At 39.2% G+C, this 526,376-nt stretch overlaps 2 protein-coding genes across 4 annotated transcripts; one reads left to right on the top strand and one right to left on the bottom strand.

The window, feature by feature from the left end:
• Nucleotides 1-129,078: 129,078 nt before the first annotated feature.
• On the bottom strand, nucleotides 129,079-309,381 carry SecS (Sec synthetase). Its single transcript, XM_067147362.2, has 10 exons — nucleotides 309,279-309,381; nucleotides 308,878-309,048; nucleotides 294,820-294,949; nucleotides 265,035-265,178; nucleotides 235,185-235,343; nucleotides 198,028-198,292; nucleotides 176,616-176,737; nucleotides 167,289-167,474; nucleotides 149,317-149,457; nucleotides 129,079-129,592 (listed from the first exon to the last, which is right to left on the bottom strand). Exons 2-10 carry the CDS (start codon nucleotides 308,989-308,991, stop codon nucleotides 129,282-129,284), a joined length of 1,572 nt encoding a protein of 523 aa, XP_067003463.1. The 5' UTR covers nucleotides 308,992-309,048; nucleotides 309,279-309,381; the 3' UTR covers nucleotides 129,079-129,281.
• A 98-nt stretch (nucleotides 309,382-309,479) lies between these two features.
• Roe1 (grpE protein homolog, mitochondrial Roe1) lies at nucleotides 309,480-439,287 on the top strand. Of its 3 annotated transcripts, none has more exons than XM_068227609.1 (7): nucleotides 309,480-309,573; nucleotides 314,762-314,948; nucleotides 354,653-354,718; nucleotides 390,123-390,236; nucleotides 409,477-409,596; nucleotides 428,354-428,437; nucleotides 439,010-439,287. In XM_068227609.1, the coding sequence occupies exons 1-7, from the start codon at nucleotides 309,545-309,547 to the stop codon at nucleotides 439,118-439,120; spliced, it is 711 nt and encodes a 236-aa protein (XP_068083710.1). In that variant the 5' UTR covers nucleotides 309,480-309,544; the 3' UTR covers nucleotides 439,121-439,287. The 3 variants fall into 3 exon arrangements, with proteins under 3 accessions (XP_068083710.1, XP_067004591.2, XP_067004592.2); XM_067148490.2 differs by having other exon boundaries at nucleotides 309,504-309,644; XM_067148491.2 differs by lacking the exon at nucleotides 354,653-354,718 and having other exon boundaries at nucleotides 309,504-309,644.
• The last annotated feature ends 87,089 nt before the right edge of the window (nucleotides 439,288-526,376 follow it).

Below are 526,376 nucleotides of genomic sequence, written 5' to 3'. Positions count from 1 at the left end.
AACGCATCGCTAACTTCAGTGCTGCCATCTTGAGGGGCCTAAACCTTAGTGATGCCAACTTAACCTTACTAGCGCGAGATTTGAATCGGTAAACAAAGCCACGTGCTTTTTTGACAGCTGGCATCCGCCATCTTGCATCGCAAACCTCAGTGCTGCACTCCTTAGCTACTTACCTTTGAAAAGTGGTGGCGGTAATTTTAACGTGCTCTTGCTTGGAAACAAATCCACGTGCTTTTTTGACAGGGGTCATCCACGGCCTTTAATCAACAGAGCATCGTGCTGCCCTCTTTAGCTACTTACCTTTGAGGCGGAAATTTGAAACATTCTATTTGACAGCAGAAATCTTTAATCAAGAGAGCACCGTCCTGCCCTCTATAGCTACTTACCTTTGAGGCGGAAATTTGAAACATTCTATTTGACAGCAGAAATCTTTAATCAAGAGAGCACCGTCCTGCCCTCTTTAGCTACTTACCTTTGAGGCGGACAATCTGAAACATTCTACTTGACCAGCTATCTTTAATCAAGAGAGCATTTGAAATGTGGTGGCGGCAATTTAAAAAAATTATATTTGACAAGCTGCCATCTTTAATCAACAAAGCATCGTGCTGCACTCTTTAGGTACATGCATTTAACATGTGGTGGCGGATAATTTGAAAACTTCCCTCAGCTGTTATCCGTCATTTTGCATCGCTTACCTCAGTGCTGCTATCTTAACGGTACTAAATCTTATAGTTGTGGTGGTGGGAAATTTAAAATCTACATGCATTTTTTAACAGCGGCCATCTTTAATCATGAGAGCACCGTGCTGCTATCTTACGGGTAATTCCGTCCGCCGTCATCCGCCATCTTTAAATTAACGAAGCACCGTGCTCCAATCTTTAGGTACATTGTGGTGGCGGTAATTTGAAATTCTATCTAGATGCCATCTTTAATCTACTGAGCACCGTACTGCCCTCTTTAGGTGCATCGTGGTGGCGGATAATTTGAAATTCCATTAGCTATCATTATTAAACATTAGTGCATTCGCGAAACTAACCTCTCATCTACTATCTTGAAGGAGAATATACATAACCTCCTCCACTTCCTCCTCCTCTTCCTCCTCCTCCCCTACCTCCTCCAACTCCTCCTCCTCTGTCAAGGCATAGTTTTATCGAACACGCATCGCGAAGGCAAGAGTGTGCAGCGAGAACATTATTATGCAGATCACAAAAGAAAGATAACAATACTAAAATCGATGTTGTTATCTTCAACATGTGATTAGAATATTGATTGATGTGTTCAGATCACTAACTAGAACCGAATACCGTACAGCATGTCAGGGGATACCTTTGTTCTAAGAAGATCAGATTGAAACATAACAGGACTAGAATCGATGCTTTTAACTTTAACATGTGATCAGAACATTGATTCATGTGTTCAAAACACTAAATAAGTGATCAAGAGTAGAATTGAACACGGTACAACATGTTAGGGGATACCTTTATTCTAAAACACCAGATTGAAACATAACAAGACTAGAATCGATGCCGTTAACTTCAACATGTGATCAGAACAATAATTGATGTGTTCAAAACACTAAATAAGTGATCAAGACTAGAATCGAACACCGTACAACATGACAGGGGATACCTTTGTTCTAAGAAGATCAGAGTGAAACATAATAAGACTAGAATCGAACACTGCACTCGATGTTGTTAACCTCAACATGTGATCAGAACATTAATTGATGTGTTCAAAACACTAAATAAGTGATCAAGACTAGAATCGAACACTGTACTCGATAAAGCATATGATCAGAACATCGAGTGATGTGTTCACAACATGTCTGGGGTATACCTTCGTTCTAAGAGATTAGATTAGATAAGATTAGAGTTCTGAACAGCTTGCGTAAGATAGCGATTGCTATAACCTCCTTTTCCCGCTCTGTCAAGGCATAGCTATATGGAACATACAACGCGATCTTATACATATCACGTAGCTAACACGCTCAGTAAACGATATAACTTTAATGAGTACGAAAATCTAAAAACACACTGTGCCCATATCACGTAGCTAACTCGCTCAGTAAACGATATACAAATCGAAAAACCATACTACGTAGCTAACTCGCTCAGTAAGCGATATAGCAACACGTCTAGTACGAGAATAAAAAACCATATCGCGTAGCTAACTCGCTCAGTAAACGATATTGCAACTCTTCAATAATTTACCTAGCGCGAACATCAAAAAACCATACTGTGTAGCTAACTCGCTCAGTAAACGATATAGCAACACTTAAATAATTTACTTAGTGCGAAAATTAAAAATATATAACATAGCTAAATCGCTCAGTAAACGATATAGCAACACTTCAAATGATTTACCTAGTACGAAAATCATAAAACCACACTGCGTACCTAACTCGCTCAGTAAACGATATAGCAACATTTCAAATGATTTACCTAGTACGAAAATAAAAAACCATATCGCGTAGCTAACTCGCTCAGTAAACGATATAGGAACAGTTCAATAATTTGCCTAGCCCGAAAATCAAAAAACCATACTGTGTAGCTAACTCGCTCAGTAAACGATATAGCAACACTTCAAATGATTTACCTTGTACGAAAATAAAAAACCATATCGCGTAGCTAACTCGCACAGTAAACGATATAGCAACACTTCAAATGATTTACCTAGTACGAAAATCATAAAACCATAGTGCGTAGCTAACTCGCACAGTAAACGATATAGCAACACTTGAAATGATTTACCTTGTACGAAAATAAAAACCATATCGCGTAGCTAACTCGCTCAGTAAACGATATAGTAACACTTCAAATGATTTACCTAGTATGAAAATCATAAAACCATACTGCATAGCTAACTCGCTCAGTAAACGATATAGCAACACTTCAAATGATTTACCTAGTACAAAAATAAAAATCAATATCGCGTAGCTAACTCGCTCAGTAAATGATATAGCAACACTTCAAATGATTTACCTAGTACCAAAGTCATAAAATCATACTGCGTAGCTAACTCGCTCAGTAAACAAAACAGCAACACTTCAAATGATTTACCTAGTACGAAAATAAAAAACATATCGCGTAGCTAACTCGCTGAGTAAACGATATAGCAACACATCAAATGATTTACCTAGTACGAAAATCATAAAACCATACTGTGTAGCTAACTCGCTCAGTAAACGGTATAGCAACACTTCAAATGATTTACCTAGTACGAAAATAAGAAACCATATCGGGTAGCTAACTCGCTCACTAAACGATATAGCAACACTTCAAATGATTTACCGAGTACGAAAACCATAAAACCGTACTGCGTAGCTAACTCGCTCAGTAAATTGTATAGCAACGCTTCAAATGATTTACCTAATACGAAAATAAAAAACCATATCGCGTAGCTAACTCGCTCAGTAAACGATATAGCAACACGTCAAATGATTTACCTTGTACGAAAATCATAAAACCATATCGCGTAGCTAACTCGCTCAGTAAATGATATAGCAACACTTCAAATGATTTACCTAGTACGAAAATAAAAATCCATATCGCGTAGCTAACTCGCTCAGTAAACGATATAGCAACACTTCAAATGATTTACCTAGTAAGAAAATAATAAAACCGTACTGAGTAGCTAACTCGCTCAGTAAACTGTATAGCAACACTTCAAATGATTTACCTAGTACGAAAATTAAAAAATCTATATCGCGTAGTTAACTCGCTTTGTAAACGATAGAGCAACACTTCAAATGATTTACCTAGTACGAAAATCATAAAACTATATCGCGTAGCTAACTCGCACAGTAAACGATATAGCAACACTTGAAATGATTTACCTAGTACGAAAATCATAAAACCATACTGCGTAGCTAACTCGCTCAGTAAACGATATAACTTCAAATGATTTCCCTGGTACGAAAATAAAAAACCATATCGCGTAGCCAGCTCACTCAGTAAACGATATAGCAACACTTCAATGATTTGCCTAGTGTGAAATTAAAAAGCCGTACTGTGTAGCTAACTCGCTCAGTAAACGATATAGCAACACTTCAAATGATTTGCCTAGTGCTAAAATAAAAACCACCATATCGCGTAGCTAACTCGCTCACCACACTGCTAAGACGCTCAGTAATTGCAATTACACTGATATATGTCATGCGAAAATCAAGAAAGCACACTGCGTAGAAAACTCGCTCACTCACTCGCTTAGTAATTGCAATACGGTTAGAACACTGATTCACGTTACTCTAAATACACACACACGCGCGCGCGCGCGCGCGCGCGCGCTCGGACAAGAATGTTATGAGGTAGTACGTACATACATGTTTTTAAATAATAGGGGGATGAAAAATCATAAATTATTCGTACGCATGTTGTCCTCTCCAAGTTGTAAGACTAAATAGACGCAGTACTGTGAGTTTCTGCTATAGCTGGCGAACGGAAGTAAGATGTTATCTCAGCAAAAAGTAGGCGTGAGCTTGCATATTCGCAAGTCAGACACAACGATGGATACCGCGATTCAAATCCTAGCAACTTATGTCGTCAGGAAGGGCATCCGGCCAGATCCTTATACACGTTATGACGACCGCGCAGGAAAGGGCTAGCTACCCCGCCTAGCATTTGCTACCTTCAGAGCTGCCGACAGTAGGGGTTCGAAACCGCTATCTCCCGAAGTAGCGAGAATGATTGAGGGTACAAGATGTTGCACGTTGTCAGGAAGACTGACGATCGCGCAGGAAAGGGCTAGCTACCCTGCCTAGCATTTGCTATCTTCAGACCTGCCGACAGTAGGGGTTCGAACCCGCTATCTCCCGAATTAGCGAGAATGATTGCGGGTACAAGATGTTGATGGTGATTCATCTGTCGGATGGAGGCGATAAGCCTTGTGCAGGCTCTTTCGACAGGAGTAGGCTATGTGCCGGCACCGGGTTTTACCCTCTCCCTACTGTTGTATATTACATTCTTAGGTAGTTTCGAATAACAAGAGCGTGTGCAAAAAGCCAGCGTTATATTCTATAGGAGTAAGGGCATATAACGCTGTTGATTGGGGCGTTAAACCTTGTGCAGGCTCCTTCGACAGGATTAGGCTATGTGCTGGCACCGTTGAGGCTTCTTAATGCTATTCGAGGTTAAGTGCTGGCACTGGGTTTTACCCTTTCTGTACAATCATAATATTTAACTTAGAAACTTACACTAGAAGGAATTACCTACACGACTAAGAAAATGCTCTTGAGTTAACAAGTGTCTTATCATACATATAGTGTCCTCGCTGATAGCTGAATGTTACTACAGCCGGAAGACTAGCACACAATTTCAGTCAATGCATGCATTCCTTACATCACTCTGACTGACTTCACAGATACAACTTCAAAGACAGTGTTCTAAGCGGCTTATGCAGAACAAAGATCGAACAACAAAAGACGTAACCCGGTGCTAGCATATAGCCTGCTCCTAAAGCTTAACACCCGAACTACGCTAGGAAGCAGCTAGCTCTTGCTCCCTCACTCCTAGTCCTGTTTTACAGCCGGATGCCCTTCCTGCGCGAGATTTTAAGTCGCAAGTACTTGTTTTACGGCCGGATGCCCTCCCTGACGCAATACTATTAGTGTCTAGCCTCTTACATCATACACTATTGTTTTCCGGTCGGTTGCCCTTCCTGACGTCAAAGAACTGGGATTAAGAATCTATTTTACAACTAGATGCTCTTTTTAAAGCGAGAATCGGGGTTTTACAGCTAGATGCTCTTTTTAACGCAAGAACTAAGATTTTAAATTACAGTATCTAGCGTCTTACATCATAAGCTATTGTTTTACGGCCGGTTACCTTGTTTTATGTCAAAGGACTGGGATCAAGCGTATGTTTTACAACTAAAAACCCTTTTAACGCGAGAATCGCTGTTTTACAACTAGATGCTATTTTTAGAGCAAGAGCTAAGATTTTAAATCACTGTATCTAGTGTCTCACATCACGAACTACTGTTTTACAGCTAGATGCCCTTCCTGACGCAAAACTATTAGAATGTAGCCTCTTACAACATGCGATGTTGTTTTCGGCCGGTTGTCCTTCCTGACGTCAAAGGACCGGGAACAAGAATCTGTTTTACTGCTATATACACTGTTTAACGCGAGAATCGGGGTTTTACAGCTGGATGCTTTTTTGGTGCAAGAACTAAGATTTTAAATCGCAATATCTAGTGTCTTACAACACGAACCATTGTTTTAGAGCTAGATGCTCTTTTTAACGCGAGGACTAGGGTTAAGAATCTGTTTTACAGCTAGATACCTTTTTTAACGCGAGAACTAAGATTTTCAATCGCAAGAATTTGTTTTAAGACTAGTAGCCCTTCGTGATTCAAGAAATAAGATTATAAATTGCAGTATCTTGTATCTCATATCACGAACTATTGTTTTACGGGTGGTTAACTTTCTTGACGCGAGGACTAAGATTTTAACTCGCGAGAATCTGTTTTACTGCTAGTATGTAGTATACACTTCTTAACGCGAGAATCGGGCTTTTACAGCTGGGTGCTCTTTATGATGCGAGAAATAAGATTCTAAATTGCAGTATCTTGTGTCTCACATTATGAACCATTGTTTAACCACTAGATGCCCTTCTTGACGCATAAACTACAATTTTAAGTCTCAAAAATATGTTTTACAGCTAGATGATTTTCATGACGCATGAACTATGATTTTAAGTCGCAGTATCTAGCCTCTTACATCATACACCATAGTTTTACGGCCGGTTGCCCTTCCTAACGTTAAAGGACTAGGACTTTAAATCGCAATATACGCGACAATGTTGTAGCGGGTTTTATAAATAGATGCCCCGGTGCCAGCACATAGCCTACTCCTGCCGAAAGAGCCTTCAAATGGCTTATCGCCTCCATCCGACAGATGAATTACTATCAACATCTTCTACCCACAATCATTCTCGCTACTTCGGGAGATAGCGGGTTCGAACCCCTACTATCGGCAGGTCTGAAGATAGCAAATCCTAGGCGGGGTAGCCCTTTCCTGCGCGATCGTCATAACATGTATAAGGATCGGGCCGGATGTCCTTCCTGACGGCATTTGCTAGGATTTGAATCGCGGTATCCATCATTGTGTCTGACTTGCGTGTATGCAAGCTCAAGCGTATTTTTTGCTGAGATAACATCTTACTTCCGTACGCTAGCTATAGCACAAACTCACAGTACTGCGTCTATTTAGTCTTACAACTTGGAGGAGACAACATGCGTACGAAAAATTTATGATTTTTCATCCCCTTATTTTTTAAAGACATGTAAGTATGTATGTAGTACGTCGCAACATTCTTGTCCGTGTGTGTGTGTGTGTGTGTGTGTGTGTGTGTGTGTGTGTGTGTGTGTGTGTGTGTGTTCAGAGTAACGTGTATCAGTGCTCTAACCGTGTTGCAATTACTAAACGAGTGACCGAGCGAGTTGGCTACGCAGTGTGCTTTCTTGATTTTCGCATGACATATATCAGTGTAATTGCAATTACTGAGCGTCTTAGCAGTGCGGTGAGCGAGTTGGCTACGCAGTGTGCTTTCTTGATTTTTGCACGATATATATCAGTGTATTTGCAATTACTGAGTGTCTTAGCAGTGCGGTGAGTGAGTTAGCTACGCAGTATGGTTTTTGATTTTCGTACTAGGTAAATTATTGAAGATATATCGTTTACTGAGCGAGTTAGCTACGCGATATGGTTTTTTATTTTCGCACTAGGCAAATCATTTGAAGTGTTGCTATATCGTTTACCGAGCGAGTTAGGTACGCGATATGGATTTTTATTTTCGTACTAGGTAAATCATTTGAAGTGTTGCTATATCGTTCACTGAGCGAGTTAGCTACGCGATATGGTTTTTTACCTTCGTACTGGGTAAATCATTTGAAGTTATATCGTTTACTGAGCGAGTTAGCTCGCAGAATGGTTTTATGATTTTCGTACTAGGTAAATCATTTCAAGTGTTGCTATATCGTTTACTGAGCGAGTTAGCTACGAGATATAGTTTTTTATTTTCGTTCTAGGTAAATCATTTGAAGTGTTGCTATATCGTTTACTGATCGAGTTAGCTACGCAGTATGGTTTTATGATTTTCGTACTAGGTAAATCATTTGAAGTGTTGCTATATCGTTTATTGAGCGCATTAGCTACGCGATATGTTTTTATTTTCGTACTAGGTAAATCATTTGAAGTGTTGCTATATCGTTTACTGAGCGAGTTAGCCTGCAGTATGGTTTTACGATTTTCGTACTAGGTAAATCATTTGAAGTGTTCCTGTATCGTTTACTGAGCGAGTTAGCTACGCGATATGACTTTTTATTCTCGTACTAGGTAAATGATTTGAAATGTTGCTATATCGTTTAATGAGCGAGTTTGCCACGCATATTTTTTATTTGTATATCATTTACTGAGCGAGTAAGCTACGCGATATGTGCACAGTGTGTTCTCGATTTTCGTACTCATTAAAGTTATATCGTTTACTGAGCGAGTTAGCTACGTGATATACATAAGATCGCGTTGTATGTTCGAAAAAGCTATGCCTTGACAGAGCAGGAAAATGAGATTATAACAATCGCTATCTTACGCAAGCTGTTCAGTACTCTAGTCTAATTTTTCTCTCTTAGAACGAAGGTATACCCCAGACATGTTGTAAACACATCACTCGATGTTCTGATCATATGTTGTATCGAGTACAGCGTTCGATTCTAATCTTGATCACTTATTTAGTGTTTTGAACACATCAATTAATGTTCTGATCACATGTTGAGGTTAACAACATCGAGTGCTGTGTTCGATTCTAGTCTTGTTATGTTTCAATCTGATTTTCTTAGAATAAAGATATCCCCTAACATGTTGTACAGTGTTCGATTCTAGTCTTGATCACTTATTTAGTGTTTTGAACACATCAATTAATGTTCTGATCACATGTTGAGGTCAACGGCATCGATTCTAGTCTTGTTATGTTTCAATCTGATCTTCGTAGAATAAAGGTATACCCTAACATGTTGTACAGTTTTCTATTCTAGTCTTGATCACTTATTTAGTGATCTGAACACATCAATCAATGTTCTGTTCACATGTTGAAATTAACGGCATCGATTCTAGTCTTGTTATGTTTCAATCTGATTTTCTTAGAATAAATGTATCCCCTAACATGTTGTACAGTGTTCGATTCTAGTCTTGATCACTTTTTTAGTGTTTTGAACACATCAATCAATGTTCTGATCACATGTTAAAGTTAAAAGCATCGATTTTAGTCTTGTTATGTTTCAATCTGATCTTCTTAGAACAAAGGTATCCCCTGACATGCTGTACCGTGTTCGGTTCTAGTTAGTGATCTGAACACATCAATCAATGTTCTAATCACATGCTGAAGATAACAACATCGATTTTAGTCTTGTTATGTTTCTTTTATGATCTGCATAATAATGTTCTCGCTGCACACTCTTGCCTTCGCGATGCGTGTTCGATAAAGCTATGCCTTGTCAGAGGAGGAGGAGGCGGAGGAGGTAGGCGGGGAGGAGGTAGGGGAGGAGGAAGAGGAGGAGGAATTGGAGGAGGTGTCGTACAGTCTCCTTCAAGATAGCATGTAGGAGGTTAGGTTCGCGAATGCACTAATGTTTAATGATGATAGCTAAAGGAATTTCAAATTATCCGCCACCACGATGCACCTAAAGAGGGCAGCACGGTGCTCAGTTGATTAAAGATTGCATCTAGATAGAATTTTATATTACGGCCACCACAATGTACCTAAATAGTGCAGCACGGTGCTTTCTTAATTTAAAGATGGCGGATGACGGCGGACGGAATTACCCGTAAGATAAAAGCACGGTGCTCTCATGATTAAAGAAGGCCGCTGTTAAAAAAGCATGTAGATTTTAAATTTCCCACCACCACAACTATAAGGTTTAGTACCGTAAAGATAGCAGAACTGAGGTAAGCGATGCAAGATTGCGGATAACAGCTGACGGAATTTTTCAAATTATTCGCCACCACATGTTAAATGTATGTACCTAAAGAGTGCAGCACGATGCTTTGTTGATTAAAGATGGCAGCTTGTCAAATATATTTTTTTTAAATTGCCGCCACAACATTTCAAATGCTCTCTTGATTAAAGGTAGCTGCTTTTAAATAGAATGTTTCAAATTGTCTGCCTCACAGGTAAGTAGCTAAAGAGGGCAGCACGGTGCTCTCTTGATTAAAGATTTCTGCTGTCAAATAGAATGTTTCAAATTTCCGCCTCAAAGGTAAGTAGCTAAAGAGGGCAGCACTAAGGTTAGCGATGCAAGATGGCGGATAACAGCTGTTACGATAAAGGTAGCAGCACGGTGCTCTGTTGATTAAAGACGGCAGCTTGTCAAATATAATTTTTATAAAATTACCGCCTCAAAGGTAAGTAGCTAACGAGGGGAGTACGATGCTCTGTTGATTAAAGATGGCGGATGACACCTGTCAAAGAAAGCACGTGGATTTGTTTCCAAACAAGAGCACGTTGAAATTACCACCACCACTTTTCAAAGGTAAGTAGGTAAAGAGTGCAGCACTGAGGTTTGCAATGCAAGATGGCGGATGACAGCTGTCAAAAAAGCACGTGGATTTGTTTCCAAACAAGAGCACGTGGAATTTTCCGCCACCAAATTTCGAGGGTAAGTAGCTAAAGAGGGCAGCACGATGCTCTGTGGATTAAAGATGGATGCTTGTAAAAAATAATTTTTCAAATTATCCGCCACCTCATTTCAAAGTTATGCACCTAAAGAGGGCAGCACGGTGCTCTGTTGATTAAAGATGGCTGCTGTAAAAAGCATTTTTCAAATTGCCCTCCACAAAGGTAAGTAGCGAAAGGGTACAGCACAGAGGTTTGCGATGCAAGATGGTGGATAACAGCTGACGAAATTACCAGCAGTGCCGTAAAGAGTGCAGCACGGTGCTCTGTTGATTAAAGATGGCGGATGTCAGCTGTCAAAAAGCACGTGGCTTTGTTTACCGATTCAAATCTCGCGCTAGTAAGGTTAAGTTGGCATCACTAAGTTTTAGGCCTGTCAAGATGGCAGTAGTGAGGTTAGCGATGCGTTGTTTTCGATGATAGCTGTCAAAAAGCACGTGGCTTTGTTTACCAATTCAAATTGCCCGCGGGCGGAGGATCGGACCCCTGGGAAGGCCTCCCGTGCGGAGGCAGAAGAGCGGGCCCCTGGGAGCCGGTGGAGGCGGAGGCCACCGAACCATCCAATATACCTACTTATGCCAGATCATTATGACTATGTCTCGTTCTACAAATAACCAACTTGTACTTTTTAGACGAACACTAGTATTCATTCCATGTGCATATAATACTATGACATGTTCGTTATTGAATTTTAGTTGCATTTAAGCATCGCCTTCTCCACAGACTAAAATTTTATGACTCTTTTATCTTGTATTAAAGCATGTATTATACTTTAATGAGGAACCCATTTCAGGGCCCTGACTTAGCTTTAGATTATGGCTGAAGATGCTTACAAAGCCTATGCGAAACATGTCCCATTTTAACATATATGTATTATTTGTATCTTAAACTTAAAAATTGTAAAGTATTGGAATAGTAGGTTTTTTAATACATTTGTTTGAAACTTTTAAAAATTATTCCTCATTAAGAATAACACTTTTATATTACGAAGAATGCTAAACTCGCGAAAACTTTATCTATAATACAAGAAAGGTAAGGTAAGTGTTATTCAGCCCGAAGGCAGTCCGAACCTCCACAGAGGTGTTCCTGAGCCGGTGTTTACGTGCGGTAGGGTGGCCATTTCCTTTCCGCTCCTCCATTCCATTACCCCCCCCCCCCCCCCCGCCAACAGCGCGTGGCAACCCATCCAACTCCTGACCACGCCCAATGTTGCTTAACTTCGGAGACCTCCCGAGATCCGGTGTTTCAACACCGCTACGGCCGTTGGCTAATACAAGAAAAACTGCAAAAATCCACAGTCCCTACCAATATTACAGACAAACCCACGGTCCACAGCAACAAGATACAAAATGTTTGTACTTCACGCTTGGCCCTGTGTTCATGCTGAGCACCCTAAATATTTCCCCGAGAATATGTAAAAAATGTCCTCTACACGTGCCATCAATGAATAGATCCAAAAAACTTAATACATGCCGAAATCTACAAATAAAATAAATGCTTTTGCTGGTGATACCTAGTGTTTACAATGCACTATACTTCTGGTATGGGCTAGAACTACTCGTATTTTGTTACTTTCATTGACCTGCCTCAGTCTCATCCTTGGCTTTGACAATATGAAAGTGACTGAGGTATGAGGGATGCTAGTAATTCTAATCCTTATGCAGCTAGTCAGTGCTATTTTGCTCATAGAGTCGGTTGGTGCATGCATTTCAGTGGGCTTGGTACACTGATATGTATTAGCAACTTCTGACTCGGTAAGGAAAGCAACTGTAAACTGCCTCACTCCTCATATCCCTAGTGCACCTCTTCAGTGATGCCTAGGCCATCTATAACAGCTAATGGTGGAGTTATTGAGGATCCAACCAGCCTTCGGGCTGAGCATACATACATACATACATACATACATACATACATACATACATACATGCATACATACATGTACACTTTTATTACAGTTGATTTCATAAAATACCGTAGCTCTATTTGTGTTAGCAAGACCATATGCAAGAAGCTATACTGTTAACATATTTTTCTTGAAGCCTCCTGTGTATGTGGCGCTAAACACTTTCGAGTGTTAACTACTACAACTAATTTATGGCACTAACCTGCTTTACCCTAGCTAGACTGACTCTGTATGTTCAATGTGGCCAACGAGTGCTTTATTTTGATTGGCTCCACCATATTTTAGCCAAATGTCCCGTCAGCTGATTTAAACTTATGTATTCCGCGCAAGGTAAGATCACTTACGCAATTTCAGCGAAGTGCAGGCTACCTGTTTTAACCTTAATACAACCGAAAATATGTTTTTATTAAACACGGGGATTATCTAGTATTATCAGTTTGGAAATGCGTGTGAATTCACATATTTCTGAAGTCTGAGTTTTGAAGAAAATTACGCCTGGCTGTTGTGCTTATGGGTGTAGAAACAGATCCGGAAAGAGTTTTAAAATGAAACTGGACAATTGCTTGTTTTTAGCTCTGAAAGTATCACATTTAGCAACGACTAGAGTTGCCTCATGCTCTATAATTGTAACAATAATAACAAAATGGGTTGGTAATTTTATGGAGACCAAGACAGTAAATGTCAGATTTCTCGCCGTATATTCGCCGTATCGAAACCTTGTACATTACTAAAGTTGTTCAGATTATAATTTCCGATCTTTCACGTTTCGTGCGATTTTACCGTGTGAAGAAGATATTACAATCATTCAGTATTGACGGTTTTCACTTTACAAAAGAAAATATTTAATTTAATTTAATAGGAGGATATATTTAATGTTTTCCTTTGTAAAGTGTGAAGAAGAGCAACAGAGATTTTCAGGATTGTAATATTTTTTACCAATTTCCAAATATACCCAAAAATATCTGTTTTATCTAAAATCTGTACATAACAAAAGTTACAGGAAAGGTCACTTCCGATCATTTCTGTCTCATTCATTTTCCCTGTATGAGCTATCATGATGGATGTATTATCGAATTCAAGCGTTTATGACTATTCGTCACTTAAAGGACCAAGTTAAGTGCCGCTTAGCATCAAGTTGAGCTTCCCCATACTTTGTGATGACAGCAAAAATAGTACGACTCATTGGCTTAATGGTCAGCGAACTGCCTTTCGGGTTACAGGGTGCCGGGTAGATTCCCGGCCGGTTCGGGGATTTTAATAGTGATGGGCAGTTTGAGACGAGGTCTCAAGATTTCTCGGGATTTCTCGAAACTAACGCAGGTACTATTTCTCGCGAGAAATTTCGAGAGATCTCGAGAGCGGTGTCCCCGGATTGTGCGGCGAGCAGCGTGTCGTACGCCTACAAGTAGTCGGAGCTGAATGTTGTTTGTTCCGAATATGCGAACAGCCAACCACGGGCCTTCTCAATTTCTTAAATACGTGTCAACAAGCGACTAGGGCGTTCATTTCTACCCAGGTTAATTTTGACGCAGTATAACATAATTATAAAGGATACGCATTCTGTCAATTTATGCACTGGTAGGTACACGAATGAGTGGTTTAAGTACAGAACCTGACGGCTACTGTAGGTGCACGTACCTGGATACTAGAAGCGTGCATTATTCGAACTCGAGACGAGGCAAGAAGCGCCTTGCACCATACGCAACCACCATTACGCATGAGTGGAATGTGTAATCTAAAATGCTTCAGTTTGCTCCAAATCTTTCGACTGGTAGGTGTACATCGTTATCAGACCCCACACTCAATAACATATGACCACTGCTTGTGTTTACTGATATTTTGGTGACGAAGGAAATAATTCCTTACAATGTTATAGAGTATTCGCGTCATAATTATGTAGGTACTTCCATATATGACGGTGCAATGTGAAATTGTGTCTAGCTGTACGCGACAACTTGAAGACGATGTCCGAAACGCAACATAAGTCGTGGATGTCGGTTATTTTGAAGAGATGACACATAGCACAGCCCGCTGTGTTGCTTATTCAAAAGAAGTGAAATACGTCGGCAGAAAAACTGGGATGATCCTATATTTAAAAACACATAATATAAATGAAGAGGAATAGTTACAGAACATCTCCGGCAAAGTCTGAATCACAAGAAGCTACCCTGCCGAAAACGATTGTGAGGCATCCAGGTAGGTTTACACCCTAATAATAGTTATTAACAAATTATACGGGTTATTCAGCTAAGAATTCCACCTGACGTAACTCGCGAACAGTTTAAGATACTGGCAATCTGTCTTCACTTTAGTAGTATAATAGGCGGATTCTGCCGCCACCTCCTCCTCCGGCTCCCTCCCAGAGGCCTCCACATCCCGCGGGAAATTTGAATTTTGGCGGGAAATTTGAATTTTGGCAGGAGATTTGTTGTAAACAAAGTCACGTGCTTCTTGACAGCTGTCATCGACAACAACGCATCGCTAACCTCACTGCTGCCATCTTGACGGGCCTAAACCTCAGCGGTACCAGCTTAAACTAACTAGCGCGAAATTTGAATTAGTAAACAAACCCACGTGTTTTTTGACAGCCACGTGCTTTTTGACAGACAACAACGCATCACTAACCTCAGTACTGCCAACTTGACGGGCCTAAACCTCAGTAGTAAAAACTTAACCTAACTAGCACGGGATTTGAATTTGTAAACAAATTCACGTGCTTTTTGACAGCTGTCATCCGCCATCTTTAAACTACAGAGCACCGTGCTGCCCTCTTTATCGCAGTAGTTGCGAATTCGTCACCTGTCATCGGCAGTGCTGCCATCTTGGCTGGTCTAAACCTTAGTGCTACCAACTTAACCTCACTAGCGCCAGGTTTGAATCGGTAAACAAATCCACGTGCTTTTTTGACAGCTGTCATCCGCCATCTTTAATCTATAGAACACAGTGCTGCCCTCCTTAGCTACTTACCTTTGAAATGTGGTGGCGGATAATTTGAAAAATGCTTTTTGACAGCAGCCATCTTTAATCCAGAGAGCATCGTGCTGCCCTCTTTAGCTAGATACCTTTGAATTCCACGTGACCGCAGCCAACCTTAATCAAGAGAGCACCGTGCTGCCCTATTTGTGGCGGTGGCAAATTCCACGTGCTCTTGTTTGGAAACAAACTCACGTGCTTTATTCTGACAGCTGTCCTCCGCCATCTTGCATCACAAACCTCAGTGCTGCACTCTTTAGCTAGATACCTTTGAAATGTAGTGGCGGCAATTGAAAAATTCTGTGTGCTCTTGTTTGGAAACAAAGCCACGTGCTTTTTGACAGCTATCATCCACCATCTTTAATCAATAGAGCACTGTGCTGCATCATGCGGGCAATTTCGTCAGCTGTCATCCGCCATCTTTAATCTACAGAGCACCGTGCTGCCCTCTTTATGACATGTAGTAGCGGGCAATTTGAAAAGTTTTGTTAGCTGTCATCCGCCATCTTTAATCAGGAGAGCACCGTGCTGCCATCTTTAGCTAGATACCCTTGAAATGTGGTGGCGGCAATTTGAAAAATTCTATGTGCTGTTGTTTAGTAAACAAAGCCACGTCCTTTTTTGACAGCTGTCATCCAGCATCTTTAATCAATAGAGCTCTGTGCTACCCTCTTTATGAGATGTAGTAACGGGCAATTTGAAAAGTTCTGTTAGCTGTCATCCGCCATCTATAATCAAGAGAGCACCGTGCTGCCATCTTTAGCTAGATACCTTTGAAATGTGGTAGCGGCAAATTGAAAAATTCCACGTGCTCTTGTTTAGTAAACAAACTCACGCGCTTTTTGTCAGCTGTCATCCGCCAACTTACATCGCAAACCTCAGTGCTACACTCTTTAGGTACATACTTTTGAAATATGGTGGCGGATAATTTAAAAAGAAAAATTCTACAGCAGCCATCTCTCGACGCTAATTGCACAAGATGGTGGCAATACATGACTCCTTAAAGGTGCTTATGCAAGATGGCCACTATACATAGGTACTAATGAGACTCCCTTGGGATGCTTGCGCAAGATAGCGGTTATACAAGGCTCCTTATGAGACGCCCTAGAGATGCTGGCGCAAGATGGCGGTTGCTCTTATGAGGCGGCTTAAGGGTCCTTGCACAAGATGGCTAGAGACCCCCTAAGGATGCTTGCGCAAGATGGCGGACGCAAGATGGCGGCTATACACGACTCTTTATGAGACGCCTTAAGGATGCTTCCGCAAGATGGCGGTTGCTCTTATGAGGCGGCTTAAGGGTCCTTGCACAAAATGGCTAGAGACTCCCTAAGGATGCTTGCGCAAGATGGCGGACGCAAGATGGCGGCTATACACGACTCCTTATGAGACGCCTTAAGGGTGCTTGCGAAAGATGGCTGCTGCTCTTATGAAGAAAGCTAGCTTAGAGGCTAACGTGCCGTGCTAGTCCGATTCAATAAATTTGGGGCTTCAATGCAAAATGTTAAATATCTCGAAAACGGTGCATCGTAGAGCAAAACGGACAAAATTTTTCTACCCAATACCTCGGTTTGCAGTATGGGGAACATGATATCATAAGAAAAAAATAGTCTATTGATGAGATCAACGGTTCGGTTCCTACTTAGGCCCTTTGGCATTCACTCTGTTTTAGCTTGTATTGAAGCAAGTCTTCGTAACATGATCAGGTCTAGCTATGGTAGAGAGTATAACGTGCCGTGCAGGTTCGATTCATTGAATTTGGGGCTCAAATGCTAAATGTTAAATATCTCGAAAACGGACAAAAATTTTTCTACCGAATACCTAGGTTTGCAGTATCAGGAACATGATAGCATAAGAAAAACATAGTCTAATGATGAGATCGACGGTTCGATTCCTACTTAGGCCCTTTGGCATTGGCAGCTATCTAATTCTACAAGATGGCGGCTCTACATAGCTTCTTATGAGACAGCTTAAGAGCGCTTGCACAAGATGGCTGCTGCTCTTATGAGACTCCCTAGGGGTGCTTGCGCAAGGTAGCAGCGACAAGACGGTGACTATACACAGCTCCTTATGATACGGCCTAGAGGTGCTCACAAAAGATGGTGGCTGCTCTGATGAAGAAAGCTAGCTTTGCATCGTGCAGGTATCTTTACAGCACTAAACCTCATACCTTTGAAATGTGGTGGCGGGTAATTTGAAATATTTTACGTGCTTTTTCTTAACAGCAGCTATCTTTAAACAATAGCGGCTATACATAAGCTGTTAAGGCCTCCTCTTATGTCAAGGCATAGCTCTATCGAACAAGTTTAAAACTGCGTCGGGAGGGTTAGAGTAAGCACGTGCTGCAGTGATGTCGTCATTATGCATGTTTAGACTTGCAAATCACAAAAGAAACGTAACAAGACTAGAATCGAACACTGCATTCTATGCCCTTAACTTTATCATGTGATCGGAACATTGATTGAAATGTTTAGAACACTAAATAAGTAGAACCGAACACTGTACTCGATACAACATGTGTTTAGAACATGTCAGGGGATACCTTTGTTCTAAGAAGATTAATTACCGCACATTCCTTGTAGGGCTAATAGGCTAAAGGGCTAATGGGTAAAAGGGCTAAAGGCTAATGGGCAAAAGGGCTTAAAGGGCTAAAGGGCTAAAGGGCTAATGGGCTAGGGTGCCTCTCCTCTCTTTATCCGGGCTTGAGACCGGCTCTACAACTAGAGGCGGAGTTAACACCCTAAGGAAGGGAGAATGTTGGGAAATAATGTATACGAATATAGCTACTCGATCGACTATATACTACAGATGGATGACTTAGGTGAGGGTAAGCGCTTACTTAATAATACCTACACGACGTAATTCATGCTCTATTTCAAAAATATCTTCTTTGTACTGTGTGTAACCAGCATCATGATAGGCTCTTAGCAGTTGTAAACGTTTTACGAGTACGTTGGGGTCTTTACAGTATCTTATATCTACATACAGTAACAGAGGTTTGTTGTAAACTTTGAGTCTATATGCAGACAGTTGATGTGTAGGGACTTGTTTAGATGTAATACGTGCTTCAGCAGTAGCGTTTCTAGGCACAAAATTAACTTGTTTCGATAGCGATGAAGCGTTGAAATTTCCTTCTTCTTTACCTTGTATCTCTTCTTGAGAGGATTGCACTGCGACAGAACGTGTAGTAGGCTTAGGAAATGAAGTAAAATCATCAAGCTGTAATGGCAATGAAACATTAAGATTTTCTTCTTCTTCTACTTTCCCTTTACTACTGTTTCGATCAACATCATTATCCTTATTATCATAATCATGATCTTGCCTCTCTTTATCTTGAAGTTTGTGCTTAGTAACAGAACTTGTAGCAGGCCTAGACAACAAGGGAAAATTAAAAATCTCTCGCAGAGGTGTACTTTTTAAACATAAATCAGTGTTCGCTTGAATATGGTCGAGGTCTTTGTATTTTGTTCCCGATGAAGCTACATTACACGCGGCTTCATGACGTTGAGCGTTGTATGCGTTCTTGAACTCTCTTCTACAATGTTTGCATTGAAAAATTGTCCTACATGATATCTCATGACGTCTCTTGTGATAGCTTCGGGAAAATGCTTTTCCACACTCTTCGCAAATATACCTAGAAATAGGTTTTTCCATGACGGACTTTTATCTTCTGCTAACAGATTCTTCTTTAAATCTATTTGACATTTGTTACTCTCTACTTCGATGATGCAAACAGCTTAGCGATTACCAGTAAACTAACACAAAAGCGTATAACCAAGGTAGCAACAGTAAGGTTTAAGCCCATCAAGATGGCAAGAGTGAGGTTAGCAATGTTCTGTTGTTGGATTTTAAATTCCGCACTATAACATGCATATGGTGGCAGCCTTGAAGTTTACCGCCGTTTACTGCCGTCAATATGGCAGCAGTGAGGTTAGCGACGCTATATTGTCCTTTAAAGTGAGGTTAGGGGGCCATCAAGACGACAGCTGTCAAAAAAGCACGTGGCTTTGTTTACTAAACAAGAGCACGTGGCTGTGACGTCACGGTCACGTGGTATGCTGCGTCAGCATGAAAAGATCAATGTCTGCACCTACGTAGTAAACACTCTGCTATGTTCAAAAGATTTTTTACACATAAGTATTCTTTATGCTTTACGTTCGTGTACATAGGTTATGTTAAGATAGCAGCAGATACAAGCGATGATCACACGCTCTTTTAGAAGATCAAAGGGTGGTGTGTACACGCTTTTAAAACTTGCTATTCTTATCGCTGCTATGTTCACAAGATTTTTAAACATCGCTATTCTTTGTACTTTAAGTTCATGCACATAGGCTATGCTAAGATAGCAGCACAAACACATGCGAACTTTGTACACTCTAGTGGAATACGTTTAGTACTGCGTGCATCATGGATACATGATGTGTACACGCATTTATACATAGCTCTACTTAATGCTGCTGCTATGTTTACAAGATTTTTATACATTGCTATTCTTTATGCTTTAAGTTCGTGCACACACAGGCGATAGTCGTACGCTCTAGCAGAAGAAGTTTAGTACGATAGTCGACACATACATTATCGATAGGTGATGTGTACACGCTTTAGAACATAGCTCTTCTTTGTGCTTTATGTTCGTGCACATGGGTTAGGGATACACAAAAGCGATTGCTACATGCTCTAGCGGAAGAAGCCTAGTACGATACTCGATGCATGTAAAATCGATAGTTTATGCTAAGATAGCAGCACACTTACACGATTTTAGCACAATCTAATGGAAAAAGTTTAGTATGATAGTCGTTTCATGCAAAATCATTAGATAATGTGTACACGCTTTGAAACATGGCTATTCTTTGTACTATAATTTTATGGGTATAGGTTATGCTAAGATAGCAGCACAATCTAGCGGAAGAAGTTTAGTAAGAGATTCGATGCATCCAAAATCAATAAGTAATATGTACACGCTTTGAAACATGGCTATTCTTTGTACTTTAAGTTCATGTGTATAAGTTATGCTAAGATAGCAGCACAATCTAGCTGGAGAAGTTTAGTAAGAGATTCGATGCATGCAAAATCAATAAGTAATATGTACACGCTTTGAAACATGGCTATTTTTTGTACTTTAAGGTCATGCGTAGAGGTTATGCTAAGGTAGCAGCACAATCTAGCGGGAGAAGTTTAGTAAGAGATTCGATGCATGCAAAATCAATAAGTAATATGCACACGCTTTGAAACATAGCTATTCTTTGTACTTTAAGGTCATGCGTAGAGGTTATGCTAAGATAGCAGCACAATCTAGCGGGAGAAGTTTAGTAAGAGATTCGATGCATGCAAAATCAATAAGTAATATGTACACGCTTTGAAACATGGCTATTCTTTGTATTTTAAGTTCATGTGTATAAGTTATGCTAAGATAGCAGCACAATCTAGAGGAAGAAGTTTAGTACGAGAGTCGATGCTTGCAAAATCGATAGGTAATGTGTACACGCTTTGAAACATGTTTGAAACATGGCTATTCTTTGTACTTCAAAGTCAGGCGTATAGGTTATGCTAAGGTAGCAGCACAATCTAGAGGAAGAAGTTTAGTACGAGAGTCGATGCTTGCAAAATCGATAGGTAACGTGTACACGCTTCGAAACATGGCTATTCTTTGTACTGTAAGTTCATACGTATAGCTTATGCTAAGATAGCAGCACGATCTAGCGGAAGAAGTTTAGTACGAGGGTCGATGCATGTAAAATCGATAGGTGATGTGTACACGCTTTGAAACATGGTTATTAATACTGCTGCTCTGTTCCCAAGATTTTTCAACCTAGCTAATCCTAATGCTGCTCTTAACGAGGTAGAACTAAGGATTGATTACATGACCGTGACGTCACAGGCACGTGCTCTTGTTTAGTAAACAAAGCCACGTGCTTTTTTGACAGCTGTCGTCTTGATGGCCCCCTAACCTCACTTTAAAGGACAATATAGCGTCGCTAACCTCACTGCTGCCATATTGACGGCAGTAAACGGCGTAAACCTCAAGGCTGCCACCATATGCATGTTATAGTGCGGAATTTAAAATCCAACAACAGAACATTGCTAACCTCACTCTTGCCATCTTGATGGGCTTAAACCTTACTGTTGCTACCTTGGTTATACGCTTTTGTGTTAGTTTACTGGTAATCGCTAAGCTGTTCGCATCATCGAAGTAGAGAGTAACAAATGTCAAATAGATTTAAAGAAGAATCTGTTAGCAGAAGATAAAAGTCCGTCATGGAAAAACCTATTTCTAGGTATATTTGCGAAGAGTGTGGAAAAGCATTTTCCGGAAGCTATCACAAGAGACGTCATGAGATATCATGTAGGACAATTTTTCAATGCAAACATTGTAGAAGAGAGTTCAAGAACGCATACAACGCTCAACGTCATGAAGCCGCGTGTAATGTAGCTTCATCGGGAACAAAATACAAAGACCTCGACCATATTCAAGCGAACACTGATTTATGTTTAAAAAGTACACCTCTGCGAGAGATTTTTAATTTTCCCTTGTAGTCTAGGCCTGCTACAAGTTCTGTTACTAAGCACAAACTTCAAGATAAAGAGAGGCAAGATCATGATTATGATAATAAGGATAACGATGTTGATCGAAACAGTAGTAAAGGGAAAGTAGACGAAGAAGAAAATCTTAATGTTTCATTGCCATTACAGCTTGATGATTTTACTTCATTTCCTAAGCCTACTACACGTTCTGTCGCAGTGCAAACCTCTCAAGAAGAGATACAAGGTAAAGAAGAAGGAAATTTCAACGCTTCATCGCCATCGAAACAAGTTAATTTTGTGCCTAGAAACGCTACTGCTGAAGCACGTATTACATCTAAACAAGTCCCTACACATCAACTGTCTGCATATAGACTCAAAGTTCACAACAAGCCTCTGTTACCCTATGTAGATATAAGATACTGTAAAGACCCCAACGTACTCGTAAAACGTTTACAACTGCTAAGAGCCTATCATGATGCTGGTTACACACAGTACAAAGAAGATATTTTTGAAATAGAGCATGAATTACGTCGTGTAGGTATTATTAAGTAAGCGCTTACCCTCACCTAAGTCATCCATCTGTAGTATATAGTCGATCGAGTAGCTATATTCGTATACATTATTTCCCAACATTCTCCCTTCCTTAGGGTGTTAACTCCGCCTCTAGTTGTAGAGCCGGTCTCAAGCCCGGATAAAGAGAGGAGAGGCACCCTAGCCCATTAGCCCTTTAGCCCTTTAGCCCTTTAAGCCCTTTTGCCCATTAGCCCTTTAGCCGTTTTACCCATTAGCCCTTTAGCCTATTAGCCCTACAAGGAATGTGTGGTAATCTAATCTTCTTAGAACAAAGGTATCCCCTGACATGTTCCAAACACATGTTGTATTGAGTACAATGTTCGGTTCTACTTATTTAGTGTTCTAAATATTTCAATCAATGTTCCGATCACATGATAAAGTTAACGGCATAGAGTGCAGTGTTCGATTCTAGTCTTGTTACGTTTCTTTTGAGATTTTCAAGTCTAAACATGCATAATGATGACATCACTGCAGCACGTGCTTACTCTAGCTATCCCGATGCAGGTTTAAACTTGTTCGATAGAGCTATGCCTTGACATAAGAGGAGGCCTTAACAGCTTATGTATAGCCGCTATTGTTTAAAGATAGCTGCTGTTAAGAAAAAACACGTAAAATTTTTCAAATTACCCGCCACCACATTTCAAAGGTATGAGGTTTAGTGCTGTAAAGATACCTGCACGATGCAAAGCTAGATTTCTTCATCAGAACAGCCACCATCTTGTGTGAGCACCTCTAGGCCGTATCATAAGGAGCTGTGTATAGTCACCGTCTTGTCGCTGCTACCTTGCGCAAGCACCCCTAGGGTGTCTCATAAGAGCAGCAGCCACCTTGTGCAAGCGCTCTTAAGCTGTCTCATAAGAAGCTATGTACAGCCACCATCTTGTAGAATTAGATAGCTGCCAATGCCAAAGGGCCTAAGTAGGAATCGAACCGTCGATCTCATCATTAGACTATGTTTTTCTTATGCTATCATGTTCCTGATACTGCAAACCTAGGTATTCGGTAGAAAAATTTTTGTCCGTTTTCGAGATATTTAACATTTTGCATTTAAGCCCCAAATTCAATGAATCGAACCTGCACGGCACGTTATACTCTCTACCATAGCTAGACCTGATCATGTTACGAAGACTTGCTTCAATACAAGCTAAAACAGAGCGAATGCCAAAGGGCCTAAGTAGAAACCGAACCGTTGATCTCATCAATAGACTATGTTTTTCTTATGATATCATGTTCCCCATACTGCGAACCGAGGTATTGGGTAGAAAAATTTTGTCCGTTTTGCTCTACGATGCACCGTTTTCGAGATATTTAACATTTTGCATTGAAGCCCCAAATTTAATGAATCGGACTAGCACGGCACGTTAGCCTCTAAGCTAGCTTTCTTCATAAGAGCAGCAGCCATCTTTCGCAAGCACCCTTAAGGCGTCTCATAAGGAGTCGTGTATAGCCGCCATCTTGCGTCCGCCATCTTGCGCAAGCATCCTTAGGGAGTCTCTAGCCATCTTGTGCAAGGACCCTTAAGCCGCCTCAAGAGCAACCGCCATCTTGCGCAAGCATCTCTAGGGCGTCTCATAAGGAGCCTTGTATAACCGCTATCTTGCGCAAGCATCCCAAGGGAGTCTCATAAGTACCTATGTATAGTGGCCATCTTGCATAAGCACCTTTAAGGAGTCATGTATAGCCACCATCTTGTGTAAATAGCGTCGAGAGATGGCTGCTGTAGAATTTTTCTTTTTAAATTAACCGGCACATATTTCAAAGGTATTTACCTAAAGAGTGTAGCACTGAGGTTTGCTATGTAGTTGGCGGATGACAGCTGACAAAAAGCGCGTGAGTTTGTTTACTAAACAAGAGCACGTGGAATTTTTCAATTTGCCGCTACCACATTTCAAAGGTATCTAGCTAAAGATGGCAGCACGGTACTCTCTTGATTAAAGATGGCGGATGACAGCTAACAGAACTTTTCAAATTGCCCGCTACTACATGTCATAAAGAGGGTAGCACAGTGCTCTATTGATTAAAGATGCTGCATGACAGCTGTCAAAAAAGGACGTGGCTTTGTTTACTAAACAACAGCACATAGAATTTTTCAAATTGCCGCCACCACATTTCAAAGGTATCTAGCTAATGATGGCAGCACGGTGCTCTCTTGATTAAAGATTCCGGATGACAGCTAACAGAACTTTTCAAATTGCCCGCTACTACATGTCATAAAGAGGGCAGCACGGTGCTCTGTAGATTAAAGATGGCGGATGAAAGCTGACGAAATTGCCCGCATGATAGCAGCACAGTGCTCTATTGAGTAAAGGTGGTGGATGACAGCTATCAAAAAAGCACGTGGCTTTGTTTCCAAACAAGAGCACATAGAATTTTTCAAATTGCCGCCACCACATTTCAAAGGTATCTAGCTAAAGATGGCAGCACGGTGCTCTCTTGATTAAAGATGGCGGATGACAGCTAACAGAACTTTTCAAATTGCCCGCTACTACATGTCATAAAGAGGGCAGCACGGTGCTCTGTAGATTAAAGATGGCGGATGACAGCTGACGAAATTGCCCGCATGATAGCAGCACAGTGCTCTATTGATTAAAGATGGTGGATGACAGCTGTCAAAATGCACGTGGCTTTGTTTCCAAACAAGAGCACATAGAATTTTTCAAATTGCCGCCACCACATTTCAAAGGTATCTAGCTAAAGGGTGCAGCACTGAGGTTTGTGATGCAAGATGGCGGATGACAGCTGTCAGAAGAAAGCACGTGAGTTTGTTTCCAAACAAGAGGACGTGGAATTTGCCACCGCCACAAAAGGGCAGCACAGTGCTCTCTTGATTAAAGATGGCTGCTGTCACGTGGAATTCAAAGGTATCTAGCTAAAGAGGGCAGCACGGTGCTCTCTGGACTAAAGGTGGCTGCTGTCAAAAAGCATTTTTTCAAATTATCCGCCACCACATTTCAAAGGTAAGTAGCTAAAGAGGGCAGCACTGTGTTCTATAGATTAAAGATGGCGGATGACAGCTGTCAAAAAAGCACGTGGATTTGTTTACCGATTCAAACCTGGCGCTAGTGAGGTTAAGTTGGTAGCACTAAGGTTTAGACCCGCCAAGATGGCAACACTGCCGATGACAGGTGACGAATTCGCAACTACTGCGATAAAGAGGGCAGCACGGTGCTCTGTAGTTTAAAGATGGCGGATGACAGCTGTCAAAAGCACGTGGATTTGTTTACAAGTTCAAATCTCGCGCTAGTTAGGTTAAGTTTCTAATGCTGAGGTTTAGGCCCGTCAAGATGGCAGTACTGAGGTTAGCGATGCGTTGTTGTCTGTCAAAAAGCACGTGGCTGTCAAAAAACACGTGGGTTTGTTTACTAATTCAAATTTCGCGCTAGTTAGTTTAAGTTGGTACCACTGAGGTTTAGGCCCGTCAAGATGGCAGCAGTGAGGTTAGCGATGCGTTGTTGTCGATGACAGCTGTCAAAAAGCACTTGGCTTTGTTTACAAATTCAAATCTCCCGCCAAATTTCAAATTTCCCGCCAAAATTCAAATTTCCCGCGGGATGTGGAGGCCTCTGGGAGGGAGCCAGAGGAGAAGGTGGCGGCAGAATCCGCCTATTATACTACTCACTTTCGTTAATGGTATTAAGGAGCTCATAGTTCAACATGCAGTGCTTTCCTAGGCTTTTGACAAAATTTATCGTCACACACTTTTCCATATCAGAACTGCTGATGATAACTATCAAGCTTTCACGTGTAGCTACTGGGACGTCGCACAGCTCGTAGCACACGAGAATCGCTCTCGAGAGCGTTGCCCATCACCCCTGCTGAAAGAATTGGGTCGGGCATTGTAGATTACATGTTCCACTCACGTGTAATGGGAGTTGCATATGTAGCAAAGCACATCTTCCTCGTCTCACGTTCGATTAATTCACGCCTCTAGTATCCAAGTAGGTGTACATCCTATCTACAGTTAGGCCTATCCACAAATTATGCATGGTTATTCACCTAAGATGTCCACCCCAAATAAGTCATGAACAGTTCAAGATACTGACATTCTGTTGTCACTTTCGATAATGGTATTGAGGGGTTCATAGTTGAACATGCAGCACTTTTCCAGGCTTTTGACAAAATATATTGGCACACACGTTTTCATAAGGGAGCGTTATTTCACGCCATAACTGCCAATGATATACTATCAAGTTTACAGTCGTAGTTACTGGTACGTCGCACAGTTTGCACTACAGAAGGATCGGTCTCGAGATTATCGCGAGAGTCCGGAGATCTGCGACGTCAGTCTCGAGAGTCTCGAGCGAGAGCGTTGCCCATCACTAGATTTTAATAGCTTCTGATTAATTCTTCTGGCTTCAGGACTGGGTGTTAGTGTTTGTCCCAACACTCCTCTTCATATTCAGGCAACACACTATAAACCACCACAGAAACACGCAAAAGTGATTACATCCCTACATATAGGATAGACTTCAGGAAGGGCATCCGGCCGTATAACAGGGCAAAATTCACGTATGGTTGACGCAGTTCGCACCCACAACGCAACAGTTATGGGAAGAGTGATATAATAATAAGATAATGATAACAATAAAAACAATGTATTAGTAAACCCGACTGTAGCAAATAGAAAACTACAGCGGATATCCACCAATATTAACCGAACTGGGGCACACAATTAGTCGCACATCATGGGGATCGAGCCGCAGGTGATCGGTAACCGAGTCCTAAATACATGTACTTCGGGACAACGATAACTGCCCGTTTTCACCGAGGAACAAGTAGTATTTTCGCAGACTATAGTATATCGTATAGTAATACCAATATTTAATTGCTCATTGCGGGGATTGAACCGTGGTCGTCATTACCAGAGCACTATACACAACCAACCCGTGACCATGGCAGTTGCTTGTTTTCACCCCTAAAGAATAGCAGGTTTTTTGTTATTTTTATATTAGTACCATGAGTAGAATGTGACACTATAGGGCCTATTATGTTAACTTATGTTAATATAAATATGGAACTAGATAATATAATTTTGTCTATCCGTCGGTTGACTAATCATAGTTATTTTCCATCTTCTGCGTGTTATAAGATTATATACGAGGGTCGAGTCATCAGTCATGGCAACTATTTTTTTCTCGCGAACAGGACACAACACGGAAAATCTAAGATATGTATTTGGAAATGTAGGGCATGTGCTTATGCATAGTGCCTGAAGACAAATTCTGACTTCAGGAGATTCTCGTAGGAAAGTGACAGAACACAGGCCACTGGTAAACGTAGTTTTATTACGGTATAAACAGCAAATACACAAGACTACGTACAAAGGACAGGTCTCTACTGGTTACAGACCTTCGAAATAATCACCCAAGTTTTCCACTGTGCGTTGCCAGCGGTAGGACAGGCGCTCAGTACCATTCGCTGCATGTGTATCGCTAACGTGTGACACCTCTCTCCGAAATGCTGTTACGATGTCCTCTTTGTTAACGAACCGTTGTCCACCTATTGCTTTCCGCAGCTCTGCATGGCATTGGCGTGCATTTCTGCCGCGGAGAATTACTATTTTAATATACGATCGTTGCTCCTGCTTGTTGACTTCCATTTTGTGACGTTCTCACTCACACACTGAATTTGGGGGCATCCTAGGACCCACGCTGTTGTTTACATACACCATTTAGTGGCATCATACGCAAGCACATACCGTACGTTTCCAAATGCATATCTTAGATTTTCCGTGTTGTCTCCTGTTCGCGAGAAAAAAAAAGCTGCCATGACTTATGACTCGACCTCCGTACATACCTATGTCATACATAAAAAAATACATTTCTATGTAGAGCTTGATGGTACTGCATTGTATATTCTGATATGTAAAACCATGTAACCAGGAATATGGTAATGTTATATTTTATTTAAAATTATATAAACCAACTTTATAGTCATCACATACATTATTCAAGACACTGACTATCCTATTTCATGCCACGTGTATTATAATATAAATGTTATGATCAGCCTACCTACCAACACATACTTTATAACCTCTTAAATAATAATGACTAGTATATCACGTTGTATGATGTATATTTGGTATTCAGCCCCAAGGCTGGTTTGATCCTCTAAAGCTCCACCAACAGCTGCCATAGATAGCCTAGGTGTCACTGAAGAGGCATGCTAAGAAAATGAGGAATGAGGTAGTTTCCCGTTGCTTTCCTCACTGAGCAAGAAGTTGCTATTACATATCAGTCTGCCAAGCCCAGTGACATGCATGCACCAACCGATCCTATGAGCGATATTTTCACACCATTCATTGCAGGCACTGGCTGCATAAGGAACGATATTACTAAAATCGCCCATACCTCAGTCACTTTCATATTGTTACGAATAAAACTCCATCTGTTTGATTACTCTAGTGGATGTCCTATGGACACACACATAATTAAACACAAACAATTCTAACCAGTTATAAATGGCCACACACTAATTACCAGTCTATTTACAAATCTCTCTTCTGTACACACACCCGGAGTCCCGGCCGGTTGCTACCTGGGAACGTCTATAATCCTTAAGGCGGCCATACACGAGCGGAATTTCCTCAAGGTTTGGCCTGGACAGTCCAATCCTTGAGGAATTCCCCAACGTGTGTGGCGGCGTCCTTGAGGCCGCGCTGGGTGCGAGAGATCCTAAAACCCCGAACATTCAATTCTTTTCCGCCTTGAGGCCAAACAGGCCGGATTTTCCCAGTCTCTTGCTGCGTGTATGTGTTGACGACAATAGGCTTTGAGGATCTGTAAAGTGAAGTGACTGTTGGGAGTGTCCCATTTCGTCATGTCTCGAGAATTTTTAACAGAATTTATACAAATATACCAGAATGAACCTTGCTTGTGGCAAGTGAGTTCAAAACATTACCATGATAGAAATAAAAAGGAGACCGCGTACGCCAAACTGTTAGAAAAAAGTGAAAGAAACGGATGTAAAAGCAACAAAACATGTCGTTATTAAAAAATTAACAATATGAGAAGCGCTATCCGAAAAGAAAAGAAAAAATCAAGAAATCGCTGAAGTCAGGAGAATCTGCTGATTCTGTGTACAAGCCTAGGTTGTGGTACTCCTCAATGTTGAGGTAAGGGTTTTATAATTTAAACGCATTAATTTATTAATTTAAGACATACAATTTATTTTTGTATAAATATTTTCTATTATTTATTAACGTTACGATGTTTGTTGTATTTCTTTTTAGTTTTCTGTCTGATCAAGACATTCCTCGAACGTCTCGTTCAAACGTCGACAGCGATGACGATGGTGCAGATGAAGAAGAAAAAACATTTGAGGCAGATGTAGTAATATTTATTACATATTATTTGGTAACATAACAACCTTGTAACAAACAGTAGTAATTACGTAATTAGTACTAAAGTTTAGTGAATTTTTTACTGGAACAAGTTATAGGATCAACGTATGCACAAAAAATCAAGCATTTACTGTAAGTATTTCGTATAAAGTTCATTTGCCAAGGAACCTGCCCCTCATTGGAGAAGAACTTGACAAACTCATCTCTTATTTTTGTTTTGCCGCGACGGTTGTGTTTTCTCTATTGCTTCAGCGTAAGCCATACACGTGATCATTATCAGCACTGCATCCTTCAGATATTGTACCTCCGTCTGTATTTTCGTAGTCAAAGCATTCTGAAGGAGTGTAAACACTAGGAACCTTTGTCATTAAACAATTGTGCAGTATACAGCAGGCCATAACTACGGATATAATAAAACGTGGTATCAAGTTTATAGCCGTGATGAATACTCTGAATCTTGCAACGAGAATTCCAAATACATTTTCTATAATACGTTTTGATCTCGACATGCGATAGTTTGTATATTCTCCGGTTTTGTGAGGTAATGTCAGGTCATCTCTCAAAGAGAAAGCATCGTACGCCACAAATACGTAGGACATGCATGAACCAGCATTTCTGATGTTGTCAGCTGTAGGAATATTGAAGAAGAGACCATTGCGAAGTTTTCAAAAAAATGTGTTCTTCAGAACACCACCATATGAAACTCTGCCATTTGTACCGAAATCGCACATTATAAATCTATAGTTTGCATCGGCGATGCCGAGTAGTATCATGCTGTGTCTACCTTTGTAATTAAAGTACTCCGATCCACTATCTGCTGGAGGTACAATGGTGATATGGTTTCCGTCCATAGCTCCAAGGCAGTGAGAGAAGTTCCAATTCATTTCGAAACCTTTCGATATTTCCTTCCACTCTTCTTCGGTTTTATATCATATAAAAGAAAACATACGAAATATATAATAAATATATAATATGAAAAATACTACACACAGTACATATATACATACATACATACATACATACATACATACATACATACATACATACATACATGTTCGTTATAGACTGTGGAAAATTCTAATCTAATCTAATCTAATATTTCAACCAAACTCTTTTTTTGCAGGTGCCAAATACACAAGAAATGATGGAACAGGATGAATCCACTCAAAATTGTTTAGGAATTTCAAGTCATTCAGTCGCAAGAACCAGTACTTCTGCACCGTCAACTCCTCGAAGACAACCTCGCAAGAGAGGCGATAAAAAAGATGGCACGGAAAGGATGGCGAAATATGTGTTGGTACAGGTGCATGATTATTTCAAGAAGCCCCGAAATGAAGAAGACCGTTTCGATGTGATCGGCAAAGGTTTTTCTATTAAGTTGCGCGGCCTTCCCAATGATCAAACGCTTTTAGCTAAAAAAAAAAACTTATGAACGATACCTTGTTTCAAGCTGAAATGGGTTCCTTAACCATGTCACACAGAGTGGTTGGTGAGCCACACCCAAACCATTCATCGAGGTACTTTTCTCCAGTGTCCCACCAAGGTTCTCCTGCGATTAGTTACACCACAGTACTGAAAAGGGGAAGGGAGTGAAGGGATAGTGTTGAAGGCCACTCCAGTACAAAGCAGGACGGAAGAAGTAGTGCCGAAGGCACAGAGACCCACCTTCTCGCTTAACGCACGCATTGCTGCATTTAGACAGCCTGCTACAAGACTTTTTTTGTGATCGAAATGGGCAGAGTGGCGGATTTATTGAAGTACAGTATTAAGTAACCTACTCTGATAATTACAGTATCAAGAGGTAAAGAAGGTTTTTAACCGAAAAGTATTTGATAAATTCTATAAATAGGAAATTAAAATGCTAAAATAAGATGTTGATGTATAAATTATTATAACTCTGTAAGTATTTCTTTATAAAAATAGCTGAAGGTACATTTTACTTCTTGAGCAATAAGAAAATAGATTTGAAAATAATTTATAATTAAAATTCAATTTCCATAAAATACAAAATCATGTCTTAAAATATACAACAAAAATGCTATTTTTGCAACATCTTAACATAAATAATTATTATAAAGTTAAAATATTTGTACAGAAATATATTATAAAAAATATGAATGTGTCGCATCTTGCTAGAAAATATATAAATAAAATAAAAGTACGATAAAGTAATAAACATAATGCACTGTCCATAGTTACATAATTTCAAGAAAAGAAAAATGGAAATTAACACAAAACTAATTGTGAAATGGGTATTGAATAACTAAAGAGTTGCTGAAATACTGACTTTAAAACAAGTGTAGATGACAGGTTCATCCTCCCTTCCAGAAAATTACAAGTGTAGGTGACGGGTTCATCCCCCCTTTCCAGAATATTAATAATCAGTCCATGCCCCGTTCCTGTTTATCACTTGCTTTAGCCGCTTGGTAATGGAATCAATTAGATGTTGCAAGTGTGGTTCATTCCTTAGATTCGCTCAAACTCGATGGCAGTGCATTAACAGAGCCGCTCTTGTCCTCTCCTGACCTGCAACCCACGTGTTTACCATTCTTGCCCAAACATGTTCTATTTTGTTTAAGTCAGCCGACTTGGGAGGCCAGCCGAGCACGTGAACGTCAGGATGCTCTTTGAAGAAAGCTTCGGTTACATGAGCAGAGTGAGCAGAGCAGTTATCTTGCACAACTTCTTCTACGGTGTAAATAACTCGGACACTGGGAAGAAGAGCACCTTCTAGAACGTCCACATATTCACAAGCAGTCATATGTTGAGTGACCTCTATCAGCTCTCCAGGACCGACAATCCACCCCAACGTCACATGTGACGCTACCCAACTGATTAGTTACCTTGACAAAGGGCTCTTCATAACGCTTTCCAACTGGACGCCAGCACTTCAGCTCTTTGCCTGGATCGGAGCAAAATACCTTTTCATCCGTCCGGCTACGGCTAAATGGTTAGCGTGCTGGCCTTTGGTAACAGAGGTCCCGGCTTCGATTCCAGACAGGCTCTGGAAATTTAACCATCTTTTGGTTAATTTCACTGGCTTGGGGACTGGGTGTATGTGTCGTCTTCATCATCATTTCATCGTCATGACACACAGGTCGCCACGGGAGTCAATTCAAAAGACCTGCACCTAGTGAGCCGTACATGTCCTCGGACAATCCCGACACTAAAAGCCATACGCCATTTCATTTCATTTTACTTTTCATCCAACCAAATTGTAATTTCCTATTCCTGTCGACGAGTAACACTTTTTCGCAGCTCGGCGTCTATGAATACCTGCAGCGTGGAGTCGACGAATCACGGTAGTCCGGCTTACTGGCAATTCCAATGCGGCAATCGCATTACCGATAGTCGCGAGCGAAGAATTATCCATAGTTTGAACGATTCCAGCATCCTGTTCCGGAGTAGTTCTACTAGGAGCCTTGTTTTGTGTCCTATGATCTACCAATCCTTCTTCACCTCGTTCTTGCCATATTTATATTCATCTCCAAACTGTCTTAAAACTGCATGGTATTGCTTTAGCTATTGCTTGGGAGATAATGTGAGCCTCCCACATGCCAATAATACGGCCTCCATTCACTTGTGATAAGATAGGAGCCATCTTACAGTGTTACAGTATAATGAAACGTAGGCCGCCATGGAATACACACACTGTGCCTTCAGCACTACCTTTTCACACCCTTCCCCTCCTTTTCGGTACCGGATGTGCCTTCAACACTACCCTTTCACTCCCTCCCCTCCTTTTCAGAACTTGAGTGGGGCTGTTGTGATTGTTTATGTCGGGACTCCATTAATGTGCACGCCTGTACCACAAGGCAATGATACAGCTCCGTCTTATTTATCATCCTTTGATGGAAGTGTGTAATGTGAATATGTTCATGTTAATCCACAAAAATGTAAAATTTAAGTTGAAATAAAGTCAAATTAAATCTATAGATTTCATTAATCACCTTCAAATGTCCGCCTCCGTAGTGTAACGGTTAGTGTTATTAGCTGCCGTCCTCGGGGGCCCGGGTTCGATTCCCGGTACTGCCAGGAATTTAAAACTGGCAGGAGGGCTGGTCTGTGATTGAAATGGTACATGCAGCTCACCTCCAATGGGGGTGTGCCTGAAAAGAGCTGCACCACCTCAGGATGAGGACACGAGTTTACTTTACTTTAATTTACCTTCAAATAATCCTTACGTAGGACTTTGTAAATAGCTTCACAGGTTTCCGGTATAATGCGACCAAGGGCCTGGGGAGAAATTATTGTTGAATACTTGAGGTCTTCGTAAACCCTTCCAGTAGCCAGAAACCTCAGTGTTGCAATGAGTCTTTCATGGGGGGAGATAGCTTGCCTCACAACCGTATCTGCTTTAGCGATAAAAGGGGTGACCAATGAAAGAAGATATAAATATGTATCGTGGTCCATCCTCAAGTAATTGTGGAAATTTTTCGGGAAGACTTCCAGTTCAGTAATTACATTCTTGTGGGAATACACACTTCTCTTCAAAAGCCACTCCTTGCTCCATACACCTCTTTTGCGCCTTTCCTTGCGAACGCAGTCGCATGCAATCACACAACCGACAGCTGCTAAAATATCAGCATCCATTGATGCCATGATGAAAACTATTTGCAACACCAGGTGAACAACCAACCACCACCAGTCAACTGAACTGTTGTGCTGACCTGGAGTTGAACCTTGAGAAAATCCCCAAGGCCGTTTCCTTGAGAAAATCCTCTCCGTGTGTGGGCGAGTGTTCGGTTTAGGAAATCCCAAGGAATTCCCGGAGGCTTTTTCCTTGAGGATTTCCTGTACGTGTATGGCTAGCTTAAAGTTGACATATGACATAGCAGCACTTCACACAATGATGGTAACCTTAGCAATGAAAAGTTCAGACACTAAAGACATAATATGTTTTTACCCAACAAAATGAGTGCAATAACTCTCTTGACTCTAAACATTGATATTACTCCATGGGCGCCCATATAACAGTTTGTAGGAGGGGGGGCTAGATCTGGGGGTATGTAGTAGTTTTAATATTTTGGAAGATGAATGGCGACTTGTACACCGCGATAGAATATCACCCACGGTATCCCCTGCCTGTTGGTGGGGGCAGTACAACCACCACTTCTACGAAAAACCTACTTATAAATCATTTCCTTGAAAGAAAAATTCCTGACCCCCCCCCCCGCTTTGTTTCCAGGCATGGGCACTCTTGTATGACTCTAAACATTGATATTTAACCACATGGACGAGCTTCAGTTCGGTGTTGATAACGGATAACCATAGCATGAATCGGAAGGTGTTGGTAGTGCAAAACCCTGCGTTACAAACCCAACTAATTCATCCAAGTCACTATTTCTTCTGTGTAACAGTGTACAGATTGCTCCATCTGTCACAGTTATAAGTTTTGTTATACTCCAACATCCAGCTAAACATATCAGCAGGCAAGCACAGATTATTGTAAAATACACTTGCATCTAAATCACTCGACACTTTGAAGCACATAGACACTGATGGAATATCACAATATCAATTATATTCAATCTAAATTAATATTTTTCGAGGAACACGAATAGGTTGACCGTTTGGAATTAAAGTCTTCCCTAACCTCACACTTATTCTCAAAATGATGTATGCACACTGCAGTTTTTACATCGCCCTCAAAGTAATCACGATGTGTATAACTAATCCATTTCTCTCTTAATGTTTTATTCCGTAGAAAACTTAAAATCCGCCTCTGTGGTGTAGTGGTTAGTGTGATTAGCTGTCACTCCCGGAGGCCGGTGTTCGATTCCCGGCTCTGCCACGAAACGGGGTCTACTTAACCTTGGGAGGTCAACTGAGTATAGAGGGGTTCTATTCCCTCCTCAGCCATCCTCGAAGTGATTTTCCGTGGTTTCCCACTTCTCCTTCAAGCAAATGGGGGATGGTACCTAACTTAAGGCCACGGCCGCTTCCTTCCCTCTTCCTTGTCTATCCCTTCCAGTTTTCCCATCCCCTCACAAGGCCCCTGTTCAGCATAGCAGGTGAGACAGCCTGGGAGAAGCACTGATCCTCCTCCCCAGTTGTATCCCCGACCCAAAGTCTCAAGCTCCAGGACACTGCCCTTGAGGCGGTAGAGGTGGGATCCTTCGCTGAGTCTGAGGGAAAAACCAACCCTGGAGGGTAAGCAGATTAAGAAGGAAAGAAAGAAAAGAGAAAGAAAGAAAGAAAGAAAGCTTAAAAATAGCTGTATGAGAGGAACTGCCATAGTTAGACTTAAACTGGTTCACAACATGATAAAAACAAGAAGCACATTCTCACATTAATGTGTATAATTACAGATCCTAAGTGTCCCCTGACTCATATAAATACACTCGCACACTTATATGCTACAAAGAGATTAACATTTATAGTCAACTTTCATGAAATTACACCGACTAAACACAATAAAAACAAACCAAAACAAACCCACATTTCCAACATATCCGGCTACTCGATTCGCCATCTTTGAACGATCGACTCCAATCCTCAGATTGTACTATAAAAAAACATGCCGGCCGAAGTAGCCGGATTGCTGGGATTGGCTAACGCGAAAATATCACGTACAATGGTGGTAATTTAACATGAAAATGTAACATCATAAGGAAAATCACTTTTTCACGTATGAAAACGCTTCGCAAACAAGTACGCACCACATATAATAAACCAGAATCACACATCTTATACTAGAAAAGAGAACAAGAAGCTGATTATTTAGAAATTTCATTTAGTCAAATAACGTTTTCTCTTAGACTTCACTTCGTGGGATAGATGTCCGAGGACATGTTCGGCTCGCCAGGTGCAGGTCTTTCGATTTGACACCCGTAGGTGACCTGCGCGTCGTGATGCGGATGAAATGATGATGAAGACAGCACATACACCCAGCCGCCGTGCCAGAGAAGTTAACCAATGATGGTTAAAATTCCCGACCCTGGCGGGAATCGAACCCAGGACCCTCGGAACCGAAGGCCAGTACGCTGACCATTCAGCCAAAGAGTCGGACACTGGATAGCTGAAAATACACGATAAAACTGTTAATGTGATATTTATAACATCATTTTGAATGTTTAAAAATAAATTAAGTTTCGAGATTCCTCTATTTATTCGCTCTCGTGAGAACTGTAAAACATAATTTGTTGCCTTAGTTTTGAAGTCGTGGACAATTTCTTACATTCAGCACCTAATGAAAATGAAACTACGCCCGAAATAATAATGTTATTGGCCCTACGTCCCACTAACTACTTCTTTACGGTTTTTGGAGACGCCGAAATGCCGGAATTTAGCCCCTCGGTAGCTCCTTTACATGCCAGTAAACCTACCGACACGAGGCTGATGTATTTGAGCACCTTCAAATACCACGGGACTAAGCCAAGATCGAACTTGGCAACTTGGGGTTAGAAGGCCAAGCCTTAACCGTCTGAGCCACACCCGAAATGATTATACTAACCCAATGAATGGCCTTGGTAATATTAATATAATGTTGACATATGGCATAGCAACACTTCACACTCTGATGGTAAACTTAGTAATGAAACGTTCAGACACTAAAGATATAATAGTTTTTTACCCATTAAAGTACTTGAGTACATAACCTCTACTGGCTAAGCAATGATATTTAACCACATGGACCAGCTTCAGTTCGGTGTAGTCTGCTTGATAAAAAATAACCACAGCATGAATCGGAAGGTGTTGGTAGTGTAAAACCCTGCGTTACAAACCCAGCTAATCCTCCAAGTCACTAATTCTTCCGTGTAACAGTATACAGATTGCTCCATCTGTCACATTTAGAAGTTTTGTTATACTTCAGGATACAGCCAAACATTTCCGCAAGCAAACACAGATTATTGTAAAATACACTTGCATCTAAATCACTCGCCATTTTAAAGCACATAGACACTGACGGAATATCACGCTATCAATTATAGTCTAACTAAATTAATATTTATCGAGGAACACGAATAAGTTTACCGTTTGGAATTAGAGAAACGTCTTCCCTAACCTCAGACTTATTCTCAAAATGATGTATGCACACTAGGGTTGGGCACTATGTCCCTGTTTCGGCACAAGGTGCCGGTGCACAGTTATGATCCGCTGTTCCAGAACACCGAGTGTCAATTGTTCCGAAACATTCTCAAGCGAGCCGGAGACACTGACTCGCTGTCCCATCAGAAGCGCCACTATGCACTGCCCTTCGCCAAGGTCTGTCTAGGGAGGTCAAGTCACGAATGCTACTTATGGAGACGCCATATTGGGTCTTTAAGTGAACGTAACCAATGGCAAGTGTATTCGAATTTAGAGGATTTATGCACCAAATACTGAACAAAAAAACAAACGAACAACTATTTCTCATCAGAATTTAACTGGGCATCTATTTTTCATGTATATATAACTGTACAACTCGTAAATGACATTCACAGCTATTTGAATAGGAAGATAATTGAAACTAAATTTAGTTTTTTTTTTTAACAAGAATCAGGAGAAGTGCTCATGTATGCTTTTTCTCTGCTATATTACTCGATGTTACCGTGTTTCTAATCAATATCGTCTGTCAAAATACGTAATCTCATTGACAGAAACATATAAATCTGTACAGTACCTCTATTATATCATGAATAGATGAAATATTGAACTTAAATGTATTTAAATACAGTTGTAGTAAATTTCCTTGAGCATTTCCTTTATTATTATTATTATTATTATTATTATTATTATTATTATTATTATTATTATTATTATTATTATTATTATTATTATTACTATTTGCTTTAAGTCGCACCGACACAGATAGGTCTTATGGCTACGTTAGGAGAGGAAAGGCCTAGGAATGGGAAGTAAGCGGCCGTGGCCTTAATTAAGGTACAGCCCCAGCATTTGCTTGGTGTGAAACTGGGAAACCACGGAAAACCATCTTCAGGGCTGCCGACAGTGTGGTTCGAATCCACTATCTCCCGGATGCGAGCTCATAGCTGCGCGCCCCTAACCGCACGGCCAACCCGCCAGGTTTTCCTTTATTAGGAAAGTAGTAACGGGTACTGCGTTTCTAAAAGGTTACTTCAGCATGTTGACAAAGACTGAATGCCTCTTAAGTTGAGTGCATTAAATTATGTTCGCTGTTTTTGTTTTTTGTTTTTTTTTTTGTTTGTTTTTTTGTATTTTTTTTTTTGCCAGTTGCTTTAAATCGCACCGACAGAGATAGGTCGTATGGCAACGATGCGACAGGAAAGCGCTAGGAGTGGGAAGGAAGCGGCCGTGGCCTGAATTAACGTACCGCCTGGTATGAAAATGGAAAACCCCGGAAAACCATTTTCAGGGTTGCCGGCAGTGAGGTTCGAACAAAGTATCTCCCGAATACTGGATACTGGCCGCACGCTGTTGTTATCCATTGGTGTGGTAAATTCTTTTGGTTGTTCTTAGCTACTCTAACTAGTTTATGGATAACCCATGCAGCTGAGTAGTACAAAGTGGTGGTGGTGATTATCGTTTAAAGAGGGCAACCATCCACTTTTAACACTAATCAGAGGGGAAATGTTGATACGATCCGACACTTCGAAAAATTATGGTATTGGCCAAAGAAAGATAAAGTTCTCGAAGTTCGTGAAAATGAAAGATTTCTAAAGCTTCGACTGCTCTAATACCGTCGGGGTCGGAAAAGGACAAGAGTTGACCAAGGAAGGTCGGATACGATAGAAAATGTGAGGAGCGTGGCACAGGTAAGTGGAACGAATGCCAAGACTCAGCTAAAGGCCCCGTGGGCGCCAACCAACGCTCTGAAATTAAGTGTCTCTGCGGCCCCCTTTGGTCGCCTCTTACGACAGGAAGGCAATACCCTGTATGTATTCTACTGTCCCCACAAAATGATTCAAACACGGCATCTGTATTATGTTTATGTCAACATCATTTGAAAACCAGCTGGCTTTTGGTAAAAGAAATCAAGGTAATACCCATCATCATCATCATCATCATAACCATACGAAGAAGAATAATAAGACCGAGCAAGTGGCTGTGCGATTTCGGTCACATAACTATCAACTTGCATTTGAGAGATAGTGAGTTTGAAGTCCACTTTGACAAACCTGAAGATGATTTTCCGTGGTTTCTCCATTGTTCACACCAGGCGAATGCTGGGGCTGTTCCTTAATTACGAGGCAACGGTCGCTTCATGCCCACTCCTACCCCTTTCCTATCTCATCGTCACCACAAGACCTATCTGCGTCAGTGCGACGTCAACCATATTGTAAAAAAATAAGAATACTTAGGCATTATGTGAATATTGGGCTACACTTATCATTCGAATCACATGTATCACAGTTGTAGGAGTGGTATAACACTTGCGATATATAACTGCGAACCTGCTTGTATAGGCTTTTATAACCTTTACCCCCCCCCCCCGTGGTTGAGGGTGGTAGAATAACACCCACGCTATCCCCTTGCCTGTCGTAAGAGGTGACTAAAAAGGCGGAAGCCCCAATTGGCGACTACGGGACCCTTAACTGAGTACTGGCTTTTTTCTGTCAGTTAGCTTACTTGTGCCGGGCTCCATACTTCAGTTTTTCCTAAACGACCTCCCTTGTGTAGTTAACTGGAAAAAAAGAAAACACGAATAACATTATTGTACAGTTCCTATTACATTTGCTGCTTCTTTAAGAAATACATATTTGTTTGGAAACTTTCCTATAACTTTTTAAAAACTTGGGTGGATTAGAAACTTTTTGGGTTCGAATTCCACTTGAGTGTTACCGTCCATCTACACTCTTCTCTTCAAGTGCGATTCATCAAAATGATATCAGAAGAAAATACATAATAGAACCCCACAAATACAAAAATTGTTCATATAAACATGTGATTCTTCAGGAATTTTTCCATTGTAATAACTTACTAACCTCGAACAAGATGGTTACCATTTATCACGCCTGTATTTTTTTCCGTATCCACTGGGCTCTCCGTTGCTTATCACTGGAAAGCGAAACACTATAATCCCGCCAGTTGACTTATTCTGACAATTTGGTGTAGCGCATTATCCCATTTCCCTTAAAAATGCAAATATATTTCATAGTACTGTATCCATTGATCTCTATACAGAGATCAGTGACTGTATCACATCGGGCCCGCCCACATCATAACGATGCTGAAGACCCAATATGGCCGTCACCGCAAAGGATTGTGGTAGCGTGACAAGACCTTCCTATACCGACCTTGCCCTTCGCCTACTAGCTGAACTGTGCAGCGGGCGCACGGGACGCGGGACTGTAACTGCGCAGTGTAGAGAGAACTTCGAGAGGCAACATTACATGCTCCGCGCCAGTGGGAACTGGGAGTGTGCCTGTACGGAACGTGCTGTGTGGTGTGTGCCTGTGTGTAGTTATGGCCATGTCCAGCATAAAGCTGCAGGGAACGTGAACGAACAGTCGGAACACTGAAATTCGCGCCCAATAATCACGTTAAAGGCTGCTTTTAGGTTAAGATATTTCCGGTCAATATAAAATACACATAGCACGGTTACAATGGCAGTACAGGTGTTTAAAAGTAACCAATTCAAGAATATTTTTACCAGTTGAATGTATTGGCCTGTATTGTGAGTAATTAGTGAGTAATTAATATCTCGAAAATATCCCTCAAAACTTTCTCGGGGATTGACGGTAAACATTAATTTGGACTTTAAGGAAACTTTTAAGCCCAAGAAAAATATGGGTCGTCGCTTTGGAATTAAAAATATAACTGGATGAATACATTGTTGTACTTTCGTGCTGTTAGGCCGGGCGCACATTGAGAAGCAGTTGGCCGCAGAGCAGGGAAGAGCAGAGCAGAACAGCGCAAAGCTTACGAAATTGCGAAGTGGATGTGAGCGCACATTGCCACGCAGGGTCTCGTCGGTTTTCAGAAATAACATGTTTTCTTTAGACTCTGTGATACTGGGGCATCCAGTATAAAGAGGCTCTTTTTTTTTCTTTTTCTTCAAGCATTCGCGATTTTGCTAGTCATCTTCACAATTTCCCTTGTGCTCATGGCAAGGCGGTTATTCAGCTTAAGACAATCGCAATAAAAACAACCACCTTCGCCAGTTTACAAGACTGAACAATATTTCTATGTTACCGATGTTCGGCGTTCATATGGACTAAGCAAAGAATTTAATTCATGATTATTTTTTATATTTTTTACGTCGCACCGACACAGATAGGTCTTATGGCAACGATGGAATAGGAATGGGAAGGAAGCGACCGAGGCCGTAATTAAGGTACAGCCCCCCCCCAGCATTAGCCTGGTGTGAAAATGGGAAACCACGGAAAACTATCTTCACGGTTGCCGACAGTGGGGTTCGAACCCCCTATCTCCTGAATGCAAGCTCATAGCAAGGCGATCCTAACCGCACGACCAACTTGCATGGTAAATTCATTAATAGGATCACAGTGGGGGAGAGGGAAAAGTATGTATTTACAAATGTACTGCTAGATTTTCATCTAGTTGTCACAAGACACAAGATACTAAAATCAATCAACATTGACAATCTGTTGTGAACGCGTTTGCATTTATATTTGACAAGACATGGTAAATGATTTTCCGTATTTATCTGTTCACATAAATGTGATGATGGATGACGGCGACGGAGTCGGCGATGATGCTCTCCATAATCAGCATTAGATCTTTGTCTTAAATTCTATATGTTGCGAGAACTTGGGTCACAGATTGTTTCATAGATATATGAGGATTACATTCTTTTGTTTGCTGTTTGTTTAACGTCGCACTAACATATCGAAGGTTTTCGGCAACGGAAGAAGGGTGGAAGATTGGGAAGGTAGCGGGCGTGGCCTTAATTAAGGTACAGCCCCAGCATTTGCCTAGTGTGAAAATAGGAAACCACGGAAAACCATCTTCAGGGCTGCCGACAGTGGGGTTCGAACCCACTATCTCCCGAATGCAAGCTCACAGAGGCGCGACCCTAACCGCACGGCCACTTGCTCGGTGAATTACATTTTAGGCCTTTCTCTAAACTACCTTGTTACGCAGCGTGAATAACATTATTTATAGCCTAGACTGTAGTGCCTTATTCCCCGAATTTACATACCGATTTTCATTAAATTCTGTTCAGCCATTTTCTCGCGAACATACATACATACATATATACATATATACGTACATATTGCATTGCAGTCCACATGATTCACATAGTACCTACAAAACATGGTGAGACTGAATGGCTGTGGTAATTTTCTCCTCCATTTCTTAACTAACTGCGTGACACGTGCGCAGGAAACTGTATTTCGAAGACTGCGCGTGGTAGGCGGAAGTAGGTGCAGAACCGGCCTGCTCTGCTCTGTCCTGCCCTGTCTGTCAACTTGCGATGGTGAAATGATTTGTGTGGATTACAAAAATCTGCTCTGCGCTGCACTGTTTTAGCTGCTTCGCCTGCGTCCCAATGTGCGCCCCGTCTTATGCACTCTGCACTTCGAATTCCTTCCCTCTCAACTTCCATTTACTTTCTTCAATATCTCGAAAATTTCCCTCAACACTTTCTCGGGGATTGATGTTAAAAATTAATTTGGACTTTAAGGAAACTTTTAAGCCCAAGAAAAACACGGGTCATCGCTTTGGAATTAAAGATATAACTGGATGAAAAAAATGTTGACACTCCAACACAGGGCGGCACACAGCCGGTATCGACAGGCAGACAGCCAAGGCCAACTAATCTATCTAGTGCGGCCTTGGCACAGCACGTTCGGTTCAGGCACATTCCAGCTGAAGCGGAGCATGTCCTGTTGCCTCTCGAAGTTCTCTCTAGGACGCAGTTACAGTCCTGTGTCCTGTGTCCCGTGTCTCGGCACTCTGTACCGAAACACTCCGCCTCAAGTTCCTAATGTTGCGGAACAAGCGAATGTTCCGGTCTGCCCAACCCTAATGCACACTACAGTTTTGTCATCGACTTCAAAATATTTACGATGTATATTCCTAATTCATTTCTCTCTTAATGTTTTATTCAGTAGAAAACTTAAGAATAGTTGTATGAGAGGCACAACACAATCAAAACAGACACATTTTCATATTACTGCGTATAATTACAGATCCTAAGTGTCGACTGACTCATATAAATACACTCGCACACTTATATTCTACAAAGCAACTAACATTTATGGTCAAATTTCATGAAATAACACCGACTACATACGATAAAAACAAACCAAAACAAACCCACATTTTAAACATATCCGGCTACTCGATTCGCCATCTTTGAATGATCGAGAGTACCATTATTAAGGTCTGAGGATTGGAGTCGGTCTTGGTCTTGGTCAGTGTAATGGAGCTTTGATATAAGTCGAATGCTTGTAATCGATTTATGAAATCAGGTCGAAACAAAGGAAACAATTTTGAATTATCCATGAATGCGTGAATATGCATTAGAATTGGGTGTTTACGTGCTCATGTGCCCCTGAGAGCCCACCACCAATGGTTATACAAGCAAGACACAGGAAGATCATATAGCTCATAAACGTCAACGACGCCGAATGACGCTAGTTCAAGAGTCGATAGGCCTATACAATATGATGCAACGTTGCATCGTGCACAAGGGTGCATTCTGTACACGGACATATAGTAAATCGACAGGCAGCGCCCTATCTCGTAGCATTGGTGCTAGTGAAGCCGAAAACTTGCAGCCGCCGCCATCTTACGTCACTACAGATTCACTGTAAACATGCATGTTACTGTGTTAAGGCCAGTCTCCACTGATTAACATTTAACAACAACGTGTTAAATGTTAAAAGTGTTAAATGTTAACTGGTGATACCATCAACATGTTAAATGTTAAATGTTTAATACTGTTTCATTTAACATTGTGTCCACACTTAATAAACATGTTCAACTTGACTTCCTTTTTCTATAAATATACAGGTAGTTCCTTAATCAATTTGTGGTAATACATTTAGATGGTGTCTAGTATTTTCAAACAAGGACAATGGACTCAGATGAAGAGGATTACCAGGCGAGTTTTCCGTGCGGTTAGGGACACGCGGCTGTGAGCTTGCATTCGGGAGATAATGGGTTCTAATCCAACTGTCGGCAGCCCTGAAGATGGTTTTCCGTAGTTTCCCATTTTCACACCAGGAAAATGCTGGGGCTGTCACTTCCTTCCAAATATTAGGCCTTCCCTATCCCATCGTCGCCATAAGACCTATCTGTGTCGGTGCGACGTAAAGCCACTAGCAAAAAGAAAAAAGATGAAGAAGAGTATTTGGCCTTTGTTATTGATACTGTTGCTTCTTGTTATGATTTAGAAACACAGTTTCATTAGGCACATTTCCTCCCCTCATCCTGCTCATTGCTTCAAAAGCAAACCACTTTGAAGTACCCGATATAAACTTCGTCCGCCCCCACCCCCGACTTTTCTGAACTTTTTACAATTCTCGACTGTACCGTACAAGGAGCGGAGGGACGCTTGTTTTTTTTGTTTTTTTTTCAATGCACTCGCGGGAACAGTTATAGATCATTTCGAGTTCCTGGAAACTGTTGGTTTTCTTCGCTTTATCTCTGTATTCCTTTCATGAGACATCCCACAAAAAAGGCCTTTCTATTATATCATTAAGTCCAGAGCAATCTCCTTGCTCCACTCCATTTCCGACTATAAATTTTAGTATCGGTTTCGTGCAGAGAGAACGACATACGTGTGCGTAGTGTACACTGACTGACAGAGCAAATGCAACACCAAGAAGGAGTGGTCAGAACTTTATGCCAATTGCAGGGTAGACTGACGTCACTGAGGTATGCTCATGATGTGAAATGCGCGCTGTGCTGCGCACGTAGCGAACGATAAATGGGACACGGCGTTGGCGAATGGCCCACTTCGTACCGTGATTTCTCAGCCGACAGTCATTGTAGAACGTGTTGTCGTGTGCCACAGGACACGTGTATGGCTAAGAATGCCAGGCCGCCGTCAACGGAGGCATTTCCAGCAGACAGACGACTTTACGAGGGGTATGGTGATCGGGCTGAGAAGGGCAGGTTGGTCGCTTCGTCAAATCGCAGCCGATACCCATAGGGATGTGTCCACGGTGCAGCGCCTGTGGCGAAGATGGTTGGCGCAGGGACATGTAGCACGTGCGAGGGGTCCAGGCGCAGCCCGAGTGACGTCAGCACGCGAGGATCGGCGCATCCGCCGCCAAGCGGTGGCAGCCCCGCACGCCACGTCAACCGCCATTCTTCAGCATGTGCAAGACACCCTGGCTGTTCCAATATCGACCAGAACAATTTCCCGTCGATTGGTTGAAGGAGGCCTGCACTCCCGGCGTCCGCTCAGAAGACTACCATTGACTCCACAGCATAGACGTGCACGCCTGGCATGGTGGCGGGCTAGAGCGACTTGGATGAGGGAATGGCGGAACGTCGTGTTCTCCGATGAGTCACGCTTCTGTTCTGTCAGTGATAGTCACCGCAGACGCGTGTGGCGTCGGCGTGGAGAAAGGTCAAATCCGACCGTAACTGTGGAGCGCCCTACCGCTAGACAACGCGGCATCATGGTTTGGGGCGCTATTGCGTATGATTCCACGTCACCTCTAGTGCGTATTCAAGGCACGTTAAATGCCCACCGCTACGTGCAGCACGTGCTGCGGCCGGTGGCACTCCCGTACCTTCAGGGGATGCCCAATGCTCTGTTTCAGCAGGATAATGCCCGCCCACACACTGCTCGCATCTCCCAACAGGCTCTACGAGGTGTACAGATGCTTCCGTGGCCAGCGTACTCTCCGGATCTCTCACCAATCGAACACGTGTGGGATCTCATTGGACGCCGTTTGCAAACTCTGCCCCAGCCTCGTACGGACGACCAACTGTGGCAAATGGTTGACAGAGAATGGAGAACCATCCCTCAGGACACCATCCGCACTCTTATTGACTCTGTACCTCGACGTGTTTCTGTGTGCATCGTCGCTCGCAGTGGTCCTACATCCTACTGAGTCGATGCCGTGCGCATTGTGTAACCTGCATATCGGTTTGAAATAAACATCAATTATTCGTCCGTGCCGTCTCTGTTTTTTCCCCAACTTTCATCCCTTTCGAACCACTCCTCCTTGGTGTTGCATTTGCTCTGCCAGTCAGTGTATTTGTAGCTTATAACAAAGAGAATGAGTATTGCGGAGTGTTGTAACTATAATCCTACCTCACGAGAAGTACGTCGTTTGAGTCGTTTAGGCTATCTGTTGGAATGGAAACAGCACGGAAGTCGCCGAAGCTGTGCCAACATCTCACGAACAACGAATTGACTTCACATGTTTTCCACTTGGAGCGGAAAACACGCCAACATGTTAAAAGTGTTAACCACAACATTCTGAGTTAACATGCAAAGTCAATTGGAAGACACAATCACAATATACATGTCAATTGTAACATGTTAAATTTAACATGTTGGTGTTAAATGTTAATCAGTGGAGACCGGCCTTTACGTGCATTTTTGTTCTATGTTGTTTCTACACACATTTCACATTAATCTTTCGGTAAACTACTGTGCGGCAGAATGACGAATATCCGCGTGGTGTTTGGGTGCGGTTTCTCATATTTAGGAAGAATGAATAAGGAAGGAATAAGAGTTTCAATACACCGGTATGTGGCGTACATGTGCTCATGTGCACTTGTTGCCTACTTATTAATGCATTTAAATTTACCATTGAAGATGTCTAAATCACTTCCTTCCGGTGTATGCTTGTTGGCGTTACCCCCTTGTGATGAAGTGCGGCATAGGGGCTAATAATAATAATAATAATAATAATAATAATAATAATAATAATAATAATAATAATAATAATAATAATAATAATAATAATAATGTTACTACAACATTTGGTTATAAGTTAAGTTTTAGTTTTGGTGGTGTTAGTAATGGAATAATAGTGGTCTCGGTCTCTTCTATTCTTTAAAAATATATTGTAAGGATGTCAAAATTAGAGGGGTATGATTGGTAAGCTTGCATCGATCGAAATACGGTAGGTGTTAGGTTTATTATCACAGAAACATTATTGAATATACCGTATCTCAGAATTTGTGCTAAAGATGTTACCGTAGTCAATTCTCTACAATGTGATACGTGTAAGGAAGCTGTTGTACAAAATTAGAATACTTAGTCGGACTGAGTGGCTCAGACAGTTGAGGCGCTGACCTTCTGACCCTATCTTGGGAGAGTAGATCCTGGCTCAGTCCGGTGGTATTTGAAGGTGCTCAAATGCGTTAGCCTCATGTCGTTAGATTTACTGGCACTTAAAACAACACTTAAGGGACAAAATTCCGGCACCTCGGCGTCTCCCCAAACCGTAAAAGTAGTTAGTGGAGCGTAAAATAAACATCATTAAACATTATTATTAGAAAATCCTTATCCATTTATTTATTTCAGGTATAGAGGTAATCTGCATGTTCCTGCGAAAAATGTTGTTCATGAGCGCAAACTTACTGAGACGTATTTTGGAGAGAATACATGCAATGGTTTAAGCTCGGTCATGAAAGGGAACATACCTAATGAAGTCACAGCTCAGGTGTATGTAACATATTTTCTCAAGCATAAGCTCACAAGCTTTAGAGTTAAACCCAAAGGACATACACGCTTATCGCCTCAGTAGTTCAATTTCATCACTATACCTAAAAATACGGGTGAGAACCCTCCTGGTTGTCATGATCGTTAAGGCGTTGAAGTCTAAACGGCCTGACGCCATGGTTAGCCGGTTCGAGTCCTGTTGGTTGAGAAAATTTCACCATCAGAATGTTGTCCTGCAGGGTAGGGGAGGTGGTGGTATACAATTCATAATCACTAGATTGCGTGCCAAAAGCCTGGATTAAATTCCAAACCTGTCCGCACTGCTCATATGGAGTAAGGATATGTAACGCTGCTGATGGTGATTCATTCGTAGGATGGGGACGTTAAGTCTTTGTGCTATTTGATAGGAGTAGGCTACATGCCGGCACCGGCTTTCACCCTCTCCCTTCCTACTATCATATGTCACACCGTTCATTTCATCTCATTAACTCCTCTGATGAGGTTGACGTCAGGAAGGGGATCCTGTCATAAAAACCCCGCCATGACAGATTCATCTCACATCATACTGCATCCCGTAAAAAAAAAAGCGGGGCAACGGTTGCATAGACAAACTTGAGATATGTGTGAACCATGCTGTAAAAGAGTTGAATGAAAACAGATTTGACCAATGATCGGTCTAAAACAGGTTGGTTGTTTTTAAGCATTGGTAAATTGATATACCTGTCTTTCCTTTTTTTAAATAGTAAAATGAAGGACCTAATAGGTCTAATTAATCAATATTATTGTTATTATTCCGATGTGTTTTAATTATCTCCTGTCCAGTATTCCCGTTTCAAATACTATTTTACATTAATGCATCGGGATAGTGTAATGACGTAAGATGGCGGCGGCCGCACGCTTCCGACTTCAGAATTCTGTTGCTCATTGCCAGCCTAAATCTATGTGTCTGCGATTCTGTATGTAGGAGGAGTTCACTCTTCGGAATGCCGCCACAAACACAGTATTAAACAAGGAATAAAATTACACACTATTTATTCCTTGTTTAATAACGTGTTTTTTTACAGGCATGTTACAGTGCAACATTTGTACGGTATTTAACTTGTGTGTTTGACAGACTGAAAAGCTTGTAAGTTACATATGATGCATTGACTTAATTATAAAGATGGTGAATCAGAAAACTGTCAATACAGTAAAATATTTTTCAAGTTCATTAAAACAATAATTGATAGGGAATCTGTCACCTAGTAGATGGCCCTAAATGCAGATCATTGATGATTGTGTGTACAGATATATTTTCACCTAATTCTATACACTTATTTAATGGAGTTGTTGAAAAGGTTTTGTAACATCAAAACTTGATGCGAAGAGGTGGTTATCGGAGAAACCTGAATCTGAAAGTTGGATGGCGCATAGGAAAGTAGTTCATAGAATGAAGACAGATGGCAGCAGCGACCATTGAATGCTACATGGATATAATAGGAACAGTGATTCATTCAGTAACGTAAGCGGAATCAAATAAATTGAATATCCCATCATTATAATGGAGTGTGGGTATGAATAGATTTTAAAGAAATTTTATGCACCAATGTACTTATATCATTAGGCGGATAGTTAAATTTACTGAATAAAATAATCGTTCATTTATTTGTGTACACAATTTGAAATATTAACCCTTTCTCGCTGATAGGAGAAAAAATATAATTCTTACCCATTTAAAAAGGTACTACAAACATAGGAGCGCTAAAAGAGTATAGAGCAAAAGGAGGGAGCGAAGAGCGTAAAGCATTCTACAGGCTGAGGAAAGTGTATAAAAGCAAAATTGCAGATAAGAAGAAACAATGGTTGAAGGACTAAACAGAGAAAATATACAAGGAATGCAAAATGAATCGAACAGAAAAAATATGGGAGAGAATAAATATGATCAATAAAGGAGGGAAGGGATTGAAGAAAAGAAATATTGACTATGTAAAGTGGGTGACATATTTCGGCGAGCTATTAGGAGGAAGGGGCGATTGGGAGTATAAGGAAAGAAAACAGACCTTGTGGTCTAATGTGGAAGTAAGTATACATGAACTAGATAGGGATTTTACGATAGAAGAAGTACAGGGGGTGATTGGGAAACTGAAGTTGAAATCAGCGGGGTGAGGAATGGGATTAGTAATGTATGTTGGAAACAAATAAGTAAATACGGTCTGATGGTAGAAGGAATTGTAAAGCTATTAAACAAGATTTTCAACGGGGCGAAGGTACCGAAGGAATGGGAGTTTAGGATAATATGCCCAATATATAAAAAGAAAGGGAATAGAAATTTACCTAATAACTACCGAGGTATAACTCTTTTAGATTCATTGAACAAAATTTACACAGGAGAGCTAATAGGCTAAGGGACTGGGCTGAAAATAACGGTATAATCTCAAAATACCAGGGAGGATTTTGAAGGGGGAGACAAACAATAGATAATACCATGAATGTAAAAATGCTAGCCGAGAAATACACGGTACAGGGAAGTGGCAGCATATTTTTGGCAGCGGTCGATTTCGAGAAAGCGTTTGATACAGTAAGCAGAAGGGCGTTAATAGAAAAATCAGGGAAGCTGGGAGTTTCTAGGAAAATGATACGTGCGACAGAGGCGCTGTATCACAAAGTATATAGTAGCGTTAAACTAGAGGACGATGTAATAAGTAAACCGATAGAGTGTAAGCTGGGACTCAAACAAGGATGTAAACTATCGCCCATATTATTTCTATTACTTATAAATGATATACTGGACGAACACGGTGGGGCAAGGTGGGCTGTACCAGCGGTGGGTAATATGGAGATCCCAGGCCTGATTTTCGCGCACGATATTTTGCTAATGACGCTGACTAGGGGTGGATTGAACAAAAGCTTGGATAAATTAGTAGATAACGCAAAAAAATGGTCGTTGAAAATTAACTATAATAAAACGAAGGTGATGACTGAAAGTAAGAGAAGGAGGGTAAAAAAGCGAAGGAATGGTGGGTACAGGGGGCAAGAATAGAGGAAGTAGATAGATTAGAATATCTAGGGATGATACTGAATAAAAAAAAAGGAGGGTGGGAAGACCACATCAAGAGATGCAAACTTAGAGGGATAGCAGCCCTCGCAGCAATAAAAATTCTAGTAGCCAAGTACCCAAGAGTAAGCTATAAAATACTCAGGCTAATACTAAAATCTCTGGTCCTGAGCAGAGCTTTATATGGGGTTTAATTGTAGGGATTAGAAAAGAAAAGGGTCGGCCTGAATCAAATAATATATAAATTCAGTAAGGCTGTTATGAGGCTACCGCAATGTACAGCCAATGTGGGGGCATTAATCTTATGCGGAGAGTTTATCGAGTTAAACTGTGTTAAAAGGGTATTAAATTATTGGTCCAGACTAAGACGGGGAGGCGGCAGTTTTCTGATGCAGGAAGTATATAGATATGAACTGAAAGGAATGTATGATGAGAGTTGGTTAGCAAAAATCAAAAGTTATGTTGAGGAATTGGGTATGGGATATATTTGGCGAGAGGGATGGAAGGGGGACAATAGCAGAATGCAGATGACCCTGACAATGAAAATTAAGGACATTCAGATGCAGAATTGTTTGGAAGAATGTAGAGAAAGGCCCTCGCTCAGCTTATTCTGTAAGGTCTACCAGATCTCCAACTTAAGTATAGCCTAATATTTGGGGATGGAAGAGTTAAGGGTGGGTTATTATGGTGGTTGCTGGAGTACATAGAAACAAAGGATGGATCAGAAGCAAAGAGAATTCTCAGTGCATACTATGCAAGGCTAAGAATGATTATTTACATTTAATTTGTGACTGTATAGGAACAGAGAAACTAAGAGCAAAATTTCTAAAGACTAAGCAACAGAAAATGTGTAGACAAAAAGATGAGTAGAAAATTATTACACTGACTGACAGTGACAATGCAACACCAAGGAGGAGTGGTTCGAAAGGGATGAAAGTTGGAAAAAAAACAGAGACGGCACGGACGAATAATTGATGTTTATTTCAAACCGATATGCAGGTTACACAATGCGCACGGCATCGACTCAGTAGGATGTAGGACCACCGCGAGCGGCGATGCACGCAGAAACACGTCGAGGTACAGAGTCAATAAGAGTGCGGATGGTGTCCTGAGGGATGGTTCTCCATTCTCTGTCAACCATTTGCCACAGTTGGTCGTCCGTACGATGCTGGGGCAGAGTTTGCAAACGGCGTCCAATGAGATCCCACACGTGTTCGATTGGTGAGACATCCGGAGAGTACGCTGGCCACGGAAGCATCTGTACACCTCGTAGAGCCTGTTGGGAGATGCGAGCAGTGTGTGGGCGGGCATTATCCTGCTGAAACAGAGCATAGGGCAGCCCCTGAAGGTACGGGAGTGCCACCGGCCGCAGCACATGCTGCGCGTAGCGGTGGGCATTTAACGTGCCTTGAATACGCACTAGAGGTGACGTGGAATCATACGCAATAGCGCCCCAAACCATGATGCCGCGTTGTCTAGCGGTAGGGCGCTCCACAGTTACTGCCGGATTTGACCTTTCTCCACGCCGACGCCACACTCGTCTGCGGTGACTATCACTGACAGAACAGAAGCGTGACTCATCGGAGAACACGACGTTCCGCCATTCCCTCATCCAAGTCGCTCTAGCCCGGCACCATGCCAGGCGTGCACGTCTATGCTGTGGAGTCAATGGTAGTCTTCTGAGCGGACGCCGGGAGTGCAGGCATCCTTCAACCAATCGACGGGAAATTGTTCTGGTCGATATTGGAACAGCCAGGGTGTTTTGCACATGCTGAAAAATGGCGGTTGACGTGGCGTGCGGGGCTGCCACCGCTTGGCGGCGGATGCGCCGATCCTTGCGTGCTGACGTCACTCGGGCTGCGCCTGGACCCCTCGCACGTGCCACATGTCCCTGCGCCTACCATCTTCGCCACAGGCGCTGCACCGTGGACACATCCCTATGGGTATCGGCTGCGATTTGACGAAGCGACCAACCTGCCCTTCTCAGCCCGATCACCATACCCCTCGTAAAGTCGTCTGTCTGCTGGAAATGCCTCCGTTGACGGCGGCCTGGCATTCTTAGCTATACACGTGTCCTGTGGCACACGACAACACGTTCTACAACGACTGTCGGCTGAGAAATCACGGTACGAAGTGGGCCATTCGCCAACGCCGTGTCCCATTTATCGTTCGCTACGTGCGCAGCACAGCGGCGCATTTCACATCATGAGCATACCTCAGTGACGTCAGTCTACCCTGCAATTGGCATAAAGTTCTGACCACTCCTTCTTGGTGTTGCATTTACTCTGTCAGTCAGTGTATATGGGTAGCGAAAGAGTGGAGAAACGACAACGGCCTGAATATGTTACTATGTGCAGTGAAAAAGCAATGTCTGAGAGAAATACGAGGTAGTATATGATGCAAGAACTTGGGATGTAAATAGTGGAGTAGATAGCATAAATAGGTCAGTAGGAGATTGGCACTCAGCACTTTAAATGTTAGAAACGTCAGCGTGTAGTAATAATTTCATTAGACATGCTGACAGGGTAGGATGCAGATGTAGGTTTACATGGTTGCGACATCTTGCTCCTTTATTATCCTTTGTATTATCTTGATTGTTATGTAGCATCAGTAATTTACGAGTATTATAATATTATTATTTGCAGGAAGCTAGCAGTATGATACTCAGTTGTATACATTTAGGCAAGTGCGTTTTTCTCACTATTCACGCATAGTAGGGGGTGGTAAGGAGTGAGGGGCAAGGGAGAATAGGGCATAACCGTAAGAGAACGGGTGGGACGGGCCCACCCGAAATATGTAAAAGAAAGGAGAAATGTGAGAACTGGGATAAGGGAAGAGAGCGGCTCCAGCTTTACGTGGCCGGCCGCAATGGAATGGTGAGAGAAACGCACTGTCATCTAGTAAGTTGTTGGGGTCTTCCTTAGGGCCTCACGGATAGTGCCGATCGTGTCATCATCGGGAGGCCGGCTTCTTCCCACCAGGGGTGATGACACGGCCGGGCAGTAGTGGTAGATTGTCCTTAATATTAGTTCTGGTTTTTATTTTATTATCCCTCAATTTAATTTAATTTGTTTTTTAATATTAAGTGTAGACGAGTGGCGTGACATGTGGGGACTGAGTATGACTGCTGTGGTGACCCTCCCTTGGGAGTGTCACGTTTCCGGGGTATCCAATGAACCTCATGGCATGACCAGAAATTTTGTATTTCTGTTTTTCTTATTTTGTTGTCAGCTGTCCTTGTGAACATGTATTGGGCTAATTCGCCTGTTATGTTCAATAAATACTACTACTACTATAAACAAATTTTGTTTTATGTCGCACCGACACAGACAGGTCCTACAGCGACGATGGGCTAAGAAAGGGCTAGGATTAGGAAGGAAGCGTCCATGGTCTTAATATTAAGGTACAACCCCAGAATTTGCTTGGTGTGAAAGTGGGGAGACACAGAAAGTCATCTTCTGAGTTGCCACCGGTGGAGTTCGAATCCACTATCTCCCGAATACAAGCGCACAGCTGCACGGCCCTAAGCACACAGCCAACTCGCTCGGTAAAAAAAAGGTACTATTAGTGAATATATTTATAGTAAAATTTCAAGAAGTATATGAACAAATTATCCCTTACAAATATATGTCAAAAGACAACATAAGGTAGGCACTTACCAGCAACATTTAAAAAAATGCCTCAACTGCATGTTGGAGAATGAAGTGATAAAGACATAAATGAGTCAAAATTTGTGAAATTATCCCGTATTTAACTAACACTACCAAAATGCAAAATGCAGGAAAAAGAACAAATACTTTAATCAAACTCAATGCAAGATTGGCTATAAGTGCCTAATGCTGAAAAATTCAGAACATTGTAAAAGTCATGAATGGGTTTTTATACAGTGCTTTCTTAAACTCATAAGTCTATAAATGTAAGTTGTAAATTAATGAAATTCACATATAAACGTAATGTGAAAAGAGGGAAGAACTATTAAATAGAACATACAGCATTTAAATGGCCTTTAATTAATTTAAATAATACAATTTTAGTAAATATATTATAGAAATAGTTTCATGTTAGTGAGCTGCTGGAAGGATTTTTCAAAAATGTATCATCAAACCTGTAAACATTTTAAATAAATCTTCCGTGGCTCTACTGTTCATTATGAACCTTGGCATCTCTAACAATCTTCACCCAGTTATCTCAATCCAACGCTAAAGCTTTCCCATTTCTATAGCCCATTTCCCAAAGGTCTTCAATGCCTCCATCCATCCATATGGTTCTCGGTCTACTTCATCCTCTCTGTCTCCCTGGCTTTCCATTTAATATCTCTCTAGGTACTTCTGTATCACTCATCCGGCTTCTTGCCCGGCCCACCTCAATCTGGCTGATTTCACTATTCTTCTAACAAGTAGGTCTTTATAAATGATGAACAATTCATGATTGTACCTTCTCCTCCATTTTTCTCTTTCACAAATTGGACCAATATTTCTTCGAAATATTTTTCTTTAGAAGGCATCCAGCATCTGGTATCTTTTACCGTCAGTGGCCAAGTATTCAAGGAATATGTACGCACACGTCTTGTTGTTGGTGATACGAGTCGAGCCTTGAGGAGAGAAGTCTTATCAAAGCAAAATAGTGTACCAGGAATGCATAGGGCCTTGCACATATGTGTTGTAAAATCTTTATTCGTGAGAGAACGGATAAGTTACGATGTACGAACAGCTGTACGAGAGAACGTTCTCGTCTGCTCTGCGTGAGGAAGACAGCATGAGTTGGGCAAGGTCGAGTGACGTCAGCACCGCATGCATCTCACCTCCCCGCAGAAACGTCTCGAAACAATTTTTAAACTTCTCAACGACTTGACCAATAAATATTAGACTAACACCAAATTATAGCTTACATTTTAAAAGTTAAACGTTGCAAATTTGAGATTAATCTGCCTAGTGGTTTCGAAGATGAAGTTGAAGTTTGGGAAGTATTATCACCCCTCTGTCGCCCGACTCACAGAGCTGCTTCCAGCCGGATATAAATAGGTCGACGACCCGAGGGTATACTCAGAGTATCTTAAACTCTACGACTCATGACTAGACGTCACTATGCTCCGTGGCGCTTCGCGAGAGACATGAAAGTTACACTCTAGAACTTTGAAAGTGTGCGAGGTCATCGCAAGTGAAGTTTCAACCGCGTCGTGACGTGTGAAATGTTATAAAATTTTCTCCGACTGAATCTTCATTGTATAAGATTTACGAGTGTCTTAACTAAGTGAAGTTACGATAGACTGTGCATTGAAGTATAACTGAGAATTCAAGTGTCTAATTTACCAGTTGACGGTATTACGGACTTTGTCAATCTCTCATAATTTTGAACTTTGTCATTGACAGTGACAGCATACTAGGACATTGTGAGTGATAAACTGAACATTCAATTTATGACAATTTAATTAATTCTGAGACGCATTTCTCGTATACTATTACGATTGTGAACTGTCTGAAATGCCATTCCACTAGAATATTCAATAATTGACAGGATTAAATGTGACTATTTTTCACGTATATTCTCGAACTTTCGATTATTACCATGAGAAACTAATTGAATGTTAAGGACATTTTATGGCAATATTAGGTCATACGAACTCGTGTGATGCAAATTCAGTCATAAAAACCTCTTAATCTATGAACATTAATATTCAAGAGACTGTTCTATGATGTTGGGGATATCACTAATAAATAAAACACTGAATCACTTTACTTCGTCATGGCAGCCATATTTATTCTTACTTACTACAACCAAATACAAAACAAAAGCTTAAATACAAGCGATATGGCAGTTCTCAGTAGCTCCGCTAGATAGCAGGAGCTAAAACTTGAAATACTGAACTATGTACAGTGAGATTGCATATTCAAATCACATAACGCCATTAGAGTGTCCTTTTCTATGAATCTCCAACATCCTCCCCACCCTGGTCTATCTCGACTGGGATGACCAGCTGGACAGGTCGTGTCACATGGTTTCCGTCCGAGGTGCGAAGAATAACCGTTCTAGTTCTCCCGTCACGTCCTTCGCGTAATTCTTCGACCCGTGCTTTATTCCACACGTGTCTTGGGCGTGTATCCTCTTGTAGTAAAACTACGTCACCGACCCTGATTCTTGACCCGTGGTCTCTGGGCTGGCGAATTTCGGGAAAATTCCGTAATAATAGCAAATACTCTTTACTCCAACGCTTCTAGAAGTCATCAGTCATTCGCTGGAGTAGTCTGAAGGTTCTAACAAGTTCTCGCCTAGGTGGTTCTGGTCCAGTAGGTATCGTGGTGAGTCGATCGCCAACGAGGAAGTGGGCTGGAGTCAATACACAACCATTGTCATCATGTTGCGTCAAGGGTCTTCTGTTTAACACGGCTTCTATGCTGGTCAAAACAGTCCGTAGCCCTTCATCATGAATAGTGGAACGTCCAAGTATTTTCCGTAGACATCGCTTGGTTAGGCCGATTAGTCTTTCCCACCATCCTCCCCACCAAGCGGCACGTGGGGCAATGAACTTCCATGTAATACCTTGCTGGGCCATATAGTGGTGTGTCCATGGCGCAGTCAGTTCCCTCCACAAGTCTGTTAACTCTGCGTTCGCTGAATGGAATGCCTGAGCGTTGTCGCTGTAGATCGTGTGTGGTATACCACGTCGGCATATAAACCTCTACAAGGCCTGTAAGAATTTGTCTGTCGACATGTCACCGCACAATTCCAAATGTAAGGCACGCGTTGTTGCACAGGTGAATAATGCAATGTAGCCTTTCTTTATGTGGTTGCCAGAAGTAACGTACAGTGGTCCAGCGAAGTCTAGTCCCATTACTTCGAATGGTCTGCAAGGACGTAGACGATCCAGAGGAAGTGGTGCTTCTAATTCCGGCGGTCTCCTCCGGTGAACAACTTTACACGGAAGGCAAGTGTGTAAGACCTTCTTGATTGTTTGGCGTGCTCGCAAGATCCAGAATTCTGTGCGTAGTTCAGTTAGTATGGCGGAAACACCTAGATGGTGAAGTCTTATGTGAGTTTGTTTTATCAGAATTTTACAGAAAGCGTGTGAGCCATCCAGAAGTATTGGGTGCTTTTCGTTGCTCGAGATGTATGCGTGTTGTAGCCGTCCGCTTAGTCGGAGGATACCATGTTGTAGAAATGGATTGTAGCGAAAGATCTTCGCAGCTCGTGCTAGTGGAAGATTATTCTTCAGGGCTTGCAGTTCAGAAGCAAAGCATTCCTGTTGAACTTGCTTTATCCAGTACGTTCTTGCTTCTTCCAATTCTGAGGCTGTGAAGTTGAGACAATACTTGGTTTTCTCCTTCAAACATTTCACAAATCGTAGAATCCACGCGGTAACTCGTAAAAGTTTCCAGTATGTACTAAATCGTGAGGCAGCAAACAATGGTGCTGTGGTGGTGGTTGCAAGAACTTGAGTGGTCTTCCTTTCCTCAGGTAGACTCATATTAGCGTGGGTTACATCTCTGGGCCATGAGTAGGAAGGTCCATTCAACCACGAAGGTCCGTGCCAACATGAGTTCAAGGACTCCACTTGGTGTGCTTGAAGTCCTCTAGAAAGGTGGTCAGCTGGGTTGTTGATTGCGGGACAGTGTCTCCACTGACTGGACGTGGTATGAGTCAAAATTTAAGTCACCCGGTTACAGACAAATGCCTTCCAACGGTTGGGATTACTTCTTATCCACCCCAGTGTGACTGTAGAATCGCTCCATAACGTGGCAGGGATGGACGTTACTCCAGTGGCTTCGTAAAAATAATACAGAAGTCAGGATCCGACCAAGGCTGCTAACAATTCGAGCCTGGGAAGAGTCACTTTCTTCACAGGGGACAGTCTGGCATTGCTGCAGACTAAACGAACAGTGTAAGCGTCGTCGACAAGTGACCGGACGTACAATGCGGCACCGTATGCTCTTTCGGAGGCGTCGCAAAACACGTGCAGTGATATGTCTGTGCCGGAATTTGAAATGGCAATCCATCGTGGTATCCGGATTGGAGAGAGGTACTGTAAGTGCGAGAGACAATCGTTCCATCGATGGGTGAGATTAGGTTGTAAAATTTCTTCCCATGCAAGTCCTTGGCAACAAGTATCTTGGAAAAGGACTTTGGCGGTGATTGACACGGGTGAAAATAGTCCAAGTGGGTCGTAGAAGCGTGCGGTGGCTTTCAGTAACTGTTGTTTAGTTGTTGGCTGTGTGGATAGCTTTGCAGTGACGTCACTTGGGGTTGTAAAGAGTTCGTCTGATTCCGCATTCCAGTCGATACCTAATACTCGTGTCTGCAGTACGACTTCTCGAGTTTCTGCTTTCCAAATGTTCATTAGTGGCAAAGAATTCGTGACCCATTTGGAGAGTGGGAGTCGAATGTGGCGCAGGAGGGCTGTTAGTTTATAATAAAGAGTAACGGCCGTATTGTCGTCTTCTACGCTGGCAGTAAAGTCATCCATAAATGTGCAAGCATCTAGGAGAGGCGCTGCCGTGGGATAAGTGTTGTAGTGTAGGGTAGCTAGTTCACGGAGAGTGGCTGAGAGGAGGAACGGGCTACAGATGAGGCCTAAGGGTAGGCGGGTGAATCGGTACGTTGTCGTGTAGGTTCCGTCTGTAGTAGTTTCGATGCGGTACCAAAGAAATCTGGTGAGAGGGCTAGCTGGAGGAACGCCTGGGTACCGTCACATGCGATGGCCTTTCGATGCAATCGAAACCTTAAGAGGGTGGCAAAAATTTCGGGTAGGAGATTTGGACCCATGTGGAGGGTACCGTTGAGGGATGGGAATCCTGGTTCGTGAGAGGAAGCGTCGTACACTATTCTCCAATTAGTGGCATCTCGTTTCTCCTTCTTGGCGGCATGGTGTGGCAGATAAAACATATTTCCAGGGATTGCGGTATCGGGGGCTAGTTCCACTTGCTCTCGAAGTACGTAGTCCAATATTTGCGTCTGATACATGTTCTTGAAAGTTGCGTCTTGATGTAGCCGTCTCTGTAGTGTTCGAAACCTTCCCTCGGCGGTTGCCAAATTATCGGATAAGACTGTATCCCCTTTGCGAGGAAGGGACACGGCTCTTCGTCCGTCATGGATGCGGTAATTGTCGTGGAACTCTTGAAGATAGCAGCATCCGTGTCGTCTAGCTGTCTGTGTTTCGTCTCTCGAATGCCGATTGTCTCGAGGTCCCAAAAACGTCGCATGGAGTCGTCCGATAGCTCGTCATTGTTGACGGAGACGTGGTTCGTCAAAACATGATTGGCAGTGGTACCAGAACGGTTGCCTGTGAGGACCCAACCGAAGATTGTAGGACTAAGGAGGGTGTGATGGGCTGTGGTGGATCTAGTTTCACGACCTTCCAATAATTGTCTGCACCAATAAGGATTTCAATCTGCAAGTCATCTGCGTCGTTGGTTTTTGGATCAGCCAGTGGCAGATTGCTGTGGTTAAGAGTGACTGCTGGGTGAGATGAATAAGTGCTGACACTTTCGAAAGCTGTCATAGTGACGGCGGTTTTTGTCGAAAATCTGATCATTTCAAATTGGGTGAGTCGACGTGGCTGAAAGCGATTGCTAGTTGTTTCGAAGGCTGTGACTGCTAGGTCTCGACTACAGATTACTGGTAGCTGTAGTGTGTCCAATAATGACGTGGCAATAAAACTTGATTGACTTCCAGCGTCTAGGAGGCATCGTGTGATTTTGTGTGCCCCTGTTGGTCCTTGTATCTGAACAAAATACAGAAATGAAAAACTGGGTGGCCCAATTTCAATATTTCCGCCAGAAGTTGACTGGGATTGGCTCTGGTTGCAGATGGATACGTGGTAAAGTTGTTTGCATTTAGAACATGACACTCTTCCCTTCTTGTTGCAGTTCTGGAGAGAAAGCATCTTTTGGAGAGTTTCAGCTTCTCCACCCTAGCTTGGGGTAGGACTACGTATGTGCATCCCTGTGCCCACTGACCCCTGCTTTCGCAGAAGGCACAGAATGGTGTTATTGCGGGCTTGTTCTGCTCCCTCCTCAACTTTTGTGGCCTAATACTGACTTGGAGAGCAGCTGCTGTAGGTTGGTAAAGTGATTGAAGTGCGATGCTGGTCTCTCCCCTGAGTTTCTGAGTGCTAAGGGCTGCTTCTACCTCCTCACGAAGAAATTCTATCAGAGAAACATATGACCTTCGGAGATTTTGTTGCGCTTTGCGTGAATTAGCCAACGTGTGCAGATTGCCGCTGGAAAAGCTCGTAAAATCTTCGGGGCAATCACGCGTCCGTAAACATTGATGTCTTCGCCGAGCGCCTTGAGGGCTTGAACTCTACGGTGGCACTCCAGGTATGTCACGTTGAGATCATCAGGAATCTCTGATAAGGTGGGTGGTAAATACTCTAGGTAGTTCAGATGAGCCTGAATTATTTTATCCTTGGCGCCATAACGTTCAGTAAGTAAAGTCTTGACCTGGGCGTACGTTTCTGAACTAAGTGCTATACCATCGACGAGTTGCTTGGGTTCCCCTCGTAGATATCCTCGCAATAACACTTGCTTGCTAATGTCTGGAATCGTGGTGTTGTTAACTGCTGTCTCGAACTGTTCCCAGAAACGAGACCAGAACTCTATGTCACCTGAGAATGGCTCAATGTGTATTGTCGGGAGTTTAAATTCTGGAACAACTGGGGGTGGAACATAATAGCTAGAACTGTGAATGGATGACGCATTTGTCTCTGCTGGTTTCCGTGTAAGAATTTTGTTGGCATGCTGTATAGCTCTTGTTGCACTGTCGACATAGTTTTCACATGCCTGTACATCTGTTTCATAGTCTGTCTGGGTAACTGGTCGTGTATAACATCGTCTGAGGAAACTAATAATTGCAAAGTTTTCTTAAGTCTATCACGAAGATATTCTATTTCGTCATAGTCTGGTGTATTTATTTTGTCTTTTAAAATGAAAAAGCGCGTTAAATTTGCTCGCAGAGTAGTTCGCTTTCTTTTCAGAAGGGACAGGTCTTGTATAGACATTGCTGAAGGTGTGACAGACGGGCGATTTATGACGGCTGAGGAGGGGGTACAGATGAACGTGCTGCAGGCAGTGCTTTGTTCCCGTGACAGTAGGTAGTTGGCCGGTAATAGTCCGCCTTGTTTCCAGTAGGTGGAAGCACTAGTCACACAGACCGGCGTGGAGTTGTTTTAGAAATAACGATATTCTTGAAGCATGCAGAAATAATATCTACACCAATGCAATAATGCCGTATAAACCCCATATAGCATGCTACGTTAGTGATTCAGTACATTGCATCGGAGAAGAAATAACTGTTCTACTCATCGTGATCCTGGGTCGAGTGGCGTGATGAAACATTCCCTTTACCGGAGATCCGTGGTTACTTGGCGTGAAAGTTCTCCAAATCTTGAAAGTTCGTGATGAAACGTATCGTAACTTGAACAGATGGGTTATTTCGGCACCATAAATGTTGAGGATATCACTAATAAATAAAACACTTACTACAACCAAATACAAAACAAAAGCATAAATACAAGCGATATGGCAGTTCCCAGTAGCTCCGCTAGATAGCAGGAGCTCATACTTGAAATACTAAACTATGTACAGTGAGATTGCATATTCAAATCACATAACGCCGTTAGAGTGTGTACGAGTCCTTTTCTATGAATCTCCAACATATGAGCGATAATAATTGCATTTTCTGGAGTGTTTCATGGACTGTGATGGTTACTCTACGAGTGAATTAAAGACATAATCAGTGACTGTTATGAACTGTGACAGTGTTCAGTTCATATTTTATAAACTGTGCTTTCCGTTTTGAAAAAGACTGTAGGTCATTACTGCATTAACTTGACTTATGGATCACACTGTAGCATAGACTGTGACATTCTGAGCCACGTATTTAACATCGTAAAATAAAAGTGAGAATACAAACTATGTATTAAGACTTATGTCAGTGTATAATACAACTCTTCAACGATAATTAAGAGTTCTACAGCCCATTATATTGTGCCAATTGAACTTTCCATGTTTCAACATTTATCTTTAAAAGAACATCGGAAATCTTGGCGAAGTGTCGTGATATTACACTGCGTAAAACGTCATCTCCAGCGTGGGATTAATTGTGGTTTCTTCGAGTATGATTTCGACGAGGGATTGATCGTGTTTTCGACTAGGGATGATAGCGCGGTGTCTTCATTGGATGGAACTTGTCACGCTGCTGGTGTCGAGTTCGAGTTTTGGCTGCATGCTGCAGAAAGTTCCAGTCACCAAGCCGCAGGACAGTACTTCATTAATCCTTATAAGCAGATAAGTGTTTTTCATATATTTTTTGAGTGATTAATTCCACTTAGACACTAACTGACATTTAACAAAGCACCCAATCATTCATAGTGCTACATTCGTCAAAAGAAAAGTGCTTCTTGTGGATTCTGATCCTATTATTCCTAATAATTATAGGAGGTTATTCAAGAAGACTTCAGGTCTTATTTTGAACTATAGATTTCCAGAGCAAAGTGTAGCTTCCACTGAAGTTCCAGTCTTATCAATGGCTGTGATAATATGGAAGCTCCTAGGGTACGGGTGGTGCTGAGTTGTAGCATTCAGAGTACAACCAGTGCGCCTGAATGTTATGAAACGTGTTGCTCATAGGGTCAGTCGTGCTACAATAGCACTGCCTGGCCCAGTGAGGAAAGCAATGGCAAACTACATCACTCCTCGTCTTGCGTAGTACGCCTCATTTCGGTACTGCCATTAGTTTTTGTGGTTTTACCTATAACTGCATACCCTTTGGCAGTAGCGTAGCCAGGATTTCAGTTTGGGGGGGGCCCACTCATCCAGAATTTTATTTTGATAGGTGTCGAAACTTCCATAGTTTAGGTGGTGTAGAATACCGAAAAAGGAAATGAGTGTCCTTGGATCCAAGTAAGAGTGGTGGATTCGTGCGGATTCCGGAAGCTAATAGTAATTTCCTTCTTCTTCTTCCCCACTTATCCACATCTGTGGGGTCGCGGGTGCTAAATGTGTCGCACGTGTGGATTTGGCCCTGTTTTACTTCCGGATGTCCTTCCCGACGCCAACCCTATATAGAGGGATGTAATCAGTGTTGTGTGTTTATTTGGTGGTTGGTAATGTAGTATGTTGTCTGAATATGAATATGTTAGGACAAACACCCAGTCCCAAGCCAGAGGAATTATTCAGACGCGATTAAAATCCCCGTCCCAGCCGGGAATCGAACCCGGAACCGTCTGAACCGAAGGCCTCAACACTGATCATTCAGCCAATGAGTCGGACTCCGGAAGCTAATATTAATTCACATTATATATAAAATGCTCAATAAAAGAACTTTCGTTAAAACTCCTGGGATGTCTGGACTCCTTGGACGACAACCCCCCGGTCCCCCGGCTACCTCTGTTACTCCCATCCCAACATAACTGCAGCATTTCATATATTCCGCGTAGAAGTGAAATGAATGCAAGAATAAACACTTTGAGTAAGGATGCAATATTCTGGTTTAGAACAAATACGGTAATGTAATAATAATAATGGTCATGTGAGAAGCAATAAAGAAGTGACATTTTATACAAATAATGCGGCAAAGATACACACACAAACACACACGCGCGCGCTTGCCAATACAGGTTTCTCGTCCTTCTTGTCCATGGCTAGATGATGAAGGCAAGAGAATGATGGCCCACCGTGATTCGTTATTTCGACATTATAAACAAACCCTAGATGACACAGACTTCGAATCTAACCGCATCTTAAGAAATCGCACAAAGCAGTTAATCAGAAATTTAAAAAATGCATATATTTTCGGATTTTAGCTAACAACTTAAATTCTAATCGCGCATGGGACCAACTTAGAGCTCTGGGAATAGGAAAACATCAACAGAGACAGAAAACTCCTGATATTCCACTTGACGAACTGAACGATTACTTTAGTAGAATAAATATTCAACCTACCCAAATTAACTGCACCGACTCACCGCCCTCCCCTCCAGCCAATCCGCCATTCACATTTCACAGTGTCACAGAAAATCAGGTTAAAAGGCTCGATTAAATCAAAGACTACAGGTGTATATGATATTCCTATTACTTTTATACATAACATTATGGGTGCTATCTCGCCTATACTGACGCACATACTGAACTACTGTTTACTAAGCGGAACTTTCCCTACTGTATGGAAAACAGTCAATATTATATCGGTACCTAAGAGTTTAGACCCACAATCACCCTCTGACTATCATCCTATGTCCGTACTCCCTGCGCTTTCTAAAGACTTGGAACGTTTAGTATACGAGGAAGTTCTGGAATACCTAAATAAAAATGCTCTTTTGGACCCTTTGCAATCTGGATTTGAGAAGGGTCACAGTACCGCGACAGCACTTATGAAGGTTACCGAAGACATTAGAAACGCTATGGACAAACGACTGCTCGCTATACGTATCCTTCTTGACTTCAGTAGCGCCTTTGACACTGTACTAATTCCGACTATGATACAGAAAATGTAACTGCTAAATTTCGACCTGGCTGCGCTTACGGTTTTTAGTTCTTATTTGAGTAACCGTCAACAGCGTGTAACAGTAAACGACAAGGCCTCTAAATGGAAAATGAAACTTAGTGTTGCCCCACAGGGCAGTATTCTACGGCCCCTAAGTTTCTGTATTTATATCAATGACATACCATCTGTGACAGGAAATAACACACATGACCTCTGTGCTGACGATCTTTAAATAGGCTATATCGACACTGCAAGACAAGATATTAACAGGGACCTCCGACGACTCAGTGTACATGCACAACGAAGCTCTCTTATACTAAACTGCAAAAAAACTCAGACAATTATAATTGGATCACGAAAATTACTGAGCTTCTCAAACAATGTCGCAATCCCGCCTATCCTACTGAATGGTAACATTATTCCCTACAGTAAAACGGTTAAAAATCCCGGCGTAATGATGAATGTAACAGTTGATTGGTCTGATTAAACGAAAGAAATACGTAAAAAGATTTTTGGAATACTTCACCCTCTTAAACGACAGAGGAATGTATTTCCATTTGAGCTACATGCCAAACTAATACAGACACTCATTCTCCCTATTCTTGATTATTGTGACGTTGTTTTAGTTGACATGACGAGAGAAGAAACACTTAAACTTCAACGAGCACTGAATTCCTGCCTGCGATTTATTTACAATATCGGGTACGATGTTCATATCACCCCATACTATCAGGCTGTCTCATGGCTGATGTCTGATAAACGTCGGCAGCTACACACTTTAACGATGGTGATCCGAGTGGTAGCTGAATGTCAGCCAATGTATATTTCTACTAAATTCATCTTTTTATCATCATTTCACAACATTAATAAACGTTCTAGATCCATTCTTTCTATTCCACTGCACCGCACAAATAAAATTATTAGATCATTTGTGGTGACTGTCACCAGATTATGGAATTCCCTGCCATTTCAGGTCAGAGAAACTAGCTTTTTTAAATCACGATTTAAAGTCACCTGCCGCGACTACCTGCTGAGGACAGCTGACTGAATGGTTGAAGTATGAATGTGTGCGTTCCTGAGGATTAGCCATGTTTAAGAGTTTTTAATATTAATTAGTTCTAATATTAATTTAGTAAGTAATTTATTTAAATTTATTTTAAATTCTATTAATTTAAGTAGTTTTAACTATTTTAAGAATTTCAGTATTTTATTTAAGATTTTGATTAGCATGTGGTTAAGTGTACAAGAGGGCCTGGAGCCCTAACTTCGCCACTGTACTGAAGGCACTAATAAACAGATAAATAAATAAATAAATAAATAAATAAATAAATAAATAAATAAATAAATAAATAAATAAATAAATAAATAAATAAATAATGTAAAGCGTATGGGTATAGATATTTTGTTAGTTGGTAAAGAAAAAATACACGTTACAACAAATGCTATGTAGGGTTTACCTTGTCCTGTTAGTTTCCAACGCGGTTAGGGCCACGCAGCTGTGAGCTTGCATCCGGGAGATAGTGGATTCGAACCCCACTGTCGGCAGCCCTGAAAATGTTTTCCCGTGGTTTTCCATTTTCATACCAAGTAAATGCTGGGGCCGTACCTTAATTAAGGCCACGGCCGCTTCCTTCCCACTCCTAGGCATTTCCTATCCCGACGTCGCCATAAGACCTATCTGTGTCGGTGTGACGTAAAGTAAATTGTTAATTACTTTTCCACGCAAGTCTGGGATACAGAATAACGTGCCAGAAATCAACGACACTGAGCTGTTGCCATTTCAACACCGTTTTAAGGGTTCGATCCAATCCGGGATTTGAACCTGCGAACTCAGACTCAGAAGGACAGCGACTCAACCAACTGAGCCACATGAAAAGGAGGCGTTTGTGATTATTGTTATAAATAGATGCAGCTAGTATTTTTACAAAGGTTTAATGAGGAGCATTTATTAACGCGTACGTTTTCTTACTGTCCAAAACGCACGAGGCCGGACAGAAGAACTAGCTGGAAGTTAAGGAGCCTTGCAGGGGTGTCGCTTCCTTCTCTGTTCACTTTTCCAAATTAAACTCCATGACATAACAGCCCCGAAGCGCCATCGCCTACCAAGCGACGGCTGTTCAGCCCGGAGGCCTGCAGATTACGAGGTGTCGTGTGATCAGCACGACGAATCCTCTCCGCTGTTATTCCTAGCTTTCTAGACCGGGGCCGTCATCTCACCGTCAGATAGCTCCTCAATTATAAACACGTGGGCTGAGTGTACCTCAAACCAGCCCCCAGATCCAGGTAAAAGTCCCTGACCTGGCCGGGAATAGAACCCGGGGCCTCCGGTAAGAGGCAGCCACGCTACCCGTACACTGTGGGGCTGGCTGGTACTTTTAGGTCTCCTTATTTTTTAATGTGACTTAAGACATCCTGCATTCGATTCCCGGCACTGACAGAGTTAAGAAAGGCATGGGATGGGGAGGATACAGCCTTGTTTTTGGGTGCAGTAGAGTTTCCCTTGAGTCTCTCGTAATCGAAATATATACGGCCTGGAAGGTAGTCACCTTCACGGGGTGTAGTACCAAAGTGGTTCCTTTTTTTTTTTTTTTTTAAGAAGACAAAAAATGATTCTACTTCCTCACAAACGAAGAACGATATTATCAATTTTACGAACAGTTTCAATAATGCAGCCGGTTTATGTTAAGAGTACAAAAGCTCTGATTGTACATGGTAACAATCAAAACCAACAATATCTACTGAAGATCCGTCACTGCACTCGGTAGGAATGGCTTTCTTTTCATATTCACCGGGCGAGTTGGTCGTGCAGTTAGGGGCGCACAGCTGTGTGCTTGCATCCGGGAGATAGTGGGTTCAAACACCTCTGTCGGCAGCCCTAAATATGGTTTTCAGTGGTTTCCCATTTTCACACCAGGCAAATGCTGGGGCTGTGCCTTAATTAAGGCCACGGTCGCTTCTTCCCACTCTCAGCCCTTTCCTTTCCCATCGTCGCCATTGAAGACCTACGGCGCGACGTAAAACAAATTCTAAATAAAAAATAAAAAATATTTTCCCAACCCCTTCCAAGGAAAAGTTGTATCCACACTACTGGCCTAGACTTACACCCCACCCACTGAAATTATTTTGTGGGTACGCCACTGCATCCACTCACCATTTAAGGTACAAGATAAACCCGAAGAATGGTTGAATGCTCAAAATACACCACCATAAATGATGCGATTATGGCTCAAAAGTATAAAGAAAGGTAAGGGACGGGATCTAGTGTTTTAAGTAGAATCCGTATCAATAGAACGTGACTTCCCATTTTAAAAATGTTTCATGTATCGACTGCGATTCAAGCCTGGGCCGTCCTGATGAGAAGATAGAAGCATTGGAACTGAGTTATCACGCCCGCCAATTACAAAGTATTTACCCGCACTTTTGATGGTGCCATTTGTGGTTCCAATCAGTCCCCGGGCATTTGACAAAATATATAGGCCTACCTATCGAACTTAGGCACGCATCCGCGATTGTCTTGGCACTGTAAGAATTAAAAAAACAAACTTTTTCATAACTTACCGAGGATGCACATAGTGTTGGCTTTTTAGTGACAAAACGGTCCCTCTTCAAAAAATGTTACTTATATGGCACAAAATGAGGAACTAACGTGCAGATCACAATCCTGTCACAGTCTTCCCAACGCTGCAACTCAAACACAGCACATCTCTCAACCACGGTGCAACCCGAGGATGCCTAGGATATTGTTGTTTCCTGGAACAGATCTGCAAAAGCTTGCAGATGTTTCTGGACGTGGCCCACGTTATCCCGGTGGTCACGTTCCGGCCCCCTACTGAGTAATCCCCTGCTAATTGGCCCTTTCTTCATGTCTTGACATTTGTCAATACACGGTTTCAATCCCAATACTGGGGCCTCTACAGGGAAATATCCTCGCGCATCACAATCCTAAGTGTCTTCCTTTCATTCAAGCAGTACAAATATGGAGAATTATGTATGTCCCTATTGAGCCCTACTAATAGATTCTTGTCGCTACGTTAATTTAACATTTTGGCGTACGTTTTTAAGTTGTTCGTACCGTACGTAAAACAAAGGCTAATCCTCGCTCTAGTTTCAGGAAATATTTTGGGGGGGCCCGGCCCCCCTGGGACCCCCCTGGCTACGCCAGTGCCCTTTGGTGGTGCTATTTAAGGATCCAACCAGCCTCTGGGCTGATGACCTAACAGACAGACAGATTTTTCTTTAAAATTTGTGTAAATTGAAGTCACTTCACTTAGATGAACTGTAGGAGTTTACAGCAAGTGATTGTAAATATTTATTTGAACTCTCAGATTATTAATGGAAGTGTGTGTTAATACTATGTCTAAAAATCTTAGAAAAACTGTAGGTTTGCATCACAAGTGATGGACTTAATTTCTACGCAATCTAGAAATTTGGTTAAATGAAGTTCTATGTGCAGTGTTATTTTGGAATTTAAATCTATATAAGAGATCCTAGATGAACTGTAGGGTGTTTAAGATCTCGAAAAATTGGTATTCATTTTGGTATACGTTTTTAACATCAAGTGGATGTCTTAGAATATATCAACGCCTATATTTCATTTTTGCATTCTGGGGAGATTGATTGATAATTTAATCTCGATAATTCAACGGCAGGGTGATTTACGTGAAAATATCAATAAATATTGTCAAAAAATCTTAGTTACCATTTATTATTCGCCCTGCGAAACTATCCTCCTCTGTACCTGCTCCAATAAGTAACCGCACACTACCTGAGATCCTTCCCATGCTCTGGCCCCATAATCTTTTCCTGGTACAATAGGTTTTGTTAGCTGCTATTAATCTCTGTTTAATTTCAAAGAAGGTATCATTTGAATAAGTGACTGTCGAACCCAGATATTCAAACTGCTTAACTCTTTCAAAGGTGTTTGCTCACAGTTATTGAGGATGGTATGTTCTCCTTACATGCTTTCCCAGCAGTCATATTTTCTGCTAGCTGATGACCTGTCCGATATTTCAACTGGCCTGTTCAAGGGCGATGTATCTTTAATTTCCTTTTGAGTTTCTGCCATTATATCTATGTCATCAGCATAAGCGAGTATCTGCACTGATCTTTAGAAGATCTTTCCCCTATTCAGGAGGATTGTACCCAGGGGCGACCCGTCAGGGGAGATAGGGTAGACAGCGTGTACCCTTAACATTTTGTAAACGAAATATTGTCTAGTTAATTCAATTATTTTTTGAACATTAATTATTTCCACATTCATGACATGATTGTATTCTCCGCTTTACTTATTTTCTTCTCACTTCTGCAATGCTCGGGCTCGCGTCAGTTACACGAAGCACGTAGACGAAAGTAGACGCTGTCCATTCTGTGTATGTTCCGTTTGATTTTGAAAGCTTTCAGATAGAACAACACTAACGCTACCTGTAGGATTTGACTGTGGAACTAGGACTTTCCTATAGCGAGATTTCTCCGCCCAGTAGACAGACTTACCAGCATCTCTTCTTGCTCTCATTGGCTAGTATTTGGATCTCCGGTTATAAAGGTGTTCTTATTAGCTACCATCTCAGGCATGCTTTTAATGTAATTAATTTGAATTTACTTTATTATAAGACACGTCTAAAAATAAAATAATATTCAAATACGAAGTATAGTAAACATGCTCCTAATAAATGAATGACAGCATCAAAACCCTTCAAAGTACATGCATTTCTTTGCCCGCCAATATTAGCTACGGTATTATAACCCCAACATCTGTTGGCTTACATTCTCAATAATGAACTCCCGAGTGTGCATACGGAAACAACAAAATTGCTTAATTTGATTTGACAACTTCCGTTGCACGTAGCGTTATAGGGGTTGTCTTAGTTTCACAGTAATTAACATATATTGAATTCAGATTTGTATGAGCCGAAAACAAAATTTCATATATAATGTGATTAAAATAGTTTAAATAGAAAAAATCTGTCTACGCCCTTCCTTAGTTCACGCTTCGCCACTGATTGTACCTCTCCATATTAAATAATATTATAGTGAAAAAGTATTTTGGTTATCTCCAAGATTTTTCAGAATTATATCCAAACTCTCAACATTTTAAATAATATTATAGCCAAAAGTATTTTGGATATCACCATTTTTAAAAGAAATGTTAGAAGCTTCTGTCTCGCGCTGCATATTCGCCGTATAGTGCCCTCTAGATCGCTATGAAATGAACTTTCCACTTAACCCGTGGCTAAAAAATGTTTGAAAACATTTATTTGATAAAATGTATTTTATAACTAAATAACATGATTTTTTTATCTGCTGCTAAACATTTTGCTTTTGGAACCAACCCCCCCCCCCCCCATGGGCTCATTCATTTTTGAGTGACTATACATACTACTCATTCTTCTTATTTTTGTACCGCTTTTTTTTTCTTCCCCACACCTGTGGGGTCGCGGGTGCGAACTGCGTCGCACATGTGGATTTGGCCCTGTTTTACGGTCGGATGCCCTTCCTGATGCCAATCCAATATGCAGGGATGTAATCGCTATTGCATGTTTCTGTGGTGGTTGGTAGTGTGATACGTTGTCTGAATATGGTGAGGAGAGTGTTGGGACGGACACATATACCCAGTCCCCGAGCCAGAAGAATTAATCAGAACTGATTAAAATCCCTGACCCGAAGGCCAGTACGCTGACCATTCAGCCAACGTTTAGTGACTATACATACATCAGGAGGAAAAAATGTCATCTACGAAGAAATCTTATAAGGCTTATTTACATAAATTCAAAATGGTTCCCGTATAGAGTTGGGGTGGGTTGCTAGTGTATATAAGATCCTAATTCAAGAACTGGTAATAAGTTATATGCCTCTAAGAGTTGGCCACTGTCATGATCTTATGAAAAACACCCATACATTTTTGTAATTGTGAGATGTAGCCTACAATATGGTGAGTCGAAGAAGATCAGGTATGGAAAAGAAAATACATCTTTGAATTTAATAAATATTTAATGGTCTACATAATGTTATAGCAATAAAGTTGAGGTTAGAACAGACTGGGTATCTCCTATTTTCTAATGTCAATGGATTGATCATGATGAAAAACTGGAGGACCATTTCTGAGATGTGAAGATCACATGAAAGACCCTGAAGGCAGAGAACTATAGGATCTCAGAATTAAACAGAGATGATTGGTGAACTTCTGAGTAAAGTTTTTTTGCATAAAGGGCTGTTGAACCAATAATAATAATAATAATAATAATAATAATAATAATAATAATAATAATAATAATAATAATTGTTGAGAATATTTATATATATTGACATGACTTTGGCTGAGCCGCCATAAAGTAGTGCCACCTACACACTACGTTCTTTTCTTCCATTCTGACACATCACGATTATAATCTCCATGCTTATTGGTTCACTGCATCCATCTGTGTTTTACGTCTGTAATAAATATTGTCATTATAATATAAACCGTGCTGATCGTATTACTTTCCCAAACACCGTACTTTTTCAACAGGTTATGGGCCAAGGATGCGTGTTTGGAAAGTGATTAAATATGTAGGGATGAAATAAACTGAAAAATAGTCGTGTGGAAGTATCGTGTCGCGCACGCTTGACGAAGTTGAGTTAAACGTTTAATCAAGTGTTTTCTGTAAAGAAATTAATGTGAAGATGAACACTTCAAGTATGGTGCGCATCGAAACTTTGTCAAAGAACAATTCTGACACGTAGTGTTAGTTAAAAAAAATCATATGTGGGCGTACGTAGCTGGGACAAAGGTTAAGCCTGAACCTATCGCCAAGAACGCAGCCACAAATACAGAATGGAAGAACATGGCAGTGAGCCAATGTCACATATCTTGACGATTCAACCCTCGGAATTGAAACAGGTAAAAGATTGTGTCACTTCGCGAGAACTGTGACTGAAACTAGAGTCGATTTACCAATCGAAGGGGACTGCAAGACCAGGTTCTACAAAGGGGACTTCACTGACTTCCTGAAGGCAACTGATGTAATAAAATGTCACTAATTTAGATATCTTAGTACAGAATTTTCAACATAAAGAAGGTATTGTTAATTTTACATGCCCAATTGTAATGCGTAGCAATACGATAAATAAATACAGAAAGCATCGAAGATTAGGGTAGTTCAGAGGAGGAATTTCTCGGTTTTGAAAATGAACCAGAAATACGACAATTTTAACATGCTCCAAGGAGACCAAAACTGATTCGTCCGAGAATACGCGGCAGACCTCGAAAGCTTTACCAAGAACATGGAGGACAAACTGATTATTATGTCTGGCTGAGGTTCCAGTTCAGATGGCATTTTCCGGTCTAGAGAAAAATGAATGGATGCTGGTGAAATGAAATGTCGTATGGCTTTTAGTGCCGGGATATCCCAGGACGGGTTCGGCTCGCCAGGTGCAGGTCTTTCTATTTGACCGCCGTAGGCGACCTGCGCGTCGTGATGAGGATGAAATGATGATGAAGAGAACACATGCACCCAGCCCCCGTGCCATTGGAATGAACCACTTAAGGTTAAAATCCCCGACCCGGCCGGGAATCGAACCCGGGGCCCTCTGAACCGAAGGCCAGTACGCTGACCGTTCAGCCAACGAGTCGGACAATGGATGCTGGTGATAGCAGATGATGTCTCTATTCTAAAAAACAAGACCTGGGATTTCTTAGACCGCCCAGAAAATAGGACAATTAGAAGTCGTGCAGTCCTTAGGAATAAGTATGGAACAAATGGCGGGATCACAAGAAGGAAGGCTAGAGTAATGACCAGGGGTTTTTCTCAGAGGCTGGGTATAGATTATACCGAAACGTTCACACCAGTAGCAAGACTCAGCTCGGTACGATTGGCTATTGCACTCGCTACTCATCGCGGAATGTATATCCGACAATTCAATGTAGCAACTGCGTACTTAGATAGAACTATAATACCAATATAGCTGGTCCGTTATTGGACATTATAAATTTTCCAGCTAACACATTCCTGGTTGCCAGAGTTTCGCCCCAGTGTGCTAAATTGGGCTCATCAGTTGGTAAATACCACACCTACCAAGACGCATGGCTACTGCATGCCGTGGAGGTCACTGCGTGGGCTACTTGGAGCCACCTGCAGTGCCAATGCACTTTGAGAGACTTTGTCTCATTTTCAAAAATTGATGCCTGCCTGGCCATCAGATGATATAGATGTTGATTCCCATAGGGACCCGTTATTGGAAATCCAATAGCGGACCAACTATATTGGTATTATAAATTTACTCATTCGGGACAAATATTTCAGGTTCCCTATAGAAATCAACATCTATATGATTAGATAGAACTGTCGAAGAAGAAATCTTTATGGAGGTGCCAAACTACGCCAGGGAAATACTCAAATTCATTGTACAGGAAAGCCATGCAACATCCGAGGTCATAGCCGAAGCCAAGAGGATGCTGAGCAAGGATTGTATGTGCCATATTAAAAAGGCTCTGTATGGCTTGAAACAGGCTGGCCGCTATTCCCACAGACGCTTGAACGAGCAAATACTAAAGCTTGGTGTAAAACCAGCGTCCGGCAATTCGAGTGTCTATGTGAAGGGTGCAGATTGCTGATCTTCTCCTAATCATAGTTTATGTTGGTGACATTTTAGTTTTATCACTCGAGATAAATTGACAAGGTCTACAAATTTCTACAAAAGTCGTTTGAGATCAAGGACCTAGGAGACATTAGGTACTGTCTCAGGATTGAATTTTCTCGATATGAATCCGGTATCACCTTGAAACAGAAAGGTTACGTTATGGACATATTACATTCCTTTCAAATGTCTGATTGCAAGCCCATGGCCACACCAATTGAAGCTGGAGTTAAGTTGTCAAGATCGAGTATTTGGTCCGAGGATGATGGTGACAGGACCCCCTCCAGATAGCTGATAGGGGCTCTTATGTACTTATCAACTGCAACGCGTCCAGACATATCTTATGCAGTGTGTTAAGCCAATACAATGATTCTTTTGGCAAAGAATACTGGCAAGCAGCAAACAGGGTACTGAGGTACATAAGGGGTTCTTCTGATGTGGGAATCACTTTTGGAAGTGATACCAGTAATTTAACTGGACATTTACATACTGACTGGGCTGCAAGCATCAACGGTCGCAGATTATACACCGACTTCGTCTTTAAAATGTACGGCGGAGTCATAGCTGGCAAATACAGAAAACAACGAACAGTGGCATTGACCTCAGTGGAGGCTGAATATATGGCCATGAGTGAGGCTTCAAAGGAAGCAATGTACTTACGACGACTAGCAAGGGAGATAGGGATTAACAGCTTGTCGACTGTTCAGCTATATAACGACAACATTGGAGCTCAGAAGCTTGCTGGAAATCCTGTTTTCCACTCTCAGACTAAGCACATTGATGTGCGACATCATTTTGTACGAGAGGTTTGTTCATCTGGAGACATTCATCTTGAATACTTATCAACTGAGAAGCTGCCTGCAGATATATTAGTGCTTAGAATATCTGTGTCAGAAGACTGAAATGTTGAAGCTTGTTCAGCCTTCGAGAGGGGGTGTTGATAATATTATTTATATATATTCACAGGACTCTGGCTGAGCCACCAAAAAGTTGCACCACCTACACACTCAGTTTTCTTTTCTTCCATTCTGACATGTCATGATTATGATCTCGATGTTTATTGTTTCACTGTATTCATCTGTATTTCACGTCTGTAATATATATTGTCATTCTAATATAAACCGTGCTGACCTTATTATTTCCGAAACACCGTGCCTTTTCAATAATAATTGCAGCCATTAGCACTCCTACCTTCCCTAAGTAGTCGTATCGAATGCCAACAAAGAGCACACACACACTATATGAAATTCTGTCCAAATTTGATCAGTGTTTCCTAATGTTGTACAAGGAAGGTAACAAACAGTACTGGTAATCATGTATAATTAGTATCTGGTGGTATTGGGCATTGGCATCTTAAAGAAATGCAGCAATAAATTATGATTTCCAATACTTCCTTAAGAAAGTTTGGTAGAAAATGGAACAGTTATTTATTGATTAGAGTAGATCTGCAAAACTGAGAGAGAGCGAGAGAGAGAGAATATACGAAGGCAATGAGAACTAAAAATAATCTAATTTTTTGAACATTTACTCCAGTTAGACCTTAAGTTGAAATCTTGCACTGATACGAAGGTAATCCCAAAAATTAGGTCTCCTATTTTTTTTATAAATACATAGACCAGTTTATTTTTCTACAATGGTTTACATCATTTTACAACTTGAACATTTAGCTATTTTTCTACATAATCACCATTTCGGTCGATGCTTTTCTGTAGATGCTGTGACAGTTTGTGTATGCCCATGTCATACCAGCTCGTCGCCATGCTGTTCAGGATATTGTGAACCTTATCTTTCACCTCGTCGTCGGTGCTGAATCACTTTCCAGCCAAATGTTCTTTCAACTTAGGGAACAAGTGATAGTCACTGGGCGCCAAGTCGGGATTATAGGGTGGGTGGGTGATGTTCCACTGAAACTGTTGCAGGAGTGCAACGGTTTGCCGGGCAACATGCGGGCGAGCATTGTCATGGTGAATGTTTAAGCCATTGCTCAACATTCCTCTTCTCCGGTTCTGAATTGCCGGTCTGAGTTTTTTCAGGGTCTCACAGTACGTCAGCGTTAATTGTGGGCCCAGCGGGCATAAAGTCGACCAACAATATCCCTTTTCGATACCAAAACACAGCTGTCATGAGGCACTCTGTGTTTGCTTGAATTTCCGCGGCTTTGGCGAAGAGGGATACCACCACTGGCGTGATTGTTGCTTGGTCTCAGGTGTAAAGTGGAACGCCCAGGTTTCGTCACCCATGACAATTGAGTCCAAAAAGTTGTCCTGTTCGGCTGCAAAGCGTTGAAGAAATGCGCGGGAAGAATCAACTCGTTGCCGCATGTAGTCTTCAGTCAGCATGCGTGGCACCGATTTTGCGCACACCTTCCGGTATTTCAACTTTTCCATTAAAATTCCGTGAGCGGCGCTTCTGGAAGCCTCAGGAACCAAAGTGCAGAGATCACCCAGGGTGATCCGCCGATCTTCATGCATGATTTGCTCAACCTTCACGACTGTCTTAATGGAAATTAACGGTCTCCCGCTCCATTGTTCGTCGTGAATTTTAGTCCGACCGGCTGCAAATTTTCTACACCACTTACGAACATTTTTGACATCCATGCACGACTCACCATACACTTCCGTCAATTGGGGATGGATTTCAATCGGTTTTGCGTTCAAAAACCGAATAACTGCGCGCACTTTGCGGTAACACATTTGATATTGTGACCAACAGCCACACGAACAGATTTCTGTATTTATAAAAAAGACACGAGACCTTACTTTTGGGATTACCCTCGTACTACAAATTGCTATATGGACACCTCTTGTAGAAATACAAATATCTACTATGAACACATCCTACTAGGTATGCAGTTTGTCACAAATGTTGCTTCACTCACAACAGGAAATCTAAAGGAAATAAAAGTAAAGTATTCAAATTACATATAAAACCAAACAATATTATAATATACAATTTAGTGGTACACAAATCAAATTGACAAACATTTTATTACTCTTTGAATCAGTCTGGTATAACTTACAACTTCTCTATGGTACATTTTCAATATTTTTCTTTTATAAGATTAAAGCCTGGTTTAAAATTCCAACATCAAAATTGGAATGACCTACAATTTTTATATACAATCATACACTTAAAATACATTGAATGTTTAATCTAAGGAATGTCATAAATCAATGTTATCAGCTCAATAACAAAATTTTCTAATAAAAAAAACAGAACAGGCACACTAAATATTTTACTGAGACTGACTTAAAAGTAATGCTACTATTTCTTTGACCAGGTGCTCTCCTGTGCGTAGTACTTTCTCTATACCACTAACAATCAAAATTTGCTACATTTGCTATTGCTAATTAGAGCACTTTATACTAATTAATAAATGCATATATAAGAAGATGAAATATGATCAGAACTATCACACAAAGAGGTGCATAGCAATGACATCGCAATGGAGTCTCAAAACAGCTGCTTTCACTACTGGTGGGCAGAACTGTTCAGAATTAGCAAATATAAAAGAAATTCCACATTTTTTAAGCACACTGTTTACATGGATCTATTTAACAACACATGATTCATGACAATGATCTCCACCATTCACCTACTGTCCTAGAAATGAAAAATATTAGCCACCATGAGAATTGAGCAGTGCATACTGTGAAAAAGGTACAAATTTCTATGCTTGCTTCACAGGACAATTATATTATTTGTTTCAAGTAGGTAGCTATCGAGACAAATTATCCACAAATTATACTGAGATTACTCAGTAAGAAAAATTAATAACTTAGATCAGGACAATAATTCTTATGCATTACTTCAAAAATGTGTAGAAGAAAACTTTACGAAATAGTTTCTCATTGAGTTAATACAAATGAGATTTATCAAGTCATACACTTAAGCAGATCTGGGGATGCAGCAGCTATATGGCTAGAAGACTGCTGATTATAAAATTATGTTTTTCCCGACAAATGTTATATAAATTAAATAGTTGAAAAACATCAACACCATGGCTTTATAAACAAATGCACCATCAATTTCATTTGAAATATCTAACACATGGCAAAGACATTAGAACAAATTAAAATTATTATTATTATTATATTTAAATTATATTAAGAATTCTTTGTTACTTATCAACCAGGAAAATTGATATTCCAATGTTCACTTCGAGTATATAAATTTATTGCTCCCAAGACGAAAGGAAATATTTATAAGTCCACAAGTTCAGCCATTAAAAAATTGAAGATCTTAATGAGAGCACGAAGGAGTAAGTCTGTACTGAAAGAAACATCACAGGTCAAACTTTCTGACTGAGATTCATAGGCATAACATCATCATCTTTAGCCTATTGGAACACCTATGTCTCTGCTAGGAGAACTGAAATCAATTTCTTTTTTTAAGAAATAAAAGCAAGTATCATTAAGATCCATTACAATTTGTTTGTCTTGGTAGGCACAAATTTGTCAGTCTGGAGGAAAATATCAAGTTTTCATGACCCTAGAATGAAGTATCACTGTGAAGCTACAATATATTCATAGCCAATACAATAAAGACAAGCATGAGCAGAGCACACCCTTTACTCAACACAAGTGCAGAGCAACAAACTAGAATAATGTACATTTCATGAACTAGGTTAATCACAAGGCCCATATTTTTTAAATTTCATCAACTAGGTTGATCACAAGGCCCATATTTTTATTTGTAGGCTTGTGACCTGTGGGAAGCCATTCTTTTCACATTCTCACTTGCTTACTGTGGTCAACAGTATCATACTTCATCCATAGTTTAAATATCATATTTAGACAAACACATTCAATATAGCAAAGTACACATTCCACACTTGGCACATTAGCTCTTCCTCTTCAAAGGGTATACATGACTGTAGATGAACATAATATGTATAATTGTACGGTTACATGTTTGATTCTTCAATGATATTTTTATAATACATGATCAAATTTCACAAAAGTCAGCAAAATACTTCTGCCTCATTTTTAAGTTTTAATAGACAAATTTTGGAATTCCAAATAACATCAAGTTGAAACATACAAATACACATCTGAAACCCAGTTTAAACAAGCTTATAGTTTTTATGAGACCGTTTGTGTGTCTGTAGTCAATGGACATTCAATTTTAAGCGGAATCCCGAACTGCAAGGAAGCAATTCCTCATTTAAAAAATTCCCATATGCACTGGACAGGGTTCAAATTGTGGTTGCCTTGGTGAGAAGCCAGAAATGATGTCACTCAACTATCATGGCCATACGAACCCAACTTACGAACTACTAATTTCTAGATGGACAGCCTAATCATTGCTTTAGAGTGACTATCATATAGCACTGCCAAATAAACTGTTTAAGCAGGGCTGCCAGATGTTCCAATTTGGCAAGAAAAGTCTCATTATTTATTTGGAGTCTGACATTCCAACTTAACGGATGATAGGATGTTGTATGTCTCACTTTCAATTTTAGTTACTATAACACAAGTTTTCATTATAATGATAAATCAATACCATTTGTGAAAGGTTTACTTGAAAGGGTATAACATTATATAAACTGCAATGTTTGTCATAAAATGTCTTCAGCTGCAGAATGTTAATGCTTACTGCACAAAACAATACAAGATTCCGCTTATTATCCAGTATACATTAAAAATACCACAGTATTATTGATATTTCTTCCACTATTTGAGAGTGTGAGGCAAAAATGTCAAACTGAAATGCCCACCTTCCAATTTACTCAAATCTGGCAACCCTAAGTAAAATATGTTATTTGTATTTAGTATATAAATGAATGAATAAATTAATTAATTAAAAATACAAATCATCTGGGAATGGATGTGACTACAGTGACAAATGTCATAAACCCATGCAAACATTTTTGAAATCGATTTTAGATATCATATTTTGCTGTTTAGAATACTGAAAATTGCTATCCATATCCAATATCTAAAACTCTGTTAACATATAATAAGAAAAAAAGATCAAAAAAAGGATATAATATAGTTACACCCCTTGAAACTATAATCACCATCAGAAATAGTAATAATGATATTGATAATAATATTACTAGTTTTATGTCCCACTAACTACTTCTATGGTTTTCAGAGCAGCAGAGGTGTCAGAATTTTGTTCAGCAGGAGTTCATTTACATGCCAATAAATCTACTGACAAGAGGCTAATGTATTCGAGCACCTTCAGGTGTCACCGAACTGAGTCAAAATCAAACCTGCCAACTTGAGCTCACATTTCAGACATTTTTGCCTCACACTCTCAAATAGTGGAAGAAATATCAATAATACTGTGGTATTTTTAATGTATACTGGATAATAAGTGGAATCTTGTATCATTTTGTGCAGTAAGCATTAACATTCTGCAGTTACTGCCAAAACTACTTGGTCCGGCACCAGAAACAATAAATAGTACTGAATTTAGTAAGTCAATGATAATATATATCATTTTAGCTGAAAACTATGAATTTCTTCTTCCATTAACAACATTTTACTATTGCATATCATACACACATTTTTCACAAACAAGAAATGTTTGCAAATCACCAGTAGGCCTATAAACATAACAAGATCATGTACATTGTTGGGACTTATGTATGGAATTTTCCACATCACAATAATCAGTATTGTGCATTGAAGTTCTATAAATTCCAAAGCATTTTAAACAGTTCCATCAAAGCACTTGTGATAACAATGTAAGAACACTATCCACGTGAGGAAAGTCAAAAAAGTGAACAAAACCTTTTTTCTTAAATTTGCCAACTATATCATATCTGAATTTCTTAAATTTATTAACGACAAACAAAAGGTAGAAATTTAACATCAGTATATGGTAGTTAGTGAATTTTAAGCTATATTAGCACTGTACACTTAAATGCATCGCTCATTTATACAAAGAATATCACAACCTGAATTCCACTACACTATATATTAAACTTGTACATGTTAAAGAAATTACAGTATGGCCACCTACAGACTAACCTATGCTTTTAGAGCAACCCATTTTAAATGCAACATTGGTAGCAATATTTCATTCAAAATTAATCAGGGAGTTTCATTCACAAATAAAATGATTTTAGGGTTATTATATGACATATTTCCCAAAATTCATGATTGTGATAAAAGAAAACAAGTACATGAAAAACATAAAATGGCTGGATGGTTTTAATGGAATTTGGATGGATGTACAAATGGATGGAATAGTTAATGCTGGAGATTTAAAATTTCTATACAGGAATACACTTAACTTGACATAAATGTTCATTAATATGTTGTAGTGTTAAGAAGTTTCACTTTTGAAGCTGAAGAATATAAATATATATTCTCTTTGGTGTTCTTATGGCAAGTGAAATAAAGTTTTGATGTCAGAAATATACAAAAAAAAAAAAAAAAAAAAAAATTAAAAAATAAATAATAGCCATGGCTACTGATTGCATGTCTGATGAGATGATGCCACCTGTAAGACTAAAGTTCCAGTTTTTATGCTTTCTGCCTTCTACTGTACACCATTGTAGTCAATGCTACAGCTGACACCCCTAGGAGTAGATGGATTAGAATGCTAATAGGTAGATTGTTAGAGGGACCTCTACTGCACAGGGTGTATCATAACTATACCGACCAAAAAAAAAATCAGGGCTGCTCTTCATGTTACGTTAAGAATGATGGTGGAATCAGATTAGCGGAGAAAATGAGGCTACTTTGTTACTTCCGGGCGCATGATTCAAACTGATGAACTTGCCATATTTGCTATGCCAGAGACCCAGTCACTGCCTGTTGCTGTGCACCAGAAGAGGGAAGGGAAGGGAAGTGGAAGACAGAGGTAATGCATGAGACACCACACATCCTGAGTAGAGTTTAAAGGTTACTACTACACCATTACATCAAAGTAGGAAGGGGGAGGGGGCTATTGAACATCTACTATAATCAAACCACTGGGAGTACTGTTTCCTTCATTCACTATTTAATTCCATTTACAATGTTTTGAATGAAGGAATACACAATCATGGGGTGGCAGCGTTGGATCTTGGAGCATGTGAAATAAAAAAGAATGTAACTGCAACCAACAGAAGAGAGGAGAAATGATCTGGCGCATTCCATGACTGACAAGTGTGGTGTTGTACTGTATGTGCAGTTATGGCCGTTTACTAAACGAACTGTGGATATTGCCTGTGAGAGACAAGGACAATCGTGTGCGAGTCGAACGAGGAAACTTGTGCGTACGCGTGGAGCATTATCTCTGTCTCCATCATACACCCCACTTCCCCTCCATCCCCTTCTCTTCCATGAAGCATGGCACTGGCTTGTGCTCTGGCAAGGCAAATACGATGAGTTCGTCAACTTGAACTGTGTGCCCGGAAGTAACAAAGCAACTTCATTATCTCTAAAAGAAAAATTTTCTTCGCCAATCCAACTGCACAGACGTTCTGAACATAACACGAAGAACTTCCCTGATTTTTTTGTCAGTATAGTTATGACACACCCTGTATATACAAAGTGCTTTCTGTGCCAACGTAAACAGACTATAGATTTTCTTGTATTAAATAGTCCATCAGAATTGGTAATATCGAACTGCAGTGTTTGACATACAAAGCAAGCTTACAAATACTCATCTATCAATTCAGATTTAAACTCAGTAACATGGTAATTCTTGGTATTCTCAATCAAAAATGGTCTATAATAATCTCTGCAAGCATAACAACCAGAGACCGTACTGTACAAAAAATATAGGTAAAATACCAGTATTATTTCAGTATTTGCCAGAACTGATATAGGAATCCAGACATCGTTAACACCAGTATTATGTCATAATAGGACATACATACACGTACGGACATACTTCAATGACATACCGGTAAAAGAAGCCAAGATTAAAAGAGTAAAACCTGAAAGGATTTGTAGTTCTGATAGGCCTAGTCATTACATTTACATGGATAGAAAAATGGCCATGCTGATCGACTGCTTGCTATTTTGTTGATGTAAGCACTGACCTGTGCACTCTGCTGTTTCATTATGTAGTGGAGGCATACAGCAACCTTGGTCAGCCTGCAGTCGTAACACCTATTGCGTAGTGAGCAAGTTGAAAATGGGTAGAAAACAAATCCTGGCCAGTATCAGTGAACATCAAACACATCCAGAGCATAATAAACAACTGTTTGCATGTTGTGAAAGTTTGTACATTACATAATAATAATAATAATAATAATAATAATAATAATAATAATAATAATAATAATAATAATAATAATACTTGAATTCCTGCACATCGCAGGCTTAATGTGCTATGCTTTGGGCAAATCTATGCTCTGTTGCATCTACAATGCATCATTTCTAAGAATATAATAATATTAATGTGAGCCTTATATGGACTAATTTATATCTAGGGAAACCATGGGACGAGTTTGGAGGTACAGTATATTTGAGCAACATGAATACAGACGAGTTCATGACAATTCCATTTACACAAGCAAGTGTCGAAAGACTTTACGTCATTAAAGTACATCACATCTCGTCATCGTTGCAACTTATGCAGAGATGTCTTGTTAATGAGGACTAATCCAGGGCAAGCGTTGTTGTCTGGTTTTCATTGCACTCCAGAATACATGCCTGTGACATTCAGCCATGCCATCTTGATGTGCTCGTCAAGGCACACAAAAACAGATGAAAATGGGGGCACTAGCCATTTCTATTTATACATTTAAAAAAAAATTTTACTTATTCAATATTGAGGATCTTTTCTTGTTTTTACTGTTTTTGACTTGGCTCTGCAGAGCTAGGCTCACTAGTATGACCTACACTTGTGAACTTTTACTCTGGACTCTCTCTCTCTTTGTAATTTATATGTACGAATTCAATTGCAGATAAAGTATGTTTTTACGATCATATTTGCCTGCAGTCTTTACTGGTAATGTAACCTTTATATACCGGTATGAAAATACTGGTATTGGACGTATTTTACCTGTAATAATAACGGCTTCCACAATTATGGTTATATATGGGTACAGGTATTTTGTAATACTGGTATTCTATCCAAACCTAATTATGCCGGTATTCGGTCTCTGATAACAATGGTGACAGACAGAACAAAATCCCACATTATCCTGATTCAAAGAATTTTCCTATAACATGTGCGTGCATGGAGCTAGCAATACCATTTAGGTATTGGTTGATTTGATACTGTTTACATGGTGTTTTGTAAGGTCATGCAGATTAGGATATAGAATATGAAGGGACTTTGCAAGTCTTAGGCACCCACGGTGAATTGACACCTGAAAGGACGGAAGCCTTTTTTCAAGAAGCAAGTATTACAGTGGAAGACTGACACATAGTGCCCTTACTTTAACATGGTTCAGACTGGCAAGGGCATATGAAATGATCCAGCCAGATGCTTGATTTAATTGTAGTGAAGTTAAATCAGCGCCCATAAAATGGGCCCTTGGTTGGTTATTAGCCACAATGAAGGTAATTTCATGCAAAGTGAGTCAATTTACTTGCTTATTTTGAAGAAGAGAAGTTGTACCATTTCTTAAATGATAAAGTGACAGACTCTATTTGTCAACATGAAAGCAATCCCTTTCACATATAGGAAAGTTACAGACAACATACAGACTACTGTAGACACAGGCAACTCTTGGGAAATAGGTGGTTAAGAGTTCATGAAGACAATCAAACAATCCAGAGAGACAGAACACACATTCCATGGATTTTCTAGATCTGTAGAAACTTCTGAAAAATTGTAGGAATACATGAACCAATACTGACCCTGCATCTGATCTTAAACTATCAAATTAAGAATGGCAAGCCCATAGAGAGGGCATTTGTAGATGTAGAAAAGGCATCTGGATTAAGATATTTGAGATTCTGAAGATAATTAGGATCAAATACTAAGAAAGAGGAGAAGAGTTATCTATAGTCTATAGAAAAATAAGTCTGCTGTAACAGGAATCAAGGCTTATGAAAAAGAAACAGCTATCCATAAAGGAATAAAGCAGGACTGTAGTTGTCTGCCCCTCCTCTTCAATGCTTACACAGAATTTGTAAAGGAAATCGAAGAGAAATTTGGAAAAAGAATCACAATTCGAGGATAGGTAATAAAAACCCTGAGATTTACCATTGATACTGTATTGTTCTTTTATCTCAGCCTGCAGAAGATCTGGAGACATTGCTGAATGGACAGTCTTGCAGAAGCGGTACAAGATTAAAATAAATAAATAAAACAAGAGTATGCAGAAGGCCATGGAAAACCACTGCATTATGAAGTTCCTGGGATATGGCTGTAAAACTTAATGATGGGCCTGAGTATGGGCGCTCCTTAAATAGGGCAGGGGTGTGAAGAATTTCCCGTTCTGCATGTATTAGATGAGGGAAAGATAATCCTATTAAAGTGGTGATGTGGAATGTCCTTAGATTGTTTGAAGCTGGCAAACTGCACAACACCATCTAAGAGATGAAGAAGGTGGTCATTGAAATACTCTGTATCAGTGAAATGAAGTGGCCAGGCTCAGTACAAAAGAGCCTAGTGGAGGAGCACATAGTTTGCTAGTGTGGGGAGGACAGCAGACAGCACCGCATTGGAGTTGCACTCGTCATGACCAAAGAAATGGACAAGGTCGTCAAGACAGCAGTGCCCTACAATAACCGGATTATCATGGCCAAAGTCAGCGCCATGCCGGTGGATGTCTGTGTCAAACAGGTCTACACACCCACAACTGACAGCGATGAGGACTTGACTGACTCCTTCTATAATGACCAAGAAGAACTTATCAAATCAATCAAGAACAACAGCACGGTCGTATTATTGGGTGGCCTTAATGGAAAAGTCAGAGAAGGGCAACAGGCTTGTGGAATTTTGTTTTGAGAACAATATGGCCATCATAAACACCTTCTTTAATTTGCCAGGCACCTTTACACTTGGAAGTCCCAGAATGCAGTAAAAGCCATTAAGACCATGCCAGGAGTAGACATCCCAGCTGACCAAAACCTGCTTTGTGCCATTATACGCCTATGACTGAAGAAAATAGAGATGATAAAAGTACCCGAAAGACTGGGCGTCAAAGCACTCTGCGACGCCAAGAAGAAGCAAGAGGTCATTAAAAATCTAGAAGAACAATTTGACATCCAGAGAGACACAGAAACTGTAGAGGACATGTGGACTCGATTCAAAAACTGCATTATGGATACAGCATGCACCACACTCCAATGTCAAAGATCACTTAAGAAGAAAACATGGATGCCAAATGTCATTCTGCCCCTTATTCAATTGAGACATCAATATAAAAATGGACATCCAAGTAGATACAGAGAGCTCAATATAAGGACCAGACGAGTCATCAGGCAGGCCACATGGCTCGAGGACTGATGTGTCAAAAGAGAAGACCTAAATAGGCATATGATATGTTCCATCCACACAAGACAACTCATGAGGTCGTTGGGCGTAGGCAGACTGGTCAAATGAGCTGCCAAACAGATAGAAACAGCAACCTGACCCTGAATGAATTAAGATGCAGAGATGGATGGAGTATATACAAAAAGTATACGATGACAACAGGGAAGCTGCGACGGGCCCATCGATTACAGTGGCTGAGGTAGAACAGGCCCTAGAAGGCCTGTAAAAGGACCGTATGAACTTCCACGAGAATAGCATAGAATTCTGGGTGAACATGGGAGAAAACCAATGCTCACATTCTTCACCAAGATTTACAAGACTGGAGAACTCCCTGATGACTGGTTGCAGTCAATATTAGTGAGCTTGCCAAAGAGACGTAACGCAAGAGAATGCAAAAATCGACCATATAATCAGCCTGATGAGCACCATGCTGAAAATATTCCTATGTATAATTCACCAACGTATCTAAAGGAAAACTGAAGAGTACATTGATGACACGCAGTTCAGATTCCACAAAGGCCTGGTACTCGAAATGCCTTGTTTGGCACTCAGGTCTTTGTTCATAGATGCAGAGGGGTCAGTTGCTCGGTATTCAAGTACTTCATTGACTTTGAAAAGGCGTTCAACAAAGTTAGCCATGAGAAAATGATGAGTGATGACCGTACTGAAGGAGGCAGGTATAGATGACAAAGATAGCTACATATGGAGTGAATATTAACAACATCAGATATGCTGATATAGATGTAGATTCCCATAGGGAACCTGAAATATTTGCCCCGAATGAGTAAATTTATTATATAAATGTAGTTCGTCCGTTATTGGACATTACAAATTTTCCAGCTAACTCATTCCTGGTTGCCAGTGTTTCGCCCCAGTGTGCTAAGTTGGGCTCATTAGTTAGTAAATAGCACTCCCACCAAGATGCATGGCTAGTGCATACCGTGGAGACCACTGCGTAGGCTACTTAGAGCCACCGGCAGTGCCAATGAGAGACTAGAAGGAAAAGAATAGAAGCTGGTAGATCTGATCACAAATGAAGAGATATGGAATCAAATTGGTGAGAGGAGAGCGATTTGGCAACATTTGAAAGAGAGAGATTAACAGAGCACATCCTGAGACACCCAGGACTTGTTCATTTAGTTTTTGAGGTAAGTTTAGGTGGTATGAAGAGGAGGGATAGACCAAGGCATGAATATGACAAACATATTAGAGTAGAACATAGTAATGTTGAAATGAAAAAGCACAGGATCGAGTGGCATGGAGAAGAGCATGGGCTGATGAACCAAACAACAACAATAGTGGAAGCTAGAAGTAAAATCCACCAATGATTTTGCAGAAATATACACCATGGCAGAATTACTGGAGGCAAATGTTGTGGAACAGGATGTTGGGAATTGAATGCTATGTCTCAGTATCTGACCATGGGACTGAAGTGAATGACTGATTTTAGTACAGTATTATACTTTTCATGTGGCCAAACTGTAGACAAGATGGAGGATTGATTCAAGCATTGTACAATATCACCAACTTGTTTCAGTATGCAACACACTGGTAAGACCTCTAGGTCTCCAAGAATACGAGATCAGTTACTAGGTAAAGAGCACATTTTAACATAATGACAATAAGGAATTCACAGACAAAAGATTCATCAAGAAGCTCGTAAGTTTCAGAGTACAACAGGGTCATTTAGAACTAAATGAACTCTGGGAGTGTCCAGCCCTGTAAAACAACAACCTAACCAGAAGTACAAGAAAAAAATGTGTTCTGGCATTACCCTACCATGCTGAAATAAAACAGAAAAGTTCAGGTATGCCATCAGCTTCCATTAATGTGAAAGCAGACACTTGTCAATTTTGAGGAGTACGATCCAGTCTTTTACAGATTCTTACAAGGTAAAGCTAGGTGAAGATAAATAAAGAATGGAAACATTGAAGCGTCACTGAATATGTTTAGAGCAATGAGAAATTCTTTCTAATTTCCAACCACAAAGAGGCATCATTTAAACACAGATCATAGAGAAGGCAATACGAGCATTAAACATTAATAAAGGCATCACAATATTAGAAAATAGAGAGCTTGATTCTTTAGATACTTTGATACCCTCAATACTGAAGAAGTATTGATATAGGAACGATACTACTACACATAAGGTCGGTACTTTTGTGGTATTATGTTAATAGAATACTAACATTTTCAGTTAATATTTATTACCAACTCGCCAGAAGTAGCAGATTTTAAAGTGGTTGCAATGAGCACATCTCAACTCATAAGATTCAAAATAGTACTATATGCGAACCTTTTCTTGAGCCCTGAGCTCCCTAGTCCTGAATCGGTAGACCTCGGTTATCTTCGACAACCATATTGGCAACCTTTGAAACACAAACTATGAATCGCTTATTCATCGCTGTGCGACATCCGGCGTACACTTTAAGAGCTAGTACTGTTGTTGTTTACACAGCAAAGCCAAACTATATAATTCATGCTAGTAATAAGATTCACACAGAGAAATGTTATATAATGTTAAATAACGTATGTGTGACACAGTTGTTGACGTAAGATAATAAATGTTTAGAAAATTCATATCGATTGATCATATTATCGATTCAATTCAGATTTCATTTCCATCCAGTTGGCAGTATAACCGGAACCGGCAATGCTCCCTCCTTACTCCCCACCCCACAAAAATCGGGCTCAAGAAAAGGTTCGCGTATAGTAGGTAGCAGGTATAGCAAGAAATTGACTGGGTGAGATGGCCATGAGGTTAGGGTCGCGCAGCTGTGAGCTTGCATCCGGGAGATAGTGGGTTGGAACCCTACTGTCGGCAGCCCTGAAGATGGTCTTCCATGGTTTCCCATTTTCACATCAGGCAAATGCTGGGGCTGTACTTCAATTAAGGCCATGGCCGCTTCCTTCCTACTCCTAGGCATTTCCTGTCCCGTCATTGCCATAAGACCTATCTGTGTCAGTGTGACATAGAGCAAATAGGGGGGGGGAAAGCAAGAAACTGGGCTCATTTATAGCTTTACTGATCCCTAACAAAAGGGAACTTTCTGTGAATTTCTGAAGAAGTTCTGGTGCAAGTATATCTGAAGTAAAAATTTCTTTAAAAGTTATGTACCAGAGCAATAAAACTTGCTGAATTGCAGCTTGAGGATGATACTTTTGAACATGACATTGCACTAATTTGTAGCATTATTTATTTCCAATTTGGACGGCTATTGAAAATCAACGATCCACCTACAAAATAACCTATTTCTGAATATAACCAATAAAGGAGACTTTCAGTAAACAAATCCTGTAGTCTATTCAAACTCTCAAATCACAAGCAAGATGTCAGCACTTTTAGCACGAAACCTATTTTGATTTTAGACTGCTAGTTGAAAATTTAAAGCCAGGTGTTATTTTGAAGTGACAGAAGCCAGTGCATTTTGTAATTTACCACTTTTAAATAACATGAGTGAAGTGTGGGAGTATTTTCAGTTGGATCTCTCAGTGATAACTGTGCAATTTACCACATTTAAAAAAAGAGTTTCTTGCCAGGAGGAAAATCTCACCATACTAGCAACCTGACGAAGCATGTCACCACAATTCATAAAATTGTTTTACTGAACATGAACATTCCAACAAAAAAAATTCTAAACAGTGAAAGTGTAACAAGTGAAGAAATGGCAGTTGAAGAGCCTGTGCCCATTCATTCCATTTCAAAATCATTGTCCTCATTACCATCATCAACATCATCATCACAGTACTCAAATAATAACCAGCCTACTCTCACACCTTTTCTTGTCAGTAAAATCCAAATTTAAACTGGGAGATAAATCGATCAAGGGCAATTAGCAGGAAAATAGCTTACATGATATGCAACGACAAGCCATTTAGCATCGTAGAAGACAAAGGATTCAAGCAGTTGATTCAGCACCTTTAACCCGCATATAATATTCATACTCATAAGCACATATCAAATGACATCCACCCAGAACTGTAACAAGTACAACAAAAGTAAAGATGAGCTCCAAAATGCAGATAATATAGCAGTTATGATGGATCTGTGGACATCAACAGCAACTGACAACTACCTAAGTATTACCATTCACTTTGCAGGCAAGGACTACATACTTCAGCATATATGCACGAAAGTGATATAATTTGAAGTAGTGAGATACAAAGGTTAAAATAATGCAAATTTCTTGAAGAAGACATTAGAAACTTGGGGTTTAATCGATAAAATTGTGGCTGTGATTCATGACAACGGTCGTGATGTAGTAAGTGCCATGACTTTGGGAAAATTTCCCCATTTGCTGAGTGCACGGTAGCTCATACACTACAACTTGTTCCAAAGAGGGACTTTTCAGTTCAAAGAATATTGAGAATCTCATTTAATAATGTAGATAATTAGTAAAAGTTTCAAACATTCCTCAAAATCCACAAGGATTCAAAGCTGCACAGAAACATTCTTCTATATCCCAACACCATCTGATCCTAGATAAACCTCCATGACAGAATTCAACTCTTCATATGCAAACAAGACTTCAAGAACAGAGATCCAATGTAATCTCATCTGTCAATTTCACCCTTCCAGTAAATTGTAAAGTATCAGAAAGGGAATTTATTGATTTATTGATCTATACATTAAAGATTTTTGACCAAGCAAAACTCATGCTAAGTTCTTCTACAGTGATGGTCTGAGACATCTGCCATTGTGAACAGTGTCGTCTCTCATCTTCAGAAGCCATCACACAGTGGATCAGCAATTGTGACAGTAAGACAAGTCATTGCTGAATACTAATGATATGCAGTAGAAAGACACTGAAGAGAACAAAATTGTTCCATCGCAACACTGTTGGACCCCTGCTTAAAAGGATGAGTTTCCTGCTCTCACTGCTGCTTTTTTTTCCTTTCTTTTTTCTGTTTTGTTTACAATTGGCTTTTCGTCGCACCGACACAGATAGGTCTTATGGTGATGGTAGAACAGGAAAGGGCTAGGAGTTGGAAGGAAGTGGTTGTGGCCTTAATTAAGGTACAGTTCCAGCATTTGCCTAGTGTGAAAATGGGAAACCCGTAAGAAACTATCTTAAGGGCTGCTGACAGTGGGGTTCGAACCCACTATCTCCCGCATGCAAGCTCACAGCTGTGCAGTCCCAAGCGTATGCCCAACTCGCTCGATTCACACTGCTGCTACAGACAAACTGTTGCTGCTTGTTAATCAACAGCAGGGTCTTTATAACTGAATTCCATTTTACTATGCTGTGTATTAACATTTTTGGTAGAATTAGGTTGCACTTAAATACTTGCTTAAATACAGTATAGTAATTTTTTTTTTAAACACTTCAGATGACTCATCTTTGGAACCAGCAAAATTGTCTGATATGTGGTGCATGTACAACAGCATTATGCGATAAAATGACACAAATGATTTCACTGTCAGTTAACACCTCTGAAGATGGAATTGCCGCATACCTGAAAGAAGATCTGTTATCCCCCGCAAGTTGGCCATGCGGTTAGGGGCATGCAACTGTGAGCTTGCATCCAGGAGATAGTGGGTTTGAGCCCCAATGTGGGCAGCCCCTGAAGATGGTTTTCCATGGTTTCCCATTTTCACACCAGGCAAATACTGAAGCTGTACCTCAATTAAGGCCATGGCCACTTTCTTCCCACTCCAAGACCTTTTCTACCCCATCGTTACCATAAGACCTGTGTCTGTGCCACGTAAAACAATACAGATACCATTGGAAAACAAATACAAAGTTTCTAAAGATGCAAAAACTAGCAGTGAAATATTTATGTGAACCACCAGCAACAGTATTTTTTGATAGACTATTCAGCACAGCAGGACTCTTAAGTGACAGAAAAGGAAGTAGGCTTGACTCCAAAAGAGTGAGAATGCTTTTATTTTTGAACAAACACTTAGAATGCCATTAAGTTGCTGTATTGTCATTCCTTTGATTTTAAAATAATGTTGAAATTTTTTTAAAACATTTGATTAGTGGAAAGATGGATAACTACTAACTAGAAGTATGTACTACACAGTGTTTGTGTTTGAGTCATCAATCCATAGGCTGGTTTGATGTAGCTTCCATGCCATTCTAATCCTACAAACTTGGAAACAAAGTACTATGTTGCAAGTTGGGTGCTATTGGTCCCTGTTCTGTAACCACTCCTAGTATTACCATAACACTACTTGGAAACAAACATCTGCTCTAATCTGCTAGTCATATTCATACCTTGGTCTACCTCCATTGTTCTTACTGCCTACACTTATCTCAAAAACCAACTGAACAATTCCTGGGTGTCTTAAGATGTGTCGTATCATTCTATCCCTATTTCTGGTCAAAGTATTTTGCTAAACTGTTCTCTTCTGACCAATTCGATTCGGTACCTCTTCATTTGTGATTCGATCAATCCATCTCACCTTCAGCATTTTTCTGTAACACCACATTTTGAAAGCTTCTATTCTCTTTCTTTCTGAATGAGTTATTGACCATGTTTCACTTCCATACAATGCACCACTCCAGACGAAAGTCTTCAAAATCATCTAATTCCTACATCAATGTTTGAAGTGAGCAAATTTCTCTTCTTAAGAAAGGCTTTGCTTGCTTGTGCTAGTCTGCATTTTATGTCGTCCTTACTTCTGCCACTGTTAGTTATTTTACTACCAAGTAACTATATTCATCTATTTCCTTTAAGACTATTCATTTCCTAATCTAATATTTCCTGCATCACCTTACTTCGTTCGACTGCACTCCATTACTTTTGTTTTCAGCTTATTTATTTTCATTTTGTACTCCTTTCACAAGACTCTTGTCTATATCATTCAGCAATTTCTCCAAATCTTCTGCAGTCTCAGATAAAATAACAATATCATCGGACCACAATCTATATATTAAAAGAGTTTACTATAAACAGCTTTGACAAATCCGTCTGTCCGTTCTACGGGACTGATTTGCTTCATTTTTGTTTTATTCCCTTCAGAATCACCCGCTGGCGAATCATGAGACATTGATAGGTCTCTAAATTCAGCCAACTTTGAGTAATCATAAAATAATATCATTAAATGATCACTCCAATAATTGCACGTGAAGGCTGACCCTAACCCGCACTACATTCTGAACTTAGCAGGTTGCTAAGCAACTAACACTTCCATAAATATTCTGATATATGTGATTTTCATCCTTAGTACTGTCATTACATGCAGCCATGTTTGATTACTACATGTCAAGCCAAAGAGTATACACTTCCTCTGATCACGGAAGAATATTATTTCGTGCTGGTTAATCTTTGATTCTCTAACCTTCCCCAGCTTCCAAATATATTCAACAGATGGCAGAGCAATCCTAATAACCAACATGCAGCTAAACAATAAAAGTCTACGTTCAAACACCATGGCATACGCTTTAGACATTACCTGGGAACACCTATCGAAAGATAACCTAGCCACACGAGAAAGAGTGAAGGCCACGTATATTAAAAAAGTTCTCTGCTTGGCAAAATACACTCCTTCGAGACTAACCTATGAAGTCACAAGACAACCGTTCTATATAGAAGAATTGTGATTAAAAAGACCATTGCCTTCTACGACACAATAGCAAGCTTTACATCAAGAACTGCAGGATATAAAAAGCAAATATATGGATAGATTTTTACCAGACAGACAGTATGATAGCATCAGAATGGATGAATTCAGACTACGAACTGCGGCATAACATAACGCGCTTCTTATTAAATGTTCATAAAACCATTGAAAAGGGCAGGCAAAACAATGACTACGACCGAGATATTAAGACAAGTTATCTGACCTATTTATAACGAATGCTGGAGGGCAGCACGGATCCCCTAGTATATTTTAATTTAATTTACAATTATGTAGATATTGAAGTGTTAACATACAAATGCCTATTTAATACATAATAGTGTATTTAAAAATGTGTATTCTATGATTTTATTTGAAGAATGAAAGTGACAGAGTATCTAGTATTGAGACAAAAAACTTATATTGGTATTGACTATCAATAAAAAATGGTATGACATATCTCTAGTAGAAACAAAAGAGAAGCTGAATACTTTGGTAAGAGCCAATATCGTAATGACTCGATACATTTCACCTGCATGGGAACAGACAAATATTTTATGAAATCAGATATTTTCAGTGGAAGCATGCCTTGAAAATCTTTTAATACACGGCCTTCAACTTAGCAGGAATGACGTACAGAAGGCAAATAACTGGATATGAACCACCAAAGGCATTTGGGCATTACTGAAGTCCATTCATACAATCCACTGTGCAGCAATCTTACATATTCAAATTATGAACCTGCGAATAACTCTCTTGTTTACTTGTAGTTACAAACTTGGCATGGAAGAGAGAAAAATGAAAAATAAATAAACAAACAAACAAACAAACAAACAAACAAACAAACAAACAAACAAATAAAATAAATAAATAAATAAATAAATAAATCAAGTAAACCTATAAATAAATTTTGCATGGGAGCCTGGAGTCTGTATTCATTTCCTTTGCAAAGTTTTGTGATAGTCATCATTTCCAGAAAATACTGGGAGAAGAACAAGCCTTTATTTCTAATATTTTTGGACATTGAGAAAGCATACGATAGTGCACCAAGGGAAAGAATTTGGCAATGCATGAAAGAACTTCAAGTGCGAGACAGCCTCATAGACAAAGTGAAAATGTTGTATAGTGGGAACAGAAGCTGTATTCAAGTAGGATGTGGTTTGTCGGACTGGTTTGAAACAAAGAGAGGAGTGCAGCAGGGCAGCTCATTGTCACCACTTCTATTTATTATTGTATGGATGTAGTAATGAAATCTATTAAAAGGAAAGAACATGGAGATATCAAAGCCTTCACATTTGCAGATGATGTTGCGGTCTGGAGTGACTCAGAAGAGGAATTGGGAGACAGAATACAAAGCTGGAATGAGGAGTTTAAGAAATATGGTTTAAACATCAGCAAGACCAAGACGGTGGTGATGAAAGTGTATGGGGAAGGAGCAGAACCAACAGTCATGTTAAATGAAGCTCAACTGGACAGCGTTCCAGTTTTCAAATACTTGGGTAGCGTTATATCAAATGACAACCTAGCAAAACATGAGGTGAACAATCGAATCAATAAGGCAGCACAATTTTACCACCAGGTAAGACACCTGCTGTGGGATGAGCAAATACCCATGAAAACAAAAATGACATTGTACAAGTCCTATTATACACCAATCTTTACATACAGTCTCGAAACCACAACACTGACCAATAGAGATAATTCCAAACTTCAGGCAGCTGAAATGAAATTCCTATGCACTATGATCCAGAAAACCAGGAAAGACAAGATTAGGAATGAGAAAATTAGAGAAGAAGTAGGAATAGATGATTCTCTCCTCAATAAGATTCAGATATCAAGACTGAAGTGGTTTGGTCACATGAAGAGGATGCCAGTAAACAGAACTGCAAGGAAGGAATTTGACAGAAAGGTAGAAGGAAGATGACCCGTGGGAAGGCCACGAAGGAAATGGATAGATTTAGTTAAGAGCGATGTACTGTTGAGAGGTCATGATTGGGACAAGTTGGTGGAGGAAGAATGGTACAAGGACAGGATGAGATGGAGGAGGCTCATATACCACACCCGGGAAACTGGAGATGGTTTAGGATGATGATGATCATTTCCAGATCAACTCAAGACCATATTGATAGCTTTTAGCTTTCACATCTCTTTGGTCCACCACTGTGAGGAAACAACTAAACGTATTTTGACCAAATTTCATATTTAGTCTACCTATCCTGATTAAGTTTTAAGATACATGAAATTTCAAAATTACTCAATGGACTGGTGGTTTACAGGGAAGCCAAAACAGTTATTTAATGTTTTTTCACATACTAATCATTTTCCGTACCAACTAAACACTCTCTTCACTTATTTTAAAGTATTTTTGTCCAACACACCTTTTTTTTTTCCTACTCTTGAAATAACTGAAAGAATTTACATTATCAGTAGTAGTAAACCCACGACACAGTCACGTTGAAACATTGGATCCTCTGAGAACTCCGAAGTTAAACTACACTGTATGTGATCAGCATTTGGATGGGTAGCCATATGCTGTTGGCTAGAGGAGGAGCCAAGCTACCGCAAGTAAAACGCTTTAGTTCAGGATGCTTGATCAGTGGCACCAGATCTAGCTGGAGGCTCTGATTATATTGCCAATGTTCAGGTTTGGACAGGGTACTTGGTTTGGCTTGGTTTGGTTGTAGTAAGTTCTGCCAGCAGTGACTTGACTCCCTTACAGCTCGGCACTCTGAGTCTGCAGATTAGTAATGCTGCAGTCTGCTTAAAACTGTTATCTTACTACCAAGGTAGTCACATAAAGCCATGAAAATAAGACAGTCAATTATCAAGCAACCTGACTATCTCACAGCAGTTGGCACACATTCTCCTTACATATTACAAATCTTGTATTGTTCTCCACATAATGTACACAGCCAAATTGTCCAGACTTTTACAAGTTTATGAGAAGTCCTTGGTTTTTTTTAGAATAATGAATGATGTGCACATTTAAGTACTACCCTTTCAATAACTTTCATTAAATATTTGAATATATACACTGCAGTTACATATTATTATTATTATTTAACAACAACAATAATAATATTTTACATTTCAATAACTACTTTTATGGTTTTCGGAGATGCTGAGGTGCCAGAAGTTCTTTTACATACCAATAAATCTACCAGCACGAGGCTGACATTTTTGAGCCCCTTCAAATACCACCAGACTGAGCCAGGATCGAACCTGCCAAGTTGGGGTCAGAAGGCCAGCGCCTCAACCATCTGAGCCACTCAGTCCGGCAATTCTTGTCATATAAGCATGGGTCTGTTTTAAATCTGATATGCATTAGACCTGCAAAACTACTTTTATTCTCTAAAACAGTGTGTGTGAAAATTGAAACACTGGCCTTCTAAGACCAACTTGGCAGGTTTGATCCTGGCTCAGTCTGGTGGTATTTGAAGGTACTCAAATACGTCAGCCTAACGTCAGTATATTTACTGGCACGTAAAAGAACTCCTGTGGGACTAAATTCTGGCACCTCAGCGTCTCTGGAAACCGTAAAAGTAGTTAGTGGGACGTAAAGCAAATATTATTTATTTATTATTAAATAACAAGAATTAGAAAGTAAATTTCTCTAAATTATTCCACTAATGAAAATAGCATGCAGTTCATTGCTAACTTGCTTACTAGCTAATGGGTAGTTCTCTCACAGAAAGTGTGTAGCTATCTACCTAGTGTGCCATAACTTAGCCACAGAAACAATAGGAAATTGACAGGGGAACCAAATAATTGGTGGGAAGTTGTTAACGCTGGCATTTGATTTCTCTTGGCAGAACCTATAAACAGACACTCATAACAGATAGGTATTTTCTCTACTGTACTAAAAAATACACTATGGTAAAGTGTATGATTTAACACCTTTAATATTGTTGTAGCTAACAGGTATGTGAAAAACAGATATGCGACAGATTTCCTTCCCTATCCAACTTCCCTTAGTCAACCCTGGTTCTTTTATGATCCTTACAGTATTAGGTTTGCAAAGCTTAGGGAGTCTCATTTTCCATGGCCTTTGTGGTAGTTGTTTTTATTTTGTTCATTCTTTGAAGAATCAAACCACTTTTTTTAATTTCCATCAAAGGCCATTTAATGGTACTGAATAGGTGCACCTTTCTATACCCTTTGATAGTGATCAATTGTCATTACGGACCATAATGACATTCATAACTTATGATCTTTTTATCGCTTCTGATCAGTGCTGATGATGGTGATTGTTGTTTAAAGGGACCTAATATGTAGATCATCAGCCCTGATTAGTGTTAAGAAGAGGTGATTGTCAAGATTTTTTTAAAAATTTGCTTTATGTTACACTGACACAGATGGGCCTTATGGCCACAATGGGAGAGTAAAGCCCTAGGAGTGAGAAAGAAGCGATCGTGGCCTTAATAAAGGTACAGCCCCAGCTTTTGCCTTGTGTGAAAATGGGAAACCACGGAAAACCATCTTCAGGGCCACCGACCGTTCGAACCCACTATCTCCTGAATGCAAGCTGATAGCAAATACAGCAGAGACAATACGCGACACTTCCAGATTTAGCCTTGTTAAAATGGGAGATATTTTGCAAGTGGCGCTCCTCGTGGCGTGACCTGGAAATTCACGCTAAATTCAAATATCAATGAAAATTCATACACGGAAATGGATAAATAAATTACATCTAGAAAGAACGTGCTATTAAGATATTAGCTTCAAAGATGCTAAAGCAATTCTGGATATATGAATGCAGAATTATTTAACAGGCTATTATTTAAAGAATGAAATTAGACATATAATCAAGATGTGAAATGGACTGCTGGAAAGGGCTTGATCTTTCATTTATGCATTATTCTTTTAGCTTTAGCATTCCTGCCTGAACTTTCATGGCTAGATTTGTCTTTTTTCTCATTTAAATAACATTGTATCATCACATTAAGACACTTGTCAATAAAAATATTGGCACATTCCTTACACACGAGTCAATGAATTAACATTTTATAGCTGGACAATTTTCATCTTAACCTGAAGCCTACTAACAGAAAGAAAATATATAAATTTAGCCTCGAAAACATTCAAAATTTCCCTATAAGCAATACTTGCCATTACATTAGGGTAAAGCAAATTTGCAACATCACATTGTTTCAACAAAATATGTACATTTCTTAAGTCACCCATATTTTCTTCAGCGCTTGACAACGCATTACGGCATTCCAAATAGGGTAACTTGGAACAAAACCAGTCGCACACATATGCATTTTCCTGAATTAAATCAAAACCTACAGATCACACTTACAACAACACATCGGTATTGAAGGTTAACTGTTGCACTATACATTAAAATAAGCTTATTATATTTTAAGTCAGTTAAAATTTGGGTCAAACAGGTCAGAAGTTTAGGAAGTACTATAAAAATATCTTTGGCACTGGAAGAATATATATGCAAACACAATATTTACTTACATTTTCTTGTCACGAGGGAAACGGAAGATAGACCACGAATCCTTCTGCACTTCATAGTTATTGCAGCCAAACACAGCACGTTTCTTTCCTTTCATGTTGAGAGGAGATGTAAAGGAATGACACACACTACTATTTACTCATGTCAACTTACTGCAAACGCATAAATAACGCCAAAAACTTCACAAACAAATACACGTGCTCCTATGACAGAATCAGTAACTCCAGGTCACTCTGCTAGATAGAGCTATAATTGCTGATCCTTGATATCTCGCAGACTGTCGTGTATTGTCTCTACTGTATTTGCTGATAGCTACGTGACCCAAGTCAAATTTACTAGTAGTCCAAATAATACTCACTTCCACTACCTCCATTATTTTAAAACAGTCAAACTAGGTCTTTCTTTCTTTTTGTTTATTAATCGTTGTCCTCCTTTCTCTGCCAGTTTTCCCATAACTTGGTTGGGATATGTTGCGATCCGTGTCATGCATGTCGACCAGGCCCAGTTTTACAGGGATATGTCCTTCCTTACGTCAATCATGAAAGGTATTCTTTGTTTCCTAGTGTTAGCATTAACTCAGGTGGGTTTATGCTGATGATGGGTTTCAAAAGAACTAGAACTGGGAAGGCAAAGGTCATGGCCTTAATTAAAATGAAAATGGTGTGAAAATGGCAAATCATGGAGAACCATCTTCAGGACTGCTGATAATGGGGTACGAACCTACCATCTCCCAAATGCAAGATAACAACTAAACGGCCCACACCGTGCAGCTAGCTCATTCGGCCTTTGTGTGGTTTAATGTCACGTCAGGATAATAATGTAGTTTCATAGATCGCGCCGCATATCCGTTTTCCATTTACCTACGGCAATATTAAAGGTGTTAAATCATACATTTTATCATAGTGTATTTATGAGTACAGTAGAGAAAATACCTATCTATCACAAAAAGGTGAAGCAACTGTATATCAACAGCTAGCTCATGTTTTATGCATAGCGTGAATCGAACAGGGCAGTCCCCAGCAGGGAAATGAAGCACGTTTGAATGCACCGCATTTTCTTGAGAAGTACTTGTCTAATTTTCAAAATAATCATGGTGCTGAATTTGTAGTGTTTGTAGGTTTAAGACTACATGTAGAAAACAGTGTAGTGCCATTTAAGAAAACAAAGTTAGTACCATTATCTCAGAAGATATTGATGCCATGATAAAGTACTTTAAGTCCGATTATGAGCCCTGCAAGTGAAAACAGAATATTGGTACTTTCAACGGTTTGTGGGTTACTTGAGGTGGACAACTTACCTGAATAACTCTGTATAAATATCTTCCAATACTATATAAACAGCCTATATCACATACAATTGCTCTGGCACTAGCAGAATATTGTTAAAATTTATGCTTGGCACCACTAGTGCAGATGCCATGATTGTGCAGGAATAACGCAAGGGAAGAAACGACTGGCATCAATGGAATAGTGTGCTACAACTAGTTTGGTGCTAAAAAAGACCCACATACACACAATGGAATATGTTGAGTGACTACACACAATTTTTGTACAATTACACTTACTTGTACCTGAAGTCATTTCCACTTTTACCTCATACCTTTTACAGAGTATCAAGAAAATAAATTCTGGCTAAATTTCTATTTCTATATATTGATATTATGAACTTGCAAATCTTTTATAATCATTGTAACATCTTCATTTTACAGCTGTTTGCTCCAATACTTATCATGAAAGTACCAGCATCACATCACTACTATAGAGTATATATAGCCATCATGTACCAGCATGATGAATTAATATTCTATCTGCAATCAAAGCAACATTCAATATATCTTTTCATGAGCTAATTTCAACAGGTTATTAAAAGCAGATTTCAATTGGTTATTACCAATAACATCAAAACAGTGATATATTAAGGCAACTGATATAAATTATTGTCACCAACTCATTCTTCACACAACAAACCAATCATCATAATTTTCCACCTCTAGTTTCCAGGGCGTAGTGTACAAGCGCTTGCCACTTATTAAATATGTTCATTGAGGAAGCTATTCAAATCATGAAGGAGAAGACAAAAGGGAATTAAAGTCAATGGTGAAAGGATACATCGTATTAATTGCAGACTCAGAAATTTTTTTTTTTTGCTAGGGGCTTTACGTCGCACCGACACAGATAGGTCTTATGGCGACGATGGGATAGGAAATGCCTAGGAGTTGGAAGGAAGCGGCCGTGGCCTTAATTAAGGTACAGCCCCAGCATTTGCCTGGTGTGAAAATGGGAAACCACGGAAAACCATCTTCAGGGCTGCCGATAGTGGGATTCCAACCTACTATTTCCCGGATGCAAGCTCACAGCCGAGCGCCTCTACGCGCACGGCCAACTCGCCCGGTAGACTCAGAAAAAGAAATGAATAGAATGCTGAAAGTCCTCTCAGGCACTCTTAAACTATGGAAATTAAAAGTAAACAAACAGAAAACGAAAGTAATGGTAGCACGGAAAAATATGGAGGAAATTAAAACCAATATAAAAATTGATGACGTCAGAATTGATCAGGTGAAACAATTCTGTTATGTTGGTAGTATGATAACAGAGGGTAATAGATGCTTCCTGGAAGTACAGAGAAGAATAGCATTGGCAAAACAGGCATTTATGACTAAGAAAAACATTTTAACTAGCTCACACATGAATATACATGTCCGAAAATCCTTTGCAAAATCATTTGTATGGAGTACACTTCAGTATGGAAGTGAGAGTTGGACTCTGGGTAAATTGGAAAGGAATCGACTTGAAGCTGCTGAAATGCGGATATGGCGGAAAATGTCCAGAATGAGCTGGACGGAAAGAAAAACCAACCTGGAAGTCTTAAGGGAAGTTAAAGAAGAGAGAAGATTTTTAAAGGAAATGGAAAACAGGAAATTAAAATTCATTGGACATGTTATCAGACACAATACTTTCATCACTAACATTCTTGAAAGGAAAGTGCTGGGAAATAGAGCAAGAGTTAGATCTAGGATGAAGTATTTGGACGACATCAAGAAGAGGTTAGGATGTGACAATTACATGGAACTGAAACGAACAGCCAATGAAAGAAGAGAGTGGTTGTATCGACAAGGCATTAGCCTTTAGAATATTGACTGATACAGAGAAAGAGATCTAGCAGTAACTGTGAGAATGGTTAGGCTTATATTAATTTCAGGTAGAAAATAAAGTGTACTGCAATTTGCGTAATATTTTTGTTCCATTTTTTAAATAACATTCCCACAAGTATTAATTTATTTTGAACAATTATAGCTGCGACGAGACTAGAACTCATGTCTACGAGGTTCGCAAACAAGTACAATGACCACTATGTCACCACTCCATTTGACTGTGATGTATCTCCCAAGTATATAAGCCTTACGTTGGAATTGGGGATTCATAAATTTTTCAGAAGTTACTAGGTTGGGGACCTGACATGTTTAAGTAAAATTTGTTTGCCTTTTAGTGTTCTATCACCCCCACTTTGTCCAAAGCGGATTCTGCGTAATGACATCTGACCTCTTTTAACGAAAGCGTATTGACTTAAACCCTTATACACGAGTTACTGTTGAGTGTCTTCCCATAGGTACATTGAAGCTTGGAGAAATCGGTTGACCGTAGGGTCTGGTCTCTACTTGTTAGATATTATGCTTGAGACACTTTTCATGTAATTGTAGGCGACTATATTCACGAGTGCAAGAAAAAGAGTGTGTACAATCCTGCAAAGAATTCCTGCTGCCATTGCAAACATTAACAAGGCATTACATTATTTTCCCCGCAATAAAAGAATGCCTGAAAATCATTCAAAACATATCAATTATCACATTTTCCCAGTGAAGTAGGAGCCTTAGATTGCACTCCAACAAGAATAGGCTACATCGAATGTTGTGATATAACAGTCCGTTATTTCATTTTTTAAGCACACCCCCATAATTTTAAATTACAACTATAACAACATTTGTCTCACATTCATCATAATAACAATTTTGTTGTCTCTTACTTGACATGTTTATGTCTTAGGGGTCTCCGCTAACCGTAACCTATAATCATGTGTGTCTTTGTGACAAAATACTATTTCAACACACCACCAGGAGCATTATATGTAAAGAAACAAAAGACGCCCACTGCCAAACGCATTCAGAAATCTTATGGAAATGTGTTAATTTGTCTTTTACAACTGCTCCGTAACAAAAGTTGGAAATGTGTTCATGAAACAGGGTACTTTTAAACAAAGTGTTAAATTAATAACAATTGTTAGTTAACATTTGTTAAGTAAAATGTAACACAGAGTTGAAGAAACTGGGCCTAGATGTAATAGCAATACAGGAGACTCACACAAAGGATGACGCAGATCTTTACAGAACAGGTAGGAAATATGGTTATGCTCTGGCTCGAGCCGTAAACGATGAACAATTCAGTATTGCTACATATGTCAAGTTGCATCTCACTGACTACAAAGCAACTTATCAAGACAGAACAGATATCTTTGTTTTGGCTGTAGAGATTGCCGGCATCACTGTTGTAAATATTTATAAACCTCCACAAGTCAGTTGGCATAATCCTCCTGTAAGATCTTTCAGTCACCCAGTAGTGTATGGTGGTGATTTCAACAGCCATAGTCATGTGTGGGAATATCAGAATGAAGATGACAATGGAGCAATTCTAAATGAATGGATGGATCTGTACAATCTTCAGCTTGTGTACAATGCTAACGATCCAGGAACGTTCTGATCTGGTAGATGGTTAAAGGATTATTACCCTGATCTGTGCATCATATCTAAATCTGGAAATACCGATATGACACAACGAAAAGTCATCAAGTCTTTCCCACACAGCCAACATAGGCCAGTCATTATTCATTATGGTACAGAAATTCCACTAGTCACCTCCATCCCACAACCTGGATGGAATTTTCAACTTGTGAACTAGAAACTGTTTCAGAAAGGTCTTGATAACACCGTTCAGTGGATTCCCCAAATTCCATCCAATTATGAACAATTTGTGTGTGTTATTCAAGTTAATGCCAAAAACTATATTCCGTGTGGGTTTTGGAAGGAATACATCCCCAGATGGTCTCAAGAATGCAATGAGTTTTATGCTAGACATCAAGAATCTCAAGATGATACAACAGCTGATGACATTTTGAGAGCTTAAATAAGAACAGAAGAGAAAAATGGCATAAAACAATGGCGGAACTTAACTTCACATATTCCAGTCGCAAAGCCTGGAACCTTATAAGAAAACTTGGTGCAGATCCAAGGCTGTCAAGCACAGTCCCATGTGTCAATGCCAATGCTGTTGCATCCAGGCTAATGAAGAATTCGAAAGCTAAAATTGAGAAGGCAAATACAGGAATCATAAAAGATAAACTGTACACGAAGAGATCCAATCTAACACGACATCCTGACTACTCAGGTGACTTCGATATTGAGAAACTTGATATAGCCTTGAATATGCTAAAGGTAAATAAAGCTGTTGGCTTTGATGGCATATATCCAGAGTTTCTTAAAGCCATCGGACCTAAAAAAAATTGTGGCTCACTGAATTTAATGAAATTCTACGAACTGGAAGATTACCAAAGCTTTTCAAGCAGGCTAAGATAATTGTCATCCTGAAACCAGGCAAAGACAGAACCAATGCTTCTCGCTACCGACCATATCGCTACTCAGCATGTCCTATAAGTTACTAGAAAGACTTATTCTAAATCGCATTCAAGAGGCCATTGATCAAATCATCCCTGTTGAACAAGGTAACTTTAGAAAACATCGGAGCTGCTGCGACCAGGTTTTAACATCGACAACTCTAGTTGAAGCTGGATTTCAACGAGGTCTCCGATCAGCTGCAGTTTTTGTGGACCTTACAGCAGCTTATGACACTGTGTGGAGTGATGGCTTGACGTCGAAGTTTATTGAAATCATCCCATCTCAAAAGCTTGCAGTTCTATTGAACAACATGCTCTCTGACAAACGCTTTAAGGTGTTTCTGAATGAACAATCTAGCAGATGGAGAACTCTAAACAATGGCCTACCTCAGGGATCAGTTCTGGCCCCCAAGCTGTTTAACTTGTACATCCATGATATGCCAGACACGGACTCGCTGAAAATCCATATGCAGACGACCTAGCGTTATTCTTCCAGATTACCGAGCTCGACAGCTGCAGTCGCTTAAATGCGGCCAGTATCCAGTAATCGGGAGATAGTGGGTTCGAGCCCCACTGTCGGCAGCCCTGAAGATGGTTTTCCGTGGTTTCCCATTTTCACACCAGGCAAATGCCGGGGCTGTACCTTAATTAAGGCCACGGCCGCTTCCTTCCACTTCCTAGGCCTTTCCTCTCCCATCGTCGCCATAAGACATATCTGTGTCGGTGCGACGTAAAACAAAATAGAAAAAAAAAAATTCTTCCAGATTAAAGATCTTCTGCACTGTGAGAATGTACTGACAAGTGATCTGATGAAACTGAGCGACTACTTCCATTAATGGAGACTTCAACCTCACCCAAATAAAACTGAAATTACTGAACTACATCTAAATAATAAGGAAGCCCATAGGAAGCTACATGTGACTATCGAAGGAACCGAAGTACCGCATAACTACAATCCAAAATATCTAGAAGTCACTCTGGATCGGTCCTTGACATTCAAACAACAGCGCATCATGTTATCTAAGAAACTTGGCTCCAGAGTGAATATACTCCGCAAGATTGCCGGAAGTAGCTAGGGTGCAGACACCAATACCCTACGCTCTGCTGCACTCTCTCTTGTGTATTCTGCTCATGAATACTGTGCTCCTGTATGGCAAAACAGTGTTCACACACCAAAGATTGATGTCCAGCTTAAAGAAGCCATGCTAGTTATTACTCGTACTGTCAGATCTACTCCCATTGAGTGGTTACCTGTCTTAGCCAATATCGCCCTGCAAGATCTAAGGAGGAAAGCAGCCAGGGCAAACTTTCTCAAGAAGATCTCTTCTCGTAAGAATTCTCCCTTGTATGATACCCTACAAGACCCACCAACAACTCATCTGAAATCACGCAAACCAACCTGGACTGATTTTAAAAGTATCAGTTCTTTCAACATGACCTCTGAGTGGAATGAACATCCACCCTACAACGTTCACTTGGTTCAAGATCCAACAAAGAAGGTTGAAGGATTCCAACTGCCACGTCAAACCTGGTCAAAGCTGAACCGAATTAGAACCGGTCGAGGGAGGTGTGATTACATGTTGAAGAAATGGGGTTTCCATTCATCTGCTGACTGCAGAGCAGACAATAGAACACATTATTAAGGAGGGCCCACTTAGAGCATTTAACGGTGGTCTGAAGCTTCCACACCAAGCGACTCCGAGTGCTCTGGACTGACTGTCAAATTTGGACATTTCAATTTGACATTAGATATTTTGTGTACTTGAAAAGCCATACGATATATATATCTGTGGCTTGGTTCTAAAAGGGCCAATGTCATTTTTTATCGAAATTGAGATATTAACTGATACAAACGCATTTTATCCTTGCTTGCAACATGTTAAAAGGGGCAATGTCTCTGTTAAGTACTAAACGAACAGTTAAAGTTTAATTAAATAAGCCCTTGCCAATAATGTTGGATTACCAATAAAGATTAGAGACCTGGCAATATTTAAAGAATACGATAGAAAAAATTAGTGTTTAATAAGGTGACTTCCACAAAGAAAGTATGAAGTTATTTAAAGTTAGTTGTTGAAAAAAATAATTGGAAAACCATAAGCAAAACTTCAAATGCTCATAGCTCATAAACAGGTTTTTTGAAACCACAGAAAACCATTTTCAGGGCTGCCGACAGTTGGGTTCAAACCTACTATCTCCGAATACTGGATACTGGCCACACTTAAGCGACTGCAGCTATTGAGTTCGGTCCACGATAGACTGGTCTTCAGGAGTCTATATAAATGTAACGATAATACATCCTTTGGCATGCATGCTCATTCACAGTTAAATTCTAGGAGCTTCCTCTAGTCTAGAAGAGCGCCCGGTAAATTTTAAAACAAAAAGATTATCAAACATACCTCAAACACTATAAGATCATTGTTCTTAGAATGACTTTGCTGCTTATAATTGGGAATATAATGAATATACAAGGATAAACATTCCAATACAGTTAGTTGAAATTAATTCAATTACTGCAGAAAATTATGCAGCAAGAAATATATGACTTCAATAAGAGGTGTCTAATTGTTCTTAACATTATACAATACTACATATTAAATACGTGGAGAGATACTTGTTCTACTTTCTTATGTCAATCAATCTTTGATTGATATAGGCTACCATATTTATCTCCACACATCCACACTTGGATTTTCCTGTTATCTTTCATTATACCTGATCTCAGACACTGCATGAATGAAGACTCTTCAATGATAACATTGTGCAAAAACTATAGATACAGCTGTACACAATGTTGTAACCCAGCTGAGAAGGAAAAATTTCTGAAGTGTCATGATATGTCAACTCCTTTAGAAGTTTCAACTGTAAATAGATTTTTACAATAGGTAGTAGAAGCTCTTTAAAGATAACTGAGATGAAATGAAATGAAAACCTACAACCTGTTTTCCAGTCTTGGACCGGGTCAGGGATGGAATGAATGAAGCAGATATAGGCTATTAGTACGATGGGGTCGCCACTCCCAAAGTGATTTATTAATGAATGATAGATGCTACGAAATGAGAATGGAGAGTGTTGCTGGAATGAAAGATGACAGGGAAAACCGGAGTACCCGGAGAAAAACCTGTCCCGCCTCCGCTTTGTCCAGCACAAATCTCACATGGAGGAACCGGGATTTGAACCACGGTATCCAGCGGTGAGAGGCTGACGCGCTGCCGTCTGAGCCACGGAGGCTCTAAAGATAACTGAGATACAGGTCCATAATTAACATTTTCAAATGAGGAGTTACAACAAGTAAGAATATAAGAGTTCACTTTCCTTTGAAACAGCAGATGTTATGATTGAATGCACAGTAGTAAATTATTTGTAACTTCTTCGGTTTTAAGGTGGCCTTACATATCATTACAGACTGTAAAAAGATTATTATATGGAAAGAATGGCAAAAAATAAGGTATTGTGATTCATTACCTTGGCAATGTTGAGCGTCATACATCCCTCTAACTGCTGACATATGGCCTTAAAATGTCATCCCAGGATACTTTATCAAATCGTTCAGATTTGAGTTATATAAGCAGACTGATTGCGCTGTGATTCAATCCCACAATCTTGCACACAGTAAATAATGCTTAACAAGCTGTACCATTCAGTCAGCCTTTTAATGATATCAGAGTGAAAATATTTCAAAATGTAAGTGCAAACACTGTAACATATGGTATACCTTTGTTGTGAATTACTAGGACCGTTCTGGGACAACTATGCAAACAGTAGAGTAGAAAAAGGGACCCAGATCTGTTAGCACCAAATATACCTAAAAACCTATATAGGATCATTTTAAATTTTAAATGTTAAGAAGGGAGCGAATTTACATAATCAAACATATCTGACATTAGTGATAAGCACTATAAATGTCAAAAGATATTTTTCATCCTCATATTTATAAATACCATGCACCAGTAATGGAGTAATAACTATTATTTTACAGTAAAATTTCAATATTCATTCACAGTTACAACAGAATAATAATGGAACCAATATCACAATTGGATAGACATTTTAACAGCAATTTATTTTCAAAATTATGATTAACTTTTATAAAGATCAGTATGAATCTATAAAATATATTAAAATACTTGAATAGTTAAAAATAGCCTCAGTAATTTATTTTCAAAATTAATATACATGGTCAAGCTTTATTAAGATTGGTTCCATTCTATAAAATACATTTCAAAGTATATTTTTAGCAATTACTTTTTAAATCAGCCTGTGTTTAATTCATAAGAAGGCATGACATGCTAAAAACCTAGACTAGGCTGACTTAGTTAATGGCGATGGTGACAACACCCCTTATTGGTCGTTTTTTGCTTTACGTCGCACCGACACAGATAGATCTTATGCTGACAATGGGATAGGGAAGGCCTAGGAGTGGGAAGGAAGCAGCCGTGGCCTTAATTAAGGTACAGCCCCAGCATTTGCCTGGTGTGAAAATTGGAAATCACAGAAAACCATATTCAGGGCTGCCGACAGTGGGATTCGAACCCACTATCTCCCGGATGCAAGCTCACAGCTGCGCGACCCTAACTGCACGGCCAACTCGCCCGGTCCTTATTGTTTTACCTATCACCTTCTTTCCTAGCATTTGTTCCATTACACGGGGTCTGCTTTCCTGCTACATCTCTTTGACAGGGTTATGTTGTGGACAACTTTCAGGGTTGAGATCCACATTGTGCATGTTATCCCTTATGTTATGCATACACCCCTTTAACAGTCTACAATAGGCTCAACAGCCTCCAGGATTAAGTTGGAGTGCTATTTTGGCCACAGAATAATCATCTTTTCTTATGACGTAACCAAACCACCGGAATCTATAAACTTGAGCATATGAATGGCCTCCTATAGTGGTCCATATTGACTACTTACAGCAAAAATCTCACTACACTGAAAAACAAGAGATAATATTGAGCCATATCCATATATGCCTCAATTATTTACTTATGACAATGCGGAAATATCTCATTTTATCTATACGCAAGATGCTGAGAGTAAAGGCAGGAAGCCATGAGAGTCACGACATAGGCGAGGCACACCCAGTATTTTTCCATTACCAGCGAACTTTCTCAAGTTCAAATCGAGCCGTTGGCTATGTATCCAGGCATGTAGACCCCATTCTACTTTTCAAACTCAACCAATATGAGCTAGGGGAGAGGTAAATTTGAATGTCGGAAACCCCAAGACAACTAAATCAGGTTGACAAATTTCATCTTTGCAGGACTGGGATCCTTTAAATTCAAGCAGAAATATCCGTAAGTAAGATATAATTCCACAAGTCCGAATTAATGGGAAATTGGAAACAGATTTATCATTCACTTCTATGTGATGATAATGATTACTTAAGAGCTCTTGATAATAAGACTAATTTGAACGTGAGGCCGTTTGAGTTCGCAAAGCCGTTAGCAGGCCACTGTCTCTGTTAGTCGAGATGTACCTCAAGCAATGGACAAACTGCAAGACTATTCAAACTTCCATGGTCGGGGAAGCTCTCTCATTCGCCAGAAGTTTATTCAGTGAGTTGCACATAGCGCGGTCTTTCTCCGCGAGAGGTGATATTTTTCTTTGTGAATTTCAAGGTCAGTTACATGCTATGTGCGCGTTCCAGAACTAATAATTTGCTTTGTAACTAACAGTATTTTTAAAGGATAGTTACCTCAATCTTGGTTTTTAACAAATAGTTTGAAATACCAAGTGCGGTCTGGTGCCAATATATTCATTAAACTGAGGAACAAATACTCGAGACATGCGAGTGAGCTAATAGGTACAATTCACGCTTTAATTAGCATATCCGGTTGGTATGTGTTCGCAAGTCGTGGATATTACATGTGCGTTCTGCATATTTTAGCCGCAAAGATGGACTAATGTTGATCGATTATACGCCCTTAATCTAATGATGCACAAGTTGGGACCAATACTTGCGTGTAGGCAATGCCTATGATTAGGATCACTATTGTGTATTCGTGCATGCACAGCGGTGAAGAGGAGGCCTTAATTCACAGCATCCTTGCAAACGTTTCCAGGAACAAGAAGACGACAACGGTGGCTGTAAGAGGACTCGAGACCAGGACCATTCAACCTTTGCTGACCGCTGTCGTGATGGGCTAAGGTGATCGTGACACAGCGGACATGTGATTCATGGTGATGGTGAATAGGTGCAAAAGTTAACTAATGTCCACATAAGCACATTTTAGGGAATGTTAATACACTAGAGTAGGGTTAATTTGAATATTTCAATGATTAAATGTCAGCCTGAGTGGCAATTGTTTTTGATCAATTTTATTTAACGTTAAATTTGGTTAGGGCTGGTGTGCATGTTTTTAGCTCATTTGAAATGTACATATTTTAGCTAGATGGGAAGAAAGGGTAATGATAGGATAATGATAGGTGTTTTTCTCTGCTTGATTAGTGCATTCTTTTTTTCTTAATGTTATTCATGACAGAGATATTTCAGGTAGTTCTTTTTTATATCAAACAGGCTATATGCCTGCTGCATTGCATTAAATTCAGATAATTAATAACATGAACTAGCTAGGATGTTTTGTTTTTATGTTTGAGGCATTAATCATTTCAGTAACTACAAGATGTGCAGTGACAATTTGTCCACCGATGGGTTATAATAGGACCATTTATAATGGGAAGAAGGTGAGTTCGGGAACATCGTGGGATCGAACCATGGATATACAAAGTGAGTGGCTTGATATGCCAGAGGGGTGATTTTGGGCCAAATGTTTGTGAATTAGGTGAGAAATGCTGTAGTATTGCTCGGAGCTATGTATGTGCGATAATTAGCCAGCTGATGAGTTGCTTATGAAAGCAGCAGCTGAGCAGAGAGGTTTGAAAGAATTTGTTTCCATGTTCACGACAAGTATTACAGGCGGCAGGCCTGACCAACTGTGTAAGGTACCCCAGCGTGCTGGCCCGTTTGACAGCCAAAGTGCTGGTTCCCCTCGTGTCAAGTGAAAGTGGATTTACAAGGTCCCGTTATATTTTCCCAGAGCTCTGCACTCCTTGCCTGTTAGATAATGTTTTGCATTCCAACAGCTGATCGACCAAACCACGTGGAGCGAGAGAGATGGACGTGTCTTATTTGCATGCAAGCCTATGGTGCTGGCCAAAGTTGGGATCGATAGCTGATACCTCTATTATTTGATATGTATTTCTGTATGTATTTTTGTCCACAGGTTTTATGCTGTTTGTGTGTGTGTGTGTGTGTGTGTGTGTGTGCCTGTTTGTTCATATGTGTCTTGTATAAGTTTGGGATATTTAGCTCGACAGCTAATTTGCTGGGAAGCCAGTTCTGTCTGGTCAATTTGCATATGTGTGCGGACTCATACAGTAGAATCAGTGCTTTATTTTGTAGGGGATGATTAGGAACCACCCTGTACCAGTGTGTTTTTAGTGTTTGCATCCGAATACGTCGGATTATAAATATAGTCAGTTTTTATTACTAGTGTATTAGTATTTCCGGAACATCAAAGATATGATTCAGATCGATGCCCAAGGGCAAACAGACTTGGGAACTTAGCTGGCGCAGCTATACAAATAATTCGTAACACAGATCAAATCTCCATATAATACATTTTTGTAACTTTATTTTACGGGTCGTTACCCGCTTTCTTTATCTCTGAACATATTTTGTTGTCATATATTCAATTTTCATGTGCGAGTCACATTTTTACAACCAATTCTAAGGTTGATGTTGCTTATTTCATTTTTTATTTTGTTTTAGTATAAAACATATTTATGTTTTGGACCAATAAATCCATTCTACTCCTTAACATGTTTTTCTCATTCAGTAGATATGCCTCCATATTTACTGTCCACATATTAATTAGTTTGCCTGCTGCCATTTCCTGATGGATACAGTACTTTTATATCCATCTCTTGGCAAAGGCCAGAGTAAAGTGTAGCTTTCACCGAAATCCCAGTCTCATCCATGGCTGTGACAATATGGAAGCTGCTGGGGTATGGGTGGTGCTGAGTAATGACATTAAGAGCACGACTAGTGCATCTGAGTGTTATGAAAAGTGTTGCTCATAGGGTCAGTCGTGCTGCAATAGCACTTTCTGACCCAGTTAGGAAAGCAATGGCAAACTACCTCACTCCTCGTCTTGCCCAGTAGCCTCATTTTGGTGCTGCCATTGGTTTTTGCGGTTTCCTTATAACCGCATAACTTTTGGTGGTGCTATTTGAGGATCCAACCAGCCTCTGGGCTGATGACCTAACAGACAGACAGACAGACAGACAGACAGACAGACAGACAGACAGACAGACAGATTAATTAGTATGAGAATATTTAGAGATTTTCTTACACCCATTTTTTTTAACGTAACCACGCGCTATTCCCCTGAGTTAGTTGGATCTAAGGGCAGGATATTGTGCAATATCATCTGCCTTGTCAATACTACACAAAAAACTATGTAATACATATTATCTAATTGCCCATGTTCTGAGAAATTAATAGTAAAAGTGGCAAAAGTAATTGTTGGACATCTAATTAATTTGTCTTTCAAATCAATTCACTGGATTTTGTAAAAAAATTTTGCTGAAGAAGAGAATATTTTCTCGAAACATGTATGATTTCAAATAATACGAATCAAAGAGGTTTTTTGTATAGTATTGATAAGGTGGACCTTATTATCTGCTGTTTTTTAGCAAAGTGAGATTGTCAACATACCATCAAAGTCAGGTTTCGCTTGTTTTCTCTAGAAACTAAATTTATTTGCAACAAATTACTATGCTTCCTTCTCCCCCCCTCTCAGTACTGTTATATGGAGTAGTTGTAATTTGCAATTATCCCTTTATGATTTTTTTTTTGCTTTACGTCGCACTGACACAGATAGGCTTATGGCGATGATCCTTTACAAATATTAATTAATCAATCTCATAAATAGCATTCAAATATGGCATTCAGTTTGTTATACCATAATTATGACAAATGGTTAAGAAATCCTTTTTCTCCAGTAAGTAATCTAATACAAAAAATGTATGGGGCCAATAATGTTGTTGTTTTCCTCCTTACATCAACAAACACTATCAATAATGAAAGTTAATAATAATAATAATAATAATAATAATAATAATAAAAAGTTAAAAACTTTTTCTGTTATAATTACAGGAATTAGGCCTACAATAAAAATTGAATTTTACACCCGTATTTAATTGTGCTTATTAGTGTACTTATACTTTAATTCTTACAAAAATTATTGGTGCATTACTTGAAACTATGATGAAATATAACAATTTATTGAAAATATAACAATGTATTGAACAGAAACCCTATGAGCTGAATAAGAAAAAAATGTTAATGAAACACCTAATCAAAACTATATTCATGTTACGATTTACTATGGTTTCAGTATTTTAACTTATTTGTATTTTCAAAGAAAACAGAATATTACTATGGAATAGCTCATAGTTTTTATTCACACTTATTTTTGGGCACACTATAGTACTACAAATATTAAGAGCAGGAAAACTTATTACCATTCATTGAAAGTGTCAGCATCATTCTGTGCATGTTTTCTAAACTAGTAAATATGAAATGCTTCAAATAATGACATTTATATGAATTATAAGAAAGTTTAGACAAATGTATAGAAAAGAAATACAGTATCTATTCATCTTTTCGACAGAAAATCATCCCCATTTTTCAGGTAATTTTAATGGCTACTTATTATTCTTTTCTAAAGCTATCCCAGTGCTACTTGACAAAAATGAGACTGAGAAATAAAATTGTCACAACACTATTTTCAAATTGTCTATGATCATCCCAAAGTACAATATCAAGTACAAGACTACAAAATTACCATTACGTGAAATTTTAATTCCAACCAAAACTATAAAATCAACGTAAGAACAAAACTTCTAAAAGTGTACAAGTTGTATTTTGGTGTTCACAACTATTAACTTCCCTAACCATTATGTTTCATGAATTGCAATTATCAAAAATGTTTTATACCAGTAGTTCTTAGCAAGTTACCAGTATTCATTCTAAAGCTGTTTCTGATTTGATAAAATATACATAAACTTCAAAACATAACTTACAAAATACACCCTTTTTTGTTTTGTTTTCTTTAAATATTTGTTATATGGCATAAGAAAATTTGTTCTTTATTTGTTCTCAAGGGTTTAAAGGAACAAATTGAACAAGCTGCTCTCCTACTCACACACATACACACAAACATTCTGAAGCTTGATAATTGGTTTATATATCAAAAACTTTAAACACATTTCCATTAAAAATATTACCATCAAGTAATCTTGAACGGCAATCTCTTAGCTTTTGTAGGTCAAGTTTTAAATATGCACTATGTGCATGAACATTCATAGTTCATTTATAAATAAAATTTCACTAGCATTACTTGCTCAATCTGTGTTTTGCTCATAATAATTGTAAATAGATCATAACATGGCCCAAACCTTTCTATAGGATAGATGAGGTGAAGTTACACAATACTATCACTACAATGGACTTGTCACACTCGAAGTTGATATTACAGTATCAAGCAGACAGCAAACGCATATTACGATTTAACAGTCTACCATACGTACTATGAACTAGAATACAATTACATTGAAAACAGGTAAAAAAATCCAAAATGTTTCAAAGTGAATGAAAAACCATATCAATTTTTCATTGCTTTTCTTTGTTTTTTCTCTTTCAAAGTATGTACCAGGATGTTTTGCTATATATAATGAAAGTATCAATATTATTACTTGTAGACAAGGATTGAACAGGGGCAGCACATACACTATTTTATGCTGACCAACCAATGTAAGGATATGAACTTATCAACAGACTTAAACAATTAAAGATGAAATTATCAGGAACTCATACATTTCTTTTAAAGAGAATGAGACAGTAACATATCATGAAATTACTTGTCAAAATAGAGACTAACTTAAAAACTCTGCTGAACAATTTTCACTATACTCTTTGTAATAATCAGATGTAAAAAGCAAATCTCATACATACTTTGTAGTGTAGATTTCATTCGTTGCTACTGAAAATTACCATTACCAGCTAATTTATACAAATTAATTTTCACTGATAAAATGTGATTTCTAATCAATGAATAGGTACATAAATACAGAAGACTCTTTAATTCAAACTCTATGAAAAAATTGAATAAGCCAAAATTCAAATTAACAGAAACATTTTTGTTGTAGATTAACAAAAATATGCATTACAGTATTAAAGAAAAGCATTAAAACAAAATTACCTTTCCTCAAAATCTGCAGTACTTTGAGTATGCTCCTTAAGTTACCAGTAAATGAGAAACATATTTAAATATTATACTGTAAATAAAGCCCTGTATTTTATTTTCACACCAGATCACACATTGAACACATGTAGAACAAACAATCTCAGCTATCTGTTCTAACTTTTAAAGTTCATGATTTTTGTTGTTTTGGTTTGTTTACTTTTACATAGTTAACAAAATATTTAATATTATTCATTGTGTGGAACAAATCATTTGCTCGATATTCAATAAATCATCTTATATTTACAACAATGCTGACATTTTTAAAAGATGCTGGTACAACCTCTTCAGTTACTTTATCTCCATTGTTGTCTTCACCCTCATCATTGTCATCAGATAACTCATGCTTTTGTGTCACTTCTTGCACAATTTCTTCTTCTGTCAGCTCTCCACAAACTGCAACTTCACAGTCAACATCTACATGTGTGTCACAACCAACATCAGTTGCCAATTCTTGCCACCTTCAGATAATACTATGTTTAATTCTTTTGATGCAACATAAACATGTTTTCTTTGTTGAAATCGGCTTTACAGAAACAGTTCCTAACTGACCTGTTTCCAAGCTTTGTTTAACATGTGACTAATATCCAGTAACCAGCCATTGGTACAGATGTTTTAATCTGTATTATTCCTTGATCCATAGGCTGCATCACTAACATCATGTTGGGGGGGAAAGTAGATTACCTTAATGCATTTGAGTCCTGGAGTGGGCCACGCAGTTATCGATGAACAATGAGATTCTCCTGTTAGATCTATATAACTTTTAGTCTAACATTGCTATCAATTTTCAAGAAGTTCATGAGTCATCCAGACCTTGTTATTAGCCTCATGGTGCACTAGAAGAATTTTCACAGATTTAAAACACTTTTGTTTTGCTGATTTGCCTATCCTTAGTAGTAGCAGCTTTACAGAGCCATCCACGTTTGCGCCAACTCTTTGCTATTTTGTCCAATGCACGTTTTCCCCCTTTAAATGTTCATAATTTATTTGGCATGCACTTGAAAAAAAATCCTGTTTCATCAATGCAAAATACATCTTCTGCTTCAATACTTCAATGAGTTCATACAAACCCTGTAACCACTTGTTAGCTTCTTCCTACATCAATTGAAGCAATTTCTCACCATATATAATTTTGAAACAAATGCCATATCTTTCTCTAAACCCAGTAAATTAACCCAAACTTGCTTTAAAATTTTGAATGATCATTTTATCAACAAATTTTTTAGCTGTGGCAAAAAACAATGGACCACTTAATGATACGTTGCAAATACATAACTGATTTAACCACTTATACATACACTCATTAATGTTGGGAAATTCACCCCCTCTTAGAAGTTTCCTGTTTCCTCCTTGTATACTCTAGTTCTCCATATTTTAAAATTTACTTTTAATGTAGGTTTTAATTTTCTTCCTTAACTATAGATCTGTCCAAGTGAATGATGTACTGTATGACTGTGCAAGACCTTCTTCTTTTATTTGCTTTACGTCACACCGACACAGACAGGTCTTATGGCAATAATGGGATAGGAAAGGCCTAGGAGTGGGAAAGAAGCGGTCGTGGCCTTAATTAAGATACAGCCCCAGCATTTGACTGGTGTGAAAATGGGAAACAACAGAAAATCATCTTCAGGACTGCCGACAGTGGGGTTCAAACCTACTATCTCCCGGATGCAAGCTCACAGCTCTGCGTCCCAAACCGCATGGCCAACTCATCTAGTAAGATATTCTTAAGTTTTTAAGTTAGACAATATAGATATACTTACAGCAGTTAAAGTAATTAATAAGTTGCATTTGTAATATATCATAATCATATTTTTATATTATGGTTAAGTGTAAAATAGGGCCAGGAGCCCTAACTTCGCCATTAATAATAAATAATAATGTGTTCAGCAGTATCCCATAGTCTTTAGCAATGTCACTTTTCTTCCTCACGGCTCATTTCACTTTTTTACCTTCTGTCTTTTACTCTAATATTAAGTCAACATACGCATCACACTTCATCATTGCGAACGTGTACTAAAAAATTGCAACTTAACAACAGAGGGCCATCAATACGGTTATGAAGATATTTGCAAATTGCTTGTTCTTACAACTCAATGACTAGTGGGGAAGTGGGTTGAAGAACGTACTATATGGATACTAAACCTGCACGTAAAGGATGTGGATAATCTCACACTAATGAGTGGAAGGTGAAAGGCTGCATCCCAGCAAGCAAAAGCTTTCTTTTCCCTGAAACACAATTCTTAAAAAAAACTGTAAACCCCTGGAAACTATGAAATGTACAGTACAATACATTATTCCATTTGCTACCAGTCCAACTCTAGACATTCTAAGAATTACTTATGAATTTCTTAAATTTTACACTCAATGGAACACAGAAAAATTAGATGTATTACTGAAATCCGGCCTTTGAATTATCTAATAAACAGATCAAAAATTGGAATTACATGCAAATTTTTAACATTTGAATTACAAAGAGTCTACTGTTTATATATACCCTATATAACGATTACTTTGTTAGCAACATGCTGTGACAGAAAGTTTGAAAAAATTACGTAAGAAATATTAAAAATGTGATCAATAATATATTCAAGGAGGCATTAGATCTGATAACCCATGCCAGCTCTAATAATAATAATAATAATAATAATAATAATAATAATAATAATAATAATAATAATAATAATAATAATAATAAACTTAAGAATTTTCAGCAAGCAATGCAAGTCAGTTATAGTTATAAAGGACTGTTGAAATTGTGATCATAATCATCCATCCAGTTTTACATAGAATCCAAACTACAGAGATGAGACTTTTCAAAAATACCAGATGAATTGGCCAGGATTCAAACTGCAGCCACCTTGGTGAGAAGGCAGAAACTATGTCACTCGGTTATCAACCTCCACCACCCACCCCCACCCAAACTTACAAATTTCAGTCAAATAGGCTCCTTCAAGACATGCTTAAAACAAGTAAATTCTTATTTATTATAATAAAGCTGAATTAGTTAACATCCTCTCTAATAAGCAACAAGGCAACAGATTACTGGCCATTCCATTGCAAGTATCAGCAGTGGTTTTCACTTCTGCTCACTACCTAGAGCACTCTACTTGCTTGTCACTTACTTACAATGGGCTTCCATTTCTCGAAAATCAAAGGCACACATTCACCCTTAATTAGAATGAGCAGCAGATAAACATCTTCCGCCGTCACGCCAATTGTCGTTTCCTGATCCTCCTGGTCTCAGTGATAATTATCTCAGCGCGACACCAGAATTGGTGTTTGAAGGAATAAAAGTGTTCCTTAACGGTCCTGCTTCAGGAATCGACGGTATCTGCCTTCATCATTTAAAAGATCTTACCTCTAAATCAGGTGGGGATGACGGGAGAAGACCTCTCCAATCTATCACAAAATTATGCAATTTCACTTTAAGAGGGCGACTCACTGAAGTACGCACAAACTTTATGGGGCCGTATTAATTCCTCTCAGAAACCTGATGGAGGCATTCAACCTATCACCATTGGGAACACGTTTCGAAAGCTGGTTGCTAAATTACCTTGCATGGCATAAAGGGGACTATCAGCCAGTATTTCTATCCTCACCAACTTGGCTTTAGTATGTCAAAGGCCTGTGAAAGCATCATCCATTCTGCACAAACTTTCCTATATTTAAATGCTACATCAAATAAAATCTTAATAAAAATTGACTTCAGAAATGCATTTAACACCATTGATAGAGATTCCATATTACAGACAGTACAAGACAGAATCCCAGAACTTTATGCTTTCCTGAGGCAAGCTTATAGATACCCTTCTAACTTTCATTTCTGGCTTCATATTATTTTGTCACAGCCTGGGGTACAGCGAAGTGATCCAATAGGACCATTACTTTTTAGTCTTGCACTCCAGCCTGTCATTGCAGACTTGAAAAGTCCTCTTAACTTATATTTGGATTATGGAACCATTGGCAGTGATCCTGATACAGTTCTTATGGATCTAAAGAAAATTGTCACTGGTTGCAAAAACATTAATTTGGAAGTAAATTCACATAAATGCAAAACCTACTTCTGTTCTATGATAGATGAGACAACAGTTTCTACATTTCAGGGCACTATTCCTGGTATTCATGTTATAACAAATTCCAGTCTATCCTTACTTGGATCACCGCTTAGAGTTGAGGCTGTGGATGAAAATGCAATGCAAAAGCTAACAGAATTAATGAGGCTGTATGACGGTCTACAAGTGATCAATTCTCATGTGGCATTATTGATGAACTATGCTTTCATTTCAAAATTTAAATACTACCTGCGGACCACACCTCTATGGTTATTTCCTTCATTCCTTGCTCAAATAACTGGATCCTGGCATATTTGGCAATAAAATTTGGAGGCCTTGGAATTCTTAGATTAATTGATATTTCCATTCCCGCTTTTCTTGCTTCCACTTATAGAGTATATGATTTTAACAAGTCTCTGTTCTCCGATTATGGTGATGATATAGTTGTTGATTTCCACAGGGAACATGAAATATTTGTCCCGAATATGTAAATTTATAATATAGACTCTCAGTGCATTGACCCTGCCAGTGGCTCCAAATAGCCTACGCAGTGGCCTCCATGGTATGCACTAGCCATTTGTCTTGGTGGGTGTGCTATTTACCAACTGATGAGCCCGACTTAACACGTTGGGGCGAAACGCTGGCAACCAGGAATGAGTTAGCTTGAAAATTTATATTGTCCAATAACGGACCATTTATGTTGGTATTACAGTGATAATGTCGAGATACACTGTATGGCTGAGGCAAGATATCACTGGAATGCCATGACCAATAATTTGAGCCCTCCAGCATCCCTGGATGCACAAAGAAGTTGGAATATGATAAACATCCATTGAAGTTTTGACTCTTTGATTCTGTCATGTCCATCAGAAATTGATCGAGCACGAAATCTCGCTCTTCAGAAAAAAGGAAGCATGCTCATGGCTTAAGGCTTTTCCGTCAGCCAATGTGGGCACACTTATGGTTAACACATCGTTTAAAATCGCAATTGGCTTACATCTTGGTTGCAAACTATGCCAGTCACATACGTGCATATGTGGAGTAGAAGTCGAAGTTTATGGACGTCATGCTAAGTTGCCCTAAGAGTGCTGGTCGATTTTCAAGACACTGTTCAATTAATGACATTATCAAAAGAGCTTTTACATCTATGTCCCTTCTGTCCTACAACTGAGTGACATTAGTCACACAGGCGGAAAACACTCTGATTGACTTTAGTTTCATGGAACAAAAGCAGATCTCTCCAGTAGGATGCCAAATGGGATACACCATCTCATTTGTCCCAAACTTGCAAGGCTGCTTGTTCTACTGCAGAATTAGCCATGCACAATAAAGGACAAAATACAGAGCACTAACGGACAACTATATCTTTGTGGCATTCGCTGTTGAAATTATGGGGACGTGGTGTCAATAGGCTAAAAATCTTGTTTCAGATATTAGCAAACAATTATCTGCAATTACTGGAGACTCTTCTTCAATGGAATTCCTGAGGTAGCAGACAGGAATTGCTATCCAGCGAGGAAATGCTGCCAGCGCTATGGGCTCATTTCCGGATAACGCTCCACTGGACAAAGTCTTTTATCTTACATCTTAGACTTTCGAGCTGGAGCAAAGCACCAAGGCCAACAGCAGAAAACCTTGTTCAAATTATTTCATTTTATAAATACATAAATACAAAAGAAGGGTAACTTATGAAGGTTATGACATGGAAGATATGTAGTATTATAACAACAACAAATTAATATTTCATTTCAGTGTTTCCCTCTGAATATGAAGGAATAACACTAAAATATCTCCTATTTGTCATACTGATTTACTCAAATAAGCATTTTTTCCACATCCTCACCAAGGTATGTAACAATTCATTTTCTCCTTATCCAATTCATTTACTACTATAAATTCTGTTATTGTTGATTATCATCATTTCATATGGTTTTAGCTTTCTTAAAAAAGGTGGCATCCAGAAGAAGGGACCACTGAATTATTAACTAACAGAATCCGAAGTGAAAATTCAATATTCATTAAATGTAATCTAGTTTTAACAAGTACATAATTAACTAAAAAAGAGAAATCCCCAAATTCAGTACTGTAAATGGACCAGTGATGCTAATGCTACAGGTTTCCATTCATAGTCATCTGGTAACATAAAAATAATTCAACAAAATGGCAGTAATACAGATCCAGTTAAGGTAATTTTTCAACATGATTAACATTATACAAGACATAACAGTTCATCAATTCGGTTTCCTGAAAGTAACAGCAATCGAAAACACTGAGAGAATTTTTACAACAAAAATGGGAGTCACTCAATTTGAAACCATATAAAAACACAAATGAGGAAATGAGATTAATACATTTTTATGTTGGAAATTCCTAAAGAATTAAAGAACACATAATTCTCTTTCCAATTTCTTTTCAAAGCACCATTAAAAGTTAAAGAAATGAAATCCAGGTCATGAATTACATTCATTACTTACAAAAATAAAGGATAATCATATAGAATAAGAGTGATCCACATGTTCATATGCAATAACGTGTCTATAAATACATAAACTCCTTGAGATCATTGTCCTCTTTATGTGTGTGCATATGTAACACCAGAAATTCAGAAACATACTGAACTTGGCTAGTATGTGATCTACAATCTTGACTAACAACAAAGGAAATCTTCAAAAACTATCTTTGGCAGTACAAAGAATGTGCAGAACTAGAAATAAATACTAATAAGAATAACAAGTCCATTATCTTAACAAACATAGCACCCGTAATGATTTTTGTTCGTAATGAAAAAAGGAACTTATACCCGGTCAGCTAGCAATGATCCATAAATGTTAAATCAATATTTAACAAGTTATTAGCTAGAGGTATACATTTACACACACACATCAACAATTAATCCAATACACATTGTCCAAGTATTAATATACTTTCTACTGTGCATCAATAAATATATATAAAACTCAGTGAAATCAAGCTACCTAACACTGCCATAACGTTTGACTGAGTTCAAGAAAGCAATATAATAGGTTTTGCAGAAAATGTGGTTTATGTTACTCAACATTTCGATTCAGACAGCCCACCATTATCACAGAAATTTTCTAGCAGTCACAGATAGAACATGGACAGAGATTATTTAGCAAGTAACGATATAAATGTAAACATACTCTGAAACCTTCTACATCAAGAAACAGATATATTTTGTCCTCATCACTACAAAGATATTTGCAATTTGTTTTGGTACCTCCAGTTTTCTTGCCAAGTGAAATTGCAGCGAGTTTATCTTTGTTCATAATAATAATAATAAGAAGAAGAAGAAGAAGAAGAAGGAGAAGAAGAATATTGGTTTTACATTCCACAAACTACTATTATGGTTTTTTTGGGGATGCCAAAGGGTCAAAATTTTGTCTGCGGGAGTTCTTTTATGTGCCAGTAAATCTACCGACAAGAGGCTGGCATACTCGGGCACATTCAAATACCACCAGACTGAGCCAGGATCAAACCTGTGATCCATGGTCATCACCATCTGAGCCAATCAGCCTGGCACAGCACTCCAGAAACAGCTATTGGAAGTGTGACTCCTCCCATATAGACCACTATGGTATAACAAGTTAACACATCAATCCTAACAGTATGAGATAAAGTTTTATGAGATACTATTTCAAGTCCTTGGAGCTATCCTAATCCTTAAGTAAGTCAAACCCTTCAGTATTTCAAAGTTGAAATACTAGTCATATAAAAGTATTTCACCTACTTTTACAAACTTAAGAGAGTTTTAATACCATATTTACATGAATAATTTCCACACCCTAATTTTAGGAAGGCTCATTTTGAAAAAAAAAAAAAAAAAAAAAAAAAGTGAAAAGAACTAAAATTCCTTCCATCAAAAGAGTAACGTAGGCATAAAGAAACATTTCATATCACTCCACGTTCTTTACACAAATATGAACATGTGACTTTATGGATATAACTGCTTTGCGTGAGATGATAAAAGTACATTATCACTGCTACAAAATATATTTGCCATGAAAATTAGCAAGTAGGTCAACTTACGTGACAGATATTTCATTAATCTGAACTTGCAATAGGCTTGATTCCCTGTAGATTGGAAAATTTGTTGTCTTTTGCATCACTAGAATCCTCTCCTAAATTACTTACAAATTCGTCACACTCCACGTCTAAAAAATTTCTCACACGCGGTCTCTTTATAGTAACACAACCGGTGGTGGATAATACTTTTCGTGCAATGTTAACACTTGAAACAGACAAAACCAGCTAATTCGGATCTTAGTTTTGCGATACAGTAAAACATCGTTAATTCAAAGTCTTTGGAACACAGAAATCGGAGTTCAAATGATGTGATTTCAAATTAACCGCTAACTTGTAATTCAGAAATGCCAACCCTCGCCATGTCAAAAAATATTCTAATACCCATTACATTACTGCATGCAATTAACATTGATTCTGAGTTTAAAACTTTGAAGTGCCATGAAAAAACAATTTCCAAAATGTATCCAACAAAGTGCATTTACAGTATTCAAATAATGCGCTTGGACAAATCAGTGGCAAACATGACCTAACGCAACAAGAGAAAAAAACCACGATCAAAGAAGAGGACAAATTATGCTGGCTCCCCTGTGCAAGTACATTTTTGCATTTTTAGATGCCTTGTACTTGCACGGAAAGTGCCCGATGCCCTGAAAATTCGTGGCTTATCGAACTTTCCTATGACGAGGAGAGGAATTCTTTCGCTTCTGTCAAAATTGCATTTTTAAAAAAAATTAGTTTCATCAATTATTGTTTGGTGCGTACAAATTGATTATAATATTATGAGCCATGCATTTTCGCCAACTGTTGGCATCGCCAGTTTTTGCGGATTCTACTTCTCCGCATACTGCCTGCTACGTGATATTGTGGCATTCTTTAAAATGCTGAATACAAAAGAATTACAATTTCACTCAAACTTCAACTATGAAACATATTATAGACACACCGAAGTGAGTGAAAGTGCGGAAAGCTACCCCTGCACGTTTCGCAAGGTGCGTTCTATCGTGACGTGGAGAAATTTTGAATTAAAATTACTCTCTAAAATACCTTTTTTTTAATTTTTTTTTTAACATAAAGGTAGTTTACAATTAAAAGTCTGAATTGTTTTCCATTTAAATATGACATATGGGGACAGTTTTCTTCCATCTGGAGTTACACAAAACATAACTGTACTCGTACACCCAAGATGGTGAAAACTAAGTGAGCCAGAAGTGTGTTGCCAACTTTGACGCAAATAAAACCCGCACCCCAATTTCGTGCCTCAAAATGTTCCAAAAATATGTGAGGATTATTCGCATATATACGGTATTTATAAATCTGTTCAACTTGGAATAGGAAGGTGCATACAAATTTACAAGCTGTGAGTCAGTTTCAAGCATTTTTATGGAATAAACAACATTACTACCAAAAACGAGTTCACTACATAAATTAAAATATCCTGCAGTACACTAAACTGATGTTAAACTTTGCATGTATCTGTACAGCACATTAAGATATGCTAAGACTTGAAATGACCACTGAACGAGACCTAAAATTTGAATAATTGAACAAGCACTTTGAAATAAATACAACTGCAGTTGTAACTTGTGAATTGAATCAACGTTAATTCTAACTTGGTTAATTTTAAAAAATAACCACTGAACAATGCTATATAAAAAGGTATAGGTGAGAAACAAAACAGTAAATCTTCAATGCAAGACTTACAAAGGATTCAAGTAAAAAAACAGGAACTTCATAACAGGATATTTTATGAAATAAGTTAGAATTCTATAAATGATGAATGAGATCAAACAAGAAAACAAATGCAGCAAATACCAAGCAAAACACAACATTAAAACAAATAAAAAGTAGAATTGTAACCTCAAAGAGTCTAGATATAAGGAACCAGAATGGGAGAACGAGAATGTAGTAGGGAGAAAAAGGAAGAAAGCAATAGTGCGACGATTATGAACAACCAGAATGGCAGGTACAAAATGAGGTATGCAGTACTTATTGTTGTCTCTAGGAATATTCAAAGCATAATCATCCAGTGTACAAGGAGGTTAAGAACCAAACAAAATTGAGATTCTAAACTTATAATTTTACTGTCAACTATCCTACTAGGTGTCTCCAAGAACAAACATGTAAAAGCATGTTGCTGTTACTTAATATCAGTTTATTAAGGAAGAAGATATTCCATGCTTTACAATAAGAGACAGTGAAGGTGGCAAGTTCCTGGGTGCAGGTGTTGACTCAGTCTTTATTTCTTGTTTACTCTCTCCTGTACAGTAAATAACTCCTGAGTGCAGGGATATAGGCACAACAGGCTTAAAGCATGAAAGAACACAGGAACCAGGTTTCTGGGCAGTGTAGAGAAGAGAAAAAAGAAATAGCAGAGTATTTCATGCTCCTCTAATTCCATCTACCAGAATGGTTTGACAGCTCGTCAACAATGTAGCAACATACAACATTGATGAGCAAGAATGAACTAGCTAACAATACGTGAATTTTCAACTTCTCTTCTTTCTCTATGTATTGAACAGTACTAGAAGAAAGGTCAACACCAATTTTGCAGTTACTGATAAAATGTGTCCCATTAAGTTTCTATTGAGGATGATTTAAATAAACCATAGTGATGGCATGTCATCTTGTTTTTGCATCATTCAGAGCAGCAAATTCCATCCTAGTTCTATCTTGAATGGCATGTGAGGTGGACTACAAGAGATACATTTAAAAAGGAAAAAAATGTAGAGTAATCTGAAACCACTCTGCATAACTAATAACAATAATTATGCATCAGTAAATGTTCAATATACTGTATGTACACAAACAAATCTTCCATTATTTTGTCTTTTTAAAATAATTACAGTGCATATAAAAAGTGGAATGTGGGGCATCAAGATCTGTCTTAATTTCAACCCCAACAATGAAATTAGGAGAATAAATCAGTCATGGATAACCATTAACCTTGAGGCCACTTCCAAAAATAGCAGGCCCGTATATTCTTGTGTTACACACTGAAGTTCTCTGTAGGCTATGTTGTTACGCACTCCAAGTACATTAACTGAATCAGGTAGCTGTTGGGTAACCGAAGTTCATTGTGACATCACATTTTAATGCTAAGGGAAAATGAAGCAGCATCCCCAACCTTCAATACGCACGTGTCAATACACATAACTTGTGCCTATAGCATGGAAGCGCTATCACTTACGTAGACTGTCCTTGCTGCTGGCTAATGATGTGCTAGCACTGCTCTGACTGTGCTGCTCCCCTCCACTCCCACTGCCGCTGCCACCCTCACCGTTCAGCGTACTGGACCCCCCTCGCATCACCCGGCGCATCGCCGCCAGTTCTTCCACAGAAGTAGGAGTTGGTGGAGCACTGCGCCCTTTCAACTTCATCATTGCTTTATCTAAGCGATGTACAAACAAGTCCACATCTGTTTTACGCATACCAAGAGCAGCAGCTGCAGTCAAGTATGGAACAGGATAGTTGCTATTGTGGGCCCCCCATCCTGAAATTAAAGTTTACGCAGTAATGTTTAACATTTAGACATTTCTATACTATACTTCTAGTCTTCTAGAAAGCAGTTTATTTCATAACATTAATTGAAGAAATGATTTTAAAAAGCCCATCACAAGGTAAACTACAAAATACTGTTGACAAAACTGTCTTTAAGTTTGAACTTCCATCAAATTTAATAAAACTTGTGTAATTACCTGGAAAAAAAAAATAGTATGAATATTTCCAAGGTGAATACTTTTTCTATTATTATAGCACATCAGGCATCCTCCAGGGTTAAAATATGGGATAATGATACATGCCTTACCACATGCATTGGAGCATTCTGACCGTCTGCTTCTTGCCATTTATTCAAAACGGTACGAAGTGATCAAGGATCACAGTGTCATCTCAGGGACATTACAAACTGACAAACTGTACTTCATCTTGGTAGAATAGTAACTGTTAACTGAATATTACAAAACTGTCAATATCATTCAATAGACGAAAAGATTTATTGACGTATAAAGAAAGATAAGCATCCAGAGGAATGCGACAGGCCTCGGCAGCGGGCACAATTTCTATCCTCACCGCTAGATGGGTGCTTCATTCATTTGATCCTAACCCGGTCAAAATGACTGGAAACAGGCAGTGGATTTTCATTCAAAGGTAAGTATAACTGAAGCTGGTAGATATTAGTAATTTAATTTGTACAGGCAGCTGGGAAACACACAACTATTTCCAGGTTTGGAAAAACATCCAGAAAAGGTTTAGTGTGCCATACGGAGAGTCCACGTGTGCCATACGGAGAGTCCACGTCATGATACATGGATATCCAGAAGTCAGCCCCGTAACTAGTGACGAACCCATACATAGATGTTCGGGCATGGTCGGAATATAGCCACGTGTTACATTAGCGCGATTTATCTCGCTCTTGATTGGACACACAGGCTGAGACAGGCCTAAAGAGATGGAGTGGGGAAGTGGAAGTCTATTTATACGCTGGGAGAATGCAAGCCAAACATACAATTGACGGAGGACCATTCCTGTGAACATTAACGAGTGTACAGTTGACTGTTGTTTATTTGTTAATACTTATACAGCACTTGTGCTAATGTACTTGGTTTTCAATATCTCACGGAAACTTCCGGTAATCTATGGCCTGGTTTCAGTTCTAGATCAACAACATGTGTTTGTGCAAGCGAAAGTATCTCTAAAACTAAGTGTTAGTGTCAGTGCTTAAGAGCTACAGTATCAAAGTGATATACCATGTGTTGATGGTGAGAGCCAGCAATTTGTATTGATACACAGAAACGGTGAAGGGCAATTTATCAACACCTATTTTTTTGTAACTACTGGTCATCGGGCTCACTACAAATGGTAGTATAGTCCTTGCTCTCATTCCTAACTGGTTTTTGTTCAATGATTATTGAACATATATAGGGAATCTTCCAGCAATTGTAAATATTTATTCAGTGTGTTGCTAATTTGTATATGCTGTGGGTTGATGAAGTGCTAATGTACAGATTATGGTTAGGTCAGAATATAGATAGTTTATTTTCAATTAGTGGAGAAGGTACTGGAGAATCTAGGTGCAGTTCCTACCTGATTAATCACTTTCAGAGGGTTAGGTAAGGCTTGAATCAGATGTACCAGAACGCAACGCAGCTTTATATATACAGCCTGAGAGAAAGAATTGTCATGCTCTATTAAAATTAGAGGGATCCATTTAGGAGAACTCTGGTGCCCAAATTCTGGACATTTCAGTTAGTTATTTCAGTTATTTATTTTATTTAGTCAGATTATTATTAAGAATATTACATATGAAATGCTTGAATTTGTAATTAGGAATTTACAATTGTTTTTTTTGCTAGAGGCTTTACGTCGCACCGACACAGATAGGTCTTATGGCGACGGTGGGATAGGAAATGCCTAGGAGTTGGAAGGAAGCGGCCGTGGCCTTAATTAAGGTACAGCCCCAGCATTTGCCTGGTGTGAAAATGGGAAACCACGGAAAACCATTTTCAGGGCTGCCGATAGTGGGATTCGAACCTACTATCTCCCGGATGCAAGCTCACAGCCGCGCGCCTCTTTACAATTGTTCACCAATACTGAAGTTATATAATGATTGTACAATACTTCAGTGCAAAGAAGACATGAGCACACCTGAGCAATTTGGGATTCTATTTACAAACATGACACCTAAGTGAGTGAAAGTATCCAATATCAATTTACAGGAAAACGTTCAATAAAAGAGGTTCCATATGCAATGTCCAATCTACACACTGAAAAAAATGTTAAGTCTCTTTACTAAATATTAATTGTGAATAAGAGAATAATAAAATCTCGATAATTATTAAGAAAAATTCTCAACAACATAACGGGCACCCCAACTTAATTAACCCTGGCGAGGGCGCGTCGTGGTCTTTTCGACCGGGTTCAGAGATGAATGTTTATAGTTCTTAACGTAGCGGTCCGCTAACTTCCGTCCCCTCAGTACCTTACATCGGACTTGTCCACCATCAGTGTGTGTAAACAATTCACCCCTCATGCTCCACAGTTTCAGCCTAAGTGTATTACTCGACGGACCCGGTCTAAAACTCTGGGCGCGCCCCATGATGTATGCGTGTTTATGAATTAAGTTTTACTTTATTTTTTCAGTTAGTATACCAAGACTGTATCAGTTTGTTTTATTTTCACGTAAAATAGTGCCTTCATATATAGTGAAGTCAACACATCATACAGGGAAAGAGAAATCGAATGACTTATAAAGAGTGTTAGTACCGAGCAAGTTGGTCGTGCGGTTAGGAGCCCGCAGCTGTGAGCTTGCATCTGAGGGATAGTGGGTTTGAGCCCCACTGTTGGTACCCTTGAAGATGGTTTTCCATGGTTCCCCATTTTCACACCAGGCAAATGCTCGGGCTGTACCTTAATTAAGGCCACGGCCGCTTCCTTCCCACTCCTACGCCTTTCCTATCCCATCGTCACCATAAGACCTATCTGTGTTGGTGCGACGTTAAGCCAATTGTAGAAAACAAAACCGCTAGTTTCACGCACAGGCAACTGTTGGCCAATGACTTTGTTTTTTACTATCTTGAACAAAAATTAATTCGTATATTATTTACAAGCATGCGAAAGGTAACTTTAAACATTCAAAGGCGTAATTATTTGAAAGAATTAAACCAACAGCTAAGTGTGAGATATTTGCAAGAACAGTATTCAAACACTCCCCACAGGGCAAAAAAAAAAGGGAACATTAACTAAATGTTATGATTGTATGAAGAAGAGCAACCCTCTGGAGCTCCACAAAAACTAGAAGGGCCTGGAAGAAACTGCAACAGAAAAAAAGAAAGAAAAAGGAAACCAAGACTAAATGCCGTGTATGACCATGACATATCTACAAAAAACATTCAGCAGTGACATGTGTTCGGTGCAGTATGGAAAGTCAAGAATCTAGTCATGATGCAGAATGAACATCAATTGTTTAACATCCAATTTTGTATTGTCAAAATACCTTTGAACATTATTTACAAGTTCATGCAAAATTATTTACTAGTTCTGTAACATTAAAAATAGCTTTTGCTTAATTTGTGCTATTTTTTCATGACCCGGTCTAAAACACCATGCGCGCCTCTTCATGGGGTTATTTTTACGCGTCCTCTCCAGGGTTAAATATTTCTCATTTTGCATTCCCCCTACTGACCCACTACAAATATGTTTTTTCAAAATTCCCAATTTTTAAGTCTTCACCAAACAAATTTACCTATTGTTAAAACAATAACTAATACATTAAGTAGTCAGAATTATTCTCAGGAATAAAAAGCATTTGCCAAACAACTGTACCAATTTTAACTAGATTAATGTACAATTTGTGGATATCAAATGTGGAGTTACTAGAACATACAGAATTCTGTCAATATACCTTTGAAATCAGTGACAATTGCACTTTGTGTATAGCACCAAATTAACAAATATTACTAATAATTTTATACTACCTTAGTATTTACTGTTGGGAAATTCATTAAACTTGAATATTACTTCATATTGCATGCTTTACAATTTTTCTATTGTTGGAATTTTGTCGGCATTGGTAACAATGTGGTTACTTTATATTGTATAATTTGTCATGTACACTACACCAACACTAATTCAGTCATTCCTTACACAGAAAGAAGAAGACTTAGTGAGAATGGTTGAAAAATTTAATTGAATACCTGCTGTACTTTATTAAATCCTATGTTATAACCAGGGAACGGATTTTTATGTGCTAAAAATGTGAAAAATATTTATTTTTTATGTGCTGAAAAACTTTAAAATATGTGATAAAAATAGAAATTATTTTCCTTTAAATATCACATAACTAGTCGCGCTCAAGAAGTAAATAAGTATAATGTTTTGTATTAGAATATGGTGCTACTAAACGTGGTCCTTAAGGCAAAATGATGTCTGTATATGAAAACGTGCTGTATGGTATATTAATTTTTGATATGCCAGAGTAGATGATATGAATGGTTATTTTTTTAAAGGTAATGTTTTGTTTAAATACGGCAAAAGCAACCTATCATCTTTGAAAAAAAAAAAGTACCAGTTCGTACTCACCCATCACACGCTGGAATATTAGTTGCTAGAAGTAGTCTCAGAATTGCAGTGAACAACAAAGGTCATCTCCAAACTGTCCATCACAAATGCATGCCGATTATCTCTAAAGAACGCCTTATACTGCAAAAACGATCGCTCCACATCACAGGAAGTCAGACGAGCATAGTTAAAGAGAGGAATGTCACCAACAATAATGCCATCAATTTCGCCAACATGAGCACCGTCTAATACATTAGAAATCTGGCACATTGTTTGAAATCCTCTGCTTTTTCTGAACAAATTTTGATATTTGACCTTTAACAGTCCATATACCTGCGAAGCCGGGAGTGAATCAAATTTATTTTGAACAGCGCGCACTTCCTTCAACAGGTTAGTGGATTATTCAAGTATGTCTATAGTTTTACACAAGAAGCTTAGATTGGCAGATATAAACACCAAATCATTTTTCAAAGAGCTGTCTTTTAGTATCTAGCACGTTCACAATAGGCAGAGGAAGAAGATCGATTCTTGAGGGTGCTTTTACGAAGACTTTTTTGCCATTAGACACTAATTTATCCACTTGAGGATACTGAGCCCGTACAGTTTCACATAACCTGTGTAGAGCATGAACAACGCAAGTTATGTGTATCATTTTCGGAAAGCTCACAGAAAGGCCTTCGACTGCCTTTTTCATGTAAGCTGCACTGTCAGTAAGGAAAAGCAATACATGGTCGTATTTTATACCTTTTGGCCAAAGTAAGTGCATGGCTTCATTGTATAACCTAGCTACACTGATATGGTTTGCAGCAAGCATTTCTTTACATGCTAGCAAATAAGAATGTTCGCAAGCAGTTTTGTCATTCTTCAACGCACCAACTACAACATTTCCTACTTTTCTGCCACTTGAATCAGTGGTTTCGTCAATGCTCACCCATAGTTTTTCGCTATCACATACTGCCCGAATTCTCTGTAAAGTTTCTTCGTAATATTTTGGGAGATAGTTTTTCCTTAATGTGGATTCATCTGGAGGCTCAAAATTAATGTACTTTGTTGGGAAATTTCTCAGTCCCGTATTATTTATTTTACCAAAAGGAATGTCGGTGCAAACAAATGCTCTGCACACATCTAAATAATACTGGGAATATTTAGATGGGCCTGCATTTGAAGTAGCTGGTTCAGCTATTAGTAATTGTCGCGAACGCACACGCGAAGCAGCCGCAGTATGCTTATTTCCAGACAAATGCTAGATTACTTGAGAACATTGATCTGCACGTACTGTTTTACCACACGGTTGGCAAAATAAATACTTTTCCATCGGTAGTGAAAATGCTTTTAAATTCCACTACATATTGTTGAAGACGCGACCTTGTACTCGACTTCTCTTTTGGCATTAGTTTGCAGGTTACGACACACGCATTTACGGTGAATCACTGTTTCAATAAAAAGAATAGCAGCGGACACTGAAGGAAATATTTCTTATAAATCCATACAAAATCACACTACCACGGGAATATATGGACCCGAACAGCTAACCTTACTCTTAGGAGTGATGAAATTCCACTACCTAATGGTGGGGCAATATTCTTCCGAGTCTCCCATGCCGTAACAGAATTACGTCACCTTATCTCTCCGTGATTGCCTTTCGCTGATATTCTATAAACAAAACCCGAGAGGGCTGACTCATAAAGAGTTGAAATGACATCATGCAAAGAAACATCAAATCAAATCGCTGTCTAAATGTAACGACGTAGCCAGTGACCAGCAAGTTTTAGAACTTATGGAGGGAAGTCCATAAATAGCCGAAACATTCAGATACGTTATGTTAAATACACTGTTAAAAACAATACCGTAATCGTAAAATGAAAATATGAGCATTGTTTTATAACACAGAAGCATTTTAAATTTTATTGATCAACAAATATTGCCGATTTATGTGCTTATTATAGATTTTCTTAAATTATTTATTTACATAAAAAAATGTGAAAATATGTGTTTTTATGTGAAATAAGATTCAGTTTTTACACTTGGCGATGCACAATAGGAATAATGAACTTCGTAACTTGCGTTAAAACTTACGCAAAAAAAATATGTATTTACATAAAAATCTGCTCCCTAGTTATAACATAGCAATCACACAATTAAGAAAATTTATACACAGAAAAAATTAGTCCTTTTTCATGACCTGGTCTAAAACACCATGCGTGCCTCCTCACGGGATTATTTTTATGCGCCCTCTCCAGGGTTAAATATATCTCATTTCGCATTCCGCCTATTGACCCACTACAAACTTTCCGTTCTCAACGGTGACATCCTTTTTCATGTAACGGCTTTACATGTATGACATCGGTACAGCACGGATCTGGTTACCATATTATATATTCCAGGAAGATATCTGCAACTTCAGCACTAACAGTGTGAGAAATCTTCATGCTCACTGCTTCTTGTCTTCTTCCTAACCACTTTCATTCAATACCCAACTCACTGTCCATTAGGTCTGTATATTGTCAGGTATTACTTTCTTATCATGTACAATGAATGGAAGAGGGCAGGTTACCTAGACGCAGTGCTTTACTTGTGGCAGTACGTAATGGTACGTAGTACGAACCAGCACCTTTTTCTCAAAAGGAAGAAAAATTAAATGAAAATCCACAGCCTGTTTCCAGTCATTTAACTGGGTCAGGAATGGTATGAATGAAGCCCCCTTCTAGCGGCAAGGATGGGAATTGTGCCGGCTGCTAAAGCCTGTCGTACTCCTCTGGGGCAATGATTAATGAATGACAGATGAAATGAAATGATATTGGAGAGTGTTGCTGGAATGAAAGATGACGGGGAAAACCGGAGAACCCGGAGAGAAACCTGCCCCGCCTCTGCCTTGTCCAGCACAAATCTCACATGGAGTGACCGGGATTTGAACCAAAGAACCCAGCGGTGAGAGGCCGGCGTGCTGCTACGGTGCTGCCGCATGAGCCATGAAGGCTCAAAGAAAAATGATATTGGATATTATTCAGAATATTTCTATCACATTTCCTATGAAGTGTTGGTGCATGGCTTAAAATCAAGTTTGTTTGTCCACTTTTGTTATGTTTCTACAGATAAGACTATAATGCGTATGAGCACATGAATGAACTTTCTGTAAACTGTACTTCTAAAATTATCATTCTTGTCCCATTAACCATTTCACGTGTCATCCATCAGTTTGGAGTTAAGGAAAAAGAAGGAGAGAATCTTTGTCTTGCTCTTTCTTATCCTTCCACATTTTTGGCTATTGGCTATTGTTTCAGCAAACAAACTGCTCTTGTCAAGGACAATTTAACTGTATCCGTACAGCACCAACTGCTGTTAATACCAACATAGCAGCAAATAACTAGCAAATAGTTAATCTGGGGTTAATGTATGTTTAAATTTAACTGCTATCATTGTTTTAAATAATTTTAAATAATTTGAAAAACATAAAACACTTGTTGCCATTGATGTTTTCACGGCCCGTACTTATAGACATGATGTTGTATAGGCTTTTGGGCTTATGCCGTGTCAAGAAAATAAGGTGAAATTCTTTACGTTTCGCAGGGAAATGTGCCCTGCGTCCTCAGAAGAAATATCGACTGTCCACGAGAAAGGCTTCCTAAATTTAGACGTTATAACAGAAGTGGTAAATTGTAATGAAGTAGAAATGGATTAATACCTGGTTGCCAGCCATTAAGAATTTACAATTTACTATTGTTATTTCATCTTAGTTTTTTTCCCCTCCCAAACTGGTACATTCCTCGGCACCAAATGTCTCATTTACGCTTGTGTCTATATCATACACCTGTCAATTTCATATGTCATATACACATTATGTGAACCGCTTAGTCTGATGGGTCGATTAGCTTCCGCTTCGAGCGCTATCGTTCTTGCCACGTCCTGGGAGCCATCTGGTGGCGACTAAATGTACCATTTTCCACTTCTATTATAACGTCTAAATTTTAAAGAGTCATTGCTTAGGAAGCCTTTCTCGTGGACAGTCGAGATTTCTCCTGAGGACGCAGGGCACAGTTCCCTGCGAAACGTGAAGAATTTCACCTTTTTTTCTTGACACGGCATAAGCCCAAAAGCCTATACAGCATCATGTCTATAAAACACTTGTTTCTTGCTGCCGAGGCAAGCAAGTTCATAGTTATTTAGTAGGAGCAAGCGGTGCACGAGGTTCACCTGTTAGAGAAGTGAAATGAATAAAATAACTATTTTGTACCGGTGTGCAATAAAAGAAAGCATGACATTTCTTTTGAAGTATCTCGTGAACTGCAACAGTGAATCAAGTTAATGTGAAGAAAACATCGCAAGTATCGATAGATTTACTGCAGTTCAAGAGGGAAATAATTCTGACCATGATTGTTGGACACTGACTGAGAAAAATGATTTCTTCCACAGAAACGACTGGCTTTATGTAATAAATAAAATCTAGGTTGTAGGGTAAGCCAAGATTTTACAAGTTTACAACCAGAACAGCAGATGCAAGTGAAAATGTTTTCAGAGTGGGCCAGTATTAAAATCAGTAGCTTTGGAAAAGGTACATCATGGTATATCTGAACAAAGTTTTATGAAGTTTATGAAGTTTGGGTGAGCACTGCCACCTTTTACCTTAGGAAAAAAAAAAATATCACTGCCTAGAAGTACATATGATGGACTCAGCCACTGAGGGTAAGAGAAGGAGAGGGAGACCAAAGCGACATTTGTTAGACTTAGTTTTTAATGACTTAAAAATAAAATGTTTTTCTTCCATTTAAGAAGGAAACTCTATTTTTTTCAGTGTTGACTCAGTTAATACAATTAAGATTTTCAGTCAAAACCCTAATTATAAAAACCCTAATTATAACAACACTTTAACATACCTGTATTAGAGTGGTGTTATATCAGTTATTAGTATGTAATATAATGTACCACACACTCTTTTTGAAGCCATGAAAGTTAACAGGGAGGGCACTGAGTTGGAACACTGCTTTATGCCAAAATACCTTGGTGTCACTTAAGACAGCTCTCTAACATATCACCAACACCGTCTCAATAAAAAGCAGAAAGTGCCAGCCCGAAATAACATAATTCAGAAACTCACTGGCAGTGACTGAGTCCAATCTCAAGTCATCAGAACTTCTGCCATGGCACTCTGTTTCTCTCTGGGGAAGTATGCATGTCCTGTATGACATAGCTCCACTCATTGAAAGATAAGAATTTCATTTTGGTCTGTACTGAACTGAGATTACAATTAAATTAATAATATATTATTGTGCCACCTATTCAATACTATAACACTTAGTAATGCGAGGTTACATCACAAGTCCATAGCTTCTTGGATGTCTTCTGTGACCTTCAGTAGTGCTGTTGTAGTACTGTGTGCTTGACAGAAACCGGATTGTAGTGGGTCAAGTAAGTTGTAAGTTGTCATGTAGTCTGCTATTTGTCTATGAGCAATGAACTCTAGCGCTTTGGATAATGCAGAAAGTATGCAGAAGGGGATGCTACTTTTTTTAGAGGACGTACATTGCCCACTTTCCATGTTTCAGGAAATGTGCTGTCTACAAGGGAAGAGTTAAATATGTTAATTAGTGCAGGTAATATCAGATCCAGAAGAAATTTTATCATCCCTCTTCCTGTACTGTCATTTCCTTTTGCCACTGATGTTATTTGATTTATAGCAAACCTGACTTGTAAGTAGGTTACTGGACTGAAGTAGAAGTTTTCTCTATCTGTTCCCATCTTTACATAATTCCCGTCCAGAACTTCCTGTTTCAGGGCTGCATTGAATGTGCAGTAAGATGAAAAATAATCAATCAGTTTTTCCTAAGGTATATTTATTTCGTCATTGTCTTGTCCTTTGGTAATTCCAAAGCTCTCTATGGATTTCCACAACACTGCTGTTGAAACATTTGGTTGAATTAAACTGTGAGTATGTAGTTTCACGTTTCTAATCTGATGAGTCACACCGTTTCTCAGTCTCTTATAGTTAAATAGATTGTCAGGAGTGCAATGTTTTCTAACTCGTCTATAAGCAGCATCGCGTTCAGACATTAGTGCTCTCATATGAGAGCCCAGGAGCTGGTTTCCGCGTAACTCGAGCGTTCTTTTCAGGCCCATGTCTATCATACAGTTCAGTCATATGTTGATTGAAGAGAGTCACTTTGTCATTTGTGTCTAACTTTAAATATGTCATGCCATGGCACTGCAACTGCATCTTGTAAAAGTTTACTCTTATCAATTCTTCATAGATCTTGATATGAAATTCTTTTCGGTTTGAACTTGGGACTTTTAATAGAATAGGCCATAAATATAGCATTATGCCACGATATACCTGGGACACTAATTTGACCGTGATGAAGAAATAATTCAGGTAGATTGGTGGCAATGAGATCAATTAAGGTGTGTGATGTGTCTGTGTGATGTGTAGCACTGAGAGGGAGAAACGTTAAGTTGCAAGCTTTAAAAGAAGTTAAAAGTTGAGTTTTCTGCGGAGAGTTAGGTTCAAGAAGGTTTATGTTGAAGTTGCTCATTATAATTATATTTGGGTAATCAGTGACTAAGTACTGTATTTGAGTCTCTAGATCGCATAAAAATCCGCATTCGGTGGCTTATGTACTACATCCAGAAGACATTTTACTTCACTCAAAGTTATTTCCAGGAACTTGAGCTCTGGTTTTCGCTCATATGGACCTGGAAACCTACAGATTATTTTAGGGCGTAGGCTGGTCATAACATACGCGGCGGTACCACCGGAGGGCTTATTTAATCTGTCGGATCTAAGCAATGTATAACCCGCCAGCTGCAGTTCTTTCTATTGCGTGGTGTGGTTTACCCAAGATTCGGAAATTAATATTGCATGGAAACTGAGAGGCATAAATAGGGCTTTTATTTCATCCATTCGTGCCACCGCAAGGAGGCTTTGAGCATTTATATGACAAATCTTTAAAGCATTACTGTACAGAGAAAGTTGGTGGTTATTGATGTCCCTTGCCAACCGGGAATGGAAAGAAAGCTCAGATGATAATAGGCCTGTGTTGTCTGCACAGCTGGTTCCAGTGACATTGGGGGAGAGTGGAGTAAGTGAAAGGTTTTGAGGTGTTTGCAAGGAAGAGGGGAGCCGGTTCGTTTGTCTCAAGTTCGTTATCAGAGGGACTAAGTGCAGCTGAATCCAGTTCCTTCACTTTAAATTCATATTTTCTATGTAACTTACGTTGTTCTCAGTTATATTGGAGATGATTATGACAATAATGGGAATGGAAATAACAATTTACAGCGATCAATATGATAATGGTAATATAGCAATAATGTAAGTGGAAGTAAATATAATAAAAAATAAGGCACTGAACCCAGTCTACTGCTACTAACACCAATCTACCACTATGGCAAGCAAAAGTAAACTATATAGACATGATACTGTATAGCTTTTGGGCTTATGCCTTGTCAAGAAAAAAATGTGAAATTCTTTACGTTTTGCAGAGAAAGGCTTCTTAAACAATGACTTTTTTAATTTAGAAGTTGTAATAGAAGTGGAAATGGTACATTCATTCGCCGCCAGATGGCTCCCCGGACGTGGCAATAGTGCTAGCGTTCGAAGAGGAAGCTGACCGAACCATCAGAATCAGTCTAAGAGGCTCACATAACATGTGTACGTAACATATGACACTGACAGGTGTATGACATTGACATAAGTCTGGAATGAAACATCTGGCGATGAGGAACGTACGAATTTGGAAAACACCGAGATGAAATAACAATAGTAAAGGAACAGGGAAGGGAACTACCTACATAAATTCTTAATGGCTGGCAACCAGATATTACTTAATTGATAGCCAGTGTCCCTGTTGAAATTGTTAGGATTTCTATGTATTTCCACAGCTTCCCATATAATCCTCGACCTGTAGTGTCTAGTGTGGGTAAGACCTCGAGCATCTTGGACTCGACGATAGAGCGTGCTCAGTTATTGCCAATTTGTCTGGCTGGTTGAGACGAATATTACGTTCATGTTCCTTGATACGGGTACCAATGGACCGGCATGTTTTGCCAATGTATACCTTACCGCAAGTACAGGGAATTTTGTATACCCCAGGATGTAAAAGTGGGGACAATTTGTCTTTGGTTTTACTCAGACTGTGAGCAATTATAGTGGTGGTGCCAAACACGGTTTTTATATTGTGTTTGCAGAGGACCTTGGCAATTCGATCTGTGGCGTTGTGAATGTAAGGCAAGTAGGCAGTTCCCTTCACTTCTTCCTTCTGTGAGATTTGCTTGGTCGTTTCTCTGGGATGCAGGGCTCTATGAATCTGCAAATCACTGCAACCATTACCCTTGAACGTGACTCTGAGCGTGTCCATCTCCACTTGGATATTTGATGGCTCGTTAATTCGTCACGCCCTCTTGGCAAGTGTCGTGAGAATGCCTTGTTTTTGTGCTAGATGGTGGTGAGAATCTGCATGAAGATAGCGATTTGTGTGGGTAGGCTTACGATAGATGGTATGTCCTGAGCCGTCCGGTTTCTTTCTTACTAGAACATCCAAGAAAGGAAGGCATCTGTCTGACTCCATCTCCATAGCGAATTTAATTGAAAGATGTTGCTGATTTATGAAGTTTCTCAGGACCTTCTGTCCAGACCACAAATGCATCATCAACATACCTCCACCACATCATAGGTTTGACGGACGCCGATGCAATAGCCTCCTCCTCAAAATGCTCCATAAAGAAATTAGCCACTACGGGTGAAAGTGGACTTCCCATAGCCACTCCATCCATCTGTTCGTAAATATTCCCACCCCATAAGAAATACCTGGAACCCTGTCCCTTGACTATTGTTATTTCGTCTGTGTTTTTTCCAAATTCGTACGTTCCTCATTGCCAGATGTTTCATTCCAGACTTGTGTCAATGTCATATACCTGTCAGTGTCATATGTTAAGTACACATCTTATGTGAGAATCTTAGACTGATTCTGATGGTTCGGTCAGCTTCCGCTTTGAACGCTAGTGTTGTGCCACGTCCGGGGAGCCATCTGGTGGCGAATGAACGTACCATTTCCACTTCTATTACAATGTCTAAATTTAAACAGTCGTTGTTTACGAAGCATTTCTCGTGGACAGTCGAGATTTTCTTCTGTTGATACAGAGCACAGTTCTCTGCAAAACGTAAAGAATTTCACCTTATTTTCTTGACAAGGCATAAACCCAAAAGCCTATACTGTACCATGTCTAAGTACGGGACGAGAAAGCATCAATGGCAAAAGTAAACTATATTACTAATTATGTTCTAATAGAGAGTTCAAGTTAAAAATTATTATATACTACAAGGATAACTCTAAAATTAAACTACAATAGAACTTTAGTTCATTTAACTGTTCCATAGAGCACACTTTATACTTATTTGATCCTATTTTTATATTAATTACTCCATCAATGCTCCGTACACCAAACTTCGAAATTGACTCCTTCAGGACTGCAAGCCTTGTTGCAGTCAGATCCTCTCTTATTGTGACCAGCGTTCCCTTAAGTCCTCTTTTCTTGTGGAATATTTCACTCCGTTTCCGGTTGGAAAGGAATTTCACTATTAGAGGTCGTGGCTTCGTGCCCAGTGATGGCTCCTGTCAATGTCCTGAAGGTCAAGGTCAACACCAAGATCTCTTGCGATGCTTATTGCGATGACATCGGAATCTTCCCCTTCCTTTTCCGGAAAGCCGAAAATATGGATACTTTGCCGCCGCTGGTATTGCTCTAGTTCAACTTGCTTGTTATCAAAGTCACTTTTGATTTTCACAAGTTCCCTGTCCTTAGCCTGAAGCAGATTTTGTAATAGTTTGACAGTTTCCTTGTGCTCCACTCTTAGTTCCTGGAGCTGCAACATTAGGGGCTGTAACTGTTCGGCTATGGCCTGCTTAACGAGTCCTTGTATGCTAGCACCATGCAGCGGGCTGGCTTGGGGAAGCTTCTTATGAGTCATTATGTATGACAACTGTACACGTTGAACTTCACCATGAATCTAATAACGTCTTTATCACTTCAAGCACTTTTAACTTCAGCACAAATCTAATAATGTACTCTCACTTCAAGCACTATATCACCTACGATTTACAATTTTTTTTGCTAGAGAAAGTTTGTGTACGACTAGCAGCTTGTGATACAAATTCTTATAATTTTCTTAATTACCACCTATTCAATACAATAAAAACATAGTACAAACGTACATATTTATTAAGATGTTTATATGGTACATGTTTTGCTCCTTTTTCGTGAGCATCATCAGCCAACTATCATTCACTTAAGGTTGTATAAGATCATGAAACAATTCTTTTGGATCAAGATTATTCCTATAAAACTAATTGACAAATCTTATAACATTTTAAAAGTCACACAACAATAAAATTATGTCTTTAAGATAAAACTTTTTGTTTAAAATTTATCTAGGTCTAACATTTTATTGGCGAAACTCATCTGGTGAACATCTTTTAAATTGTTTAAAAAATAAAAAATAAATAAAAATAAAAAACTTTTGAGATCTGGCTAACTGTATTGATTCATGTTGCTTAACTTGTATGATTGTCGTTAAAATTTCGTAAACTATACTGACAATTTTCTGCAGTTGATAATTGTCTATGTTATGGACATTTGACTTGTTCTCGTTGCTGGAGTAACATTTATACAAATGTATTGGTATTAATTTTATATTGTCAATAGGATAATATTGTTCATGAACAAATTTGTTGATGAAACACTTTCTAATGTGATATTGGATTTTAAATGTTCTCGTACGTTCCATAATGGCTTGTTGGTATTATGACCTTTCAATGACCTGTAGCAATATGTCTGCCGGTCATTGAAAGTCATAAGTGAAATGAAATGTGTATCAATGACTTGGAAAAAGGTGTAACGTGTCAATGTGCGGCTTACGCGCATATTTATAAAAGAACCGATACAACTCGTAAGTGTAGAATAGACATAATGGATGAGAGCCGGTGGATCGAACTCAAGACCCCGTGGTATATGTCGAATTACGTCAAGATCAGCTTTATCTACAAGCAAGAGCTCAGTACAATGTCAGCATCAGCTGAGAAGAATGTGGCTAGACATGATATCTAGTTTGAAGTTGTAAAGGGGGCCATGGATTAGCATGAAACTTCATTTGGCAAATCATCTAATGGGCCCGTGCTGACGTGTTTCATAGTAAGAAGAAGAACAATAGTGTGTGTTTTCCTTTAGCAACTTCTATGATGAAGGTTAGAGTTGTTATTCAGTTCCTCAAATGTCAAAACACATGTATAGCTAGCATAGGATTTCTCTGCTTATGGAAAGCAACTTATTATTATTGTAAATAATAATGGAAGGAGTTCGTGTTTTACTTACTGATTACTGTATGAAGGAAGATAATAGAAGCAAGCTTAAGGATCTGGTTCTGTAATTGATAAACATAAAGAATAAGCCCAGATATAAGTTATATAATAGCCAAAATCATTTGCAAACCTCGAATTATATGTTTCCTCAGGCCAGTATCAAACTGGAATAGTGAAAATACAATTAGTGTGAAATTGTATTCCTAATGATATTGTTCAAGTTTCAGGTGGCGGCCGGAGATGTTAAATCACTATCTGACCAGGGAATGTAAATGAACAACATGAAGTGCTAAACCAATATAGTGCCCTGGCGGACTCAGGCCTCTGCCGGAATGGACGGAATTACAAAAATGATGATTAAACCGCTGCGGAATTACCATGAAGAAGCCAGATAAGTTATTGTACTTGTCTATCTTTTGCTTTCCTAGAATGCTTTAGTAGCGTTAGTCCTTTTGTCAATGTCACGTAGGTGACAAGGGTGTGTTAACTTGAACGATCTAACAGATTTTCGGTTGTATTTGTCCGGTTGCGATTGATCATACGTGGGTAAATAGTGTATGCCGTCAATTACCGTGGATGAGACGTTTTACTGCGTTGTGTCCGTATTATTTATCGCTGTGAAACAAAAATAATATCATTTACTACAGGTAAGTTGCAGTGTGACAGTGTGTGTGAAATATTGGTGCGTGATCTTGGTATAATTCCCATGATGTGATATGGATGTTCATTAAGGTGTATTAGGTAATGTTCATGTATAATGTTGATAAGGCTCTTCCTTAATATTGCTTGTGCAGTTAGGAGGTGATGATTTGTGCGGTATACAATGTGATGACGAACGTAGGGTCGTCATAAAGCGTGGCGGACACGAGATAATTTAGGTTGATTTTTATGGTTTGCGTGTCGAATTATATTGAGTTTCGAGACGTGTTAAGTTGTTAATGGTGTTGTTAATAGAATTTCCGCCGCATATTTTGTGAGATGATTGAACAAGCTAGTCCAGCGTTAGGCATTGGTATTGAAGAGAGTCATCAAGTACATGAATTAATAAATTAAGATTCGTAGTTGCAAGTAACGAAATGTTGGAATGTGCGCACGGTTAGGGTCTTAAAATGCAATTCAATGATAGTTATGTTTAAGATCAGAATCACCTATTGCGATCGATGTACATGTAGTAGATGCTTGTAGTAGATTCATGCTGTAGTAGCATTTCAGCTGATGGTGAAGGCAGACCTCGACGCAGTCCAGACTGTACCAACTTATATTTTCATGCCAGTAGATAAAGATTCATTTCAGGTGCAGCCAACAGCTCGATGGGTGGAAACGACGTGCATTTTACTCATTTATGTGTATTGTGTTGCTATGTGTGATCATTTATAAATGCTGAAATCTGTTGGGGGGTTCAAGTTAACTGATATTTAGTTAGTCAGATAGGAACAATGATAACTATGAAAGGCAAGGCGGAGTGGACAGGTACAATTAACATTTGCGACGACGAGTGAATGACATAATATGACCCGATAGACTTTGATATATCCATAAGATTCTACGTTTCTGTGAATTTGTGTTAAATAATTGTTTCCGGTTTATGATGGACAATGCAAGATGGACTCGGTCCTTAGTTAATGTTAATGAATGCATATGATTTATTTTACGTTGTTCATTTCAGTTGTTCATATTCAATCAATTGATTTTTTTTTTAAATTAAAATGTGATCCTTCCAATTTCTGTTGCGATTTATTTGAAAACTTTGCCTTAGTGTATAATTTACATTTTATGATTGGCAGTATCTATAGCTCAGTCGTCGTTATCTGAATGTGACCGAATACTCTTCGAAGGGCCATGCCCTGAGTGGAGTATCATGCGAACCTTCTGTATACTAGTCGGCAAATAATTTGATAGTTCATGGTTATCTACAAACCACGGCGTCCACGAACGGTCACATAGTATTTTTCTTTCTGCTGTGTAATTGTTTGGTGTTACTCCTAGCCTCTTGAGAACTGCTTGTTGTTCTGTGCAAAACGAACAACAAGTAGTTCTCAAGAGGCTAGGAGTAACACCAAACAATTACACAGTAGAAAGAAAAATATACCAACAAGCCATTATGGAACGTACGAGAACATTTTAAATCCAATATCACATTAGAAAGTGTTTCATCAACAAGTTTGTTCACGAACAATATTATCCTATTGACAATATAAAATTAATACCAATACATTTGTATAAATGTTACTCCAGCAACGAGAACAAGTCAAATGTCCATAACATAGACAATTATCAACTGCAGAAAATTGTCAATATAGTTCACGAAATTTTAACGACAATCATACAAGTTAAGCAACATGAATCAATACAATTAGCCAGATCTCAAAAAAAAAAAAAAATTATTTTTATTTATTTTTTATTTTTTAAACAATTTAAAAGATGTTCACCAGATGAGTTTCGTCAATAAAATGTTAGACTTAGATAGATTTTAGACAAAAAGTTTTATCTTAAAGACATAATTTTATTGTTGTGTGACTTTTAAAATGTTATAAGATTTGTCAATTAGTTTTATAGGAATAATCTTGATCAAAAAGAATTGTTTCATGATCTTATACAACCTTAAGTGAATGATAGTTGGCTGATGATGCTCAAGAAAAAGGAGCAAAACATGTACCATATAAACATCTTAATAAATATGTACGTTTGTACTATGTTTTTATTGTATTGAATAGGTGGTAATTAAGAAAATTATAAGAATTTGTATCACAAGCAGATCTTCAATACGGACAAAGAAGATGAAATTTATAACCTGCAACGACTAGCAGCTAGCGGCCATCTTATGAAATACATCCAAAGCAATCTGAAAATCGCCCAATATATGTGCATTACAATTACCACTTTTAATCCATTCAACAGCCTGTTGTATAATGCACAGTTCTGCTTGAAATTTAACATTCTGAAGAAAATTTGAACTTTCCAATATCAATCTTGATGATGTTCTTTAGAACCATAAACGCACACCTCACACACAACAATAATTTTTCTTGCAAATCCAGAAGTCATCTGTGTAAATATCAAAATGATGGTTTATATTACAGTTGTGAAACAAAACTGTGAAATTTACATGGGTAACCTGGAGTAACTTGTAAATCTTCTCATGGTACATAATGCCCTTTCTCATTAAAATAAGCTCCATTAACAGATTTATTAAACACAACATGAAAAATTTGACTGTCATTGCCAGTTATTGTCTTCAGCAATGACAAACTGGCAGGATTCCCTTTTTTTTTTTTTCTTTACATAGCACCGACACAGATAGGTCTTATGTTGATGACGGGATAAGAAAGGCCTAGGAAGTGTAAAGCAGCAGCCATGGCCTTAGTTAAGGTACAGCCCCGGCATTTTGCTGGTGTGAAAATGGGAAACCATGGAAAACCATCTTCAGGGCTGTCGACAGTGGGATTCGAACCCACTATCTCCCGGATGCAAGGTCACAGCCGTGCGCCCTTAACTGCACGACAACTCGCCTGGTCAGAAATGTCTTAACGAGGTTTTACTGTATATATTTTGTTTCAAAATTTTTTTTTAAAATTATTTTTTACTCTTGTTTGCATTAATGAGATTTTTGGATAACAAAACTCTAGTGTATGTTGTAACTTCCGCATATCCTGCAGGAGTTTTTACATAAGGCTTGATTTGATTTTGTGACGTTGCTTTTTTCTTAAATAAATTTTTAACAAAGGTGTTGTCCGTTAAAATTATACAAACATCCAAGAAGGAATTAGTATTCATCTCTCACACGTAAAGGAATTAATATTCCAGGAAAAAGTTATACCTTCAAATTTGTAGCCAGTGACTTCCTTTATGTCAGCACCAGACACAACTCTTGTACCTGACACACAACGCATGAACAGCATCGAGCCAAGAAGCGTAACACTCTTTTTGTCAGAACCTGACAAGGATGTCAACGTCATCCCTAAACAAAGAAAAATAGATTTGTAGAAACAATAAAATATACAAAAACAGATAACCATTCTCATACGCATCCCTTTATGAATGAACACAAGCTTAAATCAATGCCAAATTTCTTCAAGACATCAACAGAGCTTATTACAATAATACTGACTTCAAAAGACAACAAAATGACAGGAAGGGTTTTACAAACCTATTACAGTAGAATCGCAAGGGACCAAAATATTTTTCCATATTAGATTAATTCCTGTATTACGTGCAACAGGACCAAATTTTAAAAATTCAAAACGAGCTTGTACCTGTCCATGAAAGTCAATTGTCTGTCCTAGGAGTTACTCCTATATACATAACACATTCATTTCTAAATTAAATTTATTATCAAGTACTACAGTAATTATTACTATTTTATTTTATTTTCATGTTTGGTGGTTCATGTTTGTGGGTTACTGTAGTCACGACCTAGTTCGTGAACCATGGGCAACGGCTGAGTGGCCTAGTAAGTGGTCCTGAGAGTCGGGATACCAATTGCTATGGAATGGGAGTGGACATCTCGGACATATTCTGAGTCGTGGCCCTCCTTGTGCTCAGGCGGCTAGGACTATACAATTCACCGGTGGTCCATAACCCGTTAGACGAGAGATCCTCACTTAGACTATGTGCAAGTAGGGTAGCATCCTGCTTCATGAATTTACCGAGCTCAGAACATTTTAAGCAAGCCTCGGACCTATGGGATAATGGAGTCCCACTCCCATTTGACAGGCATGGGACTCCTTGGAAACAACTTGGCGAACGAAATGGAATTTGATGGGGAGCTATCAATATTAAAGGGGCTTATGGAAGAAAGAAGGTAGAACTGGCTGAGCAAAGAGGATGCATCTGGATGTGCTAGGAGTAAGTGATATTCGGGTAAGGGGAGATAATGAGGAAGAGATAGGAGATTATAAAGTGTACTTGACGGGTGTTAGAAAGGGAAGGGCAGAGTCTGGGGTAAGGCTCTTTATCAGGAATACCATTGCACGCAACATAGTTTCTGTTAGACACGTAAATGAGCGAATGATGTGGGTAGATTTGTCAGTTGGAGGAATTACGACAAGAATTGTGTCCGTGTATTCACCATGTGAGGGTGCAGATGAGGATGAAGTTGACAAGTTTTATGAAGCATTGAGTGACATCGTGGTCAGGGTCAACAGTAAGGATAGAATAGTGCTAATGGGCGATTTCAATGCAAGAGTTGGGAATAGAACTGAAGGACACGAAAGGGTGATTGGTAAATGTGGCGAAGATATGGAAGCTAATGGGAATGGGAAGCGTTTGCTGGACTTCTGTGCTAGTATGGGTTTAGCTGTTACGAACACATTCTTCAAGCATAAGGCTATTCACCGCTACACATGAGAGGCTAGGGGTACCAGATCCATAATAGACTATATCTTAACAGACTTTGAATTCAGGAAATCTGTTAGGAATGTAAGAGTTTTTCGCGGATTTTTCGATGATACAGACCACTATCTGATATGTAGTGAACTAAGTATCTCTAGGCCTAGGGTAGAGAAAGTGAAATGTGTCTGCAAACGAATAAGGGTAGAAAATCTCCAGGACGAGGAAATTAGACAGAAGTACACCGGAAACATCTTGGTGGAATGATGAAGTGAGAGCAGCCTGTAAACGTAAAAAGAAGGCTTATCAGAAATGGCTCCAAACAAGGGCCGAGGCAGACAGGGATTTGTACGTAGATGAAAGAAACAGAGCGAAACAAATAGTTCTTGAATCCAAAAAGAAGTCGTGGGAAGATTTTGGTAATAACCTGGAAAGGCTAGGTCAAGCAGCAGGGAAACCTTTCTGGACAGTAATAAAGAATCTTAGGAAGGGAGGGAAAAAGGAAATGAACAATGTTTTGAGTAATTCAGGTGAACTCATAATAGATCCCAGGGAATCACTGGAAAGGTGGAGGGAATATTTTGAACATCATCTCAATGTAAAAGGAAATCATCATGGTGGTTTTGCAAACAGCCAAGCTCATGGGGAGGAGGAAAATGATGTTGGTGAAATTATGCTTGAGGAAGTGGAAAGGATAGTAAATAAACTCCATTGTCATAAGGCAGCAGGAATAGATGAAATCAGACCTGAAATGGTGAAGTATAGTGGGAAGGCAGGGATGAGATGAAATGGCTTCATAGAATAGTAAAATTAGCGTGGAGTGTTGGTAAGGTACCTTCAGATTGGACGCAGTAATTGCACCTACCTATAAGCACGGGAACAGGAAGGATTGCAACAACTATCGAGGCATCTCGTTGATTAGTATACCAGGCAAAGTATTCACTGGCATCTTGGAAGGGAGGGTGCGATCAGTCGTTGAGAGGAAGTTGGATGAAAACCAGTGTGGTTTCAGACCACAGAGAGGCTGTCAGGATCGGATTTTCAGTATGCGCCAGGTAATTGAAAAATGCTACGAGAGGAATAGCCAGTTATGTTTATGTTTCGTAGATCTAGAGAAAGCATATGACAGGGTACCAAAGGAAAAGATGTTCACTATACTGGGGGACTATGGAATTAAAGGGAGATTATTAAAATCAATCAAAGGCATTTATGTTGACAATTGGGCTTCAGTGAGAATTGATGGTAGAATGAGTTCTTGGTTCAGGGTACTTACAGGAGTTAGACAAGGCTGTAATCTTTCACCTTTGCTGTTCGTAGTTTACATGGATCATCTGCTGAAAGTTATAAAATGGCAGGGAGGGATTCAGTTAGGTGGAAATGTAGTAAGCAGTTTGGCCTATGCGGACGACTTGGTCTTAATGGCAGACTGTGCCGAAAGCCTGCAGCCTAATATCTTGGAACTTGAAAATAGGTGCAATGAGTATGGTATGAAAATTAGCCTCTCGAAGACTAAATTGATGTCAGTAGGTAAGAAATTCAACAGAATTGAATGTCAGATTGGTGATACAAAGCTAGAACAGGTTGATAATTTCAAGTATTTAGGTTCTGTGTTCTCCCAGGATGCTAATATAGTGAGATTGAATCAAGGTGTAGTAAAGCTAATGCAGTGAGCTCGCAGTTGCAATCAGCAGTATTCTGTAAGAAGGAAGTCAGCTCCCAGGCGAAACTATCTTTACATCGGTCTGTTTTCAGACCAACTTTGCTTTACGGGAGCGAAAGCTGGGTGGACTCAGGATATCTTATTCATAAGTTAGAAGTAACAGACATGAAAGTAGCAAGAATGATTTCTGGTACAAACATGTGGGAACAATGGCAGGAGGGTACTCGGAATGAGGAGATAAAGGCTAATTTAGGAATGAACTCGATGGATGAAGCTGTACGCATAAACCGGCTTCGGTGGTGGGGTCATGTGAGGCGAATGGAGGAGGATAGATTACCTAGGAGAATAATGGACTCTGCTATGGAGGGTAAAAGAAGTAGAGAGAGACCAAGACGACGATGGTTAGACTCGGTTTCTAACGATTTAAAGATAAGAGGTATAGAACTAAATGAGGCCACAACACTAGTTGCAAATCGAGGATTGTGGCGACGTTTAGTAAATTCTCAGAGGCTTGCAGACTGAACGCTGAAAGGCATAACAGTCTATAATGATAATGTATGTATGTATGTATGTATGTATGTATGTATGTATGTATGTATGTATTTTATTTTCTAAATATTGCTCCACTTGGGGGCTGCCTGAGACAAATAATACTCTAAAACAATTTTTTTTAAAAGTAAATTAATTATAAGTCCACGATCTCAGTTCGGCAAATAGAAGTGATGTCAGAGTATCAGAAGAGAACCACTGAGTGCTTTCAACCCCCAGTTGATGAACTCCTTGGTACTGATGTTGAAGATGATCATCAGCTCTATCGTTTTCTTAGAGACTGCTCTCTTCACACTGATCACGAGACCCCTCGCTTCTATATCGTCCACCTCGTATTTACTCTCATAATACAGCATTGTAATTGATTAATTAATTAATTAATTAATTAATTAATTAATGTTATTTCGCTTTATGTCTTACTAACTAGTTTTACAGTTTTCAGAAATGCCAAGTTCCCAGAATTTCATCTTTTACATGCCAGTAAATCTATCGACGTGAGGCTGACATATTTGAGCACCTTCAAATACCACTGGACTGATCCAAGATCGAACCTCTCAAGTTCGGGTCAGAAGGCCAGTACCTCAACCGTCTGAGCCACTCAGCCCGGCACAGCACTGTAGGCAGCTGTATGAACTTATTTATTCTGTCTCCTTCATCTGGTTGGTCAGAGTGTGTTTCAAATATTGTAGGGTCTAATATATATATCCTGTTTTTCCTTTAATGGCGATCATGTCTACTCTGACGCCATGGACTTCCTCTTGCACTTGAAATCCTTTCTCACGGAGTGACTGCAAGATGGATGACTTGACGTTGTAATGCCTGGTATTTCAAAGGGCTTCACTGAACGCACAAGAACCCAAGACATGAGGTAAAGTTTTAGTCATACTGCATCTTCTGCAGTGGTTACTACATGCCATTTTCAACGCGTCCCTTCACTCCACGTTAGAAAGGCCATCACATTTTTTTAACTCAGTGGTTTGCAGGAGGGAACTCTTTGTACAGACACACTCACTCGCCTTTGCTTCACAGCTGGCACCATTTGTCAAATTCAGATTATTGTAATTTATTCCGGAGTTTCTTGGTGTCATACCATTCCTGTTTTTCACATCCTGAATTTTATCATTTACATTTAGTTCAGTTAATTTCTTCATCTAGATTTCTAGTGGCTTCAGTATAATGGTTCAACTCCAGTTTCAGAATGTTACAGCTATTTATATGCTGAAGCAAGGCTTCCCAGCTTGCCCAAAAAACACCTACCCCTTTATGTTTTTTATGTGAGTAAATCATAAAATAAACTCTTAACATGTTGAATAAACATAGTATTTTCCCTGCAGGAATGCATAAGAATTGGTAAGTCAACGTAGGGCATACGTGAATAATTCAGAACTGAAAATTTGCATGTATCTCTTTTATGGATTTTTTTGAAAAATGAGGTCTGTTGTAAGATTGCATAAAGCTGGTGACAATGGAGATCCTTGCATTACACCATGGCATAATTTAATCAGGAAGCCTGCAAATTATATTTCTCAGCTTACTTGGTGCAGCTGACATAGCCACCATTTACCTTAAACGTGAATGATCCATATTGTCAAAAGCTTTGCTTATGTCTCGGAAGATCAGAGACATCTTGTTTATCATGATTTGCTGAGTTTAACACGGATCTGAGTAAAATGGTGTTTATGATGGAGCCAGGTGATTTCAACCTTTGATGTTCGCTGAACTGGATGCAATTCTTTAATCTTGCGTCAAGCAGACCATCTCTATGACACGATGAAGGACAGAACTTATAATGATTAGCCTCCAGGCTGACAATTTTGAAGGATCTCCATTTTTAGGTACCAAAATGGTGCACACCTTTGTGGACAATGATGGAACATACCCAGTCTTAACATTATCATAGCAATTCTGGCTATAATAGTTGATGTCATATAATTGGTAGCCTTGACTAGAACTTTGTCAGGTCCAACTGATGTGTCCACAGCCATTTCTTTTCATAACTAGGATTACCTAGTCTTTTTGCACTGTTATGTCAAGGACATGTACAGCACGTTCGCTTTCAGTCAGCAAGTTGCCATAATGTTCAAGTCCACAGCTGTTAGACATGGTAAAAAACGGATGAAAAAATGGCACAATATCCTCAATACCAGCCGTACAGAGATTCGTTTGATCATTTGGAGCATTCCTGATGGCTTTTCTTCACTGATTGTAATAGAAATACTGCATTTCTTAATATCATTACTCATTACATCTCTTTTTTTCTAAATCTCTATTTGTTGCCTTCTGCGGATTTGGCTGCTGCTTTTAAGTTCTCTGTACCTGTGCATCTCTTTTCCTTGCTTCAAAATATTTTTTGGCCATTGTTTACGACCTGGTAGGAGATCTTTGGCTTTGGCTAAAAACCAGCAAATTCATCACAAACTTGTCGAACTGACCTGTACACATTTCATAAGATAAATTACAGTTCAACTGATACAAACTCTTTTTATATTCCCTGATTGGTCCCACCAGTTTTCTATGCTCATTTTGAGAGATACATTTTTCATAGATTTCGTCATCTTGTGAAGTGGCAGAATGGTTTGCAGTAAGCTGCCTGTCATCATCATCATCATTTCCCTTTATCCAGCTGTAGCCGGGTAGGGGCAAATATGGTTCCTCTCCACTTTCTTCGGTCTTTCCACCACTCCTCCTCCAACACTGTGTCCCAGTCCAGGTTTCTTTCTATAATGCTACGTTGGATGGTATCCTTCCATCTTAATCGTGGTCGTCCACGGCCTCTCCTTCCTTGGATTTGAATTTCCATCACCTTTTTTGGCATTCTTTCGTCGCTCATTCGCTTTATGTGCCCAAACCATCTTAGTCGGCTATTCTCTATTCTATCATTAATTTTTTCCACTCCAATTTCTTCCCAGATTTTCTCATTCCTTATTTTGTCTCTTCTACTCTTCTGTATCATACTCCTCAAGAATTTCATTTCAGCCGCCTGTATTCGACTCCCATCCTTCTTTGTCACTGTCCAAGTTTCTGCTCCGTAAGTTGTTATGGGTACGTAATACATCTTGTACATAGTATCCTTTGCTTCCATTGGCACATCTTTGTCCCATAACATATTTCTTACACTATGATAGAAACAACTTCCAGCTTGAATCCTTTTACTAATCTCAGCATCCAGTCGAGCATTCTCCATTAATTCACTCCCCAGGTATTTAAACGTTTCCACTACTTCCAGGTGCTTGTCTGCAAGTCTAATCTGACCTTTCCCTTCTTTCTCCCCTCTAGTCATAACAAGAGTTTTACTCTTTTCTACACTTATTTTTAATCCACATTCTTCAATCTTCCCATTCACCACATTCAACTGTTCTTGAACCTTCCTGTCGTCTTCTCCCCAAATCACAATATCATCTGCAAATAACATCATGTTCATTTCTCTTCCTCCATATGCTGCTTTTGCTGTTCTCATGATGTCATCCATGACTAATGTAAACAGGATTGGTGATAGAACACTTCCCTGTCTCAGCCCACTAGTTATTTTGAACCAACTTGTCCTGCCAACTTGTGTTTGCACGCAACTACAACATTCCTTATACAATGCCATGATCATTTTTATTAATCCCTGTCCAATTCCTTTTTGCACCAGACTGTCCCAAACTTTGGTCCTGGGGACACTGTCATATGCCTTTTCAATGTCAATGAATGTCATCACCATATCATTCCCGTACTCCCAATGCTTTTCCATTAGTTGTCTCATAATGAAAATGGGCTCTATTGTTGACCTTCCACTTCTGAAACCAAACTGATTTTCCTGTATCTGCTTCTCAACCCTCAACCTTATTCTACTTTCCAGTATCCTTTCCATTATCTTAGCAACATGGGATATTAGAGTAATTCCCCTGTAGTTCTTCAAAACTTTCTTATCACCTTTCTTGAAAATTGGGATGATTATTCCTTTTTGCCAATCCTCAGGGACCTCCTTATTCTCCCAGACCTTCCTGAGAACCCGATATGTCCACTGCAGGCCTACAACTCCAGTTGCCTTTATCATCTCCACTGAAATTTCGTCTATTCCAGCAGTTTTTCCATTCTTCATCTTTCTTACTGCCATTTCAATTTCATTCATTGTAATTTCTTTAGCCTGTATACTATTATTTTGCGATGAATATCAGGATGCGATTGGCTGATGTGCATGTTGTGTTTTATGTAGTGGCTGCCATAATGAGATTAATGATCAAATGTTACTATACGTAGATTTATGTAATAGAACCACTGGGCATAGAGACAATGCATGTTCCTAAACTTAAAATCTTACTATAAAATGCTACCAACATTCCACTGTATGGTCACAGATTAAAAAAGCAGAACCTGAACACTTCAGATATTGGCTTCATTACAATGAATAAACACCAAAAACTGATCAAAAATACTAATACAGAAAGATATATATAGAATTAAAAAATTATCCCATTACTGAGTTTGTAGCAACCACATAAACAAATATCATTGTGAAAGACAGTATCTGCAAATAAATTACCTGATACACCATAAAGCAACACTCAGTAACAAAAATAATCTTAAGAAACACAATCTGAACTACAAACCAAATGTACATACGCGAAGGCATGAAATTAATCATTTAAATATCAAGACCATTATATATCTTTTCAGTCTTGTCTATCCGCTACCATCTTGTGTACAGTCCACCTCCAGAGAGTAATGGTTAGCGCTATTAGCTGCCGACCTTGGAGGTCTGGGTTTGATTCCCGATACAGTTAGAAATTTAAAATAGACAGGAGGGCTGGTAAGTGGTTAAAATGGTACATGCAGCTCGCTTCCACTGGGGTGTGCCAGAAGTGAGCTGCACCACCTCGGAATAAGAACATAAATTCAAACACTGTACTGTAATAATATTATTAACACAACTAAGCTTTTTTTTCCAAAGTTTTAACAAAGGCACTTGTTTCAACTTATTTTCTGTCATGTCTTTCTGAATGTAGTCCTGAACTGTGTACAATAAACCAAGAAGTTTTGATGAGTTAGAATCAATGGCAAATTGCACTGGATAACTTATGCCAGTTCATGTTTGCAGATCCAGTTTGAACTTCTCCTTTCTCATTATCAGCATTTTAGAAGTGTTGTAAGTGATTCATAATGATGTGTGGTATGCTGATTATCACTCCAGAGAAAATTCTACATTTTGCAGGAAACTTACTTTCTTGACATAAATAGAATTTTGCTGTTACATTTTCACTTGCAAATGACTGATGATCATCCACTCATGAGAACTGTTTCAACCACCCTAGACTACAATTCAATAAAAACTGATGGAGCAACCACATCCAGGTAAGTAAAACAAATGGGATACTCCAAGGAGGCCCCTTAAGCCTGCTGCTATTCAACAGCAGGCATCACATGGATAATGCTGGACTCTCCCAAGACTACTCTACTGTTAATTAGCACAACAAATATTGAATAGGTGAATCTATTCAATAAATTATTTTTTTAAGAACTGAATCTCCTGCATTTAATCTCTTTACTCTATTAATGTACGCTGACGATATGGCACTGGGATCGTGTTCAAAGCTGGAACTTCAAATGACGATGATGAAATTAAAAGCACGGGCATCAGAGAACAAATCTGAGATTAACCAGGAAGAAACAGTTCAGATGGTGTTCAGAAAAGGTGGCAAGAATGCCATGGACAATGCTATAATGCTGAAAAATAAACCACTAAAAATAGTCAAGAAATTTCAACTATTTAGGCATTACCTTCCAAATGACCATGACATCCTTCAATAACCACATTTTAGACAAAGACAGCACCAATGAAGGCTATTCACAACATCAAGAACCTACCGAAGCTATCACTCAATGCAGCAATAACATTATTCAAGAGCACAATAGCCCCAATTATCACACTGGGAATCGAAATAATCTGAGACAACCTGGCAATTAGTGACCGAGAAGACAGAGAAAGATTCCTCAAGAAGGCTCTAGGAGTAGGCTAAAATGGCAGCCTCCACACTTGTTTATGTTCTGTCGTGGGAAACCTACCTAATTTACTTGCGTATTAGACCCTTTTCATACCCACTTTTACAGTAAAGGGGGGTCCAATATGTATAGGGGCCTTGTTTTTTGGTGAAATAAAACTGTTGATTTTGGTGTTAAAACTGACACTATTTCGGTAGGTATTTCGTGAAATAAATTGTTATACTGATCGATGTTTCCTGCCAAATCTTCCTTGTAGTAGCGTATGGGGTAAATGTAACTAACTTTGTGATAAGGGGTTTTAAAGTAAACTCTTGTAATGTATCATTGTTATTAAATCTTAGAAAAACCAAATATGCAAATTGTTATAGAAATAAATATATAAATCACTGATACTTCGAAATGAAGTTAGATGATCTGCCCTGTGATATACATTTATACATAGCCTACATTTTCAGACGTTGAATTACTTGTCTCCAAAGTACAAACTAAGCATGGTATCAACATTATCAGGATGCAGAGTTATGCAACAGTCAGAAAGTGTCTTTGTGTAAGCAGAGAAGCTCCTCTCGCTGACCACATTAGACGTCGGAAACCATAATGCTTGCGAACACTTGGATGCAAATTCACTGTGGTCTTTTATAAAACCTCCTAAAACTTTGCTAACACTGTCTTCTTTCACTTCCTCAACCAGATGTGCTTTCATTGCATTTTGCAAAGTCATATAGCTCTGGAAGGTGTTCATGGATATACTCTTTTTCCCCGGTCGGGGATGAGTAGCTCGGATGGTTAAAGCGCTGGCTTTCTGACCCCAATTTGGCAGGTTCGATCCTGGCTCAGTCCGGTGGTATTTGAAGGAGTTCAAATATGTCAGCCTCGTGTCACTAGTTTACTGGCATGTAAAAGAATTCCTGCGGGACAACATTCCGGTATCTCAGCGTCTCAGGAAAATGTAGAAGTGGTTAGTGGGACATAAAAACAATAACATTATTACTACTCAAACAGGCGATTTATATACAATAGGCCTACCAATACCGTCATATTTTACAGTAAAGGCAGTATTGGTCCCAAGTCCGGAATGAGAAAGGAGGAGGGTTTGCTGGTCTGGCACCCAGCTGTAAAATTGCCAACGCCGAGTGTTGGGCGGCGGGAAATAACCTGACTCCCTAAGGGGGCCAACGGCTTCAGGCGAATGAGCCCCTTTGGGTGGGGTGATGGTCCCCACAGTGGAGGAAATGCCACTGGAATCCATTATGCAGCGTCTGTTCTCCAGGTTAGGGGCGGCTGCACAAGGCGTCTGTACTCCAGAGGAGCGGCCTCATTATCACCTCACTGGATCACATCCAGAGTTGTAATTCGGGACCTAGTCCTACACAGGTGACACCTTGACAGTCAACCATGGAAGGTCTTTTAAGGAATACTCCACTGGCTGAACCAAGAGTTCAGAGAAGGCAGCATTCGGATACGGTGGGCTGCCACCAGAAAGATACCGTGAAGTCGGAGGCACGGAAATACCCCAGTACTACATACACGAATGAGACAAAATCAAGAATCAAACCAAAGCAGATAACATACTTCTCTACACACAACATAAACTCACTCATGCAAACCGGTAAACTAAAAGTGATCACCGACATAATGGACCAACACAAAATTCTTATCATGGGATTACAGGAAATTAGAAACACTGACCAGGATGCCTTGGAATCTCAAGGGTACAGACTTTATAAAGGTATACCCGGGAAGAGAGTGATGAAGAATGTCCCACAATTTGGAACAGGATTTTTGGTCAGCCTTAAAATAATAAACTCAGTTCAAGAATTCAGATCACAGTCTCCACGACTCTCAACGCTCACCTTAAAGGCATCTAATAAAATCTATACTATAATAAATGCCCATGCTCCCACTAATGATAAAAACAACTCCTCAAAAGACCAGGAGGAAACAGGAGAATTTTGGGACCTATTGGACCAGACCATAGATAACATCCCCAAACACCATATAAAATTATTAATAGGCGACTTATAACGCTCAACTAGGCAGAGAAAGAAAATACCGTGACATCATCGGAAAATGGCCAGCACACAAGAAAACAAATAAAAATGGAGAGAGACTAGTTGACCTGTGTAGAAACCATAATTTAATCTCAAAATCTACATGTTTTAAGAGGAAACCTCAAAAACTCAAAACATGGAAACACCCTGACTACACTAAAGGAGAATGGCAACTGGACCACGTCTGCATGGACAAATACCACCACAAAGAGATCTATAACGTCAAAGTCCTCCGAGGAATAGACACAGGTTCAGATCACTACGTAGTTAAAATTAAAATTAAACTCACTCCCCAGAGGAGACAACAAAAGCAAGCCCTTAAAACTAAAAGAAAAATAGATCCTACCCAGCTAATCAACAACAAAAATTACCAGAAAGCAACTGAAAAAATAAAAATCACAGACAAACTTGAAGACTTAGTACACAACCTTAAACAAATTGCAGAAGACCTAGCTCCAATTAAACCACGTAAAAAACACCAATGGTGGAACAGTGAATGTGATGAAACAGTGGAGAAAAGACATCAGGCATGGCTATTACATCAGTCCCAAAAGACAGAAATATCCTATCAAAAGCTAGTAAAACAGAGAAAAGAAACTACCCAAGTCTTAAGAAGAATAAAAAGACAACATCATAAGGACACCCTGCAGTTAATTGAAGAACAGTTCAGTAAAACTAAATCAAGGGACTACTACAAAACCTTCAGAAAGCAGCTCCAAAAATATGAACCACCGACCCTACTGATGAAGGATGAAGATGGTAAGCTGGCCCATAACAATAAAGACAATGCAGAAATTCTGGCTAAACATTTCAACAAGCTTTTAAATTGTGAGGAACCTACAGAACTCCTTCATTTGGACACCAACACCCCGATAAAAATATCACCAGAAAACATCAATCCCCCCACAATAAAGGAAGTCTACCAAGCTCTGAATAAATTAAAAAACTACAAAGCGCCAGGAGAAGATCAGACCTTTGCGGAAATCTGGAAATATGCAGGAACCTCAGCAAAAGTTGCCCTCCATCAACAACTTGTCTTTATCTGGATTAAAGAAGAACGACCAGAACACTGGACAACAGCCCTCATTCATCCTCTGCACAAAAAAGGGGACAAAACCGACCCTAATAACTACAGGGGAATCTCGCTCCTAGACATAACATACAAAATATTTTCAATAATCATCCTTAATAGGATAAGTTTACAACTTGAGAAAGAACTAGGAGAATATCAAGGAGGTTTCAGACCCTGGAGGAGCTGTCCTGATCAGATCATGAGTCTTAAGTTGATAATGGACTATAACAGGAGAAGAAACAGAGATATGGTGATAACATTTGTAGATTTCAAGAAAGCTTATGATTGCATCCATAGAGAATCTCTGTTTAAAATTTTAAGACACCTTGGACTACACCCCAAATTAATAAACATGATAAAATTGACTCTCACCAATACCAAGTCAAAAGTGAAGTTTAGGGGGTGAAACATCAGACACATTTGAAATTAAAACTGGACTACGGCAGGGAGATGGCTCTCACCACAATTATTTAACTGTGCTCTAGAAATGGTAATGAGGGAATGGTTTAGAAAATGTCCCCCCAAAATAAAGATTGGCCGAAAAATCAAAACAAATTGCCTGGATTTTGCTGACGATTTAGCATTACTAGCAGTGGACATAAAAGAAGCAAAAACCCAGATATCAGAACTTCAAAACATTGCAAATAAAATTGGCCTCAAAATATCATTTGAAAAAACAGAAATTATGCCCCAAAAACCAACACAGCTAAAAGAAGTCACCATAAATGGTAATAAAATCAAAATAGTAACTCAGTTTAAATATCTTGGAGAAGTAATAACACATAACTTAAATGAAAAAATCTCAATCCAAGTAAGAACAAATAGATTAGCTAAAGCACAAAAATTAACATGGGATATCTACAAAAAGAAATGTCTATCAATAAATACAAAAATAAAACACTACAACACAGTTATAAAACCGGAAGCTACATATGCAGCAGAAACACTCTTTTACCTGAATAAACAATCAAAGACTGACAGACTTCAGAAAATTGAAAGGAGGATTGGAAGAACCTGTATCAACAAAAAATATCAGAAAGATGGACAGTGGCGGTTAATACCTAACAAAGTCGTGTACAAAGAGCTAGAACCCATTACAGATACTATGCGTAAGAGAAGACTGGGATTCTTTGGACATATCATGAGGATGCAGGACTCGAGACTTCTGAAACAACTAGTACAACACAATCTCGTCTCAAAAAATACCACAACAGGATGTAAATGGATCAGAGAAGTAAGAGAGGATCTGAAGGAAATAGGCCTTACAACAGAAGACACCAAAAATAAGATAAAATTGAATACAAAACTCAAGAATACAAACCTCCGCTTTACCCTTACACAAAACAAACCAACAACACGCACATTTTCAACTGAGGAAAGGGCACGAAGATCGGAGCGTCTGAAGAAGTACTGGGAGGACCGCAAAGCCCGAACAATCCCTTCAAAGAGACCTGAACGACGGACTGACTAAAGTGATCCTATGTGGTCATAAAAGAAGAAGAAGAAGAAGAAGAAGAAGAAGAAGAAAGGCAGTATTATTTATCTTTCCTTTTATATTCGTTCTCTTCCTTATGCCAGGATTATCCTTTTTTGCTATGTTGGCTTGCGTGAATGCTTTTTTTGTGTCTATTACAAATTGCTCTCTATAATTTTTCAACACCTTTACGATCTGTAAAGTATCGCCGATTGTTATTTGCCGCTTTGAATTATGTTCATTTGCTTCATTCTGATTCTCTGCCATGTATATCGCACGTTTCAACTTTACGAATATTACCGGTACACTATTGATACATTAGAATCTTTCTTGCAGCATCAAATATATAGAACCCCTCACTGTAGTATTCTTCGGCCCTCGAAAAACCTGTTGTGACTTCAGTTTTCAGCATTTTTATACTGAAAGGTTGGACATTTGCTGATAGATGTTCGTAAGTAACGAACTCTCATTGCGCACTGCTGTATCTACGACCGGTCTTGTATCTTGTTACGACCACAACGCTATTTGCTGTAATCGATAACAGATATTGATTTTTATCGACTGCCTTAGAGATCATGGAACTGAATACACATACTTTCGATATACAGTGCATACCGCTTTATGTGCATTTGTGTGGAGAATATACAGCGGTATCAAGCAAATGAGAAGGAAACTACGATAGTCAAGTTCTCAGAAGCATTTAAACGTTTATTGGAGAGCTCTTCCGGTGCCATTTTGCATTTTTCGCACCAAGTGGTGTATATTTCGCGATTATTTGCGCAATTCGCGCAATAAATCAAATTTCGCGATATTTTGCGAGTTCATTTTGCTAAAATACAGTATTTTTAGTACCTGGGAAGTCATATATAGACAAGAAAGAAGATATCAAAAAAACTCGTGCATATCGGTATTACCAAAAAATACGGCCCCTAAATATGTAACAAACTCAAATTTTGTGCAGTGAACACATGACTTCTAGGATATAAAGAGCTATAAATAGTGCACGTAAACATTCTACACTGTTCTTTAACAAACCTATGAATGTATTGGAGTTATACCGGCTATTTTCCTTGGAAGACAGTATTTCTAAACGTAGAAAGTCAATAAATGGCAAACACAACTTTTAGGCCTACATATAAAATAAATATAATCCGTTTTAGTTACTCGTATCACGTATTCGTTTCATCTCATTAATTCCGGTAATGAGGTCGACGTCAGGATGGGCGTATGGTTGTAAAAACTTGCTACGAAGATTCGTCTCACTTCATACTCGACCCTGCAGAGAAAAGGGATAAGGGTATCGTATTACCATATTATGCAATATTGATACAAAATAACTCAATGGCCAGTCATTTGTCTCTGTCAGTTGACAGTAGACCTACCACACAGTAAACCTGATCAATCCTTTCATTTTAATTGCCTTGCGCCGCTAACTCACCTGCTACCGGCATGTCGGCATTTCAAGTTACGTCATCTTCACTGCCATCTTGTCAGCCATGCACTGCAATCGAGACTGAGAGCATTCGAGGTCCCATCTTTTTGAACCTTTTAAAAATAGTTTTGTTCCCGACTATAGAGTCCAAACTGTGTGACGCTATTCCCAAATGGTTTCTGGAGGTGGTCTCCAATATTCCCAGATATCCCAGCCTGTGTATGTGTAGCAGAAGCCACTCCTTCTGAATAAAGCCGTGCTGTTGAAAGTGTGCCAAACCACCAGCTGATAACTAGCGTATGTTACAAATTGTATTTCCGAATGTAATACATAGTGAATGGAAGCATTCTTTTGATAACTGCGGCTGTTGAAAGCCAGATCCTTATTTTAATGCTTGTTCCCTATATTTATCACATAGGATTTACCTAAACACCTGTAAATGAGATAAGAGAGACCGCATTGTTTAGGTTAGGTACAGTATCGCCCAGATAGTGCCAAAAGTTCCGTGACGGAAAGAATAAAAATAAATAAAAGGAAAGTTTGCCACATTTATGGATATCTACAGGTGTGGCAGTAATGCATTTTATTATCATAATGTTTAATTTCGTACTTCGTTGTCTCCCATTTTTATTAATGCACATCCTAGTATGTTTTGTTTGGCATCTCCAAAAATCATTGAAAGTAAGTGGGGACATAAAAAAATCAATATTATTATTATTATTATTATTATTATTATTTGTTAGGTACATTGGCGAGTAAAACAATTGTAATTGGATTGTTTATATCATGTTTTAAACCTACTTCTCTCCCAAAAAAACCCTATATTAGCCTGAGTTATGAGATATTAAATGATCACTTTGTTGATGATCATGCCTGCCGATATTAATAGGCCTAGCAACAATCGTGAATATTTCTTAAATAAAGTAAACTTGCTTCCTCATCCCTAGGTGGTGCAGCTCTTTTTTAAACAACTCCCAGTGGAAGGGAACTGGATGTACCATTTTTACTGCAAATCAACCTGCCTGCCATTCGTATATCTCTGGCAATACAGTACCGGGAATCAAACTCAGACTCCCGAGAACGACAGCTAATTGTGCTAACCATTACACTGGCAGACATTCGTAACTACAAAACACAGACATATATACATGACTGATGTGTGCTTGCAATGCGCAGGTCAGACACAAAACTATTCACCTATTTGTGCAAGGTCATCAGAGCTGCAGTCGGCCTACGCTACGGAGGCGGACATTTCTTAACTACGAAACACAGACTACCACATGGCTTCAACATGTGTTTATATTGCGTGGGTTGTACGGATGAAAATATTCAAAAATTTGTGTGATGTCATCAGAGCTGCATAAGGCTTGTAGCCGCCTCCAAGTGGAATCGTTCTTCCCTGACGAATTACGTTGGGGGATCTTGTACGTGAGATTTATTTCTTTTCGTTTTCTTCATCTCGAAAAGCCAAGGAGGATCTAATATGTGAGGGGGTCTAACACATGAGTAAATACGGTATTCCATTGAAGACCTACAACTCAATCTACCATTGCCATTTTCCAGCCCATTCCAAGCACTTCAGAAAAAACTTGTAAGGAAATGCACAAATGTAGACCTTGAATTCTATGGCAGTGATGCTATGATCAAACCTAACTGGACCAAAGAACTTCAAGAACGAAGACCAGATATGCAATACATGGCTTCCACCACAAAATATGAGGAAAGACAAAATTCCACAACCCAACTGTGCAATGGCACGTGCGCTTGTTACCACCTCCTAAAACGTAAAAACAGACAAAAAAACACTGTCCCGAGTACAGCAAAGAGTGAAATCCATTAAAACTTAATACTCATTCGAGTGCTCTTTATTATTATTATTATTATTATTATTATTATTATTATTATTATTATTATTATTATTATTATTATTATTAATGCAGTGACACTGTACTAGTTGGATAAACACTGAATGTGTTACCAGAGATCTTTTACATGCTGACAACATTATATGATGAGTGCCAAATTGATCTCCCCTCATCATTCAAAAATCTTACCATCTCCGACAGGTTTGAACCTAGAAACTTTGGATCCAATGCTGTACCACCGATCCACAGAGGGAGTTTTATATAATGTTGAATCAATCTGAAGAAAAATAATGTGATAACTTTGCAAGATTATTTAAGGTGAAAAGAACTAACTGCTAATTGACTACAAAGTGCATAATTACAATAACTCTATTACCCATTGATATTGGATTGTTTTTAGTTTCTAAGATCCTTTCACCATGTTTGAAAGCAATTTTACTCAGCTCTTCCTTAAGGTAGGTATACATTTCTTTCCTCTGTGTTATGAGATTCTTGTAGCCATTCACTCCCAAGGATAGAAGTGTAATAAATACATCCATGGCTGGACTAGATGATGCTCGCCCTGGAAAGAAAGAGCATTTTAACAAGGTCATTAATCATACTGTACTCTACCTGGGCATAATAATTTATTAAAGCCTAAATATTTTAAAAATACTGATGGGCACATGCAGCAGGGTCAGAGCAAATATAATTTCCTTCCATTTAGTCTATCTTCACCCATTCCCATGTTCCATCCCAGCTCCTGTTTCTTTATGATTAACCAGTCCATCCATCATAATCTGAATCTTCTTCAGTCCTGTTTTCCTTTCACGTGCAACTTTCATTATTTATTATTATTATTATTATTATTATTATTATTATTAATAATGAATAAACCCATTAGGACTACGCAAAGTATTTAGAGGCATGCTTTTGCCTTCCTTTGTGCTCATATTTCTTTCATTCTTTTACTGTGGAGGTCCTTTCTGTCTTCAGACCAGATTGTTTCAGTCTTCTTCTTTGGTCAATTTGCCATTTGTGAATTTTGGATCTGAAGATTACTCAGTTCTGAACATCTACTGGTGTAATTGCAAGAAAGCTTTGGGAAAGCATTCTTTCAGATTATATTAGACATGTTTGCAAAATTAATAACTGCTTTGATAGAAGGCAGTTAGTTTAGGAAAGGTTATTCCACTGAATCTCAACTTGTAGGATTCCAGCAAAATATAGCAGATATTTTGGATTCAGGTCAAATGGACTGTATCATAATTGACAGTTCAATTAATTTTACCACAAATTTTTTAGTTTGTTATTAATGCATAAACATACATTCAGCATAAGTTACCGGAATTACCCAAGGTCAGCGCAGTGGAGGAATCTTTTAATCCTTCAAATCGAACAAGGGAAATGGCTGAACCAAATATAGGAGTAGCTAGTACCCAGTTTTTTGAGAAATAAGATCTTAATATAGGTTTCTGTACTATGCTTATTAACATATAAGCTGCAAAAACCACATACATTTCCTACACCCATTAATTTACCCTCGATTGGAACAGAAATAACATAGTGTGTGACTGCACGTTATGTTGAGCATATCTGTCTGTTCTACTACCATCTTTAAAAACTCAACAGTAAAAAAACCAAAGAATTTTTTTACAGAATATAAGAAATTCTTTGAAGTATTCTGAGGCCTGTTAACTGCCGTGAGAAGTATAGATACGGAACAGAAATTCAATCATCGAGATCACGAAGTTAATAAATATAGCATAATCGAGCTGAGAAATATAAAGGCAGCGCTGAGAAAAAGAAAGGAATGATTTAGATTGTTACAGCATTATTATCGCAACTTCTCACAAATACTCGAAGCAAGAAGCAGCATTGTATCACTGAGGGAGAAATAAGCAAATATTACGAGCTGATATCTACTATTTGAATAGAATTGGTAAATCATTTGAGATAAGAAGACAGATATGTAAGAATTTTGCTTTGGAACATGTGAAAGAATCGCCGAGAAATTAAAATATTACATCAAGAAGCAGATTACGTAAGCACTACATCACAAATTCCGAACAACAGCAGCGGATAATATTTTAAGCTTGCCTGCAAGACATATTAAAAATCACAGCAATTAGAGTCGATATATGTAACAGAAATCAGAACATATAAGCGAATTACAGGCAGACATATTGGTAATCTAAAGGAGAATATTCAGAATTGAAAGTTAGAAACATTTTATTTAACACCTAAATTGATACTAGAAGGCAGTGATAACCCAACGATGATGAAACTGACCATGTATATTTGCATTTCTGTTACATCTGCGCAAGACATGCCCATCAACATGAACTAAGAAGACCATGGCCGAAGTCCGGTGAAGGCGTTACCTGAGATGACAGAAAACGGAGCATGACCTGTGCCACAGCATCCCAGAGACCGGGAAATGTAGCAGAGAGATCTAGATTGCAGATGGCCCAGTACATCTGATTTCAACATCAATGGAGCCAAGGGAAAAAGATAAGTCAAATACGTCTACGAAGTAAGTAAATTGGAAACCTTTTTAAACAAAATATAATTTCAGGATGTTCAGTAAGTTATAGAGCAGTGAAATTTGCGAATCAGCTCATAAAAAGTGGATTTTTGGCATGATATCATATACATGTAACAATGTCAATGAAATAGCAAATCTTTGGCTAGGATGTGAATGTGATATAGGTAACTTACCAGTGCGTTCGTAATGTTGTTTTTTCTTTGCTAGTTGCTTTACGTCGCACCGACACAGATAGGTCTTATGGCGATGATGGAACAGGGAAGGACTAGGAGTGGGAAGGAAGCGGCCGTGGCCTTAACTAAGGTACAGCCCCAGCATTTGCCTGGTGTGAAAATGGGAAACCACGGAAAACCACTTTCAGGGCAGCCGACAGTGGGGTTCAAACCTACTATCTCCCGAATACTGGACACTGGCCGCACTTAAGCGACTGCAGCTATTGAGCTCGGCCGTAATGTTGTCATATATAGAAAAGAGATTAGTACATGTGAATTACAAGAGTGATATCGACATTGTGGTTAACAATTAAGTATTTATTCATTTTCCACTTAGTCAATACAATGATTGCTTAAGGCAATTTTTAATGGTCAAAAGTGGTACATGTTTCGTATATTATCAACATCTTCAGCCACATAACACTGTTTAGATGAAAAATATATAAATTGACAAAGTAATGCTTTAGAGGAAGTGTCCTTAAAATTAACATAAGATTGACAACATTAAAAAAATTGTGGTTAACGTAACAGATAAGTTATGGTTGACATATTATAAAATGGGGATGATACCATGCCTTAAATATCTTATAGTTGGATTATGTGAAGATAAATGAGTAATATTAAAGATACCGAGATGAATTAAGAAGAAATGGAATATTCAAGCAAATAGTTGATGATCAGGGAATAGTCTGCGTCAAGTCAACGTGTATATGAAAGTTGTTGAGATGAATGAAGAAATATGATGAGAAAATATGAAATTGATGTATATGAAGAATAAGTGAATAAGAAGAATAATGATGGTGGTAGTTATTATTTCGTCAATAAAGAAGAGAATGATTTGTTGCAAGGGTTATAGTGAGAGTATTGATGCAAGTTGAGGTTAATAATATATAGTTGACTCCATGATGAATAATAATTCCTAGGTATTCCATATCCAACGTTGAATATGAATTATTTATCTCACATATAGAGAGTAGGCACATATAGATCATTGAGATAAGCACATATAAGGAAAGTTAGGTAGAATTTAAACCAACGTTACCCAGATTTCAACCACAGTCATATTCGCTTAACAAATAAAGATATATCACATTTACCTATCATAATTATGATACTGGTGAGGTTACTGACACATAATTGATGAAGATATTGGTAGTTAGAGTCTTCTTAAATGGCATGCCAAACCTATTTTCATAAAATAAAGATGAATGAGGTGTTGTAAGTTAGTGATGACATGTTGTTATGTTGCATATGATACATTCATGCAGTTAACTTGATTCGTAGAAGTTATGACAGGGATGATAACCACATGAGCTATTAATATTAATAATAATGATAGATGATAATTTTTGAGAATGTATATGTAATTAATGAGTTATCGCTTATCTTTTTTCTGACGTATCCACATATAAGAAAACTGAAATGAATGAAATTGTCAATGATTATTGAAAGTACTGATATCTTAAATATTATTATTAATCAACTACGACAATGTGAATGAAATTAGGATTTTTTAACTCAAGGCAACGAATGATGCTCAATGATTTCCAGATTGATCTGTAAAATTTTAAAACTTTAACGAAGGTAAGGATTATAATTTCATTCGGTAACAAAGAAAAAGACAACAAGAGATGTGATTTTAATTTACTGGCAACAGAATTCCAAGAATTATCTTAGATATAATTTCCATTATTGACATAATTGTAAATTTTTGTCTCAATCAAAGCTTTGATAACTTATTTCATTAATTAACGAGTTTTACATAAGAAGAGATACTTATTTGGAATGATATTTTATTCTTCTTTCATTTTCAAGATTCTCAATCGCAATAAATAATATTAATGAAACTTATTAGCGTTTTTATGTTAAAATAGTATAAGTCAATAGCTATAAACCATTAGGTTAAGAATTACTAATTTGATTATGTCAAATGATTGATCGGTAAAATGTAGACGTCCATTAACTGAAATCAAGCGAATTCAGCCGGCGAAAACTGCGAACCAATTTTTCCTTTGGACCCATGACCTCAAGGAACGAGGAAAGTTAGAAATTTACTTGAACATGAGCTAGTCTGGATTTCTTTGCGGCCTGACCTGGACGCGGGAAGGGTGCAATACTGTGCAAATCATTGGCATAGTCTTATTATCAAATCTTGCAATTATCAGCCACTTGCACATCTCGTTTGTGCTTTTCAATTATTTCCTTCCTAACTTCCATCATAATCATCTCCTTCCTACTGAGTTACTTTTCAGCCTTTTCTTTTCCTTCACTGGGCCTATTGCTGCAGTTCAATTACAACACTAATAAAAAATAAAAAACATGTATGCTCGTATGGTGTTGACTATGCGACTGAGGCACGCCAACTGAAGTCCAGCATGGGAGAACATTACATGCAATCCCCTAGGAAAGAGCGAGGCAGAGGGGGGGAAGGAAGTCAGCACATGTAATGCTCATACTGCAGAACCTCGCTCGCTTACGAAGTTACAATTTATTAAAATAATGAACGTAGGTTTTCGTGGCTCATATTATTAACGTAAATAAATAAATGAATACTGGATTAAAGCCACTATATTTATTTAATGAAGCCGAGCTTTCAGTCAACTTGCATTGGCCTTCATCAGGGCAAGTTAAATTCTGCTTCCGACAGTGAGCAAAGAAATTCAAAGAAACGTGGAAGTCATGACCGTACTATCCATGGCCTACACCACTAATAGGACTCAAGGATCACCGTGCTGTAATTCACCGCCCCCTGTTGGCAGTTTTGTGAGTGCGTCCTGCTGTTCCATGGTAGTGTTATGCATGTATTTCTGCAGTACACCACGTATTTGATAACTTGAAGCCGCCTTCCCTGTTTATGTTATTTGGGCGCAGCTCTATCTCTATGGCTTCTCATACCAGTCGAGCATAGAAGTCTTTTACAGGCGCGATGACCTTCGCTTGGTCAAAGAGGATTTCATGGTCTGTACTGTAGAAATGTTCTGCTATGACAGACTGGCTTATGGCATTCTCCGTAGAGGATGAAAGAGCAACAATCTTTACCGACCTAATGTGTTCTTTCACCCTGATGCTGACAAGCCTTTATATCATGCTAATATATGAGCAACCACATGGAACTTCATACGCGCCCGGTGTTTCAACATGTGGTTTTTCTTTGAATGGTCGAAACAGGGATTTGAGCTTCCGGTCTGTGGAGAAAACTGGAATTATATTGTGTTTGCTAAGAATGCACCCTATTCTGTCAGTTATACCTGCAACGTAAGGAAGGAATACTTTCTTCTTTTTACTGTAGTCCTGATTGGTACTATCCCTGTTAGGATTCTTGGTCTTCACAGCTCGTGCTGTGTCTCCTGTTGTATAGCCGTTTTTCTTCATGGATGTTGTCAGTTCTCTTAATACACTTGAGTGGTTATCAGCGTCTGCAACGTTATTCACCCTAGTAAGTAACATTCGAAGGAGAGCTGCTTTTTGGCACGGGTGGTGATGTGAGGACTTATGAAGGTATCTTTCAGAATGTGTAGGTTTCTTGTACATTGCATGGCCTAGTGTACCATCATTCTCCTTGTATACTAGCACATCAAGGAAAGGTAACTTACCTTACTGTTAATGGAATTTAGGTGTTGCAAAAGTTCATTTAATGTTTCCCTTCCACGTGGCCAAACTGAAAATGTGTCATCCACGTAACGATAGAAGCACTTAGGTTTCAATGGCACTGTAGTTAATGCAGCAGACTCAAAGTGTTCCATAAAAACATTAGCAGCCACTGGTGACAGAGGTGAACCCATTCCTGCTCCTTCTATCTGTTCATAATAATCCCCTTTGTAGTAGAAGTAAGTAGATTTTAAACAAACTGCTGCCAGATTTGTCAAGTCCTCAGACAAGTATCGTCTGATGTAAGCAAGCGTTTCTTCTACTGGTATATTAATAAAAAGTGACGTAACATCAAAGCTTACCAGGATGTCACCTTCGTCCACTCGTAGCTCACGTAACTTCTGCAAAAAGTGTTTTGAATCTTTAACGTGATGTTCTGTCTTCCCTGTTTCTGGACAATGCAATTTGGCTGAAAGCTCGGCTTCATTAAATAAATATAGTGGCTTTAATCCAGTATTCATTTATTTATTTACATTAATTTATTAAAATGTTTGCTCGTCTTGCAAAACACTCATCGATCAAGTTACTCGCTTACCAAGGTTTCACTATATACACATATCAAAAGTGATTTCATAGAATGTTCTTTACGGAATAAAGCATGTTATTAAGACAGTTCTTTTCCAGGTATTTTCTTGCATTTTCTCAATCTTGCATTAGTAGCGACAGGGTGGCCTGACTGTGGAACACACACCACCTACTGATGGAGGAATTCTTAGCGGGGTCACACCCTTAAGCACAAGGGACTACTGGCCACCTTACTGAAGGCCGCCATCAACAATTCGAATGCAAGCGGCACATACAGACTGGAGAACATCAAACAGGGACCTGAACTGCTCCTCACAGCCTGTAGCTGAAAGGCTGGCTGAGGACAGGCAAGTGTGGCGGAGACAGTCACTGCAATCCAATCCTAGAATTAATTACTAGAAAAGAAGTAGTATCAACAGACTGAACAACTTAAAGGTTATATTCTGAGGCTTTTTAATTAAATTAAATTAAATAAGAAATCAAGTGTCAAATGGGCTCTTTGTTGCATTTCAAAAATCTGACTATCTCTGCTGGGTTTGAACCCATGATGTTAAGATTTGGAGTCTAATATTCTACCATTAGTCTACAGAGGGAGCTTAGCAGGTGAAATGATTGTGTGTTTGTGAGGAACTGTGGGATGAAGGTCAATGTACATAGTCATTTATAAACATTAAATATGCCATCCTTTTTTGGCAATGTTATTGCTACTGAACTTCATTTCTCCAATTACCAAAAGTAAATATAAGAATCAGAGCATACCTAACTTACATAATCACAATCGTCATTAGGACAAAGATGGTATATGATTAGCATGGAAAGGGAGCTGCGGGTGTCTAAAGTTGGGGAACCACTGTTTTATACAATAGGGGTAGGATTCTGTCACTCCCATATGTCCAATATGTCCAATATTTACTCAATATCTTGTTAGGACAATATCTGCAAAGCAGATTCTTGATGTTACTTACAAATAGCTTCATGAGCTTAGTCTAACAGTTCAAGTACTAGACAATGGACTACCATATTTTCTCTCATAATTAACGTCCTCGCATAATTTACACATCCCAATATTTTTGAATCCAAAGTTGAGAAAAAGAAATGTTCACGTATTTGACGCACCCACTTCTTCATACATCCATCACGCCGCTCCGGATGCGTTTCGAAATAAATATGTCAACTACTCAGGTAGCAGCCTTCCCATTGCGAAACCAGGCATTCCAAATACTGGGCAATGTGCTGTTATCAGCCGGTGGAAAATACCACTGCACTACTTCAGTGAGAGAATCAGTGCTGAAGTGACTAGTGACACTCTTCCAGTCTGGTACAAACATATTTTACGAATGTTTCGGGTATGCGACATGCTTTTTCTGTTACCTAAAAATTGTTTGTTAGTCCACAGTGAGCAAGTATTTGAGTAATACCGCATCATATAAACTCGCAGTAATCAGTTAATGCCAAAACATACGGGAATAGGGCAGTGGGCCGCAAGTATTCAGTTTCAGAATGCAACATGCGCTACTGCGGTAACAGAGACAAACAAGTCTCACAAATTATTTCGCGGACCAAACAGTGACAAATTTCCGCAAGTAGAGGAGGATCTGCTTAAATATATTATTTCGTTATGCAACGTTGAATATGCCATTTCTCGCAAAATGCTGTATTTTAAAGGACGAGAAATAGCTGCCGCACATGGAATAAGTGTCTCGGATTTGAAGGTCAACCGAGGCTGGATGATTAATTTTATGAAGAGAAATGGACTTTCTCTTCAACAAAGAACAAAATTATGCCAAAAAATGCAGAATTATTTCAACCAAAAAGTAATTGATTTTCTTTGCTTTGTTACTGAGAAGTGTAAAGTGAAAGGATATTTGCTCTCCCAAATAGGAACTGCAGGTCAGACGCCAATTGTTTCTATATGCCACAAAGTCGAACAATCAATAAAAAAGGGACATCGAGTGGTATCGTATGCACTACCGGAAGTGAAAAACAACGATGTACTGCAATGGTTGCTACAAACAGGTGATGGCAAGAAGCTTCCACCTTATGTTGTTATAAAACGAAAAAAATTCCTAAAATAAAATTTGCATGAGGGATCAACGTTCGTATCCAAGATAAAGGGCAGATGGACATGTCATTCATACAAGAATGGATACGAACGGTTTGGGGAAATCTAGCAGGGTCCCTTCTTTGATGCCGGGCCCTTCTTGAGTTGGACAGCTTTTCTGCCAGTATGTCATTATTATGCACTTACATGAATTGTACTTTTATTAGTTCATGTTTATTCCACTTCAGGTTGTATTGTCAACTCATAACGGGAAGAATATTTTCCAGTGTCAGTACTTCAAACCTATGCATCCAACTTACCTGATGTAACCTATTTAACTTTTCAGAAAAAATCTCACGCTGGAATTTTATGCCAAATGATGATAACCACAAATAAGTTGAACCAATTGTGTATATATTATATTTGATGTATCTTTTAAAAGTAAATGTTTTGTAAATCATTTTTTAAATATCTGAATTCCTTGAATAATTTACGCATCCGAAGTTTTCACCTGTATTTTTCGTCAAAAAAGTGTGTTCATTACGTGATAAAATACGGTAAGTAGTCCTAGTCACATATGCATAAGAAGCAATCTACGTTTCATTGCGCAAGATGTCCCTATTTCACAGTAAATGCTTTCTCATATCTCATGACCATTCCTTTTAGGCTTCTATGGTACTATCCACAGTACAACTATGATGTAAAAATCCAATCGTCTACATAACAAATTAATAAAATACCTTGTCTTACCTGGATACATTCTAGATATTCGTTCCACAAGTCCTTTGTCAAAACCAGCAATAACTGCACCACCCACAGGAACCAAAAAGTTCTTATCAGTACTCTGTACAAAAGCATCAACTCTTCCTTTCCTGAAATCAGTAAGATTCATGATGTTAGTGAACACAGTCATGTAAATAATAAAACAATTACAAACAATACATAGAAATCTAAAATACAATAACTATCTTTGGTTGAAAAGAAAATCAGTACCGAGTAATTCTGTGCTTAAAAACAAAAATTAGTTGAAAAGTTTAAGTGTAATAATAATAAAGTTATTTGCTTTACGTCCCACGAACTGCTTTTTCGGTCTTTGGAGACGCCGAAAAGTTGAGTGTCATCTGTACTTAACCTAAAGCATTCCAATTGTTTAGACAGGCATAATGCCATTTCATCACTATTTTGTCAACTAATGATGGAATGGCTATTAACTATTTTAAATTATTTTTCCCTGAACTTGATTTCTGTGGATTCTTTACCAACTGTAACACTGTAACTAGCGTTAAAAACTTACATTGAGTACAAACGACTTGATAGAGCACAAAATAGAATGAGGCAGAATAAATTAGCATGAACCAGATATTTCATATATTAATGTATATTTCTGTTTCAGGTGTCATCCCCTCATGTTAAGTTGGCAACCCTCATGGAATAGTTGTCCCTATTTTTCACATTCCATATCAGAGTTACTGTATCATGATGTCAAATCAACATCAAAGGTTCAGCACCAAGAAATTTCTCTGCCAATGTTTACATCAATGTTTTCCAACTATCATGCCTTCTATGATCAATTGTATAAGGCAGTATTTGTCATTTTGAAAGATGGGATACAATAGGCTAATTTGCTCCATTTTATGAAGATCAGAATTTTGCACGATTTTTCAGCAATGGTGATGTACCACATTTTCTCACATAAGTCACGCCCTTGCATAATTTACACTTCTCAATATTTTTAGGCCCAAAGTGGAGAAAAAGACATGTTCACGCACCGGTATTTGACGCACCCACTTTTTCGAACATTCATCACGCAGCTCCGGATGTGTTTCAAAATAAAGATGTCAACTACTCAGGTAGCAGCCTTCCTATTGCAAAACTGGGCATCCCAAATAATGGGCAACGTGCTGTTATCAGGCGGTAGGATATACCACTGCACTAGTTTAGAGAGAGAATCAGATCTGTCTGGTACAAACTTATTTTACAAGTGTTTTGGTACGGAACATGTGTTTCCTGTGATCTCAAAATTGTTTGTTAGTCCACAGTGAACAGGAATTCTAGTAATACTGCATCATATAAACTCGTGGTGATCAGTTACGCCGAAACATAGGGACATAGGGCAGCACGCTGCAAGTATTCAGTGTTCGAATGCAACGTGCGCTACCGAGGTAACAGAGAGGTGCATTTCAAGCGACCAACAAGTCTCGCAAAGCATTTCGCGGACCATAAAGAGGCAAGTTTCCGAAAGTAGAGGAGGATCTGCTTATATATATGACTAGCTGATGTACCCGTGCTTCGCTACGGAATTCTCAGAAAGACTGATTTGGTGGTTTTCCTAACTGAATTCAACATAGGTCATTACAAAAACGTCAGTAGGAATGTAGCATTTGAAAGCAATGTTATCATATAAAATACTCGATCAAATGAAAAGCCGCACATTTTCTCACTTTCAACGAACAGTACTACGGTGCCGATCTAACCGTCCAAAGTTCCACAACTGGAATAACCAGGTCCCAGACTGCCATGAACACTCCTCTGTCATTATTCCGTTAAATATTCACACTACTCATTCCAATCAGTGCCTCAGAGTAGGGATTGAATAGCTCGAATGCTATGATGAACCAGTGTGTTACGTACCAGTAATATCAGAAAATGTATGAACCAGAGGAATCGCATGCTAAAGAAGAAAGTTATCTAACTCCCCAACTACTTCCCGCCAATACACAGGCAGGCTGTTACACTCCGTATGACCAGGTGAGTTGGCTGTGTGGTTAGAGGCGCGCAGCTGTGAGCTTGCATCCGGGGGATAGTGGATTCGAACACCACTGCCGGCATCCCTTAAAAAGGCGTTATTCCGTGGTTTCCCATTTTCACACCAGTAACACCAGACTGTACCATAATTAAAGCCTAGGCCACTTCCTTCATACCCCTATTCCTTTCCTATCCCATCGTCGCCATAAGACCTACCAGTGTCGGTGCGACGTATGGCAAAATAAAAAAACCTCGGTATGCTGCAGTAATCCTATCTATCGGGGATGAGTGGAAACAGAAGACAAAAAGCACATCACAACAATCAATGGTCAATGTAATGTTATTGTTGATAAAGTTTATGAGCTTTCTATGTTGCAGGCCTTCACATTAGTTTTCTTTCAACTCTGTAATATTAGGGCGTCTTACAAAATTATTTATATCGTAGACTGTAGTTCCTTATTCTCAGACTTTACATACCTATTTTTACTAAATTCTGTTTACCCATTTTCTCGTGATTCGACGCTGATATGGACTTAGTAACAAAAATCCAAATTCATGAATATCTCTGTCATTATACAGTATGCAGTACGGTAACAATGTATAAGACATAAGTGATCGGAAATTTAATAACTTCTTACATAACTACTACTAACTTACGACATAACTAAAGTTGTGTTAGTTATGTAGTATTTATCGATACGACCACTAATAACAAATAACTTATTTGAGAATTACATTTCAGGCCTTCCCCTAAACTACCATTTCACTCAGCGTGAATAAAATAATTTATAGCCTAGATTGTACTGGTTCATCACCCGACTTTACATATGGATTTTCATTAAATTCTCTTCAGCTGTTTTCTCGTGATGCGTGTACAGACAGACAGACAGACAGACAGACAGACAGACAGAATTTACGGAAAAGTAAATAGCTGTTGCACATGGAATCAGTGTCTCGAATCTGAAGGTTAGTCGAGGCTGGATGATTAATTTTATGAAAAGAAATGGACTTTCTCTTCGATGAAGAACAACATTATGCCAAAAATGCCAAATGATATCAACCAAAAAGTAATTGATTTTCATCGCTTTGTCATTGAGAAGCATAAAGTGAAGAAATATTTGTTCTCCCAAATAGGAACCACAGATCAAACACGAATTAGTTCCTATATATCACAAAGTCGAACAATTGGTAAGAAAGGGACATAGAGTGTTGTTGTACTGAATGTGTGCACTACCGGAAGCGAAAAACAACGATGTACTGCAATGCTTGCTACAACAGGTGATGGCAGGAAGCTTCCACCTTACGTTGTTCTAAAGCGAAAAACAATGCCTAAAGTAAAATTTCCACGAGGGATCCTCGTTCGTATCCAAGGAAAAGTGTGGATATACATGCCACTTGTACAAGATTGGATATGAATATATGAATATAGCAGGGTCCCTCCTTCGATGCTCAGCACTTCTCGTGCTGGGCAGTTTTCTTTTCGCCGGTATGTCATTACCATGTACTTACATTACTTGTACTTTAATTAATTCATATTTATTTCACTTCAGGTCATATTCTTCTTCTTGAGGCGCCTTCTCCTAGTGGAGGTTGGCGGTCCACATAGCCAGCTCTGGACGTGATGTTGCAGCATGGAAAGCATCTTCTGAAGTGCAGTTGTGCCATCTTCGGATGTCCTTCAGCCATGAATTCTTCCTCCTGCCAACAGACCTTTTCCCCTGTATTTTACCTTCAATGATGAGTTGTAATAGCTGGTACTTCTCGCCTCTCCTAATGTGCCCTAGATATTGGGTTTTTCTTTTTTTTTAACAGTAAGTAATAGTTCTTTTTGTTTCTTCATGCGATGAACAACTTCGTCATTTGAAATTTTCAGCACCCATGGTATTCGGAGTAGGTGGCGATATAGATACATTTCAAAGGCATCAATTCTTTTTTCTAGATTTTGGTCAAGAGAAAAATGGAGAATACATAGCACCGAATCATTTGCATTCTTAATTGCACACTTAGGTCCGATTTTGTAAATAGCTGTTTCATGCTAAAAAATTGCCTCCTGGCCTGTTCTATTCTAGATTTTCTCTCTCTCTCTTGGAATCACATTCCTCATCTAGCACAGTACCCAAGTATTTGAAGGAGGATATTTGTTCAATCTTACTGCCGTTTATTGACAGGGTTGTTGGAATTTTTCTTTTAGAGAAGACTACAACTTTGGTCTTGGAAGCGTTGACAAACAGGCCAAACTCTTCACTGCACTGGACTAATTTGTCTATCATGCGATGGAACACAGGTAATTCATTTGCTATGACAACAGTATCATCTGCATACCTGATAATGTTAATTGCCTGTCCATTTATAACTATCCCGCTGTTTTCCTCCAACAACACCTCCTTAAATATTGCCTCAGAATAAATGTTGAATAAGAGAGGTGACAGCACACAACCCTGACGAACACCTTTTCTGACTGTAGTCGCTTCTGATGTTCTTTGATCGATTTTGACATGCGGTTTGATTCCAGTACAGTGCGCTGATAATGCGTAAATCGCATTGGTCAATACCAGTCGATCTTAATATCTCTATCATCTTTTCATGTTTCGCACAGTCGAAGGCTTTTTTGTAATCAATAAAACATGTATATACATCGACATTCATGTCCCTGCACCTCTGTACTAGTACATTTAAGGAGAAGAGTGCTTCACGTGTGCCGACCCCATTTCGGAAGCCAAACTGGGTCTGATCCATATAAGATTCACATTTCTTGTAAATCCGGGTGTGTGTGATTTGCAGAAATATTTTGAGGACATGGGACATCAAACTAATCATACAGTAAATCATCACACTGGGAGGAGTTCTGCTTCTTCGGTATTGGTATGAAAGTTGATCTCAGCCAGTCAGAAGGTATCTTTCCTGATGTATAGATGATGTTGAACAACAATGTTAGTAGACTGAGGCCGGTTGAGTCCTGTTCAGCTATAACTTTAACAACTTCAGCGTAAATTCTGTCTGAACCAGTGGCTTTACCATTCTTCTGAAGTTTAATGTTATTCAATTCTTCACTCTTTGTTATTTCAGGACTGGCTTCATTGATTCTTTCGTCAGGTGGGGGAGGATCATCCCTGTCATCACTGAAGAGATTTTCGACGTATTCCTTCCATCTTTTAAGTTTTTCTTCAACTCCTAAAATAATCTCATTGTTTGTGTTCCTTAATATTTGTCCGCATCGCTTCTTTTGTAGACCACTCAGCTCTTTCACCTTTTTATATAGGTTAAAGTGATCATGCTTCTCCTGAAGTTCCTCGATTTCCTTGCATTTGTCAGACATCCAGGATTCCTTTGCTTCTCTGCATTTTCTACGTATCTCTTTGTGTAGATTTTTGTAGTTAACGGGGTCTTTATCTTTATATTTCCTTTCATTCATAAGCTCCAGGATTTCATCAGTCATCCAGTTTTGCTTTTTGCTGCTGTTTGACGTATCCTATGTTATTTTCCTGGACTTAAGTTATGCTATCTCTTATAGAGTTCCATGTGGATTCTACTTCTATATGTTGAGACTCTTTTATTGCTTCCATCTTTTCTTCCAGAGCAGCACCAACACTAGTTCTGACATCAGAACTGGCCAATTTTCTGATGTCTATGCATCTTTGATATTTTAGCACACCCTGTGGCGTTTCTAAAGCGTTGCATTTTAAAGTCCATTACTACTGGGTTGTGGTCACTGTTAATGTCAGCACCAGGATAGGTTTTTACTGATTTAACGAATTTCTTCAGCTCTTGTTTCACTAAAATTGGCAGCTCGTAACAGGAAGAATATTTTCCCGTGTCAGTACTTCAAACCCTTGTGTCCAATGTACTTGATGGACCCATTTTTGACTCTTCAGAAAAGATCTCATGCCGGAATTTTATGCCCAATGACGATAACCGAAAATGAGTTGAACCAATTGTGTGTATGTAATATTTGATGTATCTTTTAAATGTAAATGAATTGTAAATATCTTTTAAGTATCTGAATTTTTTGAATAATTTATGCATCCAAACATTTTGCCTGTATTTTTTGTCAAAAAAAAAAAGTGTTAATTACACGAGAAAATACGGTTCTACCCCAGGAATCCTCAACATTCTGCAATACATCTTTATTTCAAAAGCTTGCAGTAGATATACTGATGAAACCTTTAATGTCCACCCTTCAACAGGGCAAAGTAGCACCAATAATACCTAAAACATCATGATACAGCAATGAATTTTGAATCTAAAGTCAAGGTTGCACACACAATATTTCAACTTCAGAAACACACTTCTTACAATGCCAATTCTAGTTTAGAATTCTACATCTAGATCTCATTATTGTATTAGCCAGAATGTGAGCTACTTGAAATATGATGCCCTTTCAATGGAGATTCCGTCTACAGTGATAATACTGTTTATTTTCTGCTTGCTGAAAAATTATAAATTTTGATTTTGGGACTTTTATTTTAAGACCAAGATCCTTTCTTACTTTGTTGATCCTGTTCAAAAGGAACAATGATCTTCTAAATTGTCAGTCAGTCTCATGGTGTCATCTGTATAGTAGGCCTTGATGGTGTTTATTCAACTTTCCATTGATCTTGATTCCTTTATCAGCTTCATCTATGGTGATTCAAAAAGTAGCTTTAGAGTTTAAAAACAAAATTGGGGATGGGATACAACCTGTTTCAAACCATTTTGTATCTTGATCTTTTTAGAAATATTGTCTCCAATTTTGATGCGAGATGTGTGATTACCGTCCAGCTTCATGATGATGACAACCTCTTTACAATAATCAGATCAAAAATTAGATGTATGGCTTTTTGATCTGATTTTTGATATGCTTGATCTGATTTTTGATATGCTCTATTGGTGGAAAAATATCTAATTCCCTCCATGGGAATTTAGAATTACCAACCTCTTTACAGTCAAGTCAAATATGTTTCCCCTGATATACAAGGATATTTTGTTAAGAAAGAAGCTATTTTTTTTTTCTTTTTTCCATTGTCTCTTAGTTAATATAACCTTTAACTTTCTTCCGTCTAACACGAAATACAAAATTTATGAATACACAATAGGCCTACTATCTTGTACCAGTAGAAGAACACTGGAAAACTTACAGATTGTACAAGGATGTCACGTCTAATGCTAACAAATCAAACCAAACCCCACGGCACAACAGCTGCGAAGGGCCTTGGCTTACCAAGCAAATACCGTCCGTCCATCCTGTGGTCAGTACAATGAATCCTCTTGGCTGTTATTCTTGGTTCTCTAGAATGGGGCTGCTATCTCACCATCAGATAGCTCCTCAATTGTAATTAATAATAATAATAATAATAATAATAATAATAATAATAATAATAATAATAATAATAATAATAATAATAATAATAATGTTATTTGCTTTATGTCCTACTAACTACTTTTACAGTTTTTGGAGATGCTGAGGTGCCAGAATTTAGTCCCACAGGAGTTCTTTTACGTGGCAGTAAATCTACCGACACGAGGCTGACATATTTGAGCACCTTCAAATACCACCGGACTGAACCAGGATTGAACCTGCCAAGTTGGGGTCAGAAGGCCAGCGCCTCAACCGTCTGAGCCACTCAGTCCGGCCCAATTGTAATTACGTAGGCTGGGTGGACCTCAAACCAGCCTTCAAATCCAGGTAAAAATTCCTGACCTGGCCGGGAACCGAATCTGGAGCCTCCAGATAAGAGGCAGGCACGCTACCCCTACACCCAGGGCCGGCTTAACATTGACAAATGCTTTTCATAATATAAAGCAAGTGAAGACAGTTTGCTGTTGGTAAGATATTTGTAACTCAAATTTGAATAGAATCCAGGGTGTCATTTGTACCAAGACTGATTCAAAAAGCTAAATTGAGTTTCACTGAAGTTCTTCTCTACTTTCCACCTTAGCTGAGAATAAAATTCTTAAAAACGCTTCTAGAGCATGACTCATTAGACTGATCAGCCTGTAATCACTACTATGTTTTATTAACAAAAGCCATCGTCGCCATAAGACCTATCTGTGTCGATGCGAAGTAAAGCTACTAGCAAAAACAAAAATTATTAACAAAATTTGAAAATAACGTTAAATGTACAAAGAGTAATTTTTGTCCCTCAACTCCTACTGAACACACTGATTCCAACAATATTAAGTTCCCCTGACATTTCTATTACAGTATACAATTCTGATCAGTAATAACAACACACATGATCATTTCATAATGAATACTAACCTATATTACAGGAGTTGTTCAAATTGGTATCCGTCTGTTATTGCATGCAAATTAGCATAGAGTCATGAACAATAGCTCTTTCTTCTCCAATTCCTCCCATTTCTACCGTGATCTAATGTCTTTAAGTTCTCCTAAATTATGAAAGCTACTCCAGTAGACTTTTTTTTGTCGTTTCTCTGAAGTACGATCGCACATGCCAAAGCTGAGGGAACAAATGAGTTACAACTAGGGACCTCAGGAAGCAGTTAATAAAATGCTTCATTACTGAGGGAAAACATACTCAAAAGGTGTTCAAATAAGGTGGTAGAAATATTAAGAAAAGAATGTTGTAAGGAAAGTGGTAAGTAAAGGTTAAATAAGGCGAGATAATTTTTAAAGTTTTAATGCATCATAAAGTAAAAAACATATACTTCGGTGGGCTTAATTGCAATAACAATATTAATACAGGTAATGAGTTTGCTCAAGAAATTTAGAAAAGTAATTTTGCTACCCTAACAATTCTGCTCAGAAATTAGCACTATTGGCATAGGGCATATGTACACTGAATGATAAAAATAGTTAAGCATCCATAAGGAGTGGCCCAATATTGTCCCATTTCAGTATACACGCATACCATTGATGTGTGAGTAAATTATTAGATTTATAAGGATCTGTAATGTGTTGAATACCCACCAGAGTACATTCATAATGGCACCATCCTGTTGTAGGTAAGTTGTTACCAATCAACTGTTGTGAATCAGACATTTAAGCAAGACATGGAGAGAGGACTACGTACAGTACGAAGCACCCGCAATGCCTCGCATACGCGTTAGACAGTCTATCCACCAAATGACAGCATTTGACAGAGGCAGCATTGTGGGATTGCATGAGGCTGGTTGGTCATATTGTGCAATTGCCTGGCATGTGGGCCATTCAGATGTCACAGTAGCCCAATGTTGAACTCAGGGGGTACATGAGGGCACCCAATCATGTTGTGCAGGTTTGGGTCGACCAAGAAACACCACCTGAAGGAGGACCGTCGTATGGTGCGCCAGGCATCGCAGGATCCCATAACTTCGGCACCTGCCATCCGCGAACATGTACTGGAGACTCCACAACATCCTGTGAGTTCCTGCACAGTGTCTCGACGATTTGCATCCACCAAATTGGGGTCCTACTGCCCCTTGTGTCGGTTGCCATTGACACCAGAACACCAGCGCCTGCATCTGGAGTGGTGCCTTGTTCGGGAGGCATGGACAGAGGACGACTGGCGTCGCATCATGTTCAGTGATGAGTTCTGCTTCTCCACAACCTCCGATGACCATCGTGTGCAGGTCTGGCAGCGTCAAGGGCAGAGGGCAGATCCTGCCCATATTATGGAAAGACACACAGGCGTAATCCCTGGCATCATGGTGTGGGGTGCCATAGGATATGCATTCAGGTCACCTCTAATAATGCTTCGGCAGAATTTGACGGCACAGCAATACATCCTAGACATTCTGCGTCCGCATGTCCTACCCCTTATGGCACAGCACTCTGGAACAGTGTTCAAACAAGGTAATGCACGTCCACACACAACACGTGTGCCTATGGACTGCCTAGAGCATGCTCAGGTCTTCCCATGGCCAGCAAGATCTCCGGACCTCTCCATCATTGAACATGTGTGGGATGACATTGGAAGGAGACTCCATCCCAGTATCAACCTGCAGGATCTGCAGGGACAGCTGCAACAACTGTGGAGAAACTTGTCTCAGGAGAGGATCCAAAGGCTGTTTGACACCACTCCAAACCTTGCGGCCAGGGGGGATGATGCGCGCGACACCCTACTGACCTGGCACCTACATTCCACCTGCAACTGCCAACGACCTTGTCCCTTTCATCCCATATTGTAAGTAGTTCAATAAACACTTGGTGGGGTAGAGAAGTAAGAGGATCTGAAGAAATAGGCCTTACAACAGAAGACACCACAAATAAGATAAAATTGAATACAAAACTCAAGAATACAAACCTCCGCTTTACCATTACACAAAACAAACCAACAACACGCATATTTTCAACTGAGGAAAGGGCACAAAGATTGGAGCATCTGAAGAAGTACTGGGAGGACCGCAAAGCCCGAACAATCCCTTCAAAGAGACCTGAACGATGGACTGACTAAAGTGATCCTATGTGGTCACAGAAGAAGAAGGAGAAGAAGAAGAAGAAGAAGAAGAAGAAGAAGAAGAAGAAGAAGAAGAGGAGGAGGAGTACATGGTCTTTCAGCATATGTAGTTTCATTCACTTTTATCCACGCTTTCTGGGTGCTTAACCTTTTTTTTGCCAGGAAGTATTTACTGAGTCCTCAGCCCAAGATTGGTTGAAACCTCAACAGATCCCAGTCATAAGTAGCCTGCAGAGGCGATCTAGGGAAATGAGGAGCGAGGCAGTTTTCCTGATTCAAAAGATGCTGTTACACATCAGTCTGCCAAGCCCCCTGAAAAGCATACACCACCCGAAGCTATGAATAACACTTTTACCCCATCCATCATAGGATGAACTGGCTGTGTAAGGAATGGCATTCCTAGCGTCGTTCATACATCAGCCCCTTGCATACTGACAAAAGTCCAGGATGAGACAGAAACAGGTAAATAAAAGTAGTAAACTTGATCTAGCCCATGTTAGGAGAATCAGTACAATCTGCACATGGTATATCACCAGAGAAGGATATCGGGCAGACAGAGCATACAGAAATAAAAGTAAAGTCATCTCCGTACAGGCCATGAAGGCTCTGGGAGGGGTGGAAGGTAAAGGCTTCCACTACCTGTTACCCTTGCACTTGGTGGGGTAGAGTGGTTAGTTCTACGCCAGCATACAAAAATATAGTATACAAAATGCCTAAATATTTTGGATTAAATACTACATGCAACAAGGGAAACTGTTCCAATCATGACATTTATGCAAGAAGCTTATAGAAAAGATTAAAAACTTTTAACACAATATTCTGAACATCACTTGATACCAAATACTGCAATATAGTATAAGCTACACCCAAATACATTCAAGACTAAAATAATAACTGACTTATCAAATACAGTCAATATTATCACCCATTCACCACTATTTTATCGGTTTGCCTTGTTTATGTTTGGAAATAGCAACTGAACTCTTTCCACTTCATGCTCTTCAACTCAGCTCTCAAAACAACAAAAATGGCAAGGCTTGCCATGCCATTGTTCAGTATGGCATCATTAATGCTTTAAAATCTTATCTGTTTAATGTAGTGGTGGTGGTGATGATAATTGTTTTAAGAGGAAGTACAACTAGGCAACCATCTTCTATTAATACTAACCAGAGGGAAAAATGCAAGGGGTCTGACACTTTGAAAATGAAGGTATCGGGCAAAGAAAGAAAAGGGCCACAAAGAGTGTCAAAATGAAAGGTTTCCTAGGTCTCAGAAACCTAATACCGTCGGGATCAGAAAAGAATAAAAGTTGACCAAGGGAGGTTGGATAGGACAGAGCCTGGCACAAGTAAGTGGAAGCAATGCCAGGAGTCAGCTAAGGGATCCATGGTCGGCAACCTATGCTCCCAAGTTAAATCCCTAGTGCCTCTGTTTAATAATACTACACATTCAACAAGGTGAAGTACTTCATGTACACTCACTAGAAACACGTTATAATTACTGTAATTATTTGAGGGCTGAAAGTTAAACGATTAGTTAACTAACTACAGTATGCAGCACAACAAACAGTAATGAAATAACAAACATGATCTGAACATCAAGATAAGTCATTAAGTGAAGACAACAACACACATCTAACTGTATTGACGCAGCATGTGTTCAAAATGTGCACCCTCATATCCCGCGTTTTATTCATAGGGCAGTGATGTTTTGGTATTAACAATAAACGTGAAATTTTTGGAAACTTAATTTTATGAGCAGAAAACACAAATCTTGAGAAGAAAATCAGGAAATCATGTATTTTTATTCGCAGGTAATCATGAAATCACACAATGGTCATAATTTATAACTTTCATTTCCGTGTTGAAGTTTTACTTATATGATAGGAATCAGTCGAGGGATGTTTCCAAGAGAAAAGAAACCAGTCTTTATTTATTAAAGGTATCAATGATACATCATATATAAAGTGGTGAAGGTGCAACATCCCTCAACTGATTCCTATCATATAAATCACACAATGGTGCGAATTTAGCATGAAAAATCATATTCACCACAAATACTTGCAAAAACAATATTTATGTAGCCTAGGAAAACAAGCTACCATATGCCTTAGATTTAGGTATATAACAGTGATTTTCAGTGGTGAATAGATTTGCCTATGTGACAAGGAAGTGAGAAGTAGCAGTATGTTTACTGGCAGAAGTAGTAATTGAAAGCAAGTAACCCTACCTCAAAAGAACTAATCACAACATGACACCTACAGGCAAAATAAGGAGACCGAAGTTCACACTCGTATGCTTTTGGATTTTTGGAACTGCAGCTGTCCAACGCGAGGATATTTTAAGAGTAATTCAACATCGAGAAGACAGTCCAGCAAAGATGTGTACTTTTGCCACAGCTGTTCAAGATACGGTTGGAAGCTATTTTTAGAAAAGCCTTAGGTGTGGAAGATGGCAAGATGATCAAATGTCATATCAATAACAATTTTAGATATATTCAGAGGATACTGTCTTATTAGTAAATACGGAGAAAGGCCTGCAGTGCTTCAAGCTTGCAGCTTCAAGGTATGGTTTTAAAAGAAGAAGAAAAAAAAAGGTATTCTGGCCACATGATGCGGAACTATAAGTACCATCACTTTCAGCTCATAATTGGAGGTAAAATCATCACCTTTAGTATATCCCCACAAAACTGCTTTTCTTGTTTTCAACTTTTGTATCTTTATTTAGGTTAAGTTCAGTATTTCACTAGTATTAATCATTTTCCCTACCTGGACATCATACATCCAACTGTCTTTTCATTCTGCATGTTGTTATTTTATGAGATAGTACTTGCTTACTTTACCATTGTGTAATTCTTGGTAATCCTTTCAACATTCAATAATTAACAGTAGTTTTAATTTATGTTAGCACTAGCTGACGTACCCATGCTTCGCTATGGAATTCTACACTGTGTACAGAATTGTAGGTTAGGTAGTGTACATGTTGTGAGCAAGACTGTATTAAATTGGATAGCTCTTAATGTTACCCTGGAAACGCGACGGAGAAATCACCAAACGTCTTTTCTCATGTGAAGACTGAGTTAGGGAATTTTAATTGTAATGCTATGCCCAAGTCACAGTGAGGTTGGGGAATTGCATTATAATGGTACACACTCACTCTCCACCTGCCTTGTTACACCCTCAGAATTACTGTCTTAGTGGTTTTCCCAACTGAAATGAACATAGGTCATTAAAATGACGTTGGTAGGAATGGCGCAAGTAAAAGCAATGATTTCACATGAAATACTCGATCGAATGAACAACCACACATTTTCTCACTTTTAACGAACAGTACTACGCTGCCGATCTAACAGTCCAAAGTTCCAGAGCTGGAATGACCAGGCCACAGACAGCCGTGATCTGTGAACACTCTTAGTCTTTCTTCGGAGGGGGGGGGTCGAATAGTGGCGAGTCCTAGGGCAAAAACTATGCCCTTTTACTAATCTGTTTCCTAAGAGTACCCGATGAGTCGGAAAATCTCAATTCACTACACTGACGGCGGAAAAATCTATCTGACTTGGAGCCAATTTTTTCCTCCAAGCCCAGAGGAAAAACCCTCTATTGACTGCTAAGTTTGAATAAAATGAATGTAGGATTTTAATAAAAGTGAAGAAAAAGAAGCTCTTTCAAGAAACGGCTCTCTTCAGGGTTGGATTTTGAGTTATTTAGTGAACTGTGTTGCTATAATTTGGAATATGCCTAAATTGTAATTCTAGACCAGGTCATACTACTACTACTACTACTACTACTACTACTACTACCACCACCACCACCACCACCACCACCACCACCACCACTAATACTAAGCGAGCCTCTGCCTTAAGAGGGCACATGCTCATTCAAAACAGCGCATCAGAGTAGTGATTGAATAGCTGGAATACTATGATGAACCAGTGAGTTACATACCAGCAGTACGGTATCAGAAAATGTATGAACCTGAGAAATAGTATGCTAAAGAAGAAAGTTTTTCTAACTCCTCAGCTATTTCCCGCCAATATTCCGTCAGGCTGTTATACTCGGTACGCAGCAATCCCATCTATCGGAGTTGAGCGGCAGCAAAAGAGACAAAGAACATCACCACAAACAATGGTCAATGTAATGTTATTGTTGATCAATGTTATGTGCTTTCAATATTGTAGGCCTTCACATTTAGTTTTCTTCCGAGTCTGGAATACCACTCTTATCATAGTCAGTACGGTAAATTTGAATAAAACATAAATGTTAGGAAATCGTATTCTCTATAACTTTTGTAATGTAGTACTTTTCAATAGGACCAATAACATCGGTATTTAAAAATTAAATTGTAGGCGCCTTCCCCTAAACTACAATTTCATACAAGGCGAATAAAATGGTTTATAACTTATAGACTGTAGTTTCTTATTCCCCGACTCTATTTATCACTTTTCATTAAATTCTGTTAAACCATTTTCTCGTGGCTCAGCGTTGATATAGACTTGGCAACAAAAATACAAATTCATGAATATCTGTGTTATCAAAGCCGGTACGATAACAATGTATAACATAAATGATCGGAAATTTAATTCTATATAACTTTAGTTATGTAGTATTTATCGATAGGACCACTGATATAAACATTTGAGATTTCAATATTAGGCCTTCCCCTAAACTACCATTTCACTCAGCGTGAGTAAAATGATTTATAGCCTAGATTATAGTGGCTCATCCCCCAACTTCACATACTGATTTTCATTAAATTCTCTTCAGCTGTTTTCTCGTGATGTGTGTACATACAAACAGACAGAGAGAAATTACAGAAAAGTAAAAAGTGCATTTCCTTGTTACTATGGACATGGCCAATACAGAAATACCATTCTTTTCAAATTCTGAACAATGTACAGACAAAACTCTTATTTTGTATATATAGATGTTGTAGGATAAAAATAAAACAATATGCCTAAGAAGTATTTAGCATAGTTATTTTATTAGTTAGCAAATTGGTTACTTTACTGTCATACGATCCTTGTGTAGTAGGCTAGACAGTATTTCTTTCCTTTGGTTTGTTGTATTTTTTTTTCTTCACAAAATACATTATTTTTGTTGATTCTTCATTTCTCCATAAAGAAGAGCAGAGAATGGCTAAGGAATGAAGGTGTAAGGACCATGGGTGTGAGTGTGCATTCAGGAATATGAGGGAAGAATTGGAGAGTTTGATGGAGATAATTTGGTTTCTCACAGAGGACAGGAATAAAGCTAGGTCTCCCTCAAACAATAGGATACGATAGGTGGAAAAGAGGGAAAGGAAGAAAAGGGGGAAGTTGTAGAAGACAGGTGGGCTACTACTTTAAGGGGAGAGGAAACTGACGGCAAAAGAGCTCTATTCAGGAGTGTAATTCAAGACAGGTAGTGGTGAAAAATCACTATGAATCACTGCAGGTAGAACAGCAACGGGAAAATGAAGGGCAGGGAAATGCTGCAGAGGAGGGGAGAAGTAGGAAGAAAGGGAAATGTGAAGTAGACAATAAAAAGAAGAGGGGGTAGAACAGGGTCATGAAAGGAAGAAAAGGGAGGAGGAAGTAGGTTCTGCAGCTGTAAGTGAGACAGGTATAGAATCTCTTGGAGGAGGAAAGTGTTTGTAGAAGATTTTATTTGTAAGGTAGTACTTAATGTATGATCTGGATAGTTGTGCTAGAATATTTTATTCATATTCCATTCAGCTACCTAACCTGTACAGTGTAAAGAATATTTTTCTACATATTGAACCCATAATTCTGCGATGAAAAAAAAACAAACATAATTCCAAATATTTATTTCAGCACCAAACAACTATTTTTAAGAGTAGCCATGTTTTTATTTCAAGAGACTTGCTTTCTCGTGGGAACGAACTTACCGTGATGAGCGAGCCGCGAGCTTGTGAAATGCCGGTACACTTCGGTGGACCTCGAATATTGAATAAGTTACAAATTTCGAAAAATCCTTCATAACAAGAGATTTTGGTGACATGGTAAATCCAGGAATAAAGGATCTAAATTATTTATAAACCGTATGTAAAGATAGAATCCCCAGGGTAAATATAAATGCAGTTAAGCCTGGAGGAAAGTTGGAGTCATGCTCGCAGATCTGCGACATGTGGCGAGGTCATTTTCCTGAAGAAAAGCTGCGAAACCACATGGCAGAAAAATTCATTACGCCCGTTGCAAGTATGGGAAAAATATAAAATTCACCATGGTGAATTATAAGTCTGTACAAATTTATGGAATAAATTTCAAGAAAATTGGTCCAGTGGATGTGGAATTAGCAGACTGCGCAATCGAGCCTCATGGAGAGGGTGGCGTTCCTCCCAGAAGGTATAAAAGAAACCCCCCTCCAGCTATTTTACACATTCTGTCTGATGGTCTGAACGGTGAAGCCCACGTCACTCGTCTGCAAGAAAGTGCGGGGTTGTGTTCTCAGAGTAACTTGTTATATATTCGTGTCAACAGTTCAAGTAGAATATTAAATGGAAGGTAACAGAAATTTTCCTGAGCTTCTGCCGACGAAAACTGTGAAGGTTTAGATATCTGGTTAAAATACATAACTGAGTTTCTCTCTGTATGACAATTGTATGTATTTGATATTGTTACAGGGAAGTCTGGAGGCTAGCCGTGAGGTCTGATTTTTTTTATCTATTTGAAACCACCTGGCCAGCAGTAGCGTGAACGAAAGCCAGGTCCTGAGAAAACAGTGGCAGTCGCCAGTTGAGAAGGGTGCGCGGTGCATGTTAAACGTGAAGAAAGTGTGTTATTTGCGGTGTAAAATATAAGTTATATACATAAGAAGATGATGTCAAATGTAGCCATGAAAGGCTAAGCACGAGGGAAGCTGGCTAAATGTGGCCAGAATCTCCAAGACGACTATGATTACAGGACTGTGACTATATTTTATCAATGTTGTAGTTAGAATTAGTTTGTCCCAATACTATTTCAATGCGTGTGTCAAATTAATATTTAATAATGATCAGGCGAATGTGTTATATTTCTGGTTGTCGTGTGAAACTCTTCAGGGCTGTAAAATTCATGTCGAGAAACTATAAAAAGCGAAGTTTAAATAATGTGTTAATATTCTGTAACTAATAAAACTAACGCCATGCAATGTGACTGCGTTTATATGCGAAACATAGTTTGGTCACAACCAGTTCATAATACCATTACACGACTCAATGAACAGCCAGTCGACAGCTAAGCAAAAAACGTGAGGGTAGATGATGAAACGGGATTCAATGCATGACATCATAACTCCTCACCACATGACAAGTTGCGACATCATGCGCAACATTACTGCCAACATCAACCACATGGAAAAAGCTGATTAAAAATACTGTAAAAACCATTAAACTGATTAAATTATGCCATATAGGTGCTAAAATATTAAAATATGATGCATTTATCAAAATCATAAAAGTATGCAGTTATATGCACCATAAAAGCATGTTCAAATGACTGAAAATTCCATAATTTGTGCACATAATGTATAAGCATACGTTTTTAACCTCTAAAACAAAACATGCAAATGCATGAACTTCCGAGCCCTACTGATAAGGTTGGGATGAATCTTCATTCACTGACTGCAGCAATTCCTGTCGGGTTTGGAAGCAATTTTGATTCATAAGCCATGAAACACATTTCTGGTCCCTGTCAGTCAGAATATTTTTCCGACCATAATTCTGACGTTGTGTTTAGTGGCCATGTGTAGTACAACACTGCTTGTAGACATGTTGAACAGTCCACTGCGAAATACCTACAAATCCAGCAACTTAATGTACCAAACGGCCAAACACGATTGCCCCTTTTTGCCACTCTGCCACATCCTTACATCTACCCATGTTGACGTACACTGTCCGCTTGAAACATCAATGCCTCACTGATCTCCACTGCCTAATGCTCACATAGAGGCAGTGCACATGTGGTTGAGCACGGGACTCATTCGCTGCACTATCTTTACAAGCTTAACAATCCACCTGTCGGTGCGCACTAGGGTGATTATTTTTTTGTCTGGTGAGCTTACACTCCACTTGTTCATTAATAATTCAAGGAATGTCCTTCCTGAAACCTGCTTCTGCCTTAAATGCCTATAAATACCCTTTCATTTTTCACTAAAATTCATATGACTGCCAATATTTGCCATCAAGGTATCCTTAGCTGAGTTTATCGCTAAATTCAATTTCCTGGCAAGTTCCTTCAATCTCTCCTTACTTCCACAACCATTCCTAGTTCTTTCTAACCTTCACCTTTGCCTTAACCTATTTCTCAATTATAATATGGTGGGTCTTTACCACTCCTTAAAACCTTTAGGGCCTGTACTACGACTGTCAGATAAACAGCCAGATACGTAGGCTGCAGTTTTGCAAACTAGAAGTTAAATATTTTCTTGCGTACTACCAACGGATTTTAACAGCGGGATTGTAATGCGGAAGATGTAGTAACATTTTTATTGGGTTGGTAATAAGGTTACTGAAAATATAGTGAAATTTAGCGCAGAGGTATACGTGTTCCATGGTGTTTTCGTTTGTTTAGCACTATCCCTTTTGAAATTGTATTACTAGAATCCAATATCAGACTCTTATTAAGCTATAATGTGGAAGTCCAGGTCAAAAACAGAATTAGGACTGAAATATACACATACAAAGAAATGTTAAAATTAATTAACTGTATAACGAAACTGAAACTGTTATAGAAAATAATAAGACTGAAAATGTAACCTGGACGCAAAAGTTAAGATTCAGGTTATGTATCTTTTCTGTCTAGTACTATTTACGAGGTTGCGCGTTACGACGAAAGTAAAGTTTATATTCATAATTAATGCCACTGATGCAACATGGGATCATTAATTTTATTATTAATTCAATTTATTGTTTGCTCATTGAATAAGTAGTTAGTTTCTTTCTTTTCAATACAATGTGAGAATAGTAACTGGCAAGCATTTATCTCACTTTAGCGTAAATACTTATGTAACAAGTTGTTATGAAGTAAAAGAAATATAGCCTCCTTAACATCCTCATTCGACGGACGAATCGCCATGAACAACGTCGTATACCTTTACTCCATATGTGCATCGCGGATAGATTTGGAATAGAACCCACGCTTTTGACACGCATTTTAATGATTAGGAAATGCGTACTATCACCTCTAGTACCCTACCGACTACCATTTACAAGGTAAAAAAATGTTAGACTATTGGGACTCGAACGCACGAAAAACTGCTTAACAGCAAACTTTGATGCCCTAACGACCACGGCTACCCATGAAGCTTGCGGTTGACTGCTTGTGTACTACTGATATAGTCAGTAGCAACAACTTACTAGCTTGGGAAATTTTTAAGAATTCTGTGATAGCTGGACAGGAAGCATGGCATACTTTACAAATACAGTATTTACATAAATTACCTTATAACAACTTAATTTCGCACAGCATCATGCAGATGTAGATTCATCTTCATGAGCAGCCATCTTGATTCTTTACAGTGGCATCCCCGATAAGAGCTAAGTCCCAGATAAGAGCGTTAACAGCCTCTCCAACTTCGGCATAGCTATACTCGAGAATATTTTCCCAGATTGCACATAAACGAAAGTCATAGTACGCAGTTTCAACCGAACTTCCAGATAAATGTCCAAACTGCCAAATAAATTTATACCGCACTTTTATCTGGCTGTCGTAGTACAGGCCCTCAAAGGTACAAACCTGTTCTCACGTTCCTCAACAATTGCTTTAAAGCAATCCCACATTGTTTACATTTTTATTTACCATTTTCTACTAATCATAATTACTTTCAGATCAGAGGCAAGGCTTTTCAGGCGTTTTTGCTCTATTAACCAGCGTTTCGTCTTAGGTCTGACACTAGACTCATCAGAGTGGGATGTGTCAGACCCTACCCACTAACGCTGGGGTGTATGCAGGTGAACTTATCAGAAGCCCTATATATGAGGTACAGTCTGATACCTGCATACGGGAGATAAAACTCCCCAATGGAATTGTTGCCCGCCCAGCAATTCCATAATTACTTTCTTCTTTTCTTTTACTCTCCTATGTCTGCCTCATCAACCATATGGTACTGCATATCAGTCCTACTTTTACAACTTTTCTTTCTATTTCATTTACTTTTAGCTCAATCAAAAGTAGCTTCGTGTTCACTTGTACCATCTATCTATCACTGCAGTTTGTCTACAGATCTTATGTGGTTTTGTCAGCACCACTTCTATAATATTCTTCTCTCTAGTTTGCTGGATCACCTTCTGATTCAGCCGTCTTTCCCATTTCAACGTATTTACCATTTAATGATCATGCTTTCTATTATTCACACTAGCTTCCCAGCTAACATTTGGTAAACTGAGATCACTCACTACCATCACGTTCCTCTCTGTGTCATTTCCCACATAGCCAATTATCTTCTCAAATAATTGTGTATAAGTATCACTCCTTCCAAGTCTGTATACTCAAAACATATCAAGTTTCCTATTATCTTTACATATGAGCATTATACCTAGAATTTACATTCTTTTCATCCTCATCTTTTTATAGTTTATAAGTTCTTCTTTTACCAGTGTGAATACACCCCCACCTATGAATCTATCCTGTCTCTATGATAAACACTCCAGTTCTGAGAGAAAATTTCTGCCTCCATAATATCACTTCCAAACAAATATGTGACTGTGGTCAAGCACAACATCTTTGCAGCTCTTCCAAGCTAGTCCCGACAAAGTGTTGCGGAGCAAGATGACTGCCAACATCCAGTGAACAAAAGGCATATGACAATGACAATGAATAAGGTGATGGTAAAGAAAATATGAGTCAATTCTTCGAAGGACTTACTGTAATGTTTGATACGGATTTTCATTCTATGCATCATTGCTTTTGCTCCCTTACATGAAAGAATAATCATTTATTCACTCACCAGGATTTGAGGTACACATATAATGGTGAGACCCTCTAGTCTAAGTCATCAAGCTAGCACACTAGCAATAATGACATCATACTTGCAAATTTATTCTGTAAGATACATGCACCCTTACCTTGCAGCTTCCTGTATAATATGCATACATCGTGAACTTTGTAGACCATATGCATTATTGATAATGTGAGGAATATTGTAGCGGCTACATAACACTGCTACTTGCTCCACTGAGTCACTAGCTCGAGGAGCAAAGCAGCTTGTGGTGGTGAGAACACAAGCAATATTTTCAGGCCCTAAGGTGGCCATTTGGTGTTCCATTGCTGTGAGATCAGTCCGTAGCTCATCACCTGATGTACAGGTCTCTATAATAATGGGCTGAAGTCCTGCAATAATGAAAGTTTCCCAGTAGTTTACATGAATGTCACTAACAGCAATAATATCACATTAAAAAATCATCAAAATTAGCAAAAATTAGGCTACAAAAATATCTAGATAATACTACAGTAATATTAAACAAAGAGAAAGTTAGTGTTTTGTTCATAATAGGTAAAATTAGGAGCTCAGTGTCTGCCCTAGGATCTTTTTAATGGGTGCACCACTCTGCCATTTTTACAGACAGCCTGGCTGACATAATGCAGATATTATATGCTTGTTACATAACATTAATATTGGACAGTAGTGATTTACAGTACTTTCACAGAATTAAGTGCCATTATTTTTCATACATTGCATTAGAAGAATTCTAATTATATAATTATGTAAATTCTACTTGAAGTTAAGAGAAGCCAAGTAAACATAGAACGGTTAGAGAACGTAGAACAGTTTACATATCTGGGTAGTATTATTAATGGAAGAAATGAAATCAACCCTGAAATTAATAATAGACTAAGTAAAGGTACAACATTCTATCAAGCCAGAGAGCTTTTATGGGATGACAAAGTACCCAAGAGAACAAAATTAACCTTAAATAAACAGTATTTCATACCAATTGTAACATACGGACTAGAAACACTGGCAACTAATAAGAGACAAGATAGTAAGATCCAAGCAGTAGAAATGAAATTTTTAAGAACATCGGTTAAAAAGACAAGAAGAGATAGAATTCGAAATATTAAAATCAGAGAAGAGCTAAATATAGAACCATTAGTATAGAAGATACAGAAAGTAGGACTGAGATGGTTCGGACATGTAAAAAGAATGGGAAAGGAACAGGTAGCAAGAAGGGAATTGGAAAGACAAGTTAAGGGAAAGAGACCAGTTGGAAGACTGAGAAGAAGGTGGATGGATCAGATTTGGAAGGACATTAGAAAAGCTGGATTGGATGTGGTGGAAGTAATGGAGCAGGAAAAGTCAAAGGACAGAAAGTAGTGGAGGAGGCTTGTTAACCACACCTGGGCAACTGGAGTGGGACATAGATGGATTTTGATACAGGCTGATGTAAGTATTGAGGTATATCACATTTCAAATACTGACGTCCTCGACTTATTTTTAAGTGTTCTCATGCCTTAAATTTTACTTTGTATTTCCTATTGAATTTATTCCCTGGATCATAATCATTTCCCTTTATCCAGCTGTAGCCAGATAGGGGCAAATATGGTTCCTCTCCATTTTTTCGGTCTTTCCACCACTCCTCCTCCAACACTGCTGTGCTAATTCTAGACTAGCTTATGAATTACCTCAGGAGTCTTTCCTTATCGAGGACCTTAGATATCTTTCTGTGCCATCGACACTTCAAGCCATTGCTCACCTAAATCTGAGGTTAAGCAAAAGAGAAGAAATCTGGCCGGAGTTCTACATGACGGATGCTATGACAAGCAGAGACTGGATGGGCCCAAATAAGAACATGCGGAGTGCTATCAACAGGCTGGCTGTACACGGATTTCATCATAAGCTATGTGAAAAAGAGATATATCACGAACCAAGTGATGAATGCGTGTGCAAATTATGTGGGAAAATATGTGAATGATACCACTTCAATAAATGTAGCAAAAGAGAAAAGACCTTAAATTAATATAGTAAAGAGTAGAACAATTTATATATGGCCATTGGCTGCAATAAAACTTTATTACATAACATTAATATAGTTTTTTTTGAGTCATTTGTGCTATAAATTAAAACATAATAATCATCATCATCATCATTTCCCTTCATCCAGCTGTAGCCGGGTAGAGGCAAATATGGTTCCTCTCCACTTTCTTCGGTCTTCCCACCACTCCTCCAACACTGTGTCCCAGTCCAGGTTTCTTTCTATAATGCTGCGTTGGATGGTATCCTTCCATCTCAATCGTGGTCGTCCACGGCCTCTCCTTCCTTGGATTTGCATTTCCATCACCTTTTTTGGCATTCTTTCGTCGCTCATTCGCTTTATGTGCCCAAATCATCTTAGCCGGCTCTCCTCTATTCTATCATTCATTTTTTCCACTCCAATTTCTTCCCGGATTTTCTCATTCCTTATTTTGTCTCTTCTACTCTCCTGTATCATACTCCTCAAGAACTTCAATTCGGCTGCCTGTATTCGAGTCTCATCCTTCTTTGTCGTTGTCCAAGTTTCTGCTCCGTACATTGTTATGGGTAAGTAATACATCGTGTACATAGTATCCTTTGCTTCCGTTGGCACATCTTTGTCCCATAACATATTTCTTACACTATGATAGAAACAACTTCCAGCTTGAATCCTTTTACTAATCTCAGCATCCAGTCGAGCATTCTCCATTAATTCACACCCCAGGTATTTAAACGTTTCCACTACTTCCAGATGCTTGTCTGCAAGTCTAATCTGACCTTTCCCTTCTAGTCATAACAAGAGTTTTACTCTTTTCTACACTTATTTTCAATCCACGTTCTTCGATCTTCCCATTCATCACATTCAACTGTTCTTGAACCTTCCCGTCGTCTTCTCCCCAAATCACAATATCATCTGCAAATAACATCATGTTCATTTCTCTTCCTTCATATGTCATCCATTACTATTGTAAACAGGATTGGTGATAGAACACTTCCCTGTCTCAGCCCACTAGTTATTTTGAACCAACTTGTCCTGCCAACTTGTGTTTGCACGCAACTACAACATTCCTTATACAATGCCATGATCATTTTTATTATTCCCTGTCCAATTCCTTTTTGCACCAGACTGTCCCAAACTTTGGTCCTGGGGACACTGTCATATGCCTTTTCAATGTCAATGAATGTCATCACCATATCATTCCCGTACTCCCAATGCTTTTCCATTAGTTGTCTCATAATGAAAATGGGCTCTATTGTTGACCTTCCACTTCTGAAACCAAACTGATTTTCCTGTATCTGCTTCTCAACCCTCAACCTTATTCTACTTTCCAGTATCCTTTCCATTATCTTAGCAACATGGGATATTAGAGTAATTCCCCTGTAGTTCTTCAAAACTTTCTTATCACCTTTCTTGAAAATTGGGATGATTATTCCTTTTTGCCAATCCTCAGGGACCTCCTTATTCTCCCAGACCTTCCTGAGAACCCGATATGTCCACTGCAGGCCTACAACTCCAGTTGCCTTTATCATCTCCACTGAAATTTCGTCTATTCCAGCAGTTTTTCCATTCTTCATCTTTCTTACTGCCATTTCAATTTCATTCATTGTAATTTCTTTATCCATTTCCTCATCAACTAATTGCCTTTCCTGGTCGTCCATTGAATGACTGTCATCCGTTCTTATGTTCAGCAGCTTCTGAAAATACTCTCTCCATCTATTTCTTATTTCTTCTGGCTTTGTTAAAATTATGCCACCTTCATCCTTCACAAATATGGTGTTTACTTGATCTCTCTTTTTGTTTCTTAAGATACCATACAGTAATTTCTTGCTGCCCTGTGTATCATCTCTCAATTTCTGTGTGAATAAGGCCCAGCTTTTCCTCTTTTCTTCCTCCACTACTTTCTTGGCCAAATTCTTTGCCTCCACATATTTTTTTTCTACTTTCTTCAGTCTTAGATGTTTTCCATGCTTTCCATGCCATTTTCTTTTCCTTCACTTTAATCTTTACCCTATCATTCCACCAGTGTGTTTCTTTGTCTTTCACATTTCCTGATGTTCTACCACACACCTTTTCTGCACATCCAACCAGTGCTTCCTTAAATCTTTTCCATTCCTCTTCAACATTCCCCACCTCTGTCCTGGGTACCAAGGGTATTATTTCCCTTTGAAATTCTTCTTGTATGCTTTTCTCCTTCAACTTCCATACTTTAATTCTTTTCTCTCTTCTTAATTGGGGTTTTTCAATCTTTCCAACTTTCAATTTTCCTATCACAACTCTATGATCTCCACCAAAAGCTTTTTCAGGCATGGCTGTTACATCTACAAGGTTCTTCCGGTGTTCTTTCTCTATGATTATATAATCAATCATGGTCTTTGTTCGTCTGTCTCCCCAACCATAACTTGTAATCTTCTGACTGTTCTTCTTCCTAAACCAGGTGTTTCCAACAATCATTTGATTCCTCATGCGAAAATCTACCAACAACTCGCCTTCTGGATTTACATTTCCATATCCAAAGCGACCTACATCATCTCATCTTCCTTTCCTTGTCTTTCCATTCCAACTTGTGCAATTAAAACATAAATACTGTAAAATTGTTTATATAGATGATAAATAGTCATTATTGTCAGCATAACTGCATCTGGAACTGCAAGTGAGCACTCGATTCCACATGATGCCAAAAACCTGTATGGTACTCCACAGCAACCAAGTGGTAAGAACCGGTGTTAAATGGGTATGAATGAGCAGTAGAACACTAGTTCAAAATACTCTCTTATGATTGTCTTGTTCATGATGATAACAGAATAGTTCAATTTTGCGCCGATAATGTTTACCTGTCTGATATTATTGTTAATGGGTTACAGGGACTAAAATAAAATTTTACCATATTCATTTTATAGACAGTATCCCCTGCCCAGCTACTCATTCCTGCTATCCGGCTGACGAAAATTTCTGGGGAGAACATTGGAGCTACACATGTAATTCAGTCAGAAGTACTCAGTAAGCAGGTTTTTTTTTTCTTTTTTTTTTTTCTATTTGTTTTACGTCACACCGACACAAATAGGTCTTATGGCAGTGATGGGACAGAAAAGGCCTAGGAATGGGAAGGAAGCGGCCATGGCCTTAATTCCAGCATTTGCCTGGTGTGAAAATGGGAAAAAAATGGAAAACCATCTTCAGGGCTGCGGACAGTGGGATTCAAACCCTCTATCTCCCAGATGCGAGCTCACAGCTGTGCGCCCCTAACCACACGGCCAACTCACCCGGTTCAGCAGAATATAAAGGTAGGTAGGTATAAGGATAACGACCAGGTAAAGGAGGTAACTAATACTCGCAAATTACTGAAATTTACCTATGATACGAAAGACATTTACAAAAAGATTTTCGTTGATATATTAACCCTTTGGCCTCCAAGAAAAAACACACCTTGCTCTATGCCAGCTCCAAGTTTATTTTGACAAAATAGTAACTTTTAGTCATGCATACACAATTAATAAAATAATAAATTCTCAAATGTGAGGAGTATTTGGCATACAAGTACTTCAATAACTTCAGGATGTGATATTTTTCAAAACAGCCCTCTGGTGGTGAAGTCCTGGGTTCCTAGAACAAGTTTTACAAGAGAAGACAGTTGCTCTTCTGCCCCCTTTCACCTTCCTATTACTGCACACAGCACAATCCTTAAAAGATTCCTGTTCATTCTTCCCACTGAAATGGTATCCTTTTAGTCTCTCTTCCTGGCTGGCAGATGATGGGCAGCAAGTCATAGGATTGTAAGACCAAATATGGCAGAATGTCATCTGCCTGATAATGACATTTAATAGAAAAGAGATTGACCGTCTTGTAAACAGAGTAAAATGATTTTTGGGCCATGCAGTTGGCATGCTCCAGCTCATTGTGAATAAATTGATAGTCAAATTTTAAGGAATTATTCTCAGATGTTTATTAATAAAGCATATTTTTGGTGAAACATTATGATTTAAATTTTGCATGACTTTCTATGAAAGAATGATCATCAATACTATTACAAGTGAAATTTACTTGTGCAGAACATCTGAATGGATGGAGAAGATGACATCTACTTTGGACTATTATTTGAAAGCAGTAGGTACAGATTTTGGATAAATTAAAGCTGCAGCAGTAATTAACAATTATGTATAATGGATTTTGGAATTGATATGATTAGGTGTATTTGGAATACAACATACACTGAAGCCTGTACGCTGACATTGCAAGATAAATGTTTAGGCTTATAAAAGGGTCTGAATCCAACATCTTTTGTCTTCTTACCTACTTCTATGGCTTCTATGATGCCTACTTGTACTTGCGTGTATTTGAATTACTGAGTTTACTAGTACCGTCAATACGCTACTATATTGGCACTTTGACCACGTTATTGGCATGGCCTTATTGCATATTTAATATATGACTAAAAGAAGCGAATCTTAGGAAATTAAGGAATTTAAATTAAAGCAGTGGAATAATATGTAAAAAGTGAATATTCAGTCTAGTTTTCTTGATGAAAATAAATGTGTACCTGAATGTCACATTCTTAACAAGGCGAGTGTAAAGTTTAGAGATTGTGCATTATTCATGATGTGTGGCCCAAATGTAACGACTCTTTGAGTTTTAGGGGTATTGGACAGTGTTGGAATATGATAATGAGTGCCAGTTCATGTGCTGCAAGATATTCAACTAAATGACAAGGAGGGACTTAGAGATAAATAGAACAAACTGGATCCTATGAGTCAGGAGCGAGGGGTTGCAATGGAGCCATCACCACCACCAAGTTATGTGGAGATAATTATTTTTCTGTCACTTATTCCCTTTATATTTGTTATTTTAATTCACTTTTACTAATAATATGATATTCAATTAATTGTAGCTCAATGGAATTGATGTAGGATCCTCTTAATTCATTCAATGGGGAATATGTTTGTGCAAAAACCCTCATGATATTCAAAATTATTGGGATGATGAACAGTGGAACTAGATATTGACTGTCACACAAGTTAAGCGCAGAAATGAAGTCCACTGATTCAGGATGATTGCTTTTATGAGAAAAATTTATTTTCCACATTTTGAGTTCAACTGGAAAATGCCAACTTTATCCAATGCTGATATCATATGGCACTGAAACCATTCATTTGTAATGAGTAGGTCTGACAAGATGGTTGCCGTTTAACTAGATAGGATTGCAGTATAAAACTTGTTCCTCCACGATAAAAAGAAAACATATGTTTAGAAAAGCATGAACCTAATCAGAATTTAGCATATAATTGTCTATCCAGATGTCTTTATTAAAATATTTCATTTGTTTCAGTTACTGACAAAAAAATATTATTATTGTAGTATTATTAAAAAGGACTGAAAAGCAGACAGATGTAAAAAAAATTGGTATCACATCAAATATAATTTACTGCGGAAAATAACTGATTTAAATATAACAGTGGTCCTCAACTGGATGATAATTTGATAGCTCCAAGTATTAACATTGTAAGTCCAAGAATAGCCTAAATGAGTTACATCATTAAAGCAGTTATTTCAGTATTATTCCCCTGTATAAAAGTCATATCTTCTGTGTCCGAAACTTAGCAGAAATAATAGTTCTTAGCGTCGCATAGGAGAATGGTAGCACAAATAAAACTGTAACTGTGGTTATGTTGTTTATACAGAAAGTTACAAAATTAACACTTGGAGCCGTCGATTTGATGTAATACATTATTAAAGATTTAAATGGCCAGGAAAAGAACTATATATTGTAAAACTGGAGAATTGTATTAGTGAATGTTATAGAATATTAACAATATTCTTTAAGTTTCAGGGAACCTGTTTATAAAACTTCATATGTGAATGAAGACCATTTGTGAATGAACATGTAAAGATTTGAGAACAGAGAAATTTATATGTAATCTTAATCTGATGTCATGGGAGGACTTCAACTTACATCAGATGAGTGGAATCTCTTAATTCTCATTTGCTTATACAATTGTAGTATTATTATAAATGTGATGTAAATGTAATGTAATGGTATTCTGCATGGCATATGTGTGTTTTCAATAATAATAAATTAGAAAGTAGTAATAAGTCCTCTGTGCTACTTTTAATGTTAATTGAGGGCAAATGAATAATTTTCCACTTTAAGTTTAATAACTTGAGAAAAGATATTCTGGGTTTCAAACGAAAAGGACTTTAAACATCAATTTTATAACATAACTAGCAAACGTACCCGTGCTTCGCTACGGTATTCTACATTGGATTCGAATATTGAAGTAAATACTGTACATGCAGTAAATAATATTGTTTTAAAATTGCATGTCCCTTAGCGTTATCCGAGAAAGAGCATGGGAAGGTCCCCATACGTTGTTTCCAATGTAAAGTGTTTGTTACGGATTTGTGATATAACGGCAGGCTCATTTGCCTACTGCCATTCACAATTGAGTTGGGAAGTTTACATTATAATTGCAGGCCCCATTGCCTACTGCGCTGACACAATCGATTTGGGGAGTTTTCGTTAAAATGGCAGTCCCTCTTACCTACTTCCAGACAGATTACAGTTGAGGAGTTTTTATTATAATGGCAGGCAATTACCCTACTATCAGTCGAAATTGAGTTGTGCAGTTATCATTATAATGCCAGGCCCATTTTCCTACTGCCAGCTAGCTTACTGCCAGTCACACCAAGTTGGTGAGTTTCCATCAAAATAGCAGGCCACTATGCCTAATGCCAGTCACATATTAGATGAGGACTTCTTTTTATAATGGCAGGCACCCTTGCCTACTGCCAAACACAATCGGGTAGGGGAGTTTTAAACAACACTGCACGCTCCCTTGCCTTCTGCAAGTCAAATCGAGAAGTGAACTAATCATTACAATGGTAGGCCTTCCTTACTAAGGACAGTTACACAGGAGTTGGAGAAGGACCCCATTCCTACTGCCAGTCAAAGTCGGTGTAGGGAGTACTGATTACAATAGCAGACACACCCTTTCTCGATCGCTACAAATCGACATCAGTAAATATATATAGATCGACATACGAAAGTATATGCGCGTCTACAATATTGCAGACCTTCATTTACAGATTAACTGCTGCCAAACGTACATCATATCGACAAAGGATTATACCATAAGATGCCGGATTTAGTGGGCTAAATGGCTGGTCCTATGATATCTCATCTATTCTTGGGTCAGATTGAGTTAGAAACGTTGAACAAGTTAAAGTGTTTGTAAGATTATCTCACATTGTATTACTTTTCGGATAATTATGTGACAGCTACATACATAGCATTTGGCTCACATACGGCTACTGGGTGGGCTAATTTTCGTGAAGAGTTTGATGATTCTGTATTTCATATAAGTAAATGAAAGTATGAATTATGCATGTAAAAAGTCCAAATTTACTTAACATCGATTAATAGAGTCATTCCAAATTGAACGGAGATTGTGCAATCAGTTATGTGATAGAACTTTCCGAAGGTCTGCACCATCATTAAAATTGCCTCCATATTTCGATATTCTTCGGGGGATAAAAAGTGAAAAATTTTAAGATCTTGGAAGTTTTCTGTCTGTTACAAGCTAAAATGTATAATTTTGTCAATTATCTTTTTCTTCTGGCAGATTATGCCGCAGTCTGGATTTTGGGCGAGGAGGGTAAAAATTAGGACTTTCAGGAAACTAAACCAAAAATTATGCAGATGGTCATTATTACCCCTTAAACGGAAAGCTGTACGAAAATTTCGCCAAAATAGTCAATGTAGAGGCACACAGTCGTTACGATTTTATTTATATAGATAGATAAGGAATCTGCTCCACGTACAACACCTTTTGGGCTATGTCCATTGGACTTAACCTGCAAAACTGACCATTCATGATATCTCCCTTATTAATCCTCCTGATGAAAGAATGCACATGAAAAAAAGTTTTAGAGACGGAATTCCATCACATTTGATCGATTTTCCAGTCAGTTTGGTCTTGTACTGTATATATTGTGGAAGAGTAAAATCACCATTTCGGTTCCCTATAAAACCACCAGTCCATTCCGGGAACATGAAATGTTATTGACCTTTAAAACCTACCTTTGGACAGGTGGATGCTAAATATAAAGTTTGGTTCAAATATCTTCAGTAGTTTTCAAGTTGTAAGAAATACGCTTTACACGCACAACGCAAGTCCGATGAGACTTGTACCGATAAATGGTCCGGTTTGATATCTCCCTTTTTAATCCTCGTATCGAAATGATACACACGGGAAAAAAGGTTTAGAAATTAATTTCCATTAAGGCAGGTAGAATTCCATTAAGTTTGGTTGTATATATTTTGTGGGAGTGCAAAACCACGGTTTCGGTTTCGTATAAACCCCCAGTCAGTTCAGGGATTTAGAAACAATATTTGCCCTAAAACCTACCCAAAGACAGGTGGATTCTAAATATGTTTGGAGGAAATATATCCAGTAGATTTTAGCATTCGCGTACATACGGAGTAATTAAGGAAGAAAATAATACAGTTCAGAAAGTTGAAATTAATAGAAAATGGATTATAACTGAGGACATCCGAATAACGACAAATATGTAAATGCCAAGTGAATGTATTGGAAAATCAAATGCCCCTCAATAAATTATGCTGGTGTGAGTTATGGATATAATAAAGCAGTAACAGAGGAGAAATTTAGGTGCAGTGATTCTTAGGTAAACAAATAAGAAGATGACTAATGGTGTTATTACTTAATCTATTTGAGGGCGTTATAACCTCCAACGATATTCTGCCAATATCCCGCAGATAGGCCGATTGACACCTCTCTTGCCTTTTACCCAAGGAACAACCACGAATTTAAAAGCATGATGAGGAAAATGGTAATACACTACTTCCCTGCTGGCATACAGTCAGAGACGTTGCCATGGTAACCTATAGGTTTGTTGTCAGTCTGTCTGTCACTCAATGCAGAGCATGATACCAGCAGAAAATTGTAAATTTCTCCGTCATGTGAAGAGTAAGGTAAATTATGATCATAACGAAAGTTGTTTATAATGAAGAGACGTTTCACGTACGGTCCACGGAGTTTACAGAAAATCAATAGTATAAGAGAAAATTGAGGAAAACCGTTCTGGTTTTCCTATAAACCCCCCGTCTATTCAAAGATTTTAAAATGATATGCGTATCGAAACCTTCCCCGGGATGAATATACTCTAAATATGAAGTTTGGTTGAGATCAATCCAGCCGTTCGACGTGATGGTGGAACAGACAAACAGACAGACAAACAGACAGAGACACGAAAAGTAAAAACCACCGATTCTGTCTTTAGTTGAACCAAAATGGACAAATATACGAAAAAATGGCAAAACAAATGAAATTACAGACAGCGGACCCCCTACAACTTTATTTATATAGATGCTTGCATATTAAGTCACAATGATGTCCAGATTTATCAGGTCAGTCATATAATTAAAAAACAGATAGATGATATTAGGATATTATTACTTGGTGACATCTTACATACATACATACATAATCATTACAGACTGTTATGCCTTTCAGCGTTCAGTCTGCAAGCCTCTGAGAATTTACTAAATGTCGCCACAATCCTTGATTTGCAACTAGTGTTGTGGCCTCATTTAGTTCTATACCTCTTATCTTTAAATCATTAGAAACTGAATCTAACCATAGTCGTCTTGGTCTCCCTCTACTTCTCTTACCCTCCATAGCAGAGTCCATTGTTCTCCTAGGTAACCTATCCTCCTCCATTTGCCTCACATGACCCCACCACCGAAGCCGGTTTATGCGTACAGCTTCATCCATCGAGTTCATTCCTAAATTAGCCTTTATCTCCTCATTCCGAGTACCCTCCTGCCATTGTGCCCACCTGTTTCTGCCGGCAATCATTCTTGCTACTTTCATGTCTGTTACTTCTAGCTTATGAATAAGATATCCTGAGTCCATCCAGCTTTCAGTCCCGTAACGCTAAGTTGGTCTGAAAACAGACCGATGTAAAGATAGTTTCGTCTGGGAGCTGACTTCCTTCTTACAGAATACTGCTGATCGCAACTGCGAGCTCACTGCATTAGCTTTACTACACCTTGATTCAAACTCACTTACTATATTACCATCCTGGGAGAACACACAACCTAAATACTTGAAATTATCGACCTGTTCTAGCTTTGTATCACTAATCTGACATTCAATTCTGTTGAATTTCTTACCTACTGACATCAATTTAGTCTTCGAGAGGCTAATTTTCATACCAAACTCATTGCACCTATTTTCAAGTTTCAAGTAGGCTTTCAGCACAGTCTGCCATTAAGACCAAGTCGTCAGCATAGGCCAAATGGATTACTACATTTCCACCTAACCGAATCCTCCCTGCCATTTTATGCCTTTCAGCAGATGATCCATGTAAACTACGAACAGCAAAGGTGAAAGATTACAGCCTTGTCTAACCCCTGTAAGTACCCTGAACCAAAGAACTCATTCTACCATCAATTCTCACTGAAGCCCAATTGTCTACATAAATGCCTTTGATTGATTTTAATAATCTACCTTTAATTCCATAGTCCCCCAGTATAGTGAACATCTTTTCCCTCGGTACCCTGTCATATGCTTTCTCTAGATCTACGAAACATAAACACAACTGCCTATTCCTCTCGTAGCATTCCTTAATTACCTGACGCATACTGAAAATCTGATCCTGACAGCCTCTCTGTGGTCTGAAACCACACTGGTTTTCATCCAACTTCCTCTCAACGACTGATCACACCCTCCCTTCCAAGATGCCAGTGAATACTTTGCCTGGTATACTAATCAATGAGATACCTCGATAGTTGTTGCAATCCTTCCTGTTCCCTTGCTTATAGATAGGTGCATTTACTGCTTTTGTCCAATCTGAAGGTACCTTACCAACACTCCACGCTAATTTTACTACTCTATGAAGCCATTTCATCTCTGCCTTCCCACTATACTTCACCATTTCCGGTCTAATTTCATCTATTCCTGCTGCTTTATGACAATGGAGTTTATTTACCATCCTTTCCACTTCCTCAAGCATAATTTCACCAACATCATTTTCCTCCTCCCCATGAGCTTGGCTGTTTGCAACACCATCATGACGATTTCCTTTTTCATTGAGAAGATGTTCAAAATATTTCCTCCACCTCTCCAGTGATTCCCTGGGATCTATTATGAGTTCACCTGAATTACTCAAAACACTGTTCATTTCCTTTTTCCCTCCCTTCCTAAGATTCTTTATTACTGTCCAGAAAGGTTTCCCTGCTGCTTGACCTAGCCTTTCCAGGTTATTACCAAAATCTTCCCATGACTTCTTTTTGGATTCAAGAACTATTTGTTTCGCTCTGTTTCTTTCATCTACGTACAAATCCCTGTCTGCCTCACCCCTTGTTTGTAGCCATTTTTGATAAGCCTTCTTTTTACGTTTACAGGCTGCTCTCACTTCATCATTCCACCAAGATGTTTGCCTTTTCCCATCTTTACATATAGTTGTTCCTAGGCATTCCCTTGCTGTTTCTACTACAGCATCCCTTTATGCCACCCATTCACTTTCTATATCCTGAACCTGCTTACTGCCTACTGTTCGAAACTTCTCACTAATCATATCCATGTACTTCTGTCTAATTTCCTCGTCCTGGAGATTTTCTACCCTTATTCGTTTGCAGACAGATTTCACTTTCTCTACCCAAGGCCTAGAGATACTTAGTTCACTACAGATCAGATAGTGGTCTGTATCATCGAAAAATCCGCGGAAAACTCGTACATTCCTAACAGATTTCCTGAATTCAATGTTAAGATATAGTCTATTATGGATCTGGTACCCCTGGCCTCCCATGTGTAGCGGTGAATAGCCTTATCCTTGAAGAATGTACTTGTAACAGCTAAACCCATACTAGCACAGAAGTCCAGCAAACGCTTCCCATTCCCATTAGCTTCCATATCTTTCCCACATTTACCAATCACCCTTTCGTATCCTTCAGTTCTATTCCCAACTCTCGCATTGAAATCGCCCATTAGCACTATTCTATCCTTGCTGTTGACCCTGACCACGATGTCACTCAATGCTTCATAAAACTTGTCAACTTCATCCTCATCTGCACCCTCACATGGTGAATACACGGACACAATTCTTGTCCTAATTCCTCCAACTGACAAATTTACCCACATCATTCGCTCATTTCCGTGCCTAACAGAAACTATGTTGCGTGCAATGGTATTCCTGATAAAGAACCCTACCCCAGACTCTGCCCTTCCCTTTCTAACACCCGTCAAGTATACTTTATAATCTCCTATCTCTTCCTCGTTATCTCCCCTTACCCGAATATCACTTACTCCTAGCACATCCAGATGCATCCTCTTTGCTGACTCAGCCAGTTCTACCTTCTTTCTTCCATAAGCCCCATTAATATTGATAGCTCCCCATCGAATTCCATTTCGTTTGCCAAGTTGTTTCCAAGGAGTTCCTCGCCTGTCAAATGGGAGTGGGACTCCATTACTCCCATAGGTCCAAGGCTTGCTTAAAATGTTCTGTAAATTCATGAAGCAGGATGCTACACTACTTGCACATAGTCCAAGTGAGGATCTCTCCTCTAATGGGTTATGGACCACCGGTGAATTATGTAGTCCTAGCCGCCTGAGCACAAGGAGGGCCACGACTCAGAATATGTCCGAGATGCCCACTCCCATTCCATAGCAACTGGTATCCCGACTCTCAGGACCACTTACTAGGCCACTCAGCTGTTGCCCATGGTTCACGAACTAGGACGTGACTACAGTAACCCACAAACATGAACCATGGTGTCATCTTAATGAATTGAATTATTAGGGAACACTGATGTTTAAGATTGTCTGATTGAGGCAACGAATGAGTCTTTGGGAAATAGTAACTTCTTCAAGAGTGCCACAAAATTATTGTATTTGTGCGTCAATGAAATGAGTAGTAGTGATCTAATTCAGTTTAAGAAGTCAAAGAGTAGTTACAGTAGGATTGTTTTGAGAATAATTGAAGGTTGAAGATGGAATATGAATATTATGAGTAAATATGTGATGTCTCTTCAAAATAATTTAATAAAATGAAGTATAGTTATAGAAAATAAGTGGAGATGAATAGGCTCATTGTAAATGAGTTACATAAAAAAAATAAAGGGAAGATAGGTATTGATATTTAATAATCATGTTGTGAAATAAAAAAGAAATATTTATCTTAAACATCAAGATGTGTAGAATATATAATACAAGGGCATTCTTAGATTTTCATACGAGAACTTAAAAGTTATGTTATTCCAAGACAGGGGTCTTCTATATTTTAAAGGAGGTTAAGACACTCACAACACCGATTAATTGGTGAATAAAATATAGTAGAAATAGATGTGTCATTTATCAATGCTAAACTCTGCTTCAACAACATAATAACAGTACAGAATGACATGAAATGTGGAGACATGAATATAAGAGGAAACAATAAATATCTCATTTATATCCTGAACTAATGAAGTTTAGATCCATATTTATATACCAGGTTGTGTGAATGGTGGATTTATTCAATAATTATCTTATTGGAGTTTCATCTTCCTTGAATTATTAGTCAATTGTTTCAAATGTAGAATTATATATTAAATATTATTAGAAAACAAATGTATTGTTCATTCATTATTTATCATAATGTGAAAATGCAACTGTTTTATTACTGCTGTTTTTCTAATATATCACAAACATTGAGTAATTTATTAATTCCCAGTAATTTCTTTCCTCAAGTAATGGAGATAGACTCTATTGTTTTAACTTACCTTTAACTGGGATGATTTTTACATTTTACTCTATTACATTTAAAGAGGAACAATAAATATACAGCAGAAGTGCATTATAGCGAGTACACAATATAACAAGAACCCCGTTGTGATGACAGGTTTTTTTTATGTCCCTTCATTATTCCTATATTAAACTGTACAATAGCCTTTGGTTATGAGAACCCTTTCACTGAGTCATCCGTTATTATGAGAGATTTTAATGTGCTTTATTTTCCGTTCTCAGTATTTATACACTTCAGAGTAAACAGCTAGCAAAAAACTACTGTTTATTTTTTTACGTGTAACTCTCGATATTCCACGAACAAAAGTATGGTAAACATTTGTGTATTACTGTGATCATTTTATACAATTAGATTGTAAAACCTTCCACGAAAAGATCGACAAACATTACAGCAGCGGGTCTCTTGCAAAGGATTTTATTGGCACCATTATACTCTCGGTCATATCAAGCATTCACATGAAGCAATAGTTCATTCAAATGTCACAGATTATTTTCCGTAATAAATAGTTATACTCTTCAACGTGAGTAGCTAGCAAAACACTACTGATTATTTTTGTCCACGTAACTCTTGATACGATATAGATGTTGATTCCCATAGGGAATCTGAAATATTTGTTCCGAATGAGTAAATTTATAATACCAATCGGCACTGCCGGTGGCTACAATCAGCCTACGCAGTGGCCCCCATGGTATGCACTAGCCAGCGGCTTGGTAGGTGTGCTAGGTACCAACTGATGAGCCCAGCCTAGCACACGGGGGCGAAACGCTGGCAAACAGGAATGAGTTAGCTGGAAAATTTATAATGTCCAATAACGGACCATTTATATTGGTAGTAACTCTTGATACTCCACGAACGAAAGTACGGTAAATATTTGTACATTAGTGTGACCGTTTTTCAGAACTAGATTATAAAACCTTCCATAAAACGATCCGCTTTATCTATATTTGTTGTTGCCAATAAATCTTCTCCTATACAAAGAGAAAGAACTGACTTGTTCTCTCCCTTCAATCTTCGTATATATTTAAAATATGGGTTCCAGGAATCTTGATTTTCATTTAGGATATTGCCAAGATATTTCTCATCAGCCACTTTCTTTTCTGCTAGCAAAATTTTCATCAAACTTCTATACACCGTTATGCATGCATCATTATTATTTCTTCTGTTGAACGCTCTCGTAAGTCTTATGTTTAAGCTTCCTGATAGTCACGGTGTAGTATGGCGAATCTGAATTTTTCCCTAATTATCATTTTGGGAACGAATTTATTCAGTCCAGTATCTAAAATGGTTTTGAAATTCTCCCAAATATCTTCCATCCCCTTGACTTCTCTTAACCAATTAGTACAGCACAACCTCAAATAGTTTTGAAAACCTACAGAGTCTCCCCGTGCATAGCACCAAACAGTCTTAGAAATTGCCACATGCCTCATAATACAAGTTTCCCAAGAGAGATAGAGTACCACTGCACTATGGTCACTAATCCCCTGAATTACATCACAAGATATTATTGTATATCATCTGGTCTGACTAGAAAAACATCTAAAAGTACTCGTTGTAACAAGGGCCGACGACCATCGTTGTTAGGCTCCTTTAAAAAACAAGCATCATCATCTTTGTAACAACTTGGGAAAAGCCATTATTCCACACTAATAAGTTAAATGTTTCCTGTGATAGGCCCCCTCTAGTCGACCAGCCCAGTTTACTGCTGGTAGGTTTAGATCCCCTGCAATTATAGTTCTCTTCACATAGCTTATATTTGCACATGTCAATTCTGAAAGACTAGTGATCATATTTAAGCCTGATCTGGGTGGATGATAAGCTCCAATATACTATATTTTGTTTATTGGGTGCATTATTTACCTCCACCCCAATTATTTTGTAGTCATCGAGAACCCGTTTTTATGTACTGCTTAGCTCTGACCTAATACAAATGAAAAGTCCCCCCTTCCTTTTGAACCTCTACCCCGTCTAAAAGTTTGAAATTTTGACCTGAATATTTCTGAATTACACAAGATTATTAAAAATCTGGATAATCCAGAAAAACTAAAAAACAAATACAGTACATGTTATATAATCTATTAACATAAACTGTACAGTAATATCTTTTTTAAATTGTACAAAAAATATAAGAACCCTTTTCTTACATTTATGACTGTTTAATGCAGTAAAATAATGTGAGAGATTTTTCTCATTTACATTTGTATAGCATTTTCACGCAGCACGATCACGAAGACGTTTTACTAACATCAGTTCTGTCGGTGTGGTTTCAGCCTGGGATTCTAAATAGGCCATCAGTTTGTCCAGTTACATTGTTGCCTCTCCACGAGTCATTGTTTCTTCTGATAGAGCGCTGATTTAATTTTCATATTCAACATCACCCTTGTCATTACCTGTGAGGAACAAGAGGCAATAATTTCTTAATCTGTCATTATGCCGTAGTCTGAGTTACAGTAATTTTTCAACCAGTCATTTACGTCGTTCTCATCTACATTCGAGCATCCAGGAATGCATGCAAATGTGTCAGGGAACTCAGAAGAGTCCACAACTTCACAAACCTTGGTGGTAGATGCACAGATAGAAGAAGGCCATAGATTTTTTCATGACTTTTTAATTGTCATTTCATTAACTTGATCCCATGCAGATGCGATCATATAAATAATGTCTTTCATATTTATTGATTTCAATACCAAAATTACACCATATTCCCCCTCTTCTTCAATCAATTTGCTGAGCAGCTGCCTCCTGTATAACTGCTTGATGTTTTCCAATACACCCTGGTCCACTGGTTGCAATGGAGCTGTTACATTAGGTGGCAGAAATTTCACTCGGATATCACCACTAACCAACTCTTCTAATCCCGGATGTGAAGGCGCATTGTCAATGAACAAAATGGCCTTCAGTGGCAAATCTTGTTTCATTAAAAACCTTTTTACGTTCAGCACGAAGTCTTCTTGAAACCAGTTTTTGGTAGTTCCGTTGTACATCCATGCATTCTTTTGGGATGTGTAAGAAACCGGCAAGGCAGATCGATTCACATTTTTAACAGCACGGGGATTTCTTTATTTCCCTAGTAACAGGAAAGGAAATTTATGTCTTCCAGATGCATTTGCGCATGCCATAATTGTAATGCGATCTTTACTTCTCTTATAACCCCTTGTTGATTCAGTTAATTTAGACGCTAGTGTCTTATTTGGTAGCATGCGATAAAACAGCTCTGATTCATTAGTGTTATATATCTGATCTGGCATTAAGTTATCGGAGCAAATAATGTCCTGAAATTCCTTTATGAAACTGTTAGCAGCGACTTTATTCCCTGAAAAACTTTCACCAGTCACTGAAAGCTGGTGCTGGCAAATGCCATAACAAGCTTTCCACTTATCCAACCAACCCTGACTAGCTGTGAAGTTAGGATCTGCATTTGCTAGCTTGCTGTTTAAACTTAGCTCCTTATCTTGTAAAATTGGCCCTAAATTCAGAACAGCATGCTCTCCTTTTTCACTAAACCACATGAATAATATGTCATCTGGAGATTCATTTCTAGCTTTCTTTACTGTGGCACAATTCTCTAAACTATCCTTCGTCATCATTTTAAAGCAGAAGTCTTCAATTTCTTTTTGGTTTTCCTTCCAATTAGACACAGCTGAAGTCTCTATGCCATAGTCTACAGCAATATTTTTCAGAAGTTCTCCTTTGTCCAGCCTGTTCTATGCTTCTAATTTTTTGTCCATGGAAACAATCACTTTCTTCCATTTTAGAGCCATTTCATGCTCATTCAAACAATACAATACTGCACAGGAAAATACTGTAACTGTACCACGTGGTGTTAACTTTCAGCTACTGATGTGGTCTCTCACAGACTACTGGATATGATGACTCATTCCTTTCCTCTTTCATTGTCTTAAGCAATCACACAGAGGGTCATTACTGAGCAATGATGTGAACCCGAGATAACAACGTCTGCAGTAGCGGACGAGTGTCATAGATTCGATGTCAGCAGGACCGTCATTAAAAAAGTGATTGATGAAGTGACTTAACAATGTTTTCCGAGCAGCGTAGCTCTGCATGCTGAGGCACATTGGTAGCGCGTTGCATTCAGAAGAGCAAGGGTTTGAATCCCACCTCGACTGTCCGGGAATGGTTCTCCACGGTTTCCCATTCTCAATTCCAGGCGAATGCGTGGACGGTACCATGGATAGACCGTGGCCGAATTACTTCCAATTCTTGTCCTTAACTATCCTTGGCAGAAAAGACATTCAAGAAGAGTCGACCCCATAAAAGAAATGCTGTACAAGTAAACATTTCTTTTATTATTTTCGATCCGGATAAACCAGAGATCTGGATTAATGAGGGCTGGATAAACAAGGTTCTTCAGTGTGTGTGTGTATATATATATATTATCCGATAACCAACTTTCTGTTCCCACAATTATATCAGGGTCACTCGTATCAACTAAGTTTTCGAATTACACGATTTTATTACCAATACTTCCACAGTTTACCAGCAACAAACTAAGAAACGTACCCGATCCGGTATCACTGCCTCTCACAATATCCTGTTGGTGGCACCTTTATTGCTCTAGTTGCATCAAATCTGCTCCTATCATGGATCGTCATTTGGCTGCACATTGTGCGCTGTCATCTGGTTTCGTGAAAAAAGACTTGGTAAACCTCGAGAAGATTTCACCTTGTCTCACCACTCCTCGCTGGTTCAGATGAAGTCGATCCCTGCTGATGTCCCTGTCATTGATCGAACTGCTGCCGTCTACAAAGAGTGATCCGGAACTTTCGGCCACCCTCTGAAGCTCTTCGTTCAACCGGCTAATCTTCTTCCACGATATACCTGGTCTCCTTAGTACACCACTACATTTTTCTTCAGGAACTTTTTCTTAGTAGAGTTCACTAGATCATAAATGTCCCCCATTATGTATCCGGTCGGTTGCCTTTTGAAATCATCTGTTCCTATATGGAGAATTACTACTTCTTCATTCCCGCCGGATTCGTCCTCTATTTCTCTGTTCAACTGTTCTGCTCAATTTCCCGGCAAGCACATCACTTTCACCGACTTATTTTCCTGTCCGATATGCTGTTCAATAGAATCACCTATCACAACACAATTGACAGGTTTAATATTCTCCACAGATGAATGAGTGCCTACTTTTCTCATATACACTTCCTGCAACTTCTTTTGTAGTTCCGCTATCATGAGATTTGCTTCATTTAATTCCTGCTGAAGTTCATCAATTTTTGCTTTGACGCTAGTCACATTCCCTTTCATGAAACACTTGCTACATGCCATCCTTTCCTTATCATTCTCTAGGGCCTGTAGCTTACCACACTTGAAATGAAACCACATTCCACATGAATCATACTTTGCACCTGATCTTAAGTTCCTCTTACATCCCAAACACCTCACATTCACTACCTCTTCCGAAGCTGGTTGAAAAGGGCCCGGGTTTAACTCCAAGCCTGCTATAACAAGTAATGTGGTAATCAGTGCCAACAATATGACACTTCTCGGGTAACTGCCTGCTACAGGTCCGTATTCCAGCACGCACTCACTCTGTAGTCCCCTCCCTGCTTGCCCATGTCCTGATTGCTGCTCGCCAAGCTGATAAGGAAATACCCATCACTGCACAAACACCTCTCCTCCCTTCAACAGTCAAATAGTGACTCCCTGATAATAATTTTAAGCTTTGTGTAGTTAGGAAACATATCCGACAACCAAGAAAAAATACCATAATCCTGAGATAAGTCTGGAGTGACTCACCTACTGGAGTAGTCTGAGAAGGAATCCACAAGGGGAACAGCATCAACAGCAATATTGATTTCATCATCCGATGCCTTCACAACTCACTGAGGAAAAATTATTTCTATTTCTATGTTCAGGAAATATTTATATTGTAGAAATTGATTGTGTAACTGACTCAACATGTAATAAATGAAGGAGGAGAAAAACTGAGATCCTGTAATACTCCTCTGGGTCATTAGTCCCATAGTTAGATTCTTGATGAATTTGTTGACCAACTTTCTGGTGAATCTCTCTGGCTTATCAACCCTGATTTGATTTGAAATTTCTTGCAAGAAAATAAAAATGAACTTGGACTCTATGTTTATCAGTTCTTTTCCAAGATTTTCAAACAAATTAACACAAGTCTTTGAAAGAAAAGATGTGGAAAGTCCAGGAGACAAGCCAAAAAAGTGATTAACAATAACAGTTGATTCTATAAATTCAGAATGTTGAATCGCAGCTGTGAATGAAAATGCCTTACTTAATGTTTTCAGGACCTACACAGTTCTGAATTTCTAGAAGTAAGTGAACAATGACATCATGCAGCTTTGAAAAATAGGGAATACCATCAAAGTGTTCAATCCAGACTGTCTCGCAGAATTTGAGTAATTTTTTCTCATTTTTTTTTTTAGTACTTGTCTTACATTGCTCAATGAGTTTCTTTAAAATAGTCCCTCTTTTCAGTGATGCTCTAAGAAATGACATAATACTGTTCACTGTGGCCAAATAATTCCTTATACTAGGCACATTGCAAGCACGAGAAAGTGCTAAATTAAAATAATGGTTTTCACATTGCACATACGGTACTTGAGGGTACTTCTCCCTTACTTTAACAGCACAGCCATTACATTGTCCATTCATATTGCTGGCTCCAACAAAACCCGTATCTCTCAAATCATGCAAATTTAGACCAAGATTATGCAGATATTCTACGAGAACATTGGCCAATGGAAATCCACCAGGATCATATACGGCAACAAATTTAAGGAAATCTTCCAAATGATGAAATATTGTTTCTAGATGGTTGTGCTGTTAAAGTAAGGGAGAAGTACCCTCATGTACTGTATGTGCAATGTGAAAACCATTATTTTAATTTAGCACTTTCTCATGCATGAAATGTGCCTCGTATAAGGAATTATTTGGCCACAGTGGACAGTATTATGTCATTTCTTAGAGCATCACTGAAAAGAGGGACTATTTTAAAGAAACTCATTGAGCAATGTAAGACAACTACTAAAAAAAAAAAAAAAAAAAATGAGAAAAAATTACTCAAATTCTGCGAGACAGTCTGGATTGAACACTTTGATGGTATTCCCTATTTTTCAAAGCTGCATGATGTCATTGTTCACTTACTTCTAGAAATTCAGAACTGTGTAGGTCCTGAAAACATTAAGTAAGGCATTTTCATTCACAGCTGCGATTCAACATTCTGAATTTATAGAATCAACTGTTACTGTTAATCAATTTTTCAGCTTATCTCCTGGATTTTCCACATCTTTTCTTTCAAAGACTTGTGTTAATTTGTTTGAAAATCTTGGAAAAGAACTGATAAATATAGAGTCCAAGTTCATTTTCATTTTCTTGCAAGAAATTCCAAATCAAATAGGGGTTGATAAGTTAGAGATTCATCGGAAAGTTGGTCGACAAATTAATCAAGAATCTAACTATGAGACTAATGACCCAGAGGAGTATTAAAGGATGTCCGTTTTTCTCCTCCTTCATTTATTACATGTTGAGTCAGTTCCATAATCAATTTCTACAATATAAATATTTCCTAAAGAACATAGAAATAGAAATAATTTTTCCTCAGTCAGTTGTGAAGGCATCGGATGATGAAATCAATATTGCTGTCGATGCTGTTCCCCTTGTGGATTCCTTCCCAGACTACTCCAGTAGGTGAGTCACTCCAGACTTATCTCAGGGTTATGGTATTTTTTCTCGGTTGTCACAAAGCTTAAAATATTCTCCACAGATGAATGAAAGCTTAAAATTATTATCAGGGAGTCACTATTTGACTGTTGAAGGGAGGAGAGGTGTTTGTGCAGCGATGGGTATTTCCTTATCAGCTTGGCGAGCAGCAATCAGGACATGGGCAAGCAGGGAGGGGACTACAGAGTGAGTGCGTGCTGGAATGCGAACTTGTAGTAGGCAGTTACCCGGGAAGTCTCATATCATTGGCACTGATTACCACATTACTTGTTATAGCAGGCTCGGAGTTAAACCCGGGCCCTTTTCAACCAGCTTCAGAAGAGGCAGTGAACATGAACGTGAAGTGTATGGAATGTAACAGGAACTTAAGATCAGGTGCAAAGTATGATACATGTGGAATGTGGATTAATTTCAAGTGTGGTAAGCTACAGGCCCTGGAGAATGATAAGGAAAGGATGGCATGTAGCAAGTGTTTCATGAATGGGAATGTGACTAGCGTCAAAGCAAAAATGGATGAACTTCAGTGGAAATTAAATGAAGCAAATCTCATGATTGCGGAACTAAAAAAAAAAAGTTACAGGAAGTGTATATGAGAAATATAGGCACTCATTCATCTGTGGAGAATATTAAACCTGTAAACCGCGTGGTGATAAGTAATTCTATAGTGCGGCATATAGGACAGGAAAATAAGTCAGTGAAAGTGATGTGTTTGCTGGGAATTTCTGCAGAACAGTTGAACAGGAAAATAGAGGACGAATGTAGCAGGAATGAAGAAGTAGTACTTCTCCACGTAGGAACAAATGATTTAAAAAGGCAACAGACGGGATACATAATGGGGAACGTTTGTTCAATACCTGAAACATTAGCAGTTTCATCTGCTAGAACACTAAAATATGGACATTCATTAATCTTGTTGACAATATCGTTAGTTAAAATTTGTCCACATACTTCAATAACTTCAATACTTCGATAAGTTGCATCAGTATTACAATATGTAAGATGTTCTTTTATTTCACTGTTGCTGGCATCAATTCAAAATGCAACAATGCTCTAAAATTGCTGTTATACAAACTTAGATTTCCTTCCAAAGATATGCGACTGGATTCTCGAAGACTTCTCAATGTTAAACCTCCTCTGCCACAAAATAGTACAGTTTTGGTCACTGGAGTTTTTATGGTTTTCCTCTATTTGATTTTTCCTACCTCTGTCTATTTCGTCAATGACAACTATATTTGTTTGCAAAAACAAAGAGAAAAGTTTGAGCAATAACAGGATTTTTTGTGATATTTCTTGTATTCGTGGTCTCTGAACTCTTCTTTAGCATTCTTCCCTTTCTTAAATGGATTTTAACACGAGAACCAGGCTTACCTCGACTGCCTTTCATTATTCCAAAATCAGATGAATATATTACAAAATAGCTGAAAAGGGGCTCCTGGTTTTGAATTAAAATAGGCGAACCCTCACAAATGCAGCCAGTTCTACTGGAATTTTGATTTCCTCTCTCCTGCTGGGAACTTGAAAGTCATCAGCAGGGACCCATGTTTCTTTAAAATATTTATATTTTTGTTCATCACATGGGCACACAAATAAATGGACACCTATATCGTAGTAAGAAATACAAGAATGTTTTTAGAGGATTCGCTTCAGAAATAGAAGTACTAGGCCAGCCGATCAGGTCGAGATTACACATCTCAAAAAGAACCTTCACCTGCAATTTAGATTCAATTTCTGCGGTTAAAAGTAACTGTCTAATTTCTTCAGTATGCTGTGAAAAAAATAATCAGTCACTATAAACACGTGCACTCACACATCACATTGGCAACAATACATTATGTCTTTCTGCAGAAACAGGCATCGCTAGTTTACAATGCATACTGCCTGATGTCTGACTCTCTCAGTCTGAAATTATGAACTCGTCACATCATAAATATTTTATCTATTCAGGTCATTCACTGTTAACAAAGTCTTGTTCTGATGGTCATTCAACTTCCGGTCCAAACTTTCTCTTACTCAGCTCTTTGATGGTAAAGGTAAAGGTAAAGGTAAAAACCATTCACTTAAAATCAAAAGACTGCACAGAGGTCTTATTATATCCTTGTCATCTTTAGCTAATGATGTCTGGGAATTACCTGCGATGTCTTAACAACTGCAGAATACAACAGAGACTGACGCAGGCCGTTAATTAAAGGCCAGGTTAAGCTGAACAATGCAAGCACCTCAGCATATTGCTGGCAAATATGTAGTTCAAATTAAAAGAAAACAATAAACAACGTTAAAATCTTCATTTGCATGGTTGGCACAGTTAATCACAAGTTCTACATTTTTTAAATTTGCAGGGGGGATTACCCCTAATCACCCCACATCTGAGTACACCCCTCTCCACGTACACAAGGCCCGTGTACATTACGTTTTACCGTACCACATTGCAGAACGTACGATGAACTGCAGGAAACTGTACAAAAAGCACCTGGCGGGGTCAAAATGGAAGACAGTAGTGGTCACATTCAGGCAATTTCATACTGTGACATCAACGCCAAAGGGCACAGCAGCTTTGTTCAACACCAGTATGACAGTTTCCCATGTGAGTCTACAGTTGGCATAGGATTGGGATGCCAGGTACAGTAAGTTCATGATATGAAAGTTAAATTAAAAAACATTTAAAAAACACAGAATAACATCTAGGAATCCATCATGACACCTATCTATCAGACAGATGTCCGACAATTGCAAGGAGTGGACTCAAACCAAGTGTGGATCCATATGGACAAGGCCTCAAGTCATACCGCCAGAACATATCTGTGTTTTTTATCAGAAAATGGTATAGGAATTATGAATTTGTGTAATTCCATTTCAAGACATTCGTGGAAGGAGGCCTGATTCCAGTCCACTGGACTTCTAAGCATTTAGACTGCTGAAACGATTTCAACACTGCCGTCCCCGTATCCTGGATGGTCAATGGAAAGCTTACAGGGAGGAATGGGACAGCATTTTCAGACCTGTGCTTCGACAAAGTTTATTTCAACGAAAACTTTGATGTCGGGTGATAGTCCATAGTGCTGGGGGGGGGGGGGGGGGGGGTCCAACAGAAAATGACCAATGGTGGTAGTGGTGACATAGCTTGTAAGGTGAGTACCTTAGAAAAAGCAATCTGATATAAACCAGACGACCTTCTGGATGCCTACCTACTGTATAGTGACATGAAAATACAGCCTCCAGTGTGTTTAGTCTACTCTTCTTGCTTTTATTCTGTGTGTTATTTAACAGGAAGTCAAAGAACTTGGTGTAGCCATGATTGATATACTCATAGCCCTCCCTGCAGTTAGTCTAGCCCTCTAGCTCCTATTCTGTGCACCATCTAGCGTCACCCGTTGAATCCTTACACAGCCAGAGATGCCAACTTTCAAGAAAAGCAATTCGTAATGCAGCCATTAGGGCACGGGGAGGGGGGCGACCATAGAATTTTTTTTCCGAGATCTTACTTACTGAAAAATCAATGAACATACAATTCAACCAGATGTAACATATTCAAAGACTGGCATACAAAGAGCATACAATTCTTACCTGCTGAAGTAACAGGTGATCTGCAGTACATATCTGAGTGGAGGTTGAAGGATCATTTCTTTTGTTGAGCACTGTAGTTGCTCCCTTAGCAGCTTGCAGTTCCTGTTTGGTAAACGTACACTGGTGAAATGCTTTTTCTTTTGATATCATGTGCATCCTCTGCACTAACAGAGCACTTAACATTTCAGTGTTCATATTAACACTGAATTCAGTCTTGTTCTTCCTCATTATGCGCATCTGAAAAATCGCGGCTACACACACTACAAAACATGTGTGAAATAAGGGCCATTCTTTCGAGTATTCCTCCATAAAATTTTTAACCACTTCTGGTTTATTATTAGCGTCACTAGTCATGGTAACGTCACCACACGTATTTTCCTGCACAATAAATCGCTTCATTATTTCAAACCTTTCGCATTTCGTAACACACAATTAGCATATATCCTAGAAGAGCAATATATGTAAATTTGGCAACTAAAATTGCAATAAATACTTCCTCAACAGTCATGCACACAGTATTCACAATAAAACTGAGTTTGTCACCACTTTGCCACCAAAACAAAGACCAAGGATTATACAAAGGGAAAAGAACTTGCATACTTGCATGGAAATCTGATCATGTGATGAACAAAGACAACAACTCCACAAGTTATACACTTCATAAGTGCCTATTTTTCCAGTACTGGAAGCACACATTGCATTCGGCGCGCGAAAATTCGAAATATTCTTAAACGAAAAACAGGTAATGATTAGTGAGAAATCTGAAAATAATATTCTGAGAATTCAAGCTGTAATGGCATACCTTGTGTATCCTTTTGAACACTTCATACACTTAGACTTAAAAATCAACAAAAAATCGTAATTTTTGTTGTGTGATTCATAAAGGTGTAATTATGTTGGGTAATTCGTAATTATTACGATTGAATCACAATAGTTGGCATCTCTGCACAGCAATGAAAATTTACTTTTCTGGACTGGTGCCCCATCCCGAACTATTAAGACGGTACTAACTGGGTCCAATCAGCTGCAAGCCTGCTGGCTGTAAAAAAAGTTGAGCCAGTTAAACAGTGGTCGTTTTCTCAGTTCTTTCTGGATGTGAAACAGAACTTGTAAACATCGCATGGCTGGCTGCAAGTTAAGGGCAAACTTCAACATGAAGAGACTCCTACATTTGAAGTGTTCGGTTTTAGCTCCACTACCAAATGAAGCGGGTTAGTTTATTATTTACATATTTTATGCTCACATTGGAGCACTTAAATCAATACATTTGAGTTAATTTCTTCATTTTCTTATCCCAGAACTTTCTTATCCTCTCCGACCTGGAAGCCCTTTGAGTGTCCGATATAGTATATTGTTTCCATTCAACTGTTTTTAGTTTGAGACTTATGCTTTTGTTCTTCAAAATCCTCTTCTCTTTTCTGTCTTTGATTTGTTGCTGAGTTATACCCAATTCTTCCAAATCATTCTGAACTTATTATAATATTATATACAAAAGATAAAGAGAGATTGTGGAAGAGACACATCAAGTGCTGGGCAACTAAAGATATACAATAGATGGTACAAAGGGGGAAGATATAAACAGCAATATACAAGCAGTCAAGAAAATACAAGGACTCTAGGGAATGAACAAGAATTGGCAACTTCAGATGAACAAAATAGATGTATTGAAACACAAGCCACAACAAGTTAGGAACAGTACAGCACCAAAATATCGAAATATTAGAACACTCTTCACAACAAATGAGTCATATGCGCAAACAAACGTCTATGTTACATTCCCTATATATTTAGAAAAATGGCAATAAAGATGATTGTTGACCGTGGGACATGGCTACGCGAGAGAATGTAACATAGACTTTTGTTCCGTAAACCAACAGGTTAGAAGTGCACGCACGCACTCTTTGCACATAATGGATGCATACAGAGGAGAATAGTGTTATTTTAAAGTTTTAGCCCAATTATGATGATTTGGTGTGTACAAATACTGTTCCATTAAATATAAAACGTAATTGAACTAGTTTCTTTACAGTAATTAAGATTATTTTAGAAAGTAACTACTGTGCTTTTCCTTCTGGTACTTCAACACAATAATTTTCACTTCTGTATAATAATTACTATTACATCATCTGGTTACACATTAACAGCAAAATTTGAAAACATACAACAAATATATTCAAATTGATATACACGGAAAATAATAATAGCAACACTGTAAGTTATATTTTTCAACTCGCTTGTAGTTTATATTCTGATGTTATTCTGTTTTTAGGTTTACATAGAAACTATGATACTCCTCCTTCAAGTATTTCACCATATCCTGAAGATCCTTTTTTTTCTTTGTAATCGGCAGGTCATCTGGATACAAAGGAACAAGGTCAAAAATTGATAATGTCTCACCAATGATGACATTTCTTGGTGTCAAAACTGAATAATATTGGAATGGTATTATTGTATTGTGTGATTTTCTAACATATACACCACTAGGCTCATCTTTGGTAAATTTTATCCACATAGCCTCCATGATTTTTAGTTCTTTATTCTTCAAAATGACTTTTGAAGTCATTTCTGTCCATCTCTACTGGTTCATAGTTTCTTGAAATAAAAGATTCTCCTATCACATACTTCCATTCAGAAGGAACGTGGACTGTAGAAATTTTTTGTTTTTTTGTTTTTCAGTTAATGCGGAGTCTCTGTCGCATGGTAGGAAGCTGTGTCCCGAACAGAGAAATTTTTGATGAACTTCATAAAAAAATTACTGAGGTAATAATTTCCTGAATAGTACAAGATGTAGCCGGTCATTATTTTGTCCTATGCATCGATCGAACCACACAGTAAGTTTTCTACACTGCAAACTGCTCGGATGAAAGTTTTCAGTGATATTTTTTTAATAAATATGATGCTACTTCTGTCCATCCTCTTTTTCCAATTGTCTCATTCCAGAGATAGAAAGCTACTTTATTGTCGCATGCCATGTATAACAAAATTGTAGGAAGACAAGCTGGTGTTGGTAGTACATGGATGAATGGATGAGTGTACAGCAGAATAGAACTTTTTGCAGATCGACACAAAGCACAGTTACATTTTCATTCCTTTCGGCAATTTCACCATCGTTCTGCATGGCTTTATAACCTTGATTGGCTTTGTAATGGTGCAGCATACAATCAGTCTGTATTTTCTTCTGCTCTTCTTCTATTTGAGAAGCTTGCACGTATTTGCACGTGTCACTTCGTGGAGAGCCTAATTTCAGATTCATTTCACAAAAGGTCGATTGATAGTATGTAAGGTGTTTTTGAGCCTCAGGGTGCTTTGATTTGAAAGCTCTGTACATTTTAGCTAAGGTTAAATCAGGTAACAGGTACTCCTTCTCAGTTCTGTGTCGAGAATAATGGATGGGCTGCCTAGGAAAGCTGTTTATATGTTCTGTAACTTTGTTTTTGATTTCATCTTTAATGGAGTGAGGACGATTGAAATGCACGCTCCTCTGGTCTTTAGAAACACTGACACTGAACCTCTGACCCTCTGGAGAGTTTGGATACATCCGTGTGAAACTGAAAATGTGTGCATAAGGGTAATTTTACAAACCTGCAGAGAGCCTAATCTGTAATGAAATGTGGCTTCTTTTTTTTTTTTCAAGAAGTTGCATCTGATAGTCCTTTCCTTCTGTTAGGTTCATCTAAGTCAACACACTCATTAAATAAAGGGTCTGCTCATCATAAGATAATTTATAAAATTCCAGGAAATAGGACAGTTTTCATTCGTAACTCAATTCTTTACACCCAGACCTCCTACATTTATAATCAAAATTATCTGTTAGTTTCTTACGTTCTTCTACATGCTTACCTCTTTTACTGGTGTAAGCTTTCCCTCTGTCCCATAATTGTTTACCTTTCACATCTTTCCACTCACTGGAGTCACTTTTCTTTCTTCTGCATCTGTTTTTCGTCAACTTGTGTACACTGCTTGGGGACAACAGTACATTACGATCACTACTATCGTCTGACTGCATGACTATGGTGTCAATGAGAAACTAAATGAACACACCAGAACAATCTCCGGACTAGAATGTGTTCATTACATTGCATTCAATTCGTGACATTGTCGAGCGCTCGCACGGGAAACGATGTGACATAGACTTTTGTTCCATTATTTTTCAAGTGCATTTCTCTATACAATTTCCGGAATACTATAGCCATCTGTTGAGATCTGCTCAAACTAATTGCAAATACAGATCCAGGACACTTCATAGATGTTTGTTCCGTGAATACCTCAAATGCCACAAAAATGTAAAATAGACGTCATCACACAGTTGCTCTAGGGAACCGGTGTTACTTGCTCTGCTCGGGATGGCTGTCAGTCACACGACAAGAGAGCAGCGGACAGGCACGTTGCATACCGTGGCAGTACTGTACTTGCCGCTCGGAAATGTTACCATATGAACAACAGCAATGAAATACGTACCGGTACATAAATAAATCATTTCTGAGGAATCATCAAACATTATAATATGAATAGAGTTGAGTAGGGTAATATGAAATGTATTTACATCCTCAAATGTGTTGTTTTTAAGTTTTTCTAGTAACTCTATCCTCTCCCAGCCTTCATATTTATCATACTTGTTGGTGTGACAAAAGGAACGGCGCTGCAGATTAAATTTTTAATGTGATTCAATATTGTATTACATATTAAACATTTTGTGTGTTATTTTCTTGAAGTATCAAATACCCTCCTTCCCAACAAGGTTTGAAACTTGTTGGCGTCGATGGCCTACACTGTGCTGAACTCTCTTCCATAGTAAATGCAACATTAACGGACTAGACTTGAACATCGTGTGGTGCGAGGGTAAAGGCAGGAACACACTACTGTCAACTCACATGAGTACATGTGTATCGTGTCGCAATCTAACCTGTCCAGAAATATGCGCTATATCCTTGCGCCACTGGCCTGCAGTATGTACTACGTCGTGCAATTCCCTTACTTCTTCCCCTATTTGCTCGCAAAGCTGCTCTCGTTCCTCAAGAGTGGGGAGCAAACTGGCTCCGAAGGTATTTCGCTCTCGATTGACGATACCTGACAAAGACGTTTGTTCGCACATACGATTCAAATTATGACGGAAATATTACAAAGATCAGTGAGAGTGACAATTTGGATTCCATCCGAATAACATTTACAATTACATTCATTAATCAGAACAGACGTTTCCCAACGAACTGTACAACGTGTAATAAGAAACATTAGGAAAGAGAGGAAAAACAACAGAATAGAAGAATAAATTAAAGAAAAATAGTGCGCCATTCAAATAACAAGTTCTAGAAAACACTGAATGTAACACAGATTCATTTAGCCCAACAACAGGATAAATGTAAACAAGTACGGGATAAGAGTATTACGCAGTACAAGAATGTAAACAAATTTCAAAGTACCAGAAGTTTTCAAGAGTACTGACACACAGAAAGTTCATTTTCATACAAATCTGGACAGTGTTCCAAACAAAGGAATTAGACATCCAGCTGCTCCCTTATGAATACATAATCAACTACAACCACTTAAGAACATAGTCCTGCAAAGTGTACAATACCTCATGGTCGAATAAGTCCCATACTGGTGTGAAAATTTACATCAGCGTAACAAAGACGTTGCCGTTTCTCCAACAGCCAAAGAACGCCTCAAAGTGGCAGGCAAAGAGAACTGCTATTATAGGTCAGTTGGAGAGAGGTGGTACAAAGGAAGTCGTAACACACAGCACTAGAAACACCGAGAACATCCATGAAGAGTGTAAAGTGTAGAATCTAAAGCCGATGACGTCATCAAAGTTTGACAAAGGTAATTGGCTGACAGTAGTCCCGTAGCTGAGGCAGTGTATGGATGTCAAACACCGGAGAGAAAGCAGCAAAAAATGACTAATGTGACGGAGGTGAGTTGACAATGTTACATATTTTATAGGCTTTTAAATTAATATGTACGTATTATGAAACTGTTAAGGTAGGACCTTCCAGTTTTTCAATTAAATTATGTAGGAAATATTAGTGCCATTTATCAGATAACAGGGGAAGTTCTTTTTTTCCCTCAATGTGACCCTAATTTAACCCTTAGCACTCACGCAGCGGGCCATGCCCGACAACGAGAATATCCCGTATAGGTCCTATGTCGGGCAACGCCCGACATGACATTCTTCCCTATATAACTTCTTTGTCGGGTTACGCATGCATGAATTACAGGTACAGTAAGGTACTGCAAACCTTCGACGAAAATTTGAAGCCATGTATAGCTATAATCTCTTTGAAATCAGGCTTTGTGCAGATTCTTTGCAGACCATGTGAGTTTGTAAACAAACGTTGCTTAGCAACGTGGCGTCGTTCGAGCAGCGTGAGAAAGAAATCGCCAGACTTTTAGGTGAAAGTGACTTTGATTTCAGCGATAGTGGGAGTGATTTCCAATTAACTGGTGAGAAAGATATTGCGGAATGAGATTGTGTTGGTGAGTTGAGTGATAAAAATCCCGATAATGAGAAAATTATGCTGAATGGCAATGCTGGTACCTCTTCTGATGGATGGAGGAAATACCGCGACACTGACTTGGATTTCAAAAGCTCATTCACAGGTACGTCAGATTATAAACAACCGCATGGTTGAATGAACTTAACTTTTTCCAATTATTACCTTTGACTGACGAGTTATTGTCGGAAATTGTGCGCGAGACTAACCGGTATGCTAGTGTAAACATTCAAAAGGTTACGCCCCTCACACGTGAATCTATTAGGGGGTCGTGGATTGATGTTACTGAATTCTAGGCATATTTAGGTGTAATCCTAAATATGGCAATGAACAGTAAGTCTAAATTACGATGCGAGAGTGGTTTTTTTCAGCAATACCTGCAGAAAAAAGCCTGGATTACATCCCGGCGAGTATTTTGGGAAGTTGCACACAATGCACTATAACAGACAAAAAATGACTGCCTGAGATAATTTTATGTTTAAAAATGCTGAAAATTGCACCTGAATACTGTATTGTACTTGTATTATATTTATTTTGTGTTTGCTTTAGCTGATTTTTGTAAATATGCCGTCAATATGTTTGTGCTCTGTTATCCCTCTGCAAGCAGATTCTTAAATGGAGCTGGAGAGGCAGCAGTGGTCAGAAGAAAAAGAGGGCTAAGGGTTATGAGCCACGACATGAATAGGATATTCGAATGACTGACCCTCAGTAACCTCATCTCTTTCCTCTTCATGCAACTAGGTATCTTCAAAATTTATATCTTCACTAACCACTTAGGATTTTAGTTTCTCCCCCCTCCTAGTTTCAGCACAAGTTGGGCTTATACCTTGATTTAATTGGACGTCATTCCTTTGGGACTGGCATAATTTTTGGAATCCCTAGCCTTTGCTAATTTTTGGCTTTTTACTAAATCTATTATACAGGGTGAATCACATAAAACTTGGCCTGCTCCATGGCTAAATGGTTAGCATGCTGGCCTTTGGTCACAGGGGTCTTGGGTTCGATTCTCGGCAAGGTCAGGAATTTTAACTGTCATTGGTTAATTTCCACGCACGGGGCCTGGGTGTATGTGTTGTCTTCATCATTATTTCATCCTCATCACGACATGTAGGTCGCCTAAGGGCGATAAATCAAACAACCTGCACCTGGCGAGCCGAACTTCTTCTCGGACACTCCCGGCACTAAAAGCCATACACCATTTTATTCACCTAAAACTTGGTATTGATGTCCTGTTTCCACAGAAATGAAGTGTAAGCAAGGACTCATTATTTTAGCCCAGACACAATTTTAATTACTGCATTATTATTAGAAAAAAATCCACAGCCTGTTTCCAGTCATTCGACCGGGTCAGAAATGGAATGAATGAAGCCTCAATCTAGCAGCGAGGATAGGAATTGTGCCAGCTGCCGAAGCCTGTCGCACATTTTTAGAATGTATATTATTTTAGAATTATATTTTTTCAAATGGAACAATGCCTCAAAATAAACTTTTAACATATTTGGTCATGTTCAGTACATACAGTGCTTACTAAAGAGATGTAGAGTACTGAACATAAATGACGAATCAGACATCAGTGGGATCCGAACCCACAACCTAACGATTTTCAATTGACTGCTCTATCCAATCGGGCTATGTCTGAGTTTATGAATTATTTTATTAATAAAAGTATTATTGAAAGCATTCTGTTTGGCTATTAATCTAATAACTTTGAATTCATTATATAAATTTACTTGTAATAAAATGCCCTATGTGTCATAATAAAGTATGATGCTTTTTTCTGGGCAGTGGGATGAAGTGAGTCCTGTCTACTGGTGTTGCTTGTTTGGGTGTGCATTCTAAAAATATTGTATGTTAAATGATCATTATCCCTAGTTACTGTCAAATCTAGGAAATTTAAAGAGTTGGTTGATTCTTTTTCCATCGTGAATTTGATTTGAGAATGTACATAAATCTACATCACACCTAATCAGAGAAACAAAAAAGAAAAGAGAATTCATGACTTTCACCTTCAGTAGTCCAAATATCCATCAAATAACTAATTATTTTATGAAATATGTCCGTAATAATGGACCATTTATATTGGCATTATAAATTTACTCATTTGGGACAAATACTTCAGATTCCCTATGGAAACAACATCTATATCATCTGATAGCCAAGCAGGCATCAATTTTTGGTAAAGAGACAAAGTCTCTCATAGTGCATTGGCACTGCTGGTGGCTCCAAGTAGCCTACGCATTGGCCTCCATGGTATGCGCTAGCCAGCGTCTTGGTAGGTGTGCTAGGTACCAACTGATGAGCCCAACCTAGCACATGTGGGCAAAACGCTGGCAACCAGGAATGTGTTAGATGGAAAATTTATAATATCCAATAACGGACCATTTATAATGGTATTAAACAGTTCATGGCAAAAAATGGGGTGGCGCAACTTGAACATTCCCCATACTCGCTAGATCTCAATCCTCCAGACTTCTTCCTATTCCCACGACACAAACTCGCTTTGAAAGGAAAGAGATTTGATGATATTCCTGACATCCAACGAAACGTGATGAGGCTTTTGAACACCATCCCAAAGGAAGCCTTCTTGCAAAGTTTCCAGGACATGTATCGCCAATCTCAGCAGTGCATAGTTATGGGTGGGGACTATTTCAAAGCACAGTACGGTCACTGTAGTGCATTGTTCATCTATGTTGATAGTAAGGACTATTAACTGAATATTGTCATAGGCTGTAATTGCCTGGAGTGCATAAATATCAACAACGGAAATATTACGCACGCTCAATAGCTTGTAATAATGGATGCATCAGTGATTAGGTTCTTGCAATAACCGAAGGATAGTACACAGTTTAATATAGGAATTTTCAAGGGACATAAAAAAAAAAACGTTGTTACAACGGAATTCTCCCTATGCGATGTACTCACTATAGCAGAATTCTTATGTGTTTAGGATGTGTGTTCTTCCAGGATGGTACTATACTGAGAGAATAAATCGAGGTGCAGCAAGGCTAATACAGTAATCTCGCAGTTGCGACCAACAGTATTCTGTAAGAAGGAAGTCAACTCCCAGAGATGAAACTATCATTATACTAGTCTGTTTTCAGACCAACTTTGCTTTACGGGAGTGTAAGCTGGATAGACTCGGGATATATTATTCATAAGTTAGAGGTAACAGACATGATAATGGTGAGAACTATAGCTGGTATAAACAGGTTGTAGCAAAGACAGGAGGGTAGTCAAAATTAGGAGATGAAGGCTAAGTTATCACATTTCTCAGTCAGCTGATTCCTCATAAAGCTTCAAACTCGGCGCTGAATATCAGTTCTGCTATGGAGAAATGAACTCTCTCCATAGTAACTCATTACCATTTATTCGTTACTTTGTGAAATAAAAATGCCACAACAAACTGCTATTAACCTTAAACATTAATTTTTAAAGCAGATAACCATAGAGCTTTCAGGAAACATACTGCCATTTGCCAACTTCAGACTTGGGTGAACATTAAGTGTCCTCTTGCTTAATGTGAACCCTAAGCGATCTCTAGGGGAGCAATGGCATAAGGGAACAATGACCATGAAAGATAAACATACACTTAACACTCCTGTTACTAAAGGGAGCATTAGGAAACAATATTATCCTTAGTGTCCCTACATAGAGATATCAATATAATTTTCATCTTCCACTACAAGGGACAGTCACTTTACTCACCTGCAGTAATGATACACTTGAAACATGCCTTCTGATCAATCCTGGACCATAAAACAAACTTGGCATCAGGCCGTTCTTGTTTCAGTGTCAGCATACAGAGAACCAAGCTCATCCCTGTAGCCATAGGAACAAGGAAACACCCTGCAGAAGTTTTAACACCTGAAAGAGAACAGAAACTATTATAACAAAGATCGTAACAATATTAAATATTATTATATTCAAATTATTTTCCTTGTTGCGATTTGTCTGTTGTAAATATATCCAAAAAATTTGGCGATTAGTGGACAGATTACATATGGGATTATGTACTAGAGAGAGCATCAGCATAGCAACATATCCAATACAACCCAGGTTAACAGAACTAGGGGGGGTGTGGGAAGCCGTTTCGGATAAAGATTTTTTTCAGTTAATCCATGAACATCTATTATTATTTTCTATATAATTACAACATGTAATTCTGAAAGGTTTTGAAGGCCAAACAAATTCAAAACTCCCTTTGTAGGCCTCATGCATGTTCTTTATTATAGTTAAAATTACATTTTTAGGATTACAGTACATTTATATTGTACTTAGTATGAAATACTCATTCAAAAAACTCAGTTATTTTTGTTTCTTTTTTGCGTCCCTCCCAATCTTTTCGAGCAGAAATATCCAGCCACTTTTCATTAGGAGGACATCAGCCAGCGTTGACTCACTGCACTGTTCAACAAATCTTAGGGCAACCTAAAATAACACCACCACACATATGTACTAATAGTTTCTGTGTTGCTTTTAAAGAAAAAATTTTAATGTATGGTACAATATTCATGCTTAATTTTCACATTAAATAATTTTTTTACAATTGGCTTTACGTAGCACCGACACAGATAGGTCTTATGGCGACGATGGGATAGGAAATGGCTGGGAGTGGAAAGAAAGCGACCATGGTCTTGATTAAGGTACAGCCCCAGCATTTGCTTGGTTTGAAAATGTGAAACCATGGAAAACCATCTTCAGAACTGCCGAGAGTGAGGTTCGAACCCACTATCTCCCTAATACTGGATACTGGCCGCACTTAGGTGACTGCAGCTACTAAGCTCGGTAGACATTAAATAAAGGATGGCATGAAATACTGTAGTACTTAATTATGCAAGGTTACATTATAAGTCAATCACAATTGGGATCAGTTTCGACCTCTAGTCAGGGTCATCTTCAGCCTGAAAAGGTTATTTGCCAGTGAATTTTTACCTTGCACTTTTTGAACGACAGGCTGAAGATGACCCTGACTAGAGGTCGAAACCGGTCTCAATTGTGACTGACTTATAATGTAACCTTGCATTATTAATTTACTTGTATTGAATAGGTGGAACCACAATATATTTTTAAATTAATTTAAACCTTGACTGTACGAAGGGCGTTCCACAGGTGTCCAGTTTTATTAGTTAGAGTATGATGCTACAGTTGCCAATCGACTATGAGCAAGTTCTTAACAGGAACAAACTATATATACATATATGTATACAAACTCCATATTAAAAAGGTTAATGTGGGGGTCTTTCAGACTCTTATAGATGAATGTCCAGCTCTTCCAGCCAAGAGAGTGCTTCAGGGGTCATTCGGTGAATGTCCTTGATGGAACCAGCAAAAGCTCGCAGAAGGCAGTCCTTCAGAATGTGCAGAATGGTTTGCGCTTCAGCACCATAGTCACAAGTTGGAGAGTTTTTCCAGCCCCACTGATGCAGAGCAGAATAACTTCTTCCAACTCTGCACTGTATCCTGTTGAGTGTGGTCCAGGTGGAGCGAGAAAGGTTTAACTCAGACAACTTTGTAGATGGATCCCTGATGTTGACAATGCCATGAGGTTGTAACTGAGACCATTCGTGCTTCCATATTTCATCAGGCGTGAAATGTGAATTAACTAATTTCTTTGCCATCTTCCAGGCAGGTTTCTGTGACTTGAGTCTCATTACGGCATTTTCATCTGTATCCTGATGTATTGGGAGGTAACTGTTCTTCGCTATCCTGGTCCACAGTATGTACGAATTTGGAAAACACCATAATGAAATAACAATAGTAAAGGGACAGGGAAGGGAACTATCTACGTAAATCCTTAATGGCTGGCAACCAGGTATTACTTAATTGATAGCCAGTGTCCCTGTTGAAATTATTAGGATTTCTACGTATTTCCACAGTTTCCCGTACAATCCTGGACCTGTAGTGTCTAGTGTGGGTAAGAGCTCGAACATCTTGGAACATGACATTATGACCCGAAGACAGAGCGTGCTCAGCTATTGCTGATTTGTCTGGTTGGTTGAGACGAATATTACATTCATGTTCCTTGATACGAGTACCAAAGGACTGGCAAGTTTGGCCAACCTTACAAAAAGAACAGGGAATTTTGTACACCTCAGGATGTAAAAGTGGGGACAATTTGTCCTTGGTTTTACCCAGACTGTGAGCTATTTTAGTGATGGTGCCAAACACGGTTTTTATATTGTGTACATGGAGGACCTTGCCAATTCAATCTGTGGTGTTGTGAATCTAAGACAGGTAGGCAGTTCTGTTCACTTCTTCCTTCTGTGAGCTTTGCTTGGTTGTTTCTCTGGGATGCAGGGCTCTATGAATCTGCAAATTGCTGTAACCATTACCCTTGAATGTGACTGAGTGTGTCTATCTCCACCTGAACATTTGATGGCTCACAAATTCGTCTCGCCCTCTTGGTGAGTGTCATGAGAATGCCTTGTTTTTGTGCTGGACAGTGGTGAGAATCTGCATGAAGATAGCAATTTGTGTGAGTAGGCTTACGATAGATGGTATGTGCTAAGGAGCCATCCGGTTTCTTTCTTACTACAACATCCAAGAAAGGAAGGCATCTGTATGACTCCATCTCCATAGTAAATTTAAGGATGTTGCTGATTTAGGTGGTTTAGAAATAGATGAAGTTTCTCAGGAACTTCTGTCCAGACCACAAATGTATCATCAACATACCTCCACCATATCATAGCTTTGACAGGTGCCGAAGCAATAACCTCCTCCTCAAAATGCTCCATAAAGAAATTAGCCACTACGGGTGAAAGTGAACTTCCCATAGCCACTCTGTCCATCTGTTCGTAAAAATTCCCACCCCACAAGAAATAGCTGGAAGTCATGCAGTGGTAAAATAGCTTAGTAATGTCCTCAGGGAACAGGTGTTTAATGAGAGACATGACCAAGTGAATCGGCACTTTAGTGAACAAGGACTCCACATCAAAACTCACCAAAAGTGCATTAGGTTGAAGGGTTATGGTGGACAGCTAGTTGACGAAATACCAAGAGTCCCTGACGTATGACTCAGTACGTCCAAAAGCCTATATCATATCCATTTTTTAGTTGTTTCCTGGATTACAATCTACTATAAATGACAGTTCAAGAAACCAACATGTGTACCATACAATTTGAACAAAATCACTATTAAAAAAGCACGTCAGAAGTTTCAAATGGAAAGAAACTTGGTACTGATTATATGGAACTAAAAACCTTGCCTTAGTTGTCTAACGTAAATGCAGAACATGAAACTAATCTACTCTGATGAAAAATAATAAAGAAGAAATGAAAAGTTTCTAGCAATCGTCTTGCGTATGAGTCTTGTTCATCATCACCATCAACGTTTATTGGTCCAAGAGCAACTTATATAATGTAAACTCATAGAACGGGTAAGATCACAGGATCACTTCCGTCTTCTCTCAAGATCCTGGAACTTCGCAGACAATGAAGCCAAGAATCAATGAGATGATCATTGCTACTGAAATATACCTCTCCTTCAAGAACTAAACCAAAATTTTGAGATTCTCTTGACAATGGGCAAAGAAATGGTTATAGATAAGAGTTTTACCAATGATATAAACCAGTTTGGTATGTTTGGTAAAATATGATACCCATTGATTTTTAACCATTTAATACCTGGTGAAATTGGTGTAACTGGTTAGACTGATTAGAGGATAGTTGCCTAGTTGTATTTCCTCTTAAAACAATAATCGTCACCACAATCATTAGACTGATGATTTCAATGCACTCACAGCCAAAAAACAAATAATCACAGGCTAAATTGTTTTATTCCATACATATGCATCAGGAAATGCACATAAATAACACATTGCTCCTACATAATACATAATTAAAAAGTTTTGTGGAACTCTTACCAAGACAACTGAAACAAAACCTGATTCTAACAAAATATTTTAAAACATTTTACCTCTCATACAGTCCATAGTTTAAACAAAATAACAAAGACAAAAGCATGTCCAAAAGTTTTGAATCAATCATCAAGTGTATGATGATTTTCCCAACAAAAAAAGAAAACTGTATAACTTCCAGAGCGTCAATCTTTAGAACATACCTGGTGTCGACACATAACCTACTCCTGTCAAAAAACACCAAGCTTTATGTCCCCATCCAATGGACGATCATCAACCATCAACTGAGTCACGTACCCTCACTCCATATGAACACTGCGGAGAGGTTTGGAATTGAATCCAGACTTTTGGCATGCAATCTACTGATTAGAAAATAAATTGTATACCATCATCTCTCTTACTCTGCTGGCCAACATTATGATGGTGAATTTATTTCGACCAACGAGACTTGAACCGGCTAACCAGCGTGCCAGACCATACAGACTTGATACTTCAACAATCATGACCAACAGGCGGGCTACTTACATAACACTTGTGATGCTCCATTTTGTTGATGTCTTTGAAGTTGATGATTAAAGATGATGTCTCAGTCACATAGAGTGCTTCTTAAAGAACAACTGTGTGGTAGCGATTGAATTTCGTATTGGTGGAAAGTTATTTACTATTGTAGATATCGCAGGCGATTGTGTAGGCTTTAAGTAATTTTTTCCATGGGTTTTATTGGCTAATCTTTCACTGCCAGTGTTTCTGACAATATTACCCATGTTCTTGAAGTGATTAACTTGTATAACATTGTCATATTTGGTTGCAAGTGATCCCGGGCCTGGGTGTCCAACTCCATGGCTAAATGGTTAGCATGCTGGCCTTTGGCCACAGGGCTACCAGGTTCGATTCTCAGCAGGGTCAGGAATTTTAACCATCATTGGTTAATTCTGCTGGCCCGGCAGTGGGGTGTATGTGTTGTCCTCATCATCATTTCATCCCCATTACGACGTGCAGGTCGCCTACGGGAGTCAAATCAAAAGACCTGCATCTGGTGAGCTGAACTTCTCCTTTGGCACTCCCAGTACTAAAAGCCTTACGCCATTTCATTTTTCCAGGTTTGGGTTCTCGTAGTCTATGTACTGTGTTTTCTCATAAGAAATTTGGAGGTCGATTTTGATGGTGATCTCGTGAAGCTTCTCAATGGTGTCTGACTTCCTCGGGAGTCCAGATCAAGCATTCTGAATCGATCTGCTTACTTTTTGTTCATATACTCATTCCTGGCATTTCTTTGTGCCGTGTTTTAATGATCTTATGCAGTACGAGGTTAAATTGGAGCAGGGACAACATATCACCTTGTCTTACTTCCGTTCTAATTTCAATAGGTTCAGAGATTTTTCCTGTGGATTTAATTTTAGATGTGTCTGTCAAAGTCTGTTCAATTAACACAGTTGTATTCTTGTCTACACCATATTCACAGAGTACACTGAACAGGGTGGAACGGTCAGTTGAGTCGTATGCCTTTTTGAAGTCTATGAAAGTGATAACCGTGCGCTTCAACTGACAGTGGTGCAGTATCATCTTAAGGTTCCAGACCTGTTTCGCGGATGATCAGAAGTCTGCCTCGTATTCACTGATTTTATATTATCATTGTGAAATGCCTCAGTAATTGTTTAGAACTGTCGTAGGATGATTTCAAGTGAGCAAATCAAAGCAGCTATTATTATTGTTATTAATAATAATAATAATAATAATAATAATAATAATAATAATAATAATAATAATAATAATAATAATAATAATAATAATAATAATAATAATAATAATAATAAAATTTCCTGGCAACAATGGACTACTTGAGTTGTTTCATGTTCTCTTTCTCTATGGAGGTTGTACTCTTCGGTTCTTGCGAATTGCCCAGTACTTTTTCACATTCTGATTGTATTCTCAATTTGTCAGAAATTGCTCTAGCCCTTTTTGCTGAAAATTTGTAAGTCTTAAGAAAGGTATTAATTTTATTTTGGTTCTCTGCATGTTCTATCCCCAGCCCAACTGCTTTGAGATGTTGCTGAATTTTGTCGATTAAGGTACAGTCCCAGCTTTTGCCTGGTTTGAAAACTGGAAAACACCAAAAACCATCTTCAGGACTGCCGGCAATGGGGTTCGAACCCACTATATCACGAATGCAAGCTTCCAGCTGTGCACTCCTATCCGCACGGCCAACTCACTCAGTTGCCTTCTTTCCAAGATTTCTCATCACTAGTTGTCGTAAAATATGATTTATCGGCAGTCACATGAGGTGAAAAAAAATGCGAGATTCTTTTCTTCTTCAATGTGCTGGTGATTGGGTCATTCTCTCGATAGACAGTTTTGTTAGGAAGAATTCTCCAGTCTCTTTCGACCTGGTATTTTTTAACCCTTTCACTCCCACTCCCGAGTTAACTCTGGAACGTGTGTCTTTTGTTGTCCCAACCACGAGTTAACTCGTATTTTAAATTTCATGCTCTCTCCTAGTCACATGTTTAGCCTCTTCTTCTTGCCTTATTCTTTGACAGCTGCCTTTAGTCCAGCAAGATGGCTGCATCCACTAGTCAACAAAGTTAAATGGAAGATGATGTTTTAGGTACTGATGATGATTCTAACTATTACGAGGATAGTGAAGGTTATATCTTAGTAAATGATTCTGTGGAAAGTTATAGTAAGAGTGATTTATCTGGAGGTGAGGAGGAAGCGAACAATCAGCCTGCTGATATGGTGTACACCCATGCATGGAAATTTACCACATAGTCATAAAATTTCGATGAAAATGTGAAGAAATAATGTTTTAATGTCAAATTTGTCCTAAAACTTCATAAATAGTTGTAAATATCAGCCTATTTCATCTAGTGTTGAAATATCCAAAATAACCTGGGATGGAACATACATAAGCAGGGAAGATACTTGGGAGTGAAAAGGTTAATTACTGTGTGTATTTTCTAATGACTTATCTTTCAGTTTTGAGGAGCTGATCAGTTATTTTTTCGTATTTCATTTTGAACAGTGTTTCACAAGCATAAGTGGCTTCCGAGACAGTTACGGTTTTAGAGTGTAGTATCTTAGTGTCTATTGACAGGCATTTCCCATTACACACCAGGTAAGCAATTTGTTTGGTCGTATCGACACAGATAAGTCCTGTGGATACAATGGGACAGGAAAGGGCTAGAAATTGGAAGAAAGCAGCCATGGCCTTAATCAAGGTACAACCCCAGCATTTGTCTGGTGAAAAAATGGGAAACCATGGAAAACCATCTTCAGCGCTGCTAACAGTGGGGTTTGAATCCACTATCTCCAGACTGCAAGCTCACAGCCGCGTGACCCTAGCCGCTCAGCCTTTTGCTCGGTGACCAGGTTAGAAACTGGGGCCTTTTCCATTTTGTTAGTTCTATTTATCCATGTCCAGCTCCATGGCTAAATGGTCAGCGTGCTGGCCTTTGGTAACAGGGGTCCCGGATTAGATTCCCGGCAGGGTCAGGAAATTTAACCATAATTGGTTAATTTCGCTGGCACGGGGGCTGGGTGTATGTGTGGTCTTCAACATCATTTCATCCTCATCAAGACACGCAGGTCGCCTACGGGAGTCAAATCAAAAGACCTGTACTTGGCGAGCCGAACTTGTCCTCAGACACTCCCGAAAAGCCATATGCCATTTCTTTCTTTTCTATTTATCCATGTCTCTTCCTTGTTTAGGTTGTGAGTGATGAATTCACCAAGATTTTTAAATTGTACAACTATGACAATCATTTGATCATATACGAAGACTTTATTTATGCTCAGAGGTTTCATGAGCATGATCTCACTTTTCTCGAAGGATATTTGTAATCCTATTTTTAGGACTATTTTGTGAAGACTAATAATCTGGGCACAAACTTTTTCCAAGTCAAGGGCTAAGAGAGTTAGATTGTTTGCAAATCCCAGGCAGTTTATTTTTTTTTAATGGTTTTTCTCCAATTCTGATTGTATGGGGGTTTTCCTTTTGCCAAAATTTCATGATGTAATCGAGAGCCAAATTGAAAAGCAGTGGAGATGATCCGTCACCTTGTCTGAGGCAGTTTTATTGTAAAACTTTCTGACATTTCTCCCGTGAACTTTGCCTTGGAATTTGTGTTGGTTTAAAAGTTAGTTTTATGATTTGTATTAATTTGGGATTAATAAAGTACAATCTGAGCATTTCTGAAAGTGCAGGTCTATGGATACCATCATATACTTTTTTTGAAATCTATGAATGAGATAAAGAGCTGTTTATTACTGCACCTGCAATATCCCATTATTAGTTTCAGGCTGAGAATTTGATCTGGGCAGTTCCTGTATGGGCAAAATCCTCCTTGGTATTCTCCAAGTTGTCGTTCCAGAGAGTTTTTGATCCTGTTGTAAATTATGCGAGAGAAAATGTTGTATGTGCAGCCCAGACGGGTTATTCCTCGGTAATTATCTGGGTTGATTTTATCTCATTTTAAAAATAATGGATTGATTATTCCTGTGGTCCAGTGCTCTGGAATTTTCTCTGTGATTCTAATTCCTACTAGATGTTGATGGAGATTTATTATCACGGGTTTTCCAACATTTTTCCAGATTTCTGCAAAGACTAGGTCTTTACCACATGCCTTGAAATATTTTAGTTCTTTAATTGTGACTTCAGCTTCATTGATGGTTGGAGGATCCATTGGATCAGGGGTGGTTAAAATGAGTGTGTCAGTGTTTACTTGAAATGTTTCTAGTAGGGAATTGCAATGCAGAAATTTGTTCAATGTCTCTGTGAGCATCTCTGGATTTTCTTGGTTACTATAGGCTAACTTAACTGATTTATCTCTCAGCATTATTGGTAGGGGTTCATAATTTTTAAGATATCTGCCAGAAGTTTTGCAATATATTTTTTTCTGGAAATTCTTTTCTATTCTTTCCAGAGTATTTTCAAGATGTTTATGTTTTATTAGTATGATGATTTTATGGGTTGACTTTCTTTGTTTCATTAGTTCTAAATTTGAATCTTCTGACTTTTTGGCTTCATGGTTTATCAGAGCTTGGTGTCTTCTCTCTATCGCCTGGTCGCATTCATTCTATCATTTATGTTTCTTCCTGGAATTTACTGGAGCTAACTCTTCTGTCACAAATTTTAATTTGGTGATCAATTCTTCTAGTGATCTGGTGTTAATATACCCTTCCCCTATTTTCTTGTATACTGCATATTTTATATTAATGTAGTTGAGTCAAATCTTTTCACTGGGATTAATTTTATTTTGATCTTTACACTATAGTGGTCTGATTCTGAGTCTACTTCCCTTAGGACTTTGACGTTGTGGATTTCTCTATGGTAATATTTATGCATGCAGATGTGGTCTAGCTGCCATTTGCCTTTTCTGAAGTCAGGATATTTCCAGGTTTTTTAATTTGTGGGGTATCCTTTTGAATAACAATAATAATAAGCCATCCACTGTCATTAAAAGGAAAAATTAATGTAAAATAATACCATGCAAGTACCATCAAAAATAATTAAGAAGACACTCATAATACATTAACAATATGGGTGAAAGGGAACAATAAAATTCTTTACTAATATTATTTTAACATTTATTTCCAATTGTTTATTTCCTTCTGATTCAGCTAGCTGTTTTCATGTAAATAACTTCTTCTACAAAGATGCAATCCAATCTAAATTTTTATTATAACCTGCATATACCCAACATAACAATAATCATAGTGTACGAGCGCTACATTATACCGTAGGATAACCGACAAAATTAAAGTACATACAGTACGGTAGTAATTCTGTATGCTCGCTCAACATTTCCAAGCAGAAGTTAGTTTCTGTTCTACCCTGATTTACACATAAAATAATTTTAAAAATAAAAATGAGAGAAAAGGTGATACTGACATAGGAGCAACATATAGCTGGACCTTGAGTGGAAGTCTTCACCTGAAACCTTCAGTGTCTGCCCTCGGGAACAATATCATTGCAAAGCATACGTAAATTGGGAACTGAATTTATAATTTAAATTTGAATCAGTGGAATCTGAGAAATAAAAACAGATTCATCCTTCCCACAGCCTGTTAAATCATTCCACTCTGATGTCTACACTCTGGCAACAAGGGACAATTTGCTGCAGCTCCAATGTCAACAATAGACACCAAATGATTCTGTTATTTGCTGATATCAGTTGGCCACTTTGTGAACACTTTACTGTTAACAAGTGTTAGTGTTCTTCCTTGTAATTATTCCTTTGCATTTCTTTGTTCCACATTTTACGTGCTTTATTTGTACAGGAACACATCATACACAAAATGAACATGTTGGAAGTAATGAATGTAAACATTTGAGTGTTATGAGAACATCTGCACAGTTTAACTGAAAATGACTGGGCTTTTATTATCTTAGATTGTGTTATATTTTTTCTTTCTTTTCAACGTGAGTAAGGGAAAAGGTTTTCTTACTAATTATTTGTTTTACGTCACCTCGACACAGACAGGTCTTATGACAATGATGAGATACGGCTAGGAATGGGGAGGAAGCCACCGTAGCCTTGTCAAAATGGAAAACCACAGAAAATCATCTTCAGGGCAGCCAACAGAGGTCTTCAAACCAACTATCACTTGAATGCAACCTGACAGCTACATGACCCAAAATGCATAACCACTTGCTCAGTAAGTGAAAAAGTAAGCATTTATATCACAGTGATGTACGTAAGAGCTATGTTGAATAATAACTCTGACAACTTTGATAGTTTTCTTATCACTGGTCACTTAATATCAGTCCTGCACGATCAAGCACGTTTCAATAAATATCATGAAAAACAACTTCATGGTATTACAGACCTTATGGGTCTTGGCCTAACAAGTAACTGCTGTTTAGCCCAAAGACCTGCAATTTACAAGGAAACACATGGCCAGCATGATGAATCCTCTCGCCTGTTATTTTTTGCTAACTAGACCATTGCTGTTATCTCACCATCAGATAGCTCCACAGCTGTTCCAACGTAGGTTGAGAGGACCTTGAACCAACTCTCACAAAGAGGTAAAAAAAATTCTTAAACCTTTGTCATTCCCCATTTAACGGTGGATGCCCGGCCGTAATTGCAGGGACCATCTGTCAACTCGGTTAATAGCTTGCTGTAGCTGTCTCTCAGCAAACACCACCCTTCCAGAGCTGTAATGTAGAGTTAAATCGTCTACACACAGCGATGGAATGACTGCGAGCCCAGCAGCGGCAACTATGCCATTGATGCCGATTGCGAACAGTGTAACACTTAGTACCGATCCCTGAGGTACTCAATTTTCCTGAATGTACTACTGAGAAAACGCATTCTCTACTCAAACTCGAAAGAGCCAAAGGGACATGAAGTTCTCAATAAATGTAGACAAATTTACCCGAAATCCCCACTGGCGTAGTGCGAAGAGAATCCCATATCACCAGGTAGTAACGTAAGCTTTTTCCAGGTCAAAAAACACGGCGACTAGGTGTTCCTTCTGGAGAAAGGCCTCCTGAACGGCGCTCTCCAGTCTGTACAGATGATCAGTGGCAAATTGATGAGAGCGAAAGCCACACTAGTAGTTAGACAAGAGACCTTCCTTTTCCATGGCCCACACAAGACGCCGGTTAACCATCCTTTCAAATAGCTTACAAAGACCATTTGTAAGGCATACTGGCCTATAATTATCCAGAATTTTGGGATCTTTACCTGGTTTGGGAATTTGTATAACAATTCCCTCACACCATTGAGATGGAAACACACCCTCACTCCATATTCTGTTGAATAGGATGAGGATATCCTTGAGACATCATTTACTCAAAGCATTTGATTGTGGATTTTGTCCGGTCCAGAAGCCAGAAGCACGAGTGCACTCCGCAACTCCCACTCCGTGACAGGCGCGTTGTAGGGATGCGAAGCACTAGAGGCGAAAGAGAGATGGTGTGCCTCTGCCTCGCACTTAATTGGTAGCATATCTGCCAACTTTTAGAAACCAATAATAGGAAGATTTTTTAATTCTTGGATTTCATCACATGTATTCCACCATGGTCTAGGTGAAAACAGGTCAGGATAAAAGGCATACATATCTACAGTTACAATGCGAATTGACAAATTTAAAATCTTAAACAAAGAAAACATAAAAAAGGTTACAAGAAAATGTACCTAATCATTCTCATTTATGACACTTACATACGAATAATATTTATGTCACACTGACACACGCAATAAAATGCATAGCACCGTATTTTCTCACATAATTAACACACTTTTTTGACGAAAAATACAAGCGAAAACTTTGGATGCGTAAATTATTCAAGGAATTCCAATATTTACAAATTATTTACAATTCATTTACTTTTAAAAGATACACCAAATATAATATAAACACAATTGGTTAAACACATTTGCGGTTGTCATCATTTGGCGTAAAATTCCGGCGTGAGATTTTTTCTGAAAAGTCAAATAAGTTAAGTTGGACACATGGGTTTGTTGTACTGAAACTGGAAAACATTCTTTCCATTATGAGCTGACAATACGACCTGTAGTGAAATAAACAAACTAATAAAAGTACAATTAATGTAATGTCATAATAATGACATAGCCTACCGACAAAAAAAGAAAACTATCCAACACGAGATGGGCCGGGGATTGAAGGAGGGACCCTGCTACATTACCCCAAACCGTTCGTATCCAATCTTGTATGAGTGATGTGTCCATCCACCCTTTTTCTTGAATACGAACGTGCATCACTCGTGGAAATTTTGCTTTAAGCATTGTTTTTGGTTTTAGAACAATGTAAGGTGCAAGTTTTCTGCCATCAGCTATTACAGCAAGCACTGCAGAACATCGTTGTTTTTTGCTTCTGGTAGCGTATACAATGACACTAAATATCCCTTTCTTATCGACTCTTCGACTTTGTGGCATATGGAAACCGATTGGCGGCTGACCAGCGGTTCCTATAAGGGAGATCAAATATTCCTTCACTTTACGCTTCTCAATCACAAAGCGATGAAGGTATTTGAAATTATTCATCATTTTTAGCATAATGTTGTTCTTCGTCGAAGAGGAAGTCATTTCTCTTCATAAAATTGATCAAGCCTCAGCTAACCTTCAAATCTGAGACATTGATTCCATGTGCAGTGGCTATTTCTCACTCTTTAAAATACAGAATTTTGTGAGAAATGGCTTATCCAACGTTGCATAACAAAATCATATATTTAAGAAGATCCTCCTCTACTTGCAGAAACTTACCACTTTTTGGTCTGCCAAATGCTTTGCGAGACTAGTTGGTCGCTTGAAGTGCACTTCTGCTACCACAGTAGCGCATGTTCCATTCGGACACTGTATACTTGTAGCCCCCTGCCCTATTCCCGTATGTTTTGGCCTAACTGATCGAGAGTTTGTATGATGCAATATTACTCGAATACTGTGGATTGACAAACAATTTTGAGATCACAGAATGTCCCATACCTGAAACACTCATGAAACTAGTACAGTGGGATTTCCTGCGCGAAACATGTCCCTTGTAACTTTTTATGATAAAATTTAATTCTTAAATAACTAGATCTCTTTGAATAGGTGGATATTAAAATAACACTTGCAACATACTTTGTATTTACTAACAGCACATTGCACTGTATTTGGAATGCTCGCTTTCGCAATAGGAACCCTGCTACTTGAGTAGTTGACATCCGGAGCTGCGAGATGGATGTTCGAAATTGTTGCTGCATCAAATACGTGAACATTTCTTTTTCTCCACTTTGGACCCAAAAATATTGGGATGCATAAAGACGGTAAAATGAACGGAAATTTATAGGTATCTCTGAACACTTGGAGATAACGTTTGTTATACTTTTTGGCCATAACAAGAAGAGAAAATACCAAAAACTGTCACTGACACAACCCCCTTAAAAACATTCAATTCATTAAAATTATGCACTTAAATACGCGAAACTACCACGTACAAAACAATTCAATACGTCCCATACATTATTAACATATGACTTTGACAGAGGGGGAAGGCATAGAAATGCAAGAAAACACACGTGGCCTACAACTCCACAGAGATGAGATATCTATTAGGTTCCACCTATTCAATACTAATTACATGTTGATGTTACTAATAACTTTTAATCAACTTGGGACCGGTTTCGACACATAAAATGTCATCATCAACCTTAAAATGAATCACAAATATATAAGCAACGACATAATAATCAAAACTATTGTGGATACATATTGAAATATGATCATTAAAAATCCTTAACCGTCCTTTCCCACCATGTGTTAAGATAAATCGCCATAACAGAAAAGCAACGGCATAATAATTAAATCTGGCGCAGTGACACACTGAAGTATGCATATAGTCTCTCACTATTCAAAGAATAAAAGAAGGTTCTTCAGTAGTCTTTGTATATCCGTTTAATAGAAAATTACAGACATACCAAGTGATTCAAATAAGTTCTCGATGCTCTGATTGACGCATAGCACGTGTGAGTGTTTTAAATGACTCTTTACTTTGGAAGCCTGTTGGAGCCATCTATTAAACGAATGGACAAAGACTACATATTGAAGAACCTTCTTTTATTCTTTGAATAGTGAGAGACTATATGCATACTTCAATGTGTCACTGCGCCAGATTTAATTATGCTGTTGCTCTTCTGCTATGGCGATTTATCTTAACACATGGTGTGAAAGGATTGTTGAAGATTCTTAATGATCATATTTCAATATGTATCCACAATAGCACAACAGTTTTGATTATTATGTCATTGCTTACATATTTGTGATTCATTTTATGGCTGATGATGACATTATGTGTGTCGAAACCGGTCCCAAGTTGAATAAAAGTTATTAGTAACATCAACACATAATTAGTATTGAATAGGTGGAACCTAATAGATATCTCATCTCTGTGATCTCAGTTCAATACGGAAACATCAATGAACCTCATATCTTTGAGCCTAAAACTCCGACGAAACTACGCACAGAAACAATGTTAACAGCGCGCGAACAACACAATAATAAACTCATTCTTACGTCCCGATTAACTGAGTCTCTAGCGCGTGCTAGCCTCTCTCGCTTGCAGGACGATTACCGCCTGGTGAGCAGGAAACACGATACACGAAGGCGAGAGACAGACGAAACACTCATGAAACAAAGCATCAAATAAATATGCTTGAAAATAAAGCTTTGTAAATTACACAAGCACATAAGAATTTATCGTTTATCCTAGGGGAAGACTATTGGCTGTACTAGAGGTTATATTGGTCAAAAATCAGAAGAAGAAGAAGTAATAAATAAATTGCAAAATCGGAAGACGAGTTGAAAACCAGAAAGTTCCCAGGTAAATTGGAAGTGTTGGCAGGTATGTGATAGAAATGCAGAGTCGCATCTCCCAGACCTGGACATATCTGCGAAATGTGACGCGATATGGTCTGCAATGACTGAAGAAATCATAACTATATCTCCATTAATGGAGAATCTGGGGACAGAGGGCACACTCTGTACTCTGACAATACGGCAGAGTTTTGTCCACATTTGTGATGACGGAGTATGCATCGTGGAAGACGCATGCTTTTCCCACGCAGCTTTCTTATTTTCTCGAATCAAAAAATGGGCTTTCGCGTGCATACGTTTAAATGTGATACGATTGGCCATCGTAGAATTCCAAAAATAATGCTTAAAAATCCCGTCGGCAAACACGTATGGCCGCTGCAATTTCATCAGCCCATCATGGGACCTGTTTCCAGCGAGGAATACCAGATGAAGAAAGAATTGTTTCCTCTGCAGCAGCCAAAATTCCAGTAGTCATGGAAGAAACGTGGTCGTCAACAGACTCCAGCATGTCATCGGCCATTATTGCACATCTGGAAAATTCTGGCCAATTCGCCCGCTAAAGTAACCAGTGCTTGGGTACTTCGGTCTGTCCTTGATTAAAGAGAGATAGAATTATCAGGAAGTAGTCACTATCACAGAGGTTGTCGTGTACTTGCCACCGCAGCAGGAGAATTAGCGTACGGCTGCAAAAAGTGACATCCGGGTATGAGAATGTGCCACGTGTGCTGCTGAAATGTATCGGTTCCCCTGTATTAATCACACAAAGATCGAACTGGTTCATCAATCGCTCGAGCATCCTCCCCCTAGCACAGGAAGACGGAGAACCCTCGAGTGTGTTACAGGCGTTCACGTCTCCCAGCATGAGAAAAGGAGGAGGTAACTGAACGATCAGATCTTGTAATGCATGCATTTGAAGATCGTAGTCCAGTGGTATGTACACGTTGCACACCGTTGTCATTACTGGCAATGGAGCGTGAACTGCATCTAGCTGAGTACGGAGCGGTACTTCATCGCTGAAGATGTCAGAGCGGACTAGGGTACAAACGGCTCTAGTCGCAGCACCATCTACAGCTACTCTGTCTTTAGAATAAAGAGGATATCCTCTCATAGTCGTATTCTGTCCAGGTCTCAAATGAGATTCCTGTAGACAGACTATGGAGGCCGCAGAGACTGATATCAATTGACGTAACTCAGCTAGGCGACAGTGATAACTATTGCAGTAACTTACCAAATTTTCAGAAAATCCGGCAAGATTCTATACACCCACAAGCACATAAACGAGCTTCCTATAACACCATAATTTTTCAAGCATTTAACACTCCAATGTCTAAAAAAGATTTGAATAATGAATTAAACACCATCCGTACCATTGCAAATGGCTTTAACAATTCTTTCATAAACCGTATAATTAATAAGTTCAAACACCGCACCAAAATCAAATTAACAAAAGATAAAACCAAACCACTGCATTTTCCACATTTACTTTCTCCCAAACTCTTATAAAATCACCAACATTCTTTAAAAACATAACATGAAAATATCTTTTAGAACCAATAACAGAAATCTTGATTTATTACACAACTTTAATTCAATTAATAAATCTAATGTTTTTTCTAAATCTGGTGTGTACAGATTTCAATGCAATAACGGTACCTCTTCGTATATTCGACAGACAGGACGTAATTTTAATATCAGATACTCTGAACACATCAACGCCATAAAATACTACAATTTCTCTGCAATAGGACAACACATACTAGATTCTAATCATAAAGACTAGTATTGGTAAAGACATAAAAATACTTAAAGTTATTAACAAGGGCCCCCTTCTAAACACTACTGAAAATTGTTTTATTCATCTTGACCAATACTTCAATCCCAATTTGAATTTAAATGACATTTCTGAAAAACCTAATATTTTATTTGACTTCCTTATCCGCTTTTTCAAAAATGCTAAATTTACAAACCCAAATTCAATATTCCAGTCCTTATATAGTTCCCACCAACATTTTCCACTTCTTATAACCCACCCTCCTGATGCACCTTAAACTACTTCACGTCCTCATTTATTTCCCTATTCTTCCCTTTGTTTTATTCATTACTAGCTGATGTACCCATTCTTCACAACGGGACTGACTTTGTGGTTTTCCTAACTGAAGTCAACATAGTCATTACAAAAACGTCAGTAGGAATGTAGCAATTAAAAGCAATGTTATCACATAAAATACTCGATCAAATGAAAAACTGCACATTTTCTCACTTTTAACGAACAGTACTATGATGCCGATCTAACAGTCCAAAGATCCAGAGCTGGACTGACCAGGCAGCAGACAGCCATGAACACTTCTCTACCATTATTCCGTTAAATAAGCACACTTCTCATTCCAATCAGTGCCTCAGAGTAGAGATTGAATAGCTCGAGTGCTATGATGAACCAGTGTGTTACGTACCAGCAGAATCGGAAAATTTATGAAACAGAGGAATGGGATGCTAAAGAAGAAATTTACCTAACTCCCCAGCTACTTACTGCCAATATTTAGGCAGAATATTACACTCGTATGGATGAGTTGGATGTGTGGTTAGGGACGTGCAGCTGTGAGCTTGCATCTGGGAGATAGTGGATTTGGACCCCACTATCGGCAGCCCTGAAGATGTTATTCCGTGGATTCCCATTTTCTCACCAGGTACCTTAAAAGGCCAAGGCCACTTCCTTCACACTCATAGCCCTTTCCTATCCCATCGTCGCCATAAGACTTAACTCTGTCGGTGTGACGTGAGGCAAATTCAAAGAGAAATTACTCGTTATGCAGCAGTAATCCTATCAATCAGAGATGAGTGGCAACAGCAGACAAAGCACATCACAACAAACAATGGTCAATGTAATGTTATTGTTGATCAATTTTATGAGCTTTCTATATTGTTGGCCTACACATTTAGTTTTCTTTCGACTCTGTGATATTAGGGTGTCTTATAAAATTATTTATAGCGTAGACAGTAGTTCGTTATTCTCCAAAGATCAGAAATACTCAATACAACCACTAAAAACATAATTATTTGGGAATTAAATTTTAGGCGTACCCCTAAACTACCATTTCATTCAGCAAAAAGAATATTATTTATGGCCTAGATTGTAGCAACCTATTCCCCAACTTTGTATACCGATTTTCATTAAGATAGGACCACTTATAACATAAATATCTGAGAATACAATTTTAGGCCTTCCCCTAAACTACCATTTCAGTCAGCGCAAATAAAATTATTTATGGCCTAGATTGTAGCGACCTATTTTCATTAAATTCTCCTTAGCTGTTTTCTCGTGATGCGCGTAACGTACGTACATACATACATACATACATACATATAGACAGACACACAAACAGAAATTACGGAAAAGTAAAAGGTGCATTTTCTTGTTACTGTGGGCACGGCTGATACAGAAATACCATCCTTTTTAAATTCTGAGTAATGTACAGGTAAAACTCATATATATAATTCGCTGGGGCCATCAAGGACCACGTTAAGTCTTGTTGCATTTGACACTGAACTTGACCTTCTTTAGACCCTAAATTTCCCTCATTCTTTGTGAGTGGGCCTGCTTACGCTCCTCTGTCCAAGGAGCACCGTGTCTTCTCTTCGGTTGCTCGTCTCAGTTTAGCCCGTTCGTCAATATTTTCTTGCGGAAGAGATCTCTGTTAAGGGCGTCTTCAGCTGAGATATGTAGCATTTGCAGGTCTTCTTTGGTATTTCTAAACCAGGGAATTGTGGTTTTGGGGTTTGAATCAAAAAAGTGAAAGATTTCTTTAGTTAACTTTCTTCCATCCATCCATTCTTTTTTTTTTTTTTTTTTTGTTTCAACTTTTCCTTTCCTTATTACATTCCTCTTTCTTCATTCTCCCATTCAAATTACATTTTCTAACATCTCTAATGATTTTGACCACTCCAACTTTCAAATTTATATTTTACGCTATTCAAAGTTTGACTTCAACTCTTACCTTCAAATATATCTCATGCTATGTCATTACGCTCCTCAACTATTACAATATTGCGCTGTTTAGTAGTTTTTCTCTTCATCATTTTTTTTCTGTATGTCATATGTTTTAATAACTTCACTGATATAACTTACGAAACTTTTGGAAGCACAGTGCCGATCTACTCTTCAAGAACTTGCTCCGTAATACATTTATATATCTGATCCGTGACTTTCTTCATAATTTTTGGATCTATCGACAAGCAGTGCTAATTCCTAAAATTATACAGTGCCTCATGGACTGCAGCTGAACTCTTCAAGAATTTACTGCATGCTACATTTAGATACGTATTTGATTCTGGACTTCTTCACACACAGTGCTCTCTAACGCTTATGTCTTACTAACGTTCATGATTGACATGCAGTATCCTTAAAATTGTACAGTACATTATAAACTGCAGCTGATAAATGCATGTGTTGCAGTGCTTTGTAAACTGCATCTGATAGTATCATCTAAACTTCATATTTTTACCTGTCCATCTTTCAATACACAGTACTCTCTAAGATTTTAGTGCTTCACTATCAGCAACCTACAGAATTCTTTATACTTTGCAATTTATTTATCTGTGCATTGTTTTACACCTACTTGTGATTGGTTGATGATGACCAAAAATACTGGTCGAAACCAGTACCAATTTTTATTAAATAGGAATGTAAACTTACATTTCTTATTTTAATACTATTGAAAGTTTGAACCATTTTATACTTTCTTTTAACTTATTAGTGAACTCACTTCAATACGGAACAATATGAAATTCTTATCTCTTAATAGTGCCATTGCGTGGATTGGTAGCGTTACGAAATTAGGACAATTGTTTGCCCTTCTTTCGATCAACTACCTGCCAATTTCCGCCTTTTTTTGTTGTCGTCCTTTCTGTCATTATCATCATCTACAACGAGTGGTTCAGTCTTCGTTCTCTCCTCAGCAGAGGAAGACACACCGACCGAGCACTCCATGGATGGTGATCCAGCTGATTGGGAACGGTGAGCCTTCTTCTTAGGAGAACTGGGTTCTCCTGATAGCGATCGAGCAAGAGGCCGTCGGGGCCTCTCACCCTTGCCCGCCATTTCCGTCTTTTTTGGAGAAAAACTGGCAGATGGGTTGCTGGTCTTCTTCGGGGATCCTGTGAGCCCCGAGAGGATTAGAGAGGGCTGCTTCTACAATTTCTTAGGGGAGCTCTGGGGCTTCCCCTTCTCCTTCTGGTTGGACTGGGCTTTGGTAGGAGGGCTGGACTTTCCAGCCCTATTTGGGGGAGTCTTTCGGCCCAACCTGGTGAGAGGGGACTTCCCAGCCGAACATTCATAGGAAAGGCCCTTCCCAGGCAATGTCAGCAATACCACACATTTTGATGTTCCAGTTATTTCTGTTACATTCCTAGAATCTCCAGTTTCCTTACATGTGAGGAGTTGTTGTTGACATTGACTTTTAAATGCATTATCTGTACCAATGTTCTCTACAAAAGACACTGCCGTGATCCGCACTTTCGCGACCTTTTCAGCAAAGGAGATGGAGAACTCTGGAGCTGCCATGGATATGAACTTCCTCCGGGCGTCTAGATAAGACAACTTATCCAGCGTTTTTATCTCCTTGGATCTTCTTCTCCTGCTCGAATGTGGGGCACTCCTTTGAGATTGGAGCATGCGCACCTGGGCAGTTGACTCGCACAGGTGGTGGTGTGCAGTCAACCCCAGCATGCTCGTACTTCCCACACGTTTTACAGGTCGTTGTACCTGTACATCGCACTGAGGTGTGGCCAAACTTTTGACAGTTATAACACTTCAATGGTGCCGGAATATTACAGACGAACGGTCAGACGATACATTGCAAAGTTTATCAGTTCAGGTATGGTCTCAGCGTTGAAGATAAGGATGAAAGCACCCGTATCGAGCAGCTTATCAGCCACACATCTCTTCAACCTCTTCACGTCGGTTACACCCCAACGTGCTAGGTACCGGATCATAGTATCATCGGAAGACTTAACCAAATCTCTGTGGAATATAACACCCTTGCAGGAGTTCAGGGTTCGGTGCTTCTCAATTTTCACCTCTACCTTTCCGAATAACTTGGCTTTAAGAAGCCATCTGGACTGTTCAGCCGTAGATGTCTTGATAAGTATGGATCCTTCACAAAGCTTGCGCATCTCGTCAACTTCACCAGCAACAATTTCTTCCATAGAACTGCTGATTGCAAAAGGACATTCGTCAAGGAAAAGTTTACCACCAACCTTGGAAGCAACCAAGAATCGAGGAAGACGTTAGTCACTTAGATAATCCACTGGAACTGGAGTATACTGCTTACGCCTTTCACCTATTTTTGACGCCGTTTTCTGGAGGTTGCCACCCTTTGAAATAGAAGAAAGAGAAGAGAGAGGTTACGCTTTCGGTCCCAAGAGTACCCAGGATAAGAAGGTCGACCTTCGACAGAGCCCTGACATGCCAAAGGCAAAGCTATATACTCCAGAGGGTGCCCGATATCTGGAGGGGGTCGCAAACAACTACTCTCCCAGTAGATATGCATCACCTCACCACTACCCGAAACTTGTGATTCGGGCAGGATAAAACCTCCTAACTACCCTATTCTACCAAAGGTAGAGAGGTTGGCTACACAGGAAGAGGAATGAAATTTAATAAGTTGAGAACAGAAGCGTAGAAAAAATAATGAAAAAAAAGAGCACAGAAACCTCTCAGGCAACTCGGAGTAATTGTTAGTCTGGCCCTACACCAGGGCCAAACTAGCATGGGTAACCTTGAGATGGCACAGCCCTCGGGATCAACAAGCACACAAGCCCCCACACCGACATTGAGGTCATGGTGTCCCTAGAGGGGGGTACAAACATCACTTTCATTTTTCCTTCCCCAATTTTTCTTGCCACTTTTGTCATTAGCTCATCCTTTACTAAAATGAAGAGCAATGACAACAGAGCACTTCCTTACCTTAATCCACTTTTTCGCACAAACCAGTCTGTTCTCTTCCCACCTGCTTTCACACAACTGACATTCCCATGGTACATCTTCCTCACTCTTTCTATTGGCTGTTTTTCGAGATCTGTAAGGCTGGAAATTCTAAGTTCCAAAGGAGGGAATTAGATATTTTTCCACCAATAGATCATGTCAAAAAACAGATCAGATGTAAGGCTTTTCAGGCATTTGCTCTATTAACCAGTGTTTTGTCTTAGGTCTGACACTAGACTCATCAGAGTGGGATCTGTCAGACCCTACCCACTGATGCTGGGGTGTATACAGGTGAACTTATCAGAAGCCCTATATAAGAGGCACAGTCTTAATAACTGCATACGGGAGATAAATCTCCACAATGGAATTATTGCCTGCCTAGCAATTCCGAATGGAAATTCTAAGTTCCCAAGGAAGGTATTAGATATCTTTCCACCAATAGAGCATGTCAAAAAACAGATCAGGGAACTTAGAATTTCCGTTCAGAATTGCTAGGCAGGTAATAATTCCATTGTGGAGATTTATCTCCTGTATGAAGTTATCAGACTGTGCCACTTATATAGGGCTTCTGATAAGTTCACCTGTATACACCCCAGCATCAGTGGGAAGGGTCTGACAGATCCCACTCTGATGAGTCTAGTGTCAGACCTAAGACGAAACACTGGTTAATAGAGCAAATGCCTGAAAAGCCTTACGTCTGATCTGTTATCTGTATGGCTTCCCTTAACTTGTTTCTGCACATACTATCATATACTTTCTCAAAGCCCAAGAAAGCCATCAGTAGATCTTTACCCACCGGGCGAGCTGGCCGTGGGTTAGGGGCGCACAGCTGTGAGCTTGCATCTGGGAGATAGTGGGGTTCGAATCCCACTGTCGGCAGCCCTGAAGATGGTTTCCTGGAGTTTCCAATTTCCACACCAGGCAAATGCTAGGGCTGTATCTTAATTAAGACCATGGCTGCTTCCTTCCCACTCCTAGCCCTTTCCTATCCCACTGTCACCATAAAACCTCTCTGTGTCAGTGCGACGTAAAGCAAATTCTAAAAATAGAAATTTTTCTCCCAGTCATAATGATGCCCTTGAAGTTGTCTTACTGTGAATATAAGATCTATTGTGGACCTTCTTAATCTTAAGCCATACTGCTCTTCTCTTAACTTCTCTTCCACTCTCTTTCTGATTCTATTCTCCAGAATCTTCCCAAGTACCTTTGCACAGCGACATATCAATGTAACCCACCTATGGTTCTTAAATTTTTCTTATTCCCCTTCTTGAAGACGGGTATGATTATCCCCTCCTAGTCTTCAGGGGTCTTCCTCTCCTTCCATACTACTTTCAACACACAATAAAACCACTGTTTCTCTACCTCTCCTGCTGCCTTCGCCATCTCAATACTCACTTCATCTAAACCTGGGGCTTTCCCTCTTTTCATCTTGTCCAGTGCTATCTCCACTTCTCTCCATGTTAATTTTTTTACTTTTTCCATGTTTCTTCCTTCCTCTCTGCTTGCACTTTCCTCCTCAATGCATCCTTCTGGTTTTAGTAAATCTTCCAAGTACTCCTCCTACATTCCTTTGAGTTCCTCCATTTTCCTGCACTTCATTTCCATTTTTATCTCTCATTATAACATTTTCCCTCATGCCTTTCCTCTTACTCTTGACCATTTCATACTGTGTTTCTTTATTTCCTTTGCTATCTTCTTCCATCATGTTTCTCCACTTTTCCATCTTTTCTTCTCCTCTGTTACAACCTTTTTAGCTTCTTTCTTTTTGGTCTTATGTTCTTGTCTCCATTGTCCTCTGTTGAAACCACACTCTAAAAGCTTTATTCTTCTCCCCAATCACTTTGACTATCATTCCACCATGAGGTCTCCTCGCATCCTTTCCTGGTACTAGTTCTCCTACAACCTTCCTCTGCAGTCTTTACTAATGTCCTCTTTGAACCTTTCCCATTCCTCCTCTCCAGTTTTTTTATCATCTGTTGGTAAGTTCAATCTTATTTTGACCTAGTATTCTTCCTTGGTTTTCTACTCCTTCAGTTTCCATATTTTGATATGTCTTTCTTGTTGTCCTCTCTCCTTCATTGTTTTCAGTTTCATCACCAGTAGTCTGTGGTCACTACCTAGGGACTCTGATTGTATTACTCTTACATATACAATATTAAATAGAAGGAAGGATCCACCTTTCAATACGGAGTATTTCTTTATTCAATACGGAACAAACGTGAAATTTTAAACTCTAAATTACCCTTACATCTCAAACATTTCCTTTATAATTTCCAAGTTGTAGATCACGTAATCCACAATGGATTTCCTAGACCAGTCAATGTTGTACCAGGTTACTTTATTTTTGCAAGTTACTTTACATCGCGCCAACACAGATAGGTCTTATGGCGACGATGGGACAGGAAAGGGCTAGAAGTGGGAAGTGTAGTGAGGGAGGACCTCTGCTATCATACTATAATAATAGCGCTACCATAACAGTCGGAGTGTGGTCGTGGTCTTATTTAAGGTACAGCCTCAGCATTTGCCTGGTGTGAAAATGGGAAACCACGGAAAACCATCTTCAGGGCTGCCGACAGTGGGGCTCGAACCCACTCTTCTGAATACTGGATAGTGGCCGCACTTAAGCGACAGCAACTATCGAGCTCGGTCCAGGTTATCTTATGGCTTTCTCTCTTCTTGAATCACAAGTTACCGACCATCATCCCATTTCTTTTGCACAAATCCAGTAACCTTTCCCCTTCCTATTTCCCTATCCTTCCGAACTGAGCATTTCCCATATCCCTTCCTTTCCATGCCTACATGGGCATTCAAGTCCCCTATTACAACATTACATTGGCCATTCAACTCTTTCCAATTCTTCCTTCAAGTCATCTTTATCCTGTTGCATGCATCCTACTCGTGGAGCATATACTTGTACAATTTCCCAGGTTTTTCCTTTGACTGTTATTTTGACCTTCAGCAACCTCTCACTTATCCCTTTTACTTCCTCTTTCAGTCCATTTCTTACTTTCACTCCTACTCCATTTTGCTTTCCTTTATCATTTCCTATACAGTACAACCAAAAACCATTCCACAGCTCTCTCTTACCTTACCCCCCCCCCCACATTATTTAGTCTCTGCCAGCCCAAATACACCCAGTTTTCTTCTTTCCATAATGTCTACAACCTCTTCTGTTTTTCCAGTCAATGTTTGTATATTCAGGGTTCCAATTCATAATCCTGTTCCTCATCAGGGTCATCGTCTGATATATCTATCCAGCTTATTGTTCCTTATTTACTTGAAAGCAAGTTGATATCCATCACCAACTTGCTAGGCCTGTGTGACTTTACACGAGCCCCATTAGCTGCCATCTTTTTCAGGATTCCTGTTAGGGCCTTCACAACTACTGTAGCAGTCTTGGGGCACACGCGGTCCCCACTGTTCTTCACCCCAACAGGCTGTGACGGCCGTTTTGCTACAGTTTACAGTTACGGATAATGATACACAGTGACCGTCGGTTATATTTTGATACAGTTAGATTCAGATATAGATAGTTACGATATACAGTGATACTCTGCTACGGTCAGGTTAATATAAATACACAGTAACGGTTAGGATTCCACAAGCACTAGTTAGGTTAAAGATCAAACTGTAACATGTTGGGCACGGGAACATAAAAACATTTTTAAAGACTGTAAGGTGCCAGGTTAGAAAACATACCACATGAAACTCAGAGGAACTCCCTAGTTAATAATCCTTTTAGCATAGAGAGGTGCCCAAGCAAACAATCAACATACACTCATTCAAAACACTGTACCAAAGTAACAGTGGCACCAAAGAGAATCTAGAACAGTAGAACCTCGATAATTCGAAATCGGTTAATTCAAAATCCCATCTAATTCGAAGAAGCTCTCGTTCCCGGAAACATGAGATACAGTTTTGCATGTTATTTCAATTGTTTAATTCGAAATACGGATAATTCGTAATTCGAAGTACAATGTCGGCCCCATTACCGAAATTCAGACTCTAATTCGAAACTGCCTTTACATTTTAAAACAATAGTATGTTACAAAGTAATTTCAACGCGAAATTTATCCGCTCCGCGTCATAATAGAACGCGCGTTCCGGAACGTGGAGGGGTAGCTTTCCGCACTTCGGTGGGTCTAAAGTGCGCTTCATGATTGCTAAGTTGAAAGAAATCGGAATTCTTATGTGTTCAACCTTTTAAGGAACGCCGTAATATCACGCAACATGCAGTGTACGGGAAAACAGAATCCGCGAACACTGGCGATGCCGACAGTTGACGAAAAAACGTGGCAAATATAATAAATTCGTAGGCACCGAACAATATTGACACTGCCGGTGAAACTGCATTGCTTTATTTTAATGCGAGCCCAAACGGTCTTACTGTTTTAAAGGAGAAATCGCCAGCCGGGAAATCGTACAGTGTGAGGGATGGGGGTCATAGTAGTGCGTTGCAATGCACATGGAAGCGAGATACTTTATTCCCTCGTCACAGGAAACTTCAATAAGCCACAATGTTTTAAGAGCGTCGGGCACTTTCCATGCCAGTACAAAGCATCTATAATAAAAATGCAAACAGTAAAGAAATCCAAAAAATAATGCATTTGCACAGGGGAACCGGCATAATTTATCCTCGTCTTTGAATTGTGCGATTTTTTTTTCTTTCGTTGCGTGAGGTTATGTTTGTCAGTGATTTATCCAAGAGCATTATTTGAACATTGTAAATGCGCCTTGTTGGATACATTTCGGAATTAGTTTTTTCCATGCCATTTGAAAGGTTTAAACTGTGAATCGAGGTGATTGCATGTATTAATGGGTCTTAGAATACTTCGTGACGCGACAAGTGTTTACATTTCTGAAGTATGAGAGAAGTGCCATGGCGGGAAATCGTACAAGGATAGTCATAGGAAAGTTCGATTTTAAGGGCATCGGGTACTTCCTGTGTAAATACAAGGCATCTAAAATGCATACAGTATAGTAATCCAATTAATAAAGCACTTGCACATGGGAGCAAGCATAGATTTCTCCTCGTCTTTGAATCGTGCTTTTTTATCTTTCTTTCGCTGCGTGAGGTTATGTTTACCAGTGAGATATCCGAGTGTATTATTTGAATACTGTAAATGCACCTTCTTGGATACATTTTGGAAATAGTTCTTTTTTCATGGCATTGGAAAGGTATAAACTGAGAATCAAGGTTAAATGCATGCAGTAACGGGCCTTAGAATATTTTGTAACGCGGCAAGGGTTGGTACTTCTCAATTGCGAATTGGCGGTTAATTCGAAATCACGTAATTCGAAGTCCGATTTTTGAGTCCCAACGACTTCAAATTAACGAGGTTTTACTGTATAATGACACAGTAACGTAATAGACGACAGCCAGTTGACAGTTCAATAACAATAAGAAACCCAGTGCACAGCGATTATCCAAGATTGTGCACCCAGTAAATCCAAATAAATTACCACATAGTCACCACACGGAAGCAGTTAATACAATAAGTAAATACAAGTAAAAGGCAAGACAACTTACCTCAAAGGTGAGAATGTGGAAGGTGCCTTAGGATCGTTGCTATCGTGACCTTGATAAAATTTTCCAAAGTAAACCTTAAATATTAGTGCACGACCTTTATCAAGAAAGGATAAGCCGACGTTTTTAGAATATCGGAATTTAATAAAACGCAAAATGAACATTATACGACATTAAACTAAAGAAGAATAAGTCAAGGGTTTTGAAATCAAGATCAAAGGATGGAGCAAATAGATAATTAATTTCTTTAAATCGCAACCACCAAGGAGAGAAATGAAACCAATCTTTAGCATGGTGTTATTCTAGAACAACCTGCATTAATTAACAGGACTCGGAAATCCAGCAAACCCCGAAAACGCAAATCAATGGAAATACACTAATACACAGTACCAGCCTGGTACAATACCAAATAGGTTGGCACGAAGAAACAGCTAAATTCAGAATTAGGAAATAAATCACAGGAAATTCCCACAATCACACCACCAAGGCAGTGGAGTGCAGGAAAGTCAATACAATCACAACACTTCAGGAGCATAACAGAGCAAGCAGATATTTCTGCTAAATATAATATTCCATACATGAAATCATGGGCCAAAAATCCAGAATGGCATCACAAGCACTGAGAAGTAGTTACCGTAAGGCCCACACCAACTCAGTAAGAGCTTTCCTGAATACGCAGAAGTTTCTGCCGAATCCAATATTTCACGCACAGAAATCACCAGGAGAGAAAACACGGATCCCCCAATAAACAATCAGATTCCGGGGAAGGAATTAAGCAAAACCAATAATAATTCCCCAAAGTACCAAGTCAAGCTCAGAACAACCAATTCCAACCGTAATCCGTGCCAGTCTCCAACCAACACACCAGTCATCACGTAAAATGACCAACCTCCATCAATATCATTAACAAGAATAGTCACCAAGACGACCGCAAATTAAAAGTAAAAACAGACAGTCAACGAGTGACAAAACACCGTTGAACAGATTGGTATTCATTTTTCTCAGCTCCTTTTAAAACAATTAATATCAATTTACCATTCAGAGTGGTTGGTGATGAAGATTAACCTTACAGAACCGTTAGGTATGTTTGGTTTTTCGCAAGTTTCAAAATGGGTATTAACCCAGATGCAGAATTACATTCTTTCAAAACACATAACGGAAGGTCTAAATTAACATAACTGACCGTTCGAAAAATAAATACAAGAACCAGCAGAAAATGTGTTTTAGGAAAGGGGTCAGTTATGGACAAATGATCAAATAAGTTTCTGTTACTAGCGAAAATGCCAGGTTGGGAAGAGAATCCTGAATGATAATAATAACAGTACAAGCACAATTTACGTTAACAGATAGAAGAAATAATAAAAACATACCAAAATTCCAACCCAAAAGGGGTGGAAAACCAGGGTAAACCCTGGACAAAATTAAATCTTACATGGCACGTCTGTCTGGTACAAAGACAGGAATAAATCTGCAAGATGGCTTCCCCAACAACGGTCAAGGCCCCAGCGTTCTCGCTGACATCAAAAGGAGGACGAGGTTCAAGGAGATTAAACCTTAGGTAACAACCTTACAAGGCTATTCCGTACTTGATGATGTTGCCCTTCTCCCACAGCATGGACGAGGGGTTGGACTTGTGCGAAATGAAAGGAGGATGATACACTTAGAAAAATGGATAGCAAAGGAAGCCCTTTGAACAATTACTATTTCTTTCAACACAAAACTACTAACACTTTCCTTTAACTTTGGCATATCTACCTGCAAACCTGGCATTACAAAACCAATATATATACAGCCAATCAAAATCAAATTCCAGCAGTGGATTATATGCATAACTGCTTTATTTGAAACTCTCAGCAGAAGAGAAAATCTTACCCATGAATCGAATCACATCCAGAACAAGGGCATTGGTAAGTTTATTCATAAGACTGGATCCGGCTGCTTTAGGTTGAACCTCGCCAAGATCCCCTGATCGACCAATACCATGACCAAGTCTGTAGTGACGTCGAGCAACTAAGGCTGGAAAAATAAAATGTATATTAGGTTAACAAGTGCCAATTGTCCCGTAACAAGCTTATAAAATGACAATAAAATATCACAGCATACATTCATGTACGAGATATGTGTATAGAAAGAAAGGAACAGGAACATATTATAAGATATAGGCTACACAATAACAGGTTGGCACTAAAGAGGGAACAACAAAATAGGAGGCAAGGACAAAGATTAAAATACTCAAGGGCAAGAACTATCTCTACATGTTCATACACTGCCATCTTCAAATTGATAAGCTCCCCCCCTCATCAATCCCAATTCTACATTTATACCCAGGCAAGTCAATAAGTATCTGCAATTTTGCTCTAATTGTCTTTAGGTTGGCTCTATGGCGTTGTGTGCTCACCAGCTGCTAGATGGCAACGTTGTCCACATCTGTGGTAGGTTTCAGCATTATCAGATCAGTACAACTTGCGCTGCTGCAATGTAAAGAAGGCCGCGCCACTCTCCTCTTGCACCAAAGGAGAACAGTGTTTTGCAATCCGGTTTTTTGTGGTATGAGGATGTACCAGGAGTGAAAATTCATAGAAGAATTTCAGCACAATATGGGGGCAATGTTTTGCCACAGTAAAGTGTTTACCAGTGGATTGAACAGTTCGAAATGGGTCGCACGTGCGTATAGAATGAGGAAAGATCCGGGCGTCCATCTGCAGCCATAACTGATGCCAATCTATATGTATAGTTGTGTCTGTATATTGCTCAGAATTTAAAAATAATGGTATTTCTCTATCAGTTGTGTTCACAGTAACAAGGAAATGCACTTTTTTATTTTCCGTAATTTCTGTCTGTCTGTTCGAGCATCACGAGAAAACGGCAGAAGGGAATTGAATGAAAATCGGTATGTAAAGTCCAGGAATGGTGCACTACAATCTAGGCCAATACTAACGTTATTAATGCTGAGTGAAATGGTAGTTTAGGATTAGGACTAAATTTAATTCTCAAATATTTATGTTATTAGTGGTTCTATCGATAAATGCTACATAACTAAAGTTATATATAATTACATTTCCAATCATGTATGTCTTATACAATTTCACCGTACCAACAATGATAACAGAGATATTCATTAATTTTGATTTTTGTTGCTAAGTCCATATCAATGCCAAGCCACGACATAATGGGTAAACAGAATTTAATGAAAATCGGTATGTAGAATCAGGGAATACGGAACTACAGTCTAGGCTATAAATAATTTTATTCACCCTGGATGAAGTGATAATTTAGGGGAAGGCACCTAACATGTAACTTTTAAATACCTAGGCCTATGTTATTGGTGCTATCGAGAAGTACTACATAACAAAAGCTATAAAGAATACAAATTCCCATCATTTATGTCTTATTCAGTTTCACCGTACCGGCTATGGTAAGAGTGGTATTTCAGAGTCGGAAGGAAACTAAATCTGAAGGCCTACAATAATGAAAGCTCATGAAATTGATCAACAATAACATTACACTGACCATTGTTTGTTGTGATGTTCTTTGACTCATCAGCTGCCAGTCATTTCCGATAGATAGAGTTACTGCTGCGAACCGAGTATAACAGCCTGCCTGAATACTGGTGGGAAGTACCCAAGGGGTCGCGGCGTCCAACGAGGGGAGAAGTACAGCCCACCGACCTCCCCACCACTACCCGGCCGAGTAGAAACCCGTTACCACCCTGACGCCGGATTGCTCCGTGCAGGGGGACGGACCCATCTGGACAAAGCAGGGGAAGAGGCGCGGATAAGGCTTGAATCTCCCTGGCTGAGGTATTTTCAGGTTTCTCACGTTTACCCCCGAACAGTTTCACGTACTCTTGAACTCTCTCCTCAAAGTTCTTTTCAACTTTCCTGGGGAGTTACACACTGGTTCATCCATCATGGGTTCATCAAAGTATTCCAGCCATATGATCCCTACTCTGAGGAGCTGACTGGAATGAACAGTGTGCACACTTAACGGAATAATAGCATAGATTGGCAGCGTAGTACTCTTTGTTAAAAGAGAAAATGTCTGTTTTTTATTTAATCACAACATTCCTACTGATGACATTGTAATGACCTGTGTTGATTTCAGCTGGGAAAACCAGTCTTTCTGAGGATATAAAAAGGCGGGTGGAGAGCGAGTGTCTGCCATTATAATGAAAATTCTCCAACTTGATTGTGACCGATGGTATGCAAAATGGCCTACCATTATAATTAAAATTCCCTAACCCAGATTTCATATGACAAAAGACGTATGGTGACTTCCCCATCACGTTTCTGGGGTAAAGTTAACACTCTGGAGACCAAGTATTAGGTGGCATATGGGTAGGTAGACTGCCATATTTTGAAGGTTTTTCAAAAATTGTAGAATATAGTAGGTAGGTTGCAATTGTAACACATTTATAGTGTCAAAAAAATAAAAAGTGCCTATTCTACAGAATAAAAAGTTATTGTTGGAATGTTGTGATTTTCTCATAAAAATAAAATGTCGTGCATTATATCTTCTATTAGTTATAAGGAAAACAAGATTGAGGTTATGTGTTGGCAACTCAGGTAAATTGAGTCGAGTGGTTTATCTTGGTTTGCTTTGTTCTCTGAACGTTTGAACTGCTTGGTGTGTGTGATAGTCAGTTGTGGTTAACAGCTCGTAATAAAAGAATGTGTGTAATAAAGCTGGTGTTTCTACGGTATAATTTGTTTACCTAAACCGATGTAATGAGTAGAAATGAATATATATCAACAGGTCATGGGCCCAGAGCACCAAAACACCGCAGTACATTCCAGACAATATAAGCTGAAATGGAGTAACATAAAAAATTAACTGACGAAGCAAGTTGTGACATTATTGATGGGGAAAATGGCGACCTCGTGGACCGGTGAAGAAACACACTGAATAGGAATGTGGCTAAGCTTACAGTGGAGAACTATTTTTCATGGGCATTGAAGGTGAAACAAGAGCTGTTGTTGAAAGATGTGTGGGAATCAGTAATAGGGTATGAGGATACGCCAGGTTGTCAATTGCCTCAGACAGAAACAAGACGACGAGCGTGAAACAATGTGATCGCGTTAGCGGTTATTTTCAAGTATGTCGGAGAAAATTTTGAAAGTGACATTGCAGATATTGAATCAGCGAAAAAGGCACGGGTAAAACTGGACGAGTTGTGCAATGACCGAGGGCTAGTGAATGGTGCTATGACCTTGAAACAGTCAACTTATTTTGTGAAGCCCAAGGACATGAGTGTTCAAGAATACTTCAAAAAAATAAATCAACTGTGGAGGAGAATGAGTAAAGCCGGATATGATTTGACAGATCAACAAGTTACAGGAATGATCATCGGAAATCTTACAGAGGAATATGCAGGTTGTCTACCTTGGAGTCCGGCTCCATGGCTAAATGGTTAGCATGCTGGCCTTTGGTCACAGGGGTTCCGGGTTCGATCCCCGGCAGGATCGGGAATTTTAACCTTAATTGGTTAATTTTTCTGGCACGGGGGCTGGGTGTGTGTCTCTTCATTATCATTTCATCCTCATCACGACGCGCAGGTCGCCTACGGGAGTCACATCAAAAGACCTGCATCTGGAGAGCCGAATTTTCCTCGGACACTCCTGGCAATAAAAGCCGTACGCCATTTCATTTCACCTTCCTTGGAAGCTGATTTGGCGAAACTGACGATCTCGAAGGTGAAGGCGCGATTACTCACTGAGGAAAGCAGGAGGAAACTTCAGCAAAATGGAGGAAAGGCTTACGACACTGGGAAACGTGAGCAGGATGAAAATCAAGCCATGGTTGTTTAACAGAAGCAATATATCAAGAAAGAAGACATGCGATGAGGGAAACAGTATAGTTGCTACAATTGTGATAAACATGGATATGTATCTAAATATTGTCGCAGTGCCCAAAAGTGCTTCAATTGTGGTAAGTCAGGACTTTATTCTAAAGTATGTCCAACAATGAAGAGTGACGAATCATCACAGGAGAGTAAATCAGTGAATGCGAGTGGAAAAGTGGTAAGCTTAGAAATTATACATCTAGTAGATAAAGCAATGAGCATGATAGTTTCTGTAGGAACTGAGAAAATTAGAGATTGGCTGTTCGATTCAGGAGCATCCTATCATATGTGCCCAACAGAGGAGATGTTTATTGACATGTCAACAAATGTAACTGGGAATGTGGAAATAGGAGATAACAGTAAGCTAGATACAGTATTAGAGGTATAGGTAAGGTGAAAGTAAAAATGTCAACAAGATGGACAATTACATTTACAGATATGTTGTATGTTCCCAACTTGGATGCAAATTTAATATCAGTTGGTAAGTTAACCAACAAAGGTTTCAAAGTAGGATTTGCAGGTAAGAAAGCAGTGGTTGTAGATAAGAATGGAGATGAAACATTGTTTATTGCAAACAGGAGGAATGATGTATACATAGTACAGACAGAGGGAGGAAATGAGGTAGCTGTAAGTGATTGGAACCACATAATAGATCAAGAATGTAATAACAATGTAGCATTTAAATGTGTTGGGCAGGTTAGGTTATGGCATGAGAGATATGGACATGTACATTCTGAAGCTTTGTTTAAATTGCCTATGTTAGAATTGAAAAGAAGCAATGATGTTAATACTTGTTCTGTATGCATTCAGGAGAAACTAAGTAACAAAGGAGAGAAACTAAGTAACAAGGGAGTACCTAAGTCTTGTGAGTGTAAGGGAGAAAAACTACTTGATGATGTGCACACTGATGTAGTTGGAAAAATTAGTCCACCATCACTTGGGAAAGCTCAATACGTTGTAACAATGATTAATGAATACTCCAGATACAATGTGTGAAAAATAAGGATGAAGTGTTGGAGGTGTTTAACAGGTATCAGGCAAAGACAGGAAAGTTACATGGTGCAGGGATTAAGGTAGTGCAATCTGACAATGGTACAGGGTAAACATGTAGCGGGTAAGTACAATTGCAAAAATGTGGTATTACTCATAGGAGGTCTGTACCGTACACTCCACAACAAAATGGATTAGCAGAGAGGCAGAATAGAACGATGTTTGATACTGTTAGATAATCCAGGGAATAATCCAGTCTGGGTAATCAAAAGAATTTTGGGGAGAAGCGGTAATGACTGCAGTGTATTTAAGAAGTACATGCCCATCCTCAGCAATAAATTTTCAGATACCGTATGAACTGTGGTTTAATAGGAAGTCAGATGAGGAAGAAATAGGTAGATTGAAAGTATTTGGATGTCAGGCGTGGGCTGTGAGAGCAGACAGCAGGAAGTTAGATCCCAGAGCAGAGTCATGCGATATGATAAGGTACGAGGCAGGTACTAAAGATGGATATAGTTTATGGAGCCTTGAAAGGAAAAAGGTAATAGTGAGAAGTGTGGTATTTGAGGAGCAGATATTTCCCTTTAAGGTGAAAAGTCCTGGGATTAATATCATAGAAAATACAAATGTACCAAAGGCAGAGGGTAGTGAAACATACTTTGACATACTGTGCATTGAAGATCCAGACATAAAATTAGGGACTGAGTTAGACACAGGGGAGGATGGAGAGGAAACATTGGCTGTTGAGTCAACGACCAGAGAGGAACTAAAGGTTGAGTCTGTAGCAATACAAGAGCTAGGGAATAATTTGAGAATGTCAATAAGACAGAGGAAAGGTAAGACTTGTACAGATTGTAAGGCAGTGATGGAAGTTAGACATGCGAGTGTAGTAGAACCAAGAACAGTTGAGGAGGCTATGTCAAGCCAAGAGTCAGACAACTGGATGGAATTACAAATCGTCACTCTCATTTTTGTTCCGTATTGAAAACGGTGATCTCACTTAGTTTACAAAAGGAGTATATTTATTACCCCACCTATTCAACCACATAACGTGGTATTAATTGTATTGAATTGTATAAAACAGGTGGGGTAATAAATATACTCCTTTTGTAAACTAAGTGAGAAACTGGATGGAAGCCATGAAAGTGGTGATCAATGAGATGAGAAAGAAAGATGTTTGGGAAATTGTAAAAAGAGCAGAAAATATGAAGGTAATTAGTTCTACGTGGGTGTTCCCATTGAAATATAACAGTCAATCAATCAATCAATCAATCAATCAATACCGATCTGCAGTGAGGGTAACATTCAGAAATATAAGGCCAGGTTGGTTGCCCAAGGTTTTAAGAGACAGATGAACCTTTGTTATGATGAAACATTTAGTTCTGTTATAAAGAGGAAAACAATGAGATTGTTAATAAGTATTGCAGAACGTAAAGGTTGGACGGTAGAACATCTAGATGTAACTTTGCTTACTTAAATAATGAAATCAGTTGTACTGTATACATGGAACAACCAGAATTGTTCGCAGAAAAGGATGTCCAAAACTATGTATGTAAATTGAAGAAAAACATCTATGGACTACCTAATAGCAGTAAAGACTGGAATGCTTGTGTTGATGCTATAATTAGAAGACTAGATTTTAAGAGATGTGTCAAAAAACCATGTGTGTATGTAAAGGAGTGTTGTATTATTGGCTTGTATGTCGACAACATAATTGTAATAGGTGACAAAGAGGTTAAGTTGGTTAAAATAAGGTTGGCAGATGAGTTAGAGATTAAAGATCTAGGGAAAGCAACAACCTTACTGTCAATATAAATAGAACAGACAAAAGAAGGGGTTATGTTGAGTCAAAGTTTGTACATTGACAAATTACTTGCTGATTTTTCCATGAGTGACTGTAAACCAAGTAAGACTACTTTACCAAGCAGATATTCAGCAGCTGAAAATGATGAGCAGGAATTTGATTGTACCATCTATCGCAGTGCAGTAGGAAGTTTGCTATATTTGTCAAATATTACTAGACCTGACATTGCATTTGCAATAAGTAAAGATAGCCAAAATTGTCAAAAACCTAAGATTAAAGATTGGAAAGAGGTGAAGCTTATCATAAGATGTCTATGAGGTACTTGAGATTTAAAGTTGTCTTTCAAAAATTGTGAGGAGTCAGTACAAGTGTTCTGTGATGCATATTGGGGAGGAGATACTGAGTCAAGAAGATCAGCGAGTGGGTATGGAACCACAATGGCAGGGTGAGTAGTATCATAGTATAGTAAAAAACAGTTGTATTGCTAGATCTACCATGGATGCTGAATACATGGCAATGGCAGAGGTATCTCGAGAAGTAACTTGGATAAAAGATTTGCTGTCAGAGCTAGGGCTGGAAAGGTTTATGGATATACCTTGTAAAATTTTTGCTGACAATGCAGCAGGTATTAAATTGAGTAAAAATGATAATGAGAGTGAAAGGTCTAAACATATTGACATCATGTACCATGTATGTAGAGAACTAGTAGAAAAAGAGTTCATTGAGTTTGTATACGTAGCATCAGAGAGAAATGCTGCAGACTTGTTCACAAGGAATTTATCAAGCAACAAGCGTAAGAGTTTTCTGTAGGCTTATAGGATTTCAATGAGAGGATCATTGATTGAAGTGTAGTTTTTTATTTTTTTGAGAAAAGGGGGGAGTGTTGGAATGTTGTGATTTTCTCATAAAAATAAAATGTCATGTATTATATCTTGTATTAGTTATAAGGAAAACAACATTGAGGTTGTGTGTTGGCAACTCAGGTAAATTGAGTCCAGTGGTTTACCTTGGTTTGCTTTCTTCTTTGAATGTTTGAACTGCTTGGTGTGTGTGGTAGTCAGTTGTGGTTAACAGCTCGTAATAAAAGGATGTGTGTAATGTAGCTGATGTTTCTATGGTATAATTTGTTTACCTAAACTGGTGAAATGAATAAAAATGAAGATATATCAACAGTTACATTAGGATCTATTTAATACTTTTCACATTACATATTTTCCACAAAAGTCTGACAACAAAGTCTTACACGTAATTAGCGTCAGTGTGGAATAGTTTGAAGCATTCAGGGACACAAAGTGGTACAGAACACATTGGACACCACCAGCATGTCTCTTTTCAGGTTACTTTCCCATTTTCCGCTTTTCCTTTATATGCACAGATTTCGCAAGTGCCCGTTGGTTGTGCTTTCTTTTCTGTTGGAGGAATCCTCTCAACAAAATTCCGTCCTAGCAATCTGTTGGAGGCTGTACTTGATCCTGGTTGCTGGTTGACATCTGTTCCAGATTTTGTCAAAAGAGCTTCACCTAACTCAACTATGAACTGTTGTAGGTGGCAATTTTCTCTGTTACCCACATCCTGGGTTTCCCGGTACAACAAATATATTTGTGATTGCCATAACATATATATGGAAAAACAACTTTTTGCACCATTTCAGTTGCTTTCTTCCAAAGGGATAATACGCTATCATCTGATCATTCCTCTCTACCCCTGTTTTATTCACATTGTAATCACGGATAGCATCTGGTTTAGATTTAATTTTGGGGACCACTCTTGTGCGAACAACATCAGACAAGGTCGCCTTGTGACAAGTTGTCCTGTGTCCTTCCACTTAAAACAAAGAAGATGATTTCTGCACATAAATACTAATTCACCTCTCTGTATCTTCTTCTGAACAATGTTATTCTGAGGCAACTCTTTTCTGTTGGGCATTCAAGTTCCTACAGCTTTAATCTTCCTTTCCCATAAAAAGTCATGATGATGATGATTATTGTTTAACCTCCTGAGGCCAGGTGTCCTTTTAAAAGGACACTGTTTAAAAATGGAATATCCCATAAAAGATGTATTTTAAAAATAAAGTAAATAAAAATTGAACTTTTGTTGGTGTTCCATTTTTTTGGGAGTTTGTTTACCTTGGTGTGATATGCGTGATATGCTTCTCACTTCACTGTCTCCCACCACGACACCGTTAAAGAAGTATACACTTTTATGACATTTGACCAAAAGAGAAATGCTCTGGGTCTCAGGAGGTTAAAGGGACCTAACATCGAGGTCATCGGCCCCTAATGGTACGAGATGAGATGAAATGGAATGACAAATTAAAAGTCTAAAATTCTCCACTGACCAGAATTCAAAGCGTGAGAACGAAGAATGAATGCATGGACATGAATTTAAAACAATCAGTGAATGCGACCCACAATGCCTTACATTCACACAAACTGACGTAAAAGAATAGTATTACTGACCAAGGGACTGCTGCTATAGCATAATACTGAAACGATGATGCTTGCAGTCTAAAAGGGTTCCAAAATCAAAGTTATCGGCCCCTCATAACAGTACTAATCGCTAGGAAAGTAGAACCATGGTATTTGTCCTGTTGCGGTACTAATCAAAAGTAGCAGAGACTTGCGGTATTCCACACATTATTGTACTACTCAGAGGTTATGAAATTCGACATATAATACAGACCTATGTTTTTCTCACTTTGCGGCGCCATTTACAGGCAACGCAAACCTATGGTGTTCATCACATAAGAGTACTAACCACAGGGAGCTTCCCCAATCCTGTGGTGTTCCTCATATAGTGGGTACTAATCACAGGCAAGGCGGAACCATGGTCCTGCTCATATTGTGGAACTAATCACAGGTACTGCAAAAGCCAACCTCACAGTGCTCCTGTGTGCTACTTATCATAAACCTATTTGGTACCTAATATAGTGGTACTACGCGCAAGTAAAAGCGACCCATGATGCTCTCCATGTGGTGATACTAATCACAAGTAGTGTCATGGTTCCAAGACAATCATCCCTTGGTCGCCCCTTTTAGTCGCCTCTTACGACAGGCAGGGGATACCGTGGGTGTATTCTTCGTCGGAGTCCCCCACCCACAGGGGGTTGTGTATTTGGTCTGCGAGAGGTATTTTATTTCCCTCAAGTCCACCGGCAAGCCGGTTAGGACCCCCCTATCCGCCACCATGAACACGCCACTTGGGAGCATCACCTCTCCCCCTGCTATGCCAGCGTAGTAGGTTCGTGGCATAAAAAGTAAAAAACTGCAGGGGAACTATAATATCTGTCCATATGTAAACAGTATGGCCTTTGTCCAAGTAGTTTGCTAGCAGTCTAGTAAGAAGTGGAATAATACCAGTGTCTGCAGCACCTTTCCCAGAATAGACTTCCATTTTCAAAACATACCCTGAAAAAGCATCGCAAACAACAAATAACATTATACCATATTTTTCAGGCTTGTTTTTCATGTACACTTTGAATTTAATTCAACCACGAAAACCACACATTCCTTCATCAACTGTTAGTTTAGAGTATGGAACGTAAGAAGAGCAAAATGTATGAACGAGACTGTCAAAGAATTGGAGGATTTTATGTAATGGATCATGGTCTGGCTGCCCACGAAGAATGTATATTGTGTTATCATTCAAATAAAGATTGAAAGAATCGCCTTGAAACGGTTTCTGCTCATGACAGATGATGGAAATGGAGTCGAAAGAAATGCGCTCAGTTTTGGTTTCTTTACAAGGCACGTATGAATGACAACTGTGAGAAATACATAAATCTCACATAACTTGACTGGCCGCTACAAGCTCCACGAACTTTTCGGTTTCAATTTCATTGTTCATCTTAGTTTTTCAGTGACCGAGGCAGTATAACTGTTAGTCTCTGACTTGAAGTGTTTTACTATTGTTCCAGGAACAAAAATTGAAAAACAATCTAGCGTAGTCGATGTTGCATCCAGTGGAGGGGACACACCCGATTGTTCTTGAAAAATAGGCAGCCAATTCTACTTTCTTTCTTCCATAAGCCCCATTAATATTGATAGCTCCCCATCAAATTCCATTTTGTTCACCAAATTGTTTCCAAGGAATCCCTTGCCTGTCAAATGGGAGTGGAACTCCATTACTCCCATAGATCCGAGCTTGCATAAAATGTTCTGACCTCAGTAAATTGGGGGGCAGCGTTGCTCAACGTCCATAGGTTTTAACCTTAAAGTACCCTAAACGTGTCCTCTGGGTGGTGCTAATCGAGCAACAACAGCAAGCTGTACTGCCCTACACGGCCCCATGGGTATGACAATCGTGCAACGAACTTAAATAATAGTCCTTCTGTGGACTCACATTCACATTCATACACCCGAACCTTCGGCTCTGTATTACCCATCTGCCAACTTAACATAAAAGGCATTAGTAAGAAAAAAAGTGAATATTTATCCAAGATCCTTCATGAACTCTCTGTGGATGTGGTTGTACTCCAGGAAACTCAAATCTGAAGATGACCAGCAATTGAAACATAGGGGTAAAATTCTAGGATACCAACTAGTGGTAGCAGTGAATGATCCGAAGTATGACATAGAAACCTTTGTCAAGAACGATAGAACAAACTGTGAAGCAATAGAACTCGTTACACACGAAGCATTCTTCTCCTCATCTACAAAGGTAGATAATGTTGTTATTACTAACGTATATAAGCCACCTAGCATCAGCTGGCCAAAGCACAGAATGTTGGTACCTCCAGAAAACAGCATCATTCTTGGAGACTTCAACAGCCACCACACGCTGTGGGGATACGATGAGTGCGATGAAAATGGAGACAGGCTATTTGAATGGATGGATGCAAGCAATCTTAAGCTAGTGTACAATGCCAAGGACAAAGGAACTTTCCACTGTGGTCGTCGGAAAAAAGACTATTGACCAGATCTTTGTTTTGCCTTCCATAACCTTATGACAACTACCTCAATACACAGACAGGTACTGAACAATTTCCCTTGGAGCCAACACAGTCTTCAGATCCCTGTTATTAGGTCTGTACCCATACCTAGATGGAACTTCCAGAAAGCTGACTGGAAGTCATATGCTTAGCACACAGATGCCAACATTAGGTGGATAGCTCCAATGCCAGAAAATTACTGGAGGTTTGTTGGGCTAGTAAAATCAGCTGCAAAAAGAACCATTCCTCGTGGCTATCAGAAGGATTACATACCTGGTTGGAACGAGGAAACAAGTCACTTGTTTGCTGAATACTTAGAAGAAAACAGTCAGGAGAAAGCAACTGAACTTCTGAAATCTCTAGATAATGCTAGAGAGAGAAGTGGATAACAGCAGTACAAGATCTCAACTTCCCACACTCTAGAAGAAAAGCGTGGTCACTCATCCGTAAACTAGATCAAACTTCCACACCACGGAGGATGCAGAACTCCATTAACGTGGAAACCATAGCAAACCACCTGGTCTCTGTATCACGGGCTCAGGGGAATAAGAAATTCACAAAGCAAGTTAAATCGGAACTAAGGCAGAGGAAAACAACCACCTGGTCTCTGTATCACGGGCTCAGGGGAATAAGAAATTCACAAAGCAAGTTAAATCGGAACTAAGGCAGAGGAAAACAAGAAATCCAACCAAATTACCAATATTCAAGTCCATTTTCCTCAGAAGAGATACAAAATGGTCTCGACTCCCTTCGTAGCGGTAAAGCTGCTGGACTTGATGGCATATTCCCAGAACTTTTAAAGAGCTGTGGTCCTGCAACCAAGCGCTGGCTTGCTTCTTTCTTTAGTAATGTTATGCAGTCTGGGTGACTGCCTCCGCTGTTTAAGAATAAAATTATCGCTATCTTGAAATCAGGCAAGGATCCCAAACTACCCCAAAGCTACAGACCAATAGCCCTACTAAGCGTAACTTACAAGCTTCTGGAAAGATTGATTCTTATCAGGATAGCTCCTACGATTGAATGCCTCATTCCGATTGAACAAGTTGGTTTTCGTCATGGCGGTGACTGCAGCGATCAGTTGCTTGCTCTGACTTCCTTTACAGAAAATGGATTTGAGAGGAAGAAGAAAAGTATCTCTGTGTTCCTCGATCTTACCGCCGCCTATGACACAGTCTGGAAAGAAGGCCTCCTCCTGAAACTTAGCAGAGCAATACCATGTCTCAAGATCTTCACTCTAATAAAAAATATGGTGGGAAATAGATTTTTTCAGGTTCATACAGAACATGCCTGCAGTCGTTTCCACAAACTCAACAATGGTTTGCACAGGGTTCAGTGCTGTCTCCAATTCTTTTCAACTTATACATACATGACCTTCCAGAAACCACAGCTTGCAAGTTCATCTATGCAGATGACATAAACCTCACCATACAAAGAGCAGACTTCAGTGAAGCTGAAGAAATCCTGATGGTGGAGTTGAATTATTGTTTAACAGGAGTTGTTTTGATGAGACGTGTGTAAAATACCAACGTAGTTGGTCCGTCATTGGACGTTATAAATTTTCCAGCTAACTCCACCCCAGTGTGCTAAATTGGACTCATCAGTTGGTAAATAGCACACCCACAAAGACGCATGGCTAGTGAATACCATGGAGGCCACTGCGTAGGCTACTTGGAGTCACCAGCAGTGCGAATGCACTATAAGAAACTTTGTCTAATTTCCAAAAACTGATGCCTCCCTGGCCATCTGGTGACACAGATGTTGATTCCCATAAGGAACCTGAAATATTTGTCCCGAATGAGTAAATTTATAATAACAATGTAGTTGGTCCGTTATTGGTCATTATAAATTTTCCAGCTAACTCATTCGTTGAATCATAGGTTGTGACGTAAGAATCCATAATTAATAGTATATAATTTATTAATACTTGTATATATGATGTATAATCCACTACAACATTGTGCAACACACCGTAATATTCAAAATGTACGAAAACTATGTAGAACATTCCTTACACTGTAACTATGCTATTGAACACACTAGAATTTACGAGATGATACACACGGCAATAATTTTAAATCAGAACCAAGAACTTTCTTAAAATACCAACCATTTTAAGCCAATGTATAATTTCAGCTGATTCATGTAACCATGCAGATGAAAGGTCCAACAAGTCTATTCCGCATTCTTCAAACACGTGCAATGTTTTAGCCCAGACCCAAGAACTTTCATAAATTACCAAACGTTTCATGTGATTGTGTGGTATAATTAGTCAGTAAGTTTTCTTTCAAAAGTTTCATATGTTTTCAGATGATTGTGGCAAGACTGACTGATAAGTCTATGCCAAGTTATACAAACATACGACAGTATTTTTTACCCAAATCCAAGAACATTAAAGTGCCATGTGTTTCATATCAATGTATAAATTTTCAGTCAATGTGTATATTCTCAACTAAAGTAGTGCATTTATTTTCAATAGATTGAAACAAGAACACACGACAGTTTTTTAAACCAAAACCAAGAACTTTTTAAATGCCAAGTAGTTTATATTTTTGTACATTTCATTTCAATGTATATATATTTCATGTAGTTTAATTAGAGAGAAACAAGACTATCAAGTCCAATAACATTCTTAAAGCGTCATGTGTTTCATAACATTATAAGTGCTTCATGTCGATTTGTGTATATTTTCAACCAGTGCATATGTTCCCAGTGTTCCGTGTTCCATGAGCACATGACAGTTTAAGCCAGAACTAAGAACTTTTTAAATTCCAAGTATTGCTTACCATGTGTACGTTACAATTCAAGGTAATGTTTTGCAATCCATTGATGTGTTTTCAGGCAATCGCCATTATGTATAACATTTTTTATTAAGATGCCTTATGTCAACCAATCGAGCTGTATGTAGGCAACCCTAATGATGATTGTTATCAGTAGAGTCGGAAATTTGCCTATTTGCATATTTCATTCCTGTGTTCAGAAACGTAGGCTTTTGAGATATAAATCTGTTTTGGGGCCCTTTAAGCTAGATTTAGTTGGTTTTATTGTGCCTATAAATGCCTATTTCAGGGGAATGTGCCTATTTTGAGTATATTTGCCTACTGATGCCTTTTTAATATATTTTAAAGAAGCCGATTTTCTTCCAGTAACTGATGTGCTCGACAGAATTATCTTCTCATTTCTCAAGATCTGTTTAGCCCACGAACAAAAATGGGAATTTTCGAAAGTCACCACAAATAGTTCTTGGGAAATTTCCGTCAGGAGAAACAAGGAACAATTTGACAACGTCGAACTATGTTGCACAACCCATATCCTTTATATCTCCTTCTCGATGTGAACTGTTGTACGCGTACACTTTATCTTCAGAACGTGTTGTGATTTACTGTCAAGAAGAAGTGTGTCTCTGGCAATGCCCAAAGAAAAATCACCGGGCAAGTTGGCTGTGCGCTTAGAGGCGTGCAGCTGTGAGCTTGCGTCCAGGAGATAGTGGGTTCGATCCCCACTGTCAGCAGCCTGACGATGGTTTTCCGTGGTTTCCCATTTTCACACCAGGCAAATGCTGTGGCTGTACCTTAATTAATGCCACAGTCACTTCCTTCCCACTCCTAGGCCTTTCCCATTCCATTGTCCCCATAAGACCTATCTGTGTCGGCATGACGCGAAACAATTGTAATTGCAAAGAAAAATCGTCAGAGTCCTACTGGCTGAAGCGGTGGATCACAGGGGATCCCAATTTCACTACGGTTGGAAGGGTAGTCTTCTGCCAAGTTTGCTGTAAGGAGGTATAGTTCAGTTATTATGAGTTTCGACTTGACGTTTGAGCATTGCCTTTTGGCGGAGGGTAAGTGAATCAATCAACAGCCAATCATAGGCAGCAGATCACTCTGACAGAGCGCGTTAGACTTCAGTTCTGGTTAACAGTGTTGTCAATCTGTTGTTTACTGTAACCACATGCTATCAGCTGTGTTTGTATTGTGCTCCGTTCTATTCGCGGTCTTTGTGTCTCTTTGTGCTAGGTTGTTGTTCATTTATAAATGCATTGTTTAGTATTTTTAATAGTATAGCGCATTATATTGTAGTGAATAGTGTGTAACAGGTGATCTAGTTTATACAGTAGCTTAGTTTAATATTTCGTTCAGTACTTAAATAGTAGGTTAATTTTAGGCCCGTGTGAGAATTTGATATTCTGTCATGTTGACGCCTACGTCTAAGGAACAGGCATAAAGTAGTTCACCTTCCACTATACCATTGCCATTTTAACACCATAGAACTGATTTGGGCACAAGTGAAGGATTATGTAGCTGAGAATAACTGACTCTACACAGTTTTGGAAGTTGAAAGACTTATTTATTTTCGAAGCCGTAGGCCATATAAGTGCAGAGGACTGGAGCAACGTTGTGAGACACACGAAATCCGAGATGATTAAAACTTGGTAGGAAGAAAGTCTCACAGACGATTATGTTGAAGACTTTATTATCTCTTTAGGGTCAAGCGAGAGTGAAACCTTAACAGACGATGACAATGCCGATAGTGACTCAGAAATTAGTAGTATATTCGCTTTGTAGGATTATTTCCTTCAATACGAGAAACTGAATCTAACAGCAACGCAAGATCTTCTACATGGTGAGTAGAAATTTAATTTAATTTTCTCACATTTTATCTGTTCGAGCATTGACATATTTTTATCTTGTACTGTTATCCTAAATGTGTTGTGTGATATTGTTCATCTTATGTGAATCATGTATGTTGCTACAAAGAATAACTGATTATGGACTTATATTCCAGTATTTACATTTCTGTTCATGTTGTGTATCGTAAATCATCTGTTTGTATTCGCAGCAATTTGGCACCACCGTCTGACTTCCGGCTAACTGTCAAGTCGAAACTCATAAAAATGGAACTATAAGTTCTTCTGTTCCTTTTATACTATTTTTTCTTACTGAACTACGATCGCATTTCATTGTAGCATTTATAGGCCTATTAAATAACGTATTGTGGAAAGTTGTTCTGTTGCAATGCTGTATTAGTCGTGAACTTTCAATAATTTATATCATTGCTAAATTTAAATAAATTTAATTACTGAACGAGGAGTTAGAATGCCGGTGGTCTCCTGTCACAGAGTTGATGAAAATTAAAAATCGGTATTTTGAACTCTGATTCATTTCCTGTGAAAATAGAGATTTACAACTGAAATATTTTCTCTCTTTCTTTCTATCTTAATCTGTTTACCCTCCAGGGCGGGCTTTTTCCTCGGACTCTGCGAACGATCCCACCTCTACTGTCTCAAGGGCAGTGTCCTGGAGAGTGACTTTGGGTGGGGGATACTACTGGGGAGGAGGACTATTACCTCGCCCAGACCGCCTCAATTTCTATGCTGAACAGGGGCCTTGTGAAGGCATGGGAAGATTGGAAAGGACAGGCAAAGAAGAGGGGGGAAAAAGTGGCCACGTCCTTAAGTTATCGTAAGTAACATCCCTGCATTTCTCTGGAGAAGTGGAAAACTACGGAAAACCACTTCGAGGATGGCTGAGGTGGGAATCAAACCCTCCTCTACACAGTTGACCTTCCGAGGCCGAGTGGACCTGGTTCCAGCCCACGTGCCACTTTTCAAATTTTGTGGCAGAGCCAGGAATTGAACGCGGGTCACCGTGAGTGGCGGCTAATCACGCTACCTACTACACCACAGAAGCGGACTACAACTGAAATTTAATTTTTTCTTTAATCGTGAATAGGCCCCTAACTTTGACCAGCACTATGTGTAGGCTCTACTGAAGTCTATTACGCTTCCGATAAGCCTTTGCGAAACATAGGATGAAGATCGAATGTGGTGCCGCTAGGACGATGTCACAGAGGCTAGACATACAGGATAGCATGGCATGGACGATGTCACAGCGTGTTTTACAAGGCTGCAAAGACTATCTTTACACGATCAGGCCAGTGAAAAGACCGCTGGTCTGGATTGGTGAGGTCTGGTTAGTAACCGTTGTGCTGGGGGGGGGGGGGGAAGAGAGTTTGGGGTGCGTAGAAAAGTAAACTCTAGCATCCCGTATAGAGTCTTGCTAAATTGTGACAAAAAGTAAGGTTATGGGCGCATGCCACGACAGTTTCAAATCACGCGGTTTTCTAATATTCATGACAGCTGACCCGGCTGACCAAAGCCGTCGAATTCTCTTGTTCCTACTTTAAAGTTTTGTACTTCTAGAAACATCTTTTTCTTTTTTTTATGAAACAAATGCATGATTATACTAAGCAGAATTGCCAATTAACCCACCTGTAGAAATTTAAGATGTAGGAACATTGTAATTTAAGTCTATTTTATTATTTTTCAGATCTTTTCACACCAGGCAAATGCTGGGGCTGTACCTTAAGTAAGGCCACGGCCGCTTCCTTCCCACTCCTAGCCCTTCCCTGTCCCATCGTCGGTGCGACGTAAAGCAACTAGCAAAAAAAAAAAAAAAATTTTTTCAGATCAAATGTGGAAAGATACTATATAGATCAATATAGAAATACTGCGATGCATTTAACACGAGTACAGATAGCTGTGCCATCGCAGCTTTTCTACCTGTCCACTGTAAACAGCGACCAACAACAATTTTCTATAGACCTGTACACTGCAATGGTGGGAGCTAATATCCCCCTGCATAAACTAGAGCATCTTCAAACTTCAACAAGTTGCCGGGAGCAATCACCGAGTTGGAGAAGAGTGGCTTTCCCCTGGTGGTGTCATTTAGGGTTGTGGAAGAAGTCAGGAGAAGTTTTGACCAAATCTCTGGGAAGGTAGCCACTGTCAGCAAAAAGATCCATAAGAGTCCTGTAGCAGAATCCATGATGGAAAGCGATGGTAAAAGTAGTCAGGGTGCTACGAGGTGAGATACATGAAGCAGTTGAACTAAAACCAGATGAAGTGGCTTCATTGAAGTTTTGTCCAATCACTTCCTGTGATGTTGAAAGATCTTTCTCTCAGAATAAAACAGTCTGCCCGACAGGAGAACAAGATTGTTACTGGAAAACATTGAAAAGTTGCTTGTTGTAAATTCCTTTTATAGTAATTGTGTTATTAAATTATATGTATTTTTCCATGCCTATTTTGTTGCCTATTTTACACATTAGTGCCTATCGACATGCCTATTTTGGATAATTTAAGAACCTATACGCCTGCCTATTTTAACTGTTTTTAGTGCCTATAATTCTCGTCTCTAGTTATCAGATTCTCCTTGATTTGATATTCAACAAGAACTGATGACTCCAAGGGAGTTGAAACCAGCCTTCGCCCAATAAACTTAATGTATTTTACAATGTGTTGAATGGTGGAACATCCCTCAAACTCTATCATTCGTAGAAGTCATGCTTGAAGTATGTGAATTGGTTTTGTTAAGTTGGTAGTAGACATGCCTCTGTTGCAGTCTCCTTCTAATGCTTCACGATAGGCAGTTGTTCAAAATGTTGGTTTATTGATGTGTGTGACAAATGTATAACAGTTTGTAAATAAATTAGTGTACACAACTGATAGCATTTTGATTGTGTCTTTGTGGATACATCATTGGAGACCATGACAGAACATAAGAATAATTTTCGAGTGAATATGAGTGCAAGTGCAAAACAGGTCAAAATGAAAGTGATACTAGAAAATATGTCCGTACAACAACTCAAAGACTAACTCGCCAAGAGAAATCTTCCGACGAATGCGAAGAAGCAATCACTGAAGACACGGTTATGAGAAGACCACACCAAAAAAAAAGAGAAGATCCCAAAAAGCTCTTTACTGAGGTGGACGAAACATCAGACTCTGCCACGGAAGAAGAGGTAAATATTACCAAATATTGCTAAAATCTCAGACACTGATTCACGAGTTAATTCCAACTTAACAAAAGTAAATTACAAAATTTCAGACGTCAACTGTGGCCTAACAGAACAGATTGCAGACCAAATTACGAAAGTATATGACAAAATTTCAGATGTCAATATTGTGGCCTAACAGAACAGATTCCAGAACAAATTTCAAAAGTAAATGACAAAATTTCTCAAGCTAATACAGTTTTAACCGGACAAATATCACAAGTGTACATGCAGGTTTAGAAAGTAGAACAATACCTAATATTGAAAATTTCAACAGTAGATGACAAAATTTCATCCCAAATTAGTGATGTCACCAAACAATTAACGCAGCAGATATCGGAAATCAGGTCAAAACTGGGATAGGTTCAACACATCGGCAGTAAGGTAAGCCACCTGGAAGGGGAAATCTTGAACCTCAAGGAGGAGGTGGAAAACCAGGTTTCCGGCATAAAGCAACAGGTTGAGGGGAGAATTTCTACCGTCGATGGAAATTTTGAAAGACGTATCTCTGCCGTTGAGGGAAATTTTGGGAGCCATATTTCTACTGATTTCGACCATCAAGAGAGATGTGCATAATATAAGAGAAAGCATTCTTCACACAGTAGTAGATAGATTGACTTGAACATGACCTACTGCCACGCCTCTAACCACCTCAAACCTAAGTGGCAGTACAGGACACCTAGTAGATCCAAAAGTGATTATAGAGAACCTTCCGGAATACTACAGGCGACTGGCAGAGAACCGGACTAGCTTCATCAAGGGATCGGTCAGTCTACTAGGACGGCCTAATCTACCGGATGACATCTTCGTTCTGCTCATCACACTGCGGTTCAAGGGGCAAGCCGCTACTGGGTGGAATAACTTGAAGAGCTTAAATTTAAACTGGGCGGACTTCATGAGGGAATTCCTTGCTAGGTTCAATTCCGAAGGGGTGAAAATCTCTGCGAAAAGGAAGCTACTAACTGCGGCACAAACCACCGGCATGAGAGCAAGCGCATTCATCCTCGAGCTCTTCAAGCAGCTGCATCCCGAAGGAAGCAAGAACGTGATCTTACCAGACATCACAGAGCTATTCCACGATAAGATCCGACCTCTAGTGAAAGTATCACAACCGAGATCCTTTTATAATCTGCATAGAATCATCATCCAGCTGGAAGAGGAACACAAGAGCAGAGCTATGGAAGAGACCAGCGCAGTTAGGAAGTGCTACCAATGTGGAAGAACGGGACACTTGAAGAACAAGTACCTAGCCTTAAGGTCTGAACTTTTAAAACTTTGATCATTCTACATATAAACTTGCACCATTTAGATATCACACTAATATTTTAGTCTACGTATATATGATATTATGACAAGTTCATGAATTGACTCTTAGTTATATTTAAGCATCGCTCACTCCACAGATCAGATTTTTATGTCTTTTCTACCTTGTACTATTGCAAGTAATTAGATCTCAATTAGGAACCTGGTTCAGGGCCCTGACATAACTTTGCATTACATGTGGCTGAAGATGCTTACTATCAATCAATCAATACTGATCTGCATTTAGGGCAGTCGCCCAGGTGGCAGATTCCCTATCTGTTGCTTTCCTAGCCTTTTCCGAAATGATTTCAAAGAAATTGGAAATTTATTGAACATCTCCCTTGGTAAGTTATTCCAATCCCTAACTCCCCTTCGTATAAATGAATATTTGCCCCAGTTTGTCCTCTTGAATTCCAACTTTATCTTCATATTGTGATCTTTCCTACTTTTATAAACGCCATTCAAACTTATTCGTCTACTAATGCCATTCCACGCCATCTCTCCGCTGACAGCTCGGAACATACCACTTAGTGGAAATTCTAAGTTCCCATGGAGGGAATTAGATTATTTTCCACCAATAGAGCATATCAAAAATCAGATCAAAAATTAGATGGATGGCTTTTCCGGCGTTTGCTCTATTAACCAGCGTTTCGTCTTAGGTCTGACACTAGACTCTTCAGAGTGGGATGTGTCTAGTGTCAGACCTAAGACGAAACGCTGGTTAATAGAGCAAACGCCGGAAAAGCCATCCATCTAATTTTTGATCTGACATACCACTTAGTCGAGCAGCTCTTCTTCTTTCTCTCAATTCTTCCCAACCCAAACATTGCAACATTTTTGTAACGCTACTCTTTTATCGGAAATCACTCAGAACAAATCGAGCTGCTTTTCTTTGGATTTTTTCCAGTTCTTGAATCAGGTAATCCTGGTGAGGGTCCCATACACTGGAACCATACTCTAGTTGGGGTCTTACCAGAGACTTATATGCCCTCTCATTTACATCCTTACTACAACCCCTGAACACCCTCATAACCATGTGCAGAGATCGGTACCCTTTATTTACAATCACATTTATGTGATTACCCCAATGAAGATCTTTCCTTATATTAACACCTAGATACTTACAATGATCCCCAAAAGGAACTTTCACCCCATCAACGCAGTAATTAAAACTGAGAGGACTTTTCCTATTTGTGAAACTCACAACCTGACTTTTAACCCCGTTTATCAACATACCATTGCCTGCTGTCCATCTCACAACATTTTCGAGGTCACGTTGCAGTTGCTCACAATCTGGTAACTTATTTATCACTCTATAGAGAATAACATCATCCGCAAGAAGCCTTACCTCCAATTCCACTCCTTTACTCATATCATTTATATATATAAGAAAACATAAAGGTCCGATAACACTGCCCTGAGGAACTCCCCTCTCAACTATTACAGGGTCAGACAAAACTTCACCTACTCTAACTCTCTGATCTATTTTCTAGAAATATAGCAACCCATTCAGTCACTCTTTTGTCTAGTCCCATTGCACTCATTTTTGCCAGTAGTCTCCCATGATCCACCCTATCAAATGCTTTAGACAGGTCAATCGCGATACAGTCCATTTGACCTCCAGAATCCAAGATATCTGCTGTATCTTGCTGGAATCCTACAAGTTGAGCTTCAGTGGAATAATCTTTCCTAAAACCGAATTGCCTTCTATCGAACCAGTTATTAATTTCACAAACATGTCTAACATAATCAGAAAGAATGCCTTCCCAAAGCTTACATACAATGCATATCAAACTTACTGGCCAGTAATTTTCAGCTTTATGTCTATCACCCTTTCCTTTATACATAGGGGCTACTATAGCAACTCTCCATTCATCTGGTATAGTTCCTCCGACCAAACAATAATCAAATAAGTACTTCAGATATGGTACTATATCCCAACCCATTGTCTTTAGTATATCCCCAGAAATCTGATCAATTCCAGCCGCTTTTCTAGTTTTCAACTTTTGTATCTTATTGTAAATGTCATTGTTATCATATGTAAATTTTATTACTTCTTTGGCCTTAGTCTCCTCCTCTATCTCGACATTATCCTTGAAACCAACAATCTTTACATACTGCTGACTGAATACTTCTGCCTTTTGAAGATCTTCACATACACACTCCCCTTGTTCATTAATTATTCCTGGAATGTCCTTTTTGGAACCTGTTTCTGCCTTAAAATACCTATACATACCCTTCCATTTTTCACTAAAATTTGTATGACTGCCAATTATGCTTGCCAACATGTTATCCTTAGCTGCCTTCTTTGCTAGATTCAATTTTCTAGTAAGTTCCTTCAATTTCTCCTTACTTCCACAGCCATATCTAACTCTATTTCTTTCCAGTCTGCACCTCCTTCTTAGTCTCTTTATTTCTCTATTATAATAAGGTGGGTCTTTACCATTCCTTACCACCCTTAAAGGTACAAACCTGTTTTTGCATTCCTGAACAATTTCTTTAAACCCATCCCAGAGTCTGTTTACATTTTTATTTACCGTTTTCATCATCATCATCTAAAGGCTTCGCCTTGTCGCTGCAACCATTGATCACTTCTCTCTGCGATCCTTTTCATCTCTCCATAACCTTGGCATCCCATCCTCTCAACTACCTCTTCAATGATCTTCTTCCGTGGTTTCCCTCTGCCTTTCTTTCCCATCACCTTGCCTTCGAACAAGTTCTTTATGAAGTTATTATGCCGGAGAATGTGACCGAAAACTGGTGCTTTTCTCCTTTTTATCGTTGTTATTAAATGTCTCTGGGTGTTTATTTCTCTAAGCACTGCTTCATTAGTTTTCTTCTCAATCCAGCTAGTTCTTGTCATCTTCCTCCATAGCCACATTTCCACTGCCTCTAGTCGTTTCACGTCCTCCTTCAAGAGAGTCCATCCTTCACAGCCGTATAGCAGCACACTCCAAATGAACGTTTTGATAAATAATTTCTTTTGTTCAGTATTTAAGGATTTATTAGTTAAGAGCTGCTTCTTCTCCTCAAAGGCTTTCTTACACAGGGAAATCCTTCTTTTTATTTCCACAGTGCATCTGTTGTCATTGGTAATAACTGATCCTAAGTAGCAGAACTTGTGCACCTGTTTTATTAAAATATTTCCAATTCTGAGCTGTGCCTCTGGCTTCATTTTAGATTTGCTTACAACCATAACATTAGTTTTATTTACATTAATGTTAAGTTAGAAATCTTTTAAGATGGATGTTAATTTGTTGAGCATGATCTGCATGTTCTTCTCATTGTCAGCCAGAAGTGCAATATCGTCGGCAAATCTAATACAGTGTACAGTTGTTCCATTTATTTTAATGCCAGGTGTTTTGGATTTAAAAATTTTCATGGCCTCTTCAATGTACACATTAAATAGAAATGGTGATAAGGAACAACCCTGTCTTACTCCTTTCCTGATTCTCACCTTGCATACTTTATCATTACTTTCGATGTTTATTCTTTGATTGATGTAAAGGTTAAGTATTGCTTTTCTGTCTTTCCAGTCCAAATGAATGTCCTTCATAATTTCGAACAGCCTTTTCCAATGAGCATTGTCAAAAGCTTTTTCCAGGTCTACAAAAGCTATATATGTATTTCTGTTAAGCTCCAGTCCTCTCTCCAAGATGGTTTTAAGTGCTATAATAGCTTCTCTTGTTCCTACTCCTTTCCTGAACCCAAACTGATCATCATCTAGATTCTGCTCAATTTTCATTTTGATTCTGTTTTTTAATATGCATGTAGAGTATTAGAATGGTGGTTTTTAATAAATCTGTTTGAAATTTTTACATACCACTCAGTCAAGCAGCTCGTCTTTCTCCCAAGTCTTCCCAGCCCAAACTTTGCAACATTTCTGTAACGCTAATATTGTCACACAAGAATGGACCACAAAAGGTCAAAAGGAAAAGTGAAAACAAAAGCCTGCTACAAGTAACTGGAAGCAATCCCCATGGCCTATTTAAGACAATATAAATTTCCAAACAAAACAACTTACAACAGGGGACTGTAATAATGAAGAGTATTGTTCAGAAATGTACAACAGAAAAGTATGTCAGTTGTTACACGCAGTTGGGAAAAAGCTGTACATCACAATCCACAGGAAGAAGAATAGGATGATGTGTAGGGGTCAATCATAGTGGGGTCAAAGGAGGATATGACTTTGACTGGTACTTGGAGTTTGCCTGTTCTGTAACATAATACACTGATGCTCAGTGATATGGTGATAATATTTATAGACTTCAAGAAGGCCTATGATTGTATTCACAGGAAATCTTTTAAGAATTTTATGACACATGGGATTACATCCTAAATTAGTAAATATGATAAAATTAACTCTTACAAAGATCAAATCAAAACTAAAGTTCAGAGGCAAATTATTAGACCCATTTGAAGTAACTACAAATTAACGGTACTAAAATTTAAAATGTACACAATTCAAATATCTAGGTAAAAAAGTGAGTTGTTGTTGTTGTCCGAGTCATCAGTCCATCAGTTTGATGCAGCACTCCATCCCACCCTATCCTGTGCTAACCTTATCATTTCTACGTAACTATTGCATCTTACATCAGCTCTAATCTGCTTGTCATATTCATACCTGGTCGACCCGTAACGTTCTAACCACCTACACTTCCTTCAAAAACCAACTGAACAAGTCCTGGGTGTCTTAAGATGTGTTCTATCAGTCTATCTCTTTTTCTCATCAAATTTAGCCAAATCTATCTCCTCTCACCAATTCGAATCTGTATCTCTTCATTCAAGATTCAATCTATCCATCTCACCTTCAATATTCTTCTTTAACACAATATTTCAAAAGCTTCTATTCTTTCTTTCTTTCTTTCTGAGGTAGTTATCGCCCATGTTTCACTTCCATACAATGCCTCGCTCCACACGAAAGTCTTCAAAGACATCCTTCTAATTCCTATATCATGGTTTAAAGTGAGCAAATTTCTTTTCTTAAGAAAGCTTTGCCTTGCTTGTGCTAGTCTGCATTTTATGTCCTCCTTACTTCTGCCATCGTTAGTTAATTTACTACCCAAGTAACAATATTCATCTATTTCCTTTAAGACTTAATTTCCTAATCTAATATTTCCTGCATCACCTGCCTTCGTTCAACTACACTCCATTACTTTTGTTTTGGACTTATTTATTTTCATCTTGTCCTTTTTACCCAAGTCTTCGTCCATACCATTCGGCAGCTTCTCGAGATCTTCTGCAGTCTCAGATAAAATAACAATATCATCGGCAAATCTCAAGGATTTTATTTCCTCTCCTTGAATTGTGATTCCCTTTCCAAATTCCTCTTTGATTTCCTTTACTGCCTGTTTTATGTAAACAATGAAAAGGAGGGGGGGATAAACTGCAGCCTTGCTCCACTCTTTTCAAGATTGCTGCTTCTTTTTCAAAGCCCTCGATTCTTATCACTGCAAACTGATTTTTATATAGATTGTAGATAATTCTTCGTTCTCGGTATCTGATCCCTATCATCTTCAGAATCATAAATAGCTTGGTCCAATAAACATTATCGAATGACTTTTCTAGATCTACGAATGTCATGTACGTGGGCTTGTCCTTCTTGATTCGATCCTCTAAGATCAGATGTAAAGTCAGGATTGCTTCACGTGTTCCTACATTTCTTCTGAAGCCAAATTGATCTTCTCCCAACTCAGCTTCAACTTGTTTTTCCATTCTTCTGTAAATAATACATGTTAAAATTTTGCAGGCATGAGATACTAAACTAATGGTGCAGTGGTTTTCACACCTGTCAGCACCGGCTTTCTTGGGAATAGGTATAACAACATTCTTCCGAAAATCGGATGGGACTTCTCCTGTCTCATACATCTTGCACACTAAATGAAATAACCTTGCCATGCTGGTTTCTCCTAAGGCAGTCAGTAATTCAGAGGGAATGTCATCAATTCCAGGTGCCTTGTTCCTATTGAGGTCACTCACAGCTCTGTCGAACTCTGACCTCAAAATTGGGTCTCCCATTTCATCAGCATCAACAGCCTCTTCATGTTCCAGAACCAAATTATCTACCTCTTTACCTTGATACAACTGTTGGATATGCTCCTGCCATCTTTCTGCTTTGTCTTCTTTCCCTAGAAGTGGCTTTCCATCTGAGCTCTTAATATTCATACACCTAGATTTCCTTGATTTTCCTGTATGCAGCATCTACCTTTCCCAGGACCATACAACCTTCGACATCCCTGCACTTCTCCTTCTGCCATTCTTCCTTAGCTACCTTGCACTTTCTATCCACTTGATTCTTTATTCACATATAGTCTCTTCTGCCCTCTTCATTTCTAGCATTCTTGTATTTTTGTCGTTCATCAATCAGTTCTAGTATCTCCTGAGTTATCCACTGATTCTTAGGTGATCTTTTCTTCCTTCCTAACATTTCTTCAGCAGCCCTACCGACTCATTTTTCATGATTATCCACTCTTTCTCTATTGTGTTTCCTTCAGCCTTTTCATTTAGCCATTGTGCAACATGTTCCTTGTAACAATCCCTCACACTCTTTTGTTTCAACTTGTCTAGATCCCATCTTTTTGCAATCTTTCCCTTCTTCAATTTCTTCAACTTCAGATGGCATTTCATGACCAACAAGTTGTGGTCAGAGTCCATGTCTGCTCCTGAAAAGTTTTGCAATCCAACACCTGGTTTCTGAATCTCTGCCTAATCATAATGAAGTCTATTTGATACCTTCCAGTGTCTCCAGGTCTCGTCCACGTATACAGCCTTCGTTTATGGTATTTGAACCAAGTATTGGCAAGGACTAAATTATGACCAATCCAAATTCTCCTACAGTATTACCTTCTCTTCCTTGGCCTACCACTGCATTCCTGTCTCCCATCACAATTAGATTCTCGTCACCTTTCACATATTGTATTAACTCTTCTATCTCTCCATACATTCTTTCGATTTCCTCATCATCCACTGAACTAGTAGGCATATAGACCTGCACTATTGTGGTGGGCATTGGTTTGGTGTCTATCTTGATGACAATAATTCTTTCACTATGCTGGTCGTAGTAGCTTACCCGCTGCCCTATTTTGTTATTCATTATTAAACCAACTCCTGCATTTCCCCTGTTTGATTTTGTGTTGATAATTCAGTAGTTGCCTGACCAAAAATCCTGTTCTTTCTGCCAACGAACTTCACTTATACCAACTACATCTAACTTTAGTCTATCCATCTCTCTTTTCAGATTCTCTAACCTACCACAACGATTCAAAATTCTAACATTCCACGCTCCGACTTGCAGAATGTCAGTATCCATCTTCCTGATGATCGCCCCCTCTCGTGTAGTCCCCACCCGTAGATCCGAATGGGGGACTAGTTTACTTCCGGAGTATTTTACCCGGGAGGAAGCCATCATCAGTACATCATTCATACAGAGAGAGCTGCAGGTCCTCGGGAGTTAGTTACGGCTGTAGTTTCCTGTTGCTTTCACCCATGTAGCAGTATCAACACAGCTAAGCCATGTTGAGTATTATTACAAGGCCATTTCAGTCAATCATCTAGACTGCCACCCTTGCAACTTTCGAAAGGCTGCTACCCTTCCGATGAGTTGATAATTCGGTAGTTGCCTGACCAAAAATCCTGTTCTTCCTGCCAACTAACTTCACTTATACCAACTAGGCCTACATCTAACTTTAGTCTATCCATCTCCCATTTCAGATTCTCTAACCTACCACAACGATTCAAACTTCTAACATTTCATAACAAATAATTTAAATGAAAAACCTTCAATTTAGACAAGGGAAAACAAGTTATCTAAGGCACAAAAATTAACATGGGAAACTTATCACCATCACTATTTAATTGTGCACTAAAAATGGTAATGCGAGAATGGTTTAAGAAATGCCCTCCAAATATTAAGATAGGTAGGAAAATCCAAACAATCTGCCTTGGTTTTTCAGATGACATGGCATTACTAGCCAAAGATTTAGATGAAGTTAGTTAATAACAAATAATTTAAATGAAAAACCTTCAATTCGGATAAGGACAAACTAATTACCCAAGGCACAAAAATTAACATGGGGAAACTTACAAAAAGAAATGCTTATCCATTAATGCAAAAATCAAACATTACAATACAATCATAAAGCCAGAAGCCACATACACCGCAGAAACATTATTCCATCTAAACAAACAATCCAAAAGTGACAGATTACAGAAGATCAAAAGACGAATTGGAAGAAATTGTATCAATAAAAGCTACCAAAAAGATGGGCAACTGCAAATAGTACCTAACAACGTTGTATATCAGAAATTAAAACCCACAGCTGATACCATGCGCAAGAAAAGACTGTGGTACTTTGGCCACATCCTGAGAATGCCAGATTCAAGATGTTGGAAACAGCTAGTGCAGTACAATCTCGCTTCAAAAATAAACTACAACTGGATGCAGATGGATAACAGAAATTAGGGAGGATTTGAAAGAAATTGGCCTTAAAACAGATGACACTATGGATAAGAGAACAGTAAACAACACTTACAAATATGACTTTCCCCTTTACACTCACAAAGAAGAAAATCAAACTAGAATACTCTCGACACAAGAAAGGGCAAGTCTATCAACACGTATGAAGAAGTACTGGGAGGACCGCAAGGCTCAGACAGTTCCTACAAAGAAATTAACAAGCCAAAGGGTTGATTAAAGTAATCCATGTGATCTTAAAGAAGAAAAAATAACGATCCTCATTAAAGCACATGGTGTTAGTAATAGAAGGGAAAATGAAGAAAATAAATACCAGTATAGCTAATAGGCTGGCTGAATAAATATCGACCTAACTGTTAAAATGTCATACTAACAAATATAAATTTAAAAATTTGTTGAAAGCTAGCAGCATTATTACTGGATTATGTCATTCAAATAAGAAATGAAACATTACAAACATGGGGAATGAAATGTTAAGCTTACCAGATGCAATCCTTGCTTCTCTCTCACCGATGCCACAGTTTCCAGGAAAATTATTACTATCCATCTGAGCCAAGTCAGCTAGGAACAATTCGATAGTAGTGTCATCCCACCCTTCTTCAGGCCATTTCCTCTGAAACAATCATCACTCCATTAAGAAATTGTTCATTAACAACACTTAAACGTTATACTCATGTAGCTGTTTCAGCTAACAAGGGAACTGACCACACTGTCATATCAAAATCTGGTAGAGGATGAGGGGTCCATAAGAAAGCAATGTACAAAACTGCAGCCGCCATTTCAATCTGTAGGGTCCTGAAATCGATACGTCAATGTCTAATAGAACTGCACGCGTCAACGTATACCTCGACGAGAACAGCCCTCGTGACCGGCTTACCTTGAGCTTTCTGCACTAGCAAGTTGACACATGTCCCTTTGAAAGAGCAGTCATGAATCCAGCTAATGTTCTAGAGTATGCTTTATGTTATTTCCGTGAAAAAGGATTCTCCTCTTCCCATGAAATAACTTCGGAAGAAAGGGAGATGGGTCTTCATATGATCGAACTAATTGAAAATCATTCCGTGGGTACCAACATCGTCTCGGAGTCGTGTAGGAGAGAAACAGTGACAATGAAAGTGATAGCGGAAGGAGCAACACTTCATCTGCATTATCTGAAAGAGAAGGCAGCACACCATTGCCAGGACCAAGATGTGTTACGGATCCTGCTTTGAGCCCCGTGTCTGATTCCTGTCAATCCAGTGAAGAGACATCGCAGTCACCTAGCAAATCTACTAGTTCAAGTTATGCTTCCAAAGAAAGTGAAACAATCTGTAGATCTTGCGTACAAGAGAAAAGCTGTAAATTTGTGGTTAAATAATCGAGGTAAGAAGCGGCATTCATTAACCACTGTTCGCAAAAGTTGTAAGGTGACGTCGCTACGACAACTGTACAGGTGGAAGAACCAATTAGAATCTACATCAGTAAGCCCCATTGAACACAGGAAATTGATGTGCATAAAATTATTTTCTCACTTTACAGAAGCAAGAAGACTGAAGCGGAATGTATGCGATGAGGACGTGCGACTGTAGGCCTTGGAAATTTCAAGAGAGATTTCAATGGGGCAAACTAATTTCTGCGCATGTGTGAGTTGGTTGAGTCATTTTAAGAAAAAGTACAGAATAAAAGTAGAAAAATTACAAAATTTGTATCCCGTACGTATCTGCAAGAAGAAGACAAAAAAGATAAAGTCGCAAAGAAATTTTTTTTTTGGGCTATGGGCTTTACGTCGCACCGACACAGATAGGTCTTATGGCGACGATGGGATAGGAAAGGCCTAGGAGTTGGAAGGAAGCGGCCGTGGCCTTGATTAAGGTACAGCCCCAGCATTTGCCTGGTGTGAAAATGGGAAACCACGGAAAACCATTTTCAGAGCTGCCGATAGTGGGATTCAAACCTACTATCTCCCGGATGCAAGCTCACAGCCGCGCGCCTCTACGCGCACAGCCAACTCGCCCGGTGCAAAAAAATTTGTGGAAGCAACTACAGAGCAATTTTTATACTATGCCGCTTCAATATATAGTAATGATCAGAGTGGTTTCATGCACAAAATAAAAGCGAAAGGACTAATTTGTTTGTGAGAAACATACAGAAACAGTTGTTCAATCAGTTAGTGCACTCACCCATTCGTACACAATTATACCTACAATTAGTATGGCCGGTACTCTTTTCCTGAATCTATTCACTGTACTACAGGAGGCAACTGGAACTTTCAGTACGAGAATTTCCAAAGAAAGGTTTCATGCCAGAAATATAATTGTAAGAGCCACAAAATCAGAGAAAATGGGGAAAAAGGAATTAAAGTATTAGTTTAAAGAATCCTTATTCCCATTTGCAGAAGGGAAGTGTTTGCTACAGCTAGATTCCTGGGTTACTTATAGTAATAAGAGCTGTCTTGAAGACATTCCTCCAGGCAACAGTATAGAAATTATCCAGATTCCTCCCAGCACTACAGAGAAAATACATCCCTTGGACAAGTTTTTCTTCCAGCAGTGGAAAGCTTTGTATCGCTGCTTAATAGACATTGTGCTGACTTGTGAAGACTTTCAGTTTTATGTTTATCACAGAAACAGCATACTCAAAATATAGTTCTTCATTCATTTTCAATTTTCTTCCCCATGGTTCAAGGACATTATTAAATATTCATGGTTCGCAACCAATTATACAACGGAGAGACATCCCGAGTTCGAAGCGCCTGTGAAATATTGCATTCAAACAAGTAAAGAAACATGAGGAACAATGTGGCCTCAAAAAGCATATTCGTTCTACATGGTGCCAAAAATATTTTGTGTTTTTATCATGCAATTAACACACCTCATTTATGTTTCACATTTGTTTTGTAACAATTTCATGCCTTACGTCCACCAACTTTGACTACTTCAATCACGACCTGAATATTTTATATTCAAGAAATAGCGCACTGTGCATACACGTTTTCATTTGTTTCCGGTATTGCGCTTTTTACCATTTTTTCTATTCACTATTGTTTTTTCTCGTCAACTGTTCTAAAAATCTTCAAGATCATAATTACATATTCAATTACATTGAATCGTATTATAAGTGTATATATATATATATATAGGTACATTTTTATGAACTAAGCAAATACTTGATCAATAATCTATCCTTCAACCTCCGTCAGCGTATGGAACTACAGCACTTGACGTTGTAAACACCGCGCCGATCTTCTGAAGCTTGCAAGTTTCTTCGGTTGAGCTACTCGTCTTCGGCTTCTTAATGACTTTAGATCTTCATATTTGGATTGTGTTGTGACTTTGTGCCTGACGGTGTATGCAGTGGCTCATTTAACTGTTCTCTTCTTTTCGTGGACATTATGAGACAGTGCCAAACATTGCGTGTGCCGTGCTGACGCTCGGAAGATTACGCATTACTTCTTTTAAGTAACTCCCATTCCACTCCGTCTAAATTGAACAGTGCCTACCCCTGTCATTTTTATATCGCCTCTTCAACTGATATTGTGTGGACTTGACCTTTAACTTCTTTCTTACTTATGCATTGTTTTTCGAGTTATAATCGGCTGATGATGACCCAGACTGGGGTCGAAACCGGTACCATTTCCATTTTTTAATTAAATAAGAATGTAATATCTACATCTCTTATTTACTTGTATTGAATAGGTTGAACTACCATATTTATTATTTCAATTTAACTGTGAAGCTGGTTTATGCGTACAGGTTCATCCATTCAGTTCATTCGTAACTTAGCCTTTATCTCCTCGTTCCAAGTACCCTCCTGCCATTGCTCCCACCTGTTTGTACCAGCAATCATTCTTGCTACTTTCATGTCTGTTAGTTCTAACTTATGAATAAGATATCCTGGGTCTACCCAGCGTTCACTCCCGTAAAGCAAAGCTGGTCTGAAAACAGACTGATGTAAACATAGTTTCATCCGGGAGCTGACTTCCTTCTTACAGAACACTGCTGATCGCAACTGCGAGCTCACTGCATTAGCATTACTACAACTTGATTCAATCTCACTATATTACCATCCTGGGAGAACACACAACCTAAATACTTAAAATTATGTACCTGTTCCAGCTTTGTATCACCAATCTGACATTCAATTCTGTTGACTTTCTTGCCTACTGATATCAATTTAGTCTTCGAGAGGCTAATTTTCATACCATACTCATTGCACATATTTTCAAGTTCCAAGATATTAGACTGCAGGCTTTCAGCACAATCTGCCATTGACACAAAGTCGTCAGCATAAGCTAAACTGCTTACTACATTTCCTTTGTTAAGAAGACCTAACTGAATCCCTCCCTGTCATTTTATAACCTTTCTTTAAAAGATCCATGTAAATTATGAACACCAAAGGTGAAAGATTACAGTCTTGTTTAACTCATATAAGTACCATGAACCAAGAACTCATTCTACCATAAATTCTCAATGTAGCCCAATTGTCAATATAAATGCCTTTGATCGCTTTTAACAACCTACACCTAATCCCATAGTACTCCAGTACAGGAAAAATCTTTTCACTTGGCACTCTGTTGTATGCCTTCTCTAGATCTATGAAACATAAATATAACTCTCTCTTCCTCTTATATTATCTTTCAATCATCTGGCACATACTGAAAATCTGATCTTAACAGCCAGTTCTACTTTGTTTCTTCTATAAGCCCCATTAATATCGATAGCTCCCCATCAAATTCCATTTCATTCGTCAAGTTGTTTCGAAGGAGTCCCTTGCCTGTCAAATCAAATGGAAGCGTGACTCCATTACACCCACAGGTCCAAGATTTGCTTAAAATGATTGAGGCAGGTATATTCTGTGAATAAGGGTGCTATATTACTTACACATAGCTCCACTGAGGATCTCTCCTCCAGAGGGTTATGAACCACTGCTGGATTGTATAGTCCTAGCTGCCTAAGGAAAAGGAGGGCCACGAGTCAGAAATTCTCCAAGATGCCTAATCCTATTCCATAACAACATGTATCGCAACTCTTCACGACCACTTACTATGCACCCCAAACATTGCCCATGGTTCACGAACCAGGACGTGACTACAGTAACCCACACCACAAACATTTTTTTTAAATTATATTTTTATTTTTGAGTGAGCAGATTCAGAGTCAACTTCAACTCTTAAAGGAAGTTTGGCTCCATATTGTTACCATCTGCCTGAGACAACACAGCTTCACTTTTCACTTCAAAAGGCTGTTAAGTTTCAATGAAAACTAGTAGATTAAAGTAACATTTGAAAGAGGGGGGGAATTGTCAACTGCAGAACGGAAAAGGCATTTTGAAGTCCAAGCTCACTTAGCTAACATGTGAACCACGTGCGAGAAGAGTCCACAGTTTGTTGCTCTGTAACCGTGTTTTTGCTGCACTAGTGAATTTGCTTATTATTACAAGTTCCTTTCTTGTTAATATTTAGTAAGATAGCATTATTTTTAAGTTGGTAGTCAATTTTGTTTTGGCATTTACGATTTAGTTACTACTGAGCAAATGGTTGGACAAAATGGTTTTAGTGAGAGAAATACCAGAGGAGATTGTCTGGGAGGAGTATCTTGAGAATCTATTTCGTGTGGTGCGTCCAAGACAAACCAATCTATAGCAAAGCGAGTCCTGACATACCAAAAGAGGAAGTATTGTATGTAATCAAACTTCAGAAGAGACATAAAGCTGCGGGTCCAGGCAAGATACGAAGGCGGATCAAATATAAACAGAAATTTGAATGTACCACTGCTGTTAGTGACTGAGAGGCAGGGCTTTGCCAGGATGTTGTTGGGGGTGTCTAGAGAAAGGGTTTGCATGTGCGAACGACAGTGGAGAGCTGTGCTGCTTCAGTATGCCATGAGTGAGCAAGAGGTGCACAAGTCTGTTGCACAATGCATCATTATCAAATTTCTCGCAAAAGAGGACACCAAATCTTCCGAAATTCTGAGATGGCTCTGCGCACATTTTGGGGAAGAAACGCTTTCACAGACTCGAGTGTATGAGTGGGCTAAAAAATTGTGGCAGGAAAAGAAACTGTAGAAAATTAACATCATGAAAGGAGACTGCGAACAAGCATCACTGCAGACAACATTATTGCCATTCATGACATTATTGGTGAAGATGGGCAAATAAAAATTTTGCAAATTGTTTTAGCCGTAGGAATAAGTTACAGAAGTGTTCGAACCATCATCCGAGATTTCAGAAAATTGTCTACTACGTGGGTTCCTCGTCTCCTCAACCAGGAACAAAAAACTTTACACCAGGTAGTTTGTCAAAGACTCCTGCGTCGCTACGAGGAGGAAGGAGAGGATTTCTTGCATCGTATTGTGACTTATGAAACTTGGGTGCATCATTACACCCCAGAGTCAAAGCAAGCAAGCATGGAGTCGTGTCGAAGAGACGAAGCAGGTATGGTCAAGGCCAACCCATGCCCATTGCTGGAAAGGTGCTTGCAACCGTTTTCTGGGATTCCATGGGCGTTTTGCTGGTGGATTTTCTTCACGAACAAAGGACAATTAATGCAGCCTATTACTGTCGCCTACTGGATGAAGCAAAAGCTTCATACCGCAACAAGCGACGCCGGCAACAGATCCAAAACGTCATTCTTCTCCATATCTATTAACTTGACCATGATGGCCACAAATGGTCCGTATTGACTTAATTATTACAGTTAATTGTGTCCAGGTTCTGCCTTGTCAATACACTTCCGAATGCCGCCATGTCGAAACATATCACAATGTATTATATATCTATAGATACATAATTAACTGTAATTCTACTCCATGACAATGCAAGGTTGCATACTGCCGCTTTATAAGGGGAAATTCACTGGACACCTCTGGAACACCCTCCGTACAGTCCAGATTTATCGCCCTGCGACCACCATTTGTTTGGATCACTCAAACACGACCTAGGAGGACAGCGGTTCAATGATGATGCAAGTACAGAAGAGTTTATATGCAACTGACTCCGCACATGTCCCTCTTCTTTCTATCAGGCCGGCATCAAATTTTACCAATCCGATGGAGAAAATGTGTATTGAAGGCAAGACACTATATAGAAAAGTGATCTCTACATGAGTATTTCTTTTTGGTTGATGCAATATATTTAAAAAAATAATTCCCATTTATATTTGATCTGCCCTCATACATGCAGAAACTCAAATCGCTCAAGGTGATGGTAAAGGCCTAAACCTGCTAACTGCACTATTCAATGCAGTATGTATGGCTGGGAAAATTCCATCTGACTGGTTAAGATCAACTTTTGTTACCATACCAATAATGCTAGTGCATCACAATGTTGTTATTATCGCGTGATCAGCCTAATGTCCCACGTTTTAAAGGTATTTCTACCATGTATCCATACTTGTATCTATGCAAAATGCAAATGCTAAATTGGTCCAATTCAGTTTGGTTTCAGAAACAGACTGGGAACTTGTGAGGCTCTTTTCTCTCTAAACGTTTTGATTCAGAGATGCCTGGATAAGAACAGTGATGTGTATGCATGCTTCGTCAACTTTTCAATTCCATGCCTCATGCAAAACTTGCTGAGGTTTTAAAAACTACTAGTGTTGATGCTGGTGATCTACATATCATCACTCAGCTCTACTGGAACCAAACAGCAGAGGTCAAAATAAAGGAAGACACAACTGAGAACATAGCTATATGTAGAAGCATGCGACAGGGATGTATGCTGTCCCCTCTCCTTTTTAATATCTACTCTGAGGTTGTGTTCAGAGAAGCTGTTGAGGATGTTAACCCATTCCAGACTGGGCCTTAATACCCCTAACAAACGCTCTGGACTGGGCATTTTTAAGGATTTTTAAAATATTATATCTCTGTATCTGTAGGAGATAATTGCATGATTCTTTTTTCTTTGTGCTTGTTTGAGCATCTAGTTTTGAAAATGCTGTTTGTATCACGTCAACTATCACTTGAGATTTTAAAATTGTTTATATATTAAACCATGTTTTGTGAATGAAAAAAAGGTCTGACGGATAACTAAGCAAGTACAGTTTTCTGAAATACTGTCATATTTACCCTATTTTGCTAATATAAAATGTGCATTGCAATTACAAAACAACAACAACAATAATGAGTACCATATAAAAATAATAATTTTTCAATAATAGTAGTAATAATTACAGTACTGAAGATGGGAGCTCTTATGAATATTTTAATTGATAATTTTTTTCAAAAATGAATCAAATGTAAAATTATTATTCCATTTACCACAAAAGTCTTCTGAAAAAGAGAAAATACAGTCTTCTAAACAGACACCTTTACTAATATGTACACAACCTTACGTATTCACGCAAATATGAAATACGCAGGAACATGCGCTAGGCCGTAAAACGAACTCCAATCATAATGAAATGTAAGAAGTTTTTTCGAATTCATATGTCAATCATATGTTCATTTGCCCATAAACTTATAATATATCATAAAATATCAAAAATATCTCTTTCATCAAGCACATGTTTGCCGCGAGAATCCATGTCTGAGAGATCACTGAATGACAACATCAACTGATGCATGTTGGTCGAAAATATTGTAAAATCTCTGACTTAAAACATATTATAATACTGCCATCTGCTTAAATACTGTCATAACTAATACATGAAGAAACACGATATAACCACCAGAATGCGTGCATAGCTCGTTCTCGATTTTTAGTGAACTGCCAAACCTTACCATACCTGCCAACTTTACAAAACCAAAAATCAGGAGATTTAGATATGAAAATCAGGAAAAATTGGGAGGAGTCAGGAGATAAAAAAAACTGCTTACTCTACATGTCTTGCGCAGTACAGGAGTTATATGGTATATTATAACACGTATTGTCTCAAAACCCGACTGTTGCTATACGAGGCTACAAGGCTAAAAATTACACTCTCTATTCCCTCACAAGAAGTATATGACAGAGATGAATGGTCTCTGATAAGTCTTCCGAAAATAGTATGAACTCATGCTCCACATGTGTGAATCAGTCATGCATTTAGATGCCATTAATTCATAGATTAATATATTGCATCACGCGCCCGCGCGATTATGCGAAGCGCAATGCTATTTTTATCAAGTAATAAATTAAAATTCGCCAGAATTGTCTCCAAGTGGCTCCTAAAATCTCTAGAAAAGTCACTAGTCGCTATCTTTGACATTCTGTCATTAAATTACTAAAAAAACTCAAAATCTGGCGACTAGTCTCTAGAATCGACTAGACTGATGTGAACGAACAAATAGCACGCGAGAACGAGAGATTGACAATCGATATACGCGTCCCGATCAAGACCGATATACAGGTTTCAATAAACATCGCACATTCGCACGTATTTCTCGTTAACTCATGTCGATATTTCATTTGAAAGCGGCCAATCAGGGAAGGACTTCCGGCCACTTGCGTACAAAGCTGAAATGGTGGGACTTGAAAACAAATGTTTGAAGTTCACCAAAAAATAAGCTAAAATCGGGAGAAATCAAAGAATAATTGGGAGGCGGGAAAAATGTCGAAAATCGGGAGTCTCCCGCCTAAATCGGGAAAGTTGGCAGGTAAGGTATGGTCTATGCCCGCAGCGCAGCCTGAGCATAATTTCGGCCGCTGCAGCTCGCAGTTAGACCGGAAAGAGTTAACCTATTGTCAACCAAAATATTATGTGCACTCGAGTTTGGAGATTGTTTATGAAATAACCAATAGGCCCAATGAAAAACCAATAACACCAGCACTTTCCTCGTTTCATTTCACGTTAGATCATGCAGGTTTCAAATTTTTAATTTGTATTGTAATATTTTTTATCGCAAGTGGAACACATAAAGTGCCCGTTTTTAAGCGTGTTTCAACCATGTGTCAACTTTAAGACATCGTTTCTCCAAAACCTGTCATATGATTAAATCCAAATTTTAACACAATATACACTGGGATGTTTTAAATATAGTTTAAAATTTCAGAATTTTGTATTTCCAAGAAAAAAGTTATCAATTTTCTAAGGTAACTTTTTCTTGGCTCGGGCTGATTTAAAAATTGTGTGCTTGGTCTTGTTGTAATCTTTACGTATCCAACAGTCATGTTGTATGACTGTGAAATACGTAAATGATTTTACCACTTTTTATATCAGTTTGTATTTGTAGTGGCTAGGATGCTGGATGCGAAGCTGGCTTGTGATGAGAAGATCCAGCGACGTTGCAGCGATAGTTTCAGACACCATGCTATGCCTAGTCACACTGGATGTTGAGTCTACTGGTTACAGTTGCATGTTCAGTGGCATTTGCTTTACTATATGCTTAAAACATTCCTCCGGTATTTAATAATTACCTGGAATCAGCATTGAAGCAAATGGCTTTATGAGATAATGAAAAAAGTTTCCCATCAGCTTTTCTCATGAAGGCTTTGGTCTCCCTCTACTTTTCATACCCTCCATAACAAAATCCTTTATTCTCCTAGGTAATCTATCCTCCTCCATTCGCTGAACATGACCCCACCACCGAAGCCGGTTTATGCGTACAGCTTCATCCATCGAGTTCATTCCTAAATTAGCCTTTATCTCCTCATTCTGAGTACCCTCCTGCCAATGCTCCCACCTGTTTGTACCAGCAATCATTCTCGCTACTTTCATGTCTGTTACTTCTAACTTATGAATAAGATATCCTGAGTCCGCTAAGCTTTTGCTCCCGTAAAGCAAAGTTGGTCTGAAAACAGATCGATGCAAAGATAGGTTCGTCTGGGAGCTGACTTCCTTCTTACAGAATACTGTTGATCGCAACTGCGAGCTCACTGCATTAGCTTTACTATACCTTGATTCAATCTCACTTACTATATTACAGGGCTGGCCACAACAAGGCTCGCAAGCCGCATGTGGCTCTTGAGTCAGTCTCGTGCGGCTCTTGACACCAACCTTAGAGTAAAATTAAATGATATAATTAATGGAATGTAACGACATCTTGCGGCCAGCGGCTGTCAGTAGCAGCGATGTGCGACTTAACGTTATTAGAGCTGCAGGACATTGGTGAGAGATGGGAGGTGAATATAGTTCCGGGGCCTTCCGTTAGATAGTGCTTTGAGCTGGAGACTGTGTCAGTGAGTCAGTGTCATGAGGTGAAGCCAGTTGCGTTCACGTATAGGCAGTAGCGAGTGCCGATACTTTTCTGTGTGCTGTTTCAGAACAGCTGTGGCCTGGTGTCCGAACAGTTGCGATGCTGTCTAAGAAGCATAAATATGAAGAGGAGAATCAAGCTTTAGGCCTAAATACCGGCTGGGAGAAGAAATTTGTTTTCTTAGAAAGAAACGGTAAGCCAATGTGTCTTCTGTGTCAAATAACATTGTTAAAGTTCAAGACCAGTAAACTAAAACGCCATCGTGACACTAACCACAGCAGTTTCAGCAAAGATTTTCCTGTTGGCTCTCAGTTAAGGAAAACCAAACTGAAATCACTAAAGGAAAAACTCCATGGTCAGAGTAGGGTTATGTCAATTTTTACCAATGAAGCAGATATGACAACAGAAGCTGGCTTCATCTTGGCTTTTAATATTGCAAAAGCAAAAAATCCTTACACAGAGGGGGAGTTTATTAAGAAGAACATGGTACAAGTTATTTCTGTTTTAGAACCTGAAAATAAGAAACTGCAGAAACTGATCAACGAAATGCCCGCTGCTAGACACAAAATAGAGAGGCGAGTTTCTCTTATTGGTGTGGATAATTTTAATAACTTACAAAAAAATCTAAGCAAGTGCTCAGCAGTAAGTCGGGCTCTGGACGAGTCTACTGATATCAAAGATAAGCCACAGCTAGCCATATTTGTGAGGTATGAGTCAAGGGACTTGCAGGTGGTGGAAGATCTTTTAGACCTGGTTACTTTGAAGGATACTACTCGTGGTTGTGACATTAAAGAAGTCCTGGATGGTGTTTTACAAATAAACTCAGTGCATATTGGTAATATTGTCAGCACTGCTACCGATGGTGCACCATCTATGACTGGCACGAAACCAGGGCTTATTGGGCTTTTAAATGCTGACATATCAGTTCCTGATTTCCTACCTGTACATTGTATTATTCACAGAGAACATTTAGCAGCAAAATATTTTCAGCCCCCGCATATTATGCATGTAGTTCTAAAATTGTGAACTGTATTCGCTCATGTGCCAAAACACGCCGAAAGTTCAAATTTTTATAGAAGATGAGAACAATGACGAGCTTCCTGATGATGTATATTGGTACTGCTTAGTAAGACGGCTATCTGTAAGCAATGTTCTTGGCATATGTTTTAAATTACTTGATCCAATCAAACAGTTTATGGAAGAAAAAGGAATCATTTCCTGAATTTAATGACCCCCAGTGGTTGTTAAATTTGGCTTTTTTTTTTTTCCCCAGATATGGTCCAGCATTTAAAAACGCTAAACATATCTTTACAAGGAAGAGAAAAACTTACTTCTGATTTGACTCAGACTGTACTTAGCTTTCATAGCTAAAGCTTTTTGGGAAAGACCTTCAGACTAAAACATTTTCTCACTTCAAATATTTGAAGACTTACTGAAAGCCTTCCTGACGTTCAGGTGGAAACTGAAGATTACATGAGTAAAATGTCTGGACTTGCTGAAGAAATCAATGGCAGATTTAATGATTTGAGATTACTTAAACCTTAATTTTAATTCCTGGAAAATCCTTTTGCTGTTGATGTTGTGGGCGATGGCTCTCCTGTTTCATCACCAATAACAAAGGATACAGCAGCTGTAGAGTTGGAGCTACTAGAACTGCACGAGGACGAAGGACTAAAAGGACTCAAATGAAGTGTCGTTTCTACCATAGAATTTTGGAAGAATGTTCCAGAAGAAAAATATCCACTAACAAAAGAGTGTGCCAAGAGACTTATCTCAATCTTTGGGATTACTTATGTGTGTGAATCACTGTACTCAACGCTTAAATTTATTAAATCTAAATACTGATCTGAACAAACTACGGAACATTTAGGTTTAAGTGAACTGCGCTTACCAATTATCAGCGAGATTTCAAAATTAACACTCAAAAAAGCACTTCTCGGGAGTAAAATCTCATTCCTTGGTGTGTAGCCTACCTGAACATTAATGTTCTGTGTAGGCCTAGTGTAGAAAATAAATATTCCTACATTTGTTATAAAATGAAAAACCTGTCTTCATTTTATGAACCATTTTCTAAACATGCTCCCAATTTTGTGGCTCCCAGAATTAAAGTTAGTGGCCACCCCTGCTATATTACCATCCTGGGAGAACACACAACCTAAATACTTGAAATTATCGAACTGTTCTAGCTTTGTATCACCAATCTGACATTCAATTCTGTTGACTTTCTTACTTACTGACATCAATTTAGTCTTCAAAGGGCTAATTTTCATACCATACTCATTGCACCTATTTTCAAGTTCCAAGATATTAGACTGCAGGCTTTCGACACAATCTGCCATTAAGACCAAGTCGTCAGCATAGGCCAGACTGCTTACTACATTTCCACCTAATTGAATCCCTCCCTGCCATTTTATACCTTTCGGCAAAACTATAGTAAAGGGGCCTCAAGGATTAGTAATACGAGCCACCACTAGGTAGCGAGTTTGACAGTCATACTTGTAGCGCTGGGAGGGAGCTCCGAGAGGAATGACAATGCTGCCAACTGTTGCTTGGGGACCCTTGCTATCCTACAGTATTTTTTGCATTTTACAACTATTAAATGACCTTTTTTCTTGCCGTGCGGACAGTATGCACCGCGGCGATAGAAAAGAGCCTCTCGAAGGTAGTGTGGTCCCAAAGGGGCCACTATTCTCATGACAGAGATTGGCCTGGATGTGCAAAAATACGTAAAAACTAATAAATGACCTTTATTCATAATTTTTTCTTCTGTAATGATTGGTATCAAAATCTCAACCTCATCCTAGATGTCAATGATTTCATCATCTTCTATACGTCAAACAATCACAGTTATAAGCAATGGAGTATGGCGTCTAAAACAGTATTTTTGTTATAAATTTGTTATAAAAGTAAATGTACTTCTAGGGGCGGGTGGGTTGATCCCTGACAAGCGTATTGAACACATCTCTCTTCCACGATCATTTTAAGGTGAGAATAGCAGCATTTGAAGTAATATTATATGTAATAATCCTTGAGGCCCCATTACTATATTTCTACCATACGTTTCAGCAGATGATCCATGTAACCTACGAACAACAAAGGTGAAAGATTACAGCGTTATCTAACCCCTGTAAGTACCCTGAACCATGAAACATTTTTCAATTAATAACTTATAAGAAATCATGCAGTACATACAGTAACTGAGCATGGTCCTGTTTTCAAATTATACCTGTACACAATAGCTGTCAGTACATCTAAACTCTAATTGCAACCGCAACGATAACAACAGCCTTAATGCACTTTTTGCTCATTATCTCACTGGAGTAACAATACACTTTACATCTGTAAATGTAGCCCATAGTTTTAAATGAAACAGTCTCTAGAATATTCAAAACACACAATGTGATGATAAAGTAAACGAGTCTGATACCGGTATTGCATGAAAACCACTCACCTGTTCTATAAGCTGTCTGATTATATTTTCACGAGTTTTCTTTGCAGCTGCAGCCTGCTGAAGGTAGGTGGCTGGAATAAGTCTTTCTGCTAACGTAAAACTGTGACTGTTCATTTTTCCCCCTGGATTCCCTGCGACACTTTAACTCCGACTACAGCATCCGTATCATTTCTGGAAGACGGAAAAAAATAGTTAATTCTTGCATTATACACAATGAACACTCGTGTCATAGAACATAACTGTGAGAATTGATTTTTTATTAAACCAACAGAGGTAACTGCACACAAGAAAGTTCATACTTGCAATAACACATGCCAGCGGCAGAAATTACTACCCGATATCTGTGAAGACTTACACCGGGCTGAATATTAAAACTATACTGGCTTAATACAGACACTAACCTGGCTAAATCATTATTGTTCCATTATATGCTTATCGATGATCAGTCCTAATTACTGAAATATATTTTACTTTCACAAAAGCATACATCATCACCTTTACGGTGATGGATATTAAAAGTGTCAAAACTTACCACTTTTTACAATTTTCCCTTCCCACTAAAATCTTTCGCCGAATCTTAATTCACTTGTCCAGCGGTATTTCAGATTTAGCCTGTAGGTGGCCTTCAAAGTCGGTTGCCTAACGTGTAGTAGTAGTAGTCATTCATATGTTTCATCATCTTCAAACATGGCATCAGTAAGTTTACCTGTAACTTCAAGATTTATCCGATTAATTGCGGAAAGAACCTTTTGTCACACCAGAATTGGGTATGTCTCTTTCGTGCTATATCCCACATAAGACAGTTACTATTCTGTTTGGCTGATGTGAAGTACCATTGTATTTTTAATTACTATGTATACTACATGCATATTTTAAGGTTACATCACGTTGTTATACTTCGTCAATATAACTGGCATTAGCAAAGCCTGTCTAGAATCTCATATTTTACGAAACTCTCTTGTAGTTAAATAGTGATTCGTGAAACTACCGAAGGATACTTCAACAGGAGTGCAATTGAATTACTACATTTATTCAAAGCCGGGAATTTCTTCCTTCATAAACTATGATGGATAAGGAGAATTAGGCAGGCTATATCCGTTTTTTGGTACCATGTCCCAGATTAGTTAAGAATAGCTGCATGTTGCTAACCGACCATAATTGATTTGTATAGTAACACGACTAAAAAGCAAAGCAAAAGGAGTCCAAACGAGACCACTTTGTTTTTCTCGTGGGGGAGCGGGAGCAAATCGCGCACCCGCCTCATGGCGATCAAAACATGCTACATCGCCTACGACATGCTGGTATTTCTAAGAAGGAAAAAACCACAGAAGGTTAGGGAGAATTGAAACTGAAGGAAGTATCATGCTTTTCCTCACGCTGGGCATGCTACCTGGTAGGCCCTAAATATGGCATTAGGACACATGGTACTGTAGGTTGGTGATAAGGATCAGGAGAAAACTCCGTACGCAGATATAGAAAGATGCCTACAGGTAAAACCTGGAAAGTTGTAGGCCTACATTGCACATGCAAGAATGTGAATTAAGAGATTCCACAGAAAGGGTTGGTTAGGAAGAAGTATCATGCACAAGTCATCAAACAATATCCTACCCAGTCCAGTTATTCAAGGAATCAGTTTGTCCAGGCATTGTTGTGACTAGTGTGGGGTTTGCTTGCTGCCAAGCCATGCCGCGAGAGATCTTACGACCTGCTATACAACGTGGCCTCCTTGGGGTTCATCCTGGAGAATGTGGCCATACGCTCCAAGGGAGGGGACAGACACCTCTCTAGGTGCTGAGCAAGCTGTGTGGTGGTGGTGGTCCCCAGAACAGTAGTTGTGTTGTACTGGGAGCCCACACGTAACCTGACGGTGGCCCCAACTAATGTAGCAGAAACACTGCAAGAACTGTTGAGGGGGATGTTTCGATCTCACCTGATTTCTGTTACTACTGGTTCTGGCTGGCATCCTGTCTTGGTTGGTCCCAGGTTCCACGGTCGTAGTTGCAGGTGTCGCTTGTTGCCCTCATCTGATGAACTTGGTCATTCTTCTTCCTGGGCGGGCGAGTTGGCCACGCGGTTAGGGTCGCGCAGTTGTGAGCCTGCATCCGGGAGATAGTGGTTCCAAACCCCACTGTCAGCGGCCCTGAAGATGGTTTTCCACGGTTTCCCATTTTCACATCAGGCAAATGCTGGGCTGAACCTTTATTAAGACCATGGCCACTTCCTTCCCAGTCCTAGCCATTCCCTATCTCATCGTCGCCATCAGACCTATCTGTGTCGGTGCGACGTAAAGCAACTAGTAAAAAGCATTCTTCTTCCTGGTGTGGGGAGCTGTGTCTTCTTGGTAGCGGTCTATGCTCGGGGATGAAGTCTCGTCCTGGTAGTGGCCCACCTTACAGCCTAAGGGCTGTGCTGGCATGGGCACTCTCTCTGGGTGATGCAAGCTGGCAGCAGCAGCGTCCTTGTGTTGTTCTAGTTCTGTTAGGCACTTTCAGGCGCCTGCATCATGAAGGTGACGCTACCAGGCCATGAAGCTTAGGTAGCTGCCTTGGAACACCAGGGGGCATCTGTCTCCACCTCTGTGCTGCTATCCGGCACACTGTTCTGGATTGTACCTGGGTGGTTCATGCTGATGGTGGATGTTCCTGGTTGGTGGCCTGGGATGTCTGCATCCACTTAGCAAAACAGGTCCACAGTGGCTGTGTCACTCTATTGTAACGCCAGAGTGTGTTTCCATCCACCTAAGTGCTCACGTCCATGGCCTCCACTATGGCTGAGGGGCACGAGCTGGTACCAACCAACTTGTACTTTAGGTGCTTGTCCTTCCTGATTGTGTTCATGACGGTCGTGTTTATCGTCAGCATTACCTTCTTCTTGGCTTGGGTGAGTGTCCCTGGTTCTTTACCTATTCATCTTCTGAAACAGTCTGGAAAATTTTACCTCGATGGGGTCGAGGTGCTACAGATCACCAGGCTGAAAAATTATTCTGACTTGCCGGCAGGAAGCACTCCTCTCTCGCTCGCGTCTCGCAAAAAGCTTGATCGTGCGGTGGACAGAGCTGCCAACTGTTCATATAAAGAACTAGTCCTAGTGCAGCGGCGCTACTTTTGAATTTACAAATCTCGTGACAAAGCCTAGGCCTCTAGTATCCCGCGTGACACCTCCATTGGTCTGGATTGGTTAGGGTAGGTTAGTGACAAAGCCATTGCTCTGGATTGGTTAGACCATTGGTCTGGATCAAGCAAAGGGGGTCTGGGGGTGTAATCCCCCAGGTTAGAAGCCACGAAGTGGCCTTAGGCCTCTAGTATCCCACGTGACACCTCCATTGGTCTGGATTGGTTAGGGTAGGTTAGTGACAAAGCCATTGGTCTGGATTGGTTAGACATTGATCTGGATCAAGCCAAGGGGGTGTGGGGGCGTAAGCCACCAGGTTAGAAGCGACCCTAGGCCTGTAGTACCCCGCGTGACACCTCCCTTGGTCTGGATTGGTTAGGGTAGGTTAGTGACAAAGCCATTAGTCGGGATTGGTTAGGCCATTGGTCGGCTACTTGGCAGAGTTCCTGTTAAGACAAAGTTTCCTGCTAACACAAGTTTTTTAAAGCTCTACATTAAGGTGAGTTGAATAGTTCATTCTTTACAGATTGCATTCACATGTGTATTTATTGTGCAGTTGTGTATTTCTTGTGCGCGGGTTGGTAACGGAATTCATTTTACTTTACTGCTGGGAATGACGTCATATCCCATTGTGTCTCACCAATGGAAATGTGATGCGTAGTTAAGCGATGGACTGTGGTGCGTGATAAATTGTATTAGGTATAAAAGTAAAATTACTTCTGGGGGATGGCGGGTGGGTTCTTAACTGTCACAGTAACACATCTCTCCTCTGCAAGGTAATCCACTGTATTACTTCCTTATCATGCTATAAAAGTAATGTAAGTCTTACTGAATTTCTACCAGCACTGTAGGTGAAGTTATGTTATCTCCTCACCAAGCTGGATGCAGCGCATGAAATTGTGAGTGTGTCCTTCTTTGGACCATGACCTGTAGTATACCGGCGTGCTGGATTCGGCATAGATATCAAGGATAATTTAATAAAAAACCACCTATTCAATACTTTCCACGTTTAATGTGGTTATCTACATGATTTTATGTAGACTTATTTAGGTCAGGTACATGTTTCACCCATTATTTTGGGCATCTTCAGCCTGTATACAACCTTTAGGTGAAGGTTTGGAACCTTTTTAACCAATATAAACATACCAATATATGCACTATATACAATATATACAAACATTAATGAACCCTTAAGATGGGTAACATAAGTTAATACAGTTAAGTTTTAAGTTAAGGATTACATATCGGGGTTTATGTAATCCTCTTTACCAAAAAGAAGATCCATTTTAGTTTTGGACATTTTTCATATTAGATAGATTAGGACCAAAAAACTTAACTTTATTAACTTATGTTACCCATCTTAAGGGTTCATTAATGTTTGTATATATTGTATATAGCGCATATATTGGTATGTTTATATTGGTTAAAAAGGTCCCAAACCTTGACCTAAAGGTTGTATACAGGCTGAAGATGCCCAAAATAATGGGTGAAACATGTACCTGACCTAAATAAGTCTACATAAAATCATGTAGATAATAACCACATTAAACGTGGAAAGTATTGAATAGGTGGTTTTTTATTAAATTATCCTTGATATCTATGCCTAACGTCATCTTCAATACGGAACAATAATGAGAGTTATTACTTGTAATTACTTGTGCTGGATTCGCTCGGTCAGCGTGGCCCTCGGAGAATGAGAAGCCCTCCGGGTTCTCACATCCGTCCTTGATGTCCTTATAGTAGGCCTACATACTGCAACAGTCAATTTCCTCAGTCATGGCTGTAGATCCTCATGGAATAAACCTCTGAAAGAAAATAATTCTTAGAAGTACTTGGCAAATGCTCCTGGCGTGCTTAAAACCGCGCTGACAATCAGCCCTGCTGAGGACAGAGCTGAGTGATAAGGCACATAAATGTCCTTTCACTGAGTCAGCTTGCTTCTCATGATATTCAGCAACCATATGGAGGGCTTTATTTTTATTTATTTTATTTTAGTTTTTGCTTGGGGCGTCGACCCTTGTTGATCTTTTGCCCCTCCTGGCACCGTATTTTATGAACCTGCTTGTAATTGGAATGATGGTAGTGTGGAATGTTGTGTGTGAGGAAAGGAAGATTAAGGACGTCGCTAACACCCAGTCCCCAGGCCAGGGATATTAATCATTTCAATTAAAAAACCCTGACCCGGCCGGGAATCGAACCCGGGACCGCCAGGTGACAGGCGGACGCGTTGCCCCCTACACCATGGGGCCATACTTATTTTTCCATACTCCTGACATATGTTATGATGGCACCGTATTTTGTAACCTCAGGAGCAGCTCAAAGTAAGCACCTTACATACTCGCACATACTCAATGTCACAATATAGAAGTTATTTCACAACATCCACACATTTCGCTACACTGTATTATTTTGTTGCCATGTAAGTGGAGCAGTGTGATAACTAATTATTTACCGTAAGAATAGAATGTTTTCTGGAGATTTCACCACACTTCCAACCTATTGTCATGTTCTTCTCTGCCAGTTCTTGGTAGTTACTTCCTCATTATGAGCTATGCATTTACTGGTTAAAGTAACACAGGACTACTGAGCAAATGTAAAGATTTTGCATTGAATTCTGTCTCTTGCTGTTAATGATCATTGGTCTCTTAATAGAACAATTAATCTATTGGTGATATTTAGAACATATAAAATGTGTATATTAGAGAATGTATATTGTGTCATTAAAAATATTTTGAAAGATGTGGTACATAGTAATTTTTTGTTACATTCACAGGTGGGCTCCTCAGATCACCAGTGTGAGCAATTGGCAATGCAGTCAGAAAGGATTGAGCACTGCTGCTCCAGGGGAATCTGCTACTGGAGCTCAGCAGCCTTCTGAAGCAGATTTCAATTTAAAATCTGAATTTGAAAAGCTCACTGCTGAAGTGGCAGCACTTGCTGAAAAGAATCAAGAATTGGAGGTAAGTGAATGTTTTCTTGTGACTAACAGTGCTTCACATTTCAGTTGAATACAGAAATTACTCTAGTTCAGGTAATGTACGTGTAGTGACATTTATTCTTACTTAGACAAGTCTGATACATATGTCTTTCAGCTGGGAATCTGTATTAGTTGTTGAACTGTCTTGACATTGTTAGCTCTTTGTTCATCATGTACTGTTGTTAGTTACAGACGGCTTTCTCTCTTCCTTATCAGCCTATTGTATTTCATATGTGATCTTAACCCATTCGCCTCACATTTAAATACCATAGGAGTTCACTAAGAAATCACATTTAAATACCGCTCTGCGGCCGTCGTCATCACACTATTATTTAGAAAATCATACAAAACCAACCAGTAAATATTCCTTTCTGAAAATTTGCATGCATGATGAAGAAGTAATAAACTTACCAATGCCGCTATTTTAGTACGTCTGCTGGGTGTGGTACACCTCAAAACATTCTTATAAGTGAAGAGCTACGCCACACTTTTTGCACTGCCAGCAACTTTCACTTCTTTTACCCCGGCTGTAGCACACAACACACCTTCTTGTGACTTTTGATTTCTTCTCTGTAGGGGGAATACGCATGGGAAAGTGGGCCCATGATTTAGCTTGTAATCTGGTTGGGGTGGTGCTTGCTGAAGGTCGACCTCGAACCGAGTACTCCGGCAACTGAACAGTCTCTAGTAGCTGCTGCGCAATGCTAGTTCGGAAGTCCGTGTAGCTCGTCTTTCTGTTAGCAGCGATCTTGTGATACACAGTGAAGGAATTGAAAATACACATATCTAGGAGGTAAAAGAATATTTTCCTATATCCTTTCATTGTGCGTCGCATGACGGGGAACAGAGCTGTAACCTGATCCTGAAGGTCAACACCACCCATCCCCTTCAAGTATTCAAGGCCACACTTGGGCTTTATCACTTCTTCCCTCGGGGTTTGTCCTCTCTTTCGTCTGAGTTTGCCTGTCCCTGTCATGTCAGCTGATTTGTGTTTAGTGGTGAGAAAGCAAACATCCTTGTTATCTTTCCACTTCACACACAACATACTGTTGGCAGCCCACGTCTCATACTCTCCACGTTTTAGTTTCTTCTTACTGATATCGCGAGGCATGTCTTTTCGGTTCTGTCTAACAGTTCCAATTACATTCATCTGCTTGTCGTGTAGCCTTTTGAATAAATCTGGGGAAGAATACCAGTTATCTAAAAACAATGTATGTCCTCGGCCTAACAAGGGTTCACACATGTTGAGCACGACGTTTGTACTCGCTGGCAGACTTGGATCCGTTACATCATCACCTACATAAATTTTGAAAGACAGACAGTAGCCAGAACTTGATTCACAAATTTTGTAAATTTTTATTCCAAACCTAGAACGTTTAGACCTATTACAGTGGACATATGAAAGGCGGCCTCTAAATTTCATTAGACTTTCATCTAGAGCAATGTCTTGTGAAGGTAAATATAATTCTGAAAATTTGGAGCAGAAATGTTGTATTATAGGCCTAATCTTTCTTAGTTTGTCACTACTATCGACTTGTTCATCGTCAACAAAATGTAAAAATCGTGAAATTATAATAAATCTTCCCCTGCTCATGGTTTCACGAAAAATAGGAGTGTTTATACACCTGTTTTTACTCCAGTACAACTGTATTCTTGACTTTCGCACTTGTGACATTAGTATAACTAACGCAAAATATGCCCTAATTTCGTCGGGTGTAGTCTCAAACCATTTGTCATCGTCTTTCAACTTTTTTCTGTCAGGATTGCTCAACTGTTTTGCTGCATATGAATTTGTCTCGACAGATATATTGTCAAACAAAGGGTTCATGTATTCACAAAAAACTGAGAGTTCAGATAGTGGCTGCGTATCAAACTTTTTCAATAAATTTTCACTAACCCCACTGTATTCACTAAACTTACGTACAACAGGTTTATTGTCACTTTTTGTCCAGTTCCAGTCAGTCAAGTTAGTCTGTGCCGAGGTACGAGCTCGTTTCGAAAGACTCGGCACACCGTCGTTATTTGCTTCACTTTCCGTGTCATCAGAACTATTATATGCATCGCTAGTACTCGAACTAAGGACTTCAGGGTCTATTTCGTCGTCACAAACATCACTGCCTTCAGTATCACTCTCTAAAACACTATCTATTAGCTTTCGTATTCCTTCTTCATCAACACCAGCATATCTGCTTGACGCCATGATGGCAACTGACATGAGCGAAATTATGTGAAAAAAGATTCTCTTATCTCTTGTTCCGGAAGTGTGCGAGAACCTGGTGAAAGGGAAAAAACCGAAGCCACATGTGTAAACTTCAGCTCAGAATGCATACAAGTGGCGTCTGTGGGTTATTGACTGAACTATATGGATTGATGTACAGCTGTACATCACCACGAGCAGAGCTCGTCATTTGATTCATATGCCACGAGTAACTGTGACGAGCTAGGGTCGTCAAATGATGCGATTGGGTTAAGGCCCGGTTTCATCAACACTTGTTAAATATATACTAACAGGTAGTTAGTTAATATGGAGTTAGAAATTTAACATCTTGTTAGGTTTCTTGCGTTTCATCAAACTTTTCTGGTGAAATGTTAACTAATCGACTGTTAACTCTCTCAATATGGCAAACTGGTGCGAATCAAGGTGGCAGTGGTACAAACATGCTGTTTTACAGCGCGCTCCGATGCGCTTTTGTTTGAGCACAGCTGTAAAATATGGCGCGTGAAGTGAAACGAAATCGTAGTTCTAATTTTTCCTCCTTCGAAAAAAAGTTGTTAATTGAATTAGTTAGTAAATATATATAAGTTATTGAGTGCAAGCGCACAGATGGCTTAATGATAAAAGAAAAGGACGAGACGCGGGAAAAGTCCGCGAGGGTTTCAATGGGGTAAACAGATACTTTTTTTAGCGGGTATCCGCTGTCACCTAACAAAATCACTTCGTTTATTGTTCCACTTCAAACTGTGCTCCGATATGGGAGTTATTAAATATTGTATTGTCGTGTGCAGAATCAGACCACCTAGCAAGTATATCCCTGATTTGGAGGTTAGGTTCACTAATCACCTGAACATTAACATTAACAGAGAAATAACCCTTTCGATTACGATATATTTCGGCCCAATTGCCTCCAGGTGATTGGATTCTTACATGTGTGCAATCTATTGCACGTAGAACAAACACCAGGGAAAAACAGTGGCTTTAGAAATTCCAGCATTGTCTCCGGCCATTATGTGAAAATAACCAGTAGTAAAAACTCATTATGTTATCAGTACCTGCAACATTGGAGAAAGAGGTAAGTTTCTCTTCGTAGGATATTCTAACCTCACTTGAATTTCGTCAACAACCTTAGCAACGACTGTTTTCGATAACCTGTATCCATGAAGAAATTTCGGATCCGTCATATTTTCAAAGTCATTACGTTGCTGAATTCTTCTTCGATCAGGATTGTTTTGTAAAAGATCTAAATAGAGCAATTCCGCCTCGAAAGCGACATTCACAGCAGCCATTTTGGAACAGGTTGCTAAATGCTCATGTTAGCCATTTAATATTGAAAATGGCTGATGTTAACTTTAATACGCAGTTTAACATTTGTTAATGTTAACATTTGTTGATGAAACGCAAATTTTCTTAAATCGTATGTTAAAATGATTTAACACCTTGTTAAGTACTAACATGTGTTGATGAAACCGGGCCGATATACCAGTATGTAGCCGGAAGCAGAAGTTCAAGCTAAACTAGATCTTTGGCAAGAAGAATTTGAAAGAATGGGAATTATCATGACCCGAACTAAAACCATCTCTTTAGTGATGAGTCGAAACCCTGAAGCAGTCCACCTGTGAGTGCAAAATGAAGAAGTAGACATTATTAACAACTTCACGTGCTTAGGGAGCTTTGTTTCTTTTGACAATACCATAAACCAAGAAATAGGCAATAGAATACAAGCTGCATCAAAATTCTCCATTCATCAATTACTTTGGGATGACTCATTTCCCCAAGCTTGCAACCTCACGCTGTACAAAACGCATCTTGTACCAATTCTAACATATGGACTAGAAGCAGCGTTGACTAGATCCACACTAAATCGCCTATAGGCCTCTGAAATTAAGTTCCTTCGGTCATGTCTGCAAAAGACAAGGAGAGACAAAATAAGGAATGAAAGTATTCGGCAACAACTTGGATTGGACAGGAGCCTGATGGAAACCTTAAAATTAAGCGGATTACGATGGCATGGACATATGAGAAGGATGACTTCAATTAGGACCCCAAGAGCATACTATGAAAGGAATGTAGTTGGTAAGAGGCCCAGAGCAAATTTTCAAAGACCTTGCCAAACGTGATGTAAATTGGCAGCAAACGGTAGAACTTCAGCTGTGGATGGACAGGACGAACTGGAAGAGGTTTGTAAACACCCGCACCCAGCTTGATGAAGCAGAAAATCAATGATGATGTAGCCATTTTGAAAAGTGTGGGGCAGAAGGTGGAAGTAACTGCTGTATTGATACAATTGCCATCGGGGACAAAACAAAGCGGAAATCATTGACTCTATGATAAGGTTTGGAGACTCTGTTTCCCAGCCAGATGACGTAGATAAAGAAAAGCAGGATATATATGCGCCAACAATACCCTACTTCCAGAGAGCCTATAGCATCAGGAACATAAGAGTAAGAGGACTGCTCCTGGGTGCTAGAGGGACCATCCCCAGAAATTTTGTCGAATGGTGCCAATCGTACAGACTGGGCAGAAATCCTCAAGATAGACTTGTTATGATTATAAAATTCTCAGTTGCAATAATGCGAAACCATTTGTATGGAAACATAGTATTTAATTTTCTCCTGACAGCATCAAAAATGTTCATATTCATCTGTACATTTACATTTCTTTTTTGAATCCAACAATTTGGTTTTCTTTTCAAATAACTAGTGAGCTATTCTGTGTCCTTTGGCAAACACATATTGGTGTCAAAATAAATTAATGAATAAAAATGATTTCAAGTGCTTGCTAAAGGATCACTCTTCGTGAGAAAATCAAATGGCTGTTTCCATTGTATTTTCCATTAAACTTGTTGGACGTTGTTGGCAATGTACTGCACATTATCATTTTAAGCAGAATAAATTATAATCAAGTAATGTAGCCATTTAGAGCTAGTCGTTTTTTGCAAGTTGCTTTACACAGATAGGGCTTATGGCGACGATGGGACAGGAAGGGGCTAGGGATGGGAAGGAAGCAGCTGTGGCTGTAATTAAGGTACAGCCCCAGCATTTGCCTGGTGTGAAAATGGGAAACCACGGAAAACCATCTCCAGGGCTGCCGACAGTGGGGTTCGAACCCACTATCTCCCGAATACTGGACACTGGCCGCACTTAAGCAACTGCAGCTATCGAGCTTGGTAGCTACATTTTTAATATATTGCTATGTATGCAAGACCTGTTCATGAACATTTGAGTGGTGGATTACAGATTATAGATAGATCTGAAGAAGGTACTCTGTCTCTTTGGTAAGCTTGCTGCCTTAAACCCTAATTTTGGCTTTCAGATTAGAGGAATTCTTCCTGTTAGTGACAGTAGGGGTAGATCATTATTTGAAAGATGGAGATTTGGGATTATGTGGTATTATGTTGTTGTTTTTTTTTTAAAACATTAATTTGTCATATAGCACCTGGGTTTTTGTACTCAAACAGTGACATAACTCATCACTTAATTTCAATTTTGTGTCCTATGCACACTGTTCTGTGGCTGCCAACATATCCATACACAATGCTAACCTCTGATTTGATGGAAATACTAATGAGAATGCCTTATTACCAGTAATAACTCCTAAGACTTACTGTTGGTGGCTTACAAAAATCTATACGTATAGGCCTATTATAAAAATAAAATCACTTGTAGGTGTGTGTCTGTATTTGTGGCAGCCAATTTTGAGAACTGCCAACATATTTTGATGCTATTTTCACCATTGTTTTGAGCATTTATTGAGAAAGGTTTAAGTGTAATCTACATCAAAAGGGAGCTGAGCATTGGCTATTTTATTGAAGGGAAAATGGCCATCTTAATGCTTTTTTGGCTTACGATGCCTAAACCTTAACCTCTTAACTGGACATGACGTATATATTCGTACGCTGAATGTTAAAGGGTATTGGGCGTGATGAATATATAGTACTCATCTTTTACCGCGAATATCTCCTGGGTATGACGAGCTACTTTGTTGTGTCGTGCATTGTCGTCTTAATTTATGTTTTTCCCGCACGATGGCACCAAATACCACATCACGGTTCTTGAAGCTTATTTGTTTTTATTTTACAACTGTGCGGTGCTACTTGTCTGCAGTAGGCCAAATACGGCAGTATCTAGTTCAAAGCATAAGTTTGAAACGCTCGAAGAAGACGAGATTATTCAACACTTAGAGAATGATTGTGACAATTTATCTTCTCAGAAATCCGAAGATGAGTGGTTTGATACAGATGAAGGAGAGTCTGATAGTGAAAGTGGTTCAGAGAATGATACTGAAGAACAAGTTGAACAACATGACGAATCAGATGAAGGCGAAGTGCTAGACCTGTTTCAACCTTTCCCGCCACGTGGTGTTCCACGTCAGAAATTCGCATTTTCTGGTGCTAGTCGTGTAAATGTGGACTTTGACGATGAATCCAATGTATTGGAATTTTTTGAACAGTTTATAGGTGATGATATGTTTCAACTTATTGCCGACCAATGTGTATGCTAAACAGTTTTTAGAAGTCCATCCAAACTTGAAACCACGGTCACGAACGATAGATTGGGTGGATACAAATCACACTGAGATAAAAACTCTAATTGGACTTATAATGCTGCAGGGGATAGTTCATAAGCCAGAAAACAGTATGTACTTCTCAAAACGGGAAAGTTATTTATTTAGCGTATGATGAATACAATATTATATACAATATATACAACTACCATCTCAAGTTCATAACTAAAGTTCCATGTCAAAATTTAATAGCCAGAGAAGAGCTTCGTTTGAGACACAGTTTGTCTTCTATAGGGCCTCTGTAACCACGCAAAGGACACTCAAATGCAATGTGATCCACTGTCTGCTCCCCTTGTCTGCAGTCATATTGCGGTGATGTCTACCATCCCCATTGGAAGAGAGTGGCTCCACATCTACCTTGGAAAAGTATCGCAACCCCTTACTTTTTGAAATTTATCTCTGAGAAAAGATTTCATCTTATTTTATTATTATTAATACAACCTTCCCCATGAGGAGGCTACCACAAGGACAAAGTATATCAACTACACAGTATTTTGTCTTCTATGTTTGCTAATATGCCAGATAGAAATAGCCATCACATGGCTCAGGAATAAGTTTGGAACGAATTTGGAATGTGGCATGATGTATGGTTCTTCGAGTGTTATATAGATGGTTGTGGAGTTTGGTTACTGAACCTCGTATTGCAGCGATAGCGATGTCGTGAAGCATGTCCGGTTGAGACCGAGAGAATCCCATACCTGTACAAGAAATTTAGGGATTGTGCCTTGAGCTCCGATCATGAGTTCTTAATCCTAACCTGCACAACAAAAAGCTCTATAAAATTCAGCCGGTACTTGATCGCTTACAATCAAGATTTTCTTCCTATACACTCCTGAGCAAATCATGTGTGATGAGTCCCTCCTTCAGTGGAAAGGACTATTGGGCTGGGTGCAATTTAATTCCATTTAAAAGAAGCAGATTTGGCATGAAATTCTATAAACTTTGTGAAAGTGGGTCTGGTTATCTGTGGAATTGTGTAGTTTATACTGGCAAGATATCCTTGTGTGAATAGATCGTCCAGAATTGTACTAGAACTTATTCACAACCTTCTAGAGAAAGGGTATTGCCTCTATCTTGACAACTGGTATACTAGTCCAAGACTAGTAGACACATTGTGTAGCAGAAACACTGATGTTGTAGGGACTATGAGAATCAACAGAAAGGAATTCGGAGACACAGTGCAGAAGGGGGAAACAATAGCAGCCTTTCGTAAAAAGACAAAAGGGATGTTACCTTAGTTAGCACAATCCATGATGACAACATGAGCGATGTTCGGACAAGGTGAAGGGTAATCCATAAACCATTCCTTGTTCTAGATTACAACAAAAATATGAGAGGAGTGGATAAAAATGATGGCCAAGTTCCCAGCTACAAACTTGCCAAAGAACGCCTAAAGAAATATTAGTTGATGGATCTGGCGTGTTTGAATGTGTTTATAATTTTATCAGAAAAAAGGATGCCGCCTACGTAGACTGGACTTTTAACTGATCTTAGCAGAGGACTTATCTTCAACCGGTGGAGTGGTAGAACAGCAGCCAAAAGGGCGTCCTTCAAAATCACCAACACCTTCTCGACTACTGGGGCACTGCTTTCCCGATTTTGTTCCAGGTACATGGAAGAAGAGACCCACTAGAAGATGTGTAGTGTGTTGGAAGAATGGAAAGAGGAAAAAGTCCACAATCTGGTGACCTGATTGTGAGAAGGCACTTTGTGCTACAGCGTGCTTCAGGCAGTTTCATACAGATAAATCACTGCAGTTCTAGTGAGGTAAATGATATAACTGACCGTGAAGTTAATCTAATATCTTTCACAATGTCACTAGCATGATGTGTAATTCATACATATTCTTTCTTTTATTTGTTTTAATTTTAGGTACAGTACTAACATATGAACAAAACACTCAAATTTCAACCAGGTAATTGACCTTGCAGTTAATGTAAAAATGGTTAAAAATTTCTCTAACATTAAAATTAATTAATTAAATAAAGCTCTTTTATTTTACTTTTTGTATCACAGATGAATCGTATTAATGATATTACTAACTTTTCTGCCTATCCTGCCGTGTAAAAACAATCTGATGAAAAAATACATGGGGCAGGTTACACCAAGCACATCGATAATACCCAGTTAAGAGGTTAAATGGTAGAATCCATGTCTGGAAGAAGTTCTTAAAAAAAAAAAACCTTCTCTGATAGTACCGGTATATCTTTTCTTTGCCCCCATTATCCCTTTGTGATTGGGTGGCATGACCATTATCTTCCATTTTTGTCCTATCTCTGTTATCCTTTCTTGGTCACTTCTTTAGCCATCATGTCATTCTGTATGTCTCACCATCTGATCTTCTGCCTTCCTCAAGATCTGGTGCACTGAAATTCTTCAGACCCTGCCCACTTGTTTGGTGCATTCACCTCAGACCACATTACATGGCTGTACAACCTCAGTCTGTACTGTCTCAGAATCCCTGTTATTTTTTCCAGTCCTGCCATCTTTTTGTTGTTATTGTTTCTTCTCCTCTCTTTCAAAGAGAGATTCCTATTGCCCAACACGTTCTCGTTTCCATCTTGTCCAACCATTGCCCTTCAGTCTTCCTCAAAGACCATACCTCTGCCCCATATAATTTCACTGGGTGAATTACTGACTTTTAAATCATGAACTTTATCTAAACTGGCATCCCCTGTCACAGTCTATTCCTACCATCTACCTCCTCTTTTTTCAACCAGCATTTACTTTTTCATGAACTTCTGTTTCACATCCTCTCTTATGATCGATCTTCACACCTGGGTACTTGAAGTATTCCACTTGCTTCATTTGACTCTCCTTCCTGTCTACACTTTTGATGCCATTTCCTCCTCTCTTGCTGCTTACTGTCACCTCTCGTCTTATTTTTGCTGGAAAATGTAGCCGTCGATAAGCATTTTTATGTTGTAGTTTGGAGTGAGAGATCAGCCCTAACATTAGAAACCATATTTTGAGATTAATCTCATAAACCTTATCAAAAGAAATTGTTGATTCACCTCAATGATGTTAAGGTAAAAATATGCTATACAGTTTATAATTTTTATGACTATTCTGAATTTTAATGCAAGCACAGGAATAGACTGGGAGAAAGGAGCGAGCTAACAGGCAGGTGGCAAGTAAGGCCATGGAAAAACATTGCACTGAATCATATACCGGGTGGTCCACCAGCCCCTTGCGATCCGGGTTTATGCATCCCTTTACATTTACTACAGTTCTGAAAGACATCAGTCCCTCTCACTAAACTGGGGTAATATAAAGAAATGTGTGTTTAGGTGTAGAAGACAGCAGAGATCGTGAGTGCCACTATTAATTCATTATGGGTACCTGAAATGAACCCACAAAGCAAGTACAGATAGGCAGAACATGTACTTTAAAACATGAGGTGGACGCACAGACTGAGAGCATGGTACTGTATAGGCTGGGAAGTGGGCGCCGTAGGTCAAGTGTCGCAGTAGCTCACATGGCTAGCGGGCGGGGAGATAGGGGAGATATGTGATAGTGGACAGTGCTCGAGGTAGGAGGTTCGAATCCCACATAAGAATTTTTTCTAACAGCCACTTGTCTGGGATGTGGTAAGGTTGCATACTTCATAGCTTCCAAGGACTGATTTGTTTATTTCACCCTGTAACAGACCCTATGTATCGTTGCATTGGATATGGTGCTGGTTTGGACGAGGCTGAGGAGATGATGGTCTGTGGCTAGTTAGCTACATCATACATGTTCCAAGCTTCGTAGACCTTTGGTAGGGCAAAGTATGCCCCATTAGAATGGTAACAACATGCGATGGCAGGTAAGTATGTACCTGCACGAACTCCCCTCCTTTGAAGCAATTCACAACACAGTTAATTCACTGCCTTGAGATGTATTCCAGCAACGAGTATGTGGATATATTACTTATCTATGGAGAAGCTAGACAGAATGCATGGGCTGCCAGGCGCAATGCCTGTACCAAGAACGCTATCCGGATAGACGATAACCGACGGACATGACATTTCGGAGTGTAGATAGATGCCTGCGGGATACTGCATCCCTGGGAAGGACACGGGCTGTTCGAGATCATCCTGTGACGTCTGCTGACAATGAAGAGGTCGTATTTGATGCTATCCAGCATAACCCTCATACTAGCACACGGGCCATTGCACAGGAGACGAGCATCAGTCAAGGATCTACTGTGCAGATACTGCATACCCACCGGTTTCACCCATACCATCTGCACTTAAACCAGGAGCTCCAGGGTCATGATTTCGATGCCCGGATGACGTCCACAGCATATGAACACTGTTCCTACTTTTCTAGCGACTCTCTCATTTACGGACTAAGCATGATTGCACATCAATGGAACCAGTAATCGCCATAATATGCATTACTGAAGTGTGGATGATCCCCATTGTGTGCGACAGACAGCTTTTCAGGTACAGTGGGGCGTGAATGTATGGTGTGAAATCATGGGTGATCACGTCATCAGTCCCCATTTCTGTGAGGGCCACCTGACCAGCCAACGCTGCTATCTGCGGTTTCTCCAAGATGAACTACTACTGTTTTTGGAATGTATACCACTCCTTGACCGCTGCAGGATGTGGGTTCAATATGATGGAGCTCCACCGCACGCAGCGGTGGTCGTCCGTACCCACCCCCATGCGATGTATCCTGATAAATGGATAGGATGTGGAGGTCCTGTCCCCTGGCTCGCCAGATTGCCTGATCTTACGCCCCCAGATTTTTTTTTCTGTGGGGCCATGTAAAACAACCAGTGTTTGCACAGGAGCCAGCCAGTCCTTGACACCTTAGACAGCTCATCACCGAGGCATGCCGACCCGTTTTGCCAGAGATGTTGCAACAGGCCAGACGGTCCTTACAACATCGCGCACAGCTCCGTATCGACAACGGAGATTGTCAGTTCGAGCAGGAGCTGCGTTAAACAACGTGGATAACTGAAATCCTATCAATGTTTCCTAGCCTCTATCAGCCCAGCTCCATACCAACGGCTCTTTACAGGGCCAAATAAACAAATCAATCTGTGGAAAGTATCTGTATTAAGTATATAACCTTGCCACATCCCAGGCAACTGGTTCAAAAAATACTTGCATGGGACTTAAACCTTCTAACACTTGAGCACTCAACTCAAGGGTAGATCATGGGAGACTACTGGCAAAAATGAGTGCAATTGGACTAGAAAAAAGAGTGACTGAATGGGTGGCTCTGTTTCTAGAAAATAGAACTCAGAGAATTAGAGTAGGTGAAGCTTTATCTGTCCCTGTAAAAATTAAAAGGGGAATTCCTCAAGGCAGTATTATTGGACCTTGATATGTGTAAAGAAGTGGAATCAGAGATAAGGCTTTTCGCAGATGATGTTATTCTGTACAGAGTAATAAATAAGTTACAAGATTGTGAGCAACTGCAAAATGACCTCGATAATGTTGTGAGATGGACAGTTGGCAATGGTATGATGATAAACGGGAATAAGTCAGGTTGTGAGTTTCACAAATAGGAAAAATCCTCTCAGTTTTAATTACTGCGTTGATGGGGTGAAAGTTCCCTTTGGGGATCATTGTAAATACCTAGGTATTAATATAAGGAAAGATCTTCATTGGGGTAATCACATAAATATGATTGTAAATAAAGGGTACAGATCTCTGCACATGGTTATGAGAGTATTTAGGGGTTGTAGTAAGGATGTAAAGGAGAGAGCACATTTGTCTCTGGCGAGACCCCAATTAGAGTATGGTTCCAGTGTATGGGACCCTTACCAGGATTACTTGATTCAGGAACTGGAAAAAATCCAAAGAAAAGCAGCTTGATTTGTTCTGGGCGATTTCCGACAAAAGAGTAGCGTTACAAAAATGTTGCAAAGTTTGGGCTGGGAAGACTTGGGAGAAAGGAGACAAGCTGCTCGACTTAGTGGTATGTAATACCAATATAATGGTCTGTTATTGGACATTATAAATTTTCCAGCTAACTCATTCTTGGTTGCCTGCGTTTCGCCCTCATGTGCTAAGTTAGGCTCGTCAGTTGGGACTTAGCACACCACCCAAGACGCAAGGCTAGTGCATACCATGGAGCCCACTGCATAGGCTACTTGAAGCCACCAGCAGTGCCAATGCACTATGAGAGCTATGTCTCATTTTCAAAAATTGATGCCTGCCTGGCCATCAAGTCCCAACTGACGAGCCTAACTTAGCACACGAGGGCGAAACGCAGGCAACCAAGAATGAGTTAGCTGGAAAATTTATAATGTCCAATAACGGACCATTATGTTGGTATTATAAATTTACTCATTCAGGACAAATATTTAAGGTTCCCTATGGGAATCAACATCTACACCATTTGATGGCCAGGCAGGCATCAATTTTTGAAAATGAGACATAGCTCTCATAGCGCATTGGCACTGCTGGTGGCTTCAAGTAGCCTATGCAGTGGCCTCCACGGTATGCACTAGCCTTGCGTCTTGGGTGGTGTGCTAAGTCCCAACCGACGAGCCTAACTTAGCACATGAGGGCGAAACGCAGGCAACCAAGAATGAGTTAGCTGGAAAATTTATAATGTCCAATAACAGACCATTATATTGGTATTATAAATTTATTCATTCGGGACAAATATTTTAGGTTCCCTATGGGAATCAACATCTACACCATAAGTGGTATGTTCCGAGCTGTCAGTGGAGAGATGGCGTGGGAGGACATCAGTAGACGAATCAGTTTGGATGGTGTCTTTAAAAGTAGGAAAGATTACAATATGAAGATAAAGTTGGAATTCAAGAGAACAAATTGGGGCAAATATTCGTTTATAGGATGGGGAGTTAGGGATTGGAATAACTTACCAAGGGAGATGTTCAATAAATTTCCAATTTCTTTGCAATCATGTAAGAAAAGGCTAGGAAAACAACAAATAGGGAATCTGCCACCTGGGCGACTGCCCTAAATGTAGATCATTAGTGACTGATTGATTGATTGATTGATTGATTGATTGATTGATTGATTGATTGATTGATTGATTGATTGATTGATTGATTGATTGATATCACACATCCTGCTGCGCACTAATCATGTGATCTGCTGCGACACTTGACCTAAGACGCCAACTTCCCAGCCTATACTGGCCACAGACCATCATCTCTACATCCCCATCCAACCAAGCACCATACCCAATGCAACGATACATAGTCTTTTACAGGGTCAAATAAACAGATCCGTCCTTGGAAGCTATCAAGTATGCAACCTTATCACATTTCGGGCAACCATCTGTTAAAAAAAATTCTTGTGTGGGATTTGAACCTCCTACCTTGAGCACTGTCCACCGTCACATATATTCCCGCCTGTTACCTCTACTACAGTGGTAACACCAAACAAGGCACAAACACAGTTAAAAGGAGAAGGTAAGACCACAATACACAATATAAGAAAACGCTACACACTCGGAAAAACAGTAGCTGGCATTACGCGGATCTCCAACAAAACAGGTATGTAAATATCAGTAGGGCCAACTAGTGAACAATAAACCGGGAAGGTGAAAAGGCTGGGAACCTACCAAAGGCATGGACATGGCTTAGATAGCGGATTCCGAAAATAAATCACAGTGATCCTTGGATTTGAAAAATATATTTACAAAATAATTTTACAAATACATTCCAAATACAATTCCAAGTTACGAGCTATAAGTTCAGTGATATACATAGCTTATTTCGTAGCAGTGTAAATTCAAATTTCAAATCAACTATACATCTAGTTACCAATGCAGTTGTACAATGCAAATTTACAGTGGTGTGAAACAGGTTATCCAAAATCTAGCATACCTCAAGTGATACAGAACTACAATCTACATATTTTAGTGAAACAAGAAATAGGAATGCCTCGGAAACGAACAGGTAAGCCCAGCTGAAAAACTAAGGCGTCATAAGTAACTAATTTGGTGAATCTAGGCGAGGTTAGGGCAGACTCCTGTATGAAAAGCAAATCGGAACATTACAGAAATTTTGGCAGGAAAGGAATTCAAGAGTGCTTACCCGAGGAGAGTGCCATCCCGGAAACCGGGGGATGTCAACCAGATAGGCTGCTCGCAGACAGATAGACCAAGACCGACAGAATTCAGGATACAGAATTCATTCGAACACTGCCTCGCTCTCTATTGTACCAGAAAGTTTTTGGGGAAAGGGCATGAGTAGGACCTCAGGGAGTGGAACTTGGTTTTGGAGACGATACAGAGTAGAATAGACTCGCAGAGCGAATAATAGATGGTTAAAATTTTTTTTAAACAATTTAATAATTCTTCACCCTGCAATATGATTATTGGACTCAAATCTGGCATTGAAATTAAAAGTTTGAACGTAATCTTCCTGAATTATTTTCATGAAAATTAAATGAATATCGCTGGTTCCAAAGTCTTTCATATGTGAGAAGACGAGGTATTAGATTTCCACCTAAAGTCTTTCTAAATATGAGCATACACTTGTAATTGCAAATTGACATAAGAAATTAAATTTCTATTAAAAGTTTTCAGTTTTTCAGTTTGTAAACCTTGATGTATAGCACACTTGAAAAGCCTAAAGTCTTTCTATGAGATATGAAAATTAAATTAATCACTTCTGAGAAACTATGAGAACTCTGAAATATTTGTTCACACGCGGCACTGAAGTTTCCACTGTTCAAAATGAATGAGAAAATTTTTGTCAGTTTGTTACTACTCACTTAATGAAAGAAATGTTGCTACAAATGTTGAAGGATGGACATCTGGAATGTTCCGTGGAGAATCAGGATCGGCGATGTTCCCTTAACACACCATGTTGATGTCCCCGATGAGGTGATGACGGCTGGAACTGGATCGTGTAGAATTGCAGCTCGTTAAGGTGATCTTTGCACACGAAAAATTCACTTAGTGCGAGTAGTTATCACCGACACTGTCATTTACTGTTGAACACAGTTTATGGCGTAATTGAACTTTAAGACGTTAAATGAATAATCACAGTCCTTCCTGTATGAAATACTATTTAAAGTCGTTACTGAAACGTCCATAATTACACAGTTCACACTTGAAAAGGCAAATCATAGTCTATAATCACAGTCTTTGAACACGGTCATTAAGTCACTAAGGGTTATTTTCTGATTATCTTGTTATTATAACGTCATATTACCTCAGAAAAAGTTCTTAGTATTCACCCAGATTACTACTGTAAGTCGTATACTAATATGGCGTGAATAAAGAAATACAGTTCAGTACTCGAAAAGAAATGAGTTCTGGTAATTCCACATATTAGTTCCTGTAGAAGTTCAATATCATGTGAAGTAAACTAAGTCTACACGTATTGAACGTTAAATATTTGGTATTTGCACTTCAATAAGTTCACTCGTATTATATTCTCAAATGTCTTTAGAATTAGACTGTAGTCGCGACGTGATGTACTAACTACAGTGCGACGTTTTTTTATAATTTTGTCGGCGATATAACTTCATGTTCCAGAAACGCGACGGCAAGTATTTTCACCATGACTGCGCGAACATACTGTACGCGGGTCGGTCTCTCCTCTGTCTCACTCACACACATCTGTGTACTCGTCCTTGTACTGCGCTGCTCTGCTTGTTAGCCTTGACATATATATGCTGGCGCTGGGAGGGGTGGTTTCTCTTGGCCATGTGACCGTGAGTGTATAGATTCCTTAGACTTTAAATTATTGTAACTCAACAACCATGGGATGGATTAATTCGAAATTCACAGGGATTAACTTTTATGACGTCCGCTACAATTCACCGTTTGTCCCGTTGAAATTGGTTAAGGCTATGAAAAGCTTGCGAAAAGAAAATTCTTTTCGAGAAATATCTCTAGGGGAGGTGAGCTTCGAGCGACAGGTGACGTCACTTGACTTCGCCTAGTGCACTCGTGAAGTCTGGTACCTGCTGGAACATTCCTTTATTTAAATGTTCGTACGTCGGACGGATATTTTATGCTGGAATAACGTTTCTTTCAATTGATATGGGCCAGGACATAGGCTTTCCTGGTACACTATATATAGGAATTTCCGGGCTTGGAGCAGCCAATCAGCGTACTTGAGTTCCCTATCGCCACCTAGACTCACCAATCACAACCTTACTTTTGATCGCGAACTTTGACTAACATTCTAGAATACGCCTGATCGCGAATGTCGTATTTCCAGAACAGTCAGAAATATTTTCTAGAATACATTACCCACAAAACAACACACCCTGTTCCATAATTCATGTGACTTTCTGGATCCTTCCAGGAAATATAGAACAGAATTCTACTATTTACAAATGCACATGACACCAATCTTACACAGTACAGGTTAGGTCATTACGTTATATTATGCTCTACAAATAACAGTATAGGTTAGGTCATAATAAATAAAACATCATATTGTACTTCACAAATACAGTCTTAAAAAAAAAAAAAACACTTTCCACTTGCACTACATAGTTCACTTGTGACACCGCCCGCTTGCCATGTGAGCTACTGCGACACTTGACCTACGGCGTCCACTTTCTAGCCTATCCAGTACCATGCTCCCGGTCTGTGCATCCACCTCCTGTTTGAAAGTACGTGTTCTGCGTATCTGTACTCGTTTTGTAGGTTCATTCGAGGTACCCGTAATGAATTAATAGTGGCACTCATGTTTCCTGCTGTCTTCTAGCCGGTAAACTCGCATATCGTTATATTACTCCGGTTTAGGGAGAGGGACCGATGTCTTTCAGAATTGTAGTAAATGTGAAGGGACACATAAAACTGGATCGCAAGGGACTAGTGGACCACCCGGTGTGTGTGGCATATATATGTATATATCAGGAAGGGGAAAAAAAAACTAAGAGGTACGATCTACAAGGCTTATTATAAGCTATAAATTTCATTTTTGTTCCGTATTGAAGTGCAGTTATAAGAACCTTTTCAGTACAATATATCAAGTAAGTAATATTACATCTGTCTTGCGACTAGTTTCAGCCACCTGGTGGCCATCTTCAGCCAAATAAAATTAAACAGATTATGTGATAACTAAAACGTATGCATAACAGACAAAGGCAATGTTGCAGGAATAATTATAACATTAAATTACGTATAATATCAAAATTTATGGTTATGATCATCTTGTCATGATATGTTGTCTTAAAGTTCACTTAGGACCACAGGCAAAGAAGTAAATCTGAAAATGATAGCCAGAATTAGGAATGAATAAACATACAGAAATGAAATTAAAAAGGAGAAAAATTATTTATGAGACTCACTTCTAATGTCTGATGTGGAACAAGCACTGATTTGCTGGAGGAAGCAGCAGGCCATGTAACAAAGGAGTGTGTAGGGAACGAGCACTGACTAGTTGTAGGAAGTAGGCAGTGTAAACAAAGGAGTAGATAGGGAGAGGAGGGGAATTATTAAAAAAGGCCCCCTGCTCAATATTACGGAAAATTGTTTTATCCATCTGGAACAGTTTTTCAATCCTAACTTCAGTCTAAATGAAATTTCAGAAAAATCATTTTATTTGATTTTTCAATTCCTATCATTAGTAATCATGTCTCAGATAAAAAGAATTCTTTTTGTATAATCTCTTTAAATTCCCCTCTCAACAGCAGCCTTTCTTTCTACATCTTTCAGCCCTGCCCTAGACACCCCTTCTCTCCTCCCCTCCTTCCCTCTCTCCTCCTGCCCCTCCCCTCCTCTTGTTCTTTGTTTAAATTGCCTGCTTCCTACAAGGAGTCAGTGCTTGATCCCTACACCCTCCTTTGTTACATGGCATGCCTGCTTCAGTGCTTGTTCCACATCAGACATTAGAGGTGAGTCTCATAAATAATTTTTCTCCTTTTTAATTTAATTTCTGTATGTTCATTCATTCCTAATTCTGGCTATCATTTTCAGATTTACTTCTGTGCCTGAGGTCCTAAGTGAATTTAAAGACATATCATGACAAGAAGATCATAACTATAAATTTTGTTATATGTAATTTAATGTTATAATTATTTCTGCAACATTGTCTTTCTGTTACACATATGTTTTAGTTACCACATAATCTGTTTAATTTTATTTGGCTGAAGATGGCCACTAGGTGGCTGAAACTAGTCCCAAGACTGATGTAATATCACTTACTTCATATATTGTATTGGCTTATATCACTATAAATTCTAAATTGCTTCCGTGAAAAGCTGGAACGGGTCTCTAGTTAATGATGAATGTTAAATTTGCATGCTTGATTCACCTTCCTAATTTCAATCCTGCTGAGCTCAGTTGTACTGAAAATAATTGGAAACATATGCCAAGAAGTATAATGATTAATTATGTGTTTTGTGAATATTTTTGTACCAGTACCCAGAAGGAACACAATTTTGGATGCAGAACCATCAGCCTCTACCAGGCTGAATTTTCCACATGAATACAAACCTGAGAATATTTGACCAAGGCCTTGGACAGCAGCAACTGTCAGTGAAATGAGTGTTTTACTGCTGAAGTCCTCGCTCCTCTGTAGACAATTTATGGCTTAAGCACAAGCAGAAATGCATTAAGTTATCACTTACTGTCATAGGATACCTGGTGGGTCACGAGTAACTCTTGCCATAGATATCTTCCATTGTACACTATTCATTGCAGTATTGTAATGTTGTGTGGGTGATAAATAAAGACACAAATGATAGCATTTTAACTCCAGGACTAGGATTTATTCTACTACTAATTACTGGTACAGTTATACAAACACACTAGTACACAGGTTGCACTGTATGCTCTCACTAACAGTCAGACCAGACCGGCTCACTCTTCCCATCGTTTTTACAGTTTGTTCACACTATCACTCACAGATTGGCACAATCACACTAGTTCCAGTTGTGCTATACACCAGTGGCATAGATACGACGTTTACTTGCGGGGGGGATATGAATAATAATAATAATTCTAAAACAAGTTTTAAATTCACAGGGTCAACTTAAATACAATTAATGGGGGGTGGGGGGAATGAAAAATGAAAATCCACAGCTTGTTTCCAGTCAGGAATGAATGAAGCCCACATCTAGTGGCGAGTATAGGAACTGTGCCAGCTGCCGAAGTCTGTCCCACTCCTCTCGGGCAATGTTTAGTGATTGACAGATGAAATGCTATTGGTGTGTGTTGCTGGTATGAAAGATGACAGGGAAAACCAGAGTACCTGGAGACAAACCTGTCTCGCCTCCACTTTGTCCAGCACAAATCTCTCGTGGAGAGACCAGGATTTGAACCACCAAACCCAGCGGTGAGAGGCCGGCTACAGAGGCTCTTACAGGGTGGATATGAATAATAATAATAATAATAATAATAATACAAATAATAAGACACTTTTTAAATGGACTTATTTGCAACTGGATGATATTATTATGTTGTGTCTTTATAATGAGCACAAGGGCCTCATGGGAGGGAATAGATCCTCTTTACCCCCCCAACCCCCCTTACCTATGCCACTGCTGTACACAGTTTCCAATTATGCACGTCGTGCACCATCTGTTATATAAGACACTGGCACTCGTTAGTCATCTGAACATTCCAAAAGCCATCGTAGACTCTGCATTGACGCAACACAATGACTCGAGGCACTTCTGACTTCACTGAAACCAGGCGAGTTGGCCTTGCGGTTAGGGGTGCGCAGCTGTGTGCTTGAACCCAGGAGATAGTGGGTTCGAATCCCACTGTCGGCATCCCTGGAGATGATTTTCTGTGGTTTTCCATTTTTACACCAGGCAAATATTGGGGCTGTACTTTAATTAAGGCCACAGCTGCTTCCTTCAAACTTCTAGGCCTTTCCTATCCCATCGTCGCTATAAGACCTATCTGTGTCGGTGCGACATGAAGCCACTATAAAAATTAAAAAAACCACTTCACTGAAGACACTCATCTCCACAATAGAAACACGCTCCATAGTTGGAACAGTCCGCCAACTTAACTCTACTCCATATTGCACACACTCAGCTGAACTCCACAGCAATAACATACGGTGACTGTATGGTGCTCACAGCAGAACACAAACAGTACTTAGTACTTCACGGCAGTACACATACAGTACTTGCTTATTATTCCATGGCAGTATTCCATACGATACTCCAAGACAGCCAACACATTACTCCTCCACTTGAATGTACTTCCATGTACTCACAGCAGTCGACTCCATACATAGTCAGGCTTAGCAGTTTGAGAACTGCCCAGTAGTTCGATACACTTTCTGGGCCACTAATCCACGACCTCCTAGTATTGTCAAAGAGAAACCAGGCCCTCCTTCCTGGGGTTGAACGTGCAGGCAGCGGCCAGTACCCCAGCTGTGAGGTTGCTTACTTTTAGGTGGTGCCAGACTGGCTCACATCTCTCACCTTGGAATCAGCATGGCGGCCAACCCACCACATTATATATGTTATCATAATTCGGCAGACACACAGTAGAACCATATTCACTTGCGTAATTTTGTCCACTTTTTCTTTAAATTTTTGGGACCATAAATCGAGTGGGGGTTGCATAATTTTGCTACGGGTGCAAAAAGATGTCGAAAGAAAAGTTGGGAATATGTATTAGAGGTTTAGAAATAACACACTTTTGACCAAATGTTTTCCTACTTTATGGAAATCATTTACATTTGATCTACCCGTCTCATCACCATTTAAATGTCACTGTCTAAAATGCCTGTAGAACTGGTATCCTTGTTTAGAATTGGAAATATCCTCTTCAAGAATGGTTTTCCTTGCTACGGTAGGTTTGTTTGTGTTCTATGGCTGTTCTTCTGCTCTCATTAGTACTGTAATTTCACTACTCATTAACGAAATCCATTTAGGCCTACTTCTTTTAAGATTTTGTTTCCAAATCTGGCATTACTTTCTTCACCCGACTCATTTCGCTACATTTTTGTATCAGCTAATATCAAAACTAGCTACATTACTGTAAGTTCTAATTTCTAAAATTTCTGACTAGGATCTCCCACCTCCATTTTTATATAAGAATTCTTTAAATAATGTGAACTCCACATTGTTTGTATGGGAGAATATTCTTGTTAAAACTATTAATTTTATTATATCTGACACTGTGCTGTATAGAAAGAAAACCAATTGTGAATGAATTACCCATGGGCATATAAACAAATAAAATTATAATGAATTACATTAATGATATGTGAAATGATTGTGTAGTGCCCACAGAAATATTCCTACCCTCCTTCATTAGACAAAAAGACATGGACAAAGAATGTTCTTAATTTGTGGAAAATCCACTATGTATTGTTTATCCATTATAATCCTTATTTTTGTTATTCTGAATATACTGTGGTTGTTACCTGAGATTGGCAAAAGAAATGAGCGAGTTGGCCATGCGGTTAGGATCGATCAGCTGTGAGCTTGCATTCAGGAGAAAATGGGTTCAAACTATCGGCAGCCCTCAAGGTGGTTTTCCATGGTTTCCCATTTTCACACCAGGCAAATGCTGTGGCTGTACTGTACCTTGATTAAGGCCATGGCCGCTTCCTTCTCACCTCCTAGCAATTTCCTACCCCATCATTGCCATAAGACCTGTCTGTGTCAGTGCGATGTAAAGCAGATCGTAAAGGGAAGAAAAGGAGAGAGATTGACAATGGGCTTTCAATTCATGTTTGAACTGTGACATTGCGGCAGTCTCTTTAGTGTAATGGCCTCAGTGCAGGAGTGACGAGCAACTTTTAAAAGTAAGCAGTCTGACATTGGCAAGAATGAACAATATTATATGACAGTTCCTGTCAGAAAGGCTGTGTGTATAATTTCTTGCATTTTCTATTGTTTTGCTCATGTTGGTATTGTTGTTTAGTATACTAATGATGATGTGGATAAGTTTGTTGTTAGATTGAATAAACATAAATGTGAGTAAGGAACTACAAATATACAACTAAATGGAATATGAGTTTCAGTACTGTGTTTTTCTGAAAGTGTATGTCCAACTATTTTGATTAATGATACAAATAAGAATATGTTTCCAAATCAGCCATTTAAACTGCCAGAGAACATTCCTCTTTAAAAATTGTAAGGACAGATTCTTCACTTTATTTGTGATTTAAGGACTTCTGTTTAGCGTTGAGCAGAATGTAAACGGAATTGCACATTTCTACTGCAGTCACTGTTGTCATCTGAATCCAGACAAAATACTTGTAAAGAAAGTGGAAAATACCTTCACTACAGGGGGTTTCAGGAATTGGAAAAGGTGGAAGAAGGATTTCGTACTCATAAAAAATTAGATTCTCGTAAGTAAGCTGTTCTAAGTTGTCACCAGCTAAGCTAGCCTATGGAGATATAACTAAGTTCTGCTAGACAACAAGAACAGAAAGCAATAAAGAATATATTCTAAAAATATTTAGTCTTAGCTCTATTAGATTTTTCGGTCAGGCGAGGTTTGGCAATAAGGGGGCCATCAATCAGACAGTGGTAACCTACAGAACTTATTAAAACTGCGATCAAAGGACATTCCTGTTCTGAATTACTGTATTAGCAAGCAGAGGGAAACTTTTACTTCTAGAACACTTTAACAATTCAGATTGAGGGGATGGATGATGGTGATGCAGAGGTGCCAACTATTACGGATTTTCCCTCACAATTATAGCATTATGGTCAAAAGAGAAATGATTACAGAAAAACGACATAAACAAAAAAAAATTTACTACAGGAAAAAAAAAAAGAAAAGAAGGAAAAATGAATGGCTTCGAGCATTACTGCTCAACCCTCCTCGTTTGAATGCTTTGTTTGTCAGTTGGCAACGATACTTCGATCATCACTTCCTTTTTGCTACTTGTGAGCGATGTGAAATTCATTGTGATTGAAGGAGCTCTACTTTGCTCTTCTCCACTATTAAATGTAATATTTGTAGTATTGCAGTATTAGTGTACTTGACAGTATCTCTCACACAGAATGAGTTTTCAGTATTAATAGGAAAAAACAGAAGGGCTTCAGGCCAACGTTAAGCACTTCAACACTGGAATCGCTTGTTCAGAAGGTAAAAATGTCATCACATCCAATAGAATGCTTCAAAGCAGCTGCTGGGTGCGAAACAAGCTACAAAGAAAGTTTTATGACAGAACTAACTGTTAATATACAAATTTTATTGTGTAATGTGATAACATTTTAGAATAGATTGCTGTCAGTGAGGGCAAAGGAGGTGTTATTATCAAGAAGGGAAAAGGATGGTTTGTATTTGACTCAACATTTTTCTGAGGGTATGGTGGAGGGGGAGGGGGGGAATTGCAGAAAAGCCACTTCAAAAGGTTGACACCTCTGATGATGATGATGATGATGATGATGATGATGATGATGATGATGATGATGATGATAGCAAATGAAATAGTTAATTGTGTTGATTAGCACTTTACTAAGAGGGTGCATATTTAGATGTGAGAAAATCATGTAAAATTGAGGCAAAGTGATACCTGAAGTAGCAGAGAGGAGAGATCTTTCTTTAATGCTTGCTGGAGGCCACCAAGCTGCCTCCAAAAGTATTCTTACTTTAATTAAAAAATTAAGGTGGAGACATTATCAGTCTGGGAAATGCAACCGTTTTCTATATTCTTATTGGCCGGAGCAGTTTTCTGTTGTCCCCGATAGAGCTCTTGTTGTGTGGCCACAAGGCTGCCTCATTTTGTGAAAATAATGAAACCACAAAGTTTGCAAGTGGCTTTGTGTCAGATGTATCCATGGCATGAATACAGGAGGAGTGAAATTCACAGATTTTTTAGCCAGACCAAGGGTCTTGTTAGCCAATAAATGTTATCGTGGGGAGATTCTAGAACCCTGCGGGCTGCTTTGCAACCCTGATCTGGGATCTTACACCACTAGACCAATGGCCTTGTCACTAACTGCACCTAAGTTGGCAGCCTTGTGTAGCATGCATTCTGCACCCCGGATACTTAAGTTTTACAGCTGTATTTGTAATAGTGTAGCGTAGCGCTGGCTGAGCTCAAATTGGTGTAAAAAATTGGTGAATTTCACTCCTCCTGTATTCATGCCTAGCCTTCAAATGCACAGTTGAAATCACTTGCAATAATCTGTTACAATAAAATAAAACTGCTTTGTCCTGCAAGATGAATATACTGAGGTGGCAGATTTCAGAAATTGGTAAGTATGATATTATACTAGAGGGTCTACAATACATTTCTGAAACATAAAAACAGCCTAAAAGTATTCCTTATCTACTGGCCCATTTCAAAACTGGCACAACTGGAGTCTATTACTATGACAAAATAATTTGAATGTTGAGATATTCTGAATAAGTCTTTCCAAAATTGGTAACAAACTGTATCAAGCTTGATTAAAGGTGTTAAAATGGTTTCAGAAACTACACAACAAAGGAAGTTTTGAAAAGATAATGTAAGAAGTAAATGAAAAAGTACAATGTAATTTGAATCCCACTTCATTGCCAAGAATGAAGAGAATATAGAGAATGCACTCAGGACCTGTAGAAGATTGGCTTCCTGAAGATGTCAGTGCCCATTACAGGAAATAATAATATACCATCAGTGATGCAACTCTGAAAGATTTACTCCAATGAATATCCTGCATCTACAGCAACTAGAACGTACATTGATCAAAATTGATCAAAATGGTCAAATAAGACAAGTTGAATACTTCAAAATTATCCAGAAATAGACGTTGCATCATTTCCTGTTCAGGCAAATATGTTTTTGGAAAAGAATGGTGTGTTTTGTGTCTGATGTTTGCAATATACAGTATTACAAGAAATTTCACCAAAGGTTCAGACTGTTAAAAAATGTAAAAACATAGTCTGTATTTTGATTGTGGTGCATTCTTCTTCATGCAAAGGTGAACAGAGCTTTAGCCCCTTTCTAAGACTGAAAACATGCGTAACCCTTTGTTTAATGAATTTTTAATTCTTTTTAGACAAAAATTCTAATGCAGTTAACTGATACGTAGATTTAGATATTCAAACATGTATGAAACCATAAACATGCAAAACGTTATTAATTTGGGCCAAAAAGAAACTTAGGACTTGAAAGTCCCCACAGGATTGACAGGAATATTTTCAAGAAGCATATAAATAACATAAACTACTTCTGTACGATGGTAGCCAAAAAGGAATTATAAGCCTAAAAATGAGAATTTCATCTGACCTTGTCCTGCTCATGGCTAAATGTTAGTATGCTGGTTGTTGGTCAAAGGGGTCCTGGATTCAATTCCCAGCCAGATGAGGGATTTTAATTTCCACTGCCCTCTGGCTTGGGAGCTGGGTGTTTGTGCTGTCTTCATAATTAGATTTCATCTTAGGTAGGTCCCTATCCTTGTGGATGCAGAAGTTTCCTATAGGGTGTCAACTCAAAAGACCTGCACCAGGCCTTCCCTGAGGCCACACACTGTTGTTGTTGTTGTTACTATAATTACTATCTGACTGTGGTAGTAACAGTAATGGTAAACATTGTAGTACTAGTAGTAGTAGTAACAGAACTAGTAACCATAGTAGTAATTAATTAGCTTTATTTCAGCAGCTGAGTGTTTTTAGATATATAGTTTACTATTCTTACAAAGTTACAGTAAAAATACTTTTTTACTCTGTACAGAAAATGTCCCCTCACTATCATCATTACTAAGTTCTCTATGTGTATCTATGTCCTCAGGCATATTTTCCAGCTCATATGCTATATTGATTACTTTCAGGCATTTCTGCTGAAAAGTAAGAAAGGATTTTTACTGCAGACTTTGTTAAAATGGTAATCTGTACATAAACAACTGCTGAAATAAAGGTAAATAATAATGTGCCGTTGGCACTGATGCTGTTTAGCATAAATAGGTTGTCCAAAAACCCATGGATATTAATGCAGTTAACTTCCAAATATAACTGAAACCACTCTTTATCTTTGGTACCTGATGGGACTTTGAATTCCCCAATATTTTATAACACCAGAATTCCACAATGCTACATAATGAATAAATTTGTACAGAATAATTTGAACATTTTAAGCAATAATTTATGAGAGAAAAATATTAGCTTACCATTTGAGCAGTAGAAATGATGTTAAAAATAAATTTTTTGTTGGTGCTCCAACATTTCACTATAATGGTTTCACCACTACTGTGTAGCCATGCATGTCAGCCAGTTAGCTGTTGTATATCGTGCATGATTGATGCTGCCGTCTCTCACTAGATTCTGAAACTATTTCGAAAGAGGACTGAAGAGTTATGTCAGTAAATGAAGGGTTAAGAAGCAACACCAACGCAGAAGAGAGCAAATCACATTATGTGTCACACACAAAGATTTAGTAGAACTTCTCCACCTAGATGAGTTTAGCTGACAGATTTATTGCATCCGGAGACTGTCACAGAATTAAATAATAGGTAGGCCTGAACTGTTTTCTGAACTTATTCCCTGAGAATATTGTTGAATTTCATTAATAGCTGGAAGGTAATTTGACCTTGTTTAGTTTAGTCTACTAACGTGCATCTGATTAACTTTACTAAATCCATAAAAAAATGGTATGCCCTAATCTAAAATTCCATGGAGGTACAGGCATTTAAATTGCTTTCTTTGATGGTTTCTTCCTCAAATTTTACATGCCAGAGACACCCATGTAGTTACCAACAATATTTAAATGATTTTGATGCAGAAAACTGGATAATTCTACTCCCTTGATATACCCTTAAAAGGAAGCCACTTTGTGTACCCCAGACACAATAACATTTACATTCAATAAGGTGTAAAGAAAACATTTCCAGTAATAATAATAATAATAATAATAATAATAATAATAATAATACTCAAGATAGGTAGACTTTGAGCTACTGTAAATGAAAAATTGATCCTACATTCTCTTGAAAGACCCTTATTTTCCTGATGTACTTTATTTCCTTAAAGAAGGAATGTCAGAAGGTAGTAGCTTGACATTACAGTTTGCCATCTACTGTATTCCTGTTCTCCATGGTGGATCCATTTCTGTGACACTTTTATAACCTGTTCATGATGAGGGGAAAGGATGTAAGGTCATCCTTGTCTTGAAAAGGAGGTTATAAAGCCAAACTAGAATCCTGTTTCTCCAACTTGGTAGTGTGTGAACGTGTGATATGGTCGAATGTAACAACGTTCTTAATTAAAAGTAATGGAAAGAAACAAACAGGTGACAAATAAGTCATTTGTAGAAAGACACGTACATGAATAGAAACACATTTAAGGATAAACATGACAGGTCAGCATTGGAAGAAAGAGTATTAGAAAAGGAGACAGGGATACACACAGAAATACAGAAGGACGACAGTCTCCACATCTTCCTACACTGCTGTCTTAAAATATATAGGCTCCCTTCATATCAGTCCGAATGAAGATGTGGAGATTGCCACATGTCATGTGATTCAATCACAATAAAATATCATTGTATTGAATAGGTGGACCTTGAAAGAATTTTAATTTACTGTAATCCCGCTTCAATACTGAACCCAATGAAATTCATAACTATAAGTGATACTGTGAATGTCATTACCGAGCACTGCCCTTTCTTCGGTAGCATTTACAGCAATAAATGAGACTGAACCATCAGTGAAAGCCACATTTTGTTCAGGCCTTTGTGATGAGATGAATGCCAAAATACTGCATCTTTCTACATATACCTTTTTAATTGAATGTTTAAAAGAATATTATTGACCAACATGATTTGATGTCTAGACATTTTTTCTCTCTACTTGCTTTGGCAATTGGTGAACAAGCATAGTCCCTTCCAAATTGGCTGGAATGACATGTTCAGTCATGTTCCTTATCTGAAGCTCCTTTTAGCACTTCATCTACATCTTCTGTAACAGTTCTCTGGAGTATATTTTGGGATTTGATAACTTTCTTACCTTGCTTGCTTGCTTTTTAATCTGATCAGTATCTCTCCCTCCTGTGTTTTTGATGGATACCACTACACCAAGGTAGGTAAATTCAAAGTTGTGTTTTCCAATGCTTAGTACGTTCTCTGCTTTCGGTGTGCTTACCATCTACTGTTTTTTATGAGCTTTGTGTTTGTATACTCGTAATTTATTTTTAGATCCATGTTCCCAGTTTCTGTTGTTCCTTTAGTTGCTAATAACTTGTAACTTGTCTAGTTCTTCAGTGACAATTGCTAAATTTTCAGCAAAAGCAAGGACGTTACTTGTTCCTATCTTGATCCCAATGTTTTGAGTTTTTTTTACTTGCTGCTGTGCTTCAGCCAGTGCATATTAAATAAGAGCAGTAACAAATCATCACCTCAGCTTACACCTGTTTTTACTGAAAAACCTTAAGATAATTCTCCATTTACTTAACTTTAAATGTTGAGGTCTTTTTGCTCATTTCAGTCACCCTTATTAATTTATCTAATATTCCAAATTTGATCATCTTTTCCCACATTTTATTTATGCCTATGTGAAATCTGTGTTTAAAAGCAGGTATGAATGTTCTTTGTTATATTCCCAATACTTTGCCAGTGACTATTTGAGAATAAATAGATGATCAGTAGATCTTCCTTTATATCCCCGAAAACTGTAAAAGTTACTGGGACTTAAGGCAGATGACATTATTATTCGTCCTTTGATGAAACCTACCTGGTGTTCTTTGATTGTTTCTGCATAGCTTTCTAAGCTCTTTTGAATATTATTTTTGACAATAAATTTCAGATCATCAAGAGTGATATGCTGTTGTAATTGCTGCATTCTCTGTCACCTTTTTTTATGATGATGATGATAATTACGTGTTTTGGAATAAACCACCAACTCGTAATTCAGAAATACCAACACTTGCCGCGTCGCAAAATATTCTAACGCCCGTTGCTGCATGCAATTAACCTTGATTCACAGTTTAAACCTTTCAAATGCCATGGTACAAATATTTCCAAAATGTATTCAACAATAAATGAGGCGGTCCGTTCCAAAACTCGTCTTATCCATCATAAGTGATTTTTCAGGAAAAGCGAAAAACCTGTAATTTTTGTAATATAAGTCTCACTTGTTAAATGTATTACGACGCGTTCAAGTCCAATGTCATAGGGTCGTCTTACTGAAGAATTATAAATATAATTAGTAGAACGTCAATAAATTATATTTGTATTTTGGATAAGACGAGTTTTGGAGCACCCAAAAAAATTCAAAATATATTACCTTACACAACTTATTTTTAAATAAGAAAAATGAAAGGATTGAGAATATAATGTTGTAATATAACTCACCACTACACTCATGTACCTTTTTGCTATCAGTGTAATGATATTCACAAATAAATTAAACACAGCAGTGTGATTTATCATATTTACATCCTATCCATAGTATTTGGAGAGAATTCTTCCTTTATAGGCTACGTTGCACTCGCAATAGAAGTAACTTGAACAATAAAACATCACTTTGTTGTTAATCAAACTCTCAAATCTGTTCCCTCCTCTTGAGGTCCATCATAAAGAACTTCTGTTTCTACAACAATGTTTTCGTCTACAGAAATTGAGGTGAACAGATTCTTATAAAAAGAAAGCAACACATTCCTATCCCAATCCATTCTAAAATGCTTTTCAAGCAAACGTTTTACATCCTTTACTTTGGCGGGATTCAAGTTTACTCCTGGCAATAATTCAGGTGTCATTAGCATATCTCGTCAGGCGTTTTCCCTTTTTCATTACCGATTTTCCTAAACCGATGTCTGAGTTGTAAGGAGGTTCTCCTCTAAGGGTGGAATTTCCCAGCGAGTCTTTGCTAATAACAAATCGTTTCACTCAAGAAAATTCACAGTGCCAAGATGCAGGCATTTTCATCATATTTTCAGAAACCATTTTCCAATTGTTCACCAAGGAGTCTCTGCCAAACTTGAAGACTTCAGCATGTTTGCTAAAGATGTCTTCATATTCTGCTGGATTACAGATTATAGAGCATTTCCATATCTCTCTCTCTCGACTTGAGTAAATACCCTGTCAGAGGGCAGAAATGAGTGGCCTGTCATAGGAAAGGCCTATTCAACACTTTCTATATTAGGCGGAGCTGTGTGTGTCAAGAAATATGAGCACATTGCAATCATTGTAGATTTGCGGTTCTCGCACGAATTCGTATAGTAGTGAAGTTTGACAAATCAGTCTGTGATAATCGATGGTAAACTGCAGATGTCGTTTCATTAGACCCCTTGTTGAATTCATGCTCCATCCATGTGTATGTAAAAACATTCTCCTTTGTCAACTTGGCATGTGAGGTACCCCTCACAATGGTAAAATTATAGGTGTACAATTGGCGACTGTAATAGGCAATCTGATCTGGAAATTTTGGATTCACAAGATTCTTTTGGCAGTCAAATGAAAATATTGCCATGCTATCCCTTTATTCTTGGAGCATTCTGAAAAAAAGCTGCAGCCCTTAGAAGTTCCAAGATTAAATCATTCTTCAGTGCTACGTTCGAACTTTCAAGTTTAATTTTCTCCTTGAACTTTATGCACTTTCAGCAAGCGTTAGTAACTGGTGTTCCGAATCCTATGTTGTAGCAACGCGTAAAAATTTCACGGAAGAACCACCGCTTCACCCTGAGTTCTTCAGGCGATTTGTTGTTATACATTTTGTAAAGCCTAGCGATGCTTAAATTTCCAGGTAGATACTGTCTGACCGGTGACTTTCCGCGGCAATAGTGACTTTCACAACACTGCAAACTTTCAATGAAACGTTTCACGGAGTGCTTCTTTTCAGTGTACTCTGGTTTGATCCTAGCTCCTCCCCTCTTTTCTGTTGGAAGTTTCCCTGTCGTGAAGGGATTTCTGGCAATCCTCTGAACCCGATCTTTCCTGACATGCAATACATTCAAGAATGTCTTTTGGCAGACCTGAATGTGAAACTGTTCTGTATTAGCAAGTTTTATATACCTTCCACAACAAGAGCAATATTTTCGGTCATCTTATTACACTCTATTCACAGCACAAAACTGCATGAAAGACTAACACAGTTCAAGAACAAGTCAAAGAGGGGAAAGACTGGCATAAAACGCGGGTAAATTGTAGCGTGAGTCACGTGCTGAAATTATCCTTTCCTATTGGTTGATTGTATATGGCGAGTTTTGGAACAAGCGCCGTGGATAAGGCGAGTTATGGAACAATAGTCTAAGTTTGCTGACAGATTTCTATGGGAAAAGGCGCGTTTTGGTGCTTAATTTTGTGTTAGGACTATCACAAACATCACCAAGAAGGCAATGCTACCTCTAACTCATTTTTTTAAAAAAATGGATAAGACGAGGTTTGGAACGGACCGCCTCAAATAATGCACTTGGACAAATCACTGGCAAACATAACCCCATGCAACGTTTATTAATACTAAAATTGCGTGCAAAACTGCGATGTTAATTGAAACTTGTAGCGTATATTGTGACACGGATATAGATTATAAATCTCGCGTACTGTGTTCGTGTTTGTTAACATCAGTCTAGTCAATTCTAGAGACTATAGTCATTAGATTTGGAGCTTATTTTAGTAATTTAGTGACAGAATTTCTAAGATAGCAGCTAGTGACTTTTCTAGAGATTTTAGGAGCCATTTGGAGACATACGTACTATTACTTGATAAAAATAGCATTGCGCTTTGCATAATCACGCGGGCGCGTGATGCAGTATATTAATCTATGCATTTCCTAAGTTATGGCATCTAAGTGCATGACTGATTCACGCATGTGGAAGGCTTATCAGAGACCGATCATCTCACTTGCATACTTCGGTTGAGGGAATAGAGGTAAGTAATTTTTAACCTTGTAGCCTTGTATAGCAACAGTCAGGTTTCATGATAATAAGTGTTATAATATATATCATAGTACTCCTGTATTGTGCAAGACATGTAGAATAAGCAGTTTTGACAAACTGTATCTCCTGATTTTTCCTGATTTTCATATCAAAATCTCCTGATTTTTGATTTTGTAAAGTTGGCAGGTATGTATTTGGTGTGTTACATCTTTCAAAAATGGGAATGCGTAATGCAAATTCAGCCTCATATTGGTTGTCCTTAAACTGCCTCCACTGAACACAACCTGAAAAGGATGACAAAATCATTAAAGAATATAGACATGTCTGTGGATTCGCAGAATTTGCAATAGAATATAGTGCATGTAGGAAATGATTGCAAGTTTATGCTGTCAAAATGTTTTAATCCCAGGTTTATTGACAAAAGACCACAAAGTTCAGAGGAATTCCATCACTGGAAACATCAGAAAAATTGAAATGAAAGATTATTGTGACAGGTGATAAATGCATGTTCTGTCATTATGAACTGGAAACAAAATTGCAGAGCATGGAATTGCATCATCAGAATTTGCTAACAAATGGAAAGCAAAGTGTAATTTGCTGGGAAAATTTGCACCATCTTCTCGGGTGCAGAGCAGTGCATTCTAGCTGAATTTTGTACCTGGTGAAAGCATTAATGCTTGCCATTATGTCCAAATACTTAACTAGCTGCATCATACTTTGCACGATGAACTCGTGGAAAGATCATCCTGCAACATGACATTCCACACCCTCACTTTGCTCAGTTCACCAAGGAGAAAATTGGGAAAAATTGTATGAAACTTCTGCCACATCCTGTGTACAGTCCCAAAATGACACTGTCATTTGTTTGGTTTTATAAAGGAAGAGAAGCAGGGTCAATGTTACAAGAAAACATAGGTGGCACAGTAGGCAGTGTGTGCGGGCTGCTGCAACAGAGGTCTACTCAAGGGTATTTTTGGGCTTACAGGAACAGTGGGGAAAATGTGTGCAAAGAAATGGTGATTATGTTATAAAGTGAAAAAAAGTCTCTAGATTGAGATGGTGTATGTATTCATGACACATCTTCCTGTCTATTCTGAAGGTCAAGTCTATCAAAGCTTAAAGTTATGTCCTTTCTGCACTTGCATATTTTTGTTATGCAAACAATTGCACTTTTTCTACTAATTGCCATTTTACTCTGAAAAGTGCTGGTTTAAGATATGGGCCTGATTTCTCTGCTTTTTATTTTGTGGAGTTTTCATTAAATTTAGAATAGGTAATCTCAAGATTATGCCATGGTTGGAAGGTGACTTAAAAACACAGACATCATTCTCGCTATGCACCCTTCCAAAATCAAACAGGTAAAAGTATTTACCAATCTAAAGGATCATCGTGGAAGGCGGCCCTTATAAATCAGTTAGTCTCGTTGTAAATGCAGGAAAGCAGTGATGCACGGGAGCACGCACTTGTTGATTTTTTTATATCGTAGACAAGTTGATGGTGATGGAGATAGAAATAAATCATGATCTACTGACCATTATGTTGCTACAGATCTTGCCGGAATGTTTTTAAAAGTTAGCTGTACCATTCAATCGTGGGCTGATTTACTGACTCTGGAGATTCTGCGAATCAAAATCAGCAAGTCTTTTGATGTGCACAAAGATGAAAGTTAAGTGCAGAACGTGACGGTTGCTGGTAATACCACAAAAAAAAAAAAAAAAAAAATCAACAAGGTGATAAAGGTCATTTAAACCTAGGAATTTCATTTTTGTCCGTATTGAACTGAGAAAGGATGATAGGAAAACTTAAAACGGTCCACCTTTTCAATACAAAAATGTTATAGTTTATTTATAACATGTATTTGTACTTGGAACTAGTTTCAACACTGGTTTGCGTCATCATCAGCCAAAATGTGGGAATAGGCAAGCATTTAGGCATTTATATTACACAAGGCGTTACATTAAACAATACACATCTTACAAGGAGATAAAAAACAGGGACGAGTATAGAAACAAATGAATCGTTGAGAAAACAAAAGTTATACATATTAAAAATAACCTTAACCACACATCTTGCAGTGCGAAAGTGTTCTTCTTGAATGATTCCTGAATATAAAACACGTGCACACATTTCTGAAGAGCCAGCAGGCAGGACAAAGTAAAGTGAAACCTTAAAAGTTCTCATTTTTCTATGTTCTGAAAAGTCGAAGGAGAAGAATGACATGAACAAAAGGACAAGCAGATGAAGTACTTCAATGTAGAAAAATATCATTGTAGAAGAGAGTACAGAGCACCATAGAAAACCGATTAACAATATGCTGATAGTGCTGACCCCATGTGTTCGTATGTTCTGAGAGGCACATCATCAACTCGGGCACTTCAGGTTAGGAACGATGCAAATTGTGATACCTGGTATGTTGACAGTGGCTGCACATCTCGTATGTCTAAGTACATTAATGCTTTTTTGAAACTCAATCCTGAGGGACTTGGTAAACTGTACCCCGCCAAGTGTGCAGTGTTGATATTGAGGGGAAGGGCTCCCCTGTTTCAACCATCGCAAAGGTAAATAGTGAGGTCAAAGTGATTGATTTCCTGAATACTCGGTATGTGCCTGATTTGCACGAAAATTTAATATCAGTGAGTAAAATCGCAGATAAAGGTTATGATGTTGTATTCAAGAAAATGAAAGCCGAAGTTGTGGACACAAAGAGCAAGTACACCTGACTGCGACTGTATTATTTTCTAAGACAGAACCATGACGAGTGCCAGAATTTTGCTTAGGACAGCAAGGTACTGAAAGTTCCAAAAAATAATTCCCTGGATTATTGGCACATCCAGCTAGGACATTTAAATATCCGTGATCTTCACGAAGGTATGATGAAGGGGAGTCTGTGAGGAATAACAATCTTAATTGTCAATGAGGAATTCGACTGCAGAGTCTGCTTGCAGGAGAAGATGAGCAGACCGCCACTACCAAAAGCATCCGAGAGAAAGTTGGCCATTGGCGACGTAGTGAATTCGGATGCATGCTCCCTCACATAGCAAAGAAAAAGGTATTTTTACACATTCATTGATGACTATAATGTTGATATTACTCCAGATGGGGATTGAACAGAAAAATCTGAGTTTTAAATTTTCAAATCTAATATGTGTATGCAGCAGGGGAAGAAAATCAAGTGTCTTCAGTCGGATAATGGATTAGAATTCCTGAACCAATGTTTTGACAAACTACTTGGAAAAACGTGAGATACGCTGATCACTAATAGCCTTCTATAGTCCCAGCAGAATGGCATTGCGAAGAGACCCAATAGAACACTTGTGAAGCTGGCAAGGTGTTTGCTGATATAATCAGGGTTGCCATCAACGTTTTGTGGGGGAGGCAGTTAACACTGCAAACTTCAAAAGAAACATGTGTCCGACAATAAAGTAGGAGGGAGAAGACACCATACAAGCTTTGGCATGTTAAACTGCCCGATGTAACTGACTTCAAACCATTCTGGTGCAAAGTGTTTGTCATGGACAGGTCACCAGGAAAAGGCCTCGCTCCATGAAAGGAATCTTTGTGGGATGCAATGTGGAAGCAGAGGGGTATTGTGTCTGGATTCGGATCAAGGGCAAGATCGAAGTGTCAAGGAATGTCAAGTTCCTGTGGAGAAGTTACTCAGACGAGCAACAGATGCAGAGATTTCAAGCCAGAAAAGTGACTTTACGAGAACCGTCCAGTCCACTGAACGACACTGTAGCAGACAAGCCATCCATCAAAATTAGCTCAATCGTTATCGAGGACAAGATGTTGACACCAAAATCTTAGACTAACAAGAAGACTTTTTATCACAAGGTTCAGACCAGTAAGATTTTCTCGGTGTCCCTGTGGAGAAATCATGCCGGCACTGACCCAGAAAGAAACGAGATTTGCACTAGACAACCAGGAAGACCCAATTTTGATCATGGTGACTGAGCACTGATAAAGCACAATGATGATGATGATGATGATGATGATGATGATGATGATGATGATAAAGCAGGCTTCGCATATCTGACTCGGGTCCCTATCTCACAGGCTTTGTCTTGTGCAGAATCACGTGAATGGCTGGAAGCTTTGGCAACTGAAATCAGTACTGAAAAAAAAAAAACGTGGGATTTTTTTATCGAGGACCATAGCCAAGAATGTGACTGGAAGCTGATTCATTATACAAAATAAATACAAAAAGGATGGACTTCTGGAGAAGAGCCTGGATCGTTGCAAAAGAATACTCTCAACATTATGGGAAGGATTATCATGGAACTTTTGCCCTAGTTACTCAATTGAATTCATTTCCTTTGGCCATCACATATGCAGCACAGAACAAGGTGAATATTTGCCAGTATGATGTCGCTACAGCCTATCTCAGTGGTATCTTTGATGACGATGTTGCCTAGCAAGAGGGAAGAAGTACTCTATTGCATCATTAGGAAGAAGAATCACGATCAAGCATTCATCCGTGAAGTTAAGGCCGTGTTGCAAAGGCTGAAAACGTGGGACTTTGCCTTTCACATGACGAAGGCTTTGTATGACTTGAAACAGTATTTTCGAGCTTGGCACTGACACCTTGATCAAAAATGATGTAGTTGAGAAGCAATACAGACAACAGGAGACCCATACATATATGTGAAGGACCAAGATGAGGAGCTAACTATCGGTGTAGTGTACGTCGCCGATATCTTGCTGATATTTCAGGACCCTGAAAGTATAATTGAATTTGAAAGTCATCTAAGTGATGCTTTCAAATTAAAGGCTTCAGCAAAGCATTGTCTGAGGATAGATTTCGACGTAGATGACAAAGATTAATCGGAGGATGTACATAGAGGACACCCTGTGTCGTTTCAAGATTGTGTAATGCAATCCCTTATCCACAACTGTCGCTGCGGGAACAAAGCTCACCAAGGCCAATGTATGGGCCAATTCAGTTGGTGAAAATTCGCCCTACCGCAGACTCATTGGATGTCTACTATATCTTTTAATAACTACACATCCTGACATATAGTTAGTTCCTTCAGCCGTACAATGATTGTTTCAGAAAGTCTCATTGTAAGGTGACAAAGAGAGTTTTGCACTGTTTAAAGGACACTTTGGACCTAGAGATCGGTTAGAGGTTTGGAAAGGGATCTGTAATAGGCTACGTGGACACAGATTATGGACAGTCGATTTTTAAAAGGCACTCATTTACTGGATACGTCTTTATTACGAATGAAAGTCCTGTCACATGGGATTCCAGGAATGAATGGACAGTAGCTGTATCAACCACTCAAGGTGAGTACATGGCACTTACTGATGCCACCAAAGAACTGTCCACCTAGAAAAGTTTTTGTCCAAGTTAGGAGGAAGTGATTTTAAGATGATGACATTTTACCTCATCGTTTATATTGCTCAGAAACTAGCCGCGAATCCAGTTTTTCATATGTGAATAGAGTACATAGATGTTCACCATCACTTTGAGAAATCGTTCAGTCTGGTGCCATGAATTTGGAGCCTGTAGCATCTGGAGACATGCCAGGTGATGTCTTGACAAAGGCCTTGTCCAAGCCTAATCACAAATGATGTGTGGAGCTTTTGGGATTATTGAAACGGAGAGTTTGCTTACTGAAATCACAGAAAGGTGCATTTCACAAAAGTTCAATTTTAACACTTGTTTCAGTGTTCACTTATTCATATTGTGCTTTTTAATGTAACCAAATTCATTGCTGAATACTCCTTTATACACGATGAACAGCATAGTTTTCTTACTGCGCACTAACCTGTAACAATTTACTAATCTGTCTTTATTGATAATATAATCTAATGATTTCAAGTGAAGAGTTAAGTCATGTTCATGAAACACTTAAGAAATAAGCAGTAAGGAATAAGCATCACAAAAGAAAATTACAGTTGGATAAAATAAAAGAGGAAAATAACATACTCGCGATCTATTTTAAAATTAAATATTACCAGGAGAAAATAGCATGAGGAATTGAAGCTATTGCCCAAATTTTCATTAGTGCTTCTTATTAGATATATACAGTGCTTACAAGGATAATATTAAGTTTACTGTTGTCTCCACTGATTTGTGCCATTTGTCTCCTTCTGCATATTGATATGTAGATCACCATACAGGTAGGAGTAAAGAGGTGAAACAGTTATTTCACTCTGTTTAATCAGTGAGCCAAGTGGTTAATGTAATAATTATCAATTTTTGAAGGATAAAGAAATTTGATGTCCTCCTCAAAGTTCATGATGTCCCCCTAGTTTTTGAGCAATTGAAACTCAAGCCTGAAACATATTGGCATTCTAGAATTCAGATAACTTCAGAACACTTCTTTGTCTGCAGTAGGGTTGCATTGAATATTGGTTGAGGCAAACATATAGCTTGAGATATAAAGTAGAGTTTTCTAAGGAGAAGTGAACTGTCCTGAGCAGGACTTGATCAGTTATCCCGAGGATTTGATTGCTTGTTTGCAGTGTATCCCTGGAAGACTCCACTGGTAAATTACAAATTTTTTTGTACATCATTTTTTCCACTCTTCAAATAAAATCTGAGAAATATTTTGCTGAAGATTATTCAGATAAAACTGTAACAATCCGTACTCATTGATCACTGCACTTATTACGTAGAATATTTTGAAGTAAAGCAATCCCACAGTTTGTAAGGCATAACTGCACAAGGTATGTAGCAATATGTTTGATTGTTTTCTATGTTCTTGGCGTTATGAAATTTTGCATAATAATCCATTATATTTTCTTTTACTGTTTTTCTGTTGCACTATTTGACAAATGTTTTGTATCATACCTTTCGTGATAAGACCTCGAACAAACTCTTAAGTTGCAGAGTGTTTGATCTGGCATTGGCCATCTGAAACGGTGCAGAGATCGCCTGAAAATATAATGGTCTCATGACGATACTGGTACAGTATATATCATACAGAGAGAAATGAGTGCCACTTGTTTTCTCTTAAGATAGGCATTACACACATTTTGTGTGTGTGGTTGAAATCAGTAACCTGTTTATTGAAATGTATGTTGCCTGTAGGATAGTTATTCCAGATTGCTCCTTCAGACCATGGATTATATTCATTGTCCCTCATATATATCGTTGGGAATTCAGTCTTAAACTTAACTATAATGCAATATTTTGCTCATCACTTTTGATTCTTTTGGTCTGTAAGGGGCATGGAGCTTTTCCAAAAATGTTGGAATAAGACTTAGCCAACATCACTTATGTCTATTTCTAGGCTGTGCTTACGACAGAGCCATGCGGTCAGATCAGGGACTTAGTCAGTGACAATCAAGCGATATTGGTATGTTTTTTCATTATATCGTAGAAGAATTCAAGCCAGTTTAGATTAAAATTGGAACCCTGTAGTAAGTAAGCAGCTCAGTAAGAAATAATCCCATTAAAATTAATATTTTTCCTTATTGAATTATATCGTGAAATTAATTGCATAGTTAGAATACGACAGTCCACGGCATTATAGTGGCAAAATTTGTTTTATCCTCCACATTCAATGGAAGATTTCTCAGTTCTGAAACTTATTTTAGAATTGCTATTAATTTCGTGAATTTAATGTTTATCCGTTATATTTCAAAGAACAGTAATAATTGCTAAGAACTTCCATTAGTGTGTGTTTTGACAAGATATTGTCAATTATTGGATAACCGTCAACCACTTTCCAATGTGAAACATTCAACGTGACTATCATTTTCTTGTACGATCTTGTATTTGATGGTAGTGTTTCTTAAGGCATACATAACTCAGCCAGTTCAGCACAAGTCCATTGCTTTACTCTCATTTTCATTCGGGTCAAATCTGGTTGTGGAATTTATAGAAATATGTTTAATGAATTTGGTCTCTTGAGTTAGTTTCTTGGGTTTTGGTTTTTTTCCCTTTCTGTCTCACCATTTCCAATTGTACAGGGACAGCTTTTTTAATCTTGCGATGCCATTTATTTCTTTGTAGTGTATCTTCTTCAGTATGACCCAACTCTTACATGTCTATCGACAATCGTCAGCCAAGGGGTTCCAGGTCTGTCTCATTTTCTTTACCCCATAGTGATAGGTAAGAATTTTTCACGATCTCTTCATTGGGTCTGCACATCACGCATCTACCTTCTCAAACATGATTCTAATCATTGATCCATGATGGATGCTATTTTTAGATTACCTTTGATATATTCATCATGCTCCTTGTCTTTAAAAGTGGGCTGGCTAACCCATCGCAAGATGCACATTTCCGCATTGTCCAGCTTCTGTTCATGGTTAGTTTCTACTGACCAGACCACACTGCTAAACAACATACAAGGCCCTATGCCTGCTTTGTAACTTTTGCCTTTTGTTCTAAAGTGCATTGTTGCATCGCAAAAAAAAAGTCCAGTTAGTGAGTGATGTTTGTTCCAGGCTGTGGTGGTTCTGTGTATTATGTTGGTGCCTACCCTTCCATCGTCTGAGATAACAGATCTAAGGTAAGATGGGGGCTACATTCATTCCATTCATGACCCAGTCGAATGACTGGAAACGGGCTGTGGATTTTTATTTTCAAGGTACTTGAACTTATTAATTTTAGATAGTTTGTTGCCATCAAGCATGAGATCTTCATGTGGTGCTCAGTTTTCTTGTACATAATAGGTTGATGATTGATGCTTGTTGTTTAATGGGGCCTAACATCTAGGTCAACGGCCCCTAATGGTACAAAATGAAACGAAATGAAATGACAAATTATAAACCCAAAATCCTCCACTGACCACAATTCAGAATGTGAGGACGAAGAATGAATGGATGGATGCATGGACGGACGGACAGACGGATGTGAATTTAAAACGATCAGTGGAACCGACCCACAGTGCTTTCCATGCACAGAATCTGACGTAAAACAATAGTATTACTAACCAAAGGACTGCTTCTATAGCACGATACTGAATCGATGATGCTTGCAGTCGAAAGGAGTCCAAAATCCAAGTCATCGGCCTGTCATAATGGTAGTTATCGCTAGAAAAGTAGAACCATGGTATTTGTCATGTTGAGCTACTAATCAAGAGTAGTATAGACTCGCAGTATTCCACACATTATGGTACTAATCACAGGTAATGAAATTCGCACATGTATTATAGACCTACTGTGTTTCGCACATTGCGGCGCCATTGACAGGCAACGCAAACCTATGGTATTCATCACCTAAGTGTACTAACCACAGGGACTCTTACTATCCCGTGGTGTTCCTCACATAGTGGGTACTAATCATAGGCAAGCCAGAACCATGGGTTCCGTCATCCCCTGGTGTCGTTCATATAGTGCTACTAATCACAGGTACTGTAAAAGCCGTCGCGCTCTCGTTTACTACTAATCACAAACGTATTTGCTAACATAGTGATACTACGCGTAAGGAAAAGCGACCCATGGTGTTCCCCGCGTGGTAGTACTAATCATAAGGAGTTTCACGGTTCTAATATAATCATCCCTTGGTCGCCCCTTTGAGTCGCCTCTTAGACAGGCAGGGGATACCGTGGGTGTATTCTTCGTCTGCGTCCCCCGCCCACGGGAGGGTTGTGTGTTTTGTCCGTGAGAGGTATTTTATTTGTCTCAAGTCCGCGCACAAGCCGGTTAGGACCATCCTATCAGCCACCTAGGACGTGTCGTGGGAGTATCACTGCTACGCCAGCGTAGTAGGTTCGTGGTACATAATAGACATACTGTTTAATTTTAAAAACACTCTTGAACAACTACCTTTTTAAAAATCAAATTAATGATGTAATCATCAGGTCTGCACTTCACATGTCTGTACCATTATTCTTCGAATCAAGCTGTTATTTTGGGCTTACAATATTGTGGTCATTAAAACAAACGAAGCATCTGGGAGATAGTAGATTCGAATCTCACTGTTGGCAATGCTGAAGATGGTTTTCCGTGGTTTCCCATTTCCACACAAGGCAAATGCTGGGGCTGTACCTTAATTAAGGCCACGCCCGTTTCCTTCCCGCTCCTAGCCCTTTCCTTTCCGTTGTCGCCAGAAGACCTGTCCGTGTCAGTGTGACGTAAAGCCAGTAGGAAAAAACTGTTTTAGACACCAATTGCTAATTTTCTCTCAACAGTTTCAATCAGGCACTACTGCTCTAGTTTTCATAGACTTTTCTTAATGATTTCAAAGAAATTTTAAATATTTATCCCAATTTGTCCTCTTGAATTCCAACTTTATTTTGTGATCTTTCCTACTTTTAAAGACACCACTCACACATATTTGTCTACCAATGTCATTCCACGCTATCTCTCCACTGACAGCTCGGAACATACCACTTATTTCACTAAGTATACAAAAGGAGTATTTCATTACCCCACCTATTCAATACAATTAATCCCACGGTTACGTGGTTAAATGAACATAAAAAATTACTAGATTTAAGGGGCTGTGACATGTTTTGCTGTTCTTTTATTGGGCATCATCAGCCTTATTTAATCTTAAATCTTAAAACAAGTACCTAGGTGTTCAGGAAAGGAAATATCTTCATTGGAGAAATCACATAAATGGTATTGTAAATAAAGGATACAGATCTTTGCACATGGTTATGAGGGTATTTAGGGGTTGTAGTAACGATGTAAAGGAGTGGGCATATAAGTCTCTGGTAAGACCCCAGCTAGAGTATGGTTCCAGTGTATGAGACCCTCACCAGGATTACTTGATTCAAGACATGGGAAAAATCCAAAGAAAAGCAGATACTCCCCTGCATAGAATGATAATCTGTGCTGTAAGCACTTAGGGCAGTCACCCAGGTGGTATATTCCCTGCCTGTTGTTTTCCTAGCCTATTCTTAAATGATTTCAAAGATATTGGAAATTTATTGAACATCTCCCATGGTAAGTTATTCCAATCCCTAACTCTCCTTTCTATAAACAAATATTTGCCCCAGTTTGTCATCCTGAATTCAAACTTATTCGTCTACTAATGTCATTCCACGCCGTCACTCCGCTGACAGCTCAGAACATACCACTTAATCAAGCAGCTCGTCTTCTATCTCCCAAGTCTTCCCAGCCCAAACTTTGCAAAATTTTTGTACCGTAACGCTACTCTTTTGTTGGAAATCTTGATTAAGTAGTATGTTACATTACATGTTATGTGTCTATATTTTTATTTTGTATAATAACTATTCCTCAGTGTCAACAGTTCAATTTTTATAAGTGATAATGTCCTCAAATCAAAAAGCCTTATCTCTGATTCCAATTCTTTACTCATACTATTTATATCTATAAGAAAACATTAAGTTCCAATAATAGCCTACTGCCTTGAGGTATTCCCCTCTTAATTATTACAGGTTCAGATAAAGTTACGCGTACTCTAGTTCTCAGAGTTCTGTTTTCTAGAAATATAGCCACCCATTCAGTCACCCTTTTGAGTGTTGTGAGTTCTTATAACCTGGAGTATTAGGAAGAAAGTGCTTGTGGCTTAAAGGAATCCTCCAAGCATTAAGATAATCTATTCTAAATGAATGCTGCTGACGGAAAGATTTATGGAACACCTATTGAATGACAAATTATGTAGCTCCTGATCAATTTTCAGCACATGTTAATAGAATGCTGATTATTATAGTAGAAATCTAATTTTGCATGTTGTATGTTGAATTGTTCAAGGTTGAGACTTTTGTCTTACTGGATTTAAAGGCTTGTGTATTTTGGCTATTTAGTTCATAAAGTGGAGTCAACTAACATGAAAATAACAAGAATGATTCACTGAGTGTTCAAGAGAAACAACAAAGGCGAAGGCCTATATACAGAACAGTGTTCTGTTTTCCTTGCTACTTAGAAGAAGAACCAGAAATGGTGGCTAGACAGTTGTGTTTTTGATGATCGCTGCATTTGAAGGACTTTGAAACAATGATAACAGTCCTGAATTCTGTTCATTGGTTTCTGCTGTGATATGTCAGAGTGTGAATTTGTCATTAATTGGAGCTAGGTTTTGGGAAGGAAATGATCTGGCCTGGAGATAGGTATGTATTATACCCAGTTGTTTCCCAGGACTAATCGTTAGCTATATTAACAAGCTTTCCTTTGTCAATAACTGGCAGTGTTCTAGTCGTTTGAATCAGTCTGTTTTATCTGTTGTGGACATCACATGTGCCTATTGTCGACCAAAATATTATGTGCACTCAAATTTGAAGGTTGTTTATGAAATAACCAATAGCTCACTGAAATTCTAATAATACCATCGTTTTATGTGTTTCATTTCTCGTTAGGTCATGTAGGTTTCGAGTTTTAAATTACCGTATTTTATCGCGTAATTCCCCCCCCCTCCTTTTCTTCTTGAAAAATTTTCTTGAAAACACTAGGGAGGGAATTACGCGAGTGGTGCTTCTAGGCATTCAGAAAGGAAGGGAAACGATGTATTAGGTAAAAGTTATATTTACGGTAATACAGGTATGTGAAAAAGTGGTACCTACCGGCATATATTTTCAATTAACACAGAAGAATACCACGGTTTCATTAGGCTACAATGAAGAGCAGCAATGCATTGTTTCATTGTTTCTTTTCTTTCACTATTCAGCGGCCTCACTTTCGTCACCATCATCACTATTTTCAGGTTCAGATAACACATCATCTTCATTTTCACTATTCCACAACATGTCGTCCTCGGAACAGTCAATGGCACAAGAAATTCCAGTTTTTTTTTAAACTCTTCTTAACAATATCGACACTAATTTTCTCCCACGCTGGGATTATCCACTCGAACATCGTCGGCATTGATGGCTTCCTTATCTTGCCTCCTGGAGTCAGCTGATGAGATCCCGTAGCCATCCATTCTGAATACAGGGGTCGAAGACGTTCTTTGAAAGATTTTTTGACGCTGACATCTAAAGGTTGAAGAATGTACGTTAAACCTCCAGGGATGATGACAGGATGGGACTTCATCAGTTTCATTTTCTCTTTTACAGCTTCCACAAGGTGACCCTGGAAACTGTCTAGGACAAGAAGGGACTTCTTTTGTAATAATGCCCCTGGTCGTCTTCCCCAGACTTTCTCCAACCAATCCACCATCAAATCTGCTGTCATCCAGCCCTTTTCTTGAACTCGTAAGTGAATTCCATGCGGGGTAGTCTCCTTTGGTAATGTCTTTCTTTTAAAGATGACATACGGTGGAAGTTTATTGCCGTCTGCTGTAATGCACATCATCACTGTGCATCTTAGACACTCCGCCCTTCACAAGGACGCTTTTTGAGCCAGTTGGAACAATGGTGGTGTTTGCGGCATATCAAAAAACACTGGCGTCTGGTCAGCGTTACCAACCTGAAAGAGTACATAGTCATATTGCTGTCGCACTTGTATTACGTAACGATGGAACTCGATTACCATATCTGTGTAGTCTCGAGGTAAACACTGGCACAATGATGTTCTCCTCCGTAAACTGAGATTTTGCCGTCTCATAAAACGAATCACCCAACCAATGCTTGCTTTAAAATCCTTTCTGTCAATGTTGAGCGTGGCAACTATCTCGCGAGCTTTGTTCTGATTCATTTCGTAAGAGACAGCACAACCACCATTCCGAAGTTCATTGACATAAGCAATTACACCATTATCAATTTCGGGATATTTCCCTGTTTTAGGCCCACGAAAAGATTTGGAGCTTGCCTTTGTAGTCATGAGTTTATCTTTTTTCTCCGCCAATACCGTATTGAATTAGGATCAACGGAGAAATGTCTTCCTTCAGCTTTCACTCCGTTTGTATCGGCGTAAGATAACACATTTAATTTAAATTTTGCCGTGTAGTTGGAATATTTCGACATTATGACGACTTGTAACAAACTGACCTAGAAACAAGTGTACAACTTCACTGTTAAAATTTACGGTATGTAGTGACAATGGAAACATTTTTATGTCAAGTACCACTGTGTTCATTGTTGTCCATTATCAAGTCATTTTGAAGGCCGCTCCTGTAAGAACAAACAAAACAAAACAAAACAAAACAAACAAACAAAACAAACAAAATCATTTTTAATGATGAAAAATCGTAGGGGAGGGGAATATGCGAGGGGGGAGCTTATGCGATAAAATATGGTATATTGTAATATGTTTTATCGCAAGTGGAACACAGAGAGTTCCCTTTTTTAAGCGTGTTTCAACCATGCGTCAAATTTAAGACATCGTTTCTCCAAAACCAGTCGTCTGACCAAATCCAGATTTTAACACAATATACAGTGGGGTATTTTAAATATAGTTTATAAATTTCAGAATTTTGTGTTTCCAAAAAAAGTTACCAATTTTCTAAGGTAAATTTTTGTCGGCTCGAGCTGGTTGATAAATTGCTTTCTTGGTCTCGTTGTAATCTTTATGTATCTAATAGTTATGCTGTATGACTGTGAAATACATTAATGATTTCACTTTTTTATATCGATTTGTATTTGTTGTGAGTAGGGCGACATGGATGCGTAGCTAGCTTGTGCTGGAAAGACCCTGCGATGTTGCCACAATAGTGCTAGACACCGCGCCATGCCACGCCATGCTGGAATTTGAGTCTACTGATTACAATTGCATGTACAGTGGCATTTGCTTCACCAGTTTGGATGATTCTGTCTGTCAGCAGTCCGCACTCCATGAAATTGGTTTTTTGATATTTAGCCACAGTCAGTGTTTCACAAATCTAGCTTCCCATGATTGTGTTTGTTCCTGAAGGTGTTCATGCTCTTCACTAGCCTACAAATCATCAGCATATAGGAATGACCCTGAGACTGCTGCTTGGATGTTCACCGTCACCGTGTCTATGCAAAGGTTGAATAGCAGGGGTGACATTGCTGATCCCTGATGGTGCCAACTCGAATAGGAAAAGACGGTGAGATTCCACCAAAACCTTACATGATGTTTCTGGTGTTACGGTGCAGGAGTTGTCCAACACACATACACTTCGGGAACGCCGTGTGACCAAAGTGCCTGCCAGATCATCTCATGAGCAGTTTGATCGAATGTCTTCTGTAGATCTAAAAAGGTTGTATGGACTGGTTTGTTTTTCTCCCTGTGTTTCTCCATGTGTAACCAGACAGCACAGAAGGTATCTGTCGTTCCACTGGCCTTCAGGAAGCCACACTGGTTAGGCATGATCTTGTTGATTGAGCGAATCCTCGATAGTTGCCTGTGCATCTTCATTTTATGACAGAGCAGTTAATTGGATGAATAGTCTCGTACAATATAAACTCTGTGATCCATATTGACAAACATTCACATTAATAAGAAATTTGTGATATGTACATAATATTTTTAAAGTGTTAATTTGATTGTATTTGCGCTGTATATTGTCATTTTTAGTCCATAGCTAAAGATGACCCATTATGGGGTCAAAACCGGTCCCATTGTGTAAGTGATTTGACATTGTATTAAATGGTATTGAATTGGTGGACCTTCATTTTAATTTCTTATTAATGTAGATCAGTAGTTGGCACCCTTTTTGACATCCCTCATACTCTTCTAAATATGCATCGTAATGCTGGTGGTCTAGGTTTGTGGCACTGACATTCTTCCATCTTGTCGAATAGGGATATCATAATTTTGATGTCATGATGGCCAAGCATCTTCCAGGTTTCAACGGGGATGTTGCCAGGGCTGGTTGCCTTCCCTTCATCTTCTGTGGAACTTCCACTACTGAGATTGGCAGAACTTGTCCTTAGATGCTGCTGGCTCTTTGAATCGGTGGTTGGGAAAAATTCCCTGTAGTCTGATCTTGCAGAAATATCTGCTCCATAAACTCAGGATTGCGGCTGAATCTCGGAGGACTTGGTGGCTTTTCATCATTGATATTTGTGACGTGCCTGAAATCGTGGATTTACATTATGAAACTACTACTACTACTACTACTACTTCTTCTTTTTCCCAACACCTGTGGGGTCGCGGGTGCAAACTGTATTGTACATACGTCTTTGGTCTTGTTTTATGTCCGGATGCCCTTCCTTACACCAAACCTTATGTGGAGGGATGTAAATCGCTATTGCTTGTTTCTGTGGTGTTTGGTAGTTTGGTGTGTTGTCTGAATAAAAGAAAACACCCAGTCCCTGGGCCAGAAAAATTAATCACATGTGATTAAAATCCCCGACCTGGCTTGAATTGAACCCGGGACCCTCTGAACCGAAGGTCTCAATGCTGACCATTCAGCTAAGGAGGATTGACATCATGGAACCTAGGTACTGAATTCTTGGACTCGCTCAAAATAATGTTCATCTACACTAACAGAATGAAGGGGGTCTAACGACGTGAAACAACTGTATACTTTGTTTCCGTAGCATTTCTGACTAAGCCAACTTTCTTGGCATTCTGCAGGAATCGAGAGGTATCGATGCATACTCACTCTGTGTGCAAAGGCCATGAGTGTACTGTATTTTACCACCATCTCTGTATCTGTGGTGCAATGGGTACCGTGGATTACTTCCTTCAGAGCTTAGTTATGTAGACAGTACTTATACAAATGGATCGCCTTGTGTCAGCCCATTCCAAACACTGAAGGATGACAATATAGTTGATTTCCAAACTGTACTTAACAATTTTATTCCTAAATTGGGCAAGGAATGTCCTACATGGCATGAATCGGTCAGCAACAGAAGTTAATGAATATGAGGTGATGTTCCGAATCAGCTTATAAAATTTTTCAGTTTGCTGTCTCAGTGAAAATATGGTTGATAGTTGAGCCTTCTGAGATGAAGCCAGTCATAGGATCCTGCTATTCTTTCTGTCAATGGTTTGGTGTGTTTTATTGTAAGGCTGATCAAATTTTTTTAGCCAATATCAAACACTGCTCAAATAAATTTGGAACCATTTTTTATTTTCCATTTACTAGGCCCCATGTTAAGCACTGTACCCTGAAGGTTATAAGGTCATTATGTCCTTAGACTTTCCTTATTGTTGGTTCTGTGGAGGAAACTTCAGTCATATGGAACATTTCAGGCTTTTTTCTTTCTTTTTTTTTACTGGTGTGTGCGCGCTTGACAAGGGACACTCCCCAAAGTATATGCTTCGAATCTGATGAAGCAAGTGTCGCTAAAAATACTCTTAATATGAAGAACAGCGATACCCATTTTGTTGGCAGCCATCACGTTCAGTACCAGAAATGTAGAGCTCTTGTGTAAACCACCAGGTCATCCAATTATCTTGGAACTGGAGGGGCTGTGATCAGTTGGGCAAGGAATGTCCTCCACGGCATGAATCAGTCAATAACAGAAGTTGATGGATATGAGGTGATGTTCCCAATCATCTTGTAAAATTTTTCAGTCTTCTGTATCAGAGTGAAAATATGGTTGATACTTGAGCATTCCGAGATGAAGCCGCAGTGATATGATCCTGTGATTCTGTCCGTCAATGGTTTGGTGCAACCTGCCTCAAAGAGGAGCATGCAGAGACTAGTGGTTCTGTCTGTCTTTGTCTTGCAACTAAATTTGTTTTGGGTTTCAATGAGAGCAACACCTTGTGCAACTGAAGTGAGAATAAATGAAAAATAATAATAGACCTATATATATATATATACAGGTATTCTATTCAACATTGAGTGTTAATTACAATTCGTATGTCTGTACAGAATGCACTTGTGCTGTTAGGAGATTACCGTATTTCAAGAGAAATTCCCAGTATTAGAGTTAGTCGTGGAATGGTTCGTAAATTAGTTAAATTTTGTGAAACAAGAAATATTAATGATAAGAATCACAGAGGGCGATGTATAGTGCTAACAGAAGAAAATCTTGAAGATAGTGGACAGCGCCTGAAAATTTCTCCTCTAAAATCTCTTAGCCTTCTTTCTCAGCAAACTGGAATTTCTTATGTTCCGTACAAATGAGAACGAAGTTACATAAGTTAAAACCCTATAAAGTTACTGTGGTTCAGGAATTTAAACCAGGTAATCTTGTGTGTAAGAATAGATTTAGTGAATGGATTTCGAATAAAGTGCATGACGGTGAAATTGATCGCATTCTCATTCTCTTCTCAGACGGAGCATGGTTTCACTTATGTGGGTATGTAAATTCTCAAAACGGCCAATAATCCTAATCTGCTCAACAGTGCCCATACAAAGAAGATAGACACTCAGTTAAACGATACAATGAGGACTATATCAGGAACCATCCAATCCACACCTTTGGATTGGTTACCAGTTCTTTCAAATATTCCACCTCCTCATCTCCGAAGACAAATGGCACTGAAGAAAGAATGGCTTAAATGCTGTGACAATCCTCTCCTACCAATCCATCAAGACTACTTACATGAAGATCTCAGGCTGAAATCCAGGAACCCTTCTTGGTTACTAGGCAAGAGGTTAGTCCAAGATGAATTTCATACTAACACTGCCTGGCGCAATGGGTGGCAGCTTCAAACCCTGACAGATTAGGTCTAATCTCGGACCCAGTTATGCAACCTCCTGGTTTCAACTTACCGTGAAAAATCTGGTCATCACTTAATCGGATCAGAACTCAACATGGCAGATGCAACTTCTGGAAACACAAGTGGAAGATTACCAGCGAGCCTTATTGCGACTGCTCTGACGTGCCTCAGACCGTTCAACATATCGTCACAGTGCCCACACCGAAGGTTCAGTGGGACAATAAAGGACATCCATGAGGCCAGTGATGAAGCTGTGAGTTGGATAACAAAACTGAAGATTCAGCTTTAGCAGCAATGCAGATATTTGTAAATAACCAAATTGTAACAGTGTTAGGTATGTGAACAACATTTTGTGAATCTTTTTTTCTGGATTAAATGTGAAAGAATGTACTTCCGTATATTTTTTAACAGGACTTGGCAACGGCTCTTACAGCCTATGTTTCATTGCAGGAAATTCAACAAGTATTTGGTGATAGAATTATCAGCAACAATATATGGCCCAGACTCCTGCAGCCAGACCCACCACGCAGCACTTCGAACCCACGGGCTCTGGCAGCCCAGCCCGTGCAGTGCCTTTCTCTTTCTGATGCGGCAGCATACTGGCCCACAACACTGGGCTCATACAGCCCACCGCAGTCCACCGCTCTGGGCGGGCTCCGTGGAATAACCTTGAGTAGTTTTCCACAATAACGTGTGCTGTGCACAACGAAATGTTCATGTCACACTACTATTCGGATTATTCACTCTACGAATTCCATACGCTACTAACATATTGCAAAGTAGGCTAATCGCATTTTGAAATTAAACGGTAGATATTTCTCCTGCACTATAATAATAATAATAATAATTGACAACAAACAGAAACTTTATTATAAACTAATATTCGTTTGCAATTGACATCAAGTTAACTGAAAATGAATCTAAATAAGATGAAGCATATTCATAGGACTTAATTCGCGTTTACCTCAAAAGAAAATATAAACAGAAATGACGTGCCATTTGCCAACAACAAAAACAATCCTGAACATAGCTTTTACTTAGTGTGAGTAGTTTATTGGTCATTGTTAATGTAGTGGAATTTAATTACTGTGAATGAAAAGAAGAGCATCAGCATTGTCGTGCGTTGATAATGAAGCCTGCTGAACTGCAATTTATCTCTGAAGCTGAACATGATGCTTGCATACACGTTACTTTCTTAGCGATCTGATGAAATTTTGGATAGTTTTGTCCATTTGTTCTCCAGTAGGATGCTATATCTATCTTCTTGCATTCCACAATTTTGCTTTAAATATCTTTCCAGCTCATCTGTTGGAATAGGAGCATCATGAACGTCAGTCCACGAAGAAAATTTCATTATTTTGGCAGGTTGTGGTATAGTCGTGGAGTCTGATTAAATGGCGTATGGCTTTTAGTGCCAGGAGTGTCCGAGGACATGTTTGGCTTGCCGATGCAGGTCTTTTGATGTGACTCCTGTAGGCGACCTGCGCGTTGTGATGAGGATGAAATGATGATGAAGATGACAAATGCACCCAGACCCCGTGCCAGCGAAATTAACCAATTAAGGTTAAAATTCCTGACCCTGCCGGGAATCGAACCGGGGACCCCTGTGACCAAAGACCAGCACACTAACCATTTAGCCATGGAGCCGGACACGGAAACATTAGAATGCTCGTCATTCAAGCACACCTCGTTCATCGTAAGTTTTTTATCTAATCATAAAAAAGACAAAATCAGTCAGACTCCATTAATCTACACTAATATAATAAAGAGAGCGCAAATTTTGTTAGTTTGTGGATATCTAGAGGGTAATCTCAGAAACTACTGGACCAATTCTAAAAATCCTTTTACTAATGTAAATATACATTATCCCTGAGGGACATGGGCTGTATTTTATTTTCAAAACAATTCGAGGTGGGGGTGACAGGGAAGGCATAATAGGTTAATATAGGCTAAATATCGAATTTGTCGTGCAAGGACAACACTAAGCTCATTTTTAACCCCTTGACCCAAAGAATAAATCTTGGTAAGCCCTATGGGCCCGAAAACTATGTTTTACGGCCCTGAAACCTACCGTTATGGAGATACTGGCACCACACTACCCCTGCTCTCGGAATCGGATAAGAAAATGAACTGCCGTAACCATGGCATCGCCAGCTCCAGGGTTCTACAGCAGCGCGATTATGTGTGTACGTTTGGGCATAGCTGCCAACCACAATTTGTATACATAATCCCTGAGCATATCTACAGTATATCTCCAAAAATTAACATGTTACAGATGTGAAGTGGTATTTATAATCTCTTTTAAAAATAATGAGACATGTCTCTCTTTTTTGTTTTTGGAAAATTCACGTAGGAGGGGGTGGAGGAAGGGCTGATAAAGGGGTTGAATTCTTTTTATGCGGATACGTATATCTCAAAACCTGAAGATGTTACAGATGTGGAAATACGTATTTATAATCTCCTTTAAAAATAAAGAAACGTGTTTTTTTTTTTACTTGAGAGAAGACTTTCTGACGTGTACAGTTCTATGTCGCATGGTCATCTCAGCCCCAAAAGGCAATACGACAAACTTTGTTTACAAAGAGTTTCTGGGGTAAATGAAACTCAATTTTTCAGTGAGGTTTTATACTTCAGGGATTTTCAGATAATGTCTTAGTACAATACCGAGGAACGATTACTTTTATCATATTACGAAATCCACGCGAGAAGCCGCGAGTAACTGCTAGTGTGTACATTAAGTTCACCGCAGATCGTACAGCACACAAAATTAACGTCTTTTCCATCACCGTCAACTGCAGGCTTGAATACCAACCAAATACGACTTCTAAGTTTAGGATCCGGTTCAGAAGTCTTGTATTGTGCGGTTTTTAGTTCGTTTGTTGCTTCTTTTTTTACTTCACGATTTTTTGCCACGGTTTCTTTTCTTTTGGAATTACAGTCCACATTCGTTTCCAATAACAGGATAGAGGGAGAAGTCAAACTGAAAACCACAGCAAATTTGACTCGACCGTATTGCACCGCACTCCGGTGACACGCAGTACACTGTACACATTGAAGCAGTCAGCCCATAGAACTACCACAGCACTGTCCTTGGCTCACCGCGTACGAATGACAGAGCGCTGGCCCAGACCGGCCCGTGTGATGACTTCACGGGCTTTGTTTGTTCGAGCCTTTCAAAGCCCATTGCAGTGTACTGCTGAAGCAGCTCATGGGCTGGACCTCACTGCAGGACTCTGATATGGCCACCACTGTCCCCTGATTTAAAAGCCTGTGATTACAATCTCTGGGGGTCATTGAAAGATAATGTGTATAAAACAAATCTGCACACTTTAGATGAACTGAAGGATACCATTCGCCAAGAGATCAATTTTCAATTCCTTAAAGTGAACTAGAAAGAGTAGTAGGTAGTTTCATAAGAAGATGCCAGAAATGTCGAAAATTAAGGCATGCAGTTCCAGCATTCCCTTTAGTGGTATGAATGAGTACTTTTAAAGTGAATTAGAATTCATCAGGCAGTCACTCTAGCTTGTTCTTGTATTGCCCGGCCAGTGGGAAGCAATAGCTTGCCAGCCAAGGCCTCAGCTGTGGTCCTGCATTAATTTGATGACCCTGTAGTACTGTAATTCCCAAGGAACATGAGAAAGTGGTTAATTCACTGATGAAGCTACATATTGTTGGCAATAATGGTAATTAATATAAAAGTGAGAGAAACCTGAGATTTCTGACACCAGTCACTGATTATGACATGAGAATTTTCACACTGATGATATTTAGTTTCAACTTCAGGTACATTCATTGGTGGTTTTAGTTGTCTTGTAAAAATCGATGAGAATGCTTAATAAGTTAATCAGATTTACTTTTAACTATCTCACAATTGCAATCTTTGCATGTTACGGTTAACATGTTTTAATCTTAGAAGTCTGGAGCCCAGTACAGTTGTCCGAATTACATGCAAATCATGACAAATTAGGAACAGTAGGCTCTTTTAAGAAGTATTGAGATACCTGATAAGCTTTATGACTGTAATCAATTAAAGTACAGTAAAACCTGACTTTAGCAGAACCTTTTAGAACCAGAAAACTGTCCTTATCGGAAAATTTTCCTGGTCCCATGAATTATGGTTTAATATTCATGTAAGTTCACGTGTATTTAGCGAAACCTGTCTGATGTGGAAACGGAAGGAAATTTTGTTACTATAATGGAAAAAAAATATGTAAATTTCCTTCCAAACCCTTTTCAGTACATGTGTATTCTGAATGAATCTAAGATGGCAGAGATAGCATTCGGCCAGGAAATACCTGTCTGTGTTTGTTGTTGTAATTTGGATCGCAGAAGCAGTGAAAGGAGTGTCACCAAATACAGTGCGTCATTGCTTTCACAAAGCATTAGAATTTATCAGGCAGTCACTCTAGCTTGCTCTCGTATTGCCCAGCCAGCGGGAAGCAATAATGTCCAATAACGGACCATTTATATTGGTAAGCAATAGCTTGCCAGGCAAGGCCTCGGCTGTGGTCCTGCATTAATTTGATGACCGTGTAGTGCTGTAATTACCATGCAACATGAGAAAGTGGTTAATTCACTGATGAAGTTACATATTGTTGGAGCCATAATAAACAAAAATACTGATGTGCTAAAACAAACTCTCGAACAGTGTAATTGTGGTAATGTCAATGCAGAAGATTACATGGCCATTGAACTAGAAGTAGAGACAGAGACGGCATTAGAAGCTATCGAATAGTCACCCATCACCTACAACAAAAGAAAGCAGAAATTGATGGTGATGATGACGAGAAGAGATGATAAAGAAGATGGTTTATGTAATTTGAAGTCCAACTTACATGCCGTAGCAGCCGTAGAGGACATTGTCTTTTGCTAGCAAAAAAATTACTCAAAATTGTTTGACATTATTTGCCATACCTTTATTTTAATTGAAAACCGTCCTACAATTCTGGATCACTGGAAGAAGTAAATATCAGTACTGTACAGTATTACTGTTGGTGATATTTCTATAAAACATGTAATGTGTATGTACTGTAACTGTGCACTGTGAGGAAGGTCAAAGTAAGTGTTAGTGCTGATGAACTAATATATACAATTATGTGTGACTTGTCATTATTGTATCTACTACTGCACAAAATCATATAAATCTACCGCTAGATTATGTAACGGAGGTATGTACAGTACGATTTTTATTTTTTAACCATCTTTATGAATCTGAATCTTGCCTACAGCAGAAAGAAATTCTAGTCCCTTGGATTTCCGCTGAGGACAGGTTTTACTGTATGTCAGTGATGAGTAACATCGGGAAACCAAATATTTTTACTCAGCTAACCATTGATGATTGAGACAGTAAAGGTGTCATTGTTCATCATTTGAAAATATTTTAGAGTGATTCTAGTTTCATCAAAATTGGAGTTAAACTTTGGGTAGTGTTCTTTGCGAGGTTTTTTTTTTTTTTTTTTTTTTTTTTTTGCCAATTTAATGAGATCTGCACTTACATGGATGTGGCCCAGTTTTACAGCCGTATGGCCTTCCTGATGCCAACCCTATGTGAAGGAATGTATTCACTATTGATTGTTTCTGCAGTGGTTGGTAATGTGGTCTGTTGAATATAGTTGAAGGGAAGTGTATTAACCCATTTGATCCCAACTTTTCATTTTTGGGTAAATGTTCACAAATTCCTCTTTTTCACATTCATATTGATCCGATAAACATGTCACAATCCACTTTTCAATTTTTTTTAGTAGTCTTCCAGAAATAATTGATGTTCCAGTCATGAACAATGGGACAAAAAGGTGGGAAGATTTGACAAAATATTGTATGAGTTACTTTTTATTAAAAATTTATTTGTATGTTATAGACATCTTTTTTCAACAACTTTCATATTTGCTGTATGTGTGTGTTCAGTCCTCAGCCCTAAGGCTGGTTGGATCCTCAACAGCTTCGCCATCAGCTGTCATAGATGGCCTAGGCATCACTGAAGAGGCATACTAGGGAAATGAGTAGTGAGGTAGTTTCCCGTTGCTTTCTTCAGCGAGCCAGGAGTTGCAATTACATATCAGTATGTCAAGCCCACTGAAATGTATGCACCAACTGACCCTATGAGCAACAGTTTCACACCATTCATAGCAGGGACTGGCTCCATAAGGAATGGCTTTACTAGCATCGCTCATACCTCAGTCACTTTCATATTGTCAAAGCCAAGGATAAGACAAAGAGAGACAGATCAATGAAAGTAACAAAATTGCTCTACCCTATACCAGAAGACATAGTGCACTGTAAACACTAGGTCCTGCCAGCAAAGGCATTCATATTTGCTATAATGCAAAAACTAACTTACTTGCAGAATTATCATGATTGGTACTTGTAATTAGAGCCCTGCGCAGATATACAAAATACTATCCGCTCCGCATCCGCACTTCCTTCATCCGCACCCGCAAATGGTTATCCGCGGATATTGTAAATATTTAACTATAGTATATTACACAAAGATTTTGAAACGGATAGATCTGTTAACATAATACAATAGGCCTAATACCTGGCACAGTCACAGGCTCATGAGGGTCTTCTTCTTGCAAAAACTACAGACGTATTGACCTTTGTTCCTTACTTTCATTAAGGACAGGAGCCAGCTAGGCTTTGGTCAGACTTTTGGCTTAATTATGTCAGGGCTCTTTATATAATCACTATTTTCCCATACCATTGTCAAGGGTTGCCTAACCACAAGCAAAAATAAGAGTATACCTGAGTGAAAATAAATAAATAAACGTCATTATTTAGAAATTATCAGCAAAATTATCCACACTGCCATACAGTTTGTATCCGCCAAGACAGTAACTCAGCAGATATCCATGCAGGGCTCTTCTTGTAATATAGGCAGTCTTTCTTAAATTTGTCATACATATTCAGATTTAACTCTTAAAAGAAATAATGAAACATACTGTGAGGAAGGGCATATTCATCAGTAAAGTTTACAATCATTTCCATCACTTCGTTATCAAAAATCAATTCAAAAGGCTAAAGTGGAGTCGTATCCTCTTCCATTAAGGTGGGATGTTCCCACACCCTAGGTTTGCCTTCCTCAATATCCCTTTTCTCCCATTCATTTGTGCTTCTCCTTTAGGTCTTCCTTCTCTTCTTAATCAGTCACCCGAACTATTCCTATTTGTCTCGGTACCATGTTCTCTACACAGTACTGCCATAAGTTCTGTCAGTAAAATCTAAACGCGCTGTAGTATGGTAATTGTGAATCAAGAAGTGTGGCAATGCTGTATGTCGTCATTCACAAAGTCGCCTTCAAGACTTAGCCAGTAACCGGCTTGCAGTGTGCTAACAGTAGGAAGATGGAGTGGGGAGTGTATGAGAATCATATAGCTGTTTTGGCATTATTTCTTTGTGGAAAGTGAGCTAAGGAAATGTTTTCTGCACTGAAACCTCTCGATATCAATGAACGATTTGTTGCGTACAATAGCATGGTTTAAACAAACACATGCAAGTGTTGATCACGTCTGATCAGGCCATCCTAGGTGCGTATACAGAAAAGAATTTGTGAGTGCTGTTCGTGCAAGGATTCAGTGCAATCCTTTGCATAAACAAACAATTTTGTCTCGTGAAATGAATAGATCTCTATAAACTACACATATTTTGAAGGATGATTTACGTATAAGGCTGCTATTAGCTGTGGGCTAGTTGTCAGAGGATTTGAGTACCAGGCGATCAGTGGCGCTACTTGTGAATAATTGCTCAGTTCATACCGGGGAATAGTCAGTTGAGAGAATGGCGTCCTACTAAGAACTTCTTGCCCTTGCTCTTCTATTAAAAGAATAACCGTAGGGTTAGGAAAATGTGGAAACATCCTATATTTGTTTCTCGACTTACTAAAGGATTATATTATACATTGTTTGGCAATCTAAATGAGGATGACAGTAAATTTTTCAAGTGCCTGTGCATGTCAAAGTCGTCATTTTACGAATTGCTCAGCTACATAAAAGAATAAATAATGGGAAACGACACAGGACTAAACAAGTGTTTCCCAGCTGAGCTGTAATTCACTAATATAGCCATATAATGGACCAATGGTACTTGTAAATGTAAACGATTTTAGAATTTTTATGGGTATTACATATTTTCATATAAGAGTAGTGAAAGTTTTATAATACCTAGAGTATTCTTCTCACCTACAGGTTTTGCTTCGAATTCTGGAATAAGGTTCTTCAAAATGCTGCTCCAAGAATTGTTTTCCTATTTTGTCAGCATAAGCTTCAGTTCTGGAGTCCCAAATGGCCGGTTTTCTTTCTACCTCAAAAATGAAGTCTTCTGTGTTTATGCGACTTTCGAATAATTTTGATCTCCTTCATTTGTTGTTGAAGTTTATTTGATGACTCCATGTTCAACAAATAAACTGTCACAATAAGTAAAATATTCACTCTACCACAGCACGAGACCAGACAAGGTAATGAAGAAAGATAATGGTTAGGTGAATCTCTGACTCAATTGTGTTCCATCTTCCGCATTACGTCAAGCTAGTGTGAGAACACGAACTTGAGTGATGTTTCCATATGTGCGGGCAGGTACATCAGGCGACTAGTTGCGCCACTAGTCGCCCATGGCTAATACGATACATTTACTGCAATGCCCCATCATGCATTTGAGCAACTAAAAGTCGCCAGAACGGCTGCCGGCTCAGTTGACAGCCGGCGACTAGTTGCTCAGTTGCGCCACTAGTCGCCCATGGCTAATAGTGGCTTAAAAGATACACACAGCTTTTATTAACTGAAATAGGTCTCATGGTGACGATGGGATAGGAAAGGCCTAGGAGTTCGAAGGAAGCGGTCGTGGCCTTAATTATGGTACAGCCCCGGCATTTGCCTGGTGTGAAAATGGGAAACCACGGAAAACCATCTTCAAGGCTGCCAACAGTGGGACTCGAACCCACTATCTCCCGATTACTGGATACTGGCCGCACTTAAGCGACTGCAGCTATCGAGCGCGGTGAAAAATTAAAGGAAATACGCTGGGTTCAATCCCAGGCTTTGTTAATGACGTATGGGGAGAGCCAGTATCAGTTCATCGCTGCTGCTGACTGGCATAGCAATTGTCCAGACCTCCATTGGGTTATTCTCCGTGGCAGTAGCTGGAGGCAATAGCATATCAAAAACGGCACTGCTATATTGAGATATTAAAAAAAATCAATCACGTTAGCTGTCAGAAACATTCCACTGAATACAATTCTTGCAGCTATTGATGAGTGGCCTCAACGTCGTCATCACTGTGTTGCCGCACATGGTGATCATTTCAGATAACAGTCTGTTCATTAGACAGTCTGTTCATTATCGATTTGCATATTCATAAAGCCCTGTGCATCCCAGAGAAATGACCAAGCAAAGCTCACAGAAGGAAGAAGTGAAGGGAACTGTCTACCTGCCTTACATTCAAAACACCACAGATCGAATTGTCAAGGTTCTCTGCAAACACAATATAAAAACCGTGTTTGACACCGTCACTAAAATTGCTCACAGTCTGGGTAAAACTAAGGACAATTTTGTCCTCACTTTTACATCCTGGGGTATACGAAATTCTCTGTACTTGCGGTAAGGTATACATTGGCCAAACATGCTGGTCCATTGGTACTTGTATCAAGGAACATGAACGTAATATTCGTCTCAACCAACCAGACAAATCAGCAATGGCTGAGCATGCTTTATTGTTGGGTCATGTTGTCATGTTCCAAGATGCTCATGCTCTTACCTACACTAGACACTACAGGTCCAGGGGTTATACGGGAAACTGTGGAAATACGTAGAAATCCTAACCATTTCAACAGGGACACTGGCTATCAATTAAGTAATACCTAGTTGTCAGCCATTAAGGATTTACGTAAGTAGTTCCCTTCCCTGTCCCTTCACTGTTGTTATTTCGTTTCGGCGTTTTCCAAATTCGTACGTTCCTCATCGCCAGATGTTTCATTCCAGGCTTATGTCAATGTCATGCCTTCATGTGCGTACACCTGTTATGTTATGTGACCCTCTCAGACTGATTCTGATGGTTCTGCCAGCTTCCGCTTCGAACGCTGGCTCTGTACCACGTCCGGGGAGCCATCTTGTGATAAATGAACATACCATTTCCACTCCTATTATAACGTTTAAATTCAACCTCATTGTTTGAGAAGCCTTTCTCGTGGACAGTCGAGATTTTCTTCTGATGACTCAGAGCAAAGTTCTCTGCAAAACATAAAAAATTTCACCTTATTTTCTTGACACGGCATAAGCCTATATCATGTCATGTTCTTGTGATCAGAGTTGTCATCTGCTTCATCTCCCAAGTCCTCATCCGAAAGTAAATAGTTATCGGGAGGTCCGAGGCAGACTGACACATCCAGAAGGTGGTGATGCGTTTCAATTTCCTCCGGGATAGACACTATGTCATCAAGACTCAACTTGCATACAAATATGCAAAGTAAAAGGCATCTCCCCTTCTGATCCCACTGTTCCAGTATTGGCACATGCATCTAAGAATCATATTTTTAAGTTACGGTAAATCATATTTTGCAAGCCATTTACACTAATCACTTCCTACATATTCTGTTATAATTCAACAGTACTAACCCTGTGTCGGTGCGACGTAAAGCAACTAGCAAAAAAAAAACCAGTACTAACCTATAAATACTAGTACTAGTTAATGAGAAAATGGCTTACCGTTTTCTGGTCGCTATACATGTGATAATGTATCAATATCACAGCTAGAGGAAAGCTTCTTATGCTGTTACTGTGTCACATAACTGGCATGAACATAGAGAATGCAGATTGTAACAACGCAGTACAACCACGTTTTCAAACGACAATGAGAAACAAATGAAGATAGGGAATATGTATTTGTTTCAATAATGAAACAGTGGTGTCAGATGGGTTACGGTGGAACAACCACACCCAGTCTCTGAATCAGGGGAATTAACCTTACAAAGTTAAAATCCTTAACCCAACTGACAGTCGATCCCAGTGCCCTGTGAACTGAAGGCCAGTACTCCGACCATTCATCCTAGGAACCAGACGGTAGTATTCCTTGCGAGTATTTTGTACAATTTTTTTTAGATGGAGCCAGTCCGGCCCCGCGGTGTACGGGGCAACACGTCCACCTGTCACTTGGCGACCCCGATTCCTGGCCGAGTCAGGGTTTTTTAATTGTAATTGATTACAATCCCTGGCCTGGAGACTGGGTGTTTGTGTCATCCTTAACGTTCCTTGCCTCACATGCAGGTTCCTCTCAAATGGTGAAAGTAGTGGCAAAAGATCTTCATGGGTTGACACCACGAACAAATATAAAAATTTTAAAAAAGGTGGATCAATGCTTGTTACTGTCAACTTCGTTAATGTAGCCTTTATGTTGTACAGTCTGTCAAACGTAAGATACAAATTTATGAAACATTGCTATACATCCGAAAAAGAAAACGGTTTAACAATAAATTACATTTTTTTTCTATTATGACATCCTCCGATATGCATGTACGGAATATAAATACACTCATCAAGAAAAGTTAAGGTGGAACAGACTTATTATTTAATTTCAAACTCAAAATAGCAAATACAATGTACACGTCTTGTTAACCACTCAATATTTGACTAAACCAAACATATTAAGGAACTTCCTCAGTTAGAGCATCACTAATTAAAGACAGTTTTCAATGCAGTCATGAGTCAAAAACGTGATGGTCCTCCACAAACCCTGGGGCACTCTTGAATGCGACAGCGCTTGCACAGTACCAAATCATTGAGCATTTCTTGAGGTAAACAGTTCCACTTCTCGATGGCAGTATCTTTTAGGGCCTGAATCATTAGTGGTGGATGTTGACGGTGGGAAATTGCTCTTTCAAGAAAGGTCCACCCATGCTCTGTGCAGTTCATGTCGGGGGAAGACACTGTCCAGTCAGTCCATTCTGCAGATCCCACATCCCTCCAAATATCCATTCACAGCTGCTACACAATGTGGATGAACGTTATCATCCTGTAGAGTAAACCCATCCCCTACAGTATCTGCAAAACCACACACTGCGGGTTAGAAAATGTTATGTTCGTACACTGCAGCCATCATATACCTGCCCAAAATAGAGTTGAACCTCCAAGCTGTTGGTGGCCTTCTACTGAGAATGATTCTTTGTAATGTTCCTCTCTTGCTCTCCATACGCACAGAGAGTTGTCATCAGGATTTAAACCAATTCACACATCATCAGTGAACAATGTTTCACACCACTGATCTCGTGTAGAGATGAACACAGGTAAACCATGAACACAGTGCGTAGCCTAAATACTCAGGGGTGGGTACCAGCTAGTAAGGGACCCTGTTTCATAGGTACGGCTGTTGTTCTCTGGCGACAGGTAAAAGAACTATGACCATGTAGGTACATGAACACGGGTTATGCAGGGAAGTGGCTAATATGGGGCAATACGCTTATACATAACTGATGTAGTACCCACCTTCGTTCCTAATGGACCTTGCCAGTGCAGTATGTATGTGCAACCCTTATCCCGTTTCTCTACAGGGTTGGATTTGAAGTGAGTTAAATCTTCGTATTGAGTTTTTACAACCGGATGACCTTCCTGACAACCTTATCAGAAGAGTTAATGAGATGAAATGAATGACTTGATATACGATAGTAGAAAGGGAGAGGATGAAACCCCGTGTCGGCTCATAGATCACTCCTGCCGAATAGCACCAAGGGGTCTATTTAACGCTTTACTTCCCCATGCGACAGACGAATCATCACCAACAGTCATATGACCTCATTCCATTCAAGCCTTGCAGAGAGCTTTGGGATTTAATCCAGGCTTTTGTCATGTAATGTAGTGACTAGAAATTGTATATCGTCGCCTCTCTTACCCTGATATTGATATTCCTCTCCGCCAGCGGGACCCGAACCGGCTAACCACGGTGCCAGACCCTGTCGCCTTCACGCCTTAACAATCATGGCCACCAGACAGTTTGGTCCTTGCTAGTGCAGTGAGCAGTTGATGTTGTGGTTATTTATTTATTTACCACAAATCATACAGACTTTATGGATGGTCTAGTGAAAAAGGGCATGTACGTTAGATGCTTCATAGACCCATTAAGCTAATATTTACAATAATTGCGTTAAATTCATGTATTTTCACACATACAGTAATTCATCCACTCACTTTCACTCCCATTCATGTACACACTACTCCTTTTTACACATATTGTAAACTGCCTTAGAGACAAGGCTTGTATTTTAGGTGGCAGCCCAGTCCAGAGTTGTGAGGAGCAGCTATAGTAACAGGATTGGTAGGAGGTGGTATGGGCAGACAGAAGGCCAAGATTAATGCCTCTGTGGATAGAACAAAAGGATAGGGAAAGGCGATGAAAAGTGTCAAGGTTAATGGAGTGGCGATTGATTTTCGAAGGAAGATAAAGTCTATTCTTTTGATAGTAGGTTCTGTTAATGAAAGTTTAGCTGAATGAAGATGAGAGCGGTAGGTTATTAGCCTCTCTGTACGACCCTGTATTCTCTGAAGTGTATTGAGATTTGTGACTATCGTGGAATTTCAGGCAGGAAAACCATAAGTTAATATGGGTCTCACCATACTGAGATGGGCTGTTTGTAGGGTCTCGCCAGTGTTGAGTGACACAGTTCAAACTCAATTATTCCACACCTCAATACTGGTAAGTTCACATTTTTCATCAGGCCCAACAAGAGAGGAAGTAAGTACCTTAATCTCGTCTGCTATGTAGTTTGTTAAATATTTTTGGACCTTTCAAATTTACACTTTGTTTTTCTCATTGTCATACAGACACTCCCAAATGAAGGACCCATGGTCCATTTTATCAACACATTTCATTTTGACTTCAAATCAAGAAATAACTCACCCTTTAAACTGATATTGAAGATTCCTGTGGAGAGTTTCCCAACAATGATTTTAAGAAGCTATTTGTATGGGCATTCAACATATTAAACACAAGAAACTTAATCAACAATATTGTTATTCTCACCATAATGTAAATATTACATCACACTTAGTACCTTAATGTAATCCACAGACTTCAAGTCCCGAATCAAGAATTTTATGGAGCCACCAATATTGATAATTTTTAATGAAAAGCTAACATAGTTGAACTACAAGAGGACTTAGAACTTCTATCCTGACAGTCACAATCATCCAGTTTTAAATGTTATGTTCTATCGCGTGATTCGTAGCTTGTCTTTCACCATTTTTATAAGTCTCATTTTTTGTACCTGGTATATATACTGTATGTACTGTGTATTACTCTAGCTGATGATGTCCCCTAGGGTACAAAACGTGTACTAGTTTACGGTAACAACATGTATTGAACAGGCAGATCCTTAAATAAAATATTAGTGTATTTTTAAATATTTTCAACCTTGTTTATGTAAACCACTGCTGAAGAAAGCTGGACAGTTTGAGCAATGGAAAGGTCCTTCATCTGATTTTCAAGACGAGGAAACTGCGATTTACCACAGCTTTGAGAGACACTGGCGATGAAAGCAAAATTTTGCAGTGGTGGACGCCTCATAGCAATCATTTCTCGGCACTTTCAAGAGCAGCTTCAGAGATTCTCTGCATTCTTGCTGCAAGTGCAGCAAGTGAAAGGACATTCAGTCATGATCTAAAAACATGGTTGGCTCCAGAACATGTTAATGACTAGCTATTTTTGCATAGCAGTTTAAAATGGTGAGATATGCAACAACCTTAGGGTGGTATATAAGTACCAAATTAATAAAAATTTGACTGATTTTGAGATAATATGATCTTAAGCTGGATCTATATTTTAGCTAGTGAAAGCTGGCTAATTTCTGCTCTGCCCGGGTTATCTTATTCATAAGTTAAAAGTAACAAATGAAAGTAGCGAGAATGATCATTTGTGTAAATGTGTGGGAACAACTTACATTAGGATACTTGCAATGAGGAGATAAAGGCTAAGTCATTAATAAACTTGATGGACAAAGCAATATGCATAAACCGGCTTTGGTGGGGGGGTCATATGAGGTAAAAGGAGGAGGATAAGTTACCCAAGAGTATAATGGACTGTCATGGAGGGTAAGAGAAGTAAATGGAGACAAAGACTATATGATTCGACTGGGTTTCTCTTGATATAGAGATAAGGGGTATGAAAATAAATGAGGCCACAGAGCTAGTTACAAATAGAGGATTGTAGAAGTGTTTAGTAAATTCATAGTGGCTTGCAAACTGAATGCTGAAAGGCATGTATGTTTAGTCCTTAGCCCGAAGGCTGGTTGGATCCTCAACAGCTCTGCTATCAGCTGTCATAGATGGCCTAGGCATGACTGAAGAGACGTACTAGGAAATGGGGAGTGGGGTAGTTTCCCGTTGCTTTCCTCGCCAAGCCGGAAGTTGCTATCACATAAGTCTGCTAGGCCCACTGAAATACACACACGAACTGACCCTGTGAGCAACATTTTCACACCATTCATAGCAGGGACTGGCTGCATAAGGAATAGCATTACTAGCATCACTCATACCTCAGTCACTTTCATCTTGTCAAAGCCGAGACAGATCAATGAAAGTAACAACTGATCTAACCCATACCAGAAGACATAGTGCAATGTAGACACTAGTCCCGCCAGCAAGGGCATTTGAAAGGCATAACAGTCTATAATGATGTATATATATATTATTTTCGTTAGATTTCACAGATGTTAATGTAACAGTAGTCTTGTAATTTATAACTATTGCTCCATTGTTGTACAATCCAGAACCCTTAGTTGTATTGTAATAGGTTGTAAGCAGTGACGTATGTTAAACTTCATAGACTGGCAGATGACCTGCCATCTTTGAAGAAGATTGAAAGCTTTTCCGCCATGTTTTCTTTGGGCAGAAAGGGAAGGGGGCAGGGCAACATAATGTCAAGTGGATAGCCAAAGCAACTTTGGTTAATTTGTCAAGTCATTGCCTGTATCCTGTTAATCTGATTGTATTATAAATACGGAGAGGAAATAATAATGAAACAACATTTTCAGATATTGATTATTTAAACAACTAATTATGGTTAGACACACATTTACAATATTTGTAATAGCCTAGGCTATTCTCATTGTCACATACTACAGTACTACTGTATAACAATTAATATGAAGGTACATGCAGGTTACAAATGTAGAGTAGTGGTTTGTTGTCACAATACATTTACAGTATGTGATACAATGCCGTAAACAGGCGACTCATCAAAACACATAATAACTATCAATGAAAGCATAGCAACAACAGAAAATACAGTAACGTACATCTACCACAGGCCTACCATACTTAAAATATTCTTGTTCATAAGACTGTACCTTCTGGACAAGAAAGTTTTATCTTGTGTGACTGCTGGTGGAGAGGGGGTGTTAACATGCTGCAGTTATCGAGCCAAGCTCTGCATTCAGGAGATGGGTGTGTTCGAATCCCAATGTCAGCTGTCCTGCCCTATTCATAGACCACAGCCAATTCAGATTTCTTTCACCTCCTTATCATTAATTTCATACTCATTAGCTCAGCTGAGGTTGGTATCAGGACATCTGACTCTAAAAGCATGTCATATCACCTCATTCCAGACCCCTTTTCAAGAAACTGCTGGTTATTAATCCTTTTATATTATATCAGCTTTCCAGATATGTCTCTGGTGAGAAAGTGTGCAGACTGTTCTGTGTCTCCTGGTATCGGCTAAATCACGTTACTCTCATTTTTCTGTCTGACAATGGACGGGCATGTACCGGGAAATTTCCGATCTTGTGTACATTTTGCACACATGTTAAATGAGCCAAGAATAACACAATGGCCAAATACTTCTTTCAGAAATTAATTTGTGCGACCTACAGAAAGCGTTAAAAGCTCGTGTGTTTGAATTGGCCTGCCCAGCTACACGGCACTGCATCACGTGCTGGGTTCACTTGTCGACAGGCCGCTACTCCATACCCTACATATTAACAATTTGCTTGTCACCTTTTTTATGCATTGGGTGCAGGAGGGCCACTTTCCATCCTTCCAGAATCTTCTAATATCTCTAAATATCTTCAAATATTAACTATAGTTCTTCAATGATTTTTGGTTGAGACCATTTCAGAAGCTCAGCTGCTATAGTTGGAGCCTTACGCGGATATACAAAGTGTTATCCGCACTTCCATCATTCACATCCATGAATGGTTACCCGCATTCGCAAATGGATGTCCGCGGATATTGTAAATATTTAACTATATTATATTACACCCAAGGTATTGAAACGGATAAATCTGTTTACAATATATCACCATGCCAAGCTGAGTGGCTCAGACGGTTGAGGCGCTGGCCTTCTGACCCCGAGCTTGGCAGGTTCGATCCTGGCTCAGTCCAGTGGTATTTGAAGGTGCTCAAATACATCAGTGTCGTGTCTGTAGATTTACTGGCATGTAAAAGGACTCCCGCAGGACTAAATTCTGGCATCTCGGCATCTTCAAAAACTGTAAATGTAGTTAGTGGTACATAAAGCAAATAACGTTATTATATATCACCATTCTCCCATTTCTATGTCAAAGGTTGCCTTGTGGTTACAAGCGAAAATAAGAGCATACCTGAGTGAAAATTAATAAACTTCATTATTTAGAAATTACCAGCTAAATTTTCCACACTATCATACAGTTTGCATCTGCCAAGATACTAACTTTGTGGATATCCGCATCCATGCAGGGCTCTAGTTATAGTCCTCTCCACCAGCTGTATTGCGTTTTGGGCTGTTATTTACTTAATTTCTTCAGTAGTGGGTGGCATATCATCTATATTTTCATTTATTTCTGGGAGTTCCAACTTATGGTTTGTTTCAGGGTAGTTTAAAAGCTGATTAAAATGCTTTATTAGTATTTCACAATTGTCAGTATTGTTTACGCCAATTGTACCATTTTCATCATCCCTTTAATTTACTCTTAAAAATCTGTTTAGAAACTTTGGATGTTATTTTTAACAAAACTGTCTTGCAATTCAATAAGTTGTAATTTTTTAAGTTCTCTTAACTCCTCTTATAATTCTTATGGTGTCTTTCCTTTGTTGTTTGAATTTTTCACAGTCATCCTAGAGTATTTCCACTTTTTCCATTGATTCGTCCTTTCTGTAAATGCCTCTTCATGTATTTAACTCCACTGTGGTTTTCTTTTAGGTTTATCGAGCCCAAATGTTTCCTGAGCTGTGTTGGTTATTTCTTTAGATAGATCTTGCCTCTTTCCTTGTTCATTTACTTTTAATTCTTCCTGAAATGCTTCTAATGTTTCTTGAGGATTTATAGGCTGTCTATGCTATATTTCTTAACTCTTTCCTTCCTCCTGTGATTTCTGTGGGGGTAAGAATTTGAGTTTAATTTTAGACAAGTAATAGTCAGTCAAATTTTGTTTCCAGTTGAAATTTGCCTAGCGTCATATTCAAAGATATCCATGTTTTAGCTTTCCTCAGAAGTTTCTTGAAGAAAGTCTACATTAACTTCAGTTGAAAGATTTTACAGATAATCAGTAATCTCATTCCATTTTTATTTGTTCTTTTGTGTACTGGATATTCTCCAACTATTGGTCTATAATTTCTCTCTTCCAATTTGGGCATTGAAATCTCCTAGTAGTATCACTGCATTTGATTTTGGAATTTTAGATAGTTCGTCATCTAAGATATCCCAGATTTCTTCTAATTTGGATTCCTGTTCTCTTCATTCATTGGTGCATGACAATTAACAAAGGTATACTTTTTATTTTTGCATTTAGTTGTGAGGAGAGATAATCTTTCAGAGCTAGCTTTGAATTCTATTACATTGTCTATTAATTTTTTATGTACATAAAAAGCTGTGCCTAGAAGTGTCATACCTTTCATAATTTTGATTGCAGGGTTACTCTCAAAGATTCTGTAATCTTTTGTCTCTGTCACATTCTCACCTTAAAATCTGGTACCCTTTGAACCGAAGGCGTCAACGCTGACAATTCAGCAAAGGAGTTGGGCAATAATAATATTTATTTATTTATTTATTTATTTATTTATTTATTTATTTATTTATTTATTTATTTATTTATTTATTTATTTATTTATTTATTTATTTATTTTATGCCCACATTGGAGCTCTTAAATCAATACATTTGAGTTAATTTCTTCTTTTTCTTCTCCCAGAATTTTCTCATCCTCTCCGACCTGGCAGCCCTTTTTGTGTCCGATATACTATATTGTTTCTGTTCAACTGTTTTTAGTTTGTGACTTATACTTTTGTTCTTCAAAATCCTCTTCTCTTTTCTGTCTTTGATTTGTTGCCGAGTTATACCCAATTCTTCCAAATCATCCTGAACTTCTTTGAACCAATTATTATTGATTTTATTTTTCAAAAAGTAATTAAATAATTTTTTGAATATCCTGGTGTCTGGTAATCTTGATATGTGACAGAAAAAGGAAATTTTTTTACGCATTGTAGATATTATTGATTCACATTCATGATAGACAATGTTGTTAGGCAACAATCTCCACTGTCCATCAACTTGGTTGTTTTTTATTAATAATTGTTCTAAGAATTCTTCTTTCAGTTTTCTCTAATTTTTCTGTTGTAGATTTTACATTTAATTTGAATAAAGTTTCGCTAGCGTACATTGCCTCTGGTTTAACTATGGAATTATAGTGTTTCAGCTTAGCATTTATCGAAAGAGGATTTTTTTTTTTTTTTTTTTTTTTTTTTTTTTTTTTTTTTTTTTTTTTTTTTTTAAATAGGTTGGCCAGGTAAGTCTTCATGCTGATTTAAATTTAGTTGTTCTCTGTTCTATTGCTTCTTTTTCATTTGTGTTCCATGTTATTATTTCCCCAAGATATTTGAATTTCTAAACAATTTTTGTCCCATTCTCTATGGCGTCGGGTATGAAGTTAGGCAAATCTTCTTAGCAAGTTTTACAACTATTATTTGGATTCCTGTTGTCTTCATTTATTGGTGCATGACAATTAACAAAGGTATACTTTTTATTTTTGCATTTAGTTGTGAGAAGAGATAATCTTTCGGAGGAATTTAATTTCTGTCTAGGAGGAGTTCTACATAAATTGCTTTGTTTACCAACCTTTAGCAAAGAATTGAGAGTACCTGTAAAAAATTTCGATTTTAATTTAAGTCTGGAGAGATTCCAAGGATGCTCCGACTCATCCTTATTGCATCTGTTGGGACTCCGCAGAACCCTAGGTCCCGATGCATTTCATAACGCAACGGTAGATTTCTTTTCCGAGCTGCCATCTGTGGTAGTGCTTTCTTTCAGCGGCTTTTCCATTATGAAATTGAATTGTTTGTTTTTAAGGTAGGAATTAGATTCCCGAAGTAATTTATCTTTGTGGCTGACTCCACTAGGTTTTCCCCACTCTCTCAGCCATTGAGAAATACAGATAAGATTCTTCTGCTGCCCTTGAGACCGTTGATCAGTTTCTTGATCACCTCATTTGATCCGCACATCTACAGGAACTTCCCCTATCAGCTATATGGGACGCGCTATGTCGGGGTTGAGGTCCCCAGTCGCAGTGTCTTATGCAGGGTTATGTTTAGCCCTTACTCAATCAAGAATCAAACCCCCACATGAGGTAACTGGGTGCGGTTCACTTTATCCTATTGTTAAAATACACAGAATGACTTTTCATTTACATTATTATTATTAATCACAGTCGTATCAGCACACTAGTTTAATTCAAAACCGGTTTTTCCGGACTCTAAGGTCCATCATCGGTGTTAAAATTATTTACATTTAAGTTCACGTGAGTGTGTCGTCAAAATCAGTTAAAATAAATTTTTAAAAGTTAAAATGGTGCCCTGTTGAAATTAACATGTCCGCATATTCCAGTCAGCGTGCTGATATGACTGTGATTCATTCATATCAGAAAGTCAAGGCCTTGTAGCTGCAACCACATTTCTCTCTCCTCTGCTGAGCATTTCAGGTCAGCATATTTTTTTCAAATTCAGCCTGTCCATCACGGAATCCAGATACTTCATCGGCCTTCCTCTTCCCTTCTTACCCAGAACTTTTCCTTCCAGCATAGTCGTGAGGAATGTGTTATGTCGAAGTGTGTCCCCAAATATTTTGATTTTCCTCTCTTCTACAGCGTTCATCAATTCCCTTGTTTTGTCTATTTCCTTAAGGACCCTATTGTTTGACATTTTCTCTGTCCAACTAATTTTCAGCATCCTCCTCCATATTATTATAATAATAATAATAATAAAAATAAATAATACTTTCATAAGCACTGTTTACTAGGATGGCGTTGATATTTTATAATGATTATAATTACATTTACATGTCATAGCTACATTGATGCATCGTAGCAAATAACTTTCATCACATTCTTATCTTCCTTGTCTTTTCCCTATATCAAACCTGATACTATTAGACAATTGAGAGCTTGAGTATCTTGTTGTCACCTTCAGTTGTGTACCCTCTCATCTCCATTCTGTAAGAGATCAGGGTCATTCCCAGAAGTAGGTTGATTAATAATACCAATTTCTCTTGTAAGAGACACACTATCATTTGCTGTTATAATAAATAGTAGTAGAGCACATCAACTGATAATTCTCAGGAAAATCCTATGAATAATGAAATATACTATACGGAGTTATGGATTTATGGTAGAAATCCTTAAATTGAGTTCAATTCATACGTTCTTCAGTCCTGTATTGTCTATTGCAGGATCCTTGTAATTCTCACATGTGGTGATGGTTCCAGTATAGATCTGTATTGAGAATTTTGGTCAGTTGGATATCATTTCAAAAGTAAATGAGAAGTCATGTGTTATACAAATTCTGTAACATTTGCTGGTGCATTTAATCTGGATTGTAGCTCACTTGTAAATTCCTTCACTCACTTATTATTCCTAAAAAATATTTCTCACCCTCAGTCATTTATTTTCCCTGCACTAGCTCAGTAAGTAGAGCCCTGCGCAGATGTACAAAGTAACATCCGCTCCGCATCCGCACTTCCTTCATCCCCATCCGCGAATGGTTATCTGCGGATATTATAAATATTTACCTACAATATATTACACCCAAGGTATTGAAACGGATAGATCTGTTAACATAATACAATGGGCCTGATATCTGGCACCAGAATCGCTACAGTCACAGGTTTATGAGGGATTTTTTCTTGCGACAACTACCGACTTTTTGACCTTTGTTCCTTTCTTCCATTAATTGTGGACAGAAGCCGGTTAGGCTTAGGTCAGATTTACAGCTTTATGGTCTCAAGGCTCTATATATCACCATTCTCCTTTACCAGTGTCAAGGGTCGCCTAACTACAAGTAAGAATATACCTGAGGGAAAAATCAATAAACATTATTCAGAAACTATCAGCAAAATTATCCGCACAGGCATACAGTTTGTATCCTCCAAGACACTAACTTTGCGGATATCCACACCCGTGCAGGGCTTTATCCATAAGTAGCATATTTCAGTAAGGTTTATGTAAGTAATAGTTTCAGAGATAATAATGAGGTAGAAACTCCCATGAAAAGGAACACTCACTGCCAGTGGCTCATATAGACACAAAAAAAAAAAAAAAAAAAACATAAAATATATTCCCTATTTGATTCCGTATTGACGTCAACTATTGAATAATTGATAGATGCAGTTGTCCACCTTTATCAATACAATATAATATGTGAATATTAGATCACTAAAACATTGAACTCATTAAAAAGAGTATATTCAGGCTATAAAGAAACTTAAATCTGCTAAGTCAAGTGGGCCAAATGGGATTTCTCCGTACATAGTCAAAGGCTGTTCAAATATCTTAATTCAACCATTGTTACATTTTTAATCTCATATTTGTTACAGGTATGTTCCCAAAAATGTGGAAAACATCAAGGGTAAACTCTATATAAAACTAGCAATCGTGGAGATGTACAAAATAACAGGCCCATTTCCATAATATATGCCATTGTAAAAGTTACTTTAAAGCTTTTCCATCTGTTGAAAATGCAAATTTTAATACATATAACACTATATAATATATACTTATAAAAAGATACCCACTATGATCAAAGACTTAAATTTTTGTTCTATAGGAATATCCTCATATTCTATCAGGTCACTTTAAATCATACGCATATATGTGCAATCTTGTTTACATAGCATAAACTTGTCAGTGATTGTGAGTTGGTGAAACTATAAACAAGAAATAACAAACAATGATTGTAGTAGTCATCAACTGTCACCTTATTAACTTATAGGAATGTTTCTGTACTTACGTAAGCTGCTAATCAATTGACCGTCACCTTCAGCAACTGGATTTGGACTGCGGTCAGTGTCCTTGCTCCATTTAGGTAGCTAAGTAGTGGGGGAGGGGAAATTCTGTTCCGTAGTGAGGGTAGGAGAAGTACAGGGTGACCCAAAAGTACCTTAACTCCACGGAATATTGGAGTTAGAGAGGTAATAATTGGACGGAGTTATGCATCAATAGACTAAGTGCCATTTGACGAAAATTGAGATTTTGGTAATAATTGAATGTAGTTATGCATCCATAGACTGTGTCATTTGACGAAAATTGAGATTTTAGCACTATCTTGTAAACGAACGCTTAAACTACCTATAATAAATTCCCCAGTGTATTACAAGAGGGCATTAGTTGTCAGTTACCTGAAAACCTAAGCGGCATAGTGGGAATCAGTTATACTGTAAATTGCATCAGTGGGCCGATGACCTTCGATGTTAGGCCCTTTAAAACAACAAGCATCATCAAATTGCGTCAGTAGACTATGCGACGTTCCAGTTTGCATCATTAGACAAAGCGCCACATTCCTCACATTGCATCACGGATGACAGCAAGGAAGCCCGCATTTTCGATAGTGCTAAGTTATTGAGGTGGTAATACATTGATCAGATGTCTATAACTTCAGGATTATATATTTTTTACACTATTAATAATGCACCTGACCTGTTAGTGCATGATCGCGCCAACACATAAATATTTAGCTATTTTACCAGGCAAGTTGGCCGTGCAGAGGGGCACGCAGCTGAGAGCTTACATCTGGGAGATAGTGGGTTCGAACCCCACTGTTGGCAGCCCTGAAGATGATTTTCCGTGGTTTCCCATTTTCACACCAGCCAGTAATTGCAACGTTGATAGACTCTAATCCTGATCTATATGCAGTATAACAATGTTTTAAACCTATTGTTGATTTTATATCTTTTTAATTTAATTGTTATAATTGTGTTAATTCTTTATGATATTTTTCTTATTTTCATTACCCATTATAATATATTATTTGTAATGTCTGTTGTAATTTGAGTGCAACTCTGTTACAGGCATGTGAGATTGTTGTGGGCATATACTACATATAATTATCATGTGTCCTAATACCTAGGCATATGCATATGCCAATTTTTAATTAAAACATTGTTTGTTCCAGGATAAATACAAAAGAGCGCTTGCAGAAGGTGAGAACATGCGCCGAAGATTAACGAAACAGATAGAAGATGCCAAACTATTTGGTATACAGGGCTTCTGTAAAGATCTCCTTGAGGTATGAATTCTTAATATGAGCATTGTTTTGTTATTTTCCATTGTTATTTTCATTCAAATCTAGAAGTTCTTCATTCAACAGAACCTTAAGAGTTTTCTAGCCCCTCAGCGCCGACCTCTATACGTTGTATAGACCCTCTTTTCTTCCGTAGCCGCCGACCTCTATACGTGGTATAGACCCATGCATGGTTTCGCATTTACGACTATAGCGCGAAGAGTTTTGGAGTTATGGATTTGCAAATTGTTTTCTTTCCAAGAAGAAATGTTGGGGTTTATCAGTGTTATAAAATAAGAATGAAGATCGTTAAAATGTAGTTGTTTTTGTAAGGGTAAATATTTGTCAAGTAAGTCTGAGCACTAGTAATCTCTGCTTTTTTAAAGCCTGTTTGCTTCATTCTTTCCCTCGTAATAAAATAAAGAAATGATGATATGAGAAGTTTGTCTTTTCGCGTGATGTTCTTTGCTCTATTTGTACATTGAGAGTGCAAAATATTAATCATATCTTTATTTATCGGCTTGTAATATTTTCGTAACTCCCCATGAGCGCTCTGTGTAGGCATCAGTTAGTGCTGCTTTCTGTCATACGTTACGAGAACCAGTTGTTCATGGTATATATCTCGCTTGAAAGACGATGTCTCGACCTTTTATCTGAAATATGTATCGAGTTGGTTTCGTCATGAATGTTATTCCCCTCATTCAGTTTCGTCCTGCTGCTTTCGGTCTCGCTGCTTATCGGGTTCAGCTGGAGGAAGGTTTGTTTACATAATAAGCTCGCTCGGCCGGGAAACGAAATATTCAAGGCCGGTGCGCATCAGATAATACAGTTCCAATGTTGCAGGAAAGACATTTTATCATGAAATTATCACACAAGGGTGAGAAATACAAACCTCAGAGACGTTGTATCGTGTGTTCAAAACACGGAGAAAAGATGACGTCCGTGTACTGCTGCCAGGAGTGTGACGTGGGCCTCTGTCTCGAAGAGTGCTTCGAACTCTATCACATGAAACTAAATTACTAAGGTAATGTGAAATAATTATGTCATTATCTGTATGTGCATAGTTCTATCATAAGGAATTCAAAATTTCGTGAATATCGGGCTACTCTTATACTTGTAGTCGCGCGTAGTTGAAATCTCATCCGGCCGCGAGGTAGGAAGCTCCTAAAATGGTTGCGACGCTGAGGGGTTAAGAATTTTTAAAGAAGCGTATATAAATTACATACACCACTTCTTGTACTTTGACTCCATTGGACATCATAAAAGTTCACATTCCTCTCCTTATGAATATTTTTATTAGTGTCTTTTCTAGACATGGTTCATGGTGTGATTACTGTAGTCATGTCTCATATCCATAGGCAACAGCATAGTAAGTGGTCCTGATTTTGGGATAGCAGGTGCTATGGAAAGGGAGTGGGCATCTCGGATATATTCTGAGTAATGGCCATCCTTTGTGCTCAGGTGGCTAGGTCTATACAATCCACTGGGATCCTTAACTCATTCGAAGGGAGGTCCTCACTGGGACTATGTATAAGTTGGGTGGCATCCTGCTTCACAGAATTTACCGAGCTCAGAACATTTTAAGCAAGCCTCGGACCTATGTTAGTAATGGAGTCCCATTTCCATTTGACAGGCAAGGGACCCCCGTTGTAAAGAACTTAGTGAATGAAATGGAATTTGATGGTGAACTATCAATATTAATGGAGCTTATAGAAGAAAGAAAGTAGAACTGAGTCTGCAAAGAGGATATGTCTGGATGTGTTAGGAGTTAATTTAATTATATTCCAGTAAGGGGAGATAAGAAGGAAAAGATAAGAGGTTATAAAGTATATTTAATGGGTGTTAAAAAGGGAAGATGTGGGCTGGACTGTTCATTAGGAACATTATTGCACACAACATAGTTTTTGTTAGTCTTGTAAATGAACAAATTATATAGACAGATTTAGCTGTTACAGGAATTAGGACCATGTGAGAGTGCAGATGAGGATGAACTTGACAAGTTTTACGATCAACTGAGTGACATCAACAGTGAGGGTCAGTAGCAGGGATAGAATAGTGCTAATGGGCGTTTTCAATGCAAGAGTTAGAAATAAAACTGAAGGATGAGAAAAGATGATGGGTAAATGTGGCAAAGATATGGAAGCAGAGATGCCAACTATTACGACTCAATCGTAATAATTACGAATCGCCCTTCATAATTACGCCTTTATGAATCACACACCACAAATTACGAATTTTTGTTGATTTTTAAATATAAGTGTATGAAGTGATCAAAAGGATACGCAAGGGATACCATTACAGCTTGAAATCTCAGAATGTTATTTTCGGATTTTTCAGTAATAATTTAAAGCTCGTTTGTGTCCCTCGTTTAAGAATATTTCAAGTTTTCAAGTGCCGAACGCAGTGTATTCTTCCAGAAAATACCATAGAGACTTCCAGTACCGAAAAAATAGGCACCTGAGAAGTAGTATATCTTGCGGAGTTGTTGCCTTTGTTCGTCACGTGATCAGACTTCCATGCAAGTGTGCAAGTCGTTGCCTACGCTATAATACAAGGCCTTAAAATGCACTCGGGGAAACGGGTTGCTTCCTAGTTCACCATTCAGCCGCTAGGATCGCGTTCTTGGCCCCTTGTATTTGCATGGCCGTATATGTCAATAAGTAAATTATATCCTAAATAAAAACTGAATGTTTTTGTGAGTATTGACAGTACTTTATTTATAGAGCGGTGCTGCATTGGCTTGGATATGTCATTGAAGTTTCAAAACTTTCCTTTTGAGGGCCTTCTAACCAAGTTTCAAAACTTTCTCTCTTCTACTTGAGTGGCTCAAAGCAACGTTGTGTAACAGAGGTCTCAGAAATTTTCATATAGAAAAAGAGGTGGTTTGTTGCCTTTACACTTTCCACACTTAATTTCACTGTTGAACCTGTCTTTCGAAAAAATAAACGTACACCTTTTAGTAACTCTCTTCGGGGCAAGTACTGCGTAGCGGAGGTGACAAATTCCGTCATTCACTGCAGAAGTGCCACAGATGATGATTTTCGGTATCTGAGGGAGCCTCGATCTTGAAAACGAATAAGACACAATGTTGGACTTTGAGTAGCTGGAGAAGAGATATGTTCTAAACAACCTTTACAGTCTGTTTTTTCTTTTGCCACACGATCCATAATGTCATTTTATTCCGCTTGGCGTCTTAGGTAGCTGAAGAAGAGCTCGATGTCGTAGCTCGTTAGGTTCCTCGTCAATGCATAATGCAAATATATACTTATGAGGTATTTTACGCAGGCCACAGTGGATTGGGTAGTCAAGATCTATGCCTGATACATTTCTCTCATGAATCTTTTTTACTTTCTCCAAATGCATTTGAAGTTTCTTAATATATGACAGGAAATAATTAATTAACCAACCGAGGCGTTCATCTTCAGTACTAAAAGATGCTTTTTTTTTTTTCTTTTTTTTTTTTTTTTTCTAGTGGCTTTATTTCGCACCAATACAGATAGGTATTATGGCGACGATGGGATAGGAAAGGCCGAGGAGTTGGAAGGAAGCGGCCATGGCCTTAATTAAGGTACAGCCCCAGCATTTGCCTGGTGTCAAAATGGGAAACCATGGAAAACCATCTTCAGGGCTGCCGACAGTGGGATTCGAACCCACTACCTCCCGGATGCAAGCTCACAGCCGCTCGCCCCTGACCGTACGACCAACTCGCCCGGTTAAAAGATGCTCGTTTGTTCTCATTCCTGGAATATGTCCCATGTGAGATGTTGCAGACGTCATGCGCATCGAACAATTTCATAAAATGCTCCATAAAACAGATGGCTTATTTTAAACTGTATTTAATGCTCTCAGGACAAACCACCTCCATACTTTTCAAACCAGAGATTGTTTCAGGGGAAAATACAATATTTTTAGCTCTTGTTACATTCATTTTCGCCAAATTTGTTGGGCAAATTATTTTCCTAGTTGGTTTCCTAATTTAAGATTTCTGAGTTTGAAGATGCCTCTCAAATGATTGCCGGTCACGGTAGCATTGTTTACAAAAAAAGTCCAGTGACAAATTTTGGGATCGCCCGATTCTTATGACGTAACTCGGATCAAAACTTAGGAACAGAGGCCCACTTCGATCGGCTTGAATTCATATCTCATGCGTAATACTTCCTCTGTATAATGTTTCAAACATTCACTGGAAACTTGTGAAACGAAATTCCACTACCTTTAATTTCTCGTGAATAAACCATGACCGGAACTGCGAATGCTTAACATCAGACGAATACATAATACATTCACAACCTACTCAAAGGCTCGAACTTGCTGGGGAGGGGGCAAGAAAGCGATCCTAGTTGGCCCGGCAATGAACTTCAGTGTAACCACTTCCATAGCGTTTTACGGGCTCTATTTCCAGGCCTTGTATTATAATGTAGGCAACGGTGCAAGTTCTTTTGTCTGTTTTGGTGGCAAAGTAGTGACAAACTCCGTTTCATTGTGAATACTGTGTGCGTGACTGCTGAAGAAGTATTTATTGCGATTTTGCTTGCCAAATTTGCATATATTGCTCTTTTAGGATATATGCTAATCGAGTATTACGAAATGCGAAAGGTTTGCAATTAATGGATCGATTTCTTGTGCAGGAAAATACGTTTAATGACGTTACCGTGACTAGTGACGCTAGTAATAAACCAAAATGTTAGGCCCCTTTAAACAAGCAACAACAATAAACCAAAAATAGTTCCAAAATTTACGGAGGAATACTCGAATTAATGACCCTGTTTACTGCGTTCCTCAAAATCTCATTCGCACGTGTTTTGTAGTGTGTGTAGCTGCGATATTTCAGATGCACATGACGAGGAAGAACAAGACTGAATTCCGTGCTAATATGAACTCCGAACTGTTAAATGATCTGTTAGTGCATAGGATGCACATAATGTTGTTGTTGAGTCATCAGTCCATAGACTGGTTTGCTGCAGCCCTCCATGCCACCCTATCCTGTGCTAACCTTTTCATTTCTACGTAACTATTGCATCCTACATCTGCTCTAATCTGTTTGTCATATTCATACCGTGGTCTACCCCTACCGTTCTTACCACCTACACTTCCTTCAAAAACCAACTGAACAAGTCCTGGGTGTCTTAAGATGTGTTCTATCATTCTATCTCTTCTTCTCGTCAAATTTAGCCAAATCGATCTCCTCTCACCAATTCGATTCAGTATCTCTTCATTCGTGATTCGATCTATCCATCTCACCTTCAGCATTCTTCTGTAACACCACATTTCAAAAGCTTCTATTCTCTTTCTTTCTGAGCTAGTTATCGTCCATGTTTCACTTCCATACAATGCCACGCTCCACACGAAAGTCTTCAAAAACATCTTTCTAATTCCGATATCAATGTTTGAAGTGAGCAAATTTCTTTTCTTAAGAAAGCTCTTCCTTGCTTGTGCTAGTCTGCATTTTATGTCCTCATTAATTCTGCCATCGTTAGTTACTTTACTACCCAAGTAACAATATTCATCTACTTCCTTTAAGACTTTGTTTCCTAATCTAATATTTCCTACATCACCTGCCTTCGTTCGACTGCACTCCATTACTTTTGTTTTGGACTTATTTGTTTTCATCTTGTACTCCTTACCCAAGACTTCATCCATACCATTCAGCAACTTCTCGAGATCTTCTGCAGTCTCAGATAGAATAACAATATCATCGGCAAATCTCAAGGTTTTAATTTCCTCTCCTTGGACTGTGATTCCCTTTCCAAATTTCTCTGATTTCCTTTACTGCCTGTTCTATGTAAACATTGAAAAGGAGAGGGGACAAACTGCAGCCTTGCCTCACTCCTTTCTGGATTGCTGCTTCTTTTTCAAAGCCCTCGATTCTTATCACTGCAGACTGATTTTTATACAGGTTGTAGATAATTCTTCGTTCTCGGTATCTGATCCCTATCATCCTCAGAATCATAAATAGCTTTTTCCAATCAACATTATCGAATGCCTTTTCTAGATCAATGAATGCCATGTACGTGGGCTTGTCCTTCTTGATTCGATCCTCTAAGATCAGACGTAAAGTCAGGATTGCTTCACGTGTTCCTACATTTCTCCTGAAGCCAAATTGATCTTCTCCCAACTCAGCTTCAACTTGTTTTTCCATTCTTCTGTAAATAATACGTGTTAAAATTTTTCAGGCATGAGATACTAAACTAATGGTGCGGTAGTTTTCACACCTGTCAGCACCGGCTTTCTTGGGAATAGGTATAACAACATTCTGCCGAAAATCGGATGGGACTTCTCCTGTCTCATACATCCTGCACACTAAATGAAATAACCTTACCATGCTGGTTTCTCCTAAGGCAGTCAGTAGTTCAGAGGGAATATCGTCAATTCCAGGTGCCTTGTTCCTATTTAGGTCACTCACAGCTCTGTCAAACTCTGACCTCAAAATTGGGTCTCCCATTTCATCAGCATCAACAGCCTCTTCATGTTCCAGAACCAAATTATCTACATCGTTACCTAGATACACCTGTTGGATATGCTCCTGCCATCTTTCTGCTTTGTCTTCTTTCCCTAGAAGTGGCTTTCCATCTGAGCTCTTAATATTCATGCACCTAGATTTCCTTTCTCCAAAGGTTTCCTTGATTTTCCTGTATGCAGCATCTACCTTTCCCAAGACCATACAGTCTTCGACATCCTTGCACTTCTCCTTCAGCCATTCTTCCTTAGCTACCTTGCACTTTCTATCCACTTGATTCTTTAATCGCCTGTATTCTTTTATGCCCTCTTCATTTTTAGCATTCTTGTATTTTCGTCGTTCATCGATCAGGTCTAGTATCTCCCGAGTTATCCACTGATTCTTAGTTGATCTTTTCCTTCCTAACATTTCTTCAGCCGCCCTACTGACTTCATTTTTCATGACTCTCCACTCTTCCTCTATTGTGTTTCCTTCAGCCTTTTCATTTAGTCCTTGTGCAACATGTTCCTTGAAACAATCTCTCACACTCTTTTCTTTCAACTTGTCTAGATCCCATCTTTTTGCATTCTTTCCTTTCTTCAATTTCTTCAACTTCAGATGGCATTTCATGACCAACAAGTTGTGGTCAGAGTCCACGTCTGCTCCTGGGAAAGTTTTGCAATCCAACACCTGGTTTCTGAATCTCTGCCTAATCATAATGAAGTCTATTTGATACCTTCCAGTGTCTCCAGGTCTCGTCCACGTATACAGCCGTCGTTTGTGGTGTTTGAACCAAGTATTGGCAAGGACTAAATTATGATCAGCGCAGAATTCAACCAGCCGACTTCCTCTTTCGTTCCTTTGTCCCAATCCGAATTCTCCTACTGTACTACCTTCTCTTCCTTGGCCTACCACTGCATTGCAGTCTCCCATCACAATTAGATTCTCGTCACCTTTTACATATTGAATTAAATCGTCTATCTCCTCATATATTCTTTCGATTTCTTCATCATCCGCTGAACTAGTAGGCATATAGACCTGCACGATTGTGGTGGGCATTGGTTTGGTGTCTATCTTGACAACAATAATTCTTTCGCTATGCTGGTCGTAGTAGCTTATCCGCTGCCCTATTTTCTTATTCATTATTAAACCAACTCCTGCATTTCCCCTGTTTGATTTTGTGTTGATAATTCGGTAGTCGCCTGACCAAAAATCTTGTTCTTCCTGCCAACGTACTTCACTTATACCAACTACATCTAACTTTAGCCTATCCATCTCCCTTTTCAGATTCTCTAACCTACCACAACGATTCAAACTTCTAACATTCCACGCTCTGACTCGCAGAATGTCAGTATCCTTCTTCCTGATGATCGCCCCCTCTCGTGTAGTCCCCACCCGGAGATCCGAATGGGGGACTAGTTTACCTCAGGAATATTTTACCTGGGAGGAAGCCATCATCAGTACATCATCCATTCAGAGAGAGCTGCATGTCCTCGGGAGGTAGTTACGGCTGTAGTTTCCCGTTGCTTTCAGCCGAGTAGCAGTATCAACACAGCTAAGCCATGTTGAGTATTATTACAAGGCCGTATCAGTCAATCATCTAGACTGCCGCCCTTGCAACTACCGAAAGGCTGCTACCCCCCTTTCGATGAACCATTCGTTAGTCTGGCCTCTCAACAGATACCCATCCGATATGGTTGCACCTGCGGCTTGGCTATCTGCATCATTGGGACACGCAGGCCTCTCCACCGCGGCAAGGTCACATGGTTCGCAGAGGAGGATGCACATAATATCAAAAGAAGAAAAAATGTCACAAATGTACATTTACCAAACAGGAACTACTAAGCTGCTAAGGGAGCTACTACAGTACTCAACAAAATAAATGATCCTTCAACCTCCACTCAGATATGTACTGCAGATCACCTGTTACTTTAGCAGGTAAGAATCATACACTCTTTATATGCCAGTCTTTAAATTGTTACATATGGTGGAATTGTATGTTGCTCATTGACTTTTCAATGATCTGTATGTTAGTAAGATCTTGGGGAAAAAATCTACGGACTCCGGCCCTCCTCCCCCGGTGCCCTAACGGGTGCGTTACAAATTACCTTTCTTGAAAGTTGGCATCTCTGTGGAAGCTAATAAAAATGGGAAGCATTTTCTGTATTTCAGTTTTAATATGGGATTAGCCGTTTCAAATATATTCTTGAAGCTTAAGCCTGTTCACCACTACGAATGGGAGGGTAGAAGCACCAGATGTATAATAAACTACAGTATATCATAACCTTTGAAACAGGAGATCTGTTAGGAATGTGTGCATATTCCAGGGATTTTTTGATGATACAGACCACAATCCGGGAATAAATTAAAACCATAACAAATTTGGCTGAACATCACAATAATGAAGTGTTATATATAATCTTACAAAACTCCTAAACCAAACCAAACTGCAGCCCTAATGGGCCTTGGCGTACCAAATAACCGCTGCTCAGCCCGAAGGCCTGAAGGTTATTAGGTGAGGCATGGCCATTGGGACGAATCCTCTCGGCCGTTATTCCTGGCCCTTTAGACCAGGGTTGCCATCTCACCATCAGATGGCTCCTCAATTAATTGTAATTATGTAGTCTGAGTCAGCCTAGAGCCAGCACCATATTCAGGTAAAAATGCCTGACATAGCCAGGAATTGAACCTGGGGCCTCCGGGTCAGAGACAGGCAAGCTATCCCTAGATTGCAGGGCCGTCTTCAGAAACTCCTACTACATAAATTACATTAGTTTAAAGTTTTCACTAGTTTAAATTCAGTTTTACCAGAGAAACTTCTTTCAGTCAGCAACTTTGATAAGCCAAGCTCATCGAAAAATATGTTGCTAAATAATGCCAAGCAAAACAATCGATCAAGTTCTCAAATGCATTCTATTCAATTCTGCCTGTCATTAATAAGAAGCAAATTGGAAAGAAAAAAGATAATCAGGACTCCAAAAATTTTGGTTTATTCATGACCTTCAACTCAGCTGGAAACTTGCGTTGGGACATCGTTGAAAACTGCAGCAACTTTGAAAGGCTCATCTTTGGTAACACATCAAAATGAGTAAAAGTTCAGATAATGCACATTTTGTAAAGATTTTGTTTCACTTGGGAAGTGCACCATGGCCAACCACAGCAGTAAGAATATCTCAAGTCATTAGACAAGTGAAAGCTTCCAAGCATATTGCAAGCTCCAAGACTCGAGTAAGGTATCCGACCATATTAAAATCCTAGACTCCTGTTAGGAAGGAGCAATTTCGATTTCTCTCTGAAAGTCCAGTGACTATATGGTACCCTGAGAGCAGTGCCGCAAACCTGCTCAGTGATACAATCATAAAAAGAGAATTAAAAAAACCATCTAACCTTGGACATAATGTAGGTTTTTTACAAGTAAGAACATTTGACGAAACTCGTTCCCTCTTCATTTACAGCTGCCGGAATGAGATCTGTCTCCTTCCAATAGTTTTGGTCACCCTTGCATTACGATTTCCGAGTTTCCGTAAATAATACCAGCCGAATGCGATGCAAATCTGTCTGTTTACACAAGTTTTCATTCTGTCCCTGAAAGGGACGACGGGCCTTCTAGATGTTACCACAGTCTCTCAGGCCAGGGAGATTTATATTGCTGAAGGAGATGTTCAGAGAAGGTGAGGCGTTGACGGCAGTGGCCTCTGTACTGGGAACTGTTCCAGCATTCGCCTTAGTGCAGGAGAATTGAAAACTACAGGAAACCGTTCTTACGACAGCCATCATTGAGAACCAGCCCCTCTCCGTCTCACGAATACAGAGGGGTAGAGCCATGGCCACCCCTCCTCTGCTCGGTTGGCCAGACTGAATGCAGAACTGTCAAACCACGGACCGGCTTTGGCCACTTCTATGCCGAAACCTACTCTCCATCCGTCGACCACGATGCAAGTATGGTCCCTTATGCAAGCTCACCACCAGCTGCTTTAATAATACGGTAACTAATTACCACAGTGACGGAACGCTAATGCCAAGATCTGTAGGTATGTCATAGCTGTCCTTTTGTGAGGTACTGTTCCTTTAAAAAAAAACACTTCCTTGAAGATTTAGCGTTGATGGGACATTGGATGCTTTTATGGACAGTTGATGCGATAAATCATTTCTTCGAGAAGCGGATAATGCTGATTTTTAAAACATGATTTAATTAGGATGTTCATGGGGCTACGTAATTTGAACAAATAATCTGGGAAAACAGACTTCCCAGGTACGAATAATCAAAGTTCCAACGTACCTTCCACTGGACTAAAGCAGTAATTACATCTATCTACAAGCAAGGGAACAGGAAGGATTGCAACAATTATTGAGGTATTTCATTGATCAATATATCAGACAAGTTGTTCATTGGCATTTTGGAAGGGAGGTTGCAATCTGTGGTTGAGAGCAAGTTGGATGTAAACCACTGTGGTTTCAGACAACAGAGGGGCTGTCAGGGTCAGATTTTCAGTATGCACCAGGCTATTGAAAAATGCTATGAGAAGAGTAGACAGTTACGTTTGTTTTGTTGTGCTAGAGTAGGCATATGACCGAGGGAAAAGGTGTTCACCATATTGGGGAACTGGAGTAAGGGTAGATTATTAAAAGCAATCAAAGGCATTTCTGTTGGCAAATGAGTTGCTGTGAGAATTGATGGTAGAATGAATTTTTCATTCAAGGTAGACAAGGGGTTAGACAAGGCTGTAATCTTTCATCTTTGCTGTTCATAGTTTACATGAATAATCTGCTGAAAGGTATACCTCCCGGACGAAACTATTGTACGCCAGGCTCTTTTCAGACCAACTTTGTTTTACAGTAGTGAAAGCTGAGTGGGCTAAGGATATCTTATTCATAAGTTAAATGTAACAGACATGAAAGTAGCCAGAATTATCACTGGTAGAAACAGAAGGGAACAATGGCAGGAGGATAATCAGAATGAAAGATGAAGGCTAAGTTAGGAATGACCTTGATTAATAAAGCTTTAGACATTAACTGGCTTCAGTGGTGGGGTTGTGAAGTGATTGGAGGAGGATAGGTATCTAGGAGTAAATAATGGACTCTTATCGTGGAAGGTAACAGAAGTAGAGGGAGACAAAGAAGATGATGGTTAGACTCGCTTTCTAATGATTTAAAGATTAGAGGTATAGAATTAAACAAGGCCTCAGAGCTGAACGCTGAAAGGCTTAACAGTCTATGATGAAGTATATATGCATGTTTCCCATACAGGGCGCAGAAATACTTTGTGTTGTAAGTTAAAGGAGCGTTGGTGAGTACAAATACAAGTATTGTGGTGATCATTTTCAGTTGCATACCTCCCAGATACTGAACAGAATAAACAGTGCCGTTAATAGGAGACTCCGTCAAGAACAAGCAGGTTTCAGAAGAGGTCAGTCTACTGTGGATCACATTGACACAACTAGGATAATCATTGTACAATTTGCTGAGTATCAGACATCTTTGTACTGTATATACTTTCATTGACTTTGAAAAGGCCTTTGATTCTGTTAACCAGAGAAAAATGTGTAGGACGATGGAAAAGTTTGAAGTTCCACAAAAAATAGCCTGCCTTATATAGGCAGTGTACAATGGATATACTTGTCATGTCTAATCTTTAAGGGAAGTTGTCTCAGCCTTTTACTGTGAAATCGGTAGTAAGACAAGGATGTCTCCTGTCACCAAACTTGTTTATAATGACACTGGATTGTACATTGAGAGAGGCAACAAATAGAAAGCAGGCCATTCATTTATGATTAAATAACCAATTCATAGAACTGGATTATGCGTATGATCTTGTGTCTGCTTGAAAGTTGTTTCTGGGACTTGGTAATCAAAGTGATGACTAAAAGATAAAAGTTTAAAGATAAACAAACAAACAAAAAATGAAAGGCTAGGGAAATGTGCATAAAGCATTGTAACAATGCTAGCCTGACTCTGGATGGAATGGAAATAGAAAGGGTAGAGGAATTTTGTTACTTAGCATGGTCAGCCAGGATGGAAGTGCTTTCAGAGATGTGGTGAATCATATAAATACAGCCAAAGGAGCTTTTGCACAGTTATAACCAATATGAAGATTCTACCACATTCGCATAAAAATTAAGCTAAGAATAGTCAACTCAAATGTTTAATTTTTTTTACTGTATAGAAGTGAGACATGAAAAGTGACTGAAGGCATTACTGTAAGGTTACAGATTTTTATAAATCCTTGCTTGAGGTACATAATGAGGATATGGTGGTTGTTACCATGTTTTTGTGGTAGTTATGCATGAAAGAAGGTGCTGGGTGGTGAATAGGTCTCAAGCTACTAAAGTGAAATTAATTTTAAAATTTAACAAGGTTATATTTTCTTTTCAAAATTAGGTAACAACAAATAGAACAGGTACTTAGTAGCCGAAACACGATTGAAAAATACATTTACATAGGTACCCCATTTGGGGCTTCAAAAGTCAGAAACATAATTCTTGAGCAATGAGCCCAACCTTACAATGAACACCATACAACAAAGGGGCCGAAAACCCCCAAACATGCCAGAAACATTTGCTTCCAATTACACCCAAAAGCCTCCTTGAGGCAGAAACACAATTTTCAAGAAAGGGCAACTTTCCCCTAAAATACAAGCCTATCATAGGCCACTCCGAACTCCACCTTTAAGCTGTCCTCAAAGGACATATACACAGGGGTAAAATACCCAACCTACTGAGGTCTGTTAAATGACAAGAAGGTTAATACATGACCTCTAAAATACAATTTGAGAGGAGGCGAACTTGCACTCCTAATACACTTTGCTTAAGACCTACTTGGCACTAGGCCGTTAATACAAGGGCTAATCCCATACTACAGAGGTGACTTAATAGCAATTTACATTACATTACGGAAGAATTGGTTGAGAAAAATAAGTTCACCTCAAGACGATGTGAGTGGGAGCTCGAGAGGGTTAAGCACTCTCTATCCCGATATGTCGTTTGAAAATAGAATAGATACCAGTTGTTTTTACATTTTAAAGGAAAGTTACATGGTGGAAGGCCTAGAACCCGCCCCGAGAGTTAAACTGCTGATCTAGCAACGAAAGAAGTTATTAATTGGCCATTACCTTGTGTTGAACGGCTGGAGAAGAAAGAGGCGCTTCCCGCCCCCTGCTGAGTACCTTACGCACTGAAAGATGGAACAGAAGTGGCGCAGAGACCCAAAAATCAGCAGTTTATATCCTCTCGTGGAAGGTTCTAGGCGTTAGGGGAATGAAAACACCCGCCCACAATTATTTAATTGGCTAGGTTACAAAAACATATCCAAGTTGGGGGGAAATACATCGGATTGGTCGGAAATTACTAAAAGAAATTTGGGATTGGATAAATCTAAAACAAGGGGAAAAAGAGGGGTATACAGCCAACTTAAACAATAACAGAAAGAAATTTAACAAGAAACAAACATTTGAAATAAAAATTTCTCCAACAAAATAGTTATTTGACTCCGCACTAGGGTGCACTATTGTTGATCTTCAGTAGTGTCCTCTAGGAGAGAAAGTTTACACTTCTTACTTCAGGCGAAACAAAAACACATCAAAAATGACACCGTTCAAAAACTCCAAAATTTACAGGTAGTGACATCTTCTGAGAAGGTAGAAAATTAATACCGTCAATAAAGTTCAGACTTCCTCCAGCAGAGGAGTTTCAACAGGCGCACATTTTAAATTAGCGGAGTGGAGGTGTACCGCCCGGTACAGTGGTCAGAGACCTTTGGGAGATTACAAGTTAAAGTCCTGTACTGCAATATATGAGGAAAAAAATGGAGATGGTTTCACCACACCCTGAAAAGATCATAAGAAAGTATCACAAGGCAGGCATTGAACTGGAATCCGTACTGTAGTCGCAGGCAAAGCGGACCGAGGATCACTTGGAAGTGAACCATAGACAGGGAGATAGCTGGAGACAACAAGACTTGGTGAGAGGTGAAAGCATTGGCAATAGATAGAACAAGCTGGAGAAATGTTCCATGTTCCACCTAGGAATTAAAGGAAATAAGTCAAGTAAGTAATGCTTGAGCATAAACAACCTACAGTCTTTTTGCTGATATCTGACCTTCCATCTGTCTTTCTTGTGTCCTTCCATCTGTCCATCGCCACTCATTCTCCCCCCTTTGGGCAATGTCGTCTGGGTTCATCGGTCATCACTCCTAATCCTCCCTTCTGGCAGTGTCATCATCATCATAAACTGGTCAGATATTATATCATGAACAATTATTAGCATGTTTTCTCAACTTATTTTGTACCGATAAACTGTATAAATCATATAGATACTAAAAAATTTGTTAATACCGGGTGTCCACAATTAAAATTATGGTATTCAGCGCACTGTAGCATGGGCTGTTTGAAATTTCATAGATACGCTAACTAAGCAATTTACTCACTAATTATGCTACAAAAATTATTAGTTCAGAGTTTTGCCGCCAGGCAAAAATATAGCATCATAAGCTATGGTAGGGGTCAGAGGAAAAAGGCAGAGATCAAACACATGATAACAATGGTTCTGGGAGGTTTGTTGGCATTTATGGTTACAAACACTGTTCAATATGGCCGCCGAACTCGGCACCGTGCTGCATCCATAACACTGCATGGTCGACAGTTGCTTGCAGCATATCGGGTGAAATCGGAGTGACATGTCGTCGTATGGTAGCCTTTAGATCAAGCTTAGACTGGACATGTCCCTGATAAACACGATTTTTCAAATATTTCCGCAACCAGAAGTCGCATGGATTTAGGTCGGGCGACCTCAAAGGCCACGTATCTGGACAATGCCTAGAGATAATGCGGTCATTACTGAAGGTTTCTTGAACGTGGCCCAATTCTTTCACCTGGCGAGCGATATGTGGTGTGCCTCATCCTGCATGATAATAACGGTGTGGTCACAGTTGCATTCCTGCAAAGCTGGAACCTCATGTTGCATGTGAGGTCCGTATAACATGCACACCAACAGGCCCATCCTCCCCAAAGAGAAACTGACCGAGAATGAAGGAGCTTGTAAAACCACGCCAAACAGTAACATTAGCTGAATGTAATGATTGTTCCTGCACAATGTATGGAAGAGTCGAACCCTGTATGGGACAGTTCTGTGCATTCACTGCACCCTCCAGAGCAAAATACACCTCGTCAGTCCACAGAATATTCCCCGCCTACATGTTGCCCACTTCCACTTGTGCCAGAAACCGTAAGGCAAAGTCATGGTGTTATGCAACATTTTCGGGTTTCAATTTGTGAACAGTATAAAGTTTGTAGGGATACCGGTATGAATTGCACCGCCGAATCTTGTGAACTGTTGATCGGGATAGCAACTATTCACGTGACACAACTCGAGCACTGGTTACAGAATCAGGAGAATGTGCTGCACGGTCTGCAACAGCTACAGCAACTTCAACAACAACATCCATGGGGATGTGCCGCCATCCTCTCCCTGGTGCGACACCTAATTCACCTGTTTCCTCGAATTTATTAATCATTTTCTTTAGCCCTTTACTTGTCATGGGACCTCTTCTCTGCTGTTTTTGTCGGCGATATTCCCGCAAAACAGCATTGCTATTGCTGCCATTCTGATAAAACAACTTCACTAGTAGTGCACGGTCTCTCTTCCAAATAGGCATTACACGGAAAAATTTGACTTTCTGATGTTACAACGAAGATTCACTTCACAAAAGGAATCAACATGCGTCACCAAGGAACTGACACAACACAATTCTTCCAGAAGAACATTTTGACGTCAAAGTTATGGAATATTGCACATTCTGACCGCTTACAGCACTATATTTTCGCCTGGTGGCAAAACTTACAACTGGAGGAGGACGTAGTTGCACAGATCGTTAAGGCTGCGCATTGTTGCAGTAATGTGAATTGTACCGCCAAGTTGGAGTGAGACATTTCGAATATCTGCTCTGACGTACTGTATATTTGTCGGTTTTCATTGTCTGTAGCTAAAATGAAAACAAAAAGCAAACCGTGTGGCACATTTAAGCTAGAGTGCCTGGGAGGTTGGCAGTCAATCTTAAATCTTTAAGCGCGTGCAGCTCCACACACATATATGGTTTCTATGCTCACAGCATTTGTACTCTCTATCACTCTAATTTATGAAACAATTTTTTCCACATCCTGTACAAAGACTGTAATGAGGGTTGGCCAAGATTACAGGGTCCTTTGAACAGTTGACAAAAGTTGAGCTGTTATCTATGAACAGCAGCACCAGGAATTGCTAACCTTCATAACAATCCATTATAAACAATCTCTTTTAGAGAACTTCTGGTTATCTCCAGCCTTTATTTATTTTAATTTTTTTTTTGTAACTGGTAGATTTCCCTTGATTGCGTGCATGTGTATTTAAATTCCTTGTAAGGGGGACCGAATAAATAATGTTTTGGGTAGTAACCCATGTCTGGAAATACATATTGTTTCCATGCTGCAAGCAAACCATCACCATGCATTTAAATTTCCCTTGTCTATTGCATCAATGAGCAGAGTATATACATTGATGTTGCAGTGCTTCTGCGTCCAATCACAAGAAAAGTTGGATTTATGGGATGGTGGAGTCTGAGGAAGGTCTGCTTTTGAAGGTTATGGCAGCGGAAATGTCTGATTATTAGTTGTTTGTGAGTGGTGATGATGCTTGTTGTTTAAAGGCGCCTAACATCTAAGGTCGTCGGCCCCTGATACCTTGAAACATAAGCAGGTAAAAATATTTGTATCGAAATGGGTGGTCATCACGTTGAACTGTTCTTGTATGTGGACGCAGAAGCACTGCATTTAATGATCCAGTATAGCAGATTGTTGCACTTCATTTTACTTCTCTTTCTGGGATACAATTTCACAATTTCTGAAATCATCACTGTCTTACTTTTTATTCAGAACCAGTATTGTTTACTGTCTGTGACTATTATTCTGTATTTACTTGACTCTGATACTCTATGGAATATAATGTGCATCCTAAATTTCAAAGTTTTGAAATAAAACAAGCATTTGCAGATGACTATAAAGTGAACTTTGGGAACTTTCAGTGTTGATGTTTCCCTTAAAAGCTAGTCATGATTATCATCTCTTGGAAATTTAAATGCTAAATGTTTGCAGGTATATTGCAAAAAATGAGACATTTATGGAAGGTGTCACCAAAACCAAAGTTTACAACAGCACATATTCAGTAAGATTGACTTGTTTCGTGAATAATCTTCTTTATTAGTATTACCAATGCATACAACTCAGTCAGCAGTAACCACGTTAGTCCTTAGTCTTATGACTTACTCAGAATATTTTCTGTTTTAACTATTGGAACATGAAGAAGCACAAAACTTGTAACATAATAGCTAACCCATTCAAGACTGAAGAACAGCCAAAGGTCAGTTCATTGCACCACCCAAATTACCATATTTACCCATGTAATTTTCCCACACTTCATTTAGAAATGGAAATTACATGGAAAATAAAAATTTTCATCATTTTCCTGCCATAATTATGTAAAAGTCTTTTCATCATCAGTGTGTGGTGACTCACACTTGGCCTCTGTGCAAATTTATTTGTACTTACATAAGTGAATGGTGGTTGGTGATAAGTAAGAAAAGTGAGAATTACGATGAAAGTTTAAATCAACAGTGATCATATTCACAGAAAATAATGGCAATCATACTGCAGCACACGAATTTTGCACATAGCCGGCCCAGAAAAGAAAACGGTTGCAGTATGCCAAGGAAGCAGTCTTATCATTCTGGGTCCAAAATCAGGCCATTGTCTGGAAATTGAAAAAGAACTGTTTAAATATGTAACTATTTAAAATGACAGTTTTTCATTTTGCGCGACTTGCTACAGTTGAAGGTGCTGGAGCTTGCAAAGATAAGCAGTATAGAGATCTTACAGTATACATCAAGCATAGGGTAGTTGTGTAGACTCATGAATAGGAAAAACCTTTCTCTTCAAGGAGAACATTCCTGTGCTAGTGATTACCAAAGGACCATACCAATAAAGTGATAGAATACCATTGATATTTTAGATTCAGAATTAAATTTGCATTGTTTTCACTCCCCTCATTCTTTGAGGTTTAAAAAAAAGCACAAAAGTTATTCAAGAAAATATAGTAATATTTTGCAATTTGAAGGTAGTTAAATGCCTTAGTGTCATTTGTCTGTAGATTACTGGCACATAAAAAGAAACTCCTGTGAGAAGAAATTCTAGCACCTCAGTTTCTCCTTAAACTGTAAAAGTAAGTAGTGAAAAAAAAAACCAATATTATGCATTTAGCAAAGGAGAATAGTAAGTTGAATTTTAATATATGAGCAGATCTTGAGTGTAGTATAATCTAGTGTCCAGCTTGATTATTGAGATGAAATTTATTGAACAAATTAAATACAGTAATTAAAATTGAAGTATATTAAAGTTTTTTTTTAAACAGTTTTGAGAAATGACTCTTGACACAAAGGAGCTCAATTATTAAAATTTCTATTTGCCAGACTTTTTTCAGCTACAGACTTCAAATTCAATTTGCAGTGAAAACCACAATTTGCATCAAATTCTAAAAATTGCATGTACTCTCCGATAAACACAAAATTTGTCATTCCTCTGTCACCACTTTACACATGTACAAAATAAGCTCTTCTCAATGTCTTCAGATTTTAGCTTGTCCACAACAGATAGAATAAGGAATGTCTGCAGATATTTTGCCTCATATTATATGTTACAAAATTCCTTCTTTGTGGTTCATCTTAGTTTTTAATTTTTCTCTAGAATTTTATTTTTTTATTTTTAGTTATGGTCTGTCTTTTATATTTGAGGTTGCAGATATCCTAGCAAAAGCTACAGAAAGTGTTCCCAAGGAAGAAATTCAAGACAGTAATCCTCATCTGAAGAACTTATATGAAGGTCTTATAATGACAGAAGCCCAGTTGAAAAAGGTAAGAAGGAAAGAGGACGCGCGCGCACACACACACACACACATGAATAAAATTATGGTTAACTGTCTCCTTCTGATGTTATTAGTTTTAAACTATAAGACATTTTTTTTTCTGAAAATATTTTTAGTTTTTCTTTAAATATTGTAGTATGCTAATATTTGTTCTTAAATGGTGTGGCTATTGCTACACATGAGAGGGCAGGAGTACTACATCCATTATAGACTTTCATAAATGACCATGAATTCAGAAAGTCTGTTAGGAATGTGGGATTTTTCAGTGATACAGACCATTATCTAATCTACAGTGAACTATCACTAGGCCTATGATAGAGAAAAAGTGGAGTCTGCCTGCAGATAGATAAGGATAAAGTATTTCTTGGATGAGAAAATTATGTGGATTAAATTGAGGAACAGTTTCAAAGAATAGCCAGTCAACAGGTTCAGGATATAGAAACAGATTTCATGACTAGAGGATCCCGTCTGGTCTTCAATCCCGAAATTTTCAGGATTAAGTTTTCCTGATCTGGAGATTTTTGGGATTGACATAATTTTAAAAAAGTAGCAAAATAGACTGCATAAAATGAAACACTCAGTGAATTTTACCTGTCACTGTGTCGGCCATCTCATTTTATCTGTCAATTTGTCACTGAAATCAGCCATCTTGTTTTGCCAGCTTATTGTAGTAGCATTTGCAGCAGCAGATTGAGAGGTTGTGTGTGAAAAACTGTGCTTATTATGTGAGTTGAGTAGCATCTTTTATTGTTTTTTAGTTCATTTGCAATTAGTAGGTACTTAAATTTATGGATATAAATAACAAATGAATATAATTCCTTAAGTTCTGAGAAGTTATTTTTATATTACACTAATGTCGTTTTTTCTCTCTGTAAAGGTATTTCTGATAGACTATAGTGATTATGTCTCTATGTAATGAAAGGGTTTTTTTTAATCAAATATAAAAGATGGAGATGCAACATCAGTGTGGAGCCATTTTTTGATTGCTAAAGGTAGCAAAATAGCTCAGTGTAAATACTGCCCGGCTATATTAAAAACCTTAGAAGGCCGTCCTCATCAACTAGCCAAGTGGGCAAAGAACCACCACCGTTGAAGGGAAAACATAGCTCACTTGAGGACAGTTTTTGTTAAAACCGATACTTTAAACGACATTTTAGCCCAAATGACAACCTTAGATTGCTTTCCTTTTAGTGTCTTTATAACCTCAAAAGATTTGCGTGTGTCGTTATTATCAAAAGGGTATTCGGATTTACCGAAAGCTGCTTCAACAATTCATAACCATGTTGTCATTTACAGCTACATAATTAGAAAGCATGTATGTATGTTGTATGTTGGGTATTCAGCCCGAAGGCTGGTTTGATCCTCTGCAGCTCCGCCAACAGCTGTCATAAAGAGCCTAGGCGTCACTGAAGAGGCGTACGAGGAAAATGCGGAGTGAGGTAGTTTCCCGTTGCTTTCCTCACAGAGCCACCCGTTGCTATTACATATCAGTCTGCCAAGCCTACTGAAATGCATGCAACAACCGACCCTATGAGCGACATTTTCACACCATACATAACAGGGACTGGCTGCATAAGTAATGGTATTACTAGCATCACTCATACCTCAGTCACTTTCACATTCTCAAAGCCAAGGATGAGACTGAGACAGGTCAATGAAAGTAACAAATTTGATATAGCCCATACCAGAAGACATAGTGCACTGTAAACACTACATCTCGCCAGCAAAGGCATTTGGAAAGCATATAAAAACTGAATTAACTGCTTTAAAAAATGAAAGCCAGCACTTTAGATGGAGCTATGATGAATAGACATTGACTTCTAAAAAAAGATTCATTAACATAAATATTCACACCAGATGCTTCAGAAAATGACTCCACTGAGCTCCACCATGCAGACTTACTTGATGATGATGATGATGATGATGACGAAGATCTTGCATCAGGATTGGCCCTTGAAGAAAGAGAAAATTTCCTGGATTTGGCGATTGACAAGAACATTAACGATGTAATTAAAAAAAATTTGCAAAGTACCGTAGTTCTTATTTTCAAATGAGCGTCGTTGAAGTATGCTACCATTCTTCAAAGATATGTGAAAATAGAGCATGGCAAAGAGCTTAGTTTAATGCTTGATTGCAAAACTAGATGGAACAGCCTCTACACTATGCTCGAGCGTTTTGCCTTCATGAAAGTTAGCGTCAAAAAGGCGCTTATTGATTTGAATAATCCAGTGCAGTTGGAAGAGTCTGATTTTGAACTCATCAATGAAATCATTAAAGTCTTGACTCCAGTTAAATTAAGATAACTCTGTCACACTGATGCAAATTTATGCACAGGTGATGCTGCCCTTAAGTTTCTTTTTAAGCAGTTAAATGACAATAACTCCAATTTGGCTTCTAAATTCAAGATATATTCAAAAAAGCCCATGAAAGATCGCCTAAGAAATGAGTTGAGTGACTTTTTTAGCTAGGGGCTTTACGTCGCACCGACACAGATAGGTCTTATGGCGACGATGGGATAGGAAAGGCCTAGGAATTAGAAGGAAGCGGCCATGGCCTTAATTAAGGTACAGCCCCAGCATTTGCCTGGTGTGAAAATGGGAAACCACGGAAAACCATTTTCAGGGCTGCCGATAGTGGGATTCGAACCTACTATCTCCCGGATGCAAGCTCACAGCCGCGCGCCTCTACGCACACGGCCAACTCGCCCGGTGAGTGGCATTTTATGCTACCTACAATATCCTTATAATGACAACGTGGTGTTGGTGTTCGATGATAAAGCATACATTTTCAAGTCTGAGTCAAGTCCTGATTTAGAAAAAAGCACATTTCTTCTTTAATTGAGAAATTAAATGGTAAAAAAAAAATGACGTGCAAGTTGAACCTACAAATACAGAAGAAAGTTATTTGATGTTGAAAGAAAAGCTTCAGCTGGAAATTTAAAAAAACAGCATAATTGCCAACTTTCCCAATTTAGGCAGGAGGCTCCCAATTTTCGACAGTTTTTCCTGCCTCCCGTTTATTCTATTATTTCTCTGGATTTTAGCTTATTCTTTGGTGAACTTCAAACATTTGTTTTCAAATCCTGCCACTTCATTTCAACTTTATACACGAGTGGCTCATTCACTGCTTTCAAATGAAATAGTGACGAGAATTGCGTGCGAATGTGTGATGTTTATTGAAACCTGTATATCGCGACGCTTGTATCGATTGTAAAACTCTCGTTCCTGTGTGCTGAGTTAGTCTTCATTCACATCAGTCTAGTTGATTCTAAAGACTAGTCACTAGATTGGGAGTCTTTTTTAGTAATTTAGTGACAGAATTTCAAAGATTGGGACTAGTGACTTTTCTAGTGTTTTTAGGAGCCATTTGGAGACAATTCTAGCGAATTTTAATCTGTTACTTGATGAAATTAGCATTGCGCTTCACATAATGGCACGGGCGCATGATGCAATATATTAATCTTTGCTTTATTTTTCATGGTGTGGGTTACTGTAGTCACGTCCTAGTTCGTGAACCATGGGCAACGGCTGAGTGGCCTAGTAAGTGGTCCTGAGAGTCGGGATACCAGTTGTTATGGAATGGGAGTGGGCTTCTCGGACATATTCTGGGTCGTGGCCCGCCTTGTGCTCAGGCGGCTAGGACTATACAATCGACCGGTGATCCATAACCCGTTAGAGGAGAGATCCTCACTTGGACTATGTGTAAGTAGGGTAGCATCCTGCTTCATGAATTTACCAAGCTCAGAACATTTTAAGCAAGCCTCGGACCTATGGGAGTAACGGTGTCCCACTCCCATTTGACAAGCGAGGGACTCCTTGGAAACAACTTGGCGAACTAAATGGAATTCGATGGGGAGCTATCAATATTAATGTGGCTTATGGAAGAAAGAAAGTAGAATTGGCTGAGTCAGCAAAGAGTATGCATCTGGATGTGCTAGGAGTAAGTGATATTCGGGTAAGGGGAGATAACGAGGAAGAGATAGGAGATTATAAAGTGTACTTGATGGGTGTTAGAAAGGAAAGGGCAAAGTATGGGTTAGGGCTGTTTATCAGGAATACCATTGCACGCAACATAGTTTCTGTTAGGCGCGTAAATGAGCGAATGCTGTGGGTGGATTTGGCAGTTGGAGGAATTAGGACAAGAATTCTCTCGGTGTATTCACCATGTGAGGATGCAGATAAGGATGAAGTTGACAAGTTTTATGAAGCATTGAGTGACATCGTAGTCAGGGTCAACAGCAAGGATAAAATAGTGCTAATGGGTGATTTCAATGCGAGAGTTGGAAATAGAACTGAAGGATACGAAAGGGTGATTGGTAAATGTGGGGAAGGTGTGGAAGCTAATGGGAATAGGAAGCATTTGCTGGACGTCTGTGCTAGTATGTGTTTAGCTGTTACGAATACTTTCTTCAAGCATAAGGCCATTCACCGCTACACATGAAAGGCTAATGGTACCAGATCCATAATAGACTATATCTGAACCAACTTTGAATTCAGGAAATCTGTTAGGAATGTACAAGTTTTCCGGGGATTTTTCGATGATACAGACCACTATCTGATCTGTAGTGAACTATCTCTAGGCCTAGGGTAGAGAAAGTGAAATCTGTCTGCAAACGAATAAGGGTAGAAAATCTCCGGGACGAGGAAATTAGACAGAAGTACATGGATATGATTAGTGAGAAGTTTCTAACAGTAGACAGTAAGCAGGTTCAGGATATATAAAGAGAATGGGTAGCATACGCGGATGCTGTAATAGAAACAGCTGGGGAATGCCTAGGAACAGCTGTGTGTGAAGGTGGGAAAAGGTGAACATCTTGGTGGAATGATGAAGTGAGAGCAGCTTGTAAACGCAAAAAGAAGGCTTATCAGAAATGGCTCCAAACAAGGGCCAATGCAGACAGGGTTTTGTACGTAGATGAAAAAAAATAGAGCGAAACAAATGTTTGTTGAATCCAAAAAGAAGTCGTGGGAAGGTTTTGGTAATAAATTTGAAAGACTAGGTCTAGCAGCAGGGAAACCTTTCTGGACAGTAATAAAGAATCTTAGGAAGGGAGAGAAAAGGGAAATGAACAGTGTTTTGAATAATTCAGGTGAACTCATAATAGATCCCAGGGAATCACTGGAGAGGTGGAGGGAATATTTTGAACATCTTCTCAGCGTAAAAGGAAATCTTCCTGGTGATGTTGCGAACAGCCAAGCTCATGAGGAGGAGGAAAATGATGTTGGTGAAATTATGCTTGAGGAAGTGGAAAGGATGGTAAATAAACTCCATTGTCATAAAGCAGCAGGAATAGATGAAATTAGACCAGAAATGGTGAAGTATAGTTGGAAGGCAGGGATGAAATGGCTTCATAGAGTAGTAAGATTAGCATGGAGTGTTGGTAAGGTACCTTCAGATTGAAGAAAAGCAGTAATTGCATGTATCTATAAACAGAGGAACAGGAAGGATTGCAACAACTATCAAGGTATCTAATTGATTAGTATACCAGGAAAAGTATTCGCTGGCATCTGGGAAGGGAGGGTGCGATCAGTAGTTGGGAGGAAGTTGGATGAAAACCAGTGTGGTTTCAGACCACAGAGGGGCTGTTAGGATCAGATTTTCATTATGCGCCAGGTAATTGAAAAATGCTACAAGAGGAATAGGCAGTTGTGTTTATGTTTCGTAGATCTAGAGAAAGCATATGACAGGGTACCGAGGGAAAAGATGTTCGCTATACTGGGGGACTTTGGAATTAAAGGTTAGATTATTAAAATCACTCAAAGGCATTTATGTTGACAGTTGTGCTTCAGTGAGAATTGATGGTAGAATGAGTTCTTGGTTCAGGATACTTACAGGGGTTAGACAAGGCTGTAATCTTTCACCTTTGCTGTTCGTAGTTAACATGGATCATCTGCTGAAAGGTATAAGATGGCAGGGAGGGATTCAGTTAGGTGGAAATGTAGTGAGCAGTCTGGCCTATGCTGACGACTTGGTCTTAATGGCAGATTGTGCCAAAAGCCTGCAGTCTAATATCTTGGAACATGAAAATAGGTGCAATGAGTATGGTATGAAAATTAGCCTTTTGAAGACAAAATTGATGTCAGTAGGTAAGAAATTCAACAGAAATGAATGTCAGATTGGTGATAAAAAGCTAGAACAGGTCAATAATTTCAAGTATTTAGGTTGTGTGTTCTCCCTGGGTGGTAGTATAGTAAGTGAAATTGAATCAAGGTGTAGTAAAGCTAATGCAGTGAGCTCACAGTTGCGATCAGCAGTATTCTGTAAGCGAGGAAGCCAGCTCCCAGCTCTTTACATCGGTGTGTTTTCAGGCCAACTTTGCTTTACGGAAGCGAAAGCTGGGTTGAGTCAGGATAGATATCTTATTCATAAGTTAGAAGTAACAGACATGAAAGTAGCGAGAATGATTGCTGGTAAAAACAGGTGGGAACAATGGCAGGAGGGTACGCGGAATGATAAGATAAAGGATAATTTAGGGATGAACTCGATGGATGAAGCTGTACACATAAACCGGCTTCTGTGGTGTGGTCATATGAGGCGAATGGAGTAAGATAAGTTACCTGGGAGAATAATGGACTCTGTTATGGAGGGTAAAAGAAGTAGAGGGAGGCCAAGACGACGATTGTTACTTAGTTTCTAACGAATTAAAGATAAGAGGTATAGAACTAAATGAGCACTAGTTGCAAATAGAGGATTGTGGCGACATTTAGTAAATTCACAGAGGCTTGCAGACAATGCTGAAAGGCATAACAGTCTTTAATGATAATGTATGTATGTTTGTTATTTTTACTAAGTAATGGCATCGTTTAAGTGCATGAGTAATTCACACGTGGAATATGAGTTCATACTGTTTACGGAAGGCTTATCAGAGACCGATCATCTCGCTCACATACTTCCTGTGAGGGAATAGAGACATGTAATTTTTAGCCTTGAAACCTCGTACTGTCAGGTTTTGAGACAATAAGTGTTACAGTATATATGCTCCTGTATTGCACAAGACATCTAGAATAAGCAGTTGTCACTTGATTTTTCCTGATTTTTGGTGTTGTAAAGTTGACAGGTATGAAACAGCATGAAAATGTCTCCTTAAGCATTAAGTGAAAAAGATTCCATAATTGTTAAGAAGGAAATGAACCTGTACGAGTCCTTAAATTATACTCTAAGCTATAACCTAGAGCAGGCTTATAAGTATTTACTAATAACTTCCATCGAACCTAAACACGCTTTCTCAGCAGCTACACATGTGCAACAAATTAAGAAGCAGGCTTGGTGACTAGACACTGGACACGTTATTATTTCTCAGATCATATTTCTCAATTCAATTTAGAATGTTCCTATTAGATTAGTTTTCTCTATATTTAAGTGAAATGTGGCTGATTAATATTATTTTTAAATACTTTTTACTAGGAAACGATTTAAACGATTTCCTAGGTTACCTAGGAGAATAATGGACTCTGTTATGAAGCGTAAAAGAAGTAGAGGGAGACCAAGATGACGATGGTTAGACTCAGTTTCTAAAGATTGATGTTATGAGAGATTTCTGTTAATTTTCAAAGATTATTTGCATAGTCCGTTACATAAAGGTTTTTTCAAATTATGTAAGTGAAGAGATCTCACTGATTACTGAAAACGAATAACTTTAACATAGAGACTGAGTGATTATAAGTCTGGTTAGTCTGACTCTGTCTGATTAGTTAGTGATTAGATTAGCTAGGTGTATACTGAAAAATAAGTTTATTTTTGTCTAAATATTTTTTTGTTGATTTAAAAGCTGATTTCTAGAAGATCTTTTTATTTGTAACTGCCAGTACTGTAATAATCCTGGGATTGACCAAGTATAATCCCAGGATTAGAAATAAGAGTGAGGATCCAATTCTATATTGATGACATACAGGGATTCTGAAGTAGAAATGGCAGGAAAATGGCTAGGATAAACTTTCTATAAAGATGAGGAAAAAGTGAACATCTTAGTGGAATAATGAAGTTGGGGAAGAACAACCTATCGAGGAATCCCAAACAGCGACACTATGCGGTGACCTTCTGGAACACTACATTGTACGCTACTGAGACCATGACATTGGGCAAAAGAGCTTGTATTCAATTGGAAAAGGAGGAAAGAAAGATCCTGACAGATATATGGGGCACCAAAAAGCAGGGTGAAGTATGGGTGCATACTGTAGATCAAGGCAGGAGATACATGAGAACATAAAACCAATTTTAAGTGTATTACAGAAAAGAAGGTTGAGTTTCGTGGGAGATTTGATGAGGATGGATGACAATAGATTAATGAAGATATGGAATGCGACATGCTTAACGGGAGATAACTAGATGAAGGAAGTTAGGAAGGATTGGAAGGCTGTTGGCATAAGAGATAAATATCCACTAACGACTGTGCAGTATAGATCTGTTTACAAAAAGCTCGTTGAAAGTCAGAAATGGACCGATACTATATCCAAATCACAGAAGCAGAGAGATATAGGAGGAGTGAAAGAATGAAGACGTGCTGAACAAGTCACTCAAGATCCTAATGGTCGAAATGAATAATAAAATAATAATAATAATGATGATGATGATGATGATGATTATGAAGTCAGGGCAGCAACTTGTAAACATACAAACCAGGTGTATCAAAAATGTCTCCAAATAGAAGTGATGTAGGTAGAGAATTGTACATAGATTAAAAAATAGAGCAAACCAAATCATTCTGAAATCCAGAAGAAATCATGGGAAGATTTTGGTAATAACCTGGAAAGACTTGATCAAGCAGCAGGGAAACTTTTCAGAACTGTAAGAAAGAAAGAAAGAAAGAAAGAAGGAAAGAAATGTAGTGTTTTGGGTAAATCAGGTGTTATAATTCCCAGGGAATCACTGGGTAGATAGAAGGAATATGTGGAAACCTTACCAGTGTACAAGGAAATATTTCTGTTGTAAGTCCCGTACAGTGGAGTTCGTGGGGAGGAGAACACTGACAATGAAATAGTCATTACACAAGCAGTACCAGATAACTGACAATGCTCTTCCTATCTATTATCCTTAAGAAGGCCACATATGGATATGTAGCAGTCCATTAGAACAATTTTTGTTCTTCATTTTCCTATGCTTATGTGTAAAGGAAAATTAATCTTACTGTACTGCACTGTATGAATGTATGCATGATGTATTCACGCACCCTAACAGGATAATGTATTTAAGATTCATACTCATAATCTTACTAAAATTCATACATAAATTGTGAGTTTAAAATCTTTATACTATAAAATCAGTTTTACCGCAGAAACTACAGCAATTTCCCGTGAAAACTTCTTTCAGGACAGTAACTTTGATCTGCCAGAAAGAAAAAAATCCACAGCCTGTTTCGAGTCATTCGACTGGGTCAGGAATGGAATGAATGAAGCCCCCATCTAGCGGTGAGGATAGGAATTGTGCCAGCTGTTGAAGGCTGTCGCACTCCTCTGGGCAATGATTGATTAATGAATGAAAGATAAAATGAAATTATTTTGGAGTGTGTTGCTGGAATGAAATAAGACAGAAAACCGGAGTACCCGGAGAAAAACCTGTCTCGCCTCTGCTTTGTCCAGCACAAATCTCACATGGACTGACTGGGATTTGAACCACGGAACCCAGCGGTAAAAGGCCGGCGCACTGCCGCCTGAGCCACGTAGGCTCTTTGATCTGCTAAGTTCACCAGAAATATGCTTCTAAATAACACCAAGCCAAGCAATAGTCTATCACAAGCAGTTTTTTTAGCTCTCTAATCTAATTACCGCAATGACGGGATGTTAACGTGAAGGTCAGTCATTCAGTCAGTCACCCTTGATCTGCATTTAGGGCTGTCGCCCAGGTGGCAGATTCCCTATTGGTTCTTTACCTAGTCTGTTCTTAAATGATTTCAAAGAAGTTAGAAATTTATCAAACATCTCCCTTGATAAATTATTCCTCTTTCTTTAAACAAATATTTGCCCTAATTAGTCATCTTGAATTCCAACTTTACCTTCACTTTATGATCTTTCCTCCTTTTAATAACTCCACTCAAACTTATTCGTCTACTAATGTAATTCCAGGCCATCTCTCCACTGACAGCTCAAAACATTCCGCCTATTGAGCCGCCTTTATTCTTCCTTCCAAGTCTTCCCAGCACAAAGGGCCGATTGCAGAAACGGCATTTAGACGATGTCTACGGTTAAACAATGCCTAAATATGGCTGCCGCATTGCAGAGACGTTATTTATCACTTAAACACTGTCTAAAACCGATGTTCAACTGGTCATGTTTAAACACATTGCCTAGAGCACTGTTTAACCTCAAATGACAGGAGTGAATTACAATCAGAGGTTATGTACCATGAAATACGTAATTTGTATTATCATGTTGAGACGGTTCCGGGAAGAAAGGTTACTCGGACGGCCTCTCTGTGGGTCGCCCGCTGCTAAATCGCAGCAATTCGTTTGACATGCACACGGAGATAATCATAAAATAAGGTTTCGCTTTACGAGAGACTTGTTTCTTGAGACTGACAAAGTGACAGTCCGGTAACTGTCAACTTGAATAAATTCTTGGCAATCGATATATTTTACTATATACATGGGGTAATTTCCATGGAATTATAGGTCACGTCGACTACATACATATCACAATTACGTGTTCCGATCGTCTGAGGGCTGTCACATACATCAACCGGGAGAGATTCACTTATATTTACTGCCAAGTAAACACACATAATAGTGAAAACTAAAAAGTAGGTTGTATGGGATTTTTATATATATATATAATCGCATAGGTTTTCGGCAACTATCAGATAGGAAAAGGCAAGTGGTGGTGATAATCGTTTAAAGAGGACTGGGGAAGAAGAGCCGTGGCCATAATAACAGCCCTAGTATTTGCCTGGTGTAAAAATAGGGAAACTATGGCAAACAATCTTCACGGCTGCCGATGATGCGTTTCGAATCTACGATCTCCAGATTGCAAGCTACATCTATATGGCCCGTACAACAGACTCGGTTACACATTACTATTGCTTCATCTTCTCTTCGTCGAAGCTACTGTATTTATGAGTAAATTACACTCACTGTAACAATGGAAGCGTAAGCTACACTTCCCCGTACGGTGGCGTGTCGCTTTAGTGTCGATAATATTATGAGATTTAATTTGCACCCAAAGCGATACTCGTATCTGTGGGCAATCCATGCTCAGCCATATTTGAGTAATGTGTAGGAAGACAAACAGCTGACTGGCATTCGGCGCGCGCACCGACGAATTTCATTGGTTGCGACAAGCAAAGAGTTGCATGAAAGATACTTCTGCCTCCATTTTCAAACCAAAATTGAAACTTTAAGGTATGTCTAGTTAAACATCGACTGAACATTGTTTATGCAATGGAAGATCATGAATGATTTAGACGTTGTTTAGGTAGACGATGTCTAAGGCTTTAAACTAGTCATAGTTTCTGCAATCGGCCCAATGTGTGCAACGTTTTTATAGCACTACTCTTTTGTTGGAAATCATCCAGAACAAATTGTGTTGCTTTCCTTGGAATCTTTTCCAGTTCTCATATCAAAGTAAGGTTCCGATGCACTAGAACCATACTCTAATTAGGGTCTTCCCAATGACTTATATGCCTTTATTTCCAATCATATTAGTGTGATTACCCCGATGAAGATCTTTCCTTACATTATTAGGTACTTACAGTGATCCCCATGAGCTACTGTCATTCCATCAACACAGTAATTAAAACTGAGAGGACTTCTCCTCTTTGTGAAACTTCCAACCTTACTTTTTGCCCCATTAACCCTTCAAGCTGGTATTAAAAGTTGGCCAATTTTTACCATACAGCGGTAATAAATTTTAGAAATATATCACAATTTTAGATGTTGTCACAAACATTGCCATAACTTATAAACGACTTGTCTGATTTTTTTTCAAAATAAGTGGATACACAGTTCATATCATGCAGGTGTTGTATCTACATACAAAAAAAGTGGCATGCAAAGTAAAAAAAGAAAAACCGTCTTGTTGGAATAAAATTTGAATCAACAGGTGTCCATGACTGTTCGGATGAGCATTCACTATCACTATTATTATGTACATAACACGTAATTTCCTGCTGTGCATAATCATCATCACAAACACTTCCATTATCACTTGGATTATTCTCATCACTACTTTCACATAATATGCATTCAAGAGCTCCATTAGAAAAATACAGACCATGCGAGAATGGCGCCGTGTTGTTTATAACGATCGATGTTGATGAAACAAATTCTTTCTACACCAACACAATACCGCATTACGGTAGAAGATACTCCCCTGCATAGAATGATACTCTGTGCTGCAAGCATTTAGGGCAGTCATCCAGGTGGCAGATTCCCTGTCTGTTGTTTTCCTAGCCTATTCTTAAATGATTTCAAAGAATTTGGAAATTTATTGAACATCTCCCATGGTAAGTTATTCCAATCCCTAACTCTCCTTCCTATAAACAAATATTTGCCTCAGTTTGTCCTCTTGAATTAATACTTATTTGTCTACTAATGTCATTCCATGCCATCACTCCGCTGACAGCTCAGAACATACCACTTAATCAAGCAGCTCGTCTTCTTTCTCCCAAGTCTTCCCAGCCCAAACTTTGCATCATTTTTGTAATGCTACTCTTTTGTCGGAATCACCCAGAACATATTGAGCTGCTTTTCTTTGTATTTTTTTTCCAGTTCATGAATCAAGTAATCCTGGTGAGGGTCCAATACACTGAAACCAACAGTACTCTAGTTGGGGTCTTACCAGGGACTTATATGCCCTCCTTTTTACATCCTTACTACAACCCCTAAACACCCTCATAACCATGTGCGGAGATCTGTACCCTTTATTTACAATCCCATTTATGTGATTACCTCCAATGAAGAGATATACTTACAATGATCCCCAAAAGGAACTTTCACCCCATCAACACAGTAATTAAAACAGAGGACTTTTCCTATTTGTGAAACTCACAACCTGACTTTTAACCCCATTTTTCATCGTACCCTTGCTTACAGTCCATCTCACAACATTATCCTTGTAACCAACAATCTTTACATACTGCTGACTGAATACTTGTGCCAACATTATCAAGGTCATTTTGTAGCAGGCTAGGCTTTATCTGACCCTCTAATAATTAAGAGGGGAATTCCTCAAGGCAGTATTATTGGACCTTTATGTTTTCTTATATATACATAAATGATAGGAGTAAAGAAGTGGAATCAGAGATAAGATGTTGTTATTCTGTATAGAGTAATAAGTAATAAATAAGTTATAAGATTGTGACCAATCCAGATGGCTTCCTGTGACAGAGGAAGAGTGGTTCATGGTTCCAAGAAGGTCTGGAGATGCTACCACACTGATGGGAATACACTTTAAATATTGAGTTTTTATTATAGCTGTTTAATGTCTTTTATCTCGTTAGTTTCTTTATGTGTTACTGTTTTATATATATATATGTATGTATTTTTTTTTCCTTGTACTTCAAGCTGATAGTGAACTTAAGAACGTTGAAACATGTCCTTAATAATGTTTTCAACAGGCCATTTATTAAATGGTAACAACTTTGAATTGAACAGGTGGACAGTATACTTGTAAATTTGTTTTAAGAATTTATATATATCAAAACTGATCTTCATTCAATGATGTTTATACAATTAGCCTGTAGAAATTGAAACTAAACTTGTTAAATGAATTTAGTTAATACTGCTTTTCAGCCTTTCCAGATGTCATACCCTTCATATGCTGTACATGTTTCCTCAAAGTTAACCTTCCTTATTTAAAGCACTTTCCTACAAAATGAATTGAATTTTGCAAGGTAACTGTAATAATATTTTCATAAGGAAAAACGTGTCAGATTTGGTGGGAGTAAATAAAAGTGGCTGCTTGGTTGATTCCTATTGGATATTAGGTAATGGAGATGCCACTGCTACCACATGATCACTTCATAGTTCCAGTGTTGTTATTTATTATAAGAATTTATTTATATTAATAAATTTGTAATTACTGTCTCTGTAGAAGAATATTCTGTCAGTTTGTCATGATTGGATATTTTTATTCTTACTGTTAATTAATACTAGTTATATTTTCTGTTATCGAGAATATCTTTAGTTGTTAAAAATAGTGTGACTATGGTTACTCGTATGGTGGGGAGGGGAGATCTTTTTCTGACCTTGGTGCCATAATAAAATCTGTCAAAAAAGAATGAATGGATAAAATGCATTGTGGGGAAAGGTTTGAAACACTTGTATTGTTGCTTGCCTTAGTGTTCAAACATTCCTCCTTTTGTAGCAGTTGGACTTACCATTGCTCTCATATCCAACTATTTAGTATTGTCTACAGTGAGAAATGTAACTTCTGTATTAAATGATTAGCTCAGTATGAAGACATTTTTATCCTTTCTACATCATATATACTGTAATTGACTGATTTAAACGAAAGAAATAAGTTATAAAGTTCTGTCAGGTTATACTAGTATGCAATTAATTTGTTCGAGACTGTTTTGAGCTGGCCATGTTCTGTAAACATGGAAGGCCGATTGCGGAAATGATGACTAGTTTTAAGTTTTAGACAACATCTACCTAAACGTCTAAGTCGAGCACGATCTTCTATTGCATAAACAATGTTTAGCTAGACGTCGTTTAAAGTTTCAATATTGGTTCAAAACTGGAAATAGAAGTATCTTCCATGCAATTCTTTCCTTGTCGCAACCAATTAAATTCGTTGGTGCATGCACCAAACGTTAGTCAGTTGTTGTCTTCCTACACATTACTCAAATATGGCTAAGCATGAGCATGACTTGCCTTCAGATATGAACATCGCTTTCGTTGGAAATAAAATCTCATAATATTATCATCGCTGAAACGACACGCCACCGTACGAGGAAGTGTGGCTTTGATTATAGAGTTGTTACGGTGAGTGTAATCTAAATAGCTTCTGCGAAGGGAAGATGAAACTATAATTAATCAATCAGTCATACTGATCTGCATTTAGGGCAGTCGCCCAGGTGGCAGATTCCCTATCTGTTGTTTTCCTAGCCTTTTCCTAAATGATTTCAAAGAAATTGGAAATTTATTGAACATCTCCCTTGGTAAATTATTCCAATCCCTAACTCCCCTTCCTGTATGTTGTATGTTGGGTATTCAGCCCGAAGGCTGGTTTGATCTTCTGCAGCTCAGCCAACAGCTGTCATAAATAGCCTAGGCGTCACTAAATAGGCGTACTAGGGAAATGAGGATTGAGGTTGTTTCCCTTTGCTTTCCTCACCGAGCCAGCCGTTGCTATTACATATCAGTCTGCCAAGCCCACTGAAATGCATGCACCAACCGACCCTATGAGCGATATTTTCACACCATTCATAACAGGGACTGGCTGCATAAGGAATGGTATGACTAGCATCACTCATACCTCAGTCACTTTCATATTGTCAAAGCCAAGGATGAGACTGAGACAGGTCAATGAAAGTAACAGATTTGATATAGCCCATACCAGAAGACATAGTGCACTGTAAACACTACATCTCGCCAGCAAAGGCATCTATAAATGAATATTTGCCTCAGTTTGTCCTCTTGAATTCCAACTTTATCTTCATATTGTGATCTTTCCTACTTTTATAAACGCCATTCAAACTTATTCGTCTACTAATGTCATTCCAAGCCATCTCTCCGCTGACAGCTCGGAACATACCACGTAGTTCAACAACAATAAAGGTGTTTTAATTTAATCCACCTATTCAATACTTTTATTTCCACTTATAGTGGTTACATAAATAGACTCGTAGTTAAATGGGACATGTTTCGCCCTCAATTAAGGGCATCTTCAGTCTAAAAACAATCAAGAGTACAACTAATATTAAATTGATTGTTTTTAGGCTGAAGATGCCCTTAATTGAGGGCGAAACATGTCCCATTTAACTGTGAGTCTATTTATGTAACCACTATTAGTGGAAATAAAAGTATTGAATAGGTGGATTAAATTAAAACACCTTTATTGTTGTTGAACTGTAAATTTTCAATACGGACCAAAAATGAGATTTATAACATGTAACATACCACGTAGTCGAGCAGCTCTCCTTTCTTTCAATTCTTCCCAGCCCAAACTTTGCAACATTTTTGTAACGCTACTCTTTTGTCGGAAATCACCCAGAACAAATCGAGCTGCTTTTCTGTGGATTTTTTCCAGTTCTTGAATCAGGTAATCGTGGTGAGGGTCCCATACACTGGAACCATACTCTAGTTTGGGTCTTACCAGTGACTTATATGCCCTCTCCTTTACATCCTTACTACAACCCCTAAACATCCTCATAACCATGTGCAGAGATCTGTACCCTTTATTTACAATCCCATTTATGTGGTTACCCCAATGAAGATCTTTCCTTATAGTAACACCTAGATACCTACAATGATCACAAAAGGAACTTTCACCCCATCAACACAGTAATTAAAGCTGAGAGGTCTTTTCCTATTTGTGAAACTCACAACCTGACTTTTAACCCCGTTTATCAACATACCATTGCCTGCTGTCCATCTCACAACATTTTCGAGGTCACGTTGCAGTTGCTCACAATCTTGTAACTTATTTATTACTCTATAGAGAATAACATCATCCGCAAAAAGCCTTACCTCTGATTCCACTCCTTTACTCCTATCATTTATATGTATAAGAAAACATAAAGGTCCGATAATACTGCCCTGAGGAATTCCCCTCTTAATTATTACAGGGTCAGATAAAGCTTCACCTACTCTAATTCTCTGAGATCTATTTCTAGAAATATAGCAACCCATTCAGTCACTCTTTTGTCTAGTCCAATTGCACTCATTTTTGCCAGTAGTCTCCCATGATCCACCCTATCAAATGCTTTAGACATGTGAATCGCGATACAGTCCATCTGACCTCCAGAATCCAAGATATCTGCTATATCTTGCTGGAATCGTACAAGTTGGGCTTCAGTGGAATAACCTTTCCTAAAACCAAACTACCTTCTATTGAACCAGTTATTAGTTTCACAAATATGTCTAATATAATCGGAAAGAATGCCTTCCCAAAGCTTACATACAATGCGTGTCAAACTTACTGGCCTGTAATTTTCAGCTTTATGTCTATCACCCTTTCCTTTATATACAGGGGCTACTATAGAAACTCTCCATTCATCTGGTATAATACAGTACTGTGTAACCGGATGAGTTGTACGGGCCATAGAGATGTAACTTGCATTCTAGATATCATAGGTTCAAAACTCACTATCAGCAGCCTTGAAGATTGTTTTCTGTAGTTTCCCCATATTTACATCAGGCAAATACTGAGGCTGTTATGGTCACAGCTCATCTTTTTCTGTAGTTTCCCCATATTTACATCAGGCAAATACTGAGGCTGTTATGGTCACAGCTCATCCTTCCCAGTCCTTGCTTTTTACTATCCCATAGTTGCCGAAAACTTACCTGAATTACCACACACAAACTACTTTTTAATGTGTCCTTGCTTGGCAGTGAATCCTTCCCGGTTGACATATGTGACAGCCCTCTGACGATTGGGACGAGTTATTCTGATATGGATGTTGTCGAATTGACCTATAATTCCAGGGAAATTAATCCAAATATAATAAAATATATCAGTTGACAAGAATTGTAATCAAGTCGACAGTTACTGGACTGTCCCTTGTATCGTATGTTTCATGGTACATAACATGGTACTCCTAAATTTGAGGTTAAACAGTGTTCTTGGCCGTGTTTAAACATGGCCGGTTGAACATCGGTTTTAGGCAGTGTCTAAGTGATAAATAACATCTTTACAATGTGACAGCCATACTTAGACAGTATTTTACCGTAAACATCGTCTAAATACCATTTCAGCAATCGGCCCTCAGTGATCATTCTGGAAACATTTTAGGATATTCAGCATGCCTGCCTGCCTTCCTTCCAATGTGGTGAATGTTTGTTGTATCTGAACAGTATTTGTGTACAATAGCATATGTGTATTTATTGAATACAATAGCAAAATCCACTTGCACTATTTATACAGTTTTGTATATGACTCTCAATGAAGTAGGCCCACCTCACAATATAGTCTTCTTTCAGCTGCAAACACTTATTCCATCAGTGTGGTAGCCTCTCCAGACCTTCTTGGAACCATGAACCACTTGTCTGTCACAGGAAGCCATCTGGATTCTGGTTATGGTGTTTCAGGAGATCATTACATCCACAGATGCTTGTCGTTGCACTTCCATGGGGCATCTGATAACTCACTTGGAGGACACCAACTAGAGATGCGAAGCCACCTCCATCTCTGTGAACATGGGGCACTCATTGTCAAGTATGATCTGCTCCACTGTCATAATGTCGATTAACACCATCACCATCAATGTCTGTTCGGAACTGGGCAGTTCTTCTTGTACATGGTTTCCCTTGATGATGCATGCTTTACACACAGTGCTACCACTTCCTGGGAATCACTGATGCAACTTTCTCTTTCCGTAGAATTACAGTCGTCCAGCAATAACCTTCATGATTGCTCTCAATGTTGTCTGCTGGCTTACTGGCAGTGATGAGAAAATGTGCTGTGTTGAACGAGGGATTGCATTCCTCTGGTCATTGCTGTGATATGTTGTGACTAGCTACTTGTGATATGCTAAGATTAAAAGTTATTGACCACAGGAGATTCCTGGACATACAATGAATTTTGGGAAGCATAATACTACTTCCTCTTGGTGGTTCAAAGAAACAGTATATTTTGTTTGTTTGCTCGCAGGTATTCCAACGCCATGGTCTTGTTCCTGTTAATCCAATAGATGAGAAGTTCAATCCAAACCTGCATGAAGCTCTATTTCAACAGGTAAGCTTTTGACCTCTTGGCTGTCGTTATGCTGTTCTGATATCTGCTAAACAGGGAGCAGAACTTTTTTTTTTTTTGACATGCCAGCGGACTATGTACACATATAGTAAATTAGTTAGGTTCATATTTGTTCCCTCAGCATTGAGTGTTTAACTTTGTAAGTAATCAGTAGACTATACTACAATATGCAGCAAAATAACTCTAAATTATTGCTCATCATCTGCCCATGTTTCCCTAGCAACGAAGTGTTTATTTATTGTATATAATATTCAGTATGTGTTAACCTGCTCAACAACGATTGAAATCGAGAAGTTTTCTTCATTCTACTGAGTGCCTTTCGGAGTCACTTCAATCATCAAGACTAACTTCCTGGAGATCCAGAAACCTTCATCTCATTGGATAGATGGATCCTTCTGAAACTCTTCCAGCCGGTTATGAAGATTCATGGTCTACATGGAAGAGTCTGAACAGGCTACGGTCTGGGGTCGGTCGATCTAAGAACAATATGAAGAAGTGGGGTCTATCTGAAGAGTCAACCCTCTGTGCCTGTGGAGAAGAACAAACCATGGCGCACCTCCTTAGTTGCAACTCCTGCCCTCTCGTTTTCACCATGCAAGATTTAGTGAAGGCCACACCAAATGGTCGAGATCTTGCCAAATTCTGGTCCGATATGGTATAATTGTTATTTTGAATGTACCTCTAGTATGGTTTTTTTTACCAGTTAGCCTATTTAATTATTTCTCTTTTAACTAACAATTTATATGATGTATTGCTTCTGATACGAATGAATAAATAAATAAATATATGTTGATTTGTGCAGTTATGGTTGTCACTACAGAAGAGAAGGCGGTTTATCTTGGAACATTATTTTTCGGTCATATAGAGTTGGGGATCAGAATGGGCAGAGTTTGTTTCACGTTAAAGAACAGTACAAGGGGTTATTTAATATGGGGGCCTCAAATAACAGAACAGTGTTAGCTGTCATTGACAAGTTATGTCATACGGGATTAGCCTCAGCATCAATGAAAGGGAACAACAGAGCGCCCAAGAACAGTCTCCACAAATGAGAATCGTGAATGATTCTCCAATAGGTGCTGCGGTCCCCAAAACATTGTCTATGATGAACATCACTGAAACTCAGTTTGAGCGATAGATCTGTTTGGCTTTTGTTTAAAGATCTTACTTACAAAGTGAAACACTTAATGTTGTGGGAACTAGTTTGAACCATACAACATTACTGTATGTGTCCATAGTGTGCTGACGTGTCCAAAAAAAAGTTTTCTGCTCCTTGTTTAACTGAAATCAGGTCAGCATAATGACTGACAAAGAGCTGGGTAGATTTGTATGCCACACTGAAGTTGCTCAGCATCTACCAGAAAGGGATGAGAGAGTCCTGTTACTGTATTGCAGCTAAGTGTTGTCCATCTCACGTGAGGATGCAGATTTTTTAAAAAATAATAATAATAATCCTATGGCCTCAGCTGCCGTGTGCAGACATTTTAATTTGATGCCATCTGGCTGTCTGCTGGTCAATTTCAATGTTTTGTTTTACTCTAGGCCTACTAGATGGCAGACCGAGTAAACCGAAACTCTCTTGGGCATCTGTGGCTGAGATTTAATTAATTTTGTCGGGTAAACACTAAATGTTTCACCAGAGATCTTTTACATGCCGACATTGTACGATATGGACTGTCGAATGGACATTTTTTCCGCCCTTCAAAAATCCAACTACCTCTGCTTCTGTAACATACGGTTTTCAGATGAAAGCCATAATTACCATGGTGGCTACATCAACAAACAACTCGTTTTCTAGGGTTCAAATGGCCTGATGTTGTTATACGAAGGCAGATCAAATATAAACGGGAATTTGAATGTACTGCTGCTATTAGTAACAATTCTGAGGCGGGACTTTGCCAGGATGTTGGTGGGGGTGTCTGGGAAAGGGGTTTGCATGCACGAATGACAGTCTAGAGCTGGGCTGCTTCAGTACACCATGAGTGTGCAAGAGGCGCACTAATCTGTTGCGCAATGCATCATTATCAAATTTCTCACAAAAGAGGGCACCAGACCTTCCGAACTTTTGAGATGCTCCACTGCGCACGGTTTGGGAAAGAAACACTTTCACAGACTCGAGTGTATGTGTGGGCTAAAAAATGTGTGGCAGGAAGAGAAGCTGTGGAAAATGAACCCCATGAAAGGAGACCGCAGACAAGCATCACTGCAGACAACATTGTTACCATTTGTGACATTATTGGTAAAGATCGGCGAATAAAAATTTTGCAAATTGTTTTAGCCATATGATTAAGTTACGGAAGTGTTCAAACCATCATCCAAGATGAATTCCATTTCAGAAAATTGTCTGCCAGGGGAGTTTCTCGTCTCCTCAACCAGGAACAAAAAACTTTACGCCAGGAAGTTTGTCAGAGACTCCTTCAAGGAGGAAGGAGAGGATTTCTTGCATCGTGTTGTGACTTGTGATGAAACTTGGCTGCATCTTTACACCTAAGAGTCAAAAGCAAGCAAGCATGGAGGGGCAACTCGGAGATGAAGCAGGTCCGGTTAAGACTAAAACTCGCCCATCTGCTGGAAAGGTGCTTGCAACCGTTTCCTGGGACTTGCAGGCGTTTTGCTGGTGGATTTTCTTCGCAAACAAAGGACAATTAATGCAGCCTATTACCGGCGCCTTTTGGATGAAGCAAAAGCTGCGTATCGCAACAAGCGACGCCGGCAACCGATCCAAAACTTCATTCTTCTCCATAACAATGCAAGGCCACATGCTGCCGCTTTAACGCGGGAAAGATTGGAGGAAATTCACTGGACACCTCTGGAACACCTTCTGTACAGTCCAGAGTTATCCCCCTGCGAGTACCATTTGTTTGGACCACTGAGACAAGACCTAGGAGGACAGCAGTTTGATGGTGATGCTAGTATAAGAGAGTTCATGCACAACTAGCTCCACACACGTTCCTCTTCTTTTTCTCAGGACGACATCAAAAACTTGCCAATCCGATGGAAAAAATGTGTATCGAAGGCAGGACACTGTAGAAAAGTGATCTGTAATTTTTAAATAAATTTGAAAAAATAATTCTTGTTTATATTTGATCTGCCCTCGTACACAAACCAGTACACAAGGTGTGGGTTATGGTTTGATGTGCCGTGTCCTGTCATGGAATATTGTCCCTTATTTCATTGACGATGCACAGAATCCATAAACAGTGAACCAGGTAGTCTATCCAGACCTCATTACTATCCATTTGTGCAGGATCTGTGCCAATTATGTCGTGCCAGAAATGTGCTCCTCCAGCAATGACAGATAGATGCAGCAAAATGGAGCTACAGCCCACACCACAAGGGAGATGCTTACACTTCCACAATAGCACTTTTGAGATCACTTAATTCCTTGTGGAACTCCATTCTCGTACCTTTCCTGTTCCCCATACATATTGGTCATTTTGAAGGAATCAGTATTCAAGACAGAAGAACCCACCTACTAATACAGTATTCTCAAATTATGCAAGAAGATAACAATTTCTTGTGTCCACACAGTAACCTTTGTTCGACATGTTCAATGATCTTCAGAAACATTATGAACAATGTATAGCACGTGATGGCATGCATTTTGAACACATACTGTACCAATACATTTGAATGCCGGGCTGAGTGGCTCAGATGGTTAAGGCGCTGGCCTTCTAACCCCAACTTGGCAGGTTCGATCCTGGCTCAGTCCGGTGGTATTTGAAGGTGCTCAAATACGACAGCCTCGTGTCGGTAGATTTACTGGCACGTAAAAGAACTCCTGCGGGACTAAATTCCGGCATCTCGGCGTCTCCAAAGACCGTAAAAGTAGTTAGTGGGACGTAAAGCAAATAACAGTAGTAGTATTATTATTATTATTATTATTATTATTATTATTATTATTATTATTATTATTATACATTTGAATAATTTTTCAGTGTCATTTGTTTTGCTGTATAAGGTCATGAACTTGGTGGGCAATACTGCTGTTGATGTCAAGGATCGGAAGCGACGGAAAGCGAAGTGCAGAAAAGTAGACCCTGCAACTGCACAGGTTAAACGCTAGGAAATAGAAGATGATACTGTACTTACCTCTACATTTTTTCTACACACTTTCACACGCTACCTTTTCTATACACTTATACATTTGAAGACTTGGTAACACTGTTTAAACTGTCCTAAACTCTGTTCAGTTGCAATAAGTACAAACTGTTTTATGTAAGTTGTTGAAGCTATTACTTGTGGTGTTTCATGCTGCCTATAAGAAATTCAGCAGTGGCTGCCACTGTTATCACTTCTTTCTGGTCTATTTTTATGTGCATTTAAGCTGCAGAAGTTTTTATAAGCTTTTATAAGTCTCATATTTGTTACCTTGATTTATTTGTTTGAAATAGGAATCCAAATGGTGCCTAACACCATTCACTTATAGGAAATCATGTTACTGTATTCTTTCCAGTACAGTTTTGTTCCTTCAGTTTTATTTAATTTTGGAAATTCAATACAGTTTTTCTATGTTTCGATTTTCTTCTGGGATTGCTGTCGTTTTGCTAACAGTTATTCAGTGCTGCTGCTTTGATATCATTAGAAAGCTCTCTCGGAATCCAAGATAACTGTACCTCAACATTTGTCCAATGACCCTTAGGGACAAAGTTCTGCGGAATTGAAAATGTTAGAAATTTTTACACTTTCTTCACATCGATCTCTGAATGTAAATTCCGACACGAGTGTTTGTGACTGAATAGAAAATATTATGCCCAATACGATTGTAGGGCATCCCTCCTTTCACAGTCTCTTTCCAGGTATACAAGCACCTGGTTTTCTTCATCTTCTTTAACTGATGCTCTGATCTTCTTCACAGACATTTGGAAACCATCTGGTAAAAATTTGCTTTTAACATCATCACATTTCAAGGAACAAATTATGCTCAAAATCAACACTATTCCTCTTTCTGAAAAAGTTACTTTGGTAGCATCTTGACTATTTTCGAACACAACATACATACCAGACTCCCACTCTGTCAGTAACGTGAACAATTCCAGAGTAAGTAACAGAAAAGTGATAGCAATATGGCGTATAGCGCTCGCTCTCTCAGCACCGTATGTAGCAATACAGTACTCTGGTGACAGTCGATTCATCGCTTTGTTAACTCTTTAGTTATCAAATTAAAATTTTGTATAAAATTAACACATGGACCCAAGTTTTCAATTTTTATATATATATATATATATATAGACACACTGATTGGAGGGCTTGCTACAATGCTTAGTATGACTTCATCCGCTTTCTCACTAGAGAAAACTTTCTTTATAAAATTGATAACACCTTTTTAATTAATGCAGATAAAAGTCTATTGTTTCAGAAGCTTATTAAGAACACGTTTGGGGCTATGTTATATTAAAATGTGGTTACAATTGGATTGTAAGGTTTTATTGAACATGTTTCTAAAGTGGAGGTTTGTCTGTAGAAGATTGAAAAACAGGTTCTTTTTCCAATCCCATGAAAACATCTGAAGTGTTAAATATTCAAAAATATAATCTAAACCATGTAAACATACATAAAAGGAGATAAATGTAGGTGTGTTTTAAGTTCAGATGAACCCTCACATACAATATTTATAGCAATTTAAACCAAAGTGTACATAATTTTGAATCCAACTGTAGTGTTCATTGGCTATAGCTTCAGCTTTTAGCTGGCACATTTTATTTGTAACTGTGTATCCATATTGCCTCTTTTCATTCACATTATCGCACAGCCTATTTTTTAATCTGGAAGCTTCGCTTTCTATCCACAAAACAAAATGCCCCTTGATTACTATTTGTTTTTGAAGTTGAGTTTTACTTTATCATTGGGTGAGATACCACTATCATTGACGTCGTATTTCTTTAGTCATGAACAAGTGATGATAAAATATAGTTGTACTTTCAGCCATTCATAAGTGATTCACTCCTAATTCTAAGTATCTGATGCCATCTCATCACTGAAGTATGAGTTCAGGGTATTACAAGGGCAATAAAAACCTTATCCCGAATAATGTGTGCACCTGCATTTTTCAGTTTCAACTATTGAAAAACATATATACTAAGTGTCCGCATGTATAGTGTATATATCTCCATATCTCCAGTATCGCTTGTGTACGGTAGTTTCATGTAGATAATGTTCTACCACCCATTCAACCTTTTCTTAAATGACATATGGTAATCATTTGTCCCAAATTGTCACACAGGTGTGCTAATATAGCATGCATTAGCTTTGCTATTTCCCTCGAGCTTCAGCTTGCTTTTATTCATAAAAATACAAGCATGGAGATTAATATTTTAAGTAAGCATTATTTGTTCGTACTGGCCATTTCAATACAGAAAACCACAAAGTTCTTAGAATGCTGAAAAATATTCCAATGCTTAATCAAAAGGAATACAGTGAAATCTCGTTAGTGCGTTCCTCATTAACATGTTTTCCCGCTTAGCCTGTTGTAAATTCGAAGTCCTGATACTCATTGTATTAAATCTATTTTAAAAAATACCTCACTTATCACGTCACAAATTTTCTCTGTTGCCGCTCAGTACGATCACATTTTACCTAGACCTGAAAATGTTACTGTATTTGTCGTCCTTACTGAAAGAAATGTGATTTCCAACTAGGATAAGCGCCGTCGCCACAGTTGTGTGATTATGGGAAAAGGCCTTCCTGAACATCAAAGAATAAGTTGCACTTTAGGAGAGCAAGCCGTTAGCCTCAGGATTGTTTAGTTTTGCTTGCTGGTTAGCAGCAAGATTGCTGAATAGCACAGTGTTTTGCATTCACTTCAGAAGGTAGAAATGTATTTTGTGTTAAGTGAAGTGTAGCTAATATTTGTTGCGTGATACTGTAGCTTATATCTAGATTAGGAACATATTTGCGTGAAATTGACTAGTGTGTTGCATCTTTATCTTGTGAAAGCCTAGTTATGGTTATGGAAAATCTTGTAAAATTCTTTAATAATGAAAACAATTAAAATCTGTCACAAAGTGGACTAGCAGAAGCGTGCAGAGGTCGTGAATATTGTAACTCGCACCTTCAAGTTTCGAATCAGTCACTCAAGTTGGTCGAAGTTATGTTCGAGTGTAACCTCCAATTCATCGTCTAAGAGTGTGACTGGAAAATAATGTTTAATAACCCACTGCTCTGAAATAAAATGCTCCTACTAACATTTGTTTTCGAAAGAGTGCAATCTGTGATAATAGTTCAATATTTTTGTTGGCCCCTGTGCACATGTTTTTATAGCTGTTGTCTGGTATTTTTCATACCTTTCAACCACGAAAAATGTTTTTATATTTGTTCTCCTGTGTTTTTCACACCTTTTAATTCTTTCCTCTCATCTTTAGAAATGGTCGATAGGCCTATAGTTTTCACTGTACCCGCAGATGCACAACGTAAAATGCCCTCATATCGGAAAAAATCATATCTAGTGTTTCTATATCCCTGTCAGTTTTAGTTTGTGTATTCATTAGTATGTTTCCTCGCTTAATACGTTCTTTTTCCTTGACTCCTGCAGAAACATCTTAACAAGGTTTCACTGATCTATACCTGCCCCCCCCCGTATTATGGCAGATGATCAGGGTCCTTAAAACTAAAATCTTTACTCAGAGAGGTAGTGTGTTTTAATATTCACTAAATTTATGAAACTACTATTTATAATGAATTATTTACAAGTTCACTCACATTTGAGTTTTCCATTCAACAGGAGGTTTTACTAACACACACACACGTGCGCATATAATAAATTATTTACAAGTTCACTCACATTTGAGTTTTCCATTCAACAGGAGGTTTTACTAACACACACACATGCGCACACTCAAAGACACAGCCTGGTGTGCATTGAACTCTTGTTTTCCAATACAGCCTACACAGCACAGTGGCATTCCAGAACATTTCACTTCATAAATGACAAACGTTGTTGAATTCTGCGTAACTGACGGATTTGTGACAGTCTATTTACATTCATTCATAGTTGATGCACTCGAGACTGACTGGTGTACTCTTTATGTAGGCCTACAGAAAATTCTTGTAGTTTCCACTTCCAGGTCATTCAGGGTGCCTGCTCCATTGTTATTAGACTTCCAGTTTCTTCTAGGAGCTTCCTCATCACAGACCTCAACAATTTACCAGCGCTGTTGTTTTGCATGCCCTTGGCCCCGTCCACATTATCACCGCTATGCCGGAATTATTGCTGGTCGCCCCACATCGGCCTTCATTGTTACAATATGTAGCTTCACCTAGCTGAAAACTTCTTGAAACAGCTTCAGATAAGTTGAAAGGGATTTATATATCTGTTTGAAAAATGCATAATCTCCTGGTTGAAATATAATAAAAGGTCTTGAAGTGGGCAGCAGACGTAGGCATAATTGCATAATAAAATTTTCTGATAAACTGAACATGTGTGAAAATGGAAATGTTTCAAGTTGCCTTAATGTACTTCATAAATCTAAATCATCTTACTACTAACAAGAATGCTGAAATTGCTGGGTGATAGTAGGTTCAAACCCCACTGTCGGCAGCCCTGAAAATGGTTTTCCGTGGTTTCCCATTTTCACGCCAGGCAAATGCTGGGGCTGTACCTTAATTAAGGCCACGACCGCTTCCTTCCCACTCCTAGCCCTTCCCTGTCCCATCGTCGCCATAAGACCTATCTGTGTCGGTGCGACGTGAAGCAACTAGCAAAAAAAAAAAGAAATTGATTGTTGCATTTTTTAAAATAATTTTCCCCCCCTTTCTGAGGTTTCTTTCCAGCCAACTTCTGTAATCTAGTTGATTAGAAGCCATGCTTTTCTGTGTTGATGTCTTTAATTTCAGCTTATGTCTTAACTTTTTTTAGTAGTACTGTATTATAGATGAACAACCAACTGTTTTTTTTTTTTTTTTTTTTTTTTTACATTTCTCAGATGGGTGAGAGATTTCACCACAAAGAGTCATGAGTTCTGCTATGCCATGATAAAGTAGAGAAGATGCATCAAAATAAGCTTTTCTAAACACAAGCTTGTCGATTTGTACATGAAATCTGAACCGCAGAGATGTGATTTCATTTTAAAATTCTGCATGCTATGTCTAAGATTTGAATTGTGAACTTAGGATCATCAATTGGAAAAACTGCTTCTGATCCATTGAAGCAGCTCTGTAGAACTGTTTTAATGTTTCGCGCTTATATGTACTACCCTCACTGTTGTATGTTTGGAATTATGTTAAATAATTCTGTGTTCTGTATGGTAAATTAGACTAAAGAAATGTAACTTCATCTCTGTCAATTAAAATTATTTTAATTTTGGAGAGCCTTAAGCTGGAACATCTGTAAACCTATCATGACCTAACAATTTCTTTGGTTACTTGAGATATACATCCCTTTCATGTTCAAAATCTTAAATATCAATGAACCAGCAGCTTTGCCCAGTGTAAAACTTCAGCATTTTTCTAAATTTTATATTCATACCCAAGAGTTTTAAGTTTTTCTTCTGTTCTAGATAGTTGATTAATTTCACTTTCATATACAGCGTGTATCAGAACTATACCAACAAAACCAAAACAAAAAAGAAACAAATATGCTCTTTATGTTATGTTACAAACAATGGTGCGATTGGATTGGCAGAGAAATTTTTTCTTTTCAAGAAAATGACACTGTTCATTCCGGGCGCGTGATTCAAATTGACGAATTTGCCATATTTGCTATGCCAGAGCACAAGCCACTGCTGTCCTTGTCTCTTACAGGCAATATCCACAGTTCGTAGCCGTAACTGCACACACACAGTACAAGGACACACTGTAACTAAGAGACCCTTGTCAGTCAAGGAATGCACCAGATCGTTTCTCCTCTCGTCTGTTGGTCGCAGTAACGTTCTTTATTATTTAACCTTCTCGAAAGTGCAACGCTGCCACCCTATGATTGTGTATTCCTCCACTTACATCGTAAATGGAATGAAATACTGAACAAAGGAAACAATACGCCCAATGGTTTGATTACAGTACATGTTCAATATGCCTCCCTCCTACTTCGATGCACAGTTCACAACAGTGTAATGGTGACCTTTGGCCTCTGTTCAGGATGTGTGGTGTGTCGCGAATGACCTTTTTCTATGGCGTTCGCATAGCAGTCAATTTTTGCAGAACAAACTGTACACTGCCTACTGGGGCTGGGAAGTGAATGCAAAACAAACGAGAAACTTGTGCATTTCCACCGACCATTACCTCTTTCTCCCACTTCCCACTGCCCCTCCGTTCCTTTCCCTCCTCTGATGCACAGCAACAAGCAGCGGCTGGCTCTCTGGCATAGCAAATACGGCAAGTTCATCAATTTGAATTGTGCGCACAGAACTTACAAACTTTTTTGAAAAGAAAAATTTTCTCTGCCAATCCGATCGTACCATCAGTCTCAACATAACATGAAGAGCATCCCTGATTTTTTTTTTTTGTTGGTATATTTCTGATACACCCAGTATATATTACATAGGAAAATTTCTGTTGAAATAATTCAATTTGGTAATATGCAGGAAAGTTCATTCTTAATTCATTGTTATGTTGTTTTTCCAGGAAGTTGAAGGGAAAGAACCTGGCACTGTGGTGGTTGTATCAAAAGTTGGTTATAAACTTCATGAACGTGTTATACGTCCAGCATTGGTTGGTGTGGCTAAGGGATCATAGAGACCTCTCCAACAAATGCGTAATGTAAATGTTAACATTTACAAGACCAGAACGTACTTGTTGAAATCCCATTTCTTGGGACTAGCCATTTACTGATTATACTCTAAGTAGGAAATAAATGTATGCTATGTTTGAAAATGAGAATAAATAAATATGTTAATTGGTTACCTCTGTGGCATTATTAGTAAGAAGGAAAATATAAATTAAGTTCTTCATTCCATTTGCAGCTACAATTTAAAAATTGTATGTTGTGCATGTATGTATTGTATGTTTTGGTAGACTTTTTTATTTTCCATATTCTCCGGGTGATGAAAAGTACATTGAATTATAAGACTGCACTGTATTTCTAAGCAAAATAAATAACTGTCTTGTTAAGGACAGGCTGCTAAAATATTATATTGTAGTGATTTTAATTCAGTATAATCATTATAATAATAAATGTAATAAATTGTTGTCAGGAACTTACCCTTAATTTTTAAGAATATTATTTTAAAGTTTAGTTTAATTTAGGAGTATAATCCTAAAGTGTTATTTAAATTCACATACAGGATCTACAAATACTAAATTATCTTACATTCTTCCCAGTAATAATCATTGTCACATTCCAGGCCAGATTTATTACTCTTACTATCTACATTTATAGAGATCTGAAAAAATGTATTGTGAGCATTCATATTATTCACTCATAATTGAGGCAGTGAGTGAGAGAGTGGGCTATGCTGAGATTTTGTCAAAATTGAGTTATTGGTACCCTTGTGTAGGGCTTACATTCATCTTTCAGTGTGCAAAATTTCAAAGACTTCTGCAGGCTCCTTCCTTTCTTTTTTAAAGAACATATTTTCTGTTAATTGCTCATCTCACATTTATGCTGCGAGAGAGTGAGCTATGCCAAACAGCTAGAAGCATTCAATATGTGCGCTGTCTGTCGGCTATGCGAGCTGGCCAATCACTGCGCTTATTCTCAAACACGTGTTAGTTGTGTACAAAATGGTGGACGGTGAAGGAGAAGTAATAGTTAGTCGCTGTGAAAAACCTAAAAACGAGTTAGAAATGATGATGATAAGTGCAAAAGGGCTAAAAGGTGTATAGAAATATTGGATCTCAGAGGTAAGCACGGAAGCATAAGTTAAGTGTTGAAGATGAGAAATCAGTAATGAACCATATTAAGAAAAAATCCCTTGTATGTAAGTCACTAAGTAAGAAGTTTAAAAAAATTCATTCGAGTTGTGAAATCAGTTGCAGAGACGTACGCTATACAAAGAAGAAAGAGATGATACTGGCATGAAGAGTGTTAGTTGTGGCACATACAGGACTATATTTAATACGAAATTTAATATCTGCTTCAAATTGCCTCGCACAGATAAATGCAAAGTGTGTTACGAATGGCAAACTAAAGAAGAAGATATCGTACCTCTAGGGATACGGCTACATCAAGTAAGGGCAACTGCAGCATACAATCTTCTCTCTGCATTTCGATCTGAATGCCTCGAAGGAAACTGTGACTACTGCTTGATAAAATGAAATGGCGTATGGCTTTTAGTGCCAGGAGTGTCCGAGGACATGTTCGGCTCATCAGGTGCAGGTCTTTTGATTTGACTCCCGTGGGCGACCTGTGCGTCGTGATGAAGGTGAAATGATGAAAACGACGCATACACCCAGCCCTTGTGCCAGCGAATTTAACCAATGATGGCTAAAATTCCCGACCCCACCGAGAATCTAACCCGGGACCCTGTGGCCGAAGGCCAGCACGCTAACCATTTAGCCACGGAGCCGGACTGTTATAAAGGACTAAATGTTTTATAGCAACCAGGTAATGAAGGCAATTCTTGGGTAGGTACTGTTAGCGAACCTATAGGTAGTAATGCAAGGTTATTTCGTTTGGTTGTTTGCAGGTGGAAAGGGCCTAAGGAGCCGGTTAAATTATGGAATTACACCCTGTAAATAATTTTCCTAAAGAGTTTGAAATGTATCCTTTGAAATGTTAAACAATAAATTATATGTTAATAGGAATGTCCCATTATTAGAGCAAACACAAAACTCTAAATATCTCAGTTCCACCCAACTCTGGCATAGCCCACTCTCTCACTCACTGCCTCAATTCTATCTCACAATTTTCTCTGTGTGAAACTGCTTCAGACACTGTTTTCAGTATTGACTTAATTTGTGCATTCTACAATAGATGGGAGTAAAAGCGTGTGATTACCACAGTGGCTGAGCCTCTGGCTTCCCAGATGGAATTATCACCTGATAAATCATGTGGTATCAGGTCTTCTCCTAAACTACAGTAATATCAAGGTATGACTTTATTGTGAACATTGTGGAGTCTCAATGTGGTGTTGAAGAAGTTCAAAACCTGCCAACTTCCGGCAGCACCTCTCACACTTCCCAGTAATCGTTAATGCAGGTGTGTTGTATACAATTCTCGTGGAAATAAAAAAGTGAAAAGGTCCAACTGTCCAACTGTGGCTTTGTATGTGTGAACTGTTACAAGGAGTTGGATCCTAACACCAAAAAATACCAAGCTGGTATTCCTGAAAAATGTTGAGGTAAAACTTTTATTTACTTTAGAAGCGAACTAATGCCTTAAAATTAGTGTAGCCGGGCTGAGTGGCTCAGACGGTTAAGGCGCTGGCCTTCTAACCCCAACTTGGCAGGTTCGATCCTGGCTCAGTCCGGTGGTATTTGAAGGTGCTCAAATACGACAGCCTCGTGTCGGTAGATTTACTGGCACGTAAAAGAACTCCTGCGGGACTAAATTCCGGCACCTCGGCGTCTCCGAAGACCGTAAAAGTAGTTAGTGGGACGTAAAGCAAATAACATTATTACTATTATTATTATTATTATTATTATTATTATTATTAAAATTAGTGTTATGGTCTCAATCATAAGCTTATAGTGCAATAGTATTTTCAGTCACAGCAACAAATGATTTCAGCCATTTTTAGACCAGGATTTTTAAATATTTTTGTATTATTTGCTTACACATGTTTATATCTTTTTCACAATGTTACTCAAAATTTTTTTGTTTCTTGCATCAATGTTTACTGCTGTTTCTTTGCTCTAAAATGATATACAATACATGTATATTATGATTTATTTGTGGCTACAAATATTTTTAAAAATGTATCTGCAATCCAGTAACTTTACCCCCAGCATTTGAGGTAAAATCCTGCATCAGTACTAGGGTTAAAGAACGCTTTACACACCTTAACTTCAAGTACCTCTTCATTATGAAAATGGTGTATTCATGTTGTACCTCATTTCCATTTAGTTGTAAGAGGCATATGCGCATGCCTTAGGACAGTCTTCACCATAGCAAAAATATATGCCAACTGCAGGTCGAAACTACTAATGTGTAGAAAAATCAAATAGATGTTCCTAGTGTTCAAGTGAAAAGTGTCAGAAACATTCATTCTTACACAGGTATATTCCAAAGGTGGGACATTTCTTTGGAACTACGTTTCCTTTAACATTGGTGTATTCTTCCCCTTTCAACCGCTTTTCTTTTCTAATGTCCTGTGCCCACAGTTTTTCATTCCGGACTAATTTTCTTACTCGCTGAGGTTCATTTATATTAGCAGTACTACGATCTCCCTTCAACTCGTCCATGATTAATGTAGTTGACGCGTACCGGATAGATTCGGGTCTGATAACATGGTACGATGTAATACTTGTATGGTGGCTGGGTGGGCAAGGTGTACATACATTCCACTTCCAAGTCATAGATATTAGTTTCAGATCCACATAGTTTGAAAAAATGTTTTAGATGGATACTTACATGCAAAATTGTTGACACGTATTTATGGAATGGAGAAGGCCCCTGGTTGGCTATTCACATACTAGTCCAGTCAAGATGTACCGTACATCCGTGCTTGCAAAAGGTCCAGTCGTTCGGAATTTTTTATATGTTGTTAGGACCTAAACCAATATTCAAAAAAACAGATTTGCAATTTCCAAAGTGCTGTGCGAGCAGTGTACCCAAAAAACCATGAAATTTTCTGACCTTTTTCAGGTTTTGCGCAATATCTCAGTAAAGGCTAGTTGCTTTACGTCGCACCGACACAGATAGGTCTTATGGCAACGACGGGATAGGAAAGGCCTAGGAATTGGAAGGAAGCAGCCATGGCCTTAATTAAGGTATAGTCCCAGCATTTGCATGGTGTGAAAATGGGAAACCACAGAAAACCATCTTCAGGGCTGCCAACAGTGGGATTCGAATCCATTATCTGCCGGATGCAAGCTCACACCCGCGTGCCCCTGACCGCACGGCCAACTCGCCTGGTTCTCAGTGAAGGAAGGGTCTGACCGGTATAGTCACTCTACATACTGTAAAAGTAGACTAAATTTGCTTACAATTTGAGACCAGGGCAAGCTCTATACAGCCATTGGTTCCCAAGATACAGTTCTTCGAAAATAGGCCATTTTTTCCAAAAAGTGAATTTTTTCAAAATGGTCACATATTTTGTGAAATATCTTCTAAATTACGCATCCCACATCAAATATTATATGAAATGTTGTAGTAAATTTAATTAGCTGTCATAACTCGTACTGTTAAGGACCTATTAGTACAACAAGGGAACATAACACCATCCTTAACCTTGCAGTGCGGCTTCAACATTGTGATTGATGATTTTGCAATCAAGAAACCTCGACGTTTGGAACTACTGGTATCGGTACTCTGTAAAAAACTTGAAAGCAAAGATTTCCTGCCTACTCATTAATTAATTAATAGCTTCACTACTGCATGGATGTAGATATGCAACATAGCACAGCCCGATGTGTTGTTTATTCAAAAGAAGTAAAATATGTCACCAGAAATACTTCTGGGATGATCCAGCACTTAAAAACACATATTGCTAAAGGGGAATCATCACAGAGAACACCACCGACCTGGCCTGCATCACAAGAAACTATCCTGTCGACAACAGTTGCGAGGTATCCAGGTAGGTGTATATCCTATCTACAGTTATGCTTAAAGTAAATACAAAATTTTAATATTCCACCTTCTCAATACTAAAAAATCATTTGATGTTTTTACAAAAACATTACAATGATATTAATAGGTACTAGTTTCGGTCCACTGCGGACCATCATCAGCCTAGCCAAATTACAACAGTAAAAGACATAGTGATAAAAATAGTGTGGAGAAATGAGAGAGGATCTAGAAGGATGGGATGGTGGTGGAATGACAGACAAAAGTGAAAAACCGTATTTGCGAATAATGATAAAAGTAACAGAAGTGTTCACATTGACAAGTAAAATCTTGTGAAGTCATTTTAAAAACTCTTGATGAGATAGTCTTTGGTTGGCAGTTACTCCTGTGTTGTAATTTGGCTAGGCTGATGATGGTCCGCAGTGGACCGAAACTAGTACCTATTAATATCATTGTAATGTTTTTTGTAAAAACATCAAATGATTTTTTAGTATTGAGAAGGTGGAATATTAAAATTTTGTATTTACTTTAAGCATAGTCTCAACTCAATACGGAACCTAACAATGAAGTTTATTACTTTGAATATCTACAGTTAATCACAAATTATGCAGGGTTATTCAGCTAAGATGTCCACCTCAAATAACTCGTGAACTGTCTAAGATACTGGCATTGTTTTTTCACTTACCTTAATGGTATTAAGGGGCTTATAGTTAAACATGCAGTAATTTTCTAGGCTTTTGACAAAATTTATCGGCACACACGTTTCTATATGAGAACACTGATGGTATACTATGAAGCTTACTCTCGTAGTGACTGGGACGCCACACAAATCGCAGCACAGGGGAATCTGTCTCGAGATTCTTGCAAGTCTCGAGAGTTTTGCCCGTCACTAAGTGATTAAAACCCCCACACAGGGTTGGCGTCAAGAAGGGCATTCGGACACAAAACAGAGCCAAATCCACATGTGCGACACAGTTCGCACCCGCGTCCCCACAGTTGTGGGAAAAGCAGAAGATTGTGGGCTACCAGTACCGTGGACCTCAAACTCTATTCGATGTTCGCTTGGCATATGGTGAAGATAGTTCCTCCAGGTTAGGACTGGTAGGTTAGGTTATTACATCATGGTGAGGTCATTGACCTTGCTGCGCTGGTGATATAGATGTTGATTCCCATAGGGACCAACTATATTGGTATTATCAGTAGCCGCAATTAAGGGGAGGGGTAATTGTCCCCATTCCACACACTTTTGGAGAGAACCTTACATTTTTATTCCATTTTAGCCAGCTGAAACTAGGAATTATTTTTAAAAAAACGCAATTTGTAAATCTTTCGTTTAATTTCTTTTATTATTAACAAAATTATTAGTGAAAATACACACAAAATATCGTTCGTCGCGGCTATCAATCTACATACCACCACAGCAAGTAGCGGAGAATCGCGCAGCAGCATGTAGTATATGCTGTGAGGAGCAGGATTTTTTTTGCCAAGGTCATGGACACTGAGGTATGATTTACCCGCTTGCCACACGTATTCGTCAGTCTGGCAGTCTCTTTATTGTCTGTTAGTTTCTTAGAGTGTAGTCAAATGCTAAATGATTTTTAATTGTATATTCACGCCGTAAGTATATTTAATTGTAATACATGTGTAATATTGTTCCATTGTGAAAGTTTTAATAGTATGGTATTGTATAAAAATCTCAAGAAACTACACAGTAAAAAAAAAAAAAAAAATAGGGAACATGTTTTATAACTTAGGGTATGTGAACGTTAATTTTGTAGATGGGGTACCAATGGTCATACAGCATACCTTGAGACCTTAGCTACTCAGGATATGTCAGATCGAAGTTATACTCCATCTGTAGGCATATCCATGCATTAAACTGTCAGGTGACCCCTCAAAACAAAGTGAATAGCGGTGCATCCATGTGTCGTTGTGAGGTACACAGGCTACTGCGGTAATTTGAGCACGTCCCACGAGACACCTTAACGAGGTTCAAGTCGCAAGGGCCGTCACTTTGATCCAGGAAGGATGGACTTTTCGTCATGGTGCTGTGGATATCAATTTCTCTCCATCAGTTATTCAACGCTTGTGGAATCGCTACAGTGAGACAGGCCAGTTCACAAGGAGGGTTGGATAAGGTCATGGGCGCATAACCTATTCAATTCCTAACACTGCATTTAGGCCTGCATGGCCAAAAAATCTCGTCCTATACTTTGCTCAATAATACAATTATTCCCTTCATGATTCAGGTGAAAAACCAGAAGGTCCTACTCTAACATTTAGTTAATTACTGATTTAAAAAGTCTATAAAAACCTTCCTCAAGGAGGAAGGAATTTACATCGAACATATGAGCCTTTTACATGCTGAAGTTGCCCTTACCTGCCAGCAGCAAGCCGTGCGACATTTACAAGTTTCGTTTAACACAGAGTTTTTTCATGGTTGGGAGAGGGGGAGGAGCCTGCAACCACTGCGTGAATGTCAACACCAGCTAAAGCACTTCCGACATACTGTTAATTCTAATAAGAGAAACAGGCGGCAGGGAGAATTGAAAAAAGTGATACTGAAGGAATATCAGCATACAGCTAGATTAGGCGATGTGTAAAAATAGTGGTGGAATCAAGTTGTAAGGGTCAGGGAAAAACCACAGAGGCAGAAATAGAAAGATGACTAGATGCACAATCCGGTATTTTGTATATACTGCATGCAAGGATTTGGGCTGGATGATCCAGAGGTTATATTAATTGTGGAATAGTGTATCATGCACAAGCCATGTCCATATTCTGTTTCAGTGTTTTCTCAGGGGATTAGTCCGGCTCCATGGCTAAATGGTTAGCGTGCTGGCCTTTGGTCACAGGGGTCCCGGGTTCGTTTCCCGGCAGGATCGGGAATTTTAACCTTAATTGGTTAATTTTGCTGGCACGGGGACTGGGTGTATGTGTCGTCTTCATCATCATTTCATCCTCATCACGACAGGTCGCCTACGGGCGTCAAATCAAAAGACCTGCATCTGGCGAGCCAAACTTGTCCTCGGACACTCCCGGCACTAAAAGCCATACACCATTTCAAGGGATTAGTTCATCTCACTGCTGTGGTGAGCGGGAACCAAGCCATGTCACTAGAAATCCTAGGAACTGGTTTGCATGGGGCACCTGGTACCGAGTCTCCAAACGATACCTCCCTACGTGCTGAGCAAGTAACAGAGGTTGCGGCATACCAGGAATCTACAGGTAAAATGACGGTGGCCCATACCTCATACAGTAAAATACTGCAAGAGATGTTGTGGGGGACATTTATTTCTCACCTGAGTGCCGCTTCCTCTAGAGTCCTCTTTTGATAGGTCCCCCATTCGAGTGCATTCCCTGCTCAGTAGAAGGTGAGACCATGTCCTGGTGTTGTCCCACATCACAGCCTAGGTGCTTCACATGGGGTTCCCCACTGTAGGCCTAACTTCTTCTTGCTCCTGGCTGGCGGCGGCTGTGAAGGCTGGTGTCCCGGTGTGGTCCTTGTCCTGTGGGACGTACTGAGGTATCTGCTTCATAGAGGTGGAGCTAAAAGGCCATGAGCCCTGGGTAACAGCCACAGAACGGCAATGGGCGTCTGACTCCACCTCTGTGCAGCAATCCTTTGTCCGGGGGAATGTTCTGGATGGCGCCCAGGTGGTAGGACCTTCCTGTGTAGTCCACGCAGGTGATGGGTATTTATGGCAGGCGGTCTTGATCTTCTGCTTTCAGTAGATAAGCGTGACTCCATTCATGCTATCACGACGCCAGTGCGCGTCTTCGCCCATCTTGGTGCTGGTGTAAGTCTAAGTTGGTATAATCCATCTTCCTCACTCCTTTGCCCTTCCTGGAGGTCTGCATTATTGTGGTCATGTGCTTCTCTGCTGCACCTGTTACGAGCACAACATGAAACACATTACATCGATCAGGCTGGATTTCTTCGATGTGCTCTGCTTCATCATGCCTAATAATTAGGCCTCCTTGTAGAAAGCACGTAGACAGTGATATCATTCTCATGCTGGCAGATGGTTGATGGATAACCAGGTCCATCTCTTATTCACTGCTGAACTCCGGCCTATAATAGACCAGGAGCGTGGGTAGCCGTGAGTCAATGTAACCATCCATGAACATGAAGCCCTCCGGAAGCTCATATCCTTTCCTGTAGAAAAAGCAGTCATCGTCGTGGCTCCTGAAATTAGCCTGTGAGAGATTAGTACTGAAAAGTACTAAACAAATGTTCCTGGTTGTGCTTAGAAGTACAGACCAGACAAATTTGCTCCTGGTGAGGAGTGAGAGGCACGTATGTCCTTTCAGTTTCACAATTAGCTTGCTTTTCCGCCACTGAGTACTCCTACCTGAAATGTTTTCATTTCATACCTGCCAACCCTTCCGATTTACCCGGAAACTTTCCGATTTTTAACTCGTCTTCCGGTTTTCCGATTTATTTTTATTTATTTCTATTTTTGACCAACATAACCTCCAGTACGGTCAGTACTCTTCCCCTAGGACGAATTCTTATGTGCTTGCGTAATTTACGCAACCTCATTTTTAAGCATATTTATTTGATGCTTTATTTAGCGGGCGGATCATCCGTCGCGTTTGTGTATCGTATTTCCCGCTCACTACAGCAGCGTGTGTGCTGTTCAGGTGGGAATTCGGGATGGCAATCGTCCTACGAGTCAAAGAAGGCCATGCGCACTAGCGACTCCGTTGATCGGGACGAAAGAGTGATTTTGTTATTGTGTGGTTCGCGCGCTCGTTCTATGCGGAGTTTCGTTGGAGTTTTGTGTTTTGTTCTTGCGGTTCTGTGCTTTTCCCCCTGTCAAACTCATATGTTAATAATGTACGAGACATATTGGTCTGTTATGCATGTGGTAGTTTCGCGTATTTCAGTGCTTTTGTGTTGATCAAGAGTTCATAATTTTAATGACTTCAATGTATTTCAGAGAGTTGTGTCGGTGACATTTTGTGGTATTTTCTCTTCACATGATAACTACAAAACATAACAAACGTTATCTCCAAGTGTTCAGAGATACCTTATAGGTTCCGTTCATTTTACAGTGTATTAAAGGAAACTTATGCATTTTGTACCGTGTGTCGGTGTGATATAAATATCTCTCGTGGAGGGAAAAACTGATATTGTAGCTCACAATGTCACACAGAAACACAAAGATAGTGCTACCTGTCTCGAGAGGAACAAAAATTAAGTAAATGTTTTGTAGGTGATGATGTAGTCACTCGGGCAGAATGTTTGTTCACGGCGTTCATTGTCGAACATAACCTTGCATTGTCTTGTTCTAATCACGCAGGGCCATTGTTCAGAAAGATGTTCCCAGATTCAGACATTGCGAAGAAGTATGCGTGTGCTAGAACAAAATCATCTGCCATAATTAATGAAATGGCCCGTGGTACAGATAGTAAGGTGATTCAAACTTTAAAGACTGATCCTTTTGCGATTTCAACTGATGGTAGCAATGATAAAGATAGTAAGCTCTATCATATTGCCGTCTTGTTTTTCAACAAGGAATTGAAAAAGATTGAAAATCGTTTGCTATCCATGGAAAATTTGGAAGGCAATTCTACTGGTATTAATATTGCTAATTTGCTCCTGGATGTTCTGAAAAGATATGACGTTCCGATGGCAAACTGTATAGCTTTTAGCCCAGATAATGCTTCTGTTATGATGGGAAGAAAACACGGTGTTGCTGCTAAACTAAGAGAGCAGTGCGAAAACATTATTATTATTGTGGGATGACCATGTCATTTGATTAATTTGGGTGCCATGAAGGGTGCAGACTCTCTTCCTGTCAACATTGACGAGATGCTAATTGATATTTATTGTTATTTAGACAAAGGCTCGAAGAGAAAAGATCATCTCAAAATGTATCAAGCTTTGTACCAAACTGATGTTAGAAAAATATTAAAAGCATGTGTGTACACGCTGGTTATCCTTGGGGAAATGTTTGGAAAGATTGATTTCAGAGTGGGAGCTACTTCAGAGTTTTTTTAAGGATGAGGTAAAGTGGTCCAAAGGCACAGACACATCTTTGAAGTATTTTCAAATTCCCAAATGGAACGTGGTCCTTGTGTCAATAGAGTACAAGACCAAACTTCTGTTATTTCTGGAAAACTGAAGGCGGAGAGTAGTTCATCTCCATCTGTGAAGAAAGTAAAGGAGTCTAGTTGCACTGCCAGTATTTCACGAGAGGAGAGACTATCTCTTTTTCTGTCTTCAAACTTTAATAAAGCATTTTGCTCATTTATCATCCCTACTTTTGAGAAAATTAATAAAGTTCTTTAGTCGCAAACACCTCACATTCATGTCATAAGATCAGTGCTGACGGATATGTTGAAGGACATTCTGTGTAGGTTTGTTAAGTCAGTGATTATAAAAAAATATACTACAGTTTTAGAAGTGGTCTATCACACGAGAGAGAATCAGAAAGCAGATGATTTAGTAATTGGCTGTTCAACATCTCGTCTTGTAGAAAATCTGGCACCTGAGGAGAAGATAAACTTTTATTTGCACGTCAGGAACTATTTTATTGCAGTTTGTGATTATATTATTCATAAATTTAATTTGAATAGTGATGTTTTTGTTAATGCTCAAGTAGCTCACATAAATTTTTTGCAGACTTCTTCCTTCAATGCCATAAAGTATTTTGTTTCAAAGTTTCCTGTTATATTGCCAGTGAAAGATGCTGAAGATGACCAAGAAGCAATGGATGCATTACAGTGCCAGCTTTGTGCTCTCCAAGTGGAGGATTTACTATTGTGTGTTGTGCAAGAAGAAAGAGCAGACTGTTGTTGGTCTGCTATAGGGGATATACGAGGTGCAGATGGGTGTTTCGAATATGATAGAATCGCAAAAGTAATGCTCTCAATATTGACAATTCCACACAGCAATGCCGAATGTGAAAGATTGTTCAGCCAGGTAAAAAAGACGAAGACACAATTCCGATCATCTCTGAATGACGAAAATCTCAGTACCGTAAACTATTGGTGGTCAAATCAAGTCTAAGTGGAAAGTGTTATGAGCAGCAGTATGGCAGTGCATTGTTGAAGAGGGCAAAGTTAGCTGCCAGTTCAATGCTGAACAAGTAAACACAGCAGTCTCTATCACCTACATGTGTAGGCTATATTCTTCACCATTTGGTAAGTTGTAGTCAGTTCTTGACTTATCTGTCTAAATGTTACTATTCGTATGTGTCATAAATGAGAATGATTATTAGGTACATTTTCTTGCAATCGCTTTTGTTTTCTTAGTTTAAGATTTTAAATGTAATGTCTAATTCGCATTATAACTGTAGATATGTATGCATTTTATCATGTCCTCTTTTTACCGAGACCGTGGCACAATACACTTGATGAAATCCAAGAATTAAAAAAATCTTCCTATTTTTTGATTTCTAAAAGTTGGCAGGAATGCATTCTGTACCCTGATGGGTTACGGATGGCCTCGTAGAGGATGACGCCCTCTCTCAGGCCAGGAGATGTGTTCCAGTGGTTTGAGGTGCAAAGCAGGTAGGAGGGGAGCGACCATGGATTATAAAAGCTTCTGACATTCGCCTTAGTGAGGAGAATGGAAAACCACTGAAACCATTCTCATGACAGTTAAGGGTAGAATCAGCTCATCCCCTCGCAAATGAAGAGCTGTAAAGCCGTGACCACTGTTAGCTGAAGTCACTCTGCTCAGTGACTACAGGTACTGCTATTACTGCTACAGTGTTTCAATTTCGTGTCCTGAAAGGGTATGATAGGCCTTCTAGAATGTTATGCCCTCACTCAGGCAAAGAGATTTGAAGTGGTTTTTCGAGCGGGTGGCTGCCATCGCTTATAAAATGACCTGTCTTAACTCCACCACTGGGTCACTGGCTTATTTTTATAAACAACAGTCTGGCAGTTGATTAGTGTCACAGATATATTTTATATGACTGTTATAATCTCAAAACATCGCGGAGCAAGGAATAAATAACACCCGAAATATTATCTGTATCTCAAAGACGCTCAACAGACACTTGAATGGTGTCTCCGTAATAATTTGATAATGCCTTCTGTACCGTACTATTATTGGTTTGCTATTTTTCTATATCCGTATTGGTTGTTCCTCCTCCTCCTGTTCCTTCCCCTTCCATTTTCAAACGTATTGGTGACATCCTGCGTCCAGTGTTTCACTCTCATTATTGGATTATTTTTCAGACAATCCCTTATCTCATTAATGGTTCTTTTCGAACCCAAAGCTGCTGGGCTGCAAGCATCGGAGTTTATATCGTAAGTATGTTGGATGAAAACTTGGTGCTTGTGGCAGTGATTTGGAGTGGAACTGGTTGGGTCGGTGTGCCCTTTTTGCTTTATTAATTTCCAATATGATTTTATGTAAGAAAGTTGGAAATACGAGTAGGTTCGACAGATAGAACAAGATTAACACATAGAATATAATCTCAACAGGTCAAGTGAGCAGCGCGAACTGAACTGTCCACTGTACAAATATGGCTGCACAAAGTCAAGGAAAAAACAGCGAATAACACCAGAAGGTAGCGGTAGAGAGTGGCTCAATTTGAATCATACATAACGCCACCTCTCAAAGTGATGATCGCCCGAATAGTTCACATCTTGAGACCAAGGTTGTTCAAGAACTTCCAATGCTTGACACTGGGTAGTCCTTTTGTGAACACATCAGTCGGCATCTCTTCTATCGCAAGGTACTTCAAACTGATTTCCTCTGCAGATAGAGCTTCCCTCACAAAATAATGGCGCTCATGAATATGTTTTGTGCGCGAGTGGAAAACCGAGTTCTCGTCCAATTTCTGTGCTTCTTGACTGTCATTGTGTAGGTAGAAAGCTGTCAGTAGACTCTTGCTAATCATCTCAGACAGCCGTCGTAGGTGTATTGCCTCTTTAGAGGCGTCGCTGAGAGCCTAGTACTCAGACTCTTTAGATGAAAGCGCAACTGTGCGCTGTTTTCTAGACTCCCAGGAAACAGGACCTCCACTCATTGTAAAGGCGTATCCAGTGTAGGATCTCGTGTCGTCATTGCAGGCAGCCAAGTCAGCGTCAAGATAACCAGCTAGATAGCCCCCTCTCGCTGTGAAGGTGACGTAGCACACGTTTCGCAGCTTGCCAATGGCTGGCACCAAAACAGTCATTGAATTGACTTAGAACACTGGTTGAATGAGATATGTTGGGACGTGTCCCAACAGACAAGTACATGAGTGCACCGACCAGCTCGTGGTATGGCGGTTTCTCTCCGTCTTCGATGGTCCAAGTGCCTGTTTTCGATAGCTTCGTCCCAGGATCAAGTGACGTGGAGACTGGGCGACATGACGACATTCAAGAGCGTGCAAGTACGTCCAAGATGTACCCTCGTTGACTCGAACTTTCGAATCAGTACAATCGAATTCGATTCCAAAAATTATGATATGTCACCCAAATAATTAATCTCGAGGTCATCGATTCTTCTGGGATTCCGACACAGAACAATAATATCGCCAACATAGACGATAATCATCAGTAGGTCATCCCCCGTAGTTGTTACGTAGACACTCGCGACCCCGATGGTTGGCTTTGCTTCGAACTTCCGTAACTCTTCATCCAAACGCTGATACCAACAGCGTCCGACCTGTTTCAAACCGTATAGCACTTTCTTCATGCGGCATACTCTGTTTCCTTTCTGTAGCTCGGATAACATCATCTTGGCCTTGTCGATTACATCTTCAGGGTCATACTTCCTTTCAATGATGTACTTATAACTTTTTCAGTATACTCCAGAACTTACATCCAAATCTCGTCAACACTGCAGTGGAAACGTCGAACTGTCACTCATGCATCCCACGCTGTATTGTGTGAGCTATTGCTAGGCGAATGGATCTGAGTCACGCCATGGGAGCAGATGTCTCACCGTAATCCATCCTAGGACGATGATAAAATCTCCTCGCGACAACCCCAGCTTTCTGTTTAGTTATAGAGCCATCAGCACCATATTTTTTCTCAATACTCCCGACAGTTGAACAGTTTTTCGGACGCTCCACCAAGTCCCAGGTACCATTCTTCAGTATTGAGGAAAACTCGTTGGCCATCGCCTGCATCCACATTTCTTCATTGGGACTTGAACGTGGATAATGTCATCCCTGTTCGCCACGACGTCAAATGTTTCTACTGTAGACACGTTCTTCTACTCTCTAGTCAACAGTCTCGACAAAACCTGTCATTTGCTGTGGGTGGAAATCTTCATAACGACGACCACCCACGTTTGGGAGTTCTTTCAGGAACTGTATGTCACGCGAAAACTTCACACGATGTTCCTCAGAGATCCACATTCTGAAGGCCTTGGAACCTGCAGCAAATCCCAGGAAGACACCCTTTCGCGCACGTGGATCAAAATTGCCTGTACTCTTCGTTCGACGTAAATAATAGACCAGTGAACCAAATTCCTGAAAGTTTCCCACATCTGGTGTTTCTCCCATCCATGCTTCGAAGGGAGTATTTCCATCCAATGCAGCTGTTTGGCAGCGATTCCTGATGTAATTCGCAGTTGAGGTTCTACCCAGAACGAAGGTGGGAGACCAGACTGGATCAGTAGACATTGCGCCATTTCAACTAAGGTGCGGTTTTTCCACTCGGCTACCCTGTTCTGCTCAGGGTTGTTTGGGCCGTCAATCGGCGTTTAATGCCGGAGCTCTTCAATAAGTCGTCAAACTGCTTGTTGACGTACTCCATTCCATTATCGGATTGCAGGAACTTTATCTTCTTGTCGATCTGAGTCTCAATCATGGTTTTGAAGGCCTGGAGTTTATCAAGTAACTTGCTCTTCTTCCGTAAAAAACGAACTTCACTCCAATGTGTAGCGTCATCAATGAATGTATAGAAGTATCTGGCAAGACCATTTGATTCGACCTTCATGTGTCCACACACATCCGTGTGTACGAGTTCACCAGGAGCAAATTTCCTTCGAGACGATTTAGGAATGGCTGACTTGTCATTTTCCCCTGAAAACAAATCTTCCATTCGATGACAAGAGTTAATGTCACTAATTTCAAGTCCTTGTACTGTGTGATTTCTCGCTTCTTCTTGAAGATCTTTGACATTTAGATGTCCCATCTTCCTGTGCCAGTGCATCAAAGATTTCCTCTCTTTACAGCTTGCCAGAGCAGCTTTCTACGGCTCGATCAAACGTTAATCACTTAAAAGTATAGTCTGCCAACCCGATCCGTGTGCAAAACTACATTGCCGTTCTTTTTGTTGATAACGTCAGCCTTGTGTTCATCGAATGCCACACGATAACCCTTGTCAACAATCCTCCCGACTAACAGATGATTGGTTCGTAAATCTGGCACGTACAAAACTTCACTCAAGTCAACTGTCATAACACGTTTATTCACTCGTGTCATCAACTGTGCAATGCCTTTGGCACTGATTTTCTTGGAGCAGGAGTTCGCCAAATTCAACTTTTCACAAATGTTTGATTTAATACATTTAAAACTGTCAATGTCCTTGGCCATGTATGTGGTACGCCTACTATGCAAAACCACAGTTTCTTTTCTGTCGGATGGACCAATGAGACGTTTGCTTCATATCATGGCACACTCTCGAAACTGGCGCAGCGTACAACGACGTGTTTTCTGCCTTGCTTTTGTTTTGGTCACTTTTCACTCTCGATCGACAATTCCCTGTTTTGTGACCCGGCTTTTTTGAACTTGAAATACCTTAATGTGTCAGTGTTATGCTTATTCTATTTACCTGGTTCACGATATTTATACGCTTCTCTGGGTTTTAGGTTTTGTTCAGTGGTCATCAGGTGAATGACAAGGCTTTCAGCGCGTGCGCTTTAGACACTGCAAAATTGTACGTGTCCTTATATAATTGGTGTCCTATGTCTCCAACCATCCACAAAGTCTTAATTCATGGTGCTCAGGCGATCAGATACACCCTACTGCCAATCTGAAACCTGTCCGAGGAAGCCGAAAAATTCCGAAACAAGGATTACAGGTTCTTCCGGGAGCACCAAAGCCGGAAGACCTCCAGAAAGGACACAACAACTGACCTTAATACACAATCTCCTGTTTTCGTCGGACCCAGTAGTTACAAGACACCTCATCAAGGACGAAATTCATTGGAATGAACTGCCTCCTGAAGCATGGGTGCCCATATGACAGTTTCTAGAGGGGTCCCAGACCTGGGGGTAAGTAGTAATTTTAATTTTTGGAAGATAAATGGCGGTTTGTATTCTGTGGTAGAATAACCCACGGTATCCGCTGCCTGTTGGTGGTGGACGGTACTAGAGCTTTTACGTAATACTGACTTTTTAATCATTTTCTTGAAAGGAAAACACGTGACTACACTAGATTTTTGGCTTTCCCTGAGAGCTAGTGAGGGGCCGCGGCCCCACCTTGCCCCCGGGTATGGGCGCCCTTGTCCTGAAGTACACGCTTTGCTCGTGTTCGACGAGGACACAGATGAAGAGGAGGCTTCGGATGAAGAGACTTCCAAAGCAGAGGAAGAGGACGTTGAAATGTCAAATACCGATAGTGAACTCAAGGCGTGACTCGTAAGTAGTCTTACTAATAACTAGACCTGGGATTTTAGGCTCTAAAAAATAGTTTTAGGCGCCTAAAAGAAGCTTTTAAAACAAGTAAATAGGCTTTTAAAAGAGAAAATAGGCACTTAAAATATGTTTTAAAAATGTATGGATAGGCAGGAAATAGACTTTAAAATATTACAATATACACTTAAACTATAACGTGATACTTTTTTACTTTAACAAACGTGGTATCCCTATTCTTAACCGAAATAACTACAAAATTAAGACAGAATAAAAAAGACATTTATCAAAAACAATATAAAAAGGTCATGTGTCAAAAAGTTGTGGATTATATATCATTATCAGTACTGATCTAAAACCACTGTACACAATTACAGCACTGTAGACATCCAATAACGGTGTAAACGCGAATGGAGTATGTGTTTATTTATTTGTGAGGAATATTCCTACTGTACTTTCATTCGTAGTTTGCTTTAGAGTACATAACAATAATCTTCTCCAAATTTTCCACAGGCAGGCTGTGTCTTTTGTCTGTTAAAATCATTTTGAAAGCAGGAAAAGAGCACTCCACACTCACAGATGTTAGAGGGCATAGGAAAATTTACCTACATTTTTCAATTGTTTCACTTGGCAAGTCTACCTTTCCCCATCCATTACCTGATGGACCCTTTTCAGCACTGAATAACCTGCGTTCTTCTGCAGTACACTAGACCACTTGTCTCTTATACCCTACCTTACCCCTAGCATTTTGTATGTTATTCTCAGCTTCCTCAATTACAGAAAATTGCTGTTTGAGACTGTTTACTTTTCCTCCATTTTTGTAATGGTGACTGGAAGCAATGTCTCTCTGAACACTGGAACAATCATTTAACAGCTCTTTGACAGACAACACACATGCAGAGTTGTCCGTTAAAGGCAAATTGTCTATCACAGTCATGATTTCTTCAAGATGTTGTGCATAATACAGGGCAGCTTCCATCCTGGAACCCCAACGGGTGATGATTGGCTGTGGTGGAAGGGGAATAGAAGGGAGTTTCTCTCGAAAGATGGCTATTTAACTGTTTCTGCGAGTCTATGCAAGGCATGGGCCATGCAAGTAACATGAATTAAAGAAGGATAGAATGTTTTGAGGAGAGGTGCAGTGGCAATCATGTAGGAAGCAGCATCGGACACAAGGAGAAGGACTTTAGAAACATCAACACTTCCAGGATACAACAGTTGCAACCCCTTGTTGATGAAGTATGCAGTGCTTTGACTATTGACTTTCTCAAGCTGTTTAGAGCAAAGAAGGTGAGCGGTAGATGCCTGATTGGGTTCCAGTTTTCCTACGATAAGGTTAGCAATGTAGCTGCCCACAGAGTCGGTGGTTTCGTCCACGCACAACCATATGCAAGACTCCCCAATATCCTCCCTGATTGACAAAATGACCTCATTGTAACAAATGTGCTGCTTGGTGTATTTCTGTAATAAAAACTCTGAAAACTGGATTATGTACAGCATTCCAGGGGATATTTGCTGCAACTATGGCTCTACACATATCAGCATAGAAACCATTATGGACTGTAGGAGATATAGTTTGTGTGAACAGAGTCTGTCTAATGTTACTTTTCATGGCTGCTTTCGCTTTGTGACTGGCAGTATCTGCATGCTGCTGAAGGTGGCATTATTTCTCATGTGAAATAAAACACAATAAAGTGATGTCAATTAGAGACTAAGATGAGGAATAGAAAAGCTGTTGAATAAAATTTGTAATTTTGAACTATTTAAATTAAGCCATTATTACTCTAAAGTTAATTAAGAACAAGGACACTACAGTCCCCGAAGGGCCTTGGCTTTCAATAACGGTTGTTGCCCAGCTCATGGCCTGCAGATATTGGGTGGCGTGTGGTCAGCACAATACATCCCTCAGCCATATTGCCTTGCCTCCGTGACCCCTGCCCACTGTAGCTTCTCAATTGTCCTCACGATGCTGGGTCAACACCGTTCCAGACCCCATAGATTTCTAAATTACTGCCGATACTGGAAATCGAACGCAGGTCGCCTGGACTAGGTCTCTACAATTAATTAGAGGAGCCAATATCAAAACCTTAGATTCAGATGAAATTTAAGATATATGCACATACCTGTTTATTGCAGTACTGGCAGAAAATAATCTTGCCATCAAAAGTCATCCCTGGAAATTGTACAAGCCATTGTTGTATAAGCGCACTCTTAGATGATTTCTTTTTAGGCTTGATGAACTACTGTATATTCACTTAAACAGACGTTCTTTCACTGGCGACTTGACACAGTATGTCTCTTCTTTCTACCTGCTCCTTGTTCTTCCTAGATAATCCTCCCTCTCAACTTCGTATTGTAAGAAGCACTAGCGAGGCTAACTCCGCGGATTAAACTGATAGAAGGGAGTGAGTTATCAATTCAGAATAAGGTGGAATTTAGGAGCCTTACTATATTATAAAACTTATAAAAAGTTAATAATTGCGGGAGATTGCATGGTGTAATTCTGAGAAATCATGAATGCTATTCGATGACTATTCTCGACACAGTACGTCCTTTACTACCTGCTCCCTCCATCCTTCACTCAGCATTCCTTTGGTGACAGTTGTCTGGAAAGAGCACATTTTTGTGAAAAACCCACCCTCTGCTGTTCTGCTCGTTCCAGGGATGTCCGTTGTGTGGTTGTAAAAAATACAGTTGAATTTTATTTTAAATGTAGAAAATAGGCATTTTAGGCACTAAAATAGTAAAATAGGCTCTAAAGGTCCAAATAGGCATTTTAGGGCACTATAAAACTCTATTAATGTAAGGGATTTATTATGAAACGTCAAGATATTTTTTTAAAAATCATGTTATTTTGTAAGGAACGAAATAGGCATTTGCCTTAAAATCCCAGGTCTACTAATAACCAACATGGCGCTAAAAATCGAAACATTTCAAATATAACGTAATATATTCTAATTCCCTTTCAGGTCACCTTCCTCGCCAAACTGGCCTACATTATATAATCGTTGATATGTTTTACATCATGGATTTAGATGACTGATTCTTATGAAAATAAAATTATGACGTTTGTCAAGGATTCCATATGTTTTTCTTTCTAAACCGTGTTCATGATTTCATTAAAGAGTTATGCCGTGAAAAGAAGGACTTACCCTTGTGAATTTACTCAACAAATACCCCCCAAGAAGAGGTTCTTCAATATCCTGGTTGTTCCCAATAAGATATAAATGTTTACGTTTTTCCAAGTTTTAAAAATGGTCGTGTTTGTGCTTCATTCCCCGCCGCTTACACACTCCAAGCACATTATGTAGGACAGATATGGGGTACGTGGGGTGTCTAGAATGAGTTTCCAAACTTTTTTCAGCGATTTCTTTATTTCGATTTTATCGATTTTTGCCGGCTTGAATCGGTGTTTAGACCACTGTGGGCCGTTACTGCGGTCAAATACAGTAGAGACAATACGCGACACTCAGCGAGATATCGAGGGACAGCTATTAGAGCTCTCTCTAGCGGGTAGACCTGAGAACTACTGATTCTGTCATAAGAGCCCGTGTATTTGTGTGTGAAGTTTTTGGTGTTATTTATGCGTTTTCAGTGAGTTGACATAATTAAATAGTAGCGTGTGTCATTCCTTGATATCTCCTCTCAACATGAGGGGAAAGGTATTTGCTGTGTTTGGCTGCAGTAACTATGAAGTAGAGAAGAAAGCGTGGTCTTCCTTTCGCTTCTCTCGTGACAAGAAAATGTAAGTAATATTGTGTTTGCATATACATTCTTCCAGTGACAAATATATTTTTATAGTACTTTTTAATCTTCTGACCTGCTCGACCCATATTTTAACTCGCTTAAAATATAATACGCATATTTTATTGTACAGTGCAGCAGGTAACCTTCTATACCGATGTGTTGTTGTAGGTGTGATCTGTGGGTTTTGAAATGTCACAGAAGTGATTTGGATAATGTGTACAAGAAAGAAGTAACGTTATGCTTATATAAGAATTATAAGATCTGTTCAGATCATTTCCAGGCCAGCGACTTTAAAAATCCTCGACTATACAGCCAAGGGTATGCTACATTTTTACTCTAATTGTACATAAATATTCCTCAAAGCATCACTATCGATATCATTTTCATACTTTTCTTTCTTTTATCCCTCTTCTCAGAGTAAAACCGGGATTTTATAGATTTTCTTTCTGGTAGTAGGCTTCATGTTAACAGGAAAATTGTCCAGGTTTTAAAATCTTAATACATTGCGTCATGTGTGTAAGGAATGTGCCGATATTTTTATTGACAAATGTCTTAATGTGATGATACAATGTTTTTTAAATTAGAAAAAAGACTAATCTAACCGTAAAAGTTCAGGCAGGAATGCTAAACCAAAAAAAGTAATGCATAAATGAAAGATCAACCCATTTCACAGCAGTCCATTTCACGTCTTTTTTATATGCCTAATTTCAGTCTTTAAATAATAACCTGTTAAATAATTCTTCATTCATTTATCCAGAATTGCTTTAGCAACTTCGAAGTTAATATCTCAATACTTTCTTTCAAGAGGTAATTTATTTATCCATTTTCGTATATGCATTTCCCTTGATATTTGAATTTAGCGCGACTTTTCAGGTCAAGTCACTAGGAGCGCCACCGTCGAATTGTCTCCCATTTTAACAAGGTTAAATCCGTAAGTGTCGCGTATTGTCTCTACTGTATTTGCTGCGGTAGCATTCTCTGTATTTACCTCGGTCTTCACTTTCACACCACTTACGTAGTTACACGCATCATTTTTAATGAGTACCTTCTTGTGATTTTTCCGCGTATCATAGGCCTAATTGTCTTTTGAAAGCTTTTCAATGCACATTGTCGCAGACGTAGCCATTTCGCGTTCTTTCTCGCCACAGATAACGTAACCACACATCCGCGCCTATCTACAATTATTTCACTTTCTCACACGCGATACCTGGGCCCATAACCTATTAATAATGTTCTGGGTTGTGAGGTGGAACACGACGCCCATTAATTTAGAGTACGGATTTATTGTACACAAGAACTAAGCATCGTTAACACAAAAAAGACAACAGGTCAAATAAGCAGCGCAAACTTAACTGTCAACTGTACAAAAATGGCTGCACAAATTCAAGGACAAAACACCGAATAACACCAGAAGGCAGTAATTGGTTGAAGTGGGCTCCGGTAGTAGAATTTTCTTTTCGAACATTATAACATTTTTTCTGTTTATGAGGCATACTTTTCTTTCGAACTCAATGGAATTACATTGGTGTTACTGCTGTCATGTGATTCAGCAGTTCAAATTGTTTTCTAAATACGTTTTCTCTTTGTAAAGTTTTGTTGCTGAGTTTATGTGAATATGCCTGTTGTATTACAGATAGTCCTAATAGACTGCCTTGGGTTTGTACAATACCGTACTTTCGATTCACCTTCACTTTCCCTGTGGTTATTTCCTTTTTCTTCTCCTTCCTCTGCTCCTTCGTACTTTATTGGACTTAGCGTACGCGCTACGTTCAGTCAATTGTTTAATTTTAATAGTAGTATACTGGTAGACGGAAGTGAAGGTTGATTGATAAACATTTACTATTCACCTTGGAATTATGAGAATTCATTTTCCACTTTGTAGCAAATATTGTTAGTAATAGGCCTATGTATTTGGCACAGGGATACAAAGGTTCTTGCTTGTTGTTTTAAAGGGGCCTAACATCTGAGGTCATCGGCCCGACACAAAGGTTCAACTTCCCGCCTGTGTGATCTATCACGGCGTCTTACTACAAAAAGAAACAGGGCCAGATCACACGTACGGGATTAGGGAAATTATTATTATCTCGTGATATTATAGTCTTTAAAAATTGTTAGGATGTTTGCCCTTTGAACTGTCGGATGGTATTAAACAAGACATATTTAAGGGAAGTTGAAATCCTATCGATATTAATTTTGAAATTAAATTGTCTTGCTCTACCGGGTACTTGGTATTTATTACATTGAAATAGTATGTGATTTACCGCGCTGATATAATTACCACTAACACAAAAATTTCTATAGTTAATATTTGAACCCTCCCCTGAGAACCATGTTACCTTGCCGCGGTGGGGACTCCTGACTATCGCATTGAAGCAGATAGCCGAGCCGCAGGTGCAACCATGTCAGATGGGTATCTGTCGAGAGACCAGACTAACAAATGGTTTATCGAAAGGGGGGTTAGCAGCCTTGCAGCCTTTCGGAAGTTACAGTGTTGGCAGTCTCGATAATTGACAGATATGACCTTGTAATAATATTCAACATGGGCTGAAAGCAACGGGAAACTATAGCCATAACTAACTCCCGAGGACATGAAGCTCTCTCTCTGTTTGAATGATGTACTGATGATGGCTTCCTCCTGGGTAAAATATTCCGGAGGTAAAATAGTCCTCCATTCGGATCTCCAATCAATCACTACTGATGTGCATTTAGGGCAGTCGCCCAGGTGGCAGATTCCCTACATGTTGATTTCCTAACCTTTTCTGAAACGATCACAAAGACATTTATTGAACACCCCCTTTGTAAGTTATTCCTATCCCTAACCCCCCTCCTATAAACGAATATTTGCCCCAATTTGTCCTGTCGAATTCCAACTTTATCTTCGAATTGTGATCGTTCCTACTTTTAAAGACACTACTCAAAATTATTCGCCTAATAATGTCATTCCACGCCATCTCTCCACTGACAGCTCGGAACATACCACTTAGTCGAGCAGCTCGTCTCCCTTCTCCGAAGTCTTCGCAGCCTAAACTTTGCAAATTTTTGTAACCCTACTTTTTTGTCGGAAATCACCCAGAACAAATCGAGCTGCTTTTCTTTGGATTTTTTCCGGTTCTTGAATCAAGTAATCCTGGTTTGGGTCCCATTCATTGGAACCATACTCTAGTTGGGGTCTTACCAGACACTCATATGGCCTCTCTTTTACATCCTTACTACAACCCCTAAATACCCTCATAACCATGTGCAGAGATTTGTACCCTTTATTTAATCCCATTTTTGTGATTACCCCAATGAAGATCTTTCCTTATATTAACACCTAGGTACTTACAATAATCCCCATAAGGAAATTTCACCCCCATCAACGCAGTAATTAAAACTGAGAGGACTTTTCCTATGTGTGAAACTCACAATCTGACTTTTGACCCCGTTTATCATCATACCATTGCCTACTGTGCATCTCACAACATTATCGAGGTAATGTTGCAGTTGCTCATTATCTTGAAACTTATTTATTGCTCTACTAGCAAATGTATCCGTGCTTCGCTACGGTATTCTACATTGTATTCGAATATCGAAGTAAATACTGTACATGCAGTAAATAAGATTGTTTTAAAATTGCATGTCTCTTAGCGTTATCCGAGAAACAGCAGAGGGAGGACCTCGTACGTTGTTTCCAATGTAAAGTGTTTGTTACGGATTTGTGATATAATGGCAGACTCACTTGCCTACTGCCATTCACAATCGAGTTGGGAAGTTTATATTATAATTGCAGGCCCCATTGCTTACTGCGCGGTCACAATCGATTTGGGGAGTTTTCGTTACAATGGCAGCCCCTCTTTCCGACTTCCAGACAGATAACAGTTGAGGAGTTTTTATTATAATGGCAGGCAACTACCCTACAATCAGTCGAAATTGAGTTGTGTAGTTATCATTATAATGTCACGCCCCTTTTCCTACTACCAGCCAGCTTACTGCCAGTCACACCAAGTTGGTAAGTTTCCATCAAAACAGCAGGCCACTATGCCTAATGCCAGTCACATTTTAGATGAGGACATTTGTTTATAATTGCGGGCACCCTTGCCAACTGCCAAACACTATCGGGTAGGGGAGTTTTAAACAAAACTGCATGCTCCCTAGCCTCCTGCAAGTCAAATCGAGAAGTGAACTATTCATTACAATAGTAGGCCTTCCTTACTAATGCCAGTTACACAGGAGTTGGAGAAGGACCCCATTCCTACTGCCAGTCAAAGTCGGTGTGGGGATTACTGATTACAATAGCAGACACACCCTTTCTCGATCGCTACAAATCGATATCAGTGAATATATATAGATCGACATACGAATGTATATGCGTGTTTACAATATTGCAGACCTTCATTTCCAGATTAACTGCTGCTAAACGTACGTCATATCGACAAAGGATTGTACCATAAGACGCCGGATTTAGTGGCCTAAATGACTGGTCCTGTGATATCTTATCTATTCTTTGGTCAGATTGAGTTAGAAACATTGAACAGGGTAAAGTTTTTGTAAGATTATCTCACATTGGATTACTTTTCGGATAATTATGTGACAGCTACATACATAGCATTTGGCTCACATATGGCTACTGGGTGGGCCAATTTTCGTGAAGATTTTGATGATTCTATATTTCCTATAAGTTATTGAAAGTACGAATTATGCACGTGAAAAGTCCAAATTTACTTAACATCGATTAATAGAGAAAAATCAAACGTAAAAAGGATACAGATATGACAAAAAGTCATAAGACCAAGGTTGTAGATCATTCCAAATTGAACGGAGATTGTGCAATCCGTTATGTGATAGGACTTCCCGAAAGTATGCACCATCATTAAAATTGCCTCCATATTTCGATATTCTTTGGGGATAAAAATTGAAAAATTTAAAGATCTTGGAAGTTTTCCGTCCGTTACAGGCTAAAACGTATAATTTTGTCAAATTTCCATTTTTTTCGTCTGGCATATTATGCCGCAATCCAGATTTTGGGCGAGGAGGGTAAAATTAGGACTTTCAGGAAACTAAACCAAAAAATATGCAGATGGTCATTATTACCCCTTAAACGGGTAGCTGTGCGAAAATTTCGCCAAAATAGTCCATGTAGAGGCACACAGTCGTTACGATTTTATTTATATAGATAGATAAGGAATCTGCCCCACGTACAACACCTTTTGGGCTCTGTCCACTGGACTTAACCTGCAAAACTGACCATTCATGGTATCTCCCTTATTAATCCTCCTGACGAAAAAATGCACATGAAAAAAGTTTAGAGATAGAATTCCATCACGTTTGGTCGATTTCCAGTCAGGTTGGTCTTGTACTGCATATATTGTGGAAAAGTAAAATCACCATTTCGGTTCCCTATAAACCACCAGTCCATACCGGGAACATGAAATGTTATTGGCCTTTAAAACCTACCTTTGGACAGGTGGATGCTAAATATAAAGTTTGGTTCGAATATCTTCTGTAGTTTTCAAGCTGTAAGAAATACGCTTTACACGCACCCGCTCTTGAGTAAAGTCCGATGGGACTTGTACCGAAAAACGGTCCGTTAATGATATCTCCCTTATTAATCCTCGTATGGAAATGATGCACATGAGGAAAAAAGTTTAGAAATTAATTTCCATTAAGGCAGGTAGATTTCCATTAAGTTTGGCTGTGTATATTTTGCCGGAGTGCAAAATCACGGTTTCGTATAAACCCCCAGTCATTTCAGGGATTTAGAAACAATATTTGCCCTAAAACCTACCCAAGGACAGGTGGATTCTAAATATGAAGTTTGGTGGAAATATATCCAGTAGATTCTAGCACTCGCGTACATATGCAGTAATTAAGGAAGAAAATAATACAGTTAAGAAAGTTGAAATTAATAGAAAATAAATTATAACTGAGGACAGCTGTATAACGAAAAATATGTAAATGCCAAGTGAATGTATTGGAAAATCAAATGCCCCTCAATCAATTATGTTGGTGTGAGTTATGGATATAATTAAGCGGTAACAGGGGAGAAATTTAGGCGCAGTGATTCTTAGGTAAACAGATAAGAAGATGACTAATGGTGTTATTACTTAATCTATTCGAGGGCGGTTATAACCTCCAATGATATTCCGCCAATATCCCGCAGATATTGACGCCTTTCTTGCCTTCTACCCAAGGAACAACCACGAATTTAAAAGTATGCTGAGGAAAATGGCAATACGTTACTTCCCTGCTGGCAAGCAGTCAGAAACGTTGCCATGGTAACCTGTAGGTTCGTTGTCGGTCTGTCGGACACTCAATGCAGAGCATGATACCCGCAGAAAATTATAAACTTCTCCGTCATGTGAAGAGTAAGGTAAATTATGAACATAACAAAAGTTGTTTATTATGAAGAGACGTTTCACGTACGGTCCACGGAGTTTACAGAAAATCAATAGTATAAGAGAAAATGGAGGAAAACCGTTCTGATTTTCCTATAAACCCCCTGTCTATTCAAAGATTTTAAAATGATATGCATATCGAAACCTTCCCCGGGATGGTTATACTCTAAATATGAAGGTTGGTTGAGATCTATCCAGCCGTTTCGACGTGATGGTGGAACAGATAAACAGACAAACAAACAGACTCGAAAAGTAAAAACCACCTATTAGGTCTTGAGTTGGCCTAAAACTGATAAATATGTGAAAAATTGGCAAAACAAAAGAAATTACAGACAGCGGACCCCCTACAACTTTATTTATATAGATACAGAATAACATCATCCGCAAAAAGCCTTATCTCTGATTCCACTTCTTTACTCATGTCATTTATATATATAAGAAAATATAAAGGTCCAATCATACTGCGTTGAGGAATTCCCCTTTTAATTATTAATTATTAATTCTCTTAGTTCTATTTTCTGGAAATATAGAAACCCATTCAGTCACTCTTTTGTATAGTCCAATTGCATTCATTTTTGCTAGTAGTCTGCCACGATCCATCCTATCAAATGCCTTCTATCGAACCAGCTATTAATTTCGCCAACATGTCTAATATAATCAGAAATAATGTTTTCCGAAAGCTTACATGCAATGCATGTCAAACTGACTGGCCTGCAATATTTAGCTTTATATTTATCACCCTTGCCTTTATACACAGATGCTACCAGTGGCGAAACTACTTGGAGTCATTTGAGGCAATGCCTACCCTAAGAAATACGATTGTCTGTCTGTTAGGCCATCAGCCCAGAGGCTGGTTGGATCCTCAAATAGCACCACCAAAGGCTATGCAGTTATAGGAAAACCACAACAACCAATGGCAGTACCAAAATGAGGCATACTAGGCAAGACGAGGAGTGAGGTAGTTTGCCATTGCTTTCCTCACTTGGCCAGGCAGTGCTATTGTAGCACGACTGATCCTATGGGCAACAAGTTTCATAACACGCAGACGCACTGGTTGTACTCTGAATGCTACTACTCAGCACCCCAGGAGCTTCCATATTGTCACAGCTATTGATAAGACTGGGACTTCAGTGGAAAGTACACTTTGCTCTGGCCTGTGCCAAGATATGGATGCAAAAGTACTGTATCCATCAAGAAATGATAGCAGGCAGTGAAATACGATTAAATTATATAAATATCGTAACAAATTTATCTGCTGTTGCTCTTGTCCTAAAACTATAATAATCTCTATTTAATATGAACTACATGGTTAACAGCAGGCTATGTGTTTCGCTGATCGCCCGCTAGATGGTAACAGAGGACTACTTGTTCTGAGAGAGAGGCAACAAATAACTTGACTCACTCAGGACTTTTTGTTTTGTTTGCGTTTCGCCAGCTTGCTGATTGTAGCGGTGTGGTGGAGGAAAGTTAGGTTACCGCCCGCGCCCCTATCACCGGTAAGTCTATGGCCCGAGGCATGCCTCTTCTGCTCTTCGAGTGTGTAGAAATTCCTAGCGCGAAGGCGACAGTGAAGTACGTACTGTTAATCGTGTAAGTGCGTACGCTATTCTTTCGAGTTAGTAGGCAATCAGTGCATTATTGGCAATATTCGTGACAATTCACACATGTAAACAACCAGTTCATTTTCTGAGTTTCTGTTTTGTAAAACAGGACTGACATCATCTGGCTGAAAATCGCGTTTAAATAATGAGTGAAGCAGGCCCTTTCAGGAACTTTACAAGTCTTTTGAACTATTTAAAATGTAAACCATTCCCTTTTTGGACTTACGAAGAGAAGTGTGAAGCCAAAATCCAAATATGTATGCCTAATTTAGACATCAGTATTAAGTATTTTGACCGTAAAGCAGCTAGAAAATTTCAATTTTCTTGGTATACACGATATTCGTGGTTTTGTTATAGGCTCTACTTCATAGTTTACAAAGAGAGCTTCCCTGCTATTAAAGTGAACAATCTTATGAACGTATAACCCATTTTGAATAGATAAATACTGGAAAATGTATTGATAAACATTTTTTTCCGATTTAGAAAAACATTTGTCCCCTCAAAGCTTTTACTTTATATTGTATTCAATGAATTCGAACCAGTGTATGTTGAACTGTCAAAATTGATTCGCTTAATATTAACATTTCCTGTGATCACGGCTTCCTCTGAAAGGAGTGTGAGTACTCTGAAGAGGATAAAAACCTTTTTGTGTAGTACAGTGAGCAATGAAAGACTCAGCAGTCTTAGAACCATTTCTATCAAGAAAAAGCCTGTGAAGGATTTGATGAATGATGAAGTATTGAAGGATCGTGTGATTGACCATTTTGTAACCATGAAAACTCGACGTTTGGAACTACCCTACAAGAAACTTTAAGCTAAGATTTTCTGCCTACCCGTTCAGTAACTAATAGCTTCGCCCCTGGATGCTACTATAGTATCTCTCCAGTCATTTGGTATAGCTCCTTCATGCAAACAATAGTCAAATAATTACTTCAGATATTATACTATATCCCAACCCATTGTCCTTAGTATATCGCCAGAAATCTTATCAATTCCAGCTGCATTTCTATTTTTCAACTTTTGTATCTCATTGTAAATGCTATTGCTATCACAGGTACATATTAATACTTCTTTAGTATTAGTCACCTCTTCTATCTGGACATTATCCTTGTAACCAACGATCTTTACGTAATGCTGACTGAATACTTCTGCCTTTTGAAGATTCTCGCATACACACTCCCCTTGTTCATTAATAATTCCTGGATTGTCCTTCTTGGAACCTGTTTCTGCCTTAAAGTACCGATACATACTCTTCAATTTTTCACTAAATTTTGTATGACTGGCAACTATGCTTGCCATCATGTTATCCTTAGCAGCCTTCTTTGCTAGATTCAATTTCCTATTAAGTTCCTTCAACATAAAGTAGGCTCTGAAAATAGGCACTATCAAAATGTGTATGAACCTGTATTAAATTTATCATTTAGACTTTCAAGGCCCGTGTAATTATTCATGATTTTTTTTTGTTACTTTGTCTTAGCAACCATTGATGTGTCGTGTTTCCGTTTACTGTTTTCTCCTGATGAAGAAAGTCAAGGTACCTTTCGAAACGCGCGTTGAGTGTGTTTATATACTTCATTACGGTATAATCCCCAAAATACTACATCATGAATTGTATTCACTTATTATTATTATTATTAGTAGTAGTAGTAGTAGTAGTAGTAGTGGTAGTAGTAGTAGTATACTTCTACTTCTGAAGTTCTACTCTACCTTGTGCTTTATGTCACTGTGTTCTTTCCACGAACGCAATTATGAATATCATGTTGTACTATTAGCGTAGGTGTACCCGGACGCAAGTAACAATCATTTCGTGTATGCTATTGTCCACCTACGGAATTATGTGTTCTTATTTACTTCAAGATAAGCTGTAAGTCCGGTTTATGGTGGAAAGAATCAAGAATTGAACAATCGAGAGCTAAATATTTCAGAATGGAAATTTCAGATAATTGATTACATAACATTAGAAGTAAAGAAGTTTCTTATAAGGTAATCCTTCCCCGTTCTTAAAACTACTCCAGATAACTATGTGAGAAAGATGCCGATGGTCATTACTGAATAACTTCTTAACCTAGACAAAAGTGGAAGTATAAATCAGATGTGGAGGTATTTAACCATAGATTGAATTATGGAATGGATGTAATGAATAGCACGTTTTCATTGGGCTTTACTCTTACAGTAAACTAGTAATTTTTTTTTTTTTGCTATGGGCTTTACGTCGCACCGACACAGATAGGTCTTATGGCGACGATGGGATAGGAAAGGCCTAGGAGTTGGAAGGAAGCGGCCGTGGCCTTAATTAAGGTACAGCCCCAGCATTTGCCTGGTGTGAAAATGGGAAACCACGGAAAACCATTTTCAGGGCTGCCGATAGTGGGATTCGAACCTACTATCTCCCGGATGCAAGCTCAAAGCCGCGCGCCTCTACGCGCACGGCCAACTCGCCCGGTCTAGTAATTTTTAAGTATTGAAATTAACAGCATACTAAATCTTGGTAACTAAGCAAAACTTCCTTCTCTATCTCTAACGGATCGTGCGGGATTTGTAAACGGGCCCAGAGTGTCACATTGTGGGATTGAAAAATTCACCAAAACGTAATTATTATTGCTGTTCAGTATATTGTAGAATATTTCTGGGTCACTTAGGCCTAATCATTTTAAGAAAAGGGTCCTTAAAACTAAAATCACTACAAAGAGTGGTAAAGTGTTTTACTATCCGCTAAAATTATTAAGCTACTATTTAAAGTACCGGGCGAGTTAGCCCTTGCGGTTAGGGGCGCTCAGCCGTAAGCTTGCATCCGTGAGATAGTGAGTTCGAACCCCTCTCTCGGCAGACTTGAAGATGGTTTCCCGTGGTTTCCCATTTTCACACCAGGTAAATGCTGGAGCTGTACATTAATTAAGGCCATGGCCGCTTCCTTCACACTAGTAGCCCTTTCCTATATCATCGTCGCCATAAGACCTATCTGTGTCGTTGTGAGCAAAATTGTTCACACCATTTAAAGTTAAAAGTCCACTCGCATTTGAGTTTTACACTCCGCGATCGTGGACGAACACACTGCATTGCCGCACGGTGCGTCGAACTGCTGTTCTCCACACGATTTCTCGTGGCACAGTGTCGTTCCAGGACAGTTCAGTTCCCAGGGGTGGTAGTAGTAGTAGTAGTAGTAGTAGTAGTAGTACGAGGGCGAGTTATTAAATAAGTCGCAAAACTGAATTGAGGCAAAAATAATCAAAGTAACTTTCTGACATTTATTTCACTTTTACACATATTCACACTGTACATTCAGACACTTATCCCACCTCTTGACAAGTCCTTGAAAGCCAGCCGCAAAGAAGTTCTTTGGCTGCTGTCACAGCCAACGTGTAACCTCACAGATTACGGCCTCATCTGTATCAAAATGACGGCCATCCAAATGATTTTTTAGGGGCCCAGACAGATGAAAACCACTGGGGGCTAAGTCAGGACGGTACGGTGGATGTTCCAAGCGTTCCCAGTGTGGTTGCAGTTGACACCTCCGCAGGACGACCAGGACGCTCCCCATCTCTGATGCTTTTCCTTCCATGGTTAAACTTCTGGATCCATTTGAATACAAATTTCCGTAAGAAACAGTTTTCACCATAGACGGAATGCATTTCGCGATGCACTTCTTCTGTGGACAGTCTTTTGGCCCACAAGAAAACGCACAACTGCACGCTGTTCTTCTCGTGTACAGTCATGCAACACATGTGCCATCGTGCACTCACAGCCTCTGACTGACTGAGTGCCTGCTAGATGTCGTACGACAAGCATACATATGCTGCCATCTGCTGGCAAAACTTGCGCGCGTAACTTCAAATGGTATAAGGCACACATGTTTGCGACTTATTTATTGACTCACCCTCGTAGTAGTAGTAGTAGTAGTAGTAGTAGTAGTAGTAGTAGTAGTTTTTTGTTATGGCAGGGGAAAATCTTTTAAAGACACCACTCTGTGTGGGAGTTGGATTTCCACCAACTAAAAACCTCTGCCCTCTTCACTCAGACCATTCTGGAACTGCTTGTCGGCATGACATCAGAATGGAGTGATGTCTATTATTAACCCTCTACTGCCCAATGTGACTTTGAAGTCACACATCATTCTGTACACATTTTCTACTGTTAGAATGCAATTGAGCCACTACTTCCCAGTGTAACTTTCAAGTTACAGTATGGCTGTGTGATTTTCAACTGTTTATAGTTTAATAGTTATATGCATAAGCCACCAGGAAGCGCCAAATGTATGGTTGGGAGCATTTCCCAGGCACATGGCGGATAGCTAGTTTTACAATGATGTTTTGTATTATTACTAACAAATTACATGCATAAAAAATATAGAAACCAAAGGTAAGCATCTTGAATATTTTATGAGACTGTTATTTTATAAATTAGTCAATTTTCACATATCAGAACATTACTGCCCAGTGTGACCTGGAAGTCACAAACCTAATTTTTGAAAATCAAAAATGAAAATTCAATAAAAACTGCATTTATGTGTAGTTTACAACATATTTACTTAGTATATGGCAGAGAAATTTTTTTTAAAACACAACAAAATTATTTAGGCAGTAGAGGGTTAAGTTCTTCCTTTCTCTTCTTTCTCCTTCATCCCCATAATGCTTGTCGCCATTGCCTTTACTGTGTTCCAGGCAAACGGGCTCTCTAACATAATCTGAACCAGATTCCCTGGCGTGAGTTGTCGGCCAAGTTGTTGGCAGGCTTTCCTTCGTTCTTCTTCCCATCGAGCACAGTAGAAAAAAGTGTGTTCTACTGTATCCCTTTCAGAACAGTACCGACAACCATCTCCCTGCGTCTTTCCCATCTTCATGGCGTATACGCCGAATCTTCCATGTCCTGTCAGGATCTGCGACAGATAGTAATCTACCTGCCGATGTCTACATTTAAGCCAGTCTCCTATGTTGGGTATTAGCTTTTTTGTCCATTGGCTAACATCGGTTGTGCCATCCCATCGGTCTTGCCAGTCTAGTAAGAGTTGGTTCCTTGAGGCTTTCTTTTCTTCAGCAGATATAGTTGCACCCCTTTCATGCCAAATTTTTCTCTCTACAACGAGGAGGTCAATGGGAATACTGGCAGCTACAACTTGTAAAGCTGCTGTCGAAACAGTTCGATATGCACAGGTAACTCTGAGCAGCATTTTCCTCTGTACTCTTTCCATAGCTCTTCGGTGAATCTTCCTCCTGAGTGCATTGTGCCAGATAGGTGCAGCATAAAGTAAAATGGAATATACTCCAGAGCACATAATCTGTCTCTTAACTGTTCTTATTCCCCCGATGTTAGGCATAAGTCTGGCTAATGCCGATGCCTTCTTATCTGCCTTTTGGGTTACTGCCTTCACATGTGCACCAAATGTGCAATTCTTGTCAATAAGAACCCCAAGGTATCGTACAGACTTTCCTGGGATAATCACTATATCATTTAATAAGAAACGGACATTTTTCCAATTCCTGGAACCTTTCAAAGTTACAGCCTCAGTCTTATGTGGAGCCAATCTCAACTTATTATTTACCATCCAAAGGCTAACTCGTCTCAGTGATTCATTTACTCGGAAGGTCAGTTCTTCTACATTCTCTGCTATTACCACTATTGCAAGGTCATCTGCATAACCAATAGATGTTGTCCCTTTTGTCAGCTGCAGGCGTAAGACACCATCATATAGAATGTTCCACAAGGTGGGTCCTAGGACAGATCCCTGTGGAACGCCAGCACTCATTTCAAGATCTTCTAAATCATGAAATCGTATTCTTCGTCCTTTGAAGTACTTAACGATTATTTGTTGTAGATACTGAGAAATGTTCACCCTACGAAGTTCTCTCAAAATAATGCTCCAAGAAGCAGTGTTAAAAGCATTTTTGACATCTAGCGTTATCAAGGCGGCCCATTTCTCACTGCTTTCTGCCTGTATTTGAATCACCCTCTCAATAGCTTGAGTTGTGGTTCTACCCTTTCTAAATCCAAACTGGTTCGAAGAAAGTCCTCCCTGTTGTTCAAGTTCTTTCTCCAGTCTAGTTTTAATCAATCCTTCGTAAAGTTTGCTCAAGGTGTTTAAAAAGCAAAGTGGCCTGTATGCTGATGGATCTAATGATAGTTTCCCTGCCTTCAATAACAGCACTAGCTTGGCTACTTTCCACTCATCGGGGAATTCACGCTTTTTTAATAAATCATTGAAGACTGATAAGATCCAACCAGGTGCCACCTCAACTGCATACTTGATGGCTTCTGGTGGGATTCCATCTACACCTGGTGCCTTACCAGTCTTTATATTGCGTGCTACCTCTTGTAACTCAACCACAGTGAACGGTTCTGCAACACAAACATCTGATTCCGTTTCAAGTCTGTCATTAGTACAAGGGAACAACTCCATTGCTGTGGCTTTCCTTCTATCAGCTGGGAGCTGAACTGGTACCCTGTTGATTATTCGACCGGTCACTATCTTATATCCCGCTCCCCAGATATCACTGTCTAGATCTTCGCATAGCTTTTGCCAGAGATTTCTCTTAGAATCCTTTATTAGCTTCATTAGTTGCCTCTTTGATGCCTTATAGTCAGCTTCTAATGGTATTAAGTTGACCTGGCTGATTTTTTTCCTAGATCTTGTAAGAATTCGTCTCTTGCGATTGCAGTCTTTCCTTTGCATGTCTATTTCATTGTTCCACCAGTAAGGGACTCGTGTTTTATATTTTGTTGATCCCCTCAATCGGCTGGTCCTACAAGCATCTTTGAGAACAGCAGTTACATCTTTTAGAGTATATTGCACTGTATCTACAGTTTGTGACATCCACTCGATTGCAATTTTAAAAGTTTCCCAATTATAGTTCCACACGGTTTTCGTGATATCATTAAGCTTCTTCGATCTCTTAACTTGAAAGTAAATAAAACGATGGTCGCTGAGAGATTCATCTTCCATAACTTCCCAGTCAACAATGAATGATGCTATACCCTGCGTTGAGCAGGTGACGTCTATGAAAGACTCTGAGTTCCCTCTGGAAAAAAGTTGGTAAGATTCCAGTGTTATGAACCACCAAGTCTAGGGTCGCTATCCATTCTGCCCAATATTCTCCCCTACGATCTGCAGTTGGTGCCCCCCACAGAGGCGACTTGACATTTAGGTCTCCGAGAATGATAGATTCAATACCTGACGCCATGCAGTCCTGAACTATTGCATCTACTTCAGCTTTGAAAATATCAAAAGGGATGTTAGGAGAGATATAACAACAATAAATCTGATATTGCTGAAGTTGAATACACAAATATCCTTCTTCTGCCCTTATGCTTAGCACCTCCAACTTATAATTTAAAAAATATGCAGCTACATCACATCTTTTGTCCGTGAACCAACCACCTTCGGCTACTCGCCTTCTGTTTGGCTCGCTAACAAGCACTAAGTCTACTTTCTTTTCCAAGGCTGTCGCATACATGATGTCATGACTGTCGGATTTCCTCATGAGATTCGCCTGCAGTATGTCCATTATTGGTCGTTTAAATTAAACTTCCTTGCCTCTAATATTAGCTTCCTGTAAGTAGGGCATTTCATTTGATCTGAGCGGTGGCCCTCCACTTGGCACATGGTTCAAAACGAAATGTTCCCACAATCCTTCGCCAAATGGCCTTCTTGTACGCAATTTAGACAGCTCCGTGATCGGTGATCCTTAACGTCGCAGTGTGGCGCTTTATGTCCAAATCCAAGACATTTAAAACACCTTGCAACTGTAACTTTTTCCTTCACCATACAGGTTGCCCATCCCACATTTATTTTCTTTTTCTTTAACAGTATTTTCGATGGTTCCGTTGGCAATATTACGGTAGCATTCAGATTTCCGAACCTCCCCGGTAGTAGTAGTAGTAGTAGTAGTAGGAGGAGGAGGAGGAGGAGGAGGAGGTTAGTATTGTTGCATACGTCACAACGATTGAGCTCATTCATTTACTTCTCTGGAAGAAGGTATTTTTCAATAATCAGTTCAAATATGATGGATTTCCAAACATTCTCATTTACTCAGAATCGCTGGGACGGGCGTCTGAATTCAGAGGTGGACACATTTCGACCTCAGCTAATAGGTGAAGACGTGTGCGTCACAATAGGGAATTTAGAACAATCACTTCACTTAAAGGAATGCAATTTCCTTCAAACAGTACAAAATTCGTGGTTGGTGAGTTTCATTGCGTTTTTCTCTAAAGAACAGATAACATAATCAAAATCAATCAATACTGATCTGCATTTAGGGCAGTCGCCCAGGTGGCAGATTCCCTATCTGTTGCTTTCCTAGCCTTTTCCTAAATGATTTCAAAGAAATTGGAAATTTATTGAACGTCTCCCTTGGTAAGTTATTCCAATCCCTAACTCCCCTTCCTATAAATGAATATTTGCCCCAGTTTGTCCTCTTGAATTCCAACTTTATCTTCAAATTGTGATCTTTCCTACTTTTATAAACGCCATTCAAACTTATTCGTCTACTAATGTCATTCCACGCCATCTCTCCGCTGACAGCTCGGAACATACCACTTAGTTGAGCAGCTCTTCTTCTTTCCCTCAATTCTTCCCAACCCAAACATTGCAACATTTTTGTAACGCTACTCTTTTGTCGGAAATCACCCAGAACAAATCGAGCTGCTTTTCTTTGGATTTTTTCCAGCTCTTGAATCAGGTAATCCTGGTGAGGATCCCATACACAGGAACCATACTCTAGTTGGGGTCTTACCAGAGACTTATATGCCCTCTCCTTTACATCCTTACTACAACCCCTAAACACCTTCATAACCATGTGCAGAGATATGTACCCTTTATTTACAATCCCATTTATGTGATTACCCCCAATGAAGATCTTTCCTTATATTAACACCTAGATACTTACAATGATCCCCAAAAGGAACTTTCACCCCATCAACGCAGTAATTAAAACTGAGAGGACTTTTCCTATTTGTGAAACTCACAACCTGACTTTTAACCCTGTTTATCAACGTACCATACATAAGCTATAGCTTATGAGTTGCTATAGTAGCCCCTGTGTGCAAAGGAAAGGGTGATAGACATAAAGCTATATCTAGTGCCAATTTAAGTCGTTCAAGCGGTCTAGGTTTCTCAATATTGCTGTGGAAAATAGGCAGAATAGGGATTATCATATACCCCTTATGTACCGAAGACAGTAGTATAAGTCAGGGATTCGGCAGCCACCGCCACCGCAGGCCCTCCGCAGAGGCCTCCGCCGTATTGACCTCTGGCAAGGTAATTGCTATGCTGGCTAAGACTGCATGCTTAACCTCACATCCGCCATCTTGTAGGAGCTTAACCTTACTTTTTACGCGTAAGAGAGCAAGCCTAACCTCATGGAGGGGCCTAACTTTAGTTTTACGACCGGATACCCTTCCTGACGCTCCTCAGTTCGAGGAGTACATTAGGGAAATACTAATGAAAAATGTAGTGGTATCTATTTTCTTTTGGCCATTGGAAATTGCAGTTTGTAACGCTTTCGTGTTGTTCAAGTAGGACGAGAGATACTAAACATGACGATATCTATACTGTTCATTATCAGGGCTTATAAATCTGGATTTAAGTTTCCAGAAACTCATTAAAGTTAACAGCGCAGTTAAAGTTACAAGCGCATTTAGTTAACTCATACATACCAGAAACCGCCCATTATATGTAATATCTATATGAATTAACACCTTCATAAAGTTTGTTGCAACATACAGCAGTCATGTAACTTGATATATTACCATGTTGTAAGAAACCCCACTGACAGCTATTTCCTCCACGAAAGCAACCGATTGAGTTGTGATTCGTTCACTGCAGTTTCCATTGTAAGTGCAGGATCCTCCACATCACATTTACGTACACTAAATCATGAAAGTAGACATTATGTACTTCCATAGTAAATGTGCACTGTATTTAGTTAAACTGTCATCAGTCAACAAGGGGTAGTTTGAAACTTTGTTGGAGTGGCTGATGACCGATTAATTAAGGAAAGGGCCTTATCGCAATATTCACTATAACCAAAAAAACTAACATCAGGCATAGTCCTGTGTATCAGTAAGTAATTTACAATGCCTTATGCTTGTGAGAAGCGTAGCTCTGTATGAGTCTATACTTCGAATACCCCGTATTCCTAGTTACTCGTATTTATATCAGAATTTCAAGGTTAACTTACCAAAAATAACTTCTTGGTGGAAGTTCGTATCACAATCGGACTCGCAGGCTAGTGGAAGGAATTGAGGTTTTAATGCTGCCACGAGTTTCCGTCCAGTTTCATCCACCGTAGGTTGTACGAATGGACCTCCGCCTGTTTTATGAATGGTGACCTAGTAAGAATATACAGTTGGTTAAGTACGATACTTCGAAGTCTCAGCTAGTGATTAATAGATAAATACGTATTTCTGTACTTACTTTATCGTATGCAGCCGACTTCTTCGTTCGTCGTTTTACATTCTTGTAACATAACTGCAAGGTTTGCCATTCCCGTCGCGGCACATTTGCGTGGGAATTGAAGTCTGAAGCTAGTGCTTCGCAGGCGTTTTCCTTCTCTTACGTAGGTACAGCATCAGTCTTTTTATTTTCAATTGCATTCTTATATTTTGTAACATCTAAATAAATTAACAACTCCTTTCCGTACGCTGTAAAATTCGGCGCTCGATTTCTTCGCTTATTGGCATCGTTGTCATGCTTTTCCAAGTTCATGTCCATTTTTCAGTCAGTGTTTAAGATCTGATTGACACCAAGATTGACACTACATCAGAGAGATTAAAAACATGAAATAACGTTACTTTACTACCAACATACTCTTGATTATTACGAATTTCCCACGCTGTTTACGACGTTGCCAAGCGAAATCCTATGATGACGGATCAAAGTTGATCCGGATCATGAGATCCGAGATCAACTTTATACAACACAACGAGCACCTTGGAAAGGATCATTTTCTGATCTCGAATCAGCTACGTTTATACAACCAGTCCTTAGTCATTTAACAACCCGTTAAGTACAGAATGTATTGCGGGTTAGTGTAAGCCGATGAGGGCTTAACTTTGACTTAAATTGCATCCATAGTGTCAGTCTTCATCTCAGCGCCCCCGAAAACTATGGATTAGCACAATTTTAGATTATTTTTATATGCCACCCCCTCCCACTCTCACCCCTAGCGGTGGTAGGGCTGGATTATCCCCACAGTAAGATAGTAATTCATAAGTGGTTTAGGAGGAGATGTGGAAAGGTACTTCATAAACATGGTGGCGTGTGATACAGCATTTCTTACCGGACTATCATGATACAGATCAAGTCGTTGTTGCCTAGCGACAATCTGTCCATCAAGGTCAATCAAAACTTGTTGAGGCTTTGCAATTACATTAATTACATAAAATTACTCATAATAAAGAACTATTGTATCTACCGGATTTCGTTCAAACCAAATCCTAAACCTTCCTAGGAGTACTAAGAACAAATTGTGAAATTTTCAGCGAAATCGGTCCGGCAGTTTTTGAGTCCATTCTGGATAGACAAAGATATATTCATATACGTATATATAGTAGATAGAAAAATAAGAATAAGATAGATAGATGTTTACGTAGGTGAGATCAAATGAAATTGATAACATGAAAACGATAAAATTGTGACTATAGACGTTGGTTGAAATGTCTGATGTTCTTATGTCGGATTGATCATTAGATGAGCGAAATAGTCAGTTTAAGACCGTAACAAATCTTAGATAACTTGCTAGTATATTATAAGAATATGAATGAAATAAGCCAGGTTTAGTTACCTTTTTATTACTAATTCTCAAACAAATTTCGAATAAGTTGCTTTATTTTCAAAATTATGGGTAGATATTATTGATTCAATGTTTGTTTGTTTTCCAACCCTTGTACCGTTTCTATATGGGGTCAGGTTTGAGGTGAGATGAATCTGTCGTGGCGGATTTTTACGACGGGATGCCCTTCTGACGCTACCTTCATCAGATGAGTTAATGAGATGAAATGAATAACGTAATATATGATAGTAAGAAGGGAGAGGGTGAAACTCGGTCCCGGCACATAGCCTACTCATGCCGAATAGCACCAAAAGGTCTGCCCAAGGCTGAACGTCTCCATCCGACGGACGAATCAGAATCAACAGCGTCATATGCTCTTCACTCTATATTATCACTGCGGAAAGGTTTGGAATTTAATCCAGGCTTTTGGCACGCAATATAATGATTGCTGGCCAACATTCTGATCTTGAAAATGTTTCTACCAACGGGACTCGAACCGGCTAACCACGGTGTCAGGTCGTTTAGACTTCAACGCCTTAACGACCATGTTTTGATTCAATGTACAGTATTATACAGGATGTCCCCAAAAACACCGACAAGACTTAGTATGTTGTATGGAATGGTGGACTGATCGGTTTTCAAGAAGGAGCCCCTGTCCGGAAATGCATGGTTTGGGCGTGGAGAGCGTCGAAGTTTGAGGACGGTTGTGACAATTTCTTCCAATTTGGTGTCCTAATACGGAAAGTATGCAACTATTTAGCCATCTCTGTACTGCGGATGGTCGACTTCAGCCTAATAACATTCCTGCGCATGCGCTACATTCCTCCACACAGTCGTTGATGCGTATCCTACTGTATTACTTGTGTACTGTAGTCTGCCAGTGCAGAATCGTTGTTAACAGCAGTGCGTCATGTACCAGTACACAGCTGCGGAAATGACTGTCATGGTGCTTGCATACGGATGCGGAACGTTTTCTAAACAGACGTACCGCTTATCATGTCACGTTCGTGGCCATCGAGAGACGACTAAGAGAAGCCGGATAGTTCTACGTAGGTAGTATGAAGAGTATGGTGTATGACACTCCTGTAACGTGAGCGGAGGACCTTATTGCTCGAGTCCACGGAGCGATTGAAAATTCTTCAAAGACAACCGCACATATTAGGTCATGTGCGTGAGGCTCAGCACCGCATATGTAGTCTCTGCAATGACCGAGGAGGTACACAATTCGAACGCCGTTTGAAATGAGCCCAATATGCTACTCATATTGGGCTTATGGACGACATGTGGAACGCACACCCATCTCATACTTCGAAGTGCTACAGCGTCCAAGCCGTGCGTTTCTGGATATAGCTTCCTTCTTGAAAACGAATCAATTTGCCTTCCCGCACTACCTACTAAGCGTTGTCGGTGTTTTTTGGGACAACCCTGTATACCACTCGTAAGGTTTTGCTTTATGCGGTATAATAATCTGTATTCAAAAAGCAATATGTATTGTAATTTACAGTAATATAAAAGCAAAAATATCGAATATAAAGGATTTTTAAAGTTGCCATTGGAGGCCTAAAGCCCTCATGAGGTAAACTGATGAGAAGTGCTTACCACAGGCAATGATTAAATAACGGAGAAAATGTTACCGTACATGTAATTTGCAACGCCAAGTGAGGCGCGGCAACGTCGCACGACATACCTTGTACTAGCCAGCTACTGATCCATATCACTATGCCCAATGCAAACTGATAAAAACAAGTGAATTAATATACGTATGTCACGGCCATACAGCATAACCATTGGATACTATATATAAAGATCATAATGCTAACAAGAACTCAATTTTCCAACCGCCCCAAGTCGAGAAAACTTTATCTTACAAAATTGATAACTATTTTCTTGGAAACATTAAATTCTGAAATTTATAAACATTATATTAAACATCCCAGTGTATATTGAGTTAAAATTTGGATTCGATCAGATGAAGGGTTTCTGAGAAACAATGTCTTAAATTTGACCCATGATTGAACCACGTTTAGAAACGGGCTCTATTTGCTTTCCATCTACAATAAAAGAATATGAAAATATAAATTCTGAATTCAAAAACCTACATGACCCAACGTGAAATGAAACTAAAAAAGTGATGATGTTATTTTATTTTCTGTGGGCGTATTGGTGAGGGCCTATTTCATAAACTACCTCCAAACTAGAGTACACATAATATTTTTGTCAACAGAGAGTCAATTGTTTTTATTATCACGAAGTAAGAGGTAGGAAATCGCAGAGATTACAGTACTAGTTGCAAATAAAGGATTGTGGAGACTCTGAGACGCTCACTTCATTCCTAAAGATTTGATACGCAAAACAGTTTATAATAAAGTTTTTTTGTAAGTCATAACATTAAACAAAATGTTTAGTTAAATACCACTGTAAATCGATTGTGTTTTCAAGAGACAGAGACACAAACAGTACCTTCTAAAATTAATGAAAGGAGAGAAAGGAAGATGTCCGATTTATGGAAGAGTGATGTTATCGGCTGAAGAACGGCGGGAAAATCAGACTTCCTAGGTCTCACAAACCTAATACTATCAGGGTCGAAAAAGAACAACAACCGACCAAGGCCGGTCAGGAAATATTATGAAAACGATCCCTTTGTGAGTGAGTGTGTGTTTTTAGGGAGAGGGGATATAATTTCAACGTGAGACCTGCCAATTTTCAATTAAGAGGTTTTCTCAAGAGCTGGGTTACATCCCTTTGATTTCCATCTTGAGTCGAATAAGGCGTCCACACACTTTATATTGCTTTTCGTTGATACATGAGAAAAGCCAAATTGTAAGTTCATCATTCCAAAATGACTAACATTCCTGAAGTGCTCGTAGTAACATATCCGTAAAATATTTATTTATTTATTTATTTATTTATTTATTTATTTATTTCATTTCAATATAGGCACCTGAGCCAAGGCTCTTCTTGGTGCAATACAAATAAATGACAATGGCAGCTATATTCACAATTTGATTACAAAATAAAATACAGTAAGTATATAATTTAACATGGTGTAAGAGATAAGATAGGACAAAGCTTCCTAACCATAATTACCATACTACTTCAGGTATTTAGTTACATTACTTTTGAAGATAGATAAAGTTGGTAACATTTTTATATTTTTTGGAAGCGAGTTATACATAATTATAGAAAAATGCCAAAGAGAGTTTTGACCATAACTAGTGGAATGAATCTGATTGTAGTGAATATTATCAATAATTCTTGTTTCATAATTATGAATCTGTGAATTGGTAATTACTGATGTGTTTGAGCGGACTAATTTGTTTTGAATTTTATAGATCATAATTATAGAAGCCTTTATGCGGAGGTTTGGAAGTGATAATATATTACAATATTTATACAGATCTTTAGTCGGTGTCAGAATGGGCAGTTTGAAAATTATTTTTAGTGCTCTCTTCCTAAGGACCTCTACCTTTCCAAATAATTCTTTATTACAGCATGCCCAGACATGTATCATATAAGAGATGTGGCTTTCAATAAGAGCATAGTAAATACCCTTCAACAACCCACGAGAAAACTTATATCGCAATCTACTGAGGATACCAATCACAGGGATAATTTTATTACAGATAGTCTCCACGTGATTACTCCACGACAGATTTTCATCTATAATCAGTCCTAAGAATTTAGTACTGTGCACTTTCATTACTCTTTGATTGAAGAAAAGCAGATTTTTATCCAAATTTAATACATATAAAGGTTTGTGAAAATTTATGTAGTTTGTTTTTGTTAGATTGATAGTTAATCGGTTGGAATTAAGCCATGTTTCAAGTAATCGAATATCCTGCTGCATATTTTGTTCAAGTTCATGATTGCTAGAGACTGTATAAAAAATATTAGTGTCATCAGCAAAAATGGATAGTCTTCCATTTAATTTAAGGTGACCAATATCATTAATGAAGATAAGAAACAATAAAGGCCCAAGCACAGAACCCTGAGGCACACCAATTGAGATCACCTTCACATTACTCTGATTATTATTACATGTAACAAACTGCTCCCTATTAGAGAGGTAATCAACAAACCAATCCAATGCAATGCCTCTAATGCCTGCTACTTCTAATTTATGTAATAAAATTTTATGATCAACTGTGTCAAAAGCCTTTTTAAGATCTATAAATAAACCAGCTGCTAACATACCTGAGTCTAAAGCTTGTTGTAGTTTAATAATAATATCCTCAATAGCATTACTGGTACTCGAGTGAGGTAGGAAACCATACTGAAATTGATAAAAATATTTATTATTTAACAAAAAATCTAATAATCTTTTTTTAACCACTTGTTCTAAAATCTTAGATAAAGGAGGTAGTACGGAGATTAGTCTGTAATTATTTACATCAAATTTATCCATGCCTTTATAGATTGGTACAACTCTGGCGATTTTAAGTTTGGCTGGTACTTTACCCTCTGATAGAGATTTGTTAACTAATTTTGTGATGTGAGGTATAAAAAATTTGGAGAGTCTCTTTACAAGAATATTACTAATACCAAAACAGTCAACACTAGAACTGTTTTTAAGATTATTAATTATTTGTTCAATTTCATTTTCATTAGTAGGGGTTAAAAATAAGGAATTAGATGGGCCAGGCTCAAGGTGAGGGTATTTACACTGAGGAATTTTCTTAGCTAAAGACAGACCCATATCAGTGAAATAGTTATTAAATATAGTAGAAATTTGACTAGAATCAGTCACCAACTTATCATTTACTTTCAGTTGTATTTCTTCATTGTTACTGTTATTAGTTGTTAGAATATTATTAATAACTTTCCGCTGATTATTTGTGCTGTTTAACTTATTGATATAATAATTATTTTCTAGATCTCTTTTCATTCTAGTAACCCTGTTACGTATGTCTTTATAGTCTTGTATTAACTGCTGTGAAACATAGCCACATCCCATACTAAATCTCATCTGTTGTCTTTAATTTTATAATATAATTTATTTTTTTGTTTGATTAAATTTAACAGCTCTGAAGTAAACCATGGGCAAAAGGGTCTAACTTTCTTATTTAGATTAGGACTTTCAGTTTTAACTAAAGCAGTACTTTCTTTAAAATATGTCATTAATTTATTTGTTATGATATCCGAGCTATCCTCTTCATTTATAGTTAATGGCGTTTGAGACATGTATTTTTCCATAGATGGGACATGGTATTTTGTAGGTTGAATTACATAATTTCTTTGTGTATTCATTTTGGGTGTAATATTAATATCCAAGATTAATAAATTGTGATCACTCAGATCATTTATTATGTTATATATTTTATATCTGCAGACTATGTTTATGTAAAAATGATCTATAAGTGTACTAGTTGTCAATGAAATTCTAGTAGGAAAGACAGTGTTACATGAACTCTGATTATAACACCCACAGAGATTCTGAAGCTCAGTAGATATATGACTATTTTCTAATTTATTTATATTAAAGTCACCAACAGTAATACAAAATGTTTTACCACTTTTATTCCAAATATCTTCTAAACATTTTAGAAAATCTTTGGAAAATTTGGTATGAGGGTTATATACTGCTACTAAGTGAATGTCATTCACAAAACCCTTTATCTCGATTAATAAATACAAAACAAGGTACGACTCCAGCGTATAGGTACGACCTAATAATTTTCTTGTTAGATTTGCCGATTCTAGAATTAATTCCAATATCCAAGAAATAAATAATAATGCAATAAATACGAATTATGACATTACTACCTGGAATTCAAGAGGACAAATTGGGGCAAATATTCGTTTATAGGTAAGGCAGTTTTTTTTTTTTGCTAGTTGCTTTACGTCGCACCGACACAGATAGGTCTAATGGCGACGATGGGACAGGAAAGGGCTAGGAGTGGGAAGGAAGCGGCCGTGGCCTTAATTAAGGTACAGCCCCAGCATTTGCCTGGTGTGAAAATGGGAAACCATGGAAAACCATTTTCAGGGCTGCCGACAGTGGGGTTCGAACCTACTATCTCCCGAATACTGGATACTGGCCGCACTTAAGCGACTGCAGCTATCGAGCTCGGTGGTAAGGGAGTTAGGGATTGGAATAACTTACCAAGGGAGATGTTCAATCAATTTCCAATTTATCTTAAATCATTTAAGAAAAGGCTAGAAAAACAACAGATAGGGAATTTGCCAACTGGGCAACTGCCCTAAATGCAGATCAGTGGTGATTGATTGATTGATTGATTGATTGATTGATTGATTGATTGATTGATTGATTGATTGATTGATTGATTGATTGATTGATTGATTGATTGATTGATTGATTGATTGATTGATTGATTGATTGATTGATTGATTGATTGATTGATTGATTGATTGACGAATCACCAGCGCTCCTAGATATCTTTGGACTGCGGCACAGCATTTTTGTCTGCTTAAAATGTTTGTGATTGATATAAAAAGGTTAGAAAATTTGAGTCTCTTCACGGGCTTACAAATATATTCGATCAATAGCAAAAAAGAAAGAAAGAATAATAAGTATGGGACCATAAGAATAAGAATTTCCAGGCGTGCCTTGGCCCACGTGAGGCAACATCGTGTCAGCACAAGGCGACCGATAAAATCAGGACGTATGGCTTTCAATTTTTATGAACCAATGACTCTGCATCGCTTATCAGTAGATAATAACATCATGGCAGAAGTCATAGGTCGAAGGAGAATATGGTACAAGGTTTCGATGTTTGTTGATATCGAACACGTGAGCTGAACGCGAATAAAATGCTATGATCATAAGGTGACCAACTTTCCAGAAAGTCAACCCGGGACAAAGGTCTGTGATTACTTCTATGAAAATCATTAATAATAATAATAATAATAATAATAATAATAATAATAATAATAATAATAATAATAATAATAATAATAATAATAATAATAATAATAATTGTACCGGGAGGTACATCCCAACGCCGCGCTTTCTAATTCAGCGCCTAAAGAACTCCTCTATTGGCAAAACAGTGAAACTGAAACTATACCTGCTTAGAACTTTACTCTGAAGATGTCACCACTAAAATCTGATATAATTTTGTTATTGTGAAGTTTCCTGAACTGTGAGAATTTCTACTTGTTTTGTTTTCCATTCATCAAGAAGTTTGGACATTCTCTCATAGATGACACTACCAAAAAGCTATGATCATGCACCCGGGTGGGTGGTATAAGAACTTATAATTCAAAGAAGTTTTGTATTCATAAGTTTTTTCTGATTGATGTTCATTTGTTTTTGGGTTGACAATATTTCCTTTTTATTTCCGCCAATCAATCAATCAATACTGATCTGCATTTAGGGCAGTCGCCCAGGTGGCAGATTCCCTATCTGTTGCTTTCCTAGCCCTTTCCGAAATGATTTCAAAGAAATTGGAAATTTATTGAACATCTCCCTTGGTAAGTCATTCCAATCCCTAACTCCCCTTCCTATAAATGAATATTTTCCCCAGTTTGTCCTCTTGAATTCCAACTTTATCTTCATATTGTGATCTTTCCTACTTTTATAAACGCCGTTCAAACCTATTCGTATACTAATGTCATTCCACGCCATCTCTCCGCTGACAGCTCGGAACATACCACTTAGTCGAGCAGCTCTTCTTCTTTCTCTCAATTCTTCCCAACCCAAACATTGCAACATTTTTGTAACGCTACTCTTTTGTCGGAAATCACCCAGAACAAATCGAGCTGCTTTTCTTTGGATTTTTTCCAGTTCTTGAATCAGGTAATCCTGGTGAGGGTCCCATACACTGGAACCATACTCTAGTTGGGGTCTTACCAGAGACTTATATGCACTCTCCTTTACATCCTTACTACAACCCCTGAACACCCTCATAACCATGTGCAGAGATCGGTACCCTTTATTTACAATCCCATTTATGTGATTACCCCAGTGAAGATCTTTCCTTATATTAACACCTAGATACTTACAATGATCCCCAAAAGGAACTTTCACCCCATCAATGCAGTAATTAAAACTGAGAGGACTTTTCCTATTTGTGGAACTCACAACCTGACTTTTAGCCCCGTTTATCAACATACCATTGTCTGCTGTCCATCTCACAACATTTTCGAGGTCACGTTGCAGTTGCTCACAATCTTGTAACTTATTTATCACTCTATAGAGAATAACATCATCCGCAAAAAGCCTTACCTCTGATTCCACTCCTTTACTCATATTTATATATATAAGAAAACATAAAGGTCCGATAACATGGCCTGAGGAACTCCCCTCTCAACTATTACAGGGTCAGACAAAGCTTCACCTACTCTAACTCTCTGAGATCTATTTTCTAGAAATATAGCAACCCATTCAGTCACTCTTTTGTCTAGTCCAATTGCACTCATTTTTGCCAGTAGTCTCCCATGATCCACCCTATCAAATGCTTTAGACATGTCAATCGCGATACAGTCCATTTGACCTCCAGAATCCAAGATATCTGCTATATCTTGCTGGAATCCTACAAGTTGAGCTTCAGTGGAATAACCTTTCCTAAAACCGAATTGCCTTCTATCGAACCAGTTATTAATTTCACAAACATGTCTAATATAATCAGAAAGAATGCCTTCCCAAAGCTTACATACAATGCATGTCAAACTTACTGGCCTGTAATTTTCAGCTTTATGTCTATCACCCTTTCCTTTATACACAGGGGCTACTATAGCAACTCTCCATTCATCTGGTATAGCTCCTTCGACCAAACAATAATCAAATAAGTACTTCAGATATGGTACTATATTCCAACTCATTGTCTTTAGTATATCCCCAGAAATCTGATCAATTCCAGCCGCTTTTCTAGTTTTCAACTTTTGTATCTTATTGTAAATGTCATTGTTATCATATGTAAATTTTATTACTTCTTTGGCCTTAGTCTCTTCCTCTATCTCGACATTATCCTTGTAACCAACAATCTTTAGATACTGCTGACTGAATACTTCCGCCTTTTGAAGATCCTCACATACACACTCCCCTTGTTCATTAATTATTCCTGGAATGTCCTTCTTGGAACCTGTTTCTGCCTTAAAATACCTATACATACCCTTCCATTTTTCACTAAAATTTGTATGACTGCCAATTATGCTTGCCATCATGTTATCCTTAGCTGCCTTCTTTGCTAGATTCAATTTTGTAGTAAGTTCCTTCAATTTCTCCTTACTTCCACAGCCATTTCTAACTCTATTTCTTTCCAGTCTGCACCTCCTTCTTAGTCTCTTTATTTCTCTATTATAATAAGGTGGGTCTTTACCATTCCTTACCACCCTTAAAGGTACAAACCTGTTTTCGCATTCCTCAACAATTTCTTTAAACCCATCCCAGAGTCTGTTTACATTTTTATTTACCGTTTTCCACCGATCATACTTACTTTTTAGAAACTGCCTCATACCTGCTTTATCAGCCATATGGTACTGCCTAACAGTCCTACTTTTAAGACCTTCCTTTCTATCGCATTTATTTTTAACTACCACAAAAACTGCTTCATGATCACTAATACCATCTATTACTTCAGTTTCCCTATAGAGCTCATCTGGTTTTATCAGCACCACATCCAGGATATTTTTCCCTCTGGTTGGTTCCATCACTTTCTGAATCAGCTGTCCTTCCCATATTAACTTATTTGCCATTTGTTGGTCATGCTTCCTGTCGTTCGCATTTCCTTCCCAATTTACATCTGGCAAATTCAGATCTCCCGCTACAATCACATTTCTTTCCACGTCGTTTCCCACATAGCTGACTATCCTATCAAATAATTCCGAATCCGCATCAGTGCCAGTTTTGAATCTAGCCAATCCCTAATTTCTGTAATTAATTTTCTACCAATCACAGCCTTCTTCTTCAATTTTGAGTGTAACTTTTAAAGTGGCCAATAAAAGTGAGAGGGTGTGGCTAGTTTAATCTTGAATGGTCTCGAACGTTCCCCGAGAGTTTATAAACTGCGGATTTTCACGTCTCTGGACCAATTGATCGTTATCTTACCGAGTGTGTGTGTCAAGCAGGAGGCGGGTGGCCTCTTCTTCTGCTGCTAGAAATTTTACAAGGTAATGGCCACATAACATCTTTATTTCTTGCTAGCTCCGCAGTTTAACCTGAGGGGAAGGTCCGAATCATTAACTATGTAACCTAGTTTTTCTAAAAATGTAACTTTCTGCTGGTTGATGTAAAACATAAAATCTTTAACTGTAAATCGGGGATAGAGAGTGATATACCCTCTCGAGCTCCCCTTCATATTGGTTTGAGGTGACTACGTTTTGTAATTGGTTTTCTTCCTTTCCGTAATGTTCTAATCTATTCTTATACGAGTCACCTCCATAGTTTGGGAATAGCCCCTGTTTCATTGGCCTAGTGCCCTTTAGGTCTTAATTGTTCACATCTAGGAGTGCAAGTATACGCCTCCATTCATTTTGTTGTTCGGGCCATTTATTTAACCGTTATTCCTTTTGCGTGAAGGCCCAGTTGGGTGGGTATTAAATACCCCTGTATAATCATTTTCCTATTGTAAGTTGTGCCTTAGGAGGCCAGAAATTGTAAGTTGATGTCGCATTGAATAGGCTTGGAAAACTGAGATCCTGTTAGCTCTTTTTCAAAGTTCTTGTAAGATGAATGAATGCCTCTTGAAGGCTAGATGCTGTAATTTTGGGAGCAAGTGCTCTTTGAATTAGGGGATTTCTGCCCTTGTATAAATTTGTGCTCTTGTGTAAATTTGAGCTAAGAGCTGAGGAAAAGTAAAGCGAGGGCTTGAAGCCCATGGTCTGTTAAAACCACTAATCTTGGATTTTCCCCAATCTTGTTTAATGTTTGCTACTTATACCTGTAAAAGTTGTTAAATTTTGTGTTCTGTAAATATAACCTTCAGTTTAAGTTTTTAATTAATTTTGACATTGTAGTTAGACCCATTCACCCCATCACCTTCTTTAACCTCTTTCTGCTCCACAAAAATCCCAGGAACAATAATAATAAACTACTTCTGGAGGAAACAAGACAAGTACATCATGGATTGAGGAAACATAAGAAGGATATGGAAAGGTTAAACTTCTCGGAGGTCCACCTGTTAGCAATACATTTAGGAACACAGTAAAACTTTTAGAAGGTGTTCAAGCCTCAGGAAGAGCTAAGAAGACCGGAAGAATCTGGACGGAGGAATTACGGAAGCAGGGTAGCGAACGCATGAAGGAATGTTGGACATAGAGAAAACTCCGCATGAAGAGAAAGAAATAAAGTTGTAGCGTGATCCTAAGGTGATCCATTCGATGATATAATAATAATAGGCCGATGAAATTGAATGAAATAGCGTATGACTTTCAGTGTTGGGAGTGTCCGAGGACAAGTTCGGCTCGCCAGATGCAGGTCTTTTGATTTGACTCCCGTTGGCGACCCGCGCGTCATGATGAGGATGAGATGATGATGAAGACGACACATACACCCAGCCGCCGTGTCAACGAAATTAACCAATGATGGTTAAAATTCCCGACCCTGCCAGGAATCGAACCCGGGACCCCTGTGACCAAAGGCCAGCACGCTAACCATTTAGCCACGGAGCTTCGATGTTAGGCCCCTTAAAACAACAATCATCATGAACAACAACAACAACAACAACAACAACAAAATAATAATAATAATAATAATAATAATAATAATAATAATAATAATAATAATAATAATAATAATAATAATAGGCTAATAGTAATAATAAACACGTGAGCAGAACGCGAATGAAATACTGTGATAGTAAGGTGACCAACTTTCCAGAAAGTTAACCCGGGACTAGGGCTTATGATTACTCTTATGACAATTAATCTATAATAATAATAATAATAATAATAATAATAATAATAATAATAATAATAATAATAATAATAATATACATTCCTGGTTTTCTCAATGTCATTGGGTAGGTCATTGATAATAATGTAGCCTAGTGTTACGGCCTGATGCCCTTCCTTACTCCAACTCTATGTGGAGTGATGTACTCGCTATAGCGTGTTTCCGTGGTGGTTGGTTGTAGGTGTGTTTTACGTAGACGAATACGTGTGTTAAGGCGGAGACATACACCGAGTCAGAGAAAGTAACTATACGATGTTAAAATCCTTGGCCCGGTCGGGAATCGAACTCGGGACCCTGTAAGGCCAGTATGCTAATCTTTCGGCTAAGGAATCGGAAAAAATATTTAATGCAAGAAATTGAATTGGGTCCGCCTCTGTGGTGTAGTGGTGAGTGTGATTAGCTACCACCCCCGAAGGCCCGGGTTCGATTCCTGGCTCCACGAAATCTGAAAAGTGGTACGAGGGCTGGAACGGGTCCACTCAGCCTCGGGAGGTCAGCTGAGTAGAGGTGGGTTCGATTCCCACCTCAGCCATCCTGTAAGTGGTTTTCCGTGGTTTCCCACTTCTCCTCCAGGCAAATGCCGGGATGGTACCTAACTTAAGGCCACGGCCGCTTCCTTCCCTCTTACTTGTCTATCCCATTCTTCCCATTCCCCTGCAAGGCCCCGGTTCAGCATAGCATGTGAGGCCGCCTGGGCGAGGTACTGGCCATCCTTCCCAGTTGTATCCCCGACCCAGAGTCTGAAGCTCCAGGACACCGCCCTTTAGGCGGTAGAGGTGGGATCAAAGCTGAGTCCGAGGGAAAAACCAACCCTGGAGGGTAAACAAATTAAGAAGAAATGAAATGAAATGGCGTATGGCTTTTAGTGCCGGGAGTGTCCGAGGACAAGTTCGGCTCGCCAGATGCAGGTCTTTCGATTTGACTCCCGTAGGCGACCTGCGTGTCGTGATGAGGATGAAATGATGATGAAGACAACACATACACCCAGTCCCCGTGCCAGCGAAATTAACCAATTATGGTTAAAATTCCCGAACCTGCCGGGAATCGAACCCGGGACCCCTGTGACCGAAGGCCAGTTGGACATTAAGAAGAAGAAGAAGAAGAAGAAGAAGAAATTGAATTGAAAACTATTTTAAATGATTTTTCTTCATATTATTTTAGCTATCTATTGTCTTTTCTTAGATAAAACACACCGCCTCTTGATGGATGCAGGATATTTTCATCTATCTTTTGGTTCACTCCAGAGCAAAATGTAATTTTTTTGCAAGTTGCTTTACGTCACACCGACACAGATAGGTCTGATGGCGACGATGGGACAGGAAAGGGTTAGAAGTGTTAAGGAAGCGACCGTGGCTTTATTTATGGTACAGCCCCAACATTTGCCTGGTGTGAAAATGGGAAAACACGGAAAACCATCTTCAAGGCTGCCGACATTGGGACCCGAATCCACTATCTTCCGAATACTGGAGAAAAATGTAACTTTCGCCTAAGTCTCCGTCTCATTTCGGCTGTGACAGTACGGAAGCTGCTGAGGTATGAATGTTGCTGGGCAATAACATTCAGAGCACGACGAATGCGTCTGGGTGTTAAGAAATTGCTACGCATAGGGCCGGTTGTGCGCAGTAGCATTTTCCGGCTCAGTGAGGAAAGCAGTGGCAACCTGCCTCACACCTTGTCATGTCTTGTACCGCTAACAGTTATTTGTGCTTTATAACTAGGGCCCGGATTTTTAGGTTCTTAAAAACCACGTTTTAGTTTTTTAATAGCTCAAAATAGTTTTTTTTTTAGTTTTTTATCCTCCTGAAATAGTTTGTAATGATCATTTCAATCATTACTAAAGTTATACTATTCATTCAAACTCTTTTTTTGCAGTCGCTTAAGTGCGGCCAGTATCCAGTAATCGGGAGATAGTGGGTTCGAACCCCACTGTCGGCAGCCCTGAAGATAGTTTTCCGTGGTTTCCCATTTTCACACCAGGCAAATGCTGGGGCTGTACCTTAATTAAGGCCACGGTCGCTTCCTTCCCATTCCTAGGCCTTTCCTATCCCATCGTCGCCATAAGACATACCTGCGTCGGTGCGACGTAAAGCAAATGATGGTTTGTCTTTAGGCATCGCTATTTCTGAGACAGGTAAGCTTCTTAAACTGCCTTCAATAATAACTTGATTTATACGGAAAATTAATTTTAGTCTGTTGCATAATAATGTGTATAGAGCTAAACAGCCGTAGCTGGCGGTAGTCGACCGTACACAATGAGAGATACACTGAAGCTGGCAAGTTAGGCGGGCTTGAACCTGATAGATACAGGTCAGTGAACGTCAGGGGGTTGTCTCTTGATTTGTGCTGTACCCTAGTGGAATAGTATCGTATCACGTTGTTTCGCTCGCACTAGTTATACTTACAAACCACTTCCAGTTCCAAACCATGAAGTCATTTCGAAAAGTCGTGCATAATGTTTATTTAAAACAAAATCATTCAATTTCATTAATATCTGGTACTTCTATTTCAAAATAACGTAATACTGTCTTGAATAGCCCATTTAGTTTTTTTTTTAGGTTTTAACGTCTTATTTAGTTATTTTTAGGTTTTATAAGATTCGAGTAATTTACTCCAATGGTAATGAAATGGATAAGTAAGTTAAAATACTGCATTTAACTAGCAAGGAATAAAATAGTTTAAAACCTAAAAATCCGGGCCCTATTTATAACCATATAATATTCTGAGGAGCTTTTTGAGGATCCAGCCGACCTTCAGGCTGAAGATTTAACAAACAAACAAACAAACAAACAAACAAACAAACAAACAAACAGACTGACTGACTGACTGACAGATTAACTCAAATAAACACGGAGTGTGAAGCAACAGTGATTGACAGATGGTTGTCCCGTAGGGACCTCAGCATGATATTACTGTTAACTTCACTCCATCTGACGATAAGCCGACCTGGTGGCCATGTCAAGTCTTTATGGTCTAACACCGTGGTCAGCCGATTCGAATCCACTTAGTAGGAAAAAGTCACCTTCAGAATGTTGGCCGGCAGGGTAGGAGAGGTGGTGGTATAAATTTATAATCACTAGATTGCGTGCCAAAAGCTTGGATTCCGTTCTCTGCAGTGTTCATATGGAGTGAGGGCATAGGAAGCTGCTGATGTTGATTCGTCCGTCGGATGGAGACGTTAAGCCTTAAACAGAACCACTTGGTGTTATTCGACAGGATTAGCCTATATGCCGATACTGGGTTTCACCCTCTCTCTGCCTCATTATTAATCACCTCACATTCGTCCGCCTCCGTAGCGTAACGGTTAGTGTTATTAGCTGCCGTCCTCGGGGGCCCGGGTTCGATTCCCGGTACTGCCAGAAATTTAAAAAAACTGGCAGGAGGGCTGGTACGTGGTTGAAATGGTACATGCAGCTCACCTCCAATGGGGGTGTGCCCGAAAAGAACTGCACCACCTCAGGATGAGGATACGAATTTACTTTTTTACCTCACATTCAGACGCGCAGGTCGTCCAATGGCGTCAACTAGAAAGCACTGCACGAGGCAAGCCGAACATGTCATCGGAAACTCCCAGCGCTAAAAGCCACACGACAAATAAATATAGTCTGACCATAATCATTTATGAAATTTAAAATCTGAACTTTCGGCATCCTGAGAAATGTTGACCAGGACTTTACTGCCAAAATCAGGACTATCAACGGACGGTTGGTCGGCCTGTGTGATAAAGATCTACAGAGCGACATATTTCCATTATCCATTTCCCTTTTCATCTTACTGGCTTAACGATTCATAATGAGCAACACAGTCCTGTAATAAACAGCTGTTATCCTTCGTGGACGCGTGAGAGCTTTCACAAAGAACTTGCCAATAACCGAAACCACATGAACAATACTATGCTTAATTGTTAATAAATATATTCCTGTTATCAATAATAATAATAATAATAATAATAATAATAATAATACCTTTTTCGGCGTATAACCATTCCAATTTATACGTATTTCAACACTTATAATATTCCAGTTTAATTTTATTTTCTTCACATTATTCACCATACAAAGTTCGGCTACATGGCTAAATGGTTAGCGTGCTGACCTTTGGTCACATGGGTCCCGGGTTCGATTCCCGACAGGGTCGGGAATTTTAACCATCTTTGGTTAATTTCGCTGGCACGAGGGCTGGTGTGTGTGTCATCTTCATCATCATTTCATTCTCATCGTGACGCGCAGATCGCCTACGGGAATAAAATAAAAGACTTGCAACTGGCGAGCCGAACGTTTCCTCTGACACTACCGGCACTAAAAGCCATACGCCATTCCATTCCATTTTTTTTTTCACCATACAATACTGCAAGAAAGTATAAACACGTTTGTTAAACGAGCGGAGTGAACGTGCGTGTTAACGCGCTACAGCTATGGAGCCCAGGTCTGCGTTCGGGAGGCGTGTGGGTTCGAACACCACCATCGGCTGTCCTGAGAATGGTTTTCTGTGGTTTCCATATTTTGTACTTCCAGGCAAATGCCGGGACAGTTACTATTCATAGACCACAGCCGATTCCTTCCACGTTCTTACCCAGTTTCTTTCATCATCATTAATTTCATCTTCATAAGCTTCTCAACTGGAGTTGGTGTCAGGAAGGGCTTACGGCCGTAAAAACATGTCATATCAATTCGTTTTACCCCGACTCCATATCAAGAAACTGGACTAACGGGTAGACATACATACATCAGTTTCAATCGAAACAGTATAAAGCAACGCACGCAATTGCGATTTATAATCGCGCGATTGTTTAACCGCAAAAATGAAACGCATTGCTACAAACACGAATGCACATACACGCGAACGAAAAATCACAGCGATTAAACAGACGCAACCGGATCTATTTCCTTGGCGACGCGACTATCGCGCTCTCGGAATGAGTCACATAGAAAGGAAAGAACCTGCGCGCACAAGCGACCATTTAGTCACAGTTCAAGCGATTGTCTTCATTGTCTGGCTGCATGAATATTTTAGAATGGCGCCAGAAATATTTGACAACGAATTAAACGGTGATGACGACCTTATAACTTAAATAGTGTGTCCGATACCGACAGATTCATATTGAAGATTGGAAAACACAAGTTCTTAAAAATAAAGAACTCAAAGCATATAGTGAATCTAACATAAAAGGAAATCTTTGGTGAGAAATATGTTTCCATGTTTGTAGAAATTAGAAATGGGAATGAATCTTCTGGGCAGAGCAGAAAAATAAAGGTGTGTTTGATACCCTATTTCAGTTCAGTTAAATTATTTTACCTTTGCTACGGTGGTGGCGGTTGTAATGCTAGATTCTTGTAGTGTTTCAATTCTGGGCAATTGATATTAGGATCAAGTTCTTTAGTTGTAAGTGCCGGTTCGCACATATAATTTTTGGATACAACTAAATCGATAAGTTAAATATTAGCGCGTTAAATATTAAAAGCAATAAACGGATCCGGCAGTAATAATTACGATCTTGGGGCACTCCAAGTAATTAGTACGATTGCAACACTGACAAATTAATGAAATTAATTACGTGCATGATAACATACTCAAATAATTGAAGTAAGAGATTAACAATCATGCTTTAATATTATTTGAAAAACATATTCTCCAGAAGAAAGTTTCTAAATGTTCTGAAGAAGGCCATAGCCCCCAATTGAGCAAAATTTAACGATGAAAATGTCAACAGTTATTTAATTAATTTCTGATTAAGCAAAATTCGACATATTAGTAAATTATTCATCGTGCAATTGCAAAGAATCAACTATTTATCAGTCGTAGTGCACGCATAAGAATAAAATACTGCGACAGCGATTTTTCTGTCGAAGCGACAAGAAATCGCAAGTGCGCGCCTAGTCTAATACCTTCGACGTTACTGCAGTTGTAGTAGGAACTTTGGAATTCGCTGACAGGAATAATTCTGTCAGCGGTTGCAGAGTAGGCTTTGGTCTACAAATGGCCACGGCTGGTCCGTGGTCCGACAGCTCTGCACTCCGGTCGACGAACCGACCAGAGGAGGGGTGGCCACAGCTCTGCCGCGGCTCTACGCCTCTGCATTCGGGAGAGAGAGAGAGAGGAACAGGTCCCTACCGTCGCGTCAGCTGTCCTGAGAATGTTTCCGTGGTTTTCTTTTTTTTTCTAGGGGCTTTACGTCGCACCGACACAGATAGGTCTTATGGCGACGATGGGATAGGAATGAGGAAGCGGCCGTGGCCTTAATTAAGGTACAGCCCCAGCATTTGCCTGGTGTGAAAATGAGAAACCACGGAAAACCATCTTCAGGGCTGCCGATAGTGGGATTCGAACCTACTCTCTCCCGGATGCAAGCTCACAGCCGCGCGCCTCTACGCGCACGGCCAACTCGCCCGGTCGTGGTTTTCTACTGCACTAAAGCGAATACCGGGACAGTTCCTAGTTTAGCCCGCGGCCGCCAATCCCCTCACCCTCTACGAACATCTCCTTCACCGTATCACATCTCCCTGGCATGAGAGACGACGTTACGGAATTGAAACTTTTCAGTACGGTAGTGTAGTAGTAGTCGGGCTGAGTGGCTCAGACGGTTAAGGCGCTGGCCTTCTGACCCTAACTTGGCAGGTTCGATCCTGGCTTAGTCCGGTGGTATTTGAAGGTGCTCAAATACGTCAGCCTTGTGTCGGTAGATTCACTGGCACGTAAAAAGAACTCCTGCGGGACTGAATTCCGGCACCTCGGCGTCTCCGAAGACCGTAAAAGTAGTTAGTGGGACGTAAAGCAAATATTATTATTATTATTATTATTATTATTATTATTATTATTATTATTACCGTGTTTTTGCGGTAGTTAGAGGTGAAAGAAGGTGCGGGTGTGAACGGGACTCAAGCTACGAAATTAGAGTTCATGTAAAATTAACAAGGTTATATTTTCTTTTCAAAATAAAGAAATAACAAGCATGGCAGGTACAGAGTAGCAAGTCAACAAAATGTAGTTACAATATTTACCGGATTTGGGCTTCGCGCCCCGGCTTCACAATTCCTGGGCAATCAGCCCAACCTTACTCCAAAATAAGTTTTAACAGAGGGGCAGAAAACCCCATTCATGCTCAGGAGCACTTGCTCCAAATTACACAGAAAATCCTCCTCGAGGCATACAACACTCAATTTTCAAGAAAGAGCCACTCGCTCTCAAACTTTAAGCCTCTCAAAGGCCACACCAAACTCCACCTTCAAGTTGTCCTCCCAGGACATAGACACAGGGGTAAAATACCCAACCTACTGAGGTCTATTAAGTGAGAAAAAGATTAATTACATGACCACTAAAATAACAATTTGAGAGGAGGCGAACTTGCGCTCCTAATACACTTTGTTTAAAACCTACTTGGCACTAGGCCGTTAATACAAGGGCTAATCCCATACTAAAGAGGTGACTTAAGAAAGAAACAATTTACATTACGTTAAAGAAGAATAGGTTGAGAAAAAAATAAGTTCACCTCAAAACAATATGAGTGGGAGCTCGAGAAGGTTAAGCACTCTCTATCCCGATATGCAGTTTAAAGATAGAATAGATACCAAGGGTTTTTACATTTTAAGGAAGGTTACATTATGGAAAAAACTTCGGACCCGCCCCGAGAGTTAAACTGCTGAGCTAGCAAAGAAAGAAGTTATTAATCGGCCATTACCTTGTTGTTGACCGCTGCCGAAGAAAGAGGCGCTTCCCGCCCCCTGCTATGTACTTTACACACTAAAAGATGGAACAGAAGTGGCGTAGAGACCCAAAAATCAGCAGTTTATATACTCTCGCGGAAAGTTCGAGGCGTTTTAGGGAAGAAAACACCCGCCCACAATCACTTTATTGGTTAGGGATAAGCAGCATATTCAAGTTGGGGGAAGATACATCAGATTGGTCAGAAATTAATTAAAGAAATTCGGGATTGGCTAAATACAAAACAAGGGGAAAGAGAGGGGTATACAGCCAACTTAAACAATAACAGAAAGAAATTGAACAAGAAGCAAACTTTTGAAATAAAAATTTCTCCAAAAAACAGTTCTTACACATCGCACTAGGGTGCACCATTGTAGTTTTTCAGTAGTGTCCTCTAGAAGAGAAAGTTCACACTTCTTACTACCGGTAAAACAAAAATACATCAAAAGTGGCACAGTTCAAAAACTCCAAACTTTCCAAGTAGTGACATCTTCTGAGAAACTTGAAAATTAATACCCTCGATAAAGTTCAGACTTCCTCCAGCAGAGGAGTTTCAACTGGCGCACATTTTAAATTAGCGGCGTGGAGGTGTACCGCCCGGTACAGACCTCCCCCCCCCCAAAAGTTCCTCCAAGGGGTAACACAGAAGAACATAAACTTTTGTTTGAAAATAAGGTCCAAGTTTTGATATTGATATGGAGATTAATTGCAGAAGTATTTATAAGATTTTCTTAATTTGGTTTGATTCAGTTTCAAAATTTTTGTTGTAACTGGTGAAGTAAAGTCTTTATGTTTGTAGAAGTTGAATTCAGAAGGAAAACTTTAGGTTTTAAAGTTGAGGAAAATTTTCAAAGTCCACCAAATATTGCTGTTGAATTCCCCAGAAAAGGTAGTAAAGTTGAACTGGAATGTCCATATAGCTGGATATGTACTTCAAACGTTGATGATTTTAACGGCCAGACCAGCCGCCACTGCTTGCGTTCAGAGGAGGCCGCCCGGGCCCCTCAAGTACCCTGAGATACCGCTCGCCCGCACTATGAGGGGAGCAGAGGTGTAGAAGCACGCCGCGCCCGCGGTGAACAAATACAGGCTGCGGGCCAGTAGCAGGTCGTGCGCCGCACATCAGCCTTGGCCGGGAGGAGAGCTCCGGCTCGCCGTGCACATGTCGTCCTCGCTGGGGTCGAGGGGGCCCTTCCTCTATCCCAGTCGCGGCACGGCGCCGCGCGGCTGCGGGGGCACTGAAACATCAAAGCTAGGCGGCAGAATTTGTTGGACCATAATCTTTTTTTTTTGAGGGCACAGGCTTGTGGAGAGGTTGAGGGGCCAGCGGCGTGCAGATAAGCCACTGTGTAGAGTGGAGCAGGAGACGGGAGCGTGGTAATGGCCGTGGCAAGGACAGGATGGCAGTTTAACGATTCGGGGCAGGTTTTACAAAAATGCTTACATATAAAACAAAATGTTATAGCAGGGGCAGAAGGCCTTAAAAGTGAAACTCAAAAAAAATATAACCTTCATATTCCTTTCAAATTATATGAAGCAAGTTAACACAAAATTTACACTGGTTTCACCTGCGACAGGTGAACCCTAAATATCCTCTCGGTGGCTGGATTGCTTAATAACAACGTAACCGGCGTAAGGAAATCGAGAATGACACACGGCCCATGAAATCTGGGGGCAAGCTTGCCCGCGGGAACAAAATTCTTGACCATCACCTGGTCACCTACCTTCAAATGGGTGGGTCTCCGTCCACGATCATACCTTTCCCTAACCTTTTCATGAGACACTTTAAGATTGGCTTTAGCCTTCTTCCAAAGATCTTTAATGTTGTCCGGATCTATTGTCTCAGGTAGGATGTCACTCAGAGACCAGAGGTTAGAGAGCGGCGTGTTGGGAACAAACTTGAACATCAAAGAAGCTGGAGTAAATTTATGTGATTCATGAACCGCCGAATTCAAAGCAAAAGCTAACCAATGCAGGGACGTGTCCCACCTGGAATGATCTTCATGATGATAAGCAATAAGCGCAGACCTGAGATTACGATTAACCCGTTCAGCCAGAGATGGTTGAGGGTAATAAGCAGAAGTAGTTACATGAGAGATGGACAAGTCAAAACAGAATTTACGAAAAAGATTTGATGTGAACGCCTTAGCATTATCAGACACAATATATTGGCACGGACCAAAAGAGGCAAAAATAGAATTTAAGCAAGTAATGGTGGACTGAGCGGTAGCCAGCTTAGTCGGAAATAACCAGGAAAATCTTGTAAAACCATCTACGCATACGAAGATGAACTTGTTGGCATTTCCCTTTGACGGGGGGAAGGGTCCTACATAATCAATATACAGGCGTTCCATGGGGCGCGACGCTTGATGCGAAGACAAAAGGCCTACCTTGGTGGACATAGTTGGTTTACTGAGCAAACAAGATTTACAAGCCTTTACTAGTTCACGGATTTCACCGTCCATACCTTTCCAGATGAACCTTTCCCGAATCTTTTCACGAGTTTTAAAGATTCCAAGATGCCCCCCTAATGGGGTCTCATGATAGTACTTGAAGATCATAGGCACAAGAACAGCTGGAACGACAACCTTCATCATCTTATCATGCCTCGAAGGGCAACATAGAACACCATTCCTCAGAACATAAGGGACAACATGTTCCCCAGAAGAAAGGGTTTCCATTATCGGAGCCAGCGTCGGATCTTCACGTTGGTATTTCTCGATATCCCTAAAGAGCATGGGAGCATCTGTTAAGATGGCATTAACATCAGATAGTATTGACTCGGGAGGTGATGAACTGTCGACCGGTTCATGGGTCTCGACGTCGTTGGAAAACATACGGCTGAGTCCATCAGCAACAACATTTTCGGTACCTCTGATATGCCTGACATCGAATTGGAAGGCAGAAATTCGGATGGCCCAACGGGCTATACGACCAGTACGACGCGGCCTACCTAAGACCCAGCTTAAGGCTTGATTATCTGTCTCCAGTTCGAATTTGACATGTTCCAGATAGAGACGGAACTTTTCTAAGGCGAATAAGACTGCCAAACCTTCGAGCTCATAGATAGAATACTTGGTTTCTTGAGCCGATAGAGTCCTAGATGCATAGGCGATGGGTCGCCTCCCTAGTTCAGTCTCTTGAAGAAGGACTGCAGCTACTGCTGACGACGACGCGTCGGTTTGGACGATGAATTTCTTCGAGAAATCAGGCATAGCAAGTACAGGGGCATTACAGAGAGCTAATTTAAGATCTTCAAAAGCGGCTTGTTGAGAAGGTCCCCACTCAAATTTGATGCCTTTCCTACGAAGAAGGTTCAAGGGTGCCGCTCTATTAGCGAAGTTAGGAATGAACTTCCTGAAGAAATTCACCATGCCAATGAACCTGGCGATACCTTTGATGTCCTTGGGAGGTTTAAAATCACGGATGGCCTGTGTTCTAGAATGATCGACTGCAACACCATCAGGTGACACAATATGCCCTAGGAATGACATAGAGGGCTTAGCGAAGGCAACCTTGGACAACTTGACAGTTAGCCCAGCCTTACGAAGGCGATTGAGAACTTCTTGCAGATGATCTAGATGTTCTTCAAAGGTCTCCGAAAATACGACGACATCATCCAAGTAGTGATACAAGTACTAAAATTTGATGTCGGAGAAGACCCTATCTAGCAGCCTAGTGAGTACAGCTGCTCCCGTGGGGAGACCAAAAGGCACGCGGTTGTATTCGTATAAATTCCAGTCCGTGGCAAACGCTGTAAGATGTTTAGACTCTTCCGCAAGGGGAATTTGATTGTAGGCCTGATTCAGGTCCAAGATAGTAAAGAACTTGGCCTTACGAAACCATGAAAAACAAGAATGAAGGTCAGGAAGGGGCACAGATTGTAACACCACCTTCCGATTGAGAGCCCGATAATCAATGACAGGCCTGAAGCCCCCTTGGGGTTTCGGGACTAAAAAATAGGTGACGAATACGCCGACTTAGAGGGCCTAATAATACCATCCTTCAACATCTGATCGATGATTTCTTTCAGAGCCTTCATTTTAGGCGGAGATAGCCTATAAGGTGGAAAACGGACAGGAATTGAATCCGTGACCTCAATTTTGTATTCAATAAGGTCAGTAACACCAAGAGTATCAGAGAACACCTCTGGAAATGACTGACATAATTTACGAATACTATTAGCCTGCTCCTCAGGTAGATGTCTAAGGTCTAACAACATCTCATCCTGGGTAGGCGAAATAGATGAACATGATACAGAATTACACTTTAACAAGGGAATTTTACAATTGGACGCAAATTTGAATGTGCACGACTTACTCTGAAGATCGAGCACAAGACCAGTGTGAGAAATGAAGTCAGCTCCCAATATGATGGGGCAAGACAGGTGCTTAGCCACAAACAATTTGATTTTCCATGTAAATTTAAAAATACGAATTTTGACATTTACAGAACCTAGGATTTCCAATGGAGATGAATTAGCCGAAACATACTGAACAGGAGATGAGACATAGTCAGGTAGTTTACAAACAGATTTCAATTTAGAATACCATTCAGCCGAAATAATCGAACAAACACTGCCTGAATCTAAAAGAGCTGTTACAGGTTCATTATTTAACTCAAGTTTGAGAAAAGGGACCGGTGCGGGGGTATCCGCCGCAATCCTAAGACACTCTTTGGGGCATTCAACAGATAGATTTGCAGATTGAACATTCCCTGAATTTACGACCTGTTTGCCAGGGGCTGAGCCTCGGGATGGATTAGTCGACTCAGCCGAAGCCACTAGTCACTTTTGATTGATGTTGGAAGTTGCACCTGAAGTTGAGCAGGAGGGGGTGCTATTCGAATTGGGACAATTCTTGGTGATATGTGAGAAAGCCCCACATTTAAAACAGCCTTGTGATGAACCAGTTCCATTCCTTGTCCCACTAGACTTGAGCAATGGGCACTTGTTCCGAAGATGGTCGGGCGACCCGCAAGCATAACATTTACGAGGTGTGACTGGTCGGCGAGGAGGAGGAGGCCGAGGATTACCAAAAGAAGGAGGGGGTTCTTTCGCGACACGCAAAGAATCGGCGTATCTAACTCCTTCCGCTGAGACGGCCAATGCTTCAAGTTCAGAGAAGGTTTGCGGGCACGCCGCGAAACACAAATATGACCTATAGGATGGTGAAATTCCTTCTACAATCGCCTGTACAATCTGATCTTCAGGAAAATGAAGGGCAAACACCCTAGTATAGGATTTAATATCTTGGATGAAGTCTGCTAAGTTTTCATCCAAACGCTGTTCACGATAATAGTACTTCTGAATAAGGGAGGACGTGGCCCTAGCCGGGATGAAGTTAGCTAGCAAGTGGGCGTGGAAATCCTCAATAGATGATTGCTCGGCAATGGCTCTTACTATTTTGTCTGAGAGAATACCAATTGCATAGGGATAGATGATTTGCAAAATCTGACATGGGGAAAGAGAAAACACAAGGGCATGATCCTGAAATTCAACTAAAAATCTTAAAAATGAAATTACGTCACTGGTGGTATTAACGGAAAACTTAGAGATACCTCTGAGCAACATTGCCAATGGATGAGGCAAGCTGCTAAACCTGGGTGATATAGTAGGTAAAGGTTTCAGTGGCAAGGAAGTTAATTCAGAACGTATATTATTCAACGATGCACGGCGTTCAGACTCGTCCAATGGGGCAGAGATAGTTTGAGCAGCAACGGTTATCCTATTGGCTTCTCCCTTAGGAGGCTCTTCCTCGTTACCTACATTCATCGTGGTGGGTTGATCAATTTTGGGAGGAACTTCCCCAGTTAACAATTGAGTGACCTTGCTAGATAATTCAGAAATACTTTCAAGCAACGTACTAGCTTCCTTCCTCTGAACGTCATTCAACTTCAGAGACAACAGATCGTTAACTCTATTTGAAAAATGATATAGCCTGGCTTGCACACGCTTAATCTGATTAGGAGAAGGATCATTTTCGTCAAAAAAACTAACTACCGATGCTAGCCCAGTAGTATTCTCGGTGATCGTGGAAAGAGAGTCGTCAATTTCTTTCTCTCCCAAATTGGGGATGGATATGGGCAAATCAAGGGACTCTCTAAGCTTGTTGGTGTCTATCGCAACCGTGCCTCCAGATTGCACATTTCTGATAGTTAACTCATAGATCAACTCCTCCTTGCGCAAATAGTTAAGATGGAGAACATCGCGAGGGCTGGGCATGATGACAGAACAATTTTGAAAAAATCAGAAAATTCCAGCAACTGAGAAAATTGTTAGAGTTCGGAAAAAACAATGTTTAGCCGTCAAAAGGGGCTAAATTGAGACCCATTCAACCACGCTCTGCTACCACTTGTTACCGTGTTTTTGCGGTAGTTAGAGGTGAAAGAAGGTGCGGGTGTGAACGGGTCTCAAGCTACGAAATTAGAGTTCATGTAAAATTAACAAGGTTATATTTTCTTTTCAAAATAAAGAAATAACAAGCATGGCAGGTACAGAGTAGCAAGTCAACAAAATGTAGTTACAATATTTACCGGATTTGGGCTTCGCGCCCCGGCTTCACAATTCCTGGGCAATCAGCCCAACCTTACTCCAAAATAAGTTTTAACAGAGGGGCAGAAAACCCCATTCATGCTCAGGAGCACTTGCTCCAAATTACACAGAAAATCCTCCTCGAGGCATACAACACTCAATTTTCAAGAAAGAGCCACTCGCTCTCAAACTTTAAGCCTCTCAAAGGCCACACCAAACTCCACCTTCAAGTTGTCCTCCCAGGACATAGACACAGGGGTAAAATACCCAACCTACTGAGGTCTATTAAGTGAGAAAAAGATTAATTACATGACCACTAAAATAACAATTTGAGAGGAGGCGAACTTGCGCTCCTAATACACTTTGTTTAAAACCTACTTGGCACTAGGCCGTTAATACAAGGGCTAATCCCATACTAAAGAGGTGACTTAAGAAAGAAACAATTTACATTACGTTAAAGAAGAATAGGTTGAGAAAAAAAATAAGTTCACCTCAAAACAATATGAGTGGGAGCTCGAGAGGGTTAAGCACTCTCTATCCCGATATGCAGTTTAAAGATAGAATAGATACCAAGGGTTTTTACATTTTAAGGAAGGTTACATTATGGAAAAAACTTCGGACCCGCCCCGAGAGTTAAACTGCTGAGCTAGCAAAGAAAGAAGTTATTAATCGGCCATTACCTTGTTGTTGACCGCTGCCGAAGAAAGAGGCGCTTCCCGCCCCCTGCTATGTACTTTACACACTAAAAGATGGAACAGAAGTGGCGTAGAGACCCAAAAATCAGCAGTTTATATACTCTCGCGGAAAGTTCGAGGCGTTTTAGGGAAGAAAACACCCGCCCACAATCACTTTATTGGTTAGGGATAAGCAGCATATTCAAGTTGGGGGAAGATACATCAGATTGGTCAGAAATTAATTAAAGAAATTCGGGATTGGCTAAATACAAAACAAGGGGAAAGAGAGGGGTATACAGCCAACTTAAACAATAACAGAAAGAAATTTAACAAGAAACAAACTTTTGAAATAAAAATTTCTCCAAAAAACCGTTCTTTCACATCGCACTAGGGTGCACCATTGTAGTTTTTCAGTAGTGTCCTCTAGAAGAGAAAGTTCACACTTCTTACTACCGGTAAAACAAAAATACATCAAAAGTGGCACAGTTCAAAAACTCCAAACTTTCCAAGTAGTGACATCTTCTGAGAAACTTGAAAATTAATACCCTCGATAAAGTTCAGACTTCCTCCAGCAGAGGAGTTTCAACTGGCGCACATTTTAAATTAGCTGCGTGGAGGTGTACCGCCCGGTACAATTATTATTATTATTATTATTATTATTATTATTATTATTATTATTATTATTATTATTATTATGTTATGAATGACATTACCTTATTTGACTTGCTTCTAGTATTATAAATTAGTACAGAATATTACTGCTCTATCGTTAAGAAATCTTAAATCTGAAGCGGATTTATGTTACTTCTCGGCCTGACCCGACTCCATATTCAGCTGGTCAATCAAGCCTTTCAAGAATCTTCCTATTCTTTTTTCTTTCTATTGGTTGGTATTGATGAATAGTAGATACAGCGAGAATATCATCCGTTCATCTGGCTCCTTAGTTGAATGGCGTACCAAGTCATGTTCGAGTCAGAGACCCCGGCTTCGATTCCCGGCCGTGTTTGAGAATTTAACCGTAAATGGTTAATTCCCTGAAGGGCCTCGGCCTACCAATCGGCCTCTGCTCAGCCCGAAGGCCTGCAGATTATGAGGTGTCGTGTGGTCAGCACGAGGAGTCCTCTCGACAGTTATTCTTAACTTTCTAGACCGCAGCCGCTATCTCATCGTCAGATAGCTCCTCAATTGTAATCACGTAGGCTGATTGGACATCGAACCAGTCCTCAGAATGAGGTAAAATCTGTGCCCTGGCCGGAAATCGAACCCGGGGCCTCCGAGGAAGAGCCAGACATGCTACCCCTACACCGCGGGGCCGGTGGTTAATTTCCCTGGCTCGGGAATGGGTATTTATAATGTCGCTAATATCCTTGCAACTCACACTTGACACACAGCAATAAACTACAATAATACGCAGTTTTCCATACATGGCAGATGCCGCCTACCCTCACCGGATGGTCTGTCAGTAGTATAATTGGGTGGTTCGGCCGCCTCCTCCTCCTCCCGCGGCGCGGGAAATTTGAATTCTGGCGGGAAATTTGAATTTCGGCGGGAGATTTGAATTTTGGCGGGAGATTTGAATTTGTAAACAAAGCCACGTGCTTTCTGACAGCTGTCATCGACAACAACGCATCGCTAACCTCACTGCTGCCATCTTGACGGGCCTAAACCTCACTAGTACCAACTTAACCTAACTAGTATGAGGTAAACAAAGCCACGTGTTTTTTGACAGCCACGTGCTTTTTGACAGACAACAACGCATCGCTAACCTCAGTACTGCCATCTTGACGGGCCTAAACCTCAGTAGTGTCAACTTAACCCCACTAGCGCGAGGTAAACAAAGCCACGTGTTTTTGACAGCCACGTGCTTTTTGACAGATTTGTAAACAAAGCCACGTGCTTTTTGACAGCTGTCATCGACAACAACGCATCGCTAACCTCAGTACTGCCATCTTGACGGGAATAAACCTCGGTGGTACCAACTTAACCTAACTAGCTCGAGATAAACAAAGCCACGTGCTTTTTGACAGCCACGTGCTTTTTGACAGCTGTCATCCGCCATCTTTAAACTACAGAGCACTGTGCTGCCCTCTTTCGTCACCTGTCATCGGCAGTGCTGCCATCTTGGCGGGCCTAAACCTTAGTGCTACCAACTTAACCTCACTAGCTCGAGATAAACAAATCCACGTGCTTTTTGACAGCCACGTGCTTTTTTGACAGCTGTCATCCGCCATCTTTAATCTATAGAGCACAGTGCTGCCCTCTTTAGCTACTTACCTTTGAAATGTGGTGGCGGATAATTTGAAAAATGCTTTTTGACAGCAGCCATCTTTGAGCGCCGTGCTACACTCTTTAGCTAGTTACCTTTGAAATGTGGTGGCGGGCAATTCCACATGACAGCAGTCATCTTTAATCAAGAGAGCACCGTGCTGCCCTCTATGTGGTGGCGGCAAATTGAAAAATTCTACATGCTCTTGTTTGGAAACAAACTCACGCGCTTTTTTGACAGCCGTCATCCGCCATCTTTAATCAACAGAGCACAGTGCTGTACTCTTTAGCTAGATACCTTTGAAATGTGGTGGCGGCAATTTGAAAAATTCTATGTGCTCTTGTTGGGAAACAAAGCCACGTGCTTTTATGACAGCTGTCATCCGCCATCTTTAATCAATAGAGCACTGTGCTGCTATCATGCGGGCAATTTCGTCAGCTGTCATCCGCCATCTTTAATCCAGAGAGAACAGTGCTGCACTCTATGTGGTGGCGGTAAATTCCATGTGCTTTACAAACCTATGTGCAGCTGTCATCCGCCATCTTTAATCCAGAGAGAACAGTGCTGCACTCTATGTGGTGGCGGCAAATTCCACGTGCTTTACAAACCCATGTGCTTTTCTGACAGCTGTCATCCGCTATCTTTAATCTAGAGAGAACAGTGCTGCACTCTATGTGGTGGCGGTAAATTCCACGTGCTTTACAAACCTATGCGCTTTTCTGTCATCCACCATCTTTAATCTAGAGAGAACAGTGCTGCACTCTATGTGGTGGCGGCAAATTCCACGTGCTCTTATTTGGAAACAAATTCTACTCGCTCTTCAGCTGTCATCCACCATCTTTAATCAAGAGAGCACCGTGCTGCCCTCTTTGTGGTGGCGGATAATTTGAAAAAATTCTTTTCGACAAGCAGCCATCTTTAATCCAGAGAGAACAGTGCTGCTCTCTTTAGCTACTTACCTTTGAGGCGGTTAATTTGAAAAATTCTTTTCGACAAGCTGCCATCTTTAATCCAGAGAGAACAGTGCTGCCCTCTTTAGCTACTTACCTTTGAGGCGGTTAATTTGAAAAATTGTATTTAACAAGCTGCCATCTTTAATCCAGAGAGAACAGTGTTGCCCTCTTTAGCTACTTACCTTTGAGGCGGTTAATTTGAAAAATTCTTTTCGACAAGCTGCCATCTTTAATGAAAAGAGCATCGTGGTGCTATCTTGCGGGTAATATTTTACGTCACAGCTGTCATCCACCATCTTGCATTGCTAACCTTAGTGCTGCCCTCTTTAGCTACTTACCTTTGAAACAAAAAATCTATTTGACAAGCTGTCACCCGCCATCTTGCATCGCAAACCTCAGTGCTGCACTCTATGTGGTGGCGGATAACTTGAAAAAATCTTTTTGACAAGCAGCCATCTTTAATCAACAGAGCACCGTGCTGACATCTTTAGCTACCGCCATCTTACATCGCTTACCTCGCTGCTGCACTCTATGTGGTGGCGGTAAATTCAAACAAGCTTAATCACGCATCGGAAAAGCTAGAGTAAGCACGTGCTGCAGTGATGACGTCATCATGCATGTTTAGACTTGTCCGTTTTCTTAAGAGTAAGTCGGTGTAAAGGAATGTGGTAGCGGTAAATTCGAACAAGTTTAAACATGCATCGGGAAAGCTAGAGTAAGCAAGTGCTGTTGTGATGACGTCATTGTGCATGTTTAGACCTGATCGTTTTTCTTAAGAGTAAGTCGGTGTAAAGCAATGCAATAAGTACAACATTTTTTGAATGCGATCAAATATTTATTTACAAATGTACTACAACAGTGTTCGTTTTTGCTGCTGACAAGGTTGGTGTGCTTCTTAACAACGTATGCTTCTGAAATGCCTCCTGCAACATTCAAATTAAACAAAGCATTTAGAAATATATTATACTAAGTATGTTATGCTTTACAGAGAAGATCATATACTTCTTACCTTGCTGTTATTCCTTTTCGGAATCATCATCATCATCATCATGAGGTACTAGAGAAAGTTCATTCATACACTGTGTACAGTGTTCAATCCTCGGATTTGGTCCATCCCAATCATCATCACCATTTTCTCCTCGATGCGTGTAATGTCGTTCACAAGTTCTGCATAAAGCTACTTCGATTGACATCTTACTGTGTAGAGGAAGGATGTCCCAAAAATTATGTACGTAAGAGGCAGCGTACGTATATAAAAATCCTGGTGGTAAGTATTGAATAAGATGTTTCGGCATCAACGATCTACGTTTATAGAACATCTTAATAGCCTCACTCACTCGTGAAACATAAATAAGATGTTGCGTATGAGCATGCAAACAGCATGCACATTTACAGTTTTGATCCATAGCGTACGATGTCGAAGCACACACTAATGAAAATGATAAAGATCTATTCTTATTTATAGTCTCGTAACAATATTCGTTAGCGGATGGTAAGTAACATCACTCATATGAATAATAAGACAATAGGCTGCTGTGTTAGCAAGAATGTTTTCAGATGTTTCAAATTCTAAACGAATATCAACTGGAGATTCTTTTATAGATTCTTCGTGATAAGAGCAGTCTATAACTACAATCGGTGCTTTATTTTTAAATTCTTGAGGTGTAAATAGCGGACGATGTTCTTTCTGATAATACGATGATTGAAATTTACAAAACATGTCATAGAGCATCCCAAACTTATTTTTCTCAAAGTTAATGTCGATGTTTTCGTAGGGATACGTAATTCCGTTGAGATATAGTCTAACGTGTCTTAATTTGCAGTGATCAAACAGTGAGCTATCTTTTTCGTGATTGAATTTACGATTAGTTTGAAATCCAAAAATAATGTACAAGGGCTTCTCAGTAAAACGTGATGTTTTAACAGCCCAGCTATGCTTGTTTGTAGGTGGTAACACAGGATATTCATGCAGCTCCCAACTTCTAAAACGTATAGGTAATGGTGTATCATTTTCTACAATCTTGAGCAATCGAAGTTTTTCACGATCAGATAAGGTTACATGTGGAATCCGCCACAGTATACGATGCAGTGTTATTTTCGATTCTACAGGTGTTTCTACTGCTTTAAGAGAATTGTAATCACTTCGATCGCGGATTAGAATAAGCTCTTGTTTTGCGTTGATTATAATACGTGTAAAGTCTTCTGCGAATCCAAAAATATGTTTCAGTGATAACATACCCGTAAAAGTTCCATCCTCATTAATCATCCAGTTGTTAGTAGCTTTTGGACACCATCCAGCCATCCGCAAAAGATTACTTTCTTCATCACAGAAAGAAGGGTAGAGTTTCATTGCACTTGTAATACCAACATTCTTCGTTCGATCTATTTCAACATTATTTACTTCATATCGCGCTTCAGAAAAGAGAAAAGCTAGAGCATGGTTGTTTAGTTGTGAAGTGCTTGGTCCACTTCCATCAGACTTTTCTAATCGTCCTTCAATATAGAGGTAGCTTTCGTGTGGTAAGGTGTAAGCATCTTGTTGATTAATAATAAAATGAATTTCATCATTGTTATTTAATCCAAACGTAAAAGGTTGATAGGAATGAAGCTCACTTCGTACTACACCTTCACGACTTTCTACTGTATTCGTAATGTCTAGCATTTCTTCCATTTTGTTGTAGTAGTGTATATCCCAAATCTTGGAGTATCTGCTTATGGGTATCTGTTAACTCGATGAGTCTCTGCACACATGTAGTATGTCTTCGGAATGTACACCGTGTTTTATAGATGGTTTTCATACTGGTTTAAGATGTAGTTTGTAAGCTACGTACGCGTGCTGATCTAAATGAATAAGCTGATTATGTTTATTTACAAGTCTAAGAGTAATGTTGCTAATGTGTTTTACAGACACAGGATGATAAAGAACTACTGCTGGTTTCTCACAAATAGTATATCCACGTTCCTCTGTAACAATGAAGTCGTGCAGGACGTGCGAAGGTTGTAGATTACTATTCAAGTCTGTAATAATATTACAAATAATGTTCACATTATAATCATCGAAGAGTTTTATAGGTTGATCAGACTCGTAACGTACGTTCGGTAGGAGCTCCCTCGATGAAAATCCAAGCAGTGGGCCAATCGAATCAGGTTGTGATTTGAAGTCAATCTTAAATGATGATTCAATAACACATTTATGTGTAATGTTGCTTATAGTGATTGAGAACTTGTAATTATGATTACTAAAACTATCTTCCCCAAACTGATCAATTAACGTACTTTCAATATAGTCGTGAATATCATCTACTGTATAACTACCTGAGGGTAGTGTTAGCACATACTCATCGTAATAGAACTTGTTTAAACCATCACGCACATTATAGATTTTATTGTAGCTTTCAAACGATACTAGTCCAAGACTATGCGGCTGATAACCAAGTTCGATTGGTGGATTAAAATAGACGGTTGTTTCAGGTCCTTCTCAACGTACAGCAAACGTTCTTTCACTGTTCGTCATCACGTAGACACTAATGCACTTTCTCTACTGTCTGGGTTTGATATAAGAACATAAGACATAATCGTCCGCACATGCGTGTATTAAAGTTTTGCACACGGTTTTTATTGTAAACAATGTCTGCACTGCTTCCGAAATAACGTATGAGCTCAAAAGGAGGAGTTAAATCTCCATAGCTATCAAAATACCATACTTTAGATTTACGTTTTACATAAGCAACGTAATGAGTTCCAGGTCCACGACTGTCGTCCAAGTTAATTACGGCACTTTCACGTTCACGTGGGCGTACTGGTAGTTGATCGCGCATATACACTCCTCGAAAATAATGAATTCCTAGTTGTTTAGCAAACGTAAAAACTTCATCATGCGTTAGAGCTCGATATGGCAGTGCATTCAGTAGACGTTTTTTGGAGAAATGTAGATACCAAGCCCTTTCTTGTATGGCGCTAGCTTCATGTTCACACCTTTGCCTCGTAACGCAATTGCCTCCATCGTCTTGTTATGACGTTCACTCTCTTTCAACTGTTGTTTCGCTTCTTCTACAGCTTTGACAGTTCTCGCTACAGCACTAGCACCACCTAGCAATGACCCTAAAGCTGCTAAGCCAGCAAACAGCGCAGGAAGAAATCCTCCTCGTTTTGGTACAGGAATAATTCGCGCACGTTTACTCAATATTGCTCTGCACTTTGGAGAAATTCTCGCTCTTGCTGCGCGTAACGCCTTAGTAATAGCTACACGAGGATTGTATTCCCCTCGAATAGCTTTTTGCGCAGCCTTTATAACATCTTTCCATCCAACAGTTTTTACTTTCTTCTTCTTCTTCATGTCGTTTGGATATCGTTGTTTCACCATGCTGGACACGACTTTACTAGTCAAGAGCAAATCATAAACTAACCGTTGCCTCTTGTTTCGTTTAATATATATATATTACTATTACGTACTTTATGATTCAGTTATCATGAAGATTATAAAGCAGCAAGACACGCTACCTGTTACCGACATTGTACCACATCTCTTACCTAGTTCTAGTACAACTACAAGAAAACGTCATGGAACGTTGTTTCCTTTTACTGTTCGATGTATTATATCAGGTCCGTCGGGATGCGGTAAAACAAATCTTTTACTCACACTTATTACTTCTGTAAATGGTGTACGCTTCGAGAATATTTACGTTTTCGCAAAGTCACCCTATCAGCCGCTATATACTATTCTACAAACTGTAATGCACGATCTAGTTAAAGATGGAATAAGATATTTTAAATTTAATTCACATGAGCAAGTACCATCACTAGACGATGTGCTTCCTAATTCTCTTATGATCTTTGATGATGTTGCAACAGAACAGCAAAACGTTATTCGTGCATTCTTTAGTATGGGTCGGCATAAATATGTTGATTGCATCTATTTGTGCCAAACCTATTCTCGTATGCCTAAGCAGTTGATACGCGACAACGCAAATGTTATTGTGCTTTTTCGGCAAGATGAGCGCAACATGCGACATGTGTATAACGATCATGTTAACACTGATATGACATTCGATGACTTTAAATGTATGTGTGCTAAATGTTGGTCATTACACCGTTACAGCTTTTTAGTTATTGATAAAGAAAGTGATGTACAGCATGGACGATATCGCATGGGTTTCGATCATTTTATATGCATTAACACAGAATTGCAGTAACTACTTGATTAAAAACCACCATCATGTTAACATCTAGCAAGGAGATCACAAAACATATCATCCAAGCTCGAAACAATATTCGACGGAAATTTAAAGAGCTTAAACGTATTCAAGCAGACACGGATTTATTTTTAAAAACACAACTAAGTACACCACTCAAAGAAATTTTTAATTCTACTTCATTACCGCAGTCTACTTCAAGTTTTGCTTCTATTCAAACATCATATCATAAAGAGAAGCATGAAGAAGAAAAGCATGAAGAAGATACTGAAGAGAAGAAGCAGGATGTAGATCAAGAGGAAGATAAGGAAGAAGAAGAAGAAGAAGAAGAACTTAATGATACATCACCATCTAAGCGTGTTGAGTTTTTAACTACAGATGTTATTGCAGAAACACCTACTACATCGACGCAAAATCTACCATCTTTGTCTGAGGTTATGATTACACCAGAGTATCGCAATCAGTTTAGAACTTTTATTCAAGATACCTATGGATCTCTCTTTGCACCTTATATAGAAAAACTTTTTACAGGACAAACTGACACTACCTATGGTATTCGCTACGAAGATGACTGTTTCCGGATAGAAAATTCAAATGTTAAGATTAATAGCAACAAACTCATTGTAAAAGGTGTTACCTATAAACCTACGAAAGGACTCTTAGAACTTATTTTCTCACGAATACCTGACAAGGATATAATATTACAAGATGATCTTAAAAAGTATAAAGCAATACTTTTTGCTACTGATGCAACACGACGTAATTACAAGAGAACAGAAGCTGTAAATGCGAATAAGAGTTACAAGTATCGTGAGTTTATTTCTAAGCTGTTTCCCACTGCACGTAGTCTAGACGTTATCTACAAGCCTTTGTTGCCGTATGTGGATGTAAGATACTGGAATGACCCAAACTTACTCGTTGAACGATTACAACTTTTAAGAGCATCGCAAGAGGCTGGTCACACTGGTCACGGATCAGAAATTCTAGAAATAGAAAGAGAACTACGTTATGCCGGTATTATTTTGTAATGGCTCGTCTAGAGAAGATCTCACCTGTAAAGGTAAACATCGCACATGAGTTACATAAACCAGCACGTCGCACCTACTGTCGCAGACGCGTTATTACACGAGGAAAAGATGATCTCTGGCAAGCAGACTTAGTAGAAATGATTCCATATGCTTCTAGTAATAAGGGCTATAAGTATCTACTTACTGTTATCGATGTGTACTCAAAGTTTGCTTTTGCACAACCCGTGCGTTCTAAAACAGCAGCTCAAGTTAAAGAAGCATTTAAACATATTGTTGAAGAATCGAAACGCTGCCCAAGGCTTCTTCAAACTGATCAAGGTAAAGAGTTTTACAACAAGGATTTTTCTTCTTACCTCAAGTTACTTGGCATTCAACACTACTCTACGTTCAGCTTTCTCAAGGCAAGTGTTGTAGAACGCTTTAATCGTACACTCAAAACAATGATGTGGCGAGAATTTACAGCGCAAGGTTCATATCGTTGGATTGATCTGCTACCTAGACTTTTATCTACCTACAACGATACACCTCATCGCACTATCGGAACAAAGCCACGTCTTGTTACAAAGAATACACCTCGTCTAGATGCTATTCATATTGTAATTAAAACAGCTGATCTACGTCGCCATCGCTTTAAAGAAGGTGATTTCGTTCGCATCAGCAAACACAAGTCTATCTTTGCAAAAGGATACACACCTAACTGGAGCACTGAAATTTTTCAAATCAAAAGTGTTAAGCTTACTAATCCAGTTACGTATTTACTTCGCGATCTCAGAAGACAGCCTATTGAAGGAGGATTCTACATCGAAGAACTGCAGAAAACAAAATATCCTGATCACTATTTAGTTGAACGTGTTATTCGACGTCGTGGTAATAAACTGTATGTTAAATGGCTTGGTTTTAATAACAGCTTTAATTCATGGATTAATAAAGAGGATGTACTTTAAATCTTATGTGTGTTTTCTTTTAATCCTCTACGTTTCCTTTCTTCTAAGTCACTAGGACATGCTGTAGGATTAAACAACACCTGTAATATGTTTTGACAATTCATATTTATTTTAGAATATATACATTTTTATCCTTTGTTTATTTTACGGTCTTTGTCACTCAGTTTTCGTTTTATTACACCAACAACGACAAGTGCTGCTATATTCTTCTGAGCAGCTAAAGCACTAGGTAATAACACACACCCACATACACACGGCATAACTCTACGAAGCAGATTTTAACAGCTACACGACATACTCTATGCAGGCAGCATGTAACTACGTGTCAGGCGAACGTGTTCTAGGGCTGCAGGGGAGATGAAGCACGAAGAAAAGAAGATCAATCACTCTATTGATGAGTCCACGCCCAACATGGTTCCTCATCTTTTTCCCAGCTCGTTTCTTCACCCTTTCCTTGTTTACTCTCTCCACAGCCATGATAAGTGTTTATAAGCGAAGACAACTCGTTAGTTTTAGGTCCATGATAGAGTTTAATTAGTTGACATGTACGGCACTGTCTCACAGAAGGTCTTCTAGCTAAACTCACGTGTTCATGATGTAAACTACACGTTTGAAGCTCTGACAAAACAGGATCTTGAGTCCACTCACGAGGCACCTTTTCCCAAATCTTCTTTACAGCATTCGCGGCTACATTAACCAAAAATGCCTTTGGTAATGCATTTAACTCTTCTTCAGTAAAAGTGTTTAGTTTCTTCTTGCATGCACAAAACTTTACGATCGCCTTTTCAACTGCGTTACACTTAGTATCTGTTAGAAATGACATGATGTCTTTACTCTAGAAATGTTTCTTTTACACTAAGGTTATTTCGACACTGCAGTTTACATATGTTGTTCACTTCCCGGCATGCACTGCGACACAACCAATCAAAGAGCATGCATACATGTTGTAAAGACTGTTTAGTTGTTTCTCTACTATGCTCTTTCGGAAGAGTTTTAAATGATGGGCACCCCAATTCATGCATGTCGATAACTTCACATGATGATGGTAGAAAATCACGCAACCATTCTTTCTTTTCACAACCCTTTAAAAGAACAAGATCTGCTCTTGACAAATGTGCATTCATCATTAAAGGTAGAAAACGATAAGGTATTCCTTTTTCTTCCCACTTCAAACCTAAATTGTTTTCAATCCACTGAGTCTGCTTTTTATCTTCATCTGTTTGCAAACAGTAAGGGAACGGTGGACTAAATACTAAACTAACAAGTTTTGGTGCCCACAACACACTGCAATCTAACACAGCCACCTCTTTAAACACAAATTTGTTTCCGTTTACTTTAAAGCCTTGCACATCAACTATTAATGTTTTCATCATGTTTGCACTCCACTCTCTATCACTGTTTCTCGAAGACTAAAGCTTTTAGTCAACGAACGGGTTTAAACATGCACAATGACGTCATCACTGCAGCACGTGCTTACTCTAGCTTTCCCGATGCGTGATTAAACTTGTTCGAATTTACCGCCACCACATAGAGTGCAGCAGCGAGGTAAGCGATGTAAGATGGCGGTAGCTAAAGATGTCAGCACGGTGCTCTGTTGATTAAAGATGGCTGCTTGTCAAAAAGATTTTTCAAGTTATCCGCCACCACATAGAGTGCAGCACTGAGGTTTGCGATGCAAGATGGCGGGTGACAGCTTGTCAAATAGATTTTTTGTTTCAAAGGTAAGTAGCTAAAGAGGGCAGCACTAAGGTTAGCAATGCAAGATGGTGGATGACAGCTGTGACGTAAAATATTACCCGCAAGATAGCACAACGATGCTCTTTTCATTAAAGATGGCAGCTTGTCGAAAAGAATTTTTCAAATTAACCGCCTCAAAGGTAAGTAGCTAAAGAGGGCAACACTGTTCTCTCTGGATTAAAGATGGCAGCTTGTTAAATACAATTTTTCAAATTAACCGCCTCAAAGGTAAGTAGCTAAAGAGGGCAGCACTGTTCTCTCTGGATTAAAGATGGCAGCTTGTCGAAAAGAATTTTTCAAATTAACCGCCTCAAAGGTAAGTAGCTAAAGAGAGCAGCACTGTTCTCTCTGGATTAAAGATGGCTGCTTGTCGAAAAGAATTTTTCAAATTATCCGCCACCACAAAGAGGGCAGCACGGTGCTCTCTTGATTAAAGATGGTGGATGACAGCTGAAGAGCGAGTAGAATTTGTTTCCAAATAAGAGCACGTGGAATTTGCCGCCACCACATAGAGTGCAGCACTGTTCTCTCTAGATTAAAGATGGTGGATGACAGAAAAGCGCATAGGTTTGTAAAGCACGTGGAATTTACCGCCACCACATAGAGTGCAGCACTGTTCTCTCTAGATTAAAGATAGCGGATGACAGCTGTCAGAAAAGCACATGGGTTTGTAAAGCACGTGGAATTTGCCGCCACCACATAGAGTGCAGCACTGTTCTCTCTGGATTAAAGATGGCGGATGACAGCTGCACATAGGTTTGTAAAGCACATGGAATTTACCGCCACCACATAGAGTGCAGCACTGTTCTCTCTGGATTAAAGATGGCGGATGACAGCTGACGAAATTGCCCGCATGATAGCAGCACAGTGCTCTATTGATTAAAGATGGCGGATGACAGCTGTCAAAAAAGCACGTGGCTTTGTTTCCCAACAAGAGCACATAGAATTTTTTAAATTGCCGCCACCACATTTCAAAGGTATCTAGCTAAAGAGTACAGCACTGTGCTCTGTTGATTAAAGATGGCGGATGACGGCTGTCAAAAAAGCGCGTGAGTTTGTTTCCAAACAAGAGCATGTAGAATTTTTCAATTTGCCGCCACCACATAGAGGGCAGCACGGTGCTCTCTTGATTAAAGATGACTGCTGTCATGTGGAATTGCCCGCCACCACATTTCAAAGGTAACTAGCTAAAGAGTGTAGCACGGCGCTCAAAGATGGCTGCTGTCAAAAAGCATTTTTCAAATTATCCGCCACCACATTTCAAAGGTAAGTAGCTAAAGAGGGCAGCACTGTGCTCTATAGATTAAAGATGGCGGATGACAGCTGTCAAAAAAGCACGTGGCTGTCAAAAAGCACGTGGATTTGTTTATCTCGAGCTAGTGAGGTTAAGTTGGTAGCACTAAGGTTTAGGCCCGCCAAGATGGCAGCACTGCCGATGACAGGTGACGAAAGAGGGCAGCACAGTGCTCTGTAGTTTAAAGATGGCGGATGACAGCTGTCAAAAAGCACGTGGCTGTCAAAAAGCACGTGGCTTTGTTTATCTCGAGCTAGTTAGGTTAAGTTGGTACCACCGAGGTTTATTCCCGTCAAGATGGCAGTACTGAGGTTAGCGATGCGTTGTTGTCGATGACAGCTGTCAAAAAGCACGTGGCTTTGTTTACAAATCTGTCAAAAAGCACGTGGCTGTCAAAAAACACGTGGCTTTGTTTACCTCGCGCTAGTGAGGTTAAGTTGGCACTACTGAGGTTTAGGCCCATCAATATGGCAGTACTGAGGTTAGCGATGCGTTGTTGTCTGTCAAAAAGCACGTGGCTGTCAGAAAACACGTGGCTTTGTTTACCTCATGCTAGTTAGGTTAAGTTGGTACTAGTGAGGTTTAGGCCCGTCAAGATGGCAGCAGTGAGGTTAGCGATGCGTTGTTGTCGATGACAGCTGTCAAAAAGCACGTGGCTTTGTTTACAAATTCAAATCTCCCGCCAAAATTCAAATTTCCCGCCAGAATTCAAATTTCCCGCGCCGCGGGAGGAGGAGGAGGTGGCCGAACCACCCAATTATACTACTTCTGTCTTACAAGGGCTGTACCAGGCCAGCAATTGCCACACAAAATTATATATATAATATCATCCGTTCAATACAAATGGAGGTACCAAGCTTTTCTGTAGTCATTCATGGTGTCTATTGTATGTTGTACATGATGTCATTTTTCCGCTGGTAGTCCAGTATAGTGCAGTCTGCTAGTCAGAGTCCTCTTTGATGCTTCGATTCTCCGTGTTTCATTTGATTGTACGAGGCATGTCTTAGTAATGCTACTATGGTTTTATAAAATTATAAGACAGTGTCGGGTTTTATCTCTCCTTCTTGTTCTTGTTCTTCTTCTTGTGGGGTCGTCTCCTCACAGATGATCGGCGACCATCATGGAGTACCGGTAAGTTTTCTGCATCAGAGTTGTATCGTGGATGTCTAACCACTGTCGGAAGTTATACGTCCAAGATAATCTTCTCCCCTGCGTCTTCATCTCCCTTCTATCTGGCATTTTTTGGTCAGTTGTATCAGGCTGTATTTGTCATTTCGGAAGATATGACCGAAATAGGCTGTTTAGAGAGGATTAAGACCTCACGTGATTTTCCGGCTCGACAGAGCACCTCCTTGAACATTGTGCTTTACATCCACGTTTCCAAGATCTGCAGTCGGTTCATAGACTTCAACACGTCGTGACAATCTCTGAGGTCATATTGCACACACGATGTTTTAATTTCAGAAACGCTCTCCATGCAATGCTGATTATGGTTCTGATTTGTACACCGGGCTCTCATTCCTGTGTTAGTCAGCATCCTATATTATTATTATTATTATTATTATTATTATTATTATTATTATTATTATTATTGCATCAGTGGTATACCTTCTCTCGGCTACTTATACTTCGCACCTTCTATATGGCCATCTGTCAATGAACACGAACTTTCAAAAACTTTCTAAAAACTTTCTTCTCCGATGGTTAGACGGCTCTGCCATCTATTTTCTAGTGACCTCTACTGGACTAAACACAAATTAATTGCTGAAAATAATTTTGTTCTTGTAGTTGGAAAACCTTTTCTTCCGATGATTGCTTTTCAATGTACCGAAGTTGTCAGCACTTCATCTGTTTCCTCCTGTAATGTAATCTGCCTATCACATGCCTGTAACCAAGTTCTCTAGCCAGTCAAACCCAGGGGTGTGTTGGAAAATTTAGCCTATTAGTGCTCTATATTTTAATTTAATCTGGAACTTTCCCCTACGGAACTATTTAAGGAGAGCACTTTATTATTCTTTCGAATGGGCCACCAGTGGACCACGTGCCAATTTCAATTCCTTCTTCTTTGTTCTTTCCTTTTCTTCCAGTACGCTTTCATCTGTTCACTATGTTTCTTCTTTCTGTCTTCAGACCACTTTGAACCAGTCTTTTTTACTTTCCTGCCTTGGAATCCTTCTATTTTCAATACTTTTTCCCGAAAGCCTTCTCTATTATTTATTTCTTCTGTTGTTATATTGTTTTTTCTAAATCCTTTCTTACTTCGTTGACCCAACTTGTCGTTGATTTCTTACCCCACAAATATCTGAAAATCTTACTGGTTAATCTACTATCTTGCATTGGATATAAATGTCCAAAAAACATAAGTCTCCTTTTCCTCATTACATCTGATATATTTTATATTTTTTTATATATTTCAGCATTACTTCGTAATTTCCAACATTCTGCTGTGTTTTGTGGGCCTAATATTTTCCCCATGATTCGCCTTTCTAGTATTTCTAGTTTATCTAAATTATAGTTTAATGCCAGACATTCGCTTGCATATAGGCATTCTGGCTTCACTACTGTGTTGTAATGCCTTATTTTTGCATTTTTGGATAGGCATCTTTTATTGTAGATATCTTTGGTGACACCGTAAGCTCTCTCCATTTTATGTACCCTCTCATCTACTGCAGATTTTTCTAAACCATTTTCTTGGATTATTTCCCCTAGATATTTGAATTTTTTTACCCTCGCTATTTGGCCAATATCTGTTTTCAGAAATTTATTATTATTATTATTATTATTATTATTATTATTATTATTATTATTATTATTATTATTATTATTACTACTATTATTATTATTATTATTATTATTATTATTATTATTATTATTATTTATTTTCCTTAAATTGTACATAGGGGTGGTAGATGGAGAAAGGAAAAGCCCCACGTACACGGACGTGCCTTCATCCCCACATGTATGTTTACATAAATTCTACTGAATATTTACATGTATGTAGACAATTTTAAATTTACACTCCAAGCGCTGTACTCGTAGAATAATAATTCTCTTGATTTATTCTATACATATTAGAGTAAGAAGACTCAGTCATTTATACTCTCACTCATACCCCTGTATACACACTCATTCACAATCACTCCCACACGCGCAAGCATACACATTCATCCACATTCAACTGTACTTCCACAAATCTTTCTTTCTTTCTTTCCTTCTTTCTTTCTTTCTTTCTTTCTTTCTTTCTTTCTTTCTTTCTTAATCTGCTTACCCTCCAGGATCGGTTTTTCCCTCGGACTCAGCGAGGGATCCCACCTCTACCGCCTCAATGACAGTGTCCTGGAGCTTGAGTCATCGGGTCGGGGATACAACTGAGGAGGATGACCAGTACCTCGCCGAGGCTGCCTCACCTGCTATGTTGAACAGGGGCCTTGCGGGGTATGGAAAGATTGGACGGGATAGACAAGCGGCCGTGGCCTTAACTTAGGTACCATCCCGGCATTTGTCTGGAGGAGAAGTGGGAAACCACGGCAAACCACTTCCAGGATGGCTGAGGTGGGAATCGAACCCACCTCTACTCATTTGACCTCCCGAGGCTGAATGGACCCCGTTCCAGCCCTCGTACCACTTTTCAAACTTCGTGGTAGAGCCGGGAATCGAACCCGGGCCTTCGGGGGTGGCAGCTAATCACACTAACCACTACGCCACAGAAGCGGACACAAATCTTTCTTACAATTCTAATTTATACAAGTTATATACATCACATATGGGTTCTAATGTACAAATACATTTTCTTTACTGCGTGGAGAAAGTGAGAAAGATGAAGCAGTTTTACCTCAGATGGTAGAAGATACCAGATACGAGCAGACCATGCGTAAAATCCATTTAAATATGAGGTTGTTCTGGCGAGGGGCGGGACAAAATTAACTCCTTGGCCTCTCTTAACAGAGCGATAATTATGCTGCAGGCGGTGGAAAGGGGAGAAGTGCGTGTTGTCTGTCGGGGAGTTCTTAACGACGCCTATTTGTTTACTTAATGAGTTCACTGATGGCAATGACCTGGTCGTGTTTAGAGGGATGTGTTTGTTAACCATACGTTCTGCTTGTCGCTGGACACCTTCTAGTTTTCTCATATTTTCCGTTGTCGTTGGGTGCCAGGAAGGAAGACCATGTAGTAGTAAGGGCCGCACCATGGAAATATAAGCCGTTCGTAGGGCTTTACTTCTTCCTCCCGAGAGACATCTACGGACAATTAGGGCTGCCTTGACTGGTTTGATCCGGATATTGAGAGCGCGAATTGACGGAGGTTAGAGAGGACAGTTGGCAGAGTGCAGCCGGCTTGAAGAAGATCCAGCGCTGAAAAGTGATGGCAGAATTTACCTAAACATGTGACTGTGCCGGCGGGTATTTGAAGGGGAAGGTTTCAGCAGTTTTCTCAATATCTAATATGTAATCTTTTCTTTTTGGGATGAAATGTAGGACATTCTGCGCAGTCTTCGGACTGGATTTATATTCCCTACTGGGAAAACATTTAATGTAAGGGAGCACGAGTGGTGACCCTTGGATCTCTCCCCTTCAACTTTTGTGCTGGGTGATTAAAGTTTTCAACCTATAAATGTTGGAAATCTTGTCTCGGTTTTTAAAATCCCTCCTTTAGTTACCCTTTTTAGTATGGGAATAGCCTCTGTATCATTGGGTCTTAAGCCCATTTAGGTTTTTATCTCTTCCAGAATGTTCATTAAGGGGTCTGTGTATCAGTCTCTGTGAGTGATCTGTCCGTGAAACTGAATGCTCGTTCTGTCTGCCGTCGAGGAGTTGAGTGTCTCGGTCCAGGTGCAGTGAAGTGAACGTTGTGTCTGATGCAGCGTGGGAGGGCTCGATGTGGGATCGGCAAGGGACAGTGAACGAAGACCACTGGAAGGGTACGGACAGCATTCGGCATACAGCGATTGTGAGACTGTTGTACGCGGGCTGTGAACTGAGTGGCTGTGATAGCGACAGTGAAAAGAAGTGCGGAACTGATTTAGACTGTAAGTGTCAGTTGCGGAAGAGTATGTAGTGTGATTGATCTAGTTGTAGCGAATGAGTGAACAATTACTACGACTGAGTAGTAAGAGTAAAGAGAGAGTGCGAACTGTGCCTGTGTAGTTGTATATATACAATTAGTGTTAGTTAATAAATCTTAGAGTAAAAGCTGCCAGTTGTGTGTTTATTTACCTACCCGCCAACACGTTACAGCATTATTTACTTTTTATATATTTATTTTCCAAAAATTGTTGCCTTCATTTTTTGTGGATGGCAGATAGAGAAAGAAGTGTCCCCATCGTGGATTAAATATAAGTGCATGTCTCTCCCTATCAGTAGTTCGTCGTGACGTACTCGCTTCCTTGCTCTCTGTGACCCTTTGCACTTTCATATATATTTTTTTGGATTACTGTTGATCTTGATTTGATCTCTCTCTTTCCGTATAAAAACAAATATCGGGTTAATATTAATAAAACACTGAGAAATGCACAGAGCCTTTAAAACTTTGCCGGAACAATCTCCATAGAAACTCTCTTTACAGTCCAAAGAGTTAGTTACCGGCTCTTGGACTTAAAATTTCACACGACTGCCCCTGATATTTCCATTATTTTTTGCTATATCAGATAGCTATAGAATAAAAATTCCCCATGATCTTTTAGTCTCAGTGAGAGAGGGTGCGGTTGAATACATCCCACCAATCGGTGAGGAAAGCAACGGGAAACTACCTCACTCCTCATTTCCCTAGTATGCCTCTTCATTGATGCCTAGGCTATGGCAGCTATTGGCGGAACTGTAGAGGATCAAACCAGCCTTCGGGCTGAATAGCCAGCGTACAATATCACCAATCTGTTGCAAGAGGGAAATGAAAGGAGTCACCTCCAGAGGCGAGGGTTGGCGAGTCTGGAATTGCTTCCATTTACTTGTGCATTATCTTTCCTGTTCGACCTCTCTCGGTCAACTCTTGTCGTCTTCCGACTCCGACAATATTAAGTTTGCGATGCCGAAGGATCTTTCTTTTTAGCGGTACCTTCATATTTCGAAGTATAGGACCTTTTCTTTTCTCCGAGAGGGAATGATCGTCCAGATGTGTTTCCTCTTAAAATAATAATCA

The sequence above is a fragment of the Anabrus simplex genome, chromosome 5 (genome assembly GCF_040414725.1).
Source record: "Anabrus simplex isolate iqAnaSimp1 chromosome 5, ASM4041472v1, whole genome shotgun sequence".
NCBI lineage: Eukaryota > Metazoa > Arthropoda > Insecta > Orthoptera > Tettigoniidae > Anabrus > Anabrus simplex.
The sequence above is the reverse complement of the archived record's forward strand: the minus strand, read 5'-3'. Positions and strand labels throughout refer to the sequence as shown.

Coding starts and splice junctions, on each gene's coding strand:
- SecS (XM_067147362.2), bottom strand. CDS start 308,991: ATGAACAGTCACAGTTTTACGTTAGCAGAAAGACTTATTCCAGCCACC. Junction 265,179..294,819: donor AGAAGCAAGGATTGCATCTG/GTAAGCTTAACA, acceptor TTATTTTTCCAG/CCTTAGTTGCTCGACGTCAC. Junction 129,593..149,316: donor CACTGGCTACAAATTTGAAG/GTATAACTTTTT, acceptor CTTTAATTTCAG/GATGGGGGGCCCACAATAGC.
- Roe1 (XM_067148490.2), top strand. CDS start 309,565: ATGGCATCAGTAAGTTTACCTGTAACTTCAAGATTTATCCGATTAATT. Junction 354,719..390,122: donor GTGACAATCAAGCGATATTG/GTATGTTTTTTC, acceptor TGTTTGTTCCAG/GATAAATACAAAAGAGCGCT. Junction 428,438..439,009: donor ATGAAGCTCTATTTCAACAG/GTAAGCTTTTGA, acceptor TTGTTTTTCCAG/GAAGTTGAAGGGAAAGAACC.